The sequence below is a fragment of the Pseudophryne corroboree genome, chromosome 9 (assembly GCF_028390025.1).
Source record: "Pseudophryne corroboree isolate aPseCor3 chromosome 9, aPseCor3.hap2, whole genome shotgun sequence".
Taxonomy (NCBI): domain Eukaryota; kingdom Metazoa; phylum Chordata; class Amphibia; order Anura; family Myobatrachidae; genus Pseudophryne; species Pseudophryne corroboree.
The window spans coordinates 48,819,978-49,396,693 of NC_086452.1; the positions used below are offsets into that span (position 1 = coordinate 48,819,978).

Consider the following 576,716-nt stretch of genomic DNA (forward strand, 5'->3'; position numbering starts at 1 on the left):
AGTACAGTTAGTTGGTGATGTCATCGGGTGATGTCATATTGCTCCAGATTTGTTGACCCTTTGTTGAGGAAGTCAGTCTACATGGCAGATAACTTACTTAACCAGGTCTTTGGTTCATTAACCAGGCAGGGCAGGTTTGCAGGATGACTAGCCTAAGAGCGCACAAGGGTCAGAGGTCGCGTCTCCTCCAGCAGTCCAGGGTCCTAGTGTCACCAGATATAGACAAAGCAGGGCACTCTTAATACTATTGACTAGTGGTGGCCTGTATGGGGGCAGCAGAGGTAAATCTGTGCCAGTATTATATCTGCCTAGTTATGTCACTCTGAATGAAAGGGGGCTCTCAATTCAAGGAGACCCCATAGACCTTTATGACCCTTGGGCACCCTGCACCCACGGTAACATGCCAGTGTAAGAATTGCATAGTGCATCTTACAGTCATACTTCAGAATGAACTCTGCCCTTATCTCAGCTCACTATCCCCTCCACCCCACCAGCTATGGGGCTACTTTCCTGGGTCAATATCCCAAACGCCTGCAGACACTGCACCTTATCCCACTGCGCTGGTGACCACCTCTTCCTACGTAGCCGTTTATAAGTTATATTATAAGAGGAGGAGATGATGAGGGAGCACCCGGTACATACAGTGTAACAACAGTTTTTAGCGATCAGAAGGCATGCAACGGTTCAGGGACGGAAGAGGAAAGAGTTGTGGCAGCAGAAGAAACTGACAGACTATCAGCAGTTGTTGTTTGACACAGGAGAGAATGGATGTTGGCAAAAGCGGAGCCCTACATCATTGGGCACCATAAAGAAATGTGTAAGGGAGGGAATGACCTACAGTACGTTATAGTTTTAAAAATATATTATAACATTTAAAAAGCAAAAAAAATGCCACCAGACTCCTCCACATGTCCCTTATATGCCATCAGACCACTTTACAAGCCCCTTATATGCCATCAGAGTCCTCCACATGCCCCTTATATGCCATCAGACCCCTCTACAAGCCCCTTATATGTAACCAGACTCCTCCACATGCCCCTTATATGCCATCAGTCTCCTGTACAAGCTCCTTACTGTATATGCCATCAGATTCCTCTACAAGCCCCTTATATGTAACCAGACTCTTCCACATGGAAACATAGAATTTGACGGCAGATAAGAACCACTTCGCCCACCTAGTCTGCCCCTTTTTTATCCTTTAGGTAATCTCAACCGTTTTTGAACCTTAATTATTTGTAAGGATATTAATATGCCTATCCCAAGCATGTTTAAAGTGCTGTATAGTCTTAGCCTCTACCACCTCTGACGGGAGGCTATTCCACTTGTCCACTATCTTTTCTGTGAAGTAATTTTTCCTTAAATTGCCCCTGAACCTGCCTCCCTCCAGTTTCAGTGTATGTCCTCGAGTTCTAATACTCCTCTTCCTTTGAAGAATGTTTTCCTCCTGAACTTTGATAAAAACCCTTGGTATATTTGAAAGTTTCTATCATGTCCCCCCTTTCCCTTCTCTCCACCAAACTATACATGTTAAGATCTTTTAGCCTTTTTCCGGGTAAGTTTTGTGATGTAGGCCATGCACCATTTTAGTCGCCCTTCTTTGTACACTCTCTAATGTATTTATATCCTTCTGGAGATATGGTCTCCAGAATTGGACACAGTATTCCAGATGAGGCCGTACCAATGACCTATACAGTGGCATTATTACTTCTTTTTACCTGCTACTGATTCCTCTCCCTATGCAACCAAGCATCTGACTTGCCTTTCTCATTGCTTTGTTGCATTGCTTTCCTGCCTTTAAGTCACTTGAAATAGTGACTCCTAAATCCCTTTCCTCCTCAGTAGCATGCCCCTTATATGCCATCAGTCTCCTCTACAAGCCCCTTATATGTAACCAGACTCCTCCACATGCCCCTTATATGCCATCAGTCTCCTCTACATGCACCTTACTGTATATGCCATCAGACCCATCTACAAGCCCCTTATATGTAACCAGACTACTCCAAATGCCCCTTATATGCCATCAGTCTCCTCTACATGCCCCTTACTGTATATTCCATCAGAGTCCTCAACCTTCCCCTTTACATGACATCAGACTCCTCTATACATGCCTCATATATGACATCAGTCTACTCTACATGCCCCTTACTGTATATTCCATCAGAGTCCTTAACCTTCCCCTTTACATGACCTCAGACTCCTCTATATATGTCTCTTATATGACATCAGACTCCTCTATATGTCTCTTATATGACATCATATCCCTCTACATGACGCTTATATTACATCAGATTCCTCCGCATGCCCCTTATATGACATCAGACTCCTCAGGGCAGAAGAGGTAGAGCTTCCATCAGCTGCACAGATTGTTGTACTCTTGCTACTGCTTTATACAGCAGCATACCTAGAATACCTATGGGACACCCTGGCCTGCAATGGTGATAATTCCACCACTGGATGGGGGACTTGTCCTGAGGAACTGAGGCAAGTTGTCCTACAAGTGTGAGGAGAACAACACAGAGAAGAGTTACAGTTTAAAGTTCTAATATTCATAAAGACCTAATCCTATAACGGAAGATTTATTTTTTTATTATAAAATCCTTTTTGTAACTTTTAGCCTAAAGTGTTCTAATAGGCTGCACCACAGCAACACTAAATCCAGAAATAACAGTTATTACATAGAACAGCGGGAAGTATCCATGGAAATATAAACCACTTGGAAAAATGGTGATTTAAGTTCAACATCACTTTCTCAAATTGCCTCAGTCATTAAGATCTTGGTGATTATTTGCACCTGTGCTGTGCTCAGGCAGTATAATGTACGACCCTCCACTGGATAAATGACAAGTGTAACCCTATACAATGTATATATGACAAACGGCGTTATAAATTCCCAATGACCCCGGTGTTGGAGAGAAGAAAACATACAACTCTAGACCTGAGGCTAAATTGTATTTCTGAGGTGCAAAGGTGCGTTCAGGGGGTAAGTGTGATACAGCCGGGCTCATTTGTTCTGCACCATTTTGTACGAGGGACAGGGGTCCCTCCACAATGAGCAATTAGGGTTCTTGTATTTCTGAAACTTGCAGCCGTTGATAAATGAAAGAAAGATGGATGAATGTTCTTAATGCATCAAGTTCTTTTATTCATTTAAAACTTCTGTTACAAGTTGAGATGAAAATCTCAAAAACATCAGGAAAAGAAAAAATATCCACTTGTGAAGTCTGTCTACACGTATTGAGCATGTCCACGCTACTTAAACGTGTGTCTTTTGAGGCTAATTCAGACATGATCGTAGCCGTGCAAAATTTTACACGGCTACGATCAGCCACCCTGACATGCGGGGGGGGGGGGGCAAGCACAGGGCTAGTCCGCCCCGCACGTCTGGCCCTCGAAAACGCACAGTAGCGCTCAGGTCTGAATTAGCCCCTTATACTGTGGCTTCAGTCGCTCCAGATATCCCCTCTCAGCATTCCAGGAGTACTGCCGGCAAGCACTTTCCAACAGGTCCAGGCTGCATGGGGAAGGTAGGCAGACCGTGAGGTCCCGCTGCTCACCTGGCACTGTGACCGTCCTCTCCCACTTCAGGGGCATAAATGCCATTTTGATGGCAATGTGGCTCAGAGCCAGCAGCCAGTAGAAGAGCCACCATTTGTGCCGCTGTCTTTCTCATACTGTGTATGTCATAGACACGCTGTGTAGGGTTATATAATAGATAACCAATAATATTAGTAATATGTGTAGCACCTAGAGTATAGTTACCAGCATCTGAAAATAACCTTAAAAATGTACATACAGTATATAAACTTTACTGGAAAAGCCTACAAATGACACAGGGCCTAATTCAGATTTTCGTTTTCGCACAGCGGGCGATCAGATCCGAACTGCGCATGCGTATACACCGCACTACGAGGGCACGTCGCACAGTGAAAAGGGCATCAGCGCCATGCGACAGGATGGTGTGAAGGATCTATTCGCTCGGGCGTTCGCAAAGGAGATTGACAGGAAGAGGCCGTTTGTGGGTGGCAACTGACCATTTTCAGGGAGTGTCCGGAAAAACGCAGGCGGGCTCAAGTGTTTTCAGGGAGGGTGTCTGACGTCAGCTCCGGTCCCGAACAGCCTGTTCTCATCGCACTGGAAGAGTAAAAGGCCCTACACACTGGCCGATTTTCAGAAAGATATGAACGATCTCGTTCATAAATGAACGAGAACTCGTTCATATCTTTCAGTGTGGAGACTCCAGCGATGAACGATGCGCGTCCCCGCGCTCGTTCATCGCTGGTCTCCCGTCAGCTGTGCATGCAGGCCAATATGGACGATCTCATCCATATTTGCCTGCACTTCAATGCAGCCGCGTGACGGGGGGAGTGAAGAAACTTCACTCCCCCCGTCACTGCCCCCCCGCCGCCGGGTCGCTCGTCGGCCGTATCGGTCGTCGGGCACCTCGGCGGCGCATCGGGAAATGAGTAGGGCCCATAAGTTTGTGCAGCATTGCTACACATGCGATCGCACACTTGCACCGCGAACAAACACTCCCCCTGGAGGCAGCAACTATCTGATCGCAGGACTGCAAAAATCGCTGCCCACCGATCAGACCTGAATGACCCCCATAGTACTGCTTATAAGAACCATACAGAGTACAGAGGTCTCTTCTGCACTGGCAGAACCTACATATGATGATATAGGTGTTAGCGGTGTGCAATGGAGGTCAGAGGTCATCAAATAACTTAACCAGGTTTTGCGTATTTAACCAAGCAGAACAGGTTGCAGGATAATACAGATTTAATGCAGGTATGCACAACAGGTATATAACAGGTATATAGCAGGTGCAACAGATCCAGCAATGAACAGGCGTGGGTTAATGCAGGTAGCCAGTGGCGGTTCTAGGGACAGCCAAGCAGGGCTACTGCCTGGGGCACTGCGGCCTGGGGGCACAGCTGTAGTCACCGCGCCGACACAGGCACCAACCCACTATCGCCACCATTTATAAACTGCAGCAGAGTGCTACGGATGTTTTTACTTCTCCAGAATGCTGCTGCTGGGTGTTATGACATCGTCACACATGGCAGTCTGAGAGCAGCCGCGGTGAGAAGAGGACGGTAGCGCCTAGATCAGAATTTCTGCCAATGCTTTTATACATTGGACTATCTGGTACCTGCAGCGTATGACCTGAGTACACATGAAGTTTTATATATGATGACTTTATATAACGTACAGTACCACATGCCGGATGAGTTACAGTTCTTCAACCCATGTGAAAATTTAACAAGACTGTAATAAGTTTAATGATTTTTAGTTTCCCTTATATAGACAAAGTATTTTGAGCTTTTTTCTAGTATGTTAATAATTAAATGGACCTTTCCTTTAGATTGATGATTTAGTGTAAATATAGTACTTAATTGTAACAAAAGTAATTGTGCAGCAATAGACTGGAAATTGTTTTATTTGCCTTTTACAAATAAGCACAGTTTGTGCTGGCCTGAAATGGTCCGGGACCACCCGAGAGACTGCAGAAATAATTACTGAGAAAAAAAAACTTGTTCGTAAGACAGAACTATCCTGAGCCAAACCCGGCGTGGGATCCACAGTGATGATGAATTTACTGCCTGAAAGCTGATTGTCACTTGTAAAGCCATAAATGGAGTCCGTGGGTGCAAATTATCTTCTGCACAGTGGTCCGTGTTATGTATAGGACCTACTGCAGTGGTAGCAGGTAGCGTAATAATCCGCCGGATAACCGGCACTCAGCAGCTGGGGGACATATGCATAATGTTATACCCTACAATAAATAGGTTCCACATGATAGGCTGACAGTGTCTAGGGTGAAAGTCAATACTGTAGGTCAACACCATATGACGGTAGGTTGGTAGACAAGTACAAAAGGTCAACTAGATAATGGTCAACACAAGTGTTTTGGGGGTGTTTCATGTTTTCCCAATTGTTTGATTTACCTTCCACGGGGCTACAGGTGGGAATAGTAATCTGTGGCAAGCGATGCGAGCCCGCGAGGGCACACATTTGCGCTGATTGTGGTCACATATGATGAAACATACAAAATAACACCCCAGAAACTGAAAAAACTTGTATCGACCATTTATGTGTCGAGCATTGTCATGTCGGACTTTTGATCCTGTCTACCTGATGACCTAATGCATGTCAACCATTTAGGGTTGACCTGACTGTCTACCTAGACACCGTAGATCTTTTTTACCTCACAAAAAAAGAAATGTATAATTTCCTGTTGTATCAGGCCCGCACGCAACCCCAAATCAGTTGCGAATGACTGATTGTTTCCAAATCAGTTGCGAATGACTGATTGTTTCGGGAGTGTGCGGTGCGCATGTGCTGCGATGTTACTGCAACCCCAGTCATAGTGCCCTGGACACAGCAGCTTTGATATGCTGCAGCGTTTGGGAGAGGAGTCGGGGAGCGTTCTTCATAATGGAAGCATTTTGCCTCGGTTTTGGGGGCGTGCTGAAGTCAGTGAGATGTCCACTGTTGTGACCGATGGTCGCAATGTTGACAAGATGTTGCGATTTCGGACACAGCCAGCAGATAAGAGAAGAGTGCAGGGGGCTCCTTTGTACACAGGACTCCTTCTGTGGATTTTGCATATTTCCGCACAGGGCCGCTGAATCAGGCCCCGTGATCTTTATTACCCTACAATCATTTTTCCTGCCCATAACAGGAATTCTGGAGTAAGAATACAGTTAAAAAAATTGCAAAGGTGGTTTTCAAATTCTCCCATTCACCGATTCAAGTGGTTATCACATAACCACTTGGTGGGCAGCCATGTGCACAGTTAGGTAACACACATCTCCCCATTTATATGCATTAGTACCCAGTTTCCCTTTAAAGATAAAGAAAAACAATCTTCTAGGTTTTTAATAGAACCCCTTCACTCAGCAGACCGCATCCTGCTCAGAATGCCACCTACAGATCAACGAAAGAGGCTGTCCTACTCACCTTACCCTATATTCACTGTTACACCTAGAAATTGAAGATGCAAATACACCCTCCACACAACGAATAAGATTATTTTACCAACAACAGAGTTTGGAGGTTTGGACTTAGCTGCAATCGGCACACCGGTTGCAGCCGTCTGAGTTGGTTGATAGCCTGGCAGGCTGGAGAATGGTCAGATAGCAAGGTTCTGTACACAGGGCTGATACGTAGAAACCAAAAGGGGTCACACAAGAAAATCATGGCAACAGAGGGAAAAAGCAAGGATTAGGGGGTCTATTCATGTAGCAGAGAAAAGCCCTGTTTTGTGTTAAACAGGGCTTTTGTCTGCTTTATGCTATTCACGGAGCAGGTTACCGTGGAGAAGTCCTTGACTTCTCCAGCGCCCCCTCCTGCTCCGCAGCTGAATCGCATCACCATACTTTAGTATGGCGAGTGTGATTCATAAAGGAACGGAAAGCTCCGCTTTCCGCTTCTCCATGGAGTTCAGGTTCGCCATCTCAGAATTGCGCAACCTGAACTTCGGTGTGGAGACAGCAGGGAAGCTCAATGATTCCCTGCTCTCTGCCCGGCACCCGTGCTGGCTCCTCCCCCTGACCTCCCAGCAGCCCCTGCGGCCTCCTGGGAGGTCAGCCGGCGGCGCATGTGCAGAGGGACCTGCCAGCTGACTCCAACGGCACAGAGGGGATCCACCGGAGAAGACAGCGTCGCCGGAGCCTGGGATACTGCATCGCATCGTCGGAAACGTGAATATACATGAATTGCTACTTACCTAAGCTATACATTTCATCGAACCGACGCGATGTATAGTGATAAGTAGCAATTCATTTTTCGTGGTGTACATGAACAGACCCCTAGGTCAGGAACAAGCCAGGCTATACATATGCATGATCTCTTGCCAGAAGCCGGATTCTATAGACTGCATCCGGAACCGGTTCTGGACCAATTATGTTGGATCAATGTTTAGAGGCAACTGGCTCTCTGCACTTGCACCTGCAATCACCTGCGATGCAGGTAGCGGGTGTAAAGAGCCGGGTGCTTCTGAATACTGTCCCGGCATAAATGGTCCGGAAGCGGTTTCCCTGTCAGCCTGTCCGACGCTGAAGTCTATCTGCTACTGTCTATGATGTTTATTTAGCTTGGAGGGCACTTAGATAAATAAATGATCAGTTTTGAGTGCCAGCTGATGCATTATATATACACACACACACACACACACACACACACACACACACACACACACACACACAAAACAGATAATTGTATTGTAATTGATATGGATGAGTACCTGGAACTCAGGGGAGTATGCGACAACTGGGAAGTTCCAGTACTCACAGGTAAAGCTGCAGCTAGAATTGATGTCTGCAGCAACTCGTGCTCTACCCCTGACTCCGTTACCCCTCTTAGTGGTCGGATGGCGCCTGCAGTGCTAGTGTTCTTCAGCCCGCGGCAGCCGCGTTTGAATGGGCGAATTAGGTCAGCCCAAACTCCGATGCCCCCGGTCTTATTAAGTGACAAGGTACCACCCGAGACTTCGAGTGAGTAAGTGGGAACCTAACTAATCCTGCATCACCAATGCACGAGTGATAATGAGAACAACAATGGTCTTAGATGTTCTAAGCAAATAAACAGTGAGAGCAACAATGCTCAGGGATGTTAAAGATATAAATATAAACAAAGAACTGTTAGCGTGGACACTCCACGAAAACCTGAACACCGGCTGGCAAGATCTGGTCAAGAATCGATCAGTCAAAGTCTCCAAGTCACAGCACAACACAGGCAGGATCTCCAACGAGCTGACGGGTTTACACAGAAGTAAGAACTATCACCAGCATCTTTGGAGTGACCAGGAAGAGATTATAAATGGTGCTGCACCAATCACAGAAGAAACTCCTACATTAGGGTTAGTTTAGGGGTCTGGGTTAGGGCCTTGGGGTTACCCGGGGCACTTAAGAGAAGGAAGCCTAAATTGCAAATATCGTGCACCCGGGGCACTTAAGTGAAGGGAGCCTAAATTGCAAATTTCGTGCAGCTGTCCTGCTGCACCTCCTTGTACACAGCTGGGTACTTAGATTGAGGGGGTGTGCGGTACTTACTGCACACAGATCCGCGGGGAGTGCTTCCGACGCAACTGCCTAAAGTGCAGTGGGGAGTAGGGGGAGAAGACAGGAGGGAGGGACCGAGACGGAGCAGCGCTTCTCGCTGCCTGCGTCTGTCAGTGTGACAGACATGTCCTGAGGAAGGGGCAGGAGCCCCGAAAGGTTGACAGAATAAACATGTTTTGTCACTTTTGTGGTGATATTTAAACTGTGTCCAGACTCCAGAGTGCCATCTCTCTCCAAATCCCATATATATATATATATATATATATATATATATAGAGAGAGAGAGAGAGAGAGATGGCGCCCTAGAGTATCAGCATTTGTTTCCTGGCACTGCTAGGATAAAAGTTTATTATTTATATATTTGGGAAAAAAAATGTAAATGAAATATTACATGGTGTTGTACATTTGTGCTTCTGTTTGCCCACATGTTTTATGATGAGCAAAACCAGTGCTAGCGGCTGCCAGTCGCTTTGACCATGAATAATTTGATTTGGTCCTTGACCACCAACCAGAGGGACCCCTGCAAGAGCCTTGCGGCACACAGAAAACCACTGCATTAGGGTTAGTTTAGGGCAGGCATGTCCAAACTGCGGCCCTCCAGCTGTTGTGAAACTACATATCCCAGCATGCCCTGACACAGTTTTGCTGTCAGAGAATGCTAAAGCTGTGTCAGGGCATGTTGGAATGTGTAGTTTCTCAACAGCTGGAGGGCCGCAGTTTGGGCATGCCTGGTTTAGGGGTCTGGGTTAGGGCCTTGGGGTTACCCGGGGCACTTAAGAGAAGGAAGCCCTGGTGGTAGGAAGGGGGGTGTATATTTTATTGTGCATACCTCCCAACATAACTCATTCCAGGATGGACAAAATACTCTCTATCTGGACTCCCTCTTAATAAATGATTGGTATCCCCTGTGTTGATGGTGAATGTTAGATTTAAACTAATAGTTTAATAATGCATGGGTACTGTTTATAGCACCACCTAATTGAAGGGCAACTATTTTATAAAATGTTCTTGTAGTGGAACAAAGACAACTTAAACAACCTTAAAATACACATAGAAAAATAAAATCTATAATTTATCTTGCCACATACAAGAATAGCAGCAACCTCTGTACTACTTACACACTGGGACAGGACTCAGGCGGACTATCTGTGTGTCTCTCTCTCTTGACCCTTGTTAGATAACAGGTTTCACAGGACCCAGACACCCAGATAGGGAGGAGGAGAAGCTGAGATCCCTGGGTCACTTACAGCTCTCTCCCCTCTCCTGTCTCTCCTCTAGTTGGAAAGCTCCATCGGTAGCAAATGAAACTTTATACTACTGTGACTCTGCATGCACTGCATACTGTCCTGCTTGCATTCTGGCTGCCTGGTTCTGCTGCTGCGTAAGAGGGAAAGCTAGTGATGTCAGTGTGCTCTGGCTAGGGGACCCCATGATAAAGGAGAGCCCGGGGTACAGTATGCCATGCATCCCCCCCCCCCTTAAGCTGGCTATGGGTTAGGGTAAGGGCCAGCAACAGAAATCTTGAGGCCTGATATATCTGCCCACCCCATCCTGCAACCCACCATGACCAGCAGCTGGTGGCTTAAAAAAAAATAGTAGAGATAGATAGATAGATAGATAGATAGATAGATAGATAGATAGATAGATAGATAAGATGTACACATATACACATAAGTGCCGTAACTAGGCATTTTAGCGCTGTGTGCAAGAAACGGCATTCGCAGTGCGCGCCGTAGGTGCGCGAAAAATATATAGGGGCATGGCGAAGGGGCGTGGACACAAAATAATACCAATTCATACTACGGTGCACAGTAGTCTCCATTATTCAAATTACGCTGCACAGTAGCGCCACTACACCAGGTAGAGCCCCTTTTACACATTACAGCAGACAGTCCTTCTTTTTACACATTATGGCAGACAGAGTCTCCTTTTTACACATTACGGCAGACAGCGCCCCCCTTTTTTACACATTACGGCAGACAGAGTCCCCTTTTTACACATTATGGCTGACAGCGTCCCCCTTTTTACACATTACGGCAGACAGCATCCCCCTTTTTACACATTACGGCAGACAGAGTCTCCGTTTTATACATTACGGCAGACAGTGTCCCCTTTTTACACATTACGGCAGACAGAGTCCCCTTTTTACTCATTACGGCAGACAGCATCCCCCTTTTTACACATTACGGCAGACAGAGTCTCCTTTTTACACATTACGGCAGACAGTGTCCCCTTTTTACACATTATGGCAGACAGCATCCCCTTTTTACACATTACGGCAGACAGCGTCCCCCTTTTTACACATTGCGGCAGACAGAATAGATAGAGAAATAGATAGAGAGAGAGAGAGAGAGATACATACCATCTCTCCCCGCTGGCAGTCAGGCTCCTGTTGCTGGGAGATCCCGGGCAGGGGAGGAGGAGGAGGGAGGGGGACTGGAGCCGCAGCAGCGCTATGTAATTGGTAGAGGTGCCGCTGCAGCAGTCCCCTCTCCTTCTGCATTGGCTGCCCGCCGCCGCTGTGAATGCTGGGATGAAGGAACTGCATCCCAGCATTCACAGCAGCGCCAGGCAGCCAATAGGGAAGGAGAGGGGACTGCTGCAGCGGCGCCTCTACCAATTACATAGCGCTGCTGTGGCTCCAGTCCCCCTCCCTCCCCCTCCTTCTCCGCCTTCTTGGGCGCTGCTGCTCTCTTTCCCTGCCTCTGGACCGGCTTCTCCAGCGCGGCGCACACAGCAGAGGCGGCTTGTTACAGTATAAGTCAATTTGACTCATTGCAAGCCGCTGGCCGTTGCACCCTCAGGGCAACTGCGCTGTGTGCCAGGCACACCTGGCACACATGTAGTTACGGCGCTGACACACACACACACACACACACACACACACACACACACACATGAATAGAAATATTGGTACTGTGGCCCTGTTTTTTTGGGTCCCTTATCCTTGGTGCCTTCCTGAACCTTGGGGCCCTGTACATGTGTCCCCTTTGTCCCCCCCCCCTGTTGCCGGGCCTGCTGTTACCGCACTTTGCAGCTCTCCAGTATAAAAGTGAAATATATGATAGAGATTTCTTTGTCAGTAAAGTTCACATCTGCTCCAAGTTAGGGGCACAATATCTGTTCTTTAATCTCTGACGAAGTTCTTTTCTTTAAGATTGAACATAAAATGTAGGAGGCATTACAACTGTAATCAATATAAAAACGCACATAAATGTCACCAGCTTTGTTTGAAGGAATCCAGTGATTAAATTATTGATCTTACGAGCGCAGAATAATTACTGAGTGTTGTACATTCATTCCTTACACTGACAACTGCATAAAAATCTTTTCCGTCCTTTTCAACTACAACCCTAATGTGAGTCTCATATTTGCAATCCCTTTAGGGTGTAAACATGATCCAACGAAAACATACTGTAAAGTCAGCACACGCAATTTCTGACCCTATGTACCCTCATACGCCAAAAAACCCAACCCCCAACCCCTGCATTTGTAGCCCTCCCAGCTGTTTGCATTTAGCTGAATACAGCAGGAAATAATTATGACAACAAGTAACCTACACAGGCTAATTAAATAAATATTCTTCATCATTCATAGTGCAACAGAACTGACGGGGAACGCTGATAAGATAATAAGCTTAATGAAGAGCCAAGCGCTGAGAACCCACCGATTGCACCTCTCTTATTAACATAATCCACGTCGTGTCTCCATGTTTAACGTGTGACACGCGAGGTTATGGAAGAGAGAGTGTAAGTAGAAGTAAATGGTTTGCGGTTCAAAGACCAAATGATTGCACTGAAAGATGGATGACAGTGCAGCAGTTATAATAGAAGCCAGCCAAGAAAATAACTCCAAGTATCAGAGTTCTCGGAGAAGAAAAAGAGTATGCAATCAGATTTTGCTACGTTACAAAATAGAACCATAAACTAGATTTATAGATTGTTTATTCCAGCTAGACAGTCGCCATAGAGGTGATGGATGGAAATAATATTAGGAAGTTTAGAAAAACGGAACTTGCGCGGTTCTGTATGTACAGTATGTTGATATAATTATACTTTAAGTTCTCTATATTACTGGGGGAGTTGCAATATAAGCCCATATGGAATAGTTTGCATATTCTGATTCCAGCGTCATTTTGACGAAATAGATGCTAGATTTAAAACTCATTTAGTTTTTACAGCACAAACAGCCTGGGTTTACTTTATAACTAATTGCCGCTTTAAATCTCTATAAAATCACAACGGAACCAGCAAATCGCAACCTGTTACTTATGGGCCTAAGTGATAAATGAACAATATAAAGCTATATTTCAATGATTTAATTAGTGATAATGGGGGCTATTCATGAAGCAGTGAAAAGTGTGGAGAAGTGAGCCTATGGAGAAGTTGCCCATGGCAACCAATCAGTATTGAGGTAACATTTATAGAATGCATTCTATAAAATTATTCGTAGCAGCCCATTGGTTGCCATGGGCAACTTCTCCACTGGCTCTTTTCTCCACACTTTTCACTGCTTCATGAATAGGTCTTATAATCTTTGAGAAAGTCCAATGTAAGCAAAGCTGCAACTATGCTCCTCCCAATGGTATATCTAGTGGATGCAGGGTTTGCAGTCCAGGGGGCCACACTGTACACCCTACTCCCATTTATAATACTTGCCTATCTGGAGTCCCATGCTGGCACTGCAAATATCACCGGGAAAATGGTGCATTTTCCCAGAGATTTGCGCATGTGCAGTGCAGAAATCACCAGGCGCCATGTTCAAGGAGACTCGTGCATCTGCAGTAAACGCTGGTCTACTCGCAACTGCGCCAGTGAGAGGAGGGGTCCACACGTAGGCTGCACATGGGCCCTCTCCACTGTTAATTCATCCCTGACTCCTTCTTTACTGCTATTACAATATTTAGTATAATGCATGACTATATTAATGGTATGTGTCCCAGCGACTTCACATTGGTAAACACCCCCAAAAAAATACAGATGTAGCCAAGCCACCTGCCCTATTCATTGCGAATAGGGCGCGTGCGCATTAGACTTGCATGCGGTCACGCCTAATAAGTCTGATGAGCATGGCTACATCTGTATTCCTTATTACCATGATATGCGGTGATGTTAATTTTTGGAGGCATGTCAGTTTGTTTTTTTAGAAATTGGCCCCTAACTCCTTTCAGTGATTCTGGAAGAACACATGTCAAATACTTGTCTACTTATTTTCATAATGCAGAAAGCCACTGTCGGGAGTGGGGTGAATCACAGCATTCTGACCAAACCCCCACAACACAATACTAGTGATGAGCACCGGAAATTTTTCGGGTTTTGTGTTTTGGTTTTGGGTTCGGTTCCGCGGCCGTGTTTTGGGTTCGAACTAGAGATGAGCGGGTTCGGTTTCTTTGAATCCGAACCCGCACGAACTTCACTTTTTTTTTCACGGGTCCGAGCGACTCGGATCTTCCCGCCTTGCTCGGTTAACCCGAGCGCGCCCGAACGTCATCATGACGCTGTCGGATTCTCGCGAGGCTCGGATTCTATATAAGGAGCCGCGCGTCGCCGCCATTTTCACACGTGCATTGAGATTGATAGGGAGAGGACGTGGCTGGCGTCCTCTCCATTTAGATTAGATTTAGAAGAGAGAGAGAGAGATTGCTGTGATACTGTAGATTAGAAGAGAGTGCAGACAGAGTTTAGTGACTGACGACCACAGTGACCAGTGACCACCAGAGACAGTGCAGTTGTTTGTTTTATTTAATATATCCGTTCTCTGCCTGAAAAAAACGATACACAGTCACACAGTGACTCAGTCTGTGTGCACTGCTCAGCCCAGTGTGCTGCACATCAATGTATTGTATATAAAGCTTATAATTGTGGGGGAGACTGGGGAGCACTGCAGGTTGTTATAGCAGGAGCCAGGAGTACATGATAAATAATATTATATTAAAATTAAACAGTGCACACTTTTGCTGCAGGAGTGCCACTGCCAGTGTGACTAGTGGTGACCAGTGCCTGACCACCAGTATATTAGTAGTATTGTATACTATCTCTTTATCAACCAGTCTATATTAGCAGCAGACACAGTACAGTGCGGTAGTTCACGGCTGTGGCTACCTCTGTGTCGGCACTCGGCAGGCAGTCCGTCCATCCATAATTGTATTATAATATATACCACCTAACCGTGGTTTTTTTTTCATTCTTTATACCGTCGTCATACTAGTTGTTACGAGTATACTACTATCTCTTTATCAACCAGTGTACAGTGCGGTAGTTCACGGCTGTGGCTACCTCTGTGTCGGCACTTGGCAGGCAGTCCGTCCAACCATAATTGTATTATATACCACCTAACCGTGGTTTTTTTTTCATTCTTTATACCGTCGTCATACTAGTTGTTACGAGTATACTACTATCTCTTTATCAACCAGTGTACAGTGCGGTAGTTCACGGCTGTGGCTACCTCTGTGTCGGCACTCGGCAGGCAGTCCGTCCATCCATAATTGTATTATAATATATACCACCTAACCGTGGTTTTTTTTTCATTCTTTATACCGTCGTCATACTAGTTGTTACGAGTATACTACTATCTCTTTATCAACCAGTGTACAGTGCGGTAGTTCACGGCTGTGGCTACCTCTGTGTCGGCACTCGGCAGGCAGTCCGTCCAACCATAATTGTATTATAATATATACCACCTAACCGTGGTTTTTTTTTCATTCTTTATACCGTCGTCATACTAGTTGTTACGAGTATACTACTATCTCTTTATCAACCAGTGTACAGTGCGGTAGTTCACGGCTGTGGCTACCTCTGTGTCGGCACTCGGCAGGCAGTCCGTCCAACCATAATTGTATTATATACCACCTAACCGTGGTTTTTTTTTCATTCTTTATACCGTCGTCATACTAGTTGTTACGAGTATACTACTATCTCTTTATCAACCAGTGTACAGTGCGGTAGTTCACGGCTGTGGCTACCTCTGTGTCGGCACTCGGCAGGCAGTCCGTCCAACCATAATTGTATTATAATATATACCACCTAACCGTGGTTTTTTTTTCATTCTTTATACCGTCGTCATACTAGTTGTTACGAGTATACTACTATCTCTTTATCAACCAGTGTACAGTGCGGTAGTTCACGGCTGTGGCTACCTCTGTGTCGGCACTCGGCAGGCAGTCCGTCCATCCATAATTGTATTATAATATATACCACCTAACCGTGGTTTTTTTTTCATTCTTTATACCGTCGTCATACTAGTTGTTACGAGTATACTACTATCTCTTTATCAACCAGTGTACAGAGCGGTAGTTCACGGCTGTGGCTACCTCTGTGTCGGCACTCGGCAGGCAGTCCGTCCAACCATAATTGTATTATAATATATACCACCTAACCGTGGTTTTTTTTTCATTCTTTATACCGTCGTCATACTAGTTGTTACGAGTATACTACTATCTCTTTATCAACCAGTGTACAGTGCGGTAGTTCACGGCTGTGGCTACCTCTGTGTCGGCACTCGGCAGGCAGTCCGTCCATCCATAATTGTATTATATACCACCTAACCGTGGTTTTTTTATACCACCTAACCGTGGCAGTCCGTCCATAATTGTATACTAGTATCCAATCCATCCATCTCCATTGTTTACCTGAGGTGCCTTTTAGTTCTGCCTATAAAATATGGAGAACAAAAAAGTTGAGGTTCCAAAATTAGGGAAAGATCAAGATCCACTTCCACCTCGTGCTGAAGCTGCTGCCACTAGTCATGGCCGAGACGATGAAATGCCAGCAACGTCGTCTGCCAAGGCCGATGCCCAATGTCATAGTACAGAGCATGTCAAATCCAAAACACCAAATATCAGAAAAAAAAGGACTCCAAAACCTAAAATAAAATTGTCGGAGGAGAAGCGTAAACTTGCCAATATGCCATTTACCACACGGAGTGGCAAGGAACGGCTGAGGCCCTGGCCTATGTTCATGGCTAGTGGTTCAGCTTCACATGAGGATGGAAGCACTCAGCCTCTCGCTAGAAAACTGAAAAGACTCAAGCTGGCAAAAGCACCGCAAAGAACTGTGCGTTCTTTGAAATCCCAAATCCACAAGGAGAGTCCAATTGTGTCGGTTGCGATGCCTGACCTTCCCAACACTGGACGTGAAGAGCATGCGCCTTCCACCATTTGCACGCCCCCTGCAAGTGCTGGAAGGAGCACCCGCAGTCCAGTTCCTGATAGTCAGATTGAAGATGTCAGTGTTGAAGTACACCAGGATGAGGAGGATATGGGTGTTGCTGGCGCTGGGGAGGAAATTGACCAGGAGGATTCTGATGGTGAGGTGGTTTGTTTAAGTCAGGCACCCGGGGAGACACCTGTTGTCCGTGGGAGGAATATGGCCGTTGACATGCCAGGTGAAAATACCAAAAAAATCAGCTCTTCGGTGTGGAGGTATTTCACCAGAAATGCGGACAACAGGTGTCAAGCCGTGTGTTCCCTTTGTCAAGCTGTAATAAGTAGGGGTAAGGACGTTAACCACCTCGGAACATCCTCCCTTATACGTCACCTGCAGCGCATTCATAATAAGTCAGTGACAAGTTCAAAAACTTTGGGTGACAGCGGAAGCAGTCCACTGACCAGTAAATCCCTTCCTCTTGTAACCAAGCTCACGCAAACCACCCCACCAACTCCCTCAGTGTCAATTTCCTCCTTCCCCAGGAATGCCAATAGTCCTGCAGGCCATGTCACTGGCAAGTCTGACGAGTCCTCTCCTGCCTGGGATTCCTCCGATGCATCCTTGCGTGTAACGCCTACTGCTGCTGGCGCTGCTGTTGTTGCCGCTGGGAGTCGATGGTCATCCCAGAGGGGAAGTCGTAAGCCCACTTGTACTACTTCCAGTAAGCAATTGACTGTTCAACAGTCCTTTGCGAGGAAGATGAAATATCACAGCAGTCATCCTACTGCAAAGCGGATAACTGAGGCCTTGGCATCCTGGGTGGTGAGAAACGTGGTTCCGGTATCCATCATTACTGCAGAGCCAACTAGAGACTTGTTGGAGGTACTGTGTCCCCGGTACCAAATACCATCTAGGTTCCATTTCTCTAGGCAGGCGATACCGAAAATGTACACAGACCTCAGAAAAAGAGTCACCAGTGTCCTAAAAAATGCAGCTGTACCCAATGTCCACTTAACCACGGACATGTGGACAAGTGGAGCAGGGCAGGGTCAGGACTATATGACTGTGACAGCCCACTGGGTAGATGTATGGACTCCCGCCGCAAGAACAGCAGCGGCGGCACCAGTAGCAGCATCTCGCAAACGCCAACTCTTTCCTAGGCAGGCTACGCTTTGTATCACCGCTTTCCAGAATACGCACACAGCTGAAAACCTCTTACGGCAACTGAGGAAGATCATCGTGGAATGGCTTACCCCAATTGGACTCTCCTGTGGATTTGTGGCATCGGACAACGCCAGCAATATTGTGTGTGCATTAAATCTGGGCCAATTCCAGCACGTCCCATGTTTTGCACATACCTTGAATTTGGTGGTGCAGAATTTTTAAAAAAACGACAGGGGCGTGCAAGAGATGCTGTCGGTGGCCAGAAGAATTGCGGGACACTTTCGGCGTACAGGCACCACGTACAGAAAACTGGAGCACCACCAAAAACTACTGAACCTGCCCTGCCATCATCTGAAGCAAGAAGTGGTAACGAGGTGGAATTCAACCCTCTATATGCTTCAGAGGTTGGAGGAGCAGCAAAAGGCCATTCAAGCCTATACAATTGAGCACGATATAGTAGGTGGAATGCACCTGTCTCAAGTGCAGTGGAGAATGATTTCAACGTTGTGCAAGGTTCTGATGCCCTTTGAACTTGCCACACGTGAAGTCAGTTCAGACACTGCCAGCCTGAGTCAGGTCATTCCCCTCATCAGGCTTTTGCAGAAGAAGCTGGAGGCATTGAAGGAGGAGCTAACACGGAGCGATTCCGCTAGGCATGTGGGACTTGTGGATGCAGCCCTTAATTCGCTTAACAAGGATTCACGGGTGGTCAATCTGTTGAAATCAGAGCACTACATTTTGGCCACCGTGCTCGATCCTAGATTTAAAGCCTACCTTGGATCTCTCTTTCCGGCAGACACAGGTCTGCTGGGGTTGAAAGACCTGCTGGTGACAAAATTGTCAAGTCAAGCGGAACGCGACCTGTCAACATCTCCTCCTTCACATTCTCCCGCAACTGGGGGTGCGAGGAAAAGGCTCAGAATTCCGAGCCCACCCGCTGGCGGTGATGCAGGGCAGTCTGGAGCGACTGCTGATGCTGACATCTGGTCCGGACTGAAGGACCTGACAACGATTACGGACATGTCGTCTACTGTCACTGCATATGATTCTCTCAACATTGATAGAATGGTGGAGGATTATATGAGTGACCGCATCCAAGTAGGCACGTCACACAGTCCGTACTTATACTGGCAGGAAAAAGAGGCAATTTGGAGGCCCTTGCACAAACTGGCTTTATTCTACCTAAGTTGCCCTCCCACAAGTGTGTACTCCGAAAGAGTGTTTAGTGCCGCCGCTCACCTTGTCAGCAATCGGCGTACGAGGTTACATCCAGAAAATGTGGAGAAGATGATGTTCATTAAAATGAATTATAATCAATTCCTCCGCGGAGACATTGACCAGCAGCAATTGCCTCCACAAAGTACACAGGGAGCTGAGATGGTGGATTCCAGTGGGGACGAATTGATAATCTGTGAGGAGGGGGATGTACACGGTGATATATCGGAGGGTGAAGATGAGGTGGACATCTTGCCTCTGTAGAGCCAGTTTGTGCAAGGAGAGATTAATTGCTTCTTTTTTGGGGTGGGTCCAAACCAACCCGTCATATCAGTCACAGTCGTGTGGCAGACCCTGTCACTGAAATGATGGGTTGGTTAAAGTGTGCATGTCCTGTTTTGTTTATACAACATAAGGGTGGGTGGGAGGGCCCAAGGATAATTCCATCTTGCACCTCTTTTTTCTTTTCTTTTTCTTTGCATCATGTGCTGATTGGGGAGGGTTTTTTGGAAGGGACATCCTGCGTGACACTGCAGTGCCACTCCTAGATGGGCCCGGTGTTTGTGTCGGCCACTAGGGTCGCTAATCTTACTCACACAGCTACCTCATTGCGCCTCTTTTTTTCTTTGCGTCATGTGCTGTTTGGGGAGGGTTTTTTGGAAGGGACATCCTGCGTGACACTGCAGTGCCACTCCTAGATGTGCCCGGTGTTTGTGTCGGCCACTAGGGTCGCTAATCTTACTCACACAGCTACCTCATTGCGCCTCTTTTTTTCTTTGCGTCATGTGCTGTTTGGGGAGGGTTTTTTGGAAGGGACATCCTGCGTGACACTGCAGTGCCACTCCTAGATGTGCCCGGTGTTTGTGTCGGCCACTAGGGTCGCTAATCTTACTCACACAGTCAGCTACCTCATTGCGCCTCTTTTTTTCTTTGCGTCATGTGCTGTTTGGGGAGGGTTTTTTGGAAGGGCCATCCTGCGTGACACTGCAGTGCCACTCCTAGATGGGCCCGGTGTTTGTGTCGGCCACTAGGGTCGCTAATCTTACTCACACAGCTACCTCATTGCGCCTCTTTTTTTCTTTGCGTCATGTGCTGTTTGGGGAGGGTTTTTTGGAAGGGACATCCTGCGTGACACTGCAGTGCCACTCCTAGATGGGCCCGGTGTTTGTGTCGGCCACTAGGGTCGCTTATCTTACTCACACAGCGACCTCGGTGCAAATTTTAGGACTAAAAATAATATTGTGAGGTGTGAGGTATTCAGAATAGACTGAAAATGAGTGTAAATTATGGTTTTTGAGGTTAATAATACTTTGGGATCAAAATGACCCCAAATTCTATGATTTAAGCTGTTTTTTAGTGTTTTTGGAAAAAAACACCCGAATCCAAAACACACCCGAATCCGACAAAAATAATTCGGTGAGGTTTTGCCAAAACGCGTTCGAACCCAAAACACGGCCGCGGAACCGAACCCAAAACCAAAACACAAAACCCGAAAAATTTCAGGCGCTCATCTCTAGTTCGAATGCGTTTTGGCAAAACCTCACCGAGTTTTTTTTGTCGGATTCGGGTGTGTTTTGGATTCGGGTGTTTTTTTCAAAAAAACCTAAAAAACAGCTTAAATCATAGAATTTGGGGGTCATTTTGATCCCAAAGTATTATTAACCTCAATAACCATAATTTCCACTCATTTTCAGTCTATTCTGAACACCTCACACCTCACAATATTATTTTTAGTCCTAAAATTTGCACCGAGGTCGCTGGATGGCTAAGCTAAGCGACCCAAGTGGCCGACACAAACACCTGGCCCATCTAGGAGTGGCACTGCAGTGTCACGCAGGATGGCCCTTCCAAAAAACACTCCCCAAACAGCACATGACGCAAAGAAAAAAAGAGGCGCTATGAGGTAGCTGTGTGAGTAAGCTAAGCGACCCTAGTGGCCGACACAAACACCTGGCCCATCTAGGAGTGGCACTGCAGTGTCACGCAGGATGGCCCTTCCAAAAAACACTCCCCAAACAGCACATGACGCAAAGAAAAAAAGAGGCGCAATGAGGTAGCTGTGTGAGTAAGCTAAGCGACCCTAGTGGCCGACACAAACACCTGGCCCATCTAGGAGTGGCACTGCAGTGTCACGCAGGATGGCCCTTCCAAAAAACACTCCCCAAACAGCACATGACGCAAAGAAAAAAAGAGGCGCAATGAGGTAGCTGTGTGAGTAAGCTAAGCGACCCTAGTGGCCGACACAAACACCTGGCCCATCTAGGAGTGGCACTGCAGTGTCACGCAGGATGGCCCTTCCAAAAAACACCCCCCAAACAGCACATGACGCAAAGAAAAATGAAAGAAAAAAGAGGTGCAAGATGGAATTGTCCTTGGGCCCTCCCACCCACCCTTATGTTGTATAAACAGGACATGCACACTTTAACCAACCCATCATTTCAGTGACAGGGTCTGCCACACGACTGTGACTGAAATGACGGGTTGGTTTGGACCCCCACCAAAAAAGAAGCAATTAATCTCTCCTTGCACAAACTGGCTCTACAGAGGCAAGATGTCCACCTCATCATCAATCTCCGATATATCACCGTGTACATCCCCCTCCTCACAGATTATCAATTCGTCCCCACTGGAATCCACCATCTCAGCTCCCTGTGTACTTTGTGGAGGCAATTGCTGCTGGTCAATGTCTCCACGGAGGAATTGATTATAATTCATTTTAATGAACATCATCTTCTCCACATTTTCTGGATGTAACCTCGTACGCCGATTGTTGACAAGGTGAGCGGCGGCACTAAACACTCTTTCGGAGTACACACTTGTGGGAGGGCAACTTAGGTAGAATAAAGCCAGTTTGTGCGAGGGCCTCCAAATTGCCTCTTTTTCCTGCCAGTATAAGTACGGACTGTCTGACGTGCCTACTTGGATGCGGTCACTCATATAATCCTCCACCATTCTTTCAATGGGGAGAGAATCATATGCAGTGACAGTAGACGATATGTCCGTAATCGTTGTCAGGTCCTTCAGTCCGGACCAGATGTCAGCATCAGCAGTTGCTCCAGACTGCCCTGCATCACCGCCAGCGGGTGGGCTCGGAATTCTGAGCCTTTTCCTCGCACCCCCAGTTGCGGGAGAATGTGAAGGAGGAGATGTTGACAGGTCGCGTTCCGCTTGACTTGACAATTTTGTCACCAGCAGTTCTTTGAACCCCAGCAGACTTGTGTCTGCCGGAAAGAGAGATCCAAGGTAGGTTTTAAATCTAGGATCGAGCACGGTGGCCAAAATGTAGTGCTCTGATTTCAACAGATTGACCACCCGTGAATCCTTGTTAAGCGAATTAAGGGCTCCATCCACAAGTCCCACATGCCTAGCGGAATCGCTCTGTGTTAGCTCCTGCTTCAATGTCTCCAGCTTCTTCTGCAAAAGCCTGATGAGGGGAATGACCTGACTCAGGCTGGCAGTGTCTGAACTGACTTCACGTGTGGCAAGTTCAAAAGGTTGCAGAACCTTGCACAACGTTGAAATCATTCTCCACTGCGCTTGAGACAGGTGCATTCCACCTCCTATATCGTGCTCAGTTGTATAGGCTTGAATGGCCTTTTGCTTCTCCTCCAACCTCTGAAGCATATAGAGGGTTGAATTCCACCTCGTTACCACTTCTTGCTTCAGATGATGGCAGGGCAGGTTCAGGCGTTTTTGGTGGTGCTCCAGTCTTCTGTACGTGGTGCCTGTACGCCGAAAGTGTCCCGCAATTCTTCTGGCCACCGACAGCATCTCTTACACGCCCCTCTCGTTTTTTAAATAATTCTGCACCACCAAATTCAATGTATGTGCAAAACATGGGACGAGCTGGAATTTGCCCATATTTAATGCACACAGAATATTGCTGGCGTTGTCCGATGCCACAAATCCACAGGAGAGTCCAATTGGGGTAAGCCATTCTGCGATGATATTCCTCAGTTGCCGTAAGAGGCTTTTAGCTGTGTGCGTATTCTGGAAAGCGGTGATACAAAGCGTAGCCTGCCTAGGAAAGAGTTGGCGTTTGCGAGATGCTGCTACTGGTGCCGCCGCTGCTGTTCTTGCGGCGGGAGTCCATACATCTACCCAGTGGGCTGTCACAGTCATATAGTCCTGAGCCTGCCCTGCTCCACTTGTCCACATGTCCGTGGTTAAGTGGACATTGGGTACAACTGCATTTTTTAGGACACTGGTGAGTCTTTTTCTGAGGTCTGTGTACATTTTCGGTATCGCCTGCCTAGAGAAATGGAACCTAGATGGTATTTGGTACCGGGGACACAGTACCTCCAACAAGTCTCTAGTTGCCTCTGCAGTAATGATGGATACCGGAACCACGTTTCTCACCGCCCAGGATGCCAAGGCCTCAGTTATCCGCTTTGCAGCAGGATGACTGCTGTGATATTTCATCTTCCTCGCAAAGGACTGTTGGACAGTCAATTGCTTGGTGGAAGTAGTAAAAGTGGTCTTACGAGTACGACTTCCCCTCTGGGATGACCATCGACTCCCAGCAGCAACAACAGCAGCGCCAGCAGCAGTAGGCGTTACACGCAAGGATGCATCGGAGGAATCCCAGGCAGGAGAGGACTCGTCAGAATTGCCAGTGACATGGCCTGCAGGACTATTGGCATTCCTGGGGAAGGAGGAAATTGACACTGAGGGAGTTGGTGGGGTGGTTTGCGTGAGCTTGGTTACAAGAGGAAGGGATTTACTGGTCAGTGGACTGCTTCCGCTGTCGCCCAAAGTTTTTGAACTTGTCACAGACTTATGATGAATGCGCTGCAGGTGACGTATAAGGGAGGATGTTCCGAGGTGCTTAACGTCCTTACCCCTACTTATTACAGCTTGACAAAGGCAACACACGGCTTGACAAATGTTGTCCGCATTTCTGTTGAAATACTTCCACACCGAAGAGCTGATTTTTTTGGTATTTTCACCAGGCATGTCAATGGCCCTATTCCTCCCACGGACAACAGGTGTCTCCCGGGTGCCTGACTTAAACAAACCACCTCACCATCAGAATCCTCCTGGTCAATTTCCTCCCCAGCGCCAGCAACACCCATATCCTCCTCATCCTGGTGTACTTCAACACTGGCATCTTCAATCTGACTATCAGGAACTGGACTGCGGGTGCTCCTTCCAGCACTTGCAGGGGGCGTGCAAATGGTGGAAGGCGCATGCTCTTCACGTCCAGTGTTGGGAAGGTCAGGCATCGCAAACGACACAATTGGACTCTCCTTGTGGATTTGTGATTTAGAAGAACGCACAGTTCTTTGCTGTGCTTTTGCCAGCTTGAGTCTTTTCATTTTTCTAGCGAGAGGCTGAGTGCTTCCATCCTCATGTGAAGCTGAACCACTAGCCATGAACATAGGCCAGGGCCTCAGCCGTTCCTTGCCACTCCGTGTGGTAAATGGCATATTGGCAAGTTTACGCTTCTCCGACGACAATTTTATTTTAGATTTTGGAGTCCTTTTTTTACTGATATTTGGTGTTTTGGATTTTACATGCTCTGTACTATGACATTGGGCATCGGCCTTGGCAGACGACGTTGCTGGCATTTCATCGTCTCGGCCATGACTAGTGGCAGCAGCTTCAGCACGAGGTGGAAGTCGATCTTGATCTTTCCCTATTTTTGGAACCTCAACATTTTTGTTCTCCATATTTTAATAGGCACAACTAAAAGGCACCTCAGGTAAACAATGGAGATGGATGGATACTAGTATACTTATGGATTGACGAGCGACTGCCGACACAGAGGTAGCTACAGCCGTGGACTACCGTACTGCGTCTGCTGCTAATATAGACTGGATGATAATGAGATATAAAATATATATATATCACTACTGCAGCCGGACAGGTATATATTATATAATGACGGACCTGCTGGACACTGTCAGCACTGCAGACTCCTAAAGTAAGCTACTAGTATCAAGAAGATAGAAAAAAAAAAAACACCACAGGTAGGTGGTATACAATTATGGATGGACGAGCGACTGCCGACACAGAGGTAGCTACAGCCGTGGACTACCGTACTGCGTCTGCTGCTAATATAGACTGGATGATAATGATATAAAATATATATATATATATCACTACTGCAGCCGGACAGGTATATATTATATAATGACGGACCTGCTGGACACTGTCAGCTCAGCACTGCAGACTCCTAAAGTAAGCTACTAGTAGTATCAAGAAGATAGAAAAAAAACAAAACACCACAGGTAGGTGGTATACAATTATGGATGGACGAGCGACTGCCGACACAGAGGTAGCTACAGCCGTGGACTACCGTACTGCGTCTGCTGCTAATATAGACTGGATGATAATGAGATATAAAATATATATATATCACTACTGCAGCCGGACAGGTATATATTATATAATGACGGACCTGCTGGACACTGTCAGCTCAGCACTGCAGACTCCTAAAGTAAGCTACTAGTAGTATCAAGAAGATAGAAAAAAAAAAACACCACAGGTAGGTGGTATACAATTATGGATGGACGAGCGACTGCCAACACAGAGGTAGCTACAGCCGTGGACTACCGTACTGCGTCTGCTGTTAATATAGACTGGATGATAATGAGATATAAAATATATATATATCACTACTGCAGCCGGACAGGTATATATTATATAATGACGGACCTGCTGGACACTGTCAGCTCAGCACTGCAGACTCCTAAAGTAAGCTACTAGTAGTATCAAGAAGATAGAAAAAAAAAAAAAACACCACAGGTAGGTGGTATACAATTATGGATGGACGAGCGACTGCCGACACAGAGGTAGCTACAGCCGTGGACTACCGTACTGCGTCTGCTGCTAATATAGACTGGATGATAATGATATAAAAAATATATATATATATCACTACTGCAGCCGGACAGGTATATATTATATAATGACGGACCTGCTGGACACTGTCAGCTCAGCACTGCAGACTCCTAAAGTAAGCTACTAGTAGTATCAAGAAGATAGAAAAAAAAAAAAACACCACAGGTAGGTGGTATACAATTATGGATGGACGAGCGACTGCCAACACAGAGGTAGCTACAGCCGTGGACTACCGTACTGCGTCTGCTGCTAATATAGACTGGATGATAATGAGATATAAAATATATATATATCACTACTGCAGCCGGGCAGGTATATATTATATAATGACGGACCTGCTGGACACTGTCAGCTCAGCACTGCAGACTCCTAAAGTAAGCTACTAGTATCAAGAAGATAGGGGGAAAAAAACACCACGGGTAGGTGGTATACAATTATGGATGGACGAGCGACTGCCGACACAGAGGTAGCTACAGCCGTGGACTACCGTACTGTGTCTGCTGCTAATATAGACTGGATGATAATGATATAAAATATATATATATATATCACTACTGCAGCCGGACAGGTATATATTATATAATGACGGACCTGCAGGACACTGTCAGCTCAGCACTGCAGACTCCTAAAGTAAGCTACTAGTAGTATCAAGAAGATAGAAAAAAAAAAACACCACAGGTAGGTGGTATACAATTATAGATGGACGAGCGACTGCCGACACAGAGGTAGCTACAGCCGTGGACTACCGTACTGCGTCTGCTGCTAATATAGACTGGATGATAATGATATAAAAAATATATATATATATCACTACTGCAGCCGGACAGGTATATATTATATAATGACGGACCTGCTGGACACTGTCAGCTCAGCACTGCAGACTCCTAAAGTAAGCTACTAGTAGTATCAAGAAGATAGAAAAAAACAAAACACCACAGGTAGGTGGTATACAATTATGGATGGACGAGCGACTGCCGACACAGAGGTAGCTACAGCCGTGGACTACCGTACTGCGTCTGCTGCTAATATAGACTGGATGATAATGAGATATAAAATATATATATATATCACTACTGCAGCCGGACAGGTATATATTATATAATGACGGACCTGCTGGACACTGTCAGCTCAGCACTGCAGACTCCTAAAGTAAGCTACTAGTATCAAGAAGATAGAAAAAAAAAAAAACACCACGGGTAGGTGGTATACAATTATGGATGGACGAGCGACTGCCGACACAGAGGTAGCTACAGCCGTGGACTACCGTACTGCGTCTGCTGTTAATATAGACTGGATGATAATGATATAAAAAATATATATATATATCACTACTGCAGCCGGACAGGTATATATTATATAATGACGGACCTGCTGGACACTGTCAGCTCAGCACTGCAGACTCCTAAAGTAAGCTACTAGTATCAAGAAGATAGGAAAAAAAAACACCACGGGTAGGTGGTATACAATTATGGATGGACGAGCGACTGCCGACACAGAGGTAGCTACAGCCGTGGACTACCGTACTGCGTCTGCTGCAGTGCTAATATAGACTGGATGATAATGATATAAAAAATATATATATATCACTACTGCAGCCGGACAGGTATATATTATATAATGACGGACCTGCTGGACACTGTCAGCAGAATGCGTTTATAGAATAAAAACACCACACGACGAGTGTTTAACTTTTTCAGGCAGACAATCACAATATACTGGTGGTCAGTGGTCACTGGTCAGTCACACTGGCACTGGCAGTGGCACTCTGGCAGCAAAAGTGTGCACTGTTAAAATATGTACTCCTGCTATAACTGCTCCCCAGTCTCCCCCACAATTAAGCTGTGTGAGCAGTGAGCACTCAGCACAGTCAGATATACAGTATTACATAGATGATGCAGCACACTGAGGGCACACTGAGGCTGAGCACAGATATGGTATGTGACTGTGTCACACTGGGGTAAATTTACTAAGATTCGTGTTTTCCCGTTTGAGGTCAAAGATCAATCACGAATGACATCGAAAGTGTAAATATGCAACTTTTTGAATTGATTACGACTAATTTACTAAGCTGCCGTATTCTGCATTTTCGGGTTTTCCGATGTCGATGTCATTCGTTTTTTTAGGCAGTGTTTTACGTGAATGACTTGTAAAACACTGCCGACTTTAATACAATGAATCTCGCCCGGATCTGAGAGATCCGTGCTGGGCTTCATTGTGCACTTTGTTTAAAAAAAAATGAAGTTTAAATGTTAAAAAAAAATTGCGTGGGGTCCCCCCTCCTAAGGCAAACCAGCCTCGGGCTCTTTGAGCCGATCCTGGTTGCAGAAATATGGGAAAAAAATGGACAGGGGTTCCCCCATATTTAAGCAACCAGCATCGGGCTCTGCGCCTGGTCCTGGTTCCAAAAATACGGGGGACAAAAAGACTGTAGAGATGTGCACTTGAAATTTTTCAGGTTTTGTGTTTTGGTTTTGGGTTCGGTTCCGCGGCCGTGTTTTGGGTTCGACCGCGTTTTGGCAAAACCTCACCGAATTTTTTTTGTCGGATTCGGGTGTGTTTTGGATTCGGGTGTTTTTTTCAAAAAACCCTAAAAAACAGCTTAAATCATAGAATTTGGGGGTCATTTTGATCCCAAAGTATTATTAACCTCAAAAACCATAATTTCCACTCATTTTCAGTCTATTCTGAATACCTCACACCTCACAATATTATTTTTAGTCCTAAAATTTGCACCGAGGTAGCTGTGTAAGATAAGCGACCCTAGTGGCCGACACAAACACCGGGCCCATCTAGGAGTGGCACTGCAGTGTCACGCAGGATGGCCCTTCCAAAAAACACTCCCCAAACAGCACATGACGCAAAGAAAAAAAGAGGCGCAATGAGGTAGCTGTGTGAGTAAGATAAGCGACCCTAGTGGTCGACACAAACACCTGGCCCATCTAGGAGTGGCACTGCAGTGTCACGCAGGATGGCCCTTCCAAAAAACACTCCCCAAACAGCACATGACGCAAAGAAAAAAAGAGGCGCAATGAGGTAGCTGTGTGAGTAAGATAAGCGACCCTAGTGGCCGACACAAACACCGTGCCCATCTAGGAGTGGCACTGCAGTGTCACGCAGGATGGCCCTTCCAAAAAACACTCCCCAAACAGCACATGACGCAAAGAAAAAAAGAGGCGCAATGAGGTAGCTGTGTGAGTAAGATAAGCGACCCTAGTGGCCGACACAAACACCGGGCCCATCTAGGAGTGGCACTGCAGTGTCACGCAGGATGGCCCTTCCAAAAAACACTCCCCAAACAGCACATGACGCAAAGAAAAAAGAGGCGCAATGAGGTAGCTGTGTGAGTAAGATAAGCGACCCTAGTGGCCGACACAAACACCGGGCCCATCTAGGAGTGGCACTGCAGTGTCACGCAGGATGGCCCTTCCAAAAAACACTCCCCAAACAGCACATGACGCAAAGAAAAAAAGAGGCGCAATGAGGTAGCTGTGTGAGTAAGATAAGCGACCCTAGTGGCCGACACAAACACCGGGCCCATCTAGGAGTGGCACTGCAGTGTCACGCAGGATGGCCCTTCCAAAAAACACTCCCCAAACAGCACATGACGCAAAGAAAAAAAGAGGCGCAATGAGGTAGCTGTGTGAGTAAGATAAGCGACCCTAGTGGCCGACACAAACACCTGGCCCATCTAGGAGTGGCACTGCAGTGTCACGCAGGATGGCCCTTCCAAAAAACACTCCCCAAACAGCACATGACGCAAAGAAAAATTAAAGAAAAAAGAGGTGCAAGATGGAATTGTCCTTGGGCCCTCCCACCCACCCTTATGTTGTAAAAACAGGACATGCACACTTTAACCAACCCATCATTTCAGTGACAGGGTCTGCCACACGACTGTGACTGAAATAACGGGTTGGTTTGGACCCCCACCGAAAAAGAAGCAATTAATCTCTCCTTGCACAAACTGGCTCTACAGAGGCAAGATGTCCACCTCATCATCATCCTCCGATATATCACCGTGTACATCCCCCTCCTCACAGATTATCAATTCGTCCCCACTGGAATCCACCATCTCAGCTCCCTGTGTACTTTGTGGAGGCAATTGCTGCTGGTCAGTGTCTCCACGGAGGAATTGATTATAATTCATTTTAATGAACATCATCTTCTCCACATTTTCTGGAAGTAACCTCGTACGCCGATTGCTGACAAGGTGAGCGGCGGCACTAAACACTCTTTCGGAGTACACACTTGTGGGAGGGCAACTTAGGTAGAATAAAGCCAGTTTGTGCAAGGGCCTCCAAATTGCCTCTTTTTCCTGCCAGTATAAGTACGGACTGTGTGACGTGCCTACTTGGATGCAGTCACTCATATAATCCTCCACCATTCTTTCAATGGGGAGAGAATCATATGCAGTGACAGTAGACGACATGTCCGTAATCGTTGACAGGTCCTTCAGTCCGGACCAGATGTCAGCATCAGCAGTCGCTCCAGACTGCCCTGCATCACCGCCAGCGGGTGGGCTCGGAATTCTGAGCCTTTTCCTCGCACCCCCAGTTGCGGGAGAATGTGAAGGAGGAGATGTTGACAGGTCGCGTTCCGCTTGACTTGACAATTTTCTCACCAGCAGGTCTTTGAACCCCAGCAGACTTGTGTCTGCCGGAAAGAGAGATCCAAGGTAGGTTTTAAATCTAGGATCGAGCACGGTGGCCAAAATGTAGTGCTCTGATTTCAACAGATTGACCACCCGTGAATCCTTGTTAAGCGAATTAAGGGCTCCATCCACAAGTCCCACATGCCTAGCGGAATCGCTGCGTGTTAGCTCCTCCTTCAATGTCTCCAGCTTCTTCTGCAAAAGCCTGATGAGGGGAATGACCTGACTCAGGCTGGCAGTGTCTGAACTGACTTCACGTGTGGCAAGTTCAAAGGGCAGCAGAACCTTGCACAACGTTGAAATCATTCTCCACTGCGCTTGAGACAGGTGCATTCCACCTCCTATATCGTGCTGAATTGTATAGGCTTGAATGGCCTTTTGCTGCTCCTCCAACCTCTGAAGCATATATAGGGTTGAATTCCACCTCGTTACCACTTCTTGCTTCAGATGATGGCAGGGCAGGTTCAGGCGTTTTTGGTGTTGCTCCAGTCTTCTGTACGTGGTGCCTGTACGCCGAAAGTGTCCCGCAATTCTTCTGGCCACCGACAGCATCTCTTGCACGCCCCTGTCGTTTTTTAAAAAATTCTGCACCACCAAATTCAAGGTATGTGCAAAACATGGGACGTGCTGGAATTTGCCCAGATTTAATGCACACACAATATTGCTGGCGTTGTCCGATGCCACAAATCCACAGGAGAGTCCAATTGGGGTAAGCCATTCCGCGATGATCTTCCTCAGTTGCCGTAAGAGGTTTTCAGCTGTGTGCGTATTCTGGAAACCGGTGATACAAAGCGTAGCCTGCCTAGGAAAGAGTTGGCGTTTGCGAGATGCTGCTACTGGTGCCGCCGCTGCTGTTCTTGCGGCGGGAGTCCATACATCTACCCAGTGGGCTGTCACAGTCATATAGTCCTGACCCTGCCCTGCTCCACTTGTCCACGTGTCCGTGGTTAAGTGGACATTGGGTACAGCTGCATTTTTTAGGACACTGGTGACTCTTTTTCTGAGGTCTGTGTACATTTTCGGTATCGCCTGACTAGAGAAATGGAACCTAGATGGTATTTGGTACCGGGGACACAGTACCTCCAACAAGTCTCTAGTTGGCTCTGCAGTAATGATGGATACCGGAACCACGTTTCTCACCACCCAGGATGCCAAGGCCTCAGTTATCCACTTTGCAGCAGGATGACTGCTGTGATATTTCATCTTCCTCGCAAAGGACTGTTGGACAGTCAATTGCTTGGTGGAAGTAGTAAAAGTGGTCTTACGATTTCCCCTCTGGGATGACCATCGACTCCCAGCAGCAACAACAGCAGCGCCAGCAGCAGTAGGCGTTACACGCAAGGATGCATCGGAGGAATCCCAGGCAGGAGAGGAATCGTCAGAATTGCCAGTGACATGGCCTGCAGGACTATTGGCATTCCTGGGGAAGGAGGAAATTGACACTGAGGGAGTTGGTGGGGTGGTTTGCGTGAGCTTGGTTACAAGAGGAAGGGATTTACTGGTCAGTGGACTGCTTCCGCTGTCGCCCAAAGTTTTTGAACTTGTCACTGACTTATTATGAATGCGCTGCAGGTGACGTATAAGGGAGGATGTTCCGAGGTGGTTAACGTCCTTACCCCTACTTATTACAGCTTGACAAAGGCAACACACGGCTTGACAAATGTTGTCCGCATTTCTGTTGAAATACTTCCACACCAAAGAGCTGATTTTTTTGGTATTTTCACCAGGCATGTCAACGGCCATATTCCTCCCACGGACAACAGGTGTCTCCCCGGGTGCCTGACTTAAACAAACCACCTCACCATCAGAATCCTCCTTGTCAATTTCCTCCCCAGCGCCAGCAACACCCATATCCTCCTCATCCTGGTGTACTTCAACACTGACATCTTCAATCTGACTATCAGGAACTGGACTGCGGGTGCTCCTTCCAGCACTTGCAGGGGGCGTGCAAATGGTGGAAGGCGCATGCTCTTCACGTCCAGTGTTGGGAAGGTCAGGCATCGCAACCGACACAATTGGACTCTCCTTGTGGATTTGGGATTTCGAAGAACGCACAGTTCTTTGCGGTGCTTTTGCCAGCTTGAGTCTTTTCATTTTTCTAGCGAGAGGCTGAGTGCTTCCATCCTCATGTGAAGCTGAACCACTAGCCATGAACATAGGCCAGGGCCTCAGCCGTTCCTTGCCACTCCGTGTGGTAAATGGCATATTGGCAAGTTTACGCTTCTCCGACGACAATTTTATTTTAGATTTTGGAGTCCTTTTTTTACTGATATTTGGTGTTTTGGATTTTACATGCTCTGTACTATGACATTGGGCATCGGCCTTGGCAGACGACGTTGCTGGCATTTCATCGTCTCGGCCATGACTAGTGGCAGCAGCTTCAGCACGAGGTGGAAGTGGATCTTGATCTTTCCCTAATTTTGGAACCTCAACATTTTTGTTCTCCATATTTTAATAGGCACAACTAAAAGGCACCTCAGGTAAACAATGGAGATGGATGGATACTAGTATACTTATGGATGGACGAGCGACTGCCGACACAGAGGTAGCTACAGCCGTGGACTACCGTACTGTGTCTGCTGCTAATATAGACTGGATGATAATGAGATGAAATCAATATATATTATATCACACTAGTACTGCAGCCGGACAGGTAGATATATTTATTATGTAATGACTGATGACGGACCTGCTGGACACTGTCAGCTCAGCAGCACCGCAGACTGCTACAGTAAGCTACTATAGTAGTATGTATAAAGAAGAAAGAAAAAAAAAAACACGGGTAGGTGGTATACAATTATGGATGGACGAGCGACTGCCGACACAGAGGTAGCTACAGCCGTGGACTACCGTACTGTGTCTGCTGCTAATATAGACTGGATGATAATGAGATGAAATCAATATATATTATATCACACTAGTACTGCAGCCGGACAGGTAGATATATTTATTATGTAATGACTGATGACGGACCTGCTAGACACTGTCAGCTCAGCAGCACCGCAGACTGCTACAGTAAGCTACTATAGTAGAATGTTTAAAGAAGAAAGAAAAAAAAAAACCACGGGTAGGTGGTATACAATTATGGATGGACGAGCGACTGCCGACACAGAGGTAGCTACAGCCGTGGACTACCGTACTGTGTCTGCTGCTAATATAGACTGGATGATAATGAGATGAAATCAATATATATTATATCACACTAGTACTGCAGCCGGACAGGTAGATATATTTATTATGTAATGACTGATGACGGACCTGCTGGACACAGTCAGCTCAGCAGCACCGCAGACTGCTACAGTAAGCTACTATAGTAGTATGTATAAAGAAGAAAGAAAAAAAAAAAAACCACGGGTAGGTGGTATACAATTATGGATGGACGAGCGACTGCCGACACAGAGGTAGCTACAGCCGTGGACTACCGTACTGTGTCTGCTGCTAATATAGACTGGATGATAATGAGATGAAATTAATATATATATATATAATATCACTAGTACTGCAGCCGGACAGGTATATATATTTATTATGTAATGACTGATGACGGACCTGCTGGACACTGTCAGCTCAGCAGCACCGCAGACTGCTACAGTAAGCTACTATAGTAGTATGTATAAAGAAGAAAGAAAAAAAAAACCACAGGTAGGTGGTATACAATTATGGATGGACGAGCGACTGCCGACACAGAGGTAGCTACAGCCGTGGACTACCGTACTGTGTCTGCTGCTAATATAGACTGGATGATAATGAGATGAAATCAATATATATATATATATATAATATCACTAGTACTGCAGCCGGACAGGTATATATATTTATTATGTAATGACTGATGACGGACCTGCTGGACACTGTCAGCTCAGCAGCACCGCAGACTGCTACAGTAAGCTACTATAGTAGTATGTATAAAGAAGAAAGAAAAGAAAAAAAACCACGGGTAGGTGGTATACAATTATGGATGGACGAGCGACTGCCGACACAGAGGTAGCTACAGCCGTGGACTACCGTACTGTGTCTGCTGCTAATATAGACTGGATGATAATGAGATGAAATCAATATATATATATATATATATATATAATATCACTAGTACTGCAGCCGGACAGGTATATATATTTATTATGTAATGACTGATGACGGACCTGCTGGACACTGTCAGCTCAGCAGCACCGCAGACTGCTACAGTAAGCTACTATAGTAGTATGAATAAAGAAGAAAGAAAAAAAAAAACCACGGGTAGGTGGTATACAATTATGGATGGACGAGCGACTGCCGACACAGAGGTAGCTACAGCCGTGGACTACCGTACTGTGTCTGCTGCTAATATAGACTGGATGATAATGAGATGAAATCAATATATATATATATAATATCACTAGTACTGCAGCCGGACAGGTATATATATTTATTATGTAATGACTGATGACGGACCTGCTGGACACAGTCAGCTCAGCAGCACCGCAGACTGCTACAGTAAGCTACTATAGTAGTATGTATAAAGAAGAAAGAAAAAGAAAAAAACCACGGGTAGGTGGTATACAATATTATATATATATTATATACAATTATATATATATATATATATATATATATATATATATATATATTAAACTGGTGGTGACTGGTGGTCAGGTCACTGGTCACACTATCAGCAACTTGCAAGTAGTACTCCTAAGCAGACAATCACAATATATATTATACTGGTGGTCAGTGTGGTCACAATGGCAGTGTGGCACTCTGGCAGCAAAAGTGTGCACTGTACGTTATATGTACTCCTGAGTCCTGCTCTCAGACTCTAACTGCTCCCCACTGTCAGTGTCTCCCCCACAAGTCAGATAATATACAGTCACACTATCTATCACTTCAGCAAGTAACTAGTACTCCTCCTAATGCTCCCCAAAATTACTACTGTGTCTCTCTCTACTGTCTCACTCTCTTCTCTATAAACGGAGAGGACGCCAGCCACGTCCTCTCCCTATGAATCTCAATGCACGTGTGAAAATGGCGGCGACGCGCGGCTCCTTATATAGAATCCGAGTCTCGCGATAGAATCCGAGCCTCGCGAGAATCCGACAGCGGGATGATGACGTTCGGGCGCGCTCGGGTTAACCGAGCAAGGCGGGAAGATCCGAGTCGCTCGGACCCGTGTAAAAAAAACATGAAGTTCGGGCGGGTTCGGATTCCGAGGAACCGAACCCGCTCATCCCTAAAAAAGAGTAGGGGTCCCCCGTATTTTTAAAACCAGCACCGGGCTCCACTAGCTGGACAGATAATGCCACAGCCGGGGGTCACTTTTATATAGTGCCCTGCGGCCGTGGCATCAAATATCCAACTAGTCACCCCTGGCCGGGGTACCCTGGGGGAGCGGGGACCCCTTCAATCAAGGGGTCCCCCCCCTAGCCACCCAAGGGCCAGGGGTGAAGCCCGAGGCTGTCCCCCCATCCAATTGGCTGCGGATGGGGGGCTGATAGCCTTTTGTGAAAATGAAAAGATATTGTTTTTAGTAGCAGTACTACAAGGCCCAGCAAGCCTCCCCCGCATGCTGGTACTTGGAGAACCACAAGTACCAGCATGCGGCGGAAAAACGGGCCCGCTGGTACCTGTAGTACTACTACTAAAAAAATACCCCAAAAAAGACAAGACACACACACCTTGAAAGTAAAGATTTATTACATACATCCACACAAACATACATACATACTTACCTATGGCCCCACGCAGGTCGGTCCTCTTCTCCAGTAGAATCCAAGGGGTACCTGTTGAATAAATTATACTCACCAGATCCAGGGTCCCAGGCTCCTCGTAGAATCCATTTGTAATCCACGTACTTGATTAAAATAAAAAAACGGAGACCCGAGCCACGCACGGAAAGGGGACCCATGTTAGCACATGGGTCCCCGAATGCCAGAAACCCACTCTGACTTCTGTCTAAGTGGGTTTCTTCAGCCAATCAGTGAGCGCCACGTTGTGGCACCCTCCTGATCGGCTGTGTGCTCCTGTACTGACTGACAGGCGGCACACCGCAGTGTTACAATGTAGCGCCTATGCGCTCCATTGTAACCAATGGTGGGAACTTTCTGCTCAGCGGTGAGGTCACTTTCGGTCAACCGCAGGGCAGAAAGTTCCCACCATTGGTTACAATGGAGCGCTACATTGTAACACTGCCGTGTGCCGCCTGTCAGACAGTACAGGAGCACACAGCCGATCAGGAGGGTGCCACAACGTGGCGCTCCCTGATTGGCTGAAGAAACCCACTTAGACAGAAGTCAGAGTATAATTTATTCAACAGGTACCCCTTGGATTCTACTGGAGAAGAGGACCGACCTGCGTGGGGCCATAGGTAAGTATGTATGTATGTTTGTGTGGATGTATGTAATAAATCTTTACTTTCAAGGTGTGTGTGTCTTGTCTTTTTTTGGGTATTTTTTTAGTAGTAGTACTACAGGTACCAGCGGGCCCGTTTTTCCGCCGCATGCTGGTACTTGTGGTTCTCCAAGTACCAGCATGCGGGGGAGGCTTGCTGGGACTTGTAGTACTGCTACTAAAAACAATATCTTTTCATTTTCACAAAAGGCTATCAGCCCCCCATCCGCAGCCAATTGGATGGGGGGGACAGCCTCGGGCTTCACCCCTGGCCCTTGGGTGGCTGGGGGGGGGACCCCCTTGATTGAAGGGGTCCCCACTCCCCCAGGGTACCCCGGCCAGGGGTGACTAGTTGGATTTTTGATGCCACGGCCGCAGGGCACTATATAAAAGTGACCCCCGGCTGTGTCATTATCTGTCCAGCTAGTGGAGCCCGGTGCTGGTTTTAAAAATACGGGGGACCCCTACTCTTTTTGTCCCCCGTATTTTTGGAACCAGGACCAGGCGCAGAGCCCGATGCTGGTTGCTTAAATATGGGGGAACCCCTGTCATTTTTTTCCCCATATTTCTGCAACCAGGGTCGGCTCAAAGAGCCCGAGGCTGGTTATGGTTAGGAGGGGGGACCCCACGCATTTTTTTTGTGGAAAATAACAACTTTCCCACCCCTTCCCACTGATATACATGCACGGATCTCATGGATCCGTGCATGCCTATCCAATCACGGTAAAAAAAAAGCAGGTCTGTTTTTTTTTAGCACTTTTTTACGAGTTGTAATTTTTCACGGCAGTGTTTTATTTATTTTTGCTTTGCACTTCTTAGTAAATGACCGAGATTCATACTTAAACAGCCGCGTTTTGACCGATGGTGTATTCATTCGTAATTTTTTTCTTGGACTTCCAAAAAAATACGAATGCCCTCATCACTGCCGTGATTTGCGTTTAGTAAATTACCGAGATGACACTTTGATGAAAAAACGGCATCTCGCTCAAAATCGGGACCTTAGTAAATTTACCCCACTGTGTATCGTTTTTTTTCAGAGAACGGATTAATTAAACTGGTGGTCACTGGTCACACTATCAGCAAGTAGTACTCCTAATATGCTCCCCAAAATTAGTAAATCAAGTGTCTCTACTACTCTCTAGTCTACTCTAAACGGAGATGACGCCAGCCACGTCCTCTCCCTATCAATCTCAATGCACGTGTGAAAATGGCGGCGACGCGCGGCTCCTTATATAGAATCCGAGTCTCGCGATAGAATCCGAGCCTCGCGAGAATCCGACAGCGGGATGATGACGTTCGGGCGCGCTCGGGTTAACCGAGCAAGGCGGGAAGATCCGAGTCTGCCTCGGACCCGTGTAAAAAGCGTGAAGTTCGGGGGGGTTCGGTTTCCGAGAAACCGAACCCGCTCATCACTACACAATACCACCAATCACAACATCACATTGAGGGCAGGGCTGTCTTAACGTATGGGCTTACTGGGCAGGTGCTCAAGGCCCTCAGGAGGCTAGGGGTCTTCAAGCAGAGGTGGGCTGGTGCCTCCGGAGCTTCTTGGGAGGCAGGTAGAAAATGCTTCCTGTCCGCTCTGATTGTACAAGACACACAATCAGAGCTGTCAGGTAGCATTCTATACCTGCATCTCAGCCTGCAGCCAGACAGTGAATGGCTGTAAGCATGCTGATTGGTGGATGGCTGAAAGCAGTAGAGAGATGATGCGGGACTGCAGAAGGGGTAAATTATGTTTTTTATTTTATTTATTCCCGTGCTTGGGTGTGTAGGGGCCCAAATGTATTGCTTTGCCCAGGGCCTATAATACTGTTCAGATGGCCCTGGCTGAGGGTGCAGGACTATGATGACATCTCCCCAAACAATCTTTTGTCCCCCAGACATTCCAGTAGACTGGGCTTGTATAATACAAATGAATGTAGGTTATTCTGCACTCTGAGTTCAGGAATTCCCTAACACAGCAGTTCCCAAACTATGTGCCTAGGCACCCTGGGGCTCCACGAGACACTTGCAGGGGTGCCTCAGGTTGGTGGTCCAGGACCAACACACAAATTATTTATGGTCAAAGCGACAGACAAAACCAGGCTACCAATCATACAATATGTGGACTCTAGGGCGCTGTGATTCAAGAAAGTTTGAGAACCATTGCCCTAACTCAAACTGTGTGTCGTGGCACCCTGGGGTAAGGGCCGGCTCTACCATTAGGCAGCTGCCTAGGGGCGCCGTCCACTGGAGGGCACCACCACTGAATTCATCTAGCAAAAAACTGAAGGATATCTCTGTATGCGGTCAGTTTTGAACTTAAAGATGGGGGGATGGAACACAATAAGGAGCATGCAAATATATGTATGTGCGTATATATATATATATATATATACACATGTATGCACATACAATTTTATGGGATGTAGATGGCATCGCGGCGGACCAGATGATGATGTTTAGAATACCGGCTTCAGAATCCTGACACCTGTCAGAATGCAGACGCCAGGATCCCGACAGCCGGCTTCCTGAATGTTAGTGTTAGGCTGCGGGGAGACAGGGATAGTGTAAGAGTAAGGGGTAAGGTTAATTAATTTAATTTAAAATGATGTTATTACGGTGCTCGGGATGCCACTGTCAGTATTCTAACTGTGTATATATGTATAATGATACAATTCACCCGAGCCCACTTAGTGGTCACCTGCATCTCCCCTGCGGGAGGTGTGTGTGAGGGGGGAGGGGGTTGCAGACTAGGGGGCACGAGGCAGAAGGTTTGCCTAGGGTGCTGAGAGACCTTGCACCGGCACTCCCTGGGGTGCCTCAGGATACTTGTAGGAGTGCCCTGGGTTGGTGGTCAAGGCCAAATAAAATTACTTTTGGTCAGTGTAATAGGCAAAACCAGTGCCGGCGGCTGCCAGTCATAAAACATGTGGACAAACAGAAGCAAATCCTGTCCCTCACCACACAATAGAACCTAAGGATGACATATAAACACAAATGACTTAATTTAATATTTCTTTCTAAATTTCTCAATAAGAAACTATTGGCCTAGGGGCGCCGTGAAGAAAATTCTGATACTCTAGGACGCCGTGATTCGTAAAAAGTTTGAGAACCATTGCCGTAACATATTAATTATATCACCAACATTAAAGGGTCCTTGCTGGATCCTGATCCCCTCATTGGAAACTTCTTAAAACTTGCAAATAGGTAAATCATGTTGATCTCAAACGCGTCGTCCAGTCATTAAAATTGATGGTTACATTTATGAAAAAAATGCTGCACATGCATAAAATATGTATTTCCATTATGTCTTAGATATATGAAATATAAATTAAGGTTGCCAATTAATTGAGAATAAGTGAAAGTAGCAGAAAGTCCATGACGCATATCGTGGTGGGCTCTATACCGAGCGACTGGGAAATTTTATCCTGAAACCTTGAGATGTCCCTTAAATCCCTGCGTTTTAAGATGAGACAAAAGTTCATACTGTAGTTATGCTGAATACCTAAACCAAATATACTCGTCTCACGGGGCTACACCTAGGTCTGTTGTTGTAAGAAATAACCAGGGTCCCAGGTCTATGCGCTATTTCTAGTCGGGGGGGCTCTGCTCTCAACACGTTTATGCCTTATTTGTCTTCACTTCTATTTTCCTTCATCAATGTGGTATTAATATTACCAGCAGACACTGCAGCACTTTGGGGAGAAACCAAATACGGCTGAGGCAAAAGTTAAGCTGCGTTTGAACCATGAATGGACAGCTTTGAAAACGTTCTGCAGGTGGCGGGGTCACCGGCTGCCCCAGGATGACATCTCCACGGAAAAAGTGGAGATCACAGAATGCAAAGAAAACAACACGGGCGCAGTAAGTGTATGAAAAGCAACAGTAGAATTTATTTGAATTGCGCTGTCTAAATATAGGTGGCCGGTAAATATCCTTGTGAAGCTATCTGCGCCTCTTCTGATGAATAATAAAGGACTGCCATCAACACCTCCACTCCCCAAAGGGATATAACTGCTCGGACGGAGCTATATTTAACGAAAAGAGGATTAACGCACTCAAGTTTCTGCAGAGAAGCCACTGGTGCTTCTCAAGGACTTCTGCATAGTAGAACGTAACGTGAATCATCCAAGAGCTCTGGCCGAAACATTTTGTAGTCAAACTAGTAGGGGTGTGGTGTGAAGAGCCGACATTCGGAATGTCAACATTTTCTGAATGTCGCACTGTAGGACGACAGTTAATATGTCGCAATCAAAAATGTAGAACTGGTTAAAATGTCAACATGTTCATAGTGTCGTAATTTGCCTTGTCAACACCGGAATGTCGACACACAGTTTTTTGCTTATTTTAGCCTAACCCTAACTATAATCCTAAAAATAAACAAAAAACTGTGAGAATTTTTTTAAAAACATTCCAAAACACAACCATCAGACGGAAGAACTTTGTACATTTAAATAGCCACCATTCAGTAACTGGCTAGGAACACCCAATACATTCCAGCCAGTGCGGCTCATTCGGTCCTGCAACTCTGTGCAGACACCACGGAACGCAGAAAATCCGGACTTTTTTGGAATTATTACGTGTCAACAGTCGCAAAACATCAGTATTTTACGCGAAGACCGGTATTTTGTGTCAAACTCGGAATCCGGTATAATGGCCACTTCCTCTGTGTGTAGACAACAGTAACACGCTAATCTGTTTTCGCAATCTTTTCACACAGACACTTGCAGTAAACCACATTGTGATCAGTTACACATTCTGCTTAGATAAGTCCGGTAGCTAATTATTAGCAGGCCCTAAAGAAAGCGGTTTTGCCAGCAATGCAATGACATCATTTATATAACCTGAGAATCACTTATTACTTTCTGTGGCATTTTTACGACGAAATGTTTAGTAAATCGATCGTCAAAAGCTGATTGAAAAAAGATTGTTATGAAGGTTTAACTTTCCACTCATTATATATCACAGAATAAAAAATAAAGAATAATTCTTTCAGCTGTCCAAGCTCTGCGGGTAATTTAGCATGAGGTGGCTCTTCTTCCAAATAAGGCTGAGGCCAAACAATTTGCTCTCCTCACCCACTGGCTCTGTATTTATGATACACACTTCTTGTCATTGCCCCAGAGTGCAGGGCTGTTTTATTTTGGAGTGTGAGGTGCAATTATCTGGCTAAATACTTATCATTAAATATACTTGAACTACTTTTCTCATAAACTTACCTCCATTCCTCATATGCATATTAATTATTAATGGGTTAAACATCTCTGACCTCTGTTGTTCTTGCAAAACCTTTTTACCCCTAATTAGATATGGTTTCCGGTATCTGTACTAGGCTTAGAGATGTGCACCGGAAATTTTTCGGGTTTTGTGTTTTGGTTTTGGGTTCGGTTCCGTGGCCGTGTTTTGGGTTCGAACGCGTTTTGGCAAAACCTCACCGAATTTTTTTTGTCGGATTCGGGTGTGTTTTGGATTCGGGTGTTTTTTTCAAAAAAACCTAAAAAACAGCTTAAATCATAGAATTTGGGGGTCATTTTGATCCCAAAGTATTATTAACCTCAATAACCATAATTTCCACTCATTTTCAGTCTATTCTGAACACCTCACACCTCACAATATTATTTTTAGTCCTAAAATTTGCACCGAGGTCGCTGGATGACTAAGCTCAGCGACCCAAGTGGCCGACACAAACACCTGGCCCATCTAGGAGTGGCACTGCAGTGTCACGCAGGATGGCCCTTCCAAAAAACACTCCCCAAACAGCACATGACGCAAAGAAAAAAAGAGGCGCAATGAGGTAGCTGTGTGAGTAAGCTAAGCGACCCTAGTGGCCGACACAAACACCTGGCCCATCTAGGAGTGGCACTGCAGTGTCAGGCCGGATGGCCCTTCCAAAAAATACTCCCCAAACAGCACATGACGCAAAGAAGAAAAAAAAGAGGCGCAATGAGGTAGCTGTGTGACTAAGATAAGTGACCCTAGTGGCCGACACAAACACCTGGCCCATCTAGGAGTGGCACTGCAGTGTCACGCAGGATGGCCCTTCCAAAAAACACTCCCCAAACAGCACATGACGCAAAGAAAAATGAAAGAAAAAAGAGGTGCAAGATGGAATTGTCCTTGGGCCCTCCCACCCACCCTTATGTTGTATAAACAGGACATGCACACTTTAACCAACCCATCATTTCAGTGACAGGGTCTGCCACACGACTGTGACTGAAATGACGGGTTGGTTTGGACCCCCACCAAAAAAGAAGCAATTAATCTCTCCTTGCACAAACTGGCTCTACAGAGGCAAGATGTCCACCTCATCATCATCCTCCGATTCATCACCGTGTACATCCCCCTCCTCACAGATTATCAATTCGTCCCCACTGGAATCCACCATCACAGCTCCCTGTGTACTTTGTGGAGGCAATTGCTGCTGGTGAATGTCTCCATGGAGGAATTGATTATAATTCATTTTAATGAACATCATCTTCTCCACATTTTCTGGAAGTAACCTCGTACGCCGATTGCTGACAAGGTGAGCGGCGGCACTAAACACTCTTTCGGAGTACACACTTGTGGGAGGGCAACTTAGGTAGAATAAAGCCAGTTTGTGCAAGGGCCTCCAAATTGCCTCTTTTTCCTGCCAGTATACGTACGGACTGTCTGACGTGCCTACTTGGATGCGGTCACTCATATAATCCTCCACCATTCTTTCAATGGGGAGAGAATCATATGCAGTGACAGTAGACGACATGTCCGTAATCGTTGGCAGGTCCTTCAGTCCGGACCAGATGTCATCATCAGCAGTCGCTCCAGACTGCCCTGCATCACCGCCAGCGGGTGGGCTCGGAATTCTGAGCCTTTTCCTCGCACCCCCAGTTGCGGGAGAATGTGAAGGAGGAGATGTTGACAGGTCGCGTTCCGCTTGACTTGACAATTTTCTCACCAGCAGTTCTTTGAACCCCTGCAGACTTGTGTCTGCCGGAAAGAGAGATCCAAGGTAGGTTTTAAATCTAGGATCGAGCACGGTGGCCAAAATGTAGTGCTCTGATTTCAACAGATTGACCACCCGTGAATCCTTGTTAAGCGAATTAAGGGCTCCATCCACAAGTCCCACATGCCTAGCGGAATCGCTCTGTGTTAGCTCCTCCTTCAATGTCTCCAGCTTCTTCTGCAAAAGCCTGATGAGGGGAATGACCTGACTCAGGCTGGCAGTGTCTGAACTGACTTCACGTGTGGCAAGTTCAAAAGGTTGCAGAACCTTGCACAACGTTAAAAATCATTCTCCACTGCGCTTGAGACAGGTGCATTCCACCTCCTATATCGTGCTCAGCTGTATAGGCTTGAATGGCCTTTTGCTGCTCCTCCAACCTCTGAAGCATATAGAGGGTTGAATTCCACCTCGTTACCACTTCTTGCTTCAGATGATGGCAGGGCAGGTTCAGGCGTTTTTGATGTTGCTCCAGTCTTCTGTACGTGGTGCCTGTACGCCGAAAGTGTCCCGCAATTCTTCTGGCCACCGACAGCATCTCTTGCACGCCCCTCTCGTTTTTTAAATAATTCTGCACCACCAAATTCAAGGTATGTGCAAAACATGGGACGTGCTGGAATTTGCCCATATTTAATGCACACACAATATTGCTGGCGTTGTCCGATGCCACAAATCCACAGGAGAGTCCAATTGGGGTAAGCCATTCTGCGATGATCTTCCTCAGTTGCCGTAAGAGGTTTTCAGCTGTGTGCGTATTCTGGAAAGCGGTGATACAAAGCGTAGCCTGCCTAGGAAAGAGTTGGCGTTTGCGAGATGCTGCTACTGGTGCCGCCGCTGCTGTTCTTGCGGCGGGAGTCAATACATCTACCCAGTGGGCTGTCACAGTCATATAGTCCTGAGTCTGCCCTGCTCCACTTGTCCACATGTCCGTGGTTAAGTGGACATTGGGTACAACTGCATTTTTTAGGACACTGGTGAGTCTTTTTCTGAGGTCTGTGTACATTTTCGGTGTCGCCTGCCTAGAGAAATGGAACCTAGATGGTATTTGGTACCGGGGACACAGTACCTCAATCAAGTCTATAGTTGGCTCTGCAGTAATGATGGATACCGGAACCACGTTTCTCACCGCCCAGGATGCCAAGGCCTCAGTTATCCGCTTTGCAGCAGGATGACTGCTGTGATATTTCATCATCCTCGCAAAGGACTGTTGGACAGTCAATTGCTTGGTGGAAGTAGTAAAAGTGGTCTTACGACTTCCCCTCTGGGATGACCATCGACTCCCAGCAGCAACAACAGCAGCGCCAGCAGCAGTAGGCGTTACACGCAAGGATGCATCGGAGGAATCCCAGGCAGGAGAGGACTCGTCAGAATTGCCAGTGACATGGCCTGCAGGACTATTGGCATTCCTGGGGAAGGAGGAAATTGACACTGAGGGAGTTGGTGGGGTGGTTTGCATGAGCTTGGTTACAAGAGGAAGGGATTTACTGGTCAGTGGACTGCTTCCGCTGTCGCCCAAAGTTTTTGAACATGCGCTGCAGGTGACGTATAAGGGAGGATGTTCCGAGGTGGTTAACGTCCTTACCCCTACTTATTACAGCTTGACAAAGGCAACACACGGCTTGACAAATGTTGTCCGCATTTCTGTTGAAATACTTCCACACCGAAGAGCTGATTTTTTTTGTATTTTCACCAGGCATGTCAATGGCCATATTCCTCCCACGGACAACAGGTGTCTCCCCGGGTGCCTGACTTAAACAAACCACCTCACCATCAGAATCCTCCTTGTCAATTTCCTCCCCAGCGCCAGCAACACCCATATCCTCCTCATCCTGGTGTACTTCAACACTGACATCTTCAATCTGACTATCAGGAACTGGACTGCGGGTGCTCCTTCCAGCACTTGCAGGGGGCGTGCAAATGGTGGAAGGCGCATGCTCTTCACGTCCAGTGTTGGGAAGGTCAGGCATCGCAACCGACACAATTGGACTCTCCTTGTGGATTTGTGATTTCGAAGAACGCACAGTTCTTTGCTGTGCTTTTGCCAGCTTAAGTCTTTTCATTTTTCTAGCGAGAGGCTGAGTGCTTCCATCCTCATGTGAAGCTGAACCACTAGCCATGAACATAGGCCAGGGCCTCAGCCGTTCCTTGCCACTCCGTGTGGTAAATGGCATATTGGCAAGTTTACGCTTCTCCTCCGACGATTTGAATTTAGATTTTTGAGTCCTTTTTTTACTGATCTTTTGTGTTTTGGATTTTACATGCTCTGTACTATGACATTGGGCATCGGCCTTGGCAGACGACGTTGATGGAATTTCATCGTCTCGGCCATGACTAGTGGCAGCAGCTTCAGCACGAGGTGGAAGTGGATCTTGATCTTTCCCTATTTTTGGAACCTCAACATTTTTGTTCTCCATATTTTAATAGGCACAACTAAAAGGCACCTCAGGTAAACAATGGAGATGGATGGATACTAGTATACTTATGGATGACGAGTGACTGACAATACAGAGGTAGCTACAGCCGTGGACTACCGTACTGCGTCTGCTAGTATAGAGATGATAATGATATAAAAAATATATATATATCACTACTGCAGGTATATATAATATAATGACGGACCTGCTGGACACTGTCAGCAGACTCCTGAACTACTAGTATGAAGATGATAGAAAAAAAAAACCCCCACCACAGGTAGGTGTACAATTATGGACGAGCACTGACGACACAGAGGTAGCTACAGCCGTGGACTACCGTACTGCGTCTGCTAGTATAGAGATGATAATTATATAAAAAATATATATATATCACTACTGCAGGTATATATAATATAATGACGGACCTGCTGGACACTGTCAGCAGACTCCTAAACTACTAGTATGAAGAAGATAGAAAAAAAAAACCCACCACAGGTAGGTATACAATTATGGACGAGCACTGACGACACAGAGGTAGCTACAGCCGTGGACTACCGTACTGCGTCTGCTAGTATAGAGATGATAATGATATAAAAAATATATATATATCACTACTGCAGGTATATATAATATAATGACGGACCTGCTGGACACTGTCAGCAGACTCCTAAACTACTAGTATGAAGAAGATAGAAAAAAAAAACCCCACCACAGGTAGGTATACAATTATGGACGAGGCACTGACGACACAGAGGTAGCTACAGCCGTGGACTACCGTACTGCGTCTGCTAGTATAGAGATGATAATGATATAAAAAAAATATATATATCACTACTGCAGGTATATATAATATAATGACGGACCTGCTGGACACTGTCAGCAGACTGCTGAACTACTAGTATGAAGAAGATAGAAAAAAAAAACCCACCACAGGTAGGTATACAATTATGGACGAGCACTGACGACACAGAGGTAGCTACAGCCGTGGACTACCGTACTGCGTCTGCTAGTATAGAGATGATAATGATATAAAAAATATATATATCACTACTGCAGGTATATATAATATAATGACGGACCTGCTGGACACTGTCAGCAGACTCCTAAACTACTAGTATGAAGAAGATAGAAAAAAAAAACCCCACCACAGGTAGGTATACAATTATGGACGAGCACTGGCGACACAGAGGTAGCTACAGCCGTGGACTACCGTACTGCGTCTGCTAGTATAGAGATGATAATGATATAAAAAATATATATATATCACTACTGCAGGTATATATAATATAATGACGGACCTGCTGGACACTGTCAGCAGACTCCTAAACTACTAGTATGAAGAAGATAGAAAAAAAAAACCCCACCACAGGTAGGTATACAATTATGGACGAGCACTGACGACACAGAGGTAGCCACAGCCGTGGACTACCGTACTGCGTCTGGTAATATAGAGATGATAAAGATGATAGAGATGAACAAAAAAAATATAACACTACTGCAGGTAAATATTTATATAATATAATGAATGACGGACCTGCTGGACACTGTCAGCAGAATGCGTTTATAGAATAAAATAAAAAAACACCACAGACAGGAGTGTTTAACTTTTTCAGGCAGACAATATACTGGTGGTCACTGGTCAGTCACACTGGCAGCAAGTGTGCACTGTACTCCTGCTATAACTGCACCCCAGTTTCCCCCACAATTCAGCTGTGTGAGCAGTGAGCACTCAGCACAGTCAGATATACATATAGATGATATTATCATGCAGCACACTGAGGCTGAGCACAGATATGGTATGTGACTGTGTATCGTTTTTTTTTCAGGCAGAGAACGGATTATGGCCCTCATTCCGAGTCGTTCGCTCGGTATTTTTCATCGCATCGCAGTGAAATTCCGCTTAGTGCGCATGCGCAATATTCGCACTGCGGCTGCGCCAAGTATCTTTGCTATGAAGAAAGTATTTTTACTCACGGCTTTCTCATCGCTCCGGCGAACGTAATGTGATTGACAGGAAATGGGTGTTACTGGGCGGAAACACGGCGTTTTATGGGCGTGTGGATGAAAACGCTACCGTTTCCGGAAAAAACGCAGGAGTGCCGGAGAAACGGGGGAGTGGTTGGGCGAACGCTGGGTGTGTTTGTGACGTCAAACCAGGAACGACAAGCACTGAACTGATCGCACAGGCAGAGTAAGTCTGGAGCTACTCTAAAACTGCTAAGTAGTTTGTGATCGCAATATTGCGAATACATCGGTCGCAATTTTAAGATGCTAAGATACACTCCCAGTAGGCGGCGGCTTAGCGTGTGTAACTCTGCTAAATTCGCCTTGCGACCGATCAACTCGGAATGAGGGCCTATATTAAATAATAAATAAAACTGGTGGTGGTCAGTCACTAGTAACTATCAGCAAAACTCTGCACTCTGAGCACTCCTAATGCTCCCCAAAATTACTAAGTAATCAACTCAAGTGTCTCTATCTATTCTAACGGAGAGGACGCCAGCCACGTCCTCCCCCTATCAATCTCAATGCACGTGTGAAAATGGCGGCGACGTGCGGCTCCTTATATAGAATCCGAGTCTCGCGATAGAATACGAGCCTCGCGAGAATCCGACAGCGGTATGATGACGTTCGGGCGCGCTCGGGTTAGCCGAGCAAGGCGGGAAGATCCGAGTCTGCCTCGGACCCGTGTAAAAAGGCTGAAGTTCGGGGGGGTTCGGATTCCGAGGAACCGAACCCGCTCATCTCTACTAGGCATGCTCCAATTGTTTTAAAATAATTCAATATTCAATTGAATTCAAATTTGAAATTGCAGTTGATTTTAAGGTTCACCATTCACATTACAGTTATTATTTTAAAATAATATTATTTTTAACACTATTTAAATAATATGAATTACAGCAGTGAGTGAGACAGTGTTCGAAGTGAGTATTGCACTGTTCATAGAGGATTGCCATCAAACACGGTTAAAATGTATCTATTTAAGCTCCTTAAATCTAAAATTCAAGAAATTCTGGCGCATGTTGGAAGTTCAGTAACAGTTCAATCAATTGGTGTGAGGAGATTTGCGGGTAGTTTGACCGTATCTTGCAATATCAATCCAACCATAAAAGGCCTGGCATCTTAGTGCAATTACACTCTGTATTAGACAACACCAAAGGTGCATTTAATTTCCTCACTAGGGAGTCTGCACTATCCAGGTGACCCTCCTCCTGGGCTTTTTAGGGTGGCGCAGACACCAGCCCTGCAGCTTGTATAGCGAATAGCGATAAATAATAATCACAACGGTGCATGCCCACGACCTCACCCGGTCTCCCCGGTGTTGGGCGCCACAGATGTCTACGGTGGGCCCTATTTCAATGCATTATTTATTTACTCAAAAATAATATATAAAAAAGAAGTCCCCTAGCAACTTCACTCCTATATAGTTACAATGTTTTCACAGTATATTGGCCCTCATTCCGAGTTGATCGCTCGCTAGCTGCTTTTAGCAGCAGTGCACACGCTAGGCCGCCGCCCTCTGGGAGTGTATCTTAGCTTAGCAGAAGTGCGGCCGAAAGGTTAGCAGAACTGCTCGTAAAAATTTTCATGCAGTTTCTGAGCAGCTGAAAACCTACTCCTACCTTGCGATCACTTCAGTCAGTTTAGTTCCTGCTTTGACGTCACAAACACGACCTGCGTTTGGCCAGCCACTACCCCGTTTCCCCAGGCACGCCTGCGTTTTTACCTGACATGCCTGCGTTTTTTTAGCACACTCTTGGAAAACGGCCAGTTACCACCCAGAAACTGTATACAAAGAATTGGCGCTCCACAATACACACACAATCCAATTAGATTCAGACGGCTGCTCACCAGTTGTGGGCGGGCAGCCCCAACAATGGATCAAAAATATTGTAAAAAAAGAGAAAACATGTTTATGTTTATACAATTCCTTTTTTGTACACTGTTTTAGTTGTTCAATATACTGGTTTAGTTTTAACAAGAGACCTGTGTTTGGAATCAATTGAATTTAACTGCACAGCTGATTATGATTTTTTAATACCCGGGCTAGCCACTATTTGTTTATTCATTTCCTTCTGATGAAACGGCCAGTGCTGCAGGCCGAGAAACGCGTTAAGGTACTCCATTGAAGGACTTCATCTGACTGCTGCACTCTACCGATACCTCTTGAGCTGTATACATTGAGTGGAGCATAGCCGCAATCAAACGGACTTTTCTCCAGCGGCTGGATAATATGCTTCTTCACCTTACTGTACCGTTGCACATTCAGATTGGTACAGCATCTACAGCAGAGAAATATAACCGCAATCGAGTGGATAGTCCACTAGCGGCGTGACCAGCTGTACTCCCATTTGCATAGAGCCGCTGCAAACCAGGCTTAGTACAGCGCTTTCAACGGAGAGGCTCCTACATCAGGTGATACACTACAAGTGAATTTGATTATCACCTTCTATTAGTTACATATCAATACAGTGCCGGTGTCCGCATTTCTAACACTGGGACACTGTCTGCCAATGAGGCTTATATGTGTATAAGGAGAAGAGAGATCGTATATTTCAACAGTGATTTCTAACAGAGGTACCTCTCATCAGTTTCCTTCCTACATGTACTTCAGCTCGTGGACGCACGGCTGAATTTTATGAAGCATCAGTGCAGCTCTTAATCAAGGTCTATTAGACTTTTTTTTACACATATCGGTTCAGGAGACATGGCAGTCCTATACATATTTATATAATAATTTTTTATTATCATTGTTCTAACAGTTTATTAGGCTATTCTATGTATTGTATTTTTATGTGCTTAATATAATAAAATTTTATTAATAATAAAAAAATATATAATAGATTCAACCACCCAGAAACATCCACTTCCTGTCAATCACTCACCGATCAACAGAGCGACAGAAAAACGTTGCTCGACCTTGTGTAAAACTGCATAGTTTTGTGTGAAAGTACTTGGCGCGTGCGTACTGCGGCCCGTACGCATGCGCAGAAATGCCGATTTTTAGCCTGATTGCTGTGCTGCGAACAATGGCATCTAGCGATCAACTCGGAATGAGGGCCATTGATGTAGCATGGGACCTACTCGCCTGGAAAAGTACTGATTTCCGCCACCTGTGGAGAGATTTGAATCCAGTTTGCATCCGCAGAACATGAATCCTGGGTCCTGTACAGAATAGTTTTTATTGGGCCTATGACCTTCCAGAACCACATTGACATGTTCATCTGGTTAGCTCCATTAATATGTATGCCACATGGACCAATACGCCACGCACAATAGTAACACCCTGCATCCTTGAGGCCGATTGTTTTTTAAATCAACTCCTATTTGTCTGTATATAAATATATTGGGTCTGAATCAGAGGTATTCGCAGAACTGAGTACAAAGTTGAATTGCAATGGGATTTGTGTGCACTTCGGATTGGGGCTCATTGTCTTGCTAGGTGACTCTTATCCAGCGTGGCAGATTGGCAGTATATACTGTATACAGGAGATAGTAACTTATCAGAGTTGATGGATGGCAAGCTCTCAGAATCACTGTTGGGCTATGTAATAAACTGAGGTCAGCCTGTGCTGACTGCTAGTTATCAGGGTAGAAGCAGGGATGAGCCTATGTTGACTGGCTGCTATAATAGATGACATAAGATAAGGGTTTGGCCTTTCTGGCTGTTATAAGCAATAACCGGAATACTGCACTGTTATAAAGTCACAGATACAGTGTTTTCTTCGCTTCTGTCAAATGAAAACACTTTGACGTCAGTCATATCTCTTTCGAACACTCTGTTCCTCTTGGATAGAATTATATGTAAAACAGCTTAATGAAAGAGTCACAGCTGAGTCATTTTGGGAATTCAGAGTAAATTTGCCCAGTGAATTTTGTTTACAGAGCGTACCATATTACCTCAAGTCCCTGCGGATCGACACATCAAAGGCTTGGGGGAAAGGACACATTTATTGCATTGGGAACTGGCAAAACTTTCTAGGCGGGTTACTGAGATTTGCATGGGAAAACCCCGCTAATTAAATCTTATATTTCAGTGATCAGGCACAACTATAACATAATCTGCTGTATACTCCCTGTAGCCTTCTTGCTACATTGTTATTACTATTACAGGGCCTAATTCAGAGTTGATCGCAGCAGCATATTTGTTAGCAGTTGGGCAAAACCATGTGCACTGCAGGTGGGGCAGATGTAACATGTGCAGAGAGAGTTAGATTTGGGTGCGGTGTGTTCAAACTAAAATCTAAATGCAGTGAAAAAATAAAGCAGCCAGTAGTTACCCTGCACACAAACAATATATATAACCTACCCAAATCTAAGGGGGGCATTTACTAAGCAGTGATAAGAGTGGAGAAGTGAGCCAGTGGAGAAGTTGCCCATGGCAACCAATCAGCACTGAAGTAACATCTATAATTTGCATACTACAAAATGAAACAGAGCTGCTGATTGGTTGATGGGGCATCTTCTCCGCTCTTATCACTGCTTAGTAAATGTCCCCCTTCTCTCTGCACATGTTACCTCTGCCCCACCTGCAGTGCAGCATGGTTCTGCCCATTAGTGTGCTTTTTTGGTTTGCTAACAAACCTGAATAACCCCCAATATGCATTACTATCTTAAGGAATCCTGCACATTGCCTTGTTCATATAAAATGGAACTGTAGATAAAGTGGGCATTAAAGCAGACTGCAAACTGTTCTGTAAAAATATAACTCAACACTTATTTTTTTATAAAACACACACTGGACGCTGGCGTGTCGCCTTCTGTGGGGGATTCTCCTGGTGGGGGTGGAGTGTTTGTTTGTGGTTTGGAGATCGGGGTGTGGCTGGAAGATTAGTTACGGCTGTGCCTTGATCTCCGGGCCGCGGGCGGGCGTTCTGCCTTTACCGGGGGGTCCTTTACGGAGGGCGATACTTTGCTGATTGTGTTCAGGTCCTTGTTCATGGATGTCGCCTCTTTTTCCGCCCTCTGGATGTCGGCGGATGTTCCAGTTTTAATATTTTCACCTCAGGGACATCATAAAGAGTATTTCTGTTAACCATGGTCTTTCTGAATACTGTCATTCACATTACTGTATGTAGAGGTGTTAATTTTCCTATATGTTTTTGTCTGTGTATACTAAACAATTTTAAACTCTATTAGATTAAAAGCTAAGTTTTATATACTTTTCATCAAAAAACAAAACAAAAAAAACACACACACTGGAAATACAAATTAGGGGGGCGCGAGAGCAAGGCACAACACCCACATGCCAGGAATGAATATGACATACACACATACTGCAGTGGAATGGAAATGTTAAGTAAACGGCCGGGACTCTGGGACAGCCTAGGTCCCCAGAAGATTTAGGCATGTGATAGAGTGAAATACATTTTGGTTTCTCTTTTAACGCTCCTGCCAAAAGCTGAGGTTTGTTATCCACTTACTGTAATTGGCGATTTTTTCCCAAAACCCGCCCAGAAATTGTCAGGTTTTTTAATATTGAATTAGGTCAAGAACATATATTTAAAGCGGTATCTGGTCTTTAGGTCGACCACACTTAAGGGCCCCATACACTACAATGATATGTCCTGAGGCTGAAGTCGGAGGCGATTTCCCTTGAACTCTCCTGGGAGCTTCCCGGGAGTGGTTCCATACGATTCCAAACGATTTGGTACATTTTGCATGCGATATATCTTATGCGATCCCAGCCATGCCTGCGGGAACCGACATATCACGAGTGCAGCACTAACGATCTAGGGGAGCCGATCCGACCCTCACGGGAACGCGCATCGGATTGGACCTCCAAAATGCTCGATTTCTCCCGATATATCGGCCCGAATGCCCGAAATTGGATGAAATCGGGCATTATCGTTCAAGTGTATGGGGCCCATTAGGTCGACAGTCATTAGGTTGACCACTATTGGTCAACATGCTTTAGGTCGACATGGCAAAGGTCGACTCATGAAAATGTAGACATGAGGTTTTTTTTAAAAATGACCTTTTTCATACTTTACGATCCACGTAGACTACGATTGGGAATAGTAACCTGTACCGAGCGCAGCAAGGCATCTTGCCCGACGCGAGCCATCCGAGGGGATACGTTGCACTAATTGGGGTTCCTGGTCACTTTACAAAGAAAATGACACCCAAAAAAATTAAAAAAACTCATGTCGACCTTTTCCATGTCGACCTGATGACTGTGTCGACCTATTTCAGGTGTAGACCTAGTCACTGTCTACCAATAGTAGTCAACCTAATGACTGTCGACCTAGTTAGGACTTTGATTTGTCCAGCGGCTACCGCCTCCTGGTATACACTGAGAGGCAGAGGCGGGGTGGCCTTACATTTCCCGAGTGGCTGCTCCTCGGTGCAGCTGCTGGGTGGGGCTCCTGCAGTGCTGACCGATCAGCAGTGATTGGCAGTACGGCAGACACTCAGGGAGGCTGCAGGGAAGCAGAGGGGTTGGGAGGTCTCTGTGATTGGTGGCTGCTATAAAAATATCTTCCGGCAGCCGACCAATCTGTGTTTCTGACTGGTCACATCGTTTGCGACCTGATCAGATAACGCACTGCCTGGTGTGGTCGGAAATGATATAACCATATCAGGCAAGTGGTTAACGCATTTAAAATGATAACTACAATATCTTCTTTTATTAGTCTGAACAACATGTGCTGATCTTACGCTGGCTCCTCACTTTATGATAATTATCTTCATTATACTTATAAATAGGACTGATAAGAATACACATTATCCTTATACACTGAACAGATCATAACCCTCATTATCCTCATACAGATGATTAATAATAAGTCTCATTATCCTGATACACAGTACTGATCATAACCCTCATAACATAACAGACAGGAACACCGTTCCCATTATCTACTGGGCTGGGCGTTGCACAGCACTGTTGGGTTGATGTTTCAAACGGTGAAAGAGTGGAGAAGTGGACCAGTGGAGAAGTTGCCCATAGCAACCAGTCAGCATTTACCTATCCTTTTATAGAATGTATAAAATGAAAGAATGTACTTGAGAAATTATACGTTAACGCTGATTGGTTGCAACTTCTCCACTCTTTACACTGCTTGAAACATCAACACCCATGACTCCTCTGTCATAGGCCAAACTAGTTCCGCCTCAAAGTACTATAGACAGAACACAGTTCCACCCCATCCATGTGTTTTGCATCTGCCTGTTCAACACTGTACCATACATAATGAGCAACATCTCCAGGAATGGCCAGAGACTGAAGGACAACGTGGCTAGGAAGTGTCAGAACAACGTGAGGCTGATGCAGAGTTGAACGTACTCCTGTTGGCGTAGCTAATCTTGTGTGTCTTCGCACTGCACATGTACCAGCACGGAACACACAACTGCAGTCAATGCAGAGCCCTACGCAGGTCAGTCTCTACTTGTGACTGGAGAGACTGGGGCAATTTCACATAGGCCAAGTCCAGCGGGGGTTGTCGATGGAAATATGGGCTGTGGGTAAGCACAAATCTGTATATTTTCAGACATAGCTTTTGCACTTAATATACTTTAATATACAGTATATACCAAGCCTAGGAATAGGGAAAAGACACACACCAAGATCAGGGCCGGTTCAAGGGCGCTCTGCGCCCCGGGCAGGAAATGGGGTGTGGCCTAATACAGGGGGCGTGGTCAATTACGCCCCCTGTACATTAAAAGCGCCGCTTGAATGCTGAGCGGTGCGCGATGATGTCATCGCGCACCGCACAGCAAAAGGTCCTTTCCACGAAGGGAAACTAGACGCTATGAGTCTAGTTTCCCTTCCTGGAGAGTAACTTTGCTGAGCGGTGCGCGATGACGTCATCGCGCACCGCACAGCAAAGGTCCTCTCTACGAAGGGAACTAGACTCATAGCGTCTAGTTCCCTTCAGGAGGCGGACGGGGACGGCAGCGGAGGCGGACAGGGACACAGCGGGCAGCAGTGGCTGATCTTGCCACGGTGCGGCGCCCTCCGGATGGCGCCAGCACCCTCCGGAAGGCGGCGCCCCGGGCAAAAGTCCTGCTTGCCCGTGGCAAGATCCGCCACTGACCAAGATGCGTACAACTCAACAGTGATCATGTCTACACGGATGAGATGTTGGCATGATCGTTCCTGGTGTCCGAGCTGTTACTTATCTGGTCCTGGTGGCAGCATTATCTTCCGGGTCCCCGCGGTCACGCGACCAGCATTGTCAGTGCAGATGTGTGACTGAGTGACGTTCCAGTTAGTGTTTTCCCCCTATCCTTAACCCTAATCCCAGGTGCCTCACTCTAACTCCCCATGCAGCAGAACTCTAACCTCCACTCATGCAGCCTAAAACTAATCCCTACCCCATGCCTAGTCCCTCACTCTAACCCCCCATGCAGCCTAACTCTAACCTCCCCCCACACATCCTAACCCTAATCCCTACCCCATCCCTAGTCCCACACTTTAATTTCTGCATGCAGCCTAACTCTAACCTCCCTCCCACACAGCCTAACCCTAATCCCTACCCCATCCCTAGTCCCACACTCTAACTCCCCATGCAGCCTAACTCTAACCTCCCCTCATGCAGCCTAACTCTAATCCCTACCTCATCCCTAGTCCCACACTCTAACTCCCCATGCAGCCTAACTCTAACCTCCCCTCATGCAGCCTAACTCTAATCCCTACCCCATCCCTAGGCCCTCACTCTAAACCCCCTATGCAGCCTAACTCTAACCTCCCCCCATGCAACCTAACCCTAATCCCTACCCAATCCCTAGGCCCACACTCTAAACCCCCCATGCAGCCTAACTCTAACCTCCTCCCACGCAGCCTAACCCTAATCCCTACCCCATCCCTAGTCCCACACTCTAAATCCCTCATGCAGCATAACTCTAACCTCCTCCCACGCAGCCTAACCCTAATCCCTACCCCATCCCTAGTCCCACACTCTAATCCCCCCCATGCAGCCTAACTCTAACTAGAGATGAGCGCCTGAAATTTTTCGGGTTTTGTGTTTTGGTTTTGGGTTCGGTTCCGCGGCCGTGTTTTGGGTTCGACCGCGTTTTGGCAAAACCTCACCGAATTTTTTTTGTCGGATTCGGGTGTGTTTTGGATTCGGGTGTTTTTTTTTAAAAACACTAAAAAAACAGCTTAAATCATAGAATTTGGGGGTCATTTTGATCCCATATTATTATTAACCTCAAAAACCATAATTTCCACTCATTTTCAGTCTATTCTGAATACCTCACACCTCACAATATTATTTTTAGTCCTAAAATTTGCACCAAGGTCGCTGGATGACTAAGCTAAGCGACACTAGTGGCCGACACAAACACCTGGCCCATCTAGGAGTGGCACTGCAGTGTCACGCAGGATGTCCCTTCCAAAAAACCCTCCCCAATCAGCACATGACGCAAAGAAAAAAAGAGGCGCAATGAGGTAGCTGACTGTGTGAGTAAGATAAGCGACCCTAGTGGCCGACACAAACACCGGGCCCATTTAGGAGTGGCACTGCAGTGTCACGCAGGATGTCCCTTCCAAAAAACCCTCCCCAATCAGCACATGACGCAAAGAAAAAAAGAGGCGCAATGAGGTAGCTGACTGTGTGAGTAAGATTAGCGACCCTAGTGGCCGACACAAACACCGGGCCCATTTAGGAGTGGCACTGCAGTGTCACGCAGGATGTCCCTTCCAAAAAACCCTCCCCAATCAGCACATGACGCAAAGAAAAAAAGAGGCGCAATGAGGTAGCTGACTGTGTGAGCAAGATTAGCGACCCTAGTGGCCGACACAAACACCGGGCCCATTTAGGAGTGGCACTGCAGTGTCACGCAGGATGTCCCTTCCAAAAAAACCTCCCCAATCAGCACATGACGCAAAGAAAAAAAGAGGCGCAATGAGGTAGCTGACTGTGTGAGTAAGATTAGCGACCCTAGTGGCCGACACAAACACCGGGCCCATTTAGGAGTGGCACTGCAGTGTCACGCAGGATGTCCCTTCCAAAAAACCCTCCCCAATCAGCACATGACGCAAAGAAAAAAAGAGGCGCAATGAGGTAGCTGACTGTGTGAGTAAGATTAGCGACCCTAGTGGCCGACACAAACACCGGGCCCATTTAGGAGTGGCACTGCAGTGTCACGCAGGATGTCCCTTCCAAAAAACCCTCCCCAAACAGCACATGACGCAAAGAAAAATAAAAGAAAAAAGAGGTGCAAGATGGAATTGTCCTTGGGCCCTCCCACCCACCCTTATGTTGTATAAACAAAACAGGACATGCACACTTTAACCAACCCATCATTTCAGTGACAGGGTCTGCCACACGACTGTGACTGATATGACGGGTTGGTTTGGACCCCCCCCAAAAAAGAAGCAATTAATCTCTCCTTGCACAAACTGGCTCTACAGAGGCAAGATGTCCACCTCATCATCACCCTCCGATATATCACCGTGTACATCCCCCTCCTCACAGATTATCAATTCGTCCCCACTGGAATCCACCATCTCAGCTCCCTGTGTACTTTGTGGAGGCAATTGCTGCTGGTCAATGTCTCCGCGGAGGAATTGATTATAATTCATTTTAATGAACATCATCTTCTCCACATTTTCTGGATGTAACCTCGTACGCCGATTGCTGACAAGGTGAGCGGCGGCACTAAACACTCTTTCGGAGTACACACTTGTGGGAGGGCAACTTAGGTAGAATAAAGCCAGTTTGTGCAATGGCCTCCAAATTGCCTCTTTTTCCTGCCAGTATAAGTATGGACTGTGTGACGTGCCTACTTGGATGCGGTCACTCATATAATCCTCCACCATTCTTTCAATGGTGAGAGAATCATATGCAGTGACAGTAGACGACATGTCCGTAATCGTTGTCAGGTCCTTCAGTCCGGACCAGATGTCAGCATCAGCAGTCGCTCCAGACTGCCCTGCATCACCGCCAGCGGGTGGGCTCAGAATTCTGAGCCTTTTCCTCGCACCCCCAGTTGCGGGAGAATGTGAAGGAGGAGATGTTGACAGGTCGCGTTCCGCTTGACTTGACAATTTTCTCACCAGCAGGTCTTTCAACCCCAGCAGACTTGTGTCTGCCGGAAAGAGAGATCCAAGGTAGGCTTTAAATCTAGGATCGAGCACGGTGGCCAAAATGTAGTGCTCTGATTTCAACAGATTGACCACCCGTGAATCCTTGTTAAGCGAATTAAGGGCTCCATCCACAAGTCCCACATGCCTAGCGGAATCGCTCCGTGTTAGCTCCTCCTTCAATGTCTCCAGCTTCTTCTGCAAAAGCCTGATGAGGGGAATGACCTGACTCAGGCTGGCAGTGTCTGAACTGACTTCACGTGTGGCAAGTTCAAAGGGCATCAGAACCTTGCACAACGTTGAAATCATTCTCCACTGCGCTTGAGACAGGTGCATTCCACCTCCTATATCGTGCTCAATTGTATAGGCTTGAATGGCCTTTTGCTGCTCCTCCAACCTCTGAAGCATATACTGTAGAGGGTTGAATTCCACCTCGTTACCACTTCTTGCTTCAGATGATGGCAGGGCAGGTTCAGTAGTTTTTGGTGGTGCTCCAGTCTTCTGTACGTGGTGCCTGTACGCCGAAAGTGTCCCGCAATTTTTCTGGCCACCGACAGCATCTCTTGCACGCCCCTCTCGTTTTTTAAATAATTCTGCACCACCAAATTCAAGGTATGTGCAAAACATGGGACGTGCTGGAATTTGCCCATATTTAATGCACACACAATATTGCTGGCGTTGTCCGATGCCACAAATCCACAGGAGAGTCCAATTGGGGTAAGCCATTCCGCGATGATCTTCCTCAGTTGCCGTAAGAGGTTTTCAGCTGTGTGCGTATTCTGGAAACCGGTGATACAAAGCGTAGCCTGCCTAGGAAAGAGTTGGCGTTTGCGAGATGCTGCTACTGGTGCCGCCGCTGCTGTTCTTGCGGCGGGAGTCCATACATCTACCCAGTGGGCTGTCACAGTCATATAGTCCTGACCCTGCCCTGCTCCACTTGTCCACATGTCCGTGGTTAAGTGGACATTGGGTACAACTGCATTTTTTAGGACACTGGTGAGTCTTTTTCTGACGTCCGTGTACATTCTCGGTATCGCCTGCCTAGAGAAGTGGAACCTAGATGGTATTTGGTAACGGGGGCACACTGCCTCAATAAATTGTCTAGTTCCCTGTGAACTAACGGCGGATACCGGACGCACGTCTAACACCAACATAGTTGTCAAGGCCTCAGTTATCCGCTTTGCAGCAGGATGACTGCTGTGATATTTCATCTTCCTCGCAAAGGACTGTTGAACAGTCAATTGCTTACTGGAAGTAGTACAAGTGGGCTTACGACTTCCCCTCTGGGATGACCATCGACTCCCAGCAGCAACAACAGCAGCGCCAGCAGCAGTAGGCGTTACACGCAAGGATGCATCGGAGGAATGCCAGGCAGGAGAGGACTCGTCAGAATTGCCAGTGACATTGCCTGCAGGACTATTGGCATTCCTGGGGAAGGAGGAAATTGACACTGAGGGAGTTGGTGGGGTGGTTTGCGTGAGCTTGGTTACAAGAGGAAGGGATTTACTGGTCAGTGGACTGCTTCCGCTGTCACCCAAAGTTTTTGAACTTGTCACTGACTTATTATGAATGCGCTGCAGGTGACGTATAAGGGAGGATGTTCTGAGGTGGTTAACGTCCTTACCCCTACTTATTACAGCTTGACAAAGGGAACACACGGCTTGACACCTGTTGTCCGCATTTCTGTTGAAATAGTTCCACACCGAAGAGCTGATTTTTTTGGTATTTTCACCAGGCATGTCAACGGCCATATTCCTCCCACGGACAACAGGTGTCTCCCCGGGTGCCTGACTTAAACAAACCACCTCACCATCAGAATCCTCCTGGTCAATTTCCTCCCCAGCGCCAGCAACACCCATATCCTCCTCATCCTGGTGTACTTCAACACTGACATCTTCAATCTGACTATCAGGAACTGGACTGCGGGTGCTCCTTCCAGCACTTGCAGGGGGCGTGCAAATGGTGGAAGGCGCATGCTCTTCACGTCCAGTGTTGGGAAGGTCAGGCATCGCAACCGACACAATTGGACTCTCCTTGTGGATTTGGGATTTCGAAGAACGCACAGTTCTTTGCGGTGCTACTGCTTTTGCCAGCTTGAGTCTTTTCATTTTTCTAGCGAGAGGCTGAGTGCCTCCATCCTCATGTGAAGCTGAACCACTAGCCATGAACATAGGCCAGGGCCTCAGCCGTTCCTTGCCACTCCGTGTGGTAAATGGCATATTGGCAAGTTTACGCTTCTCCTCCGACAATTTTATTTTAGGTTTTGGAGTCCTTTTTTTACTGATATTTGGTGTTTTGGATTTGACATGCTCTGTACTATGACATTGGGCATCGGCCTTGGCAGACGACGTTGCTGGCATTTCATCGTCTCGGCCATGACTAGTGGCAGCAGCTTCAGCACGAGGTGGAAGTGGATCTTGATCTTTCCATAATTTTGGAACCTCAACATTTTTGTTCTCCATATTTTAATAGGCACAACTAAAAGGCACCTCAGGTAAACAATGGAGATGGATGGATACTAGTATACAATTATGGACGGACTGCCGAGTGCCGACACAGAGGTAGCTACAGCCGTGAACTACCGTACTGTGTCTGCTGCTAATATAGACTGGTTGATAAAGAGATGTCGTAGTATGTATGTATGAAGAAGAAAGAAAAAAAACCACGGGTAGGTGGTATACAATTATGGACGGACTGCCGAGTGCCGACACAGAGGTAGCCACAGCCGTGAACTACCGTACTGTACTGTGTCTGCTGCTAATATAGACTGGTTGATAAAGAGATGTAGTAGTATGTATGTATGAAGAAGAAAGAAAAAAAAACCACGGGTAGGTGGTATACAATTATGGACGGACTGCCGAGTGCCGACACAGAGGTAGCCACAGCCGTGAACTACCGTACTGTACTGTGTCTGCTGCTAATATAGACTGGTTGATAAAGAGATGTCGTAGTATGTATGTATGAAGAAGAAAGAAAAAAAAACCACGGTTAGGTGGTATACAATTATGGACGGACTGCCGAGTGCCGACACAGAGGTAGCCACAGCCGTGAACTACCGTACTGTACTGTGTCTGCTGCTAATATAGACTGGTTGATAAAGAGATGTCGTAGTATGTATGTATAAAGAAGAAAGAAAAAAAAACCACGGTTAGGTGGTATACAATTATGGACGGACTGCCGAGTGCCGACACAGAGGTAGCCACAGCCGTGAACTACCGTACTGTACTGTGTCTGCTGCTAATATAGACTGGTTGATAAAGAGATGTCGTAGTATGTATGTATGAAGAAGAAAGAAAAAAAAACCACGGTTAGGTGGTATACAATTATGGACGGACTGCCGAGTGCCGACACAGAGGTAGCCACAGCCGTGAACTACCGTACTGTACTGTGTCTGCTGCTAATATAGACTGGTTGATAAAGAGATGTAGTAGTATGTATGTATAAAGAAGAAAGAAAAAAAAACCACGGGTAGGTGGTATACAATTATGGATGGACTGCCGAGTGCCGACACAGAGGTAGCTACAGCCGTGAACTACCGTACTGTGTCTGCTGCGACTGGATGATAAATAATGATATAAAAAATATATATATATCACTACTGCAGCCGGACAGGTATATATATTATATAATGACGGACCTGCTGGACACTGTCTGTCAGCAGAATGAGTTTTTTATAGAATAAAAAAAAAACACCACACAAGTGAAGTCACACGACGAGTGTTTAACTTTTTCAGGCAATCACAATATAGTATACTACTAACTATACTGGTGGTCAGTGTGGTCAGGTCACTGGTCAGTCACACTGGCAGTGGCACTCCTGCAGCAAAAGTGTGCACTGTTTAATTTTAATATAATATGTACTCCTGGCTCCTGCTATAACCTATAACTGGCACTGCAGTGCTCCCCAGTCTCCCCCACAATTATAAGCTGTGTGAGCTGAGCACAGTCAGATATATAATATATACATAGATGATGCAGCACACTGGGCTGAGCAGTGCACACAGATATGGTATGTGACTGTCTTGTACTCCTGGCTCCTGCTATAACCTATAACTGGCACTGCAGTGCTCCCCAGTCTCCCCCACAATTATAAGCTGTGTGAGCTGAGCACAGTCAGATATATAATATATACATAGATGATGCAGGCATGCAGCACACTGGGCTGAGCAGTGCACACAGATATGGTATGTGACTGAGTCACTGTGTGTACCGTTTTTTTCAGGCAGAGAACGGATATATTAAATAAAACAACTGCACTGCTGGTGGTCACTGTGGTCAGTCACTAAACTCTGCACTCTCTTCTACAGTATCAGCCTCAGGTCAATCTCTCTCTCTCTCTCCTAATCTAAATGGAGAGGACGCCAGCCACGTCCTCTCCCTATCAATCTCAATGCACGTGTGAAAATGGCGGCGACGCGCGGCTCCTCATATAGAATCCGAGTCTCGCGAGAATCCGACAGCGTCATGATGACGTTCGGGCGCGCTCGGGTTAACCGAGCAAGGCGGGAAGATCCGAGTCACTCGGACCCGTGAAAAAAAACATGAAGTTCGTGCGGGTTCGGATTCAGAGAAACCGAACCCGCTCATCTCTAACTCTAACTACCCTCCATGCAGTGTAACACTAATCCCTACCCCATCCCTAGACCCTCACTCTACCCCATGCAGCCTAACTCTAACCTCCCTCCCACACAGCCTAACTCTAATCCCTACCCCATCCATAGTCCCACACTCTAACTCCCCTTGCAGCCTAACTCTAACCTCCCCTCATGCAGCCTAACTCTAATCCCTACCCCATCCCTAGGCCCTCACTCTAACCCCCCATGCAGCCTAACTGTAACCTCCTCCCACGCAGCCTAACCCTAATCCCTACCCCATCCCTAGTCCCACACTCTAAATCCCTCATGCAGCATAACTCTAACCTCCTCCCACGCAGCCTAACCCTAATCCCTACCCCATCCCTAGTCCCACACTCTAATCCCCTCATGCAGCCTAACTCTAACTACCCTCCATGCAGTGTAACACTAATCCCTACCCCATCCCTAGACCCTCACTCTACCCCCATGCAGCCTAACTCTAACCTCCCTCCATGCAGCCTAACCCTAATCCCTACCCCATCCCTAGTATCTCACTCTAACCCCCCTATGCAACCTAACTGTAACCTCCCCCCACGCAGCCTAACCATAATCCCTACCCCATCCCTAGTCCCACACTCTAATACCTCCATGCAGCCTAACTCTAATCTCCACCTACACAGTCTATCCCTAATCCCTACCCCGTTCCTAGTCCCTCACTCTAACCCCCCATGCAGCCTAACTCTAACTGCCCTCCATGCAGCCTAACCCTAATCCCTACCCCATCCTTAGTCCCTCGCGCTAACACCCCTTATGCAGCCTAACTCTAACCTCCTCCCATGCAGCCTAACCCTAATCCCTACCCCATCCCTAGTCCCACACTCTAATTCCTGCATGCAGCCTAACTCTAACCTCCCTCCACGTAGCCTAACCCTAATCCCTACCCCATCCTTAGTCCCTCACGCTAACCTCCCCCATGCAGCCTATCTCTAACCTCCTCCCATGCAGCCTTACCCTAATCCCTACCCCATCCCTAGTCTCACACTCTAATTCCTGCATGCAGCCTAACTCTAACCTCCCTCCACGTAGCCTAACCCTAATCCCTACCCCATCCCTAGACCCTAACTCTACAACCCCATGCAGCCTAACTCTAACCTCCCTCCACGTAGCCTAACACTAATCCCTAAACCATCCCTAGTCCCACACTCTAACCCTCCTATGCAGCCTAACTGAAACCTCCCCCCACGCACCCTAACCATAATCCCTACCCCATCCCTAGTCCCTCACTCTAATCCACCCATGCAGCCTAACTCAATCCTCCCCCCCACACAACCTATGGCTATGTACACATCCATCATAGAAATGTTTGCAAGATGCAATATCGCTTGTGACAAGACCATGACATGTTGGGTGTGACGAACAGCGGTGGGGGGGAGGAGCGGGGCCATACTGCATTCACCATTTGGCAGCATGGCCCTCGTAAGCAACATCGCACGTTGGACCTGCATGTAGGTCCGACGTGTGATGCAGCACCCGACCCGCGGGAATGTGAAGCAAACGCAATATCCAGCATACACACTATACAATATCATAAGGATCCGGCCGATATCAGCTGGATCGTATGCGATATTGCATACATAGCCAGATTAAGGGGTGGTGCAGGGCATACTGTACCCCAGGCCCGCCTCTGTCAGGAGGCCCCATAGCCAGAGCACACTGACATCACTAGCTTTTCCTCTTAAGCAGCAGCACAACCAGCAGCCAGAATACGAGCAGGACAGTATGCAGGGCAGGCAGAGCCACAGGAATATAATGTTTCATGAGCTACCGACAGAGCTTTCTGACCAGAGGAGAGATAGAAGGGTGGAGAGAGCTATAAGTGACACAGGGATCCCAGCTTCTCCTTCTGTCTGAGTCGTGTGTAAACTATTATGCAACTAAACCATTTGGGTCTAGAGAGAGACACACACACACACACACACACACACAGAGTCCTCCTGAGTCCTGTCCCAGTGTGTAAGTAGTACAGAGGCTGCTGCTATTCTTGCATGTGACAAGATAAATTATTTTATTTTTTCTATGTGTATTTTAAGGTTAAGTTGTCTTTGCTCCACTACAAGAAAAGTTTATAAAATAGTTGTCTTTCAATTAGGTGGAGCTATAAACAGTACCCAGGAATTATTAAAGTATTAGTTAAAACTAATATACACCATTGGTTTAAATGTAATTTACACAATCTATACCTCCCACCATGACCCATTCCAGGAGGGACAAAATGCTCTCTACCTGGACTTTCTTCTTAATTTGCAATCACCTGTGTTGAAGTACTTTTCTTATCAATTAAATAGTTCAACACTGGTGATGTCAATCATATATTAAGAGGGAGGTCCACGTAGAGAGCATTTTGTCCCTCCTGGAATGGGACATGTTGGGAGGTATGGACAATTTAATATACACCCTCCACCTTCCATTGGGGCCCCCCTGTCTTAAGTGCCCCGGGCACCCCCAAGGCTTAATCCGACCCTGATTGCATATTGTGTATGCACCTTAACCCTAATCCCTACCCCTAGCTTTAGTGCCTAACCCTTACCTCATGCCCTTCCTGGCAGCCTAACCTTAACCTCCCACCCTCCTGCAGCCTATTCCTCACCTCCCCCAGCAGCCAATACTCCTGGGAGTCCTAACCCTAAACGTTGGCATTGGGGGAAATTCAGACTTGATCGCTGCTGTGCGTTTTCGCACAGTGGGCGATCAGGTCTGTACTGCGCATGCATATTTGCCGGCGTGTCGGACGACTGCACCGGGCACTGGTGCATAGCGACGGGGCGGTGCGGAAAAAGCAATTGCACAGGTGATCGCAAGGTGACTGACAGGAAGAGGCCATTTGTGGGTGGCAGCTAACCGTTTTGTAGGAGTGTCCCACAAAAACGCAGGAGGGACCAGGCGTTTGGAGGGAGGGTGTTTGACGTAAGCTGCGGCCCCGATCATCGCAGCGGCAGAGTAAGTCCTGGGCTGAGCAGAGACTGCACAAACTGATTTTTGTGCAGCTCTGCTACAAATGCGAACGCACCCCTGCACACAAAATATACCCTCCACCTGCACCCCTGTAGGCGGCGATTACCCGATCGCAGGGCTGCAAAAAAGGCACCCTAGCGATCAGGTCTGAATGACCCCCCTTGTGGGAGCGCCAACATTTCACATGGCAGCATTTCAGATGTCGACATTCTGAGAATACCGACAGTGCCTGTCGACATGTTGAACCATGTTGACATTGCAGTAATGATATTGTGGTGTTGACATTACGAATGTCCACGTGTTAACTGTTGACCATGTGACCGGACATCGTATTCCAAAGTTCTATGGGTTGTACAATGCAAAATCATCATGTAACTGGGTTGTTCTGCTCTAAGTCACAATGACAGCTATGTCCACACAGAGATCCGTACCCCCCAAAGAGAGGACATACTGAAAGAAAGGAGGCCACCCTCATTGTAGAGGGACATTAATTAATAGCATGTGATAATTGGGGGAGAATGAGACAAAGCTGCAGAACACTCAGTACAGATCCATCATACATTGTCCTGTCTGCGCCTGTAAATCGCGGTTACAGTATAACAATAAGACTGAGCGCATTGCAGGGTATTAGAGGACATCTCCCCATGTGGGGACATTACATGAAGGCTTCTACATATATAAAATACTTTTACTGACCTACAAGGTTATTAACCAATCTGCACCAACATACACTTCACTCACTCATCTCAAAATATCTCCCTACCAGACCTCTCCGCTCTGCACAAGATCTGTGTCTCTCATCCACACTCATTATTTGTTCACACTCAAAATGACAGGACTTTATCCGGGCTTCACCCACTCTGTGGGATGCCCTCCTACGCACAATAAGACTCGCCTCTAGTCTCCAAACCTTTAAACTAGTGATGTGCACCGGACATTTTTCGGGTTTTGTGTTTTGGTTTTGGATTCGGTTCCGAGGCCGTGTTTTGGATTCGGACGCGTTTTGGCAAAACCTCCCTGAAAATTTTTTGTCGGATTCGGGTGTGTTTTGGATTCGGGTGTTTTTTACAAAAAAAACTCAAAAACAGCTTAAATCATAGAATTTGGGGGTCATTTTGATCCCACAGTATTATTAACCTCAATAACCATAATTTCCACTCATTTCCAGTCTATTCTGAACACCTCACACCTCACAATATTATTTTTAGTCCTAAAATTTGCACCGAGGTCGCTGGATGACTAAGCTAAGCGACCCAAGTGGCCGACACAAACACCTGGCCCATCTAGGAGTGGCACTGCAGTGTCAGACAGGTTGGCAGATTAAAAAAATTGTCCCCAAACAGCACATGATGCAAAGAAAAAAAGAGGCGCAACGAGGTAGCTGTGTGACTAAGCTAAGCGACCCAAGTGGCCGACACAAACACCTAGCCCATCTAGGAGTGGCACTGCAGTGTCAGACAGGATGGCACTTCAAAAAATAGTCCCCAAACAGCACATGATTTAAAGAAAAATGAAAGAAAAAAAGAGGCGCAATGAGGTAGCTGTGTGACTAAGCTAAGCGACCCAAGTAGCCGACACAAACACCTGGCCCATCTAGGAGTGGCACTGCAGTGTCAGACAGGATGGCAGATTTAAAAAATTGTCCCCAAACAGCACATGATGCAAAGAAAAAAAGAGGCGCAATGAGGTAGCTGTGTGACTAAGCTAAGCGACCCAAGTGGCCGAAACAAACACCTGGCCCATCTAGGAGTGGCACTGCAGCGTCAGACAGGATGGCACTTCAAAAAAATAGTCCCCAAACAGCACATGATGCAAAGAAAAATGAAAGAAAAAAGAGGTGCAAGATGGAATTGTCCTTGGGCCCTCCCACCCACCCTTATGTTGTATAAACAGGACATGCACACTTTAACAAACCCATCATTTCAGCCACAGGGTCTGCCACACGACTGTGACTGAAATGATGGTTTGGGCCCCCACCAAAAAAGAAGCAATCAATCTCTCCTTGCACAAACTGGCTCTACAGAGGCAAGATGTCCACCTCCTCCTCATCCTCCGATTCCTCACACCTTTCACTGTGTACATCCCCCTCCTCACAGATTATTAATTCGTCCCCACTGGAATCCACCATCTCAGGTCCCTGTGTACTTTCTGGAGGCAATTGCTGGTGAATGTCTCCACGGAGGAATTGATTATAATTCATTTTGATGAACATCATCTTCTCCACATTTTCTGGAAGTAACCTCGTACGCCGATTGCTGACAAGGTGAGCGGCTGCACTAAACACTCTTTCGGAGTACACACTTGTGGGAGGGCAACTTAGGTAGAATAAAGCCAGTTTGTGCAAGGGCCTCCAAATTGCCTCTTTTTCCTGCCAGTATACGTACGGACTGTCTGACGTGCCTACTTGGATGCGGTCACTCATATAATCCTCCACCATTCTTTCAATGGTGAGAGAATCATATGCAGTGACAGTAGACGACTTGTCAGTAATCGTTGGCAGGTCCTTCAGTCCGGACCAGATGTCAGCACTCGCTCTAGACTGCTCTGCATCACCGCCAGCGGGTGGGCTCGGAATTCTTAGCCTTTTCCTCGCACCCCCAGTTGCGGGAGAATGTGAAGGAGGAGCTGTTGACGGGTCACGTTCCGCTTGACTTGACAATTTTCTCACCAACAGGTCTTTGAACCTCTGCAGACTTGTGTCTGCCGGAAAGAGAGATACAACGTAGGTTTTAAATCTAGGATCGAGCACGGTGGCCAAAATGTAGTGCTCTGATTTCAACAGATTGTCCACCCGTGAATCCTAGTTAAGCGAATTAAGGGCTCCATCCACAAGTCCCACATGCCTAGCGGAATCGCTCTGTTTTAGCTCCTCCTTCAATGTCTCCAGCTTCTTCTGCAAAAGCCTGATGAGGGGAATGACCTGACTCAGGCTGGCAGTGTCTGAACTGACTTCACGTGTGGCAAGTTCAAAGGGTTGCAGAACCTTGCACAACGTTGAAATCATTCTCCACTGCGCTTGAGTCAGGTGCATTCCCCCTCCTTTGCCTATATCATAGGCAGATGTATAGGCTTGAATGGCCTTTTGCTGCTCCTCCATCCTCTGAGGCATATAGAGGGTTGAATTCCACCTCGTTACCACCTCTTGCTTCAGATGATGGCAGGGCAGGTTTAGGACTGTTTGCTGGTGCTCCAGTCTTCGGCACGCGGTGGCTGAATGCCGAAAGTGGCCCACAATTCTTCAGGCCACCGACAGCATCTCTTGCACGCCCCTGTCATTTTTTAAATAATTCTGCACCACCAAATTCAATGTATGTGCAAAACATGGGACGTGCTGGAATTTGCCCAGATGTAATGCACGCACAATATTGCTGGCGTTGTCCGATGTCACAAATCCCCAGGAGAGTCCAATTGGGGTAAGCCATTCTGCGATGATGTTCCTCAGTTCCTGTAAGAGGTTGTCAGCTGTGTGCCTCTTCTGGAAAGCGGTAATACAAAGCATAGCCTGCCTAGGAACGAGTTGGCGTTTGCGAGATGCTGCTACTGGTGCCGCCGCTGCTGTTCTTGCTATGGGAGGCAATACATCTACCCAACGGGCTGTCACAGTCATATAGTCCTGAGTCTGCCCTGCTCCACTTGTCCACATGTCCGTGGTTAAGTGGACATTGGGTACAACTGCATTTTTTAGGACACTGGTGACTCTTTTTCTGACGTCTGTGTACATTTTCGGTATCGCCTGCCTAGAGAAATGGAACCTAGATGGTATTTGGTACCGGGGACACAGTACCTCAATCAAGTCTGTAGTTGCCTGTGAATTAACGGTGGATACCAGAAACACGTTTCTCACCGCCCAGGCTGCCAAGGCCTGAGTTATCCGCTTTGCAGCAGGATGACTGCTGTGATATTTCATCTTCCTCGCAAAGGACTGTTGGACAGTCAATTGCTTACTGGAAGTAGTACAAGTGGTCTTCCGACTTCCCCTCTGGGATGACGATTGACTCCCAGCAGCAACAACAGCAGCGCCAGCAGCAGTAGGCGTTACACTCAAGGATGCATCGGAGGAATCCCAGGCAGGAGAGGACTCGTCAGACTTGACAGTGACATGGCCTGCAGGACTATTGGCTTTCCTGTGTAAGGAGGAAATTGACACTGAGGGAGTTGGTGGTGTGGTTTGCAGGAGCTTGGTTACAAGAGGAAGGGATTTAGTTGGCAGTGGACTGCTTCCGCTGTCACCTAAAGTTTTTGAACTTGTCAATGACTTCTGATGAATGCGCTCCAGGTGACATATAAGGGAGGATGTTCCGAGGTGGTTAACGTCCTTACCCCTACTTATTACAGCTTGACAAAGGCGACACATGGCTTGACACCTGTTGTCCGCATTTGTGTTAAAATTATTCCACACCGAAGAGGTGATTTTTTTTGTAATTTGACCAGGCATGTCAATGGCCATATTCGGCCCACGGACAACAGGTGTCTCCCCGGGTGCCTGACTTAAACAAACCACCTCACCATCAGAATCCTGCTTGTCAATTTCCTCCCCAGCGCCAGCAACACCCATATCCTCATCCTGGTGTACTTCAACAGTGACATCTTCAATTTGACTATCAGGAACTGGACTGCAGGTGCTCCTTCCAGCAATTGCAGGGGACGTGCAAATGGTGGAAGGCGCAACCTCTTCCCGTCCAGTGTTGGGAAGGTCAGGCATCGCAACCAACACAATTGGACTCTCCTTGGGGATTTGTGATTTAGAAGAACGCACAGTTCTTTGCTGTGCTTTTGCCATCTTAACTCTTTTAAGTTTTCTAGCAGGAGGATGACTGCTTCCATCCTCAAGTGAAGCTGAAACACTAGCCTTGAACATAGGCCAGGGCCTCAGCCGTTCCTTGCCACTCCGTGTCGTAAATGGCACATTGGCAAGTTTACGCTTCTCCTCAGACGATTTTGATTTCGATTTTTGGGTCATTTTACTGAGCTTTATTTTTTTGGATTTTACATGCTCTCTACTATGACATTGTGCATCGGCCTTGGCAGACGACGTTGATGGCATTTCATCGTCTCGGCCATGACTAGTGGCAGCAGCTTCAGCACGAGGTGAAAGTGGATCTTGATCTTTCCCTATTTTACCCTCCACATTTTTGTTCTCCATTTTTTAATGTGTGGAATTATATGCCAGTAATAGATCAACGTATAATACTGGTGGTCACTGGTCAGCAAAACTCTGCACTGTACTCCTCCTATATAATATACTGGTGGTCCCCAGTCCCCACAATAAAGCAGTGTGAGCACAGATATATGCAGCACACTGAGCACAGATATGGAGCGTTTTTCAGGCAGAGGAGAGAACGTATAATACTGGTGGTCACTGGTCAGCAAAACTCTGCACTGTACTCCTCCTATATAATATACTGGTGGTCCCCAGTTCCCACAATAAAGCAGTGTGAGCACAGATATATGCAGCACACTGAGCACAGATATGGAGCGTTTTTCAGGCAGAGAACGTATAATACTGATGGTCACTGGTCAGCAAAACTCTGCACTGTACTCCTCCTATATAACATACTGGTGGTCCCCAGTCCCCACAATAAAGCAGTGTGAGCACAGATATATGCAGCACACTGAGCACAGATATGGAGCGTTTTTCAGGCAGACAACGTATACTGGTGGTCACTGGTCAGCAAAACTCTGCACTGTACTCCTCCTATAATACTGCTGGTCCCCAGAATAAAGATATTTGCAGCCCCCTGAAACAAAGTGAGAGGACGCCAGCCACGTCCTCTCACTATCATTTCCAATGCACGAGTGAAAAATGGCGGCGACGCGCGGCTCCTTATATAGAATCCGAATCTCGAGAGAATCCGACAGCGGGATGATGACGTTCGGGCGCGCTCGGGTTAACCGAGCAAGGCGGGAGGATCCGAGTCTGCCTCGGAACCGTGTAAAATGGGCTCATAACTACTTTAAACGTTCCCTGAAAACTCACCTCTTCAGACAAGCCTATCAAATTCCAGACCCACCCACATAACCTTCAGTGCTTCTCTATCCAAATACATCCTCTCTGTACAGTCCACATAACATCACATATCTTGTCTTTCATTACTCTCGCACCCTCCTGACCCTTGGCCAACATTGCTGGGTGATCATATCATACAACCCATTAAGAACCTAGCAATCTGGTGGACCATTATGCAATAGATAGCATCTATCCTTGTGTATCAATACCTATTTCCCTTTAGATTGTAAGCTTGCGAGCAGGGCCTTCCTACCTCTATGTCTGCCTGTTTTTACCCAGTTTTGTTCTATTACTGTTGTTCTAATTGTAAAGCGCAACAGAATATGCTGCGCTATATAAGAAACTGCTAATAAATAAATAAATTCTACATGCTGTGCGGCTGGTGTTACATACCCCCGTGAGCACAGTCTGCTGGGCAACAATTTGTAATTATGCGTTTATTTATTTACAGAAATCACTCTCTAAACCAAGCACAATAAATATACCAGACCTGATTTTACAACCATCCCAGGTACACAGGATGTGCGCACTTATTAAAAAGCAATATTGTATTTAAAATCAATAAATATGATACTAGAAGCAAAACCATCCAAGGTATTGCCTTACTTTAATGAGTTAATAAAGGTTGGACAATTAGTACAATCAGGATTTTGGTACTTACCGATAAATCCCTTTCTCCGATTCCACAGGGGCCACTGGAGCTTAGTTACAATGGGGAAATAGTAGGCAGTAATTGGGAGCTGGCACTTTAAAATTCTAACACTGTGGCTAGCTCCTCCCCTACTATCTCCCCTCCAAGCCAGTCTACGTAAAACTGTGCCCGAGGAGAGCTGGAATAAACAAACCTTAAGGTAGAGGAGGTTAATGACGCCCTGTAAACCAGGATAACACAAACCAAACCTGGAACAGAACCTGCCAAAAAACAGGCTAGCCCGAACTCAACAAGCAGTCATATGGTGATCTGCATACCGTTAAGCAAAAAACAAGGAGGAACAGCGCTGGGCGGGCGTCCAGTGGCCCCTGTGGAATCGGAGAAAGGGATTTATCGGTAAGTACCAAAATCCTGATTTCTCCTTCATCCACTAGGGGCCACTGGAGCGTAGTTACAATGGGGACGTCCCAGAGCTCCCAAAACGTGTGGGAGAGCGCTGAGAGTCCTGGAAAACCGCTCGGCCAAACTGTGATGCAGAGGCCGCGAAAGTGTCAAACTTGTAGAATTTGACAAAACGAATGTCGGTCCGACCAAGTAGCCGCCCAACATAAAGTATTCATGGAGACCCCACGGGCAGTCGCCCACGAAGGTCCCACAACGCGCGTAAAGTGCGCTGAAATGGAAAACGGAGGCTCCCGAGCAACCGCCAAGAAGACTGTCTGATGGTCAGATGTATCCAACGGCCCAGCGTATGCTGGGACCCCGTCTATTTAGTACGGGAGCATTGTACAGAACAAAGAAGAAAACACTTCGTCGAATAGCCTAAGACCTCTGTAGAGAGAGTCGGCGAGCCCTGACAACATTCAAAGAGGACCGAAAAAAACTAGTGTCAGATTTATATGAAAAACGGACATCCCCTCTGGAAGAAACGACCGCTGAGGCCGAAGCTCAGCCGGGTGAGTTGCCAATAGAGTACTTCCTGAAAGAGAGCCCGAACTTACGTCCGCCAGGCTAATCTCTTTTGGAAGAAAACCGAAAGGGCAGAGATCTAAAATTCAGGTCAATGTGGTTTGAAGCGCAGCTGAGCAAAACCTCCCAGAGAAACCAAAGATGACGGCTGAATGGTAACTGAAAGAAGGGGAAAACCCCTTTTATCCTCACTATGTCCCATAAGATTTTCCAAAAGTGGCAAAAGCGAGAAGAGGTAACAGACTTCTGAAATCGGGGCCCAGTAGGCATAACCGAACTAGGGAACTCCTCCCTTCTGAGGTCTCGTGAACAGTCACACGGTTAAACGAAACCAGTTTAAGATGAACAAAGAAAAGGACCCTGTTGGAAGTAGACAGTCTAGTTGAGGTAGGAGCCAAGGCTCCTGTACTGACAACAGGTGTAGCTGTATCTTCAAGTCATGCGTGGCCCAACCGGAGCCACCGAGAGGACTAGCGCGCATATTCCCGTCCTGTGTTACCGAAAGTGAGGTAGAAATAGAAAAGGCGGCAGGATAGAATAACCAGAAACTCCCAGGAGCCCTGAGGGCATCCTCGGCTACTGCCGCCAGAGCTCACGTCCGAGAGTAGTAAAGGGTTAAAGAGTCAGTCAGAACGCCCTGAGGTCGATGCGAAATCTCCGCCAACAGCGGACCAGCTGACAAAACTCCGGGAAATGTCCCCTCACCCGGGAGTCTGACCTGGCGGCTTGACCTGGAAAGAAGATTGTTGTCCTTCGCTCAGAGGGGAATGTAGGCGACCACTCATTGCGTCGCAACTTGACTTAAGAAATAGAGTACCTGGTGCCGAGGAAGGAAAAATCCTCTGACGGACCGTGTTGAGAAACGTATACGAGGAGCATAAATTGGATCCGTGTCGAACCAGAAACTCCTGGATCCTCCGGATATTCAGAAGCCACCTAATGTACAGAGTGGGATAGTAGCAGTAGATTGTCCCATTAGGGAACCAACGTCACTTCCTGCCCTTGAAAAAGAGTTATTCTGTGATCTTCCTGAACCCTGTTGGAGCGGAAGAGAGACTGAATGGAAAGGACTGACAGTGAAAATGAGTATCCTGTAATGCGAATCTGAGAAAAGCCCGATGAGGAAAAACCCAACGGAAATGAGTAAACAGGCATCCCTGAAGACAAGGGACGCGTAAAACCCCCTTTCTTGTTCAAATCTAGCAATCACAGACTGAAAGGATTCTAAGGCCAAAATAGGCCTGGCCGAGCCAACTGGCTTCGGAACGTGAAAAGAAAACAAAGGCCTGAGAACTGTCCCGATTCAAATGATATGTGAAAAACAGGGATCAACACCCTTTGCGGTTAGAAGTATATGGAGCGCCGCCTGCAGTATGACTCTCTTGTCATCGTAAATCGGCCGACCCATGCCGAAGGACTCCTGAGACGGCTGTACTCCAAAATCTAGTCTGTAACCGCCCAAGCCTTCTCAGTACTCCCCGTAGGACCACCGACCTGCGCCTACCCTGGGACCCTCCAGGTGGTAGGAAGGTCTAACCTGTAGTGGGTGTATAGGATGACCTAAAATCAGACTGGACCGAGGATGCTGAACCTCTGCTTCAGCCTGTTACCCTGAGATCCCCTGGCGACGGAGATATCGCCCGTGTGGAGTCGAAAGCTTGAAAGGGCACGGAAAGATCTAAAGGAAAGACCGGTAAAGGTCCGTCTTGGAACTGGGGCAGTAGTAGGAGAAAGAAAAGTGGACTTACCTCCAATGGTTCAAGAAATCCTGCAGAAAGTTCCTTCCCCTGAACCATCTGCCCCGTAGGATTTCATGTTCACCTGTCACTGTCGCAGCCCCAGAGGTCGTCGGGTTAAGACAGCCCAAGCGAAAAAGCAGGTTCTGAGTCTGCAGATGTGGAGACCTCAAAAGAACATAAAGCAGAATCGTGATTCTGATCTGTCCCAAAGTATCAATTGATCCTGATGCGAAATATCCTGTAACCTAGAGGACAATTGTTCCACAACCTACCTGCTCCGGACAAGTTAGAACCCCGCTGCAGTATATGCTTCGATGGATACCTGAGCAATGTTGCCTCAGGAAAACGGCAGCTTGTTGGACTGGTGATACATTGAGGGGTATACCTGGAGAGGTTCTGATGCCATTTCCTTCCGTCTGCGGTGAAAGGATAGGAAAACCAACATTGTTTTATACCTGAAATTGTGTATTCGGGTGTCTGCAAGCCGCCTACCGGAGCCTGCCCAGCCCATCCGAAACTGGACCATTTCGTCATCGGCGTCGAACCCTGATGGACCTGACGTGTCCGCCTCCTTTACCTGCAGTATCAGACGAACTGCTGTATAATGCACCTGGATATTCTGAGACACTGGTTCAGACTGCACCGAACAGACATCCTCCGTATCCTGGACATCTCTCGCCTCCTCCCAGAGAGGCCTTTCCACCGCCGAGTCGTGTAACCTGGAAGGTTATCAAGGTTCATTTAGAAACCTGTATAATCTGAGCTGTTCAAACAGGAGTGTCCTGCAGGTGCGTGGAGGGCTAAGCAGATGGCTCCACCGCATACTTCACACCTAAGAGGGAATTCTTTGACTATCCCAGGTGAGACAAACGAAAGGAGAAAAGGTGGGTTAAATAAATAGAGCCCTATGTAAGGTCTGCACTATAATGTGTAGTGACCGACACGATTCAAATAAACGTTCTGGAGCAGCGGAGACCTGAACCAGTAGCGCTGCGCTGTGGGACAGGAGTCTTAGCCACTAGGCTATAGGAGCTCCCTTTACAGTTTTTTTTTGTTTGTTTTTTGGGATTCAAACCCTGGTCCCCCTGTTCAGATATCCGCTACTAGCGTACTGAGCTGCAGCGCTATTTGTCTGATGCCTTAAAGTATCTGTGGAGGTACTTGAACCCAGGCCTCTGTGGTTGGGTGTTTAGGGGATTAGTGTGCTGAGCCACACTGTCTCATATATACACATTCCCCAAATTACCAATATCATTAGTACCCAGTGACACCAAGGAATAATAAAGGGAAGGCAACACCCCGCCCTGTATGTAGTGTACCGCTAATTTAGGTGCACCAGATGTTTTCGGTATTTTGTTATTATAAAACATTGCGGAAGTGGTTTAACCCCCCATATATGGTATTGTATGCATATATATACACACACACACACACACACACACACACACACACACACACACACACACACACACACACTCACACAGTGAACCCAACAGGGTAGATAAATACTGTCTATGTGAAATACTGTAGGGTAAATAAATATTGCATACCAGATTTCAATCATTAATGAGCTGAGCCCCAGCTCCTGTTATAGAGCAGGCTCCCTGATCTACAGCCTTTATGAAATGCCTGGCAGAGGACTCCCCTGCAGGGAGGAATGTAGCCAAGGTGAGATAAAATAAATATGTCAGCAGCATCTCCCTGCACAGAAAAAACTAAAATCCCCCTGAGACAGGATCTGTTGCCTGACAATGAGCGCTGCGAGCCGCCACCGGGAGCCCGCTGAGCAAAGCGGGAATAAGCTTCACCCCCACCTTGTTACCTGTAAAATAACCTCATTGCAGCGGCCCGGGGAGCGGAGGACTTGTAAGCGGTGCCGTAGCGGCCCGGGGAGCGGAGGACTTGTAAGCGGTGCTGTAGCGGCCCGGGGAGCGGAGGACTTGTAAGCGGTGCTGTAGCGGCCGGGGAGCGGAGAGCGCTGAGCCCGCCGTACAGAGCGGAGTTAGCTCCGCCCCTCCCGCTTCGGCGCCAAATTCAAAATGAAACCCGCTGCTGTTCACTAAGCGGGAAGCGCCCTGTATCTCCCCGGCCGCCTGTATGCTGAGGCCGGGGAGCGGAGAGCGCTGAGCCCGCCGTACGGAGCAGGAGTTAGCTCCGCCCCCTCCCCTTTCGGCGCTCAATTCAAATTTAAACCCGCTGCTGCTGTAAAAATAAGCGGGAAGCGTGTATCACCCGGCTGCCTGTATGCTGCAGCCGGGGAGCAGAGAGCGCTGAGCCCGCTTACAGAGCGGGCTGAAGCTCCCACTAATGTTTAAAATACAAAGTGCGCCTTTGATACCCTCCAGCCTGTCTATGACTGGGGAGTATAGGGGATCCGTCCAACCACCACATAATGCACCATTAAACCACTAAAACTGACAGTGTAAAATAATAAATCAGTCTGAAGGAGGGGGGAGATTGTACTCACCGCTGTCCTGTAGTTCCGTCAGGTGCCGCACTTTACAATGCTCGACAGATCGGCCCCGACACGCGCCGCACGCAGCGGTGTCCGGCCCCTTTTAAGACTTACCGCTGCCATGCTGCCGGAATCTTCTGCTGGTGGAGCGGCCCCGACACGCGCCGCACGCAGCGGTGTCCGGCCAGCTCAGGAGAGCTCAGTGTCTCCCTCAGCCGGGGCCCATCCCGAGCCGCAAGCAGCTGTGATGGGACCCCGCCGGCAGCTCCCGCGGTGCAGACTGGCAGTGGCATAGCTGCCAGTCTGTGTGTGTAAGAAAGAAAAATGAAAAGAAAAAAGAAAAATTTCTTCAGCTAAAACCCAAGTGAACCAGCTCCCTCGGGCACTAACTAAGACTGGCTTGGAGGGGAGATAGTAGGGGAGGAGCTAGCCACAGTGTTAGAATTTTAAAGTGCCAGCTCCTAATTACTGCCTACTATTTCCCCATTGTAACTACGCTCCAGTGGCCCCTAGTGGATGAAGGAGAAATTAAAGAAATTGTTTAATAAACGTAAATGTGGGGGAGGTCTGAATGTTCATCCAGACCTGTTCTTATGTGACGTGGTAAACCCACTTAGGAGATACTCAGCCCCTCCCTCTCGCTTACTGGTTGGTTGGCAGGTACTTTAGGCTTAATTCTCTCGCTTGATATATTTTATTGGATGGAGGCAACGCAGTCCCATCGCCATTACCAAAGTGCCTGTACAGTAGGAGAGCGCAGTTATGGTGCAAATCACCTGCTCTTCCTCCTGCACCCATTACAGTAGCAGAGCAGTGGCTGACAGTGCGAGCAGAGGAGGTACAGGAAGGAGAAGGGGGGCACTTCCTTCTGCTGCTCTTCTTCCTGCACAGTGCAGCCATTTCAGTAGCAGAGCAGTGGCTGACAGTGCGAGCAGAGGAGGTACAGGAAGGGGAAGGGGGGCACTTCCTTCTGCTGCTCTTTCTCCTGCACCCATTACAGTAGCAGATCAGTGGCTGACAGTACGAGCAGAGGAGTTACAGGAAGGGGAAGGATGGCACTTCCTTTTGCTGCTCTTCCTCCTGCACCCATTACAGTAGCAGAGCAGTGGCTGACAGTGCAAGCAGAGGAGGTACAGGAAGGGGAAGGATGGCACTTCCTTCTGCTGCTCTTCCTCCTGCAACCACCACAGTAGCAGAGCAGTGGCTGACAGTGCGAGGAGAGGAGGTACAGGAAGGAGAAGGATGGCACTTCCTTCTGCTGCTCTTCTTCCTGCACCAATTACAGTAGCAGAGCAGTGACTGACAGTGCGGGCAGAAGAAGTACAGGAAGGGGAAGGATGGCACTTCCTTCACCTGCTCTTCCTCCTGCACCAACTACAGTAGCAGGTCAGTGGCTGACAGTGCGAGCAGAGGAGGTACAGGAAGGGGAAGGGGGGCACTTCCTTCTGCTGCTCTTCCTCCTGCAACCACCACAGTAGCAGAGCAGTGGCTGACAGTGCGAGCAGAGGAGGTACAGGAAGGAGAAGGGGGGCACTTCCTTCTGCTGCTCTTCTTCCTGCACAGTGCAGCCATTACAGTAGCAGAGCAGTGGCTGACAGTGCGAGCAGAGGAGGTACAGGAAGGGGAAGGATGGCACTTCCTTCTGCTGCTCTTCCTCCTGCACCCATTACAGTAGCAGAGCAGTGGCTGACAGTACGAGCAGAGGAGGTACAGGAAGGGCAAGGGGGGAACTTCCTTCTGCTGCTCTTCCTCCTGCAACCACCACAGTAGCAGAGCAGTGGCTGACAGTGCGAACAGAGGAGGTACAGGAAGGGGAAGGATGGCACTTCCTTCTGCTGCTCTTCCTCCTGCACCCATTACAGTAGCAGAGCAGTGGCTGACAGTACGAGCAGAGGACGTACAGGAAGGGCAAGGGGGGAACTTCCTTCTGCTGCTCTTCCTCCTGCAACCACCACAGTAGCAGAGCAGTGGCTGACAGTGCGAACAGAGGAGGTACAGGAAGGGGAAGGATGGCACTTCCTTCTGCTGCTCTTCCTCCTGCACCCATTACAGTAGCAGAGCAGTGGCTGACAGTACGAGCAGAGGACGTACAGGAAGGGCAAGGGGGGCACTTCCTTCTGCTACTCTTCCTCCTGCAACCACCATAGTAGCAGATCAGTGGCTGACAGTGCAAGCAGAGGAGGTACAGGAAGGGGAAGGATGGTACTTCCTTCTCCTGCTCTTCCTCTTGCACCTATTACAGTAGCAGAGCAGTGGCTGACAGTGTGAGCAGAGGAGGTACAGGAAGGGGAAGGGGGGCACTTCCTTCTGCTGCTCTTCCTCCTGCACCCATTACAGTAGCAGAGCAGTGGCTGACAGTGTGAGCAGATGGAGAGAGAATTGACAGCATAGGAAAGGAATGAGTTAAACATCTTGTGAGGGGTGGACCTAGCTGGAAGGAAAGTACAGCCCTTGGAAAAAGGGGAGGGTTAGTATATATAGGGAAGGATAGGCCATTTTGTCTCTCTCTGGTTGGTGAAATTGCCTTGGGGTGAGTGATGCTGTGCAGAATCTCCCCATTTATTCAGAGTAATATTTCCCAGTGTTTGTCAGCTTCCTACATTAGCGGTATTATGGCTGCCACTCGCCCACGACGGTCCGCCGGGACCCCAGCCCGTTACCGCTCATCTCGCGGTGGGGCTGGTCCCGAGGACGGGCTGGCTGGCCCTGGGGACGGCGTCCCGTCCCCTGGGGCCTTCACGGCGGAGGCCGGGCCGGCTGTGACAGGCGGGCGCGGCCGACAAAGAAGAGCAGAGAGGCAGTCAGGCCGCCCGGAGGTGGACGGACAGCAGCCCTCGCCTCCGAGCATGGCCGGGGAAGCCCCAGTACCGGGTGCCCGCGGGCGCGCGCAGGCGCGCCGCGCCGGGCGCCCATCCGGGGAGCCGAGCTCGATTCCCATCTCTTCCCCATTGCCGAGGCCGGCTAGAGGTCCCAGGCGGGGGGAGGGAACTGGGCGGGAGACGGTGGCTAGCCGAGCGAGGCCTGTCGCAGGGCCTCGCACGGCGTTTTCCCCAGACACCTCGGCCGAGAGTTCACGGGCCGGAAGCAGTGGGACGCGCGCGCGCCCACGCGCGGCGCCGCAGTCCTCCTTGTCCCCTCAGCCCTCTCCCCCACAGCCGGAACCCGGCGTGGAGCGGGGGGGGGGGAGGAGGAGAGGCAGAGATCAACCAGGTTTTATTATGGGGGCTGTTAATGTAGGAACGCAGGCAAGTGGCCTCGCTGTGGCGGAGAGCAGCAGCGCCGCCAGCCCTGCTGTCTCCCCTGATATCTCCCAGGCAGCCGGAGTCCGGCGGGGGCCGGGGGGAGAGGAGAGGCAGGGCAATTTATGATGCAGGGGACTGGCAGGGGAGTGCGATATCGGCGCAAAGGGGTGCGGCAGCAAGAGGTCACGGGGTGCGCGCACGGGATGCGCGCGAGCCCGTGTCCTCTGCGAGCGGCGCAATGCGCGCGCGCTCAGCTGCGCCGCGGGGTTCCCTGTCTCCCCAAATCACTCCCCTGGAGCCGGAATCTAGCGGCCTGCGGGGGAGGAGGGGGGACATCGAATGGGTTAGTGGCCGCAGGGCTGCTGCACGCGCCGCATGGGCTCGCAGCGGCCCCCCCTCAGCGGCAACGGATAGTTCCGATCCGCAGGAGGAGGGGGCGTATTCGGAGGGGGAGAGCGAGGGCAGTGCGGGCACCGACAGGGGTGCCTCCGCTTTCCCACCGGGGCTGCGGGCGTCGGGTGCCTGGTTCACGCAGGTCAGGCGGCGAGCGGTGGTCGCGCGCGGGCCCCGGCCGAAGGGTCCTTGGGGCCCAGGGCCACGTTTGGGGGCAGTCACGACCCCTCCGGAGCGCTGGCGTCGGCCCTGGCCACGGTGGTGGAGGCTTTAGGGCCGCTAGCCGCGGCTGCCTCCCCGAGGGCAGCTGTTCGTTCCGGCGCGCCTGCGGGAGCAGGCGGGTCCGGCGGGCGGCGGGAGCAGGCGGCGCAGCGTGTGGCATGCGCCTGCCGGGAGCACGGGGCGGCCGCCGCAGAATTGGAACAGGGTCCAGGGCAGGACGCGCGGGAGCGCGCGGCGGCAACACCCCCCGCACGGAGGGCGCGGCATGCGCCGCGAGTGCTGGATGGGTCCTCCGCTTCTTTCTCTTTTACAGGGGAGCTCGGGGACGAGGAGATGGCAGATTTCGAGGAGGAAGACGTCGATTTGGCCACGCCGGAGGATGCCATGTCGGGGCAGTCGGCGGCATCAGGTGAGGTGGTGCAGTCGGTATCGGATTCCTCCACGAGCTCTAGTTCTCGTAGTTCTTCCTCTTCCTCCTCTTCATCTTCTCTGTCGTCGCAGGCGTCCGAAGTCAGTAGCACGACTAGGGCAAAGAAGCGGGCGACGAAATTCGCCAAGAGGGCAGCGGGCCAGCAGAAAAGGCGGAAGAGGCGCAAGCGGCTTAGCGAGGAAGCTCGTAGGGCCAAGAAGCGCCGCGATTTGCCCGGTGTCGTGCGCTGCGACTATACTGCTGTAATGCGGGGGCTGCGAGATAGCTGCCGCAGGAAGATTCGCAGAGGGGACTTCGTGGACGTGTTCGTATTGACGAAGGACGCGAAGAAAGAGTACAAGGTGGCGGCCGCAAAGAAGGGCATCGGGGCTGAGGCATTCCGTACCTTCGATAATTGGCTGGCCGGGTTCTGGGTCTTCGCGGCGTGTTACCTGGAGGACAGGCCGACGGAGCACATGAATATAATTCGGTACCTGCATCTCGTGCATGACATGCAGCGCACGTCTTCGGGATCGGAGTGGCGTAGGTACGACCAGGAATTCAGGGAAAAGCAGGACGGTTTGCAGGTCATGGACTTTGGGTTCAAGGACGTTGAGGTCTGGCTCAAGGTCACATGGGCTTCGCAACAGGCTGAGGAGCCCCGGAAGCCGGGGGCGGACGGGCACCGCGCAGGGTCGTCCGCCCAGGGGTCCGGCGCGGATGGCGGATTGGCCAAGCCAGGAAGGTCGGGCGTCCGCGCAGGGGGGTGAGTCGCCACAAAAGGAAAATGTTTCGCGTTTAACAACGCGGCGTGTTTCTTCGGCAAACAGTGTCGTTTTCGACACTCGTGCCTGCAGTGTGGCGGTTCCCACCCAGCCTCCTCCTGCTTCAAAGGCAGTTGGCAGGGTGCCCGGGGTAAGCAAACTTACCCCAGGCAAGCCGCGGGCGGGAGCGCTCCACAGAGCGCCAACACCAATTAAATTGGCAACTATGGGCCGGTGGTTGGACTGGTATCCGAATAGGGAGGATGCACAATTTTTGTTTTCCGGTTTTAAGTTTGGGTTTCGCTTGCCTGTTGCGAGCCCAGCGGAACCTCCAGTCTGCCCGAACCTTACCGTTAGTACTGAGGGAGAAAGTGGACAAGGAGGTCAGGTTGGGCAGGATGGAGGGACCATTTCTATCACCCCCGGTGGATGACTTGGTCATCTCTCCAGTGGGGGTGGTTCCCAAGAAGACTCCAGGCGCTTTCCGGCTCATTCAGCATCTTTCTTACCCGTCGGGGGCGTCGGTCAACGACGCAATACCGCCGGCTCATTGCTCGGTGGTGTATCAGTCATTTGACGAAGCGTTGGGGATGGTCCGCAGTTACGGGACTGGGGCCCTCATGGCTAAGATTGATGTTGAGTCCGTTTTTCGGTTGCTGCCATTACATCCGGACTCATTCCGTTTTATGGGTTTCCGGATTGGAGCGGAGTATTTCATCGACAAATGTTTGCCGATGGGATGTTCCGTTTCATGCTCATTTTATCGAGCGTTTTAGCACGTTTCTACATTGGTGCGTGGAGTCTTCGTCAGGGGGTCACGGGGTAGCCCATTACCTCGATGACTTCCTGTGCGCGGGTCCGGCAAATTCACCACGGTGCGGCAACTTGCTTTTCAGCATCCGAGCGCTGTTTTTCCACTTCGGCGTTCCTGTGGCCGAGGATAAAACAGAGGGCCCGTCCTCCTGTTTGTCCTTTTTGGGGATTGAGATTGACACGGTGGCAGGATCGTGTCGGCTGCCTCGGGACAAGGTGGTGAAGCTCCGCGACGCTATTTGCCGGTTTGAGGGGTCGCGTAAGGTCACACTATGGCAGGCGCAGTCCTTGCTGGGCATGTTGAACTTTGCTTGTCGGGTAATCCCGATGGGCAGGGTCTTCTGCCGGAAGCTAGAAAGGGCGACTGCGGGGTGTGTCACACCATTTCGTGCGTTTGTCCTCAGAGATCAAGAGGGATTTGGCCGTATGGGCCTCATTCCTAGAGGACTTCAACGGGGTGTGTATATGGCAGGCCCCAATGGTGGACAGCGCTAGGTTGCAGCTGTTCACCGATGCAGCGGGTGCCTCTGGATTCGTTTGCTATCTGGAGGGATCTTGGTGCGTGGCCTCGTGGCCGGCAGAATGGCATCGCGAAGGTTTAACTAAGGACCTTTTGCTTCTGGAGCTTTTCCCCATTATGGTAGCACTGGAGGTATGGGGCGATCGGCTGGCTCATCGCAGCATCTTGTTTAGATGTGACAATCTGGGCGTGGTGCATGCGATAAATAACCAGAGGGCGAAGTCGCTGGTCGTTCTGCGGGTGCTGGGGCAGTTGCTGTTGACATGCCTACGTCGAAACGTGTGGTTCCGCGCGCAGCACGTGCCGGGGCTGGAGAACGGAATTGCTGACGCGTTATCACGAGGGCAGTGGGAAAGATTTTGTTTGTTGGCACCCGAGGCCGACGAGCATGGTTTTCATTGTCCCGGTTATGTTTGGCAGGTGATCGGGCCGGACTAGAGGGTCTAGCGCTGAGGTCAGTCGCGCCAACTACGCTTACGGCTTACAGGCAAGCTTGGAGCGAGTGGGAGGAGTTTGTTCAAGGACGGAACTCACAAGGTAAGAGCGGGCATCGGATGATGCTTTCTTTTATTTGGCAGCTGTATATTTCGGGTAGGTCCAGAGCGGTGGTTGCCCGGTACTTGGCTGGTATTTCGTTTTTCAGCAAAATAAAGGGCGTTCCCGACGTGACGAAAAGTGGGATTCTGCTGAAGGCGATGAAAGGATGGGCGCGAGTCGCACCGACGCCGCCTGACAGGAGGCGGCCCATTGATGCGGCCTTGTTGCCGGCTGTCATCAGGGCGGTGGGAGGTGTCGCATCGTCCATGTTTGAGTCGCTGTTGTTTAGTTTGGCGTTCTCAATGGCTTACCACGGGGCCTTTAGGGTTTCGGAACTGGTGGCGCCTTCTAAGCGAGCAGATTCGCGCATGCTTGTCGGAGACGTGGTGGTGGGTGAGAGGTCCTTGCTTTGCAGATTGCGTCGCTCTAAGACGGACCAAGTGGGGAGAGGTCGATGGGTCACCTTGGTTCCGGCTCTTGATGAGAGCATTTGCCCTGTAAGGTTGGCAGTGCAATATGAGGCAGTACGGCCCGACGGTCGGGGGTCATGGCTGCTGCATTATGATGGGCTGCCGGTGACGAAATATCAATTTCGTTGGATGCTGGGTCGCTGTCTTGCGAGCTTGGGCCTTCCACCCGCTGCGTTCGGGACGCATTCCTTCCGCATAGGGGCTGCGACGTCGGCTGCGGCGGCGGGATTTTCCATGGCTGAGATCCAGGCGGTGGGGCGATGGAAGTCGTCAAGTTACAGACGGTATATTCGGCCAGTTGCATGAGATGTTGGCTCGCGCGTGTTTTTTGTGCAATTGCAGTTGTTAATCATGATTGTTACAGTTCAGTACGTTATGGTGTTGTGCGTTTTGTTTGTCTTCCCGTTTTTTATCCTACTCAGGGATTAGCTACTCGCCGTTGCGGGCATGAGCCGGCAGCGGGGGTCTGGAGTTATTTTGCGATTTTTTGCCTGACTTGACGGACTGAATTCTAATCCACAATTCAGCTAATTCGTTCTAATCAGAGTCCCTCAGCAGGTCTTTACGCTTTCACCTCCAGCTGAGTTCTTACGTGTTTTACCCTTTTTTTACCTCCCCCCCCCCCTTTTTTATTTTTTAATTTTGTTTTTCAACTTCCCCATTTGTGTGTTCATGTTCTGCTTCAAATTGGCTGGAAGCTCAGGCAGATCGGCTAGGCCGAGATTTCTGCAGTATTCGGAAACAAAAAATTTTCTTTTTGGCAGATCCTTCAGGTTAACGCACTTACTGAATTATGGTTTAGATATTTAGTAACCAACTTTACCCCCTTTTTTCCTCCTCTTCAGGTTGGTTTGCTGATGACTTGACCATTTGGGTGGTGGGCCACTCGTATGTTTTTTGGGCCGCAAAGTTTTTAGCCTCGGCTGGGGCTCAGCGGTTTCCTAGGGCTCAGGGAGTTAGATGCCTTGGTTGGCGAGGAATGATGTGGAAAGATCTGAGGAGTAGGCTAGTTAGTCAGGCCAGCAAGCATGGAGTTCCTAGAGTATTGGTTGTCCATCTAGGTGGCAACGACCTGGGGAAGAGGACATCTTTGGAATTGCGGTGGGCCATGATACAGGATCTGGCAAGTGTGGCCGCAGCATGGACCAATTGCATATTGGTGTTCTCCTTGATGGTGCCAAGGTTGAGTTGGCGAGGTGTGGCGGACGGTCGCGTAATTGATGAGGCCAGAAAGAAGGTGAATGGGGCGGTGGCGAAGTGGGTGCTGTCCCACGGAGGCAAGGTAGTTCGCCACCCTAGGATTCGGTTCCGAGACAGTCACCTTTTTCGGCCTGATGGTGTGCATCTATCCAATGAGGGGATGATGTTTTTCCTGGAGGATCTGTTCCTAGTGTTGCAGGAGTTAGGGTGAGGTTATGGTGGCGGTGCGAAGACTCTGGGGAGGAGTCTTTCGCTGTTGGCGGAAAAGAACGGCAGTTTGTAGTTGTATGGTAAGCTGTAGTGATTTACAGTTTGTTTTGGTTTAGGTGCACTCACCTCCATCGACTTATTGGCCGCTCGACCACCCGACCGGGAGGCAGCGGAATGGGCACCCATCCGGGTGGGAAGTCATTGTGGGGGTGGAGCTAGCACCTATTACCGTTTTGATAGTTTGTAGTTAAATTAAGATGGTTTTGATTTTAGCATTTTTTAAGGTTAGCGTCAGTTTAATAGAGCCGTTCTTTTTTCTGCCACCATATGCCGGCTGATTCGGCATCTTAACAAAAGTTTTTCATTTACAGGTTTGCTATGGTTAGGGTCAAATAAATAGCTAGCAATTTTTCTGCCAAATTCAAGTCTCCGTGTCTTTATTTCTTAGTATGAGAGGTAACGAATGCTTACTTAGAACGAAGGGGTCCACCAAATGTCACTAGGATGTTTAGTGGTACATGAAGGAAGTACTTCCTTCTCATCCCAGTACTGCCAATCACCATAGTGATAATATAATGACTGCAGGAGGAAGCTCAGTGATTTGCAGTACACTGCACTCTTTCCTGCAATCTGATCTCTTGGTAACTGCACTATTACTAGCGTCACATAGGAAACAGTAGAATGCAGATGCACATCACATAACTATTGTACAAATACATCTGATTATACACATACACTGGTGCATGCCTAAATTATGCTTTTTGATACTCAACACAGTAACAGAACCCTGACCCACCCAGTGCCAATCCCAACTCCAAACATATGGCATTACGATGTCACGCAGAGAGGGGCCGGGTGCACTGTGCAGCTCTATGGGGTGCAGGGAAGCTCTACATTGGCTCTACCGGCTGCAGGCTTCGGATTTTGCCTATAACAGGAGGGAGTGACCGGAACTCCAGCTCACAACTCTCACTCCTATGTCACAAGAACAACAGTGGAACGAAACCAAACCACAATATTAGCTAATGAGCTCCAGAGGCGCTTCCCTTTTCTTCCTCTACTCCAGATACTTTTCTTCTGTAAGCCCTGATTAATAGTGTGATTAATCACCTTAATAATGTCATTTGGTATAACAGTCATTGCCACCGGCCTCTGAAAAACCATCACAACAGAAAAACCACAGAGTTTTCAGAGTGAAATGTATCCGTGCCCAGATGACGGCCAACCCTGACTACATCAATGTCATTTACTACTTTCAGATAACGTCTTCATTCAGCAGTCTCCCAGATCCTGTCCATCTCTAAAGTTGTTTTTGGCAGAGCTCTTTTTAATTGTTGAATGACTAAAAGTAATAATCGGACACAAATGTTATTACTGCAGAGGAGGACTATAGTATACTGTAAAGTGAGAGAATGTCGTTATACCCCAGATTACACTGACCAATGGCTCTAAAGAATATAAGGGTTAACCACTCATGACTCGAATTCTTTTATAATTTCCGAATTGTGACTACACGCCGCATTAATTATTTATTTTATGTAAACCTATGAATTGAGCCACAGTTCAGAGGCAGGTGTCTAACAACAAGGTGAAACAAGCAAATGGTCAGGCAGGCGGCTAACAAATCTAAAGGTAAACAAGAAAGGATAATGGCTGGTGGCAAGAGTGGTCAATAAACAGTCTAGGTTGAACAGAAGGAGTAATCTTCACCTATCTGATCAAAAGAGAATAACATTAGTCAGGAACTAGATGGGTTATTCGGGAGCACAGCTATAACAAGAGACTTGTCTAGACACTACGGGAGGCAAATCGTCTCTGGTGATCAAGTGGCATCTTACCTAGTCCCGACAGCAGTGGTCGCTCTGCCTAACCTTCCAGTGAGTATTCTCTTCTTATCCTTAATCCTGATCCCTACCCTTCCCCCTGGTGCTCTCCCTAACCCCCTCATCCCACAGCCTAACGCTAATGTCACCATTCTGATAAAGTCATGGTTTCACATGTTGACATTACACAGAGTCGACACTGTGAATATGGCGACATTCTGGGGATGTTTGCTGTTGAATTTTCAACAATGTTTACACAATAACATACAACATTATGGCTGTGGACATTGTGAATTATGACCTTATGACTGTAATAACTTCTAAAGTGTGGAGAGGTGGAGTATGGAATGCTAATGGGACAATGCACATGTCTGACCTTACGAAACGCGCCGCCCACTGTTTTAGCATTTGCAGTCACAGCATTCATCCTGGGTGTAAGAGATCCGCCTGAAACAGGCATCCCCCCAGCATACACGCCACTCTGAATAGGGCACAACTCTGGCGATGTGCCCCTTTCACTCACACAAGATCATTCCCTTCAATGCCTACACCCAATTGACGCCCAGCTGACACCCAGAAATGCTCATTTTTTCATATGGAGAGAAGCGGATGAGTTGTGATAATACACATGCTCGATACTGCGCATGCGCAATTTGCTAGAGTTCCCTAGATGCAGCCAGCTGCATACGGATCAGGCCTATACTGTGACGTTATTAAGTACAAAAACATAGAAATTATCTGTTTCAATGTTTATGTGTATAATAAAGTATTCTGTGAATGGCCGTGATATAGTAACTTGTGGGGATATGTATCAGACCTTGAAGAGAGATAAAGTACCAGACAATCAGCTCCTAACTGCCATGTTACAGGCTGTATTTAAAGAAATGACAGGCAAGTGTTGATTGGTTGATACTTTATCTCTCTCTACTTTATCTCTCTCCAAGCATTGATACATATCTCCCATGGTTGCTGGGGAACACTGTTGCATAGAAGTCAACGGGTTCGGTATGTAATACCGGTGGTCGAGATGTCGGCGGTCACATGACCGACAGCGGCATCCCGACACTGAAGATTCCAATACCAGATGGGGTGAGTATTTTTACCCTCCCCATTCCCCTACTGTCAAAGTCAGAAAAATGTCTCAATGCACGTTGCCATATTTGCACCGCACACTGGTCCGCGCTGCGCGTGCATGCGCTCTCCCGTGGATTCGCATACCCGCAATAACGTGCACTCGCAGGCGCGGTATGCGTATTTACGGTAGAGTTTATGTAGTCGTAGCGTGCGACTCATTCGTTACAAATGTTCACAATTAATGTAGTTTATAGATCATGGTCCCTTTGATAGATTCTGAAAGTTTGGTTAAAATACAATGTCCCAGAGCTGAGGAATCCCTCTTTATATCGTACAAAGGGTCTAACAGGAATCATACAGCAGTGTTTGGTACCCATCGGAAGAGTATTTAATTAGCAATATTCCGGTGTTGGTTTGGAGCGTATTAATCGCTCGTGCGAATAGTTATGGACATAAGAAGTTTATGTCCATTTCTATTAATTACACATACTCAGGTATGCGGCGGGAAACCCAGTTTCCCACCCACCTGAGCTGTTGGAAATCGTCACAGCCCACCTGTATGAATCACCCTATGACCTTTTGTTATGATGCAGGGCCGAATTCCTTCGGCCAATGGACAATGGGATTGTAGGACCAGGAGATTGCATTGTGTGTGGGGCATAAATAGGCAGGCCGACCACATCCAGCTCTCACTCTCTCATCAACGGTTATCTGCTGATAGCCGGGAGCTGGATATCGAGGCGCAGGCGATCATACCCTTTGTGCGTAAGTTTCTCTCCGTTATCATTGTCTTTCTGTGAGTCAATTTCTCTCATCTCATCTCTCTCTCTCTCTCTCTCTGTTCTGTTCTCTCATATCTCCCCTAGACTAGGCTAGTATTGTATTGTATTAGATAGTATTGTATTGTATTGCATTTAGGTCAGTGTAGTATTGTCTTTTTGTATTTATTGTTTAGTTCTGTGGTTAGGAAGTCTCTGTTATATTGTAGTGTATCATTTGTACTGTTATCCCCTTTTACAAGTATATTAGATATAATACAGTCAATAGGCTTTGGAACCTAAACCAGCATCTGTGTATTTCCTATAGTGTTAAGTGTTCACTTGAGCGTCGGTGACGCTCAAGCAGCTTTGTAGTTAGTCAGGTTACACAAGGTTGCACTTACACCCTGTACTCACATTAAGGTATTCTTTGTATTTCATTGGTATAAGGTTTTAACATAAAGGTATAGTGTTGTGAGCGTCTGCATCGCTGGTGACCTCCTCGTGGTCTCGAGCGTAAGCTACGCCATAGCGAATCATTACCCTAGACATAACCAATAACGTGTCCTGTGATCGCTGGGCCGTGAGCGAACGTGACGCTTGAGCGTCTCGCCTACGGCTGAGCGATCGTTACGCAACTAGCGTACCATTACGGTACTTCTTAAGTAAACAGCGTACAGTGTTCTTAGCTTCATAAAGGGTTGTTATACGACAAAAGAATTTAGCATTGTCAATTGGGGACTCGTCCTATCCTTCTCATATCTGCACTAGGTAGATCAGCAGACATTATCCCTCCAGCAAAGGGTGGGAGGTTGTCTCACAGTGCTGACGGGATAAGCGTCTGTTTCGCTTAGATAAAGAATGCTGAAGGAATCCGGGAACCGGAAGTAAGAACAAAACGCTTGTGTCTTTTAAAACTGTTTTATTTCTCTTCTGTCTTGCGTATACACGCACGCATACATATATCTGCATTTCTGTTTCATTTTCGTATATCACTATTCCTGTTTGCCAATTTTATAGTTGATAGAAAGTGCTAAAAAGAGATTTGCTGTTATTTCATAGTAGAGGTGATAGTTAAAGTATAGAACAAACACACGGTTTGTCTGAGATACAAGGCAGTCAGTGTGGATTGCGGTAGATGATCAGGGATCATTTACATTGATAAAAATATATTGTGTTACGGTGGATCCTTTGCATTGCGTACACGTGTCGCTAACAAAGACTAGCGTACGCAATCCAAAAGGCAGACGCACGCAGCGTTCATTACGCAACGTAGCGTCCGGTTACGCCCACGTAGCTCAAGTTGTGATAAAGTGAAGTAACGCAAAGGCGATAATTAACGCACAGCGGTAGATAACGCGACACGGTAAATAACGCAAATCTATTTTTGGAAAATCTGAAATTTAGTTTAACAGATCCTGCTCCTAATTGGTAACACTTTTGGCCTAAAGACAATTTCTGCGCAGAAATAGATATAGAAACAAAAGTGTACTTGTGTTGAGTGAGTGTGTTTTGTATACAAAAGTTTATATAACTTTAAGGTGGAACCAAAAGGAAAGCCGGGTACTCGTCAAGGGACATACGTGTAAGTGACATATACGGTGGCCAGGGAGGCATCCCTGGTTAAATAATATTTGAGCATTAGAGTATAGCGGACCATAAGGTAACAAGACCAGGAGGTCATAAGGTAACAAGACCAGGAGGTCATAAGGTAACAGGTAAAATAGACAAAGAGGTCCGCTATAAAAGTCCAGTGGCACAACGCCTGGGGTGTTGGTGCAGAACCCATATAGGCCACAAGCTCTGGCTGAAGGAATCGCAGCCGGAAACATAGATTCCATTGATCTTTCAGTACATGACAAGTAGTGCTCGTATACTGAACGATTGGACCGCACGTTATTGTGTGCAGTAGTTAGTAATCTGACCTAATACCATTAGAGTAAAGTGGTCACAAACGCTATCTGTACATTCTGACGTGATTTGTGTAATTTTTTATTTTTGGAAGGGAAGTTCGCTGGTCACTCAGGAACTATCTAACAACCCCAACTTTACTGGAAAGAGTAAGTGTCCTGCGGGTAACCCTCATATGTTCCAGTAAATAAAGGTTCACAGGGGCCCTAGGTTGGGTACAGCAGCTCTGGTTACAGTGATTGCAGTACTGGCCAACGTGGGCGAGAAGTAAGTGGGGTACTTGATAAACCACCACCGCCGGCCTGCCCAAGGACATCTTGGTTTGTTTGTAAGGGTTCGCTGAAAGCCTTGATATTCAAGGAGGAATAAGCAACGCCTGCAGATTATGGGGGCCATTTGTTCAGGTAGGGGGCGATCAACCCTGGTTCAGGTTGATTCTGTGAACCGACCAGTTGGGTCGGCACGATATGTAATGTGTGAAAAATATGGAATTCACACCGAATCTTTATGTGATGAATGGGAGAGAATGACTGTACAAGACAGGGACAAATTCCCAAGAATAGGTAGCTTTAGTCCAGAAGTGTTACAAAATTTAAGGAGGAGGATATGTCTCGTAAAATCAGCAAAGAGACGAATTCAGCATCATGATTATTTACAGTTATGGCACCAGGAAGGTGAGATACAGAGAGGTTTGGCTCTGGCGGCAGGATCTGGGGCAGTCAGGAAGTTGATTGCCACAGCTCCTCCTCCACCATACATTGCAGGAGAGAAGTTGATTGCGGAGAGAAACGCACTGGGTTGTAAAACACAAACTCTTAGTAACACTGTAAATGTTAATGATGTTAACCAAATAACTCATGCAAGTATTAACCCGTGCAAGATGTACCCTGTTTTGAACCTTCCTCAGGAGTGTGATCAAGAAGACGATTCAGCAACAATTTCAGCTCTCTCTCTTGCAGCCACCATAGCAGAGACCACAGTAGGCACAGCGACACCCACGAGATTAGTGAAAGCCCCTAGCGGAGGGATAGGTGAGGTCGTGTCAACGGGTAAGTACGGCACCATGCACTACACTGAAACAATTGTACCACAACAAGCTGTAGAATCTACACAGGAAGAGGCTGTTAGAATTGCTCCTGTAAGGGTAATAGCAGTTCCCAATGGAAAAACAGATGTGTCTGGAGCCACTCCCATAAGGAACATTGCCATGTACACTCCATTTTCCAGAATGGAATTAAGAACAATAGTGTCCGAATTTCCTGACCCCAGGAAGGATTTAGTTGCTAGCCAAAAATACATCAGGGATCTAGGTAACACTGTAGAACCCAACAACAAGGATTGGCAGATACTGCTAAGAGCTTGTTTACCTTCCAATGTTGACGCAACTCAATTTTTAGCTGACTGTGCATTGGATAAAGATGTACCGCTTACAGACGTGTACAACAAGGATAATGTAAAAAGGATAAATTTACAGCTAAAGGAGTATTTCCCAGCCGTTGTTAAATGGAATAAAATATTTTCCATTAAGCAAAAGGAGTCCGAAACGGCAACAGAATATTTTCACCGGGCACTATTAGAAATGGCAAAGTACACTGGTATAGAAGACATTAAGACCAACCCAAACCATCGGGAAGTAGCAGTATCTGTACTGATGGATGGTTTAAAGGAAACATTAAAGACTAGGGTTCAGACCACGCAACCGTGCTGGCGAGGTCTGTCAGTGTCCGGCTTGAGAGAGGCTGCTAGTGATCACGACAGAAACATCACTAGGCACAGGGAATCGCAAAGTGATAAGTTGATGTCCGTAAGTATACAGGCGCTGACCACAAGGCAGCCTGCGTATGTACCACCGAATCCTGTGGGTAAGGCAAGTGTAATAACATGTTTTTCTTGTAACAGACCGGGACACTTTGCACGAGAATGTAGAACAAAGAATGTACAAAGATCTTTTCAACCCCCTAGACAACAACACAACACACGACATTGGGAGCAGGGTCCACAGAGGCGGAGTTTTGAGCCACATACAGGGGAAACAAAAAGATATCCCCCGAACAGAGATTGGCATGCCTCTGGTAGTTCCCAGCTAACTCCCTCACAAGTAGTTGCTGCCAGCGGGATTCAGGGAGGTCAGCATACCCAATAGGGGTGTGGCCATACCTGTAATCTGCAGCCAGTTAAGTTGATTGCTAGTCTTGGAAACGAACCAGAAATTGCAATCAATGTAGCTGGTAAAACTTTAAACTTTCTTGTAGACACAGGGGCGGCCAAGTCAGTGATAAATTCGACAGTGGGCATGAGAACCACTGGTAGGACAATTCCAGCCATGGGAGTAACAGGAGTAGTCCAGCACTACCCTGTTAGCAAACCAGCCGAGATTACAATAGGGCCTTTGCATACCAAGCATTCCTTTTTGCTGGCTGCATCGGCACCAACCAATCTCCTGGGAAGAGACTTACTATGTAAAATGGGTTGCGTCATTTATTGTACTCCTGAAGGTGTATTCTTGGACATTCCTGAGAATCACGCTCAGGAAGTACGGGACATGCTAGACTCCCCATCAAAATTAATGTCACATTCCATTATGACAAATAGGAATCCATCCCAAGTAGAAGAGATGATATCTCAGATACCAGAGTCACTTTGGACAAAAGATGGACAGGACACTGGATTAATGGCAAACGTAGCTCCAGTAGTTGTACAAGTAAAAGATGGTAGGATAGCTCCAAAAATCCCACAGTATCCTCTGAAGCCAGAGGTGGAGCTAGGAGTTTTTCCCGTAATAGAGCGCTTGCTACAACAGGGCATTCTAGTAAGAACGTCCAGCACAGCAAATAGTCCCATCTTCCCTGTTAAAAAGAGTGGGGGGAGGGGTTACAGGCTAGTGCAGGATCTAAGGGGGATTAACAAAATAGTTGAGAGTCAGTTCCCCGCAGTGCCTAATCCAGCTGTCATCCTAATGCAAATTCCTCCCACTGCCAAATTTTTCACTGTTATTGACCTCTGCTCCGCATTCTTTTCGGTACCTCTGCACCCTGACAGCCAATATTTGTTTGCATTCACATACAGAGGAGTCCAATACACGTGGACTCGGTTACCCCAAGGTTTCATAGATAGTCCAAGTATATTTTCTCAGGCTTTGCATGATTGTTTACAGTCTTTCCAACCAGACAGTGGATCAGTATTGATACAGTATGTGGACGATTTATTACTGTGTTCAGATTCACTGGAAGCATCTCTGAAGGATACGAAACAGCTCCTGTTTCATCTTTCAGACACAGGTCACAAGGTTTCCAAAGACAAGTTGCAATTATGCCAAGCTAAGGTAAAATATTTGGGACACTGTCTAACACAAGGACTGAGACACCTGACCGCTGATAGAATCCAAGCCATTAGAGACATGACACTGCCACAAACCCAGCAACAGATCAGGACGTTTTTAGGAATGTGTGGGTATTGCCGTAATTGGATCCCAGGGTTTTCCATATTGGCGCTACCTTTGCAGGAAATGGTCTCTTCAAACAAACCTGATCGGATTTCGCATACAAACGAATCTGAAACAGCATTTGAGAGACTCAAACAGTGCCTAACGCAGGCACCAGCACTAGGTATGCCAGACTATGGGAAACCCTTTGAACTATACGGAACAGAAAGTGCTGGGTGCGCAGCAGGTGTACTAACACAAAAACACGGTGACGCCAGCAGGCCAATTGCATACTACAGCGCCCAGCTAGACACGGTAGCGCGATCCCTCCCCACATGCTTGCGTAGCGTTGCGGCGATAGCATTGCTAGTGACGAAAAGCGAAGATGTCGTGCTAGGCCACAACCTCACAATCCATACACCGCATGCGGTATCTGCCTTATTGAATTCTGCCCAAACCAGACACGTCTCATCTGCAAGGTTTACAAGATGGGAATTGGCATTAATGGCCCCAGTAAACATCACCATAAGGAGATGCAGCGCATTAAATCCTGCAACATTTCTCCCAGGTGTGCCTGGTCAGACACAAAGGGTGGAAGGTGAGAGTGATGGGGAAGGAGGATTTAATGCAAAGGAAGATACACATGATTGTATGGAATATTTGACCCAAAAATTTTACCGCAAGGCCTGACATCAGTGACAATCCACTGAAAGATGCAGAACTCACGTTCTACACGGACGGTAGTTGTCACAGACAGTCAGACTCGGGAGACTTGTGTACTGGATACGCAGTCGTAGATGACCAAGACACCATAGAAGCGGAACCGCTAGGCCCACCTCACTCAGCCCAGGTTGCTGAACTGGTCGCCCTAACCAGAGCATGTGAATTGGCTAAGGGTAAGTCAGCCAATATCTACACCGATTCCAGATACGCGTTCGGGGTAGTCCATGATTTCGGAGCGCTATGGCGTCTCAGAAATTTCATGACGGCAGCTGGTACACCGATAGCGCATGCAGCTCACATAAAAAGGCTTCTAACAGCGATACAGGAACCCGACAGAGTGGCTGTTATCAAATGTAAAGCACATACATATAGCCAAGACCCAGTATCCCTTGGTAACAGCCGAGCAGACGAAGCTGCAAAGCTTGCAGCTGCTACCCCCACACGGACAGACACCACACAGTTGATGGTATTTAATACCATCAACACACAGAAGTTGTGTGAGATGCAGAATTTGTGTTCCACACAGGAAAGAGCAGTCTGGAAGGCAAAGGGATATGGCCAGGAGTCCTCAGGGCTCTGGACGGATGGACATGGTAAACCAGTGGCCCCCAGGGCATACCTTCCATGTCTGGCTGAAGCAGCTCACGGGCTGACTCATCTAGGCAGGGAGGGGATGTGCAAATTGGTAAGAGCATACTGGTGCGCCCCAGGATTCTCCTCTCATGCGAGTAAAAGAGCAATGTCATGCCTTACCTGTCTGAGAAAGAATATTGGAAAAGCAATACCTACAGAACCATCCCATATCCCACCTGCCGGCGGCCCTTTCCAGGTAATACAAATTGACTTCATTCAATTACCCCCATGTCGAAATTTGAAATATGTACTTGTCTGTATAGATGTTTTCTCGAATTGGGTCGAAGCTTTTCCAGCAGCTACAAATACCGCTATGTTTACAGCTAAGAAAATTGTGCAGGAATTTGTATGTAGATATGGTATCCCTAGAATCATTGAAAGTGATAGGGGTACCCATTTTACAGGTGATGTCTTTCAAGGAATGTGTAAATTGATGGGAATTGATAGCAAGCTGCACACTCCGTACCGTCCACAGGCGAGTGCGAAGGTCGAAAGAGTGAACAGCACTATTAAAAATAAATTGAGTAAAGTAATGGCAGAGACAGGATTAACGTGGCCAGAAGCTTTACCCATTGTTTTGTATAAGCATCAGAACCACTCCCAGGTCCCCTCTTAATCTGTCTCCTTTTGAAATTCTGTTTGGTCGACAACCGCATGTCATGATTAACCCTCAGGATGATTTGAAATGTAACAATGAAGTAACTGTAAAGTACTTGATTAACATGAGTAAGCAGTTGAGGAATCAAAATGATAATCTGAAGTTGATGATTCCTGATTTACCAGATAGTAATTGTCATGACATTGAACCTGGGGATTATGTAATGATACGAAATTTTCTACGCTCAGGTTGTCTTATTGATAGATGGGAAGGACCATACCAGGTCTTATTGACTAGCACCACAGCATTGAAGGTTGCTGAGAGAGAGACTTGGGTCCATTCATCCCACTGCAAGAAGGTGGCCGATCCAGAGAAGTCCCGTGATAAGGAACAGACGGTAGAGGTTGTATCACTGGAGTGTCTGTTCCAGAAGGACTGAGGCGGCACCTGAGCCTTGAAGACCGAAAGCAGTTGTCGACTCCCTTCTCCCTTTTATTGTTTTTCTCCACTTCCCAGCCCCTCTCCCTTAAAATTTCTTTTTCCCCCTTCTCATTCTTCTCTATTTCCTCCTCAAAGATGGACTTGCCCCAAGAGACTGTGATCCGGATTTTGATGTTAACCATGATGTTGACCAGAGCAGTCTGTTCCGGCGAGAGTACCATAGAGGTCGAGAGAGGTTCTGGAATGGGTTCCGATTATGATGATGGAGGCGTAGTTTTCCAAGATCAACCAAACCAACAAGCAAAGGCGAGTATCAGAAAACGATCCGATAGAAGAAATTGTGATGGATTGTTAGCTGAAGAAAATTGTATCTGTAGGCTCTGTGATAATCTGGTTGAAGATGGATGCATAAAGAAATGCCAATCTAGTTTTAATATCCATATAGACCGGCATCCATTGAGTGACTATCACTCCTTAGTGGGTAACGTGTTAAACCAAACAGATTGTTGGGTATGCTCTCAAGTACCTCAGGGTCACAGCAAATCAGGGCTAGTACCATTTCCTTTAACGTTAGGGGAGGTACTTGAGCTAAGTGGTGGGAGACCGGTGGACCGGAGGTTTAACATCTCCAGCCCTCCTAGTTTGAAGCTCCACCAATACCATGTGGATAGGTCCCTCTTATGTTTTAACATCTCCAATCCCAGAAAACCGGGAAATTGGGAAGTGTCATGGAGTAACCACACCATGACCTTTTCACACAGAGCAGATAGAATGCCTACAGATACAGAGCTCGTACGCCATATAGCCAGTAGAGGAAAATCTTTCCGGTATCGATATACCTTAGGAAATAGGATTACTAGAGTTGGAGAGGTATCACCAGGATACTGTGCACATATCGTACAAACCGATACGTGCACTAGGCAGATGGAAGAATTAGGGTCAGGAGATTTCACCTGGAAGGTTTGTAACATGGTCATGTCCTTCTCCGTCCCATATGTTCTCCCCGATGATGCATATTTCATATGCGGGAGAAAGGCGTACAAGTGGCTTGCCCCAAACTCTGAAGGATTGTGTTATATTGGAAAAGTATTGCCTGAAGTGATGACTGTTACACATGACAAAATGAAGGACATACACCGTGGTGCCCAAGCTCCTTATACTCACACTCATTACGAGCACCGAGTTAAAAGACAACTGTCAGAAAGGTTAGAGCATCCGGCCTCTGATCTTATCCATGAATCCACCGGGATTCAGGTTCTGGTAGCGTTAGATTTCACTCGTACCGCTCGGGGAGTGATGAATTATAGATACATTTCCGCACTCGCCAATTTGTTAGATAATATCACTGAAATGTATGATGACACGTTTAGATACACTGGAAGAGAACTTCAAGCTTACAAAACAGAACTAGTTCAGCATAGGATGGTTCTTAATTATCTTACAGCAGTAACAGGCGGATATTGTGTTACATTGGCAACACAGTACGGCATAAAGTGTTGCACGTATATCACAAATAGCACCGAGGATCCGGTAGAGGTCATAGACCAAAAGATGGACGATATTCTCCAATTGAAGTGGGAATTTCGTCGAAAACACAATCTCACCCTTGCTGCTGTAGGTGATGAGCTGACTGGTTGGGTGTCATGGTTGAACCCGCGAAATTGGTTCTCCGGTTTGGGAGACTGGGCTCAAGGAGTCATAATGGATGTTGGAAAGTTTCTACTATGTATCTTAGGTGTCGTTATATCGATTGGATTGATATTTAGATGCGGGCAGGCTTTAATGAGGTGCAAACAAAGTACAAAAGTGATGAGCTTGAGGAGTGAGGAAACTGTAATTAACCTGGATTTGATTTATGACCCAATGATAGAAACCAGAATGTGATGAAAATGCGATTATACGGTCCGTTTCTTTCACCTGTCTTTCTGCTTTTCTCCAAGATACAAAGACCCCCTTGGACGAGGAAGCTGACGAGACGAGATGTATACAGACAACAGACAAGCACCAAAGAAGAAGATTTGACAACTTTAAATATGGACACTTGATGAACTTTGCCATGGATCCCCAGTTTCCCTAGTATCTTTAAACTCACGCTAGCCCAACATTTTTGTAAATCTGATGGCTCAGACAAAGCTATTTGCTCATGCCTAAGGAGCAATACAGCGCAAAGAAGACGACTCTCAACAGATACCGAACACAACTTCAACAACAGATGTACATTTCCCTGACATAGAATATCATTGCATTTTTCGTAAGTGTTCTTTATCTTCATCTCTACAACCCTCAGGTAACGACACACATAGACGATAGGGAATACAGGCACAGATATCAGCAACCACATACCTCCCCCATTCATGTATCATCAACTAAAATGTGCATCCCCATTTTGTTACAACCACAGCCGAAATGAGCTCGGTAGAGTTTGACAGCCCATCCACAGACCTGTACCACAGGATAAGAAGGAATTCAAATGTATACTTCGCAATACCTCGAAGCTTGATTTACAACACGTACGGCACGATGATACATGACCCCCCCAAACATGGATTCATACACACATGCTTCTGCTATCTCACTAGGTCATACCCTCTTCACACCTTCTCCTCTCTCCTCCCCTACCCAACCATGGAAATCAATTAACCCCTGACTTACATTTTTCTCCTTAAATGTTTTGTGGCAGTTATTATTGACTGCCAAAGGGTGGACTGTCAAAGTCAGAAAAATGTCTCAATGCACGTTGCCATATTTGCACCGCACACTGGTCCGCGCTGCGCGTGCATGCGCTCTCCCGTGGATTCGCATACCCGCAATAACGTGCACTCGCAGGCGCGGTATGCGTATTTACGGTAGAGTTTATGTAGTCGTAGCGTGCGACTCATTCGTTACAAATGTTCACAATTAATGTAGTTTATAGATCATGGTCCCTTTGATAGATTCTGAAAGTTTGGTTAAAATACAATGTCCCAGAGCTGAGGAATCCCTCTTTATATCGTACAAAGGGTCTAACAGGAATCATACAGCAGTGTTTGGTACCCATCGGAAGAGTATTTAATTAGCAATATTCCGGTGTTGGTTTGGAGCGTATTAATCGCTCGTGCGAATAGTTATGGACATAAGAAGTTTATGTCCATTTCTATTAATTACACATACTCAGGTATGCGGCGGGAAACCCAGTTTCCCACCCACCTGAGCTGTTGGAAATCGTCACAGCCCACCTGTATGAATCACCCTATGACCTTTTGTTATGATGCAGGGCCGAATTCCTTCGGCCAATGGACAATGGGATTGTAGGACCAGGAGATTGCATTGTGTGTGGGGCATAAATAGGCAGGCCGACCACATCCAGCTCTCACTCTCTCATCAACGGTTATCTGCTGATAGCCGGGAGCTGGATATCGAGGCGCAGGCGATCATACCCTTTGTGCGTAAGTTTCTCTCCGTTATCATTGTCTTTCTGTGAGTCAATTTCTCTCATCTCATCTCTCTCTCTCTCTCTCTCTGTTCTGTTCTCTCATATCTCCCCTAGACTAGGCTAGTATTGTATTGTATTAGATAGTATTGTATTGTATTGCATTTAGGTCAGTGTAGTATTGTCTTTTTGTATTTATTGTTTAGTTCTGTGGTTAGGAAGTCTCTGTTATATTGTAGTGTATCATTTGTACTGTTATCCCCTTTTACAAGTATATTAGATATAATACAGTCAATAGGCTTTGGAACCTAAACCAGCATCTGTGTATTTCCTATAGTGTTAAGTGTTCACTTGAGCGTCGGTGACGCTCAAGCAGCTTTGTAGTTAGTCAGGTTACACAAGGTTGCACTTACACCCTGTACTCACATTAAGGTATTCTTTGTATTTCATTGGTATAAGGTTTTAACATAAAGGTATAGTGTTGTGAGCGTCTGCATCGCTGGTGACCTCCTCGTGGTCTCGAGCGTAAGCTACGCCATAGCGAATCATTACCCTAGACATAACCAATAACGTGTCCTGTGATCGCTGGGCCGTGAGCGAACGTGACGCTTGAGCGTCTCGCCTACGGCTGAGCGATCGTTACGCAACTAGCGTACCATTACGGTACTTCTTAAGTAAACAGCGTACAGTGTTCTTAGCTTCATAAAGGGTTGTTATACGACAAAAGAATTTAGCATTGTCACTACCCTAACTCCAAGACTCGGGATGTTGGCGGAAATGGCCATCCCTCCAGGATTGGCGCGTAACAGCTAACCCTCGGGGTCTGTTGGCTATGGCTAACCATCCCCCTACTGCCTAATGATAACCCCCCCGGAAACGTAACCCTAACCCATACCCCGATATTTATCTTCGGGACGTCAGATGTCTGTGTTCTGCCACTGGTCTCCTGACTGCTGGTGTATGGATTCCGGTGTCAGTCACATGACCGCCGGCATCCCAATGATAGCTGATGATATCTCAGAGGGGAATGCAGGATGACAGGACCCATGCATCTCGATAATTAGAAACATGCAGAAAAGTAAGGTGTTCTATGCAGCATAATCTATGAGCAAATGTTCTACTGAACAACCAAAGTCAAAATAAACCCAACTTACACAGACAAATGTTTTTCCCTTAAAATATTTGGAATTAAAAAAAAAGTGTTTCAAAAACAATAGTTGCTAACACACACTAAGATAAACCATTGTGGAAGCATCTGCTTGGAGAACAAAACAAAACATTCTGAACTAGTTGACAGGTTCCCAAAACCTCAATCCCTTGATCGGTTATATTGCCTTTAGGAAGATGAAGCCTCCATCTTCATGGCTGTTGTTACGCCAAGTGTCCTCTGAAACGCCCTCACTTCTTCTCCTTGTCCCATTCAATAAATAAATACTTTATTCACAGTTTATGCCATCCATGCTGCTAGGGAGATCATTTAAACAAAAAGAAATTGTAACAGCAACAAATTCCAGGCCCGCCACATCAGAATATTTAAGGAGCACCGATTAAGCCAAACAGATTGTCTCACAATTCCCTGCCAGTGTAACTGAGCCTGCTTGCTATTGTATCATAAGGAATAGACTAGAATCGTGCAGTACGTCTACTGCGAGCTGGTCACCTTTCCAGTTAGGACTTCAAAACTTCACAAATATATACTGTGGCAAACCAGGTAATGATTGAATATCCACACATGTCTTGCTGAACCAGCTTTTTCAGGATTGCCAGGATGATGCAGGCAGCATTAGCACTGGTTCCTGCATCACACCAGCAAAAGTGTTCCCGCCACCCTGTCACTGACTAGACACTTGTCACCTCTCTAGTCACTGGCCAAGTAACTGGCGTCGGTTGCCTCTCCCCCAGCGCAAGACCAGAACTTATACCTTCTCCCAAGCAATCACAAACTAATCAGTCACACCCATGTGCTCCACCTGTGAACCTTGTCTTTAACATGAGGCTGCAGACTCCCACAGTAAGCATTAGTCTCTTTCATAAGAGAGTGGGACAAACTACCCTGTTTGTCACAATACGTAAAAGTTTCCAGACCTTAGCGCATTCGATGGGCACCGTGGTGGTGCAATGGTTAGCCTGTAGCCTTACAGCAAGTCTTGGGTTCAGTTTCCATCAAGGCCCTGCCTGTGCAGAGTTTGTATGTTCTCTCTGTGCTTGCATGGGTTTTCTTACAGGTACTCTGGTTTTCTTCCAAAAACATACTGGTGGATTAATTGGCTTCTGACAAAAAAAATATATATATACCCTTCATTTGTGTACATGTAATCCCTGTATGTTTGCTGTTTATATGCATCCATATAGTCTGCTATAGACTGCTATGGGGACTACGTTATACTATACGCTCTATTTATCAAGCGGCTGAATTCTACTTAACACCATTCAGAAATGACATTACTCCATACCTTTTAATGGGGGATCTGCAAAGTCAAAGAGGGTTTACTGGGTAGCCCCCAGGGTATGTGCCTGTAAACATGCATTGGGTTTTCATTTGGTCTCTACGAGGAGCCAAAGATGGATAAAATCAGAGCCAAACTGTGTTCTGTATCGCTGTGATAAGCAATGATCCAGAACACAACCGCTGAACTACTAAGGATAAAAAAGAATGTTGAAGTTGGGGGATATGATGGTTGATGTCAGAAATATCCATGTATGTAAGATGAAAACGTTCGTTCTGAGGGCATTTTCTGGTGTTTTTTCTGCCAGGACACATGCTATGGAGCTGTTTTGGACTTTTGAGTTGTTTGCAAAAAGTTAACAAACAGAAACTTCAATCTTGCGGAAAATAAAAGCTTTATCTTCCCACATTAGGGTTTTTTACACTTGATAAATCAGCATCCACTGCTTTGCAGAGAGCAGCAATATTGTTTCAACAAAATAATAATCTGAGGAAGTCCTGGCTGCCAACCAAATTTGGTTGCAGAGATCGGGGAGGGAACGTGAGAGCTCAAACTAATATAAAAATTCCACCGAGAATATATTTATTTCATTATCAAATCCTTTGCCAAACAGCAGTATTGTTGGGTTTCATGCTATAGCTCCCCAAAGTTTGCGCTGAGTTTCTTTCTTATCGTGACATTGATCCATGAGAAGCTGAGACTCTACCCTGCAGGTACATATGTTAGATGAAAACAAAAAGTTTAGTCTTTAATTGGCGTCAATATGCAGACCTAAGTTCTAACCTTCCCAATGTTAGCGGGACTGTCCCCCTTTTCAGGCACTGTTCCGCAGTCCCAGCCTTGGGCTATAGGTGTCCCACTGAGGAGGGAAGATCTCTCACCTGATGCTCTGTACAACGGAGAGAGAGAGACTGGGGCCAGCACAGCAGCTCTCAACGTGTTCAGCATGACCCCAGCTAGATGAGGACAGGGGCGTGATGCTCAGACACCCCTCCATGAACCCATGCCCCTATGCTGTAAGGACATGTCCTCTTTGGCACACTGTCTTCATCACCACCTCCCTAATGTTGGGAGGCATGCAATATATATTACAGGTACTTTTACCAGTACGCCGTTGGCCTAGTGGGACTATGGACTGTCCCCCATTTAGTACATTGAACTCTGTGTACAACTTGATATTCCAGCTCTGCACAAAATCTTCACGTGGAACTCACTCCGCTCTGGAACTTCACCTTATAAGGATTGTCAAAGTCAGAAAAATATCACGCTACACGCTGCCATATATGCACCTCATGCGAGTGCCTGCTGCGTGTGCATGAGCCCTCCCGTGCGTGCGCATACTCTCAGTTGCGTGCACCCGCAGGCGCGCGGTATGCGCATTTACGGTAGAGTTTGTGTTCGTCTAGCGGGCGACTCAATCGTAACATATTTTATTCATATAATGTATTTTGTAGATTATGGTCCCTTTGATAGAATCTGAAAGTTTAGTTAATGTAGTATGTTCAGAGACAAAGAGATCCCTCTTTGTTTGATACGAAGGGTCAGACAGGGGTTACACAGTGGTGTTTAGTATCCATCGGAAGAGAATATAATTAGCAATATTCCGGTGTTGGTTTGAAGCGGATTAATCGCTCGTGCGTATAGTTATGGACATAAGAAGTTTATGGACATTTACTATATTTGCACTTTATTACCCATGCGGCGGGAAACCCAGTTTCCCTCCCACCTGAGCAGTTTGAAATAGTCACAGCCCACCTGTATGAATCAACCTATGACCTTTTGTTATAATGCGAAGACGAATTCCTGTGTCCAATGAACAATAAGAATGTAGGGACCATTGTACTGTACTGTGTGTAAGTGTATAAAAGGACAAGCCGATCTGGGCCAGCTCTCTACTCTCTTCAACGGTTCTCATTGCTGATAATCGGGAGCTGGATATCCAGAAAGGCGCATGCGATTGTTTCCCCTGGTGCGTAAGTTCTCTGCAACCATATTGTCTCTTATGTAATGTTATAAGCCATTCTCTCTCTCCTCCCCCCCTTAAATGTAATTGTATCTGTATTGTATTTTATGTGTAGCGATTCGGTTAGGTATTTTATGTTATCTTGGTAGTGTATAACTTGTATTGTATTATTCTTTTGCGATTGAACGTTCATTCATTTCCTTAAAAGGCGTTAGACCCTCAGACCGGTATTGTGTGTTCATTATATTGCAGAGGGTAATAGGAGCGTCTCTATCGCTCAAACAGCTTTAGTGTAAACAAGGTTAAGCAGCGTTATATCGCTACAGTGTTTCAGTACAAGGTCTACAGTATAAGAATATCCTTTCTGTGTGTTACATTCAAGGTCTACTGATTGTTGTCTCGTGAGCGTCTGCGCCGCTCGTGATCTCGTGGTCTCGAGCGTCCGCTACGCTGATAGCGTAGCATTACGGTAGTCGCTCACCTATAGTGTGCCCGATACCAACAGCGTATTCTCGCGAGCGTTTGTGTCGCTCGAGCGGCTCGCTTCCGATACAGCGTCCACTACGCTAAGGGCGTACCCTTACGGTACCTCGTGCGCCAATTGCGTACTGTGTCTCTTAACCTCTTTATAGTGTATTATATAGGATACATATATTAGATTTTGTCAATTGGGGACTCGCCCACTCTTCACATATCTGCACTAGGTAATTCCAGCAGACATTATCGGTCAGCAAAAGGCGGGAGGTAATATTCCTCGTAGTGCTGACCAGATAAGCGTCTGCTTCGCTTAGTAAGGAGTGCTGAAGGAATCCGGACCCAAAAGGTAGGAACAGTACGTTATTGTCTTTTAAAACCTGTTTAGTTTCTGTTTTGCGAACGTAAGCAATAAGCATACACATCTGTATTTCTTGTTTAGTATTATTTGTCCGTATTTCATTCTCCTGATTGCCACACATTAGTGATAACGTGTTGAGACATTTGTTGTTATTAATAGTTAAAAGTAATATTTAAGGGAATAATTGTAAAAGGCACGCACACAATCTCGCCTAGAATACAAGGGAGATTTGAGTGGTGGTCAGTGAAGGATTACTGTTAAAGATCATTCACATTGATAAACGTGTAGTGTGTAACTGTGGACGTACTTGGTCTGTGTACACGTGTCCTTACAAGGGCAGGGCGTACGCAGCAAGGGTCGACGCACGGAGCGTGTATTACGCAACGGAGCGTACGGATACGCCCACATGATACAAACCGCACGATAGTATTGTTTAGTAAGCAATAAGGAAATAACGCGAAAATAACACAAATCTATCTCAAATCCAAAAGTTTAAAAGTTAAAAGAAAAAGACTTTCTCTGTTGCAATTCTTCTGGGTTAGGCTAATACCGAATGAAAGGATTTCTGCGCAGAAATAAAAATTAAAAGTGTACATGTGGTGAGTGTGTGTATATATATATATAAGTTTCTACAATTTTTTTGGGATTGAACCACAGGAAGTCGAGTTCTCGTGAGGTACATACATGTAAGTGACATGCATGGTGGCTTGGGAGGCATCCCTTGTTAAACATTTAAAAAAAGAGCATTAGAGTATAACAGACCAGGAGGTCTACTGTAGCACAGACCAGGAGGTCCAGGTACAGCAGACTAAGAGGTCCGCTATAGATAAAAACAGCACAACACCAGAAAGGGTTGGTGCGGAACCCATATAGGCCATTAAGCTCAGGTTGAAGGAATTCGCAGCCATAATTTTCGATTCCACTGGTCGCTCCGCACATAAGATTAGTTGCTTATGTGCCGAACGATTGTACCGCACGTAATTGTGTGCATTAGTTAGTAATTTGACCCAGTACCATTTGCGTACGAAAGGGGTCATAAACGCTATTTGTACATTCTAACGTGATTTGTGTAATTTTTTTTATTTTAAGGGAGGTTCGCTGGTCACTTGGGAACTATCCAACAACCAATAGTTACTGGAAAGGGTTAAGTGCTCTTCGGATCACACCCACATGTTCCAGTAAATAGAGGTTCAGGTCGCAGGGGCCCTAGGTCGAGTACGCCAGCGCTAAGGCAGTGTGTGGGCGTATTGGTCGGCGTGGGCGAGTGAGTGGAGTACTCGGTAAACTGCCACCGCCGGCCTATCTCGAACATCTTGGTTTTTGTAAGGTTTAGCTGAAGACCCTGATTTGAAGGTCAGAGGTAGTGAAAGCAACACCTGCAAGAGATGGGGGCCAGTTGTTCAGGTAGGGGGCGATCAACCTTGGTTCGGGTTGATTTAGTAAACCGACCAATCGGGTCGGCAAGGTATGTAATGTGTGAGAAATATGGTCATCACACAGAAATATTATGCAATGAATGGGAAAGGATGACTGTGCATGACGGGGAAAAGTTTCCCCGGGTAGGTGGTTTTAATCCAGAAGTGTTACAGAATTTAAGGAGAAGAGTGTGCCTGATTAAATCTTCAAAAAGGCGTAGTAAACATTATGATTATTTAAAATTGTGGCAACAGGAAAGTGAAATGCAAAGAAATTTAACTTATATATCTGACTCTCATCTTGGGAAGAGAGACATGGCAATGGAGAGGATTATGGTTGCAGAGAATGGCACAATGGTGTATGATAAAAATGCACTTAGCAACTGTATTATAGATGATAAGAATAATTGTAATAAACGTAACAATGATAATTGCAATACTGTTCAATGTACAACTGTTAACCTGTGCAAGTCGCACCCCATGTTAAACTTCCCTCAGGATTACCAGCAAGAAAGTGAGCCCAGCACGATGTCGGCACCTTTTCCAGTAGCCATCACATAAGACATCCAGGTGGACGCGACCAAATCGGTAAAGGCAGTAATCAAACCCCCTAACGGAGGGTCAGGTGAGGTCGTGTCCACAGGTACGTACGATGTTATACATCACGCACAAACAAATGTACCCCATATTGTAAGACCAACACAAGGTGATGTAATTGAATTTAGTCCTGTCAGGGTGATCACAGTCCCCAATGGGAAGACTGACGCTCAGGGAATCATTCCCGCCAGGGACAGTGCAATGCGCCGTCCCTGGTCCCGGATGGAATTGAGAGCAATTATGTCTGAATTCCCTGATCCCAGGGAAGATTTAGTTACATGTCAGAGATTTATTAAAGAACTAGGAAACTCAACAGAACCCACCAACAAAGATTGGCGGACAGTGCTGAGGGCATGTTTGCCCTCCAGCGTTGACCCAGCGAAATTTATTGCTGATTGTAAATTAGACACAGAGGTACCTCAAACAGAGGAACACAATCAGGAATGTATTAAGCAGATCAACCGACAGTTAGGAGTATATTTCCCTGCCATTGTCAAGTGGAATGAAATTTTCTCCATAAGACAAAACGAAGGGGAAAGTACTTCTAATTATTTCCATCGGGCATTGCAGGACATGACTAGGTATACCGGTATAGCAAACATTAAAACACATGTGAAGCATAGAGAAGTAGCGGTTAAAGTATTAATGAGTGGTTTAAAGGAGGTGTTGAGAACAAGGATACAGATCACCAATCCATACTGGAGAGATAAATCAGTAACTGCATTAAGGGACTCTGCCGTTGGGCATGAGCAAAACATCAGCAAGCACAGGGAAACACAGAGACGTAAGGAGCCTCAGATCCCTGTGGGTAAGTCCAAGGTGATAAGGTGTTATAATTGCCAGAAGGAAGGCCATTATGCAAGAGATTGTAGATCAAGAAATTTACAGAAGGTATATAAACCCCCTAGACAACAACATAACCATGGTATCCAAGGAGTCAGGGAAGTACAGGGAAAGCGGTTGATGGTGATGAGCATCCAAGCGTTTGAGGAGGCATCAAATCAACCAAGACCTCAGGTCACTGGCACTTGGAGGAAGCCCAGGGCTTGTTATCTTTGTAAAAGAGAAGGGCATTATGCCAGTAACTGTAACAGCCCACATAAAGTCAAACCCCCTAGACAAGAACACGAGCAGAGTTACGACACTTGGAAGTATAATCAGGTATCACGCATGTCAAATTTTGGTCCACACATATAATTTATGATTAGGAAAATTGATCATTAGGACTGATGGTAAGCCTGAGGTAACGGTTAATAAATTGGGAGGTCATTCCCTGAAGACACAGGAATGACCGGGTAAAATTTGTAATGTATCTGTGAAATGTTTTCTTTTTCCCCATCTCTGACGGTCATCAGCAGGACTCAAACATTGCATAGCTACTTGGTCTTTGCAGAAGTCTACCAAACCCCAGCATGACCTATCCGCATCAATGTATCATGGCCAGATACAAAGGGTGGAGTATGGAGGTGCTGGTGGGAGGGACTGCGCAAGGATACCATTGGACATGTAGATATGACAGCCTGATGATGAACGGCAGATCTGACAATGTTTTAAAATGTTTGAAAAATGATTTTTTTTCCTGTTGTTGTTTATTGTTGGTTTATGTAATATATATGTATATGAATTGTTCTCTCTCTCTTTTGTTTTTTTTTGTTTTTTTGTTTTCTCTCTTCTCACTCATGTTTTCGTGTTTTAAAGATGGTATGTTACACATCAGTTAGACAAATGGTGATGCAAGATTTTTGCTCCTTACAGAAATATCGCTGGTTTGGAAGAAATATTGTATCACCGGAGTGTTCGGTTGGAAGACTGAGAGACAGCACCTTTGAGATGACAGCAGAACAAGAAGAACAACAAGACTAGAGAACTAATTATCGTAACAAGTTTCTCTCCCCCTCAAACTGTTTTTTTTGTACCCCCATTACAAATTTCTCCTTTTCTCCTCCTGTAAGATGGACTTGCCCCAAGAGACTGTGATATGGATTTTCCTGTTGACCATGATGTTGACCAGAGCAGTCTGTTTCGGTGAGAGTACCAGTGAGGACGAGAAAGGATCCAGAATGGGTTTCTGATGACTAAGACGGAGGTGTAAATTTCCAATAGCAACACAATCACCGAGCAAAGGCGAGTACCGGAAACGATCCAGCAGCCATGTTATTTATAGACATTGTGAAGGATTGTTAGCTGAAGAGAAATGTATCTGTAGACTCTGTGACAGTGTAGTTGAGGATGGGTGTATCAAGAAATGCCAATCCAGTTTTAATATCCACATGGACCGGCATCCATTGAGTGACTATCACTCCTTAGTGGGTAAAGTGTTAAATCAGACAGATTGTTGGGTATGCTCTCAAGTACCTCAAGGCCATAGCAAATCAGGATTAGTGCCATTCCTTTTAACTATAGGGGAGGTACTTGAGCTAAGTGGTGGGAGGCCGGTGGACAAGAGGTTTAATATCTCCAGTCCTCCTAGTTTGAAGCTCCACCAATATCATGTGGATAGATCCCTAGTATGTTTTAACATTTCCAATCCCCGAAAGCCGGGAAATTGGGAAGTGTCATGGAATAACCAAACCATGACCTTTTCATACAGAGCCGATAGAATGCCTACAGATACAGAACTTATACGCCACATAGCCGGTAGTGGAAAATATTTCCGATATATGTATACCCTAGGAAGTAGGCCCATGAGAGTTGGAGAGGTATCACCAGGATACTGTGCACATATCACACAAACTGATACGTGTACTAAACAGATGGGAGAATTAGGGTTAGGAGATTTCATACGGAAAATGTGTAATATGGTAATGTCCTACTCCGTCCCATATGTTCTCCCCGATGATGCATATTTCATATGCGGGAGGAAGGCGTATCAGTGGCTGGCCCCAAACTCAGAAGGGTTATGTTATATTGGAAAAGTACTGCCTGAGGTAATGACGGTATCACATACAAAAATGAAAGATATTCACCGCAGTGCCCAAGCTCCTTATACTCACACTCATTACGAGCACATCGTTAAACGGCACCTAATAGAAAGAACAGAGCATCCGGCCTCTGACCTGATCAATGAATCCACCGGGATTCAATTCCTAATCGCGTTAGATATCACTCGTACCGCCAGAGGAGTGATAAATTATAAATATATATCTGCGCTTGCAAATTTATTAGACAATATCACTGAAATGTATGATGACACATTCAGGTATACCGGAAGGGAGCTCCAAGCTTATAAAACAGAATTGGTTCAGCATAGAATGATTCTCAATTATCTCACAGCTGTGACAGGCGGGTATTGTGTTACCCTAGCGACTCAGTATGGAATAAAGTGCTGCACATATATTACAAACAGCACCGAGGACCCGGTCGAGGTCATAGACAAAAAGATGGATGACATTTTGCAATTAAAATGGGAGTTCCGAAGGAAACACAATCTCACCTTTGCCGCTGTGGGTAATGAGCTGACCAGTTGGGTGTCATGGTTGAACCCACGAAATTGGTTCTCTGGTTTAGGAGAATGGACCCAAGGAATTATCATGGATGTAGGGAAATTTCTTTTGTGTGTTCTGGGTGTCATCATATTGGTCGGTCTGATATTTAGATGCGTTCGGGTTTTAACAAAGTGTAAACGTAGCGCCCGAGTGATGAGTTTAAGAAGTGAAGATACTGTAATAACAACGACTGATTTGGTTTATGACCCAACAATAGAGACAATGTTGTGATGAAAATGTGATTCCATGATCCGTTTCTTTCACCCGTTTCTCCTTTGTTTTCCTCCAAGGTACAAAGACATCCGCTTGGAAGAAGAATTTGACAACCTTTTACACAGACAACTGATGGACTATGCCATAGACCCCCATATCCCTAGTACTTTAAATTTTACGCTAGCCCAACACTTTTTGTAAGTCTATGGACATTGAGAAAGCTTTTTGCTTGCATTGTTGGCAAAAGCCTAAGGAGACTACAGTCAACATGTACATCAAGACAAGACAAGACACAAGACAAGACCTCAATCGGCAAATGTATATTAAACTCACATAGTTTATCACTGCATTTACCATAATTGTTCTTTATCTTCATCTCTACAACCTTCAGGTAATAACACACATAGCCGATAGGGAATATAGGCACAGATATCAGCACTCACATATTCCCCCATTCATGTATCATCAACTAAAATGTGCTCCCCCATTTTGTTGCAACCAAAAGCCGAAAAGAGCTCGGTAAAGTTTGACAGCCCATCCACAGACCCGTACCACGGGATAAGAAGGAATTCAAATGTATACTTCGCAATACCTCGAAGCTTGATTTAAAACACGTACGGCACGATGATACATGACCCCCCAAACATGGATTCATACACACATGCTTCTGCTATCTCACTAGGTCATACCCTTTTCCTACCTTCTCCTCTCCTCCACTACCCAATCATAGAAATGTATTATACATGACATATATTTTTCTCTTTTTGAAATGTTTTAGGAAGTGGCAGTTATTGGTGACTGCCAAAGGGTGGACTGTCAAAGTCAGAAAAATATCACGCTACACGTTGCCATATATGCACCTCATGCGAGTGCCTGCTGCGTGTGCATGAGCCCTCCCGTGCGTGTGCATACTCTCAGTTGCGTGCACCCGCAGGCGCGCGGTATGCGCATTTACGGTAGAGTTTGTGTTCGTCTAGCGGGCGACTCAATCGTAACATATTTTATTCATATAATGTATTTTGTAGATTATGGTCCCTTTGATAGAATCTGAAAGTTTAGTTAATGTAGTATGTTCAGAGACAAAGAGATCCCTCTTTGTTTGATACGAAGGGTCAGACAGGGGTTACACAGTGGTGTTTAGTATCCATCGGAAGAGAATATAATTAGCAATATTCCGGTGTTGGTTTGAAGCGGATTAATCGCTCGTGCGTATAGTTATGGACATAAGAAGTTTATGGACATTTACTATATTTGCACTTTATTACCCATGCGGTGGGAAACCCAGTTTCCCTCCCACCTGAGCAGTTTGAAATAGTCACAGCCCACCTGTATGAACCAACCTATGACCTTTTGTTATAATGCGAAGACGAATTCCTGTGTCCAATGAACAATAAGAATGTAGGGACCATTGTACTGTACTGTGTGTAAGTGTATAAAAGGACAAGCCGATCTGGGCCAGCTCTCTACTCTCTTCAACGGTTCTCATTGCTGATAATCGGGAGCTGGATATCCAGAAAGGCGCATGCGATTGTTTCCCCTGGTGCGTAAGTTCTCTGCAACCATATTGTCTCTTATGTAATGTTATAAGCCATTCTCTCTCTCCTCCCCCCCTTAAATGTAATTGTATCTGTATTGTATTTTATGTGTAGCGATTCGGTTAGGTATTTTATGTTATCTTGGTAGTGTATAACTTGTATTGTATTATTCTTTTGCGATTGAACGTTCATTCATTTCCTTAAAAGGCGTTAGACCCTTAGACCGGTATTGTGTGTTCATTATATTGCAGAGGGTAATAGGAGCGTCTCTATCGCTCAAACAGCTTTAGTGTAAACAAGGTTAAGCAGCGTTATATCGCTACTGTGTTTCAGTACAAGGTCTACAGTATAAGAATATCCTTTCTGTGTGTTACATTCAAGGTCTACTGATTGTTGTCTCGTGAGCGTCTGCGCCGCTCGTGATCTCGTGGTCTCGAGCGTCCGCTACGCTGATAGCGTAGCATTACGGTAGTCGCTCACCTATAGTGTGCCCGATACCAACAGCGTATTCTCGCGAGCGTTTGTGTCGCTCGAGCGGCTCGCTTCCGATACAGTGTCCGCTACGCTAAGGGCGTACCCTTACGGTACCTCGTGCGCCAATTGCGTACTGTGTCTCTTAACCTCTTTATAGTGTGTTATATAGGATACATATATTAGATTTTGTCAGGATATTACTGGTTAAGTAGAAATTCACCCCTCATCGTTCTCACCTGCTGTACTGCATTTTGTCAACTCGTCTTTCTCTTCCCTAACATTAATACTAAATTCATCTATATTTAGTTTCTGCAATTTACAGTCCACCCTTGTGTGGAAGCGTTCTAATTTCAAATGATACTCTTCTATTTCTGTATAGACGTCCTACTAAAATCTAACACTATACTGCAGTCACATGACTGGAAATATGCTCTTTATTTAAAATAAATAAATAAATGGTACAATAACATTATATGCCCCCAAATATAATACCCCTGGAAGTACTTGCAGTAATGTCAAAGCCACAAATTAAACGTATGTCATAGTTGAGCTCATTTGTTCAGTTATAGAGGACACATATATCATCTTTACCATTGTCATTTTTCATAGAAAAACATCACGGACGAGCGGACTCACTAGTGATCACATATCCTCCCTAAGGAGGAAATTGCATCTGATTATCGATAGACTGCGCATGCATATGCACCGCAATTCGCACGTGCGTCGTGAAACAACAACAGGCATTGCCGAACAGCGACAAGCTGGTGCCAAAATTCAATTGCATAGCTATTCGTAAACTGATTGACAGGAAGAGCCTGTTTGTGGGTGGTAACTGTCCGTTTTCAGGGAGTGTCAGGGAAAACGCAGGCGTTTCCAAGCGTTTTCAGGGGAGGGGGGTGGGGCGACGTCAGCTCCGGCCCCGATCAGCCTGTTCTCATTGCACTGTAGGAGTAAGTCCTGGGCTGCGCACAGACTGCACACAGTGGAAAAATCATTTGATGGTGAGTGTGGTGCGAACGCATTTGCAGCTGTCCGCTGACTGAGCGTCATTTGTAGCACGGTATGCACATGTGATCACACACTTGCACGGGCGAATATACACTCCCCTTGGGCGCGGCTATCTAAACGCAGGACAGCAACATTAGCAGCCCAGCGATCAGGTCTGAATCACCCCCATAGACCTGAACCTTTAGCGTTGGTTTGCTTTACCCCAGCTCCCAACAGAAAGGAGGCTGATTCTTACTGTGGTCGCTAGCATGCTCTCTGTATTATATGGTGGTTATTATAATACAGGGAATATGGTGCTTTCTTAGATGCTCTCTGTATTGAATAGCACTCTTTATGATGTACTCTGAATGGCAGCAACTAGGATACTGCTGTATTGTATGGCGGTCACTAAGATGCTCTGTGTATTTATGGCGGTCACTAGGATGCTCTCTGTATTTATGACAGTCACAAGGATGCACTCTGTATTGTGATTGCAATGTGTTCGTGTGTGTGTGTGTGTCCCCCCCCCCCCCCCCCCCCCCCCCCGTATACTGCTGAGTAAAATGCATTTTGATACGCCTACTTTTGTGTTGGCCCCGGCTACAGTTGAATTGGTCCTATCTAAATGATGTGCAGAGCCTCTTTAAATTCTCAATCTGTCCCTGGTAACCACCAATTCTTGGGTAGGTTTTTTTTAGATTAGATTATGGTAAAATATTAGTTTGATAATTGGTTTGATAATCTTTCGATTTTACGGCAACCCTTGTTTGGCCATTGTTTGGCCATCTCTCTGTAATATATAAAGTGTTTTTCAGTCACTTGCTTCAGATCGTTCATCAGCTACTACATACTGAGTCCATCCATTCGGCCTAGAGTCAGCTGCAGTATGGGGGAGGATAGGGATGTTTACATGAGAAGAGTGGATGCCAATGCCAGGAAGGGCTGACGTCATTCAGGACTATGGCTGATGAGCTGTGTAAGCGGATCCCTTTCTTTTGACTAATATCCATTATTCACATCCGGGAAAGTGACTGGAAGGGTATTCAGGTAACGTCTGCTCCTGTTTATAGGCAATTGATTACTTTGACTTTTTACTGTAAATCATTCTCCCAATTACTGCAATACTGTAAATAGTCATAGCTCTATACTGTACATATAGGCAAGGAATCCTTATCCTTTTATTAGTATATATGGTATGGAGATACACAGTATTTATTCAAGAAAAATACATACATCATGTTATATACGTTTCTCTGTTCTCTACCAATGGGATAATGGGCCTACTTCAGATCTGCTCGTAGCCCTGCAAAATTTTGCAGGGCTACGATCAGGCACACTGACATGCGGAGGGACGCCCAGTACAGGGCTAGTCCGGCCCCCATGTCAGGACCTCCCCCCCCCCTGCAGAAGTGCAAAAGCATCGCACAGCGGCAATGCTTTGGCACTTCAGGAGTAGCTCCCGGCCAGCGCAGCTTTTGCGTGCTGTCCAGGATCTACTCGTCGCTGCCCGGGTCGCAGCGGCTGCTTGTGACATCACGCAGCCGCTGTGGACCGCCCCCTGCGGTGGCCGGACTGTGCCCAAAAGACGGTGGCGAAACGCCGCCATGCCACCTCCTCCCGCCCAGCGACCGCCTCTGCCTTTCAATCAGGCAGAGGCAATCGCTAGGCAACGACAGCCATTGGCCGACAGCCATGCACTTCTGACCTGATTGCTGCGATGAACGTCAGCAAGCGATCAGGCCAGAATGACCCCCAATGTCCAATTAATTCAATACCAAGTGCTAATTTAGTCGCAAAACATGTACATACTAGGTGATTCATCGCGCCCTACGGGCGCTCTTCACACCGTCGTAAGGGGCTATGCCCCCTTAACCCTTGCATGCCCTTGTGGCGTGCAATATTTGTATTATATGGAGTATTACCTCCAATCATAATTGTGCAAGTGGTTAAATATTGCGAGTACAAAGGGCGTGCGATGGTTAAGGGGTCGTATCACTTGCTACGGCCTGAACAGTGCACGCAGGGCCTGATGAATTACCTAGCAGGCGCGGATGGGAGAGGGGCTCCAGAGGTTCCGCAAGTGGGGGAGGGGCGGTTGTAGGGGGTGCTGCGGGTGGGGCTGGTGCGGTGGTGTCATGCGTGAGGGAGGGGCGGGTGCGCGGGTGGCGTAGGTGGGGTCCAGAGCCACCGCGGGTGGGGGAGGAGTGGTTACAGGGGTGTCGCGGGTGGGGGAGGGGTGGTTACAGGGGTGGGTGGGGGAGGGGCGGGTGCTGAGGTGTTGCAGGTGAGAGAGGGAGTGGGGGAGGGGCGGGTTCGGTGGTGCCGCGGATGGGGGAGGGAGTGTATGTGCTGTGGCTTTGGGGTTGAGGAATGTCGGAGGGGACTGGAGGGTTGTGCATGGGGGAATGGTGTGTGCAAGGGCTAGGGGGATGGTAGAGGGTGGTGAAAGGTGGAGGCTATTGGGGGGGGAGTGGAGTATGCGGATGGGGAAGGGTGTGTTGAGGCGCAGGGGGTGGTGGAGCGGTTGTGTATATGTTGAAGGAGGGTGCAAGGTATGGGGCTAGCTTGGAAGGCTTGTGAGGATGTGGCGGGTGTAGCACTGGTGGGTGTGTTGTTGTTGGGAGGGTGTAAAAATAAAATTGTGTGTGTTTTGGATTTGAAAGGGGGTGGGTGCAGTGAGGTGTGTCTGTATGCCGCTGTCTTTTTGTAATGTAGGTAGTGCCTGCTAGCGGGTACGGATAGTATAGAATGTGGTTAATGTGGTGGATGGGTGGTTGCAAAAGGGGGCTGTAGATGGGGGGGTGGTTTCTGAGTTGCTGTTGCAAATGGGGTATGTACATGCTGTGAGTGGTGGATGGCTGGCTGTGGGGGGGGGATGGAAATGGTGGAGGGGGTAGGGATGTGCTCTGTGTGATGAAGGAACGGGTGGTGGAGAGGTGGGTTCTGAGAGGGTGAAGCGTATGTCAGAGGGGGTTCCAAGGTGGCAGTGGCAAGTCAGGTGGTGTAGGTTTAGGGGTGGTGGTTGTATGTGATAGGTTGTGGGGGGTTAGTGTAGGAATGTGGAGGCTGGTGAAGGTATTGTGGTTAGTGGAGAGGTAGTTGTGAGGGGTAAGTGTTTTGGGGTGTATGATCAGGCGTGGGCAAGATTGTGGTTGGGGGGCGGTGACTGTATATGGTGCGGCCTAGGGGTGATGGATAGGGGAGGGGACTGGAGGTGTTGTGCTTGGGGGAGTTGTGGGTGTGGTGGGCCGGGGGATGGTGGCGGGGGATGGAAAGTGCCATGGATGATGGAGGGCCACATGAAGTGGCTGTGGGGAGGGTATTGGGGGATGTGGCATGTACAGGGGAGGCTGGGGGAGTGGGGTAGGTGGATTGGGAAGGTTGTGTTCAGGTGTAGGGGGTGGTGGAGGGGTGGGGTATTTGTGTAAGGTGGGTGGCAGGTATGGGGCTAGTTTATTTGGGGAATGTCCTTGGGAGTAGCAGTGTGTATGGCATAGGTGGGTGCATTGTGGGTGGGGGTTAGCAAATTGACCTGTGTGTGGTTTGGATTAGAAAGGGAGAGGATGGAGTGAGGTGCAGTTTCAGAGGGGATGCAGGGGATGCTAAAGGGGGTTCATAGGTGGTGCTGGGGTGGAGTGGCAGTTTGTTTACGGTCGGGTGCGGAGGTTTGTATGTGATTGGTTATGGGGGGTTTAGTGCTGGATTGTGGTGGGTGGTGAAAGTACTGTGGTTGTTGGAGTAGTGTTTGCGAGGGGTACGTAGATTAGGGTTGGGTCCCCGAGATGCTGTGGCTGCTGGATGACGGGACTTGGCCAAGAGGTGTGGGTGCCAGGGGGATGAGGAAGTTTGCGTGAGGGTGGCATGGGTGGGGGAGGTCCACATGTGCTGGGCGGGTGGATGTGGGAGGGCATTGGGGGGTGTAGTGTGTACTGGGAAGGGGGGTAGGCAAATGGGGAAGGGTGTGTTAAGGTGTAGGGGGTGATGGAGGGGTTGTGTATTTATGGAAGGTGGGTGTTAGATATGCTTGGGGGGTGTCCTTGTGGGGTGCGGTGGGTGGTGTACAGGCGAAGTTGTGGTGAGTGGGCTTTGATGTTTGCTTGGAGTTGTGCGAAGGTGGTGTTTGTTGCTGTGGTGTGTGGGTTAGGTGTGCATGAGGTGTAGTGGTTGTGTGGGGGTATTTTATGGATGGAGAAAGGGTTTTCAGTTTGCTGGGGGTGGTGGAGGGTGCCTGCATGTTGTAGTTGGCAGGGGTATTCGTGTGTGTGAAGGAGAAGAGGTTACTATGGTGGGGAGAGTGGTGGTGGCTCAGGTGTGATGGTGTTCCTCACGTGGAAGGTGCGCTGTACACCTTTGTGGCTGTACCTTATGTAGCTATGGGTGTGCACTCCCTGACTGCTGCCGTGAGACAATGATTCGGCTGCAGAGGGAGGGAGCGCCGGGTACTACAGGAATGCTTCGGGTGTATTGGTCCGTCCTGTGGCAGGTCTGCAGCACTTGGTCTGTCTCTTGTGTGCGGCGGCATGCCTCCACACTGTGTTCCTGGGGCCAGGGGGATGTGATGGGGCTGCTACGTGCGTGTTTCCCCAGGGCAGCGGATTGGCGGTGAGCCGCAGGGAATATGCGGCTACGGGTGTGCGCTCCCTGACTGCTGCAGAGGGAGGGAGCGCCGGGTGTATTGTTCCGTCCCATCTGCAGCGCTTGGTCTGTCCTCCACACTGTGTTCCTGGGGCGGTGGGCTGGCGATGAGGCGCAGGGAATATGCGGCTATGGGTGTGCGCTCCCTGACTGCTGCAGAGGGAGGGAGGGCCGGGTGTATTGTTCCGTCCCATCTGCAGCGCTTGGTCTGTCCTCCACACTGTGTTCCTGCTGGGCGGCAGGCTGGCGGTGAGCCGCAGGCAATGGGCATTAGTCAGTGTGTGATCCGTGTGGTGGGCCGCTGAACATAATCCCCGTTGCCTCCCTGCACCTTTCCCCCCCAGTGGCTGTATGCGGCAATCGGTGGCATGGGGGAGGATAAGGGAGGTGGTCCGGCATGGTGTGTACCCGGCAGAGGTGTGGGTTCCATCCACCTGCTGCTTCCATGCATCCTTAGTATACCCTGTCTGTATACCTGTCTCTGCTGTTGCCATAGCCCATGGAGGTGCATTAGCCTCCGCCCAGCTCTGTGACTCCGCCCAGCGTTACGGCCAGGCACAGAGTCACAGATCTGGGCTATTATATAGGAGATGTTTAGAGTGGACTAGATAGGCCAAATGGTTCCTTATCTTATCAGATGTTTCTGTGGAATACGGAGGAGAGTTAAAGACAATTTAGACAAAATTTCCATTCCTCCCGTCTTATAGAAAATTACAGATAACTTGATGCATTCAGGAAAATGAGGATGATAGTGATCTCCGGAGGGGTGGCTATACAGATAATACTAAAAGGAGATCATTTACGAAGCACACAATCAGCTGAAGCGCCAGGGGCGGGTTTGGGGGCCAGGCCGACCCTTAGGCACAATATTATTGGATGCACACTTGCTCCTCCTCTGATTCTGAATGAGACTCTGCCCCCTAGCTACTTTTTTTGTGTGCCTTTTGTGGGCTTAGAACCCCCGGGCTCCTGTACTGCACATGCACAGGCTCCTGACACTCCTTGTGATTAATCATGGGCAATGGGCAATGTGGCGTTTGTTCTTTGTCCAAACAGTGGCGACTGAATTGGGGCACAGGAAAGCTCTTGTGTGTTTCCAGTCTTACCCGTCGGGATCCCAAAAGGCAGCATATTGGCCCTCATTTCGAGTTGATCGCTCGCTAGCTACTTTTAGCAGCCGTGCAAATGCATAGTCGCCGCCCACGGGGGAGTGTATTTTAGCATAGCAGGAGTGCGAACGCCTGTGCAGCATTTTGTGCAGAACAAGATCAGCCCTGTAGTTACTTATTCTGTGCGATGATTGCTGCGAAGAGTGACACGGTAATAACGTCAGATACTCGCCCAGCAAACGCCCGGCCATGCCTGCGTTTTCCCAAACACTCCCAGTTGCCACCCAGAAACTCCCACTTCCTGTCAATCTCCTTGCGTTCGCCAGTGCGACTGAAAGCGTCGCTAGAACCTGTGCAAAACCACAATGCTCTTTGTACCCGTACGCCACGCGTGGCCATTGCGGTGCATACACATGCGCAGTTTTGCCATTTTTTAAGATAATCGCTACGCAGCAAACAACGGCAGCTAGCATCAACTCGGAATGAGGGCCATTAACCGCATCAAATCCACAGAGGACAGTTGCCAGTGTTTTGCTAAAATAGAAATGATTACACACCTGCACATTGTGTGGTTTCTAAACACCATCTACAGTTCACAAATACAACGTTACGATGTCACAACAGCCCTTGCGGGTCTCTCCGCCGCCTGCTCGTTAGAGAATGCCACAGACGTCTCCCAATACTATTAATGTATAAGCATACAGTACAAAATTCTGACATTCGCAGGTACAATAATGTTACAAGTGTGAAGCAACGTTTTGAGCCAGTGCTTCCTAAACTGGGTGCTGGGGCACCTTGGGGTGCCCCGGGGCATTTGCTACTGGTTGGTGATCCAGGACCAAATAAAATTATTTATTTTCAATCTGATAGTTAAAACTACTGATAGTGGCTGCCAAACTGAACCCAAGGATGACAGGTAACAACAATTTACTTAATTGTACATTATTTTCTGAATATCTCAATAAGAAACTTTTGGCCCAGGGCTTCCGTGAGAGAACCTCTGTTTTGAGCTGTTGGCTTTAAATAATGTGAGCACTAGCGCCATCTAGTGAGAGTTATTGGAGTTACATGTCATGGTGCAGGTGGTAAACGCTCCTCACAAATGTCATACGGATCTCATCCAAAGTCACAGGAATTTGTTATTCATTGTGGCAACTAATTAATGATTTATTACGTCAGTGCTCTGCAATATTCTACTATATGAAATGACCTCAGGCACTGTGTAGTTGTTTTAGAACTACAAGTACCATCACAGCATTACTAACAGCAGTTAGGCACTGAATCTGACGCATAAGAGGTATTTTGCTTTACCTACAGTATATACCGTGAGTGGTACTGTGCATAAATCCTTATATATACTGTAATGTAAGTAGTACTGTGCATAAATCATCATGTACACTCTGCATAGTATCCAATAATGCACAATGTATCATGCTCAGTATTGTATACTGCTCCATACCTGGCAATACACACAGCCCCATTCCCTGTAATACACACAGCCCCATTCCCTGTAATACACACAGCCCATTCCCTGTAATGCACACAGTCCCCATTCCCTGTAATACACACAGCCCCATTCCCTGTAATACACACAGCCCCATCCCCTGTAATACACACAGTCCCATTCCCTGTAATACACACAGCTCCATCCCCTGTAATACACACAGTCCCCATTCCCTGTAATACACACAGCCCCATTCCCTGTAATATACACAGCCCCATTCCCTGTAATACACACAGCCCCATATCCTGTAATACACACAGCCCCATCCCCTGTAATACACACAGTCCCATTCCCTGTAATACACACAGCTCCATCCCCTGTAATACACACAGTCCCATTCCCTGTAATACACATAGCCCCATCCCCTGTAATACACACAGTCCCATTCCCTGTAATACACAAAGTCCCATTCCCTGTAATGCACACAGCCCCATTCCCTGTAATGCACACAGTACCATTCCCTGTAATACACACAGTCCCATTCCCTATAATACACACAGCCCCATTTCCTGTAATGCACACAGCCCCATTTCCTGTAATGCACACAGCCCCATTCCCTGTAATACACACAGCCCCATATCCTGCAATACACACAGCCCCATCCCCTGTAATACACACAGTCCCATTCCCTGTAATACACACAGCTCCATCCCATGTAATACACAGAGTCCCATTCCCTGTAATACACACAGCCCCATCCCCTGTAATACACACAGTCCCATCCCCTGTAATACACAAAGTCCCATTCCCTGTAATGCACACAGCCCCATTCCCTGTAATACACACAGCCCCATTCCCTGTAATGCACACAGTCCCATTCCCTGTAATACACACAGCCCCATTCCCTGTAATGCACACAGTCCCATTCCCTGTAATGCACACAGTCCCATTCCCTGTAATACACAAAGTCCCATTCCCTGTAATACACACAGCCCCATTCCCTGTAATACACAAAGTCCCATTCCCTGTAATACACACAGCCCCATTCCCTGTAATACACACAGCCCGCCCCCATATCCTGTAATACACAGAGCCCCATTGCCTGCAATACACACAGTCCCATACCAGGCATTACACACAGCCCCATTCCCTCTAATACACACAGCCCCATACCAGGCAATACACACAGCCCCATTCCCTGTAATACACACAGCTCCATTCCCTGTAATACACACAGCCCCATACCCTGTAGTGCACACAGTCCCATTCCCTGTAATACACACAATCCTATTCCATGTAATACACACAGCCTCATACCTGGTAATACATACAGCCTCATACCTGGTAATACACACAGCCTCATACCTGGTGGTAACACACACAGTCTGATACCTGGTGGTAACACACACAGCCTCATACCTGGGGGTAACACACAGCCTTATACCTCGTAACACACACACAGCCTCATACCTGGTGGTAACACACAGCCTTATACCTGGTAACACACACACAGCCTCATACCTGGTAATACACACAGCCTCATACCTGGTAACACACACAGCCTCATACCTGGTGGTAACACACACAGCCTCATACCTGGTGGTAACACACAGCCTTATACCTGGTAACACACACACAGCCTCATACCTGGTGGTAACACACAGCCTTATACCTGGTAACACACACACAGCCTCATACCTGGTAATACACACAGCCTCATACCTGGTAACACACACAGCCTCATACCTGGTGGTAACACACACAGCCTCATACCTGGTAACACACACAGCCTCATACCTGGTGGTAACACACACAGCCTCATACCTGGTGGTTACACACACAGCCTCATACCTGGTGGTAACACACACAGCCTCATACCTGGTGGTAACACACAGCCTTATACCTGGTAACACACACACACACACACACACACACACACACACACACACACAGCTTTATACCTGGTAACACACACTGCCTCATACCTTGTATGCACTGTCACATACCCAATAAGACACACACTGCCCCATTCCTGGTAACAAACACAGCCCCACACCAGGCAATACACACACAGCCTCATACCTGGTAACACACACAGCCACATACCTGGTAACACACACAGCCTCATACCTGGTAACACACACTGCCTCATACCTGGTAACACACACAGCCTCATACCTGGTAACACACACAGCCTCATACCTGGTAACACACACAGCCACATACCTGGTAACACACACTGCGCTTTACACAGTAACACACACAGCCTCATTCCCTGTAATACACACAGCCCCATACCTGGTAACACACACAGCCCCATACCTGGTAACACACACAGCCCCATACCTGGTAACACACACAGCCTCATACCTGGCAACACACACAGCCCCATACCTGGTAACACACACAGCCTCATACCCGGTAATACACACAGCCCCATACCTGGTAATACACACAGCCCCATACCTGGTAATACACACAGCCCCATTCCCTGTAACCAGGCCCAGCAACAGGGGGAGACAAAGGGGACACCTGTACAGGTCCCCCGAAGTTCAGGGGGCCCCCAACAATCAGGGTTACAAAAAACAGGGTTGCAGTGCCAATATTGCTTTTTAAAGTGTTTGCTACAACTGCTCAATTTAAGTAAGAATTCAAGTAATAGGCTCCCAACAAACACCCCACACCCCTAGTCCCAGACCCCTAAACTACCCCTAATTCCTTAACACTAAATTATAGTGCAGACATGATGGGCCATGTGGTTCTGATCTGCAGAGAAATTCTATGTTTCTATGTATATGGTGTATTGTAAAACAATATCTACGAATCCAACATTACCGTAAGTGCGGCATATACCTGCCCTTACTTATGGGGTGAGAACATCTTCCCTAATTGAATTGAGCCCTATGAATAGAGGTTGTGTGATCCCTGTGCAGCAGTCACAGAAAGGGTTAATCTCTGCAGCTTGTCATTCAAAATTTCAAATTACATTGTTGCTCTTTTGCAGAGCTGAGCTGGGAGCTGTAACCCACAGACCAATAATTACTCCTATACATAACATAGCCAACACGTCTATATTCCTGTATAGTGGCTGTAATTCTCAGTACATGTCACTGACAGCAGTACCACAACAATTATGTAATACTGTATACTGGATTTAATTCTCAGTATATGTCACTGACAGCTGCACAGTACCACTTATGTAATCCTTTGTAGAGCATGTAAGTCTCAGTATATGTCACTGACAGCTGCACAGTACCACTTATGTAATCCTTTGTAGAGCATGTAAGTCTCAGTATATGTCACTGACAGCTGTGCAGCGGGACTTCTGTAATATTACTGTATATTCTGGATATGTTTCTCAGTATACAGAATTACAGAAGCGCTCTCTATATTATATAGTGGTAAATGCAATGCTCTCTTGTCTTTTATAGTTGTAATGGCAATGCTGTCTGCATTAAATGGTGGCCACTACAATGCTCTCTGTGTTATCTGGCCATCATTGCGATGCTCTCTGTATTATCTGGCTGTCACTGCGATTCTCTCTGTATTATAAAGAGGTCACTGAAATGTTCCCTGTATTATATGGGGATCACTGATGCTCCCAGCATTATATGGTGCTCAATATACTAGTCTTTGCATTATATGGTAGTCACTATATTTTCTACATTATCTAGCAGTCACTGCGATGCTCTCCACAGGCCTGACGACGGGGGGAGGGGGGGATGACGACGACACAAAGGTGACACCTTTACAGGGCCTCGTGGTTCAGGGGAGCCCCAAGGATCAGGGGCACAAAAAATGGGTATTCAGCACCTAATAATGCTTTATAAATGTGTACCCTCCAGCTTGGAAACAATAAACACCGCCAGGCTCACTGACAGCCGGTCAAAGGCTCCCACAGAAGCCACCCATAGCCCCAACACTGTCTAACACCGCTTCCTGCAGACAAGAGAGACCCTGTCTGTGGTGAGCCCCTTCACATACAGTACGTGTGTGTGTGTGTGTGTGTGTGTGTGTGTGTGTGTGTGTGTGTGTCAGCGGGAGGCTCACGTTTTTTTAATTGAGCCTCCCGCTGCCTCGCAAATCTTGGTTGTCCTCTCGGTTTTTAACGTGAGCAGTGTGTTAACATGGACTGCACATGCGCCAGTCCAACTACAAAAGCGTCGGGTGCCAGAGCCTGCACGGGTGATAGTGGGACGGAGTGGCACCAACACTCTGGTGTGTGAGTGACAACGCTGCTGAGTAAGTGAGGGGGCGTGGCTTGCTGTATCTGTCTCTGTGTGTCGGTGCCGGAGTGACAGAGAGAGGCGGAAGAAGGAGGCCGCGGTGCGGGGAAAGCAGAGTGTGGAATGGCAGAACGGCTCCCGGCTGCTAGAGAGGGATGGGTGACAGCGGTTAGAGACAGCCCCTGGGACTCAGGCAGTGGCGGGCTGAGCCGGATGGTGATAGCAAAGTGCCAAATGTCCCCCGGGCTGGCCGCATTTTCAGTACCTTGGGCCGGCAAACTGATCTTGCTTTTCCTCTCTCTTCCTTGGATCCTCAACCTGGAGCTGGAGGTCCGTCGGCTGCCTAACCTGCCTGCATTAGGCTCAACCCAGGAGCTTAAGCACTACTCACCCACCTGATTGGAGCTGGCTGTGGATAACCTTTCCCCCCTGACATTGTCCAGCACATTAGAGGTTAGTGGCTGAGCAAAAATAGACAGCTCCACTTCCCAGTCTCCACAAGTGTGTGCTATACTGAGCACATCTCTCCAGAGCACCCAGCAGAGAGAGACAAAGGGGCAGACACAGACAGCAACCCAAGGAGCCATGGGATGCAGAGCACCGAGCTGCCCGGGAGCTCTCACTTCTGCAGTATGGCAGACTGCACACCCACTTCCCATGAGGCTATGTGTTTATCCCCATACTGTGTAGGGCCCATATATCATGTTATGTATTTCTAGATTGTGTAGAGCCCATCTGGTGCTGCACTGTTCTGTACTACAGTATATAGGACCCATAATGAGTCATCCTATACCATTCAGGGCACATGTAAAGTCACACTGTCTTTCCCTGTACCCTATAAAACACCTATTTCCAACTTGGATTTAGACATAACCATTGATCTGGGTTGGGTATGATTTGCCAGCGGTCAGATGCTGGCAGTCAGAAAACCGACCGCAGCATCCCGATGGAGGGAATCCTGATTGGGGCTCGTGTGTATGCATGCCTTCCCCCAATCCTCCCTTCTAACCATAACCCCCCTTTTCCACAGCATAAACCTAACCCCCTTCCCCGCAGCCTAACCCTCCCCAGTGGTGGCTAAACCTAACCACCCCTTCCCTCAGCCTAATCCTAACCCTCCACCCCCACCCTCACAGGCTATCCCTCCCCGGGCGTGCCTAATCCTGCCCCCCCCCCCCCCCTCCGCAAGAAACACTACAGTGGGGGACATTTTGGCTGATGACGGAGTTCTGGCATCAACATTGTAGCCACGTGTTGGGATTCCGACTGCCGGCATCCTGCACGCATCCCATTACACCTTCCTTTGTCTCCTGTACTGTATACTACTTCCCATATACTTTACTGCATATTGAACCTCGTTCTCCGCACAACAATTTATAGGTTCTCCAATATATATTTTATACTGTATCATATTCCTGTAAACAGGGCCGGTGCTAGGGTGTTCGGAGCCCCGCTGCAGACTATAAATTTGCGCCCTCCCATACTTTACAAAGGGACAGCGCACGTCGAAAAAGGGATGTGGTCTCACAAGGAAGGGGCATGGGCACACAATTGTACCCCCATTTAAAACGCCCCAGTAGTGGCGCTTCTTACACATAACATCGCAGTTGTAGCACAGCTTACACATAACGCCACAGTAGTAGCCCTGCTTACACATAACGCCCACAGTATTAGCGTCGCTTACACATAATAAACCCAGTAGTAGCGCAGCTTACACATAATAAACCGAGTAGTAGCGCAGCTTACACGTAACGCCCCAGTAGTAGCGCAGCTTACACGTAACGCCCCAGTAGTATTGCAGCTTACACGTAATGCCCCAGTAGTAGCGCAGCTTACACGTAACTCCCCAGTAGTAGCGCAGCTTACATGTAACGCCCCAGTAGTAGCGCAGCTTAGACGTAACGTCCCAGTAGTAGTTCAGCTTAACGTAATGCCCCAGTAGTAGCGCAGCTTACATGTAATGCCCCAGTAGTATCGCAGCTTACACGTAACGTCCCAGTAGTAGTTCAGCTTAACGTAATGCCCCAGTAGTAGCGCAGCTTACACGTAATGCCCCAGTAGTAGTGCAGCTTACACGTAACGCCCCAGTAGTAGCGCAGCTTACATGTAACGCCCCAGTAGTAGTTCAGCTTAACGTAACACCCCAGTAGTAGCGCAGCTTACACGTAACGCCCCAGTAGTAGCGCAGCTTACACATAACGCCCCAGTAGTAGCGCAGCTTACACGTAACGCACCAGTAGTATCGCAGCTTACATGTAACGCCCAAAGAAGTGCAGTTTATTCACATCCCCCCCTCCCTCGCACAAACACACACACACACACTCTCTCTCTTTCTCACTTACTCTCCCTGGCTGGCAGGATCTGGAGCAGCATGTCCTCCTCTGTGGCACTGCAGTCTGATAGTCCTGTGTAGCCCCGCCCCCCTCAGCATGTTTAGCTCCGCCCCCTCTGTCCATGTAGCTCCACCCCCTCCATCCCATCAGTCACTGTCACGAGAGAGGAGGAGGAGAGGAGGCTTTCAGCTGCCGCTGCCGCTGCCTGTCATGCAGTGACAGGCACAGCGCCCGGCGGCAGCAGGGATGCAGAGCAGGTAGAGCACTTCTCCTGCCTGGCGCCTACCTGCACTGCATCCCTTTGCTGAGCGGGTAGTGCCAGCCTGCCTGTAAATAAAAGTCAGCAAAAGTTTATAAAAAATTTGAAAACTATAAAACTATATAAAGTTAAAAGATTAACTTTTAAATTGTCTATCCTTGCAAGTAGCAGGAACTGCACGGGACATAACAATCAGGTCTAGCTAGAGGGGATAGGGAAGTAGTTCTATTAAATGAGAGTGCTATCCATTTAATGTTGGGATCGGTTGCAGGTAGGGATTCCTAACTATTAAATGGAGAATTACGAATTTAACGTTAGGACTGGCTGGTGGAAAGGAGGCATAGAGAGTAAACACATTGCTAGGCTGTCCATATTTCATTTACAGATGTGTCCGGGTTAGGTCTGATATCCCAGCGGTCAGGAGACCGATGCCGGAATCCTGACAGCCAGAATGCCGGCGGCGAGCGCAGCGTGTCCCCTCGCGTGTTTGTCGTGCTCGCCATGTTTCAGGCCTGGTGTCAAGCTTCACACGCCACAATATTTTATTCCCCATCGGGTGGTGGCGTGGACCACCACCCGAGTGGGAGTTAGAGGCAGCGGTCGGGATTCTGACTGCCGGCATTTCAGCGACTGTCATGATTCTGTCATCGGCTTCCTTACTGCCGGGATCCCGACCGCTGGGATAATGAGTACATCCCATGTATCCTTATATATCTTGCGTGAGATGCCTGGCGTGAGTGAGCCAGCAGTTCCTGTGCAACTCCTGTGCTAATGTCAAGCATCTTTTCCCCACAGAAATGTGTCTAATTCACATCGCTCTGCATATAAGTGGCACAAGCAGACTCTGTTGATTACAATTATCACCGTTTGGTGCCCAGTTTAGTCTGGTTTAGCTGCTTTACGCAGATCTCTTGTCACTTTAGATGGGAGATCAGGTGCAATATAACAATTGAATTGTGCCCAATATGACTAAAGTAATATAAATATGTATGGCAAACGTTTTACTGACTTCTAGCTGATTAATAGATGCTATACTGTAGTTTCACAAATTGTTTCAATTTATTTAGAAACTGTTGCCAGATTAAGGGGGACATTTACTAAGCAGTGATAAGAGCGGAGAAGTGAGCCAGTGGAGAAGTTGCCCCATCAACTAATCAGCACTGAAGTAACATCTATAATTTGCAAACTATAAAATGATACAGAGCTGCTGACTGGTTGATGGGGCAATTTCTCCACTGGCTCACTTCTCCGCTCTTATCACTGCTTAGTAAATGTCCCCCTAAGTGTTCTTAATTTGTTTGAAACTGTCAAAGTCGAAAAATATTGCAGTACACACATCATGTACACACTACACACAGATGGCCTCCATGCACATACTTGCTCTGCTGTGCGTGCGCATATTCGCAATTTGTGTATGGTCGCTCCCACGGTCCTGCGCATTAGCGCGTGGTATGAGTATTTATGGTAGAGTTTGTGAACGCATGGAAGGCTATCAAAATACATTACATATTTAATCCAAATAGTGCACAATGTACACATAGTCTCCTTGGACCACATCAGAAATTAACATCAGTTTAAATGGTAACAGAACAAAGGGATTCACCTTTACAGGATAGGAGGGGACAGAACAAGGTTACAAGGTGGTGTTTGGTATCCAGCTGTAGGGTATTTTAAGGGAAACATTCCGGTTTTGGTTTGAGGAAGATCGCATGTTCCTGCGGATAGTTATGTGCAGAAGCAGAATATAGATATAAACTGTATTTACTGTACATTATGTATGCGGCGAGAATCCAGAGGAGACCACCCACAAGAGCAGTGAAAATAGACATCGCCCACCTATTCAAACCGACCTATGACCTCTCCTGTACTGTAAATGACCATCCCTGTGTCCAATGGACAAAGAGATTACAGTATCCATTGTGTTATGTTTTGGATGAAGTGAATAAAGAGAGCCTGCAGCAGGCCTGGTCAGACACAAGACTCACAAAGTTATCTATCAGATGACCGAGGACCGGCCGGGTTGCGCAAGCTTGTACACTCACGTATGTACCATTGAATGTAGCCATTTACTCTGTTATATTGTATTGTATTATTTGTATTGTAACCCCCTTTTAGCAATAATACCTAGTGGTGTCGGAACCCAGCAGTTTAATTACAATCTGGTGTCGTGTCTTCATTGCCCTGCTAAGGTTTAAAGTGTATTATCATTGCATTGCATTGCTGAATAAGGTTTAAAGTGTATTATTATTGCATTGCATTGCTGTAGAAGGTTTAAAGTGTATCTCTGGGTGTGTACGCGCTGTGAGTACTTTATACCGTCAGCGCGGCGTTTGTACGCTAAGTCCGTACACAGCACGGGACTTTGTACGCTAATAGCGTACAAAGTACGTAGCGTGTGTATTAAGTACAGCGGCCGCAGCGGCTCCATGGTAAAATGTATTAAGGTGTGTTTAAGGTATAACTTTCATTCCTGCATATAAAACGGCATTGTCAATTGGGGGCTCCTCCGGTTTTCCACATACTTACTACCTAACAGGTCACAGCAGACTTAATCTATCAGCAGAGGGTGGACAGAAAGTTATCCTACGTATCCTTTTCTTGGTCGATGGATGCACTGAAAACCCTACATGATTGCTGATTAGATGGAGTCTGCTCTGTATGGTTTGTAGAGATGCTGGTAGAACTCGTAAGGTAAACAGGAAAAAAGCTATTTAAAATCTGTGAATTTTTTTGGCGCCAAAAGCGTACACGGCACCCATACTTTGCATACTCTCTCACATTGTTGCAAAACAAGGTTCAAATAAGTCATGTTGTGTTTGATTCAGATTGGATTGCTTATCTGTTAAGTAGGGTTAAAAGTACATTTAAAAGTTGCTGCATAGCATTGATATAGTTTTTATGTTTAACTCAGGCCTAAAATAACTTCAGGGGCTTGTATGATGTGTGATTTCTTTGTGACAAAGGAAGCCGCATGGTCTGTCCTCCATTTTGGACTAACCACATGGCTTGTCCACCATTTTGTGTAACCCTCATGGATGTGGAAGGGGGAGGAGCAGTGGCCATTTTGGGAAGATCATTTTTTTAAATGGCTGATTTTCACTGCCTAGAATAATCAGCTCTCCTTGGTCACATCAATCACCATTTATGAGTTACCAATGCATTTATTTAACCCATGCCATAGTCAATTACAAATAGTTTCAGCTGGGCCTAGTGAAAGTTAATAGTAAGATGAATACTTGATGTAAGAATTACACACAGATATAAACAAAGTTGTTGTTTTTTCTTTTACCTCTAGGATTTAGTTAGAATCTGCTTGCTATAAGATAGCCATTGAAATGCAAATTAACCTGTGTAACTGCTTTTTCTTAGCAATGAAAAACCACTTTTACAGGCAGGCAAAAGCACATAGCTTTCATATGCAAATTAGAAGCACTGAATGGGTAAAGGAGTCTCAGGAGACCAGTGAATGGTACATATATATAATTATTATAATTATGTGTATATTTATATCAGTGTATGTTCTGCAAGATAGCTATCCAATCTGAATCATATCATTTAAATTATTGATTATTGCTAGAGTCATTATAGATCTGTGTGAAATAGGATACATTTGTTGCTATATAGGTAAATATATAGGTAAATTTGAAATAACAGTATTTTAAGGAAGCAAGTGTAAAGACAAACGCAGTTCTGCATAAAAGTTTATACAGAACAAGTTGTGTCTAGTGGGCAATAGTTAGTATTGCTCACATTTATAGAGCTGTGTGATTTATTGCGGATGCAGGGGATTTGTACACGTGTCTCGGACAAAGTAAGGGACACGCACGGTCGCGTGTTTGCGCAAAGTGCGTAAGAATACGGGCGCTGAGTACAAATTATACAATAGTGTCGTTTAGTTCAAAGGTGGGATAGTAGACATTTAATACAATAGCACATAACTATCAGATTTCAAAAGCAGGTTACTCTAAATTTAGTTTAAAAAAACTGTATTGCCTCTGGGGTAAAGCTGCCTTTCTGAATGAATTTAAATTGTCTGTACAGAAAAATAAAGTGTATTTGAGTGAGCGAATGCAGGAGTAAGTGGATACTGAACCCAAGAACTGAAGTGGTCTAAGCTAGGTGGTCTAGGTGGACACACTGGGTTAGTAGAGGCCCGGTGGCGTAGGGTTCGCAACCCTGCATTATTAACTAGGTGGTCTTGGTGGACTGAGTGGTATCCCATACAACTCTTAGTGGTCTGAAGTGGTCTAGACTAGGTGGTCTACAGCAATTATAGGGCATATAGATAACTAGTATCTATAGGCTGTGCTATTGCATCACATGTCCGTTTGTTCTGCACAGCGCAACGTGATATTATTGTGTCATATGCGCTGTGGAAGAGCATATGCAGACGTGATTGTATAGACAAAGGGGTTTTTCTTTGATAACTTCGGGAAATCTATCTGGTGGGCTTCACTGGAAAGGGTGATAGATAGTTATCTAATTTCTCTGTTTTTTACCCTACAAACAATTCCAGTTGAAAGATACCGAAAAGGAAATTTTCACTGCCTCTCTCAGGAAAATATTCTAAACAGATCTTTCACCGCAAGAAATTACGGTGTAAGGTCTGATAGGAGCCCTAAGTTGGGTACATTGCGATCCGCTACCAACAGTGTATCGTTGTACTGGCCAGCGTGGGCGAGAGCGAGTGGAAGGCGCTCGGGTATACTTCCACCGTCTACTTATATTGAGTATTTTGGTGTTTGTGGGAATTTTTTAAAGTTATTAGAAAAGACCCACAAATATGGGAGCCAGTTGCTCAAGTAAGAGACGTTTAGACAGGGTTCAGGCAGAATTGTGGCCAAAAGGCTCAGCAAGGTTTATCATGTGTGAAAAATATGGTTCACACACAGAAGTTTTATGCAATGAGTGGGTATGTATGACTAACAATGATAGGGAACCATTCCCTAAGGTGAGCAGCTTTGAACCAGAGGTATTACAGAACTTAAGGTTAAAGATATGTCTGATTAAATCCAGAAAACAAAGGATTAGACATAATGATTGTTTAAAATTATGGCAGCAAGAGGGGGATATGCAAAGGGAATTAGCTCGTGCAGCAGGTTCCAAACATAGCGGGAAAACAATGGCGACCGCACCACCACTACCGTATATTGCGGGGGAGAAGATGGCTACAGTCAATGGTATATCCGTAAAATATAGTAGTATGTAAAAACAATGTATAAACCCTAATTATTTTTTTTTGCAAGCTGTATCCTGTTTTTTGAAGTCTATTCAAGGTTATAGGTCACAAGAGGATGATGGACTTGCTGGCAGATCAGTTCCTGTATTTATTTACAGAGAGAGAGAGACATAAGATGCATTGGAGGGAATGGTAATTGTATCGCTGGCCTGTAGCTGTAATTGTATGTAACTGTATGTTTTAACTGCTTACTGTATGTAACTATATGTTACAGTTGTAACTATATGTATACTGTACTTTGTAATATATATATTGAATCTATATATATTTTTTTTATAACAAATATATCCAGCCAAATCGCAGCTCTCCTCCAAGCAGTCACCTCGCTGCAGGAAACTCAGGTGGGGCCTGTCCAACCAGGTAGAGCAGTAACAATATTCCCCAATGAAAGAACTGGTGAGGTCACAGCTACCGGTAAGTGTGAGACAGTTCATTGCACAGAGACAACAACACCTCACAGTAAACAGATTAGGAACGGAATGGTAGGATTACACCCTGTCTTGGAAATAGTAATCCCCAATGGGGGAACCGATAGTCAGGGAATAATCCTCACCAGGAATAATGCAATGTATTGCCCTTGGCCCAGAGATGAGCTGCGATCAATCATTTCAGAATTCCCCGACCCTCGGAAGCATTTAGCCAGATGTCAGAAATTTTTCAGAGATCTGGGTAATGCGTATGAACCGACAAACAAACACTGGCGGATATTTTTGAAAGCGTGCCTACCTCCTAATATTGACACCCAAAAATGTATCACTTATTGTAGATTAGAGTCGGATAGTCTTATGACTGACAAAACACAATCAGGAGAACTTAGAGCAAATTAACATGCAACTAGAGTTGTATTTCCCCACAACTGTTAAGTGGAGAAAATTTTTCTCCATAAAACAGAGGGAAAATTAAATGACATCTGAATACTTCCATCAGGACCTGCAAATAATAGAAAGATACATGGGGGGTATCAGATACAGGGAACGATGCGAATTACAGGGAGGTAGCTGTTTCTGTATTAATGGACGGACTTAATCAGACAGTAAGGGACAGGGTACAAACATTTTTTGCCTGATTGGATAGCTTGTCGTAGAGAGTACGCGATTGAACACCATCAGAATATTGCTAGGCGTAGAGAACTGCAGGAGGAGAGGCTGGGGATTGACAGTATACAGGCTCTTACACCAGAGTCTCATCAGCCTAAACCCCAAAAACCCTGGTGGTAAGAAAAGACCGAGAAATTGTTACATTTGTAAAAAAATAAAGGACATTTTGCTAGAGATTGCAAGAGTAGTAGAGCACATAGCCAACATAGACCCCTAGACAGAAAAAAACAAGCCACGTTATTAAACACATAGACGGGATCAAGGGACATATAGTAAGGAGTCACGAGCCTTATAGAAAACACAGATTCGGTTAATGGGAAGAATGGAATAAATGCAACTTTACCCTTTTGACAGAACTTACTGGGGTTAGGAGGAGGCCTCTAAACTTCTGCTTCTCTCTCTAGCAGAAGTGACCTCTAATTAATTTAGCAGAAGTTTTGTTAGAGATGGTATACATATAGCGTGCTCCCGCCCAGGAAGTACGAATTATGTTGGATACCCACGAAGACTAAGGTCGCATTTCACTGTTCTAGATACATGTCCATCACAGGTAGAGGAAATTATCTCAAAGATACCGGGTTCCCTATGAATTTAGAATGGACAGGACACTGGATTGATGGCTGGGATAGTCCCAGTAGAGATATAACACACATAGATTTTTTTTTTTGGTGGGGGAGCAGACCGAGTACAGAATCATTCCCCTTAGTGCCCAATACAGATGTCAAACTTTGTAAAATCTTCTTTGCCTCTACCAACTTATCTGCTACTAAACTCTGTGATTTGTCTTCAAAGCTTCCTTCTTCATCTCTTACGTCCACCGACAGGGTTACAGTTCAGACGCCACAGGCCTACTCGGTCTTTCAGAGTTCTGCCCAAATCCAGTATATCTCACCAGCATAGGGACACCAGTATCAGTGTGCCTGGTCATGCACAAAGGGTGGAGAATGAGAATACTGGTGAAGGGAGACTGTGCATAGACACCGATATGCATGATGGCGTGACAGCCTGATGGTGAACGCAAATCTGAAAAATTTTCTTTTTATTATTTTCTTTCTCTTTTCATTTTCCACGGATGGTTTACTTCACACAACTGATAATACACAACAGTTAAACACATTGAAATGCAAGATTTATGTTCCCTACAGAAAGGCCGCTGACCCGGAGAGAACTCGTGACAAAGAGCAGAGTGTAGAGAACCTCGTATCACTGGAGTGTCTGTTCCGGGAAGGTTGAGAGGCAGGACTGTTGAAGGGCATCCGAGCCAGAGGCGGAACTAGCACCAGTGCAGGCAGTGCCTTGCACTGGGGCCTGCAACTGTCAAGGGGCCCGCAGCCAGATCGGCATGTAATGAGTCAAACTGACTCATTACATGCCGCCTGGCTGCCGCTGTGTTCCGCGGCCGCCGAAGAGATGATGCGCGCACCGGCTACAGGGGAGGAGAAGGAGGAGGGGGGATGGAGGAGGGAGCCGCAGCAGCGCTGTGTAATTGGTAGAAGCGCTGCTGCTGCTGGCCCTCTCCTTTACCATAGGCTGCCCTACGCCGCAGTGAATGCTGGGATGCGCATCGCATCCCAGCATTCACAGCGGCGGAGGGCAGCCTATGGTAAAGGAGAGGTCCAGCAGCAGCAGCGCTTCTACCAATGACATAGCGCTGCTGCGGCTCCCTCCTCCACCCCTCCTCCTCCTTCTTCTTCTCCCCTGCCAGAACAGAAGCTGCACGAGGAGCCTGAGCCAGCGGAAACGGTAAGTATACCTATTCTATCTATCTATCTATCTATCCTGTTTGCCGTAATGTGCAAAACATGGGACGCTGTCTGCCGTAATGTATAATAAATGGGACGCTGTCTGCCGTAATATGCAAAAAATGGGACGCTGTCTGCCGTAATGTGTAATAAATGGGACGCTGTCTGCCGTAATGTGTATAAAGGGGACGCTGTCTGCTGTAATGTGTAAAAAAGGGACGCTGTCTGTCGTAATGTGTAAAAAAGGGGACGCTGTCTGTCGTAATGTGTAAAAAGGGGACGCTGTCTGCCGTAATGTGTAAAAAGGGGACGCTGTCTGCCGTAATGTGTAAAAAAGGGACGCTGTCTGCCGTAATGTGTAAAAAAGGGGACCCTGTCTGTCGTAATGTGTAAAAAGGGCACACTGTCGTAATGTGTAAAAAGGGGACGCTGTCTGCCGTAATGTGTAAAAAGGGGGACGCTGTCTGCCGTAATGTGTAAAAAAGGGGAAGCTGTCCGCCATAATGTGTAAAAGGGTCTCTACCTGGTGTAGTGGTACTACCGTGCGGCGTAATTTGAATAATGGAGACTACTGTGCACCGTTATATGAATTGGTATTATTTTGTGGCCACACCCCTTCCCCACGAAGCCACGCCCCTATTTTTTTGCGCGCGCCTGCACTTTCCTGTCTTTTCCCCTTCTTATTTTCCTCCTTTCACTAAACGAAATGGATTGATCACAAGAGACTGCGTTTCGGGTTCTATTAGTAACTCTGGTTTTGATAAGGACAGTTTGTTTTTGTGAGGGTCCCAGAGAGGTCGAGCAGGGATCTGGAATGGGTTCTGATGGCAAGTATGAATTTGTAGGATCTCAGGATCAGCACATCACTTTAGTAAAGGCTGGCATCAGTAAGCGCTCTGGTAGTCAGGGATCTCGGAGGCACTGTGAGGGGTTATTGTCTGATGAATATTGTATGTGTAGGAATTATGAGAATATAGTTGAGGATGGGTGCATCCAGAGATGTCAGTCCAACCTTAATATCGAAATGGACCGTCATCCGTTGAGTGATTACCACTCACTAGTGGGTAAGGTCTTAAACCAGACAGAATGCTGGGTGTGCTCACAGGTACCTCAAGGTCAGAGCAAGTCAGGATTAGTACCGTACCCTTTAGCAATAGATGAGGTACTCGAATTACGGGGTGGGAGACCGGTGGACAAGAAATTCAATATCTCTAGGCCCCCTAGTTGGAAGCTCCACCAGTATCATGTAGACAGGTCCTTATTGTGTTTTAATATTTCCAATTACCGAAAACCGGGAAATTGGGAAGTGACGTGGAACAACCAGACAATGACCTTTTCACACAGAGCTGATAGGATACCCATAGACTCTGAACTTGTACGCCAAATAGCCAACAGTGGGAGGTATTTTCGGTATAGGTATACTCGTGGAAGCAAGACCATGTGGGTTGGAAAAGTATCGCCAGGGTATTGTGCTCATATCATCCAGCCCGATACTTGTACTGAGCAGATGGGAGAACTAGGGATAGGTTTCTTTACTTGGAAAATTTGTAATATGGTGATGTTATATTTTGTCCCCTATGTTCTCCCCGATGATGCCTGTTTCATATGTGGGAGGAAGGCGTACAAGTGGCTTGCCCTGAGCTCAGAGGGATTGTGTTATATTGGGAGAGTACTGCCAGAGGTCATGACCATAACCCATGGTAAAATGAAAGATGTTCACCGCAGTGCTCAGGCTCCTTATACTCATACTCACTATGAACACATCATCAAGAGACACCTCATATATAGGGCAGAGCACGCAGCCTCTAATTTGATCCACGAATCCACCGGAATTCAGTTCCTTCTCGCATTAGACATTACCCGTACTGCCAGAGGAACTATAAATTATAGGTATATCTATGCGCTAGCGAACTTAATAGATAATATCACTGATATGTATGACGACACCTTCAGGTATACGGGAAGGGAGTTACAAGCTTACAAGAAGGAACTGATTCAGCACAGGATGGTCCTTAATTATATCACAGCCGTGACAGGTGGGTACTGTGTTACGCTGGCAACTCAATATGATGTGAAGTGCTGCACGTATATTACGAACAGTACTGACGACCCAACGGAGATCATCGATCAAAAGATGGATGATATCTTGCAGTTGAAGTGGGAGTTCAGGAGGAAACACAGCCTTACCTTGGTGACTGTGAGTAATGAACTGACCGGCTGGGTCTCATGGTTGAACCCACGAAATTGGTTCTCAGGTTTAGGAGAGTGGGCTCAAAATGTTATTATGAGTGTAGGGAAGTTTCTCCTTTGTATCCTGGGAGTCGTCATAATTGTTGGTTTCATATTTAGGTGTGTTCGAATTCTGACACGGCGCAAGCACGGTACAAAGTTGATGAGTCTAAGGAGCGAGGGCGCTGTTATAGCAGCAGATTTAATTCATGACCCTTCCATAGAGACAGTGATATGATAAGGATTGCAAATGAATATTATGGCCTGTTTCGTTCACCTGTTTTTCTTTTGTCTCCCCCTCTGCCCAGATACATCCATCCAGAAAAAGACATCAGCCCTACCCAAAATGTTTATGTGAATGTATTTTATTTATATGTCTTATCTTCATCTCTGCAACCTTCAGTTAATAGCACACATAGTCGACAGGTGATATCCACATATACTAGCACTCACATATGTTTCCCCCTCCATGTATCATCAACTAAATGTGCACCCCATTTGTTGGAACAAGAAGCCGAAAAGAGCTCGGTAGTGTTTGTTGGCCCATTTACAGACCCTTAATACGGGATGAGAAGGATTTATTGTATACTTCGCAATACCTCGAAGCTTATGTAGAACATATACGGCACGATGATACATGCCCCTCTGACATGGATTCATACATACATACTTTTACTATCCCACTAGGTCATACATTTCCCACCTACAACTCTCCTCTGACAACTCCAAGCTTCTGTAGATATTGTGTAGATATTTTTCTGTTTTTATTGATTAGATAGTGGCAGTTATTGGTGACTGCCAAAGGGCGGACTGTCAAAGTCGAAAAATATTGCAGTACACACATCATGTACAAACTACCTACAGATGGCCTCCATGCGCGTACTTGCTCTGCTGTGCGTGCGCATATTCGCAATTTGTGTATGGTCACTCCCGCGGTCCTGCGCATTAGCGCGTGGTATGAGTATTTACGGTAGAGTTTGTGAACGCATGGAAGGCTATCAAAATACATTACATATTTAATCCAAATAGTGCACAATGTACACATAGTCTCCTTGCACCACATCAGAAATTAACATCAGTTTAAATGGTAACAGAACAAAGGGATTCACCTTTACAGGATAGGAGGGGACAGAACAAGGTTACAAGGTGGTGTTTGGTATCCAGCTGTAGGGTATTTTAAGGGAAACATTCCGGTGTTGGTTTGAGGAAGATCGCATGTTCCTGCAGATAGTTATGTGCAGGAGCAGAATATAGATATAAACTGTATTTACTCTACATTATGTATGCGGCGGGAATCCAGAGGAGACCACCCACAAAAGCAGTGAAAATAGACATCGCCCACCTATTCAAACAGACCTATGACCTCTCCTGTACTGTAAATGACCATCCCTGTGTCCAATGGACAAAGAGATTACAGTATCCATTGTGTTATGTTTTGGATGAAGTGAATAAAGAGAGCCTGCAGCAGGCCTGGTCAGACACAAGACTCACAAAGTTATCTATTAGATGACCGAGGACCGGCCGGGTTGCGCAAGCTTGTCCACTCACGTATGTACCATTGAATGTAGCCATTTACTCTGTTATATTGTATTGTATTATTTGTATTGTAACCCCCTTTCAGCAATAATACCCTGTGGTGTCGGAACCCAGCAGTTTCATTACAATCTGGTGTCGTGTCTTCATTGCCCTGCTAAGGTTTAAAGTGTATTATCATTGCATTGCATTGCTGTATAAGGTTTAAAGTGTATTATTATTGCATTGCATTGCTGTAGAAGGTTTAAAGTGTATCTCTGGGTGTGTACGCACTGTGAGTACTTTGTACCGTCAGCGCGGCGTTTGTACGCTAAGTCCGTACACAGCACGGGACTTTGTACGCTAATAGCGTACAAAGTACGTAGAGTGTGTATTAAGTACAGCGGCGGCAGCGGCTCCATGGTAAAATGTATTAAGGTGTGTTTAAGGTATAACTTTCATTCCTGCATATAAAACGGCATTGTCAAAACTGTTGCCAGATAATCTGTTGTTCTTTTCTTTTTCCTAACTATAATAAATAATATTGAGAAATTTGATTCAATCTTGGTGCTAATATTATAATAAGAAGCTCTGCAGTATCGAGACAGAATATATACATGTTGTCTGTTGGATTTGTGAGTCAAGCTAATGATAACATTTAGGTTTTAAAAATATCTTGAGTGCTCTAGCCAATAGATTTCTATTTTCTCTGATATAAACTATCACTGTGTTATTACTTTTGGGAGCACTGCAGGGGCATGGTGGTGCAAACGCGGGCAGGGCAGGAGCGTTTTCAGGGTGGCTGCGTGACATCACACGCAGCTGCTACTACAAAAAAAAATGGCGGCAGTACACCTGCCTTTGCAGCTATGCTGCGCAGGCAGGGGACAACCCTTAAATTGCGTGAAAAGCGATATGGTCGCAATTAATTGTGATCGCATCGCTGGCAGACATTTGCATGCTTGCCAGCTTTGCCCTGTGCTGGCAGCCTCCAGCATGCGATCGTCAGCAGTTGCAATTTTGTTTTTTTTTTAGGAAAACTGCAACTCATGCTGAATAAGGTCCTATGTCACCTCTGTACCCTACTCACTCTGTCACTGTGTGCATATTATATTACCCTCTGTGGTGTGCAGCTCTTCGTACTATACTTTCCACCTGCACTGCAGGACACACTCATGAATGGAATCGGGTACGCCCATGGGTGGAGCTAGGCACGCCCCTTTAGGGAGGACACAACAAGCCCCCTCATTAACGCTCCTTCAATCTCCCTGAAACTACTATTATATATATATATATATATATATACGCACCACAAAGGGTTGTCCCTGCAAGAGGGCAGGGGAACAGGAAGTTTATCTCTTTGTAGGGGCACTCTTGTATGAATTTGCAAAAAAGAGAAAAAAACACCCTAGGGTGATTTTCTCAAGGCGCTAGTTTAGGGGAGGTTCAACACTGCAGCTAAAAGAATGAGGTTGGTCAGACCTCGCAAATAAACAATAGAAGAAATGTTTAGCGCAAAAAAGGTCATAGATGAGATGAGATAATCAATAAACAATCTTATTTAATGCATGTAAATTTTAAAAACATCCATGGATTTACACAAGAATAAAAAATAAAATATAAAAAGTAAAAATGATATGTTAGACAATATCTATATAGATATAAATCATACGATGATGTTGTACCCTATAAAGGGTATATTGCACAACTCCCAGACTGATTCAGCTGCACTTGTAATGGAAAATAGGACCTGTTCCTATGTAAATAGTCCCCTTCTGTATCCAGTATGGCAATAGGATAGTCTGTTGTTAATAGTTACCACAGAAGTTCCAGGATATTAAGCGGTACAGCACTCCGCAGTATTGCAGTTCCTTGGAGCAGTGGGTAAACTGTGGGATTCCTCAATTGAAGAGGTTCTACCTCCAAGCAGAGGTCCAAACGGTTCCGTGGGGGACTTGGTTCAGGTCCTGTGTTCCAAATAATCATAGGTCCAGGGAGTTTAGCAGGAGAGCAGCTCACACCAACGCGTTTCGTTGTGATCACACAACTTTTTCAAGGTGCTCCTTGAAAAAGTTGTGTGATCACAACGAAACGCGTTGGTGTGAGCTGCTCTCCTGCTAAACTCCCTGGACCTATGATTATTTGGAACACAGGACCTGAACCAAGTCCCCCACGGAACCGTTTGGACCTCTGCTTGGAGGTAGAACCTCTTCAATTGAGGAATCCCGCACTCTTGTATGAAGTCTGTGTAAAATCTTTATTGTTTAAAATTTTACTTTTAATAGATATATGTTAACATTGCAAGCAAAAATGCAGGTTTCTGTATTCCCTGTGGGTTTAGCAACCTCTACTCTAAAAAGGAGAGGGAGGGTTTATTCTTTCTATATATATATATATATATATATATATATACACAAGAATGGAACCAAATTGCGCTCGGGGTATATAAGCAGCACCTCTAGAAGAATCCCCCGTCAGCAAGGATTCAAAAATATTACATACACACCAAATCTGAGGGCGCTAATGACTTATTAATCTATTACAGACAGTCACAATAATTTAAAAGATTTATTCATAAAACACACGTTATCTCCATTTCATAGTGTCAATAACATTATCACCATACAGGATGGATATTCAATATGACATCTATAGATTTCAATATACACCAATTAGGTTTGATCAGATGCAGAACCCAATTCCAATATACACCAATTAGGTTTAATCAGATGTAGAACCCGACGCGTTTCGTCCCTTAGGACTTCCTCAGGGGTATTAGATCTGAATGAACAGAGAAAGTACAATGACTTAATAAAATCACAATACATAATTAAATGAAACCATGCAGACCCATTGGTTAGATACAACATGTTAAAAGTAAAAATCCATAATTTGGACTAAAATATATAATAACTAATTTAATAGTGCCAGTATATAGTGAAGATAGAGCAGGTGCCGTGGAATAAGTTATTATTTGATATACATACCAAAATATGTCTGAGGCTAATAACTCCAGACGAAATCCATATTTATAAGATCAAGATAAGCCTACACCAATATTGGACCTATAGCGAAAATAATTATTTATTGTATGTGGGTATTTTTCAGAATAGATCACCCATGTGACAAAAATATAAACAATATACATACCAATCGGACTCATAGACTGAAACCGAAGTGACAATTCCTTTGACTATTATTTATTAAAATAGTCAAAAAGAATGGAGTAGGTCTATAAATTTATATCAGACCTACAATAGAAAAAAATGATATTCAAGTAGGAAACCCACTTAGAATTAGGACCACCATTGTGAAAATAAGTGTTTGAATACATACCCATGTACTGTGTGTTTTTACGCAACACTGGATTGATAAAAATTTGTTGGCCTCAAATCATGTAGTTTGAGTGCCTAAAAACATTATAAATTCATAATTAAAATTCTGAATTCATAATAGATAGCAAATTATCGTGTATCAGAAAAACCAATAGGTTGGATTCACAATATATACATAGATACAATCCATTTCAACTACATATGTTCCCCTAATTATATAGAAGTATTGAACCCATAGAGCAGTATAACTTACTTCAATGCTGCCACCTCTCTCAAAATCCAGTGAATGACTGGGAGTGGTGCTATGTCCACTTATTTATACCCCCTAAAGGGTGACCTCACTTCCTCTCACTGCGGATTGGTTGATAATAAGCTACCTATAAACCTCTATTAAGGTGCTTATATGAAGGACCTCGCTCTACCCACCGGGTGCTGAATAGACGCCATATGCTTTCTAGTATAATATTAAGTATAGTATTCACGTGGAAAGTGAAACGCATGTATTCGACATGCGTTCCACGACCGGGTATCTACTTCCGGTTGTTGCGTTCCACCGCCGTCACTTCCTGACTGGCGGGGACATACGTCACAGAGGCGGACGTCCACTGCAACGGGGTGTAGACACACTCCGTCACGGAGGTTGCCATAGCGCCGCAACGGGAGAGGGGAAACCTACTCCACCGCGTCATGGAGGTTACCATAGCACCCAATTATAACGGTTGCCATAACAACCGTTTGTTGTAGTTAATACAAAAGTTACTATTATTCCCTATAGTGACGATCAGACAGTATTAAAGTGATGATCGCCATGGCAATCAGGCAGTATATTTAATGATAGCCTGATTACATCAAAATGTTGCTTTTTATTATGCCCTTTGTCTAACATCAGTTGCCATATCTGCTGGATGACACACAGTTGTCAGCTATAGGACTCTAATATAAACATCTGTAACACCTTATGTTTTGATTATCCAAACCCAAACCTTTCTTATCACTAGAGCCCCTCATCAGTAATAACAATAATAATATATAGTGGACCCCTATTCGCTTAACTACTCAAAGGTTCAATATTTTCATATTTACAACAGATGATACTCATAGTACCCTATTGTACCCATAAACAAAATGCATATAATTGTGAACCTGCATTGGCATAATCTTATATATTTATACAAACAGATTTGTGAGTCAAGCTAATGATAACATTTAGGTTTTAAAAATATCTTGAGTGCTCTAGCCAATAGATTTCTATTTTCTCTGATATAAACTATCACTGTGTTATTACTTTTGGGAGCACTGCATGGGCATGGTGGTGCAAACGCGGGCAGGGCAGGAGCGTTTTCAGGGTGGCTGCGTGACGTAACACGCAGCTGCTACTACAAAAAAAAATGGCGGCAGTACACCTGCCTTTGCAGCTATGCTGCGCAGGCAGGGGACAACCCTTAAATTGCGTGAAAAGCGATATGTTCGCAATTAATTGTGATCGCATCGCTGGCAGACATTTGCATGCTTGCCAGCTTTGCCCTGTGCTGGCAGCCTCCAGCATGCGATCGTCAGCAGTTGCAATTTTGTTTTTTTTAGGAAAACTGCAACTCATGCTAAATAAGGTCCTATGTCACCTCTGTACCCTACTCACTCTGTCACTGTGTGCATATTATATTACCCTCTGTGGTGTGCAGCTCTTCGTACTATACTTTCCACCTGCACTGCAGGACACACTCATAAGTGGAATCGGGTACGCCCATGGCTGGAGCTAGGCACGCCCCTTTAGGGAGGACACAACAAGCCCCCTCATTGGCGCTCCTTCAATCTCCCTGAAACTACTATTATATATATATATATATATATATATATATATATATATATATACACCACAAAGGCTTGTCCCTGCAAGAGGGCAGGGGAACAGGAAGTTTATCTCTTTGTAGGGGCACTCTTGTATGAAGTCTGTGTAAAATCTTTATTGTTTAAAATTTTACTTTTAATAGATATATGCATGGTCGGACTGGGGCATGTAGGGCCCACCGGGGGAATACAGTGGTAGGGGTCCATGTTTCGGAGTGTGGCCAGTCTCTAGAGGGGGTGTGCACAGCCGCCACATTGGTTTGCCTAACCATTTTGCATGGGTTGATCCCCTAGATAAATATAAACAGTAAATACTGTAGCACATGCATGATAATGTACTAGATTAGTAACATCACAGTCTGGAACCTGATCCCTAGAGGAGGGGGTGGGCCCCCAGGCAGTAGGGCCCACCGGTGGTTTCCCCTATACCCCTGTGGGCCAGTACAACCCTGGATATATGTTAACATTGCAAGCAAAAATGCAGGTTACTGTATTCCCTGTGGGTTTAGCAACCTCTACTCTAAAAAGGAGAGGGAGAGTTTATTCTTTATATATATATATATATATATATATATATATATACAGGTTGAGTATCCCATATCCAAATATCCGAAATACGGAATATTCCGAAATACGGACTTTTTTGAGTGAGAGTGAGATAGTGAAACTTCTGTTTTTTGATGGCTCAATGTACACAAACTTTGTTTAATACACACAATTATTAAAAATATTGTATTAAATGACCTTCAGACTGTGTGTACAGACAAGGTGTAAATGAAACATAAATGAATTGTGTGAATGTAGACACACTTTGTTTAATGCACAAAGTTATAAAAAATATTGGCTAAAATTACCTTCAGGCTGTGTGTATAAGGTGCATATAAAACATAAATGCATTCTGTGCTTAGATTTAGGTCCCATTGCCATGATATCTCATTATGGTATGTAATTATTCCAAAATACGGAAAAATCCGATATCCAAAATACCTCTGGTCCCAAGCATTTTGGATAAGGGATACTCAACCTGTATATATATATATATATATATATATATATATATATCCATAGATTGTAAGCTTACGAGCAGGGCCCTCCTACCTCTATGACTGTTTGTATTTACCCAGTTTTGTCTTCTAATTGTGTCCAGTTGTAAAGCGCAACGGAATTTGCTGCGCTATATAAGAAACTGTTAATAAATAAATATAAAAACACACGAGTCATTTGCTTCCACTAATCATTGCGCTGCAGCTGTAAAAACTGATACAAAGGAACCTGAACACAGTTAACAACCTCTATACCCAGGGGCAGCAATCGGTGGAAATGCCATGTAAGGATCGCCCATCTGACAGATCTCATACACTGTGGCTTCAGTCGCGCCAAACAGTCCTTCTCGTTACGCAAGTGCCTTTCTCAATATGTGCGGGTTTTTTGCACAAATAAAACTGGAAGCGACAAAACTACTCTGTTAGGTTACATTGATCAATTTGATGTGCGACATTTGTAAATCTGTGCGTAAATAAGTCTTTATACAAAGTGCTGAGATGCAGCCAAGGGCGTTAGTACCATAGGCCAGGGACGTGCGGTCAGGGGAGGCAGTGCCTCCCCTGTCATAATCATTAAAATAACATAAAGAAAATACTTATGACACATATTCTGTGTCATAAGTATATGCATTAGGCTTTATATTATTTGAGTGATTCTTTTAGTTTAAAATAATAATTTTAAGAGAGTTTAGGAGGCAGCGCTGTCGGTGCCTGCCACTGTCATCGCAACGAGCAGGAAGCGGGTAGGCGGTACTAAGAATTGGGCAGTAAAAGCCCATGAAAAAATGCATCTGAATCGGCACTTTGTGGAAGTGCCGCTTTGACAGGGGACTGGCAGGGGCGTGCTTTCAACCCATAGCACGCCCCTGTAGCTAAAAGTGAGCAGCAGCGGTGGAGCGGGCGGCTGGCAGCTGGCCCTGTCAGGCTGGAGTCAGCAGAGCGGGAGGGGATCTGTCCCGGAGCCTAAGCCCCTGTCCCGCCGGTGGAAGGAGTGTGAGGCGCGCCTTCCCCTTGTCCCGCCGCAACCGTCGTCCCAAAATCCCGCCGCCCCTACTCAGCCCCTGAGACCATCGTCGTGCAGCCGAGGAGAGTGTCTGGATCGTGGCCCCCCAAGGCGAGTAAAACACACACACACACACACACTAAAAAAAAAAAAAAAAGCTGCCGTAATGAGTAAAAGAGGGGGATGCTGTCTGCCGTAATGTGTAAAAAGGGGGACGCTGTCTGCCGTAAAAAGGGGGACGCTGGGGGGCATGGCCTGGCACAGCATGGAGTAAGCAGCAGGCTGCTGTAGCTCCCTATTCTTCATCCTTGAACCCATCCTTAACCCCGGTGTTTTGGGAATTCACACTCATCTGCTGCTGTGTGAACCTCTCCTGCACCCCCTGAGACGTCTGGCGCCGCTGTGCGCCTTGTACCTGCAGAGATTTGGACATTGTGGAGGGACCTCCCCGGCCCGCAGCAGCACCTTCTGCCCTGCTTGTGACCTCTCCCTGCACAAGGTACTCTCCCCTCTCTGTGGTGTTGGGACACATGCTCCATTATTAACTGCTGCTGGCAATTACAGAGGCCTGCTGCTTTCCACCCAGTGTGCTGCAGTATATATGTTTATGCCTGGGCCCTGCATTGGGCTGGTTGCCTGAGTCTCTCTCAACATATTTGGATTACAATTCTGATGTGCTGCACTGCCTTCTATGAATACTGACTGTGCCCTGTTTATCTTGGATCCTGTTTGATCACACTCAGGGGTGCATTTTGTGTTTCTTAATTCCCTGAAGCAGCTACTGTACTCCAAGCTTCACTATATTAGACTTTGCCACTCTCTTTGTGCTTATTTACTCTTTTTTTCCTGGAGCGATTATTCCTCCTGCAGTAGTATGGGAAAAACCTGCAATGCTGCTGCCACTGCTGCACGCTTGGAAAGATTTGCTAGAAATCCGCGCGGGCCGACACCCCCGCGTACCCAGGCTACACCGCCTCCCTCACCGCAGCACGCTTCGGAGGAAACCTCTGTTACTGATGTTATGCAATCCACACAGCAAATTCTACAAGCCATCAATACGTCTGAGACGAGGGTGATGGACAAGATCGGTCAGGTTCAGGCTGACATCTCAATTATTCGTCATGACATGCAAAGGCTGCGTGAGCGTGTGGGGGGTGTAGAGCAAGGTGTCTCTGACATTGAAGATGTGACTGCACCACTCAAGGATAGTGTCGCTGACCTTTCATCCCAGATGGCTACTATTAAAACCAAGTTGTCGGGTATGGAGGGCCGCTTACGAAGAAATAACGTACGCTTTGTGGGGCTGCCTGAGCGAGCTGAGGGTGCACATCCAGAAAAATTCTTGGAGGACTGGCTACTCAGTGTGTTTAAAAAAGATGATTTTAGTGGAGCGCGCACATCGTTTACACTTTCAGCCCCCCCCCCCTCCCGGTGCCCCAGCGTGCACCTTTATTGCCCGCATGCTCCACTTCAAGGATCGGGATGCCATTCTCCGCCTGGCCAGGTTGCACGGTCCGTTGCAGTTTGATAACCACTCTGTGTCTGTTTTCCCTGACTTTGCTATGGACGTACAGAAATCCAGGTCCCAATTTCTTCAGGTCAAACGAAAGCTGAGGGACAGGCAGATTCAGTATTCAATGCTGTTCCCTACCAGACTGCGGGTGATATATGAGGGCTCTACCCATTTCTTCAACTCTCCGAGAGAGGCCGAGGCGTGGCTGGAGCAGAGACCCCGTGTGCCTCGCTGAATGGAGCTCCTATTGTACCGCCAGTTTATTCTGTGGTTTTTTCTCTCTCTCTCTCAGGTTTTTCTTTTTTTTTTTATTATGTGAGAGTTCATATGTTCATATTGTATGTGAAGGTTTATTTGTATGTCTTTTTACCGGGGGCCACTCTCCTTTACAGGGAGCCCTTGCTGTTATATAGTAGTTGGGGTGTCTACTCCTAACTGTTCCCTTTTTACGACCTTTACTATTTAGTTTTTTTTTTAGTTTAGGTAACGGGAAGTTTGGCTGGGGATATAGGTATATCTAGGTTCCTGATGGATGTACAGGGTGGGGGGTGGTTGGGTTGTTGCTGTTTTATTGTTTTTTTGCTTAAATATTGGTATTTTTTGTTATGGTCAAGTACTGCTGGTGATTTAAGGCTGCAATGTATCTTTATAGTCATGGTGGATGTGTTCTGGCGTCCTTGTTTCTCGATTGCTCCGAACTTTTTCTCTTCCTCTCTTTTGCATATTTGTACGCCTGCTGCTCTGATCTACATGTGCTCTGATGAGGTATTCTCTGTCATTGTGTCATTTCACCTTTTTCTCCTTTTCTCTTCTTTTCTCCTGTTTTCCAGTCTAACGTCTTTCAATGTTGGTAGCATCTGAGGGGCTTCACCTACTCGGCTGGAACGTGAGGGGCCTTAACAATAAAATAAAGAGAACATTGGTCCTGTCGCAAGCTAAAAAACATAAGGCGGATATTATTTGCTTTTCGGAGACTCATTTGGTTGGTGTTAAGACGATGGCCCTGAAAAAACCGTGGGTGGGATGGCTGTTTCATTCTACCTTTTCACAAAATGCCAGGGGGGTGTCTGTACTTATCAGAAAATCTGTAAATTTTCATTTAGATCATAGTCAGGTGGATCAGTATGGTCGCTTTGTTTTTCTTAGAGCCTTCGTTAACTCCACCCTTCTACATATTCTTGCAGTATATGTTCCCCCGCTTACAATAATGATGTTTTGCGACAAGCTATGCCGTTTGTTGCATTGTCACCATCTACTCCCACCATCTCTATTGGTGACTATAATAATGTAATGGACTTATCTTTAGATAGGTGGAGAGAGAGCCCCCATACTGATCTATCATCTCCTTCTCCTACCCCCTTCTCTAATTTAACTACTGAATTGGGATTAATTGATATTTGGAGGGTCCGGTTTCCCTATGAGAGCCAATACTCCTGCTATTCGGCTACTTTTAATACATTCTCCCGTATTGACCTGGCCCTCATATCACCAGAATTGACCCCTAAGGTAACTCAGATTAAATACTTACCCAGAGGGATTTCCGACCATTCACCTGTCTTATTGGTCTTAGATCCTTGGTCTCCCCAGGGGGTCTTGTTTTGGAAACTTAACCCATTCTGGCTGTCCTTAATGGGTGATGGAGCTGATTTGCTTGCTGACTGGCGAGACTTCCAGGATTTTAACGCCTCCTGCCCTACCCCTACTGTTAAGCATGATGCATTTAAAGCCTCTATCCGTTGCTCCCTTATTAAAAGGGTGGCTGCTATTAAAAGGTCTAGTAGGGAAGAGGAATCCCGCCTTGAAAAAAATTGTTGTCAATTAGAAGCCAACTATATTTTGCACAAATCCCCCTCCTTGCATGTTAGCTGGGAGATGGCCAGACGGGAGTGGACGACGTTTCTTTTAGATAAATCCAAGCGTCGGTTATTGTTCTCCAAGCATTCTCTATACTCACAGGCGGAGATTGGGGGTAGTTATCTCGCCTTCCTATCTAGGGAAGAGAGGGGTAGTATTTCTGTCCAACAGGTGTGTGATCCCCAGGGTGTTATGAAGTACTCGTGCCCTGATATTACTGAAGTATTTTTTTATTACTACTCTTCGCTGTACGGGTCTAAAGTGTCTTATACAATGGATCAACTGAGAGACTATCTCTCCCATATACAATTGCCCCAACTGTCTCCGGAATCTGTTGAATATTTGGATTCCCCATTCACCACTGAGGAATTAGATGCTGCTATAGCATCGTTCCCCAATAATAAGGCTCCCGGGTGTGACGGAATACCCATTGAATTATACAAACGCTTTAAAGAATTCTATACCCCTTATTTGGTTGAACTATTTAACACTTTGTTTGACTACGGTTCTTTGCCCCCCTCGATGTCTGAGGCTATAATAATAGTAATTCTTAAGCCGGGTAAGGACCCCACCTCCCCGGACTCCTATCGCCCTATCTCCCTATTTATTATCTACAGATGTAAAAATTTTGGCTAAAATTTTAGGTGTTCGTTTAAATAAAGTTGTTACATCGATTGTCCACTGTGACCAAACGGGTTTTATGCCGGGAAAGTCTACGGTACAGAACCTCCGAAGACTCTTTTGCCATCTGCAGAGAGGGGACAGGTCCGAGTCGGGGGCAGTGGTGGTGTCCCTGGATGCTGCCAAGGCCTTTGACTCGGTAGAATGGGGGTACCTGTGGGAAGTGCTTCATAAATTTGCGTTCGGTCCTAAATTTGTTCGGTGGGTCCAGTTGCTCTATTCTTCCCCAGCTGCTCGTGTTTCAGTCAATGGTCATGTGTCACGACCCTTTTCACTGGAGAGGGGTACGAGGCAGGGCTGCCCACTCTCTCCGGCCCTATTTGCCCTTGCCATTGAACCGCTAGCTAGTTGCATACGTATGTCCCCGGACATTGTAGGCATTAAGGTTGGGAGCCATGTTGATACTATCGCACTATGGCCCTCATTCCGAGTTGTTCGCTCGCTAGCCGCTTTTCGCAGCAGTACACACGCCAAGCCGCCGCCCTCTGGGAGTGTATCTTAGCTTAGCAGAATTGCGAACGAAGTATTCGCAATATTGCGAGAAGATTTTTCTGTGCAGTTTCTGAGTAGCTCGAGACTTACTCTTCCAGTGCGATCAGTTCAGTGCAGTGGCGGATCTAGACTTAACTTTTAGGGGGGGTGCTTTAAGAATTATGACTCTTCCCCCTAATCATAGCCCCTCCCACTTAGTAATGCCCTTCCCGTTCGCTTCTAAATTTCCTAATGTTGCCATTACTAATAAAATGTTGCCAGTTAGTGGAGAGAACCCTGCGCACTGGTGATACAGACTGGCGAATCGCCATTCCTTCCATCAGGGGTGGTAGAGGTTAAGACAGTAGGGCAATTTAAACATGCATGGGATAGACATAAGGATATTCTTACAAAGAAATAAGGATCAGAGAAGGTTAGAGATAAAAAATAATGTAAAAAAAAAAAGGGGCATACTAGATGGGCCAAGTGGTTCTTATCTGCCGACAAATTCTGTTTCTACAGCACACAGAATGAGCCGAAATTCACATTATAGCACACTGTATGAGCTGAAATTCACATTGTAGCACACAGTATGATCCGAAATTCACATTATAGCACACTGAATGAGCCGAAATTCACATTGTAGCACACTGAATGAGCCGAAATTCACATTATAGCACACTGTATGAGCTGAAATTCACATTATAGCACACTGAATGAGCTGAAATTCACATTATAGCACACTGAATGAGCCGAAATTCACATTATAGCACACTGAATGAGCCGAAATTCACATTATAGCACGCAGAATGAGCCGAAAATTCACATTATAGCACGCAGAATGAGCCGAAATTCACATTATAGCACGCAGAATGAGCCAAAATTCACGTTATAGCATGCAGAATGAGCCGAAATTCACATCATAGCACACTGAATGAGCCGAAATGCACATTATAGCACGCAGAATGAGCCGAAATGCACATTATAGCACGCAGAATGAGCCAAAATTCACGTTATAGCACGCAGAATGAGCAAAAATTCACGTTATAGCACACTGAATGAGCCGAAATTCACATTATAGCACACTGAATGAGCCGAAATTCACATTATAGCACACTGAATGAGCCGAAATTCACATTATAGCACACTGAATGAGCCGAAATTCACATTATAGCACACTGAATGAGCCGAAATTCACATCATAGCACAATGTATGAGCCGAAATTCACATTACAGCATGTAGAATGAGCCGAAATTCACATTACAGTACACTGAATGAGCCAAAATAATGCAGGGACATAAACACTTTAGTTAGGAGAAGAGGGGGAGACATGGAACACAGGCACTTTAGCTAGGAGCGGAGGGGGGAGACATGGAACACAGAGGGCACACACAGAGGAGGGCACACACACACACACACACACACACACTTACTTTAGCTTGGAGGGGAGGAGACATGGCATACACTGACAGTGACACCTACTCATATTTTGGCAGCAGCCAGCAGCATGAGGAGTCGGATGCAGGCCGGGTCCCGCCGCGGTATTGGGAACGGGGTGGAGAGCGGTGCAGCGCGGCGGGGGACGGGGAGAGAGAGAGCGTGTCCTGACGCGCGTACAAGAAGGAGGGGCGTGGTCAGAACAGAGGCCGCTGTATGCGCGTCAGGACGCTCTCTCTCTCTCCCCTTCCCCCGCCGTGCTGCACCGCTCTCCACCCCGTTCCCAACACCGCGGCGGGACCCGGCCTCCATCCCGGTGCCGGTATGTGTAGGGGGGGCGTTCGCCCTAATCGCCCCCCGCTAAATCCGCCACTGGTTCAGTGCTTGTCGTTCCTGGTTTGACGTCACAAACACACCCAGCGTTCGCTGAGACACTCCCCCGTTTCTTCAGCCACTCCCGCGTTTTTCCCAGAAACGGCAGCAATTTCTCACACACTCCCATAAAACGGCCAGTTTCCGCCCAGAAACACCCACTTCCTGTCAATCACACAACGATCACCAGAACGAAGAAAAAACCTCGTAATGCCGTGAGTAAAATACCAAACTTCTTAGCAAATTTACTTGGCGCAGTCGCAGTGCGAACATTGCGCATGCGCAATTAGCGGAAAATCGCTGCGATGCGAAGAAAATTACAGAGCGAACAACTCGGAATGAGGGCCTATATGCTGACGATATGCTTTTATTTCTTAATGATTCTGAGAATTCGTTACTCACTATGTTGCAGTTAGTTAATCATTTTGGAACTTATTCTGGTTTACAGATAAATTGGAACAAGTCCAATATCTACCCCATATCTGGTGTTCTCCCTGATGTGACGGACTCCTCTTGCCCGCTGCAGTGGACCCTCCAGTTTAAATATTTGGGGATTTGGATCTCTCCTTGTCTGCAGGACTATGTTGCGTTAAATGTGGAGCCTGTGACACGTAATTTTAAAAAGAAGGCTCACCTGTGGAAGAAGCTTCCTCTCACTGTCATGGGCCGTATTCATTTATTTAAAATGTCTATCCAACCCAGGTATCTGTATGTGCTGCAACATTCTCCTGTGTACATACCTAAAAAAGTTTTTTCCTCTATTGACAGCGTATTGAACTCTTTTGTTTGGGGAGGCGGGGCGCCTAGGGTGGCTATGAAGGCCCTGGTTAAGTCTAGTGATGAGCGGGTTCGGTTCCTCGGATACCGAACCCCCCCGAACTTCACCCATTTTACACGGGTCCGAGGCATACTCGGATTCTCCCGTATGGCTTGGTTAATCCGAGTTCGCCCGAACGTCATCATCCCGCTGTCGGATTCTCGCGAGATTTGGATTCTATATAAGCAGCCGCGCGTCGCCGCCATTTTCACTCGTGCATTGGAAATGTTAGGGAGAGGACGTGGCTGGCGTCCTCTCCGTTTATTAATAATATTTGTGCTGCTTATTGCTTAATTGTGGGGACTGGGGAGCAGCTGTATTATATAGGAGGAGTACAGTGCAGAGTTTTGCTGACCAGTGACCACCAGTATACGTTGTCTGCCTGAAAAACACTCCATATCTGTGCTCAGTGTGCTGCATATATCTGTGCTCACACTGCTTAATTGTGGGGACTGGGGAGCAGCTGCATTATATAGGAGGAATACAGTGCAGAGTTTTGCTGACCAGTGACCACCAGTATACGTTGTCTGCCTGAAAAACACTCCATATCTGTGCTCTGTGTGCTGCATATATCTGTGCTCACACTGCTTAATTGTGGGGACTGGGGAGCAGCTGTATTATATAGGAGGAGTACAGTGCAGAGTTTTGCTGACCAGTGACCACCAGTATACATTATCTGCCTGAAAAACACTCCATATCTGTGCTCAGTGTGCTGCATATATCTGTGCTCACACCAGGGTCGGACTGGCCCACAGGGGAACAGGGGAAACCCCCGGTGGGCCCTCCTCCTCCTCTAGGGATCAGGTTCCAGACTCTACCCTACTGCATTTGAATTATGCATTAATACATATATTACATTATACTTCACAGGACTATGAATTATTATATATTTACCATGTACTCTCTAATGGTTAGCTAAACCTCTGTGGTGGCTGGCCACACCCCCACTGGAGCCTGACCACACCCTTAAGAATGGGCCCCTACAACTGCATTCCCCCGGTGGGCCCTTTATGCCCCAGTCCGACACTGGCTCACACTGCTTAATTGTGGGGACTGGGGAGCAGCTGCATTATATAGGAGGAGTACAGTGCAGAGTTTTGCTGACCAGTGACCACCAGTATACGTTGTCTGCCTGAAAAACACTCCATATCTGTTCTCAGTGTGCTGCATATATCTGTGCTCACACTGCTTAATTGTGGGGACTGGGGAGCAGCTGTATTATATAGGAGGAGTACAGTGCAGAGTTTTGCTGACCAGTGACCACCAGTATTATACGTTGTCTGCCTGAAAAACACTCCATATCTGTGCTCAGTGTGCTGCATATATCTGTGCTCACTAGTGATGTGCACCGGACATTTTTCGGGATTTGTGTTTTGGTTTTGGATTCGGTTCTGCGGCCGCGTTTTGGATTCGGACGCGTTTTGGCAAAACCTCCCTGAAATTTTTTTGTCGGATTCGGGTGTGTTTTGGATTCGGGTGTTTTTTTCAAAAAACCCTAAAAGACAGCTTAAATCATAGAATTTGGGGGTCATTTTGATCCCATAGTATTATTAACCTCAATAACCATAATTTCCACTCATTTCCAGTCTATTCTGAACACCTCACACCTCACAATATTATTTTTAGTCCTAAAATTTGCACCGAGGTCGCTGGATGGCTAAGCTAAGCGACACAAGTGGCCGACACAAACACCTGGCCCATCTAGGAGTGGCACTGCAGTGTCAGGCAGGATGGCACTTCAAAAAAATAGTCCCCAAACAGCACATGATGCAAAGAAAAAAAGAGGCGCACCAAGGTCGCTGTGTGACTAAGCTAGGCGACACAAGTGGCCGACACAAACACCTGGCCCATCTAGGAGTGGCACTGCAGTGTCAGACAGGATGGCACTTCAAAAAAATTGTCCCCAAACAGCACATGATGCAAAGAAAAAAAGAGGCGCACCAAGGTCGCTGTGTGACTAAGCTAAGCGACACAAGTGGCCGACACAAACACCTGGCCCATCTAGGAGTGGCACTGCAGTGTCAGACAGGATGGCACTTCAAAAAAATTGTCCCCAAACAGCACATGATGCAAAGAAAAAAAGAGGCGCACCAAGGTCGCTGTGTGACTAAGCTAAGCGACACAAGTGGCCGACACAAACACCTGGCCCATCTAGGAGTGGCACTGCAGTGTCAGACAGGATGGCACTTCAAAAAAATTGTCCCCAAACAGCACATGATGCAAAGAAAAAAAGAGGCGCACCAAGGTCGCTGTGTGACTAAGCTAAGCGACACAAGTGGCCGACACAAACACCTGGCCCATCTAGGAGTGGCACTGCAGTGTTAGACAGGATGGCACTTCAAAAAAATTGTCCCCAAACAGCACATGATGCAAAGAAAAAAAGAGGCGCACCAAGGTCGCTGTGTGACTAAGCTAAGCGACACAAGTGGCCGACACAAACACCTGGCCCATCTAGGAGTGGCACTGCAGTGTCAGACAGGATGGCACTTCAAAAAAATTGTCCCCAAACAGCACATGATGCAAAGAAAAAAAGAGGCGCACCACAGGTATAGAATGTAGATGGATAGTATACTTAATGACGACACAGAGGTAGGTACAGCAGTGGCCTTCCGTACCGTACTGCTATATATAGTATACTGGTGGTCACTGTGTCAGCAAACTGCAAAACTAAAATGCACCACAGGTATAGAATGTAGATGGATAGTATACTTAATGACAACACAGAGGTAGGTACAGCAGTGGCCTTCCGTACCGTACTGCTATATATAGTATACTGGTGGTCACTGTGTCAGCAAACTGCAAAACTAAAATGCACCACAGGTATAGAATGTAGATGGATAGTATACTTAATGACGACACAGAGGTAGGTACAGCAGTGGCCTTCCGTACCGTACTGCTATATATAGTATACTGGTGGTCACTGTGTCAGCAAACTGCAAAACTAAAATGCACCACAGGTATAGAATGTAGATGGATAGTATACTTAATGATGACACAGAGGTAGGTACAGCAGTGGCCTTCCGTACCGTACTGCTATATATAGTATACTTGTGGTCACTGTGTCAGCAAACTGCAAAACTAAAATGCACCACAGGTATAGAATGTAGATGGATAGTATACTTAATGACGACACAGAGGTAGGTACAGCAGTGGCCTTCCGTACCGTACTGCTATATATAGCATACTTGCCTACCCTCCCGGAATGGCCGGGAGGCTCCCGAAAATCGGGTGACCCTCCCGGCCCCCCGGAAAGGTGGGCAAGCCTCCCGCTTTCCCCCTCGGCCGCCCTCAGCAGAGAACAAGCGGGCGGCCCGAGGGGGTCCGATGACGCGATTCGCGCTGAATCGCGTCATCGTAGCTCCGCCCCCCGCTATGCAGCGGCTCGTTACTCGGCACAGCACAGCGGGGGGTGGAGTCACGATGACGCGACCCTGATGTAACGCCCCCGGACCGCCCATCCTGCTGCCGGCCATGCCCCCAGACCACCTATCCTGTGCCGGCCACGCCCCCCATACACCTACAACGCTGCCTCCTCCCGGAGGAGGAGGCAGCAAAGTAGATTCTATGATATATAGTATACTGGTGGTCACTGTGTCAGCAAACTGCAAAACTAAAATGCACCACAGGTATAGAATGTAGATGGATAGTATACTTAATGACAACACAGAGGTAGGTACAGCAGTGGCCTTCCGTACCGTACTGCTATATATAGTATACTGGTGGTCACTGTGTCAGCAAACTGCAAAACTAAAATGCACCACAGGTATAGAATGTAGATGGATAGTATACTTAATGACGACACAGAGGTAGGTACAGCAGTGGCCTTCCGTACCGTACTGCTATATATAGTATACTGGTGGTCACTGTGTCAGCAAACTGCAAAACTAAAATGCACCACAGGTATAGAATGTAGATGGATAGTATACTTAATGATGACACAGAGGTAGGTACAGCAGTGGCCTTCCGTACCGTACTGCTATATATAGTATACTTGTGGTCACTGTGTCAGCAAACTGCAAAACTAAAATGCACCACAGGTATAGAATGTAGATGGATAGTATACTTAATGACGACACAGAGGTAGGTACAGCAGTGGCCTTCCGTACCGTACTGCTATATATAGCATACTTGCCTACCCTCCCGGAATGGCCGGGAGGCTCCCGAAAATCGGGTGACCCTCCCGGCCCCCCGGAAAGGTGGGCAAGCCTCCCGCTTTCCCCCTCGGCCGCCCGCAGCAGAGAACAAGCGGGCGGCCCGAGGGGGTCCGATGACGCGATTCGCGCTGAATCGCGTCATCGTAGCTCCGCCCCCCGCTATGCAGCGGCTCGTTACTCGGCACAGCACAGCGGGGGGTGGAGTCACGATGACGCGACCCTGATGTAACGCCCCCGGACCGCCCATCCTGCTGCCGGCCATGCCCCCAGACCACCTATCCTGTGCCGGCCACGCCCCCCATACACCTACAACGCTGCCTCCTCCCGGAGGAGGAGGCAGCAAAGTAGATTCTATGATATATAGTATACTGGTGGTCACTGTGTCAGCAAACTGCAAAACTAAAATGCACCACTGGTATAGAATGTAGATGGATAGTATACTTAATGATGACACAGAGGTAGGTACAGCAGTGGCCTTCCGTACCGTACTGCTATATATAGTATACTGGTGGTCACTGTGTCAGCAAACTGCAAAACTAAAATGCACCACAGGTATAGAATGTAGATGGATAGTATACTTAATGACGACACAGAGGTAGGTACAGCAGTGGCCTTCCGTACCGTACTGCTATATATAGTATACTGGTTGTCACTGTGCCAGCAAACTGCAAAACTAAAATGCACCACAGGTATAGAATGTAGATGGATAGTATACTTAATGACGACAAAGAGGTAGATACAGCAGTGGCCTTCCGTACCGTACTGCTATATATAGTATACTGGTGGTCACTGTGTCAGCAAACTGCAAAACTAAAATGCACCACAGGTATAGAATGTAGCTGGATAGTATACTTAATGACGACACAGAGGTAGGTACAGCAGTGGCCTTCCGTACCGTACTGCTATATATAGTATACTGGTGGTCACTGTGTCAGCAAACTGCAAAACTAAAATGCACCACAGGTATAGAATGTAGATGGATAGTATACTTAATGACGACACAGAGATAGGTACAGCAGTGGCCTTCCGTACCGTACTGCTATATATAGTATACTGGTGGTCACTGTGTCAGCAAACTGCAAAACTAAAATGCACCACAGGTATAGAATGTAGATGGATAGTATACTTAATGACGACACAGAGGTAGGTACAGCAGTGGCCTTCCGTACCGTACTGCTATATATAGTATACTGGTGGTCACTGTGTCAGCAAACTGCAAAACTAAAATGCACCACAGGTATAGAATGTAGATGGATAGTATACTTAATGACGACACAGAGGTAGGTACAGCAGTGGCCTTCCGTACCGTACTGCTATATATAGTATACTGGTGGTCACTGTGTCAGCAAACTGCACAACTGAAACGCACCACAGGTATAGAATGTAGATGGATAGTATACTTAATGACGACACAGAGGTAGGTACAGCAGTGGCCTACTGTACCGTAATGCTATATATTATATACTGGTGGTCACTGGTCAGCAAAACACTGCACTGTACTCCTCCTATATAATATTATACTGGTGGTCCCCAGTCCCCACAATAAAGCAGCACACTGAGCACAGATATGGAGTGTTTTTCAGGCAGACAACGTATACTGGTGGTCACTGTCAGCAAAACTCTGCACTGTACTCCTGCTATATAATACAGCTGCTCCCCAGTCCCCACAATTAAGCAGTGTGAGCACAGATATATGCAGCACACTGAGCACAGATATTGAGCTTTTTTTTCAGGCAGAGAACGGATAACTGGTGGTCACTGATCAGCAAAACTCTGCACTGTACTCCTCCTATATTATGCAGCTGCTCCCCAGCCCTCCCCACAATTAAGCAATAATGCACAATCAAGTTCAACAATAACGGAGAGGACGCCAGCCACGTCCTCTCCCTAACATTTCCAATGCACGAGTGAAAATGGCGGCGACGCGCGGCTGCTTATATAGAATCCGAATCTCGCGAGAATCCGACAGCGGGATGATGACGTTCGGGCGCGCTCGGGTTAACCGAGCCATACGGGAGAATCCGAGTATGCCTCGGACCCGTGTAAAAAGGGTGAAGTTCGGGGGGGTTCGGTTTCCGAGAAACCGAACCCGCTCATCACTAGTGCTCACACTGCTTAATTGTGGGGACTGGGGACCACCAGTATATTATATAGGAGGAGTACAGTGCAGAGTTTTGCTGACCAGTGACCACCAGTATACGTTGTCTGCCTGAAAAACACTCTATATCTGTGCTCAGTGTGCTGCATATATCTGTGCTCACACTGCTTAATTGTGGGGACTGGGGAGCCGCTGTATTATATAGGAGTACAGTGCAGAGTTTTGCTGACAGTGACCACCAGTATACGTTGTCTGTCTGAAAAACACTCCATATCTGTGCTCAGTGTGCTGCATATATCTGTGCTCACACTGCTTTATTGTGGGGACTGGGGACCACCAGTAGATTATATAGGAGGAGTACAGTGCAGAGTTTTGCTGACCAGTGACCACCAGTATATATAGCAGTACGGTACGGAAGGCCACTGCTCTACCTACCTCTGTGTCGTCAAGTATACTATCCATCTAGATTCTATACCTGTGGTGCAATTTAGTTTTGCAGTTTGCTGACAGTGACCACCAGTATATATAGCAGTACGGTACGGAAGGCCACTGCTCTACCTACCTTTGTGTCATCAAGTATACTATCCATCCATACCTGTGGTGCATGTCAGTTGTGCGCAGTATATATAGTAGTAGGCCATTGCTATTGATACTGGCATATAATTCCACACATTAAAAAATGGAGAACAAAGATGTGGAGTGTAAAATAGGGAAAGATCAAGATCCACTTCCACCTCGTGCTGAAGCTGCTGCCACTAGACATGGCCGAGACGATGAAATGCCATCAATGTCGTCTGCCAAGGCCGATGCCCAATGTCATAGTAGAGAGCATGTAAAATCCAAAAAACAAAAGTTCAGTAAAATTACCCAAAAATCAAAATTAAAAGCATCTGAGGAGAAGCGTAAACTTGCCAATATGCCATTTACGACACGGAGTGGCAAGGAACGGCTGAGGCCCTGGCCTATGTTCATGGCTAGTGGTTCAGCTTCACATGAGGATGGAAGCACTCATCCTCTCGCTAGAAAACTGCAGTGCCACTCCTAGATGGGCCAGGTGTTTGTGTCGGCCACTTGTGTCGCTTAGCTTAGTCACACAGCTACCTCATTACGCCTCTTTTTTTCTTTGCATCATGTGCTGTTTGGGGACTATTTTTTTGAAGTGCCATCCTGCCTGACACTGCAGTGCCACTCCTAGATGGGCCAGGTGTTTGTGTCGGCCACTTGGGTCGCTTAGCTTAGTCACACAGCGACCTTGGTGCGCCTCTTCTTTTCTTTGCATCATGTGCTGTTTGGGGACTATTTTTCTGAAGTGCCATCCTGCCTGACACTGCAGTGCCACTCCTGGATGGGCCAAGTGTTTGTGTCGGCCACTTGTGTCGCTTAGCTTAGCTTAGCCATCCAGCGACCTCGGTGCAAATTTTAGCACTAAAAATAATATTGTAAGGTGTGAGGTGTTCAGAATAGACTGAAAATGAGTGGAAATTATGGCTATTGAGGTTAATAATACTATGGGATCAAAATGACCCCCAAATTTTATGATTTAAGCTGTTTTTGAGGGTTTTTTGTAAAAAACACCCGAATCCAAAACACACCCGAATCCGACAAAAAATTTTCAGGGAGGTTTTGCCAAAACGCGTCCGAATCCAAAACACGGCCGCGGAACCGAATCCAAAACCAAAATACAAAACCCGAAAAATGTCCGGTGCACATCACTAGTTAAGTCCAAGTTAGATGGAGGTCTTGGCCTCTCTAATTTGAGACTTTACTACTTGGCCTCTCAGCTGGTTTACCTTTCATGCAGGTGGGGACACAATGGGGTTAATTTACTAAAATTCGTATTTGTACCAATTTGGAGGGAGATTCATCACGAATGACATCGAATGTGTGAATTTGCAACTTTTTGAAAATGTTACGCCTCATTTACTAAGCTGTCGTATTTGTATTTTTCATGTTTTCCGATGTCGATGTCATTCGTGGTTTTGTAAGGTAGAATGCGTCCGATTTAGTGGTTTTGCGGCCGTGTTATGAGTTTTTTTTTACGACTGTGTCACATTTCTGTTACGGCAGTGTTTATCCGTTCCCGGACGCGTTTTTTTTCTAAGTTTCGTTTTTGTCACTCGTCCGTGATTGGTTTGATTCGTGATGGAGGAGTGTCTGTGCTCATTACTATAAAAACGCCCCAAACCGGCCGCACCTCGTGGGTTTAGCTAGTGGAGAGGTGAGAGGAAGGTGTGTTAGGAGTTGGTGAGTTTTTTGGAGTTTGTGGAGGATTTGAGGAGGTTATTTTCGATTGTTGAGTGCTGTACTGTGTGTGTAAGTAGTCTTGTCATACTTGTTGTGTAGTTATTTAAAAGTCTGTCAAGTTTTTTGTCATTGTTTTTTTTTTAACGTCTATTGTCATTGTTTGTGAGTGTGTGTGTGTGTGTGTGTGTGTGTGTGTGTGTGTGTGTGTGTGTGTGTTTGGTGTGTGGTGTGTAGTGGTAGTGGAGGAGTGTGTTTACTGTTTTTTTTTCTCAGTGTTATTTGTTGTTTGTCCTGATTATGTCCCAGTCAGAGGTGAGTGTGGTGGAGGAGGTGAGTGAGAGGGAGGAGGTGAGTGAGGTGGAGGAGGTGAGTGAGGTGGAGGAGGTGAGTGAGAGGGAGGAGGTGAGTGAGGTGGAGGAGGTTAGTGAGGAGGAGGGGGAGGTTGCTGCTGCGGCCTCCAGTAATAGTGATAGTGATGGTGTTGTGGCTCCGCAGCCACGCACCACTACAAAGACGGGCCGCAATGTAAAATTCAGCTACGCTGAGAATATGGCATTGGTGCGGGAGCTGATGAGGCATCATCGACAGTTGTTTGGCCATGATGCTGCAAAGGTGTTGTGTCACGCAGGAAGATTGTTCTGTGGGGGAAGGTCGTTGTGGCTGTTAATAGTGAGGGTGTGGTGAGGCGGACCGAGGACATGTGCCGTAAGCGATTCTACGACATCAAGCGCCGTGTCAAGGCTAAGATGTCGAAGGAGGCTAAATCTGCCCACCAAACCGGGGGTGGACACCCCTTGCGAGCATCATATCGGGATTAGGAGGAGCCTGTGCGTACTCTGATTCCGCCAGAAGTGGTTGGTGCGACTCATGTCCGGGATTCGGATCGGCCAAGGCAGGATGGTGAGTTATTTGTTTTTGTTTTTTAAATTTTAAACATCTGTGCTTTGTCCTTAGTTGTCTGAAATGTCTTCTAGCTAATTGTGGTTGTCATTTGGTTCATTCTTCTAATGTGTTGGTGATGTAGTGCAGGCCTGGCCAACCTGTGGCTCTCCAGGTGTTGTAAAACTACAAGTCCCATCATGCCTTGCCACAGTTTTGCTATTAGGGAATGCTAAAACTGTGGCAGGGCATGCTGGGATGTGTAGTTTCACTACATCTGGAGAGCCACAGGTTGGCCAGGCCTGATGTAGTGTTAATATCAATTATGTATGGTTTTATCCTTTGTATTGTCAATTTTTCTCGTTGCCTTGGCCTTTTTCTGGTGTTTTATTTCAAAAGTAAGTGTGATTATTATGTTTTATGCAAAGTTTTTTTATTTAACAATTTCAATGGATTTATGTTTATTGTGTGTTGTTCTGGGTTGTCCTTTGTGTGCTTGATGTGATTTTTCATGCATATTTGGATTTGATGTTTACAATTTTGTGCAGATATTTGTTGGTAGTGTTTTCTTGTTATCATCAAAAATTGGTAACTTAGCGTGCAATATTGTGGTTGTGTCAAGCTACGATGTTTGGGTTTTAACTTTTAAGTAGTATAATATTGTGCATTATGCGCCTTTGTGTATGTATTGTTTGGTGAAATTGTTTCTTATTTAAAGTATACACACCCAATAAAGTCAGGCAGAAAAGCATAAGCATCGTTTAGTTTACTTCTCATCAGGTACCACATATGTTTACATCACAATAAGGAGTTTGCATAAATAAACATATCAACAAAATAGTATGTTCATGATGACATTCTTCATATTTCTACAGTACGAAAGAGAAGCAGCACAGCCAGGCCACATCCAACACTGCCAAGAGATGCAGATGGTGGCAATGCCGGTAAGATTTTACTGTAAACACGTATTCTGCAAACACATAGTAAAACAAAATGTTAATGTTTATCTTATCACATAGGTTCTTCTTCAGCAAACCCCCCTCCACTAAGGCGCCCATCACAGGGCTCGGTTACTGTGGCTAGGATGCCAACCAAGAGACGCCGTCTTGAGGCTGAATCACCAGCACCATCTTCACCACCCCAACGGCGCATCTCCGCAGTGTCGGCCCTGCCACCACAAGCTATTTTGGCCAGCCCACAAAGTGAGGATCCACAATCCCCTCAGTTGTCTGGTGAGTAAACATAACAATTACCTGTAAAGCAGGTAAAAAACAGTGGGTTAGATGTATTAACCTGGAGAAGGCATAAGGAAGAGTGAAAAACCAGTGATATGTGCAAGGTGATAAAGGCAGCAGCACAAAAAACTAACTAACTGTTAATTTACATATTGGAGCTGTTTGCCTTGTGCCTTTATCACCTTGCACATATCACTGGTTTATCACTTCCTTATGCCTTCTCCAGGTTTATACATCTGCACCACTGTTTGTGCACAGCAAAAAAATAAAAACACATGAAAAGTCATCCTTGTAATAATCACCAACAACAAGCACATGGTGGTAAGTTTTTTTTAGATGGTTAATTGTCAGATGTGATGTTGGCCATATCAACAAATATTTATACTTTTAATCTTTGCTAAAAACACCTACATAAATGTTCAGTCTCATCCAATTGTTTTGCATGGCCAACATCACCAGTTCTAAACATAGGGCACCTTAAGACTTTTTCACCTATTGTTAATGTTTACATTTTAGACCACTATATTTGTTAACGTTTTGGGCAGACCAGTGACAGCCTTGAACAATATATGAGTGTATTGGTCAACACATTTATTGTATTGTGTGTGTTGTTCCAAAGGAAGCTTCATACCCAATATGTAAATGTAGTAATTTGTATTTGTTAGAGTTCTTCGGGTTCACACATTATGGCTCAGAGTCCAACAATTCCCTCAAACTTATTACAACTGAGTAGTGAACGTTAGAAGCCACATATTTATACAAAAAGGTGAACAACATAGTTAAGTTTAGGCCTCAATCTATTTATCAATTCCAACATGAATATTAATAAGTAATGCATGTTGACGTAAAGCTATAGTAAGACCAATGCTAAATATTTACTAAATAGTGGCTGTCTTTAACCCCATACAGAACCAGCCATCATGACCGAGGATGCCCAGCAGGAAAGTGACCAGCAGGATACCTACACACTACACCTGCAGCCCATCGATCCTACCCAGCCAACCACGCCGCAGGACATACCCCAACCACCCCAAACATCCCACAGCCCCCAATTGAGCACAACACCACCCCAGACACAAATGGGCACTGAGTTTTGGATCCGTTGGGCCACACAACAGGAGCAAAACTATTCGTGCCTCAACACCCACAGCCAATACCTGGCAAGTCTGCCCCATCATCTGCCTAGACTGAGTCGAAAATTCAGGCAGACTTATAGTGCAGGTGGGCAGAATTGCCAATTCAATGGAGCAGATGAGGGCAGACAACTCCCAAATGCAAGCCAATCTCCAACGCATCATGGATGAACAACAGCGGCAGCACCAATCCCTAATTCAGCTAATCCAACACAAATAAATTGTAAACGACAACCTGTCCAGAATAATAGCAAGCAACACTGCCGCTAATACGCAACTCACTGCAAGCCTCAATATACTCAGTCAAAGCCTTAATGTGTTGGCATCACACAAAGTCAGCTCTAGCTCGGGGACAACTACACCAAGCCAGACCCCAGTTCAATCCCTAGTTAGACGCTCCAGTCGAACCCGGGCCAACGAGCCAGCCCAATCCTCGGCACCCAGAACACACAAAAAAAAATAATAATCAGGCCTGCAGCTAATAGTTTGTTAATTTAAAAATTATGTTGATTTGTTACAGCAAAAATGCCTGTGTTCAAGGTAATAAATTGTTCACACGGAATATGTGTATTGTTTCATTAGCTACAGAAACCACCGGCACATTAGTGTCTTGGCCCAGATGTCTATTGGTATAAATATTTTGCCTGCCCCTAGGTGGCCTCAGCTCAACGTGTGTGTAATCTATGGCACCCAGCACATTGGGCATGGCCGCAAGCTCAGAGAAAGCTACCCTGACTGCATGCCACTGCGACTCCTGGGTAGGGAAGCAGAGAGGCATCTATGTGGCCATCCAAGACATCCAAAACCTGAGTGGACATTCCTAAATTTAAGGTGAGTGTCATGACCTGTAATAAATTAATACAATACTGTGTTATATTACATTACAGAAGCACCACTTAGACATAGACGTGTATGTATATTTTAACTCACCTGAAATACATATTTAGAAAAGGTGGCCTGTGAGATACTAATGACATCGCCAGTCATAGGCTGGAAGCTGCCAGTAGCCATAAAGTGCAACACAGCCAGGAGTTTGTGCAGGCCTGAGACAGAGCGAGAGCGTGCTGTCTCAGGGTCTAGGTTCAGTTTGTCAAGGTCATACAGACGCAAAATGTTATTTACATTTAGTCTGCTCATCTGTATAACATGGTCATCAGCCAATTTGTTAAAGTTTAAACGCCCACTAAAAAAACCAGGCATGCCCAGCCTACGCGAAACCTGTAAAACCTGCTGACCATGTTCATTTTCCTGGCCTTGGTTTATTGTAGCCTCATGGAGCAGTGTCAGGTATCCCCCAGCAAACAAGAAAGCAGTACTACACACGGTAGCAGCCATTTCAGAGTGAGAGAGGAGAAAAATGTGTTTGGGCCCCTTTTAAAGGTCCAAAAAGTCAGGTGTGAGTAATGTAGATTTGGCAACACATAAACACGCTTCTCAAAAGCAGGTCTATTTTTTTTTAAGGCTTTTTGTACGATTAGTATTTTATCACGGCCGCACATGCATTTTCATGGAAGAGATTTCAAATACGAATGTTTAGTAAATGACCGAGTTCAATACCTAAACAGCCGCGTTTGACCGATGGTGTATTCATTCGTATTTTTACTACACAGCCGTAATAAAAATATGAATGCCCTCACCACTGCCGTGATTTGAGTTTAGTAAATTCCCGAGATGACACTTTGAAGAAAAAACACCATCTCGGTCAAAATCGGGAGCTTAGTAAATATACCCCATTGTTGGGGTTCTATGCCGAGTGGGTGGAGTCTCCTCTCTCTCTACTTCATTTTTTGCTATCTGGCTCTACTCTCTCTGGTCTTCCCCCTATTCGAAGACAGGCTCTTCTGGTCTGGCGATTGGCGCACACCTTTTTTGACTGGCAAGACATTGATACTGATACACCCCTGTGGTTTAATGCCTCTTATAGGGAGCTACTGCCCCTATCCATCGGATACTTTATGGCGGCGGATGGGAGTTACAACATTTGCTCAGCTTTATGATAATGGTATTCTTAAATCATTTGAGCGGCTTTGTGGCGACTATGCTGTTGCTAATACTGCTTTTTTCACTACCTCCAGCTGCGTCATGCACTGCAGGCGCAGCTGGGTACGGCCCCCTTAACTATATCGGTGTCTCCAGTCAAGAAATTGCTCCTTTCGTTGGGGTCCAGGGGACACATATCTCTGATTTATACCGCATTGAATGTGCAGGTTAATTCTCATCTGTTTGACCCCTTGAAACTTAAATGGGAAGGTAATATTGGCGATCTCTCCAATGAACAATGGATACAGATTTTGGGATCCATTCGTTATACCACCCCGTGTGTTCGATATCAGCAGGTATATTTTTATACCTTACATAGAACATATCGTACCCCAGTAATGTTGTATAGTGCACATCTTCGCTCTGATACCTGCTGTCCGAAGTGCAATGGGGAGGGTGCTGACTTTTGGCACCTATTATGGTCATGCCCAAGGTTGGCACCATTTTGGGCTGCAGTTTGGAATGATATTGTCCTTACAGAACCATCATTGCCAGTAATGAACTCTAGATTGTGCCTGTTCGGGTTAGACCTTGAAGAGACGCATTCTCTGGTCATATATCGTTATGTACTATGCTTAACCACTCTGGCAAAAGTCTTGATAGCCAGAAAATGGTTCTCCCCTGAATTACTCAATATATCTCATTGGCGGGCTCTGGTCAACGAGGTTTCTGGCCATGAACGAGCAATGTTTAGATCTAGTGACATCCTGGATTAATACTCTAATAAATGGGATAGATGGAATACGTCAGCCCTTGGAGTGGGTGGGACGTGATGGAAAGGGGAAGGTATCCCGTGTAATGTATACTGTAGCTAATACGGAATGTGATATTATGCCTGTTTGCTCTGGGGCGATGCAGGAAGCATGGAGGCTTTAGAAATGACTCCTTATTGTTGTATTAACTATATATATGCGATATGTTGCCTGCTACATGTCATATCTTGTTTAACAGATATACTGTAAATCCAATATCATTGATGTTTTTGATATACTATTTTTTGTACTTGACCTGTTTGTTGAGCTAGGTTTAGCTGCTGTATGTTTTTTTTTGTTTGTATATGTAAAACGCTATCAATAAAAAATTACTGAATAAAAAAAAAAAAAAAGGGGGACGCTGTCTGCCGTAATGTGTAAAAAAGGGGGACTGTCTGCCGTAATGTGTAAAAAAGGGGACTGTCTGCCGTAATGAGTAAAAGAGGGGGACGCTGTCTGCCGTAATGTCTAAAAAAAGGGGTACTGTCTGCCGTAATGTGTAAAAAGGGGACGCTGTCTGCCGTAATGTGTAAAAAGGGGACGCTGTCTGCCGTAATGTGTAAAAAGGGGACGCTGTCTGCCGTAATGTGTAAAATGGGGGACTGTCTCCTGTAATGTGTAAAAAGGGGTACCTAACTCTGATCCCAAATCCCCCAACTATTTCAACTCAAGGGCTACCTAAAACACATATTTTCAAAAAATATATAAATGTTTAAGTAGAAAAATAGAAGTAGACAGGCACTGTCAGCCTACTTCCATGACATCACAAGTGGCGGTAAGGTTCATCGCCGGACTTTGCGGATCATTATGGCTGCAGTGCCTCACCAGCCAATGACCTCACCGCACGCCACTGCCATAGGTGCGGGCATTGCAGCTGCTATGGGGCCCAGAGCTGAGAGGGGCCACCTTCCCTGTCACAGTTACATGTGTTATATACAGGGTGTAGCTACCATAGGTGCAGGGAGTGCAGCTGCTATGGGGCCCAGAGCTGAGAGGGGCCACCTTCCCTCTCACAGTTACATGTGTTATATACAGGGTGTAGCTACCATAGGTGCAGGGAGTGCAGCTGCTATGGGGCCCAGAGCTGAGAGGGGCCACCTTCCCTGTCACAGTTGTACATGTGTTATATACAGGGTGTAGCTACCATAGGTGCAGGGAGTGCAGCTGCTATGGGGCCCAGAGCTGAGAGGGGCCACCTTCCCTGTCACAGTTACATGTGTTATATACAGGGTGTAGCTACCATAGGTGCAGGCAGTGCAGCTGCTATGGGGCCCAGAGCTGAGAGGGGCCACCTTCCCTGTCACAGTTACATGTGTTATATGCAGGGTGTAGCTACCATAGGTGCAGGGGGTGCAGCTGCTATGGGTCCCAGAGCTGAGAGGGGCCACCTTCCCTGTCACAGTTACATGTGTTATATACAGGGTGTAGCTACCATAGGTGCAGGGAGTGCAGCTGCTTTGGGGCCCAGAGCTGAGAGGGGCCACCTTCCCTGTCACAGTTACATGTGTTATATACAGGGTGTAGCTACCATAGGTGCAGGGAGTGCAGCTGCTATGGGGCCCAGAGCTGAGAGGGGCCACCTTCCCTGTCACATTTACATGTGCTATATACAGGGTGTAGCTACCATAGGTGCAGGCAGAGCAGCTGCAACGGGGCCCAGAGCTGAGAGGGTGAACTTAAGCACTACTGCAATTTATAAAAGAAACTAGGGCACTACTATGGGGCATAACATTAAATAAGGCTCTACTATGGCTCAGAGAATGAACTAGGGCACTATCATAGGGCATAATATTAACAACTGTTGCAGAGAAATGTCTCTCTAGAAGTATTGGGATGGGGGCCCCTTCAAAATGTTGCTATGGGGCCCACAAAGTTCTGGCTACGCCCCTGGATGCAGCATCTGCATCTTTTTCTCATGCCAAGTTCCATTGTGCTTCATCTGCAACTTTGTACGTGTTAAAAGCTAATTCCTGTGCGGTTAAAGTCGCAGCCCGGCACCTGCAGTGGACTGTGAGCGGAGTTTCCTGCATCTGCATCTGCAATGCGCATAATCTGCAAAATATAAATCAAAAGACTACACATTACACGTCTCGGAGGGGCTCAGTAATACCAGGGGACTTGCGCTGTATGGCGTATGGCCTCTAGGAGGTATATTTAGTAAAGATTATAAAACAGAAGTGGCGATGTTGCCCACAGCAACCAATCAGATGAGGTCTATCATTTTCTCAAAGGCAATAGAGAAATGACAGCTAGAAAATGTTTGGTTGCCATGGGCAAAATTACCACTTCTCGGTTTTAAAAGCTTTAATAAATGTACCCCCTAGGTGTAAGAGGACACATCTGTCCATAGATCCTTGTCCAGAATTAATAGCAGGTGTTTGAGCAGGGAAAGCGCACCACCTCCAGGGCCCCCGAGCCTCCTGGGGGGGCCCCACATCTTAAGAGATTCTGTTCTTCATTTAATGATTTTCAAAATGTCATATTGCCTTGGTCGGCTGTCTAATGTAATCAGCAGAGAAGAAAGGCGTAGCAGTCATGGAACAGATGCTGGGTGACCTCCACCCCAAGGCAGTCTCAATCTCAGCGCTGACCCTGCCCATTTAGGCAGTTTGGGTGGTGGTCCTAACGGAGGATAAAAGAGGGCGGAAGGAATGCAGTAAGTGCCCGAGTCAATGACTAGCAGGGTAAGACGACCTGATGTTAAATTACCGCACACTTTACAATGTGCGCTGTGTAATCTTACAGCACTATTGTATAATATAACATGTTGCTGGTTATGCCGGTGAGGGGTCCGGGAGATATTTAGAAATGAAGACAACTTACAATAAAGGGGAAACAATTACTGAATCTGCAATTTTCAAAAGATCACTGGGCTCTGAGATGGTTTTCCACTATAAATATCAATCTTGCTTTGAATTTTAGTCAATGGGACTAATGAAGAGTTGGAGCAAGGTAAAAAAAAATGGAGTAAATTTGCACTTGGACAAACCACTTTGCAATGCAAGGGTGCAAATACATGTATTATCTTGCATGCAGGGTAAATACTGACTATTTTTACATGTAGCCCACACATGCTGGACGGGTTAGGTATAATATGCCTGCGGTCAGAATACCGACCACGTCATCCCGATGATTTGAATCCCGACTTACTCACCGGCCCCCTAACCTTTCTCGTAAGCAAGTGGTTCTCAAACTCAGGGACAGATTTATCAATGAGTGATATTCTTGTTATCACTCGTTGCGAATGATAAAAATGGTGCTCCCCCAATTAGCTCCTGTCTTGTGTTTCAAAAATTACAGTTGGGAGCTGGTTGGCTAGATCAGGGGTCAGGGAACTTTTTTACCTTTTCCCCAAAATATATTTAGATACGCCGACGTTACCCCCTTGATTTGAAAGGAAATCATATATTATTGTGCATATATACTGGTTATTACTGTTTATATGGCATTTCTGAGATACTGTGTGTGTATATATATATACATATATATATATGTCTAAAATAAAGATTAGAAGGAGCGCTTCATAGTGCAATACGTTTTTCTTTTGAAAGAGTCACATACATATATATAGGACCACTCTAAGCAGGATTTGCTTGTACCTATAAATTCATCTGAGTGGACTAGAACTACCACTTGGTTTTAGATTTTTATAGTCACCGGCATCAGCTCCAGCACTCATCCGCTCTAGCGTCAAGACACCGCAAACCACACCGAGGGGATCCCAAGCAGGTCGGGGCACTGCAGCTCGCTTCACGGAGGGAGTTGATCCGGGAGGTAGCACACACACCCCCAGGCCACACCCCAACAAGTTTCATCATCGGACTTCGTCAGAGGACTCTGTGTGTGGGTTGGCGGGCCGCGGGCGGGAGGACAGGACGGCACGTCACACCGCGGCCCGGAACACAGCACAGGGCGGCCAGGAGCACAGCGCACAGCGGGCAGGAGGGAGCGCGGTGTGACATCAGCACGTCACATCGCGAGCCGGACAATGCTGGTCAGGGCTGTGTCTCAGCAGCGCAACCGTCAATTACCCCCAGGAATTTCATTTTTACTCCATTTGGGGTAATTTACCCGTTCCCTGACCACTGGGTTAGATCATTATTTATCTTTCATATCTTTTTATCACAAATTGATAAATGGGCCTCTTATTTAGTTTCTTGTCTCTGCAACTTCTAAATAAGGTTACAGCAAATAAACATTAATGTAAATGGCATAGTGGTTAGCATTACTGTCTCCTAGCACTGAGGTTCTGGGTTCAATTCCTACCAAGGCCATACGTGTGGAGTTTGATGCTCCCCCCATTTGGGTTTCCTCCCACAAGTCAAAAACATACTGGTAGATTAATTGGATTCTGATATTAAAAATAATAATAATAATAATAATAATAGTTGGGTTTGTGTCCATGGGGTTGATGTATCAAGCAGAGAAAAGGGTTTAAAAGAGGTCCAGTGGAGTAGTTGCCCATAGCAACCGGTCAGCTTTGTGCCGGTCCTGCTTCCTAAGCACATGACATCATAATGTAGTGTAGAGGCAGCGGGGCTGCTGGCACCTAGAAGTGCATTACTGCCCTCAGGGTATCCACACCAACTGCCAGTGAGTCCCAGCCGGTGATGTCTGCATAGCCAGATTAAGGGCATACTGTACCCCGGGCCCCCCTCTGTCAAGGCCCCCCCCCCCCAGCCAGAGCACACTGAAATCACTAGCTTTCCCTCTTATGCAGCAGCAGAACCAGACAGCCAGAATGCTAGCTGGACAGTATGCAGTGCAGGCAGAGACCCAGGAGCAGGGCCGGCTCCAGGCCTACTAGCACCCTGAGCGAGAAAATGTAAAAGCGCCTCGTAACTTCATATCATCAAACTATAAACATATTTTCACACAATTAGCAGCCTTACACATAGCCACAGTAGTGTTCCTTACACACAATGTCTCCAGTATAGTGCCAGATACACATAATGTGCAGTGCCAGATAGACATGACATGCCCCCCAGCAGTGCCAGCTACACATGACATGCCCCGCAGCAGTGCCAGCTACACATGACATGCCCCGCAGCAGTGCCAGCTACACATGACATGCCCCGCAGCAGTGCCAGCTACACATGACATGCCCCGCAGCAGTGCCAGCTACACATGACATGCCCCCCAGCAGTGCCAGCTACACATGATAGTGTTCACTTTTTAGGGCATGGTGCTGATCACAGGGAGGGCACATTTTTAAGTTAGGAGGGCAAAATGATGTACACTACATACTTCTTGTTGTTCCCATACCTATATGTCAAAGCATGGACAGTGCGCGCCGAAGGCGCGCAGCAAAAATTAAGGGGAGTTACTTCGTGGAGAAGGTACGTGGCCACATAATAGTGGCAATTTGCATTACACCACACAGTAGTGCAGCTAATACACACTGCACCAGGTAGAACCTCCTATACACTTTGCGCCAGGCACAGCACTGAGACACATTGCACCAGGGAGATAACTGAGACACATTGCCTAGCCACAGACGCCTAGCGGGAACACTACATAACATGCTCCCCAGCAGTGCCAGCTACACGTGACATGCCCCCCAGCAGTGCCAGCTACACGTGACATGCCCCCCAGCAGTGCCAGCTACACGCGACATGCCACCCAGCAGTGCCAGCTACACGCGACATGCCCCCCAGCAGTGCCAGCTACACGCGACATGCTCCCCAGCAGTGCCAGCTACACGCGACATGCCCCCCCCAGCAGTGCCAGCTACACGCGACATGCCCCCCCCCCCAGCAGTGCCAGCTACACGTGACATGCCCCCCCCAGCAGTGCCAGCTACATAAATGGCCACACAGTGCCAGATATGCCCCCACAGTGCCAGATACATTAATGCCCCCACAGTGCAGATATACCCCCACAGCGCCAGATACATAAATGCCCCCACAGTGCAGATATGCCCCCACAGTGCAGATATGCCCCCACAGTGCCAGATACATCAATGCCCCCACAGTGCAGATATACCCCCACAGTGCCAGATACATAAATGCCCCCACAGTGCCAGATACATAAAATGCCCCCACAGTGCAGATATGCCCCCACCATTCCAGATACATAAATGCCCCCACAGTTCCAGATGCATAAATGCCCCCACAGTGCCAATATGCCCCCACAGTGCCAGATACATAAAATGCCCCCACACTGCAGATATGCCCCCACAGTTCCAGATACATAAATGTCCCCACAGTGCAGATATGCCCCCACAGTGCCAGATACATTAATGCCCCCACAATGCCAGATACATAAATGCCCCCCCCCCCCCCCCCCCACAGTGCCTGATACATAAATGCCCCCACAGTGCAGATATGCCACCACAGTGCCAGATACATAAACGCCCCCACAGTGCCAGATATACATAAATGCCCCCACAATGCCAGATACATAAATGCCCCCACAGTGCCAGATACATAAATGAACCCACAGTGCTAGATACATAAATGAACCCACAGTACAGATATGCCCCCACAGTGCCAGATACATTAATGCCCTCACAGTGCAGATATACCCCCACAGTGCCAGATACATAAATGCCCCCACAGTGCAGATATGCCCCCTCAGTGCCAGATACATAAATGCCCCCACAGTGCAGATATGCCCCCACAGTGCCAGATACATTAATGCCCCCACAGTGCAGATATACCCCCACAGCGCCAGATACATAAATGCCCCACAGTGCAGATATGCCCCCACAGTGCAGATATGCCCCCACAGTGCCAGATACATTAATGCCCCCACAGTGCAGATATACCCCCACAGTGCCAGATACATAAATGCCCCCACAATGCCAGATACATAAATGCCCCCACAGTGCTTGATACATAAATGCCCCCACAGTGCCAGATATATAAATGCCCCCACAGTGACAGATATGCCCCCACAGTGCCAGATTCATAAACGCCCCCACAGTGAAAGATATACCCCCACAGTGCAGACATGCCCCCACATTTCCAGACACATAATTGCCCCCACAGTGAAAGATATGCCCCCACAGTGCCCAATCCATATACTGCTTCACGATACCTGCGGTGGTGGCGGGAGGGGGAGTGCCGCTGAGGACACGGGCGGCTCTTCTAAAACTCGTGTGCGCGGCTGCCCGGCGTCTATCGTCAGACGCCGGCGCCGCACAGCCGCATACAGGGAGCACTGCAGGCTGGCTCCAGGCACAAAGATGGCGGCGCCAGCGCGCGGCGCCCATTAAGGGTGGCGCCCCGCGCGGCCGCTCTAGTCGAACGTGCCTGGAGCCGGCCCTGCCCAGGAGTATCAGATTTCATGAGATTCCCAACCAGAGGAGAGATAGGAGGGTGGAGAGAGCTGTGACACAGGGTGGAATCCATGTGTCACTTACATTTCTCTCCACACTGGGTGTTTGAGTCCTGTGTAACTTGTTACCTAGTGAGGGTCTAGAGAGGGGTGTAGTACTGCTGACCGCGGTCAGGAGACCACCGGTCAGCTTACCGATGCCGGGATCCCGGCAGCATACCGACGCCGGGATCCCGGCGGGGAGGGGCGAGTGCAGCAAGCCCTTTGCGGGCTCGGTGGCGACCTGCGGTTGCCACGGGTTCTATTCTCACTCTATGGGTGTCGTGGACACCCACGAGTGGAAATAGTCCCTGTTGGTCGGCATGCCGACCATCGGGATAGTGAGCCGTCGGGCTGGTGGAGGAGGTCATGTGACTGTCGGTCAGCTGACCGGCGGTCACATGAATACCACCCTCTAGAGAGAGAGAGAGAGAGAGAGAAAGAGAGAGACACACACACACACACACACAGAGTCCCCTGAGTCCTGTCCCAGTGTGTTCGTAGTACAGAGGCTGCTGCTATTTTTGCATGTGACAAGATAAATTATAGATTTTATTTTTCTTTGTGTATTTTAAGGTTGTTTAAGTTGTCTTTGTTCCACTATAAGTAAAGTTTATAAAATAGCTGTCTTTCAATTAGGTGGAGCTATAAACAGTACCCGGGCATTATTAAACTATTAGTTTAAATCTAATATAAATCATTAGGCTACATTTAATGTACACAATCCATACATCCCAACATGACCCATTCCAGAGGGGACAAAGGGGGTCATTCCGAGTTGATCATAGCTGTGCTAAATTTAGCACAGCTACGATCATTCACACTGACATGCGGGGGGACGCCCAGCACAGGGCTAGTCCGTCCCGCATGTCAGTGCCGCCCCGCCCCCCCCCTGCAGAAGTGCAAAGGCATCGTACAGCGGCGATGCCTTTGCACTTCAAGAGTAGCTCCCGACCAGTGCAGCTTTAGCGTGCTGGCCAGGAGCTACTTGTCGCTCCCCAGCCCGCAGCGTCTGCATGTGACGTCACGCAGCCGCCGCGGCCCGCCCCCCAACGGTCCGGCCATGCCTGCATTGGCCAGACTGCGCCCCCTAAACGGCGGCTTAACGCGGCTGTCCAGCCCCCTCCCGCCCAGCAACCGCTTCTGCCTCAGAGGCGATCGCTAGGTAACGACGGCTGCCATGCGCCGGCGCACTGCGGCGCTGGCGCTGGCGCATTTCCGACCCGATCGCTGCGAGAAACTGCAGTGAGCGATCGGGTCGGAATAACCCCCATAATGCTCAGTTATGATTACAATCACCTGTGTTCAACACAGGTGACGCCAATCATATATTAAGAGGAAAGTTCAGGTAGGGAGCATTTTGTTCACTCCTGGAATGGGACACTAACCTCCCCCCCCCCCCCACCGGGGGCCCCCTGTCTATAGTGCCCTGGGCACCCCAAAGGCTTCATCCGGCCCTGGATGTCTGGCAGTGTTTGGGGTGGCAGTTGGTGCGGTTCCCCTATTTGAATGTTGGACTGTGCTGCAGCCGTCACCTCTGGAGCCACCACTGGCAAGGAAGTCCAGGAACAGAGCATTGTGTCCCTCCTGGAATGGGTCATGGTGGGGGGTATGTAGTCTGCGTCCAGATCATTAGCCACAGCGAGATGTTGATAAGGGTTAAATAATCATTTGGCTGATGTGTAAACACACCCCGGGGTCACTGCTGTCCATTGTATCATAGTCATTCACCACCTTCTTTCAATTTGTGTTCACTGGTTTAAATGGCCGCAGAGCAAAATTATATTTCATCAAAGTACGAGAGGGGTCAGGACCCCTGGAAAGTCTTTACACACTTTGTAGAAACTTCTGCTGCATTTACCCCCAGCTGCCGCAGTCACCCCATTAATCTCTATTAAATTGGATATATTTACAGTACTCTCCATGCAGAGTTACGTTACCAGCTGAATGGTTTCAATTAAGTCTGTTCTGTGTGAGTATCACTAATGTGGCCAGTACTATAAAATACTCTCAGTGACAATGTGGTTATTGCCCACATATTGTGCACAGCCTGTGCTGCTCTGGGGCCACATGTAATGTACTGTAGTACAATGTCGCCGTGTTGTTGTTTGTCACCAGTGCTATAAAGATATATACTGTATTTGCTCCAATTACAACACATCCTTACAAATGCAGGAATACCGAAATTTGTCTATTGCACTTTATATCTATCCATGGGGCATAGACATAGACCTTTGTAGAATTACAAAATGCCGACAGGGGTGAGTAAGGGGTGTTCTCCCCTCTCCCCTACCCCCTTAACACTCCCTACCCGCTGCCTAACCCTGAACCTCCCCCTTAGTGTCTAACCCTAACCTTCTCCCCTAAGTGCCTCAACCTAACCCCCCTTCCCCGCTGCCTTACCCTAAACCTCCCCCTTAGTGTCTAACCCTAACCTTCTCCCCTAAGCGCTTCAACATAACCCACCATCCCCACTGCCTAAACCTAACCCTCCCGCCCTGAAGCCTATCCCTAATCTTCCCCCCTAAGCGCCTCAACCTAACCCGCTTCCCCGCTGCCTAAACCTAACCCTCCCGCCCTGCAGCCTAACCCTAACCTTCCCCCCTAAGCGCCTCAACCTAACCCCCCGTCCCTGCTGCCTAAACCTATCCCTCCCGCCCTGATGCCTAACCCTAATCTTCCCCCCTAAGCGCCTCATCCTAACCCACCATCCCCACTGCCTAAACCTAACCCTCCCGCCCTGCAGCCTAACCCTAACCTTTCCCCCTAAGCGCCTCAACCTAACCCCCCGTCCCTGCTGCCTAAACCTATCCCTCCTGCCCTGATGCCTAACCCTAATCTTCCCCCCTAAGCGCCTCAACCTAACCCACCATCCCCACTGCCTAAACCTAAACCTCCCGCCCTGCAGCCTAACCCTAACCTTCCCCCCTAAGCGCCTCAACCCAACCCCCCGTCCCTGCTGCCTAAACCTATCCCTCCCACCCTGAAGCCTAACCCTAATCTTCCCCCCTAAGCGCCTCAACCTAACCCACCATCCCCACTGCCTAAACCTAACCCTCCCACCCTGCAGCCTAACCCTAACCTTCAGAGGAGGTGCCTAACCCTAACCCCTCCTCCCCACACCCTAACATAGAAACATAGAATTTGACAGCAGATAATAACCACTTGGCCATTCTAGTCTGTCCTCCTGGGGCGCAGGCTAACCCTAATCCTCCCCCTGCAGCCTAACCCTAACCTCCCCCTGCGGCTTACCTCTGCAGTGCCGCGGTGTGTGCAGGTTCGGCATCCCGGCTCTCTGTATTCCGACACCGGGATGTGTCGGTAATCTGACAGGCGGGATCCTGACTGCATCACATTTCAACATCACAGGGTGTAATTCAGACCTAATCGCTGGGCAGCGATTTTTGCAGCCCTACGATCAGATAGTCGCCGCCTACAGGGGGAGGGTATTTTAGCTGTGCAAGTGTACGATCACATGTGTAGCAGAGCTGTGCAAACTGATTTTGTGTAGTCTCTGCACAGCCCAGGACTTACTCAGCCGCTGCGATCACATCAGCCTGTTCGGGACCAGATTTGACGTCAGACACCCTCCCTGCAAATGCATGGACACGCCTGTGTTTTTCCAGACACTCCCTGAAAACGGTCAGTTGACACCTACAAACGCCCTCTTCCTGTCAATCTCCTTAGGAACACCCGTGCGAATGGATCCTTCGCACAAACCTGTCGCTGACCGGCGATCCCCTTCGCAGCCATTCATCGCGCCTGTGCATTGCGGTGCATACGCATGCGCAATTTAAATCTGATCGCCCGCTGTGTAAAAACGCACAGCATCGATCAGGTCTAAATTACCCCCACAGTTATATCACTTCTGTGAGCTAAAATGACTAATAAGTTTCAACGTTTAAAAACCCTCCTGCTTAATATTTTTTATAAGCCGGTTAGAGTACAGATCTGTTTATCCGAATGTTCTGCACATTATTTGGTAGTCATTTGGATCTGTAATGATTCTGCTCCGGCCAAGTTCTGACAGATACACTTCAAAGTGAATTTACACCTTATTTATCATTCAGGGTCCTGCTGACTTCTCTGTGCCCTTTCCAGTAAAGCACATAAGCCTAGATGATCCTACAATAGAGAATGGTTTACCTGCGAGGATGAGGGGGATACTTTATGGTAAGGGTGGTAGAGCTTGTAATACGTCCAGGGACTTTATGGCACGTGGGGGAATAATGACATCTTGGCCCCACTCCAGGGCCGGTTCTACACCTTGTGGCGCCCAGTGCGAAAGTTTCCACTGGCGCCCTCCCTCCGCGGCAAAACAGTTCGTTCACGAAAAATAGGGTCGTGGCTTCATAGGGGAGGGTCATGGCCACAGTTATGCCCCAGTAGCTGTGCCCCCAGATTTGCTCCAAGTAGTTGTGCCCCCCAGTTGATTTGCCCCCAGTAGATTTGCCCCTTGCAGCTGTGCCCCCAGTAGTTGTGCCCCCTGTAGATTTGTCCCCAGTAGTTGTGCCCCCAGTAGCTGTTCTCCCTGTAGCAGTGCCCCCTGTAGTTGTGCCCCTATTAGTTGTGCCCCCTGTAGCTGTGCCCCTTGTAGTAGTGCCCCCAGTAGCTGTGCCCCTTGTAGCAGTGCCCCCAGTAGCTGTGCCCCTTGTAGCTGTGCCCCCAGTTGATTTGCCCCAGTAGCTGTTCCCCCTGTAGCAGTGCCCCCTGTAGTTGTGCCCCCTGTAGATCTGCCCCCAGTAGCTATGCCCCTTGTAGCTGTACCCACTGTATGTGCCCCCTGTAGTAGTGCCCCCAGTAGTAGTGCCCCTGTAGTAGAGCTGCTTTGAAACCCTAAAAAAAAAAACACAATACTTACCAGCCTCGCTCCTGCTTCCGGATTGCTGCTGCCGCTGCTGCTGCTGTCTCCAGGGGGCCTGCTCCTCTATGGGAGAGACGTCATGACGTCTCTCCCATAGCAGTGCCGCATTGACACTAGGGGTCAATTTTGACCTCTAGCGTCAGTCAGCAACCTCGGCTGCAGCGGGCGCAAACTGTGCTCGCTGCAGCCGGGGGCCGGGAAGCGGGGAGGGAGGGAGGATTAGCAGTGGCTCTTGCCACGGCGGCGGTGCCCTCAGGGTAGCGGCGCCCCGGGCTAAAAGCCTGCTTGCCCGTGGCAAGAGCTGCTACTGCCGCACTCCCCCCCATTGATCAGCTGCATGTCCCATCTGGGAGGTTTGAAAGCTTGAAAGTATGCAGAAGGACGTGATGGAGAATTATGGATAGAATGTGAACAAGGCCTGGATGCCTTTTTCACAATAAATGCTGTCCGTAGATATAATTACACTATGGGTACATTATATTGAAGGAATTTATCCGATTGCTGTTTATAAGCAGGTACAGGGCAGTAACAAGGGGTGTGCGATCGGTGACATTGCACGGGGCGTAGGCCCCTGGGTTGGTCCCTTCACTGCCCCATGGTAGCTGTATGTGACTTGCAATGTGCCTGATTCAGAACCCTGCAGCACCGGAGTGTCCAAGAGTAACTATGACGATACCTTTGTGAATCTGCTTAGAATCACCCTTCCTATCCCCTCAGATAAGCCCCAGGTCAGGAGAGGTCAATCATTAATTGTAAATAAAATACGATAGCCACCTCCTTGTCTATTTACCTGCATTTTTGTATTGCCGTTATGGGGAAGTACCGTGTTTTGCTGGGACAGCTCTTCCGATACTGACTTGTCCAAGAGATGCATAGAGATATACGTGTATGACCGAAGGGTTAAAAAAATGCGCAGGTACGGCCATCAACTTGCGCACAAGCAAGCCACGTGGAACAATGAGGGTATTTTGAGTAAGGAAACTCATTGGTTCTATAGCCGATAGCCATTTTATGACCGCAATAGTCGTCGGACACAAGTGATCTAATGCATCACACAGCGCAGCAAAACACGATGCAGCAAAACCAGAAAGCAAACGGCAAACTGACTGTGAATATTTGGGACTAGATTTACTAACCTGCGATTTGCCAAAGCTGATGGATGAATTTAAAGCAGCAACAGAAATAATGCTAAACCAGGCTAGTGTATAATTTTATTTCTGTTGCCGCTGAAAACCCATCGCTCAAAGCCAGGGTTAGTAAATCTAGCCTTTGATGTTACAGTTGACAGCGGAACTGTTTTGTGTAAATGATAAAGAACCCACTAATCACCTCTTTGCCTTTGCAGATCGGCGAAATAAATGTGGATATCACCGGCAAAAACATAAACTGTCTTGGACCAGAGTCACTGTTGCCGCATTCTGCTCTAGCGAAACCCACGTAGATAACCTCACGGTAACGACAGCACATCAAAGGAGCATCCCAACTGCCGGGATCCCGAACGCATTCCCATCAAAGAGATGTGACTAATTTCACACTGTTCTTCAACTTTGCTCTAAATGGATGTTCCGAACTATTCCTAGTACATCTATTTTCCATTCATAATTTCCACTCTCCCACATGATTCCCTGGGGCAACTGGTTCTTCGTCCAATGAAAACATGGATCCCTGTGGAGTATCTCAGATTAGCAGCATGCACATCTCTCACTTGACCCCCCCATTAGAGGAGGGAACCCACGGGAGGTCAGAGACGTGTGCACCTGGAGCAACAAACCTGGCACCGCATTCAGGAAGCTGCTATTCCTCTACCATCTCCACACTGCTGCTATATAGGACGGCGTGTCATCATGTATTAGAGGACAGTGTGCTTTTCATTAACCCTTCCAGTATATTTCATCAACGCATCCATTGCCTTTGATTTTGTATTAAAGTTACTCTACTGTATGCATGTTTGTCCTCCCTTCTTTTTGGCTTTCCGTCGGAAAATAAACATACAACTGAAAATCCACTTCATCTAATGCAAGGGTGGCCAACCAGTCAGAGACAAAGAGCCAAAAATCTAGTTAGGTACATCAAAGAGCCGTCATCAAGCCAAAGGTACGCATGCAAAAAAGGGGTGTGGCCTTGTGCCTGCTAGGCCATGCCCCTGGTATAAAATATGTTGAAAAAGCCACTACCACATAAAATAATTGAAAAAGCAAGATTCACATAATACACTTCAGCTCCCCTATTTGTCACTCCAGCCAGCTCTCCTATGTGTCACTCCTGCTAGCACCCTTCTGTGTTACTACAGCCAGCTCTCCCATTGTCACTACTCCCAGCACCCTACTGGGTCACTCCAGTCAGTTACTCCATGTGTCACTCCTGCTACCACCCTCCTATGTTACTTTAGCCAGCACCCCATGAGTCACCCCTGCCAGCACCCTCCTGTGTCACTCCAGCTAGCCCACCCTCGTGTCACCACAGCCCCTACAACTTGTGCTATTGCAGCAGCCCCTTTTGTGTCCTCTGTTTGCCAGTGGGTGTCTCACCTCTAGTATCTGGCTCCCTCAATTCTCAGTGCCTGTACTGCTGTTGTGTGTCTGGCTGGAGTGCAGCAGTTTCCGGATCTATTGTGGTCATGTGATTTTGAGTGTTGGGGAGCCACATTTGAATAAAGAGAGAGCCTCATGCAGCTCAAGAGCCACTGGTTGGCCACCACTGATCTAATGCAATGTTTTACAATGTTCCCAAGAAATGGCCTCTTTATGAATATTGTATCTTTATTAAAGACTGAATTCAGATGAATCCCGCTGCTTTTATGACGCTGAATCCATTTCAAGTTGATAGAAGAGGATTCAGGATTCCGAGCCCATTTTGGTTGTTTGCCTGGCGTCGTTTGTCTTCAAACTAAAACCAACTGTGTACAAATTGGAATGAAACAAATCACCTTCTATTTTTGGTTTGGAATCTACAAATGTGCCATGTATTTAAAGATCCAGCTCAATCTGAGGCATTAGTTATTGCAAGCTTGCTCCACAAATTTTTCATCCTGCAACCAAAGCATACCTAACCGGTGCCCCCCCCCCCCCCCCCTCCTATGTGGTGACGTCTTCCCAGTTACAACTTCAGAAAGAGGTTGCCATGCAGTGAAAGCAAAGATTCTGGCCTTATGCTGGAGCATTCGCTATCTGGTGCACATGCGTCATTTTACCGAAACTCACTGAGCAGTTGGTGCGGCGTAGGAGGTGGGACCCACTTGCGGGAGATGATGAGGGCCCACTGCACCCTGGGGGTCATTCCGAGTTGTTCGCTCGCAAGCTGCTTTTAGCAGCATTGCACACACTAAGCCGCCGCCTACTGGGAGTGAATCTTAGCTTATCAAAATTGCGAACGAAAGATTCGCATTATTGCGAAAATACATCTCTGTGCAGTTTCTGAGTAGCTCGAGACTTACTCGGCATCTGCGATCAGTTCAGTGCTTGTCGTTCCTGGTTTGACGTCACAAACACACCCAGCGTTCGCCCAGGCACTCCCCCGTTTCTCCAGCCACTCCCGCGTTTTTCCCAGAAACGGTAGCGTTTTTTCACACACACCCATAAAACGGCCTGTTTCCGCCCAGAAACACCCACTTCCTGTCAATCACATTACGATCACCAGAACGAAGAAAAAACCGTGAGTAAAATTCCTAACTGCATAGCAAATTTACTTGGCGCAGTCGCAGTGCGGACATTGCGCATGCGCACTAAGCGGAAAATCGCTGCGATGCGAAAAAATTTACCGAGCGAACAACTCGGAATGACCACCCCTGTTCCTCTCCAACATTAACACACCTCTGACTTCTGACCATAACAAACGATTTAGGCTATAGGTAAGGCTATAGATGGTGCAGTATGGGTATAAGCTGGAGTTATCTCTGTGGTGGTCCAACCTTCTGACTTCTTATAGGCCCTACACACATGCCGATTTGTTTGAAAGATATGAACGATCTCGTTCATAAATGAACGAGAACTCGTTCATATCTTTCAGTGTGGAGGCTCCAGCGATGAACGATGCGCGGCCCCGCGCTCGTTCATCGCTGGTCCCCCGTCGGCTGTGCATGCAGGCCAATATGGACGATCTCGTCCATATTTGCCTGCACTTCAATGGAGCCGCGTGACGGGGGGAGTGTAGAAACTTCACTCCCCCCGTCACTGCCCCCCCGCCGCCGGGTCGCCCGTCGGCCGTATCGGCCGGCGGGCACCTCGGTGGCGGATCGGCATGTCTGTAGGGCCCATTAGAGAGGCAAGGGTTCCCCAGGTAGACACAGATAACGGGAGACAAAGCTTTTGCAAAAGCAATCTAGGTTAATTTCTTGTAACTCAAAATTACTGGAATGGCCTACTGCTATAGAATAATAGGTTTTACCAAACCTTCTCCTTTTGTCCATTTTTCCATTCTTTAGAAGGGTTGATACAAGCCCCCCTTGACGTGAAGATGGCAGCAGTTTAATCTTAAGGTAAATGGCGGTTAAAATTGCAGTTTATTTAAATCAAATTTAAAAATAAAAATTTTTTTTTAACACTTGCACCACATGTAGCAGCTATCTGGTTGAACAGTTACATGGTTGCATGAATTTAATCGTGGGCATAGCACAAACGCAAGCGCAACAATATAAAAGGATGTGCACTAAATTGCGATGGGCTGTCCAGTTATAAACGCTCCCCTTTATTTTGTTCATTCCCCAGATTTTATACCTTGTAGAATGTTGTTATACTTTGTAGTGCACACATGAGGAGTACACATGTGACATGCGTTACATGAAATGTGTTTCTGTCTTTGCTGATTCTGTAGAGTTACATCAAAGAAAAGTGAGAGCCAGATGGCCGGTGCAGGAAATTGGAGTTCAGACAACAATACATTTACAATTAGTGATAAATATCACTGCACGACACATCCTAGAGAGAATTTTATATAACTGCCATTTTCATTGGAAACATACAGAAAGCAGAAAGGAAAATATCTCCAGGATATTTGTACATATAATTACTAGGTTACAGATGATTACTCTAAATATCAGGCTTTCATTCATAACACATTTGTATAATTATGTAAGATAGCTCATTAAATAGAGTATATAAAATACTCATGAAGCTTAACTAGACCAGGCTTGGGAAACTGGCCATTTATGTTCAGTATATATGTTATTTATATACAGTAAATATATGCAAATGGGTTTTCTCTTTCTATTTCCTATATAATTAACGTAAAGGTAAAAATACTCACCAGGACAGGAAGCAACGAGACACTGCTGAACCTCGCCTGCCCTGACCATTGAACCTTGCTCTCTTCCCTGAATACTGATCTGATTACGGCTTGACTCTACATCCTATTTCTTGTTAACCTGATCTATGTGACTCCAATACTACATATTATTTTGGCCTCTATAATTACCTAACAACTAGGTCTCCCTGTGGTATCCACAGAGGACCTTGTAGGCACTGATTGTCTCAAAGCATGCATTGTCTTTGTTCTGCGTGTAACCAGCAGAATGTCTGTGTGTTACATCATGACATCCTCTAATCAGAAAAATTAAAAATGTGCTTTGTGCAAATCACTACAAAAATACCAGGGACGTGTAGTCAGGGAAGGCAGGAAAGGGAGAGCCTCCCATGATTTTGTACAAAAACGATTAGAGTAATACAGAGAAGATATTTAAAACATAAACATCTTCTCTGTTTATTGTAATCCTGTTTATAGCTAACATTATTAGCTGTGTGGAGATCCCCGGTGCTGCAGGGAGACGAGAGGTTAGGCAGCAATAGCTTTGCCTCAGTTCCAGTCAGACACTGCTTTGCAGAGTTGGGGGCGGGGCCATACCATAGGCAGTAACGCTGCACAGAAAGGGAGCTAATAGAGGCATGCCTCTGAGTGTGGAGGCGGGCCTTGTTCTCTGATGGACACTTGGATGTGTCATGTGACCAGGAAGTGCACTGTAGTCGGAGCTCAGTCAGCAGCAGCAGCAAGAGAAGACACAGGGATGCAGGTAGGAGACTCAATTGACACTGTAGCATAGTGTAGTGAGAAGAAAGATACAGTGGGTAGGGGGTGAGACAGGCTCCCAGCTTTCAGACCCATCTCCATGTGTGCCTCCCCAGCCACTCACCTCACTACACGTCACTGAAAAATGCCAATTTATAACTGTAAAGGGAATGAATAAAGATTCTATTTATTATCTTGCGGCAATAACACAGATTTTCACTCACCACTTTTCACAAAGATAGAAAATGAGTTACTGATGTAATTTGCTATTTGATTGTCAGTAGAGCAATTGAATGAGACTCAGATGCTTGCAAAAATGTCAGACAGCGGTAAGAGAATTCTGTGCCGGACAGTCAGGGTGGATCTGTGCATTTGTGGCGCGACTTGCTAGGTTAATCGTGTACAGTGACTTGGGCATCTGGTTCCACTTGTTTAAAAAAAACAAATGAATTCATAATATATATATATATATATATATATATATATATATATAAATCTTTTGGGACATTCCTATTTGAAAAACTGTATCCATGAAAGCTTAGAGCTTCCCTGTATAGGATAGTATAGATAGAGGAAGACCCTTTCTCAGGTGGAAACACCACTTTATGGCAGGGATTGGGCTCTTCTCACCTTCATACACACGCCTATATGTCTCTAGCACAAGGTTACATGCGTCTCTGACATAACGTTACATGTAGTGAGACAATCTGTGCATACATTTTGTATTTGTTAATGTTATTTCCCTGAACCATTAGAGATGTGTGCGTTGCACAATTATTGTTCTGCGACAAATCCAGCAGCTCAGAAAGCTCAAAACTGTTTCTCAGTCATTCTCTTTATCCGTCACTATCTAACCCTGCTACATAAATCCACAGCTTAAGCTTACACATTCCCATCTGAAGGCGACTATCTGTGTCTGCTAATGGGCTATAGATATATATAGAATCTTCCTCTCCCCTGTGCTGGGTGGGGACAGGGTGCACCAGACTGTCTTCTGGTACATGGCCTCACACCAGATGGAGCCCAGCAGAAGATGCAGCCTTTCCGGACAGAGATTTGGTATTGATTTGTTGAATATCATATCCAGGAGGGAATTTGCAGACTGAACATTTAGAGGATTTAGGGGGTAATTCAGAGCTGATCGACGATCATTTACTCTGACATGCGAGGGGACGCCTAGCACAGGACTAGTCCGCCACGCATGTCAGGCTCCCCCCCCCCCCCCACAGGTACAAAAGCATTGCACGGCGGCGATGCTTTTGTACCTGACGAGTAGCTCCCTGCCAGCCCACCCCTCCTTCAGCAGTCCAGACACACCTCTGTTGTCCGGACTGCACCCCGTCAACGGCGTTCTAACACCGCTGGCACGCCCCCTCCCACCCCGCGACCGCCTCTGCCTGTCAATCAGGCAGAGGCGATTGCAGCCAGTGAGATGCTAATAGCATCTCACTGGGCTCCCGGGGTGCGCACGCGCAGTGTGGCCGACGCACTCCACAAACAAATTCAGACTGTGATCGTTGCCACTGCAGCGATGCAGTCTGAGTGGCCCCCTTAGGCTTAATGTGCTGAAGAGCCACAAAGATATGTATGTACATTAAAGTTCTACTGAGCTTAGAACCCAGGACTTCTGTGGGTCCTGTTACTGTAATTACTGTGCTGTAACCCTCTCCAGGTTCTCTTCTACACATTCCTTGCCTTCACCGTCCTAAAAAGCACAGCTGTACTGGGTTCCCAAAAACCTCCAGGAGTATATACACTACAGTAAAGGCCCGTACACACTGGCCGATATATCGGCCGTTCTCTTGAACGGCCGATATATCGCGGGTCCGTCGGCCAGTGTGTACGGCCGATACGTCTGTGAACTCCGTCGTTCACAGACATATCGCGTCGGCCCCGCAGCACAGCCGACGGCCAATATATCTAACTATATATTAGCATCGACAGCTGAACTGGGCGAAGGGAAACTAGATGAGTAGCGTAACCCGTCTAGCTTTCTTCACAGCGCCGCACAGCACCGGGGGACACTAACAAACAGTAGCAGATATTGCCATGGCACGGCGCCCTCCGGAAGGCGGCACCACAGGCAAAAATCCTGTGTGCCCGTAGCAAGATCCGCTACTGGCACCATGCAAGACAAATGCAGGGGCCGTGGGCAGCGACTGTGCCATTTCCAGGGGCCGTGCACCCTGGGTGACAGCACCACTCCCAGACCACTAGCTGCGGCCCTGAGTGTTGTAACACAACTTCTACTTCTATATCTAAATGAGTCCTGCCGCTTGGTATTGCAGGAACATTTGCTGGACTGCACATACACGATTTGCATATCTAAAGGCCTGTACACACTGGCCGATATATCGCGGGTCCGTCGGCCAGTGTGTACGGGCGATACGTCTGTGAACTCCGTCGTTCACAGACGTATCGCGTCGGCCCCGCAGCACAACCGACGGCCAATATATCTAACAATATATTGGCGCGTCGCTGTGTGTGTACGGGCGGCCAGCCGACCGCCCGTACACATGCTGCGGCAGCCGGCGGGGATTGACAGCTGAACTGGGCGGGCGGGTGTACACGCCTGCCCAGTTCATGACGTCAGTCCCCGACGGATCGGGCAGTGTGTATGCACAGCACACTGCCCGATCCGTCCATAGATATATCTGCAGATCAATTGATCTGCAGAAATGTCTTTCTAGTGTGTACCCACCTTAAGTTTCCGCAGACTAACTATGACTTAACATAAGTCATCGGAGATCAGAAAGAGGTCCTGGTGCATTGCATTTATTCAGATCCTACTAACCACATCTCTTTGATTTACTAATGCAACATGTAGCTCTTTAAGTCTAAATCACATTAGCTTGTGGTTGAATAATCCATCTAAATGAATATAAATGCCTGGCTGTTTGTTATATATCGTGTTATTGTTGAACTTTCCCAGCTCCTGAGCCCAGGACAAGAACGGCTGACGACATTTACTGGCTGTACGTAAGTCAGAGGATTCAGATTTTACATCAGTTCCACAGAATGTTCTCCGCTTTCACAGAACTGATTATGTCACTGTGTTATAAATGTTTCAGGATAACTGGAAAAGAAACAAATGTCAGCTTAGTTAAAGTGGATATTTGCATTTGCAAATATGATGCAATTTGAAGGTGATTGGGACGCACTTGTCTTAATATTTCTGGTGATTTAAAAGTACAATTGCTACTGGTTAAACACTGTGGCTCATGGATTTGTATGTTTGAAGTGGTGGAACTCCAGAAAGAGTGGCCCCTACAGGGCCTGGATGATGGTGTATTGCCTGGTCTCGCACCTCTCTCTAAGGCCCCCACTCCCCCCAAAGCTCCCTCCTCTTTTAATAGAATAGGAGTATTTTCTGAGTAAGCCCGCACATGCTCAAAATAGTCGTCGGGTCTGCTCTTGTGAGACCAGGGAGGTTAGAGTGGCATTATTGAATCCCTACCCAAACTTTGCTATAGGGATCTGCAAATCTTTTCTTTAATTATCGTAGTTTACCACTTCTGTGATGCACTGACTGCAGAAAGACTCCCCTTATGCTGGTAGGTTAATTGGCTCTCAACAAAATTAATAATAATAATAATAATGCCTACCAGACCACTTGGATCACCATGGTGCAGAAGAGGTTCTATTTGGGCACAATAAGAACAGCAAGAATCCCCACAGCACTCTGTATGAGCTGACTTGGGATCAAGCCAATTCCTGGTGAAACGCACGTCTTCTCATTTATTAGGATACTGGTTGTGCGCAAACGGGATCCATTCTGCACCCAAATACAGCAGTTGCCTTGTGGCATATCTGGCACTGTGGGGTCATATGTGTATCTGGCACTGTGGGGGCATATCCAGCACCATGGGGGCATATCTGGCACTGTGGGGACATATGTGTATCTGGCACCATGGGGGCATATGTGTATCTGGCACTATTCGGGGCATATGTGTATCTGGCACTGCACTGTTGCGGTCATATGTGTATCACGCCCCCATTTTCATTGGTCACGCCTCATGTGATGTAGCCACACCTATTTTTTGGCGTGCACGTGCACACAGTACCACTAAGATATTTTTCTACTTACACCACTAGGTAGTGCGCTGCACTGCACTTCTTTGCACTACTATTTGATTATACTACCTGGCCTTGGATGGCATTGCCTCCTCAGCCAGGCCAGGCACTGCTGATGTCTCCTCAGTGTTATAAGAATTACTGTGTGGACATAATGTGTAAAGGGAACTGCTACTGTGTGGGCATAATGTGCATAAGGGTTACTACTGTGTAGCGCATTTGAATTGGGGGAACTATTGTATTATATACCCCTTTCCCACAAGATCATGTCCCTTTTTTACACATGCATCTTCCCTATTTCAAATATGGGGGGGGGGCACCAGTCCCTTACTTTGCCAGGGGCGTCTGGACCACTAGATACACCCCTGCATATTAGATCTGTTTTATTCTATACCGTACATATATCTACTGTATAGTCTTCTTTCGCTTGTGGTCTACCGACTTTGCTTCAAAAGGCTTCGGACAAATTTGAAAGTTGTGCAGGAAACAACTTACTTGTGCGGGAAACAGACGAACAGATGAGGCTGCGTACGTTTGTGCAAATTGGGATTGAGCTGCGTTCGCTCCGGTCTATTTTAAATTCTGGGCGGTAGCCTCACTAACATAAGCAGTTGCGTAGCATAGAAAATCTCAATTGCAGTTGCATCAGCGTGCAACTCTGAATCAGGCTCTCAGTCTGGTCCTAATCAGGTTTGGCTGCCATTTCACACTCCTGGAACTCCACTAGGATCCATTATGATTTCTCAGTATATTGGGATTTGAGACTGGTTTTCATACATCTTCGGGCCTTTGGTGCTGACTTTGTATTTAGGTGGAGAGTAATACTTAGCACTACACGGAGCCGTTTCTTGTGGTGGGCGAGGCGTGAATACGCACTGGGCGCCCGCCGCAGCTCTAAGTTGCTCTGTTTGGCTCCCCCTCCTCCCCATCATTACTATTCTGCATAGGGGGCAAGGTTTCGTGCAATGACGCATTTGCGTCGTGACATCACAACGCAAACGCGCCATCATTGCACGAAACTCCGCACCCGAGCGCAGTACTGATGACGGGGAGGAGGGGGAGCCAGGACACAACGGGAGACTGGAGAGGCGGGCCGGCGCGGGATGAACAAAGAGCGGGAAGCGGGATGAAAGAAGATCTCTGGCCGGCGGATGCCGCTGCAGTGCAAACGTGAGTATAGCTTTTTTTTTTGTCTCTCTGTTGAAGGGGTCTCTGCCTGCTATAATGTGTAAACTGGGAAAACCTGCCTGCTGTAATGTGTAAAATGGGGACTCTTGCCTGCTGTATTGTGTAAAATGGGGACTCCTGCCTGCCGTAATGTGTAAAGTGGGGACACCTGACTGCCGCAATGTGTAAAATAGGGACACTTGCCTGCCGTATTGTGTACAATGGGGACTCTTGCCTGCCGTAATGTGTAAAATGGGGAGTCTTGCCTGCCGTAATGTGTAAAATGGGGACACTTGCCTGCCGTAATGTGTAAAATGGGGACTCTACCTGCCGTAATGTGTAAAATGGGGAGTCTTGCCTGCCGTAATGTGTAAAATGGGGACACCTGCCTGCCGTAATGTGTAAGATGGGGTCTCTTGCCTGCCGTAATGTATAAAATGGGGACTCTACCTGCCGCAATGTGTAAAATGGGGACTCTTGCCTGCCGTACTGTGTACAATGGGGACTCTTGCCTGCCATAATGTGTAAAATGGGGAGTCTTGCCTGCCGTAATTTGTAAAATGGGGACACCTGCCTGCCGTAATGTGTATGATGGGGTCTCTTGCCTACCGTAATGTGTAAAATGGGGACACGTGCCTGCCGTAATGTGTAAAATGGGGACTCTTGCATGCAGTAATGTGTAAAATGGGGACTCTTGCCTGCTATAATGTGTAAAATAGGGACTCTTGCCTGCTATAATGTGTAAAATAGGGACTCTTGCCTGCCGTAATGTGTAAAATGGGGAATCTTGCCTGCCGTAATGTGTAAAATGGGGACTCTTGCCTGCCGTAATGTATAAAATGGGGACACCTGCCTGCCGTAATGTGTAAAATGGGGACAACTGCCTGCCGTTATGTGTAAAATGGGGACTCTTACCTGCCGTAATGTGGAGATTTAATGTATCAAGGGCATTTTGGTGTGTGGCATAACATGGTGCAGGCGGCATTACTGTGTGGGGCTTAATATGGTAGATTTTTTTTTTCTATGGTGGCCGTGATCTGTTGGTGTGGTGCAGGGTCAAAAACTGGGGTGGTAGTCTTTTCAGACGAGGCCATGCCCATTGTAATGAGGCCACGCCCCTTGTCGGGAGCGCGTGAGTGTGCAATGTTTTGTTTTTTATATCTAGGGTGGGGGGCTGGCGCATTTTTTTTTATGTTAATGTGGGGGGCGCATTTTTAAATCTCGCACTGGGAGCCAAATTGGCTAGAAACAGCCCTGGCACTACGGTTTATCTTTTGTTCTTAAGTGTTAACATTGTCTATTTGGATGTTAAGTATAAGCATTATTTATGCCAAATCTAAAGTTAACTTCCTTCTTCAGACTGGCCCCTGTGTGGTGAAGATGAAGATGTCGCTGGGACCTCGGGAATGGGTTACACGGTTACAGAGTGCTCTGTCTTATTGAACAGCAGATCTGTACTGTGACTAAGAGGGCTATTTATTAACATTATTTTTACTGAAATAATGTGAAAAGGGATGTTTTGTGTTGTCACACCCTTTTCACATTATTTTAGTATCACCTGAATGTATTAAAGGGCATTTGGAGCAGTTTTCATGAAAAACTGCTCCAAACCCTTTCATTCACTTTTTTTTTAGTAACCCACATCGCATTCCCCCTACTTATAATGGGAAATGAGATCTGACCAGATTAACTAAAAAAAAAATGCGAAAAAATACAGCAGTGTGCCCTGTGATAATCTCAGCTCAGGCTAGCGAGTTCACAGGGCAGCACTGCGATAATGTGCCATTTTCCCAGCTTCCTCTGCACCTGGTAGAGAAAGCTGAGCGGGACCCGGCTCCAGTGATCATCTCTGTGTGTCCAATGGATACACAAGCTGATCAAAGTGTTAAAAAAAGAGAAATAAAAGTAAAAAAAAGCCCCAAAACATACTCACCTGTCCAGGGAGCCGGTGTCCGTTGCTCCGGTGAGCGCTGCCAGGCGCCAGGTCCCCCATATGCTGCGCTGTGACCCTGGTGCAGTAAGGTGACGCTGCTAAGCGGCAGCGCATTTTACAGCACCGGGGTCACCGCAGCACACAGGATCCGGTAGCCCAGCAGAAGCAGCGCGGATCGACTCCCTGGAAAGGTGAGTATATTATCCTGCAGGGGGGGCATCCATGGCACGCGAGGGTAGTCGTTACGGGGGGTCGACCGGGCGGCGGCGGTAGCAGCATTGCCGGTGGGGATAGCGCATGTGCAGCAGGACATCGGGGTATATTTTACGAAAATACCCCGATAATGCTGCAAAGAGGCATCACAGGGACTGAAACTTGACCGCAAGCTTTGTCCCTGCATACGCTAATACATCCCTGCAGTGCGAGTTTGGGCAATTTTGTCACATGACATCCGCATCCAAGATGCGGATGGTGATAAATAGGCCCCTAAGTCCTACTGTCTTCATCTTGTAAGTAAATATCTGGAATTTTCTGCTGTCATACAAGTGTCTGCTGGTGTCTACTAATCGCTACAATAAAAAAGGAGAGGAAAGACAAAAAACCCTTGTTTGGGAGCACTCATTGGTAATGATCAGAATGTATGTAGAAGAAGGAATTAAAATAAAACTTAACCTTTAATTATTTCTTGAAAATAAAAAGATATATATATAAAATAATATCTATAATGGAAAAACTTGTTGACTAATGAAAAACTTGTTGACCTTTTTAACATATGAGGTACAAGATAGTTGAAAAAGGTGAAAATATCGAAAGAAAATTATGTATTATATAACTATATATGTATATATATATATGTGGATGCCGTGTGGTACCAATCGGCATTAAAGGCATCCAAAAAGATCGTCACTGAGCATGCCCAAAATATATAGGTATGACTGGTGGCGTAGTTGCAATGTTAATCTCAAGATTGGAGTACCAAAGAGGTACATACCTCTTTGGTACTCCAATCTTGAGATTAACATTGCAACTACGCCACCAGTCATACCTATATATTTTGGGCATGCTCAGTGACGATCTTTTTGGATGCCTTTAATGCCGATTGGTACCACACGGCATCCACATATATATATATACATATATAGTTATATAATACATCATTTTCTTTCGATATTTTCACCTTTTTCAACTATCTTGTACCTCATATGTTAAAAAGGTCAACAAGTTTTTCATTAGTCAACAAGTTTTTCCATTATAGATATTATTTTATATATATATATCTTTTTATTTTCAAGAAATAATTAAAGGTTAAGTTTTATTTTAATTCCTTCTTCTACATACATTCTGATCATTACCAATGAGTGCTCCCAAACAAGGGTTTTTTGTCTTTCCTCTCCTTTTTTATTGTAGTTTAACCAACAAAATTCCTGGGAGCACCGCCAATCATTAGCAGTTTAAGAATTATTCAATAACTGCTCGCATATTGGTTTTTCACTTATAATCTTTATTCTCTATACTTTAGTACTATTGTCAGACTAGTGCGGTTCCACACTAAATACGTCTACTAATCGCTGCCAGATCTCCTGCATACAAGACTAAGGGGGCACAGTGGCAAACGCAGGATTTGCATGGTGGCTTTCCAGAACTGGGTGGAGCCAATCACGGGGGTGGGGACTGAGGTGACCCAGTATATGTTGGGTCCGTAAAACTAGTGTGTCTGTGTGTGTGTGTGTGTGTGTGTGTGTGTGTATGTATATATATATATATATATACACACATATGTATACCGTGTATATACACATATATATACACATATATATATATATACATATACACATAGCATATTAAACATGCATATATATATATATATATATATATATATATACATACAGTACACGTATATATACACATATATCTGTGTGTGTGTGTGTGTGTGTGTGTGTGTGTGTGTGTGTGTATGTGTGTGTGTGTGTGTGTGTGTGTATGTATGTATATACATGTGTATCTATGTATGCACATGGATATACTGTATATGTACTATAATTAAAATAAAGTAAACTTTTATTAAGCACTTGCAAGTGCCACCAGGAAGACATCAGGCTGCAGAGGACGCTAGACAACCATTAATAATACTCATGCTCCCATTTTTTTTTTTGTGGAGGGGGGTTTCTAGGTGCTCGGAACCCCCCCTGGGTGCGCCACTGGGGAAGCTGCAAATAGCCACATCCCCATTGGTTTCTATGGGGGATGTGATGCTGTCTGATTTACCAATATCCGGCTTGTGATATGATAATATGCCCCACGCTCAGTCGTCAGGTGAGTTGTTCATGTGAGCAGGTGGGTTGGTTGTTGTTGTTTTATTTTATGGAGCTTTTGTAGTTTATTTGACAAAACATTTTCTTTTATATTTAATAAAGTTGTGAATGGGGATTTTAAGTTGTTTGCTCAATTAAAAGTTTATTTGGAAACAATGCGGTAGATGTTGAAGCAGCGACAAGAGTGGGGAAGTTGCTCATGGCAACGAGTCAGCTGCTACACATTATTGTATAGAATGTACTTGATAAATGCTGCCTAAAAGTGGATTGGTCGCCATGGGCAACCGAAACCCCCTCTCTCCCCTGTGTTTGCCGATGTATCCTATCATTTATGAGTGTAATATATAGCTGTAATTGTATGTTTATGACATTTTATTATAAAGTCTAAAATCAGGTGTATTCATCTATGACAGAGTGCTCACGTTTTATATATGTCCTGTATATGGGAGCATGAACCTTGCTTAATGCGGCTGCTGGCGGGGAACTTCCCATGGGATCTAGCATCAGTGATATTTTAAACGTGAAAGTAATTTACTGATGTCAGTGATACAAAGTGAATCCATTACATATCCTTCTATAGCGCCACTCCAATGAGTGTACACTACAGCAGGTTATTATACATACTCTTCACTCTGAGTGGACGCAGCACAGCGACCGTCTGCTGTCGACATGGTGGCTCAGAACAACACGGACATGTCACTGGGTGAGGTTACTTGTGCTTCCTATTTGTTTATTTGTTGTATTGGTGTTTTTGTCTTTAATCATCTGGTGAATTTAGTGTTGTATGCATACCATTTACAGTCATCATTTTGTACTAATTATAAACAACATTGCTTAGTAGCATTCTACATAGTTTAATTATAAATTACGTTGCTTAGTAGCATGCTACATAGTTATAGTCGTATTTGTTTATTTGTTGTATTGGTGTTTTTTCTTTAAATTGTCTTAAATCATCTGGTGAATTTAGTGTTGTATGCATACCATTTACAGTAATAATTTTGTGCTAATTATAAACGATGATTCTTAGTAGCATGCTACATAGTTATAGTCCATTTTGCTTTTTGCTGTTTTCTTTGCTGTGACTGGGGAGAGTCACATTGGAATGGTATGTATAGTTATATTTCAGCCTGTATTACCCCACTGTTCACAAGGGCAATGGTGATAATCACCATGGTGTACTTGCGTGGTTCTTTGCTGATAACCTACTTTATATCCAGGCTCATCAGCAATGGGCGCTGTTGTCTATAGTCATTCCTTTTGCTATTTAAAAACAACCAAAAAGTAGAACAATGAGACGCTGGTGCTTTTGCTTGTTCTTATACAGCAAAAATAACTTGTGTTCTGGCCTCATGGCTGCCGTCACGTCTCCTGACCCAGCCATGCTGGGGATATACGGTGCTGTGTAAGAAGCTGTCTTCCACAGTCTGTAACTGAAGGGGGTCTCCAAAGCCTCAGTTTATTGTAAGATGGGAACATGGTCTATTCGTAACATTTCATTAACCTTCAACTTTTACTGTTTTCATCCTTCATGCATGTTATAGACTGAGTACCCAACTAAAGCCTGTACATGTGACATTGGCGATGGCAATATGAGCTCACAGGACACTCAGAAGATCAGCTTACCTGTTAATGATGCACCACCTGCAATCGGTGCTGGCCCCGCTCCACAACAACATCCCGTGGAGGTGAGATATTCCTTACCTTCAGCATATTGTCTTCTGTACACCGCCCATCATAATAAAATGAGCTGTCGCTTAGATTTTTAGTTACATTTACATGCTCCTTAAAGTTCTTCCTAAATATTTATGGGACCCTCAGTCTCCTGCCTCTTACTTGCCTGCAGTTGTTGAAATAATAAAATGATAATTTAAAATCTTTATAAAAATGAAAAAAAAGTAAACCTGGATTTAAGTTAGAAATAAATTGGCACTTTAAAGAGGGATTTCAGTTGCAGGCAAATGGTACAAATTGCCATTGGTGGTTAAACACAGGCAACGGCACTACATTTCACACCCCTCGCCGATCCGGCTGAATTCCGAATTCACAGAAATCTGCTCGCGACCCTATGAGGTTGCCAGCAGTTTTGAGCCAGATCAGACTCCCGTAAAGTGTGGCTGCCGCCCGCTGATTTGACTGGGCAAATAAATCCGCCCGTAATTAAATTGCCTCCTAAATCTCAGCACTTGCTGCAAGTCACAGGCTGATACATTTGGCCCATTGTCCAATCTCTTCCCAACACAGATTATAAAATATTTCCAAAGTACTAGCAGATCGCCTGAAACTAATACTTCCCATTAAAATATAAAAGGAACAGTTCTCTTACATCTCTAACAGAACAGTCCTCTCACGTCTACAACAGAAAAGTCCCACCACATCTCCAACAGAACAGTCCTCTCACATCTCCAACAGAAAAGTCCCATCACATCTCCAACAGAACAGTCCTCTTACATCTCCAACAGAACAGTCCTCTTACATCTCCAACAGAAAAGTCCCATCACATCTCCAACAGAACAGTCCTGTTACATCTCCAACAGAACAGTCCTCTCACCTCTCTAACAGAACAGTCCTCTTACATCTCCAACAGAACAGTCCTCTCACATCTCCAACAGAACAGTCCTCTCACATCTCCAACAGAACAGTCCTCTTACATCTCCAACAGAACAGTCCTCTCACATCTCCAACAGAACAGTCCTCTCACACCTACAACAGAACAGTCCTCTTACATCTCCAACAGAACAATCCTCTCACGTCTACAACAGAACAGTCCTCTCACATCTCCAACAGGACAGTCCTCTCACATCTCCAACAGAACAGTCCTCTTACATCTACAACAGAACAGTCCTCTTACATCTCCAACAGAACAGTCCTCTCATATCTACAACAGAACAGTCCTCTTACATCTCCAACAGAACAATCCTCTCACGTCTACCACAGAACAGTCCTCTCACGTCTACAACAGAACAGTCCTCTCACATCTACAACAGAACAGTTCTCTTACATCTCCAACAGAACAGTCCTCTCACATCTACAACAGAACAGTCCTCTTACATCTCCAACAGAACAATCCTCTCACGTCTACAACAGAACAGTCCTCTCACGTCTACAACAGAACAGTCCTCTCACATCTACAACAGAACAGTTCTCTTACATCTCCAACAGAACAGTCCTCTCACATCTACAACAGAACAGTCCTCTTACATCTCCAACAGAACAATCCTCTCACGTCTACAACAGAACAGTCCTCTCACGTCTACAACAGAACAGTCCTCTCACGTCTACAACAGAACAGTCCTCTTACATCTACAACAGAACAATCCTCTCACGTCTACAACAGAACAGTCCTCTCACGTCTAAAACAGAACAGTCCTCTCACATCTACAACAGAACAGTTCTCTTACATCTCCAACAGACCAGTCTTCTTATATCTACAACAGAATAGTGTTATTAAGGATGCACATAGGTCTTTACTTTGTATCTGTAGAAAGCTCAAGCGATCACTAGTGCAACCCTTACATTGCCATTTGGGGTAGCCCTGGATTTCCTCTGTCTCTGGAACCCCCTGCTTCCTGTATTGGGAGGCCTATAGGTATTCTGATCAGTAAGGATGTCTCAGATCCAGGTGGCATTATCTTTAGTTTACAACAGTTGAAAGAAAAACTTGGGCTCTGAAATTCACTCTTGTATCTCCCAGCGTGCCTCTATATCTATAGTTTATACAAGAGCTCAGAGCCCTACCCCTGAGCCCGGTGCACTTCATACATTACTAACCTTCTCCTGCAAAACTCTATATAGAATTTGCTATCTTTGCTCAAACCTCAGTAAGTTGGGCACCACCTCTCTATGGGCTAATTCTGGGAAAGCATGGCAACATGGAAATCTTGGTAGCGTCTTAGAACACATGGCCCAGATGATGGAGGCCCTAACATGTGACTTACAGTATGTAATCACCTGCTCTGGATTTAGGTATGTTGTTTCCCCAAACTATTAATGTTACATGTTATAAGAGAGACTCCCCTATTGCGCATATGACATCTTTTAGCGGCTTATTACTATAACCAAACATATTAAGATCACAACTTTCTCCTCCTGCCTTCGCCCAGCCCTAGGTGCTGTTATGTTTGAGTGTTAAGATGTGTACACATGGTGAGATCTTTGCTATACCCGATTTTCACTTGCGATTTCCCTTGAATTCCCCGGAGCCCAGATAGCACAGATTTTGACTAACTTTTCTTGAGATATGGACTATGTGTGCTTACGATTTTGGCTTATGTGAGATTTTGGCTTATGTGAGATGTCATTGACATATGAGATGACCTAGATAGTACACCGATCTAGCAAGGATTGACTTGCCTGCACAGTCTATCTTTTCTTGCGATGCCGACCTGGCGGGACTGCGCATCGGGATCGAATCGCCACTCTCTGTAATCTTACAGTCTAGTATACAATTATGGGATTATATGATATACTGATCCAGGTAATGGCTGTTGGGAATATTCTAATTGAGACCACAATATAGGCCTATAATAATCCCTCTCATTGCCCAGATGCTAATGTGTGTCATTCCGGTGTAGTTCTGTTACTTCATTTATCTTGGCTCCCTGCTTTCTTCTCCCATAAGAACCTGTTGTGCTTGTGTTAGTCTAGTCTAAGTTTTGTCTGTCCAAACAGGACAGCTAATATCCATATTTTGCTTTGTAGAATGTATCTGCTCAGCACCGGAGCATGCAAACAAAGCAAGACCTGGGGTCCTGAGAGATCGCCAAAATGTTCACCAGAGACCTCTGCGGCGTAATATCAGAAGTGCTGAAGGACCTCAGGACCTGAGGACGGTACTAGACTGGAGGCGCCGCAATACTGGGAGAGCTGGCTGAATAGTAAAGGTTGTATCATGGTTCATTATAAAAGTACGCTAAGACAACTAACAATACAATTACATGACTTTATTACTAGATACAGGAGATTTGTATACACACTGGTCAAATGACAATCATCATACATTTACCTGGCAAACCCAAAAGAGCACTGACCTAAATTAGGGTCTTGGGCTGTCTTGCCCACCAGGCCAACCTCAGTGCCCCGTGCCATCAGCTGTGAACATCTCTTGATCTCTGAAGGAAGATGTCATCATTCTTTCATCATCAATTCTATGTTTTGTTGAAGCTGGAAAATTCTGGCTACCTCAGTGTAAGATTGGGCTACGGTTATGTGACTGAGGAACATTTTCTTGTCACCGGTCTTTTATGAAAAAACAATGGTGTCAGTGTCTTACTGTGATAGTGAGAAAACGCTTGCATTGTTAAACAGTCACAGCGCTGGTTTAACTTTCTTTACTTAATGTTACAGCCATAACAAGAGACCTGAGATCACACCAGAGAGCCAGGAACAGGGAACGCCAGCGAAAGAGGCACCAGTGTGCTTACCGCCAAAATAGAGGCACGGAGGTAATATCTGCAACACTGAGGGACATTACACAAAAAGTTATTTAGTAATAAAAGGTTTCATGTCACTTTCACAAATGTTAATTTTTAAAAAGATTTTACGATATTGTTTAAGTTAAGTTTATTATTTCAATGATTGTCATGTATCTGGGTGTAGGCTTTAGTTTTCTGTTGTCACGGCTGTAAACAATTGCCTGGTGTGGTCGCATCTGCAAAGCTGTGATTTCCATGCCGCACTCACATCTGATGCGACAGAAATGCCCACCGGAGACTGCTGGAAGATATTCTTCTGTGCACCGCCAGGTTCTGTACATCCAGTCGGCCGCTCCGTTGCTTTGGAAACACTTCTCTCCCAGGATCCACCTCATGGCCATGTAAAGAAGGGTGAGCTTAAAAGTAACGCTCACCTGCGGCTGCAGGAAGACAGTCTTCCTGCATCCCGAACTCAGAGGGCTCAGGGAAGCTGCAGCTTAACATCTCTCCCCTGGCCACACAGAGACTGCAGAGAACGTGATCCTAACAGGATTGCCCAGAGTCTATTGTCACTGCCTCCCCATACCCCAGCTCTCAATGATGGGTGATCCCCAATAAAAGGGCGGTAACTAGGGATGTGCGATCGGTGCCGCTACACAGAGCCCAGCATTCTGTGAGCGGCACTGCCGCGGCCCCTTTGTCCCTACATCTGGTTAGCAGGGTGCCTGGAATGGCACTCCGCAGCAAGATTTGCTGGTACTGGGCCACCAGCGCTTCCTTTAGGCACTGCACACTGCAGCGTGAAACAGGTCACCAGAGTATCCTGAGGATGCTCCGACCAGTTCTGTGCTTATCGGTGCAGGTGTCTCCACCCCTTCCACGTGATTTAATCTGCTCGGGGGTGTGGACAGCACAGGGAGCTAGTAAGCCCTGGCACGGTGCTGCCCATGGATATCCATCCCCTGCTGTTGGCTGCTCTTCTTGTAAGAAGTATAACTAGCTATTATAGTTTTATACAGTTTCATAAGTAAACAACATTAGAGTACATACCAGGGAGCGTACAGACAGGTAGGCCTGCAAACAGGCAATGGTGTTTAAATGGACAATTGCAAATTTAGCTCCAGTATCTACTAGAGATGAGCGGGTTCGGTTTCTCTGAATCCGAACCCGCACGAACTTCATGTTTTTTTCACGGGTCCGAGCAGACTCGGATCCTCCCGCCTTGCTCGGTTAACCCGAGCGCGCCCGAACGTCATCATGACGCTGTCGGATTCTCGCGAGACTCGGATTCTATATAAGGAGCCGCGCGTCGCCGCCATTTTCACACGTGCATTGAGATTGATAGGGAGAGGACGTGGCTGGCGTCCTCTCCATTTAGATTAGGGTTGAGAGAGAGAGAGAGAGAGATTGACCTGAGGCTGTGATACTGTAGAAGAGAGTGCAGAGTTTAGTGACTGACGACCACAGTGACCACCAGACAGTGCAGTTGTTTGTTTTATTTAATATATCCGTTCTCTGCCTGAAAAAAACGATACACACAGTGACTCAGTCACATACCATATCTGTGTGCACTGCTCAGCCCAGTGTGCTGCATCAATGTATATATATATCTGACTGTGCTCAGCTCACACAGCTTATAATTGTGGGGGAGACTGGGGAGCACTGCAGTGCCAGTTATAGGTTATAGCAGGAGCCAGGAGTATATAATATTATATTAAAATTAAACAGTGCACACTTTTGCTGCAGGAGTGCCACTGCCAGTGTGACTAGTGACCAGTGACCTGACCACCAGTATATATAATATTAGTAGTATACTATCTCTTTATCAACCAGTCTATATTAGCAGCAGACACAGTACAGTGCGGTAGTTCACGGCTGTGGCTACCTCTGTGTCGGCACTCGGCAGCCCGTCCATAATTGTATATACCACCTAACCGTGGTTTTTTTTTCTTTCTTTATAGTCATACTAGTTACGAGTATACTATCTCTTTATCAACCAGTCTATATTAGCAGCAGACACAGTACAGTGCGGTAGTTCACGGCTGTGGCTACCTCTGTGTCGGCACTCGGCAGCCCGTCCATAATTGTATATACCACCTAACCGTGGTTTTTTTTTCTTTCTTTATACATACATACTAGTTACAAGTATACTATCTCTTTATCAACCAGTCTATATTAGCAGCAGACACAGTACAGTGCGGTAGTTCACGGCTGTGGCTACCTCTGTGTCGGCACTCGGCAGCCCGTCCATAATTGTATATACCACCTAACCGTGGTTTTTTTTTCTTTCTTTATACATACATACTAGTTACGAGTATACTATCTCTTTATCAACCAGTCTATATTAGCAGCAGACACAGTACAGTGCGGTAGTTCACGGCTGTGGCTACCTCTGTGTCGGCACTCGGCAGCCCGTCCATAATTGTATATACCACCTAACCGTGGTTTTTCTTTCTTTCTTTATACATACATACTAGTTACGAGTATACTATCTCTTTATCAACCAGTCTATATATTAGCAGCAGACACAGTACAGTGCGGTAGTTCACGGCTGTGGCTACCTCTGTGTCGGCACTCGGCAGCCTGTCCATAATTGTATATACCACCTAACCGTGGTTTTTTTTTCTTTCTTTATACATACATACTAGTTACGAGTATACTATCTCTTTATCAACCAGTCTATATATTAGCAGCAGACACAGTACAGTGCGGTAGTTCACGGCTGTGGCTACCTCTGTGTCGGCACTCGGCAGCCCGTCCATAATTGTATATACCACCTAACCGTGGTTTTTTTTTCTTTCTTTATACATACATACTAGTTACGAGTATACTATCTCTTTATCAACCAGTCTATATTAGCAGCAGACACAGTACAGTGCGGTAGTTCACGGCTGTGGCTACCTCTGTGTCGGCACTCGGCAGCCCGTCCATAATTGTATATACCACCTAACCGTGGTTTTTTTTTCTTTCTTTATACATACATACTAGTTACGAGTATACTATCTCTTTATCAACCAGTCTATATATTAGCAGCAGACACAGTACAGTGCGGTAGTTCACGGCTGTGGCTACCTCTGTGTCGGCACTCGGCAGCCCGTCCATAATTGTATATACCACCTAACCGTGGTTTTTTTTTCTTTCTTTATAGTCATACTAGTTACGAGTATACTATCTCTTTATCAACCAGTCTATATATTAGCAGCAGACACAGTACAGTGCGGTAGTTCACGGCTGTGGCTACCTCTGTGTCGGCACTCGGCAGCCCGTCCATAATTGTATATACCACCTAACCGTGGTTTTTTTTTCTTTCTTTATACATACATACTAGTTACGAGTATACTATCTCTTTATCAACCAGTCTATATATTAGCAGCAGACACAGTACAGTGCGGTAGTTCACGGCTGTGGCTACCTCTGTGTCGGCACTCGGCAGCCCGTCCATAATTGTATATACCACCTAACCGTGGTTTTTTTTTCTTTCTTTATACATACATACTAGTTACGAGTATACTATCTCTTTATCAACCAGTCTATATTAGCAGCAGACACAGTACAGTGCGGTAGTTCACGGCTGTGGCTACCTCTGTGTCGGCACTCGGCAGCCCGTCCATAATTGTATATACCACCTAACCGTGGTTTTTTTTTCTTTCTTTATACATACATACTAGTTACGAGTATACTATCTCTTTATCAACCAGTCTATATATTAGCAGCAGACACAGTACAGTGCGGTAGTTCACGGCTGTGGCTACCTCTGTGTCGGCACTCGGCAGCCCGTCCATAATTGTATATACCACCTAACCGTGGTTTTTCTTTCTTTCTTTATACATACATACTAGTTACGAGTATACTATCTCTTTATCAACCAGTCTATATTAGCAGCAGACACAGTACAGTACGGTAGTTCACGGCTGTGGCTACCTCTGTGTCTGCACTCGGCAGGCAGTCCATAATTGTATACTAGTATCCATCTCCATTGTTTACCTGAGGTGCCTTTTAGTTGTGCCTATTAAAATATGGAGAACAAAAATGTTGAGGTTCCAAAATTAGGGAAAGATCAAGATCCACTTCCACCTCGTGCTGAAGCTGCTGCCACTAGTCATGGCCGAGACGATGAAATGCCAGCAACGTCGTCTGCCAAGGCCGATGCCCAATGTCATAGTACAGAGCATGTCAAATCCAAAACACCAAATATCAGAAAAAAAAGGACTCCAAAACCTAAAATAAAATTGTCGGAGGAGAAGCGTAAACTTGCCAATATGCCATTTACGACACGGAGTGGCAAGGAACGGCTGAGGCCCTGGCCTATGTTCATGGCTAGTGGTTCAGCTTCACATGAGGATGGAAGCACTCAGCCTCTCGCTAGAAAAATGAAAAGACTCAAGCTGGCAAAAGCAGCACAGCAAAGAACTGTGCATTCTTCGAAATCCCAAATCCACAAGGAGAGTCCAATTGTGTCGGTTGCGATGCCTGACCTTCCCAACACTGGACGTGAAGAGCATGCGCCTTCCACCATTTGCACGCCCCCTGCAAGTGCTGGAAGGAGCACCCGCAGTCCAGTTCCTGATAGTCAGATTGAAGATGTCAGTGTTGAAGTACACCAGGATGAGGAGGATATGGGTGTTGCTGGCGCTGGGGAGGAAATTGACCAGGAGGATTCTGATGGTGAGGTGGTTTGTTTAAGTCAGGCACCCGGGGAGACACCTGTTGTCCGTGGGAGGAATATGGCCGTTGACATGCCAGGTGAAAATACCAAAAAAATCAGCTCTTCGGTGTGGAGGTATTTCACCAGAAATGCGGACAACAGGTGTCAAGCCGTGTGTTCCCTTTGTCAAGCTGTAATAAGTAGGGGTAAGGACGTTAACCACCTCGGAACATCCTCCCTTATACGTCACCTGCAGCGCATTCATAATAAGTCAGTGACAAGTTCAAAAACTTCTGGTGACAGCGGAAGCAGTCCACTGACCAGTAAATCCCTTCCTCTTGTAACCAAGCTCACGCAAACCACCCCACCAACTCCCTCAGTGTCAATTTCCTCCTTCCCCAGGAATGCCAATAGTCCTGCATGCCATGTCACTGGCAATTCTGACGAGTCCTCTCCTGCCTGGGATTCCTCCGATGCATCCTTGCGTGTAACGCCTACTGCTGCTGGCGCTGCTGTTGTTGCCGCTGGGAGTCGATGGTCATCCCAGAGGGGAAGTCGTAAGCCCACTTGTACTACTTCCAGTAAGCAATTGACTGTTCAACAGTCCTTTGCGAGGAAGATGAAATATCACAGCAGTTATCCTACTGCAAAGCGGATAACTGAGGCCTTGACAACTATGTTGGTGTTAGACGTGCGTCCGGTATCCGCCGTTAGTTCACAGGGAACTAGACAATTTATTGAGGCAGTGTGCCCCCGTTACCAAATACCATCTAGGTTCCACTTCTCTAGGCAGGCGATACCGAGAATGTACACGGACGTCAGAAAAAGACTCACCAGTGTCCTAAAAAATGCAGTTGTACCCAATGTCCACTTAACCACGGACATGTGGACAAGTGGAGCAGGGCAGGGTCAGGACTATATGACTGTGACAGCCCACTGGGTAGATGTATGGACTCCCGCCGCAAGAACAGCAGCGGCGGCACCAGTAGCAGCATCTCGCAAACGCCAACTCTTTCCTAGGCAGGCTACGCTTTGTATCACCGCTTTCCAGAATACGCACACAGCTGAAAACCTCTTACGGCAACTGAGGAAGATCATCGCGGAATGGCTTACCCCAATTGGACTCTCCTGTGGATTTGTGGCATCGGACAACGCCAGCAATATTGTGTGTGCATTAAATATGGGCAAATTCCAGCACGTCCCATGTTTTGCACATACCTTGAATTTGGTGGTGCAGAATTTTTTAAAAAACGACAGGGGCGTGCAAGAGATGCTGTCGGTGGCCAGAAGAATTGCGGGACACTTTCGGCGTACAGGCACCACGTACAGAAGACTGGAGCACCACCAAAAACTACTGAACCTGCCCTGCCATCATCTGAAGCAAGAAGTGGTAACGAGGTGGAATTCAACCCTCTATATGCTTCAGAGGTTGGAGGAGCAGCAAAAGGCCATTCAAGCCTATACAATTGAGCACGATATAGTAGGTGGAATGCACCTGTCTCAAGCGCAGTGGAGAATGATTTCAACGTTGTGCAAGGTTCTGATGCCCTTTGAACTTGCCACACGTGAAGTCAGTTCAGACACTGCCAGCCTGAGTCAGGTCATTCCCCTCATCAGGCTTTTGCAGAAGAAGCTGGAGACATTGAAGGAGGAGCTAAAAGAGAGCGATTCCGCTAGGCATGTGGGACTTGTGGATGGAGCCCTTAATTCGCTTAACAAGGATTCACGGGTGGTCAATCTGTTGAAATCAGAGCACTACATTTTGGCCACCGTGCTCGATCCTAGATTTAAAGCCTACCTTGGATCTCTCTTTCCGGCAGACACAAGTCTGCTGGGGTTGAAAGACCTGCTGGTGACAAAATTGTCAAGTCAAGCGGAACGCGACCTGTCAACATCTCCTCCTTCACATTCTCCCGCAACTGGGGGTGCGAGGAAAAGGCTCAGAATTCCGAGCCCACCCGCTGGCGGTGATGCAGGGCAGTCTGGAGCGACTGCTGATGCTGACATCTGGTCCGGACTGAAGGACCTGACAACGATTACGGACATGTCGTCTACTGTCACTGCATATGATTCTCTCAACATTGATAGAATGGTGGAGGATTATATGAGTGACCGCATCCAAGTAGGCACGTCACACAGTCCGTACTTATACTGGCAGGAAAAAGAGGCAATTTGGAGGCCCTTGCACAAACTGGCTTTATTCTACCTAAGTTGCCCTCCCACAAGTGTGTACTCCGAAAGAGTGTTTAGTGCCGCCGCTCACCTTGTCAGCAATCGGCGTACGAGGTTACATCCAGAAAATGTGGAGAAGATGATGTTCATTAAAATGAATTATAATCAATTCCTCCGCGGAGACATTGACCAGCAGCAATTGCCTCCACAAAGTACACAGGGAGCTGAGATGGTGGATTCCAGTGGGGACGAATTGATAATCTGTGAGGAGGGGGATGTACACGGTGATATATCGGAGGGTGATGATGAGGTGGACATCTTGCCTCTGTAGAGCCAGTTTGTGCAAGGAGAGATTAATTGCTTCTTTTTTGGGGGAGTCCAAACCAACCCGTCATATCAGTCACAGTCGTGTGGCAGACCCTGTCACTGAAATGATGGGTTGGTTAAAGTGTGCATGTCCTGTTTTGTTTATACAACATAAGGGTGGGTGGGAGGGCCCAAGGACAATTCCATCTTGCACCTCTTTTTTCTTTTCTTTTTCTTTGCATCATGTGCTGATTGGGGAGGGTTTTTTGGAAGGGACATCCTGCGTGACACTGCAGTGCCACTCCTAAATGGGCCCGGTGTTTGTGTCGGCCACTAGGGTCGCTAATCTTACTCACACAGTCAGCTACCTCATTGCGCCTCTTTTTTTCTTTGCGTCATGTGCTGTTTGGGGAGGGTTTTTTGGAAGGGACATCCTGCGTGACACTGCAGTGCCACTCCTAGATGGGCCCGGTGTTTGTGTCGGCCACTAGGGTCGCTAATCTTACTCACACAGCTACCTCATTGCGCCTCTTTTTTTCTTTGCGTCATGTGCTGTTTGGGGAGGGTTTTTTGGAAGGGACATCCTGCGTGACACTGCAGTGCCACTCCTAGATGGGCCCGGTGTTTGTGTCGGCCACTAGGGTCGCTAATCTTACTCACACAGCTACCTCATTGCGCCTCTTTTTTTCTTTGCGTCATGTGCTGTTTGGGGAGGGTTTTTTGGAAGGGCCATCCTGCGTGACACTGCAGTGCCACTCCTAGATGGGCCCGGTGTTTGTGTCGGCCACTAGGGTCGCTAATCTTACTCACACAGCTACCTCATTGCGCCTCTTTTTTTCTTTGCGTCATGTGCTGTTTGGGGAGGGTTTTTTGGAAGGGACATCCTGCGTGACACTGCAGTGCCACTCCTAGATGGGCCCGGTGTTTGTGTCGGCTACTAGGGTCGCTTATCTTACTCACACAGCGACCGCGGTGCAAATTTTAGGACTAAAAATAATATTGTGAGGTGTGAGGTATTCAGAATAGACTGAAAATGAGTGTAAATTATGGTTTTTGAGGTTAATAATACTTTGGGATCAAAATGACCCCCAAATTCTATGATTTAAGCTGTTTTTTAGTGTTTTTTGAAAAAAACACCCGAATCCAAAACACACCCGAATCCGACAAAAAAAATTCGGTGAGGTTTTGCCAAAACGCGTTCGAACCCAAAACACGGCCGCGGAACCGAACCCAAAACCAAAACACAAAACCCGAAAAATTTCAGGCGCTCATCTCTAGTATCTACTTGTATTTTGGTGGTGAAATCCTAGTAACGCTGGCATTGGAATATTAAGTATCATAGGCGTAGGTATCTTAGGTGCAGGGAGTGCGATTGCTATGGGGCCCTGGTCACGTCCAGTGCCTGGCCCTCCCCCTGCACCTGTATCAGAGACCTGCGCCCCGTGGCTTCTCCTCTATCAGAAGTGTACTGCTGCTGCTGCTGCAGACACATCTGCAGTAAGTGTTACAGATGGCTGTTTCCCGTTCTCACTGATGATGTAAGGAGCCGTGGCATTGCTAAGGGTGGGATGTACTAACAGAGGCGTCACTCACCTCTGTAACACCCGGTGCGGCAGCGAGGGAAAAGGGGGTGGGGCTTCATGAGAATGGACAGGGCTTAAATAGAGGGGCGGGGCTTCACAGGCGGCACCCATTTTTAGCCCATTGAAAGCACAAAAAGGGGCGGGGCCTTGCGGGAGGGCGCGAGGCTTCACGTCCCGACACCCTTTTTTTTGTCACTGGTGGGTGTGGGAGGTGGGGGCTGACTCCCAGGGGTGCTGTCCCTGCAGTGCTGGCTCCTACACAGTGACAGGAGCCGAGTGCTGCACATAATATAACAGTGCAAGACTCGGCTCCTGTCACTGTGCAGGAGCTGGCATTTTGGTGTCACCCCTCGGCGGGTGACACCCGGGAGCGGGCCGCACCCCCCTTGTGACGCCACTGTGTACTAACCTCCACTGCCGCGTTATGCCCGACGCTACCCATTGCTCCCCCACACTCCCCGTATTTTTTTCTCCGCCTCATCACTGCCGCGGCCACTGAGTTCCTCCGCTCTCCATAGCGTTTGGTCAGCCGCAGCGCTGCGCTCCCCCACGTGACGCAAGAACTACTGAATGCATGCCAGGAAGCTGACACAAGTGCGCATGCGCAACTGTCAGGGGGAGCGCAGCACTGACCAATTGCTACGGAGAGCGGAGGACTCAGTGGCCGCGGCGGTGAAGAGGCAGACGGCAGCACACTGCTGCTAGAGGAGAAGTCGGGGTGCACAGGACTCGGTGAGTGCCCGTCTGCACAATGTCTGGTGGTGACGCGTGTTGTGGGGGATGGATGAATAGAGTTGAGGTACCCTTTTCTGCACCATGCAGCAGGAGGGGGGGGGGGCGGGCAGAGAGAAAAAAATTGCTATGGGGCCCCATATGTCATTGCTATGCCTCTGTTAAGTATTAAAAAGGGAACAAAATAAATAAATGAGCTCTGCTTATTAGAATCTGCACGATTTCTGCTAATAAGAGTTTTATATGCCCCAAGCCCTATCGCCTCCTTATAGTAAATGTTTCCCCCCGAAAAATATACTCCCCACGGTGCCTGCAGGAAAATGCGCATAGTACATAATTGCAGAGCGTCGCTAATTATTTACCTCTTATATATTACAGTAAAATGCACACATGTAGCTGCACAATAGTAAGAAAGTCATTAAAAATCAGAATTCCTTATCATAAAAAGTCAATAGAATATGATAAAAATTATTCCTCTGCCTTTATAGATGCTCTCGCATTATTTATCTAATAGCAATCATCCATTTGTAGAGCTTATTACCATATTGTTCTCTTTTTTTATGTTCCAATTTAGACCATACAACAACCAACGTCTTGGAAGAGCTTGTGGTCACTACTAGTAGATGCGTAGCGAAAAAAGCGATCCAGCATACAGTGAAACATCTGCTTTAATTCTACGTTCTATCAGATCAATATCACCTGCTATTATCCTACGTTATACAGTACTTAGCAATACCACCTGCTATCATCCCATGTTATACAGTACAAAGCAATACCACCTGCTATTATCCTATGTTATACAGTACCAAGAAATACCACCTGCTATCATCCCATGTTATACAGTACAAAGCAATACCACCTGCTATTATCCTATGTTATACAGTACCAAGCAATACCACCTGCTATCATTTCATGTTACACAGTACAAAGCAATACCACCTGCTATCATCCCATGTTATACAGTACCAAGCAATACCACCTGCTATCTTCCTATGTTATACAGTACCAAGCAATACCACCTGCTACCATCTCATGTTATACAGTACCAAGCAATACCACATGCTATCATCCCATGTTATACACTACAAAGCAATACCACCTGCTATCATCCCATGTTATACAGTACCAAGCAATACCACCTGCTACCTTCCTATGTTATACAGTACCAAGCAATACCACCTGCTATCATCTCATGTTATACAGTACCAAGCAATACCACCTGCTATCATCCTATGTTATACAGTACCAAGCAATACCACCTGCTATCATCCCATGTTATACAGTACCAAGCAAGACCACCTGCTATCATCCCATGTTATACAGTACCAAGCCATACCACCTGCTACCATCCCATGTTATACAGTACCAAGCAATACCACTTGCTATCATCCCATGTTATACAGTACCAAGCAATACCACCTGCTGGCATCCTACATTAGGCCATAATTCTAAGCAGCCTACAGTAAGAATTACTTATCAGAATGTTGCCAAATTTCCGATAAGTATTTCTTGCTGTAGACTGGTTATAATAGGTAAACTTGCTGTAATCCTATGATGCTGTAATAACAAAGCTATACCACCTGATATAATCCAATGCTACTGTATATTGAAAACTATTCCAAGTGATGTCATCTTACGTAATACACAAATCTATAACACCTGCTGTAATGCTATGCTATACCATCTTAATAATGTACAATGGGGGTCATTCCGAGTTGTTCGCTCGTTGCCGATTTTCGCTATGCTGCGATTTGTTGCTAATTGCGCATGCGCAAGGCACGCAGGGTGCATGCGCTTAGTTATTTAACTAAAAACTTAGCAGTTTTGCTGGTGTTCGTGTGGCGCTTTTCAGTCGCACTGCTGATCGGTGAGTGATTGACAGGAAAGGGGCGTTTCTGGGTGGTAACTGAGCGTTTTCCGGGAGTGTGCTAAAAAACGCAGGCGTGTCAGGGAAAAACGCGGTAGTGTCTGGAGAAACGGGGGAGTGGCTGGCCGAACGCAGGGCGTGTTTGTGACGTCAAACCAGGAACTAAACGGACTGAGCTGATCGCAATCTAGGAGTAGGTATGGAGCTACTCAGAAACTGCAAGAGAATATTTATTAGCAAATCTGCTAAGCTAAGATACACTCCCAGAGGGCGGCGGCCTAGCGTGTGCAATGCTGCTAAAAGCAGCTAGCGAGCGATCAACTCGGAATGAGGGCCAATATTAAAGATCGCTATTCATTTCATCATTATCAGTGTTTTTGCACAATTTGTAACTGCGCCTCTCCTGCTCTTCAGTGAGAAGAGATGATTCTCTATCTGGCCGCACCACATTGGGAAGAGTGGGTAAGAATGGAGAGGGTCAGGATGTGTGATCGGTGCTGCTGCACAGAGCACAGCATTCTGTGGGCGGCACTGCCACGGCCCCTTTGTCCCTACATCTGGCTAGCAGGGTGCCATTCCAGGCAGAGTTGCTGCCTTTCGACACTGCACACTACAGCGTGAAACAGGTCCCCAGAGTATCAGTTCTGTGCTTACCGTTGCTGGAATCTCCGCCCCTTCCACGTGATGTCATCTGCTCAGGGATGTGGACAGCACAGGGAGCTAGTAAGCTCTGGTACGGCACTGACCAAGGATGCCCACCCCCTGCTGTTGGCTGCTCTTCCTGTAAGAAGTATAACTAGCTATTATAGTTTCATACAGTTTCATAATAAAAAACTCCTGTGCTAATAGGGTGTGCACGCTAAAGCTGCGCTGGTCGGGAGCTACTCTTGGAGTGCAAAGGCATCTCCGCCAGTGGCGTAACTAGAAGTTTTTCTCCCCCAAGCCAAAAAATTCTTCGGCGCCCCCCCCCCCCCCCCATCCCCCATAATGGGCACTATGAAAGGGACAAACATGCGCGCGCCGCCAAAAAGGGTGTGTGGCTTCGTTGGAATGGGCGTGGCTTCGCGTAAAGGGGCGTGGCATTGCAGGAAAAGACTTCCTTATACCCCAGTTTTGCAACCTGCACGCCCAGACGTTAGCCACCACTGGAAAGTAAAATAATCCTGATTCATGCCCCTCACATTATTTGTCATTTTTCCTCCCTATAGTAATGCCCAGTATACATTATGCCACATACTGCAATGGCCCTTAGACATTATTCCACATGACACAATATGCACACACCATAATGCCCCCGACACATTATGCCACACACCGTAATGCCTGTGACACATTATGCCACACACCGTAATGCCTGTGACACATTATGCCACACACCGCAATGCCTGTGACACATGACGACAGGAATCGCAAAGCCCGTTATACATTATGCTACACACTGCAATGCCCCTGATACATTATAGCACATACAATGACTGTGACACATTATGCCACACACCGTAATGCCTGTGACACATTATGCCACACACCGTAATGCCTGTGACACATGACGACAGGAATCGCAATGCCCGTTATACATTATGCTACACACTGCAATGCCCCTGATAGATTATAGCACATACAATGCCTGTGACACATTATGACACACACTGCAATGACCCTGAGACATTATACAACATACCACAATGCCCGTGATATAGTATACAACACACAGTAATGCCCGACACATTATGACACATACCGCAATGTCCGTGATACATTATGCCACACACTGCAATGACCCTGAGACATTATACCACATATCACAATGCCCGTGATATAATATACCATACACCATAATACCTGTGACACATACCGCAATGCCCGTTATACATTATGCCACACTGCAATGCCCCTGAGACATTATACCACATACCACAATGCACGTGATATAGTATGCCACACACAATAATGCCTGTGACACATTATGACACACACCGCAATGTCCGTGATACATTATGCCACACACCGTAATGCCCATTACACATTAAGTCCTACAGTAAGGCTTCTAATTACTTTTAAATTACCTGCTCGTTGCCAGGGGTTTCATGCTCTTGGTTCCATGCACGGTGCCAGGGGTTTTCATGCTCAGGGTGTCATGCTCGTTGCCAGGTGTTTCATGCACTGGGTGTCATGATCGTTGCCAGGAGTTTCATGCACTGGGTGTCATGCTCGTTGCTAGGGGGTAGTGCTCGTTGCTAGGGCTGTGCTCCCAGTGCCACATATGTCCCCAGTGCCACATATTCCCCCACGGTGCCAGGTACTCACATGCCCCCAGTGCCATATATGCCCCCTCAGTGCCATATATGCCCCCACACTTCCCCCCCAGTGCCATATATACCCCCAGTGGCCTCCCAGTGCCATATATGCCCCCTCAGTGCCCCCTGTGCCATACATGCCCCCTCAGTGCCATATATGCCATATGCCCCCTGTGCCATACATGCCCCCTCAGTGCCATATATGCCCCCTCAGTGTCCCCTGTGCCATACATGCCCCCTCAGTGCCATATATGCCCCCTGTGCCATACATGCCCCCTCAGTGCCATATATGCCCTCAGTGCCATATATGCCCCCTGTGCCATACATGCCCCCTCAGTGCCAGATATGCCCCCTGTGCCATACATGCCCCCTCAGTGCCATATATGCCCCCTCAGTGCCATACATGCCCCCTCAGTGCCATATATGCCCCCTCAGTGTCCCCTGTGCCATACATGCCCCCTCAGTGCCATACATGCCTCCTCAGTGCCATATATGCCCCCTGTGCCATACATGCCCCCTCAGTGCCATATATGCCCCCTCAGTGCCATACATGCCCCCTCAGTGTCTCCCCCCCCCCTCGCTGCTGTGAAGGAGGGCACAGCGCGCGCCTCTCTCATGTCCCTCCTGCATCTCCGTCTCTCTGGTCTAATAAAGGAAGTGCCGGTTCGTGAGCCAATCAGAGCTCACGAACGGCACTTCCATTATTAGACCAGACGGACGGAGACACAGGATGGACACTGGAGAGGCGCGCGCGGCGCGCTGTGCCCTCCGTGTCCCGTTACAGCAGGGAGGGAGAGGAGACAGCAGATTGACATGCGGACGCTCGTCCGCATGTCAATCTGCTCTAAATCAGTGGCGGCGCCCCCGCAGCCCCTCGCCCCCAAGCCACCGCGAGGGCTGCGGGGGCAGTAGTTACGCCACTGATCTCCGCTGTGCGATGCCTTTGCACTTCTGCGGGGGGGGGGCACTGACATGCGGGTAGGGATAGCCCTGTGCTGGGCGTCCCCCCCCCCCAGCATGTCAGTGTGACTGATCGTAGCTGTGCTAAATTTAGCACAGCTACGATCAACTCGAAATGACCACCCATGTCCATAAAATTGCTAAAAACAAATAAATAAATCGGGCATGGAAATAAATCTTTCCTAAAGATCGGAGATCGATGCCCATCCTTAGGTGGGAGTAATATAGAAAGGCAAAAATGTGTGTGTGGCCGTGCAGGCTGGGGCCACCCTGCATAGGAAACCTGAGTACTGTTGTGCTGAGCCTTAACACACAGAGTAAATGCATACCTCACAACTGTCCCGATTTTCGCGGGACAGTCCCGTTTTTGGGGGACTGTCCCTCTGTACCACCCACGGGCCGCAGTGTCCCGCGGTGGGGGGAGGGCAGTTGGGAGGCTCCTGTCACTGTGCAGGAGCTGGCATTTTGGTGTCACCCCTTGGAGGGTGACACCCGGGAGCGGACCGCATTCCCCGCACCCCCCTTGTGACGCCATTGCATGCAGGAGTGGCACTGGCCTCTTCCTACAGAAAACACAGTAGAGACCTGATTTCCAGAAACCAGATTTCTGTGTACAGAGGAAGTGACCCAAGCCCGTGCTCTACTCTACATAAAGATGTGGGGGTAAATTTACTAAGATGGGAGTTCTATTTAAGATGGGATGTTGCCCACAGCAACCAATCAGATTTTACTTCTCATTTATCTAGCACCTTCTAGAAGATAATACCTGGAATCTGATTGGTTGCTATGGGCAACATCCCATCTTAAATAGAACTCCCATTTTAGTAAATATACCCCGTGGAGTTTAATGACGTTGTTCTTTCCCTACAATTGTAGCTGTTAGGGTTTATATAGCTGCTAGATAATGAAGTACAATATTACAATCGCATTCACTTTAAAAATACTCCATCTCACTGCTGGGATAGATGGAATATTATATTGAATAAAAGTGATGAGAAAAGATGTACAGAAGCCGCTCACTTGTGATGACACATGTGATGCAATGTTTATCAACATTCAATTCATTTTAAAATTTAAAATGAGTTAAATAAAACAGAAACAGACAGTGAAATCACACTTGGTGAAAGTTATTGCGTGATGTCACCAGGCAGAAGCAGGAAATACACTGGAGGAAACACATGAGAGTGAAGAAGCGTTTTATGCTGTTTTATTATACAGAAGAGAGTTTAAAATAGCAAATTGGAGTGATTAGGAGGTTAGGGAGCTGCTTAGGATGAGAGGGGATAAAGAAATTGCTAGACAAATCACTGGGACAGTGAAGGATGCAATAATCTACAAAAACATGGTAAAGATGCTTGAAGCTGCTGGGTTCCAGCGTACGACTACCCAAATTATTAATAAGCTGAAGGCCCTTAGATGGAACTTTCACAAAGTACACGACCATAAGAGGAACAGGAGTGGAGCTGCCCGCATAGAGTGGCAGTACTAGTGTGGAAGTGCTGGCGCGACCCCCTCCATCCCCCTCTGCCGTGCCGGAGCCTCCCACCGCCGGCTGCCGCATCAACAGGCGCGCCCACGTGCTGTGGCGCGTCATCACTGGGCGACGCGGCGGGCCATTCCAGAAGGCCGCGCGGTGGGGCTTTAAAACGCCCGCACGCGGCCGGAAGAGAGGAGAGCTTATCGGCGATCGGCGTTGCGGGACACAGATGGCGGACATCGGCGCGGTCAGCGGAGGCGGCCTTGCGGACACCCCGGGACTGGAGTCGGAGATCCGGACAGAGAAGGACCAGGTAAGCCCTCAGTGAGGCCCCTTTTGCTTCCACAGGTGGCACTGTTCCTTTTCAGTTCCCACCGCACCACCAACGCCGGCGCTAGGCCGAGGCCACATTGTTCTCCCCCAGTTAGGCAAGCCCAAGGCCTGAGCCGCAGAGGGCGCTAGGCCCCCCATTGTTCTCCCCCAGTTAGGCAGGCCCAAGGCCTGAGCCGCACAGGGCGCTAGGCCCCCCCATTGTTCTCCCCACAGTTAGGCAGGCCCAAGGCCTGAGCCGTAGATGGCGCTAGGCCCCCCCATTGTTCTCCCCCAGTTAGGCAGGCCCAAGGCCTGAGCCGCACAGGGCGCTAGGCCCCCCCATTGTTCTCCCCACAGTTAGGCAGGCCCAAGGCCTGAGCCGTAGATGGCGCTAGGCCCCCCCATTGTTCTCCCCCAGTTAGGCAGGCCCAAGGCCTGAGCCGCAGAGGGCGCTAGGCCCCCCCATTGTTCTCCCCACAGTTAGGCAGGCCCAAGGCCTGAGCCGTAGATGGCGCTAGGCCCCCCCATTGTTCTCCCCCAGTTAGGCAGGCCCAAGGCCTGAGCCGCAGAGGGCACTAGGCCCCCCATTGTTCTCCCCCAGTTAGGCAGGCCCAAGGCCTGAGCCGCAGAGGGCGCTAGGCCCCACATTGTTCTCCCCAAGGTTAGGCAGGCCCTAGGCCTGTGCTGCAGAGGGCGTTAGGCCCACCATCGCTTCAGCACATTGTTTCTTATTGCACCGCCGTGTTTGTTATTATTGTACACCATTCACCTCTTCACACACTGTTCCACATTGTCTTGCTGATGCGCTTCCATTGAGCGCGGTCGTGTACCATTTATATTGCGATGTGCATTGCTCGTGACTGCTCACGGGCCTTCCACCGGTAGGTTCTCATTGAAAGTAGGGTATCGTTTCGGGGTTGTTGTTGTTCGAAGTTTGTTCCAGGTGGCGAGACCAAGACTTCTGGCTATCAAGGGGACAGGCATATACCCGGTGAGGATAATCTGTGTTGAGTCTGTTTGCTGTTTCGTTCGTGACCCCTTTTTCTCCCCTCCCCCTGTTTCGTAGGGCGTTTCCGTCCGGGTTGCATCCACCGCGCCTTGCACGCGGGTGTAACCAGTCTGAGGCCACAAGTGCCAATGATGACCATCCTTTAGTCCGGCGCGCGTCGGCCCGATTTACTTTCCCCCAGTCCCCTGCCAGAGGCTCAGCGCAGCTGCCGTTCTCTTGCAGACGGGAGTGTAGCCGACAGAGAGCGAGAGATCCGGGACCATCACCGACCCGAAGGATCCGGGACAGTCACCGACCCAAAGGTAAGAGTCAGCGGCAGGCGCAGTGAGTAACTGCGCTCGTGCACCACCGGCAGCGCCCTGCCTCCCTGCCAGGTTCCTTACACTACGACCAGTGTTGCAGCGTATTTGGCCACACAGCGCTTGCCACTCCGGTGAGCTTATCTTCAAGCATAGCAGCAGCTGAAACAAGGCAGGTACCAGTGGCAGAAACAAACCAGGCCTGTGCTGCGGAATCCTTGTGCATTACAGATCCTGTGCCACTATCCCAGTCCCCACCATCGTCGTCGCTCTTACTTGATAAGGACACACAACAGACGCATACCGTGGTGACTGAGCCAACCGTCATGCCTGAGACAAGTAATGAAGGCATCACAACAACACCCAATGTAGCAGCGGAAGGAACGCAGGCTGGGACCAGTCAGCGCCTGATTCCAGGAACGACGCCCTTACGGGGAAACAGTAAGTACAACACTCCAAAATACATAATTACTTAACATAACCTACTAACGATAAATAACTACTAACGTAAACTAGAATCTCAACTATAAATGTAACTACATTTAATATTAACAGTAACTTAACATATGACAGCTATAAATGAAAAATCTTGCAGAGTGTACGCAGTGTGTAGGTGGGAGGAGGCCACAAACACGTTTGTAAACACTGCTGCTTTTGTAATGTATTCTTGAAAAATAACGCCTTTTTTATATATTTTTTTGTCCACAGTATATAATGTGCCCGCAAGGAGACGCCGTCCCAACAAGACAGAACAAGCTGCTCGAATTATGACGACTGTACTAGCAGAGAAACTTGAGCAAATTGACGCTGCCATGGCAGCTCGAGAGGGTACCCGTCTCGAGCGCTTTCTGCCGGCTCAGCAAGACATGAACAATACCCTCATGTCCCACGTTAATATGGATACAAGGGAATGCCTGAGGGAAATGCAGGACTTCCTAACGGCACGTCAAAGGGAAATGCAGTCATTTCAGATCTCATTATTTGAAAGATTTTTTTCCAACAGGGAATGTCCACACACAATGGAACCTCAGCAACCACCTACAAACATCCCTCAACACTATCCACACTATGGCCCTTCCTCCTACTATGACCAAACCCAACCTCAACACACCCTACCTCACGATACCCCTCCTCAATATACCCATCCTCCACAAACCTACCCTCAATATACCCCAACGGAATCTATCCATCCTCCACAAACCCACCCTCAATACACCCCACCTGAATCTGACCATCCTCCACATACACAACCACCTCCTGAAATGGAGACAACTCCTGACTCTCCTGTTTACAGGATGTTACCTTGAGAGGTTATCATTTCTATTGTTTCTAACATTTTCTGGTTTATAATGCAAGTATATTGCATACAATGTTAATGCGTACTTTTTTTTGTACCAAGGTTTTCTATTATTAAAAATTATAAGGTCTATGACCGGTTCTTAAGCCTGTGTCCACGTCTATAATTTCAAATTGGGACAGCACACAAACATTAACCAGTTTTATTTGAATGGAACACACAAATGACATGAATATACAACAAACTGAAAAAAATTACGCCAATAATGAGGGAAGGTTGGCCATTATAGCAGACCTCATCTGTTCTGCACTTCCCGAATGTTCGCCCATATAGGTATTGGATTCAGGTGCAGGGTACGAAGCTGAGTCCTGAATGGCCCACTCTGGCAGAAATTCCTCCCTCTGAAATTCACACAGGTTGTGAAGAATACAGCAAGCCGCAACAATATTCGGCATGTTTGCAAGGTCCACATCATTGCGCTTCATAAGGCAGCGCCAACGTCCCTTTAAGCGGCCAAATGTGTCTTCCACAACCATTCTTGCAGAGCTCAGGATGTGCGTGAAGGCAACTTGATTAGGTGTCAGTCTAACATGTTGGGTGTACCCCTTCATCAGCCATCTTCGTAAGGGGTAGGCTGCATCACCGATTATGTGGACTTGAATTTCCACTCCGTCCACAAATTTAGATTTCTAGTATAAAATTAGAAAAAGATTTACATTAGCAAAGAAGAATTGGTATATGCACATCATCACACTCCTGCATGAGGGTCAATGGTCGTTGACTGACATTACATAGCTCATGGGACTGCATCCTCTGCTGTCCAACTGTCTTGGAACTACACATCCCACCATGCCCTACTACATTTCTGCTATTAGACAATGCTAAATCTGTCCCACAGCATACTGATAAATGTATTACCAAACCAGCTGGAAAGGCGACATTGTACAGCCATAATCTAACCATTACTCATTCGTATATACCACTCAAAATGACCCATCCGATTTGGTTCCAAATGCTCTGCTACTGGGCTTTCCTCACTCTATGATTGCCGTCGCCGTCACCTGAGTATAAACACCCTTCTCATCAATTAACTACTTCAACACGGGTGATGGCGGTCATACAGGGGGAAAGTCCTGGAGCAGTTTATATTGGAATGGAATATTGAGACGCTATGGCAATTTATAATAAAGTACATGTACACTAGGCCCTGCAATTCCAAATTGTAATGAATATATATTTTTACATACCTCTCTTGGAAAAAGCCGTCCACCTTGCTTGTCCTCTGCTACACGGTATAGATCAGAATTTGCAAGCACACGTGCATCATGTGAACGACCCGGCCATCCAATGAAAACATCTGTGAAGCTAAGTATAAATATATATATTTACTTTTTATTGTAGGTTGCAAAAATACACTTCACTAAAAAACATACAACAGAACATTCTTACCAATACTTATGATCGACCACAGCTTGCAAAACAATTGAATGCCATCCTTTTCTGTTATGGTAATCCGCTGGATTGTCCTCAGGAGCGATTATAGGGATGTGGGTTCCATCTATTGCGCCAGCGCACTGCGGATATCCTTTTGAAGCAAACCCCTGAATGGTCTCGTCTAAACCATTGCCTTGCGGCAGACAAATAAATCTATGGTATAGATTGTCCACCAAAGCTCGGGTCACTTCATGAACAGTGTTGCAAACAGTAGAAATTCCAACTCCAAATAGACAAGAAATTGTGTGATATTCGCTAGGAGTGGCGTACCACCACAAAGCAATGGCAAGCCTCCTGCTTGGCTCTAATGGTCGACGGAAGTTTGTAATTTGTCTACTGAGTGCTGGGGTCAATAGATCCAAAAGGTAATGGAATGTCTCACGTGACATTCTAAAGTGAGCCTTCCACTGCACGTCCTGAAAGTTAAGGACACTCTGCATGAATACATCACCACTCGGACGATCTCTAGCCCACAATCTTCGCTGTGTCGCCAGATTTAAGCCTAGAATGGTGTTCATGGAAGCAGATATAAAAGACCTCCTCCTGCGCAGGTATTGTCGCCGTAAAAGGGCTCTCTCTCGCACGAAATTGCGCATACTCCTCCCAAACTCTAAAAAACACTGCAGTCTTCTCCTACTCCTCCTAAAACAGTCGATTACCAAGCTACATAATGTGAGAATCTCAACTATCCTCTCATAAGCAGAATCCAGGAGTAGTACAGCTGAAACAATGACAAAGTCGCTGGAGACATGTCCTCTGTCTGCCATGATTGCTGCACCGATCAAAGCACTCCCCACCCCCTCCTTTATTGTGTACAAACATCATATGTGTGGGCCAGAAAAGTCCATTTATAATGACAACCACTGTTTTCTATGGGTGAAACGGGTTCAGTGTGAAAGGTACCAAAACAGTAATGAAACGGTAATATACCGGTTACAACATGCGATGTGATAGGGGTTTAACTGCTCAGACCCGTTTAAAGAACCGTTTCAAAAGCAGGTTTTGCGATGTGAAAGCAGCATTAGTCACTTCCCTTTATCCGCAGAAAGATTAACCCATTTGTGTTAAAAACATCACAGCAAGTCTGGTGCTTATTTTTTTTGTTTGAAGGGTCTACTTGTTTTGTACAAAAATAAAGTTACAATAGTTAAGAAAATTATATGATTATTATCTGATACTTAATCATTAGATTAAGGCCCCCATTTATTAAGCCTTGGAGAGTGATAAACAGCACGGTGATAAAGTACCAACAAATCACCTCCTAACTGCATACCTCCCAACTGTCCCGATTTTCGCGGGACAGTCCCATTTTGTGGGGACTGTCCCGATGTCCCACCCGCGGGCCGCAGTGTCCCGCGGTGGGGGGGGGGGGGGGCAGTTGGGAGGCTCCGTCTCTTGCTGCCCTGATTAGCGGGACAGCGTCTATTCAGTGCAGACAGAGGGAGAGGGGGCATGCCAGCGGCTCACAGAGCACTAGGCATGCCCCCTCAGTGACGAAAACGGGGGCGTGACTCGTGATTGCGGGTCCTCCCGCGAAGCCACGACCCCTTTTCCATAGACCACGCCCCCTTTTCGGGAACGCTTCGCCGCGCGTGTGTCCCTCTTTCCGACGGGACAAAGTTGGGAGGTATGTAACTGTCATGTCACAGGCTGAGTTTGAAAAATGGCAGGAGATTATTGGCTGATACTTTATCACCGTGCTATTTATCACTGTCCACGGCTTGATAACTCTGGGCCTTAATACTTCTAGCTCAAGGGAGTCTCTAGTTCCTAATTTATTAAAAGGTTACGTTGTTATTAATTGTGGTACCAGGCTGCAAAATAAGTGACTAGTGGCACTAGTACACCCTAAAAGGGCAGACAAGATGGGCCAAATGGTTCTTGTCTGCCTTTAAATTCTATGTTTCTATGTAATCCCATGCTAATAGTGATGATGACCACTCTTGGGGCCAAATGTAATAGAGTGAGAGTTTCCAAAAGTGAGAAATTTGGTAAGGTTTTGCAGTTTTTTTTTAAAAGCGGCAATCATTTACACAGCAAGATCAAACTGGTTTTGCTGTGTAAATTGCCACTTTAAAAAAAAAACTGCAATACCTTACCAGATCTCTCACTCTCTGAAACCCTCACTCTATTACATTTGGCCCCAAGTGTCAGATGTTTGGGTTTCAAGCAGTGTCAGCTCTAGGGATGAGCGGGTTCGGTTCCTCGGAATCCGAACCCGCCCGAACTTCATGTTTTTTTACACGGGGCCAAGCGACTCGGATCTTCCCGCCTTGCTCGGTTAACCCGAGCGCGCCCGAACGTCATCATCCCGCTGTCGGATTCTCGCGAGGCTCGGATTCTATCGCGAGACTCGGATTCTATATAAGGAGCCGCGCGTCGCCGCCATTTTCACACGTGCATTGAGATTCATAGGGAGAGGACGTGGCTGGCGTCCTCTCCGTTTATAGAGAAGAGAGTGAGACAGTAGAGAGAGACACAGTAGTAATTTTGGGGAGCATTAGGAGGAGTACTAGTTACTTGCTGAAGTGATAGATAGTGTGACTGTATATTATCTGAATTGTGGGGGAGACACTGACAGTGGGGAGCAGTTAGAGTCTGAGAGCAGGACTCAGGAGTACATATAACGTACAGTGCACACTTTTGCTGCCAGAGTGCCACACTGCCATTGTGACCACACTGACCACCAGTATAATATATATTGTGATTGTCTGCTTAGGAGTACTACTTGCAAGTTGCTGATAGTGTGACCAGTGACCTGACCACCAGTCACCACCAGTTTAATATATATATATATATATATATATATATAATTGTATATAATATATATATAATATTGTATACCACCTACCCGTGGTTTTTTTTTTTTTTTCTTCTTTATACATACTACTATAGTAGCTTACTGTAGCAGTCTGCGGTGCTGCTGAGCTGACTGTGTCCAGCAGGTCCGTCATCAGTCATTACATAATAAATATATATACCTGTCCGGCTGCAGTACTAGTGATATTATATATATATATATTGATTTCATCTCATTATCATCCAGTCTATATTAGCAGCAGACACAGTACGGTAGTCCACGGCTGTAGCTACCTCTGTGTCGGCAGTCGCTCGTCCATCCATAATTGTATACCACCTACCCGTGGTTTTTTTTTTTTCTTTCTTCTTTATACATACTACTATAGTAGCTTACTGTAGCAGTCTGCGGTGCTGCTGAGCTGACAGTGTCCAGCAGGTCCGTCATCAGTCATTACATAATAAATATATATACCTGTCCGGCTGCAGTACTAGTGATATTATATATATATATATATATATATTGATTTCATCTCCTTATCATCCAGTCTATATTAGCAGCAGACACAGTACGGTAGTCCACGGCTGTAGCTACCTCTGTGTCGGCAGTCACTCGTCCATCCATAATTGTATACCACCTACCCATGGGTTTTTTTTTTCTTTCTTCTTTATACATACTACTATAGTAGCTTACTGTAGCAGTCTGCGGTGCTGCTGAGCTGACAGTGTCCAGCAGGTCCGTCATCAGTCATTACATAATAAATATATATACCTGTCCGGCTGCAGTACTAGTGATATTATATATATATATATTGATTCTTCTCCTTATCATCCAGTCTATATTAGCAGCAGACACAGTACGGTAGTCCACGGCTGTAGCTACCTCTGTGTCGGCAGTCGCTCGTCCATCCATAATTGTATACCACCTACCCGTGGTTTTTTTTTTTTCTTCTTTATACATACTACTATAGTAGCTTACTGTAGCAGTCTGCGGTGCTGCTGAGCTGACAGTGTCCAGCAGGTCCGTCATCAGTCATTACATAATAAATATATATACCTGTCCGGCTGCAGTACTAGTGATATTATATATATATATTGATTTCATCTCCTTATCATCCAGTCTATATTAGCAGCAGACACAGTACGGTAGTCCACGGCTGTAGCTACCTCTGTGTCGGCAGTCACTCGTCCATCCATAATTGTATACCACCTACCCGTGGTTTTTTTTTTTTCTTTCTTCTTTATACATACTACTATAGTAGCTTACTGTAGCAGTCTGCGGTGCTGCTGAGCTGACAGTGTCCAGCAGGTCCGTCATCAGTCATTACATAATAAATATATATACCTGTCCGGCTGCAGTACTAGTGATATTATATATATATATATATATATATTGATTTCATCTCCTTATCATCCAGTCTATATTAGCAGCAGACACAGTACGGTAGTCCACGGCTGTAGCTACCTCTGTGTCGGCAGTCGCTCGTCCATCCATAATTGTATACCACCTACCCGTGGTTTTTTTTTTTATTTCTTCTTTATACATACTACTATAGTAGCTTACTGTAGCAGTCTGCGGTGCTGCTGAGCTGACAGTGTCCAGCAGGTCCGTCATCAGTCATTACATAATAAATATATATACCTGTCCGGCTGCAGTACTAGTGATATTATATATATATATATTGATTTCATCTCATTATCATCCAGTCTATATTAGCAGCAGACACAGTACGGTAGTCCACGGCTGTAGCTACCTCTGTGTCGGCAGTCGCTCGTCCATCCATAAGTATACTAGTATCCATCCATCTACATTGTTTACCTGAGGTGCCTTTTAGTTGTGCCTATTAAAATATGGAGAACAAAAATGTTGAGGTTCCAAAATTAGGGAAAGATCAAGATCCACTTCCACCTCGTGCTGAAGCTGCTGCCACTAGTCATGGCCGAGACGATGAAATGCCAGCAACGTCGTCTGCCAAGGCCGATGCCCAATGTCATAGTACAGAGCATGTATAATCCAAAACACCAAATATCAGTAAAAAAAGGACTCCAAAATCTAAAATAAAATTGTCGGAGGAGAAGCGTAAACTTGCCAATATGCCATTTACCACACGGAGTGGCAAGGAACGGCTGAGGCCCTGGCCTATGTTCATGGCTAGTGGTTCAGCTTCACATGAGGATGGAAGCACTCAGCCTCTCGCTAGAAAACTGAAAAGACTCAAGCTGGCAAAAGCACCGCAAAGAACTGTGCGTTCTTCGAAATCCCAAATCCACAAGGAGAGTCCAATTGTGTCGGTTGCGATGCCTGACCTTCCCAACACTGGACGTGAAGAGCATGCGCCTTCCACCATTTGCACGCCCCCTGCAAGTGCTGGAAGGAGCACCCGCAGTCCAGTTCCTGATTGTCAGATTGAAGATGTCAGTGTTGAAGTACACCAGGATGAGGAGGATATGGGTGTTGCTGGCGCTGGGGAGGAAATTGACAAGGAGGATTCTGATGGTGAGGTGGTTTGTTTAAGTCAGGCACCCGGGGAGACACCTGTTGTCCGTGGGAGGAATAGGGCCGTTGACATGCCTGGTGAAAATACCAAAAAAATCAGCTCTTCGGTGTGGAAGTATTTCACCAGAAATGCGGACAACATTTGTCAAGCCGTGTGTTGCCTTTGTCAAGCTGTAATAAGTAGGGGTAAGGACGTTAACCACCTCGGAACATCCTCCCTTATACGTCACCTGCAGCGCATTCATAATAAGTCAGTGACAAGTTCAAAAACTTTGGGCGACAGCGGAAGCAGTCCACTGACCAGTAAATCCCTTCCTCTTGTAACCAAGCTCACGCAAACCACCCCACCAACTCCCTCAGTGTCAATTTCCTCCTTCCCCAGGAATGCCAATAGTCCTGCATGCCATGTCACTGGCAATTCTGACGAGTCCTCTCCTGCCTGGGATTCCTCCGATGCATCCTTGCGTGTAACGCCTACTGCTGCTGGCGCTGCTGTTGTTGCTGCTGGGAGTCGATGGTCATCCCAGAGGGGAAGTCGTAAGCCCACTTTTACTACTTCCACCAAGCAATTGACTGTCCAACAGTCCTTTGCGAGGAAGATGAAATATCACAGCAGTCATCCTGTTGCAAAGCGGATAACTGAGGCCTTGACAACTATGTTGGTGTTAGACGTGCGTCCGGTATCCGCCGTTAGTTCACAGGGAACTAGACAATTTCTTGAGGTAGTGTGCCCCCGTTACCAAATACCATCTAGGTTCCACTTCTCTAGGCAGGCGATACCGAGAATGTACACGGACGTCAGAAAAAGACTCACCAGTGTCCTAAAAAATGCAGTTGTACCCAATGTCCACTTAACCACGGACATGTGGACAAGTGGAGCAGGGCAGGGTCAGGACTATATGACTGTGACAGCCCACTGGGTAGATGTATGGACTCCCGCCGCAAGAACAGCAGCGGCGGCACCAGTAGCAGCATCTCGCAAACGCCAACTCTTTCCTAGGCAGGCTACGCTTTGTATCACCGGTTTCCAGAATACGCACACAGCTGAAAACCTCTTACGGCAACTGAGGAAGATCATCGCGGAATGGCTTACCCCAATTGGACTCTCCTGTGGATTTGTGGCATCGGACAACGCCAGCAATATTGTGTGTGCATTAAATATGGGCAAATTCCAGCACGTCCCATGTTTTGCACAAACATGGGATTTGGTGGTGCAGAAATTTTTAAAAAACGACAGGGGCGTGCAAGAAATGCTGTCGGTGGCCAGAAGAATTGCGGGACACTTTCGGCGTACAGGCACCACGTACAGAAGACTGGAGCACCACCAAAAACGCCTGAACCTGCCCTGCCATCATCTGAAGCAAGAAGTGGTAACGAGGTGGAATTCAACCCTCTATATGCTTCAGAGGTTGGAGGAGCAGCAAAAGGCAATTCAAGCCTATACAACTGAGCACGATATAGGAGGTGGAATGTACCTGTCTCAAGCGCAGTGGAGAATGATTTCAACATTGTGCAAGGTTCTGCAACCTTTTGAACTTGCCACACGTGAAGTCAGTTCAGACACTGCCAGCCTGAGTCAGGTCATTCCCCTCATCAGGCTTTTGCAGAAGAAGCTGGAGGCATTGAAGGAGGAGCTAAAAGAGAGCGATTCCGCTAGGCATGTGGGACTTGTGGATGGAGCCCTTAATTCGCTTAACAAGGATTCACGGGTGGTCAATCTGTTGAAATCAGAGCACTACATTTTGGCCACCGTGCTCGATCCTAGATTTAAAACCTACCTTGGATCTCTCTTTCCGGCAGACACAAGTCTGCTGGGGTTCAAAGACCTGCTAGTGACAAAATTGTCAAGTCAAGCGGAACGCGACCTGTCAACATCTCCTCCTTCACATTCTCCCGCAACTGGGGGTGCGAGGAAAAGGCTCAGAATTCCGAGCCCACCCGCTGGCGGTGATGCAGGGCAGTCTGGAGCGACTGCTGATGCTGACATCTGGTCCGGACTGAAGGACCTGACAACGATTACGGACATGTCGTCTACTGTCACTGCATATGATTCTCTCACCATTGAAAGAATGGTGGAGGATTATATGAGTGACCGCATCCAAGTAGGCACGTCAGACAGTCCGTACTTATACTGGCAGGAAAAAGAGGCAATTTGGAGGCCCTTGCACAAACTGGCTTTATTCTACCTAAGTTGCCCTCCCACAAGTGTGTACTCCGAAAGAGTGTTTAGTGCCGCCGCTCACCTTGTCAGCAATCTGCGTACGAGGTTACTTCCAGAAAATGTGGAGAAGATGATGTTCATTAAAATGAATTATAATCAATTCCTCCGTGGAGACATTGACCAGCAGCAATTGCCTCCACAAAGTACACAGGGAGCTGAGATGGTGGATTCCAGTGGGGACGAATTGATAATCTGTGAGGAGCGGGATGTACACGGTGATATATCGGAGGATGATGATGAGGTGGACATCTTGCCTCTGTAGAGCCAGTTTGTGCAAGGAGAGATTAATTGCTTCTTTTTCGGTGGGGGTCCAAACCAACCCGTCATTTCAGTCACAGTCGTGTGGCAGACCCTGTCACTGAAATGATGGGTTGGTTAAAGTGTGCATGTCCTGTTTATACAACATAAGGGTGGGTGGGAGGGCCCAAGGACAATTCCATCTTGCACCTCTTTTTTCTTTCATTTTTATTTGCGTCATGTGCTGTTTGGGGAGTGTTTTTTGGAAGGGCCATCCTGCGTGACACTGCAGTGCCACTCCTAGATGGGCCAGGTGTTTGTGTCGGCCACTAGGGTCGCTTAGCTTACTCACACAGCTACCTCATTGCGCCTCTTTTTTTCTTCTTTGCGTCATGTGCTGTTTGGGGAGTGTTTTTTGGAAGGGCCATCCTGCGTGACACTGCAGTGCCACTCCTAGATGGGCCAGGTGTTTGTGTCGGCCACTAGGGTCGCTTAGCTTACTCACACAGCTACCTCATTGCGCCTCTTTTTTTCTTCTTTGCGTCATGTGCTGTTTGGGGAGTGTTTTTTGGAAGGGCCATCCTGCGTGACACTGCAGTGCCACTCCTAGATGGGCCAGGTGTTTGTGTCGGCCACTAGGGTCGCTTAGCTTACTCACACAGCTACCTCATTGTGCCTCTTTTTTTCTTCTTTGCGTCATGTGCTGTTTGGGGAGTGTTTTTTGGAAGGGCCATCCTGCGTGACACTGCAGTGCCACTCCTAGATGGGCCAGGTGTTTGTGTCGGCCACTAGGGTCGCTTAGCTTAGTCATCCAGCGACCTCGGTGCAAATTTTAGGACTAAAAATAATATTGTGAGGTGTGAGGTATTCAGAATAGACTGAAAATGAGTGGAAATTATGGTTTTTGGGGTTAATAATACTTTGGGCTCAAAATGACACCCAAATTCTATGATTTAAGCTGTTTTTTAGGGTTTTTTGAAAAAAACACCCGAATCCAAAACACACCCGAATCCGACAAAAAAAATTCGGTGAGGTTTTGCCAAAACGCGGTTGAACCCAAAACACGGCCGCGGAACCGAACCCAAAACCAAAACACAAAACCCGAAAAATTTCAAGTGCACATCCCTAGTCAGCTCCAGAGGTCAAAAATGTCAAATAAGTTCAAATTTCAAATAAGGGAACCACACCAACTGTCACCCTAAACTTACTAAGTTGGCATTGCTCCCCTATTTGAATTTTGTACTGCGCTGCAGCCACACCTCTGGAGCCGCCACTGGTTTCAAGCATTCTCTTTCTACATGTGACTCGGAATAGCTGTCTGTTGCAAATTTTAAGCATGGTTCCGATGGTTTTAAATTTGGTGTTATAGTTAATGTCAAATAGTCATTATATGTATCAATGCTTGTTGTAATCTGGTGATATTTACTTTGTAATTGATTATTACCGCTTTATCATTGTTGGGGATACGGTCGTTATGTTGACCCAACTTAGGACGACAGTCATTAGGTCAACCACTGAAGGTCGACTTTGGCTGCTGGCATTAGGTCGACATGGTCATTAGGTTGACATGTACTAGGTCGACGGGTCAAAATGTCGATATGAGTTTTTTTTTAACAATTGTTTTATTTTTTCATACTTAACGATCCACGTGGACTACAATTGGAACGGTCACCTAATGCTCATGTCGACCTTCAGGGGTCGACCTAATGACTGTCGAGCTAAGTTGAATCGACTCAATGACCCATACCCCATTGTTGAGGATATTTTGACATTGGGAAGTTGTTTATCCTTGTACTCCATGTGTGAATGCCTCTGCCTGATTGACAAGGGGCCTCGCGGAGGCGTTTTAGGGGCAACGCGGTGGTGTTGGGGGGGGCGCAGTCTGGACAATGCAGGCATGTCTGGACCATTTGCACGGCGGGCCACAGCGGCTGTGTGACATCATACCAACCAATCAGCTCTCAACTGTCATTTTTCAAACACAGCCTGTAACATGGCAGTTAGAAGCTGACTGGATCGTACTTTCTCATACGTCCTAGAGGATGCTGGGGTCCACTTCATGACCATGGGGTATAGACGGTACCGCAGGAGCCATGGGCACTCTTAAGACTTTTCAGTGGGTGTGAACTGGCTCCTCCCTCTATGCCCCTCCTTTAGACCTCAGTTTTTAGAAATGTGCCCAGGCAGACTGGATGCACTCTGAGGAGCTCTACTGAGTTTCTCTGAAAAGACTTATGTTAGGTTTTTTATTTTCAGGGAGAACTGCTGGCAACAGACTCCCTGCATCGTGGGACTTAGGGGGCAGAAGCAGAACCAACTTCCTGAAGAGTTTCATGGCTCTGCTTCTGGCTGACAGGTCACCATTAGCTCCTGAGGGGAACTGAACGCTAGCCGTGTCTAGATGCTCACTCCCACAGCACGCCGTCACCCCCCTCACAGAGCCAGAAGACAGGTGAGTAGAAGAAGCTAGATCTTCTATCAAACAAAGTGACGGCTGAGGTACAGCGCGGCTGGTGGAAGCGCAGTGCGCCATTGCTGCCCACACACACAGTTACTGCAGGGTGCAGGGCGCGGGGCGCACTAGGCAGCATAAACACCCTATAAACTTGCAAAAAGGGGGCATAAGATGCCGCTGGCACAGCCCTACCCCCGCCAGTAAATATTATGCACATATACTGAGTGAAAACGCGCCATTACGGGGGCGGAGCTTCTTCCTCAGGCAGCCAGCACACTGCTCAGCGCCATTTTCTCTCTCTCCTCAGGCTGCAGAGACAACGCTGGTCCTCTCCTCCACTTCTGACTACAAGTACCGGGCGAAATTAAGGTGTGAATTACTGTGTAGAACAGCGCTGCATGTCTGTGGGTATTTTGTGTTCACAGACATTACATACTGGCGCTGGGGTTGTGAACTGGCTGCTCCTATACTGTATCCCTCTGATTTTACTGTGGGTCTGTCCCCTATAAGTCCCAGTGTGTCTGTGTGTTTGTGTGTTGTGCACGTGTGTAAGACATGTCTGAGGCAGGGAGTTCCTCCCCGGAGGATGGCATTTTAGGGACACAGAGTTGCAATGTGGTGGCGCTGCCGGCACACCAAGAGCCTGCATGGGTGAAAGAAATACGTGACAGTATGCATCTTATTAGCAGGAGGTTAGATAAGTCTGAATAAGTCTGAATCTCAGGCTGAATGCTGGAGAAAATATGTAGAAGATGTGATTTTTCAGGACTCAGTTCTTCCATCTGCAGGCGGCCCCTCTGGGTCACATAAGAGACCATTTGCGAATATTGTAAATGCTGATACCGACACGGACTCTGAATCTTGTGTCGACGATAGTGACTCCAGAGAAATAGATTATAAATTGGCAAAAAAATATACAATATATGATTGTGGCTATAAGGAAGTTGTAAGTTATAGAAGCCTCGCCTGTACCTCAGGAGAAGGCATATTTATGTAAGGAAAAGAAATCCAAAGTCACGGTCCCTCCATCCCACGAGCTAAATACTCTCTTTGAAGGGATGTGGGTGAATCCTGAGAAGAAATTTCATATTCCTAAGCGGATTCAGATAGCTTACCCTTTCCCAGCAGAGGACAGGAAAAAATGGGAATCACCCCCTGTGTTAGACAGTGCACTATCCAGGTTGACAAAGAAAGTGATTCTCCCTGCACCTGGCACAGCTTCACTAAAAGAGCCAGCTGACCGTAAGATGGAAACTACATTAAAATCCATTTATGTTGCCAATGGTACACTGCTCAGGCCCACAATTGCTTGCGCGTGGGTGAGTCGCGCTATTGAAAAACGGTCAGGCAGCATGTCATAAGAAATTGACACGATTGATAAAGATGAGATACTCCTTAAGTTAGGGTATATCAAAGACGCTGCCACCTACATGCTAGAAGCAATGAAAGATATTGGACTCTTGAGTTCACAAGCCGCTACCATGGCAGTATCGGCTAGGCGGGCATTGTGGATTCGCCAGTGGAACGCGGATTCAGATTCCAAAAGAAACATGGAGGCTCTCCCATATAAAGGTGAGGCCTTATTTGGTGATGGTCTGGATGCGGTAGTCTTGGCGGCTACCGCAGGTAAGTCTACGTTTTTGCCCTCTGCGCCTGCACCGGCAAAAAAGACCTATCACACACACATGCAGTCCTTTCGGCCCAATAAATGCAAAAAAGCGAGAGGTTCCCCCTTCTTTGCCGGAAGGGGAAAGAAGCCCACAGTGGCTCCAGGTTCCCAGGAGCAGAAGTCTACCCCTACTTCTGCCAAATCTTCAGCATGACGCAGGAGCTCCCTTGCAGGAGGCCGCTCGGGTGGGGGCACCTCTCAAACGGTTCAGCCAAGGTTGGATTCTGTCTGGCCTGGATCCCTGGGTATTGCAAATAGTATCCCAGGGATACAAGCTGGAGTTTCAAGACGTTCCCCCATGCGGATTTTTCAAATCAACCTTGCCAGCTTCTCTTCAAGAAAGCGAAGCAGTAACAGCGGCAATCCAAACATTATGTCAGGACCAGGTCATAGCCCTGGTACCTTTGCTGCAACAAGGGGAGGGGTTTTATTCAAGCCTCCTCGTAGTTCCGAAGCCGGACGGCTTGGTCAGACCGATCCTAAACCTAAAAAATTGAATCTCTACTTGAAACGGTTCAAGTTCAAGATGGAATCACTCCAGGCAGTGATTTCCAGTCTGGAGGAGTCTCGTTAGATATGAAGAATGCTTACCTACATGTTCCCGATTTATCCCCCTCACGAGGCATATCTGAGATTTGCGGTTCAGGATTGCCATTACCAGTTCCAGACGTTACCTTTCGGTCTCTCCACGGCGCTGAGGGTATTCACCAAGGTAATGGCGGAGATGATGGTCCTCCTTTGTCAAAAAGGAGTCAATATAATTCCTTATCTGGACGATCTCCTGATAAAGGCGAGATCCAGGGAGCAGTTGTTACAAAACATCACACTCTCCCTGTTGATACTCCAACAACACGGTTGCATCATAAATTATCCAAAGTCACAATTGGAACCGACAAGATTGTCTTTTCTTGGGATGATTCTGGGCATGGAAGTTCAGAGAGTATTTCTTCCGGTGGAAAAGGCTCTGGAAATCCAGAAAATGGTAAAACAGATATTGAAACCATCCAGTGTGTCGATCCATCAGTGCATTCAGTAGATGGTGGCGGCCTAAGAGGCCATACAGTTTGGCAGTTTCCATGCCAGAGTATTCCAGTGGGACCTGTTGGACAAGTGGTCGGGATCCCACCTTCACATTCACTGGAAGATAGTCCTGTCGTCAAGAGCCAGGATTTCACTCCTGTGGTGGCTACACAGTCCGCACCTACTAGAGGGACGCAGGTTCGGGATACAGGACTGGGTCCAAGTAACCACGGATGCAAGTCTCCAAGGCTGGGGAGCTGTCACTCAGGGGGAAAACTTCCAAGGAAAATGGTCAAGTCAGGAAGCCTGCCTTCACATAAACGTGCTGGAATTGAGAGCCATTTACAACGGCCTTCAACAAGCAGTACATCTTTTTCAAGATCATCCCGTGCAGATCAGACAATGTAACAGCAGTCGCGTACATAAACTGGCAGGGCGGAACGAAAAGCAGAGCGGCAATGGCAGAGGTGACAAAGATCCTCCTCAGGGCGGAAAGGCATGCAAGAGCTCTGTCAGCAATTTTCATTCCGGGAATGGACAACTGGGAAGCAGACTTCCTCAGCAGACACGATCTCCATCCAAGAGAGTGCGGTCTCCACCAAGAAGTCTTCGCAGAGGTGACAAGTCTTTGGGGAGTTCCTCAAGTAGACATGATGGCATCTCGTCTCAACAAGAAGCTTCAGAAATATTGTTCCAGGACAAGAGACCCTCAAGCAATAGCAGTGGATGCGCTAGTGACCCAGTGGGTATTCCGGTCAGTGTATGTTTTCCCTCCATTTCCGCTGATCCCAAAAGTTCTCAGGATTATAAGAAGAACAAGGGTTCGAGCAATCTTCATTGCCCCAGACTTGCCAAGGACGGCTTGGTACCCAGATCTTCAGGAGTTGCTCATAGAAGATCCTCTGCCTTTTCCTCTTCACGAAGACCTGCTGCAGCAGGGGCTGTGTGTGTATTAGGACTTACCGCGGCTACGTTTGACGGCATGGCTGTTGAGCGCCGGATCCTAGCCTGAAAGGGTATTCCGAAAGAAGTCATTCCCACACTTATTCAGGCCAGGAAAGGAGTAACATCGAAACATTACCACCGTATTTGGAGAAAATATGTGTCTTGGTGTAAATCCAAGAAGGCTCCTATGGAAGAGTTTCACTTTGGTCGTTTTCTACATTTTCTGCAGGCTGGTATGGATGCGGGCCTCCGATTGGGGTCAATCAAGGTCCAGATTTCAGCCTTGTCAGTGTTCCTCCAAAAACAATTTACCTCTCTTCCTGAGGTTCAGACCTTCGTGAAAGGGGTTCTGCACATCCAGCCTCCATTTGTGCCTCCAGTGGCACCATGGGATCTTAATGTGGTTTTGCAGTTCCTTCAATCGTATTGGTTTGAGCCTCTACGAGAGATAGAGTTGAAGTTTCTCACTTGGAAAGTGGTGATGCTTTTGGCATTGGCATCCGCACGGTGGGTGTCTGAATTGGGGGCCTTGTCTCACAAGAGCCCTTACCTGATCTTCCATGAAGATAGGGCAGAGTTGAGAACTCGTCAGCATTTTCTTCCGAAGGTGGTTTCATCTTTCCACATAAACCAACCTATTGTGGTGCCAGTAGTTACTGACACGCTCACTGCATCAAAGTCTCTAGATGTGGTTAGAGCTTTGAAAATTGATGTCGCTAGAACGGCTCGAATTCGGAAAACAGAGTCTTTGTTTATCCTGTATGCTCCCAACAAGATTGAGTGCCCTGCTTCTAAGCAGACTATTGCGCGTTGGATCAGAGGTACGATTCAGCAAGCTCATACTATGGCTGGATTGCCGTTACCGACGTCGGTGAAGGCCCAATCCACTAGGAAGGTGGGCGCATCCTGGGCGGCTGCCCGGGGGAATCTCGGCATTACAACTTTGCCGAGCTGCTACTTTGTCTGGGTCAAACACATTTGCAAAATTCTACAAGTTTGACACCTTGGCCGATGAAGACCTCAAGTTCAGTCAATCGGTGCTGCAGGGTCATCCGCACTCTCCCGCCCGGACTGGAGCTTTGGTATAAACCCCATGGTCATGAATTGGACCCCAGCATCCTCTAGGACGTATGAGAAAACAGGATCTTAATACTTACCGGTAAATCCTTTTCTCCTAGTCCGTAGAGGATGCTGGGCGCCCGTCCCAGTGCGTACTTTACCTGCAGTTTTGTTATACACAAGTTGTGTTATGTTAGTTTCAACTTGTTGCTGCAATTGGTTCATGCCTGTTGGCGTGTGTTATGTTGATTGCCATGTGTGCGGCATGGTTGAGGTGTGAGCTGGTATGTATCTCACCACTAGTATTAAAAGTAAATCCTTTCCTCGAAATGTCCGTCTCCCTGGGCACAGTTCCTATAACTGAGGTCTGGAGGAGGGGCACTGTCACGTCTGAGGATTCTTGTGGATCCGGATTTGGGGAAGATGATTCCGGTGCACTTGGATCTCTGAATAACAAACGAGCGGGACGGATGAAGGTCTTGCGCATTTATCACTTGGAATAGTTTAACAGAGTTCGCCAAAGACAGGTGAATAGAGATACTACTGTAGGTTAGCGGGTGGCTGAGGATACCGGAACCGTGACCCAGTACTTTAAGGAGAAATTCCGAAGGCTGGTTACTGCGGTGTCCAGAACAGGTAGCTGGGAAGGACACGGGAACAGAGTCGGCAGTCTGCGTAAGGCTAAATCAGGAGGCTTGGGTAATTTGCTGTAACAAGAACCTGACACTGGAGATGCTGCGGGAGCACAGAGAACTAGCTTCACAGATACTGTGAAAGACGTTGCACTGGCATTTTCCCTCCTCCAGGCCCTCCTGTCATATAGCAGCTGCTTAGAGCTAATTGCCCACAGGGAAGTGATAAATTGGTGAAGTGTGGGCAAGACAGGCTTTTTGCCCACATCCAAGATGGCCACCGGGAACACAGCCCAGCCTGTTCACAGAAGCCCTGCTCCACAGCAGCACTGCTAACCCCTGCCGGAGGAACATGCTGCCAGTCTGCTGAGCTGCCAAACAGTGCCCCTGGCTGTCCTCCCAGCACACCCTGCCCGACGCCAGCAGCCCGCACCTCCACCAGCTGGACCTCTCTAAAGGGACCGGACAGGTAAGAGCCGGCTCCTCTGCACAGTCTCCCGCCGGACCGTGACAGGCATAGAGGGAGGAGCCAGTTTACACTCATTGAAAAGTCTTAAGAGTGTCCATGGCTCCTGCGGAACCATCTATACCCCATGGTCATGAAGTGGACCCCAGCATCCTCTACGGACTAGGAGAAAAGGATTTACCGGTAGGTATCAAAATCCTGTTTTATCTCTTTATTTTATCACTCTCCAAAGCTTAGTACATCTCCCCATGTAAACCCCAAAATGTCACTGCCACATTACGTCACATACAAACCTCCTGTATGGGGAAAGCGTAGACCAGAAAAGTGCTCGGAGTTTATTAACTTTGCCAGCGCTACATAAACACACTGGAGCTCGCACTGCGTCACCATTCATTGGAAATTAACTTGGAGTTTGTTTTAAATGTCTCAATTCCCTAAGAACAATACAGTGATAAAATGTTGGATTTTGTTACATGAGAAACGTTTATCAGACATTTTAATCTACGAATTGCCCCATTAACTGAGAGGTACAAAGCTGGAACCACTTTCACATGCAACAGAATCCAGCGCTTGTCACCGACAATATAAATACAATTTATGACGCTGGAGTGGTAAAAAAAAAGTGACATTTTTCTGAACTGCTATTAAGTATCCAACATATTCAGGATGAGGTAATAGAAGAGATTCACTCTTAAACCACTGAGTATTAGTACCGTTCAGCCCGGTGCACTCCGTCTCTGCAAGCCCCTAATTCACATTATGTAAGACCCTAATCCACATTTATCTCATGGCTGGATGCCCTGTCCACTTATGATGTCTGAAGTGGTGAAACGCGTGAGTTATAGACGTTCCTCTATCAGGAAATCTATTGCCAGCAGGATTAGTAAGAATAATCAGTAAAATGGACTAAAATATTTACATGACAAATTACTGTTCCACTAATTTAAGTGTCTACTTAATATAATATGTACCATACACAGCTCAAACATATATTTTAATAATTAATAGAAAGGATGATCTGTCAATAATTGTAACAGTAATATCAGTCTCAGGGGCCTGTTTATAAAATTATTGGGTTATAGTTCTGATCATTATAATTTCTTATCACCGCTTAATAAAACTGGATGCGTTTAGCATCCCATTTGTCAGAATGCCTGCAGTCATGTGACCAACGCTGGAATCCCGACACCACTTGGGAGACCAACGCTGGAAGACAGACAACCGTCACCCCAGAGGTAAGTACCTGGGCCATTGATAGGGTTATGGCCCATTGGCGGGGTTAGAGTTGGGCACTAGGGAGGGGTTAGGGTTAGGCGCTAGGGGGAGGTTATCTCTAGCTGCCACCCCCCGAGGGTTAGGGTAGGGGAGAGGGAGGGTAAAAATACTTACCCCTTCTGACGTCGGGACATCATACCGAACCCAATACAGCAATAAGAAATGAAGTATCGCTGGAATGTACCATAGATCATATCCGGGTTTGGAACCAGGGACGGATTTAGGGTCTTAAGGTCCGTACACATTAGACGATGTCGCTCTGTGAGCGACGTCGTCTAATGTTTCCCCTCCTGGGCCGGCCGGTCAGCGGCTGATTGTACACACTGAGCGATATGACCTTTCATATCGCTCAGTGACGTCACGCCTCCGCCAGCCCTGCATGCAGATCGTGGATGACAGTCCAGATCCTGCATGCATGCACTGGCGACAGCGCCGATCGTTGCCAACCCGCGGGGCCGCGCATCGGTCGTCGCTGGTGGCATACACAGTTGCCGATAAAATGAGCAGCGTCACTCAGGGAGGGGTAAAATGAGCGACGTCGCTCATTTTATCGGCAAGTATGTATGGGCCTTTATGGACCTGGGGCTGAAAATGTTCAAGGTCCTACACTGAGAAGGGGAGGAGCTGTGACCAGTGCTGTGTGGGTGTGGCCAGAGCCATGTGGGTGTGTGTACACCCTCTACACTGTCTGCTTCATTGTCTCTAAATACATAAAAAGTGAGAAATTGCATAATTTATTGAGGAAACTAGAAATACGATATAAAACCTATGATTTATTTCCAACCATGTGTCCTGATGATGGGCCTATTTGTATGTGGGGGCCAGGAGTTCCATCCACCTTGTTGTTAATATGGCCCTGTTTAGGACTCAGCTGCGCTACTGTGCATGCATGGTCTACTGGTGTGTGACCCGAAACATCTGTGGTGTGTAGCCCAAGAGCTACAATGGCTAACGCCATCTACAGATGGTGTTAGCTACCAGGGCTAAGTTTCGCTGCATCCCAGAGCTTGGTGGATTTAGCAGCCCTCATAGACACATTTTCTCTATGGAATTATTTTCTGTTTTTTGGCGTGTTTCTGCAGAATCATAATATCCAGGACAGGATTTCCAGATTTATTTCATCTATTGAAGGCCCCACTGACAATGCAGAGTGGGTGTCATTAGCACCTGTGAACCCAGTGGTGAAATTATTTTGGGTTTACAGTGTTGATATTGTTTGGGGTGACACTACTGCACCGGCAGACCCACTTGGTAGCTTTCAGGGCGCACTGGTTTTCATCCATAATATTTTGTCTGAGCTTTATTGTTGCGCTGGCATTTATATTTCAGTTAGAACACGCCCCTCCCGCATCTAATCTCTCTGCACATTTTACATCTGCCCCACCTGCAGCGCAGCATGGTTTTACCCAGGAGCAAAGTTACTAGCTATCTGCCGTTGCTCCCAACTCAGAATCAGCCCCTTAGATTGTAATCTCCAATGGTTTAATGACTGATTCTGAGGTGGATGTCGTCGTGGTCTTCCTGGTATCATTTGCTGCAGCCGCATCTGCCACCGTCACTACAAAGGCCTTTCCTGGTGCACATCCATGTGCCCAAATGTGCAAGGGTTGAGGTGCCCGATGTCAGCGCAATCACTATCAGCAACACTCATATGACACATATCTGTGCATCTGATTGGCCACCATCTAGAAATGCCCTACACATCGTCAATACATTACTGCTACCTTGAGTCCAACTCTATTCTGCAACTCAAAATCGAAACTAGAGATGTGCGCGGATCCCCCGTGCTTTGGTTTTGGATCCGGATTAATCTTTGTGTTTTGGTTTTGCAAAACCAAACTCAAGTGTTTTGTTCGGTTTGGTTTAAAATCTATAAAAAAAAACCATTGATAATTATTGATAAAAAAACAGTAAGAAATCAATAAAAACATGTAATTTTTGCAATCCAAAAATCCAAATTCTGAAACGCAGGAAGATCTGAATTGAGACTCGTTTCGGAGATCCGAATCGGGTTTTTGGTTCAGCTCAGACACATAAAATTCAGGAGGATTGATTCTTGGATTGTATAAAAGGAATGATGACACTGGATGCTATATTTTTGGGAACGGGACAGAAAAGGGTCATTGCCCAAGTTCAACGCTGATGGACAAATTTTTGTTTGATTTTCTTTTAAAGACAATAAAGTATTTTTAGGAGGGGGATGAAGAACAGAAGTCCTGTACTGTAGGCCATTCCAAATATTAAGCCGGGCTTTGGTGTACAGTTTGCGATTCTGTATTTACACTACTTGTCCTTGGAGGCTGTGGCTCATTTTTTGGAAAGTTACGGCTATTCTTCCACTACGCTGGAATGTCTCATAGCCCATCTGTGCTGATAAATAGATCTTCTCCCATGTGGTCAGTCAGTGTGTGGTTGTACTTGGAATATATCTGTTTCCTTTGGGTGATATTAAGAGCGAATGCTTCAACATGAAATTAATGTAACGTTCAGCAGTAAAATTATTTTCTAGATAATACGTTTGTTTCCAAGGAACAGAACTACGGCCGCATATTCTCCGGGCTACGTATTACTCATATCTGCCAGTCTTAGTCATCTCACAAATAATAGTAATGTTCTGCTCCTGTTTTCCTCATGTCTTTTTCTGATACAACATGAGCGTTTTTGGCGCTGCGTAAATATATGCAGTCACGGCTTCAATAGTGTTCACCTCTGATTAAGACCCTATTGGCGGGATGTAATGCGCCCCGGGTTTGGGGACCGTGCGGGATGCTGGATGAACTTGGATGTTTTTTTAATGGGGCAATCACAGTACAAGGCATGGTTGTGTCTTGTAAATGACTGCCCCTTTAAAAAAAAGTCAGCGTTTGTCCAGCATCACACATGGGCGCTGAACTAGGGGCGCATTACATCCGTCCCTTTGTGTAGTCAAATAGCATTGGTTGTAACGCATTTGATACTGACCACCTCACCCCCTGATTCTGAGTCATTTAATAAGCAGGACTGGGTACAGACATAGCAATGATTCTGATAAAGGGCCCTATTCAGGAGGGATCGCAATAGGCGTCCGTCCATCCGCAAAAATTACTAAAAAGATGAGGGGGCATGGGTGGGACCCATCCTGCGCATGCGCCCACAGAAAATGCAAATGCCCCTATCTGTCAATCAGGCAGAGGCATTCGCGGGACGGGACGGGGGGCGGCAACGTTTCGTTGCCTAGGCGGAGATGGAGCGTTGCAGGGGGCAGAGGCGGGGTAACAGGGGTTTAATCCAAACGGCGGGGGGGTGGGGGTGGCATTGGCGTGATGGAGGTGGCTGCGTGATATTTCACGCAGCCGCCGCGATCAGTAATATGACGGAGAGCCTCCTGCGAGTGCAGCCAAGCTGCACCGATAGGAGGCAACCCTAATTTTTGCGATCAAGCAGAAATTGCGGTGCAAGCGCAATTTCTGCTTGGTCAAGGAGGGGGGGGGGGGGCGGCGGTCAGCATGCGTTCACAAGGATTGCAAATTCTGCTACATAGCAGTATTTGCAATCCTTACTGAATCGAACCCAAAGTCTTCATTGTTATGTGAAATGTGCACTTTTACAGTGTCATTGGGCCTCATGCAAATATGCTAATGACTCAGCAGCTGTCTTGTGCATAGACACGCCCTCTGCCGGCGTCTCACAACCTATACTGTCTCAGGCAGAGCGAGTCTCCTGAGACATTGGGGCTCTCCAGGTGCAAGTGAATTCACAGTGGATGACTTTGGCATGCCCAGAATACGGTCCAGACACACATGCAGTTTTGAAGTCACCTCCCCATTACCTCCCCCAATCGCTGACTACCTGTGACTCTGCAAATAAATCCTCTGTGCGTCCGCAATCGCTAATCATTTGCAGCTTTGGCGCATGTGCAATAGTAAAAAAAAAAAATCGCTCCATTACGACTGACATTGACTTTGCCTGCACCTTGGAATCAGGCACATTGGGGGTCTATTTACTAAGCTTTAGAGAGATAAAGTGGTAAGAGATAAAGTACCAGCCAATCAGCTCCTAACTGTCGTTTTTCAAAAACAGCCTGTGACATGGCAGTTAGGAGCTGGTTGGCTGGTACTTTATCTCTCTCCAAGCCTTAGTACATAGACCCCATATTGTTGGACGTGTTTGCTACCAAATTGTTTCAACCGGTAACCCAATCAAAATCTGTTTTTGATTGTTAATTCTCTCAGGCAGAAAATAAAATAAACATATTTCATATTGTTACCTTTGCCAAAATGTTCTCTGCATTCACAGCAGCAGCCTCTACTGTCTTGACCTATGAAAATAAGATGAATTAGATAAGTAAATAAGAAAACAGGTAGTTGATATGTGCAGAGGAAAGAGAACTGCACTACCTAAAGTAAGTCTCACCAATCGGCAATGTTCTACTTCTTTCACACGTTGTCCAGCGCATGCTTTCATAATTCTTCAAAAGTCTATACCACATCATATGAATAAGAGAATTTAAAGTCAGAATTAAATACCTGTTTATCACCTGATAAATGCCCCTTCAATGGAGTAATATTTTTTTAACTTTAGTTCTACTTTTAAAATGATTGTGTTCCCCAACAGAGTAACAGTTGCCAGCCCAGCTGTAACTCTGACAAGGAAACATTTCATAAAGTTGAAAACTATTAAAAATAACTACATTTAATAATGAAAACGCTGACCTCCTGAACGCAGCATTCTGCAGGAACGTTACCCACAAGGCCGAGGCACTCCAGCTGGGTGTTAGGTTCCATTAATTCCCAGCACCTCTCACCTCCTCTTACTGAACGCCTTTCCCAGCCAAACTAAACTGCATTGCTGCGGTATGGCACAGGGATCTCAGTTTGATCACTGCGCCAACACTTAGCCCAGCAGAATTCAGCCCACGTTTTCCTATTACAGTCACTTAGTGAAATAAAAAATGAATCAAATGTAATAATTACTATATTTGCACTAACGCCGCTGGGCAAATATAGATTTGTTGTGTTTAGAAATCATTGGTGGGCTCACCGCGAAGATCACATTGATATCAGACAGACCGTATACAGAACTTAAGGGCCGTGGTAACGTAGACCAGCCATTTTTCCACCAGCTGATGCAGGACTCCAGAGAAGTAAGTAGCATTGCATAGATTCAGGGGTGTGCAGTGTTGGCCTGCAACTCTTATGGATATGCTAACGCTTGTTGCGTCCCCCCATTCTAGTACCACTAGAAATGATTATGGGGGTTATTCCGAGTTGTTGGCTCGCTAGCAGTTTTTAGCAGCCGTGTAAACGCTATGCCGCCTCCCACGCTATGCCGCCTCCCATTTTAGCTTAGCAGAAGTGCGAACGAAAGGATCGCAGAGCGGCAACAAAGTTTTTTTGTGCGGTTTTAAAGTAGCTCAAAACCTACATTACAGACTGTTCAGTTCCTGTTTTGAAGTCACAAACACGCCCTGCGTTCGCCCAGCCATTCCTGCATTTTTCCTGGCACACCTGCGTTTTTGCGAACACTCCCTAAAAACGGTCAGTTGACACCCAGAAACGCCCTCTTCCTGTCAATCACTCTGCGGCCAGCAGTGCTACTGAAAAGCTTAGCTAGACCCTGTGTGAAACTACATAGTTCGTTGTAATAGTACGTCGCTGATAAAGCTAAATATTTATCGTATATAATACCCTTTATGAGGTCTAAGAACACTGTACGCTAACTACGTATGAAGTACCGCAAGGGTACGCACGTTGCGTAACGATCGCTTAGCCGTGGACGAGACGCTCAAGCGTTACGTTCGCTCACGGCCAAGTGATCACTGGCAGGCACACTATTGGCTGCCGACTACCGTAATGATTCGCTATAGCGATGCGACCGCTCGAGACCACGAAGAGATCACCAGCGGCGCATACGCTCACAATGTAAAACCTTTATATCTAAACCATAAACAGTGTATTATGCAGTAAACCCTTTGTGTAGTGATATGGTGTAAATGCAACACAGTATAACCTTACTAGCTTAAAAGCAGTTTGAGCGTCACCGACGCTCTGAGAATACTTAACTCTATAAGAAATACACAGATACCTAGGCTTAGGGTCCAACGCCTAATATATATATATATTTTGAATGATATACTTGCAAAAGAATTAATACAAATACAAATCATACACTACAATATAACATAGACTAACTAACCAGGTAACTACACAGTAAATACAATACAATTAAGTTTAAGAGAAAAATGAGAGAAAGAGAAGAGAGAGAGAGATATGGCCCATAATAACAAGAGAGAAACAGTATGATTACGGAGAAAAACTTACGCACAAAGGAAACGATCGCATGCGCCTCTGGACATCCAGCTCCCGATTTTCAGCAATGATAACCGTTGAAGAGTGAGAGCTGGATGTGATCAGCCTTTCTATTTATGCCCCACACACAATGCAATTCAATGGTCCCTACAATCTCATTGTTCATTGGACACAGGAATTCGGCTTCGCATTATAACAAAAGGTCATAGGTTGATTCATACAGGTGGGCTGTGACTATTTCCAACAGCTCAGGTGGGAGGGAAACTGGGTTTCCCGCCGCATGGGTAATAAAGTGCAAATAAAGTAAATGTTCATAAACTTCTTATGTCCATAACTATTCGCACGAGCGATTGATCTGCTTCAAACCAACACCGGAATATTTCTAATTAAATATTCTTCCGATGGATACTAAACACCACTGTATTACTCCTGTCTGACCCTTCGTATCAAACAAAGAGGGATTTCTCTGTTCATGAACATTCTATATTAACCAAACTTTCAGAATCTATCAAAGGGACCATGATCTACAAAATACATTATATAGTGAAAATATGTAATGATTGAGTCGCACGCTACGATCACATAAACTCTACCGTAAATACGCATACCGTGCGCCTGCGGGTGCCCGCGACTGTGAGTATGCGCACGTACGGGAGAGCGTACGCATGCGCAGCACGGACCTGTGTGAGGTGCAAATATGGTAGTGTGCATAGAGATATTTTTCTGACTTTGACAGTCCACCCTTTGGCAGTCAACAATAACTGCCACTTCCTGAAAACATTTCAAAAAGAGAAAAATATATGTTAGGGGTTAATACATTTACATGGTTGGGTAAGGGAGGAGAGGAGATGGTAGGAAAAGGGTATGACCTAGTGAGATAGCAGAAGCATGTGTGTATGAATCCGTGCTTGGGGGTCATGTATCATCGTGCCGTACGTGTTTTAAATCAAGCTTTGAGGTATTGCGAAGTATACATTTGAATTCCTTCTTATCCCGTGGTACGGGTCTGTGGATGGGCTGTCAAACTTTACCGAGTTCTTTTCGGCTTTGGTTGTAACAAAATGGGGGAGCACATTTTAGTTGATGATACATGAATGGGGGAGATATGTGATTGCTGATATCTGTGCCTGTATTCCCTATCGACTATGTGTGTCATTACCTGAGGGTTGTAGAAATGAAGAAAAGACATAATTACGGTAAATGCGGTGGTATTCTATGTCAGGTAAATGTACATTCGTCGATTGAGGTCTTGTTTGGTGTCTGTTGAATGCAGTCTTCTTTGTGCTTTTGCCCATAAGGTGCGAGCAAAGCTGTCAATGTCCATAGATTTACAAAAGTGTTGGGCTAGCGTAATTTTAAAATTTCTAGGGAAACTGGGGATCCATGGCATAGTTCATCAAAATCTGTGTTTCAGGTTGTCAAAACTTCTTCTTTAATCCATCTGTTGTCTGTATATCGGCTCATCAAATTCCTCGTCCAAGTGGGTCTTTTTACCTTGGAGGAAACGGAAAAACAGGTGAAAGAAACGGACCGTAGAAATCGCATTTTCATCACATCATTGTTTCTACATTTGGGTCATAAATCAAGTCCATTGGGATTACAGTTTCCTCACTCCTTAAACTCATTACCCTAGTACGATGATTGCACCTCATTAAAGCCTGACCGCATCTAAATATCAAACCAATCGTTATGATAACACCTAAGATACATAGGAGAAACTTCCCAACATCCATTATGACTCCTTGAGCCCAGTCTCCTAAACCAGAAAACCAATTTCGCGGGTTCAACCATGACACCCAACCAGTCAGCTCATTACCTACAGCAGCAAGAGTGAGATTGTGTCTCCTGCGAAATTCCCACTTCAGTTGGAGAATATCGTCCATCTTTTGGTCTATGACCTCGACCGGATCCTCGGTGCTATTCGTAATATATGTGCAACATTTCACGCCGTATTGTGTTGCCAGTGTGACACAATATCCGCCTGTTACTGCTGTGAGGTAATTAAGAACCATTCTATGCTGGACTAGTTCTGTTTTGTAAGCCTGAAGTTCCCTTCCAGTATACCTAAACGTGTCATCATACATTTCAGTGATATTATCTAACAAATTTGCGAGCGCCGATATGTATTTATAATTCAGCACTCCTCTAGCGGTGCGGGTGAAATCTAACGCGATTAGGAATTGAATCCCGGTGGATTCACTTATCAGATCAGAGGCCGGATGCTCTGTCTTCTCTATCAGGTGCCTCTTAACAACGTGCTCGTAATGGGTGTGAGTATAAGGAGCTTGGGCACCACGGTGTATGTCTTTCATTTTGTCATGTGATACAGTCATTACTTCAGGCAGTACTTTTCCAATATAACACAATCCTTCAGAGTTTGGGGCAAGCCACTTGTACGCCTTTCTCCCGCATATGAAATATGCATCATCGGGGAGAACATATGGGACGGAGTAGGACATAACCATATTACACACCTTCCATGTGAAATCTCCTAACCCTAATTCTTCCATCTGCTTAGTACACGTATCAGGTTGTACGATATGTGCACAGTATCCTGGTGATACCTCTCCAACTCTAGTAATCCTATTTCCTAAGGTATACCTATACCGGAAAGATTTTCCTCTACTGGCTATGTGGCGTACAAGCTCTGTATCTGTAGGCATTCTATCTGCTCTATGTGAAAAGGTCATGGTTTGATTACTCCATGACACTTCCCAATTTCCCGGCTTTCGGGGATTGGAGATGTTAAAACATAATAGGGACCTATCCACATGGTATTGGTGGAGCTTCAAACTAGGAGGGCTGGAGATATTAAACCTCCTGTCCACCGGTCTCCCACCACTTAACTCAAGTACCTCCCCTAACGTTAAAGGAAATGGTACTAGCCCTGATTTGCTATGACCTTGAGGTACTTGAGAGCATACCCAACAATCTGTTTTATTTAACACACTACCCACTAAAGAGTGATAGTCACTCAAGGGATGCCGGTCCATATGGATATTAAAACTGGATTGGCATTTCTTTATGCACCCATCCTCAATGACATTGTTACAAAGCCGACAGATACAGTTTTCTTCAGCTAACAATCCTTCACAATTCCTTCTATGGTCAATGCTATCGGATCGTTTTCTGATACTCGCCTTTGCTTGTTGATTATGTTGTTCTTGGAAAACTACGCCTCCATCTCTGTCATCAGAACCCATTCCAGAACCTCTCTCGAACTTCATGGTACTCTCGCCGGAACAGACTGCTCTGGTCAACATCATGGTCAACAGGAAAATCCGGATCACAGTCTCTTGAGGCAAGTCCATCTTAGGAGGAGACGAAGAAGAATGAGAAGGGGGAAAAAATAATTTGAGGGAGAGGGGATGGGAAGTGGAGAAAAACAATAAAAGGGAACTGGGGATCGACAACTGCTTTTGATCTTGTGGTTCTCGATGCTCAGGTGCCGCCTTAGTCCTCCTGGAACAGACACTCTAGTGATACAACCTCTACCGTCTGTTCCTTATCACAGGACTTCTCTGGATCAACGACCTTCTTACAGTGGGACGAATGAACCCAAGTCTCTCTCTCAGCAACCTTCAATGCTGTAGTGCTAGTCAATAAGACCTGGTATGGTCCTTCCCATCTGTCAATAAGGCAACCTGAGCGTAGAAAATTCCGTATCATTACATAATCCCCAGGTTCAATGTCATGACAATTACTATCTGGTAAATCAGGAATCACTAACTTCAGATTATCATTTTGATTCCTTAACTGTTTACTCATGTTAATCAAGTATTTTACAGTCACTTCATTGTTACACTTCAAATCATCCTGAGGGTTAATCATGACATGCGGTTGTCGACCAAACAAGATTTCAAAGGGAGACAGATTAAGAGGGGACCTGGGAGTGGTTCTGATGCTGTACAGTACAATGGGTAAAGCTTCTGGCCATGTCAATCCTGTCTCTGCCATCACTTTACTCAGTTTATTTTTAATAGTGCTGTTCACTCTTTCCACTTTCGCACTCGCCTGTGGACGGTATGGAGTGTGCAGCTTGCTATCAATTCCCATCAATTTACACATTCCTTGAAAGACATCACCTGTAAAATGGGTACCCCTATCACTTTCGATAATTCTAGGGATACCATATCTACATACAGATTCCTGCACAATTTTCTTAGCAGTAAACATAGCGGTATTTGTGGCCGCCGGAAATGCTTCGACCCAATTTGAAAAAACATCTATACAAACAAGTACATATTTCAAATTTCGACAAGGGGGTAATTGAATGAAGTCAATCTGTATTACCTGGAAAGGGCCGCCGGCAGGTGGGATATGGGATGGTTCTGTAGGTATTGCCTTTCCAATATTCTTTCTCAAACAGGTAAGGCATGACATGGCTCTTTTACTCGCATGAGAAGAGAATCCTGGGGCGCACCAATATGCTCTTACCAACTTGCACATCCCTTCCTTGCCTAGATGAGTCAGCCCGTGAGCTGCTTCAGCCAAACATGGAAGATATGCTCTGGGGGCCACCGGTTTACCTTGTCCATCCGTCCAGAGGACTCCTGGCCATATCCCTTTGCCCTCCAGACTGCCTTTTCCTGTGTGGAACACAAATTTTGCATCTCACACAACTTCTGTGTGTTGATGGTATTAAATACCATCAGTTGTGTGGTGTCTGTCTGTCTGGGGGTAGCAGCTGCTAACTTAGCTGCTTCGTCTGCTCGGCTGTTACCAAGTGATACTGGGTCTTGGCTATATGTGTGTGCTTTACATTTGATAACAGCCACTCTGTCGGGTTCCTGTATCGCTGTTAGAAGCCTTTTTATGTGAGCTGCATGCGCTACCGGTGTACCAGCTGCCGTCATGAAATTTCTGAGGCGCCATAGGGCTCCGAAATCATGGACTACCCCGAATGCGTATCTAGAATCGGTGTAGATATTGGCTGATTTTCCCTTAGCCAATTCACATGCTCTGGTTAGGGCGACCAGTTCAGCAACCTGGGCTGAGTGAGGTGGGCCTAGCGGTTCCGCTTCTATGGTGCCTTGGTCATCTACGACTGCGTATCCAGTACACAAGTCTCCCGAGTCTGACTGTCTATGACAACTACCGTCCGTGTAGAACGTAAGTTCTGCATCTTCCAGTGGGTTGTCACTGATGTCAGGCCTTGCGGTAAAATTTTGGGTCAAATATTCCATACAATCATGAGTGTCTTCCTTTGTATTAAATCCTCCTTCCCCACCACTCTCATCCTCCACCCTTTGTGCCTGTCCAGGCACACCTGGGAGATATGTTGCAGGATTTAATGCACTGCATCTCCTTATGGTGATGTTTACGGGGGCCATTAGTGCCAATTCCCATCTTGTAAACCGCGCTGATGAGACGTGCCTGGTTTGGGCAGAATTTAACAAGGCTGACACTGCATGTGGTGTATGAATTGTGAGGTTGTGACCTAGCACGACGTCTTCGCTTTTCGTTACTAGCAATGCTATCGCAGCAACGCTTCGCAAGCATGTGGGGAGGGATCGCGCTACCGTGTCTAGCTGAGCGCTGTAATATGCTACTGGCCTGCTGGCATCACCGTGCTTTTGGGTTAGTACGCCTGCCGCGCAACCAGCACTTTCTGTTCCGTATAGTTCAAAGGGTTTCCCATAGTCCGGCATACCTAATGCTGGTGCCTGCGTTAGGCACTGTTTAAGTCTCTCAAATGCTGCCTCAGACTCGTCTGTATGCGAAATCCGATCAGGTTTGTTTGAGGAGACCATCTCCTGCAAAGGTAACGCTAAAATGGAAAACCCTGGGATCCAATTACGGCAATACCCACACATTCCTAAAAATGTTCTGATCTGTTGCTGGGTTTGTGGCAGAGTCATGTCTCTAATTGCTTGAATTCTATCAGCGGTCAGGTGTCTCAGTCCTTGTGTTAAACAGTGTCCCAAATATTTTACCTTAGTTTGGCATAATTGCAACTTGTCTTTGGAAACCTTGTGTCCTGTGTCTGAAAGATGAAACAGGAGCTGTTTCGTATCCTTCAGGGATGCTTCCAATGAATCAGAACACAGTAGTAGATCATCCACGTACTGTATTAATACTGATCCACTCACTGGTTGGAAAGACTGTAAACAATCATGCAAAGCCTGAGAAAATATACTTGGACTATCTATGAATCCTTGTGGTAATCGAGTCCATGTGTATTGGACTCCTCTGTATGTAAATGCAAACAAATATTGACTGTCAGGGTGCAGATGTACCGAAAAGAAAGCGGAGCAGAGGTCAATAACAGTGAAAAATTTCGCAGTGGGAGGGATTTGCATTAGGATGACAGCTGGATTTGGCACTACGGGGAACTGACTCTCAACTATTTTGTTAATCCCCCTTAGATCCTGCACTAGCCTGTAACCCCTCCCCCCACTCTTTTTCACAGGGAAGATGGGACTATTAGCAGTGCTGGACGTTCTTACCAGAATGCCCTGTTGTAGCAAGCGCTCTATTACGGGATAAACTCCTAACTCCACCTCTGGCTTCAGAGGGTACTGTGGGATTTTTGGAGCTATCCTACCATCTTTTACTTGTACAACTACCGGAGCTACGTTTGCCATTAATCCAGTGTCCTGTCCATCTTTTGTCCAAAGTGACTCTGGTATCTGAGATGTCATTTCTTCTACTTGGGAGGGAGTCCTATTTGTCATAATGGTATGTGACATTAATTTTGACGGGGAGTCTAACATGTCTCGTACTTCCTGAGTGTGATTCTCAGGTATGTCCAAGAATACACCTTCAGGAGTACAATAAATGACGCACCCCATTTTACACAATAAGTCTCTACCCAGGAGATTGGTCGGTGCCGATGCAGCCAGCAAAAAGGAATGCTTGGTATGTAACGGCCCTACTGTAATCTCGGCTGGTTTGCTAACAGGGTAGTGCTGGACTACTCCCGTTACCCCTATGGCTGGAATTGTCTTACCAGTGGTTCTCATGCCCACTGTCGAATTTATCACTGATTTGGCCGCCCCTGTGTCTACAAGAAAGTTTAATGATTTACCAGCTACATTGATTGCAATTTCTGGTTCACTTCCAAGGCTTGCAATCAATTTTACTGGCTGCAGATTACAGGTATGGCCACACCCCTATTGGGTATGGTGACCTACCTGAATCCCGCTGGCAGCAACTACTTGTGAGGGAGTTAGCTGGGAACTACCAGAGGCTTGCCAATCTCTGTTTGGGGGGTATCTTTTTGTTTCCCCTGCATGTGGCTCATAACTCCGTTTCTGCGGACCCTGCTCCCAATGTCGTGTGTCGTGTCGTTGTCTAGGGGGTTGATAAGATTTTTGTACATTTCTCGATCTACAGTCTCGTGCAAAGTGTCCCTGTTTGTGACAAAAATAACATGTTACCACATTTGACTTACCCACAGGGTTTGGTGATGTTAACATAGGCTGTTTTGTGGTCAGGGCCTGTATACTTACTGCCATTAACTTATCACTTTGTTGTTCCCTGTGTCTGGTGATGTTCCTATCGTGATCAATAGCAGCCTCTCTCAAAGTAGCCACAGACAGACCTCGCCAACATGGTTGTGTGGTCTGTACCCTAGTCTTTAATGATTCTTTTAAACCATCCATCAGTACCGATACTGCTACTTCTCGATGGTTTGTGTTTGTTTTAATGTCCTCTATGCCTGTGTATTTTGCCATTTCTGATAATGCTCTGTGAAAATACTCTGCAGCTGTCTCTGACTCCTTCTGTTTAATGGAGAATATCTTGTTCCATCTGACTACCGCTGGGAAATACTCTTTTAACTGTAAGCTTATTCTTTTTACATTATCTTTGTTGTACACATCTGTAAGAGGTACATCCTGATCTAATCCGCAATCAGCTAAAAATTGAGTTGCGTCAACATTGGAGGGTAAACATGCTCTCAGCAATATCTGCCAGTCTTTATTGTTGGGCTCTACAGTGTTACCTAAGTCTCTGATGTATTTTTGACTGGCAACTAAGTCTTTTCTAGGGTCAGGGAATTCAGACACTATGGTCCTTAATTCCATTCGGGAAAATGGGGTGTACATGGCAATGTTCCTCACAGGGGTGACTCCTGATGTGTCAGTTTTCCCATTTGGAACAGCTATTACCCTTACAGGATTAACTCTAACAACATCACTCTGTGTGGGTTCTACAGCCTGTGGTGAAATGGCTTCAGCATAGTGTATGGTGCCGTACTTACCTGTAGATACGACCTCACCTATCCCTCCGCTAGGGGCCCTTGTTACTAATCTCGTGGGTGGAGCTGTGCCTACTGTGGTCTCTGCTATGGTGGCTGCTAGAGAGAGCGCTGAAATTGTTGCCGATTCGTCTTCTTGATCACACTCCTGAGGAAAGTTCAAAACAGGGTACAACTTGCACGGGTTAATACTTGCATTGGTTAATTGGTTAACATTATCTTTAACATTTACACAGTTGCTAAGTGTTTGTGTGTTACACCTTAGTGCGTCATTCTCCGCAACCAATTTCTCTCCTGATATGTATGGTGGCGGTGGGGCCGTGGCTATCAGTTTTCTGATTGAGCCAGATCCCGCCGCCTGAGCCAATCCTCTCTGTATGTCACCCTCCTGTTGCCACAACTGCAAATAATCATAATGCTTGATTCGTCTCTTTGCTGATTTAATGAGGCATATCCTTCTCCTTAAATTCGTTAACACTTCTGTGCTGAAGCTACCTACTCTTGGGAATTTCTCCCCGTCATGTACTGTCATTCTCTCCCATTCATCACATAAAGCTTCTGTGTGACTTCCGTATTTCTCACACATTACATACCTTGCCGACCCAATTGGTCGGTTCACTGAATCAACCCGAACCGAGGTTGATCGCCCCCTACCTGAACAAGTGGCCCCCATAATTCGAAAGTGTTGCTTTATCCAGCCAACCCTTACGCAAACCAAATGTCCAAAATAGGCTGACGGTGGCGGTTTACCGAGTACCCCACTCACTCGCCCACGCCGACCAATACGACCTGATCACACCGATATGGTGCTGGCGTACTCGACCTAGGGCCCCTGCGACCTGAACCTCTATTTACTGGAACCTGTGAGGGTGATCCGAAGAACACTTACTCTTTCCAGTAACTATTGGTTGCTGGATAGTTCCTGAGTGAGCAGCGAACTTCCCTTAAAATAAAAAAAATTACACAAATCACGTTAGAATGTACAAATAGCGTTTATGACCTTCGTACACAAATAGTACCGGTCAGGTTTACTAATGCACACAATTACGTGCGGTACAATCGTTCAGCACATAAGCAACTAATCTTATGTACGGAGCGACTAGTGGAATCGAAAATTGCGGCTGCGAATTCCTTCAGCAAGAGCTTGTATGGCCTATATGGGTGTTGCACCAACCCTTTCTTGGTGTTGTGCCTGTGGACTGTATAGCGGACTTCCTTGTCTGCTGTACCTGAACCTGTTGGTCTGCTATGACCTCCTGGTCTGTTACAGTATGACCTCCTGGTCTGCTACACTCTAATGCTCAAATTGTATGTTTTAACCAGGGATGCCTCCCTAGCCACCATGTACGTCACTTACACGCATGTACCTCACGAGAACTCGACTTTTCTTGTGGTTCAACCTGTAAAATTGTATACAACACACTCACTCACCGCATATACACTTTTGTTTCTATTTCTATTTCTGCGCAGAAATTTCTCTTTAGACCAGATGTGTTACAAATTAGGAGAAGGATCTATTAATTTAAATTTCGAATTTAAAAAAAAAATAGATTTGCGCGATTTATCGCCTGGCGTTATTTACCGCGTGGTGCTACTTATCGCGTTGAGAGGAGAGAAAAAAACTTGTGATTTGAGTTACGTGGGCGTACCCGTACGCTCCGTTGCGTAATATACGCTGCGTGCGTCGGCCCTTGGATTGCGTACGCAAGTCTCAGTCTTTTGTTAGAGACACGTGTACGCAAAGCAAAGATCCACCGTAACACAATTTATACGTTTATCAATGTAGATGATCCTTTATCATCTACCACGCACCACACTGACTTCGCCTTGTCTCTCAGGCACAGCTGTGTGTTTGTCTATACTTTAACTATATTACCTTTACTCTTAAACTATGAAATAGCGGCAAATCTCTCTTAGCCCGTTTATCAACTATAAAACTGGCAAACAGGAGAGTGATATACGAAAATACACAAATGAAAAAAAGAAATGCAGATATGCGTGCGTGTGTACGCAAGACAGAAAAATAAACAGTTTTAAAAGAGACTAGCGTGTTGTTCTTACCTCCGGTTCCCGGATTCCTTCAGCACCCTTTACTAAGAGAAGCAGACGCTTATCCAAACAGCACTACGAGGAATATGATCTCCCGCCCTTTGCTGCTGGATAATGTCTGCTGAAATTACCTAGTGTAGATATGTGAAGGACAGGACGAGCCCGCAATTGATAAAGCTAAATATTTATCGTATATAATACCCTTTATGAGGTCTAAGAACACTGTACGCTAACTACGTATGAAGTACCGCAAGGGTACGCACGTTGCGTAACGATCGCTTAGCCGTGGTCGAGACGCTCAAGCGTTACGTTCGCTCACGGCCAAGTGATCACTGGCAGGCACACTATTGGCTGCCGACTACCGTAATGATTCGCTATAGCGATGCGACCGCTCGAGACCACGAAGAGATCACCAGCGGCGCATACGCTCACAATGTAAAACCTTTATATCTAAACCATAAACAGTGTATTATGCAGTAAACCCTTTGTGTAGTGATATGGTGTAAATGCAACACAGTATAACCTTACTAGCTTAAAAGCAGTTTGAGCATCACCGACACTCTGAGAATACTTAACTCTATAAGAAATACACAGATACCTAGGCTTAGGGTCCAACGCCTAATATATATATATATATTTTGAATGATATACTTGCAAAAGAATTAATACAAATACAAATCATACACTACAATATAACATAGACTAACTAACCAGGTAACTACACAGTAAATACAATACAATTAAGTTTAAGAGAAAAATGAGAGAAAGAGAAGAGAGAGAGAGATATGGCCCATAATAACAAGAGAGAAACAGTATGATTACGGAGAAAAACTTACGCACAAAGGAAACGATCGCATGCGCCTCTGGACATCCAGCTCCCGATTTTCAGCAATGATAACCGTTGAAGAGTGAGAGCTGGATGTGATCGGCCTTTCTATTTATGCCCCACACACAATGCAATTCAATGGTCCCTACAATCTCATTGTTCATTGGACACAGGAATTCGGCTTCGCATTATAACAAAAGGTCATAGGTTGATTCATACAGGTGGGCTGTGACTATTTCCAACAGCTCAGGTGGGAGGGAAACTGGGTTTCCCGCCGCATGGGTAATAAAGTGCAAATAAAGTAAATGTTCATAAACTTCTTATGTCCATAACTATTCGCACGAGCGATTGATCTGCTTCAAACCAACACCGGAATATTTCTAATTAAATATTCTTCCGATGGATACTAAACACCACTGTATTACTCCTGTCTGACCCTTCGTATCAAACAAAGAGGGATTTCTCTGTTCATGAACATTCTATATTAACCAAACTTTCAGAATCTATCAAAGGGACCATGATCTACAAAATACATTATATAGTGAAAATATGTAATGATTGAGTCGCACGCTACGATCACATAAACTCTACCGTAAATACGCATACCGTGCGCCTGCGGATGCCCGCGACTGTGAGTATGCGCACGTACGGGAGAGCGTACGCATGCGCAGCACGGACCTGTGTGAGGTGCAAATATGGTAGTGTGCATAGAGATATTTTTCTGACTTTGACATCGCGCGTGCGCATTACGCTGCAAACGCATGCGCAGAAGTGCCATTTTTTAGCCTCATCGCTGCACAGCGAACGAATGCAGCTAGCGAACAACTCGGAATGACCACCAATGTTCTGATAGCAAATCGATAAACAATACAGAGAGAATCCTAGCAACCATCATACAACACAGAGAAAATCATAGTGACCTACATACAATACAAATACCACCTTTATGACTGCCATACAGTACAAAGACTAATCTAGTGACTGCCATACAGTACAAAGACTAATCTAGTGACTGCCATACAATACAGAGATCACCCTAAGGACTGCCATACAATACAAAGACCCCTAATGACTGCTATACAATACAAAGACCACTCTATTGGCTAACAAATCTATGCCAACACCAAAACAGAACCCAAACTCATACCTCCTAACTATTCTGTGGGCCAGAGCAGTATACTTGTGTGCACAGGAGATACTGGCCAATGTGCCACACCCTTACTTTTGTGATGTACGAAGAGCTTCTGGTCATGCCCCCATTTCCTCTCTCCCGTGAATAGACGCTGCGCACATGCGCACAGCATGAACTTGCAGCCCACGCTTGGGACGGCAGTACAGTGCCTGAAAAGCAGGACTGTCCTGCCAAAATCTGAATGGTTGAGAGGTATTCGAAGAGGACTTCTGCTGTATATCCAAACTGATATAGTAGGTATTAACTAAGGTCTCTCATCGGAACTAAGCAGGAGACTTCTGTCTCCCACGATTTCACTTTAGACAGTAAAGAAAACATGGCATCTGCACATGCTCAGTAGAGAACTCGGTGGCCATCTTGGGATAGGGCAGAAAACCTACCAGGAGAACAGGCATACTGGAGTCTGCGCAGTATTGCACTCCTTTTTCAACTGATTAACTCAGGGCTGAATGATCTACGTCGGTAGGCACTATTAGGATTTACAGTAAATCAGGGAGCCAGCCAACAATAGTCCCAATTAGCGCCAGTGTCCTGATGTAAACAAAAGTAATTACAAAAAGCACAATAAAAGTTGTTGTTTTTTATTCCTTCAGTGGCACCATAACTGGTAGCACTGGTGTGCCCTCCAAGTAGCCTCATCAGCCTTCTGGTTGACCAGGCACTGATGTTTGGTCAAAATTTAAACCAATGACTTGTGCTGTAATCTAATTTTATTAGTTATGTAAAAATTAGCACTGGGGGAGGAGTATTATCATCTATAGTGCTGCACAATCACCCACCCTTTAGAGGATAACCACCTGCATATCAGTATGGTGCATTTACATTGCTATATATTTGACACTACTCTCAACTAGCAATGTGATTGTGCATCAGTGTGTTACTTCCTCCTCTGGTTTCCAATTATGAAATTCTAAGATGAAGCAAATGGATGTATGGGTTTGTTTAGAGGCAGCAGGTTATGCACTACTAGGACAACCATCCAGACCACTTACACTAATTTTTGTATTGTTTCTGCCGCAAGCAGAGTTGCGGCCTCTGTTCCACCATCCGAGTCCCACTCCCTCACCCATTCTTACATATGAGCAAGACCAGGGGTATGCACAGGGCAGCGGGGTGGCAGAGAATCCAAAAATGCCCCTGGGCGTGTCGTCAAAGTCAGTCTCATCATAAGATTTTGTAACAGCTTTGATGGTAAAGACAGGGCCGAAACTAGGATTTTTGTCACCCGGGGCAAGGTAGTCGTTTGGCGGGACCCCAGGGGATCGACCCCACTCACAGGGTCATTGGGGAGGAAGTATAAGAGGGAAGGACTGGAGGCAACTACAGCTTCCCACCCCACCTACAGAGGAAAGAGAGAGAGACTTCCTGCTCCGCCGCGCACAGCACAGTGCAGAGAGGAAATTGAAAGTAAACTACAGCTCATCATAGAAATGCGGCAGCTAGTAGAGTCTGGAGCTTAAGCTCCGACAGCTCTAAGCTACCTTTGCTACATACGGAGAAGGTGTTAGGGGGTCTAGGGGGGCAGGCGCCCCCTCCAATCTGGCACCCAGGTCGCCTGCCCCCCCTAGACCCCCCCTAGTTACAGCCATGGTAAAGATAAGACATGATTTTAGTGAATTATTAGGGAAACCAGTTGACTGTGCTTGGGGTAAGAACTGCCCCAAAAGGGAAAGTGGGGGCTTTAAGAAAAAGGGGCAGACTAGATGGGCCAAGACTAGATGGGTTCTTATCTGCAGTCAAATTCTATGTAATAGAAAAAAAAATAATAAAGTACACATATAAATAAATGAATATGTTCAGTATCTTTTTTCACTCCATTAACTTTTTTGCCAATGAAATGAATTTTTTCTGAAGTCGCGGGATCAATTGTTGAGTTTGTATAAACAGTACTTTGTTGATCCGATGAAATTCTATCCTGCGGCACCAGAAATATCTCGGCTTGGAAGGATCTACTGTATATATTCTGCTGACTTGTGTATGTTTAGAGGGTGAGGTGAGAAAAACGGCTAGTGCTGGACTGATTTTTCTAGAGCCAATAGTAAATCTGGAGTCAATCAATAGCGGCCTCTACAGTTCTCTTAAATTGTCTAGAGCAGGAACCTGAATGAAATGAAACTATCTGTCTTTCAGTTTGAAGTCATTGAAACTATTTTAATCCAAAACACGTTGCGCTTCCATAAAGAGAGTATTGTGTTTTATTAAAGGGCTTCACCTAAACATTAATAGGACTCCAGAAATAAAAGCCTTCATTAGCTGAGCCTGCCACATTAAGCTGCCAGAACTGCATTTATATCATTACAACTGGATGGCAAAAATAATATCCCAGGATTACTAAATAAAATGCGCCACCGAAGGCCGAGTACAGAAGTTATGTCTGGTCCAAGTTCCCTTTCTTTTCTAAGTCAAACAGGAAACAAGAGAGACGCAATATCATAGAAATTTATGTGATTGAAAAAAAAAAAACCAAAAAACAATTGGAAATGGAATGGAATAAGCTTGCGGTAATAAATAAATGTTAATTAATAATAAAGGTGAGAAGTAGTGTAATAAAATCTGACAATGGTGGTCATTCCGAGTTGTTCGCTCGTTGCCGATTTTCGCTATGCTGCGATTTGTTGCTAACTGCGCATGTGCGTGGTACGCAGAGCGCATGCGCTAAGTTATTTAACACAAAACTTAGTAGATTTGCTGGTGTTTGAGCGATGCTTTTCAGTCGCACTGCTGTTCGGTGAATGATTGACAGGAAAGGGGCGTTTCTGGGTGGTAACTGAGCGTTTTCCGGGAGTGTGCTAAAAAACGCAGGCGTGTCAGGGAAAAACGTGGGAGTATCTGAGGAAACGGGGGAGTGGCTGGCCGAACGCAGGGCGTGTTTGTGACATCAGACCAGGAACTAAACGGACTGAGCTGATCGCTATCTAGGAGTAGGTCTGGAGCTACTCAGAAACTGCTAAGAATTATTTAGTAGCAATTCTGCTAATCTTTCGTTTGCTATTCTGCTAAGCTAAGATACTCTCCCAGAGGGCGGCGGCCTAGCGTGTGCAATGCTGCTAAAAGCAGCTAGCGAGCGAACAACTCGGAATGAGGGCCAAAGTTACTAAAGAAAAGGGGACACCAGTGGCAAACGCACAATTTCTGGAGGGGGGTTTCCAAATGCAGTACACAATCTCCCACTCTGCGGAACATTGGAGCAAGAGCAGGATTTTGGGGTAGCGGTAGAAGAACCTAGTATAGACCCTGGACATTAATGTGTACTGTACGGAATACAGTATTAATTTTTAATACTACAGATGGTCTATAGTACAGACGGGATCCGGTCTGAAGATCGACAGTGTCTAGGTCGACAATGTTTAGGTCGACCACTATAGGTCGACAGTCACTAGGTCGACAGGGTTTCTAGGTCGACAGGGTTTCTAGGTCGACAGGTCTAAAGGTCGACATGAGTTTTTCACATTTTTATTTTTTTATTTTTTCATACTTAACGATCCACGTGGACTACGATTGGAACAGTAAAGTGTGCCGAGCGAAGCGGTAGCGGAGCGAAGGCACCATGCCCGAAGCATGGCGAGCGAAGCGAGCCATGCGAGGGGACGCGGTGCACTAATTTGGGATCCCGGACACTCTACGAAGAAAACGACACAAAAAAAAAAAAATCCTCATGTCGACCTTTAGACCTGTCGACCTAGCACATGTCGACCTAGAAACCCTGTCGACCTTCCATCCATGTCGACCTAGTGACTGTCGACCTATAGTGGTCGACCTAAAATTGTCGACCTAGACACTGTCGATTTGATGAAGCACACCCGTACAGACTGTATCAAAAATTTTAATAATATAATAATAAATAAGTGGTGCGGAAAAGATTAAACATACCATAAGAAATAAAGAAATAAATACACAAACATAATAGAACCAGACCTGCACTTTCTAAGCACACATTCTCCCACCTCATGGTAAGGCTCCTGACTCTTCTTACTGGAAGCTACTCTCTTGTTCAGTGCACTAATTGAGGATTCACACAGCAAACTTGGTAGAAAAAGCTGCTACCACTGGGTATGTGCAGTAGCTCTGCTCTTTCCCTTAAACTACATGATGTGGTGGCAGCTCTAGGAATCGTATTATACAGTATACCATTGCTATTGTTTTCATAATTTGAGCCACTTGCCAAGAGGAGTAGGGTTTCCTGGCAACTGGAATCCCCCCCCCCCCCCCCACCCACCGAGTTTGCCAATGGATGCACATACATTACGTAGGTCGGAGCCGGATTAAGGGCCTCATGGGCCTGGGGCTAATAATGTTCAAGGGCCTATTACCAGAAGCAGAGGGGGTGTGACCAATGCTGTGTGGGTACGGTCAGTGCCATGCAGGGCCGGCAACAGAAATCTTGGGGCCCGGTACACATATATCTGCGGCCCCTGCAATCCCCCTTGACCCTCCCTTTTAAAGCAGAGGATGGCTTTAAAAAATTTGTATATATATATATATATATATATATATACATGTAGTGTGTATGTAAAGGGGCTCACCACAGCCACAGTCTCTTGTCTTTAGGGAGTGGAGCTGGACAGCAGGGGGGCTGTTGTCGGCTTCTGTGTGGAGCCTTTGACTCAGACTGTCAGTGAGCCCGGTGTGCGGTTTTCCTGCTGGGCTGCCTGGCTCTTCGGTGGTGGTGGCAGGAACAGCGAGGGAAGCTGCGTCAGTGCAGCGACATGCGTAATGACGGCAATACAGCACGGACCACAGGGACTGGACCAAAGTGATGGGGTAAAAGGAGGCGGGAGGGGTTTGGGGGCCTGTTAATTGTTTTCTTACTTATAAGAATTATTAGGTGCTGCGGTCCCATTTATTGTGCCCTTATCCTTGGGGCCCTCTGAACCTCAGGGCCCTGTATGTTCTATACAGGGAACATTGCAATGACCTCTAACTAATACAGAGAGCATCGCAGTGACAGCCAGATAATATAGAGTCTCACAATGATGGACTTTGCCATTACGACCATAAAAGACAAAAGAGCATCGCAGTAACCATGATATAATATAATAAAGGGAGCACTTCTATAATACTTTATACAGAGAATTACATCTATTATACAGTATTATAGAGTTTATGTGGTGCAGCTGTCAGTGACATATACTGAGAATGACATGCTTTACATAGGATTACACAAGTAGTACTGTGCAGCTGTCAGTGACATATATATTGAGACTTACATGCTTTACAAAGAATTACACAAGTGGTACTGTGCAGCTGTCAGTAACATATACTGAGAATTACATGCTTTACAAAGGATTACACAAGTGGTACTGTGCAGCTGTCAGTAACATATACCGAGAATTACATGCTTTACAAAGGATTACACAAGTGGTACTGTGCAGCTGTCAGTGACATATACTGAGACTTACATGTTTTACAAAGGATTACACAAGTGGTACTGTGCAGCGGTCAGTGACATATATATTGATACTTACATGCTTTACAAAGGATTACACAAGTGGTACTGTGCAGCAGTCAGTGACATACTGAGACTTACATGCTTTACAAAGGATTACACCAGTGGTACTGTGCAGCTGTCAGTGACATATACTGAGACTTACATGCTTTACAAAGGATTACACAAGTGGTACTGTGCAGCTGTCAGTGACATATACTGAGAATTACATGCTTTACAAAGGATTACACAAGTGGTACTGTGCAGCTGTCAGTGACATATACTGAGACTTACATGTTTTACAAAGGATTACACAAGTGGTACTGTGCAGCGGTCAGTGACATATATATTGATACTTACATGCTTTACAAAGGATTACACAAGTGGTACTGTGCAGCTGTCAGTGACATATACTGAGACTTACATGCTTTACAAAGGATTACACAAGTGGTACTGTGCGGCTGTCAGTGACATATACTGAGACTTAAATCCAGTGTACAGTATTACATAATTGGTGTGGCGGAGCTGTCAGTGACATGTACTGAGTATTGCATCCACTATACAGGAATATAGAAGTATTGGCTGTGTTATGTATAGGAGTAATTATTGGTCTGTGGGTTACAGCTCCCAGCTCAGCTCTGCAAAAAAAGCAACAATGTAATGTGAGTGACAAGATGCAGAGATTAACCCTTTCTGTGACTGCTGCATAGGGATCACACAACCTCTATTTATAGGGCTCAATTCAATTAGGGGAGATGTTCTCACTCCACAAGTGCGAGTATATACCGCACTTACCGTACCGTTGGATTCGCAGATATTATTTTGCAATACACCATATACATAGAACATAGAATTTTACAGGAGATAAGAATTACATGCCCATCCAGTCTGCCCTTTAGGGTTAAGGCATTAGGGTTAGTTTAGGGGCCAGGGTTAGGGAATGGCCGGCACAGTCTCCAGACTCACATCCCATCCAGCTTATATGGGATGAAACGGACATCAGGCTGAAAGCAAAGCAGCCTGTAAGGCGGTAATTCAGATCTGATTGTAGATGTGCTAAATGTAGCACATCTACGATCAGTTTCTCAGGCATGCGGGGGGACACCCAGCACAGGGCTAGTCCGCCTCGCATGTCTGGCCCTACTCCCACGCAAGGGTGCAAAAGCATCGCACAGCGGCGATGCTTTTGCACCCGCTAAGTAGCTCCCTGCCTGTGCAGCTCCTGCGGGCTGGCAGGCTGCTACTCACAGCGTCCCAGGTCGCAGTGGGTGAGAGTGACGTCACGCAGCTGCCGCGGCCTGCCCCCACAACGGTCCGGACATGCCTTCGTTGTCCGGACCGCGCCCCGCCAACAGCGTTCTAACGCCAGTGGCAGGCCCCCTCCCGCCCCGTGACCGCCTCTGCCTGTCAATCAGGCAGAGGCGATCGCAACCCTGAGATGCTTTTAGCATCTCACCGGGCTCTCGCGAGCGCACTCCTCATAGGGATTCAGACTGCGATAGCTGCCACTGCAGCGATCCAGTCTGAATTAGGCCCGAAGTGCTACACGTTTGTGGGAACTTCTCTAGCAGTGCTGGGAAGAACTTCCTGAGCGATATGTACTTTCCATTGTAGACAGTGTGCTCAGCGGTTATATCCAGATACTTTGATGAGCTGAAAATTTTGATAAAACAAAATGAGTTCAGAGCACAACAAGGCATTAAACACCATTCATTTCAATAAAAACTGTACAAATGGAGGTGTTCTAGAACTTTGGATGGGTAGTGTATACATACTGTATAAAGATGCAGGTGTCAGATTTGTGGGTCAGACCCTGTCAGCGCCCACCGTGTAATTTTTATATAGAGGTAAAAAGTCTACAAGTGCTGGTTCAGCGCTGGACATCTTACTTTGACAATCATCCCAAAAATAAATAAAGCAGTTCTTTTATTCAGCTCAGTGTTCTCTAAAGAAAGAAAACAAGCGGCAGCTGCAATGGGGAATAGACGGGCTCCACAGGAGACATGGGCACTTTAAGAAAGAACTTGACTCTGGGTGTGCACTGGCTCCTCCCTCTATGCCCCTCCTCCAGACCTCAGTTAGAGAAACTGTGCCCAGAGGAGACGGACAGTATGAGGAAAGGATTTTAGTTAATCCAAGGGCAAGATTCATACCAGCCACACCAATCACACCGTATAACTCGTGATAAACTACCCAGTTAACAGTATGAAAACAACAACATAGCATCAGTCCAAGACCGATGAAACTATAACATAACCCTTATGTAAGCAATAACTATATACAAGTCTTGCAGAAGTAGTCCGCACTTGGGACGGGCGGCCAGCATCCTCTACGGACTACGAGAAATAGATTTACTGGTAGGTTTAAAATCTTATTTTCTCTAACGTCCTAGAGGATGCTGGGGACTCCGTAAGGACCATGGGGATTATACCAAAGCTCCCAAACGGGCGGGAGAGTGCGGATGACTCTGCAGCACCGATTGAGCAAACAGGAGGTCCCCCTCAGCCAGGGTATCAAACTTATAGAACTTTGCAAAGGTGTTTGACCCCAACCAAGTAGCAGCCCGGCACAACTGTAGTGCCGAGACCCCTCGGGCAGCCGCCCGAGAAGAGCCCACCTTCCTAGTGGAATGGGCCTTAACCGATTTTGGTAACGGCAATCCTGCCGTAGAATGCGCCTGCTGAATCGTTTACAGATCCAGTGAGCAATAGTCTGCTTCGAAGCAGGGCGGCCAACTTTGATGGCTGCATATAGGACAAACAGTGCTTCTGTTTTTCTGATCCTAGCCGTTCTGGCCACGTAAATTTTCAAAACCCTGACCACATCAAGGGACTTGGAATCCTCCAAGACACGTGTAGCCACAGGCACGACGATAGGTTGGTTCATATGAAAGGATGAGACCACCTTAGGTAGGAATTGAGGACCGGTCCGCAATTCCGCTCTATCCATATGGAAAACCAGATAGGGGCTTTTATGTGATAAAAGCCGCCAATTCCGAAACTCGCCTAGCCGAAACCAAGGCTAACAACATGACCACCATCCAGGTGAGATATTTCAACTCCACTGTCTTAAGTGGTTCAAACCAATGTGACTTAAGGAAACTTAACACCACGTTAAGGTCCCAAGGCGCCACCGGAGGTACAAGAAAATGGATAATCTGAACTTTTAATGGAGCCTAATTTCAGGCCCAAATTCACTCCAGTTTATAGGAAACGAAGAAAACGGCCCAGGTGAATTCTTCTGTAGGAGCATTCCTGGCCTCACACCAAGAAACATATTTTCTCCATATTCGGTGATAATGTTTAGATGTCACGTCCTTCCTAGCCTTTATTTGCGTAGGAATGACCTCATCCGGAATACCTTTTTCCGCTAGGATCCGGCGTTCAACCGCCATGCCGTCAGACGCAGCCGCGGTAAGTCTTGGAACAGACAGGGACCTTGTTGTAACAAGTCCAGCCTTAGAGGAAGAGGCCACGGATCTTTTGTGAGCATTTCTTGCAGATCCGGATACCAGGTCCTCCGTGGCCAATCTGGAACAATGAGAATTGCTCTCACTCCTCTTTTTCTTATTATCCTCAACACCTTGGGTATGAGAGGATGAGAAGGAAACACATACACCGACTGGAACACCCACAGTGTCACCAGGGCGTCTACAGCTACCGCCTGAGGGTCTCTTGACCTGGCGCAATACCTTTGTAGCTTTTTGTTGAGACGGGATGCCATCATGTCTATTTGGGGTAGTCCCCATCGACTTGCAATCTGCGTGAAGACTTTCTGATGAAGTGCCCACTCTCCCGGATGCAGAGCGTGTCTGCTGAGGAAGTCTGCTTCCCAGTCGTCCATTCCCGGAATGAACACTGCTGACAGAGCGCTTACATGATTCCCCGCCCAGCGAAGAACTCTGGTGGCTTCCGCCATTGCCACTCTGCTCCTTGTGCCGCCCTGGCGGTTTACATGAGCTACTGCGGTGATGTTGTCCGACTGGATCAGAACTGGTCGATTGCGAAGTAAGATCTCCGCTTGACGTAGGGCGTTGTATATGGCCCTTAGTTCCAGGATGTTGATGTGAAGACAAGTCTCTTGACTTGACCAAAGTCCTTGGAAATTACTTCCCTGTGCAACCGCTCCCCAACCTCGGAGGCTCGCGTCCGTGGTCACCAGGATCCAGTCCTGAATGCCGAACCTGCGGCCCTCTAGAAGGTGAGCACTGTTTTGCCACCACAGGAGAGATACTCTGGCCCTGGGGGACAGGGCGATCCGCTGACGCAATTGCAGATACGACCCGGACCATTTGTCCAATAGGTCCCATTGGAAGGCCCTTGCATGGAATTTGCCGTATGGAATGGCTTCGTATGTTGCCACCATCTTTCCCAGAACTTGAGTGCAATGATGTACTGACACTTGTTGTGGTTTCAACCAGTTCATCACTAGAGTCATGAGTTCCTGCGCTTTTCCCTTCGGAAGAAAAAAACCTTTTCTGGTCTGTGTCCAGAATCATGCCCAAGAAGGGCAGACAAGTTGTAGGATTCAGCTGCGACTTTGGAATATTGAGAATCCAGCCGTGTCGCTGTAACACATTCAGTGAAAGTGATACGCTGTTCAGCAACTTCTCCCGTGATCTCGCTTTTATGAGGAGATCGTCCAAGTACGGGATAATTGTGACACCCTGCTTGCGCCGGAGCACCATCATTTCCGCCATTACCTTGGTGAAAATTCTCGGGGCCGTGGAAAGCCCAAACGGCAACGTCTGAAATTGGTAATGACAATCCTGTACCTCAAATCTCAGGTACGCCTGATGAGGAGGATATATGGGTAACATGTAGGTATGCATCCTCTACAGGGCCGGTTCCGGGGCTTCTGGCGCCCCGGGCGGCATTAGGGGGCGTGGCTTCACACAGGGGGTGTGGTCAGTTACGCCCCCTGTACTGTTGTAGGATGTGTGGTGCGCGATGACGTCATCGCGCACCGCACAGCTAAGGTCCTCTCCACGAAGGTAAACTAGACGCTAAGCGTCTAGTTCCCTTCGTGGAGAGGACCTTTGCTGTGCAGTGCGCGATGACGTCAACGCGCACCGCTAATCATTACAGTGAAGGTCCTCTCCAGGGCCAGTATTTACTAATATTCGTGTTTGAGTCGGTTTGTGTAGTGTTTAAACTTATTTTGTATCGGGTGCATTTTCATGCAACTTTTTTAATCCATATACGCAAAGTTACGAAGCAGTCAACTTTATGCTTTTCGTGTTTTCCGATATCGATGCCAGTCGTTTTTTTTTGGACCATTTACGGCCGTCATTGTCGTTTGCGTACGTGTTTTTGCTGGGTTTTTTCCTAAGTTAAACGCGGCAGGGTTTTTTTTTTTTCCCGCGGCCGCATTTTCACTTTCAGTTTTGTTTTTCATCCCCGTTCGTGATTGGTTGTGTTTCAGATGGTAGGAGTGTCTGTGCGCAACCATATAAATACGCCCCAAACCGTCTGCACCTCGTGGGTTTAGTTAGTGGTGAGGAGGAGGGAGGTTGTGCTGTGGAGGTAGGTGAACTTGTGGTTTGGTGAGGAGTGTTGGTAGCGATTTCTGAGTGTGGTATTGTGTTTGAAAGTCGTCTTGACATTCTTGTAGTCTTGTATTTTGTGGTTTTGTCTCATTTTTAGTCCAAGTTATTTTTCTTTATAGTCCCTTGTCAGTGTGTGTGTGTGGGGGGGGGGGGGGGGGTGAGTTGTGTAGTGGAGGAGTGTGTTTGCCATTTTTTTTCTGTGTTAACTGTTTAGACACACATTATGTGTGACTCAGAGGTGGGTGAGGTGGAGGGTGTGAGTGAGGGGGAGGAGGTCGCTCAGGTGGAGGAGGTGAGTGTTAGTGAGGTTAGTGAGGTGGAGGAGGTGGGTGAGGTTGCTGCAGCAGCCTCAAGTGATAGTGACAGTCAGAGTGCTCTGCAGCCACGCACCACTACTAAGACTGGGCGGAATGTTAAGTTTAGTTTTGCTGAAAATGTGGCATTGGTGCGTGAGCTGATGAAGTATCAGAGGCAGCTATTTGGCCCTGAGTCCGCCAAGGTGCCAACACGGAGGAAGACGGTGTTGTGGGCGAAAGTTGTTGCTGCTGTAAATAGTGAGGGGGTGGTCAAGCGGACGGAGGACACGTGCCGCAAACGGTACTATGACATAAAGCGACGTGTCAAGTCCAAAATGGCCAAGGAGGCGAAGTCGGCTAGAAAAACCGGTGGTGGGCAGCCCTATATTGCAAGATATCTGGAGTATGAGGAGCCCATGCGGAGTGTCATACCTCCTGAAGTAGTCTCTGCAACCCATGTCCGGGATTCCGATAGGCCCAGTAAGAATGGTGAGCATGTGTATTTGCATTTACATTCTATGACCTTATTTTTTTTTTATTTTTTTTTTTCATTTAAAATGTGTGTCATGTGACGTTGCATATTACTCCCATCTTCAAGTGTGTGTCAGCAAATACATTGTTTTAGTTAATGTTTTATACAAAAGCCAATGTAACATCTTACTTTATTGTATGTCATGTGTTTTTATGAAAGATATTTTGCATGTGTAGTTTGGACTTGGTGTGTCTCTGAATTGTCCTGCAATAATGTTTTACTTTTGGGCCTTTTTTTTTTTATATAATTGTGACTCTGTTTTATATTTATGTGATCCATGTGCAATGTTTCAAAAACAGTGGTTGTCATGTTAGAGGCTGGAGTAGTGGAAAGTGGTTTGGAAACCACTTACATGTGTAATGTCATTATTAGATAATGTAATATTTTTAAACAAAATACCACTATTTCTTTGATAATTTTTAGTTTGTGTTTGTACCGTGACACCACACTGCAGTGTAATTTTTAAAATATTTTTACATTTTGGTTTGGCTCATATAGTGGTAATGTGTGTTTGGAGTGCCACATTACAGAGCAATTTATATATTGCATCTGTAATATTTTTCCTTTCAATACAAAATGAAGATGTATGTGTTTTTGGTTGGTAATCTTTTTTTTTTTTTAACTTGTGGCCTATGTCAGTGTCCTGTACATGTTTTCCTGTGTTGATTTTTCCATAGTGCATATGTCTATTGGACAATGTTTATTGTTTTATGTATTGTATTTTTTGTTTCCGGTCCTTATGTTTTTATTAAAAATAAAGCAAGCATTTCTTAAAGAAAAAATGTTTATAAGCATAATGGGTGGATGTATCAACAATAGCATGAATACATGTTTTTATTTTAATTTTTTACAGTGTTGGAAAAAAGCAGTACTACTCGTCCTCCAGTAACTCCCATCACATCTGATGATGATGACGCTGCGGAAGCAGGTAAAGTGTCCATTGTAATATAGGGTATGTTTGTAAAGGAATGGCCATAACAAAATTGCACTTTCATTAATAGGTCCATCAAAAGAAGTATGGAGCAGCAGAAGTGGGACTTCTGTAAGACATCACCACAAAAAACCTGTGGCCGAAAAGAAAGCAAGGTCGTATGTCCCGGGCCAACCACAGCAGGCTACCCCGCCACGAAGATTATCGTCCGTATGTTCTGTCCCCCCACTCCAAATTTTGGACACACCTCCAAGACGTCATCCACACTCCCCTCATCTTGATTGTGAGTATCAAACTGAAATAAATGTAAACAATTTCAGAACGTAATCCAACTTTTTCTTAACCGCATTAAGTCAAAACACATCAAAAACTTAGATACTTACCGCAGTAAGTAAAACCTGAAATGGAATCCAAGCTAAATGGCCTTGTCCACATCCAGTAAAGATATGTATGTCCACTTGAGCCATACAGTATCACATTGTGTGTAAGATGCTGCAACAAAAAATCATGTTTTTTTTAAGAAAAAAGTAAGGTTGTTTTACCAAATTTCACATGTGTGTTTGAGGTAACATTGCAAAATACATATAAAAACATTACTATGTTTGTTTGATCAAAGCTATAAGGTAACACATTATGGATTCCAATGTGTTTTTATGGTGGAGTATGTGTGAGCTACAATAAAACTAAAGTGTTTGCTTTCACAATTAAGTAACTAGACACATTTGCCACAAACAGGCATATGTATGTATTTAAGTTATGAGTGATGATGTTGCTAGGCAGAATATTTGAAAGCAACAGTGAATGACATGTGTTCCATGTGTAGTCATTTGTTTACATTTCTCAAACATATGGATAGCTAACGGAGATTTTTAAAACATTTCAGCTTCCAGTCCTGGGAACAGCATCCCTCCGCAACAACAGCAACACAGTGACATGGAGGAGACAAACATCTTAGAAATGCAGCCATTAAGCCAAGGAATGAGCCCCCCAGCACCTATGAGTACACCACCACAGCAAAGCACACCACCACCACAACACAGCCCAACAACACCAGTAACACAAGGCCCTGATCACGTGTTTTTGGCCATTTGGGCTAGATAGCAGGCCACTAATGAAGATTGCCTGCGTAGGCAGACACAAATGTTTGCAAGCCTACCATGTCACCTCAGAAGAATATCAAGACATCTGAGTAGACAAAATGAACAAACAACCAGAATTGGCAATACCATGGAACTCATGCGTACAGACATTACACAGGTCATGGGCAACTTACAGCGCATAATGGAAGAACAGCACAGACAACAGCAAAGTTATATGAACATTTTTCAAAACAATCAAAAGATTAATTAAAGTTTATTCCGAATTGTAGACAATCAAAATGCTGCTACACATGAACTCAATGCCACCCTCACTAACATGAATGAAACACTCAGATCCATGCACCAACAGCAAACAAGCAGCAGTTCTGGTACAACTACTCCAAATATCACGCCAGTGTCATCACCACCAAGACGCTCCACCAGAGCACGCCAACATGACAGTGCTAAAGTCAAAGGGCAGGACAAGCAGCCACCCAAAAAAAAATAACAAATAAACCTCACATGTTAAATTTCAGAGAAGTAAATCAAAATACTTAGTAAGTGTATGTTTGTCAAAATAGATATAACACTTAGCTCCTTGACAATTTGAACAACATCCTTAATTATAAGTGGTACAAACAACAACAGGAAATTAGTACGCACATTTATTCTTTACCATCTTTGTTTTTGTTTTTTTGGAGGAGGGAAATGTTTGAGCTGCACATAGATGTTAGCAGGAAGTAACCAGACCACTTGATTTTTTTCTAATCATTACTCTTTCTAGATTCCAATCAATCTCAGATCCTGCAGACATAATAATTGGCAGCCAGGCAGAATATATTTAGCAGGAAGTAACCAGACCACTTGATTTTTTTCTAATCATTACTCTTTCTAGATTCCAATCAATCTCAGATCCTGCAGACACAATAATTGGCAGCCAGGCATAATCATCCATGACCAATGCAACTTACAATGTGAATTAAAACTGGTTTACATTTCTTCTGTAGACGACTTTACAAGAAAAACACAATAGAGTTGTGTAAGAGTGTCCTAATATGTTTGTGTAAATTTTAAAATTTAAATAACAAAAATGAATGACATTATTGCTGTGGCATGTTTGTGTGTGTAAAAAATGAGTAATCATATTTAAAAACCTGAGGCACAACCCACAAAATGAAAAAGATTTTAACTTGTAACACTAATGTGTTTAATAATGGATATATGTTGAAAAATGTGAATTGACTTTTAAAACTCCAAATTAACTCAAGCAAACATAAGGCAATAAATTATTTTGGATGAGACAAGTTTGTGTCCCTTTTATAGGCATGATAAGTCAGGTGGGAATGATTTGTAAGTGTCAACACATGTAAACACAGCTAAAAAAAAGCAGGTTTATTTTTCTGCCGCTTTTTTTAACGAATCGCAAAAAAATACGACCGCATTTGAGCACTCAGAGACTAACACCCAAATACGAATGAATAGTGAATTCCCGTATTGTATGAAATAACAGCCGCGTTTGACCGATGGTCTATTCATTCGTATTTCGGAACTTTGCAAATCAAACCATTACGAATAGTCCAAACACTGCCGAGATTGGTGCATAGTGAATTCCCGGATTGGGACTTAGAAAAAAAAACACAAATCGGACAAACTCGAAATCTTAGTAAATATTGGCCCAGGAAGGGAAATTAGACGCGTAGCGTCTAGTTTCCCTTCACAGCGGGCAGCCCAAGAAGGGAAACTAGACGCGTAGCGTCTAGTTTCCCTTCACAAAGGACAGCGGGCCGCGGCAGCGGGGGGCACCACAGCAGCAGCAGATCTTGCCATGGTGCGGCACCCTCCGGAAGGCGGCGCCCCGGGCAAAAGTCCTGCTTGCCCGTGGCAAGATCCGCTACTGATCCTCTATGTCCTGAGATACCAAAAAATCTCCCCCCTCTAGGCTGGCGATGACCGCCCTGAGTGATTCCATCTTGAACTTGAACCGTTTTAAGTAAAGGTTCAGGGGTTTTAAATTTAAAATGGGTCTGACCGAACCGTCCAGTTTCGGAACCACAAACAGAGTTCAGTAGTACCCCTGCCCTCTTTGAAGCAGGGGAACCTCTACCACCACTTGTTGCAGACACAATCTGTGAATCGCATGTAACACTATCTCCCTTTCCAGGGGTTGTTTCGGTAGGGCCGATTTGAAAAAACCGGTGAGGAGGCACTTCTTCGAAATCCAGCTTGTAACCTTGGGAAACAATTTCTATTGCCCATGGATCCACCTGTGAGTGGAACCATACGTAGCTGAACAGTCGAAGACGTGCCCCCACAGGCGCTGACTCCCTCAGGGGAGCCCCAGCGTCATGCGGTGGAATTAGCAGAGGCCGGGGAGGACTTCTGTTCCTGGGAACTAGCTGTGTTGTGCAGCTTTTTCCCTCCGTCCTTACCCCTGGCAAGAAAGGACGAACCACGTGCTCTCTTGCTTTTATTGGAACGAAAGGACTGCATTTGATAATGAGGCACTTTCTTAGATTGTGAGGGAATATATGGCAAAAAAAATTATTTACCTGCCGTAGCCATGGAGACGAGATCCGAGAGGCCCTCTCCAAACAATTCCTCACCCTTGTAAGGCAACAACTCCATATGCCTCTTTTAGTCGGCATCACCTGTCCATTGCATGTGCCACAGGACACGTCTAGCAGAAATCGACATAGCGTTGACTCTAGAACCCAGTAGACTAACGTCTCTTTGGGCATGTCATATATACAACATCTTTTACATATAAATATATACATATATATATATATATATATTAGAGACAATAACATGGTATCCTTATCTATGGTTTTAATCTCCACAGATAAGATATCTGTCTACGCTGCTACAGCGCTATAAACCCGTGCCGACACAATCGCCGGTCTGAGTAATGTACCAGAATGTGTGTAAATGGCCTTCAAAGTACTTTTACTGCATGCTATCTGCAGGATCCCTGAGGATAGCTGTAAAGTCAGCGCTACCTTTTTTGGGTAAACGTGTCAATGCCTTGTACACCCTAGGGGAAGATTCCCATCTTATCCTGGCCCCATTAGGGAAAGGATACTCCCTGAGAATTCTTTTTGGGAAGCTGCAGCTTCTTGTCTGGAGATTCCCGCTCTTTTTCTTCATGAGAGGAGGGATATTTATTTACCTCAGCTTTCTTCCCCTTAAACATATGTACCCTCGTGTCAGGGACAGATGAGTCATCAGTGATAAGCAAAACATCTTTTATTACAATAACTAGGTGCTTCATCGCGCCCTACGGGCGCTCTTCACACCGTCGAAAGGGGCTACGCCCCCTTAACCCCTGCACGCCTTGCTGCGGTTCAATATTTGTATGAGTATTACCTGCATTCCTAGGTTTGTTAGTGGTTAAATATTGCACAACGAAAGTGCTTCCAATGGTGAAGGGGGTGTAGCCCCTTGCGACGGCGTGAACAGTGCCTGCAGGGCACGATGTACAGAATGTAGCGGGTGCGGGGGGGGACTGCGGATGAGGCAGGGAGTATGTAGATGCTGCGAGTGGAGGGGGAGGTGGATGCAGGTGTGGGGGGAGGGGGTGCGGGACCTATAACTATGTGATTGTATGTGTAACAATATATAGGACACGGATAAGGATGTATGTGATATAGACATACCCGCATGAAGAGGTATATGGTGTCATTAGACACAGAGGGAAGTGCTGGTACAATGCGGAGCAGGGGCAGCTGTGTCCTCTCTCTACATCGTACCATCCTTCAGGTGTAGCAACACGGACATGTTGCGCACGCAAGGTCTCCACGCGGCCGCAGGTGCACCAGTCCCCTCTGCATGCGCTATGTGCGCGCCCCCCTCAGGTGCAGTAGGAGGAGGGGGCGATGGCTGGAGTTGGTACCAGGGCCAATGGGCATGGACAGCGCGGTCATGTGCTCGGTGCTGGGCTTGCGCCCTGCGCTTGCTGTGTGAGGGATAGGGAGGAGGCGGCAGAGCGGAGCATCACCGATATACCGGTAACTATGGGGGGCACCGCAGGGGGTTATGGCTCCTGTACTCCTGGTGAGGGTTTGTCAGGGAGGTATCAAGGAGCCAGTGGTATGGACCGTGTATGGGACCCAGGGCGGTAGGGAGAGGATACAGAGACGCGGGGCGGTAGGGAGGGGATACAGAAACGCAGAGCGGTAGGGAGGTGATACAGAGACGCAGAGCGGTAGGGAGGTGATACAGAGACGCAGAGCGGTAGGGAGGGGATACAGAGACACAGGGCTGTAGGGAGGGGATACAGAGACGCGGGGCGGTAGGGAGGGGATACAGAAACGCAGAGCGGTAGGGAAGTGATACAGAGACGCAGATCGGTAGGGAGGGGATACAGAGACACAGGGCGGTAGGGAGGGGATACTGAGACGCAGAGCGGTAGGGAGGGGGTACTGAGACACAGGGCGGTAGGGAGGGGATACAGAGACGCAGAGAGGTAGGGAGGGGATACAGAGACGCAGGGCGGTAGGGAGGGGATACAGAGATGCAGAGCGGTAGGGAGGGGATACAGAGACACAGGGCGGTAGGGAGGGCACACAGAGACGCAGGGCGGTATGGAGGGGATAGAGAGACGCAGGGCGGTAGGGAGGGGATACAGAAACGCAGGGCGGTAGGGAGGGGAAACAGAGACGCGGGGCGGTAGGGAGGGGATAGAGAGACGCGGGCCGGTAGGGAGGGGATAGAGAGAAGGGGGGCGGTAGGGAGGGGATAGAGAGACGCAGGGCGGCAGGGAGGGGATAGAGAGACGCAGGGCGGCAGGGAGGGGATAGAGAGACGCAGGGCGGTAGGGAGGGGATAGAGAGAAGCGGGGTGGTAGGGTGGGGATACAGAGGCATAGGGAGGAGGGGATACAGAGACGTGGGACGGTAGGGAGGGGATAGAGAGACGCAGGCAGTAGGGAGGGGATAGAGAGACGCGGGCGGTAGGGAGGGGATACAGAGATGCAGGGTGTTAGGGAGGGGATACAGAGACGCGGGGCAGCAGGTAGAGGATACAGAGAGGCGGGGCGGCTGGGAGGGGATAGAGAGACGCAGGGTGGCAGGGAGGGGATAGAGAGACGCGGGCGGTAGGGAGGGGATACAGAGATGCAGGGTGTTAGGGAGGGGATACAGAGACGCGGGGCAGCAGGTAGAGGATACAGAGAGGCGGGGCGGCTGGGAGGGGATAGAGAGACGCAGGGCGGTAGGGAGGGGATAGAGAGACGCAGGGCGGTAGGGAGGGGATAGAGAGAAGCGGGGTGGTAGGGTGGGGATACAGAGGCATAGGGAGGAGGGGATACAGAGACGTGGGACGGTAGGGAGGGGATAGAGAGATGCAGGCAGTAGGGAGGGGATAGAGAGACGCGGGAGGTAGGGAGGGGATACAGAGACGCAGGGCGGTAGGGAGGGGATACAGAGATGCAGAGCGGTAGGGAGGGGATACAGAGACACAGGGCGGTAGGGAGGGCACACAGAGACGCAGGGCGGTATGGAGGGGATAGAGAGACGCAGGGCGGCTGGGAGGGGATAGAGAGACGCGGGGCGGTAGGGAGGGGATAGAGAGACGCAGGGCGGTAGGGAGGGGATAGAGAGACGCAGGGCGGTAGGGAGGGGATAGAGAGACGCAGGGCGGTAGGGAGGGGATAGAGAGACGTGGGCGGTAGGGAGGGGATAGAGAGACGTGGGCGGTAGGGAGGGGATAGAGAGACGCGGGTGGTAGGGAGGGGTTAGAGAGACGCGGTGTGGTAGGGTGGGAATACAGAGGCGTAGGGAGGAGGGGATACAGACAGACGCGGACGGTAGGGATGAGATACAGAGACGCGGGGCGGTAGGGAGGGGATAGAGAGACGTGGGGCGGTAGGGAGTGGATACAGAGATGCAGGGTGTTAGGGAGGGGATACAGAGACGACGGGCAGCAGGTAGATACAGAGAGGCGGGGCGGCTGGGAGGGGATAGAGAGACGCGGGGCGGTAGGGAGGGGATACAGAGAGGCGGGGCGGCTGGGAGGGGATAGAGAGACGCGGGGCGGTAGGGAGGGGATATAGAGACGCGGGGCGGTAGGAAGGGGATATAGAGACGCGGGGCGGTAGGGAGGGGATATAGAGACGTGGGGCGGCAGGGAGGGGATACAGAGACACGGGGCGGTAGGGAGGGGATATAGAGACTCGGGTCGGCAGGGAGGGTCCCCAGTGAGGAAGAGAGGGGGGAAAGTAGTGGAGGGGGAAGTCACCAGAAGAGGAGACTTGTGTAAAGTGGCGCCCACACATAGATACAGTGGGTAGGATGGTTGGAGGGACTCACCGTTGGGGCTGTGGGCGGCTGCTGCAGCCTGGTAAACAGTAGTGTCCAGAGGCCTCACCGGGTCAGTATTACTGTTACACACATCTCTCACCCCCCCCCCCCCCGCGGCCGAAAAGGGGGCGTGACCTGCTGTGAAAGGGGCGTGGCCTTGCGGGTATGTTCTCTCTCGCTCCGGGGGTGTTTCCAGCTTGCCTGTTGATGCTGGCAGCCCCCGGAGACTGGAGTGTGTGTGCCGGCTCTTCTCTGTGACAGGAGGAGAGTGCTGCAGGAGTGTCCTGTCACAGCAGGAGAGCTGACAGCTGGATGTGTGTGGAGGAGGCGGCGGGTGTGTGTACACGGCGCAGGGAGGGCTATGAAAGCCTTCTCCTGCACCACCCGTACCTCCTGATGTGTATGCCGGGGGCGGCATCAGCCGTTGTTGTTGGCCCGGCTCCGCGGCCGGGAGTCAGAGCTGCTGATGGGTGGGGGGAGGGGAGAGAGAGAGATGGACAGGCAGCAGGAGCAGAGACTTGCTGACTCCGCCCACCGCTGTGACTCCACCCAGCGTTACGGCCAGGCACAGAGTCACAGATGTAGCCAAATATATAGGAGATCATATATTGAATACTTTTCTGCCAATTTTGGCTGTACTATGCATTATCGTAGTCGACACTGGAGTCGGACTCCGTGTCGATATCAGTGTCTATTATTTTGGATAGTGAGCGTTGTAAGACCCTGAAGGTCTCTGTGACATAAGGACAGACATGGGTAGATTCCCTGACTGTTCTCTAATCTTTTGTGTAATAAATTCATCTTAGCCCTTAATTTCACATATCCCATCAGGCGTCGGCGTTGTCGACGGAGACACCACACACACACACATTTGCTCCATCTCCTCAATAGGAGAGCCTTTTACCTCAGACATGTCGACACACACGTACCGACACACCACACACTCAGGGAATGCTCTTCTGAAGACAGTTCCCCCACAAGGCCCTTTGGAGAGACAGAGAGAGAGTTAGCCAGCACACACCCCAGCGCAATATAACCCAGGAAAAACACAGCAATATAATGTTTACCCCGTAGCGCTGTTATTAATATCTGCGCCGAATTATGTGCCCCCCCTCTTCTTTAAAACCCTCTCTTCTACCGTGGTATAAGCAGGGGAGAGTCCGGGGAGCTTCCTCTCAGCGGTGCTGTGGAGAAAAACATGGCGCTGGTGAGTGCTGAGGTAGAAGCCCCGCCCCCTCGGCGGCGGGCTTCAGTCCCGCTAAAAGTGTAAAATTGGCGGGGGCTCATGCATATATACAGTGTCCAGCTGTATATATGCTCTCTTTTGCCAAATAAGAGGTTTATATTGCTGCCCAGGGCACCCCCCCCCCCCTGCGCCCTGCACCCTTACAGTGACCGGAGTATGTGAGGTGTATGGGAGAAATGGCGCACAGCTGAAGTGCTGTGCGTTACCTCAGTGAAGCTCACGAAGTCTTCTGCCGCCTTTTGAAGCCTTCTTTCTTCTCATACTCACCCGGCTTCATTCTTCTGGCTCTGTGAGGAGGACGGCGGCGCGGCTCTGGGTCGAACGTCCAGGGCGAACCTGTGTTCCGACTCCCTCTGGAGCTAATGGTGTCCAGTAGCCTAAGAAGCAGAGCCTATCATTTTAAGTAGGTCTGCTCCCCTCTCCTCAGTTCCTCGATGCAGGGAGTCTGTTGCCAGCAGTGCTCCCTGAAAATAAAAAACCTAACAAATATACTTTCTTAGCAGGAAACTCAGGAGAGCTCCCTGCAGTGCACCCATCTGCCTCTGGGCACAGTCTCAAACTGAGGTCTGGAGGAGGGGCATAGAGGGAGGAGCCAGTGCACACCCAGAGTCAAGTTCTTTCTTAAAGTGCCCATGTCTCCTGTGGAGCCCGTCTATTCCCCATGGTCCTTACGGAGTCCCCAGCATCCTCTAGGACGTTAGAGAAATACACTGAACTCTCCTCCATCTGCAGATGTTCTAGACCCAGGTCCAGCGGCTGTAATATATACTGAACTCTCCTCCATCTGCAGATGTTCTAGACCCAGCTTCAGCAGCTGTAATATATAATGAACTCTCCTCCATCTGCAGATGTTCTAGACCCAGCTCCAGAACTTATGGACAGCGCAGAAACCGATCTCCAAGTACAATCACCCTTATTACTGTTATCCAATTTCCAACATATCATTATTATAATCCCACTGCTTTCTAATGAAAACATTTTAAAACAGCAATTTTGCTGACTGCATCAATATTTTACCCTAAAAAAACCAGCACAGTTCTGCAAATAGGTGGTCTCAACTTCATATACATGTGATACTAATGAATGGAGTACTATCAGCTGGAGGGGTCAATCAGCCAATCAGATGCAAGCAGCTAGCAATGCTGATGTCATCTCATTACATCTTACCTCCCCCTGTTCCGCCTCTCCAGTAACAAGTGTAGGATGCACAAAATATGCTAACACATTTTTGATATACAATTGCAGTACAAAAATACTTTTTTAAACACACAAAAAAATAGATGTCTGTCCATCTGTACATGAGCCCCCCTTTGTGTAAATCTGATCCTGTCTATTTTTCTCTCTGCGGGGCAGATATACTAAGCCTTAGAGAGGGCTAAAGTGGAGAAAGATGTGGGGGCAGGCCGCGGCAGCTGCGTGACAGTTAGGAGCTGATTGGCTGGTACTTTATCTCTCTCCGCCTTTCACTCTCCAAGGTTTAATACTGTACATCTCCTCCTGTTTCTCATTGCAGAGAACTTTATTATCTTCATGTTTGCATTTATTGGGAATTAATGGCAGCTGCCATATTGTTTAGTTTGTAAAATTAATAATGATCCCTTAAACATTAGTAGAATAACAGCGCCACCTGGTGGTCAGATCATCGTGGACATAGACAAGTGCTATAAAGACATCAGAAGGTCATTCACAAGGCAAAGTAAAGCAGTACTGTCTGAAAGTAGATATATGGTCATTCAGCCTGTGTGCCCTAATGTTATAGCACTGGGAGCAGATTTGCATAACATTTGGCAGGTCCTACAAGGCACCAGCAGTTTACTGTGCGTCTGACTCTGATTCGGACGCTGCAGTGGTTGTGTGCGTGTTTTGCCGGTCTTGCACATGTGACTTTATGCTAATACTGCTGCAGGACACCCCCTGCTGTGCGTCTGAATGTGCTGACTACAATCGGTCGCACCATGCAAATTTACTCCAACCCCAGGCTAGATGCAGATTCTGCATGTGAGTATGGCCTCCATTGTGAGCGATTACGGGTGTGAGTTTGCAACAATTTCTGTGGCAGACCTGAGACCATGTTTGTGCGTATGAATAGTCACCGCTATGGAACGCCCAGCACATTTCCTGTACCATAGGGGTCATTCCGAGTTGATCGCTAGCTGCTGTTATTCACAGCGCAGCGATCAGGCTAAAAATCAACATCTCTGCGCATGCATATGCACCGCAATGCGCAGGTGCGTCGTACGGGTACAATGAGCATCGTGGGTTTGCAACAAACATTCCAGTCGCACTGCCGAACGCAGGAAGATTGACATGAAGTGGGTGTTTCTGGGTGTCAACTGACCGTTTTCAGGGAGTGCTTGGAAAAACGCAGGCGTGGCAGAAAAAACGCAGGTGTGGCTGGGTGTTCGCTGGGCGGGTGTGTGACGTCAAAAGCCGTCCCTCCGTCGTTAGAATCAACGCACACGGAGAGTAACTAGAGGGCTGGTCTTGTTTTGCACAAAAAGATTTTGCAGGCGCTCTGCTGAACAGGCGTTCGCACTTCTGCAAAGCGAAAATACATTCGCCAGTGGGCGGCGTCAATGCGTTTGCACGGCTGCTAAAAGTAATTAGTGAGCGATCATCTCGGAATGACCCCCAATGTGACTATGGAGTTTTCGCTCAGACACAGAACCAATAAAACGCATTGTGAATGATAAAGCTCGTTGCATATGATGTGTTTGAAAAATGACAGTTGGAAGCTGATTGGCCGGAGCACCATTTATCATTCGCAACAAGTTTTATCACTTGGTGATTAATGGGCCCCTAAACACAAATAAATAAAAGGTTATATCTATGTGAAGGTGCTACAGTCAAACAGTGAATATAACAGTGCTTGAATTGAAATGTGGGTTTGATGTCCATGGGCGTTAGTCAATTAATGTTGGATCCTCTCCGACACGTCACTATTCAATGCTGGTCGGAAACGGCCAACATTCCGACAATGCAGACTCAACCTGATTACAAGTCGAATCTGCATCAGCGGCAAACTGTCGAAAATAGCCATGTTTTCGACAAAAACACATGGATCGGCGAGTAACTCACCGATCCACGTGTTTTCCGACAAGTACAGTCGGAAAAAGCGGCACTTTCATTAAATAGGTCGAATGCAAATTCGACCTAAAACTGTTGAAAAGTGCAGTTTTTCCGACTGTCGGAAAAACCGGCACAACTTGAATATACCCCCAAATCCACATGGAATCCTATAAATTCTACAGTAAACAGAGTGTATTTTACGTTTAATCTCACCCGGCCAAAGTGTGCTGAGTTTGCCTTCCTAGAATTCAGCTCAATTACGTTTAGCTAAAGTTTGGGACTATGGGGTTCATTCCGAGTTGATCGTGGCTGTGCTAAATTTAGCACAGCTATGATCATTCACACTGACATGCGGGGGGACGCCCAGCACAGAGCTAGTCCGCCCCACATGTCAGTGCCGCCCCCCCCCCCCTCGCAGAAATGCAAACGCATCGCACAGCGGTGATGCTTTTGCATCTCAGGAGTTACTCCCGGCTAGCGCAGCTCCTGCGACTGGCCGGGAGAACCTCTTCGCTGCCCCGGGTCGTCACGCAGCCGCCGCGGCCCGCCCCCCAACGGTCCGGCCACTCCTGCGTTGGCCATACTGCACCCCCTAAACGGCGGCTTAACGCCGCCGTCCATCCCCCTCCCACCCAGCGACCGCCTCTGCCTCAGAGGCGATCACTAGGCAACGACGGCTGGCATGCGCCGGCGCATTGCAGTGCTGGCCCATGCGCAGTTCCGACCCGATCGCTGCGCTGCGATAAACTGCAGAGAGCGATCGGGTCGGAATGACCCCCGATATCAAAGATATTTGAACTTTAGAGCCAAGTCGGTGAACTGGTCTAAGAACTAATTTGAAACAAACTTGAGTACCTGTATTGAGCATCCATGTTTTCCTCGGCTACACTTGCCTTAAAAATTGTTTCGGCAAAAGTTTCAGCAGCAACAAATATTACATAAAAATATAGGCAAAAATTACTTTAGTACACGATTAAAAAAAGAAGACGTACACAGGCTTGGAATGGTACACAGGCGTACAGGGGAAACCACCGGTGGGCCCTACTGCCTGGGGGCCCACCTCCTACTCTAAGGATCAGGTTCCAGACTGTGCACTTGAATTATACATTATACATAGGTTACCTTATACTGGACTATGGTGTATTTTCTACAGTGCATTGCTGTTATTAATCTGGTACATTATCATGCATGCAGCAGCTGGATTTACTGTATATATTTATGAAGGGGCCCAGACGTTGCACTCTCTAATGGTTAGTCAAATCAACGAGGTGGCAAGCCACACCCCCTCTGCAGACTGGCCACACCCCTGAACATGGGTCCCTATCACTGCATTCCCCCGGTGGGCCCTACATGCCCCAGTCCGACACTGGACGTACATGTATTTATTTTATCCTAACAGATAATCGGTATTACACAACATATTACAGCATTCCCCAATTTTTTTTTTACGGATTTTCCAAATTTCGTAGGAAAAAAAGTCACAGATGGAAATATGTAGGTGTAACATTTGGTAAATCGCCATTAAAAATCCATGCTCACATCGTATGAGCCACTCAAATACTAACAAAAGCAGACAGTGAGGCCTGACATAAAATAAATTCTAAACAAGGTCTCTGTTGTTAAATTTGTGCTGGATCTGACTTTTGTCTTGCGAAGCAAAATTTCTACATTCGGAAAACTGAATTGTTCAAACAAAGGAAAAAATAAAACTGCATTGTGAGTCTGAGTTGGGAATAAAGTAAGAAAGAACAAGTATTTGGGCACCTGGACAAACCATGCTGCAATGCAACAGGCGCAAAAAAATTAATATTTTTATTTTTTTGCATGCAGGGTAAATACTGGCTGCTTTTGCATTTAGCCCACATATGCTGCACAGCTTTATTTTAACAGTACAATTTAGATGTGAGTCTGGACACGCTTCTCCGAAATCTAAGTCTCTCTGCACATGTTCAGTGGTGCTGAGAGGGGAGGGGAGCGGGTATTAATCACCAAGGCCCGGGCCTGATGGAGGGTCCGCCCCCGCTCGCCCGAGCACCCACCTTACCTGTAATCGCCTTCTGTCTATGTGTTCTCAGCCTGGGCTGTGGTGACTGTATGTAGTACAGCAACCTTCTCTGTCTGTGCAGCTGGGGGAGGTAACGATCACACTGTTCGTGGTCCTTCGATCTGCTGCTGGCTGGGGGGGGCACAACGGCGCAATGCTACAAATACTATTTTTAATGGGATTTTTTTTTTGTAAGGAAACGTTGCCACACCCCTTGCATTAAGTGATGCCCCCATTGCCTGTGCCCGGCCATGCTGTCTACAGCCATGCACATGCTACATCTGCAACACCATGACTTGCTGTGCACTGCACAGCAGAGGCGTAACTAAGGTCTTTGGCACACAGGGCAAGGTGAAGAATGGTGCCCTCCCCATTAAAAAAAATATCCCTGCACGCACACTCCAAGAAAAGGGGTGTGGTCGACTGGGGAGGGGCATGGTTTCACTTTTTTGGTGAGTAGCTGTGGGAGACAGAGATCAGGGGCTGAGCAGGAGAGAGACCTGGGGTAGAGTGAGAGAGAGAAAGACCATGGGCAGAGAGACAGAGAGAGAGGGAGACGTGGGAGAGAGAGAGAGAGAGAGAGAGAGAGGCCATGGGCAGAGAGAGGGAGACATGGGATAGATAGAGAGAGAGAGAGAGAGACCAGGGGCAGAGAGAGAGAGAGACGTGGGAGACAGAGAGAGGCCATGGGCAGAGAGAGGGAAACATGGGATAGAGACAGAGAGAGAGAGAGACCAGGGGCAGAGAGAGAGAGCGAGAGAGAGACATGGGAGACAGAGAGAGACCAGGGGCAGAGAGAGAGGGAGACATGGGAGATAAAGAGTGAAAGACAGAGAGACCAGGGGCAGAGAGGGAGATAAGGAGATATGGAAGACAGAGAGAGACGGAGAGACCAGGGTCATAGATAAAGGGAGACATGGTAGTGAGAGAGAGAGACAGAAACTAGGACAGAGAGAGGGAGACATGGAAGAGAGAAATACAGAGACCAGGGCAGAGAGAGAGGGAGACATGAATGAGAGAGACAGAGAGACCAAGGGCAGTGAGAGAGGGACACATGGGAGAGAGACACCAGGGGCAGATAGAGAGAGATACAGAAGACAGAGACCAGGGCAGAGAGAGAGAGGGAGACATGGGTGAAAGACAGAGACCAGGGGCAGAGAGAGAGAGAGAGAGAGAGAGAGAGAAAGAGAGGCAAGGGGAAAGATAAAAGAGGGAGAAGCATGGGGAAGAAAAGAGAGAGGCATTGGGAGAGAGAGAGACCTGGGTAAAGAGAGAGAGGCATGGGGAGAGTGATAGTCATAAAGAGAGGCATGGGAAAGGAGAGAGAGGCATGGCGAGAGAGTGAGAGAGTTGCACAGGGTAAGAGAAAGGGGCTTGGGGAGAGTGGGTGGCATGGGGATAAAGAGGAAGGAAGGCATGGGGGGAGAGAGAGGAAAGCATGGGGAGAGAAAGAATTCACTCAAAGTTCTGTGGGACACTCAGCTATGTTGTACACTCAGACTCAGCTTTGCCAGGTTATAAACGTTGTCATGGAGACACACATACCTGCCCTGCCGCGGGAGCCCCACTGCCGTCCCCATCAGCTCTATCCAGCTGCCGCTCCCTGTACAGTGACCACAGACCCACATTGGGCAGGGAGAGCAGGGAGGCCAGCCCCAGCCCCACCGTCTGCAGCAGCCACTTCTCCTTCCATCACATGGGAAGCCCATGCCCGGCTGGTCCCCTGTCTCACATACGTCTGGAGCAGCAAGCCTGACAGCCAGGAGACAGGTGACGGCACTGCACCCAATGGTGGCACCTGGGAGAAGGACGGGGACACACTTCTAACTGCGCGCTTCTAGGGTGCCGGCGTCATGTGGTCATCTCTTCCCCAGATGGAGGAGATCGGGGGTGGCTTGCTGCAGGGTATTGGGTCACGGTGGTTCGCTGGTCAGTGGCGTCCCACTCTACCAGTTCTACTGGGGTGCCTGGGGCACATGCCCTGCTCGCCCTGTACTATTCCACTGCTGCACAGTTACCTGCTCTATCTCTTTACTCCCAACCTTACCTGCCAATTCTCCCAGGTTCCAGGGAGACTCCCTGAAATAGCAGCAATCTCCCTGACTCCCTGAATAGTCTAGAAATCTCCCTTTCTGCACCTTACCACCATTATGTAGCTGTTACAGTCAAAGATCTATACATTCAAATGGGATCATCAGTGTCATTTCCCTGCATTGATTAGAAGGCATAATGATCGCTGTGGCTACATGCATTTTCAAATAAGATTTCTCATGGCCAATATACAGCATGTGCTAAACTATATAACAGCTTTGAGGCTCATTTACATTTGAACGTAAGTACATTTTATGACGCACCTCTCAGACAGTACACGTCCACTGTAACACCGGCCACGCTCCTTGGTGTTGCGTTCATAATCCCCCCGAAGTACAGTCTGCTTCCCACTCAGAATCGTCCGTTGTGATTTTGGCCGTATACTTTATTTTTTTGTAGGAACCTGCTTTGCTATGAGGATCTTCCTTTAGTCTATTTGTCACACAACGCCAGTAAACAACATTATCCCTGCTCTAAACCAATTACCTTTTAAGTTAAACACTTATAGTCATCTCTATGCTGACCTGAAATGCTCTGGGGTTGAATGTCTGCCGAATATATACAGAGATCTCTCTTCCCAAGCTGCAATGTTTAAGCGCACTAATCATCGGCACGCCAAGCCAGCTGTTTGGGACGTATAAGTGAAGTATCGAAATCCTTTGTCTATCAGTACGGTGCTCGCAGACCATTTGTTGTAGAATGGAGATGAGCCAGGAGGCTGCTCCAGATCTTTAATTTTAAAAATATTTTCACAAAATGATGAGGCTGCACGTGATGAAATATGCACAACACACGCAATCTGGATAACATGCAAATGTTAAGATAATATCATCTTAAAGGTCATCCAGGGAAATTTCTGCAGATCATTGTAGGAAATGTGATATTTAAAGGCAAAGCTTAACCTTGAAAAAAAAAATTATTTTTTATTTCATGTAATTTTGTGATATCATTTCAACAATTTCAACTCTGAAAAGTAAATGAAAAAAAATCTTGATCTTTTAATCTTGTTCTATAAAGAAAAGAAGTAGCCAATCTTGAACAAACCAGCCGATAGTTCTTAAGATCCGGGTGTGGGTCATTAGATCTACAGTAGCTAGATAGACCGTGAATAGGTCAACCCTATATGGTCAACGTGCAATAGATTGACAGGGTCAACAGGCCATCAGGGCCAAAAGGTCAACAGGTAAAATGTTGACTGTGTCCATGGCCTATGGGGACAAAAAGTCAACCATAGACATGAAACTGGTCGGCACAAGCTTTTCCCCCCATATTTTTTGCATAAATTGGTCCATTTCACAGTGTTTGACCTCAATTATCCCGCTTTCAGATCCGAATGCTGGGTCCCACCCAGGAATTGGAAATGAGTCCTTCCCAGATCGGACCTGCATTGGACCCTACACACTGCAATCCCGACCCGGCAATATACCGGTTCGGGTTGCCATCCAGGGGCAGGGACAGACATGGCTGCCAAGATAAATCCTGGGCCCGGTACAACTTCTTCCTGGGCCCCCCTGCCCCCCATGGAGGGGGTGTGGCCACAGCATTTGGGGGGCGTAGCCACACCTCTTTGGGGGCGTGTCTAGCACATGAGAGGCACACACTCACAGGAACACGGCATGCCTCCCAGCCAGGACAGTCTTGGCCCAGGTACTTTTCAGCTGGCAAGGCTGTAGGCATGGACCTGGGCCCCTCCATAAGACCTGGGCCCAGGTAATTTGTACCTTCTCCACCCCTCTCTTGGCGCCACTGTGGATGGACCCGGCATCGAGGGCAGGTGCGGAGGCGCCGCTGGGGATGACATCATCTCCACACCGCCTCTCCCTATCCAGTGACGGGTACCGGGTCGCCTCGATTTCTAGCGTGACCCTTTCACACTGCACAGTGACCGGTGTTGACCTGGCAATATACCGGGTCGAAACCAGGTTATTTGTGCGATGTGAAAGGGGTAATAGTGTAACATGTCCCCTCGTAAAGCTCGTTTTGCTCACCACACTTCAGGAAAGGGTCCTCAACCGCTGAACTCGGCACAGGTTACTATTCCCAGTTGTAGTCCACATGGATGGCAAATGAAGCAAGTGTTGAAAAAAAATTCAAAAACCCATGTTGACCATTTGTGTGTCAACCGTTGACATGTTTACCATTTCAACATGTCAACCTTTTGTACCTGTCAACCTTAGACACAGTCGACATTTTACCTGTCGACCATTTGACCATGTTGAACTTTTACCTGTCGGCCTAAGGTATGTCGACCATAGAGTGTTGACCGATTGACTGTCTATCTAGACAGTGTAAATCTATCAATTGTCACCCCGTAGATCAGGGGTGGGGAACCTTTTTTCTACCGAGGGCCATTTGGATATTTATAAAATCCTTCGGGGGCCATACAAAAATTATCAACGTAAAGAATTACCCTGCCCCCCAGTAGGTCTGCGCCAAAAAAATGGGTGTGGCCAGTTAAAATGGGACGTGATACACATATGCCCTCAATAGTGCAGTGCCAGATCCACAATTGCCCCCACAGTGCCAGGTATACAAATGCCCCCACAGTGCCAGGTATACAAATGCCCCCCACAGTGCCAGGTATACAAATGCCCCCCACAGTGCCAGGTATACAAATGCCCCCCACAGTGCCAGGTATTCAGATGCCCCCACAGTGCCAGGTATACAGATGCCCCCACAGTGCCAGGTATACAGATGCCCCCACAGTGCCAGGTATACAAATGTCCCTCACAGTGACAGGTATACAGATGCCCCCACAGTGCCAGGTATACAGATTCCCCCCGCAGTGCCAGGTATACAAATGCCTCTCGCAGTGCTAGGTATACAGATGCCCCCACAGTGCCAGGTATACAGATGCCCCCACAGTGCCAGGTATACAGATTCCCCCACAGTGCCAGGTATTCAGATGCCCCCACAGTGCCAGGTATACAGATGCCCCCACAGTGCCAGGTATACAGATGCCCCCACAGTGCCAGATATATAGATGCCCCCACAGTGCCAGGTATACAGATGCCCCCACAGTGCCAGGTATACAGATGCCCCCACAGTGCCAGATATACAGATGCCCCCACAGTGCCAGGTATACAGATTCCCTCTCAGTGCCAGTTATACAGATGCCCTCCCCCCTCCCCTCTCCCCTCTCTCCTCCGTGCTGCTTACCGTGGACGGAGGAGAGCGCGGCTGTCGGGTGAAAGCGGCGGGGTGTAGTACTTCAAATCAGCAGCCGGTTCGATAGCCAATCAGAGCTCGCGGACCGGCAGCCGCGGCTCCTGATTGGCTGCCGGTCCGCAAGCTCTGATTGTCTCACGGACCGGCGGCTGGTTTGAAGTACTACACGCCGCTGGTCCCACTCGACAGTCGCGCTCTCCTCCGTCTCCCTGTTCTGACAGCTGAGACACGCTGCCGCCGGACTGAGCGTCAGCGTGTCTCACTGACACAAGCTGGTGGGCCGGACCAAACGGCTTCGCGGGCCGTATACGGCCCGCGGGCCGGAGGTTCCCCACCCCTGCCGTAGATCCAGGCTTTTACTGTATTGAAATATATTTTGCAGATGTGTTATGTTGTGTATTTAGTATGATAATGATCCATTTATTGAAAGTTTTTTAAAGGGGTTAGTAGTTGTGTGTCAAATGATAAACCCTAGGGTAAATTGGCCACCAGTCATGTTTCACCCAAACCCCACTTTTAATCCCCATGTCAAATGCCCACATGTTTCTGGTGTCATGCCCACTTCCAATAATTCATGCCTCTTTTGGGTATACATTTGGTATTGTGTCCCAATTGTATGCCCAAATGAGTGTTTGAGAGGTGTGCAACGTAGAACCCATCCGCACTTCTTGCTGCTCTTCCATACAAGTAGCAATTGGTTTGAGGAACGTCATTCCACGCTCTTTTGGTGAATTCACATATTAATGAATTTGTGGGTTATGAATAGTGATGGGAAAACAATTACTGTAACATTTCTTGTTTATCTGGGTGGTGTGTGGCACATGGTATGAGACGAAATTCACATTATAGTACATGGAATGAGCCAAAATTCATATTATAGCACACGGTATGAGCCAGTGACGTGCGGTGAGGACATTGGCTGGGGAGGCACTGGTTATGCGCGTGCTTCCAGAAAAGGGGGCATGGGCACTCAAATGGGGGCGTGTCCTTCAGTGTAGTAGGACCCCTTATACTATACTGGTGCCCCTTTCACCTTATATCACACAGTATGAACCGAAATTCACATTACAGCACACGGTATGAGCCGAAATTCACATTACGGCACACAGTATGAGACGAAATTCACATTACAGCACACGGTATAAGACGAAATTCACATTACAGCCCACGGTATGAGACGAAATTCACATTACAGCAAACGGTATGAGACGAAATTCACATTACGGCACACGGTATGAGCCGAAATTCACATTACAGCACACAGTATCAGCCAAAATTCACATTACAGCACACGGTATGACCCGAAATTCACATTACAGCACACGGTATGAGCCGAAATTCACATTACAGCACACGGTATGAGCCGAAATTCACATTACAGCACACGGTATGAGCCAAAATTCACATTATAGCACACGGTATGAGCCAAAATTCACATTACAGCAAACGGTATGAGACGAAATTCACATTATAACACATGGTATGAGCCAAAATTTACATTATAGCACACGGTATGAGGCAAAATTTACATTATAGCATGCGGTATGAGCTGAAATTCACATTACAGAACACAGTATGAGCCAAAATTCATATTATAGCACACGGTATGAGCCGAAATTGACATTACAACACACGATATGAGCCGAAATTCACATTACAGCACACGATATATGACGAAATTCACATTATAGCACACAGTATGATACAAAATTCACATTATAGCACTTGGTATGAGCCGAAATTCAGATTATAGCACTCGGTATGAGCCAAAATTCACATTATAGCACACGGTCTGAGCCGAAATTCACTTTATAGCACATAATATGAGCCGAAATTCACATTATAGCACACGGTATGATCCAAAATTCACATTATAGCACACGGTATGAGCCAAAATTCACATTATAGCACATTGTATGAACCGAAATTCCCATTATAGCAAATGGTATGAGCCAGAATTCACATTATAGCACATGGTATGAGCCAAAATTCACATTATAGCAAACAGTATGAGCCGAAATTCATATTATAGCATACGATATGAACCGAAATTCACATTATAGTACACGATATTGAGCCGAAATTCACATTATAGCACACGGTATGAGCCGAAATTCATATTATAGCACACGGTATGAGCCGAAATTCACATTATAGCACACGATATGAGCCGAAATTCACATTATAGCACACAATATTAGATGAAATTCACATTATAGCACACGGTATAAGCTGAAATTCACATTACAGAACACAGTATGAGCCAAAATTCACATTACAGCACACGGTATGAGCCGAAATTCACATTATAGCATACAGTATGAGACGAAATTCACATTATAACACATGGTATGATCAAAAATTCACATTATAGCACTCGGTATAAGCCAAAATTCACATTATAGCATACGGTATGAGACGAAATTCCCATTATAGCACTCGGTATAAGCCAAAATTCACATTATAGCACACAATATGAGCCAAAATTCACATTATAGCACACGGTATGAGCCAAAATTCACATTATAGCCCATTGTATGAGACGAAATTCACATTATAGAAAATGGTATGAGCCGGAATTCACATTTTAGCACACGATTTGAGCCGAAATTCATATTATAGCACACGGTATGAGCCGAAATTCACATTATAGCACATGGTATGAGCCGAAATTCACATTATAGCACACGGTATGAGCCGAAATTCACATTATAGCAAATGGTATGAGCCGAAATTCACATGATAGCACAAGGTATGAGCCGAAATTCACATTATAGCACACGATATGAGCCGAAATTCACATTATAGCACACAATATTAGATGAAATTCACATTATAGCACACGGTATGAGCTGAAATTCACATTACAGAACACAGTATGAGCCAAAATTCACATCACAGCACACGGTATGAGCCGAAATTCACATTACAGCATACAGTATGAGACGAAATTCACATTATAACACATGGTATGATCCAAAATTCACATTATAGCACTCGGTATAAGCCACAATTCACATTATAGCACACGGTATGAGACGAAATTCACATTATAGCACTCGGTATAAGCCAAAATTCACATTATAGCACACAATATGAGCCAAAATTCACATTATAGCACACGGTATGAGCCAAAATTCACATTATAGCACACGGTATGAGCCAAAATTCACATTATAGCCCATTGTATGAGAGGAAATTCACATTATAGAAAATGGTATGAGCCGGAATTCACATTTTAGCACACGGTTTGAGCCGAAATTCATATTATAGCACAAGGTATGAGCCGAAATTCACATTATAGCACACGGTATGAGACGAAATTCACTTTATAGCACACAGTATGAGCCGAAAATCACATTATAGCACACGGTATGAGCCAAAATTCACATGATAGCACACAGAATAAGCCAAAATTCACATTATAGAGTGACAGAGAGAATGACAGCGGGGACATGAAAAGTGTCAGCAGGGACAGGGAAAGTGACAGCAATGGTATACAGTAGGGACTAGGGAGAGAGAAAGGCAGCAGGGTAAGATTACCTGTTTAGCAGCGGCGGTGGTCTGCTGTGCGATGGATAAGGAGGCTGTGGTAGGCGCGTGGTGGAGGAGGCTGTGGGCCTCGAAGATAGTGCAGAGGAGGAGGCTGTGGGCATGCAGAGGTCTGAGGGTGGCGGAAACGGGGCGGCTGAGGGTGGCTGCAGTAGATCTGAGACCAGGCTGGCTTTATTATCCCTGCCGCCGCATCGCGCTCCTGTGACCGCGGCGCTAATATTTCAAAACTGCCGTGGACTGGCAGCCAATTAGGAGTGGCCGCACACAGCCGCTCCTCATTGGCTGCCGGACTGCAACAGATTTGAATTAGTAGTGCCGCGGTCACACGAGCTCGATGCGGCGGCAGGTATAAAGCCGGTCTGGTCCCAGATCCGCTGCAGTTGCGAGTCTGGGACCAGGGCATCCAGTGCGGTGGGACAAAGAGGCGGAGGGACGGCGGGCAGGCCGGGAGCTCAGCTCCTTTGTCGGCCCTGCAGTGCTCGAAGAAGTGCTGGTATACCATACCTTTGTACACCGGCCCACTTCGAGCACTGGAGGGGTGGTCCGCAGAATGCAGGGACAGAGAATGCAGGAGAGAGGAAGTTGAAGCTGATGCCGAGTGACAGTGGAAGGGAGGTGGGCGGGCCTATTCCTTGGAAGGAGAGGGATAGAGTGGCTGGTTTGAGCAGAAGCCGGGCTGCACTGTGGCAGTGCAAAAGGAGGAAGGGGCCGCCTCCTCTTCTTCAACCTGAACTGCTTCCTGTTCCTTATTCTGTATGGGCCCGCAGTGACTGGCTGGCCACCGTACTGTAATGAGTCAATCAGACTCATTATTAGTACTGCACTGGCTGCACTGCTAGTAGTTCCGCCACTGTCTCAGGTGCCTCTGCAACCCCCCTTGACTTGGCAAAGATATAGATAGATATATTCCTGCTTCAACGTTTTGAGGTCATTACCTCATCATAACCTTTAGGGTTAAGGCATTAGGGTTAGTTTAGGGGTCTGGGTTAGGGTCAGGGCCAGCAACAGAAATCTTGGGGCCCAGTACACTGATATCTCTGGGATCCCTCAACCCCCTTTAACTTGGCAGAGTGGGGCTTTAAAAAAATAGTATATCTATCTATCTATTGATCTATCTATCTATCTATCTATCTATCTATCTATCTATCTATCTATCTATCTATCTATCTATCTGTCATCCTTAAGGTGCATACACACGGTGAGATAAATCTGTAAGATTTTGACTATATATCTCAAGGTGTATATGGGGTAAACTGACAGCGCCAAAAAAGTAGTAGAGATAGTTTTTCACAGTATGTCTATTATATTCCCTTATAAAATATTTACACTCTGCGATATCACTCCCCTTTCTTTATGGGGCGTCTGCTCAATCTTAAATAAAACCTACACTTGTACGTGTGTAGAATAAAAGGAATTTAGAAAAAGCGGATAAGATCAGAGCGACCACCGGTGATAAAAGTATAAAACTAGAGATAAAAATTTAAAAACAAAAAGCGGGATTTATTTGTAACGAACGTAGTCAATTAAAAAAAATATATACTTTTAGACACACATGACGATATATATAAAATGCGTATTTTTCTAAAAAAGATTTTTCGTTTAAAAGTAAACCATAAAAATATTTAGAAAAAAGGCATGTAATAAAAGACAGATGTGTGCTAAAAACAGGTCCTCATAATCATAATAGAGGTACCATGCGAGGCATTAATGTATCTAGAATTAGTTAAAAAAGAGAGGTAATGATTATAGAGATGAGCGGGTTCGGTTTCTCTGAAACCGAACCCGCACGAACTTCATGTTTTTTTCACGGGTCCGAGCAGACTCGGATCCTCCCGCCTTGCTCGGTTAACCCGAGCGCGCCCGAACGTCATCATGACGCTGTCGGATTCTCGCGAGACTCGGATTCTATATAAGGAGCCGCGCGTCGCCGCCATTTTCACACGTGCATTGAGATTGATAGGGAGAGGACGTGGCTGGCGTCCTCTCCATTAGAAATTAGATTAGAAGAGAGAGAGAGATTGTGCAGAGTCAGACAGAGTTTACCACAGTGACCAGTGCAGTTGTTGTTAGTTAACTTTTATTTATTTTAATATATCCGTTCTCTGCTATATCCGTTCTCTGCCTGAAAAAAAACGATACACAGCAGCAGCCAGTCACACAGTGTGACTCAGTCTGTGTGCACTCAGCTCAGCCCAGTGTGCTGCACATCAATGTATAAAAGGCAAAGCTTATAATAATTGTGGGGGAGACTGGGGAGCACTGCAGGTTGTTATAGCAGGAGCCCCCAGGAGTACATAATATTATATTAATTTAAAATTAAACAGTGCACACTTTTGCTGCAGGAGTGCCACTGCCAGTGTGACTAGTGGTGACCAGTGCCTGACCACCAGTATAGTAGTATATTGTTGTATGTATTGTATACTATCTCTTTATCAACCAGTCTATATTAGCAGCAGACACAGTACAGTGCGGTAGTTCACGGCTGTGGCTACCTCTGTGTCGGCAGTCGGAACTCGGCAGGCAGTCCGTCCATCCATAATTGTATTACAATATATACCACCTAACCGTGGTATTTTTTTTTCTTTCTTTATACCGTCGTCATAGTGTCATACTAGTTGTTACGAGTATACTACTATCTCTTTATCAACCAGTGTACAGTGCGGTAGTTCACGGCTGTGGCTACCTCTGTGTCGGCAGTCGGCAGGCAGTCCGTCCATCCATAATTGTATTATTATTATAATATATACCACCTAACCGTGGTTTTTTTTTCATTCTTTATACCGTCATAGTGTCATACTAGTTGTTACGAGTATACTACTATCTCTTTATCAACCAGTGTACAGTGCGGTAGTTCACGGCTGTGGCTACCTCTGTGTCGGCAGTCGGCAGGCAGTCCGTCCATCCATAATTGTATTATTATTATAATATATACCACCTAACCGTGGTTTTTTTTTCATTCTTTATACCGTCGTCATAGTGTCATACTAGTTGTTACGAGTATACTACTATCTCTTTATCAACCAGTGTACAGTGCGGTAGTTCACGGCTGTGGCTACCTCTGTGTCGGCAGTCGGCAGGCAGTCCGTCCATCCATAATTGTATTATTATTATAATATATACCACCTAACCGTGGTTTTTTTTTCATTCTTTATACCGTCGTCATAGTGTCATACTAGTTGTTACGAGTATACTACTATCTCTTTATCAACCAGTGTACAGTGCGGTAGTTCACGGCTGTGGCTACCTCTGTGTCGGCAGTCGGCAGGCAGTCCGTCCATCCATAATTGTATTATTATTATAATATATACCACCTAACCGTGGTTTTTTTTCCATTCTTTATACCGTCGTCATAGTGTCATACTAGTTGTTACGAGTATACTACTATCTCTTTATCAACCAGTGTACAGTGCGGTAGTTCACGGCTGTGGCTACCTCTGTGTCGGCAGTCGGCAGGCAGTCCGTCCATCCATAATTGTATTATTATTATAATATATACCACCTAACCGTGGTTTTTTTTTCATTCTTTATACCGTCGTCATAGTGTCATACTAGTTGTTACGAGTATACTACTATCTCTTTATCAACCAGTGTACAGTGCGGTAGTTCACGGCTGTGGCTACCTCTGTGTCGGCAGTCGGCAGGCAGTCCGTCCATCCATAATTGTATTATTATTATAATATATACCACCTAACCGTGGTTTTTTTTTCATTCTTTATACCGTCGTCATAGTGTCATACTAGTTGTTACGAGTATACTACTATCTCTTTATCAACCAGTGTACAGTGCGGTAGTTCACGGCTGTGGCTACCTCTGTGTCGGCAGTCGGCAGGCAGTCCGTCCATCCATAATTGTATTATTATTATAATATATACCACCTAACCGTGGTTTTTTTTTCATTCTTTATACCGTCGTCATAGTGTCATACTAGTTGTTATGAGTATACTACTATCTCTTTATCAACCAGTGTACAGTGCGGTAGTTCACGGCTGTGGCTACCTCTGTGTCGGCAGTCGGCAGGCAGTCCGTCCATCCATAATTGTATTATTATTATAATATATACCACCTAACCGTGGTTTTTTTTTCATTCTTTATACCGTCGTCATAGTGTCATACTAGTTGTTACGAGTATACTACTATCTCTTTATCAACCAGTGTACAGTGCGGTAGTTCACGGCTGTGGCTACCTCTGTGTCGGCAGTCGGCAGGCAGTCCGTCCATCCATAATTGTATTATTATTATAATATATACCACCTAACCGTGGTTTTTTTTTCATTCTTTATACCGTCGTCATAGTGTCATACTAGTTGTTACGAGTATACTACTATCTCTTTATCAACCAGTGTACAGTGCGGTAGTTCACGGCTGTGGCTACCTCTGTGTCGGCAGTCGGCAGGCAGTCCGTCCATCCATAATTGTATTATTATTATAATATATACCACCTAACTGTGGTATTTTTTTTTCTTTCTTTATACCGTCGTCATAGTGTCATACTAGTTGTTACGAGTATACTACTATCTCTTTATCAACCAGTGTACAGTGCGGTAGTTCACGGCTGTGGCTACCTCTGTGTCGGCAGTCGGCAGGTATCCAATACTAGTATCCAATCCATCCATCTCCATTGTTTACCTGAGGTGCCTTTTAGTTCTGCCTATAAAATATGGAGAACAAAAAAGTTGAGGTTCCAAAATTAGGGAAAGATCAAGATCCACTTCCACCTCGTGCTGAAGCTGCTGCCACTAGTCATGGCCGAGACGATGAAATGCCAGCAACGTCGTCTGCCAAGGCCGATGCCCAATGTCATAGTACAGAGCATGTCAAATCCAAAACACCAAATATCAGAAAAAAAAGGACTCCAAAACCTAAAATAAAATTGTCGGAGGAGAAGCGTAAACTTGCCAATATGCCATTTACCACACGGAGTGGCAAGGAACGGCTGAGGCCCTGGCCTATGTTCATGGCTAGTGGTTCAGCTTCACATGAGGATGGAAGCACTCAGCCTCTCGCTAGAAAACTGAAAAGACTCAAGCTGGCAAAAGCACCGCAAAGAACTGTGCGTTCTTCGAAATCCCAAATCCACAAGGAGAGTCCAATTGTGTCGGTTGCGATGCCTGACCTTCCCAACACTGGAGGTGAAGAGCATGCGCCTTCCACCATTTGCACGCCCCCTGCAAGTGCTGGAAGGAGCACCCGCAGTCCAGTTCCTGATAGTCAGATTGAAGATGTCAGTGTTGAAGTACACCAGGATGAGGAGGATATGGGTGTTGCTGGCGCTGGGGAGGAAATTGACCAGGAGGATTCTGATGGTGAGGTGGTTTGTTTAAGTCAGGCACCCGGGGAGACACCTGTTGTCCGTGGGAGGAATATGGCCGTTGACATGCCAGGTGAAAATACCAAAAAAATCAGCTCTTCGGTGTGGAGGTATTTCACCAGAAATGCGGACAACAGGTGTCAAGCCGTGTGTTCCCTTTGTCAAGCTGTAATAAGTAGGGGTAAGGACGTTAACCACCTCGGAACATCCTCCCTTATACGTCACCTGCAGCGCATTCATAATAAGTCAGTGACAAGTTCAAAAACTTTGGGTGACAGCGGAAGCAGTCCACTGACCAGTAAATCCCTTCCTCTTGTAACCAAGCTCACGCAAACCACCCCACCAACTCCCTCAGTGTCAATTTCCTCCTTCCCCAGGAATGCCAATAGTCCTGCAGGCCATGTCACTGGCAAGTCTGACGAGTCCTCTCCTGCCTGGGATTCCTCCGATGCATCCTTGCGTGTAACGCCTACTGCTGCTGGCGCTGCTGTTGTTGCCGCTGGGAGTCGATGGTCATCCCAGAGGGGAAGTCGTAAGCCCACTTGTACTACTTCCAGTAAGCAATTGACTGTTCAACAGTCCTTTGCGAGGAAGATGAAATATCACAGCAGTCATCCTACTGCAAAGCGGATAACTGAGGCCTTGGCATCCTGGGTGGTGAGAAACGTGGTTCCGGTATCCATCATTACTGCAGAGCCAACTAGAGACTTGTTGGAGGTACTGTGTCCCCGGTACCAAATACCATCTAGGTTCCATTTCTCTAGGCAGGCGATACCGAAAATGTACACAGACCTCAGAAAAAGAGTCACCAGTGTCCTAAAAAATGCAGCTGTACCCAATGTCCACTTAACCACGGACATGTGGACAAGTGGAGCAGGGCAGGGTCAGGACTATATGACTGTGACAGCCCACTGGGTAGATGTATGGACTCCCGCCGCAAGAACAGCAGCGGCGGCACCAGTAGCAGCATCTCGCAAACGCCAACTCTTTCCTAGGCAGGCTACGCTTTGTATCACCGCTTTCCAGAATACGCACACAGCTGAAAACCTCTTACGGCAACTGAGGAAGATCATCGCGGAATGGCTTACCCCAATTGGACTCTCCTGTGGATTTGTGGCATCGGACAACGCCAGCAATATTGTGTGTGCATTAAATCTGGGCCAATTCCAGCACGTCCCATGTTTTGCACATACCTTGAATTTGGTGGTGCAGAATTTTTTAAAAAACGACAGGGGCGTGCAAGAGATGCTGTCGGTGGCCAGAAGAATTGCGGGACACTTTCGGCGTACAGGCACCACGTACAGAAAACTGGAGCACCACCAAAAACTACTGAACCTGCCCTGCCATCATCTGAAGCAAGAAGTGGTAACGAGGTGGAATTCAACCCTCTATATGCTTCAGAGGTTGGAGGAGCAGCAAAAGGCCATTCAAGCCTATACAATTGAGCACGATATAGTAGGTGGAATGCACCTGTCTCAAGTGCAGTGGAGAATGATTTCAACGTTGTGCAAGGTTCTGATGCCCTTTGAACTTGCCACACGTGAAGTCAGTTCAGACACTGCCAGCCTGAGTCAGGTCATTCCCCTCATCAGGCTTTTGCAGAAGAAGCTGGAGGCATTGAAGAAGGAGCTAACACGGAGCGATTCCGCTAGGCATGTGGGACTTGTGGATGCAGCCCTTAATTCGCTTAACAAGGATTCACGGGTGGTCAATCTGTTGAAATCAGAGCACTACATTTTGGCCACCGTGCTCGATCCTAGATTTAAAGCCTACCTTGGATCTCTCTTTCCGGCAGACACAGGTCTGCTGGGGTTGAAAGACCTGCTGGTGACAAAATTGTCAAGTCAAGCGGAACGCGACCTGTCAACATCTCCTCCTTCACATTCTCCCGCAACTGGGGGTGCGAGGAAAAGGCTCAGAATTCCGAGCCCACCCGCTGGCGGTGATGCAGGGCAGTCTGGAGCGACTGCTGATGCTGACATCTGGTCCGGACTGAAGGACCTGACAACGATTACGGACATGTCGTCTACTGTCACTGCATATGATTCTCTCAACATTGATAGAATGGTGGAGGATTATATGAGTGACCGCATCCAAGTAGGCACGTCACACAGTCCGTACTTATACTGGCAGGAAAAAGAGGCAATTTGGAGGCCCTTGCACAAACTGGCTTTATTCTACCTAAGTTGCCCTCCCACAAGTGTGTACTCCGAAAGAGTGTTTAGTGCCGCCGCTCACCTTGTCAGCAATCGGCGTACGAGGTTACATCCAGAAAATGTGGAGAAGATGATGTTCATTAAAATGAATTATAATCAATTCCTCCGCGGAGACATTGACCAGCAGCAATTGCCTCCACAAAGTACACAGGGAGCTGAGATGGTGGATTCCAGTGGGGACGAATTGATAATCTGTGAGGAGGGGGATGTACACGGTGATATATCGGAGGGTGAAGATGAGGTGGACATCTTGCCTCTGTAGAGCCAGTTTGTGCAAGGAGAGATTAATTGCTTCTTTTTTGGGGGGGGTCCAAACCAACCCGTCATATCAGTCACAGTCGTGTGGCAGACCCTGTCACTGAAATGATGGGTTGGTTAAAGTGTGCATGTCCTGTTTTGTTTATACAACATAAGGGTGGGTGGGAGGGCCCAAGGATAATTCCATCTTGCACCTCTTTTTTCTTTTCTTTTTCTTTGCATCATGTGCTGATTGGGGAGGGTTTTTTGGAAGGGACATCCTGCGTGACACTGCAGTGCCACTCCTAGATGGGCCCGGTGTTTGTGTCGGCCACTAGGGTCGCTAATCTTACTCACACAGCTACCTCATTGCGCCTCTTTTTTTCTTTGCGTCATGTGCTGTTTGGGGAGGGTTTTTTGGAAGGGACATCCTGCGTGACACTGCAGTGCCACTCCTAGATGTGCCCGGTGTTTGTGTCGGCCACTAGGGTCGCTAATCTTACTCACACAGTCAGCTACCTCATTGCGCCTCTTTTTTTCTTTGCGTCATGTGCTGTTTGGGGAGGGTTTTTTGGAAGGGCCATCCTGCGTGACACTGCAGTGCCACTCCTAGATGGGCCCGGTGTTTGTGTCGGCCACTAGGGTCGCTTATCTTTCTCACACAGTCAGCTACCTCATTGCGCCTCTTTTTTTCTTTGCGTCATGTGCTGTTTGGGGAGGGTTTTTTGGAAGGGACATCCTGCGTGACACTGCAGTGCCACTCCTAGATGGGCCCGGTGTTTGTGTCGGCCACTAGGGTCGCTAATCTTACTCACACAGCTACCTCATTGCGCCTCTTTTTTTCTTTGCGTCATGTGCTGTTTGGGGAGGGTTTTTTGGAAGGGACATCCTGCGTGACACTGCAGTGCCACTCCTAGATGGGCCCGGTGTTTGTGTCGGCCACTAGGGTCGCTTATCTTACTCACACAGCGACCTCGGTGCAAATTTTAGGACTAAAAATAATATTGTGAGGTGTGATGTGTTCAGAATAGGCTGAAAATGAGTGTAAATTATGTTTTTTGAGGTTAATAATACTTTGGGATCAAAATTACCCCCAAATTCTATGATTTAAGCTGTTTTTTAGGGTTTTTTGAAAAAAACACCCGAATCCAAAACACACCTGAATCCGACAAAAATAATTCGGTGAGGTTTTGCCAAAACGCGTTCGAACCCAAAACACGGCCGCGGAACCGAACCCAAAACCAAAACACAAAACCCGAAAAATTTCAGGCGCTCATCTCTAGTAATGAATAGAATAAACAGCTTATCTTGAGAATATTCAGTAATGGCAGGAATCACCCAACGCGTTTCGTCTAGTTTGACTTCATCAAGGGGTAGTGAGCACAGTGTGACATGTCATCTATTTATACCCCTATGGGTCAGGAAGTAATTGGTGACATCACTTCCTGTTGCAGGATTTACAGAATACAGGATATGTTAGTAAGTTAGAAAATACAATATAAATAATGTCTGCAGTGAGGAATATTAACATCATGTAAAGCGCCTGAATTGCGCAAAAATACTGTGTCCAGAATCTCTGTAAGTACAAAAATACTTTTCAGTTTGTTTAAGTCCGGTTTTGACGCAAATCGCGTCATTTCCGCCCCATTTCCGGTGTCCGTGGATCCTTTCCGCGCATGCGCCGGTTGCTGTGAGAGGAAGTGCGGCGGCCATTTTCTTGGAGTCCGTATGATGAGACCGCTGCCGGTGCTGGAAGCAAATGACGGCGGCCATGTTTTCGTTGTTTATATGTGTATACTTATGCAGTTTGGATACGCTGACTCCGTCTCCACACAGGAAGCCACACATGTAAATAGGAGAAACGAGAGTCAGTGAAGCTGCAGATGTGTCAAATTACTAGCTTATTTAGAGATAACACTGATTTAGTATAGATTGTAATTGGACTATGCATCATGACACTAATCATTTGATATTATAGTACTTCAAGAGTGACATATATTTTGCGGCGTCAGTGGTATTCTATTGGTCTGCATAAGTTATTGGCATGCAGGTTTAAGTTGGATAGAGGGAACTTATGCGGTGAGATCGGCATTTGTGATTGGATTTACGGATATAAATACACATATATTGTTTATAGAGCCAAATGAAAATTAATTTGGTTTAAATGAATACGAGTATAAATATGAGAATAAATATATAGAGACGTACATTAGAATGGGATGGGGGAGAGGGGGTGGGGGGGGGGGGGAGGGGGGGGGGTTGGGGGGGGGGGGGGAAGAAGTGGGAGGAGATTGCAGAAAAATCACCAACCCATATTCCAGTTGTTATTACAGTACCCAGTCTTCTTGGGATGTTCCCATACCCAGTACTGACCGGGCCCACATTGCTTGGCTTCCAAGATCGGACGGATTTGGGCATATCCAGTGTGGTATGGCTGTAGTCTGAGGTTAGGGTAGTGAAAGAAGTGGTCCAGATGTTGGGGAGCCCAACGCTCCATGTTCCAACGAACGTACAGATAAAAGGAGCAATTTGTGTAATAAAATCTTCAATGAAACCAACAAACCAGAGGAAATACCCACCTCAGCTAACCTCGACAATATGTTTTGGGACATTGAGAGACTTCTTGTTAAGGAAATAAAAGCATGGTGGGACATTAAAGGTCTAGAACACTATGTTAGTGTTGATAGAATCCCCAGAGGTCTTAGGATTCTAAAGCAACCCACCTTTGGTACTGAAAATCAAACCTTTATGAAAGAATGGGACACCATCCTACACAATTGCTCCATCAATCTAATGAAATTGCTCGTATCGGAGAAAAAACGCATTCTAGTGAATCTAGAAACAGAAATTAATGAAACCGAAAAAGGTTTCGAGACCTTCAAGGATAAGGAGGACTTCAAAATCAATGAGAAGGTTCTGAATAAGAAACTTGAACACATTGAGGACACAGTAATCAGGAATAAAGAAAAAAAGTTCAGCAGGGACAAACAGGATTACGAAAATAACAAAGTAAAGAACTGGAACAGGTTCAACCAAGAGGGACCACAAGAACAGAAGGTGAGAAAGGATTACTGGCAATCAGTATCACAAAAAGGAAAAAGGAGATTACCAAGCCAAGCCCCACAAGAAAGGAAACACATACAAACTTCCAACAGATTCACAGCACTACGCAAGCAAGACTCAACAGGAGAGGTTTTTTTATCCCAAGGACCAAGCACAAAGGTTAGGGACACGATCACAACTACCAAGGAGGGAGCAAGCTACGCATCACCACGAAAAAGGCACCTAGAAGAAGAGGATGCCGTGGGAATGGCAGAAAAAAGCCGGTTCAAACGGAGATACCTACAGTAGAAGCATCCGCACCTAAAGGCATCTTCAATTTATCTAAACATGACTTAACCACGCACGAAATCTCCCTTTTGAACAAAGGACTGTCATTTGCACCCACAAAAGGGATGAATAAGTTTGACACGTTTGTAGACTTGAATAAATTTGTAAGGAAGCTTACCCTGAAACGCCATTTTTTAAGGAAGGATGACGCGGTTATAAGGAACTATGACCAATCAAAATCAGGACTAAGACCGATCTCTAAATTCTATCCCCTGGAATCCAAGGGAAACAACATAGGCATGTTTTACGACCTAGTGGTAAAAGACCTATGTGAGGCTGAGATCCAACCCATGAAAAAGAAGAATCTAACCAACAAAGAAAGACAAGCAATTAAACAAATCCAGGGAAACAAAGACATTATTTTAAAACCAGCTGATAAAGGGGGGGGGCTGGTGATTATGGACCGTACGGCATACATCGTGGAAGCTGAAAGACTACTGGGAGATGAATCATCTTATAAACCACTAGCAGCAGATCCAAAGGAATCATTCGTGGAGGAACTCAGAGCGATCCTCCTTAAAGGCCTCAGGAACGAGACACTCACTAAGGAGGAATATCAATATCTCCTTAGCACCAACCCCGTCACCCCCATTTTTTACTTTCTCCCAAAAGTGCACAAATCACTGACTAACCCACCAGGGAGACCAATTGTGGCAGGAATAGACTCCCTAACATCCCACCTGTCGGAATACGTGGATATTTTCCTCAGAAAATATGTTATGGACCTACCCGCGTATCTTAAAGACACTACATCAGTTCTGAATCTAATGGAATCACAAATATGGAAGGAAACCTACAGGTGGGCGACTGTAGATGTACAGTCCTTATATACATGCATCAAACATGAACAAGGAATCCAAGCTTGCAACTTTTTTATGAGGAATGACCCTTCTATTAAGGACGACCACCGGATTTTTATTTGTGATATTATGAATTTCATTTTAAAACACAATTATTTTAAATTCCAGGATCAATTTTATATCCAGACCTGCGGGACAGCGATGGGAACTATTTTCGCGCCTAGTTTCGACAATCTCTTCATGGGCCACGGGGAAAATGAATTTATCTATACGGATCATCCCTTTAATGCTAAATTAATCTTTTATAAAAGATATATTGATGACATCCTAATCATATGGGACGGAGATGAAACCTCACTCAATGACTTCCTTGCATATATATCCGACAACACCAGGAACTTGAAATTCACTTCCAACAACAGCACGGAACAGATAGAGTTCCTAGACCTAGTATTGACTCATCAAGGGAAGGAAATCATCTCGAAGAACTTCATTAAGAACGTAGACACAAACAGCTATGTCCACTACCGTAGCAACCACCTTAAACGATGGAAGAATAACATTCCCCTTTCTCAGTTTACAAGGATTGCACGGAACTGCACGAAGACGGATGATCGCGATGCCCAAATGACAGTCTATACAGAGAGATTCAAAGAAAAAGGATACCCTGAACACATTACAGCAGCTGCAAATGCAAAAGCGAAAACCCTGGCAAGAAACAAACTCCTGGAATATAAACCTAAGGAAACTCCTAAAGACACGGTTAGATTCATCACCACCTACAGTAAACATGACAACTTGATCAAACAAACACTCAAATCACATTGGAACATATTATTAATGGACCCCATCCTTAAAGACTATTTACCAACCGAACCTCAAGTGGTTTTCAAGAAATCACAAAATTTAAAGGACCTGCTCGCACCAAGCATGCTAAGGAATCATGACACTCCAAGAAACACACTACCGAGATGTGTGGGATGTTTTAAATGTGGTCACTGCAATATTTGCAAATTTGTAAAACCCCAATAGAAAAACCTTCAAAAACACAGGTGACACCAAAGAGTACAAAATCAAGCATTTTATTAATTGCAATACATGCTCCGTCATCTACCTTCTGGAATGCTCGTGCAAGATGAAATACATCGGAAAGACTAAAAGACCACTGAAAATCCGCATACAGGAACATATAAGGAACATAAAGAACCGGGTCCAAACACACGCGGTTTCCAGACACTTCCTACAACATCACGGCTCGAACCCAGAAGAACTCACGTTCAAAGGCCTGGAGTTAGTGGCATTAGGAGAAAGAGGGGGGGACCTCTCCAACCTCCTGTCAAGGAGGGAAATGTTCTGGATACACGAATTGAAATCCCTTCATCCGAATGGACTGAACGAAGGCTATGAAATAGCCCCCTTTCTATAAACGTAAGCTCGCATTCCCTCCACACATTCTTGATTTTATCCGCATCCCCCCCCCCCACCCCGCTCCTCCCCCCTCTTCCCCCCCCCCCCCCCCCCCCCCCCCTTCTTTCTAGCTCAGTCCGGGTTGGAACATGGAGCGTTGGGCTCCCCAACATCTGGACCACTTCTTTCACTACCCTAACCTCAGACTACAGCCATACCACACTGGATATGCCCAAATCCGTCCGATCTTGGAAGCCAAGCAATGTGGGCCCGGTCAGTACTGGGTATGGGAACATCCCAAGAAGACTGGGTACTGTAATAACAACTGGAATATGGGTTGGTGATTTTTCTGCAATCTCCTCCCACTTCTTTCCCCCCCCCCCCCCCAACCCCCCCCCACCCCCTCTCCCCCATCCCATTCTAATGTACGTCTCTATATATTTATTCTCATATTTATACTCGTATTCATTTAAACCAAATTAATTTTCATTTGGCTCTATAAACAATATATGTGTATTTATATCCGTAAACCCAATCACAAATGCCGATCTCACCGCATAAGTTCCCTCTATCCAACTTAAACCTGCATGCCAATAACTTATGCAGACCAATAGAATACCACTGACGCCGCAAAATATATGTCACTCTTGAAGTACTATAATATCAAATGATTAGTGTCATGATGCATAGTCCAATTACAATCTATACTAAATCAGTGTTATCTCTAAATAAGCTAGTAATTTGACACATCTGCAGCTTCACTGACTCTCGTTTCTCCTATTTACATGTGTGGCTTCCTGTGTGGAGACGGAGTCAGCGTATCCAAACTGCATAAGTATACACATATAAACAACGAAAACATGGCCGCCGTCATTTGCTTCCAGCACAGGCAGCGGTCTCATCATACGGACTCCAAGAAAATGGCCGCCGCACTTCCTCTCACAGCAACCGGCGCATGCGCGGAAAGGATCCACGGACACCGGAAATGGGGCGGAAATGACGCGATTTGCGTCAAAACCGGACTTAAACAAACTGAAAAGTATTTTTGTACTTACAGAGATTCTGGACACAGTATTTTTGCGCAATTCAGGCGCTTTACATGATGTTAATATTCCTCACTGCAGACATTATTTATATTGTATTTTCTAACTTACTAACATATCCTGTATTCTGTAAATCCTGCAACAGGAAGTGATGTCACCAATTACTTCCTGACCCATAGGGGTATAAATAGATGACATGTCACACTGTGCTCACTACCCCTTGATGAAGTCAAACTAGACGAAACGCGTTGGGTGATTCCTGCCATTACTGAATATTCTCAAGATAAGCTGTTTATTCTATTCATTACCTCTCTTTTTTAACTAATTCTAGATACATTAATGCCTCGCATGGTACCTCTATTATGATTATGAGGACCTGTTTTTAGCACACATCTGTCTTTTATTACATGCCTTTTTTCTAAATATTTTTATGGTTTACTTTTAAACGAAAAATCTTTTTTAGAAAAATACGCATTTTATATATATCGTCATGTGTGTCTAAAAGTATATATATTTTTTTTAATTGACTACGTTCGTTACAAATAAATCCCGCTTTTTGTTTTTAAATTTTTATCTCTAGTTTTATACTTTTATCACCGGTGGTCGCTCTGATCTTATCCGCTTTTTCTATATATCTCAAGGTGTTCGGCAGCTTGCGATACCAATGCGATCCTGATGCGCACTCCCATGGGGTCGGTATGCAAGGCTAGATAGACTGTGCAGGCAAGTCAATTTTGACTATCTAGTACAAAGTATAGTAAAAATTTGCACTTAGTCAAAATCGTACATACACAAAGTACAGATACTCTAGTCAAAATCTGTGCTATAATTGCTATCTGGGCTCTGGGGGAGTTCAAGGGAAATCACATAGTCAAAATCGGGCATAGCACGAATCTCACCGTGTGTATGCACCTTAAGGATCAGTTATATGGTGGGGACAGGATTTGCTTCTGTTTGTGCACACATGTTATGATTGGCAGCCACCAGCACTGGTTTTGCCTATAACACTGGCTATAAATAATTTGAATTGGTCCTGGGCCACCAATCCAAAGCACCTCTGTAAGTGTCCTGAGGCACCCCAGGGTGCCACAACACACAGTTTGAGAACCACTGGTCTAGTGTGTACCCAGCACAAAAAATGCAACAATATAATTTAAGTGACAAGTTTTAGAGATTAACCATTTCTGTGACTGCTGCACAGGGATCACCCAACCTCTATTCATAGGGCTGAATTCAATTAGGGGAGAAGTTCTCAACCAGCGAAGAAGTGCAAGTATATATCGCACTTACGGTACCTACCATTGGATTTGCAGATATTTTCTTGCAATATACTACAGTATATACATAGAAACATAGAACTTTACTGCCGTCATTAGGGTTAGTTTAGGAGGTCTGGGTTAGGGTCAGGGCCAGCAACAGAAATCTTGGGGCCCAGCACACTGATATATCTGGGGTCCCCTCAACCCCCTTTAACTTGGCAGAGATGATCTTTAAAAAAAATAGAGCCTTCCACTCAGACTGTCAGTGAGCCCGGCAGGTGGTTTTCCTGCTGGGCTACCTGGCTCTTCGCTGGCGGTGACAGGGACATACAGAAAAGCGCCAGCGCAGCGACATGCATAATGAAAACAATACAGCATTGACCACAGGGACTGGACAAAGTGATGGGGTAAAAGGATGGGAGAGGGTTTAGGGTTCCTGTTAATTGTACTCCTACTTAAATTGAGCAGTTGGAGCATAGACATTTAAAGCAATATTGGCACTGTGGCCCCGTTATTTGTGTCCCTGATCCTTGGGGCCCCCCTGAACCTTGGGGTCCTGCACAAGTGTCCCCTTTGTCCCTTCCTGTCGCCGGGCCTACTTGGTAGTGCATTTAGTATACAAAATATGTACTTCAATAGGAACTGAGGGTAAACTTTAATTTGAAATCTTTCTTGGTTGCGTGCACTCACACATACACAACACACACACACACACACACACACACACACACAATCCTTTGCTAACGCAGGTCTATGTTCACTGTGCTTTCATGCTTGGGTTGGTAATGGAATCCCCGTGGTCCGTATCCCGGAGGTCAAAATACCGACCCGGGGTTCCCGGCTGCCAGAATGCCAGCAGCGGGGTGTGCGCTAGAAAGTCCCTTGCGGGCTCGCTGCGCTCGCCACAGGTTCTATTCCCACTCTATGGGTGCCGTGGACACCCACAAGTGGAAATAGCCTTGGCGCAGCTGTCGGCATTCTCGGGATCCCGGCATAGGTATTCTAACGGACGGGATCCCGACTGCTGGGACAGTAACTACATCCCCTTATGCATTGCCAGGTGTATCATGGCTACCTTGTATTAGGCTTACCATACTACTTAAACCGGAGCACTCATGAATTACACAGGTTCTGTGGCTGGCTGACTTCAACCCTGCATTCCACCAGGGTTTATCAGCCATAGAACCTGTGTAATCCATGAGCGTCCAGCCCGGTTTGCAGTGACAGTATGGTAGACCCATCTAGAATAAGGTGTAACAGGTAGAGCTTGATAATAAAGCAGGCTGAGGGCTTCCTAAGCTTGAAGCCACATAAGCGCCCAGGTTTTTGTGACTAATTGTTAAAGACAGCGCAGTGATAGCTTTAGTGATGTCATATTTGGTCAGGTGCTTTTCTCTGCCTATTAGGGAAGTTGTAGGAGGAGTGTATAGTATAGTATATTTAGACAGGACCTGGCGGCCATCTTTCTTTTTGCCATTTTGGAAGGCTGAGTACACATATTGTTTTTCTCACAGTATTGGTTATATCTGTCCATTTGATTCCCTTTATCTCTTCTTTATACCCCCTTTTTGCTCCTTTTCTGTCTCCCTTGCTAATCTCCCACCTGCTTCCATTTCCTCCTGCCTTTTGGTTTCTCCCTGTCATGCCCTGTCCGTGTAGATCTGCACCCCCTCCCCGCCGCCCTGCGGATGCGGCTCACCTGCTCACAGCTGTAGGCCATAGACATCCCCGCATCCGAGTGGTTGCCTTACCTCCCGCCTCGCCCGCCATTACCTCAAGGTCACTGCGGGGGCCCTCCGCTGAGATGCCGCAGGTGAGGCGGGTGCGGGGGTACTGAGGGTCGGGGAGTGGGGTTTGCAGGGGTGCCGTGGGTGGAGTAGAGACGGTTGCATGGGTACCGTGAGTTGGCGAGGGGGGGGGGGGGGGTGGCATGGGAGGGGCATGTGCGGTAATACCGCGGATGAGGGAGTGGTTGCATAGCCACCGCGGGTGGGGGGGCAGTAGCAGGGGTGCAGCGGGTGGGGCAGGGGAGGGTGCGTGAGTGGCGGGTGTGGGTGTTCCGTGGGTGGGGGAGGAGTGCCACGTCACATGCAGAGGCACACTGCCATTGGTTGCCTCGGATGTCAGTCAACGGCGCGGCAGGCAGGGGTCATGTAAATTGACTGTCAGCAAATAACTAACGAAGATGCCGGAAAAAGAGAAAAGCGCAGCGCATAATAATAACCCCGCCGCATGTGGGACAGGCTAACTTGCTGGTTGGGCTCAAGGGGGGCGGGGACTTGAGTGAGTGATGTGCGCGATGGGCATTAACCGGCCGGTGTAGCGGGAAAGCTCCGTGGCCGCAGAGAGCGGGCTGGTGACACAGATGGAGGGGAACGGTGCCGGAAACGTGACGTCACTGAAAATGAAGCATTAGCGGGTGGCCACAGTCACATGAAGTACTCTGTGTGTTGCCGAGTGGGGTACCTATAGGTGCGCAAGCACCCTTTTACCATTTTTCCTTGAACACCCCCCCTCCCCCCTTGCCGCTGCCCCCCCCCCCTCATCTGTCAGGTTTCCTCCTCCTCCTCCTCCTCCTTCTGGCTCCGCCCTGGCGGGTGGACAATGGACATTCCCGTGCGGTTTCGCCCATTGCTTTGCTAAAGGGTGGTGAGTCCTACACAATGCGGTTTATGTTGGCAGGAGGTGGTGGGAAGTCCCCTCCTAGGTTATTTGGTATTATTCTAGTTGACTAGTGCTGGTGAATTGGTAGCGCCTTTCTTTGCCATCCTCCAATACATAGTTAAAATTAGGTCATCAAACAATAAATACCTGTTGAACTTTTAAATCTAGCAGTTGGTGTCCATGTGGTTATCTCTTAGTGCTAAGATAGTTTAAGTACAGTATATATGTTTAAGTGTGTCACAATAATGCTGGGCGACTTATTACTGTACTTGTATTACCCATCAAATTTAAGTAACACTTTAAGAATATGTAAGTGCAATCCTACAATAGGACATACGTAACTCATACGGGGATATTCAATTGTTTGAAAAGGCAGTTGGTGTCTATTTTTTCCTAACTAACAGACTGGAAAAAACAGACACACAGCCGACTTTTCAAACATTTGAATTCCCCCCATAGAATAATATATAATATTTGAGAACCTAATCTTACAGGTCCTGCAATCATACCCTATAATCATTCTGCTGATTTTCGTATGTGTTCTGCAAGATCCTAAACCTCTAATTGCAGAAGGACACATATTAGAGCAGTACAGTTTTATTACTGATTTACTGATCCTTTCCAATATCACAGAAAACATCTGTAATTATAATTTGGTGCAGTATGGACCATATACCCATAGCCAGATTAAGGGGGGGGGGGGGGATGCAGGGCATACTGTAATCCGGGCCCTCCTTTGTCAGGGGGCCCCCCAGCCATAGCACACTGACATCACTAGCTTTCCCTTTTAAGCAGCAGCAGAACCAGCAGCCAGAATGCGAGCAGTACAGGCAAAGACAGGTATATCATGTTTCATGAGCTACCGATAGAGCATTCTGACCAGAGGAGAGATAGGAGGTTGGAGAGAGCTGTAAGTGACACAGGAATCCCAGCTTCTCCTCCTCCCCGCCTGGGTGTCTGTGTCCTGTGTAAACTGTTATGCAAGTAAACCATTTGGGTCTAGCGATAGAGACACACACAGAGTCCTCCTGAGTCCTGTCCCAGTGTGTAAGTAGAACAGAGGCTGCTATTCTTGCATGTGACAAGATACATTATTTTATTTTTCTATGTGTATTTTAAGGCTAAATTGTCCACTACAAGAAAAGTTTATAAAACAGTTATCATATAATTGGGTGGAGCTATAAACAGTACCCAGGCATTATTAAACTATTATTTAAAACTAATATACACCATTGCTTTAAATTTAATATACACAATCCATACCTCCCACCATCACCCATTCCAGGAGGGACTCTATCTGGACTTCCTTCTTAATTTATGATTACAATCACCTGTGTTGAAGTATCTTTCTTATCAATTAAATAGTTCAACACAGGCGATGCCAATCATATATTAAGTGTGATGTCCAGGTAGAGAGCATTTTGTCACTCCTGGAATGGGACATGTTTGGAGGTATACACTATTTAATATACATTTCCCACCTTCCATCGGAGCCCCCCTGTCTTAAGTGCCCCAAGCATCCCCAAGGCTTAATCTGGCCCTGCATATACCAGATTACCAAAAGACAATCCTTGCTCCCAGGGAATAATTGTTTCTTCTGTGCCTCCCAGCAGATGAGGTTTGCATACGTCTAATGGCGGGAAGTACAGTTATACACCACAGTACAAGGATATATGGATAGATTTTTTTTAGATATTGTTAGCTGCCGCGGCTATACCGGGATGTGCTGGCTCCCGGTCGTTGCCAGGCAACGGGAAAGGCGCATCACTCTCGGTCATGGCTGTTACTAAGCAGCTGGGACGGTCTGATCAGCGTGCCACATCACAGCTGGCACAATTAAGGACCAGGGGGTTGGGCTGCCTGGGTCTCCCATAATTGGTCCTTTGGGCCTTTTTAAGGGTGTCAGGACAATGCAGCCCCGCCGGTGATAGCTTCCTACAAGCCAGTCAGCCAGCCTCTGGTAGTACCTGGTTCCTGCCTGTAATTTCTGGTGTTCCAGTTCCCTGCATCAGTTCGGTTCGTGTCCAGCATGAATCCAGATCTGCTTCCAGTGGAATAAGCCTGAATTCGGAACTCTTCAGTATCTAGGTTGTCCCTGTATGCATCCCTCGTGGGACCGTGAGTAAGCGGCCCTCCTGCACCTTGCGTCAGGGGTCGCATCTTTACTTTCTTGCTTGTGTTTTTTTCTGCTGTGGCTTCCACGCAGCTCTTTTGCTTTTTCGTGACTGTGTCGTATTATGCGGCCAGGCCGCAATACTTTGATTGTTCTTCTTTAGTAGCGACAGTGTCGTCTACTGCGGGTCGTCCGCTTGCCTTACTTTTCGTGTTTGGATTCTCTCTCAGTCTCGGTTGGTGACTAGTTACCTCGTACGACCTGGGGGCATCAGAGTCTGGGCGGACCTAATTCGCCCATTCAAATGCGGCTGCTAAAGGAGAAGACTAGCTCTGCAGGCACCAATTGACTGCTGGGAGAAATAACGGAGTCAGTGGGTAGTGTTGGCGTTGCTGCTGTTTTCCATTCCCAGCTGCAGTTTTACACGTCAGTACCAGGAACTCCCCTGTTGCCACTCGTTCTCCAGAGTTCCAGGTACTCGGTTCATAACAGATATCACACACAGTAACTGTATTCTCCAAATATCTATAAAGTGTTATAATGCCCTATGGTCTATTCCATCTCAAACATGTATACGCAGCAGCAGTCAGAGTGTTCAATGGGTTCCCATTGCTAGGGACACAGGACCAGTGGCAGATCTAAGGGGGGGTGTACTGGGCTGGGGCAGGAGAGGAATGTTACAAGGGGGAAGGGGGTGGTGGGGTGGGGTGGGGGGGGGGCATGATTGTACCGATTCCCACCCCCTGGGCAGATCTAGGGTAGAAGGAGGAACCACCTGAGCTGGGGCTGGGTAATAATTGTAGCTGGTTGTAGCAGTGGGGGGCGTGGGATAGGAAAGAGTGGGGGGTGGGGGAGTCAGTGGGGCCAGCCGCCAGAAACAGCAGCAGAGTGGAGTGGGGTGTGGAGTTGGACAGAGCAGGGTGTGGGGAAGGGGGGGGGGGGGGAGACAGAGGTGAATGTTCTAAGGCCGATGCCAGTAAAGAAGTGACCGTCGCCCTTTCTCCAGGGTCTTGGGGTAACAGAGCCGGGCCTTCTGCCAAGAGAAGCCCCAGTTGTTTGCTGTCACTCGCCTGTGTTCGGGACGTCATGTTACCAGAGGTGAAGCCAGCATGTCAGCACGGCTCCCACAACCTGAGACTGTTTCTATGTGGGTAGATAGATACAGAGTGTAATTAGCCTGAATCACACAAATCACACTGAGTACAGGGAATAGGGCCAGTATGCCTTTGGGAAGATGAAGAAATTAAAATAAAATGAAACAGTAAGTTGATGAATATGTCAGATGTTCTTTTACAGGGTCATTTGCATTCAAAATTTTGGGGCAAGGAGATCGTTTTACCGTGTATTTGGCTATGACTTTAAGTCACCGGGGATTTAACCACCCGCTGATGTTCCGGGCAATAGGATAAAGGGAAAACAAACAGAGATTTTTCAAGTTAACTCTCTACAGAAACTCGATGTGCATCAGTGTGTACACTCAGATAGAGCAACAGAGCCAACAGGCCAACTATCGGTGGCCTGAAGATACAGTATTCGATGGTATGGAACCGATGGTCTACAGCATGCAAATGCAAGACCTCGCTCTGCATGCTCAAAGTTAAACCATCTATAGCTCAACTCGACGCTTTAAACAATTGACTTTTCCAAAGTAAATGTAAAGTTCCTATAAGACACTTAGGGGGTTATTCAGTTTTGTTTGCAAATCAAAAAAGTTAGCAATTGGCAAACCATGCTGCACTGCAGGTGGGGCAGATGTAACATGTGCAGAGAGAGTTAGATTTGGGTGGGTTATATTGTTTCTGTGCAGGGTAAATACTGGCTGCTTTATTTCTAGACTGCAATTTAGATTTCATTTTGAACACACCCCACCCAAATCTAACTCTCTCTGCACATGTTACATCTGCCCCACCTGAAGTGCAATATGGTTTTGCCCATTTGGTTTGCTAACAAATCTGAATAAAGCTCTTAGAACCCATGCTGCTTGCATCGATAATTAAGGTTCACCTCCCCTCATTAATACAATTAAAAGAAAATAGAGCAAAATCAGTACACGGAGCGGGAAGCGATTAAGATACCGCCACCCGGGATCCCGGTGATCACAATGCCAATGCCGGAATCCCGCACAGCGGTACAATGCCGGCACCGGAATACCGGCGAGACAGGCAATTCTCCCTGTGTGGGTGCCCGCAAGGGGCTTACTAGCGCATGCCCCACTGCTGGCATACTAGTGACTGGAATGCCGCTGTCGAGATACTGATGGCTGGCATCCCGGTCATCGGTATTTCATACTGAACCCCATGGCGCTGGTGTTGTTAAATTTAAGGGGTCTTTAAGGGGTCTATTCATGAAGCAGTGAAAAGTGTGGAGAAGTGAGCCAGTGGAAAAGTTGTCCATGGCAACCAATCAGCATTGAGGAAACGTTTATCAAGCGCAGTCTATAAACTTATACGTAGCAGCTGATTGGTTGCCAGGGGCGACTTCTCCACTCTTTTCATTGCTCCATGAATAGACCCGTAAATCACAATATATTAATCTACTTCTCCTTTATATTTCTCCCGTGTTTTCTCTCCCTCTCCCATCATGGACAACACTAGACCAGCATGAGAGTCTTATTGGGCAGTGCAGAGGAAGGATGGGTGGGTAGATATAACACGTGCAGAGAGAGTTAGATTTGGGTGGGGTGTGTCGAAACTGAAATCTAAATTGCAGTGTAAACATAAAGCAGCCAGTATTTACCCTGCACAGAAACAATATAACCCACCCAAATCTAAAGGCCCGTACACACTGGTCGATATATCGGCCGTTCTCTTGAACGGCCGATATATCGCGGGACCGTCGGCCAGTGTGTACGGCCGATACGTCTGTGAACTCCGTCGTTCACAGACGTATCGCGTCGGCCGCGCAGCACAGCCGACGGCCAATATATCTACCGATATGTGTGTACACGCCCGCCCAGTTCATGACGTCAGTCCCCGCCGGATCGGGCAGTGTGTATGCTGAACACACTGCCCGATCCGTTCATAGATATATCTGCAGATCAATTGATCTGCAGATATATCTACTAGTGTGTACCCACCTTTACTCTCTCTGCAAATGTTATATCTGCCCCCCTGCAGTGCACATGGTTTTGCCCAACTACTAACAAATTTGCTGCTACGATCAGGTCTGAATTACCCTCTAAGTTCCTAATATGTCACAGAATAATGCCCATTTATATGTTGGTGCACTTTCCAGAATTGTTGGGCCAGGGTCGTACAATAATTACCTTACAATAATATAAAAATATAATTAAAAAAATAGTCCCTTCCTTGTATTGACTCTCTGGGCTCAATCCAATTAGGTGAGAATTTGCAACTCACACCTAATTAGAGCGACCCCTCTATGTTTTAAGGAGAGGTTCAATGATGCTAGCCTAATGAACTCCGATAAGTGTAAAGAATAGGTTATGCTATTTCCCTCTTGTACCCTTGCATGCACTATAAACTCATTACAGAAGTTTTCATTGTGGAGCACTGTACAATAACAGAACACTCTTATGTGAACTTGGGCCCTCATTCTGAGTTGTTCGCTTGCTAGCTGCTTTTAGCAGCATTGCACACGCTAGGCCGCCGCCCTCTGGGAGTGTATCTTAGCTTAGCAGAATAGCGAACGAAAGATTAGCAGAATTGCTACTAAATAATTCCTTGCAGTTTCTGAGTAGCTCCAGACCTACTCCTAGATTGCGATCACCTCAGACGTCACAAACACACCCTGCGTTCTCCCAGCCACTCCCCCGTTTCTCAAGACACTCCCGAATTTTTCCCTGACACGCCTGCGTTTTTTAGCACACTCCCGGAAAACGCTCAGTTACCACCCAGAAACGCCCCTTTCCTGTCAATCACTCACCGATCAGCAGTGCGACTGAAAATCGTCGTTCGAACACCAGCAAATCTACTAAGTTTTGTGTAAAATAACTTAGTGCATGCGCTCTGCGTACCATGCGCATGCGCAGTTAGCAACAAATCGCAGCATAGCGAAAATCGTCAACGAGCGAACAACTCGGAATGACCACCTTGGTGCGGTATACCCAGTGCAGTAGAGAACCTGGCTGGGCCCAGGCGCTTTTCAGGGGGTGTGGCCTAATCACAGGAGGCGTGGCCATGCACCTTTAAAGAAAAAAATAGTTTTTTTTTTATTTTGAAACTCATCACTGGCCACACTGCAGCCCAGCACACAGCAGCATGTGCTGGGCTGAGGAGAAAAGCTGCAGCTGCTGCCAGTTTGGGGGTGGGAGGACTTGGACCCCTCCATCAGACCTGGGCCTGGGTAATAAGTACCCTCCACCCCCTTTCTCGGCGCCCCTGGGTATTCCTTTAGAGCCTGTCTCACCAATTGGCACTTGCATATGCCCAGTGGAGCAATTTGCTTAATTAAAGTCTCTTATGTGACTCTCGTGTGGCATATACTTAGAGACTGTCACATTAATTGTCACTTCAGACTGCCCAGTAGTGTTCTTTACTTAACTGAAGTCTCTTATGCAACTCTGATGCGACATTCAGGACTCATTGGTAATACTGTAGTTAACGCTTAAAAATTTGCCTCAGTCTTGTAGAGTCCTCAAATGATTGGTACAGAACCCTGGCCTCTGCTCCTTTCTGTCATAACTGGATCCTCCAATCTCCCAATGCTGGCTCCGCCCTGGAGTAATTAGGTGAACCTCTTCTGACCATAACGGTACCCACCTCCGCTCACTAGGTCTTACCACCACTATGCTACTGACTGGAACAGACTGCAAATGTCATTGCTTCTTTCCAGCGGGTGGTACTGATTGAATAGCACAATTTGACTCTGCTGTAGGCCGTATTAAAGTCTCTTATGTGACTCTCGTGTGGCATGTACTTAGAGACTGTCACATTAATTGTCACTTCAGACTGCCCAGTAGTGTTCTTTACTTAACTGAAGTCTCTTATGCAACTCTGATGCGACATTCAGGACTCATTGGTAATACTGTAGTTAACGCTTAAAAATTTGCCTCAGTCTTGAAGAGTCCTCAAATGATTGGTACAGAACCCTGGCCTCTGCTCCTCTCTGGCATAACTGGATCCTCCAATCTCCCAATGCTGGCTCCGCCCTGGAGTAATTGGGTGAACCTCTTCTGACCATAACGGTACCCACCTCCGCTCACTAGGTCTTACCACCACTATGCTACTGTCTGGAACAGACTGCAAATGTCATTGGCCCTCATTCCGAGTCGTTCGCTCGGTATATTTCATCGCATCGCAGTGAAATTCCGCTTAGTACGCATGCGCAATATTCGCACTGCGACTGCGCCAAGTAATTTAACAATGAAGATAGTATTTTTACTCACGGCTTTTTCTTCGCTCCGGCGATCGTAATGTGATTGACAGGAAATGGGTGTTACTGGGCGGAAACACGGCGTTTCAGGGGCGTGTGGTTAAAAACGCTACCGTTTCCGGAAAAAACGCAGGAGTGGCCGGAGAAACGGAGGAGTGTCTGGGCGAACGCTGGGTGTGTTTATAACGTCAAACCAGGAACGACAAGCACTGAACTGATCGCAGATGCCGAGTAAGTCTGAAGCTACTCTGAAACTGCTAAGTAGTTTGTAATCGCAATATTGCGAATACATCGGTCGCAATTTTAAGAAGCTAAGATTCACTCCCAGTAGGCGGCGGCTTAGCGTGTGTAACTCTGCTAAAATCGCCTTGCGAGCGAACAACTCGGAATGAGGGCCATTGTTTCTCTCCAGCGGGTGGTACTGATTGAATAGCACAATTTGACTCTGCTGTAGGCCGTATTACAGGTCAGTGTTGTTGCAAGCCCTGTCTTTGCTGATAAACACTTGAAAATGTAATTTATTTAACATGTTAATAACACATTTGTCAACAGACCACCAAATAAAACTGGATTTGCTATTTATGTATTTATTAACAAATTCTTATATAGCGCAACAAATTCTGTTGTGCATTACAATTGGAAACAACAATGATAACACAAAACTGGGTAATAATAACACAGTCAAAGAGGTAGGAAGGCCCTGCTCGCAAACTTACAAGCTTGTGTTCGCAGTTGGCATTTACATGGAAATGATGGATCGTGCAGAGTTTCGGCACATCGGAGCAGAGAACATGCACGTAGTCCAGAGTCATACACAGCTCAATCTTGCCTACATTTGTGGCTGAATGGGACTAGGTTGGTGGCAAACAGGTGTTCGAACGAGTGAGCATTGAGTGCTTGCACAGAGTTCCATCTGTTTTATTTATTTATTAACAGTTTCTTATATAGCGCAGCATATTCCGCTTTACAATTAGAACAACAGTAATAGAACAAAACTGGGTAAAAACAGATAGACATAGAGGTAGGAAGGCCCTGCTCGCAAGCTTACAATCTATAGGAGTTTTCAAAGGGATCTCAACAGGACAGGGTTGCTGCAAATCCAAGCTACGGATGGAGCCCTCCTTATCTTTGCCTTTTATAAGATTAACTGAGCCAGGGCAGACGGACTTAGGGGGTCATACCAAGTTGATCGCTCGCTAGCAGTTTTTAGCAGCGTGCAAACGCTATGCTGCCGCCCACTGGGGAGTGTATTTTAGCTTAGCAGAAGTGCGAACGCTTGTGCAGCCGAGATCTACAAAAACAGTTTGTGCAGTTTCTGAGTAGCTCTGAACCTACTCAGCGCTTGCGATAACTTCAGCCTATTCGTGTCCGGATCTGACGTCATACACCCGCCCAGCGAACGCCCAGCCACGCCTGCGGTTTTTCAGACATGCCTGCGTTTTTGCAAACACTCCCTGAAAACGGTCAGTTGACACCCAGAAACGCCCCCTTCCTGTCAATCTTCTTGCGGCCGTCAGTGCGAAGAAAAACTTCACTAGAACCTGAACACAACCACAAAGGGCTTTGTACCCGTACATCGCGCATGCGCATTGCGGAGCATGTGCATTAATGCAGTTTTTTCACCTGATCGCTGCGCTGCGAAAATCGGCAGCGAGCGATCAACTCGGAATGACACCCTTAATCCCCTGCTGTAATGACTTAATCCCCTGCTGTATTGTTGTCTTTGTATTGTATTGCAGCTGAGAATAGATGAAAGGCTTACGCTAATAAACCTTGGTGCACCTAGGCGCAGCAGAGAAGCCAACATGAGCATGCCTCCATCTGTAATATTAACTATGGCTTTGACTCCAAGGTGGTCATTCTGAGTTGTTCGCTCGTTATCGTTTTTCGCAATGCAGAGATTAGGTGGAAAATGCGCGTGCGCATGGTACGCAGTGCGCATGCGTTCAGTAATTTAACACAAAACTATGGAGATTTGCTCAAGCTCGAGCAACGTTTTTTCATCGCTCGAGTGATCGTAGTGTGATTGACAGGAAGTGGGTGTTTCTGGGCGGAAACTTCCCGTTTTCAGGGAGTGTGCTAAAAAATGCAGGCGTGCCAGGTAAAAACGCAGGAGTGGCAGGGCGTGTTTGTGACGTCAAACCAGGAACTAAACGGACTGAGCTGATCGCAATCTAGGAGTAGGTCTGGAGCTACTCAGAAACTGCAGGGAATTATTTAGTAGCAATTCTGCTAATCTTTCGTTCGCTATTCTGCTAAGCTAAGATACACTCCCAGAGGGCGGCGGCCTAGCGTGTGCAATGCTGCTAAAAGCAGCTAGCGAGCAAACAACTCGGAATGACCACCCAAGTGTAGTGATAAGAAAAAAAGTATTGTAACATTAAGCTACTAACACTACTAGGTTCAAAGATCTAACATTCATGATCAAAGTGCAACATAAAATTGGCGCACCCCTGCGAGAACCAGATCACATGCGTACGTAACTGCCAGGGAAGCTTTTACAACACGTGCATTGAGGAGACTGGACAATCCTGAGGAGATTATTATAGAGAAGACCATATGAAATGATTATAGATGGTATTATTACATAGATGGCATGAGGTGTACAGGTCATTTACACTTTACAATTGACTAGAATGCCACAAATGTAAATATATCCTTTAAAGGACAAGTTAACAAGCCATACCTTGCCTGTGCAGACACGACAGATAAGAAGTATTGTCTTTCATTCTTGGGTATTAAGGTCCCTTTCTTTTTCTCCAGAAATTCCCTGCTTATTTTCCGCAAAGGGCATTTAACCAAAGCTTTGTACTGCTGGCAAACCTCATCGATAGGAATTGTTATTAGCCTTTGAGCAATGACAGAATAATTGCAGGAAGTTTTAAATAAATTGCATCAGAACAATTCTCAACACTTGCTGGAATCTTGGCAGGTTCACCAGGATGTAGAATAAAATAAATAAGCCGTATGTACCCTTGACGTATCTTTAAACAGCACATATGCTTTCAACTGCAGTGGAACAATAAGTCCCAGCATGGAAATAGTTGTAGTTTCACAAGAAATACAATAAAAACTCCAAAAAAAACCAAGACATTAACTAAGGAGGTAAAATCCATTAAGAGACTGAAAGAACACAAAATATATCTAAACATAAAAGGTTTATTCTTTTAATTATATGTGTAGAGGAAATAGGCTATAAAAAGGGATGGTATTCATGTGACCAATGAAAAGGGGGTGTGGCCTAATAAATAGGGGCATGGCTTTGCGTGAATGACGCGATCGCGAGCCACGCCTTCCATTTCCGTCACAGTGGGGGCATGGCCAGCGCTCTGTGAGCTACTGGTCATGCCCCCAGTCCCTCTGACTCCCAGGAATAGATGCTGTGCGCACAGCATCTATTTACCGCTGCTCTGCTCTCAACTGACAGCAGCCTCCCAACTGCCCCCCCCCCCCACACACACACACACAAACACACACCGCGGGACACTGCGGCCCGCGAGAGGGACAGCGGGACAGACCCATAAAAACGGACTGTCCCGTGAAAATCGAGACAGTTGGGAGGTATGGTCATCTCTGTGCATCAACGTAAACACCTCAAAGTCACTGCCCGGGAACGCCCAATACATTTTCAAGACATTTGTGAGACTGCTCATTTCAGCTGCAACAGCGACTCGATGTGCACGACCCTGGAAACATGCACAGCACGACTTAGATGCAGGTGCAGTAGAAATAAATTAAATCGACATTGCGCCCAACTCATCACCTGGCCCGTAGGGAAAGTATTGACAGAGTCCAGGAAAACATCCATTTTATACACAAGAGTTCTCTCTATGACAGTGATGGCTAACCTTGACACTCCAGCTGTTGTTGAACTACACATCCCAGCATGCCCTGCTACAGTTTTGCTATTTAGCCTTGCTAAAACTGATGCAGGGCATGCTGGGATGTGTAGTTCAACAACAGCTGGAGTGTCAAGGTTAGCCATCACTGCTCTATGACATACAGTAGAATCAAGCTGGATAGATGCTGACACACAACAGACGCTGGTCAGGTCCAAAATAATGCCGTGTTACATTACATTATATGTGCAGAGTATCTTATCACTGCTGGTGGAATGTGACGTTTTAATTGATCTCCACTCCCTATCTTTCTCTCTCTCTTTCTCCCACTCTCTCGTTCTCTATCCATCTCCCTCTCCTCTCCCTCTCAATCTCCCCCCCCCCTCTCTCTTTCTCTCTTTCCATCTCCCTCCCTCCCCTTTCTCTCTCTGTCCAACTCTTTCTCTCTCTCTCTTTCAATCCCCCTCTCTCTCTCCCTTCCTCCCTCCCCCTTTCTCTCTCCCTATCATGCGCAGTAGAGAAATCACTGGTAAAATGGCCACCACACCATTTTCCTGGAGATCTGCGCATGTGCAGTAGATTCTGAGCCCTCTAGAGCTCAGACTCTACAGCGCTCCCGGCAGAGCGGAGAGGATCCGAATGCACTTCCGCCTCCCGACCATTGAACCAATATGATTACACATTATAGACTGTTGCATTAGAACAATGAGTGGTGGAACGCACTACTGTGCGCTGAAGCACACACACTTCCGGGTTCGGGAGGCGGAAGTGCGTTACATACACAGGAAGTGACGCGGTGGTGGAGTGCACGGTTGTGTGCTTAGAAGCACACACTTCCAGCCCCACGGGCTCCAACGGTGGATAGTGATAGCGGCGATGGAACGCACGCCGCGGTAAGCAACAGGGTGGACATGGCACACGTGGACATCATGATGCATATAGCAGATTTGCTTCTGGGGGTGAGCAGAGAATATAGATATATGTAAACTTTGGTGCTCAAATGGTTAAATTATATTCTGCTGGGATTGGTTTTTATTAATTGGTGGGTGGGTTTTGGTTGGGTTTATATGTCTGTCTTTTCCATGATATGTTGATCTTGACAAAGGTCCAAACGTGGACCGAAACGTTGATACGACTTTGTCTGGCAAGATGCTTTAATAAAAATCATGCTTATTGAAGACTCCCATCTTTTACTTGTGGATTGAATTGGCGACCATAAACAGGTTTCCATTATTGGATGGCACCCCAGCAAGTGTTTTGTAGACGTGAGTGTGGACCTAACATTTACTATATATACATATACTGTATATATATATAATTATAATAATATCTATCTATCTATATATATGCCTGATGACGGTTGAATAAACCGAAACGTTGCTATACACACTGCCCTGTGTGTGTGTATTTCTACACTGTGGAGTGCCGCTTCTTATGGTAACATATATATATATATATATATATATATATATGTCGTGCTTAGGATCAGCTATGGTGGGGAACAGGATTTGCTTCTGTTTGAGCACATATTTTATGATTGCCAGCCATTAGGGTTAGTTTAGGGGTCTGGGTTAGAGTCAGGGCCAGCAACAGAAATCTTGGGGCCCAGTACAGTGATATCTCTGGGGTCCCCTCAACCCACCTTAACTTGGCAGAGTGAGGCTTTAAGAAAAATAGTATCTCTATCTCTCTATCTGTCTATCTATCTATCTATCTATCTATCTATCTATCTATCTATCTATCTATCTATCTGTCTGTCTGTCTGTCTATCTATCTATCTATCTGTCTGTCTATCTATCTATCTATCTATCTATCTCTCTCTATTATTTATATATACAGGTTGAGTCTCCCTTATCCAAACTACTTGGCACCGGAAGTATTTTGGTTATCGGATTTTTCCGTATTTTGGAATAATTGCATACCATAATGAGATATCATGGTGATGGGACCTAAGTCTAAGCACAGAATGCATTTATGTTACATATACACCTTATACACACAGCCTGAAGGTCATTTTAGCCAATATTTTTTATAACTTTGGGCATTAAACAAAGTGTGTGTACATTCACACAATTCATTTATGTTTCATATACACCTTATACACACAGCCTGAAGATCATTTAAAACAATATTTTTAATAACTTTGTGTATTAAACAAAGTTTGTGTACATTGAGCCATCAAAAAACAAAGGTTTCACTATCTCACTCTCACTCAAAAAAGTCCGTATTTCGGAATATTCCGTATTTCGGAATATTTGGATATGGGATTCTCAACCTATATATATATATATATATATATATATATATAGATATATATATCACTTGTTTTATAATGGCACTCACTGTCAAATGACAACTACCGGGGTGCCCTCCTCCACTGCTAATATACAAACAATGGCTCTCTGGGGTGGATTGCAACTCCTCTCCCCTCAGCTTGAAGAACCAGGCGGCACTCCTCGGGTTTGTTCAGCCATACAAGGCGTGTATTAAATCACATAAAAAAAAATTTAAATAAACAATGACAGGCATAGTGAAACACCAACGTTTCAACGCCTCACAGGCGTTTTTTTCAAGGTGCTATGCTGTGAAAAACGGTGAAAGACTACAACCAAACCTCACATAAGCAAGTCTTACCTTTTAAAATGTGTGGATAAGACCACCCTCTCGTCCCTGCTGGCGTCTTCCTGGAGCCGGGAGCCGCGGGCTGCGGTGTTTCCGGGGGGTGCGGTCTGCGTCCTCTCCCATTCGCCCGCTGCCGCCAGCCTTCCGTTGCCAGGGACTCCGTTGCTTAGGGGACAGAAGGCGGAAGATAGGTTAAGTGAAAATAAACTTACACATGATATGAATATCGGGGGCTGTTAAGCTCGGTGAATAGTGACAGCGAGTGAAATACAATTATAAAGTGACTAGGGCACAATACTAGTATAAAAACATTCAAAATAAAAACATTGCTGGGAAGCGCTGCCGGAGTGGTTACACTACTGGCTGATGCACATACTATTGGGTGTCCTATATTGAATTAATTTGGACATGCTGACGTACCACACAGGTACTAAGCCTGAATGCTATGCATTATCATCCCACTTTATACACACTAAGGCATGGTAGCTTAAACGTACCATATATTTGATATTTGATATTTGATACTGTGCATAGGGCCTCTGAGGCAGGGTAATCACAATACATGCAGGGCTATGTGGCCCCCTACCATGGGTTGGCTGGACCTATATACATGGTCCCACCCTATCCTGGGGGGCTATATTCAGTACTATTTAGGAAAATGGCCAGAAAAAGAAGAGGGGAGAGTAAAGACCATGGGAATACAAGGCAAGAAAAGAAGGGAGGAAAGAGGGAAACCAGAGAACCAAGAAACCAGGACGGAAAAAAAGGGGGGCAGGAGAAAAAAAGGGGGGGGGGGAAAGCGGGGGAACAAAAGAGAGAGGGGAGAAAGAAATAGAAAACCCTGGTGGGAACAGCGGAGCCCGAGTGGTAAACACTCTGAAACACCGTGACAAGAAGAAAAGATGGGAAAATAGGGTGTAGCAAAGAAAAGTACTCAAAACCAGGGCACTAAAGAAAAAAGGAAGGAAAGAAAAGGGGGAGGGAAAAAAAGGAGGAAGGAAAAGAAAAAAAATGAAAAATGAGAAATGAAAAATAGGACATGAAGAAAACAAAAGATCAATGAAAGAAAAGAAGAAAGGGAAGGAAAAAACAAGGGGAAAAGGCAGAAGAGAAGAGAGATTGGCAGAGGAACTAGAAAAGGGGAAAGAAGAAAAAAGAAGAAAGAAGAAAAAGGCAGGAAGGGAGAGGAGATGGACCCCTGTATCTACATGTAGACCACACTGGGATATTGCCTACAGGAAAACATTCCACTGAATTTGTTCATTAAGTCCATGGGGAGTTAAAGCGTCCAAGAGATAAATCCATCTGGTCTCCTTTTGCGATAGGATCTTCGCTCTATCACCCCCTCTAAGCATCTTAGGCACATGGTCAATGATCATATGTCTAAGTTGTCCCAAAGAGTGGTTTGCTTGCTTGAAATGTCTTGCCTCCGGCTGATCTTTGCCCTTTCCTTCCAAGGTGGCTCTGATGGCCGACCTGTGTAGGGCCATTCTCTCCCGGAATGTCCTTGTGGTCTGACCCACATAAATCAACCCACATGGGCACACTATTGCATAAATGACATAAGAAGAGGTATAGGTGACCCAGTGTCTGATGTCAAACTCTTTGTTTGTGCGTGGGTGCACAAATTTCTGTCCCGGAATCATATAATTGCAAGTTTCACACCTCAAGCACTTGAAACAGCCCTTTCTTTGTGGTTCCTCTGGTTTCTTAGAGACATCTAGTTTCACCACCAGGTCCCTGAGATTTTGACCCCTCTTGTATGCTGGCATGATCCTTTTACCTTTAAAGCAGGGGGTTTCAGGGTCCGTGGATACCAGAGGCCATAAGGCCCTCATTGCCCTCGGGAGAACTAGACTGGCTGTGGAGAATTCCGTAATGAGGGGGATTCTATTAGTTTCCTGGAGCTTCTGATGGGGTATCAACAGGTCCTCTCTTGATTTTCCTAGGATTTCCTCCCTTGAGTTGTACTAGGGGTTTCTTATGGTACCCTCTTTGGAAGAACCTGTCCACAACCTGATTCAAGGCTGGTTCCACACTTTCTTTCCTACTGGTGATACGTGCCGCTCTCATCAACTGTGATTTTGGTAATCCCCGTTTCAGGGCCGGGGGATGGAAGCTATTATGGAGTAACAGGGTGTTGCGGTCCGTGGGTTTATTATACACGTCCGTTACTATACAATTGTCTATGACTGAGATCTTGACATCCAGAAAGTTAATCTCGGTTGTTTCTCCATATTGTTGTCAATTTGACTGGTGAGTTCTTATTGTTCAAGGTATTGAGGAGATCCTGGAGTTCTGTGACCTGGCCCCCCCAGAACAGGAGTAGGTCATCTATATATCTTCTATACAGCAAAATTTTGTCGCTGATAGATGTAGTGGACCAAAAGAACTCCTTTTCTACTGAAAACATGTATACATTATCATACGTAGGTGCCACGTTGGATCCAATTGCACACCCGGTTAGCTGTAAATAATAGTGTCCATTGTGGAAAAAATAATTGTGTGTCAAAGTAAAGTACAGTAACTCAAGAAATAAGGAAATATTTAGTGCTTGAAAGTTATTTTCCTCCAAAAATCTCCTCATGGCTTCCATCCCAGCCCCATGGGGGATGATCGTATAGAGGCTTTTGACATCCATGGTACAAAGTACCGTGCCCGGGGAAACTACCCCCAATCCCTTCAGGATTAGTAACAAATGAGTGGTATCTTTCAAGTATGTACTTTGTACTGACACTAAAGGCTGTAATAAAAAGTACAAATACTGAGAAATTGGTTGCGTCAAGGACCCTCGCGCCGAAATGATCGGCCTGCCCGGGGGATTGGTACTGTCCTTGTGGACTTTCGGTACTGTGTAGAATATTGGTGTAACCAGATTTGCTTGTGTTAGGGCCCGGTGTGTGGTTTGATCCAAGTCACCCTTGGAGACCGCTTCCTTCAAAAGAAGGTCCAGTTTCTTTTTAAATTGGGTCGTCGGGTCACCCCTCAATTTCTTGTAGGTGCCCAAGTCACTCAGTTGGCTGTCGATCTCCTCAATATATTTGGCCTTATCTTGGATGACAATTGCCCCGCCTTTATCCGTGGGGCGTATGACTATGTCTGAATACCCAGCCAGGTCTTTAATGGCTTTCTCCTCCTCCCTGGTGATGTTCCTAAAGACTCTGGGTTGGGCTCCTACAAATTTCTGTATGGAGTCATCCAGTAGCCTCGTGAATGTCCTCACTGAACCGGCTGATGTAGGTGGGTCAAAAGTGGATTTTAAAGATTTTGCCAAAAATGGATTTACTTCTTTATTGGGATGATGCTGGAAGTGTTGTTTCAATCTCAACGATCTGGAAAAGCGATATTCTTCAACTTTCCATTTGAACGGATCATAGAGGTTAGTAGGGGTAAATGAAAGTCCTTTGTTTAATACACTTTCCTCCGATTCCGTCAATGTCCTATGGGAAAGATTTAAATTTTTTTTTTTTTTCTGGATGTGTTTCTCGGCGGTTTTGCAGAGCCTTTCATTTTGTCCCCCCCTTCTTGTCGGGGCGCTCCTTGGTCTTCCATTTTTCTCCTTGTTGCTACCCCTAAAGGGGCCGGACCCGGGGTACTGATTTCATCGGAGTCCAAGATATTAAAGTCACTGTCACTGTTGGAAGAGGCCGGATTCCTCCAACCCCTAGCCCTCCTTTCTTTCCAGGGCATCCTTTTCCTGTAACCTGTTCCGCCATCGTTTTCTGCACCATACATCCACCTGTACACTCTGTTTTCCTCATAGTCCATGTTGACCGTATGTAGTTTATTTTTCTTAAAGCTGATTAGCTCACTTTTATATTTTTTGATCTGTGCTTCCAACTTGTCCCATGTTGTTTGATATTTACTGTCAACCAGCCTCTCTCGATTCTCTGCTGAATACACTTGGATCTTCGTCCTGAACTTCTTGAGCTCCTTACCTGCTTCTTCTGTTACTAGGAGCATCAGATTCATACTGCACTTGTTCAAGATGGAAATCCATTTACAGCAAAAATCTGGATTGTTACGGCCAATTGTCGGGGCGTTCCTGACCCGGAATCCCCTAGGGATATGCTTGGCTCAGTAGTAATCCGACAATGATGTTCCATGTAGTAGGTAGTCCACCTCCTTTTTTTTCAAGCGTAATAGGTTGTGATAAATTTCATCCACTGTAATGTTGTCCTGACATGTAAGGTCATCTTCCGGAAACAGGATTTTACCTGCCTCCTCTTGTGTGTAGCCAAACATGTCAACCAAAGCTGCTGCCATGTCCATAGCTGGGACTGCTGAGAAGGATCCTATCAGCATAGTAGTGCCACTCTGGCGACGGGATGCGATCCCCACGTGACGTACGGTTGGTCTGTGTAATTCTGTGCAGCTCTAATAAATATGTTCCTCTTCGTATTTGGTTAGAACGGTGCCTTTATTCAATTCGATCCCAACTGGATCTGACATATATCACTTGTTTTATAATGGCACTCACTGTCAAATGACAACTACCGGGGTGCCCTCCTCCACTGCTAATATACCAACAACGCTCTCTGGGGTGGATTGCAACTCCTCTCCCCTCAGCTTGAAGAACCAGGCGGCACTCCTCGGGTTTGTTCAGCCATGCAAGGCGTGTATTAAATCACATCAAAAATGTTTTTAATAATTTAAATAAACAATGACAGGCATGGTGAAACACCAACGTTTCAACGCCTCACAGGCGTTTTTTTCAAGGTGCTATGCTGTGAAAAACGGTGAAAGACAACAACCAAACCTTACATAAGCAAGTCTTACCTTTTAAAATGTGTGGATAAGACCACCCTCTCGTCCCTGCTGGCGTCTTCCTGGAGCCGCGGGCTGCGGTGTTTCCGATGGGTGCGGTCTGCGTGACGACGTCACACGCTGCGTCCTCTCCCATTCGCCCGCTGCCGCCAGCCTTCCGTTGCCAGGGACTCCGTTGCTAAGGGGACAGAAGGCGGAAGATAGGTTAAGTGAAAATAAACTTACACATGATATGAATATCGGGGGCTGTTAAGCTCCGTGAATAGTGACAGCGAGTGAAATACAATAATAAAGTGACTAGGGCACAATACTAGTATAAAAACATTCAAAATAAAAACATTGCTGGGAAGCGCTGCCGGAGTGGTTACACTACTGGCTGATGCACATACTATTGGGTGTCCTATATTGAATTAATTTGCAGTCAGCGGTTGACCGAAAGTAACCTCACCGCTGACCGCAAAGTTCCCACCATTGGATACAATGGAGCGCATAGGCGCAACATTGTATCTCTGCCGTGTGCAGCCTGACAGACACTACAGGAGCACACAGCCAATCAGGAGAGTGCCACGACGTGGCGCTCCCTGATTGGCAGAAGGGACCCTCTTTGACAGTAGTCAGGGGGGGTCCTGGCAGTCGGGGAAAGGGGTCCCATATGAAAACATGGGACCCCTTTCTGTGCGTGGTTGGGTTTCCGTTTTTTTGTTTTGCCAAGTACGTGGATTATACAAAGAACAGAAGGTACACTGGATTATGTGAGTATAATTTTTTTTCACAGGTACCCCTAGGATCAGGGCCGGCTCGAGGCATGTTCGACTCGAGCGGCCGCGCAGGGCGCCACCTTTAAAGGGTGCCGCGCGCTGGCGCCGCCATGTCGGAGCCTGGAGCCGGCCCTGATCTCCCCTGCTGTCCTCCCGCTGTGTGCGCCGCCGCTGTGTGCGCTATGCGGCGCCGGAGTCTGATGTCAGACACCGGCGCCGCACAGCGCGCACAGACAGCGGCAGACAGCACAGACAGCGGCCGCACAGTGCCACATATGCCCCCAGTACCAGCACAGCAGGTACTGGGGGCATATGTGGCACTGTGGGGGGCATTTATCTGGCACTGTGGGGGGCATTTATCTGGCACTGTGAGGGGCATTCATTTATCTGGCACTGTGGGGGGCATTCATTTATCTGCCACTGTGGGGGGGGGGACATTTATCTGTGCACTGTGGGTGGGGGGCATTCATTTATCTGGCACTGTGGGGGGGCATTAATGTATCTGGCACTGTGGGGGGGCATTTATCTGGCACTGTGGGGGCATTTATCTGTGCACTGTGAGGGGGCATTAATGTATCTGGCACTGTGGGGGCATTTCTGGCGCTATGGGGTCATGTATCTATCTGGGTCTGTGGGGGCATATCTGGCACTGGGGGGAGGGCATTGATGTATCTGGCACTGTGGCGGCATTTATCTGGCACTGTGAGGGGGCATTAATGTATCTGGCACTGTGGGGGCATTTATCTGGCACTGTGAGGGGCCATTAATGTATCTGGCACTGTGGGGTCATTTATCTATTTGGGACTGTGGGGGCATATCTGGCACTGTGGGGGGCATTTATATATCTGGCACTGTGGGGGGTATTTATGTATCTGGCACTGTGGGGGGCATTTATGTATCTGGCACTGTGGGGGGCATTTATATATCTGGCACTGGGGGGCATTTATGTATCTGGCACTGTGGGGGGCATTTATGTATCTGGCACTGTGGGGGGCATTTATGTATCTGGCACTGTGGGGGCATTTATATATCTGGCACTGTGGGGGGCATTTATGTATCTAGCACTGTGGGGGGCATTTATGTATCTGGCACTGTGGGGGGCATTTATGTATCTGGCACTGTGGGGGCAATTATGTTTCTCGCACTGCTGGGGGGGCATGTCATGTGCATTTGGCACTGCTGGGGGGGCATGTCATGTGCATTTGGCACTGCTGGGGGGCATGTCATGTGCATCTGGCACTGCTGGGGGGGCATGTCATGTGCATTTGGCACTGCTGGGGGGCATGTCATGTGCATCTGGCACGGCTGGGGGGCATGTCGTGTCTAGCTGGCACGGCTGGGGGGCATATCATGTAGTGTTCCCATGTCTCAGTGCAATACCTGGCGCAAAGTGTCTTAACGTGCTCTACCTGTCGCAGTGTGTATAAGAGGTTCTACCTGGTGCAATGTGTATTAGCTGCACTACTGTGTGGTGTAATGCGAATTGCCACTATTATGTGACCGCGCCCCTTCCCCACGAAGCAACGCCCCTACATGATTTTGAACGGAGCAACAAGCATTACAGTATGTACATAATTTTGCCCTTCTAACTTAAATATGTGCCCTCCCAAATGCAAAATGTGCCCTCCCCGTGATCAGCACCCTTGCCCTAAAAAAATCCTAGAGTGAACACTATCATGTGTAGCTGGCACTGCTAAGGGGCATATCATGTGTAGCTGGCACTGCAGCAGGGCATGTCCTGTCTATCTGGCACTGCTGGGGGGTATATCATGTCTATCTGGCACTGCTGGGAGGCATGTCGTGTAGCTGGCACTGCTGGGGGCATGTCATGTGTAGCTGGCACTGCTGCGGGGTATGTCATGTCGATCTGGCACTGCACTACTGTAGACATTATGTGTAGCTGGCACTATACTGGAGACATTGTGTGTAAGGAACACTACTGTAGCTGTTATGTGTAATGCTGCTAATTGTGTGCGTAGAGGGGGTGTGAAAATATATTTATTTATTTATAGTGTGATATGAAGTTGAGGCCCCGCCCACTTTTTCAGAGGCCATGCCCACTTTTCCAGGAGCGTAGAGTATGGGAGGGGGCGCTTTTACATTTTCTCGCATAGGGTGCTAGTAGGCCTGGAGCCGGCCCTGCCTAGGATTCTACATGGAGAAGAGGACCGAGCCTCGTGTGAACATAGGTAAGTATGTATGTTTGGAGGTGTGCATGTATGTAATAAACTTATACTGTCACGGTGTGTGTGTCCTGTTCTTTTGGGGGTATTTTTTTAGTAGTAGTACTACAGGTACCAGCGGGCCCAGTTTTCCACCGCATGCTGGTACTTGTGGTTCTCCAAGTACCAGCTTGCGGGGGAGGCTTGCTGGGACTTGTAGTACTGCTACTAAAAACAATATTCACATTTTTTTCAAAAGGCTATCAGCCCCCCATCCGCCGCCCTTGGATGGGGGGGACAGCCTCGGGCTTCACCCCTTGATTTAAGGGGTTCCCACTCCTCCAGGGTACCCCGGCCAGGGGTGACTAGTTGGGTATGTAATGCCAGGGCTGCCGGGAGCTATATAAAAGTGTCCCCCGGCTGTGGCATTATGTACCTGGCTAGTGGAGCCCGGTGCTGGTTTCAAAAATACGGGGGACCCCTACGCTTTTTGTCCCCCGTATTTTTGGAACCAGGACCAGGCGCAGAGCCCAGTGCTGGTTGATTAAATATGGGGGAACCCCTGTCATTTTTTCCCCCATATTTTGTCAACCAGGACCGGCTCAAAGAGCCCGAGGCTGGTTTAGCTTGGGGGGGGGGACCCCACGCATTTTTTTTTAGATTTGTAACAATGTTATTTTTTTTACGAAAGGTGCACAATGAAGCCCTGCACGGATCTCACAGATCCGGCCGAGATTCATTGTGTTAATGTCGGCAGTGTTTTACTATTCACTCCCGTAAAACACTGCCAAAAAATACGAATGACATTGACATCGGAAAACACGAAAATGCAGAATACGACAGCTTAGTAAATTACTCAGAATAAATTCAAAAAGTTGCACATTTACACTTTCGATGTCATTCGTGTTTGAACTTTAACCTCATTCTAAAAAATCAGAATTTTAGTAAATATACCCCTTTGATTGTTATCTTGTCATCCCTACTACACAGCCTAAAACCCAAAGTAATGTAAATAGAGATGTGCGCAGAGTCTCATGTTTTGGTTTTGGTTCTAATTTCATGGTGTTTTGGTTTTGCAAAACCACCCTCAAGTGTTTTGGTTTGGATTTAAAATCCAAATATTGAGTGTTGGACTTCTTGAAAATGGATAAAACCAGTTAAAATCACATCATTTTTGCAACTAAAATTTTGGATTTAAAATCCAGATTCCGTACCATGGGATGATCGGATTAATGCTGAGGCCAGGGAAAGAAACAGTACCAGCTTTGATCAGAAAAAAAGAGTATCAGCTTTGGGGACAAATGTCTGATCTAATGAAGTATTGTAAGTGGAATATAAATAAAATGGGAAAACATTTCTAAAAAAAAAATAACGATCTCCACATTTTTCATATGAATTTGGGCCCTCATTTCGAGTTGTTCGCTCGCAAGCTGCTTTTAGCAGCTTTGCACACGCTAAGCCGCCGCCTACTGGGAGTGAATCTTAGCTTATCAAAATTGCGAACGAAAGATTAGCAAAATTGCGAATAGACACTTCTTAGCAGTTTCTGAGTAGCTCCACACTTACTCGGCAACTGCGATCAGTTCAGTCAGTTTCGTTCCTGGTTTGACGTCACAAACACACCCAGCGTTCGGCCAGACACTCCTCCGTTTCTCCAGCCACTCCCGCGTTTTTCCCAGAAACGGTAGCGTTTTTTCGCACACACCCATGAAACGGCCTGTTTCCGCCCAGAAACACCCACTTCCTGTCAATCACATTACGATCACCAGAACGAAGAAAAAACCTTGTAATGCCGTGAGTAAAATACCTAACTGCATAGCAAATTTACTTGGCGCAGTCGCACTGCGGACATTGCGCATGCGCATTAGCGACTAATCGCTCCGTTGCGACAAAAAAATAACGAGCGAACAAATCGGAATGACCCCCTTGGTGCATTTACTTAGGAGAACAAATGTAAATCACAATTTTAAAAACTTCTACGAAATACAAACTGCAAATATAACAAGGCGAGTAAGAAACTTTTACAAATATTTAACATTTCGGACAGTCAGAGCCGGTACACTTATGAATAACACTGGAGAGACACAGTAGCCGGCAAGCTCTTGCACAGGATATGAGTGTTAATGAGTGAGCCGCAAGGAAGGGAGAATTCCGCAGCCAAAATGTTTAATTTTCCACTTAGAAAAATTTCCTCTCTAAATGTTTGGGAAGTTTTCTACAGTATAGTGAAACATAAATGGATATATACGTGGATTTAATGTTTCTAATCCAGAAATAATGTTTTTGAATGAGCAGTGTAACCCACTGGCTGATTTTTGGGACTACACATGGGGGGAGATTTTTCTATCCTGCATTTTGGTGGCTGAAAAGTCAAACTGCTACTGATGTGTGCAGAGGCGTAACTAAGGCAGGGTGAGCGGGGCATGTGCCCAGGGCGCTGTGGAGACCGGGCAGAGGAGGTGTGGGGGGGGGGGCTGTCCAGGTAATGTATGCGCAGTAGTACCCGGCGCCGGCAGCAGTATTTTTTTTATTTAACAATAGTGTACATAGTACTGTACCGGCGGCGGCGTTACCCCATCCCTGCTTCCCAAATTGCACAGGGGACTGGGACTGGGATGGGAACGCAGACTCCACCGTGCGAATTCCAGCTTCTTCCAAGGAGGCGGTAGTTAAAGCCGGCACATTGAGCTCTTGTTCCTATGACCGCGGCGCTATGACCCGAAATTCACACTATGGCACACGGTATGAGCAGAAATTCACATTATAGCACATGGTATGAGCCGAAATTCACATTATAGCAGTTAGCACACAGTATGAGCCGAAAGTCACATTATAGCACACGGTATGAGCCGAAAGTCACATTATAGCACACGGTATGAGCCGAAAGTCACATTATAGCACACAGTATGAGCCGAAAGTCACATTATAGCACATGGTATGAGCCGAAATTCACATTATAGCAAACGGTATGAGCCAAAATTCACATTATAGCACACAGTATGAGCCGAAATTCACATTATAGCACATGGTATGGGCCTAAATTCACATTATAGCAAACGGTATGAGCTGAAATTCACATGATAGGACACGGTATGAGCTGAAATTCACATGATAGGACACGGTATGAGCTGAAATTCACATTATAGCACACAGAATGAGCAGATATTCACATTATACCTCACAGTATGAGCTGAAATTCACATTATACCACACAGTTTGAGCCGACCACACAGTTTGAGCCGAAATTCACATTATAGCACACAGAATGAGCAGATATTCACATTATACCTCACAGTATGAGCTGAAATTCACATTATAGGACATGGTATGAGCCGAAATTCACATTATAGCACACAGAATGAGCTGAAATTTACATTATAGCACACGGAATGAGCCGAAATTCACATTATAGCACACGGTATGAGACAAAATTTACATTATAGCATTATTTAATTAATGATTAAATAATACAAAAATGATACTTATGACACATATTTTGTGTCATAAGTATATTCTTTACCCCTTATATTATTTTAATAATTTGTACCCTGTAAAAAACTCTCAAAAGTGTTTCAGAGGCACTGCTCCTGGTGCCTCCCGCTGTCAATGTGAAAGGGCCGGAAGAGGGGGGCTGGGCCAAGCATCGGCCAGTAAAAGCTCATTCAATAAACCCTATAAGTGTCACTGATATAAGTGCCTCTTTGGCAGGGGCATGCTTTCAGCCCATATGAAAGCACTCCCCTGTCACTGTGATTAGGCAGTAGGGTTTTTTTTTTTTTTTGGGGGGGGGGTGTAAAGACGTGCCCCCCTGTTGTCTAGGATTTTTTAAATTATAAATATTTCTACTGTATGAGGCTGCCCGCCCATCCCCCAGTCCATCCAGCAGCCCATCTCCCTGCACTGTGGCAGAAACGGAAGAAGGGTTGTGACGCCGGCCAGGGAAGTGTGTGTGCGGCGCTGCAACAGAGCCCCCAGACCCGTACCTTGCGGCCACTTCCACCTCACTCCCCCTGTGACACCGCCGCCACTGCCCGTCTCTGGCCTACAGTCTTTGGTAACTCGCAGTGCAGTCCGGCCAGAGGGATGAGGAGGGGCCACGATCCCTGCCCCTCCCCTCCTCCTTCTTCCATGACCCCAGATTCATGTTCTTGGCACCCGGGAATCTGACGTCATAATCCCCGCAGTTAACACCAAAGGGAGAGCCGCACTGCAGTTCTTGCCCAGGTCCAGGTAAGTAAAATGCAATATAATCATCATTCACTGTCTGTTCCCATCACCCTTTCCTTCTCTCTGTCAAATTCTCACCCTCTGCTACTGCTGTTACCCTCTCCCTGGCATTACCCTCTCCCTGTCACCCACTGCTGTCATCCTCTCTCTGTCGTAACCTTCTCCGTGGCGTCACTCAATGCTGTCGCCCTCTCCCTGGCATCACCCTCTCCCTGTCACCCACTACTGTCACCCTCTTCCTGGCATCACACTCTTCCTCTCACCCTATCCCTGGCATCACACTCTTCCTGTCACCCTCTCCCTGGCGTCACACTCTCCATGTCACCCACTGCTGTCACCCTCTCCTTGTTGTCATGCTCTTCCTGTCAGCCTCTCCCTGGTGTCACTCTCTCCTTGTCACGCACTGCTGTCACCCTCTCCGTCACCCTCTCACTGGCGGCACCCTCTCGCTGTCACCCTCTCCCTGATGTCACTCTCTCCCTGTCACCCACTGCTGTCACCCTCTCCCTGTCATCACGCTCTTCCTGTCACCCTCTCCTTGGCATCACGCTCTTCCTGTCACTCTCTCCCTAGCATCACCCTCTCCCTGTCACCCACTGCTGTCACCCTCTCCCTGGCGTCACCCTCCCTGTCACCCACTACTGTCACCCTCTACCTGGCGTCATGCTCTTCCTGTCACCCACTGGTGTCACACTCTTCCTGTCAGCCTCTCCCTGGCATCACACTCTTTCTGTCACCCTCTCCCTGGCATCACCCTCTCCCTGTCACCCACTGCTGGCTATTTTGTTGTCCAGGACTTCCATTAACTTAATAGCGTTGCACAAGTGGTGCTCTTAAGTTAATGGAAGCCATGGACAACAAAATTGCATTCATGTCCTCCTCCCACTCCCTCCCCGGTCCCAAATACTAATATTTATTTTTTTATAAAAATGTTAAATATATTAGCTGCCTGCCCATCACAAGTTTGATGAGCAGGCAAGCTGTGGGCATTGGCGGTGATGGCATCAGACTGAGAGGCGAATTAGGGGCGAGGGGGGCTGGGGCAGATGATGGCGGCAATTTTGTAAGCAATTGGCGGAGGCAGTGGCCATTAGTGGTGGGGGTAGTGGGCGTCAGGGTCGGCAGCAGTAGCGGGCATAGGCTCAGGTGCAGAAGCAGTCACCCAGGCCTTGATTAATATACCAGGGCTTGTTCACCATTTGTATAAAAAACATTTATTAACTATTACATAAATAAATAAATAATAGTTAATAAATGTTTTTTTATACAAACGGTGAACAAGCCCTGGTATATTAATCAAGGCCTGGGTGACTACCATTCACTGATGAACACCTGGATATAGGATTTATATTGATATGCACAATTTCTTTGCCTATTTGATCCTGGTGGATACCTGGACTAAAGGATAAGAGACTGATAAGCTTTATGCCAAGCCGTAATCCGGTACGCAATTTTATTCTTTGCGTGTGACAGAACCATTTGAGAATTACTACACCACCATAGGCGCTCTTTTGTTCTTCCTTTTTTGTTTCAGATTTTCCTTGGGCTACGTATACCTAGTGGCACCTTTGAAGAACCGAGCGGCCGCCTGATAAAGCGGGGAGAGTGAGGACATTTGTTCATTAAGCCTATATCTGATTGGAAAGACATTTTCTGTACTTTGAGTTAGATTTGTGGTTGTCTGAGCACACATAACAGTACGGGAATTCTGACTAGGACAAGCGCACTGATCTACTCATTCGTAACATTATCAGCATATAATATATATTTGACTATCTAAGTGACGTTACTTGAAATCTAATAGATCTTACAACATGATTTGTATTGGGGAGGGGGTTTTTATACACTGTACAAAATAATTCACTATGGTTTACAGGGAACATAAATATAAGAAAACCCCAATGATATATACAGTTTTTCTATGAATTGCATAGAAGTTTGGGCCACACCAGTCTTTTTATACGACACCCATTTTGGCCGCCATCCCAGCGCTGAAGACAGTCGTATACATTGCACGTTTCAAGAGAGTTAAAAAGGTAGAGAATTCAACAGAATGCCAGAATATATATCACATATAACCTTGGTCCTTTATATATACCTTACTCCATAAATTTCCAGCACACATCAAAAGCCTCATTTTTCCATCTGTTTTATTTCTTAACCTGACTTATTTCAGCACATTTTGCTTGTGTCATAATAATAATAATAAGTCCTTTTTTATACACTCTGGCTGACGTCCAGGTCATCGTTATATTCTGGCCCCGAAGAGAGTCAGATTTTCATCCTTGTTTATAAACTTGAATAAGCCAGTTGCTGGAAAGAGATTCATTGGAGTAAATTTACTAAGGTGGGAGGTTGTTTTTTTTTAGAACTGGTGAGGTTGCTTATAGCAACCAATCAAATTCTACTTAACATTTATCTAGCTGCTTCTAGAAGATAATAGATAGAATCTTAATGCAGTGGACTAAAGAAAATATACAAAAATTGTCCATAAAAATAAATGACAGTCTAAAAATATGAGGGATTTTGGCGCAGATCTGATATTAATAAATCTGTTTATGCTAGTCTGCTCCCTTGCTGAGAGAGGGCCAGTGGTCAAAGATTGTGACTTCAGTTTTACCATGTTCCCTACCGTCTAATAATGAATATTGAATATACCGTATATCAATCCATAAAGGCTTAGCACAGAAGGGCGTGACTCGGATTGCTCTGCCCAATTCTAATGCAAGCTATAAATCCCAGTCTCCCAGGAAACCATGAAAGCCACACAGATGTGGAAATAGTTTGTCTCTGATCCACCAGCAACCTCAAATTAACAAGCGGCAAAGTGGCGCTGACGGCTTTGTGTTAAGAAAGTTTTATTTTCTTCCACTCGCTTTGCATGATATTTTATTTACATACATCCAGTTTTATTATATACACATATATATATATATATATATATATATATATATATATATTTATTTATTTCATATATTACCTAACATAAGTTCAAGAGATTTGTTATTAAAAGCATGTATTAAGATACATCGCCGCCCCTCGCCGCTTATCGCAGCGATGTTGATTGCATATGTACTAACATATGCGATCAATATCGCAATGCAGTAACGGAGGCCCTCCGCAATACCTGTGAGGTGGTCTGCAAGGGGTCTCCATCACCTTCCAGGGGTCTCCACACTGCCTACACGCCGGGAAGCAGCAGCAGGCTGCCCCCGGCGCCTCCTCCTCCCCCCCCCTGCAGCCGGAAGAACCTCCGGCTGCGTTGCTAGGGGGAGGAGGAGATTACCTTCCGGTACCAGGCTTCCTGGAGGAAGGTAAGCCGGGGGGGGAGGCATCTGCGGCGGAGGCAGCAGGTTGCAGAGGTTGGCGATAAGAAGCCCATAGGCTTCTATAGGGTATCGCCATCCAGAGATGGTGATACCCTGGACGGCAAAAAACTGGCGGTAGGGTCTTAGTACATTTGACAATACGGTAAAACCCCCGTTTTCGGGGTTTTACCGCATTTTTACTTTAGTGCATCCCGCCCTATGTAACCAAAAAGACACAGTTTCCTGTATGTTGGACACACTGCAGCACCACTGTCATTATCAGGCCAATGACCTGGTATGGCAACATGAAGGGTCCACAAACAAAGGCACCGCCTGATATTTATCCTGCTCGTTGGTAAATGTGGTCTGACTCTGCAGGTGACAGTTATTGGACAGAGTAGATACATCAGCTCGGTCCTAGGGAGAGATGTAGTAAGCAGTGATAAAAGTTGAGAAGTGAGCCAGTGGAGAAGTTGTCCATGGCAACCAATCAGCATTGACGTAACATAATTTGCATACTATAAAAGTATACAGAGCAGCTGGTTGGTTGCCATGGGCAACTTCTCCGCTGGCTGACTTCTCCACTTTTATCACTGCTTAGCACATCTCCCTCCTAGTACCAAGTAGTTGAGATGTATTCACTTTGATTATGCATGTTGGATTAATCCTTTCGCTCAGCACTCTGACCAAGTGGCTTGATAAGAGAATGCATAGCCAGTAAGATGTTGGAAAACCATCAGTAGTTCCCAATAAAGAAAATACACACCTTTAGAAAAGCAGGTGATGTTGTTTTGTAGTATACTGTCTATAGGCTGGGCAATGTTTTGTGCTAGACATTGAAGAAAGATGGCAGAGGCCGAATTCGGTGATTATTACCAGTTGACATGCAGGCTTCATGAAGTCTTCTCCTCAGCGTATCAGAAGACACCCTGCCTACAATGTGTTGTTTGGAAACCAGGTACGATACAGATGTGGCAAAGTCTTCATCCACCTGGTGCCAACCAGATACAAAACCTGTGTAAACTAATCAGTATGTGCCACCGGAAGTGCCTCGTGCCTCAGAGACATCACAAGTTCACAGTTAATTCAATGGTTTAGAATGCAGTATAGAGTCTTCTTCTGTATGAAGGCGTACGGTACACTATAATGGATGCATTGGCTCCCTAGTGACACCAAACTGGATGGGTGACTCAGCTTTCTCTGAAAATACTAGTGATGAGCGGGTTCGGTTTCTCGGAAACCGAACCCCCCCGAACTTCACCCTTTTTACACGGGTCCGAGCTATACTCGGATTCTCCCGTATGGCTCGGGTAACCCGAGCGCGCCCGAACGTCATCATCCCGCTGTCGGATTCTCGCGAGATTCGGATTCTATATAAGCAGCCGCGCGTCGCCGCCATTTTCACTCGTGCATTGCAAATGTTAGGGAGAGGACGTGGCTGGCGTCCTCTCCGTGTATTGTTGAATTTGATTGTGCATTATTGCTTAATTCATTGTGGGGAGGACTGGGGAGCAGCTGTATAATATAGGAGGAGTACAGTGCAGAGTTTTGCTGATCAGTGACCACCAGTATACGTTCTCTTCCTGAAAAAAACGCTCCATATCTGTGCTCAGTGTGCTGCATATATATCTGTGCTCACTAGTGATGTGCACCGGAAATTTTTCGCGTTTTGTGTTTTGGTTTTGGGTTCGGTTCCGCGGCCGTGTTTTGGATTCGGACGCGTTTTGGCAAAACCTCACCGAAACATTTTTGTCGGATTCGGGTGTGTTTTGGATTCGGGTGTTTTTTTACAAAAAACCCTCAAAAACAGCTTAAATCATAGAATTTGGGGGTAATTTTGATCCCATAGTATTATTAACCTCAATAACCATAATTTACACTCATTTTCAGTCTATTCTGAACACCTCACACCTCACAATATTATTTTTAGTCCTAAAATTTGCACTGAGGTCGCTGGATGGCTAAGCTAAGCGACACAAGTGTCTGACACAAACACCTGGCCCATCTAGAAGTGGCACTGCAGTGTCAGGCAGGATGGCACTTCAAAAAAACAGTCCCGAAACAGCACATGATGCAAAGAAAAAAAGAGGCGCACCAAGGTCGCTGTGTGACTAAGCTAAGCGACCCAAGTGGCCGACACAAACACCTGGCCCATCTAGGAGTGGCACTGCAGTGTCAGGCAGGATGGCACTTCAAAAAAATAGTCCCCAAACAGCACATGATGCAAAGAAAAAAAGAGGCGCACCAAGGTCGCTGTGTGACTAAGCTAAGCGACCCAAGTGGCCGACACAAACACCTGGCCCATCTAGGAGTGGCACTGCAGTGTCAGGCAGGATGGCACTTCAAAAAAATTGTCCCCAAACAGCACATGATGCAAAGAAAAATGAAAGAAAAAAGAGGTGCAAGATGGAATTGTCCTTGGGCCCTCCCACCCACCCTTATGTTGTATAAACAGGACATGCACACTTTAACGAACCCATCATTTCAGCGACAGGGTCTGCCACACGACTGTGACTGAAATGACTGGTTGGTTTGGGCCCCCACCAAAAAAAGAAGCAATCAATCTCTCCTTGCACAAACTGGCTCTACAGAGGCAAGATGTCCACCTCATCATCATCCTCCGATTCCTCACTCCTTTCACTGTGTACATCCCCCTCCTCACAGAATATTAATTCGTCCCCACTGGAATCCACCATCTCAGGTCCCTGTGTACTTTCTGGAGGCAATTGCAGCTGGTGAATGTCTCCACGAAGGAATTGATTATAATTCATTTTGATGAACATCATCTTCTCCACATTTTCTGGAAGCAACCTCGTACGCCGATTGCTGACAAGGTGAGCGGCTGCACTAAACACTCTTTCGGAGTACACACTGGAGGGAGGGCAACTTAGATAGAATAAAGCCAGTTTGTGCAAGGCCCTCCAAATTGCCTCTTTTTCCTGCCAGTATACGTACGGACTGTCTGACGTGCCTACTTGGATGCGGTCACTCATATAATCCTCCACCATTCTTTCAATGGTGAGAGAATCATATGCAGTGACAGTAGACGACATGTCAGTAATCGTTGGCAGGTCCTTCAGGCCGGACCAGATGTCAGCACTCGCTCCAGACTGCCCTGCATCACCGCCAGCGGGTGGGCTCGGAATTCTTAGCCTTTTCCTCGCACCCCCAGTTGCGGGAGAATGTGAAGGAGGAGATGTTGACGGGTCACGTTCCGCTTGACTTGACAATTTTCTCACCAGCAGGTCTTTGAACCTCTGCAGACTTGTGTCTGCCGGAAAGAGAGATACAACGTAGGTTTTAAATCTAGGATCGAGCACGGTGGCCAAAATGTAGTGCTCTGATTTCAACAGATTGACCACCCGTGAATCCTGGTTAAGCGAATTAAGGGCTCCATCCACAAGTCCCACATGCCTAGTGGAATCGCTCTGTTTTAGCTCCTCCTTCAATGTCTCCAGCTTCTTCTGCAAAAGCCTGATGAGGGGAATGACCTGACTCAGGCTGGCAGTGTCTGAACTGACTTAACGTGTGGCAAGTTCAAAGGGTTGCAGAACCTTGACCAACGCTGAAATCATTCTCCACTGCGCTTGAGTCAGGTGCATGCCCCCTCCTTTGCCTATATCGTGGGCAGATGTATAGGCTTGAATGGCCTTTTGCTGCTCCTCCATCCTCTGAAGCATATAGAGGGTTGAATTCCACCTCGTTACCACCTCTTGCTTCAGATGATGGCAGGGCAGGTTCAGGAATGTTTGGTGGTGCTCCAGTCTTCGGCACGCGGTGGCTGAATGCCGAAAGTGGCCCGCAATTCTTCGGGCCACCGACAGCATCTCTTGCACGCCCCTGTCGTTTTTTTAAATAATTCTGCACCACCAAATTCAATGTATGTGCAAAACATGGGACGTGCTGGAATTTTTTCCAGATGTAATGCACGCACAATATTGGTGGCATTGTCCAATGTCACAAATCCCCAGGAGAGTCCAACTGGGGTAAGCCATTCTGCGATGATGTTCCTCAGTTTCCGTAAGAGGTTGTCAGCTGTGTGCCTCTTCTGGAAAGCGGTGATACAAAGCGTAGCCTGCCTAGGAACGAGTTGGCGTTTGCGAGATGCTGCTACTGGTGCCGCCGCTGCTGTTCTTGCTGCGGGAGGCAATACATCTACCCAGTGGGCTGTCACAGTCATATAGTCCTGAGTCTGCCCTGCTCCACTTGTCCACATGTCCGTGGTTAAGTGGACATTGGGTACAACTGCATTTTTTAGGACACTGGTGACTCTTTTTCTGAGGTCTGTGTACATTTTCGGTATCGCCTGCCTAGAGAAATGGAACCTAGATGGTATTTGGTACCGGGGACACAGTACCTCAATCAAGTCTCTAGTTGCCTCTGAATTAACGGTGGATACCGGAACCACGTTTCTCACCGCCCAGGCTGCCAAGGCCTGAGTTATCCGCTTTGCAGCAGGATGACTGCTGTGATAATTCATCTTCCTCGCAAAGGACTGTTGGACAGTCAATTGCTTACTGGAAGTAGTACAAGTGGTCTTCCGACTTCCCCTCTGGGATGACGATCGACTCCCAGCAGCAACAACAGCAGCGCCAGCAGCAGTAGGCGTTACACTCAAGGATGCATCGGAGGAATCCCAGGCAGGAGAGGACTCGTCATACTTGCCAGTGACATGGCCTGCAGGACTATTGGCTTTCCTGTGTAAGGTGGAAATTGACACTGAGGGAGTTGGTGGTGTGGTTTGCAGGAGCTTGGTTACAAGAGGAAGGGATTTAGTGGTCAGTGGACTGCTTCCACTGTCATCCAAAGTTTTTGAACTTGTCACTGACTTCTGATGAATGCGGTCCAGGTGACGTATAAGGGAGGCTATTCCTAGGTGGTTAACGTCCTTACCCCTACTTATTATAGCTTGACAAAGGCAACACACGGCTTGACACCTGTTGTCCGCATTTGTGTTGAAATAATTCCACACCGAAGAGCTGATTTTTTTTTGTATTTTGACCAGGCATGTCAATGGCCATATTCGTCCCACGGACAACAGGTGTCTCCCCGGGTGCCTGACTTAAACAAACTACCTCACCATCAGAATCCTCCTTGTCAATTTCCTCCCCAGCGCCAGCAACACCCATATCCTCATCCTGGTGTACTTCAACAGTGACATCTTCAATTTGACTATCAGGAACTGGACTGCGGGTGCTCCTTCCAGCACTTGCAGGGGGCGTGCAAATGGTGGAAGGCGCAAGCTCTTCCCGTCCAGTGTTGGGAAGGTCAGGCATCGCAACCGACACAATTAGACTCTCCTTGGGGATTTGTGATTTAGAAGAACGCACAGTTCTTTGCTGTGCTTTTGCCAGCTTAAGTCTTTTCATTTTTCTAGCGAGAGGATGAGTGCTTCCATCCTCATGTGAATCTGAACCACTAGCCATGAACATAGGCCAGGGCCTCAGCCGTTCCTTGCCACTCCGTGTCGTAAATGGCAAATTGGCAAGTTTACGCTTCTCATCAGACGCTTTCAATTTAGATTTTTGGGTCATTTTACTGAACTTTTGTTTTTTGGATTTTACATGCTCTCTACTATGACATTGGGCATCGGCCTTGGCAGACGACGTTGATGGCATTTCATCGTCTCGGCCATGACTAGTGGCAGCAGCTTCAGCACGAGGTGGAAGTGGATCTTGATCTTTCCCTATTTTAACCTCCACATTTTTGTTCTCCATTTTTTAATGTGTGGAATTATATGCCAGTATCAATAGCAATGTCCTACTACTATATATACTGCGCACAACTGAAATGCACCACAGGTATGGATGGATAGTATACTTGACGACACAGAGGTAGGTACAGCAGTGGCCTACTGTACCGTACTGCTATATATTATATACTGGTGGTCAGCAAACTGTGCAAAACTGAAATGCACCACAGGTATGGATGGATAGTATACTTGACGACACAGAGGTAGGTACAGCAGTGGCCTACTGTACCGTACTGCTATATATTATATACTGGTGGTCAGCAAACTGTGCAAAAATGAAATGCACCACAGGTATGGATGGATAGTATACTTGACGACACAGAGGTAGGTACAGCAGTGGCCTACTGTACCGTACTGCTATATATTATATACTGATGGTCAGCAAACTGTGCAAAACTGAAATGCACCACAGGTATGGATGGATAGTATACTTGACGACACAGAGGTAGGTACAGCAGTGGCCTACTGTACCAAAATGCTATATATTATATACTGGTGGTCAGAAAACTGTGCAAAACTGAAATGCACCACAGGTATGGATGGATAGTATACTTGACGACACAGAGGTAGGTACAGCAGTGGCCTACTGTACCGTACTGCTATATATTATATACTGGTGGTCAGCAAACTGTGCAAAACTGAAATGCACCACAGGTATGGATGGATAGTATACTTGACGACACAGAGGTAGGTACAGCAGTGGCCTACTGTACCGTAAAGCTATATATTATATACTGTGGTGGTCAGCAAACTGTGCAAAACTGAAATGCACCACAGGTATGGATGGATAGTATACTTGACGACACAGAGGTAGGTACAGCAGTGGCCTACTGTACCGTAATGCTATATATTATATACTGGTGGTCAGCAAACTGTGCAAAAATGAAATGCACCACAGGTATGGATGGATAGTATACTTGACGACACAGAGGTAGGTACAGCAGTGGCCTACTGTACCGTACTGCTATATATTATATACTGGTGGTCAGCAAACTGTGCAAAAATGAAATGCTCCACAGGTATGGATGGATAGTATACTTGACGACACAGAGGTAGGTACAGCAGTGGCCTACTGTACCGTACTGCTATATATTATATACTGGTGGTCAGCAAACTGTGCAAAACTGAAATGCACCACAGGTATGGATGGATAGTATACTTGACGACACAGAGGTAGGTACAGCAGTGGCCTACTGTACCAAAATGCTATATATTATATACTGGTGGTCAGAAAACTGTGCAAAACTGAAATGCACCACAGGTATGGATGGATAGTATACTTGACGACACAGAGGTCGGTACAGCAGTGGTCTACTGTACCGTACTGCTATATATTATATACTGGTGGTCAGCAAACTGTGCAAAACTGAAATGCACCACAGGTATGGATGGATAGTATACTTGACGACACAGAGGTAGGTACAGCAGTGGCCTACTGTACCGTAATGCTATATATTATATACTGGTGGTCAGCAAACTGTGCAAAACTGAAATGCACCACAGGTATGGATGGATAGTATACTTGACGACACAGAGGTAGGTACAGCAGTGGCCTACTGTACCGTAATGCTATATATTATAAACTGGTGGTCAGCAAACTGTGCAAAAATTAAATGCACCACAGGTATGGATGGATAGTATACTTGACGACACAGAGGTAGGTACATCAGTGGCCTACTGTACCGTACTGCTATATATTATATACTGGTGGTCAGCAAACTGTGCAAAACTGAAATGCACCACAGGTATGGATGGATAGTATACTTGACGACACAGAGGTAGGTACAGCAGTGGCCTACTGTACCGTTTTGCTATATATTATATACTGGTGGTCAGCAAACTGTGCAAAACTGAAATGCACCACAGGTATGGATGGATAGTATACTTGATGACACAGAGGTAGGTACAGCAGTGGCCTACTGTACCGTAATGCTATATATTATATACTGGTGGTCAGCAAACTGTGCAAAACTGAAATGCACCACAGGTATGGATGGATAGTATATTTGACGACACAGAGGTAGGTACAGCAGTGGCCTACTGTACCGTAATGCTATATATTATATACTGGTGGTCAGCAAACTGTGCAAAACTTAAATGCACCACAGGTATGGATGGGTAGTATACTTGACGACACAGAGGTAGGTACAGCAGTGGCCTACTGTACCGTACTGCTATATATTATATACTGGTGGTCAGCAAACTGCAAAACTGAAATGCACCACAGGTATGGATGGATAGTATGCTTGACAACACAGAGGTAGGTACAGCAGTGGCCTACTGTACCGTACTGCTATATATTATATACTGGTGGTCAGCAAACTGTGCAAAACTGAAATGCACCACAGGTATGGATGGATAGTATACTTGACGACACAGAGGTAGGTACAGCAGTGGCCTTCTGTACCGTACTCCTATATATTATATACTGGTAGTCAGCAAAATTATGCACTGTACTCCTACTATATACTGTCTACAATGCAGCACAGATATGGAGTGTTTTTCAGGCAGACAACGTATACTGGTGGTCACTGGTCAGCAAAACTCTGCACTGTACTCCTCCTATATAATATTATACTGGTGGTCCCCAGTCCCCACAATAAAGCAGCACACTGAGCACAGATATGGAGTGTTTTTCAGGCAGACAACGTATACTGGTGGTCACTGTCAGCAAAACTCTGCACTGTACTCCTGCTATATAATACAGCTGCTCCCCAGTCCCCACAATTAAGCAGTGTGAGCACAGATATATGCAGCACACTGAGCACAGATAAGGAGCGTTTTTTTCAGGCAGAGAACGGATAAAACTGGTGGTCACTGATCAGCAAAACTCTGCACTGTACTCCTCCTATATTATACAGCTGCTCCCCAGTCCTCCCCACAATTAAGCAATAAAGCACAATCAAGTTCAACAATAAACGGAGAGGACGCCAGCCACGTCCTCTCCCTAACATTTCCAATGCACGAGTGAAAATGGCGTCGACGCGCGGCTGCTGATATAGAATCCGAATCTCGCGAGAATCCGACAGCGGGATGATGACGTTCGGGCGCGCTCGGGTTAACCGAGCCATACGGGAGAATCCGAGTATGCCTCGGACCCGTGTAAAATGGGTGAAGTTCGGGGGGGTTCGGTTTCCGAGGAACCGAACCCGCTCATCACTAATTAACACACTTGTAAGTCAGAGGTTGTTACCAACACATTAAGGTGCAAAAGACATAATAATCTACAGTTCATTCTACCTCATAAAGGTAAAACCGTACCTAGCACGTGACCTCCAATGTCTACATCATCCTCGTTCCCGCCTGAAGAACAGCCTCGGCGACAGCAGTAATTGCCTTAAGTATTTTTACCAGACAGAGAATTTAAGGCATAGGCTTATCCCACGGTAGTAATGAAAGCTTTTCTGAGGTAGATGGAATTGTATGGAAGCACAAGAGTGCGGACAGAGTCGTGATAGTTCTCTGGTTTTTCCGCTAATAGTTAAAATGATCCACAGACGGAATACGGCTCAGAGAAGTTGGAGTGTTTTTATAATATTACACCTCCAGCGCGTGTTAATGATGCAACCAGCTTGTGATGTGAGTTACAGATTACTATTTAGCTCTTTTACATAGACATTAACCCCTCCTGGGCTGAAATTGTCATTTGGTCAGGGGCCCTCTAGCATTTGCAAAACCAAAGTTCACTCACCGGTAAAAAACGCGCTTGGCATGCAGTTGTTACTTTGCGATTTTGCTCCCAGTCAGAAAGACAGTGGCGGTCACTACTGGCAGTCAGTGGCGTTTTACTTAGAGATGAGCGGGTTCGGTTCCTCGGGATCCGAACCCGCCCGAACTTCAGGTTTTTTTACACGGGGCCGAGCGACTCGGATCTTCCCGCCTTGCTCGGTTAACCCGAGCGCGCCCGAACGTCATCATCCCGCTGTCGGATTCTCGCGAGGCTCGTATTCTATCGCGAGACTCGGATTCTATATAAGGAGCCGCGCGTCGCCGCCATTTTCACACGTGCATTGAGATTGATAGGGAGAGGACGTGGCTGGCGTCCTCTCCGTTTAGACTAGAGTACTAGAGAGAGACACAAATTTTGGGGAGCATATTATTAGGAGGAGTACTACTTGCTGCTGATAGTGTGACCAGTGACCACCAGTTTAATTAATCCGTTCTCTGCCTGAAAAAAAACGATACACAGTGTGACACAGTCACATACCATATCTGTGCTCAGCTCAGTGTGCTGCATCATATGTAATACTGTATATCATTATCTGACTGTGCTGAGTGCTCACTGCTCACACAGCTTAATTGTGGGGGAGACTGGGGAGCAGTTATAGCAGGAGTACATATTTTAAGTACAGTGCACACTTTTGCTGCCAGAGTGCCACTGCCAGTGTGACTGACCAGTGACCACTGACCACCAGTATTGTGATTGTCTGCTGACCACCAGTATATTGTGTGATTGTCTGCCTGAAAAAGTTAAACACTCGTCGTGTGGTGTTTTTATAAACGCATTCTGCAGACAGTGTCCAGCAGGTCCGTCATTACATAATATATACCTGTCCGGCTGCAGTACTAGTGTGATATATATATATTTTAATTTTATCTCATTATCATCCAGTCTATATTAGCAGCAGACACAGTACGGTAGTCCACGGCTGTAGCTACCTCTGTGTCGGCAGTCGCTCGTCCATCCATAATTGTATACCACCTACCCGTGGTTTTTTTTTTTTTTCTATCTTCTTGATACTAGTAGCTTACTTTAGGAGTCTGCAGTGCTGACAGACAGTGTCCAGCAGGTCCGTCATTACATAATATATACCTGTCCGGCTGCAGTACTAGTGTGATATATATATATATTTTAATTTTATCTCATTATCATCCAGTCTATATTAGCAGCAGACACAGTACGGTAGTCCACGGCTGTAGCTACCTCTGTGTCGGCAGTCGCTCGTCCATCCATAATTGTATACCACCTACCCGTGGTTTTTTTTTTCTATCTTCTTGATACTAGTAGCTTACTTTAGGAGTCTGCAGTGCTGACAGACAGTGTCCAGCAGGTCCGTCATTACATAATATATACCTGTCCGGCTGCAGTACTAGTGTGATATATATATATATTTTAATTTTATCTCATTATCATCCAGTCTATATTAGCAGCAGACACAGTACGGTAGTCCACGGCTGTAGCTACCTCTGTGTCGGCAGTCGCTCGTCCATCCATAATTGTATACCACCTACCCGTGGTTTTTTTTTTTTTCTATCTTCTTGATACTAGTAGCTTACTTTAGGAGTCTGCAGTGCTGAATCTGACAGACAGTGTCCAGCAGGTCCGTCATTACATAATATATACCTGTCCGGCTGCAGTACTAGTGTGATATATATATATATATTAATTTTATCTCATTATCATCCAGTCTATATTAGCAGCAGACACAGTACGGTAGTCCACGGCTGTAGCTACCTCTGTGTCGGCAGTCGCTCGTCCATCCATAATTGTATACCACCTACCCGTGTTTTTTTTTTTTTTTTCTATCTTCTTGATACTAGTAGCTTACTTTAGGAGTCTGCAGTGCTGAGTCTGACAGACAGTGTCCAGCAGGTCCGTCATTACATAATATATACCTGTCCGGCTGCAGTACTAGTGTGATATATATATATATATATATTTTAATTTTATCTCATTATCATCCAGTCTATATTAGCAGCAGACACAGTACGGTAGTCCACGGCTGTAGCTACCTCTGTGTCGGCAGTCGCTCGTCATCCATAAGTATACTAGTATCCATCCATCTCCATTGTTTACCTGAGGTGCCTTTTAGTTGTGCCTATTAAAATATGGAGAACAAAAATGTTGAGGTTCCAAAAATAGGGAAAGATCAAGATCGACTTCCACCTCGTGCTGAAGCTGCTGCTACTAGTCATGGCCGAGACGATGAAATGCCAGCAACGTCGTCTGCCAAGGCCGATGCCCAATGTCATAGTACAGAGCATGTAAAATCCAAAACACCAAATATCAGTAAAAAAAGGACTCAAAAATCTAAAATAAAATTGTCGGAGGAGAAGCGTAAACTTGCCAATATGCCATTTACCACACGGAGTGGCAAGGAACGGCTGAGGCCCTGGCCTATGTTCATGGCTAGTGGTTCAGCTTCAGAGATTAATTGCTTCTTTTTTGGTGGGGGTCCAAACCAACCCGTCATTTCAGTCACAGTCGTGTGGCAGAACCTGTCACTGAAATGATGGGTTGGTTAAAGTGTGCATGTCCTGTTTATACAACATAAGGGTGGGTGGGAGGGCCCAAGGACAATTCCATCTTGCACCTCTTTTTTCTTTCATTTTTCTTTGCGTCATGTGCTGTTTGGGGAGTATTTTTTTGAAGGGACATCCTGCGTGACACTGCAGTGCCACTCCTAGATGGGCCAGGTGTTTGTGTCTGCCACTAGGGTCGCTTATCTTACTCACACAGCTACCTCATTGCGCCTCTTTTTTTCTTTGCGTCATGTGCTGTTTGGGGAGTGTTTTTTGGAAGGGCCATCCTGCGTGACACTGCAGTGCCACTCCTAGATGGGCCAGGTGTTTGTGTCGGCCACTAGGGTCGCTTAGCTTACTCACACAGCTACCTCATTGCGCCTCTTTTTTTCTTTGCGTCATGTGCTGTTTGGGGAGTGTTTTTTGGAAGGGCCATCCTGCGTGACACTGCAGTGCCACTCCTAGATGGGCCAGGTGTTTGTGTCGGCCACTAGGGTCGCTTAGCTTAGTCATCCAGCGACCTCTGTGCAAATTTTAGGACTAAAAATAATATTGTGAGGTGTGAGGTGTTCAGAATAGACTGAAAATGAGTGGAAATTATGGTTTTTGAGGTTAATAATACTTTGGGATCAAAATGACCCCCAAATTCTATGATTTAAGCTGTTTTTTAGTGTTTTTTAAAAAAAACACCCGAATCCAAAACACACCCGAATCCGACAAAAAAAATTCGGTGAGGTTTTGCCAAAACGCGGTCGAACCCAAAACACGGCCGCGGAACCGAACCCAAAACCAAAACACAAAACCCGAAAAATTTCAAGTGCACATCTCTAGTTTTACTTTGTGCTGCAGGAGCTTGGCGGCCTACTGTGCAAGCAGGGTCACCAACTACACATGCACGAGTGGCGAGTACCGGGGTCATGCTCCGGATTGTGCAGCTTGGTAATTTCACAATATAGCAGCCCCCAGCAGCTGTCTGGGACCCCCACTGAGCCCTTCAAACAATCCTAGATAATTAGCACTCGCCTCGTCCCTGTCTGCTCTCATGCCCAGAACCCGAAGAATCCATTCGCACAGCCGATCGCAAGGAGATTGACAGGAAGAGGGCATTTATGGGTGTCAACTGACCGTTTTCTGGGAGTGTTTGGAAAAACGCAGGCGTGTCCAGACGTTTGCAGGGCGTGTGTCTGACATCAATTCCGGGACCAAAAAGACTTACTCAGAAACTGCACAAAATGTTTTTGTAGAGCTCGGCTGCACAGGCGTTCGCACACTTGCAAAGCGAAAATACACTCCCCCGTGGGTGGCGACTCTGCGTTTGCACGGCTGCTAAAAGTAGCTAGCGAGCGATCAACTCGGAATGAGGGCCATTATCTTGTGGCTGAAATGTATCTATGATTGATGTGGGTGTGGATCGTTGGGTCGACAGTAACTAGGTCGACAGTCATTAGGTCGGCCAGTATTGGTCAACAGTGACTAGGTCGACACTTGAAATAGGTTGACACGATCATTAGATCGACATGGACAAGGTTGACATGAGTTTTTTTTTTGGGGGGGTGTTTTGGTGTTTTCTTCGTAAAGTGAAGGGGGACCCCAATTAGTGCACCGTATTCCTCACCATGCTTCGGGCATGGTGCCTCGTTCCGCTACCGTGGCGCTCGGCACAGGTTACTATTCCCAGTTGCAGTCCACGTGGATCGTAAAGTATGAAAAAGTTCAACATTTTTTTTAAAAAGTATAAAATTCATGTTGACCTTTTCATGTGTCGAGCTTTGTGATGTCGACCTAGTGACCATGTTGACCTAATGAGTGTCGACCAAAGTGCTGTCGACCTAAAGACCAGATACCGATTGATGTCTAGGTATGGATTCATAGGAAGGAACATGCTAATTTTAATATTAAAATAAAGCAGCTGGGACCCAATTTATAAAATCATTTCCTTTTTTTTTGTAGCTATGCGACTGCACTAATTCAGATTTGTATTTACAACCGATGGGTTTACGTACAAATCCAATGGTTGTAGGACTGTGCAGGCGCAAGGAGCATTCTGCACATGTGTAGAACGCTCTTGTGATAACGCATGCAGCCCCCTGTCAGCCGCAGCAGGATTGACATGCTGCGGTATTTGGGGGGCTGAGCGGAGGTGGCACCCGAAAACGTTCTTCAAATAAGGAGGGCTACACATGTTCCCGTTTTGTAGGCATGATGGGTCCAGGGTCTGCGTGGTCAGATGCAGACTTACTGGAACCTGGTGCCTGTATCTGGATTCTGGACTAAAACCTGGATTCGGGATGCCCCTACTACAATGATGCTGATTTGGAATTATATTGGACATAACTGAAGTAAAAAAAAAAAAAAGAGCTTCCCACAATAGTAGAGTATGTCTGTTGTGTTCCGCTGCAGTGCCGTCAGGTAAGCAGATTTCCTTAAAACCTGTGTTACCTAGACAGTGAATTGGAACATCACTCCAGTTTGTGTAAAGTAAGCTTTTCGTGTCTATAAATGAATGATGAATAGACCCCAAAGGTGACTAATAACATCTGCGCGCCCTTAATAACAAAGCTCTTCATTCAAAGGAAAGAGTGATTCGAGAATGGATGATCTATAAAACAATGGGGCCTAATTCAGACATGATCTCTAAGCTGCATTTTTGTACAGCCTGCGACCAGGTCTGAACTGCGCATGCGTATGCACCGCAATGCACAGGCGCGTAGTTTTGCAGTGACAGGGATCGACGGCCAGCGTCAAGATGTGCGAGAAAAGCGATCACACAGGCGATCGCAAGGTGACTGACAGGAAGAGGCCGTTTGTGGGTGGCAACTGACCATTTTTAAGGAGTGTCTGGAGAAACGCAGGAGGGACCAGGCGTTTGGAGGGAGGGTTTCTGACGTCAGCTCCGGCCCCGATCATCGCACTGGAAGAGTAAGTCCTGGGCTGTGGAGAGACTGCACAAACTTCTGTTTGTGCAGCTCTCCTGCACATTCGATCACACCCCTGCACAGCGATTTCCCCCTCCCCCTGTAGGCGGCGACTACCTGATCGCAGGGATGCAAAAAACGCACCCTAGCGATCAGGCCTGAATTAGGCCCCATGTTGCTTTGGGTCTCTGTTTTGTATTTGTAAAGCCATCGCATTTATGTTACGTTTACTTTGACATACCTTAAAGTAGTGATGAGCGGATTCGGTTTTACTCGGTTTTACTCGGTTCTCAAAACGGCATCTTATTGGCTCACGGATGTCACGTGTTTTGGATAGCCAATAAGATGCCGTTTTGAGAACCGAGTAAAACCGAGTAAAACCGAGTAAAACCGAACCTCGCTCATCACTACCTTAAAGCATACCTGGCATTTAGGCATTCCGAAAAGTGTTTGCCCATTACACTGGACGGTCCAGGCAAACCAGGAAGGATGTGTAGGAAAAAAACTGTGTTCCCTAATGCACACCGAGTGAATAATATATCTACATAATAATAGTCAGATAATACGGAGATCTTAGTTGCGTATATCTGCAGATATAGGGTTAAGCCCCCAGGCCGATCGACAAGGCTTCTCCGTCACTGGGGGTCCCTAATACTAGGTATGGGCCTGGGGTGCAGGACCCCACGATGCCGGCACAGGTCGGCCACCCCAGGTCAGCACACAGGTGAGAATTAATAGGGGTTAATAAGAAGCACAGAAGTGCTATGTAAGTGGTGTGATTAAAATAATATATACAAAGTGATAGGAAAAATAATAAGTGTTAATAAAGTGTTAGGGTGTGCCTACCTGAAGCAGCCCAGCCATACCGACACAGGGGCCACCGCACCCCACACCCACCCCATAAATAATTACAAATATTTCTGGGTTAAATTCCCAGTGTAAGGCCACATGGTAATGGCACCTACAGCATCTGAGAGCCAGCTTACCTAGGGATACCCCTGGCTTCCCCTATGGCACTTCTGGAGTCAGCAATCCCTCCTAATGCTGACCCATTTATGCCTCTCTATATACAATACACAAAGTGGAAAGCTGCTCAATCAGATTGTAATGTCACTCAGGTGCTAAAAGGGGAGGGGTAATTCTGTGTAGGAAAAAAACTGTGTTCCCTAATGCACACCGAGTGAATAATATATCTACATAATAATAGTCAGATAATACGGAGATCTTAGTTGCGTATATCTGCAGATATAGGGTTAAGCCCCCAGGCCGATCGACAAGGCTTCTCCGTCACTGGGGGTCCCTAATACTAGGTATGGGCCTGGGGTGCAGGACCCCACGATGCCGGCACAGGTCGGCCACCCCAGGTCAGCACACAGGTGAGAATTAATAGGGGTTAATAAGAAGCACAGAAGTGCTATGTAAGTGGTGTGATTAAAATAATATATACAAAGTGATAGGAAAAATAATAAGTGTTAATAAAGTGTTAGGGTGTGCCGACCTGAAGCAGCCCAGCCATACCGACACAGGGGCCACCGCACCCCACACCCACCCCATAAATAATTACAAATATTTCTGGGTTAAATTCCCAGTGTAAGGCCACAATCCCTCCTAATGCTGACCCATTTATGCCTCTCTATATACAATACGCAGATATACGCAACTAAGATCTCCGTATTATCTGACTATTATTATGTAGATATATTATTCACTCGGTGTGCATTAGGGAACACAGTTTTTTTCCTACACAGAATTACCCCTCCCCTTTTAGCACCTGAGTGACATTACAATCTGATTGAGCAGCTTTCCACTTTGTGTATTGTATATAGAGAGGCATAAATGGGTCAGCATTAGGAGGGATTGCTGACTCCAGAAGTGCCATAGGGGAAGCCAGGGGTATCCCCAGGTAAGCTGGCTCTCAGATGCTGTAGGTGCCATTACCATGTGGCCTTACACTGGGAATTTAACCCAGAAATATTTGTAATTATTTATGGGGTGGGTGTGGGGTGCGGTGGCCCCTGTGTCGGTATGGCTGGGCTGCTTCAGGTCGGCACACCCTAACACTTTATTAACACTTATTATTTTTCCTATCACTTTGTATATATTATTTTAATCACACCACTTACATAGCACTTCTGTGCTTCTTATTAACCCCTATTAATTCTCACCTGTGTGCTGACCTGGGGTGGCCGACCTGTGCCGGCATCGTGGGGTCCTGCACCCCAGGCCCATACCTAGTATTAGGGACCCCCAGTGACGGAGAAGCCTTGTCGATCGGCCTGGGGGCTTAACCCTATATCTGCAGATATACGCAACTAAGATCTCCGTATTATCTGACTATTATTATGTAGATATATTATTCACTCGGTGTGCATTAGGGAACACAGTTTTTTTCCTACACAGAATTACCCCTCCTCTTTTAGCACCTGAGTGACATTACAATCTGATTGAGCAGCTTTCCACTTTGTGTATTGTAAACCAGGAAGGATGGTCACCCTATAACAGGCTCAGTCATACATGGCAACACACCCTTTCTTGGCCATAACCCCACTCCAGCATCAGGTCATGCAAAAAGCCTTTGCGGCCCTGCAAGCAGAGGCACGTAACTCTGCATGTGTGTGTGTGGCTAGTTGTACTGGGTAAGCGCAGTTCAAATGTGCAAACTTTAAGCTACCCAAACTGGCTTATGTCTAACTTACTGTAGCATCAAGCCCATAGTATTCTACACTGAGGACAGACACAGATTTAACCTCAGGAACTGTAGGATATGCTTAGCAGCAGTTTAGTGCGAAAGGTTCCATTTCCGCTGCAAAATTACAGATGGAAAAAAACTATGGCTGTGCTACAGGTATGTATGGAAGGGACTGAGATATAAACTCTTCTCCCATCTTATACAAACAAATATACTTCCACATTTTCTATATAAAAAAATGACAGTGAAGAGCCAGGGAGCACAATCAGTCTCCAAGTGAACCACAACCAAAGCAATTAGCTATGGGTGCTAACACTGATGGCCACAAACCAGGAGGGTATAATTACTGTACCACCCTCAACATCAAACCACATCCAACAGGCACTCTAGAATAAAACTCCCACTTCGGTCTCCTGCACTATGGGCATAATTCATTCAGATTTTTTTTATAATTTACACACTGCAAAATTATTTTTCATAGAGTCTGTTTCAGCTGTCTTTTTATTTATACGTGTACCACGGTTTCCAGCACATAGAAGAGATCACTTTGGGTAAATTACGAGGCAGTAAAGTGTTAATCGCTTAATTACAGCAATCATTTCAGCACAATAATACCATCAAATGGCATCTACTGACGGAAGAGAAACTGTCATTTCAGGAAAGGTGACATCACACGAGCTAATTTCTCTTTCATCTCAGTTTATTTTATCTTTACATACTTCTTCAATTACCTAACTGTGTTTAGATGACTTGCGTCTCGCTGTGCAAATTACCCGTCACACAGCTGGAGGAAACAGCTTCAGTCTTCGTTTTCATTGCTGGTTGCAAAAGTTTGAAGTAAGTTTATTGTGAAGAGGATGGTTTTTTAAAAGCTTTATAATATGTATACAAAGTTCTATGGTCAGCGTATCCTGCATTCCCTGTTTTACAGGTACCAATAAAGACAGTGTACTTAAAATATGTTATGTGCATGTTTCATCGGTTTAGTGAATACCCGCTTCTTTCTCACCAAAGGATAAGTGTTGTGTAGCTTTTTTCCGATATTTAAAGCATCAAATTCTAAACTATAAAAAGCTATATCCTGATCGTCTGTGTTGAGAATTTACGGTTCAGTGCAACCCTGCAGGACAAGGTTTAGTAATTACTTTAGTTGTGTATCAGTCAATTTGATAAACAAGTAACTAATGTTATACTGCACTGTACGGCTGAATTACAAGGACAACGACTGCCAGTCAATAACTGTAATATAACATATTGGGAACTGGAACATTTTAGACAACTAGGTGATTAATCGCACCCTACGGGCGCTCTTCACACCGTCACAAGGAGCTACGCCCCCTTAACCCTTGCACACCCTTCTGGCGTGCAATATTTTTATTATATGGAGTATTACCTACAATCATAATTTTGTGAGTGGTTAAATAGGGCGTGCAATGGTTAAGGGGCCGTTGCCCCTTGTGAGGGCCCGATTAATCACATAGTAGGTGCTGTGGTTGGGGGAGTGGCGGGTGCGGGGGAGACGCGGATGGGGGAGGGGATCCGGGGGTGCCGTGGGTGAGGGAGGTGCGGTTGCAGGGGTGCTGCAGGTGGGGGAGGGGCGGGTGTGTGGGAGGAGCAGGGGGGGAAAGTACAGGTGCGGTGGTGCAGCGAGTGGGGGAGGGGCGGTGGTGGGGGTGCCGTTGATGCGGGAGGGGGCCCCGGAGACACTGTGAGTGGGGGAGGGGCGGGTAATGCTTCTCCTGCTTCTCCTCCTGGAAGCAGCGATAATACGTAGGGAGGCAGCATTTAAACTGACTTTAATACATTAATAATCCATACTGTGATTACAGCAAATGTGGTCTAACATTTCTGAATTTTATTCCTTCTTCAGAGAACCTGAAAGAAGAAAATTCCGAAACGTTAGAACACATTTGCTGTAATCACAGTATGGATTAGTAATGTATTGAAGTGCGTTCTCCCTGCATATTACTATTACATATATATAGCAGAGTGCCCATTTGACCACACACACATGCAGTGCCGTAACTAGGCATTTTAGCGCTGTGTGCAAGAAATGACAGTGGTGCCCCCCCAAGTAAGATAGGGGCAGTGCGCGCCGTAGGCGCGCAAAAAAATTATAGGGGCGTGGCTTCACGGGGAAGGGGCGTGGCCACAAAATAATAGCAATTCATACTACGGTGCACAGTAGTCTACATTATTCAAATTACGCTGCACAGTAGCGCCACTACACCAGGTAGAGCCCCTATTATACATTACAGCAGACAGCGTCCCCCTTTTTACACATTACAGCAGACAGTCCCCCTTTTTACACATTGCGGCAGCCAGTCCCCCTTTTTACACATTGCGGCAGCCAGGCCCCCTTTTTACACATTGCGGCAGCCAGTCCCCCTTTTTACACATTGCGGCAGCCAGGCCCCCTCTTTACACATTGCGGCAGCCAGTACCCCTTTTTACACATTGCGGCAGCCAGTCCCCCTTTTTACACATTGCGGCAGCCAGGCCCCCTTTTTACACATTGCGGCAGCCAGTCCCCCTTTTTACACATTGCGGCAGCAGGCCCCCTCTTTACACATTGCGGCAGCCAGGCCCCCTTTTTACACATTGCGGCAGCCAGTCCCCCTTTTTACACATTGCGGCAGCCAGGCCCCCTTTTTACACATTGCGGCAGCCAGTCCCCCTTTTTACACATTGCGGCAGCCAGGCCCCCTTTTTACACATTGCGGCAGCCAGTCCCCCTTTTTACACATTGCGGCAGCCAGGACCCCTTTTTACACATTGCGGCAGCCAGTCCCCCTTTTTACACATTGCGGCAGCCAGTCCCCCTTTTTACACATTGCGGCAGCCGGGCCCCCTTTTTACACATTGCGGCAGCCAGTCCCCCTTTTTACACATTGCGGCAGCCAGGACCCCTTTTTACACATTGCGGCAGCCAGTCCCCCTTTTTACACATTGCGGCAGCCAGGCCCCCTTTTGTCCCCCTTTTTACACATTGCGGCAGCCAGGCCCCCTTTTTACACATTGCGGCAGCCAGGCCCCCTTTTTACACATTGCGGCAGCCAGTCCCCCTTTTTACACATTGCGGCAGCCAGGCCCCCTTTTTACACATTGCGGCAGCCAGGCCCCCTTTTTACAGCCAGTCCCCCTTTTTACACATTGCGGCAGCCATCCCCCTTTTTACACATTGCGGCAGACGGTGACCCCCTGAGAGAGAGAGAGAGAGAGAGAAAGAGACATATACTTACCATCTCCCTGCTGGCAGTCAGGCTCCTCGTGCAGCTCCCTCTGTGCAGGCAGTGAGGTGAGAAGGAGGAGGAGGGAGGGGGAGCAGGGAACCGCATCCCAGCATCCACAGCAGCGCCGGGCAGCCAATACAGAAGGAGAGGGGGATGCTGCAGTGGCGCTTACTACCAATGACATAGCGCTGCTGCGGCTCCCTGCTCCCCCTCCCTCCTCCTCCTTCTCCGCTGCCCGGCGCTGGTCCTCTTCTCCCTCCACAGCGCGGCGCACACAGCACACAGCAGAGGCGGCATGTAATGAGTCAATTTGACTCATTACATGCCGCTGGCCGTGCGCCCTCAGGGCAACTGCGCTGTGTGCCAAGCCCACTTGGCACACACGTAGTTACGGCCCTGCACACATGTATATATATCTCCTATATAATAGCCTTGTGATTCTGTGCCTGGCCCTCTAACGCTGGGCGGAGTCACAGTCACAGATCTGGGTAACTGGATGCAGGCCAGGAACAGTCCCTTCCCTAGGTCCGCCCATCCCCGCCCAGTTCCCTCCCCGTCTCCACCCAGTCCCCTCTTTCCCTCCTCCCTGTGCACTCCCTGCACCCTGGCGACCAGGACCGGCACCACCATTAGGCAGCTTTAGGCAGCTTCCTAAGGGCGGTAGCCAGTGGCGGAACAAGCAAGCGGTGGGCCCAGGTGCGACAAAATGCTTTGGGCCCCCCCCATCCCATCCAAGTCCACCCCATGGGCAGTGCGCGCCGTAGGCGCGCGCAAAAGTACATAGTGGCGTGGCTTCGTGGGGAAGGGGTGTGTCCACAAAATAATACCAATTCATAAAACGGTGCACAGTAGTCTCCATTCTTCAAATTACGCCGCACAGTAGCACCACTACACCAGGTAGAGACCCTTTTACACCTTACAGCGAACAGATTCCTCTTTTTACACATAACGGCAGACAGCGTGCACTTTTTACACATAACGGCAGACAGCGTGCCCTCGTTACACATAGCGGCAGACAGCGTGCACTTTTTACACATTACGGCAGACAGCGTCCCCATTTTACACATTACGGCAGACAGCATACACTTTTTACACATAATGGCAGACAGCGTGCCCTTGTTACACATAGCGGCAGACAGCATCCCCTTTTTACACATTACGGCAGACAGCATACACTTTTTACACATAATGGCAGACAGCGTGCCCTCGTTACACATAGCGGCAGACAGCGTGCCCTCGTTACACATAGCGGCAGACAGCGTGCACTTTTTACACATTACGGCAGACAGCGTCCCCATTTTACACATTACGGCAGACAGCATACACTTTTTACACATAACGGCAGACAGCATCCCCATTTTACACATTACGGCAGACAGCATACACTTTTTATAAATAATGGCAGACAGCGTGCCCTTTTTACACATTACGGCAGGCAGATTCTACCTTTTTACACATAGCGGCAGGCAGATTCCCCATTTTTATACATAGCGGCAGGCAGATTCCCCATTTTTACACATTGCGGCAGGCTGATTCCCCCTTTTTACACATTGCGGCAGGCAGATTCCCCATTTTTACATTGCGGCAGGCAGATTCCCCCTTTTTACACATTGCGGCAGGCAGATTCCCCATTTTTATACATAGCGGCAGACAGATTCCCCATTTTTATACATAGCGGCAGGCAGTCCCCCCTTTTTACACATTGCGGCAGGCTGATTCCCCCTTTTTACACATTGCGGCAGGCAGTCCCAACAAATAAAAAAAGAAAGAGAAAGAAAGAAAGAAAGAAAGAAAGAAAGAAAGAAAGAAAGAAAGAAAGAAAGAAAGAAAGAAAAATTATACTTACCCTCTCTGTTGGCTCAGGCTCCTTGTGCAGCTTCCCGGGCAGTAGAGAAGAAGGAGGAGGGAGGTGGAGGAGGGAGCCGCAGCAGCGCTGTGTTATTGGTGGAGGCGCTGCTGCTGCTGCCCCTCTGCTTCACTATAGGCTGTTCTCAGAGACAGCCTATAGTGAAGCAGAGGAGCAGCAGCGCCTCCACCAGTAACAAAGCGCTGCTGCGGCTCCCTCCTTCACCTCCGTCCTCCACCTTACCCCGTACCGCTGCAGTGCGCGCCGCTCCTCTCCTCTCTCTCCGGGCGGCTGTGCGCTGCGGGCAGCGGTTGCCCGCAGCGCACAGCGGCATGTAATGAGTCAGTTTGACTCATTACATGCTTGGGCCCCTGAACAGAGGCGGGCCCCAGTGCAACGCACTGCTTGCACTGCCGGTAGTTCCGCCTCTGGCGGTAGCACTTAAAGGGCGGCGCTGAGTTCAACTAAAAAAAAAGTTCAACTAAAAAAAAAAAAAAATGAGGGAAGTACTGTGTCGCTCACTTACCCCCGCCCTCCCGACCCGGTGATCGGGTAAAAGATCTGCTCCCTCCGCCGGGTCTACCAAGCAACGGAGACCACGGCACGGAGCTGCTGGAACCCGAGGAGGAGGCCGGGGGCGGGACCGTCACATGGCGCAACTCACTGACTCACTCTAATAGCCCAGCAGAGGGAAAAGGTGAGCAGCATTGCAGGGAACAGTACAGGCGGCGGGTAATGACAGCGCCGCACCGTACATCCGTACATGGCTCCCTGGCAACGACCGGCGTCTGCCCTGTGTGCAGGGAGGAGTGATCCGCATCCTCCCACACAGTGACCGCTGTGTGGGACTATTATCCCCGCCAGTCCTGTCACCGTTGCCGTGGTCATGCAGGGGGGCCTCTACGTGGTTGGGGTAATGAGGTTAGGCTTCTTTGTGACACTGCATCGCCCTACCCTGTGTTGAGATATATAGATATATACACACATCTCTATCTACTGTGTGTGTGTGTATATATATATATATATATACACACATTGCAGTTTAGCTACCGTCTATACTGTGATTCATTACTGAGTGCCGTGGAATGACCATTACTATATATATATATATATATATATATATATACATACAGTGTATGTATTTATATATATATATGTATAGATATATGTACAGTATATATAAATGCAGTATATTCTTGTGCATCTCCATTATGAACAGCGCGGTTTGGGGGAACCAGTGTAGCGTTGTAGGATGGCTCCAGATTACTATTTGGAGGGAAGAGGTTAGGGTCAGACTGCGGGTGGGGGGGTTAGGATTAGACTACGAGGGGTGTGAGGGTTAGTATGCACGGGTAGGAGTTTTAGGGTTATTCTGCGGGGTGGGAGGGTTAGGGTTATAGACCCTACACACTGTCCGACAGCACTGCACGATATGAACGATCTCGTTCATTAATGAACGAGATAATGTTCATATCGTGCAGTGTGGAGGCACCAGCGATGAACGATGCGCGACCCCGTGCTCGTTCATCGCTGGTGCCCCGTCGGCTGTGCATGCAGGCCAATATGGACGATCTCGTCCATATTTGCCTGCAGTTCTATGGAGCCATGTGACGGGGGGAGTGAAGTAACTTCACTCCCCCGTCACTGCCCCCCCGCCACCGGGTCGCCCGTCGGCCGTATCCGCCGTCGGGCAGCTCGGCGGCGGATCGGCCAATGTGTAGGGCCCATTAGTCTGCGAGGGTGGGAGGGTTAGGCTGTGGGTAGGGGAGGTTAGGGTTAGTCAGCAGGGGTGGGAGAGCTAGTGTTAGGCTGCGGGTAGGGGGAGCTAGGGTTAGGCACCCCCAGTTAGGGTTAGGCTGTGGGGGGAGGAATGGTTAGGAGGGATAGGGATCAGGATTAGTTTACTTAATTAGTAAGTGTTGGGATTTTAATCTAGGGGATGCCGCTGTCGCTATTTTGACAGCCGGCATCCCAATGGCTGGGATATTGTATGTAATCCATACGTATATTATATACTGTGTGTGTGTGTGTGTGTGTGTGTGTGTGTGTGTGTGTGTGTGTGTGTGTGTGTGTGTGTATGTATATATATATATATATACATACACACACACACCCACACACCTCTCCCTAATAATAACCCCTAACCTTAACCCACACTGGGAAATCAGCCCTAATATACTATCGCTAAAATACCCTGACCCAAATCACAAAATTATCAGGCGGTGGCTATGGAACTTATAAAATCGCGTGTCTGCACGGGTGTGTGTGTGTGTGGGTGAAGGGGGGGGGGGGTTGGTTGGGGCATCTGGCACTGACTATTTGCCTAGGGTGCTGAGAAACCTTGCACCGGCCCTGCTGGTGACACTGCAGCCGGTGAGTCTTGCGGCTGCCGCACACTCCGGAGGGGAATGCGTGGATGACCTCTGACTGCCGCACCTGCCCCCCTCCCACCCGCGGCACCCACAGCCTCCACAACATCCGCAGCACACGCCTCCCTCCTCCCCGCACCCTCCCACCCGCGGCACCCATGCCTGCAGCACCTCCCGCCCGCGGCACTCCCACCCCCTCCCCCACCCATAGCACCCACATCTGCAGCAACCCCCACCCCTCCCTCCCGCCCCTCCCCCACCCACGGCAGACGCCCCTCCCCCACCCGCGACACTCCCGCCCCCTCCCCCATCCGTTGAACCCACACCTGCAGCACCCAGCGCCCCTCCCCCACCAGCGGCACTCCCGCCCCTCCCCCACCAGCGGCACTCCCGCCCCCTCCCCCACCCATAACACACACATCTGCAGCACCCCTCACCCCTCCCGCTGCAGATGCCCCTCCCCCACCTGCGGCACTCCTGCCCCTCCCCCACCCGTTGCACCCACACCTGCAGCACCCACCGCCCCTCCCCCACCTGCGGCACTCCCGCCCCTCCCCCACCCGCGGCAGATGCCCCTCCCCCACCTGCGGCACTCCTGCCCCTCCCCCATCCATTGCACCCACACCTGCAGCACCCACCGCCCCTCCCCCACCCGTGGCACTCCTGCCCCTCACCCACCCATGTCAATCCCGCCCCCTCCCCCACCCGCAGCACCCACTCCTGCAGCACCCCCCACCCGCGGCACTCCCACCACCTCCCCCACCCGCAGCACCCCCTGCCCCTACGCCACCCGCGGCACCCACAGCACCCACCACATCTGTCCCCCACCCATGGTACACGCCCCTCCCCCACCCGCGCCACTCTTGCCCCCTCCCCCACCCGTAGCACCCACAAACAGCAGCGCACCCCACCCCTCCCCCACCCGTGACACCCCCGCCCCTCCCCCACCCCCATACTCACCTCTCCCCCCCGCTACACCCCCGCACCCTCCACCCCACCCGACCCTCCCCCACCTGCAACACCCCCGCACCTACCCCACCTCCATACCCACCTCTCCCCCTACACCCTCCACCCCACCCGCCCCTACCCCACCCGCGGCACCCCTGCACCTCCCCCACCCCACCCCCATACCCACCATGGGTGGGGGACACTGCTACCTGTGGCGATTGTGTAAAAGTGGCACTGCTACCTGTGGGCTTGTGTGTATACGCGGCTCTGCTACCAGTGGTCATTGTGTGTATAAGTGACACTCCTACCTGTGGCCATTGTGTGTATAAGCGCCACTGCTACCTGTGGCCATTGTGTGTATAAGTGGTGCTGCTACCTGTGGCCATTGTGTGTATAAGCGCCACTGCTACCTGTGGCCTTTGTGTGTATAAGCGGTGCTGCTAAAAGTGACCATTGTGTGTATAAGTGGTTCTGCTACCTGTGGCCATTGTGTGTATAAGCGGCTCAGCTACCTGTGGCCACTGTGTGTATAAGCGCCTCTGTTACCTATGGGAATTGTGTGTAGAAGTGGCACTGCTACCAGGGGCCATTGTGTGTATAAGCACCACTGCTACCTGTGGTCATTGTGTGTATAAACTGCTTTGCTACCTGTGGGCACGTTGTGTATAAACGTCTCTGCTACCTGTGGGCACTGTATGTATAAGCGGCTCTGCTACCTGTGGGCACTGTATGTATAAGCGGCTCTGCTACCTGTGGGCACTGTGTGTATAAGCGGCTCTGCTACCTGTGGGCGCTGTGTGTATAAGTGGCTCTGCTACCTGTGGGTATTGTGTGTATAAGCGGCTCTGCTACTTGTGGGTATTGTGTGTATAAGCGGCTCTGCTACCTGTGGGTATTGTGTGTATAAGCTGCCCTGCTACCTCTGGCCACTGTGTGGATACGTGGCTCCGTTACCTGTGGCCATTGTGTGTATAAGCGGCTCAGCTACCTGTGTCCATTGTGTGTATACGCGGCTCTGATACCTGTGACCACTGTGTGTGTAAGCTGCGCTGTATACACTAGCAGTATATACTACACTATGTTATTCAATGTGCCCTGCGGCCACTCTTCACACCCTCACAAAGGGCTACGCCCCCTTGACAATCGCACGCCCTTCCCGCTTGCAATATTTACCCACTAGCATAAACTTTTTTGCAGGTAATACTCCATATAATAACACTTATAGCACAGCTGAAGCCCGTGCAGGGGATAATGGATCGTAGCCTTGTCAAAGTCAGAAAAATATCACGCTACACATTGCCATATTTGCACCTCATGCGTGTCCCCGCTGCGCGTGCATGAGCTCTCCCGTGCGTGCGCATACTCGCTGTTGCGTGCACCCGCGGGCGCACGGTATGCGCATTTACGGTAGAGTTTGTATACGTCTAGCGTGCGACTCAATTGTAACATATTTTAACCATATAATGTATTTCGTAGATTATGGTCCCTTTGATAGAATCTGAAAGTTTAGTTAATGTAGCATGTTCATAGACAAAGAGATCCCTCTTTGTTTGATACGAAGGGTCAGACAGGGGTTATACAGTGGTGTTTAGTATCCATCGGAAGAGTATTTAATTAGCAATATTCCGGTGTTGGTTTGAAGCGGATTAATCGCTCGTGCGAATAGTTATGGACATAAGAAGTTTATGAACATTTACTGTATTTGCACTTTATTACCCATGCGGCGGGAAACCCAGTTTCCCACCCACCTGAGCAGTTAGGAATAGTCACAGCCCACCTGTATGAATCAACCTATGACCTTTTGTTATAATGCGAAGACGAATTCCTGTGTCCAATGAACAATAAGAATATAGGGACCATTGTACTGTATTGTGTGTAGTGTATAAAAGGACAAGCCGATCTGGGCCAGCTCTCTATTCTCTTCAACGGTTCTCATCACTGATAATCAGGAGCTGGTTATCCAGAAGGCGCATGCGATTGTTTCCCTTTGTGCGTAAGTTTCTCTGCAATCATATTGTCTTTATTGTTATAAGCCATTCTCTCTCGTTCTCTCTCACTTTCTCTCTCTCTCTCCTTCCCCCTTTAAAAGTAATTGTATCTTTATTGTATTTTATGTGTAGTTACTTGGTTAGATATTCTATGTTATTTTGGTAGTGTATAACTTGTACTGTATTATTCTTTTGCGATTGAACGTTCATTCATTTCCTTAAAAGGCGTTAGACCCTTAGACCGGTATTTGAGTGTTTATTATATTGCTAAGGGGTTCTCTGAGCGTCACATACGCTCATACAGCTTTTTGACCAACAAGGTTACACTGTGTCACATTTACACCTTATCACTGCATAAAGGTTTACTGTATAAGTACATTGTTTATGGTATAGTAGTTAAGGTTTAACACTGTGAGCGTCTGCGCCGCTCGTGATCTCCTCATGGTCTCGAGCGTCCGCTACGCTGATAGCGTATCATTACGTTAGTCGGCAGCCTATAGCGTGCTTGCCCGTACGCTCTTAGCCGTGAGCGAACGTGCCGCTCGTGCGTCTCGACCACGGCTAAGCGTTTGATACGCAACGTGCGTACTCTTACGGTATTCCATACGCCAATAGCGTACTGTGTCTCTTAACCTTTTAAAGTGTTTTAAATAGGATAAACATATAGGCTTTATCAATTGGCGGCTCGTCCGCCCTTCACATATCTGCACTAGGTAATTTCAGCATACATTATCGGTCAGCAAAGGGCGGGAGGTAATATTCCTCGTAGTGCTGACCAGATAAGCGTCTGCTTCGCTTAGTAAAGGGTGCTGAAGGAATCCGGAACCGGAGATAAGAACAATGGCCCTCATTCCGAGTTGATCGCTCGGTATTTTTCATCGCATCGCAATGAAAATCCGCTTAGTACGCATGCGCAATGTTCGCACTGCGACTGCGCCAAGTAACTTTGCTATGTAGAAAGTAATTTTACTCACGGCTTTTTCATCGCTCCGGCGATCGTAATGTGATTGACAGGAAATGGGTGTTACTGGGCGGAAACACGGCGTTTCAGGGGCGTGTGGCTGAAAACGCTACCGTTTCCGGAAAAAATGCAGGAGTGGCCGGAGAAACGGTGGGAGTGCCTGGGCGAACGCTGGGTGTGTTTGTGACGTCAACCAGGAACGACAAGCACTGAACTGATCGCACAGGCAGAGTAAGTCTGAAGCTACTCTGAAACTGCTAAGTAGTTAGTAATCGCAATATTGCGAATACATCGGTCGCAATTTTAAGAAGCTAAGATTCACTCCCAGTAGGCGGCGGCTTAGCGTGTGTAACTCTGCTAAATTCGCCTTGCGACCGATCAACTCGGAATGAGGGCCAATACGCTAGTGTCTTTTAAAACTGTTTTTTTTTTCTGTTCTGCTTGCGTACGCACGCACGCACGCATACATCTGCATTTCTTTTCATCCGTGTATTTTCACATATCACTCTCCTGTTTGCCATTTCACAATTGATAACGTGCTAAGAAAGATTTGTTGCTATTAGTAGTTAAAGAGTAAAAGTAATACATTAAGGGGTAATTTGTAAAGCACGCACACAGCTTTGCCTAAGATACAAGGAGAGACCTGTGTGGTGCTCGGTAGATGATTACAATTAAAGATCATCTACATTGATAAACGTGTTAATTGTATTTCTGTGGACATATCTGGCTGGCATACACGTGTTTCTAACAAAAGGGTGAGACTAGTGTACGCAACACAAAGGCCGACGCACGTAGCGTATATTACGCAACGGAGCGTCCGGGTACGCCCACATAATTCAAAACACACAATAGTATTATTTTTAACAGGCGAAAAGGAGGCAACGCGATAAATAGCGCAAGGCAATTTTAGTGTCCAAAATTTTAAGCTAATAGACCCTTCTCCAATTTGCGACTCATCTGGTCTAGACTGTTTACTGAATGAAAGAAATTTCTGCGCAGAAATAAAATTAAAGTGTACATGTGGTGAGTGTTTGTATATAGAAGTTTTTACAATTTTTGGGTTGAACCACAAGAAGTCGAGTTCTCGTGAGGTACATACATGTAAGTGACGTGCATGGTGGCTTGGGAGGCATCCCTTGTTAAACATAAATTTGAGCATTAGAGTATAGCAGACCAGGAGGTCTACTGTAGCACAGACCAGGAGGTCCGGAACAGACCAGGAGGTCTAGGTACAGCAGACTAAGAAGTCCGCTATAGAGAAAAGTAGCACAACACCAGGAAGGGTTGGTGCGGAACCCATATAGGCCATTAAAGCTCTGGCTGAAGGAATTCGCAGCCGTAATTTTCGATTCCACTGGTCGCTCCGCACATAAGATTAGTTGCTTATGTGCAGAACGATTGTACCGCACGTAATTGTGTGCATTAGTTAGTAACCTGACCAGTACCATTTGCGTACGAAAGGGGTCATAAACGCTATTTGTACACTCTAACGTGATTTGTGTAATTTTTTTTTTATTTTAAGGGAGGTTCGCTGGTCACTCGGGAACTATCCAACAACCGATACTTGCTGGGGACTGGTAGGTCCAACACGCCCCAGTGAGTAAAGGTTCATAGGGGCCCTAGGTTGGGTACAGCAGCTCTGAATCAGTGATTGCAGTACTGGCCAACGTGGGCGAGGAGTGAGTGGAGTACTCGGTAAACTTCGCCGCCGGCCTGCCCCGGACATCTTGGTTTTTGTAAGGGTTCGCTGAAGACCCTGATTTGAAGGTCAGAGGTAGTGAAAGCAACACCTGCAAGTATGGGGGCCAGTTGTTCAGGTAGGGGGCGATCAACCTTGGTTCGGGTTGATTTAGTAAACCGACCAATCGGGTCGGCAAGGTATGTAATGTGTGAGAAATACGGTTCACACACAGAGGTTTTATGTGATGAATGGGAAAGAATGACTGTGCATGACGGGGAAAAGTTTCCCCGGGTAGGTAGTTTTAGCCCAGATGTGTTACAAAATCTAAGGAGAAGGATATGTCTCATTAAATCAGCAAAGAGACGGATCAAAAATTATGATTGTTTAAAGTTATGGCAAAAGGAAAGTGAAATACAAAGAAACTTAACTTACATATCTGACTCTCATCTTGGGAGGAGAGACATGGCAATGGAGAGGATTATGGCTGCAGAGAATGGCACGAGGGTGTACGATAAAAATGCACTTAGTAACTGTATTAAGAATGAAAGTAACAAATGTAATAATGTTTATGAAAATGAAAGTGTAAAAATTACAAATGTTAACCTGTGCAAGTCGCACCCCATGTCAAACTTCCCTCAGGACTACAAGCAAGAACGTGAGCCCAGCACGATGTCGGCACCTTTTCCAGCAGCCATCACACAAGACATCCAGGTGGACGCGACCAAATCGGTAAAGGCAGTAATCGAACCCCCTAACGGAGGGTCAGGTGAGGTCGTGTCCACAGGTACGTACGGTGTTATATATCACGCACAAACAAATGTACCTCATATTGTAGAACCAACACAAGGTGATGTAATTGAATTTAGTCCTGTCAGGGTGATCACAGTCCCCAATGGGAAGACTGACGATCAGGGAAGCATTCCCGTCAAGGACAGTGCAATGCGCCGTCCCTGGTCCCGGATGGAATTGAGAGCAATTATGTCTGAATTCCCTGATCCTAGGAAAGATCTAGTTGCATGTCAGAGATTTATTAAAGAACTAGGAAACTCAACAGAACCCACCAACAAAGATTGGCGGACAGTGCTGAGGGCATGTTTGCCCTCCAGTGTTGACCCTGCGAAATTTATTGCTGATTGTAAATTAAACACAGAGGTACCTCAAACGGAGGAACACAATCAGGAATGTATTAAGCAGATCAACCGACAGTTGGGAGTATATTTCCCTGCCATTGTCAAGTGGAATGAAATTTTCTCCATAAGACAAAACAATGGGGAAAGTATTTCTAATTATTTCAATCGAGCACTGCAAGTAATGGCTAGGAACACTGGGATCACGGACATCAAAACTAATGCACAGCATAGAGAAATAGCGGTTAAGGTATTAATGAATGGCTTAAAGGAGGTAGTGAGAACAAGGGTACAGACCACCAACCCAAACTGGAGAAATATCTCGGTGGCCGCATTAAGAGAGGCCGCTATTGACCATGATTGGAATATCACTAGATACAGGGAGTCACAAAGTGATAAGTTAATGACCGTAAGTATACAGGCCCTAACCACAAGACAACTCCAGCATAAGCCCCAAACCCCTGCGAGAAATTCAAATGTGGAAGTCTGTTACAATTGTCATAAAGAGGGACACTTTGCAAGAGATTGTAGATCAAGAAAAATACAAAAGTCATATCAACCCCCTAGACAACAACATAACCATGATATCCAAGGAAGCAGGGAAGTACAGGGAAAATGGTTGATGGTGATGAGCATCCGAGCGTTTGAGGAGGCATCAAATCAACCAAGACCTCAGGTCACTGACACTTGGAGGAAGCCCAGGGTTTGTTATCTTTGTAAAAGAGAAGGGCATTATGCCAGTAACTGCAACAGCCCACATAAAGTCAGACCCCCTAGACAAAGATATGAGCAAAGTTATGACACACCAAATTGTAATCAGGGATCACATAGGAAGGAGTTTGGGCCGCACCTGTAACATGCAATCAGGAAAGGTGATCATTAGGACTGATGGTAAGCCTGAGGTTATTGTTAACAAATTGGGAGGTCATTCCTCGAGGACACAGGAATGACCGGGTAAAATTTGTAATGTATCTGTGAAATGTTTTCCTTTTTCCCCATCTCTGACAGTCATCGACAGGACTCAAACATTGCATAGCTACTTGGTCGTTGCAGAAGTCTACCAAACCCCAGCATGACCTACCCGCATCAATGTATCCTGGCCAGATACAAAGGGTGGAGTATGGAGGTGCTGGTGGGAGGGACTGTGCAAGGATACCATTGGACATGTAGATATGACAGCCTGATGAACAATGTTTTAAAATGTTTGAAAAATGTTTTTCCCTGTTGTTGTTTATTGTTGGTTTATGTAATATATATGTATATGAATTGTTCTCTCTCTCTTTTGTTTTTTTTGTTTTCTCTCTTCTCACTCATGTTTTCATGTTTTAAAGATGGTATGTCACACATCAGTTAGACAAATGGTGATGCAAGATTTTTGCTCCTTACAGAAAGATCGCTGGTTTGGAAGAAATATTGTATCACCGGAGTGTTCGGTTGGAAGACTGAGAGACAGCACCTTTGAGATGACAGCAGAACAAGAAGAACGACAAGACTAGAGAACTAATTATCGTAACAAGTTTCTCTCCCCCTCAAACTGTTTTCCTGTACCCCCATTACAAATTTCTCCTTTCTCCTCCTGTAAGATGGACTCGCCTCAAGAGACTGTGATACGTGTTTTCCTGTTGACCATGATGTTGACCAGAGCAGTCTGTTTCGGTGAGAGTACCAGTGAGGTCGAGAAAGGATCCAGAAGGGTTTCTGATGACTAAGACGGAGGTGTAAATTTCCAATAGCAACACAATCACCGAGCAAAGGCGAGTACCGGAAACGATCCAGCAGCCATGTTATTTATAGACATTGTGAAGGATTGTTAACTGAAAAGAACTGTATCTGTAGACACTGTGATAGTTGAGGATGGGTGCATCAAGAAATGTCAGTCCAGTTTTAACATTAACATGGATAGGCATCCATTGAGTGACTATCACTCCTTAGTGGGTAAAGTACTAAATCAGACAGACTGTTGGGTATGCTCTCAAGTACCTCAAGGTCACAGCAAGTCAGGACTAGTACCATTTCCTTTAACGATAGGGGAGGTACTTGAGCTAAGTGGTGGGAGGCCGGTGGACAGGAGGTTTAATATCTCCAGTCCTCCTAGTTTGAAGCTCCACCAATATCATGTGGATAGATCCCTAGTATGTTTTAACATTTCCATTCCCCGAAAGCCGGGAAATTGGGAAGTGTCATGGAATAACCAAACCATGACCTTTTCATACAGAGCCGATAGAATGCCTACAGATACAGAACTTATATGCCACATAGCCGGTAGTGGAAAATATTTCCGATATAGGTATACCCTAGGAAGTAGGACCATGAGAGTTGGAGAGGTATCACCAGGATACTGTGCACATATCGTACAAACTGATACGTGTACTAAACAGATGGGAGAATTAGGGTTAGGAGATTTCATATGGAAAATGTGTAATATGGTAATGTCCTACTCCGTCCCATATGTTCTCCCCGATGATGCATATTTCATATGCGGGAGGAAGGCGTATAAGTGGCTTGCCCCAAACTCAGAAGGGTTATGTTATATTGGAAAAGTACTGCCTGAGGTAATGACTGTATCTCACACTAAAATGAAGGATATTCACCGCAGTGCCCAAGCTCCTTATACTCACACTCATTACGAGCACATCGTTAAACGGCACCTAATAGAAAGAACAGAGCATCCGGCCTCTGACCTGATCAATGAATCCACCGGGATTCAATTCCTAATCGCGTTAGATATCACTCGTACCGCCAGAGGAGTGATAAATTATAAATACATATCTGCGCTTGCAAATTTATTAGACAATATCACTGAAATGTATGACGACACTTTTAGGTATACCGGAAGGGAGCTCCAAGCTTATAAAACAGAACTGGTTCAGCATAGGATGGTTCTTAATTATCTCACAGCAGTGACAGGCGGATATTGTGTCACCCTAGCAACTCAGTATGGAATAAAGTGCTGCACGTATATCACAAACAGCACCGAGGACCCGGTCGAGGTCATAGACCAAAAGATGGACGACATTTTGCAATTAAAATGGGAGTTCCGAAGGAAACACAATCTCACCCTTGCCGCTGTGGGTAATGAGCTGACCAGTTGGGTGTCATGGTTGAACCCGCGAAATTGGTTCTCTGGTTTAGGAGAATGGACCCAAGGTATTATCATGGATGTAGGGAAATTCCTTTTGTGTATTCTGGGTGTCATCATATTGGTCGGTCTTATATTTAGATGCGTTCGGGTTTTAACAAAGTGTAAACGTAGCACCCGAGTGATGAGTTTAAGAAGTGAAGATACTGTAATAACAACGACTGATTTGGTTTATGACCCAACGATAGAGACAATGTTGTGATGAAAATGTGATTCCACGGTCCGTTTCTTTCACCCGTTTCTCCTTTGTTTTCCTCCAAGGTAAAAAGACATCCGCTTGGAAGAAGAATTTGACAACCTTTTACACAGACAACTGATGGACTATGCCATAGACCCCCATATCCCTAGTACTTTAAATTTTACGCTAGCCCAACACTTTTTGTAAGTCTATGGACATTGATAAAGCTTTGCTCGCATTGTTGGCAAAAGCATCGGGAGACTACAGTCAACATGTACATCGAGACAAGACAAGACAAGACACAAGACAAGACCTCAATCGGCAAATGTATATTAAACTCACATAGTTTATCACTGCATTTACCATAATTGTTCTTTATCTTCATCTCTACAACCTTCAGGTAATAACACAGATAGTCGATAGGGAATATAGGCACAGATATCAGCACTCACATATTCCCCCATTCATGTATCATCAACTAAAATGTGCTCCCCCATTTTGTTGCAACCAAAAGCCGAAGAGAGCTTGGTAAAGTTTGACAGCCCATCCACAGACCCGTACCACGGGATAAGAAGGAATTCAAATGTATACTTCGCAATACCTCGAAGCTTGATTTAAAACACGTACGGCACGATGATACATGACCCCCCAAACATGGATTCATACACACATGCTTCTGCTATCTCACTAGGTCATACCCTTTTCCTACCTTCTCCTCTCCTCCCCTACCCAATCATAGAAATGTATTATACATGACATATATTTTTCTCTTTTTGAAATGTTTTAGAAAGTGGCAGTTATTGGTGACTGCCAAAGGGTGGACTGTCAAAGTCAGAAAAATATCACGCTACACATTGCCATATTTGCACCTCATGCGTGTCCCCACTGCGCGTGCATGAGCTCTCCCGTGCGTGCGCATACTCGCTGTTGCGTGCACCCGCGGGCGCACGGTATGCGCATTTACGGTAGAGTTTGTATACATCTAGCGTGCGACTCAATCATAACATATTTTAACCATATAATGTATTTCGTAGATTATGGTCCCTTTGATAGAATCTGAAAGTTTAGTTAATGTAGCATGTTCATAGACAAAGAGATCCCTCTTTGTTTGATACGAAGGGTCAGACAGGGGTTATACAGTGGTGTTTAGTATCCATCGGAAGAGTATTTAATTAGCAATATTCCGGTGTTGGTTTGAAGCGGATTAATCGCTCGTGCGAATAGTTATGGACATAAGAAGTTTATGAACATTTACTGTATTTGCACTTTATTACCCATGCGGCGGGAAACCCAGTTTCCCACCCACCTGAGCAGTTAGGAATAGTCACAGCCCACCTGTATGAATCAACCTATGACCTTTTGTTATAATGCGAAGACGAATTCCTGTGTCCAATGAACAATAAGAATATAGGGACCATTGTACTGTATTGTGTGTAGTGTATAAAAGGACAAGCCGATCTGGGCCAGCTCTCTATTCTCTTCAACGGTTCTCATCACTGATAATCGGGAGCTGGATATCCAGAAGGCGCATGCGATTGTTTCCCTTTGTGCGTAAGTTTCTCTGCAATCATATTGTCTTTATTGTTATAAGCCATTCTCTCTCGTTCTCTCTCACTTTCTCTCTCTCTCTCTCTCCTTCCCCCTTTAAAAGTAATTGTATCTTTATTGTATTTTATGTGTAGTTACTTGGTTAGATATTCTATGTTATTTTGGTAGTGTATAACTTGTACTGTATTATTCTTTTGCGATTGAACGTTCATTCATTTCCTTAAAAGGCGTTAGACCCTTAGACCGGTATTTGAGTGTTTATTATATTGCTAAGGGGTTCTCTGAGCGTCACATACGCTCATACAGCTTTTTGACCAACAAGGTTACACTGTGTCACATTTACACCTTATCACTGCATAAAGGTTTACTGTATAAGTACATTGTTTATGGTATAGTAGTTAAGGTTTAACACTGTGAGCGTCTGCGCCGCTCGTGATCTCCTCGTGGTCTCGAGCGTCCGCTACGCTGATAGCGTATCATTACGTTAGTCGGCAGCCTATAGCGTGCTTGCCCGTACGCTCTTAGCCGTGAGCGAACGTGCCGCTCGTGCGTCTCGACCACGGCTAAGCGTTTGATACGCAACGTGCGTACTCTTACGGTATTCCATACGCCAATAGCGTACTGTGTCTCTTAACCTTTTAAAGTGTTTTAAATAGGATAAACATATAGGCTTTATCAGCCTCTTGCAACGGTATTTGCTGTCTAACACCTTCCCTCTCTTTATCCTCTCCCTACCACCCTGACTCTCCCTATCCTTTACCCATCGCACAGCGTTTCTGTACATTCCCTTTCTCCCCCCTTACGCCTCTCTATTTTTTCTCAACCGGACCCCATTTCTGTATGCCCTCTATACTGCCCTGCATTTCTGATAATATCTACCGGCCTGCGTTTGTTCAAAGGCATGCAGGGGTTAACGGGGCGTAGCCCCTAACGACGGTGTGAAGAGCGCCCGATGAATCACCTAGTATATATATATATATATATATATATATATAATATCACCTAGCAGAGGCTTTACGTACTGTCCTCCTTTTGGCAGTGGCTCTCCCGGAGACTCGCACCGCAGCCAAGCAGTCAGTCACTATTGTTAGCGCCAGTGTCCCAATGCGCCGCATTACAGGGAAGAAGATACACTCAATAAACTACAGCTCCCAGCAGGCCTTAGCGCCGGAATGCTTTGGTGCTAAAGGCTGCTGGGAGCTGTAGTTTATTTAGTGCGTCTACTTTCCTGTAATGTGGCGCATTGGGACACTGGCGCTATAACAATAGTGACTGGCTGGCAGAACTGACTGACGCGCTGAATCAATGTAAAAGGTGAGAGTGCTGTGCAGTGTCAGTGACACTGCACACCCACTGCACTGAACAGCACTGTTACCTTTTACATTGGGCCTAATTCAGACCTGATCGTAGCCCTGCAAAATTTAGCAGGACTACGATCAGGCGCACTGACACGCGGGGGGACGCCCAGCACAGGGCTAGTCGCACAGCAGCGATGCTTTTGCACTTCAGGAGTAGCTCCCGGCCAGCGCAGCTTTTGCATGCTGGCCAGGAGCTACTCATTGCTGCCCGGGTCGCAGCGGCTGTGTGTGACGTCACACATCCACTGCGGCCTGACCCCGCATGGTCCAGTCACACCTGAGTTGACCGGACCGTGCCCTCAAAATGACCGCCGTGCCGCCCCCTCCCGCCAAGCGAATGCCTCTGTCTGTCAATCAGGCAGAGGCGATCGCTAGGCAACGACAGCCATCGGCTGTCAGCCATGCCCCGGCGCACTGCGGCGCCGGTGCATGCGCACTTCTGACCTGATCGCTGTGCTGCAATGAGCGGCAGCGTGCGATCAGGTCAGAATGACCCCCATTGATTCAGCGTCCAGACATTACCCTCTGCGATATCACCCACTCTATCCGTTACATTATACATCTCGGGGCTTCCAGGCCGGCAGGCCAGATGCTGTGTTACGAAGTCAGGGCCTCTGGGGATCTGGGCGCGGCTGTGGCGGGGAGGTACTTCTGTGACATCACGCGCAGGGGAGGCTCCGGGGCTCAGAGAGTATGCAGCGCAGGGAGGGCTATGAAAGCCTTCTGCTGCTCCGCTTTCATACACATCTATGACGGTGGCCGCAGCAGCTTTTTTTCCACCTGGCTAGGGAGTGAGGATTGTTGATGCCAGAGGGGGCAGGTGGACTGGCAGCAGGACATAGGACGCTGCAATAAAAGGATTCCCCCCCCCCCCTCCTATCTACAGCGCAGAGACTTGCTGCAGATGCAGTGGCATACCCTCCAGCTGCACCTTTTTGGCAGGTACAGTACCTTTTTTTATGGTCTGTACCGATTTTTGGCTCTCCAAACGTCCATTGAAAGTATAGGGAAATTGGTGTGACCACGCCCCTTTGCCTGTGGCCACGCCCTCTTTTCGAATTTGTCCCATTTTTTATGTGTAAATTGTTGGAGGGTATGTTGCTGCAGATGCAGTGGGACTATTTTGGGGTGTGGAGCTGGAGCTGCAGCTCCATCAGCCCCATTGTTAATCCTGCTCTGGGAACACACAGCAGCCAAAGGGCAGAGCCTCCCATTGGATGTAACCTGTGGGGGAGGGCGTTTCTCGCCCAATCAGCTGTGGACTGGGTGTGATAGACCTGCTGCTAACCCAATGAGAGCTCCTAGCCACGCCCAGCGTTAGACACACAGGCACAGAGTCACAGATCTGGGCTATTATATAGGATATATATATATATATATATATATATATATTCTCCAGTCCCTGACACTTTGGGCCTGAAAATGAGTCGCACATAGGGGCTAATTCAGGTCGGATCGCAAATCGCGATCCGGATGGATTTTTTTGCGGGTGCATGCGCAGCAAGCCCTACTGCGTATGCGTCCGCATTTTCTGCAGGGGGCTGCAGAAAATGCAGTCGCCTCTGCCTGACAATCAGGTAGAGGCGGTCGTGGGGCGGCAAATCTCCGTTTTCAGGGAGGAAACAGCGTTGCGGGGCAGGGCAACCCGAACAGTGGCTGTGCGGCGCGAACGGGGGCATGTTAGGGGCACGGTCTCGGCGGCTGCGTGATGTCACACGCAGCTGGCGCGACAGGTAAGATGGCGCTGGGACTCCTGTGGCTGCAGCTAAGCTGCGCCTGCAGGAGTCAACCTTAGTTTCTGCTGACAAGCAGAAATTGCGAGGCGATTGCAATTTCTGCTTGTAGCAGGGGGGGAGGCGGCGCCGGTCAGCATGCGTGCAAAAGGATAGCAAATTCTGCTGATTAGCAGAATTTGCTGTCCTTACTGAACTGGCCCCATAATGCGGTCGCAATTGAGGTAGCTTTTAGTGATCAGAAACCCATGTAACCATCCGTCGGGTGGTATTCATGTGACCGGCGGTCTGCTGACCGACAGTCACTTGACCTCCTCCATCGTCCCGAAGGCTCACTATCCCGATGGTCGGCATGCCAACCAACAGGGACTATTTCCACTCGTGGGTGTCCACGACACCCATATAGTGGGAATAGAACCCGTGGCGACCGCAGGTCGCCACTGAGCCCGCAGCGTGGCGAGCGCAGCGTGGCGAGCGCAGCAAGCCTGCAAGAGGCTTGCTGCACTCGCCCCTCCCCGCCGGGATCCCGGCGTCGGTAAGCTGACCGGCGGTCAGGAGACCGCCGGTCAGCCATACTACACCCCCATCCGTCTATTCAGATTAAGCCACATGTATGCCATTTATTGGTAAACTGCTCAATCAGATTGTGATGTCACTCAGGTGCTAAAAGGGAGGGGTAATTCTGGGTAAGAGAAAAACATATACGTGTATGCCATGACTGTAGCAGCAGGGCCATCTCTTAACGTATAGGCACATTGGGTAGCTGCCTAATGTCCTACAATTTTAGGGGCCTACGAGCCGGGGCAGGCTGGGCCAGGGGGAATTCCCGAGCTTCTGCCTCCTAAGCTTCCTGGCAGGCAGGTAGAGAATGCTGCCCAACAGAGTGGCCAGGCAGCATTCCCTACCTTCAGTCAGACAGTGAATGACTGTGAGCATGCTAATTGGTGGATGGCTTGAGCTATCCACCAATCAGAGCGCTGACAGTCATTCACTGTATGAAAGCATGTGGAGAGATGATGCAGGATTTCAGGAGGGGTAATTAAGATTTTTGTATTATTATTTAATCCCGTGAATGGGTGGGTAGGGGCCCCAGTTAATTGATTTGCCTAGAGCCTACAGTGCTGTCAAGAGGGCCCTGCCCTGTTCCGGCCCGATGTTATGATGGGACAATGAGGGGGCGGAGTCGCCAGGACAGGAAGAAGCTAAGAGCCCGCAGCAGCCCAAGGATGCTCTGAGCAACTCTCTAGGCTGCAGGCTACTGTTCCAGGTGACCCGCAACCCAAATGCTTGTGCAACAGGGAAGCAAACTCCCTTTTTATAGATTTATATACCTGATCTATGCTGCTGCACCACCCCCAGCCTTCCAATCGTGTGAGCAGAGGCGTATCTAGGGTAGGGCGAGTGGGGCACGTGCCCTGGGTGCCTTGGCAAGCCCAGGAGAGGGGGGCGTCGCCGGCGACCAGGGCATCATGCCCCGCTCGGCCCCATCATGCCGAAATGTGAGGGGAGGAGAGCGCAGCGTCTCTCCCTCCCTTCACCGCCGCTGCCAGCACTAGCAGCGCTGCCAGCAGCGCTGCTGTGTCCGGTCTCCGGTGCTAGCCAATCAGAGCTTGCGGACCAGCTCCTGATTGGCTGCCGGTCCGCGAGCTCTGATTGGCTAGCGAACCGTCGCCAGACAGCCGCCGGAGACCTGGAGCGGTGAGGGGAAGGAGAGGCGCTGTGCTGCGCTCTCCTCCCCTCACATAACAACAAGCGGTGAGTGACGGGGGGCGGGGTGGCGGCGGGCTTGGCGGCACAGTGGGGCATGTATCTGGCACCAAATGGGGCATATGTAACTGGCACTGAGTGGGGACTGGCACTGTGGGGCATGTAACTGGCACTGTGGGACATGTAACTGGCACTATGGGGCAATGTAACTGGCACTGTGGGGCATGTAACTGGCACTGTGGGGCAATGTAACTGGCACTGTGGGGCAATGTAACTGGCACTGTGGGGCATGTAACTGGCACTGTGGGGCAATGTAACTGGCATTGTGGGGCATGTATCTGGCACTATGGGGCAATGTAACTGGCACTGTGGGGCATGTAACTGGCACTGTGGGGCAATGTATCTGGCATTGTGGGGCATGTATCTGGCACTGTGGGGCAATGTAACTGGCACTGTGGGGCAATGTAACTGGCACTGTGGGGCATGTAACTGGCACTGTGGGGCAATGTAACTGGCACTGTGGGGCATGTATCTGGCACTGTGGGACATGTATCTGGCACAGTGGGGCAATGTAACTGGCACTGTGGGGCAATGTAACTGGCACTGTGGGGCAATGTATCCGGCACTGTGGGGCATTGTATCCGGCACTGTGTGGCATTGTATCCGGCACTGTGTGGCATTGTATCCGGCACTGTGGGGCAATGTATCTGGCATTGTGGGGCATGTAACTGGCACTGTGGGGCATATAACTGGCACTGTGGGGCAATGTATCCGGCACTGTGGGGCAATGTAACTGGCACTGCGGGGCATGTAACTGGCACTGAGTGGGGCATGTGTCTGGCACTGTGGGGAAATGTATCTGGCACTGTGGGGCAATGTATCTGGCACTGTGGGGCATGTATCCGGCACTGTGGGGCATTGTATCTGGCACTGTGGGGCAATGTAACTGGCACTGTGGGCCATTTTCAGTGGCCACACCCCTTCTGGAGCGTGGCCACACCCCTTCTGGTGTGTGACCACGCCCATTTTACGCGCGTACATGCTTCTTTTTGTGTGTGTTTTTTTTTGGGGGGGTGGGGGGGGGAATTTTCCAGCTTGCCCTGGGCTCCGAAAACCCTAGCTAAGCCTCTGCGTGTGAGCACATGCCATCAGTATTATCTGGGTTTGCAACAGACAGATCTTTGGTGCAGGAGATCAGAGCAACGTTTGACGAATCTCTGTATCTGCAAACCTCTTAATAGGCAAAAACTGTGTCTGCACGTCCCTGACGTGCTCCTGGGATGCTTCTTCTAGTAAGAGCAACTCTACATCTCTCATAGACGCTCTATGATGCCAATGCAGACTGCGACATGTGCAATGGCCCTCATTCCGAGTTGTTCGCTCGCTAGCTGCTTTTAGCAGCATTGCACACGCTAGGCCGCCGCCCTCTGGGAGTGTATCTTAGCATAGCAGAATAGCGAACGAAAGATTCGCAGAATAGCGAAAATAAATTTCTTAGCAGTTTCTGAGTAGCTCCGGACCTACTCACAAATAGCGATCAGTTCAGTCAGTTTCGTTCCTGGTTTGACGTCGCAAACACACCCAGCGTTCAGCCAGCCACTCCCCCGTTTCTCCAGACACTCCCGCGTTTTTCCCTGGCACGCCTTCGTTTTTCCCACACTCCCAGAAAACGGCCAGTTTCTGCCCAGAAACACCCACTTCCTGTCAATCACACTACGAACACTTCAACGATGAAAAATCTTTGTTCGGGCGTGAGTAAATCTACTAAGTTTTGTGTTAAAATACTTAGCGCATGCGCATTTTTGCCTTAATCGCTCCGTTGCGAAAATCGGCAACGAGCGAACAACTTGGAATGACCCCCAATATGCTGTGAGTAGCGATGTCCAGCCACACTGGGAATTGGTGGTCATTCCGAGTTGTTCGCTCGCTAGCAATTTTTAGCAGCCGTGCAAACGCTATGCCGCCGCCCACTGGGAGTGTATTTTAGCTTAGCAGAAGTGCGAACGAAAGGATCGCAGAGCTGCTACAAAATAATTTTGTGCAGTTTCAGAGTAGCTTCAGACCTACTCAGCGCTTGCGATCACTTCAGACTGTTCAGTTCCTGTTTTGACGTCACGAACACGCCCTGCGTTCGCCCAGCCATGCCTGCGTTTTTCCTGGCACGCCTGCGTTTTTCCGAATACTCCCTGAAAACGGTCAGTTGACACCCAGAAATGCCGACTTCATGTCAATCACTCTGCGGCCAGCAGTGCGACTGAAAAGCTGCGCTAGACCTTGTGTGAAAATACATCATTCGTTGTAATAGTACGACGCGCGTGCGCATTGCGCCGCATGCGCAGAAGTGCCTTTTTTTGCCTCATTGCTGCGCAGCGACCGAAAACAGCTAGCGATCAACTCGGAATGACCACCATTGTGCGAGACTCTACATCAGGCCCTATATTACTGGATTTTTACAGCTTGGGTTTAAGGAAGCATCATAAGGGTATATACAGGTATACCAGATCGGCCTGGCCATTGGATAATAATGGTTATATTAGAGTAATACTGTATATTTCTGATATTAGTGCTAATGATGCCAACTGGTGACTCATGGCGCCAAAGCTTTTATGCTGGGCAATTATGTTACTGAGAGCATCAGTGATTGGGTTTCAGCTTAAATGAAGAATCTCTATGTGTTTTTCTAAAGCAGCTGTGGAATGAAAATGCTGTGTAAAGAGAAATGTTTTACCCTGTAGCGACAATGAAAAGTGATAGAATCACATAAATACTGAACCATTATAAAACATTAACTGGGATTAAGTTTGCGTATGGATGCTGATTCCCTCCCCCCAACCCCAACCCCAACCCCCCCCCCCTCCCACACACACACACACACACGAAAAAATACCTTTACACATATTATGAAAAGCAGTTGTTGTTTTTGTCACTTTCAGTCATTTTCCATATTGTCGGCACTGTTACTAATTGAGTCTAATTCAGTTCATGGCGCACTATGCTGCATCCTATTAACTTCCCAGGAACTAGTGACATCATTATGATTGAAATCTATTAGTTCACTAGGAGCCAGTGACATCACTGAGTACTGTATGCAGCCTCTCCATTCATTAGGAACCAGTGACATCACTGAGAGTGCAGCCTATCCATTCACTAGGAACCAGTGACATCACTGAGAGTGCAGCCTATCCATTCACAAGGAACCAGTGACAACACTGAGAGTGCAGCCTATCCATTCACTCGGAACCAGTGACATCACTGAGAGTGCAGCCTATCCATTCACTAGGAACCAGTGACATCACTGAGAATGCAGCCTATCCAGTCACTAGGAACCAGTGACATCACTGAGAGTGCAGCCTATCCATTCACTAGGAACCAGTGACATCACTGAGAGTGCTGCTAATCCATTCACTAGGAACCAATGACATCACTGAGAGTGCAGCCTATCATTCACTAGTAACCAGTGACATCACTGAGAGTGCAGCCTATCCATTCACTCGGAACCAGTGACATCACTGATAGTGCAGCCTATCCAGTCACTACTAACCAGTGACATCACTGAGAATGAAGACTATCCAGTCACTAGGAGCCATTAATACAACTGATAAATGCATTCTCAGTTGTTCATAGAGATGTGAAAGCTGCACTAAAATTGCCTGCAAAGCCTGTGATTTAATTGTGTTCAGGCAACAGGGATAATTATGGTTAATTCAGTATGTGTTTCTGTAATAGAAACAAAAAATTGGAAAGAAGAACGAGCAGACAATTGTGTGCTGTGTAAAAGAGAACATGTTGTGTAGCTTTGTCTACAGCTTACATTTATAAATCTCATCAAAACATCAAAGTCATATTTGTCTGGGAAAATGACAATGTCCCAGATTTCATGATTTCAGAAGTACAATTTACAGAGAGCCCATTCTTTGCAATGAAACAGTAATTACTCAATATTCTCTGCAAGTGGATCACTACAATGCTATAATGTGTAACATCTGCCTAATTGCCTTCAGTATTGTTCTCTGAGCAGTGTAGTTCGGCCTTTTCTAATTAACTTTTATACATCTACCAAAAAGAAAAATAATATAATCCTATTTAATGTGTACTGTATTCACAAGAGCTTGCAATCGCTCTATGTCGCCCCCACATTGTGTATTTTACTTTGTATCTATCTACATAAGGGAGTGCTGGAAAATGTGCAATGTTGGGCTACCGCATGGTGATGTATGAGACGTGGGTGTCGGGGTGCGCATCTGCTGCCGCACAGATGTAGTGGGGTACCTACCTCACACACCACTTTCTCTCACCTTCAGGTCATCAATAACGTTCCGATCAACGGTCCAGGAACTCGGGTCAGACGTGATTGGTGAAGGAACAATCCTGTAAAAGAAGCGGATGCGCTGAACCTCCGTGAGGAAAGGGAAACCAAACCTCTGAGTCTGGATTACCTCCACTGGGAACAGTGGATGGTCACCATTGCCGCTTTTGGCATCAGACTGGTTGCCCCTTTAGTGCGAAGGCACTGGGGTGCAAACTGAATGGAAACGCTCAGAGGGGAATTGGAAAAGGACTAGACACAGAATATTTTCACCGGAGGCATGCAGTTATTACCCCCATTCTGAAAAAACACAATTCTGACCCAAACACTCTCTCAAACTACCGTCCCATCTCTCAGCTCCTATGCCCCTCCAAGCTACTTGAGAGACTTGCCTACACTCACCTCACACACTATCTTAACTCACACAGCCTACTGGACCCACTTCAGTCAGAATTTTGTGCCTAACACTCCACAGAGACAGCACTGACTAAGGTAGTGAAGGATCTGGTCACTGCTAAATCTAAAAGCCATTACTCACTACATATTCTCCTTGATCTCTCTGCTGCCTTTGACACTGTTGACCACTCTCTTCTCATACAAACACTACAATCCGTAGGTCTTCAGGACACAGCCCTTTCTTGGTTCTCATCCTACTTATCTAATTGCTCCTTCAGTGTTCGCTTCTCTGAATCTACCTCCTCTTTGCTACCTCTCTCAGTTGGAGTATCGCAAGGCTCAGTCTTTGGTCCTCTGCTTTTCTCTATCTATACCACATCTCTTGGTAAATTAATCAGCTGTTTCGGATTTCGGTATCATCTGTATGCAGATGATACTCCAAGCTACCAATCCTCCTCAGATTTGTCACCATCTGTATTGGGCCGTGTCACTGAATGCTTTTCTGCCATTTCATCTTGGATGACATCTCGCCACCTGAAACCTAATATTTCCAAAACAGAATTAATTATATTTCCACCGGCCAATAGTAGTTCCCAACCTGATATCTCTATCACTGTTGATAACTCAGCAATCATCCCTACCCCACACGCTCGCTGCCTAGGTGTCATTCTTGACTCTGAACTGTCCTTTGTTCCCCACATTCAATCTGTCTCAAAATCATGTTACATACGTCTAAGAAACATATCCAAAATATGACCATACCTAACACAAGACAAACTGCAAAAACTCTGATCCACGCTCTCATTATCTCCTGCATTGATTATTGTAATAGTCTCCTGACTGGTCTTCCCAAAACAGGATTTTGGTACTTACCGATAAATCCCTTTCTCCGATTCCACAGGGGCCACTGGAGCGTAGTTACAATGGGGATATAGTAGGCAGTAATTGGGAGCTGGCACTTTAAAATTCTCAACCTGTGGCTAGCTCCTCCCCTACTATCTCCCCTCCAAGCCAGTCTACGTAAAACTGTGCCCGATGAGAGATGGAATAAACAAACCTTAAGGTAGAGGAGGTTAATGACGCCCTGTAAACCAGGATAACCCAAACTAAACCTGGAACAGAACCTGACAAAAAACCAGGCTAGCCTGAACTCAACAAGCAGTCATATGGTGATCTGCAAACCGTTAAGCAAAAAACAAGGAGGAACAGCGCTGGGCGGGCGTCCAGTGGCCCCTGTGGAATCGGAGAAAGGGATTTATCGGTAAGTACCAAAATCCTGTTTTCTCCTTCATCCACTAGGGGCCACTGGAGCGTAGTTACAATGGGGACGTCCCAGAGCTCCCAAAAACGGGCGGGAGAGCGCTGCGAGTCCTGTAAAAACTGCTCGGCCAAATTGTGATGCAGAGGCCGCAAAAGTGTCAAACTTGTAGAATTTGACAATAGGAATGTCAGTCCGACCAAGTAGCCGCCCGACAAACTATTTATGGAGACCTCACGGGCAGCCGCCCACAAAGGTCTTACCACGCGCGTTAAGTGCGCTGAAATGGAATACGGAGGCTCCCTAGCAACCTCCAAGAAGACTGTCTGATGGTTAGATGTATCCAACGGCCCAGCGTATGTTGGGACCCCGGCTATTTAGCACGGGAGCATTGTACAGCACCAAGAAGAAAACACTTTGTCGAATAGCCGAAGACCTCTGTAGGGAGAGTCGGCGAGCCATGACAACATTCAAAGAGGACCAAAAAACACTAGTGTCAGATTTGTCGGAAAAATGGACATCCCCTCAGGAAGAAACGACCGCTGAGACCGAAACTCAGCCGGGGGAGATGCCATAGAGCACTCCCTGAAAAAGAGGCCGAACCTACGGCCGCTAGGTTAATCTCTTTTGGAAGAAAACCGAAAAAAACAGAGACCTAAAATTCAGGTCAGTGTGGTATGAAGCGCAGCGGAGCAAAACCTCCCAGAGAAACCAAAGATGACGGCTGAATGGTAACTGAAAGAAGGGGAAAACCCCTTTTATGCTTATTATGTCCGATACAGTTTTCCAAAAGTGGCAAAAGCGAGAAGAGGTAACAGACTTCTGAAATCGGGGCCCGGTAGGCCTAACCAACCTAGGGAACTACTCCCTTCTGAGGTCTCGTGAACAGTCACACGGTTACACGGAACCAGTGTAAGATTGAACAAGGAAAAGTTGTTGAAGTGGACAGTCCAGTCGAGGTAGTAGCATAGGCTCCTCTACTGACAACAGGTGTATCTGTATCTTCAAGACATCTGTGGCCCAACCAGAGCCACCGAGAGGACTAGCACGCATAATCCCCTCCTGTGTTACCGAACCGGAGGTAGAAATTAAAAAGGGAGGCCGGATAGAATAACCAGAAAACTCCCCGGAGCCCTGAGGGCCTCCTCGGCTACTGCCCGAGCTCACGCCCGAGAGTAGTAAAGGGTTAAAAAGTCAGTCAGAACGCCCTGAGGTCGATCCGAAATCTCCGCCCACAGCGGACCAGCTGACAAAACTCCGGGGAATGTTTTCTCCCCCGGGAGTCTGACCTGGTGGCTTGACCCGGAAAGAAGATTGTTGTCCCCCGCTCAGAGAGGGATGTTGTCCCCCGTTCAGAGAGGAATGTTGTCCCCCGCTCAGAGAGGAATGGAGGCGACCACTCCTTGCGTCGCAACTTGACTGAAGGAATAGAGTACCTGGTGCCGAGGAAGGAAAAATCCTCTGACGGACCAAGTTGAGAAACGTCTATGAGGAGCATAAATTGGATCTGTGTTGAACCATAAGCTCCTGGATCCTCCGGATATTCAGAAGCCACCTAATGTACAGAGTGGGAAAGCAGCAGTAGATTGTCCATTTAGGGAACCAACGTCACCTTCTGCCCTTGAAAGAGTTATTCTGTGATCTTCCTGAACTCTGTGGGAGCGGAAGAGATACCGAGAGGAAAGGACTGACAGTGAAAATGAGAATCCTGTAATGTGAATCTGAGAAAAGCCCGTCCAACTGAAATCAGTAAACAGGCATCTCTGAAGACAAGGGACACGTAAAAACTCCCTTTCTTGTTCAAAAAAAAAAAGCAATCACAGACTGAAAGGATTGTAAGGCCAGAATAGGTCTGGCCGAGCCAACTGGCTTCGGAACGTGAGAAGAAAACAAAGGCCTGAGAACTGTCCCGATTCAAATGATATGTGAAAAAACAGGGATCAACACTCTTTGCGGTTAGAAGCATATGGAGCGCCGCCTGCAGTATGACTCTTGTCATCGTAAATCGGCCGCCCCCTGCCGAGGGACTCCTGAGATGGTTGTTCCGAAATCTAGTTTGCCCCAGCCTTCTCAGTTCTTCCCATAGGACCACCGACCTGCGCCTACCCTGGGACCCTCCAGGTGGTAGGAAAGTCTGACCTGTAGTGGGTTTATAAGGATGATGCTGAACCTCTGCTTCAGCTCTTTTTTTTTTTTTTTTTTTTTTTTGAGATCCCCTGGCGACTGAAATATCGCCCGTGTGGAGTCGAAAGTTTCCGAAGGGTCACGGAAAAATCTAAAGGAAAGACCGGTAACGGTCTGTCTTGGAGCTGGGGCAGTATTAGGAGAAAGCAAAGTGGACTTACCTCCAATGGTTCAAGAAATCCTGCAGAAAGTTCCTTCCCCTGAACCATCTGCCCCGTAGGATTACATGTTCACCTGTCACAGTCGCAGCCCCAGAGGTCGACGGTTTAAGACAGCCCAAGCGAAAATGCAGGGTCCGAGTCTGCAGACGTGGTGACCTTCAAAGATCATAGAGCAGAATCGTGATTCGGACCTGTACCAAAGTATCAATTGATCCTGATGTGAAACATCCTGTAACCTAGAGGACAATTGTTCCACAACCTACCTGTTCCGGACAAGGTAGAAACATGCTGCCGTATATGTCTTCGATGGGTCCCTGAACAAGGTTGCTCAGGAAAACGGCAGCTTGTTGGACCGGCGGTACATCGAGGGGTATATCCTAGAAAGGTTCTGATACCATCTCCTGACGACTGTGGGAAGAGGGTAGGGAAAACAAACATTGTTTGATACCTGATTTTGTGTGTTCGGGTGTCTGACGGCCGCCTACCGGAGCCTGCCCAGCTCATCCGAGACTGGGCCAGTCGCTGTCATTTCGTCATTGGCGTCGAACCCTGATGGACTTGACGTGTCCGCCTCCTTTACCTGCAGTACCAGACGAACTGCTGTATAATGCACCTGGATATTCTGAGACACTGGTTCAGACTCCACAGAAAACAGACATCATTAGTATTGTAACCTGGAAGGTTAGCAAGGTTCCTTTAGAAACCTGAAATGACGTACAAGATCTCTGGTTAATAGTGACATTACCTGTATAATCTGAGCTGTTCAACAGGAGTGTCCTGCAGGCGCGTGGAGGGCTCTGCAGATGGCTCCACCGCATACTTCACACCTAAGAGGGAATTCTTTAACTATCCCAGGTGAGAGGAGAAAAGGTGGGTTAAAGAAACACAGCCATATGTAAAGTCTGCACTATAATATATAGTGACCGACATCAAATAAACTTTCTGGAGCAGCGGAGACCTGAACCAGTAGCGCTGCGCTGTGGGACAGGAGTCTTAGCCCTAGGCTATAGGGGCTCCCCTTAAAGTTTCTTTATTTTCAAACCCTGGTCCCCCTGTACAGATACCCGCTACTAGCGTACTGAGCCGCAGCGCTATTTGTCTGATGCCTTACACGCATTCCCCAAATTACAAATAGCATTAGTAACTAGCCAAGGAATAATAAAGGGAAGACCACACTGTATGTAGTGTACCGCTAAATTTAGGTGCACCAGATGTTTCTCGGAGGTTCCGCTGGCTTTTCAAAATGGTGACCAGACTGTGAGAAAAGATGGGGGAAATTGTTATGTGGCAAGGAGGTATTTTGTTATTAGAAAACATTGCGGAAGTGGTTTGTTTTATCTTAAAGATGTATGTGGACACCTCTGTACAAACTACACAAAAGTAGGGCACTGGTAGGAACCAGACCCACGCCCTCCATGCCGCAAGGCAGCAACGCCAACCACCACACCATCCGCACTGCCCTATATACGGCATTGTATGCATATATCTATATACATACCTCCACACATCTATATATATATATATTCATACATACACATCTATATATATATATATATATACACACCCACAGTGAATCCAACCCTGTATGTGAACCCATTAGGGTAGATAAATACTGTAGTATATGTATGGTAAATAAATTGTGCACATTTTTGAATCATTATGAGATGAGCCCCAGCTCCTGTAATAGAGCAGGCTCCTGTATGAAATGCCTGTCAGAGGACTCTCCTGCAGGGAGGAATGTCAGCAACTCCCTGCACAGAAAATTTAAAAACCCCCCCTGAGACAGGATTTGTGTCTAGAGGCAGTGAACGCTGCGATCCGCCGCCGGGAGCCCGCTGAGCAAAGCGGGAATAGCCTTCACCCCCACATCCTACCTTTATCCTCCCTGAACAGCCCGGAGAGGGAAGGGAGCTTGCAGCGGCCGGGGAGCGGTGTGACAGTGCAGCGGCGTGTCCTGTAGCGGCCGGGGGACGGAGTGCGCTTAGCCCGCCGAACAGAGCGGGAGTTAGCTCCGCCCCCTCCGCTTCGGCGCCAAATTTAAACCTGCTCTACCATAAGCGGGAAGCGCCCTGTATCTCCCCGGCCGCTTGTAAGCTGTGGCCGGGGAGCGTTTCATGCACCGAGTCCCATGTGACCTTGTGTGCCAGAGTCTGGAGCCTAGCTGTGTGAGCAATAATGACTCACTTTTGCAAATAATAATGTGCTAAGTATGCTCCTTAGACTCTGGCATACAGCTTCTATTCTCACTGTGTATCCCCCGGCTGCCTTCTGCAGCCGGGTAGTGAAGAGCGCTGAGCCCGCTTACAGAGCGGGCTGAAGCTCCGCCCCCCATATAATGGCGCCAAGTTCAAATTATTAAGCGCCTTTGATGCACTCCAGCCTTCTATGACTGGAGTATAGGGGACCATACCTATGTTGAAAACTGAAACTGTTTAATTCTGGTCAGGATTATATGGAACGCTTCAAGAATTTGCATGTCATCCTTGCACAGGGCTCATGCTGCGCAGGGGCTTTGCTAAACTTCTCTATATCGTTCCAATTTAGTGCTGCCGAAGCAAGCACTTCAAACACATGATAAAACATACATCAGTGACAAGGGGGGATGTTTGTACTCACCACACTTTAGGCGTACTCCAACTCGACCCCGAGGCTCCGACACACGCCGCACGCAGCGGTGTCCGGTCCCTTTTGTACTCATCTTCTGATGGAGTGGCCCCGACACGAGCCGCACGCAGCGGTGTCCGGCCATTTTTGATACTCACCGCTGCCATGCTGCCGGAATCTTCTGCTGGATGGAGTGGCCGCGACACGCGCCGCACGCAGCGGTGTCCGCCGACTCAGGAGAGCTCAGTGTCTCCCTCAGCCGGGGCCCATCCCTAGCCGCACGCAGCTGCGATGGGACCCCGCCGGCAGCTCCCACGGTGCAGACTGGCAGTGGCAGAGCTGCCAGTCTGTAAGAAAGAAAAATAAAATAATAAAGAAAAAAGAAAAATTTCTTCAGCTAAACCCAAGTGAACCAGCTCACATCGGGCACATACTAAGACTGGCTTGGAGGGGAGATAGTAGGGGAGGAGCTAGCCACAGGTTGAGAATTTTAAAGTGCCAGCTCCCAATTACTGCCTACTATATCCCCATTGTAACTACGCTCCAGTGGCCCCTAGTGGATGAAGGAGAAACATAGACTCTCACCACTACAATCCATTTTGAATGCAGCTGCGAGGCTAATCTTCCTCGCTAGACGTTCATCGTCTGCAGATCCACTCTGTCAATCCCTCCATTGTTTACCGGTATTCTACCGTAATAAATATAAAATACTTTTACTTACATACAAGGCTATTAACCAAACTGCACCACTGCACCACTATACATCTCTTCACTCATCTCAAGATACCTCCCTACCCGACCTCTCCGCTCTGCACAAGATCTGCATCTCTCATCCACATGTATTACTTGTTGCCACTCAAAATTACAGGACTTTATCCGGTCTTCACCCACTCTGTGGAATGCCCTCCCACACACAATAAGACTCACTTCTAGTCTCCAAACCTTTAAACGTTCCCTGAAAACTCCCCTCTTTAGACCCACCTGCATAACCTTCAGTGCTTCCCTATCTAATCACATCCTCTCTGTACAGTGCACATAACCCCACATATTTTGTCTTTCTTTACTCTCACGCCCTCCTGACCCTTTGCCAAAATTGCTGGGTGATCATATCATACAACCCATTAAGAACCTAGCAATCTGGTGGACCATTATGCAATAGGTAGCATCTATCCTTGTGTATCAATGCCTATTTCCCTATAGATTGGTAGCTTGCGAGCAGGGCCTTCCTACCTCTATGTCTGTCTGTTTTTACCCAGTTTTGTTCTATTACTGTTCTAATTGTAAAGCGCAACGGAATATACTGTGCTATATAAGAAAATGTTAATAATAATAATAATAATAATGTGGCCATGATCCCTTGATGGATGGATGGATGGATGGATGGATGGATGGATGGATGGATGGATGGATGGATGGATGGACTTGGTCCCAATACCTACAAGATAAGCAGCCCACACACGTGGCTACAACATCCCATCTTTTCCCTAATTTGTGCCACCCACTGACTGCTATCTGTCTAGCTACACAGTGCCTTGGGGCCCTAACTCCAAATGACCCAATGAACAACAGTGGTACTACAGATAGGGTTGTTGTGCACTCCCTAACACATTTATTTGACACAACACAATAACACAAACAATACTGTGATTCGAATCGCACAAGGATACAAATAATGAACACCCCACCCGCTACCTTGCCCACAGCCTACATTTAATGGGGGCTTGACCGTGGGGGTGGGTGGCCTAATGCTAACTTACTCAATGCCCACGGTCTAGTGTCGACTAAACAATACCTACGGCCTAGTGCCATAAAATACAAAGCACACGGCCTAGCATTAACGGTGATGGTGTAATGGGGTGAAGTGGAGTTGGATGGGGCCTAACACCCCCTGCTGCTCAGGCCTCTCCCCTGCCTAATCAATGCGATGTGGGCTCCATCCTAGCACCAACAGTGGTGGTATAGAGGGGTGGAGAGAGGACCTACCTGGTCAGCTAGCCGCTCCTGTGCCCTTCTCTGGTGGCGGCATGTCTGTGACTCCCCTGCTGTCCACGTGGTCCGTCCGTGGTAGGGGCCCTTCTGGTGTCTTCTCCTGTTGACCCAGTGGGGCTTGCTCTGGATGTAGGGATCCTCCTTCCTTGGCAATGTGGAAACAAAAACCCAGTTCTCCCGCATTTAAATAAGCCGCCTCAGACTTCCGGTGGGCGGGCCATCCAGCATGGCTGCTTTTTACATGGGCTCCGTTTTGCAGGCTGAGAATCCCCAGGCATCCTCCTGCAATTTACCTCATATTTTCCTGTGAGACCCTTCCTGCTATTCCCTGAACTGTAGGGACCGTGGGGATATCCTGCAAGAGTAGGAGCAGGACTGTATGCCCCCGGAATCCGGCCCTCAAAGAGACGGCCTGCATGAACGCCGGTGAGCTGACTGGCGCGAAAAGTGGATGACCGGTGCTAACCCGAGCTTTGCTGTCCTAGCCCCAGTCGCTCACGCTGGGACTCTCCCTTACCTGTTGCTCCTTGGAGGGGACCCCTGCATGCTGTGGCCGGGCGGATCCGTGGACTCGCTGTGGCGGACCTGAGACTCCTGATCCCCTGTGACTGCCTGATTGCTCTGCCGCTGGGCGAGCGTCGAAGATCCCGCTGCTGGCTGCGGCATGGCGCCTGGACGGTGGTGACCTGTGGCTGGGCGACCTCTGCATCTACCCTGGCCCCCTCCGCTTTCGTTTCCCTGGCAGTGCTGAAGAACCCGGGGACGGACCTGACGCGGCGGAGCAGTGAGCGGCGTCCGAGACTGAGGCCGGATGAGTGACGGCGGAGGACTCCAGGAGACGCCTGCCTAATACAGTGCGGTGGGCGCCGGCTACGTTTGGGACCAGAAGACGACTGCCAGGCGCAGTCTAATTGCGGGAGGGGGTGAGCGGCATTTGTGTTTGAAGTCCGGGGGGTAGCCGCTACTGCCCCAACACTGCCCTCTGTTTGCCAGCCTCTCTCCCAAGCCCTGTGACTCTGAAACCGGGGAACTCACTGTAGTACCTGCTGGGATCACTTGTCCTTCCGTGGTGGTTGGACAGCGGGGGTGACTGTTGCAGTGGGCTGTATATGTGCCCAGGACCACTGAAGTGCCTTGGAGGAATTGCTGGCGTGCCTCTCCTCTATTTACTGCAGCTTTGAAAGAGGGGCCTGTGTTAAGTGCGTTACGTTACAGCTGATCCTGCATTGGCAGCTGGGGGGCCTGTTTGTATCAACCTGGAACGGATCACTGGCCGCTTGGTCCTGCTACTGGGACTTCTACTTTCCTGGAGACTTTGTGTGGATCCCTCTCTCTTTTATTCATGCCAGCTGGTTAACTGCCTCTTCCTAGCCTTTTTCTTTTTTGCCCAAACTTTCTTATTATTGTTTGTACCTCTGCACCTCGCTTAACCTTTTGTTTTGTTTTTTTTTGTTTTTTTTCTCTTCCTTCTTTTTCCATTTGCCCACTCTCACTATTGTCATCATTATTATTGTTTGAATTTGCCTCAGAGGGCTTGCACACACGGTTTAGTCGGGATCAGTGTTGTCCCATTGCTAAATCGTCTTTTAGGCTGTGTTGCCACCTAGTGGCCACTTGATGTTGTGAAGTTTAGTTTTATTGGCTCTACCTCTCTGCTGTTGCATACGCATTGGGGAGCCCTCTGTCCTGTGCAATCTCTGATATTTCTAGCGATGTTTTTATTGTTTTCATTTGTTTTATGGTTATAACGCATAGGCCTGATAGGACTTATTAGTTCAATAAGTTATAGGACTATGCTACTGAGCGTAGGTTCTCTGTTCGCCACAATTGGTATTATGTAGTAGGGATGTATATTTGACCAGTTTCCAGTGGTAGAGCCGTACCCAATAGCTTTCTTACTAGCTCAACATTATGTGGGAGACGTGGTTAGACGTCTCTCCCCGGTGGACTGGCACAACCCGGTTGATGCCCTGCTCCAACAAGCTCCATGACTAAGAAGGCCATTTCGATTGCCTACAAACACCTCAGACTGGTGGTGGATTTTCAACGCCGTCAGAAGGCTTAGCGGCCTGGAAAACATGTTTCCCTCACATAACCCTAGATAGGATCTTGAAGGCACACACAATGGCATGCACGACCCTCCCATCAGCAAGGTATAAGGAAATGTTTCTTAACATTCTTCACAGGACGTATCTTGCCCCCCATAGAAGATTCCTGATTGGTCTTTCTCCCTCTCATGATTGTTGGAAATGTGGTGGGGCCCAAGCTGATCTTTACCATTGCCTTTGGTTTTGCCCATTGATTAAGGGGTTTTGGGTGCTAATTCGTAGATATGTAGTGGAACACTTAGTTAACTATTTACAATTAACGCCAGAATGGGCGCTCTTTGGTATCTTCCCGGACAACCAACGACTGTCCAAAGGCAGCAAGAAGTTGTTGTTAGCTGTTAGCGCTGCAGCTTTGAAATCCATCCTGCAAGTTTGGATTCATCCCAAACCCCGTCACTGACTTTATTCAAAACAAAATTGTTTTACCTGTTTAGGATGGAATGGGTGGGGATGACATTAGAAAAGGATAATAGAGCAGAAAAGTTTTTTGATGTTTGGGAAAGTTATGTGGCCACATTGTCTGCACCTCTGAAATCGCAACTCCATGAATCCTTAACGAATAATCTGTGGCACATGACCAGGGTAGCGGGGGGGGGGGGGGGGTATGGGGGGGGGGACCCTCCCATTGCCCTATAGTGCCCCTTTTTTCTCTGTCATAGGGGGTGGGGGGACTGGTGCGGACATTATTTTTTCTGAATTTAATTTCTTTCTTCTCTTTTTCTCTTGGATTGTTGTATATCTTGGGTAATACCAGGGCCGGCGCCACCACTAGGCAGCTTTAGGCAGCTGCCTATGGGCGGCAGCGCTGGAAGGGCGGCACTGACTGTAACTATAAAAAAAAAGAAAAAAGTGACCGCGTTCCTCCTCACTCCCCCCCAGGCCCGGCGCTACCCGCTCAGCTGACCTGGGGAGGCGCTCTCCCTGCTCTGACTGCTGTGGTACATTACTGCTGTCGCCGGCTGCCGCTGCGTCTGTGATACTGACAGTGTGATACTGGCAACGGCGCCGGCAGCATAACTAAGACGCAGGTCCTCCTCGGCACTGACTAGGGAGGCGGGAGGGCCGCCCACTGATGTTTCCAGCCAATAGTAGCAGGGGGCAGCGGCTGTAGAAACATTGACACTGTGCAGTTTAAGCAGAGCCTACAGAGGGAACACACTGCCCAGACACCGCTCTCACAGAGACCCCGGTCCGTGCTGCAGCTGTGTTATTCAGGCTGTGCTTACAGTCAGTGTCCCGATGTCAGTCACACTGTCTGTTTTACCGAGGCCACGCCCCTTCTCCCGCAAGACTCCGCCCCTTCCCCGCGAGGCTCCACCCCTTCCCTCCGTTAACCTATCGCTAGCCTCCTCTCCTGGAGGCTCCACTCCCTCCATGTCACTATCACTGATCCCTCTCCTCCCCAAGTCCCTTCCTCCTCCTCTCCTCCACCCATGGGCTGCTTCCAAGTTCCATCCTTCTGAGAGTGCAGACTCAGAAACCAAAGAGCCTTTTTCTTCCAGCTGAGCAAGTATATGGTGTGTGTGTGTGTGTGTGTGTGTGTGTGTGTGTGTGTGTGTGTGTGTGTGTGTGTGTGTGTGTATGGTGTGTGTGTGGGGGGGGGGGTTGTCTATTAATACAACTTGTAGTTGGATATGTTATTTTACTATTATCACTGATGTGTACATTAAATTTTGGGTTTTTAGGTTTTAGGGTGTATTTGGAGCCAACACTACCCACTCAGCAGAGTATACAAAGCGGGGAGGCGCATGGCTGGATATGCGCTCTACCCACTCTGCTATGTCAAACTGTATGATTGCAGTGGCGCCGGCAGTGTGAAACAGCTCTTCTAGCGTCAGCTCCCTCCTCATATACAGTGGTCGAAGTGGGGTGGTATACGGCGGTATAGTATACCGCCACTTCTTCCACTGACCCGGAAATGAGGAACTGAAAGTGCAGCAGGAGGCAAGGGAAGTGCTCCCCGTCCCTGCGCGTCGGCCGTCGGCTGTGTAGAGCGCTGTACTAGCTCGCAGCCGGCCACCGCACGCCGCTCACTGCTGCCAGCCGCCCGCCACTCACCGCCGCCAGCAGCTCACCACTGCCAGCCACCAGCAACAAATGAGGTAATGCTCCCCTGCTGTCACCTCTCTCCCTGTCGTTACCGTCCCTGTCCCTGCTGTCAATCTCTCTCTCCCTGCTGTCCCTGTCGTCTCTCTGGCTGTCCCTGTCGTCTCTCTGGCTGTCCCTGTCGTCACTCTGGCTGTCCCTGTCGTCACTCTGGCTGTCCCTGCGGTCACAATTTCAGCTCATTCAGTGTGCTATAATGTGAATTTCGGCTCATTCCTTTTGCTACAATGTGAGTTTTGGCTCATTCAGTGTGCTATAATGTGAATTTCGGCTCATTTAGTGTGCTATAATGTGAATTTCGGATCATTCAGTGTGCTATAATGTGAATTTCGGCTCATTCAGTGTGCTACAATGTGAATTTCGGCTCATTCAGTGTGCTATAATGTGAATTTCGGCTCATTCAGTGTGCTATAATGTGAATTTTGGCTCGTATCGTGTGCTATAATGTGAATTTCGGCTCATTCAGTGTCCTATAATGTGAATTTTGGCTCATCCAGTGTGCTATAATGTGAATTTTGGCTCATTCAGTGTGCTATAATGTGAATTTCGGCTCATCCAGTGTGCTATAATGTGAATTTCGGCTCATTCAGTGTGCTATAATGTGAATGTCGGCTCATTCAGTGTGCTACAACGTGAATTTCGGCTCATTCAGTGTGCTATAATGTGAATTTCGGCTCATTCAGTGTGCTACAATGTGAATTTTGGCTCATTCAGTGTGCTACAATGTGAATTTCGGCTCATTCAGTGTGCTACAATGTGAATTTCGGCTCATTCAGTGTGCTCACAGTGCTTTTATGTGGCTTCATAAAAGCGCTGACAAGCGCTGAAACGTTGCCGATCAGAGCCATGTCCTGTTGTCATTATTTACGAGACCTGAGTGCCGCCATTGGAGGGACTATATATAAATATATATATATATATATTTATATATATACTAATGCTATATAGTCTGTGCGTTTCCAGTATAAACAGCTGGGCTCGGGGAACCAGTGTAGCATTGTAGGATGGGTCCAAATTACTATTTTGGGGGAGAGGTTAGGCTGCGGGGGTGGGTGGGTTAGGGTTAGTCTGCAGTGGTGGGAGGGTTTTGCTGTAGGTAGGGGGGATTAGGCAGCCCTGGGGAGGGTTAGGATTAGGCTTTGGGGGAGGAAGGGTTAGGCTGGGGGAAGGGGGAGTTAAGGTTAGGCACCACTGGGGAGGGTTAAGATTAGGAAGGGGAGGGGGGGGAGAGGTGGAAGATTAGGGATCAGGGTTAGTTTACATAATTAGCAAGTGTTGGGATTTTAATCTTCGGGATGCCGCTGTCCGTATTCTGACAGCCGGCATCCCGAGCGCCAGGATGTCATATATTTTATATAGTTTTATATATATATATATATATATATATATATATATATATATATGCACCTCTCCCTAATAATAACACCTAACCTTAACCCACACTGATAAATCAACCCTCATTTCCTATTCCTAATACCGTAACCCCAATATCCAAACCAAAACCAATAGATTGTGAGGTGGTTACCTGGGGGAGCTGGGGGGGGGGGGGGGGGGCTGCTGACTGTTTGCCTAGGGTGCAGAGAAACCTTGCACCGGCCCTGGGTAATACAGTCACTTTACAGAAACAACTGTTTTACTGTACTAATGTGTTGATACTCCACTGTGCTACGGAGATTAAGTACAATATCTGTAGTGTTTGTATTTATTTGTCTCTGATCTCGGACTCCACAAACAAAAGTCAACTAGATGGTATTAATGGTTAATGGTTTATTGTGATAAGCAAATTATATGTACAACTTCCTTAATGATAACTGTATTTTGTTTGCTGATATATACATTGCTTCAATAAAAAACATATTAAAAAAAAAAAAATAAGCCGCCTCATGGCCTTCTGGGATTGGTGACATGGCAGGCCAATGTTGCCCAGCTATGACATGCCACACGATGTGGGCACGCCTGGTAACATGGGGACCAGCGGTGGCTCCCGGGGTTGCCGTTAAGTACAGGGGGAAGGGGTCTGAAGATATAAATTTGGCATCCCAGTCCTTGCACATTCACTCAGACTTGTACACCAGGCAAGGGCATATACTAGCAGTGTCTCACTCATATGTAATGGCCCCTTAATTACATGTGTAACAGAAAATAAGAATTTACTTACCGATAATTCTATTTCTCGTAGTCCGTAGTGGATGCTGGGACTCCGTCAGGACCATGGGGAATAGCGGCTCCGCAGGAGACAGGGCACAAAAGTAAAAGCTTTAGGATCAGGTGGTGTGCACTGGCTCCTCCCCCTATGACCCTCCTCCAAGCCTCAGTTAGGATACTGTGCCCGGACGAGCGTACACAATAAGGAAGGATTTTGAATCCCGGGTAAGACTCATACCAGCCACACCAATCACACTGTACAACCTGTGATCTGAACCCAGTTAACAGCATGATAACAGCGGAGCCTCTGAAAAGATGGCTCACAACAATAATAACCCGATTTTTGTAACAATAACTATGTACAAGTATTGCAGACAATCCGCACTTGGGATGGGCGCCCAGCATCCACTACGGACTACGAGAAATAGAATTATCGGTAAGTAAATTCTTATTTTCTCTGACGTCCTAGTGGATGCTGGGACTCCGTCAGGACCATGGGGATTATACCAAAGCTCCCAAACGGGCGGGAGAGTGCGGATGACTCTGCAGCACCGAATGAGAGAACTCCAGGTCCTCCTCAGCCAGGGTATCAAATTTGTAGAATTTTGCAAACGTGTTTGCTCCTGACCAAGTAGCAGCTCGGCAAAGTTGTAAAGCCGAGACCCCTCGGGCAGCCGCCCAAGATGAGCCCACCTTCCTTGTGAAATGGGCATTTACATATTTTGGCTGTGGCAGGCCTGCCACAGAATGTGCAAGCTGAATTGTACTACACATCCAACTAGCAATCGTCTGCTTAGAAGCAAGAGCACCCAGTTTGTTGGGTGCATACAGGATAACAGCAAGTCAGTTTTCCTGACTCCAGCCGTCCTGGAAACCTATATTTTCAGGGCCCTGACAACATCTAGCAACTTGGAGTTCTCCAAGTCCCTAATAGCCGCAGGTACCACAATAAACTGGTTCAGGTGAAACGCTGACACCACCTTAGGGAGAAACTGGGGACGAGTCCGCAGCTCTGCCCTGTCCGAATGGACAATCAGATATGGGCTTTTGTGAGACAAAGCCACCAATTCTGACACTCGCCTGGCCGAGGCCAGGGCCAACCGCATGGTCACTTTTCATGTGAGATATTTCAAATCCACAGATTTGAGCGGTTTAAAATGTGATTTGAGGAATCCCAGAACTACGTTGAGATCCCACAGTGCCACTGGAGGCACAAAAGGGGGTTGTATATGCAGTACTCCCTTGACAAACTTCTGGACTTCAGGAAGTGAAGCCAATTCTTTCTGGAAGAAAATTGACAGGGCCGAAATTTGAACCTTAATGGACCCCAATTTGAGGCCCATAGACACTCCTGTTTGCAGGAAATGCAGGAATCGACCGAGTTGAAATTTCTTCGTGGGGCCTTCTTGGCCTCACCCCACGCAACATATTTTCGCCACATGTGGTGATAATGTTGTGCGGTCACCTCCTTCCTGGCTTTGACCAGGGTAGGAATGACCTCTTCCGGAATGCCTTTTTCCCTTAGGATCCGGCGTTCCACCGCCATGCCGTCAAACGCAGCCGCGGTAAGTCTTGGAACAGACATGGTACTTGCTGAAGCAAGTCCCTTCTTAGCGGCAGAGGCCATGAGCCCTCTGTGAGCATTTCTTGAAGTTCCGGGTACCAAGTCCTTCTTGGCCAATCCGGAGCCACGAGTATAGTTCTTACTCCTCTACGTCTTATAATTCTCAGTACCTTGAGTATGATAAGCAGAGGAGGGAACACATACACCGACTGGTACACCCACTGTGTTACCAGAACGTCCACAGCTATTGCCTGAGGGTCTCTTGTGTTCAGGCGGGACGCCATCATGTCCACCTTTGGTCTTTCCCAACGGTTCACAATCATGTGGAAGACTTCCCGATGAAGTCCCCACTCTCCCGGGTGGAGGTCGTGCCTGCTGAGGAAGTCTGCTTCCCAGTTGTCCACTCCCGGAATGAACACTGCTGACAGTGTTATCCCATGATTTTCCGCCCAGCGAAGAATCTTTGCAGTTTCTGCCATTTCCCTCTTGCTTCTTGTGCCGCCCTGTCTGTTTACGTGGGCGACTGCCGTGATGTTGTCCCACTGGATCAATAACGGCTGACCTTGAAGCAGAGGTCTTGCTAAGCTTAGAGCATTGTTTTATGTGGAGAGAAGTCTCCAGACTTGATCACACTCCCTGGAAATTTCTTCCCTGTGTGACTGCTCCCCAGCCTCTCCGGCTGGCATCCGTGGTCACCAGGACCCAGTCCTGAATGCCGAATCTGCGGCCCTTTAGTAGATGAGCACTCTGCAGCCACCGCAGAAGAAACACCCTTGTCCTTGGAGACAGGGTTATCCGCTGATGCATCTGAAGATGCGATCCGGACCATTTTTCCAGCAGATCCCACTGAAAAGTTCTTGCGTGAAATCTGCCGAATGGAATCGCTTCGTAAGAAGCCACCATTTTTCCCAGGACCCTTGTGCAATGATGCACTGACACTTTTCCTGGTTTTAGGAGGTTCCTGACTAGCTCGGATAACTCCCTTGCTTTCTTCTCCGGGAGAAACACCCTTTTCTGGACTGTGTCCAGAATCATCCCTAGGAACAGCAAATTGTCGTCGGAAACAGCTGCGGTTTTGGAATATTTAGAATCCACCCATGCTGTCGTAGAACTACTTGAGATAGTGCTACTCCGACCTCCAACTGTTCTCTGGACCTTACCCTTATCAGGATATCGTCCATTTTCTTTGAAGAAGAATCATCATTTCGGCCATTACCTTGGTAAAGACCCGGGGTGCCGTGGACAATCCAACCGGCATCGTCTGAAACTGATAGTGACAGTTCTGTACCACGAACCTGAGGTACCCTTAGTGAGAAGGGCAAATTGGGACATGAAGGAAGCATCCCTGATGTCCCGGGACACCATATAGTCCCCTTCTTCCTGGTTCGCTATCACTGCTCTGAGTGACTCCATCTTGATTTGAACCTTTGTATGTAAGTGTTCAAATATTTCAGATTTAGAATAGGTCTCACCGAACCGTCTGGCTTCAGTACCACAAAATAGTGTGGAATAATACCCCTTTCCTTGTTGTAGGAGGAGTACTTTGATTATCACCTGCTGGGAATACAGCTTGTGAATTGTTTCCAATACTGCCTCCCTGTCGGAGGGAGACGTTGGTAAAGCAGACTTCAGGAACCTGCGAGGGGGAGACGTCTCGAATTTCCAATCTTTACCCCTGGGATACTACTTGTAGGATCCAGGGGTCCTGTACGGCCCCAGCGTCATGCTGAGGACTTGGCAGAAGCGGTGGAAGGCTTCTGTTCCTGGGAATGGGCTGCCTGCTGCAGTCTTCTTCCCTTTCCTCTATCCCTGGGCAGATATGACTGGCCTTTTGCCCGCTTGCCCTTATGGGGACGAAAGGACTGAGGCTGAAAAGACGGTGTCTTTTTCTGCTGAGATGTGACTTAGGGTAAAAAAGGTGGATTTTCCAGCTGTTGCCGTGGCCACCAGGTCCGATGGACCGACCCCAAATAACTCCTCCCCTTTATACGGCAATACTTCCATGTGCCGTTTGGAATCTGCATCACCTGACCACTGTCGTGTCCATAAACATCTTTTGGCAGATATGGACATCGCACTTACTCTTGATGCCAGAGTGCAAATATCTCTCTGTGCTCTATAGTCAATAAAATACTGTCCCTGTCAAGGGTATCAATATTTTCAGTCAGGGAATCCGACCAAGCCACCCCAGCGCTGCACATCCAGGCTGAGGCGATAGCTGGTCGCAGTATAACACCAGTATGTGTGTATATACTTTTTAGGATATTTTCCAGCCTCCTATCAGCTGGCTCCTTGAGGGCGGCCGTATCTGGAGACGGTAACGCCACTTGTTTTGATAAGCGTGTGAGCACCTTATCCACCCTAAGGGGTGTTTCCCAACGCGCCCTAACTTCTGGCGGGAAAGGGTATACCGCCAATAATTTTCTATCGGGGGAAACCCACGCATCATCACACACTTCATTTAATTTATCTGATTCAGGAAAAACTACATGTAGTTTTTTCACACCCACATAATACCCTTTTTTGTGGTACTTGTAGTATCAGAAATATGTAACACCTCCTTCATTGCCCTTAACATGTAACGTGTGGCCCTAAAGGAAAATACGTTTGTTTCTTCACCGTCGACACTGGAGTCAGTGTCCGTGTCTGTGTCTATGTCGACCGACTGAGGTAAATGGGCGTTTTAAAGCCCCTGACGGTGTTTGAGACGCCTGGACAGGTACTAATTTGTTTGCCGGCCGTCTCATGTCGTCAACCGACCATGAAGCGTGTTGACATTATCACGTAATTCCTTAAATAAGCCATCCGTTCCGGTGTCGACTCCCTAGATAGTGACATCACCATTACAGGCAATTGCTCCGCCTCCTCACCAACATCGTCCTCATACATGTCGACACACACGTACCGACACACAGCACACACACAGGGAATGCTCTGATAGAGGACAGGACCCCACTAGCCCTTTGGGGAGACAGAGGGAGAGTTTGCCAGCACACACCAAAACGCTATAATTATACAGGGACAACCTTTATATAAGTGTTTTCCCTTATAGCATCTTAATATATAATCATATCGCCAAATAAGTGCCCCCCCTCTCTGTTTTAACCCTGTTTCTGTAGTGCAGTGCAGGGGAGAGCCTGGGAGCCTTCCCACCAGCAGTTCTGTGAGGGAAAATGGCGCTGTGTGCTGAGGAGATAGGCCCCGCCCCCTATTCCGGCGGGCTCTTCTCCCGGTTTTTCTGAGACCTGGCAGGGGTGAAATACATCCATATAGCCTCAGGGACTATATGTGATGTATTCTTTTTAGCCAGAAAAGGTATTAACATTGCTGCCCAGGGCGCCCCCCCCAGCGCCCTGCACCCTCAGTGACCGTTGGTGTGAAGTGTGCTGAGAGCAATGGCGCACAGCTGCAGTGCTGTGCGCTACCTCATGAAGACTGAAAAGCCTTCAGCCGCCGGTTTCTGGACCTCTTCTTACTTCGGCATCTGCAAGGGGGTCGGCGGCGCGGCTCCGGTGACCCATCCAGGCTGTACCTGTGATCGTCCCTCTGGAGCTAGTGTCCAGTAGCCTAAGAAGCAAATCCATCCTGCACGCAGGTGAGTTCACTTCTTCTCCCCTAGGTCCCTCGTTGCAGTGAGCCTGTTGCCAGCAGGACTCACTGAAAATAAGAAACCTATCAAAACTTTTACTCTAAGCAGCTCTTTATGAGAGCCACCTAGATTGCACCCTGCTCGGACGGGCACAAAAACCTAACTGAGGCTTGGAGGAGGGTCATAGGGGGAGGAGCCAGTGCACACCACCTGATCCTAAAGCTTTTACTTTTGTGCCCTGTCTCCTGCGGAGCCGCTATTCCCCATGGTCCTGACGGAGTCCCAGCATCCACTAGGACGTCAGAGAAACACTAATGAGTGAGATAAAAATAAGTGTGCGACAGGGCCGGAACATGCATCCTGGATGCCCTATCCATCCCAACCTTTGGGTAGAGATGAGCGGGTTCGGTTTCTCTGAATCCGAACCCGCACGAACTTCATGTTTTTTTTCACGGGTCCGAGCGACTCGGATCTTCCCGCCTTGCTCGGTTAACCCGAGCGCGCCCGAACGTCATCATGACGCTGTCGGATTCTCGCGAGACTCGGATTCTATATAAGGAGCCGCGCGTCGCCGCCATTTTCACACGTGCATTGAGATTGATAGGGAGAGGACGTGGCTGGCGTCCTCTCCATTTAGATTAGAAGAGAGAGAGAGAGAGATTGACCTGATTTACTGGAGCTTAGGAGTACTGTAGAACTGTAGAGAGTGCAGAGTTTACTAGTGACTGACCACAGTGACCACCAGACAGTGCAGTTTTATTTAATATATCCGTTCTCTGCCTGAAAAAAACGATACACAGTGACTCAGTCACATACCATATCTGTGTGCACTGCTCAGCCCAGTGTGCTGCATCATCTATGTATATATCTGACTGTGCTCAGCTCACACATCTTATAATTGTGGGGGAGACTGGGGAGCACTGCAGTGCCAGTTATAGGTTATAGCAGGAGCCAGGAGTACATATTATTATTAAAATTAAACAGTGCACACTTTTGCTGCAGGAGTGCCACTGCCAGTGTGACTGACCAGTGACCTGACCACACTGACCACCAGTATAGTTAGTAGTATAGTATACTATATTGTGATTGCCTGAAAAAGTTAAACACTCGTATCTGACTGTGCTCAGCTCACACATCTTATAATTGTGGGGGAGACTGGGGAGCACTGCAGTGCCAGTTATAGGTTATAGCAGGAGCCAGGAGTACATATTATTATTAAAATTAAACAGTGCACACTTTTGCTGCAGGAGTGCCACTGCCAGTGTGACTGACCAGTGACCTGACCACACTGACCACCAGTATAGTTAGTAGTATAGTATACTATATTGTGATTGCCTGAAAAAGTTAAACACTCGTATCTGACTGTGCTCAGCTCACACATCTTATAATTGTGGGGGAGACTGGGGAGCACTGCAGTGCCAGTTATAGGTTATAGCAGGAGCCAGGAGTACATATTATTATTAAAATTAAACAGTGCACACTTTTGCTGCAGGAGTGCCACTGCCAGTGTGACTGACCAGTGACCACCTGACCACACTGACCACCAGTATAGTTAGTAGTATAGTATACTATATTGTGATTGCCTGAAAAAGTTAAACACTCGTCGTGTGACTTCACTTGTGTGGTGTTTTTTTTTTATTCTATAAAAAACTCATTCTGCTGACAGACAGTGTCCAGCAGGTCCGTCATTATATAATATATACCTGTCCGGCTGCAGTAGTGATATATATATATTTTTTATATCATTATTTATCATCCAGTCGCAGCAGACACAGTACGGTAGTTCACGGCTGTAGCTACCTCTGTGTCGGCACTCGGCAGTCCGTCCATAATTGTATACCACCTACCCGTGGTTTTTTTTTCTTTCTTCTTTATACATACATACTACTACTACATCTCTTTATCAACCAGTCTATATTAGCAGCAGACACAGTACAGTACGGTAGTCCACGGCTGTAGCTACCTCTGTGTCGGCACTGGGCAGTCCGTCCATAATTGTATACCACCTACCCGTGGTTTTTTTTTCTTTCTTCTTTATATTATACATACATACTACTACTACTACATCTCTTTATCAACCAGTCTATATTAGCAGCAGACACAGTACAGTACGGTAGTCCACGGCTGTAGCTACCTCTGTGTCGGCACTGGGCAGTCCGTCCATAATTGTATACCACCTACCCGTGGTTTTTTTTTCTTTCTTCTTTATACATACATACTACTACTACATCTCTTTATCAACCAGTCTATATTAGCAGCAGACACAGTACAGTACGGTAGTCCACGGCTGTAGCTACCTCTGTGTCGGCACTGGGCAGTCCGTCCATAATTGTATACCACCTACCCGTGGTTTTTTTTTCTTTCTTCTTTATACATACATACTACTACTACATCTCTTTATCAACCAGTCTATATTAGCAGCAGACACAGTACAGTACGGTAGTCCACGGCTGTAGCTGCCTCTGTGTCGGCACTGGGCAGTCCGTCATAATTGTATACCACCTACCCGTGGTTTTTTTTTCTTTCTTCTTTATACATACATACTACTACTACATCTCTTTATCAACCAGTCTATATTAGCAGCAGACACAGTACAGTACGGTAGTCCACGGCTGTAGCTACCTCTGTGTCGGCACTCGGCAGTCCGTCCATAATTGTATACCACCTACCCGTGGTTTTTTTTTCTTACTTCTTTATACATACATACTACTACTACATCTCTTTATCAACCAGTCTATATTAGCAGCAGACACAGTACAGTACGGTAGTCCACGGCTGTAGCTACCTCTGTGTCGGCACTGGGCAGTCCGTCCATAATTGTATACCACCTACCCGTGGTTTTTTTTTCTTTCTTCTTTATACATACATACTACTACTACATCTCTTTATCAACCAGTCTATATTAGCAGCAGACACAGTACAGTACGGTAGTCCACGGCTGTAGCTACCTCTGTGTCGGCACTCGGCAGTCCGTCCATAATTGTATACCACCTACCCGTGTTTTTTTTTTCTTTCTTCTTTATACATACATACTACTACTACATCTCTTTATCAACCAGTCTATATTAGCAGCAGACACAGTACAGTACGGTAGTCCACGGCTGTAGCTACCTCTGTGTCGGCACTCGGCAGTCCATCCATAATTGTATACTAGTATCCATCCATCTCCATTGTTTACCTGAGGTGCCTTTTAGTTGTGCCTATTAAAATATGGAGAACAAAAATGTTGAGGTTCCAAAATTAGGGAAAGATCAAGATCCACTTCCACCTCGTGCTGAAGCTGCTGCCACTAGTCATGGCAGAGACGATGAAATGCCAGCAACGTCGTCTGCCAAGGCCGATGCCCAATGTCATAGTACAGAGCATGTCAAATCCAAAACACCAAATATCAGTAAAAAAAGGACTCCAAAACCTAAAATAAAATTGTCGGAGGAGAAGCGTAAACTTGCCAATATGCCATTTACCACACGGAGTGGCAAGGAACGGCTGAGGCCCTGGCCTATGTTCATGGCTAGTGGTTCAGCTTCACATGAGGATGGAGGCACTCAGCCTCTCGCTAGAAAAATGAAAAGACTCAAGCTGGCAAAAGCAGTAGCACCGCAAAGAACTGTGCGTTCTTCGAAATCCCAAATCCACAAGGAGAGTCCAATTGTGTCGGTTGCGATGCCTGACCTTCCCAACACTGGACATGAAGAGCATGCGCCTTCCACCATTTGCACGCCCCCTGCAAGTGCTGGAAGGAGCACCCGCAGTCCAGTTCCTGATAGTCAGATTGAAGATGTCAGTGTTGAAGTACACCAGGATGAGGAGGATATGGGTGTTGCTGGCGCTGGGGAGGAAATTGACCAGGAGGATTCTGATGGTGAGGTGGTTTGTTTAAGTCAGGCACCCGGGGAGACACCTGTTGTCCGTGGGAGGAATAGGGCCGTTGACATGCCTGGTGAAAATACCAAAAAAATCAGCTCTTCGGTGTGGAAGTATTTCACCAGAAATGCGGACAACAGGTGTCAAGCCGTGTGTTCCCTTTGTCAAGCTGTAATAAGTAGGGGTAAGGACGTTAACCACCTCGGAACATCCTCCCTTATACGTCACCTGCAGCGCATTCATAATAAGTCAGTGACAAGTTCAAAAACTTGGGCCGACAGCGGAAGCAGTCCACTGACCAGTAAATCCCTTCCTCTTGTAACCAAGCTCACGCAAACCACCCCACCAACTCCCTCAGTGTCAATTTCCTCCTTCCCCAGGAATGCCAATAGTCCTGCAGGCCATGTCACTGGCAATTCTGACGAGTCCTCTCCTGCCTGGGATTCCTCCGATGCATCCTTGCGTGTAACGCCTACTGCTGCTGGCGCTGCTGTTGTTGCTGCTGGGAGTCGATGGTCATCCCAGAGGGGAAGTCGTAAGCCCACTTGTACTACTTCCAGTAAGCAATTGACTGTCCAACAGTCCTTTGCGAGGAAGATGAAATATCACAGCAGTCATCCTGTTGCAAAGCGGATAACTGAGTCCTTGACAACTATGTTGGTGTTAGACGTGCGTCCGGTATCCGCCGTTAGTTCACAGGGAACTAGACAATTTATTGAGGCAGTGTGCCCCCGTTACCAAATACCATCTAGGTTCCACTTCTGTAGGCAGGCGATACCGAGAATGTACACGGACGTCAGAAAAAGACTCACCAGTGTCCTAAAAAATGCAGTTGTACCCAATGTCCACTTAACCACGGACATGTGGACAAGTGGAGCAGGGCAGGGTCAGGACTATATGACTGTGACAGCCCACTGGGTAGATGTATGGACTCCCGCCGCAAGAACAGCAGCGGCGGCACCAGTAGCAGCATCTCGCAAACGCCAACTCTTTCCTAGGCAGGCTACGCTTTGTATCACCGCTTTCCAGAATACGCACACAGCTGAAAACCTCTTACGGCAACTGAGGAAGATCATCGCAGAATGGCTTACCCCAATTGGACTCTCCTGTGGATTTGTGGCATCGGACAACGCCAGCAATATTGTGTGTGCATTAAATATGGGCAAATTCCAGCACGTCCCATGTTTTGCGCATACCTTGAATTTGGTGGTGCAGAATTTTTTAAAAAACGACAGGGGCGTGCAAGAGATGCTGTCGGTGACCAGAAGAATTGCGGGACACTTTCGGCGTACAGGCACCACGTACAGAAGACTGGAGCACCACCAAAAACTACTGAACCTGCCCTGCCATCATCTGAAGCAAGAAGTGGTAACGAGGTGGAATTCAACCCTCTATATGCTTCAGAGGTTGGAGGAGCAGCAAAAGGCCATTCAAGCCTATACAATTGAGCACGATATAGGAGGTGGAATGCACCTGTCTCAAGTGCAGTGGAGAATGATTTCAACGTTGTGCAAGGTTCTGATGCCCTTTGAACTTGCCACACGTGAAGTCAGTTCAGACACTGCCAGCCTGAGTCAGGTCATTCCCCTCATCAGGCTTTTGCAGAAGAAGCTGGAGGCATTGAAGAAGGAGCTAAAAGGGAGCGATTCCGCTAGGCATGTGGGACTTGTGGATGCAGCCCTTAATTCGCTTAACAAGGATTCACGGGTGGTCAATCTGTTGAAATCAGAGCACTACATTTTGGCCACCGTGCTCGATCCTAGATTTAAAACCTACCTTGGATCTCTCTTTCCGGCAGACACAAGTCTGCTGGGGTGCAAAGACCTGCTGGTGACAAAATTGTCAAGTCAAGCGGAACGCGACCTGTCAACATCTCCTCCTTCACATTCTCCCGCAACTGGGGGTGCGAGGAAAAGGCTCAGAATTCCGAGCCCACCCGCTGGCGGTGATGCAGGGCAGTCTGGAGCGACTGCTGATGCTGACATCTGGTCCGGACTGAAGGACCTGACAACGATTACGGACATGTCGTCTACTGTCACTGCATATGATTCTCTCAACATTGAAAGAATGGTGGAGGATTATATGAGTGACCGCATCCAAGTAGGCACGTCACACAGTCCGTACTTATACTGGCAGGAAAAAGAGGCAATTTGGAGGCCCTTGCACAAACTGGCTTTATTCTACCTAAGTTGCCCTCCCACAAGTGTGTACTCCGAAAGAGTGTTTAGTGCCGCCGCTCACCTTGTCAGCAATCGGCGTACGAGGTTACATCCAGAAAATGTGGAGAAGATGATGTTCATTAAAATGAATTATAATCAATTCCTCCGCGGAGACATTGACCAGCAGCAATTGCCTCCACAAAGTACACAGGGAGCTGAGATGGTGGATTCCAGTGGGGACGAATTGATAATCTGTGAGGAGGGGGATGTACACGGTGATATATCGGAGGATGATGATGAGGTGGACATCTTGCCTCTGTAGAGCCAGTTTGTGCAAGGAGAGATTAATTGCTTCTTTTTTGGTGGGGGTCCAAACCAACCCGTCATATCAGTCACAGTCGTGTGGCAGACCCTGTCACTGAAATGATGGGTTGGTTAAAGTGTGCATGTCCTGTTTATACAACATAAGGGTGGGTGGGAGGGCCCAAGGACAATTCCATCTTGCACCTCTTTTTTCTTTTATTTTTCTTTGCGTCATGTGCTGTTTGGGGAGGGTTTTTTGGAAGGGCCATCCTGCGTGACACTGCAGTGCCACTCCTAGATGGGCCCGGTGTTTGTGTCGGCCACTAGGGTCGCTAATCTTACTCACACAGCTACCTCATTGCGCCTCTTTTTTTCTTTGCGTCATGTGCTGTTTGGGGAGGGTTTTTTGGAAGGGACATCCTGCGTGACACTGCAGTGCCACTCCTAGATGGGCCAGGTGTTTGTGTCGGGCACTTGGGTCGCTGAGCTTAGTCACACAGCTACCTCATTGCACCTCTTTTTTTCTTTGCGTCATGTGCTGTTTGGGGAGTGTTTTTTGGAAGGGCCATCCTGCGTGACACTGCAGTGCCACTCCTAGATGGGCCAGGTGTTTGTGTCGGCCACTAGGGTCGCTTAGCTTAGTCATCCAGCGACCTCGGTGCAAATTTTAGGACTAAAAATAATATTGTGAGGTGTGAGGTATTCAGAATAGACTGAAAATGAGTGGAAATTATGGTTTTTGAGGTTAATAATAATATGGGATCAAAATGACCCCCAAATTCTATGATTTAAGCTGTTTTTTAGGGTTTTTTGAAAAAAACACCCGAATCCAAAACACACCCGAATCCGACAAAAAAAATTCGGTGAGGTTTTGCCAAAACGCGGTCGAACCCAAAACACGGCCGCGGAACCGAACCCAAAACCAAAACACAAAACCCGAAAAATTTCAGGCGCTCATCTCTACCTTTGGGCAACAGGGAAAGGTGGGTTGGGGTGTTATCTTCTCATCTTTGAATTATGGTGCTGGGCTGTGACATCATATCCCTGCGGCTGTGCAAACATGGGGGAGCCGATTATCCACAGGGCGGTACCGGTGAGTCCATCTGCTGCCATTATGTATTGAACAGAATGTTTTGTTTTGGTAGAGATTCAGTGTGAGACGGAGAAGTCCCCAAGTCTGTCTCTATGATGTTCTACTGATGTATCGGGGGAGGAGACAGGCAGGCTCCCGTACATACAGGAGATAGGTGCACCATGAGCTAGATCCCCCCTGTATTTGAAACATAAATTTCTCAAAATGCCATACCTGGTAATCAAACTCACAACCTCCTGCTCCGAAGTCAGACACCTAACTAATGGTGCTATTTACTCCTGCATGTAATTGTGAGATCAGAGCTGGCCCTAACCAATATGATGCTCTAGGCAAGATTTTGGCTGATGCCCCCTAGCACCGCCGCTAGTTCCACCTCTGACCCTGCATCCGTTTCCCAGCATCATCACCCCTCACCCACAACAGTCCTCATTTTGATGTTCCTACCCCTATATAGTATATTTTAAATAGGAACAGTGCACACATTCGGCGTACAGTCCAAAAAGGGGTGTGTTCTTGCTGGGAAGGGGCATGGCCACACAATAGTACCCCCAATTCAAATGATGCCATACAGTAGTGCAACTTTATTCACATTTTATCATGCAATAGTGTCCCTAATTCACGTTATATCACACAGTAGTACCACTTTACCTTATAAACGTTACTCCTCACAGTAGTGCCCCTTATTCACATTATATCACACTGAATTGCTCCTTATTCACATTACACAACACCATATTGCTCTTTATTCACATTAGACCACACAGTATTGCCCTTTCTATACTGTACACCACACAGTAGAGCACCTTATACACATAATGCCACACATGAGTAATGCATTTATACACATAATACCACATAGTAATGCCCCTTACACATATGACACACATTATTAATGTCCTTATAAACATAATGCACCTTACACATTATGCCAACTGTTATTAATGCCCTTATACACATAATGTCCCTTACACATATGCCGCACATTATTAATGCCCTTATACACATAATCACACATAATTCCCCTTACACATATGCCGCACACTACTGCACAACCATCCCACCCGCACACAGCACTCACATGGCCGCTAACACTGTGACCCAGTGCCGTAACTAGACTTTTTAGCGCTGTGTGCAAGTAACCGCAACTGCGCCCCCCCCCCCCCCCTGTCATGTTTTGAAATGAATGCTACCTCTCCCCCCAACCCATCCCTTCCTATAATTCACACACCGCTAGTTACGCCACTGCCAGAGCGGCAACTAGACATTTTGGTGCCCTCTGCCAGAAAGAGAATTGCCCCCCCTCCGTTAGCCACATTACACTGCATGGTCACATTACACAGCACGGTAGCGTCCGCCAGTTACATTACACAGCACGGTTGCGTCCGCCAGTTACATTACACAGCACGGTAGCGTCCACCAGTTACATTACACCGCACGGTAGCGTCCGCCAGTTACATTACACCGCACGGTAGCGCCTGCAGTCACATTACACCGCACGGTAGCGTCCGCCAGTTACATTACACCGCACAATAGCGCCTGCAGTCACATTACACCGCACATTAGCGTCCATTAGTTACATTACACCGCACGGTAGCGTCCGCCAGTTACATTACAAAGCACGGTAGCACCTGCAGTCACATTACAACGCACATTAGCTTCCATTAGTTACATTACACCGCACGGCAGCGTTCATTAGTCACATTACACCAGACAGTAATACTCCAAATATATATATATATAGTTTTATACCATAGCAGAAAAATATTTACACACAATCTTATGTATTCAATTTACAGGGGACATTACATAAATGTATATGCAGTTTATCTTTTTTTCTTTATTATAGATAAACTACACAGTAGTTTATCTAATAAGTCACTGAGAGAAAGTCCAGAATTTCCAAACACAAGAAAAGTAGTTTGTTGTTGTATTTATGTTGTTTTACTGGAATAAGTAGTAACTAGCAGCACATACCTACAATATAAGGAGCACTTGCACGAGGGGTGGGAGGGAATGGAGGGAGAGACTTCACTTGCTGTGATAAGCAGCAGCTGCAGCCGTCGTCTCTCCTGTACCCGGAAGTCAGTGTACAGTGCAGGAGAGCAGGAGGAGGGGGGGCGGAGCAGAGCCCAGCAGCACACGGAGGACGGAGAGACTCTCACACACAGATTGCCCAGCGCTGCCTGCTCTGCCTGTGATCTATATTAGCAGCGCTGCCTCCGGCGGGGAAGGAGCCGGGCGCAGCGCTACTAATATAGTGTACACTACAGCGGGCAGCGCAGCAGCTAATCAGTGTGGATGCTGATGGTGCGCCCACAGCGCGATTGCGCTGTGTGCAATGCCCCCTCAGCACGCACCTAGTTACGGCACTGCTGTGACCTATGCCTCTGCTAGGATACAGATTTGTCCTCAATACGCTGATGATGAAAATGCATCTTATTTGCATTACTATGTGGCTAGGATGCACAAGCAGCTTTGCTGATTAAAATTATATGCGGCATGCCTATATTCTGTGTGCAACTGTGACTGTATCTGCATATGAAATGCTATGTTACAGTGATTTCCAGGAATACACTGTAACATAGCATTTTGTATGCAGATACAGCCGCAGTCACACACAGAATATAGGCATGCCGCATATCATTTTAATCAGCAGAAGCTGCTTGTGCCCCTAGGCATTTGCCTAGTTTGCCTATGCCTAGGGCCAGCTCTGTGTCAGATAAAATCATAGCAGATAATCTTGTGTATGTACTGCAGTGTGTGGCCGTAGGGGATTGGAGTTGTGGCTGCAGACTACAGTCATACATTCATTCTGCGCATGGGTTCCACAATAAGCAGATAATCCCTAGATCCCCGCTACTTAAATATAACTTCACCATTTAGATTATCTTTAACCAATCCATCACTTGGGAGATGCATCAAGCCTTGGAAAGACATAAAGGGGTGTAGTTGCCTAAAGCAACCAATCATCTGTCATCTCCAACACTGTGCTAGAGAAACAAGAGTTAGTTGGTTTGGGCAACATCTCCACTTCATCCCTCTCCAAACCTTGATGTATCTCCCCCTCTATCTTTTATCCCTATTCAGGTGTGATTATACAGATTCCATTCGGTATGTTACTTACAGTACTTTTAACAAAACTTTCTCATATTTCATTATTTATACTATTTTATAGCAACTTACAAGAACCACTGTGACGCATCTGTACACTAGGGGGGTCATTCCGAGTTGTTCGCTCGCAAGCTGCTTTTAGCAGCTTTGCACATGCTAAGCCGCCGCCTACTGGGAGTGAATCTTAGCTTATCAAAATTGCGAACGAAAGATTCGCAATATTGCGATAAGACATCTCTGTGCAGTTTCTGAGTAACTCGAGACTTACTCGGCATCTGCGATCAGTTCAGTGCTTGTCGTTCCTGGTTTGACGTCACAAACACACCCAGCGTTCGCCCAGACACTCCTCCGTTTCTCCAGCCACTCCCGCGTTTTTCCCAGAAACGGTAGCGTTTTTTCGCACACACCCATAAAACGGCCAGTTTCCGCCCAGAAACACCCACTTCCTGTCAATCACATTACGATCACCAGAACGAAGAAAAAACCGTGAGTAAAATTCCTAACTGGATAGCAAATTTACTTGGCGCAGTCGCAGTGCGGACATTGCGCATGCGCACTAAGCGGAAAATCGCTGCGATGCGAAGAAATTTACCGAGCGAACAACTCGGAATGACCCCCTATGTTTCATGCATAGTGATGTTCAAAATTTGTGTTTGATTCATTTATTTTTTTCATTGTTGTGATATTTACTATCGATGAAATAAATACTGATTTCCTGTAATAATATCATAACTCTAAGCAGAGTTGATTCACAACCAAAACAAATTATGACACACGCATAAAACAGCCAACACAATTGCTGCACCAGAATACTTTTAATTTTTGTAACTGTAAAAATCAAAGATGTACAAAGCCTTGGAGAGAGATAAAGTGGATAGAGATAAACACCCTTATTTATCAATGAGTGATAAATTTCACTGTGAGTGATAAATTGCACCAGCCAATCAGCTCCTAACTGCCATGTCACAGGCTGTGTTTGAAAAATGAAAGTTAGGAGTGGATTGGCTGGTGCAATTTATCACTCACCGTGAAATTTATCACTCATTGATAAATAAGGGCAAAAGTATAAGCCAACCAGCTCCTATCCTTTTTCAAACACAGCTTTTAACATGGCAGTTAGGAGCTGATTGACTGGTACTTTACCTCCCTCCACTTTATCTCTCTTCAAGGCTTAGTACATAGACCCCTAAGTACCCTATAAAAGTGGCAGCACCGGACTTCCGGTGGGCGGACCTACGGCTGGCCGCGTTTTAGCCTGAGCTCTCCGTCCCCCTGCTCCCTTACCAACTAATAAGGGGAGCAAAAATACACTCAGGCCCCTCAAATTATCACCGGGCCTGGCGGAGATAGAGGTGGGTAAGAGGGCACCGACGCCCCGGCTCCCCGCCGCCTCCAACCCCGGATTTCGGACGCCAGCTGTGGCGTGTGCTGCCCGCGGCCGCCATCTTGATAGTGGCCGGGCGCCCTGCTCCCCCTCTCCCCCGTCCTGCTTATCGAGCGGAGGCTGTGCCGGATCATCGCGCCCCTGTGTCCCGGCTCGTAGCAGCGGACGCTGCTAGGCAACGGAGCGGGACCCAGCCGGCGGGGAGACGACGCCGCTGAAAGCCAGGGGAAGAGGCCGTGCAGGCCCCCCTCCTCCCCCGCAACACACACACGGGTACTGGCCGCACTAGACTGCTCTGCTGCGCAGTATAAGCCAGCAACAGTACAGGCATTTGAGGTGTGCTCTCCAAAGCTGCTGGCTGCGCCCTGCATGAACCCCTGATGCCTGAATCCCTGCCTGGTGCCTCTACTAGACCACAGGATCTATAAATACAGCCCTCCTACTTGCTCTCCCTACAACCCTGCCTATCATCCCTTTGTGCCGACACATTTTTCCGTGAAGAGGGGGGAAAGGTTGCTGACCCTCGCACAGCTTCTGGAGCTGCTGCGCGCAGAACGTATATTATCCCATTGGCGATTGATGCGCCGCATCGTCGTCAGCTGAGACCACGCACTTGTATCCTGACGGACATAATACTCCCTGCAGGGCAGGATAATTGATTTCATCTACTTTCTCATCGTGACACGACACATCCTTTTTTTTTATTATCATGGATAAATATGTGGCGAAATCTCAGCGAGGTGGTCGCGGATCCGCGCCGGTGAAAACTAAGGAAACTAGGGCCTCTGCCTCCATGCATGCTTGCTCTCCGCCTCCCTCACCCAATGCGAATGTCTTGGACAGTGTACCGGACCCCTCCAGATACACGGCAGACGCGGTGACCAGGGCACAGGAAATCTCTGACATCCTCTCGCCGCTGCTGGATAAGAAACTCGCCGGTCTGAAAGACGCCATTGACTCCACCATGACGCAGCTAAAAGAACACAGCTCCCGGCTGGATGAGGCCGAACAACGGGTCTCGAACCTGGAAGATGATCTAACGGCGACGCGTTCCATCGTCGATAGTCAGGCATCCACTATCTCCGCCATACAAGCAAAGCTCGAAGATTTAGAAAATCGTAATCGTCGAAATAATCTCCGGCTGATCGGCCTGCCGGAATCAGTCAAACCTCGGGAACTGCTGTCCTTGGTTTCTACCTGGCTGCCGAAGGAACTTGGATGTTTGCCGGGAGGTGAATCCATGTTGATCGAACGAGCTCATCGCATTGGCCCTGACTTCCAGGCAGACCGCCGCAGACCCCGGACAGTCATATTTAAATTTCTTAACTACACGGACAAGGTCAAGCTCAAGGCCTCGCCTATCACGGCGATAAGTTGCTTCTGTTTCAAGACTTTTCGTATAATGTAGCCATGAGAAGGCGGGAATTCTCTCCAGCTTGCAAGATCCTCTTTGAAGAAGGAATCCGTTTCGCCCTGCTTTATCCAGCAAAGCTTCGTGCTCAATATAATGGGAAAACGTATTTGTTCGACACCTCTTCAGCAGCCAAGACGTTCGCGGAATCGTTACGAGATCCGTCATCGCCGGCCTCCAGAGACAAAGACTTATAACATGTTTTCCCATGGACTCAGAATATTACCCATCTTCCCTAATGCTTTCATGTTTGGTAATGTATGGCTGCTTACAAATTACCTTATTGTCATGATCATTACTGCACAGTATGTTTGTAGAACCAATTGTTCCTGGATATCCCTGCCCCCCTTCATTCCCCTACTCCCTCTTTACTTAATCCTCATTCCCTTTCTTCCCCCTCCCTTCTCTGTTTATTTAGATAGAATTTTATTTATGGTTTATAAAGTGTCCTTTGGACCATTGTTTTGGGTTAAAAAAATTACATCACAAAATGGACACACCACTATATTTTGCATACAACAGTTTTTCCTACTGATCACATGGCATGGATTCATTGGTATTTACAACAGTTGGACCTCCCTACTCGCTGGGATGGGGAGAGCCACATGGTTTATTGTATTGATGTTTCACACGTCCGACAGGACAGGCATCGGTTCATTTTTGTTTAAAATGGCAGTTTCTTCAGAGACTAAGACAAATCTCATGTTCCTTACTTGGAACGTTGAAGGCTTAAATACCCCGATCAAGCGTAGGAAGATATTGCAACACCTTAAGCGGCTACGGCCAGATGTTGCGATGTTACAAGAGACACACTGGAAATTAGGAGATCCTAATGTCCTGAGAGACAATTGGTTTCAAGACTACAAATCGGCCTCATACACTTCCAAAAAGAGGGGTGTGATAATTATATTCCACAAATCTCTCAGATATACGATATTAGATACCCAAGCTGATGAAGAAGGCCGGTTTTTGTTCATGAAACTACAACTAGAAGGGGAACTTTATACCCTTGTGACGTTATATGCGCCTAATTCAGAACATAACGCTTTCTTCACGGATATATATGTCCGACTTCAGGATTGGGCTGAGGGCAAGATAATAATTGGGGGAGATTTCAACTCCGCACTTCACCCTACTTTGGATAGATCAGATACACCTAGTGGCCGCACACACTCCACACCAGCCGCTTTACAATTTCTATTGTCCTCGCTTAATTTGGTTGACCCTTGGCGACATCAGCATCCTGTCGGCCGAGAATACACGTTCTTCTCTCACCCACATGCCACTTCCAGCCGAATTGACTACTGGATGCTCTCCGATACACTGCTCTCCAGGGTAGGCGACTCCAAAATAGAAAACATTGCCATCTCTGACCATGCGCCCACCTGGTTTACACTAGACCTGCAATCTCCCAAAACGACCTCATTTAACTGGAGATTTCCCTCCTACTTATACACATCTCCTGAATTTAAGACCTACTTAGAGACTAATTTCATACATTATGTTAAAGACAATGCACAGCATACAGATGACATAAATCTCTTCTGGTCTGCCTCCAAGCCGGTGATGAGAGGTTATGTAATTGCATATGTTGCAAATAAGCGTAAGAACCTTAATCAGAGATATCAGGATCTGGGTCTGGCACTCACTAACTCATATGCACTACTGTTGTCTTCCCCAACAGATGATAACCGTAGAACCTATATTGAAACAAAACTCCTTTATGATACTCTTTGCACGGAGAGGGCGCAATACGCCTTGGATTTTCAAAAGCATAGATATTATAAATGGGGCAATAAAGCAGGCAAACTTCTAGCGAACATGGTTCGTAGTCAGCGCCCCACCCCAAATATTTTATCCCTGCATACAGGCCCTCAATTGACCTCTGACCCAACGGTCATCGCAGACTCCTTTTTGACCTATTATAAGGAACTTTACACTGCCCCCCCAGATGACCCTATTAGTGGCATGGCCTTCCTCCGCTCTGCCGGATCCCCTACTCTGACTGGAGACGACAGGGCTTCCCTCATGGCACCAGTCACCGACTTAGAATTGGTGACGGTGGTTAAACAATTAGCTAACGGCAAATCTCCTGGCCCAGACGGTTTGAGCGCGGAATACTATAAATTATTGTTACCCCATGTTGCACCCCATCTCCTATCACTCATTAATTCCATTTTATCAGGAAATGATGCTCCTTCCACTTTTAATCAAGCCCGTGTGATAATTCTACCAAAACCGGGGAAAGACCCCACCCAAGTTCAGTCGTATCGTCCAATTTCCCTCCTAAATCAAGACTTTAAGATTCTAACTGCTCTGATGGCGCATAGGCTGCAACTTTTACTGCCCACGCTCTTACATCCGTCCCAGACCGGCTTCGTAAAGGGGAGAACCTCGGTACATAATATCAGACAATTGGCGGCATTGACCGCATCGACCCAGTCCCCAGGGGGAACATCCCTACTAGTAAGTTGCGATGCTGATAAAGCATTTGACCGTGTGTCATGGTCGCATCTGCTGAGAGTCCTTCATTGTCAGGGATTCGGGGCTGATTTCGTTAAATTTTTTCGCACTATCTATGCCTCTCCGGCCGCATTCCTCACTGTGAACGGAATGAACACTGAGACCTTTATGTTGCATAGGGGCACAAGACAGGGATGCCCACTATCCCCACTTTTATTTGACCTGGCACTGGATCCGCTCATCAGACACTGTTACCTCAATACCACCTGGCGCGGGATTAAAATTGGTAATCAAGACCTTAAAGTCACGGCCTATGCAGATGACTTACTGCTATACTTCTCGAACCCCGTAGATGCGTTTCCTAGCTTAATGTCTCTGCTGACGGTTTTTGAATCAATTTCTGGGTTCAAGATCAATAAATCTAAAACCGAGGCTTTAGCCCTCCATCCCGGAGCGACCCGCGACTGGGATGGCCAATTCCCTTTTCAATGGGCAAAACAGACGATCACATACCTAGGCCTTACTATACCTATAAACCCAGCTGACTTATATAGATACAACTACCCACGAGTCATCGCACGTATCCTTGACGACTTTCAGAAGTGGAAACACTTACCCCTCTCTTACCTAGGCAGATGCCAGCTGATTAAAATGATCACCTTCCCGAGATTACTATACCCCATTCAAATGTTGCCTCTACTGATTTCTGAGACAGACCTGAAAACTCTTAACAAGGCCTTCAGTGAATTTATCTGGGCTGGCAAAAAACCTAGGATCTTGCTATTTAAGCTATCCCAATCCCAAAAACTGGGTGGTGTCAACTTACCCTGCATCAGAAGTTATGGGCTGGCTGCGAATTACCGATACGCAGTCGACTGGATACATGGGTTAGAGGCTTTTGCTAACACCGGCTTGGAACAGGCCCTTTGTCCTGACACCCCACTCGTTAGCTTGCTGCACACGCGTCCATCCTCTCTCCCCCCTCAGATACAACGTAACATCCTACTAATGTCGACATGCACGGCTTGGAGACAAGCACGCTCTAGGATGAGCATCTCCAGCCATACCACCACCTTTCTCCCCTTATCACACAATCCAGATTTTCGTGGAACGGCTATACATAACACGCTGGCTGCTCTGGCACGACAAGACATTAGACTACTGTACCAGTTGATTGCTCGAGACACTTACCAGATGCACACATATCCCACTCTTTGCGAGAGGTTTCCACAACTTCCAATCCCACTATTTGTATACTTTCAGATTCGTAGCTATCTTCACAAATCATTGGCCGCAATGACAGTACAAGACAAAACTAACAGTTTAGATGTCGCCCTACAAGCCACACCCAAGACTCGATATTCTACAGCCTTTCTTTACACATTTCTCAAAAGGGTCATAGACTGGGAAACTACACCAACAGGGCTGACTAAATGGGCAGTGGACTTCCCAGCTTTCACCACTTCCGATGTGCTCATAGCGTTTAACAAAATCAACAAAATTCTCCCGTCGGCATCTTATGCTGAAATGAATTATCAAATATTACATCGTTCCTATATCACACCGAAATTAAGATTCCTGACTCCAAATGTTTTAAATGCGGAGCGCCTGAGGCAGACATATATCACTGTCTATGGAGCTGTCCTGAAATCCTCAAGTTCTGGGATCTAGTACAAAACTATATTAAAACTAAACTGCATATCGATGTAGTGGCCACCCCTGGGTGGGCTATTTGGGACGTCCACTGTCAATCTTCAACGCCTGGGCTGTCCCTTGGCCAACGCAGGCTGTTGACCAGGATAACAGCTGCAAGCAAAAAAACTATCCTGTCACAATGGATAGCCACTGATTCATTGTCCCTAGCTCTGTTACTACCAAGGTTATCATACCTATTTCACATGGAGTGGCTTGAGATGTCTATTGATAAAGAACGTAAAACTGAAAAATTCTTTGATATATGGCTCCCTTATGTGCAAAGGTTAGATGATACTATCAAGATTCCCCTCCGACAGGCTGTAAAATACACCACTTGGTATAATCTTGAATCACTTACCCTAGGTCACCCCCCTTTTTAGAAATTGTTAAACTGACATGATCTGTAGCCTGTTTCTTCCTTTGCCTGACCATTAATGTTTATTTCTATATTATGCCATGTTGAGATACTAACATCATTCTCAGTTGTCATATACTGTAATGTATGCTTGTATTTTGCGGAAATGTCCAATAAAACATTTTGAAAAAAAAAAAGTGGCAGCACCAACACTGACCAAAGACAGCTGGGACCCCCTCTCTCTAAGGGCCCGGGACACCAGTCCCCACAGTTCCCCCCTGGTGGCTGCCCTGGCTGTGACTAGGGGTGGCCACAAGACACAGCACCTGAATTTGGCTTTCGGGTTACTTAGAGCCAGTATAGCTGCTGCAGAGTTAATCTGAGCGTCCAATGGAAGCTAAAGGCATGTACTCGTCTTCCTGAGGCCCCCGTTCCCATCCCCTCAGTGCAACTTAATGACATCACATGTTTGGGGGTGAGGGGGGGACAATCACCTTGCTCCAGCACTGATTGGGCCTGGTGTAAAAATATCTGCTGATGATGACACCAACTGCAATATCTAGTCACTACTGATTGGCTAGTTGCATATTGACCCCTTCACCTTTATTGATCAGCATTGCAGTTTCATTTCCTCTATTTACGATAGTCTATTTGGTTATTTTATTTGTCATTCCATTTATGCTACTGCAGAAAATTAGTTTCTCATTGGTTTTTAAAAGCTTGCATAAGGGATGTGGAGGTATGTTATGTGTATAGTATATAGTTACACTTAACATGGAAAAATACTTTTGTATGTATTACTAAACTAAAATAGTGGGGGAGATTTAGCAAACCTTGCGGAGAGATAAAGTGAGTAGAGATAAGGGGGGTCATTCCGACCCGTTCGCACGCAGCGGTTTATCGCTGCGGTGCGAACTGTTCCGGAATGCGCATGCGTGACGTTGCCCGGCAACAGAGGTCGCCGGATTACGTCGCGTCTAACGAAGGAAGCGGTCGCAGAGCGGACCGCAAAGAAGATTGACAGAAAGAAGGCGTAGCTGGGCGGATCCGGAGCGTTGGAGACCGTTTTCGGGGAGTGGTGAGGAAAAAGCAGGCGTGTCCAGCGGAACAGAGGGCGGACGTCTGACGTCAAAGCCGGCCCCAGCATCGCAGAGAATGTCGCACAGGGTAAGGAGGTAGAGGGCTGGTCTACTTCTGCTTGAAGTGATCGCAGCCCTGCTAAGCTAAAATACACTTCCCCATAGGCGTGTACTAGTTGATCGCAGTAGCAGCAAAAAGTTGCTGGCTGCGATCAACTCGGAATGACCACCAAAGTACTAACCAATCATGTTACAGGCTGTGGTTGAAATGACAGTAGCTGATTGGTTAGTACTGTATCTCTCTCCAAGCTTTGATAATTCTCCCCCAATATTTATTACGTATATGATATTTTATTATATTGGTCCGAATAGGACAGTTGCGACTCTCATATTCACCACTAGCACTGTCAAGCTGCATCTCTGGATTGTTGATTGTAGGCAAGGCACAGGAATACGTCACCATACTTCCAAACATATAAAATCCTGGCCCAGAAAAGGGGGCGTGACCTTGTGCCCGCTAGGCCAGGGCCAGTGTTGTACGCCATTATGGGGGTGTGACCGTGTGAAATGTCCCTGATATCTGCTAAGGTCCTATGGCACAGCAGTCCCCACAGGTTACTATGGAGCTTCGATGTTGCCACTTACATTAAGCTCCAGAAAGCATTGGCTATAGAATCCTATAGACTTCTTTACGCAAAAATCCACTTAGAGGGATCTGAAGGATATGGGTCATAAACTCTGAAGTCTGAACTCTCTATATCATTGGGATCGCTCTATGGGCCTAATTCAGATCTAATCGCTGGGCTGCTAATTTTGTTGTCCTGCGATCAGATAGTCCCAAAGGGAGTGTAAATTCCCCCGTGCCAGTGTGCGATCGCATGTGTACGCCGTGCTACAAATGTCCCTCAGTCAGCGGACAGCTGCAAATCCGTTCGCACCTCACTCACCATCGAATGATTTTTCCACTGTGTGCAGTGTGTGCGCAGCCCAGGACTGACTCCTACAGTGCGATGAGAACAGGCTGATCGGGGCCGGAGCTGACGTCACACATCCGCCCTGAAAACGCTTAGGAACGCCTGCGTTTTCCCTGACATTCCCAGAAAATGGTCAGTTACCACCCACACACGTCCTTTTCATGTCAATCACCATGCGAATGGTTGTGCGATTGAAATTTTCGCACCAGCCTGTCGCTGACCGGCGTTGCCTGTTATTGTTTGGCGATGCACGTGCGCATCGCGGTGCATATGCGTGCGCAATCAATCAATAATCGCCCGCTGTGTGAAAACGCACAGCAGCGATCAGGTCTGAATCGGGCCTTATATCAGAAGATCTGCACCAGTAAGAAGGTTGTCTTGCACACCGGCAATAAGAAATGGCAGACAATTATTGTGGGAGATTATAGCAGTATATTTGCCATATTTGATACATCTCCCCGCATGCCAAGTGAGTCATATGATATTGAGACATTAGACAATAATACGTTTTTGGAACATCATTGTCTATAGAAATTATTTCTGGTCCTTAGATTAGAGGTGCACAGCTTGTAATTACCTATATGATAGGTAACACCGGTAAGATCGAGTCCAATGCACCAAGCTGTGATGAGGGGTGTGCAACTGGTGTTGTCTCCCAAAGCACAAGACGACGAGGCAACACAGTGTTACCACTTTCAGATCGTAAATGCCAGGTCGCAGAGGCGTCACTTACATGTTTGACACCCAGTGCGGCTCCTGTTCAAAAAGGGGTGTGGCTTCGCGGGTGCCATCAGAAGGGGCGTGGCTTTGCAAGATGGGGGCGTGTTTGTGCTCCACATGGGCGTGGCTACGCTCCCGACCCCCGTTTCCGTGACTAAGGGGCTGCGGGAGGGGCTGGCTGACCACGGAGACTGCAGTGTCGGCTTCTTCACAGTGACAGAAGCCGGGCACTGCACGTCATGTTACAGTGCAGTACCCGGCTCCTGTCACTGAACATGAGCCGACACTTTGGTGACACCCCTCGGCGGGTGACACCCTGGTGTGGGCCGCACCCCCTGCACCCTGGTTGGGACGCCACTGCCGGATCGCACTCAGGAATTGGAAATGAGTACTTCCCGGGTGCGGCACAGCATTGGACCTTGAGAACTGGCTTCCTGGGTCGGGTTGTCATCGGAGGCGGGGACCACTGAGACATCAGGGGAGGGTGCGGAGGTGGCGCTGGGAGATAAGATCATCTCTGCGCCGCCTCTCCCTATGCTGTGAACGGGTCCCGGGTCGCAAACCCGTTCACACTGCACTGGGTGTTTTTCATCATGAATGCTCTGTAATAAGAGTTAAAGTGGATGTGATGTATATATGTGTGTACACAGAGACAGGTCTGGTTTTATTTATTCCTATTTCCCCTCCCCCAACCTGACAAGTTAATATTTCAGCCCTTAGATCTGAAGTCTCTGCTCGATGCAGACTGACACCTATCAGACTGTGTTATCGACTTACTTTTATTTGACAACGTTCTATATAACTCAGATTTATAGGCAATAAGGTGCTAGAATGCGAGGAGGCTGGGGGGCTGTTCCCGGCTCCAGCTGGTTGGAATGAACGTTTTGTTCCCTCGAAAGTAGAAATGTGAAATCACTTAGTGATCTAGAACATCAGAGCTGGTGAGGGGGGTACAGGGGCTGGTATACTGCTGCCCTTCTGGTTACCATTAGGGGTATAAGTAAGACCCTCAGGGATCTCCCCCTCCGAGGAAGGCTATCAGCGTGGATCACTATGAGTAATGCATTTATGAGAGCAGGAATAAGTTTACTGCATTGAAGAAGGTTTGTTACGTGCCATATGTTGCTTAATATGGAACAGATCATGTTCTCCGTATATGATGTTTACAGAACAGACCCCGTGTTGTTCACCTTCATGAACCCCCCATTAACTCCTTCACTTCCAAATATGTTCAAAGTACCTGTTCTGTCGCATTCATTGCTGTTGCTTTACCTGCATTAATCTGCATCTACCTTGTGGTAGTGGGGGTCTGTTACTTCAAAGTAGGAATGTGCGCGTTTTGGTTTTTGGTCCAATTCGATGTCGAGTTTTGGTTTTGTAACTATGAAATGTGGAAAATGACTCATATTTAAGAAAATTAACTACAAATTCTATGAGGAAGACCTTTGACACCCAATGCAACAAAGTACAGAGACTTTGATAATGGTGTATTCCAGTGTTGGCAATTTTATATGTTTTGTCAGTAAACATTCCCTTTATTAGAGGTGATGTTTTTTTTCTTTAGCATGGTAAAAAAAAAAATTCTTTTAGGTGCCCTTTCTTAAACCCTCTATGCCCTTGAGCATCAACTTTAGTTGATGTTTAAGCACTACGTACTAATATCATGATCCTTATGATCAGTGGCGTAAGTTCGTCCCAGTCGCCCGGAGGCATGATACATTTTGGTGCCCCCCTACACATACACACACATACCATATGTAGCTGTCCCGCACCCAGGGTGAACAGTAGAAGGGTGCTCAGGTACCTTTCCCAATAGTAATATAGATACACATAGAAAGTGGACGCACTCCAAGTCAGTCATTACAATAAAACAGACACCAGCATACCATTATAGTACACCTACAGTGCTCCCTCACCCACCAGGTCTCCATGGAGATGCTTTGGCGCATCGGTGTGCCAATATAATTAGTGTTCACTGTAGTATTTTTTTTTTAGGGCAGGGTGCTGATCACGGGGAGGGCACATTTTTCATTCGTGAGGGTAAATTTTTAAGTTAAATGGGCAAACTTAGGTACATACTATAATGCTTGGTGCTCCCATTCCTATGGGCAAAACATGGACAGTGCGCACCGAAGGTGCGCAGCAAAAATCTAGGGGCGTTGTTTCGTGGGGAAGGGGCGTGGCCACATAATAGTGTAAATTCACATTACACCACACGGTAGTGCCCCTAATACACATTGCACCAGTTAGAACCTCCTATACACACTGCGCCAGGTAGAGGCTAGAGCACGTTATACATATTGCGCCAGATAGAGCACATTATACACATTGCGCCAGATAGAGCACATTATACACATTGCGCCAGATAGAGCACATTATACATATTGCGCCAGATAGAGCACATTATACACATTGCGTCAGGTAGGGAGCACTGAAGCACATTGCACCAGGTAGAGAGCACTGAGGAACACTGCACCAGGTAGAGAGCACTGAGGCACACTGCACCAGGTAGAGAGCACTGAGGCACACTGCACCAGGTAGAGAGCACTGAGGCACACTGCACCAGGTAGAGAGCACTGAGGCACACTGCACCAGGTAGAGAGCACTGAGGCACACTGCACCAGGTAGAGAGCACTGAGGCACACTGCACCAGGTAGAGAGCACTGAGGCACACTGCACCAGGTAGGGAGCACTGAGGCACACTGCACCAGGTAGAGAGCACTGAGGCACACTGCACCAGGTAGAGAGCACTGAGGCACACTGCACCAGGTAGGGAGCACTCAGGCACACTGCACCAGGTAGGGAGCACTCAGGCACACTGCACCAGGTAGGGAGCACTCAGCACTCAGGCACACTGCACCAGGTAGGGAGCACTGAGGCACACTGCACCAGGTAGAGAGCACTGAGGCACACTGCACCAGGTAGGGAGCACTGAGGCACACTGCACCAGGTAGGGAGCACTCAGGCACACTGCACCAGGTAGGGAGCACTCAGGCACACTGCACCAGGTAGGGAGCACTCAGGCACACTGCACCAGGTAGGGAGCACTAATGGCACACTGCACCAGGTAGGGAGCACTGAGGCACACTGCACCAGGTAGAGCACTGAGGCACACTGCACCAGGTAGAGAGCACTGAGGCACACTGCACCAGGTAGAAAGCACTGAGATTAATGTTTACAGCTGCAAAATACTTACAAGGTTAATTTAGCCCAGGGGGACTCTCATGTACGTACCGGGTCCGGCGGCGCACGGCTGGATCCGGCGACGTGGCGGGGTCCGGCAGGCAGCAAACGGCGGGGCGGCAGGGCGCACAAAAACGGGCAGGGCGGGATTCAGCTGTCTAAAAAAGGGGCAGACACCTAGCGTGAACACTAGATATATATTAAAAAAAAGACAAACGCCTCATTCACTTAAACACACGTCTCACTTAAACACACACGCCTCTCACTTACATACACCTCTCACTTACACACACCTCTCACACACGTGCCTCTCACTTACACACACCTCTCACATACACATGCCTCTCACATACACGTGCCTCTCATATACACATGCCTCTCACTTACATACACATGCCTCTCACTTATAGGCCCTACACACATAGCGATTTCACTGCACGATATGAACGATCTTGTTCATTAATGAACGAGATAACGTTCATATCGTGCAGTGTGGAGTCCCCAGCGATGAACGATGCGCGACCCCGCGCTCGTTCATCGCTGGGGCCATGTCGGCTGTGCATGCCGGCCAATATGGACGAGATCGTCCATATTTGCCTGCAAGTCTACGGAGCCGGGTGACGGGGGGAGTGAAGAAACTTCACTCCCCCCGTCACTGCCCCCCCGCCGCTGGGTCGCTCGTCGGCCGTCGGGCACCTCGGCGGCGCATCGCCGAGTGTGTAGGGCCCCTTACATACACATGCCTCTCACACACACACACATGCCTCTCACTTACATACACATGCCTCCCACTTACATACACATGCCTCTCTCACACACACACACACACACACACACACACATGCCTCTCACTTACATACACATGCCTCCCACTTACATACACATACATGCCTCTCACACACATGCCACTCTCACACACATCACACACACACATGCCTCTTTTACTTGAATGTACAACTTTCCTTAAAAACACACACACCTCACTTAAAAACAAGCACACACAAAACACAGTACTTCCCCCCAAATACACCTCTCCCCCACCCCCCACACAGTGCCTACCTTTGGCTATCATCCAGAGCATGGAGGAGCAGAGAGTTCTGAGCTTCCCTCGGCTGGCTTACTAAGGGCCCGGGAGGAGCTGTGCTCTGGAGCTCCCCCTAGCTGCAGCCAGTGCCATCTCTCTCTACAGGAGGCAGCTTCCGTGTCACTGACACAGCTCCTCCATCTGCAATAGCAGCGCAGTTCTCAGGCTGCGGGAGACAGTGGAGGAGATGCGCCCCCTTGTGGCCAGGAGCCCGGCGGCAGCCGACTCCACTGCCTCCCACAGTTCCGCCCCTGCTTATGATGGGCAGCAGTCACAGCACTATTACTTGGCTGCTGCTCCTGCTCTTCTGTCGATTGGTCGTGATTCATAGTGCTTATATTTATTGACGCAGTGCCACGGCACCTAGTGATATTTTGTGAATGCACAAGTTGTACTGAATATGTATACACTAGAAAAGAGGCGCCTAAGAGGAGATATTATTAATATCTTCAAATATGTAAATGGACATCACAAAGAGTTATCAGAGGAATTATTTATTAAAAGAACACAGTTTAGGACACTTGGACACTCGCTGCGACTGGCGGAGAGAAAGTTCCGAACGCAACGGAGGAAAGGGTTCTTCACTGTTAGGGCAATCAGGATGTGGAATTCCCTGCCAGGGAAGGTGGTAATGGCGGACTCTGTAATTGGATTTAAAAAAGGAATGGATAAATTTCTGAATGAAAAAGCTATCCAAGGTTATAATACTTAAAATATCAACGTGGTTAATCCGGGGGTTACATGAGTTATAGTAGCTAACTAGTCATAAAACATTATTTAGCAAGTATGTAGAATCATCAACTTATAACAGGTTGAACACGATGGGCAATTTGCCTCTATTCAACCTCAAATACTATGTTACTATGTTACTATGTACGATTAGAAACAAACTTTATTTTTTTTTTTTATTTTACAAATGACAACGCACACTGCGGACTCACAGTTTTATTTATAAATGCAGCCTAGTTTTGTTTTAGATTTTTTTGTGTTTTAGATTATTATAATTTTTTTACACACTGCTGCAAATCTCTGCACATATATAGTTAAAGTAATGGTGGTACACACCAGTGTATACCAATAAAGGGTTAATGCTGTATTATTTATTTATTTTATTTATTAGCAGTTTCTTATATAGCGCAGCATATTCCGTTGCGCTTTACAATTAGAACAACAGTTATAGAACAAAACTGGGCAAAGACAGACAGAGGTAGGAAGGCCCTGCTCGCAAGCTTACAATCTATAGGGAAATAGGCATTGATACACAAGGATAGATGCAACCTGTTACATAATGGTTCCCCAGATTGCTAGGTTCTTAGTGGGTTGTATGATAAGATCACCCAGCAATGTTGGAAGATGGGGACTGTGCAGAGGGGATGTAACTGGATAGGGAAGCATTGAAGGTTATGTGTGTGGGTCAGGAATTTGGTAGGCTTGTCTGAAGAGATGAGTTTTCAGGGAACGTTTAAAGGTTTGGAGACTAGAGGAGAGTCTTATTGTGCGTGGGAGGGCATTCCACAGAGTGGGTGAAGCCCGGGTAAAGTCCTGTAATTTTGAGTGGGAACAGGTAATACATCTGGATGAGAGACGCAGATCTTGTGCAGAGCGGAGGGGTCTGGTAGGGAGATATTTTGAGATGAGTGAGGAGATGTATGATGGTGCAGTTTGGTTAATAGCCTTGTATGTAAGTAAAAGCATTTTATATTTAACACGGTAGAATACCGGTAACCAATGGAGGGACTGACAGAGCGGATCAGCAGATGAAGAACGTCTGGCGAGAAGATTAGCCTCGCAGCTGCATTTAAAATGGATTGAAGTGGTGAGAGCCTATGTTTGGGAAGACCAGTAAGGAGACTATTACAATAATCAATGCGGGAGATGATGAGTGCATGGATCAGAGTTTTTGCACTGTCTTGTGTAAGATAAGGGCGTATTTTGGATATGTTTTTAAGGTGCATGTAACATGATTTAGAGAAAGATTGAATGTGTGGAACAAACGACAATTCAGAGTCAAGGATGACACCTAGGCAGCGAGCTTGTGGGGTATGGTGGATAGTTGCATTGTCAACAGTTATGGCAATATCAGGTTGGTAACTACCCTTAGTTGGTGGGTGTCACGATCCGGGTATCTGGACGCCATTTCTTACCCATCAGATGCCTCCTAAGGCTGGCTCAGCGCTCCAGGACCGGATCCCATCTGTTATCCTGATGTGTACATTCCTGTATCCTCTCCTGTCACTCTGGGACGCTGTCACAGTAAACGCCATATTACACCTGGCATGGCGTCTCCCGCGGCCTCCGCCGCCGTCCCTGAACTTCTGCATGCAGAGTGTCTGAGTGGCGATTACATCAGCCGCGGCCTCCGCTGTGTCCGCGTGGTTGGATGTGCATCTGTCAGCCTGGCGCCTCCTGTCTCCGGTGGCCGGCGCCGCCATTACTGTTTTCATTACCACATGGATTACAAACCAAACTTCCCTCCAAGTGTCTGCATGGGCGCAGCCATCTTGGATTCTGTCAGCTGATCACTTCCACCAATCTGTTCTCAGTATTGATAATCTGCATAATTGCCTAGCCAATCCCTTCCTTGCTGCAGGTATAAATACACTGTGCCTGAGCAAGGAAGGCGTCAGTGCTTTGGTTGTCAAACCTAGTTCCTGTTTGTCTCTCTCCTGTGATTGTCTTCCAGGTTCCAGCTCCTGTCTCAAGACTTCCACCATAGAGACCCGCACCAGCATTCCACCTGCGGTGTAGCCTGACTCTCCGATCCATTGTGGATTCATCTGTTTCCAGCTACAACATTACCTGCTTCCAGCCCAGCTTCCAGCAGAGTACAGCTTCTCTTAAAGGGCCGGTGTCCAGGAGGCTGCACAGGGCCACATCATCCGCTGTCTCCAGGATTTCTCTACTCGGCTGGATGGGATTCAGACAACTCTCCGTGGATCAGGCGCGTCTGGTGCGTCAACCACAGTGACTCCAGCTATAACCCCACCCACCTTACCCATTTCTGCTCCACGTCTTCATCTTCCAACGCCAGCAAAATTTGACGGATCTCCAAGATTCTGCAGGGGATTTCTCAACCAGTGTGAGATTCAGTTTGAGCTACAACCTGGCAATTTTCCCAGTGACCGTACAAAAATTGCCTACATTATTTCTCTTCTCAGTGGCTCAGCCCTTGATTGGGCATCACCGTTATGGGAGAGGTCCGACACCCTGCTATCTTCCTACACTGCCTTCGTGTCAACATTCAGGCGCATCTTCGACGAGCCAGGCCGGGTAACCTCAGCTTCATCCGAGATTCTCCGTTTACGCCAGGGGTCACGTACTGTAGGACAATATCTGATACAGTTCCAGATCCTGGCATCCGAACTGGCATGGAACGACGAGGCCCTGTATGCTGCATTCTGGCATGGCTTATCTGAGCGTATTAAAGATGAGTTAGCTACCAGAGACTTACCTTCTAAGTTAGATGAGCTAATCTCACTCTGCACGAAAGTTGATTTACGTTTCAGAGAGAGAGCAACTGAGCATGGAAGATCATCTGCTCCAAAATCTTCTGCTCCTCCTCCTCGCCAACTGTCACCAACTAAAGATGAGCCCATGCAAATTGGCCGTTCCCGTTTAACTCCTGCTGAGCGCCGAAGACGTCTCTCCGAGTCTCTCTGTCTTTATTGTGCAGCTCCGTCTCACACCATTAATGCCTGTCCCAAACGTCCGGGAAACTCCAAATCCTAGCTCGCCAAGGAGAGGGCCGGCTAGGAGTAATGATCTCCTCTCCATCTCCTCAAGATTGTAATCTCCCAGTCTCGCTTCAAGTTGCTCAACGTTATCGGAACGTCATTGCCCTCCTTGATTCCGGAGCAGCTGGGAACTTTATTACCGAAGCCTATGTTAAACGGTGGTCCCTACCCACCGAGAGACTTCCTTCGTCCATTTCTTTAACTGCCGTGGATGGCAGCAAAATTTTTGATGCAGTTATTTCTTTAAGGACTCTACCAGTTCGTCTGAGAGTGGGAGTTCTTCATTCCGAACTTATTTCTTTTTAGTGATTCCAAGAGCCACACATCCTGTGGTCCTGGGCCTTCCATGGCTCCGTCTTCACAATCCTACAATTGATTGGACGACTACGCAAATCCTGGCATGGGGTTCCTCCTGTGCTGAGACATGTTTGTTTAAAGTATTGCCTGTCTGTTCTTCCTCCCCCAGGTCGTCTGATGTTCCACCTCCTCCATATCAAGATTTCACGGATGTGTTCAGTAAAGCTTCTGCTGATATCCTTCCTCCTCATAGAGAATGGGACTGCCCGATTGATCTCGTTCCAGGGAAGGTTCCACCTCGAGGCCGAACTTATCCGTTGTCTCTGCCTGAGACGCATTCTATGGAGGAATATATTAAAGAGAACCTAGCAAAGGGGTTCATTCGACCTTCTTCTTCTCCAGCCGGCGCAGGCTTCTTTTTTGTAAAAAAGAAAGATGGTGGTCTGCGGCCGTGCATCGACTACAGAGGTTTGAACGACATTACCATCAAGAACCGTTATCCTTTACCCCTGATTACTGAGCTCTTTGACAGAGTTAGCGGAGCTACCATCTTTACAAAGCTGGACTTGAGAGGTGCATACAATCTCATCCGGATCCGTGAGGGTGACGAGTGGAAGACCGCCTTTAACACCCGTGACGGACATTATGAGTACCTCGTCATGCCCTTCGGATTGAGCAATGCTCCAGCTGTCTTCCAGCATTTTGTCAATGAGATCTTCAGAGACATTCTATACCGTCATGTCGTGGTCTATCTAGACGATATCCTCATTTTTGCCAACGATTTAGAGGAACATCGTTTTTGGGTTAAAGAGGTTCTGTCCCGTCTCCGTGTCAATCATCTCTATTGCAAATTAGAGAAATGCGTCTTTGAAGTCAAGTCCATTCCGTTTCTAGGGTACATTGTGTCCGGTTCCGGACTAGAGATGGATCCTGAGAAACTACAAGCAATCCAAAATTGGCCGGTACCCTTAACCCTCAAAGGGGTCCAGAGGTTCTTAGGGTTCGCCAACTATTACCGAAAGTTTATACGAGACTTTTCCACCATTGTGGCGCCTATTACTGCTTTCACTAAGAAGGGTGCTAACCCGTCCAAGTGGTCTGAAGAAGCCATGCAAGCATTTCATCTTTTAAAACAAAGGTTCATCTCTGCGCCTGTTCTGAAACAGCCTGACATCGACTCTCCTTTCATCTTAGAGGTGGATGCCTCCTCCGTTGGAGTAGGAGCGGTGTTATCTCAGAGGGCTAAAGATGGCCATTTACACCCTTGCAGTTTCTTCTCCCGGAAGTTCTCCCCAGCTGAGCGCAACTATGCCATTGGCGACCAGGAGTTGCTAGCCATCAAGCTCGCTCTAGAAGAGTGGAGGTATCTGTTGGAGGGAGCTTCTCATTCAATCACCATACTTACAGACCACAAGAACCTTTTATATCTGAAAGGCGCACAATGTCTCAACCCTCGTCAGGCCAGATGGGCACTTTTCTTTTCCAGGTTCGACTTTAAACTCCAGTTCTGTCCGGGCTCTCAGAATCGCAAGGCCGATGCCCTTTCCCGCTCATGGGAGCAAGAAAATGAGTCAGAGTCTTCAGACAAGCATCCTATTATAAATCCGTTGGCATTCTCCACGGTAGGGATGGACTCTACGCCCCCATCAGGGAAAAGTTTTGTGAAACCGATGCTAAGGAAGAAGCTCACGCATTGGGCCCATGCTTCCCATTTTGCCGGACATACAGGTATCCAAAAAACCCTGGAGTTTATCTCTAGGTCCTATTGGTGGCCAACTCTGAAAAAGGACGTCTTGGAGTTTATTGCATCTTGCCCAAAGTGTGCTCAACATAAGGTATCCCGCCAGTCGCCTGCGGGGCAACTGGTTCCACTATCTGTTCCCCGTCGACCTTGGACCCATTTGTCGATGGATTTTATTACAGATTTACCCATGTGCAACAAGTTCAATACCATCTGGGTGGTAGTTGACCGGTTCACCAAGATGGCACACTTCATTCCTCTCACCGGTCTTCCGTCAGCTTCCAAGTTGGCTCAAGTATTCATGCAAGAGATCTTCCGACTCCACGGTCTTCCTGAAGAAATTATTTCAGATCGAGGAGTTCAATTCACAGCCAAATTCTGGCGAAGTTTATGTCAAGTCCTCCAAGTCAAGCTAAAGTTTTCCACGGCTTACCATCCTCAGACCAATGGTCAAACCGAGAGGGTGAATCAGGACTTGGAGGCCTTCCTCCGCATCTATGTGTCCTCCTCTCAAGATGACTGGGTTCAATTACTTCCCTGGGCCGAGTTCTGTCATAACAACCAGTATCATTCTTCCTCTGCTTCAACACCATTCTTCACTAACTTTGGATTCCACCCTAAAGTCCCTGAGTTCCAACCGCTTCCAGCAACTTCTGTTCCCGCAGTGGATATCACCTTGCATCAGTTTGCCAATATCTGGAAGAGCGTACGATCAGCTCTGCTCAAGGCATCGTTCAGGTACAAGAAGTTTGCGGATAAGAAGCGTCGAGCAGTTCCTGCTCTCAAGGTGGGTGATCGGGTATGGTTATCCACGAAGAATTTGAGGTTAAGAGTTCCCAGTATGAAGTTTGCACCTCGCTATATCGGTCCTTTCAAGATTGAACAAGTCATCAATCCTGTTGCTTACAGACTCCAGTTGCCTCCCTTCTTAAAAATACCCAGGACATTCCATGTTTCCCTGTTGAAACCGCTGATCTTGAATCGGTTTCATTCCTCACTTCCTCCAACTCCGAAAGTCCAAACTCAACGAGGCGTTGAGTATGAAGTGGCCAAGATCCTGGACTCACGTCACCGTTACGGTCAACTACAATATCTTATTGACTGGAAGGGTTATGGTCCTGAGGAACGTTCATGGACCAATGCTTCTGATGTCCATGCTCCTGCCTTGGTCCGGAGATTCCATTCCAAGTTTCCTCAAAAGCCAAAGAAGTGTCCTGGGGCCACTCCTAAAGGGGGGGGGGGGGGTGCTGTCACGATCCGGGTATCTGGACGCCATTTCTTACCCATCAGATGCCTCCTAAGGCTGGCTCAGCGCTCCAGGACCGGATCCCATCTGTTATCCTGATGTGTACATTCCTGTATCCTCTCCTGTCACTCTGGGACGCTGTCACAGTAAACGCCATATTACACCTGGCATGGCGTCTCCCGCGGCCTCCGCCGCCGTCCCTGAACTTCTGCATGCAGAGTGTCTGAGTGGCGATTACATCAGCCGCGGCCTCCGCTGTGTCCGCGTGGTTGGATGTGCATCTGTCAGCCTGGCGCCTCCTGTCTCCGGTGGCCGGCGCCGCCATTACTGTTTTCATTACCACATGGATTACAAACCAAACTTCCCTCCAAGTGTCTGCATGGGCGCAGCCATCTTGGATTCTGTCAGCTGATCATTTCCACCAATCTGTTCTCAGTATTGATAATCTGCATAATTGCCTAGCCAATCCCTTCCTTGCTGCAGGTATAAATACACTGTGCCTGAGCAAGGAAGGCGTCAGTGCTTTGGTTGTCAAACCTAGTTCCTGTTTGTCTCTCTCCTGTGATTGTCTTCCAGGTTCCAGCTCCTGTCTCAAGACTTCCACCATAGAGACCCGCACCAGCATTCCACCTGCGGTGTAGCCTGACTCTCCGATCCATTGTGGATTCATCTGTTTCCAGCTACAACATTACCTGCTTCCAGCCCAGCTTCCAGCAGAGTACAGCTTCTCTTAAAGGGCCGGTGTCCTTTCTACACTTTACCACTCTCCACCGGTATTATAATTTCACCGCTCTCAAACTCCTAACTTCAGCTCATATTTCATCGCTCCCAAGTTCATTTATTATTTAACTGGCTCCAGCCAGTATCCACTCCGTGCCAACAACAGTCTGGTTCCAGCCAGTATCCACAGCAGCCGTTTTATCTACAGCAGCCCAGCTTTTCCTGGAACACCAGCTGGTACAATCCTGGGTTATCTCCATTGCTACAGTCGGGCCTGGTAAGGACTTTCCATCTAGAAGATTATAAGAACTATCTCACACTACCAGTGCCCTGTGGCTCCTGCCACCCTGTAGTACCCAGGAACTGTATTTATTCTTTGCTGACTTTTATGTTTCTTTTACTGCTACTGTGATGCATGGAGTTTGTCATAAATAAACATCATTGACTTTTATTCAAGTTGTCGTGGTCACGCCTTCGGGCGGTTCTTCTTCATGTTACTTACATGTCCAGGGGTCTGATACAACCTCCCAGGTTCCGGTACATCTCAGCCCCTACAACTGAGGCTGCCTCCCGTCAGCTCAGGCCCTCAGTTGTGACAGTGGGAAAATAATTAATTTTCCCACCATTGTTTTGGAAATGTTGTGTTTGAGGTGGCGAGATGACATTCAAGATGAAATGGCAGACAGGCATCCAGTGACACGAGCCAATACAGATGGTGATAAATCTGGAGAGGATAGGTAGATTTGAGTATCATCAGCGTACAAATGATACTGAAATCCGAAGGAGCTGATTAGTTTACCAAGAGAGGAGGTATAGATTGAGAAAAGCAGGGGACCTAAGACTGAGCCTTGCGGTACTCCAACTGATAGAGGTAGAGAAGAGGAGGTAGAATCAGAGACGTGAACACTGAAAGATCAATTAGATAGGTAGGATAAGAACCAAGTAAGGGCTGTGTCCTGAAGACCTAGGGACTCTAGTGTTTGTATGAGAAGAGAGTGGTCAACAGTGTCAAAAGCAGCAGAGAGATCTAGAAGAATAAGTAGTGTGTAATGGCCTTTTGATCTTGCAGTGACCAGATCAGTTTTCCTGTAGTGCACTGACAAAATAAATAACACCAGTGGGTCAATGCTGCCCCAGTATTAGGAGGATAATATTGTTGCCCTGGCAGTCTAGTAGCTGTGCTCTCAGGCCAGCATCCACTGTGAAATGTTGCCCCAATCACCACTGGAGGGACTTATATTGAATTCAAAATATGCGAGATCCAACACCAGGAAGATGACATTTTTCCTCATTTTGGCATCCGAGCCTGGCGGAAAAACCCGAGCCAGGGTTTGGATACCCTCAGATCCTGGAAGTTCGGTTGGGCTCTGTCCGAGAACCAAGCCCACTCATCTCTACTTCAAAGTGCACCCTCCTACCACTTTAGGACACCGTTCATTAATTTAAACTTTTACGTTTTGGGAGGGGATAAGGAGGTGTGTGTGTGTGTGTGTGTGTGTATGGGGGGGGGGGGGGTAGGGTCTGGGACTGAGGGTCGACAGCACAAAGGTCGACACACCTTAGGTCCACGCCAATTGGTCGACACACCTTAGGTCGACATGGACAAAAGGTCGACAGGAACAAGGTTGACATGGAAAAAGGTCGACATGAGTTTTTTATATTTTTTTGGTGTCGTTTTCTTCGTAGAGTGACCGGGAACCCCAATTAGTGCACCGCGTCCCCTCGCATGGCTCGCTTCGCTCGCCATGCTTCGGGCATGGTGCCTTCGCTTCGCTCGGCACACTTTACCGTTCCAATCGTAGTCCACGCGGATCGTTAAGTATGAAAAGGTTCAAAAAAAGAAAAAAATCGTGAAAAACTCATGTCGACGTTTTTCCATGTCGACCTTGTTCCTGTCGACCTTTTGTCCATGTCGACCTAAGGTGTGTCGACCAATTGGCGTCGACCTAAGGTGTTGACCTTTGTGCTGTCGACCTGGAGTCCGGATACCGGGGGGGTAAATAACCTGCGATATTAAAAAAGTGACGTGATTCTGTCAGTTTTCCTAGTGAGTTGTTAATTGTCAGATGTAATCGAGTGCAAATAGCTGCAAAGTCATCAGAAACCTGCTGGAATGACGCACGCCTCACACAAATTGCCGTCCTGATTTGCTATACAGTCCATCACTGGACAAGTTACATGTTATGTTTTTTTTAATTTTGTCTACAGGCACCTATAGACTATAGCTGAATTGGTGATTGTGGGGTAGTGTGGCTGTGAAAAATTTGGGGTGATCCAGCGATCTCTCCATTAACTGCCTAGGCTGGCAGCAGTAGGGCTGGTTCAAAAATAGTTTTGTGGGGAGACTTTTTTTTTTTTTTAACATATTTATTTATTTATTTATTTATTTAATCAGTTAAATAGAATGAAAAGAAGAAACCACCCGCTGAACACATGCCAAAAAGTGGGTGATGCGTGGCTTCTCACCCCCTACATTTCGGCCTCTGGGACCCATTTATCTGGACGTGATATTAGCGCCCAAGATCGCATTGTAGAATGCAATTACATCGGTAGAATGTATTATTCTACGCCCTCAGGGGCATGCGATTTGCTGCGTGTGGTGATGTGGCTTCTTCACATGCGCGGCCCCACTGACCGCACATGCACTTCGGTGAGGGTTCCAGGAGAACCTTTTGCTGGCTGCAACTGTGAAGTATAGCCCAGAGGCTACAATGGGCTACAGGTAGCTGCGGGGGTCAATGATTCCAGAAATTGATAATTCTGGCTGCATCGCATCCCCCATAGACACCTGTGGAGGATGTGACTGCCCGGCGGGAATGGAGGGATTGCAACAGGTATCGCAGATCCCTGCTGTGGTCCCTCCTACATACATTCAGGTGAAACTAAATATTTGCAGCTAACCCCTGAAAATGAGTGTTTTCAGGGAAATAGCCATAAATATTTTTTGATAAATGGGCCCTTTAGCCTCTCTCCTAAAAACTGCTCAGAATAACCCATACATATCTTACATTAACCCTAAGAGTTGGAGGAGGGGGTTGGATCTGTCTTTATTATATAAGGGGAAATATTATGAAGTGCAATTTGTCAAACTTGCTTATTTCCAGTGATTTTGATGCAGAACTGAAAGCAATTATTTTTTTAAAGGCAAAACCCGACATTTTCAGTTGGCATTCCAAGTCCCCAAACCGTTGGCACCCAGAGCCATTATTTCATCATCTGTTAAGCTTCACCAGGGATAGCCCTGATGATGGTGTCACCGGGGATAGCCCTGATGATGGTGTCACCGGGGATAGCCCTGATGATGGTGTCACCGGGGATAGCCCTGATGATGGTGTCACCGGGTATAGCCCTGATGATGGTGTCACCGGGGATAGCCCTGATGATGGTGTCACCGGGGATAGCCCTGATGGTGTCACCAGGGATAGCCCTGATGATGGTGTCACCGGGGATAGCCCTGATGATGGTGTCACCGGGGATAGCCCTGATGGTGTCACCAGGGATAGCCCTGATGATGGTGTCACCGGGGATAGCTCTGATGATGGTGTCACCGGGGATAGCCCTGATGATGGTGTCACCGGGGATAGCCTTGATGATGGTGTCACCGGGGATAGCCCTGATGATGGTGTCACTGGGGATAGCCCTGTTGATGGTGTCACCGGGGATAGCCCTGATGATGGTGTCACCAGGGATAACCCTGATGATGGTGTCACCGGGGATAGCCCTGATGATGGTGTCACCGGGGATAGCCCTGATGGTGTCACCAGGGATAGCCCTGATGATGGTGTCACCGGGGATAGCTCTGATGATGGTGTCACCGGGGATAGCCCTGATGATGGTGTCACCGGGGATAGCCTTGATGATGGTGTCACCGGGGATAGCCCTGATGATGGTGTCACTGGGGATAGCCCTGTTGATGGTGTCACCGGGGATAGCCCTGATGATGGTGTCACCGGGGATAGCCCTGATGATGGTGTCACCAGGGATAACCCTGATGATGGTGTCACGGGGATAGTCCTGATGATGGTGTCACCGGGGATAGCCCTGATGAGGGTGTCACCGGGGATAGCCCTGATGGTGTCACCAGGGAAAGCCCTGATGATGGTGTCACCGGGGATAGCCCTGATGATGGTGTCACCGGGGATAGCCCTGATGGTGTCACCAGGGATAGCCCTGATGATGGTGTCACCGGGGATAGCTCTGATGATGGTGTCACCGGGGATAGCCCTGATGATGGTGTCACCGGGGATAGCCTTGATGATGGTGTCACCGGGGATAGCCCTGATGATGGTGTCACCAGGGACAGCCCTGATGGTGTCACCAGGGATAGCCCTAATGATGGTGTCACCGGGGATAGCCCTGATGATGGAGTCACCGGGGATAGCCCGGATGATGGAGTCACCGGGGATAGCCCAGATGATGGAGTCACCCGGGATAGACCTGACGATGGTGTCACCGGGGATAGACCTAATGATGGTGTCACCAGGGATAGCCCTGATGATGGTGTCTCCGGGGATAGCCCTGATGATGGTGTCACCGGGGATAGTCCTAATGATGGTGTCACCAGGGATAGCCCTGATGATGGTGTCACCGGGGATAGCCCTGATGATGGTGTCACCGGGGATAGCCCTGATGATGGTGTCACCGGGTATAACCCTGATGATGATGTCACTGGGCATAGCCGAGATGATGGTGTCACCGGGGATAGACCTGACGATGGTGTCACCGGGGATAGCCCTGATGATGGTGTCACCGGGGATAGCCCTGATGATGGTGTCACCGGGGATAGCCGAGATGATGGTGTCACCGGGGATAGCCGAGATGATGGTGTTACCGGGGATAGCCCTGATGATGGTGTCACCGGGGATAGCCCTGATGATGGTGTTAATGGGTATAGCCCTGATGAGGGTGTCACCGGGGATGGACCTGACGCTCGTGTCACCGGGGATAGACCTGACATTGGCATCAGGCTTCACTGTGATCCCACTTTTGACATGCAAAGGTGTTAAGTGTGGACATTTCTGGTAGAGGTTCCAGTGTGAAGGCTATAGGCTACAACGGGCTACTGCCATCTTCAAATTGATAAATCTGGCAGCATCACCCCCCCCCCCCCCATAGAAACCTATGGGGCATGCGGCTGCCGGCGGGGATGGAGGGATTGCATCAGGTATCAGAGATACTGGCTCTCATCCTACTTATCAAATCGCTATTTCACTGTTCATTATTCTGGATCCAACTACTTTCCATTATCTTTATCATTCTTGCTTTAGGTCCTCTGCCAGGGGCCTACACCTTGTTCCCGGGGTCATCTCTACTGCGCATGCACAAATCACCGGGAAAATGAATGCCGCACCATTTTCCCGGTGATTCCTGTCTGCAATGCGGGCAGCCGCTGCCTGGCTCCAGAGGGATGTTTGTCTTAACTGTTCTTTATTCCCAAATCCAATCTATGTCCAAATCCTGTTGCATTTCCAGAGGATACATCTACGTATCTCACACAGGATACAGCAAAAACTCTAATACGTACATTCAGTCATTGTCTCCCACAGCGACTAATGCAAATGCCTACTTAATGGTCTTCCCCATGCCAATAAACAATCTATTTTGACGAGAAGACTAATTTTCCTAACATTTTTCTACTGCTGCTCTGTGCTGCCTGCATTTAACAAACAGACTGTATAAATGTTTCACTAACAAACAAGATCATAAACAACACTGCACCAACATATCATGGGGCAGATTAATTAAGCCTGGAGAAGTGATAAAGTGGAAGGTGATAAATCTCCAAACTCAGCCTGTTCCCCCCTGCACAAGACGTCACTCTGGCCTCCAGCCCTTTAAGCATTCCCTGAAAACTTCCCTTTGTAGACAAGTTCATCAAATTCCCAAACTACCATAGGCTATTCTTTTAGCACCCCTCTACACAGTTCACACAAAACTTATGTGTGTTCTATATCTATACCCAAGCAACCATCTCACCCCTGACAAATATTCACTGCCACAGTCGCTCACGTACAGAGTGATACCTGTATTCTGTCCTACTCCTCAGTCACTCAGAGTGCGGTGACATTACATTACAGCGGCACAGAGCAGGTCTGAAGGGTGTGGTATGCAAGGTCCACCGCACTGAGGTTGAGTGTCTTGGTCGACCACTATTGGTCGACAGTAGCCAGGATTAAGGACCAGCAAGTCCGAAACGCGTTGGAAAACAATCTGTGAGTGAAGCCTGACGTCATCCCACCTGCGCCGAACAGGTGTAAAGACGGGAGCGCGTGCACCAGCATTGGGACCAGCCGGCAGGACGCGATCCGCAAGAAAGAATTACAGTCTGGACGTGACTGAAAGGTAGGCAGCAATAGGGATAGTTAGCTAGACGTCCCAACTGCAGCCGCAGTACGGACAAAAGTGCCGGCATTTATAAAAAGGACTCCCACACAGGACTACTCACATTAGCACGAAAGTGCTGTAAACATTTCTCACTAACCATTTTTTCTTTTCACAGGTGTTTGCAGAAAAATTCTTTTTCATTTAAATTTATTATTATTTTCTTTTTCCCTTATTTTTTTTTTTTCATACATCTTAAGCGCTCCTTTCACTCCGTTTTATTGTTACCATTTTTTAAAGGAGCAGCTCCACATTATTTCTAAAGCGCGGGTTATCCATTATATATACTGCAAAAAATATTCCTGTGTGACTGAAGCATGTTTTATCCTTATAGTCTGGCTGAACCATTATTCAGTGTCCGACAGTTATCTTCATGTATCATATCTGTATCATACATAGGGACCCATTTATCATCAAGTGATAAAACTCATTGTGAATGATAAAACTTGTTGCATATGATACTTGGTGAACCTGCCAATCAGCTCCCAACTGTCATTTTTCAAACAGATGACAGTTGGGAGCTGATTCAGCAGGAGCACCATTTATCATATGCAACGAGTTTTATCATATGCAAGTTTTATCACTCATTGATAAATGAGCCCCTAATGCATTTGTGATTTAACTGTGAGTTTGAATATCAAACTACAAAAACGACAGCTGGGAGCTGAGGGGATGGTATTATGGCCCCCATTTATCAAGCAACTTGCTGTGGAGTGCAAAATAAAGTTTTCACTCGCCGTATATAGGTGGTCATTCCGAGTTGTTCGCTCACTAGCTACTTTTAGCAGAAATGCAAACGCAAAGCCGCCGCCCTCTGGGAGTGTATCTTAGCATAGCAGAATTGCTAACGAAAGATTAGCAATTCTGCTATTAAGTATTTCCTTGCAGTTTCTGAGTAGCTCCAGACCTACTCCTAGATTGCGATCACCTCAGTCCGTTTCGTTCCTGGTTTGACGTCCCAAACACGCCCAGCGTCCGGCCAGCCACTCCCCCGTTTCTCCAGCCACTCCTGCGTTTTCTGCTGGCACGCCTGCGTTTTTTAGCACACTCCGGGAAAACGCTCAGTTACCACCCAGAAACACCCACTTCCTGTCAATCATTCTCCGATCAACAGAGCGACTGAAAAGCTTAATTCGCCCGTGGGTAAAATAGCATAGTTTTGTGTAAAATTGCTTAGCGCGTGCGCCCTGCGGTGCATACGCATGTGCAGAACTGACGGATTTTAGCCTATTAGCAATTCTGCTAAAAATAGCAATGAGCAAACAACTCGGAATGAGGGCCCTATTGTCATTGGTAAAGCACCATTCTACTGAGTATACTGGCGCCATATAAATCTCTTAATAATAATAATAATCAGAGCCAGCCCTAGGCATATGCCTATGGGCACAAGCAGATTCTGCTGATTAAAATGATATGTGGCATGCCTATATTCTGTGTGTGACTGCGGTTGTATCTGCATACGAAATGCTACGTTACAGTGTATTCTTGGAAATCACTGTAACATAGCATTTCGTATGCAGATTCAGTCGCAGTCGCACATAGAATATAGGCATGCCGCATATCATTTTAATCAGCAGAAGCTGCTTGTGCATCCTAGCCACATAGTAATGCAAATAAGACACATTTTCATCAAAATAAGGCGCCCAACGTTAGCAGACACATCTGTATCCAAGCAGAGGCAGAGGTCACAGTGCTAGCAGCCATGTGAGTGCTGTTTGCAGGTGGGTTGGTTGTGCAGTAGTGTTCGGCATATGTGTAAGGGACATTATGTGTGTCATGTGTATAGATGCTTTAATAATGTGGGGCATACGTGAAAGGGACACTATGTGTATAAGGACCTTAATAAAGGTTGGCATAATGTGTAAGGTGCATTATGTTTGATAAGGACATTAATAATGTGTGTCATATTATGTATATAAATGCAATACTAATGTGTGGCATTATGTGTATAAGGTGCTCTCCTGTGTGGCGTAACATATAGAAAGGGCACTACTGTGTGGTCTAATGTGAATACAGAGCAATATGGTGTGGTGTAATATGAATAAGGAGCAAGTCAGTGTTATGTAATGTGAATAAGGGGCACTAATGTGAGGAGTAACGTTTAGAATGTAAAGTGGTACTACTGTGTGATGTAACATGAATTAGGTACACTATTGCATGATAACATGTGAATAAAGTTGCACTAATGTGTGGCGTAATTTGAATTGGGGGTACTATTGTGTGGCCTTGCCCCTTCCCAGCAAGAACACGCCCCTTTTTGGGCTGTGCGCCAAATGTGCGCATTGTTCCTATGTAAAATATAGGGGATAGGAACACCAAAATGAGGACTGTTATGGGTGCGGGTGATGGTGCCGGGTAAGGGGTGCAGGGTCAGAGGTGGAACTAGCGGTGGTGCTAGGGGGCACCAGCCAAAATCTTGCCTAGGGCATCATATTGGTTAGGGCCAGCTCTGATAATAGTCATCATCAGCAAACTGATTTCCACCTGGCCTTCTGGTCTCACAAAAACATCTGCCTCTTTTCTTTTTGATGCATACAAGTCAAGTCGGACCCATCGCAAACGGTTAAATCAGGGGCAAAAAGCTTTTGCATGCTATTGGGTTTTCTAAAGTCCACATGCTGTTTAATGTATTTTAAACCCACGGCACATTTGGAAACTGCATAGTAATAAAGAATTGTGTTTAAAAAACTGCATCGGACTGGTGTCGGTTTTGGTTTTAATGGCTTAATAAATTGCGCTATTATGTGTTGCCTCTCCATTTCTTTTCTTTATCAGCAGACAACCTGACACTGAACATCCCCTTATTCATGTTTCCCACCCAATGCGTCCACAATACATTTGTTTAGGTTATGATGTATTCTCTATTCATGTGTCCAATACATGTGCATTTCATATTTGTGCATAGGTATCATGCAGAATCTGCCGGATGAGGGGGTCCTGGAACCTTTGCAGTTTGCAATGATTTCCAATACAGCGAGGCATTAAACATATCTTTAAATTAATTTTGTAGTTATTACTTGCAAATGTATCCCTCTCTCTCATCTATATTACAGCCAAGTACCAGCCTCAATCTGAGCTCTAATTGTGTGAGATGTAAAATACAGTGTGGGGCCTCTGGGCACACGGGAGTTGCAGCTTATTCTCTGGGTTTAATTAAAGCCACATTTCTTAATGAGGTAATGTTCCCCGTTACTCAGTTTATCTGCATGCAAAGAGGCAGCAGGTGAGCCATTGGGGGGAAACATCTGAATAGCATTGCTGGGCGACTGTTCAATGTTAATGTCGTCATTTATCACTCTTGTGTTTTTCTTGTTCTCATTCTTTATTTGATAACTTGACACATGGAGCCAGCTCCGCCGAGAACACTATACTTCACTGTGCGGTTTTCAGTAATATATCCCCAGGTATTAAAGACACAGTGTAACTGTTAACAAGGAAGCTAATAAAATCTGCACAAATCTTTCGGAAACATTCAATAAAACATATTTTAATATTTTAACATTAAATATATTAGAAAAACATTGTGCATACGGAAACATGTGTCATTATTTAAATATTTTCTGCAAGAGGTGATGGGAACAGTAGCGACGCAGCAAAACACGGGGTGGTAAAACGAGTCACATTGGGGGAGATGTACAAAGAGGTGATAAGTGTTAAGGGGGTCATTCCGAGTTGATCGCTCGCTGCCGATTTTCGCAGAGCAGCGTTCAGGTGAAAAATGGCATTTATGCGCATGCGTATGGGCCGCAATGCGCACGCACGTCGTACAGGTACAAAGCCCGTTGTGGTTGTGCACAGGTTTCTTGCGAAGTTTTCCTTCGCACTGACGGCCGCAAGAAGATTGACAGGAAGGGGGCATTTCTGGGTGTCAACTGACCGTTTTCAGGGAGGGTTTGCAAAAATGCAGGCATGTCTGGAAAAACGTAGGCGTGGCTAGGAGTTCGCTGGGCGGGTGTATGACGTAAAATCTGGACACGATTAGGCTGAAGTGATCGCAAGTGCTGAGTAGGTTCAGAGCTTCTCTGAAACTGCACAAACTGTTCTTGCAGAGCTCGGCTGCACAAGCGTTCGCACTTCTGCTAAGCTAAAATACACTCCCCAGTAGGCGGCGGCATAGCATTTGCACGGCTGCTAAAACTAGCTAGAGAGCGATCAACTCGGAATGACCCTCTAAATGCGATATAACCAGCGCTATTTGACACATCGACCGTCCATGTGAATGAAACCAGATAACAAACAAAATCACTTTCCTTTATGGTGTCTGCAAACATCTAACCATTTTGCCATCGTTGGTAGAAATTATGCAGATGTTACAAAAAATAATAATAAGTGCCTGTCGCATGGTTTATTCTCATATTCTGCCGATATGTGTTCTGTCCAACGTGGTCCATCTGCACACAAGACCTCACAATGTTTGTAAGATCTTGTGCATGGGCATCAGGGCAAGACGCACTAGGCTGATGCTCAGCAAGTCTTGCAGCGATCGCCGGATTTGTCTCCCCCGCTCTTGCAGCCTAGATGGCAATACTGTTGGAAATATGTTTGTACAGGCTGAGGTTGTACCATAGTTTCTGTAGACACCAGTGAATACCTTACAACTACGAAGAGGCAAGTTGCATACCCAGTGTAAGTGGTTTTATTGAAGATAAAGCAGGTACAGCCGTACTCACTGTTATATGCACTGATAAATGGAGAGGAGCTTGAGCAGAGCAGGGAGTCATACAGGTCACCAGGTGAGTGCATGTGGTATCCGTTCACATGGTCGACCATGTTATGGTTGACAGTCATTAGGTCGACCACTATTGGTCGACATTGACATGGTCGACATGGACACATGGTCGACACATGAAAATGGTCGACACATGAAAGGTCGACACATGAAAAGGTCGACATTAGTTTTTAAACTTTTTTTCTTTTGGGGAACTTTTCCATACTTTACGATCCACGTGGACTACGATTGGAACGGTAATCTGTGCCGAGCGATGCGGTAGCGGAGCGAAGGCACCATGTGATGGGACGCGGTGCACTAATTGGGGTTCCCAGTCACTTTACGCAAAAAACGACACCAAAAAAAGTAAAAAAACTCATGTCGACCTTTTCATGTGTCGACCTTTCATGTGTCGACCAGTTTCATGTGTCGACCATGTGTCCATGTCGACCAATAGTGGCCGACCTAATGACTGTCGACCATAACGTGGTCGACCATTCATACCGGAACCGTGCATGTAGGTACTGGGTAGCAGGGAAGGTACTGGTCTCATTGTCTTACTACTGTCTTCCACCATGGCATTCTCACACAGTCTCAAGGTGGCTGTGCACATGTTCTGTAGTAACCTCGGCAGCCATCTTGGTAGAGGGAATGAAGCTTCCCTGGAGAAGTAGCAACATGGAATCTGCACAGTAGCGCACTCCACTTTCAACAAGTAAATCTCTGTCCTACTGCTTCCTTCTTCACTTAAATAAGAGCAGAAAACAGGAAGAACAATATAAGCACGATCAGGGCCACTATAATACATCTTCACCATTGTCTGGTGAATGTTTATAAAAACATATTTGGCTTGGCAGCTGTGACATTTACACCATAAGCACAAAAAGATTTTTTTGTCATGGCAGAAGTACAGTAAAAGTAAAAGTTTTTCTTGATGTCCCTGAAGGCAGTTTTCGCCCAGTGGAATGGATGTGCGACATGATTGTGCACCTAACAATTATTTATGTCTAATTTAACTTTTTATTAAATTGCCTGATCTTAGAACATCTCCTTGTGCCCTATTTATATTCAGGAGACTTTGATGAATGAGTGTTACATTCTTTACATTGTTGTGTAACGCCTTATTAATACTGACGGGACATCACTGGAATATATAATCAAAAACATACGTCCAGGAGCCACTGTCACAATTTGGTAAAGTTGTGCACTCATCATTTGCTAAATAACATTTGCTGCGGCTGGCTAGGCGGTCAGCCTTCACTTGCTGGACTTGGAAGATTATTAATAACCCACCCACATGGGGAATAAAAACACAACCCCCACCTCCTATTCCAAGGGGTTCTGGGAATGTTTGATTAATTGAACATTAGATGAACAACCAATCATAGATAATTGATATACATGATGCATCTCTCATCCACACTCATTTCCTGCTCTCGTTCTGGGTTACAGGACCGTTTTGTGGACAACATCCAATATGTACTCTTTGCCTCTTCATACAACAAGAATTTGCTGTAGACTCCAAAGGTTCAAGAATTCCCTGTAAACTCACCCTACTTATATAGGATGTTCCGTATATAGTCAATAGGACACAAAAGCACCATTTTTTATTCTGGAAGGAATAGAAATTGTTTAGAATTTGTTGAAAAAAATATTGGTTTTATTTTGAGATTTAGTATTATCTGCATGAAATTGGCACAGCAATGGGCACCAGGTTTGGACCATGTGAGGTTAACCAGATGTCCTGGCAATGTATACAGGCGTCATCATTTGGCACGGCTACATAGAAAGTTAAGATCTCTATGGCCACTATTGCAATATTTTTTTAGATCTTAACATTTTATTAAATAAAGACAAATACATACCATGGGTGGGATGTATTGAGCCTTGGAGAGAGATAAAGTGGAGCAATTGCCCACAGTAGCCAATCAAAATGTGATTGTTTTTTGTTTGTTTTTAAACTGTACTAGACAAATGACAGAATTTGATTGGTTGATACATCTCCCCCATTGACTTTTTTTTTTAATACAGATTCAAACTGATACATCAGTGCCAGGAGTGAACATTATCCCAAATGGCTTGAAAGCATATAGGAGGCCAGTTTAAACATATTACTGTCAGAGAAATGGCACATACATTACATTGTGCAAAAATCTATTGCATTATATAAAAATGCAATTTCTTAAGGGATATTCTGAATCTCTCCCATGGAAACGTCCAGACAGGTTCTCGAAACAGGCTGGGAGCTTCTCTTTGCCTCTAAGATGGGAAATAAAAATTGGAAAGGTAAAGGGGTACAGCCGGCCTCTATAGTCTCAGTATAGGTCTATAGAGAAGAGAATATTAAAAAAATAAAATAAACGGGCTTTAATTAGAGAAAGACTACTTTAGCTGCCTGACTTCTTTATAAGCCTAAGGTTATATATAGAAATACTCCCAGTCTGAAGTTGGCAATGAGTACTTTGCCGAGGTTATAAGGCTGATATGATTTTAGCTAAAGGCATCCACCATTGTGGGACTCGTATTGCTTGCCAACCCTATCAAAAAATCCATTAGCAAACCTACTAATTTTATTGTTAATGGGCACATGTATGCAAACAAACAATATGTCACAGTTCCAATGTAAACATAGAAACATAGAATGTGACAGCAGATAAGAACCCCTTGGCCCATCTAGTCTGCCTCTTTTTTTCCACCATATGTTTACCTCACACCCAATTTGATCCTTATTTCTATATTAGGACATTCTTATTATCTATCCCATGCATGTTTAAATTGCTCTATTGTCTTAGCCTCTACCACCTCTGATGGGAGGCTATTCCACTTGTCCACTACCCTTTCTGTGTAGTCATTTAGTAATGTAGCACACCATTTAGAGTGTTCGTGTAGCCTATTCCATATTGATCGTACATCGTAACCCTTAGAGAATGAGATTTGGTGAACATTTCAGAAATATGTAAAAGAGGGCAACCATTCAGTTCCGTCTCATTGTAAAAGAGTTCATGACTTGTCAGCAAGTAATTCCAGTGGGTAAATTTACTAAGATGGGAGTTCTATTTAAGATGGGATGTTGCCCATAGCAACCAATCAGATTCCAGGTATTATCTTCTAGAAAGTGCTAGATAAATGAGAAGTAGTAGCTGATTGGTTGCTATGGGCAACATCCCATCTTAACTAGAACTCCCATCTTAGTAAATTTACCTCCAGGCCCATACTGTGCTCTGACTTTGCCTGTATGTGCAATAAGTGAACGGTGCAACTGAAACAGCGTACAGACCCAAGTGTAACATGTATTTTATTGGTGCACTGTACTAATGATAATACGCTGCTCAAAAAAATAAAGGGAACACTAAAATAACACATCCTAGATCTGAATAAATGAAATATTCTTATTAAATACTTTGTTCTTTACATAGATGAATGTGCTGACAACAAAATCACACAAAAATTATCAATGGAAATCAAATTTATTAACCCATGGAGGTCTGGATTTGGAGTCGTACTCAAAATGAAAGTGGACAAACACACTACAGGCTGATCCAACTTAGATGTAATGTCCTTAAAACAAGTCAAAATGAGGCTCAGTAGTGTGTGTGGCCTCCACGTGCCTGTATGACCTCCCTACAACCCACACAAGTGGCTCAGGTAGTGCAGCTCATCCAGGATGGCACATCAATGCGAGCTGTGGCAAGAAGGTTTGCTGTGTCTGTCAGCGTAGTGTCCAGAGCATGGAGGCGCTACCAGGAGACAGGCCAGTACATCAGGAGACGTGGAGGAGGCCGTAGGAGGGCAACAACCCAGCAGCAGAACTGCTACCTCCGCCTTTGTGCAAGGAGGAACAGGAGGAGCACAGCCAGAGCCCTGCAAAATGACCTCCAGCAAGCCACAAATGTGCATGTGTCTACTCAAACGATCAGAAACAGACTCCATGAGGGTGGTATGAGGGCCCGACGTCCACAGGTGGGGGTTGTGCTTACAGCCCAACACCGTGCAGGACGTTTGGCATTTGCCAGAGAACACCAAGATTGGCAAATTTGCCACTGGCGCCCTGTGCTCTTCACAGATGAAAGCAGGTTCTCACTGAGCACATGTGACAGACGTGACAGAGTCTGGAGACGCCAAGGAGAACGTTCTGCTGCCTGCAACATCCTCCAGCATGACCGGTTTGGCAGTGGGTCAGTAATGGTGTGGGGTGGCATTTCTTTGGGGGGCCGCACCGCCCTCCATGTGCTCGCTAGAGGTAGCCTGACTGCCATTAGGTACAGAGATAAGATCCTCAGACCCCTTGTGAGACCATATGCTGGTGCGGTTGGCTCTGGGTTCCTCCTAATGCAAGACAATTCTAGACCTCATGTGGCTGGAGTGTGACAGCAGTTCCTGCAAGACGAAGGCATTGATGCTATGGACTGGCCCGCCCGTTCCCCAGACCTGAATCCAATTGAGCACATCTGGGACATCATGTCTCGCTCCATCCACCAACACCACGTTACACCACAGACTGTCCAGGAGTTGGCGGATGCGTTAGTCCAGGTCTGGGAGGAGATCCCTCAGGAGACCATCTGCCACCTCATCAGGAGCATGCCCAGGCGTTGTAGGGAGGTCATACAGGCACGTGGAGGACACACACACTACTGAGCCTCATTTTGACTTGTTTTAAGGACATTACATCAAAGTTGGATCAGCCTGTAGTGTGTTTTTCCACTTTAATTTTGAGTGTGACTCCAAATCCAGACCTCCATGGGTTAATAAATTTGATTTCCATTGATAATTTTTGTGTGATTTTGTTGTCAGCACATTCAACTATGTAAAGAACAAAGTATTTAATAAGAATATTTCATTAATTCATATCTAGGATGTGTTATTTTAGTGTTCCCTTTATTTTTATTATTGAGCAGTGTATATTAAACACGCAGGGCCCTGTTTAACAATAATATAATAGTCGGTGGCACATTTCATGTAGTATCACCAATATTTATCATCACTCATCTGTCCAGCAAATCCAGCGCTGTCTCCCTCCTCCACGGCGTCCTCTGGTGTGTTCCCAGCAGCTTGACGCCGCCAGTGGGGTGTGGTTCGTTTTATCGACAGTATCTAGGTCGACAATGTTTAGGTCGACCACTATATGTCGACAGTCACTAGGTCGACATGGATGGAAGGTCGACAGGGTTTCTAGGTCGACATCTGCTAGGTCAACAGGTCTAAAGGTCGACATGAGGATTTTTTTTTTTGTAGTTTTCTTCGTAAAGTGACCGGGATCCCAAATTAGTGCACCGCGTCCCCTCGCATGGCTCGCTTCGCTCGCCATGCTTCGGGCATGGTGCCTTCGCTCCGCTACCGCTTCGCTCCGCTACCGCTTCGCTCGGCACACTTTACCGTTCCAATCGTAGTCCACGTGGATCGTTAAGTATGAAAAAATCCCCCCCCAAAAAAAATGTGAAAAACTCATGTCGACCTTTAGACCTGTCGACCTAGCACATGTCGACCTAGAAACCCTGTCGACCTTCCATCCATGTCGACCTAGTGACTGTCGACCTATAGTGGTCGACCTAAACATTGTCGACCTAGACACTGTCGATCTTCAGACCGGATCCCCCGCCAGTGATGGGTTACTGATTAATGCAGCTGCTTGATGGCCTTTTGTGCTTCTACCCAGAGGAGACTCAGCAAATCCTGGAAGACTTCACTGAAGCTGGAAAGGCTTAGCTGGATGGACTGTACTCTGTGCCGCCATCAGGGGTGGACTGCCGGCCCTGGAGTCCCGGGCCCGAACAGAGAGGGGGGCCCGCCCCTTGCTCCTACCACCAATACGATGGAGTACCCATCACTGGCTGCACCGATCACTCTGTATTAGAGGCTGCACCCATAATTGTGTATTAGAGGTGCGCCCATTGCTGTGTACTACAGGCTGCACCGATCACTGTGTATTAGAGGCTGCACCCATAATTGTGTATTAGAGGTGCGCCCATTGCTGTGTACTACAGGCTGCACCGATCACTGTGTATTAGAGGCTGCACCCATAATTGTGTATTAGAGGTGCGCCCATTGCTGTGTACTACAGGCTGCACCCATCACTGTGCATTAGACACAATGGGGTCTATTTACTAAGCCTTGGATGGAGATAAAGTCCCTGGAGATAAAGTACCAGCCAATCAGCTCTTAACTGCCATGTCACAGGCTGGGTTTGAAAAATGACAGTTAGGAACTGATTGGCTGGTACTTTATCTCCAGCAACTTTATCTCCATCCAAGGTTTAGTAAATGTCCCCCAATGTATCAGTCCAGGGGGGTATCAAGAGAGGAGGAGGCCAGTGTGCAGGCTCCGTCAGGGCCCCCTCCTCTATAGCCGGCAGCAGCGCTGCGACTCTGGGCGCTAGGGTCCGGGCACTAGGGTCCCTAGCGCTGTCCCAGAGTCTAGACCGCATGGCGGCCATTTTCCCAGTGATTCCTGCAGCGCTGCTGCTTCGCCGCGGGACTCCGGAGGGTTCAGTATTACAAATAATGGGTGCAGGGTGTGCAGTGTAGGCCCTCAGTCCAAGCACCAAATGAGTAAACTTCGATCGATTCATTGGTAAAACGGCATCAGGCTACATGGCGGGATCACTACATGTACAGGTCTAGGTTAATTCAGTGATAATCATAGAACCCATCAGCAATCCGGATTGTGTTGACACATAAAGGATGTTCCTCAGCCATTATTAATCACTCATAACTATGCTGAACAGTATGGGGCAGATGTATAATGAGCCTGAACCGGATCCTTACGCATCTGCTGTGCATGCTGCAAAGTACAGGTGTTTGGTACTTTGTCTGTGCACTGGACCTTTATTGTTTATAGTACAGGTCCAGCGCACACACACAATATATATAGCACTCAGGGGGTGTGGCCAGGCACAGGGTGCACTGCCACCCTTTTGCGCTGCTGGTAAAACCAATGTTTGGTACTTTGTGTGTGCGCTGGACCTGTACTGTGTATAGGCAGTACGGGTCTGCAAAATACTTGGCACTGTGGTATCAGACTGTCAATGAATGACAGTTTGATGCCATGGGGGGGCAGGGATGGGAGCACCAACGGCCTTCGTTTCCAGAAATGGAGATATGTCGGTCCGATGTTGGGGAGGGATGGGGCCAGATCTCCATCAGAGGGCGGAGATTTCCTGGCAACTTGGTAGGATCTGCGGCGGCTGATCATGCAGTCGGCCAGTGGTGTTGCAGATGATCTGATGCTGCAGCTTGGATCAGTAATACAGCTAGAGGCGTGACGTCCCATGCAGGGCCGCCATCAAGGGGGTGTCCTGTGTACAATTGTCCCGGGCCCGGCCACTCTGACAGAGCGGAGGGCCCGGGCTGCACACACACCCAGCTGTGGCTATTCCCGGCCGCCGCTGGTGACATTGACCGCAGCTGCCCCTTCATATCCCGTCTATTCCTGGCGGCCGCTGGTGACACTGACCGCAGCTGCCCCTTCATATCCCGTCTATTCCCGGCGGCCGCTGGTGACACTGACCGCAGCTGCCCCTTCATATCCCGTCGGCCCGCTTGCTGTTCTTTTTAATAAAGTTTATTTCATTCAGATGTGACGCAGCGTGACGTCATGACGTCACGCCGCATCGGGTGAAGAGCAGCCGCGGAACTAGGGACAGGAGGAGGCCGGCAGCAGCAGACAGCGTGGGAGAGAGAGCAGAGAGGACAGATTTGTAAAGTTAAGTATGTTGTATGCAGTGTCGGATTGGGGTATGTAGGGCCCACCGGGGGAATGCAGTGGTAGGGGCCCATGTTTAGGGGTGTGGCCGGTCTGCTGAGGGGGGGTGACTTGCCACCTCGTTGATTTGACTAGCCATTAGAGAGTGCAACGTCTGGGCCCCTTCATAAATATATACAGTAAATTCAGCTGCTGCATGCATGATAATGTACCAGATTAATAACAGCACCGCACTGTAGAAAATACACCATAGTCCAGTATAAGGTAACATATGTATAATGTATAATGTAAAGTGCACAGTCTAGAACCTGATCCTTATACCAGGAGGTGGGCCCCCAGGCAGTGGGGCCCACCGGTGGTTTCCCCTGTACCCCTGTGGGCCAGTCCAAGCCTGGTTGTATGTCTCTGTCTGTGACTGTGACTGTGTGTTTTGTGAGAAGGGGACCCGGGGCAGTGAGGACATGTGTACCTGGCACTGGGGGTATATCTGGCAGGCACTGAGGGGGCATTTCTGTATCTGGCAATGGGGGCATATCTGGCACTGGGGACATATCTGGCAGGCACTGTGGGGGCATATCTGGCACTGGGGACATATATGTATCTGGCACTGGGGGCATATCTGGAAGGCACTGTGGGGGCATGTCTGTATCTGCCACTGGGGGCATATATGTATCTGGCACTAGGGGCATATCTGGCACTGGGGGCATATATGTATCTGGCACTAGGGGCATATCTGGCACTGGGGGCATATATGTATCTGGCACTGGAGGCATATCTGGCAGGCACTGTGCAGGCATTTCTTTATCTGGCACTGGGGGCATATCTGGCACTGGGGCATATCTGGCAGGCACTGTGGGGGCATTTCTGTATGTGGCACTGGGGGCATATATGTATCTGGCACTAGGGGCATATCTGGCACTGGGGCATATCTGGCAGGCACTGTGGGGGCATTTCTGTATGTGGCACTGGGGGCATATATGTATCTGGCACTAGGGGCATATCTGGCACTGGGGCATATCTGGCAGGCACTGTGGGGGCATTTCTGTATGTGGCACTGGGGGCATATCTGGCACTAGGGGCATATCTGGCACTAGGGTTATTTAATGAGGGTGGTTAGGTACCCGCCAAAAGAGTCTACCTTGAGATGGTGGCAGGCTTGATCATTTTTGGCCAAATTATGTGCCTAAAATATTTTTTGTAAAGGGAAGGGGGGGCTGCCTATTTTGTCAGTCCCGGGCCCCACAATTTCTGCTTGCAGCATTTTTATATAACAGCTATCACTGCTGCTTCCATGCAGCGACTGCAACTCCGCCCACATCTGAATCAGGCCAAATCTGCAGAGAGATTTAAATTTGTGAAGTGGCGTGTCAAAGCTCAAATCTCAATTGCTGCGTAAAACAAAATCTTCCCATGATTTGTTTGCTGCATGCAAAATCAGCCAGTATTTATCCTGCATGCAAAAATAATTAATTTATTAGCTCCCCCTGCATTGCATCATGGTTTCTTCCAGATAAATAGTAACTTGCTTCCTTTTGCTCTTCTCTCCACACAGAATCACTCCCTTAACATGTCTCATTATCTTGTCTATTTTACAGCGGTGCTAATTCTCAGCTAGATCGATTTGACGTTTGTAAAAGTGTTTTTGATATGTTGAGGAAACTGTGCAGCCTCTCGCTGGTGACAGGCCCACTTCAACACTTCAGCTGCAGCACACCTTGGTAAATACGACCCACTTTAGAGGACCCCACTGCATGGGCCGCCCCCTCTCTTGCCCCAAGACATGTGTGTCCAAATCCATCACGGGCCTGGTTGTTTCAGTCACATCAGATATTGTGGACCGTTGATTGGGCATGTAAGCATAAACAGAATATTAACTCTGCCCAGCGAGGATTCCATCAGATAACGCTAAGTGAAAGCAGAACCGAAAACACTGTGTAACCCGTGGGGCCTCGGTAACATATGTTGATGAAAACAAGCTGTATCTTATAAACATCACCCTTTAAAGTGCCCCCCCCCCCCCGAACTTAGTACACTACTGTTTCGTAATTCAGCCTGGAACATTTACTCACTGTCATGTAGCCCCCTCTGGCCATTAAATCCAGGCCACTAGAGGGGACTGGAGCGTTGGCTAGGCCGGCTTACATGTCCCCGTTAACAGAAGGTAAGGTTTTCATTCTGTTATTTATAATTGCAGTACAGAGGTCGGAGCATAAATGAAACCAGGTGTTCACTTTTCTCCAAAACATAAAAACAACTTTGACACACTCCAGGTTGTTTGCCATGGCCCGAGCCTGGGGAACGGGTGATATATTGGCGTAACGATTTAAAGTGACCCCTGCATTGGAGCCTACTTTATGTGACTGTTTCTCTGAATGAAGAAGAAAGGAAAAGAACCTGAAACAGATTGACTAACTTTCTCGGAAATGTTACAAAACCTGCGAGTTATTGCCTATAACAATGTGCATAGGTTGGAAACACTTATACATTGATTGAGCAACTTGTCTTTATTCTTTTTATTGTCTCAATAGGACACATGTTACATAGCTTGTAAGGTTTAGAAAAAGACATCAGGCGAGATGTAATAGCGTCCGAGATTGCCGGAGGTGTGGCATGCTGGCCGATCTCGGACGTTTTTTTTTTAAAGGGGCAAAGCCATGCCCTGTATATGATTGCTGCTTTAAAAAAGTCCAAGATCAGCCGGTGGTGTTGCACAGGTCCCATGGCTTTCGGCACCTGTATCTGGCTAGCAGAGTGCTCCGGGCATACATCCTGTAGTCTGTACACCCGCTTGGGGTCCTCGGGATGCTCAAGGTAGTGCTGCCCTTCCTGGTGCTGGCGGCTGACATCATGCACCCAGGGGGTGCGGCCTGTCACAGGGTGCACTGACACCCTTTTTACGCTAAAAATACTCTTCCGTGTAAAAGAAAAGGCATCAAATCTATTCTTAAATTCTGTTAATAAATTCTGCCATCACCATCTCATTGGTGAACAATTAAACAGCTTAACCGCTCTTACAGTAAATAATCCTTCCTCTGCTCTTAGTGAAACCATCTTTCTTCCATTTAAAAACTGTTGTCTACATGTCCTCTGTATGGTACTTGGGGGGTCATTCCGAGTTGATTGCACGTAGCAACTTTTTGCTGCTGGTGCGATCAACTTGACGCCGCCTATGGGGGAGTGTATTTTAGCATAGCAGGCCTGCAATGCTAAAAAAAGTTTAAAGCAAAACAAGACCTGGGTCAGACCCTGTGCAACGGACCCAGCGACGAAGGTCCCTGCTGTGACGTCAAACATCCGCCTTCCAAATGCCTGGACACACCTTCGTTCACCTTACCACTCCCGGGAAACGGTGAGTAGACGCCCCGACCCTCCTTCCCGCTGTCAATCTTCTTGCAATCGCGCCTGCGATCGCTGTCATCGGTCCTGGCGTCGTTTCCCGGAAACGGCCGTCGCTGGGCTACGACGCGCGTGTGCAATGCGGGTGCCGTGCAGCCGCAGTTCTGACCCGTTCGCACCGCAGCGCAGAACCGCTGCGTGCGAACTGGTCGGAATGATCCCCTTGGTACTGAAAGTTCCTTAGACAAACTATTGTATTGACTAAGAATATATTAATATAAATTTGGTCGCCTAAGACGCCTTTTCGTTTTTCAAAATAACTAAAGCGAGTTTTCAAAACTTTTTTTAGTAATTGAACCCATCCATTCCTTTTATGAATAACATTGCTTTTGTACCCTATTGAGTCTTGTCCTATTTATAGTGAGACATTCAATGTATCACCCCGTATTCAATGATTGGTCTAATTAGTACATAACTACAATAATAATACTTGGTTTTCAGCATGTGCACTTATTCTCCTTTTTATGCCTCACCCAGATTTACTGCCTGGTTCTGTGCTGCTATTTCGCTTTCTGTCAGTGTTCACAGGTCTTTTTCCATCTCAGTTTTACCGAACTGTGGTCCATACTGAAATTCAATAAAAATTACATGATGGTAGTTGTAGTTCTCCAGGGATCATCACAACAGTGCATCTAAGCAGTATGAAAACCTGGCAACAATCCTGGGGGTATCATATTTATTAACTGTTCTTTCTTCTACTCATTTGGGTTTTTAAATAATTCACATAAAAAATAAAGTTTTACTCTTATGTAAGTGGTGGAGATTCTTCCCCTTGGATCCTGTACTTATCTCATCTTTGCCATTGAAACCACCAGAGCTGCCATTCAGGAGGGAGGGGGGGGGGGGACTGGGGTCACAGCTGTCCCGCTCCCGGCCTTTCTGACAAAGAGGGGAGGGCCTGGACTGCTCATGCCGCCGTCCGACCGCTGTGCTTTATTGAAAATGTCCCTCTCAAAATGGCCGCCGCCTCAGATGAGACAGTAATTAAAGATACTATAGGAGGCTCTAGTATCTTTGATAACTGTCTCCTATTAGGTGGCAGCCATTTTGGGAGGTCGTCTTCAATAGTTTGAAGCAGGAGGCGCGAACAACTGCCCCCACCGGGATGGTAGACCTGCAGCAGCAGTAACTGGAGGGGGGGGGGGGGGAATCCCCGGAATCCCCTGATAACAAGCAGAACCCCTGACAATGGGCAGGTACTGGCATAATTACAGTGTGGGCATATTATAGTGACAAAGGCATTAATGTGGGGGCATAGTATGGTGTCAGGGGCATTACTGTGGGGATGTAGGGGTCTATTTACTAAGCCTTGGACAGAGACAAAGCATACCTCCCAACTGTCCCGATTTTCGCGGGACAGTCCCGTTTTTTGGGGTCTGTCCCGCTGTCCCACCCGCGGGCCGCAGTGTCCCGCGGTTGGGGGGGGCAGTTGGGAGGCTCAGTCTCTCGCTGCCCTGCTTAGAAGAGCAGCGGTGAATAGACGCTGTGCGCATGCGCACAGCGTCTATTCATTGTAGACAGAGGGAGAGGGGGCATGCCAGCGGCTCACAGAGCGCTGGGCATGCCCCCTCAGTGACGAAATCGGGGGCGTGGCTCGCGATCGCGGGTCTTCCGCGAAGCCACGCCCCCTTCCATAGGCCACACCCCCTTTTCGGGAGCGCGGGCGGGTGTCCCTCTTTCTAAGCGGCCAAAGTTGGGAGGTATGGGTAAAGTGGATGGGGATAAAGTACCAGCCAATCGGCTTCTGTCATTTTTCAAACCCAGCCTGTGACATGGCAGTTAGGAGCTGACTGGCTGCATAGGCAAACGCAGGGGAGGTTTCCGGTTGCACGGAAACCCCCATCCTCTTGGCTAGTGGCTAAAATTATGACAGCAATAGCAATGGTATATAATACGATTACTAGAGCTGCTGCCATATCATGCAGTGTAAGGGACAGAGCAGAGCTGCTGCACATGCCCAGTGGTAGCAGCTTCTTCTACCAAGTTTTGTGTGAGTGGAGCTGAATCCTCAATCAGTGCACTGGACCAGAGAGTAGCTACCAGGAAGAGGAGACAGGAGCCTTACCATGAGGTGGGAGAATGTGTGCTTAGTAAGTGCAGTACTGGTTCTATTATGTTTGTGTATTTCTTTCTTTCTTATGGTATGTGTAACCTTTTCTTGACCACTTATCTCATTTATATGATTTAAATATGTTTAATACAGCCTACACTATAGGCCATCTATAGTGTTATATAGTCATACAGTATTCCATTCAGTATCCAGTGTATAAGACCATTGTTTACATTAATGTCAATGGTCGTAACTAGGTTCTTCTACCATTCCCCCTGACCCCTGCTCTTGCTCTAATGCTCCACAGAGTGGGAGATTGTGGATTGCACTTGGAATCCTCTCTCTAAAAATCCTGCGTTTGCCACTGGGCTGGTACTTTATCTTTTTCCACTTTATCTCCATCCAAGGCTTAGTAAATAAATAGACCCCTTAATATGGTGTAAGGGGCATAATATGGTGTTTCTCTGTATGTGCAGAGGAATGTCTTTTTTTAAATGTTAATTTATTTTTTATTAGTTTATTTTTAAATATACAGTATATATATATATATATATATATATTAGAGATGAGCGGGTTCGGTTCCTCAGAATCCGAACCCCCCCGAACTTCAGCCTTTTTACACGGGTCCGAGGCAGACTCGGATCTTCCCGCCTTGCTCGGTTAACCCGAGCGCGCCCGAACGTCATCATCCCGCTGTCGGATTCTCGCGAGGCTCGGATTCTATCGCGAGACTCGGATTCTATATAAGTAGCCGCGCGTCGCCGCCATTTTCACACGTGCGTTGAGATTGATAGGGAGAGGAAGTGGCTGGCATCCTCTCCGTGTAGAATAGATTAGAGAGACACTTGATTTACTACTTGGGGAGCATTAGGAGTACTCAGTACAGTGCAGAGTTTTGCTGATAGTGACCAGTGACCACCAGTTTTATTTATAATCCGTTCTCTGCCTGAAAAAAAACGATACACAGTCACATACCATATCTGTGCTCAGCCTCAGTGTGCTGCATGATAATATCATCTATGTATATCTGACTGTGCTGAGTGCTCACTGCTCACACAGCTGAATTGTGGGGGAGACTGGGGTGCAGTTAATAGCAGGAGTACAGTGCACACTTTTGCTGCCAGTGTGACTGACCAGTGACCACCAGTATATTGTCTGCCTGAAAAAGTTAAACAAACACTCCTGTGGTGTTTTTTTTTTTATTCTATAAACGCATTCTGCTGACAGTGTCCAGCAGGTCCGTCATTCATTATATTATATAAATATTTACCTGCAGTAGTGTTATATTTTTTTTGTTCATCTCTATCATCTTTATCATCTCTATATTAGCAGACGCAGTACGGTAGTCCACGGCTGTGGCTACCTCTGTGTCGTCACTCGTCAGTGCTCGTCCATAATTGTATACCTACCTGTGGTGGGGTTTTTTTTTCTATCTTCTTCATACTAGTAGTTTAGGAGTCTGCTGACAGTGTCCAGCAGGTCCATCATTATATTATATATACCTGCAGTAGTGATATATATATATTTTTTATATCATTATCATCTCTATACTAGCAGACGCAGTACGGTAGTCCACGGCTGTAGCTACCTCTGTGTCGTCAGTGCTCGTCCATAATTGTATACCTACCTGTGGTGGGGGTTTTTTTTCTATCTTCTTCATACTAGTAGTTTAGGAGTCTGCTGACAGTGTCCAGCAGGTCCGTCATTATATTATATATACCTGCAGTAGTGATATATATATTTTTTTATATCATTATCATCTCTATACTAGCAGACGCAGTACGGTAGTCCACGGCTGTAGCTACCTCTGTGTCGTCAGTGCTCGTCCATAATTGTATACCTACCTGTGGTGGGGGTTTTTTTTCTATCTTCTTCATACTAGTAGTTTAGGAGTCTGCTGACAGTGTCCAGCAGGTCCGTCATTATATTATATATACCTGCAGTAGTGATATATATATATATTTTTTATATCATTATCATCTCTATACTAGCAGACGCAGTACGGTAGTCCACGGCTGTAGCTACCTCTGTGTCGTCAGTGCTCGTCCATAATTGTATACCTACCTGTGGTGGGATTTTTTTTTCTATCTTCTTCATACTAGTAGTTTAGGAGTCTGCTGACAGTGTCCAGCAGGTCCGTCATTATATTATATATACCTGCAGTAGTGATATATATATATATTTTTATATCATTATCATCTCTATACTAGCAGACGCAGTACGGTAGTCCACGGCTGTAGCTACCTCTGTGTCGTCAGTGCTCGTCCATAATTGTATACCTACCTGGGGGGGGGGGGGGTTCTATCTTCTTCATACTAGTAGTTTAGGAGTCTGCTGACAGTGTCCAGCAGGTCCGTCATTATATTATATATACCTGCAGTAGTGATATATATATATATTTTTTATATCATTATCATCTCTATACTAGCAGATGCAGTACGGTAGTCCACGGCTGTAGCTACCTCTGTGTCGTCAGTCACTCGTCATCCATAAGTATACTAGTATCCATCCATCTCCATTGTTTACCTGAGGTGCCTTTTAGTTGTGCCTATTAAAATATGGAGAACAAAAATGTTGAGGTTCCAAAAATAGGGAAAGATCAAGATCCACTTCCACCTCGTGCTGAAGCTGCTGCCACTAGTCATGGCCGAGACGATGAAATTCCATCAACGTCGTCTGCCAAGGCTGATGCCCAATGTCATAGTACAGAGCATGTAAAATCCAAAACACAAAAGATCAGTAAAAAAAGGACTCAAAAATCTAAAATAAAATCGTCGGAGGAGAAGCGTAAACTTGCCAATATGCCATTTACCACACGGAGTGGCAAGGAATGGCTGAGGCCCTGGCCTATGTTCATGGCTAGTGGTTCAGCTTCACATGAGGATGGAAGCACTCAACCTCTCGCTAGAAAAATGAAAAGACTTAAGCTGGCAAAAGCACAGCAAAGAACTGTGCGTTCTTCGAAATCACATATCCACAAGGAGAGTCCAATTGTGTCGGTTGCGATGCCTGACCTTCCCAACACTGGACGTGAAGAGCATGCGCCTTCCACCATTTGCACGCCCCCTGCAAGTGCTGGAAGGAGCACCCGCAGTCCAGTTCCTGATAGTCAGATTGAAGATGTCAGTGTTGAAGTACACCAGGATGAGGAGGATATGGGTGTTGATGGCGCTGGGGAGGAAATTGACAAGGAGGATTCTGATGGTGAGGTGGTTTGTTTAAGTCAGGCACCCGGGGAGACACCTGTTGTCCGTGGGAGGAATATGGCCATTGACATGCCTGGTGAAAATACCAAAAAAATCAGCTCTTCGGTGTGGAAGTATTTCAACAGAAATGCGGAAAACAGGTGTCAAGCCGTGTGTTGCCTTTGTCAAGCTGTAATAAGTAGGGGTAAGGACGTTAACCACCTCGGAACATCCTTCCTTATACGTCACCTGCAGCGCATTCATCATAAGTCAGTGACAAGTTCAAAAACTTTGGGCGACAGCGGAAGCAGTCCACTGACCAGTAAATCCCTTCCTCTTGTAACCAAGCTCATGCAAACCACCCCACCAACTCCCTCAGTGTCAATTTCCTCCTTCCCCAGGAATGCCAATAATTCTGCAGGCTATGTCACTGGCAATTCTGACGAGTCCTCTCCTGCCTGGGATTCCTCCGATGCATCCTTGCGTGTAACGCCTACTGCTGCTGGCGCTGCTGTTGTTGCTGCTGGGAGTCGATGGTCATCCCAGAGGGGAAGTCGTAAGACCACTTTTACTACTTCCACCAAGCAATTGACTGTCCAACAGTCCTTTGCGAGGAAGATGAAATATCACAGCAGTCATCCTGCTGCAAAGCGGATAACTGGGGCCTTGGCATCCTGGGTGGTGAGAAACGTTGTTCCGGTATCCATCATTACTGCAGAGCCAACTAGAGACTTGTTTGAGGTACTGTGTCCCCGGTACCAAATACCATCTAGGTTCCATTTCTCTAGGCAGGCGATACCGAAAATGTACACAGACCTCAGAAAAAGACTCACCAGTGTCCTAAAAAATGCAGTTGTACCCAATGTCCACTTAACCACGGACATGTGGACAAGTGGAGCAGGGCAGACTCAGGACTATATGACTGTGACAGCCCACTGGGTAGATGTATTGACTCCCGCCGCAAGAACAGCAGCGGCGGCACCAGTAGCAGCATCTCGCAAACGCCAACTCTTTCCTAGGCAGGCTACGCTTTGTATCACCGCTTTCCAGAATACGCACACAGCTGAAAACCTCTTACGGCAACTGAGGAAGATCATCGCAGAATGGCTTACCCCAATTGGACTCTCCTGTGGATTTGTGGCATCGGACAACGCCAGCAATATTGTGTGTGCATTAAATATGGGCAAATTCCAGCACGTCCCATGTTTTGCACATACCTTGAATTTGGTGGTGCAGAATTATTTAAAAAACGAGAGGGGCGTGCAAGAGATGGTGTCGGTGGCCAGAAGAATTGCGGGACACTTTCGGCGTACAGGCACCACGTACAGAAGACTGGAGCACCACCAAAAACGCCTGAACCTGCCCTGCCATCATCTGAAGCAAGAAGTGGTAACGAGGTGGAATTCAACCCTCTATATGCTTCAGAGGTTGGAGGAGCAGCAAAAGGCCATTCAAGCCTATACAACTGAGCACGATATAGGAGGTGGAATGCACCTGTCTCAAGCGCAGTGGAGAATGATTTCAACGTTGTGCAAGGTTCTGCAACCTTTTGAACTTGCCACACGTGAAGTCAGTTCAGACACTGCCAGCCTGAGTCAGGTCATTCCCCTCATCAGGCTTTTGCAGAAGAAGCTGGAGACATTGAAGGAGGAGCTAACACTGAGCGATTCCGCTAGGCATGTGGGACTTGTGGATGGAGCCCTTAATTCGCTTAACAAGGATTCACGGGTGGTCAATCTGTTGAAATCAGAGCACTACATTTTGGCCACCGTGCTCGATCCTAGATTTAAAACCTACCTTGGATCTCTCTTTCCGGCAGACACAAGTCTGCAGGGGTTCAAAGAACTGCTGGTGAGAAAATTGTCAAGTCAAGCGGAACGCGACCTGTCAACATCTCCTCCTTCACATTCTCCCGCAACTGGGGGTGCGAGGAAAAGGCTCAGAATTCCGAGCCCACCCACTGGCGGTGATGCAGGGCAGTCTGGAGCGACTGCTGATGCTGACATCTGGTCCGGACTGAAGGACCTGACAACGATTACGGACATGTCGTCTACTGTCACTGCATATGATTCTCTCACCATTGAAAGAATGGTGGAGGATTATATGAGTGACCGCATCCAAGTAGGCACGTCAGACAGTCCGTACGTATACTGGCAGGAAAAAGAGGCAATTTGGAGGCCCTTGCACAAACTGGCTTTATTCTACCTAAGTTGCCCTCCCACAAGTGTGTACTCCGAAAGAGTGTTTAGTGCCGCCGCTCACCTTGTCAGCAATCGGCGTACGAGGTTACTTCCAGAAAATGTGGAGAAGATGATGTTCATTAAAATGAATTATAATCAATTCCTCCATGGAGACATTCACCAGCAGCAATTGCCTCCACAAAGTACACAGGGAGCTGTGATGGTGGATTCCAGTGGGGACGAATTGATAATCTGTGAGGAGGGGGATGTACACGGTGATGAATTGGAGGATGATGATGAGATGGACATCTTGCCTCTGTAGAGCCAGTTTGTGCAAGGAGAGATTAATTGCTTCTTTTTTGGTGGGGGTCCAAACCAACCCGTCATTTCAGTCACAGTCATGTGGCAGACCCTGTCACTGAAATGATGGGTTGGTTAAAGTGTGCATGTCCTGTTTATACAACATAAGGGTGGGTGGGAGGGACCAAGGACAATTCCATCTTGCACCTCTTTTTTCTTTCATTTTTCTTTGCGTCATGTGCTGTTTGGGGAGTGTTTTTTGGAAGGGCCATCCTGCATGACACTGCAGTGCCACTCCTAGATGGGCCAGGTGTTTGTGTCGGCCACTGGGGTCGCTTATCTTAGTCACACAGCTACCTCATTGCGCCTCTTTTTTTTCTTCTTTGCGTCATGTGCTGTTTGGGGAGTATTTTTTGGAAGGGCCATCCGGCCTGACACTGCAGTGCCACTCCTAGATGGGCCAGGTGTTTGTGTCGGCCACTAGGGTCGCTTAGCTTACTCACACAGCTACCTCATTGCGCCTCTTTTTTTCTTTGCGTCATGTGCTGTTTGGGGAGTGTTTTTTGGAAGGGCCATCCTGCGTGACACTGCAGTGCCACTCCTAGATGGGCCAGGTGTTTGTGTCGGCCACTAGGGTCGCTTATCTTAGTCACACAGCTACCTCATTGCGCCTCTTTTTCTTCTTCTTTGCGTCATGTGCTGTTTGGGGAGTATTTTTTGGAAGGGCCATCCGGCCTGACACTGCAGTGCCACTCCTAGATGGGCCAGGTGTTTGTGTCGGCCACTAGGGTCGCTTAGCTTACTCACACAGCTACCTCATTGCGCCTCTTTTTTTCTTTGCGTCATGTGCTGTTTGGGGAGTCTTTTTTGGAAGGGCCATCCTGCGTGACACTGCAGTGCCACTCCTAGATGGGCCAGGTGTTTGTGTCGGCCACTTGGGTCGCTGAGCTTAGTCACACAGCTACCTCATTGCGCCTCTTTTTTTCTTTGCGTCATGTGCTGTTTGGGGAGTGTTTTTTGGAAGGGCCATCCTGCGTGACACTGCAGTGCCACTCCTAGATGGGCCAGGTGTTTGTGTCGGTCACTTGGGTCGCTGAGCTTAGTCATCCAGCGACCTCGGTGCAAATTTTAGGACTAAAAATAATATTGGGAGGTGTGAGGTGTTCAGAATAGACTGAAAATGAGTGGAAATTATGGTTATTGAGGTTAATAATACTTTGGGATCAAAATGACCCCCAAATTCTATGATTTAAGCTGTTTTTTAGGTTTTTTTGAAAAAAACACCCGAATCCAAAACACACCCGAATCCGACAAAAAAAATTCGGTGAGGTTTTGCCAAAACGCGTTCGAACCCAAAACACGGCCACGGAACCGAACCCAAAACCAAAACACAAAACCCGAAAAATTTCCGGTGCACATCTCTAATATATATATTGAGAGAACAAAGAAAGGAAGGCGCATCCGTGAGTAACAAGTAAAATCTTGACTAATAAAAAGTACAAGCTCTCATACTGTACATCAAGGTATACGTTACAGCAAAGCACTGGACACACAGATCGGGACCCTGATGTTCGAGTGCGGCACAGGTGGATGATGACTGTCGGCGTTTCCGTCTCAGGACACTGTTAGGTGTACTCCAGAGGCTCCTCCACGGGGGTTTTGAGATTGGAGCCGGTGAACGTATACCTTGATGTATGTGAGCTTGTACTTTTTATTAGTAAAGATTTTACTTGTTACTCACGGATGTGCCTTCCTTTCTTTGTTTCTCAATATGTATTGAGCCGGTGGAACTTTTTCCTGGAACTGGCGGCATTATACATTAAAGACTTTTTATGTGATTTTATTTGATTCAATTGAGAGTACATTCGTCTGCGCAGTCTATGTATTTATTAGTTTTTGTGTATATATATATATATTTATTTATTTATTAACAGTTTCTTATATAGCGCAGCAAATTCCGTTGCGCTTTACAATTTGAAATAACAATAACAAACTGGGTGATAGAGGTAGGAAGGCCCTGCTCGCAAGCTTACACTCTATAGGATTATAGGATATAGGATATATAGGTATATAGGATATATATATTTGTTTTTTATTATTATTATTATTATTTAAAAAAAATTCTTTGGGGGGGGGCTATTTTGTCAGTCCTGGTTGTCACAGGAGGCATGCACGCGGAGCTTTACCTGATTGGATTGCAGCAATTGGGGTAAAACCCTAAACTGTATGTCTGGAGTTCACCATTAAATAGGATCCATTATCATCGGGTCTCTAAAAAAAAAACTTTATCAAATTTTATTGTTTATTATCAATAGAACTAAGTGTTGGTTGGCTGGTATATATATTAAAAATGAACAGAGTCTGTTCAACACTTCAGCTGGGGTACAGATTATCTTAGCAAATACCACGTCACAATCTTTTACAAAACAATTTGTAGAGTGACCTGCACTCACAGCAATCACGTAACAGTGCATTAAGATGAAAACGCTCAAACTCATCTAATCTGGATTTGTTTTCAGCAGCAGATTAAAGACATTGCACAAGTCTCTTTCACTTACTTATAGCATAGGGTCACCCAGTGGACTAATAGCCAGATGTGCTGTGGGTGCACTGTACATGAACCAGGGGGCTGTGGTTCAAATGCCCTTTCAGACATACTCTTTGGTGCCTCTGAATTAAGCCCTGCCCAAGCAACAGTCATTGGGTCTGATTCCTATTTGTACACAAACTCGATGGTTTGTGTTAGTGCTGAGCGGGTCTTGCAATGTTGCATGCAGCTGCCTGTCAGCCGCAGCATGGTTAACATGTTGCAGCATTTAGGGGGTGGAGCAAGGGTGGCACCTTGGCACCATTATTCAAAACAGGGCTATGTTGCCCCTGTTTTGAAGGCATTATTGGTCCAAGGTCTACGTCATTGGACACAGACTTCCTGGACCCCGGTGCTCAAATCCGACAGCCAGCCTGGGTATGCTTCAGCTCATGCAGGCTGGCCGGTGCCTAAAACCATCGCGAATAACGACCATCGATGCTCCGAGGCTACATCCTCAGACGCATCACTCGGATCCTCGCTTAAGCTAACAGGAGGCGTCTCTCTCTCCTACAGGAGGCGTCTGCTGCATTACAATTTTAATGACACAGAATGGACAAACGCTCCTTTGCGGCTGTGCAATTCCATACACTCATTGTCCTACCATGTTGAAGTTTAAAAAAATATATTAATTCTAGAACATATCTTACCAGTTGCTGCTTACACTGCAGTAATATACATGTCATTAATACCCCTTTAACACCGCACAAATAACCCGGTATCGACCCGGCATATTGCCGGATCGACATGGGTCAGTGTGCGGTGTGAAAGCGCCATGTCAGAATTCTCGGGTCGCCTGACCTAGTAATTCATCCAGGGGTTATAAGAAGGGTTATTGCCAGGTTGAATACCGGGTCAGTGGCTGCATAAACGATGCGACCCGGGACCCGATTACTAGATAGGGAGAGGCGGCGCGGAGATAAGCTCATCTCCCAGCGCCACCTCCGCAACCGCTGCCGGCTCCGCCCCCGCCACTATGGCAACCAACCCGGCATATTGCCAGGTCTGGAAGCCAGCGAAAGGGGTAGCAGAGTCTTCAATGCCGGATCCCACCCGGGAAGGACCTGTTTCCAATTCCCGGGTGGGATCCGGCGTTGCAGATCTGAAAGGGGTATAAAGTGCCCAACCTGGGTTATTCAACCCTGCATTCATGTAAACGTGCTGATTGGCTGTTCTTTGTGTGCCTTGATGATGTCAGCAGCCTGAGCCCTGCTACACAGGAGAGAACAGAGAGCATTAAGAATTAAGGGTGAGGCAGAAATTGCTACGCAGCTTACTACATACCTCCCAACTTATCAAAAGTACAAAGAGGGACCTTGGCACGCACGCTGGGGTGTGGCCTATATGGAAGGGGGCATGGCCTCATAGCAGAGCCACGCTCGCGAGTCACACCCCCTTGTACCGTCACTGAGGGGGCATGCCCGGCACTCTCCCTCTGTCACCTGTGAATAGACTGTGCAGCAGTGACAGAAGCCTCCCAACTGCCCCCATCCCCCCCCATCACCACCACGGGACACTGCGGCCCACGGGTGGGACAGCGGGACGGTCCCAAAAAAATGGGACTGTTCCGTGAAAATTGTGACAGTTGGGTGGTATGTCATACCCCTTTCACACCGCACAAATAACCCGGTATCGACCTGGCATATTGCGGGGTCAACATGGGTCAGCGTGCGGTGTGAAACTTCCATGTTGGAAATGCCGGGTCGCCTGACCCGGCAATTCAACCCAGGAATAAAGCAGTGTTATACCCGGGAAGAATACAGGGTCGATGGCAGCGTAAATGGGCTCTGGGGTCGATGCGACCCATTTACTACAGCAGGGAGAGACGGCGCAGAGATGATCTCATGTCCCAGCGCCACCTCCGACCCTGCTGCCGGCTCCGCCCCCCGCTGCTGTGGCAACCCGCCCGGCATATTGACGGGTTGGGGAAGCCAGCAGCAGTGTCCAATGCCGGATCCCACCCGGGAAGGACCCATTTCCAATTCCCGGGTGGGATCTGGCATTGGTGGTGTGAAAGGGGTATTACTGGAACAGTTAAAGATGCAATTGTGTATAAAAATATAGCTCTGTCCGCCATGATTCCTGCAATGCTGTGAGCTGTCCCCACCATCTCCTTTTGTCCCTTTCGCACACCTCATCTTTCTGAGCCAAAAAAAGTCCATTTAAAATGACATCCATTGTGTTTTAATTGCTGACCCGGGTTGAGTTAAAAGGAGCCAACCCTGCAATAACCCGGGTTGAAAGTGTAGTGTGGAAGGGTCTGACCCGTGTCCGACCCGGGTCGGACACGGATTCAAAATACTGGGTCGTACCCGGGTTTGAGGTGTGAAAGGGGTATAGTGGCACTGAGGATGGACTTGTTCGTGGTGCCTAGGAGGGCCCAGATAGGCATAGAGCCTGAGGAAAGCCCCTTTGGCATATTCCGCCATTTTGTGCATACAGTACTCTTCATAGCATATTTTTGCTTGAGCAGTTAAGGCCTCACCCCCATATAGTGCCCAGGCTCACCATATGTACCGGCAGCCCTGATCTCATTGTTAGTTTCTAGATTCTTTTTCTATATTAATGACTTAACAAAACGCATATGAAGCAGGTAGGTATAGGTGGAAATGTTTGTTCAGGTGCAGGTGTCGGTGGACGTACCTGGATTCTTCACCCGGGATCACCTCTTGGACCGGATCGCACTATTGGAACCCTAGGCAGAGGGACGAGAAACCACAACCCAGGAGGACCCAACACAATAGTCACCACACGTTAGGACGGTGACATAAAGATTTATTATTCAGGATCAACTGGTCACCGCTATGGAATGAATGAGTTATTTGCAAATACACATCCATAAATAAGAAGAAAGATGCAGAGACAAAGCATATGAAATTTTGCAAACAATAAGACAATGTCACAGTGCACTAGTATAATCACCTTCTAACACTATAAATGTACTGGTTATCAGTAATACTACAACATGTAAACTCAGTGGCGGGATAATCTCCGCTGCTACTTTAATCTGCTTCTAACCTAAAGTAAGCATTAGGTATACAGTTCATAGCAAGCAGTTCTGAGGGGATGAAGGATGGCAAGCAAACTCAGAACACAGCTCAGTCAGCAAGGGTACGTGCATCTGCTGATAAGTTTAACGGATGAGGCATTAGCATATAAGCAGCAGAGTTCAATGAGATTGCAACTAAAGATCAGTTTTCGGTCAAAGCTATAAGATTTTAAGCACAGCTGGTAGATGCAGATTATATTAGTTCAGGTGGCTCAGAATAGCTAGGTTGTGCTAGCAGTACAGTTCAGCGTTACATGCAAGGTAATAGCACATGGCCTACAAGGTGTAACTAAAACTGTCAGAGATGAGCTGTGGAGGGTCTGACGTGCACAAAGGGTCCTCACTTGCCTGACACACTGTCGTGGGTTAACGTCACTGAGGCAGTTTAGAGTTTCTTGTGCTATCTGATGCCCGCCTTTCCTGAGGTAAATTATAACCAAAAGAGTTTGTGTTGGGCATTAAGTGGTACTCTTAATAGCTGTTTCTGCCAAGTAAAAGGAAGAGCGTCTCTCTCTCTCTCTCTCTCTCATCTGACCCCTATTCAGCTGTGTATGCAGAGCTGTGTGACTCTGGGTTTTTAACTGAGGGCATTAGCTGGAGTGTCTGTGCGTCAGAGGTAGGTACCTGCTATCAGCGGCCTCACCCACTCCCCTCTATCACCTGAGACCTTTCCCGTCAGCTTCTCTCAGTACTGGGCAGGCTGGTGTCACTGCAGTGGCTGGCGGCTCTCACAGCGGTCTCCTCAGCGGCGGGTCCGCTCTCTACAGTGTGTCTCCTCACAGCGGTCTCCTCAGCAGCAGCTCCACTCTCCACAGCGTGTCTCCTCTCACACACACTGGTGCGAACCCCGCCTCCTCTTTTTTCCGCTCTGCCACAGCCAATCAAAACTCCATCAGCCTTCTCACTCACTCCTCTATTATAAGTAAAGGTGGGTACACACTGATAGATATATCTGCAGATAAATTGATCTGCAGATATATCTATGGACGGATCGGGCAGTGTGCTGTGCATACACACTGCCCGATCCGTCGGGGACTGACGTCATGAACTGGGCAGATGTGTACACACGCCCGCCCAGTTCAGCTGTCAATCACCGCCGGCTGCCGCAGCATGTGTAGATATATTGGCCGACGGCTGTGCTGTGGGGCTGACGTGATATGTCTGTGAACGACGGAGTTCACAGACCTATTGTCTGTACACACTGGCCAACGGACCCGCGATATATCGGCCGTTCAATAGAACGGCCGATATATCGGCCAGTGAATACCCACCTTTAGTCCAAGGGTCCTAGTGCCCGTCCGCTCACTGGTCCTGCTGATGTCTCCTAGGCAACCGCAGGAGGGGGTTTTAACCCCTTCAGCATTAACAGGACGGGTAGTAATTGAAGCTCAGCAAGTGGAAAATTAGGGGACCTTACTCATGTCTTATCCAATCCGACAGTTGCCTGCACTATACAGTACAAATTAAGGGGGTCCAGTTCAGAGTGTCACACATACATTATAATAGTTGTCGGAATAAACATACTGTACAAATAATACTTTTTGTAACCGTTGTTGGAACCTTAGACTATAATCATACTATTATGTTACAGACACTTTAATCATAGAATTTTGGCTGTGATTATTCCACATAATGAAAATAGAGCCCTGATTAGTTTATCACCTACAAATGTCTATTTCTTAATAATTGAATTTACAAAAAACAAAACCCTACAGCTGAGTGATGACATTCTTAGGCGTGTGGTCATCTTTCCTCATAACATTTACAATTCATATTTTCTGGGAAATATTCTCATCAGGGAGAAAGATTGGAAAACAAGAATTAACTAGAATTTGCAATGTTAAACAATGTTTGCTTATTCAAATCATAAGGGCTATATTTCCTAAGCAGTGTGTTCTCACGGCCACCGATTTTTGTTGGTTTCAACCAATGGATTTAAAACGGCAATAATATATATGCAATGATTTTATTGCTGCATTAAATCCTGCAAGGGGAGGATGATGAGAATCAACGGCTTTGAAAACCCACTGCTAAGTTAATATAGCCACAAGTCTGCTTCACTTCTTATTACACAACCACTCACCAAGTTGCTCCAATTTAATTAGTCTATAGGTCGTACTTATGGTACTGCTGGCCTTACGGATATTTGGTTGCACGGATGTACACCAGGAAAGGACATTGTAGCGTAATTAGAATAAAGCCACATTAATGTACATATATATCATGTGGGAAGGGGCATCATAGCAAGGGCTTTCACTGGGTGTCAGGGCTCGCCTTATGTCCCTGTTTGATAACAGTGCCGTTTCTCGTGCGATGACACAAGGTGCCTGCCTCGGCACTTTGTCCCCCATTCTGATTCCCCACCTCCTTACTCTTCCGTAGTACTCCACTCGGGGAGGGGGGGGCTCAGTTTCGTGGAGTGACGCGGTTGGCAGGGAATATTCAGAGCATGAAACCCCTGGCAACGAGCATGACTATGCCACCTGCGGCCAAAGGGTAGAAAAGCAGTACTGTCAGACTGTACCCGGTGAGAGTCTGTTACTGCTGGAGCGGCACCGGTGTCCGGCAGCACTGCACTTGTAATCAGACTCAAAATAAACAACAATTCCCAGCAGCCCTTGTTGCTGGGAGCTCCCGGCAGCAAGGGCTGCTGGGAACTGTAGTTTATTGTGAGTCTGATTACAAGTGCGGTGCTGCCGGACACTAGTCTGATCACTAGTGCGGTGCGGTGCTGACGGACACCGGCGCCGCACCGGCAGTAACAGACTGTCACCAGGTACACAGCAATTGTTATATAGCACAGTGCTATAGATCTATATGTTGTTGAAGATAATAAAAAAGTGTCAGTGTTTGGAAGAAGGGACTGTAGTACCTGGAAAACTACACGATTTTTATGCATGTTAGATGTAAGTAAGTAGTAAGTAAGCGAAAACTTTAACTTGTTGAGTGTAATAAAGAAAATACAAATCTTACCTATTTCAAGGCCAGGTTCAAGGAAATGTATCTCAGTTAATTATACAATTAATCATTGTATACAATTGATCATTTTATCTTGGAAGTGATGGCACCCTGATGTTTTTTCTAACAGGAAGCACTTTTACCATCCAAATAATGGTGTTTGGTTAATGGCTGGGTCCATTTGAGGCTCATCTCACTGCAGCTCATTAGCATTTCATTCAGGATGCAGTCAAGATGCCGGCGTTTGGCATCCCGGCAGTCGGAAAGCTGACGCCAGCATCCCGAAACTGCTCGGAATGCTGATGCTGGCATCCCAACATAGATAGCGATGCAGAATGCCAAAATCCGGATCGAGTTGGTGCCAAAGTCTCCACTGGCAAGCCACGTGGGAGAGTTATGGTTAGGCTGCGAGGGTTAGGGTTAGGCTGCAGGGACAGAGATTAGGAAGGGTGGGTTAGGTTTAGGCACTACTGAAGAGGCTTTTGGGGGGGGGGCAGGTTAAGGTCAGGCTGTGGGAAAGGTGAGTTAGGGGGGAGGGATGGTGTAATGTGAATACGAGACACTACTGTGCGGTGTAATGCGAATAAGGGCTGTGTGGCATCATTTGAATTGGAAGTACTATTGTGTCCACGCCCTTCCCCCACAAGACCATGCCTCATTTCCAATACTCACACCTTATTCCAAATGTGTGTAGTGGGGGGTGCCAGCCCCTTACTTTGCCAGGGGCGCTCGGACCCCTAGGTACACCCCTGATGACACCCAGCGCATGAAACCCCTGGCAACGAGCATGACACTCAGCGCATGAAACCCCTGTCAACAAGCATGACACCAAGCGCATGAAACCCCTGGCAACGAGCATGACACCCAGCGCATGAAACCCCTGGCAACAAGCATGACACCCAGCGCATGAAACCCCTGGCAACAAGCATGACACCCAGCACATGAAACCCCTGGCAACGAGCAGTTCATTTAAAGTAATTAGAAGCTTTACTGTAGGGCATAATGTATCACGGGCATTATGGTGTGTGGCATAATATAGTGCAGGGGGCATTGCTGTGTGGGTTTTAATATGGTGGAATTTTTATTTTCCTGTGATGGCCGAGGTCTACTGTTGCAGGGTCAAAAACTGGGGTGTAAGGTAGTCTTTTCCTGAGAGGCCATGCCCATTTTAAATGATGCCATGCCCATTTTAGTAAGGCCACGTCCCCTTGCAAAACAGGTTTTTTTTATGTCTATGTTCGGGGGGCGCATTTTGAATGTCTATGGGGGGGGAGCATTTTTTATTGTTCGCACTGGGAGCCAAATTGTCTAGAAACGGCCCTGTTGAAAAATATTGGGGGGGGGTGCAACACTTTTTCTGGCCCAGGGCACCAAGATATGTACAGATGGAGCCGCGCTCATCTGAGGCGGCTCCATCGCAAACGAGCACTCCCGGCGTGACTAGGCGATCCGTCCGCCTAGTCACGCCGAAAGTGCACAGAGACACTTCCATTCAGAGCGTCTCTGTCCGGGCGTGCGGACGGAGACACTCTCTATTCAAGAGAATGGGGCGCGTCTCCATCACGGGCGTGCGCGCCCAGGCGGACGACACTCTCGGTGACAGCTGCTCCCGGGCGGGCGCACCTAGTCACAGACAGAGCCACGACTAGCGTGGCTCCATTTGTAGGTACGGCTCTGCCTTGCATCTTCGGAGGGAGATGTATCAAACTTTCTAAAGAGGACAGTTGGAGAAGTTGCCCAAAACAACCAATCATAGTCTAGATATCATTTTATAGCATGAGGCAGATGTATTAAGCCTGGAGAAGTGATAAAGCAGTGATAAATGCAAGGTGATAGTGCATCAACCAATAAGCTCCTAACTGACAATTTACATATTGGAGCCGATTGGTTGGTGCGTTATCACCTTGCATTTATCACAGCTTTATCACTTCTCCAGGCTTAATACATCTGCCCCTATGTCCTTAACAGAAGCTGATTAGCTGCTATTGGCCACTCTTCCACTACTCAGAAGGATTGATATCTCTCCCTATAATCACCAATTCACTTTTGCTTAATTAGTGGCCCATGTGTGACCAGCAAGCAATGAATGTGAGAACCACTATAACATAGAATTATTATTTCCCTCATGGATTATTTAAAATTAAATGGAAAAAATTTATAAAGATCTCTTTTATTAAAAAAATGTTGAAACGATACTGATATGGGCCCTACTCACTGGCCGACCCGCCGCCGAGCTGCCCGACGGCGGATACGGCCGACGAGCGACCCGGCGGCGGGGGGGCAGTGACGGGGGGAGTGAAGTTTCTTCACTCCCCCCGTCACGCGGCTGCATTGAAGTGCAGGCAAATATGGACGAGATCGTCCATATTGGCCTGCATGCACAGCCGACGGGAGACCTGCGATGAACGAGCGCGGGGCCGCGCATCGTTCATCGCAGGAGTCTCCACACTGAAAGATATGAACGAGTTCTCGTTCATTTATGAACGAGATCGTTCATATCTTTCAAAAAATCGGCCAGTGTGTAGGGCCCTTAAGTAAAATAGCCTGGGGCCTCTGATTAACACCTATACGTTTACTAACTCTATTACCATGTTTTACTCTTCAGCTATTCTTCTTTGGGTGTTTTCTTTCTCAGCCGCATCTCACTTTTTGTTTTTCTTCATTTTTAACTTTTTTATTGAATAGTCAAAATATTTGCCCTTTTTTCATTTTCTAATTTGGATATGAACAAACGGGTTTTATTGACATATGTGCTATTGTCTTTATTTATTGTAAAAAAAAACACGTCAAACATCTGGAAGACCAACATAAGAAACTACAACGCATGAAAATATTCCAAATATAAATCAGGATTATGGCTAATTTGGACTAATTTTTAATCCACAGAGGAATGTTTTACATTTGTTCCCATATTTGGAGAAAAGTGTATTCAAGCATGATCGTCTGATTTTCTGTTCTTGGTTGATTTTTATTAAAACTTCAGTGGATCCTAAATATAAATTCATTAAACATATTTCAGAGAGTTAAAGCCGCCTGGGACACAGACACAATGAATGCTCTCCCACGGAGAATATTCTAACAGCTTATAACATGCTTTAGGGTACATCTAGACAGGTATATCTTTAGTCTTTTTTAAAACGCTGAAGGCGAGTAATTTCCCTCACGCGGGTGCAAGAATGTGGAATATAAGGCACTTCTCTCACACATGTCCCTGGCGTATTCTAAGCAAAAATGCTTGTAGGAATGTATACAAGCTTTTGTGTTTTATTTATTATTATTATTATTTATTTATTTATTTTATTCCATTTTAGTTCAGCATTTCCAAAGCATCAAAGCATTTCAGATACACTTCAAAAAGTTAAAGTAAAATGTGTTCGGTATATTCTTTGAAAAAGTTGCAAGAAACATTACTTGCAATTAAGAACATTAAACCATTCAGCGTGAATCTGTGCCAAGTCCCTCTCTCCTCCCAGTGAATCTCTTTTGTTGGATCTACACATTCTAAGGGTTAACAGGTCCACATGCAGCCACTTGAGCATATATATGACGGACTGGGGCTGTAAAAGAAAGCACCCCTGCTCTCTGTATGGGATCCGGTCTGAAGATCGACAGTGTCTAGGTCGACAATGTTTAGGTCGACCACTATAGGTCGACAGTCACTAGGTCGACATGGATGGAAGGTCGACAGAGTTTCTAGGTCGACATGTGCTAGGTCGACAGGTCTAAAGGTCGACATGAGTTTTTCACATTTTTTTTTTCTTTTTTTGAATTTTTTCATGCTTAACGATCCACGTGGACTACGATTGGAACGGTAAAGTGTGCCGAGCGAAGCGGTAGCGGAGCGAAGGCACTATGCCCGAAGCATGGCGAGCGAAGCGAGCCATGTGAGGGGACGCGGTGCACTAATTTGGGATCCCGGTCACTCTACGAAGAAAACGACACCCAAAAAAAAAAATCATCATGTCGACCTTTAGACCTGTCGACCTAGCACATGTCGACCTAGAAACCCTGTCGACCTTCCATCCATGTCGACCTAGTGACTGTCGACCTAAACATTGTCGACCTAGACACTGTCGATTTGATGAACCACACCCCTCTGTATGCCGTGCGGCTGAGCAGAGCTGCTCAGGCAGACTTTCAGGCCGGACCATCCCTTCAGGCCGTCGGCCATTTTGACATTTGCTAGAAGTACCAGACTGCCAGTCCGGCCTGTATCTGACTGTAAAATGTACCCCTGTATGTCATCTTCATTTCATTTACAATTTTTTTTTATTTTTTTTTACATTTTTATTAACTTTTCATTACCTTTTACCTTTAGCATTACTTGTCATACAATGGGGAAATTCAACTGGTCACGAGGTTTAGCGAGGTAAAAAAAACCTTGCATACCTTGTGCCCAACTTTGGATTTTGGCGGGTATGCGTGCTCCTGATACCCATGGTATCCAATTTAAAAAAAAATTATCACAGGGTTTTCAGAGCTGAAAACCTTGCTGCGCGTGAATAAATAATAAAAAAAAGAAGATACTCGCTTCTCTGGTGGTTTCCGGTGATCTCCACGGCTCCTGGTGGTCTTCCCTCTATCTTCCTACTGGGGAATGGACTGCTGAGAGTCTAGGGGGCTGCTGGGAGATGTAGTTCTCCCAGAGGACCTGCTCCGGGGGGGATGGGGGGATGAAACTGCACAGGGGGTCACACACAGACTCACACACACTCATGCTCTCATACACATTCACACAACACTCACACTCTCACACAACACTCACATACTCATCGCTGCTGCAGAAGACCCGGATCCCGACGCTGAAGGAGAAGACACCGCTTCGTAAGGTGAGTAATTACTGACTAATTAAGCTAATTGGAAACAATTGGGGGTCCCAGAGCTAGTCCTGGGGATTTTTCCTAATTGTAACAATTTTAGGAAAAATCAGAGACTGTATGAAGAAAGATGCAGTGATTTCTATAGAATTCACAGCGTCTCATATTCTCATTTCTAATTGAATAGGAAAATCCTGTGACTGCAGGAAAAATCCAGCTTCGGGCTTTGGAACCTGGGGGGTAATTCCAAGTTGATCGCAGCAGGAAATTTTTTAGCAGTTGGGCAAAACCATGTGCACTGCAGGGGGGGCAGATATAACATTTGCAGAGAGAGTTAGATTTGGGTGGGTTATTTTGGGTCTGTGCAGGGTAAATACTGGCTGCTTTATTTTTATACTGCAATTTAGATTGCAGATTGAACACACCACACCCAAATCTAACTCTCTCTGCACATGTTATATTTGCCCCCCCCCCCTGCAGTGCACATGGTTTTGCCCAACTGCTAAAAAATTTCCTGCTGCGATCAACTTGGAATTACCCCCCTGATGCGGAAATGGATGCAGAACACATTGCTGCAGCACCGATGTGTAAAAACACTAATGCAGCAGGAGGCTTCTATGGGAAAGAGATGCCGCCTCCTGCCAGCATCTGTGATCGGAGTGCTGCGTTGGAAGTGGTATCACCCTCGCGGATTAGTCAGCTGGCAGTGGCAAAAAGAGCTAAACGTTACCCCAGTCAATGAGAAAATGGGGAAATGTCAATGAGATAATGGATCCGGGGCAGTTGATCTAACTCAGAGGTTCCCAAACTCAGGGGGACATTTACTAAGCAGTGATAAGAGTGGAGAAATGAGCCAGTGGAGAAGTTGCCCCATCAACCAATCAGCAGCTCTGTATCATTTTATAGTATGCAAATTATACATGTTACTTCAGTGCTGATTGGTTGCCATGGGCAACTTCTCTACTGGCTCACTACTCCACTCTTATCACTGCTTAGTAATACCCCTTTCACACCGCAGCTATAACCCGGTAAATTGCCGTTGTTTAAGCCTTCCAAAACGGTTCTAGCTGCGGTGTGAAAGTGCCACTTTGAATTTACTGGTTACAGATTACTGGTATTTTAAAACGGGTAAAAAGCAGGGTCCTACACGGTTCAGACCCGTTTCATTGTGCAATGTGAAAGGCTCTGAAACGGTATTTCCAAACCACAGAAGGTGATAGGTTGTCTCCATGTGTGATGTCAGCAGGCAGAAGCAGGAAATAAACTGGAGGAAGAAGCATTTTTTTAATATAGAATACAGTTTAAAATGGCAAGTTGGAGTGATGAGGAGGTTAGGGAGCTGCTTAGGATGAGAGGGGATGAAGAAATTGCTACACAAATCACTGGGACAGTGAAAGATGCAATAATCTACAAAAACATGGTAAAGATGCTTGAAGCTGCTGGGTTCCATCGTACGACTAGCCAAATTATTAATAATTAATTAATAATTATTAATAATGTGTGGGCCAGAAAAGTCCATTTAAAATGACAACCACTGTTTTCTATGGGAGAAACGGGTTCAGTGTGAAAGGTACCAAAGCGGTAATGAAACGGTAATATACCAGTTACAACATGCGATGTGAAGGGGGTTTAACTGCTCAGACCCGTTTTAAGAACCGTTTAAAGAACCGTCTCAAAAGCAGGGTTTGCGATGTGAAAGCAGCATTAATGTCCCCCTTAGTCCTCAAGAACCACCAACAGTTCATGTTTTCCAGGTCAACTAACAGGTGCACAGGTGTACTCATTACTCACTGACACATTTTAAAAGGTCAACTTGCGATTCTGTAAGGAGACCAGGAAAACGTGAACTGTTTGGGGTCCTTAAGGACCGATAAAGCAAGAGTACCAGCGCTATGAGTCGTTTAGCCAAAATATTGATAAGAAACAGTTGGATCAGTTAATCAGTATCTTTATTTTACTTTTTTAATATAAAATAATATTAAAACAATACTAAAACCATAATAGAGACTGAATAGTCGATAATAGCATATAAATGAAAAATAATGAGGAAAACATTAATTAATCCTGGATGGCTCTGGAGTGGTCAGAATAGTAGATTTTGCTGATGGGAACTATACCATTAATTTAAAAGATCCCGGACTTACAGTAAGTGGAAATCCGCTCCTCCTCAAATAGCATTATAAAGCACAGTCAGCTGGTAATACCCTGAATATACCTCATCCACAGTTCCACGAAAAGATGACTCTTAGTATTCGTCTGTGTAGGTGATTGAAGGGGTTTCCATAAATTGCCGGAAGTACTCAACACGGGAGATATCTGCGTTTTTTTGTATTCCAATAGGGAAGCAAAAGTCCTTATCCAGATCGGTCTTAAATGGTAAGAAGTGCAAAAGTTAGGACTTTTGCTTCCCTATTGGAATACAAAAAAACGCAGATATCTCCCGTGTTGTTGAGTACTTCCAGCAATTTATGGAAACCCCTTCAATCACCTACACAGACGAATACTAAGAGTCATCTTTTCGTGGAACTGTGGATGAGGTATATTCAGGGTATTACCAGCTGACTGTGCTTTATAATGCTATTTGAGGAGGAGCGGATTTCCACTTAAGTCCGGGATCTTTTAAATTAATGGTATAGTTCCCATCAGCAAAATCTACTATTCTGACCACTCCAGAGCCATCCAGGATTAATTAATGTTTTCCTCATTATTTTTCATTTATATGCTATTATCGACTATTCAGTCTCTATTATGGTTTTAGTATTGTTTTAATATTATTTTATATTAAAAAAGTAAAATAAAGATACTGATTAACTGATCCAACTGTTTCTTATCAATATTTTGGCTAAACGACTCATAGCGCTGGTACTCTTGCTTTATCTATATTTAATCCCCTGGGTGCCTGACAAACCCCTTCCAGCAGCTGTGACTATTTAGTGGGTCTATATATTTTCCTTAAGGACCGAGTTTGGGAACCACTGACCTAAATTATCAAGTAGATTTGCCCTGCTCCGGCCAAATGTAATCCCATCATCTGACGTCATCTATCAATTATTCTCTTTATGGTTTTACCCTTCATCAGTCATAATTACAGTGTATAAAGGTTACAAAAGTTTTTGGGGTTCGTTATCGTTTGTTGACATTCACAGTGTCTACAGTCATTATATAGACACCATAATGTCAACAGGGAGAACATGTCGACAGAGAAAAAGCCAACATGTCCAGCATGTTGAGAGCCACAAGGTCGAGTTGTAGATTGTCGACAGTGACAACATGTTGACATGCAATTTTAAGCCTGACGCTCATCCTAACCCTAAAATTCTATTGTTGACATTTTGACTGTGTTCTCATTTCATATATTATTATTATTATTTTTAATTGTTGACATTACAAGTGGTGACATTTTTACTGTGTCTTCATTTTATGTCGACGTGTTGACATTCCACATTATGTAATTTACCTATGACCATCAACATTGTGATTGTTGACATACTGAAAACATCCCAAATTTTTGTCCTATAATATATATCTCATAGTGCAGTGATTCCCAAACTTTCTTGAATCACGGCACCTTAGAATAGCCGCATTTTTTTCCATGGCACCCCTAGGCCAAAACTGTCTTTAGGAGGAACTTAGCAAACATTAATAAATTCAGTGAATTGTGCTTCTATGTCATCATAAGGTTCAATTATGTGATGTGGAACGTGATGCACTTATCTCTGTCCTCATAGTTTAGAATTGGCAGCAGGAGTGTTTTAACAGAGGAGGGGGCCCGTGTGCAGGCCCCCTTCTCTCCACCGCACAGTAAGCTCCGACATTGTGCCGAAGTCTATTGCGCATATGCAGGTCTCCGGAAACATGCCCCCCACGATTTTCTGGAGACTAATTACTCCTGCGCATGCGTGGCGGCCATTTTGGCAGTTATTTTTGCCATGGCTGCAGCAACTGATGCAGGACTCCAGAAAGGTATTAAAACATGGGTGCAGTAGTGTGTGCGGTGTGGGCCCCTCTGGACTCGGGCTACCGTGTACACGGCACACATTGCACCTATTATAGAAACGCCAATGATTGGTAGCCACCAGCTCTGGTTTTGCCTATTACATTGACCATAAATAATTTGATTTGGTACGGGACTACCATCCCGTGGCGGGACGTGTGGTGAGGTAAATGGCTCAGGAGGCATTGGCTAGCACCGGAGAGAGATTTACATACAATATATGAGCCAAAGGGTACATGTGGACATTACACATAGGTGCAGCAGGATATACTGCTGGAAATTTGGTGAGTTTTGATCAGAGATGTGAGGAAAAGATAGACAGGTGAGGCACTGCCTCACCTGCCATCGACTTTTTACTCCAGAGTTTTGATTATAACATTGATTAGAGTAATACAAAGATGATATCTCTAATATATTTTTCATATACTTTATATAGTATATACGTTACTATGACAGGAAAGATTCTGCCTCACCTGCCTCAAGTGCCCTGCAGCAGCCCAGGATGCCACGGCACCCAGTTTGGGAACATCTGTCATAGTGTATACACAGTAGAGTGTATAAGTCAATAAAATATACTTTTAAATGGTGATGACTAGCAATCAATGAGTTAAATTATCCAGAAATTACGTCTTTCAGCCTGCGGTAGGAAAATCAGTGTCCTGGAATAACAGTGTTGAAGCACAAAGAGGTTGCAAAACTCTAACAAAGTGGGAAGATCGTATAAAACTTTCAGCAAACGCTTAAAACACTCTGCGCACCTTCTGGAAATAGAATCGGTGAGGTCAATGTGATACTCTATACCATGTTCTGGGATCCATAAACAAAGGCAGGCTTTTATATAAAGGTCTTACCTGAACAGAAAGCCTTTGTACTCTGAAACGTCCCCCATCCCACTCCTTCACCCCAAATTTGTAATCGCAATGTTCTATTCTTACATTATTCCTGCCTTTTGTTTGCAGGGAACAATACCAATTTGTGTGTTCCTGTGGAATATTCACCACTGGGCAAAATGCCAGAAACACATAGCCAAACATTTGCGCAAGACTGTTTATTAGTTGCAAAATAATTGGAGTTTTGTTTGCGCCTTTTTGGAAGCCTTAAGTAGCGTTGTATGAAAATTCAGCACATGTGTTCTAAGCCGGTTACTCGCATGGTGGAGAAGTTAGCCAAAGCCGCAAGCTGGTCTGGCCGAAACCTTTTTCTTCTTAAGTGAAATTTCCTCTGCTTATAGTTCCCAATCATAGACACGATGCCGTCTTTCATTCACTAATTGCCCAGTAATGGAAATGAGAAGGTTACGGGCAGAGCCTTTGATTTGGGCTCTTATTTCCAGCTGTCTTGAATGGCAGAGAAAGTAATCTGAAGTCGGTTTACTGCCAGCGTCACTGGAGGTCTGCAGGCGGAGGTCTTGCTGTGTTTGCGACACAGGTTATCAGCTGTATATTTTTATAGCTAAATGGAGATGGAAATAGTGTAATATATAGCTTCCTGGAATCAATTTTAGAATTACTTGATTGCATTTCCATTGCACAACGTGTTAATATTTACTCTATAAAGGAAAATGATGCCCTATTTTTACCCAGTTATATTAAACCAGTAAATAGATCACACACAAACACGTTCCAGGGAAAATTCTTCTCTGTGTTGGACAGGCTTAGAGCGGAGCCATATTAGGGCAAAGCCGTAACTACGTGTGGGCCAACGGTGCGTCGCCCACAGCACATCTGCACTGTAGGCGCATCCGCTGGCCCACACACATGTCGCAAAGGGCCGCGCCGCACAAGAGAGACCAGCGTGCAGCCGACAATCTGCAGCGCCCGGCAACCTTATCAGCGTGTGATATAGATTGGCTGCCAGGCACTGTAGCTTGTGGTCTCCATGCTGTGGTCTCCCCCACTGGCGCTGTTACAGAAGTAGCTGCTCCCCCCCGCTGTTGTCTCGCGGCGGCGTATCTAGGAGCAGAGAGGTGACTCCCCCCATGCTGTGGGGTCACAGGAAGAGTGGCGGCTCCTGGACGGCAGGCAAGTCTCTCTCTCCCTTTCTTTCTCTTTTTGGGCAGGATGTATTGACATACAATGCCGCCCATCGCAGCGATGTTGATCGCATATGTACTAACATATGCAATCAACATCGCAATGCAGTGACAGAGGCCCCCCGCGATACCTGTGAGGTGGTCTGCAGGGGGTCTCCGTCACATACCTGGGCTCTCCACACTGCCTACACGCCGGGAAGCAGCAGCAGGCTGTCTCCTCCTGCCCCCTGCAGCCGGAAGGAGCCAAAACAACTAGTGGAAGTAATTGGCTGACACAGTGTAATCCTAGTGTAAGAGGGTGGCGGCGGTGCGTGTGGTGGTGTCTGCTGCCGTGCAGGTGTAGTTTCGGTACTCACCAGGCGCCGCTCTCTCTCACCTTCAGGTACCGGAACCTTCAACGGACCTGGCAATATTCAGTCGGATCCGGACACGGCGATTCCCTCTCGGAGCTGACCGACGACCGAACTGAGGAGAAAATAGTCTACCTTAAGGGGGGTATCAATCCTTCTTCCACCGGAAAAGGGGATACTCCAGGGGTGACGGCGACCTTCACCGGTTGGGTGAAAGGTCATCACTGGCACAAAGCCTCAGCCACCCAGATTTCACACACTCGCACTCTCGCGCGTATTCCCTATTCCGGCGCTCGGGTACAGACAAGGGATAAACGTACACAGATGCTACTCACCGTTACAAGTCTTGCACTCCGATCTTCTCCACTTACAGGTCCCTGTAAGGAGGTAAAGAGAAAACAGCCGTGCAGGGCCAAGAACTACCCTAGTGTGCGTCCGCTACACTAGCTACATAAACAGAGCCCTCAAACTAGCTCGTGTGGGTGGTGCAACACAACTATGCACAAACTGAAAACAAACAGACACTTTGCCCTGCACGGTAACAACATACAGAGCCGGATTAAGACCATGGGGGGCCCGGGGCACTTAAGAGAGTGGGGCCCCTAATAGAGAAGGCAGAAAATATATATATATACATATATATATATACACATACACACACATATACATATATATATATATATATATATACACACACACACACATATATATATATATATATATATATAGTCCATGGTGACAGCCCGGCACTCCATGATCCCCATGGGGGTATTGCTCCGGTGCCCTCCTAGGGGTATGGCAGCCCCAATATGTAGTGTGGAGAGAGACGGCGGCACTCAGAGACTTTCACTTCCAAGCAAATTAAAGCAAAAAGTGCATTTATTCGTCAACGTTTCGAGGGACGTACCCCCTTCCTCAGGACACTGCGGTGCTGTGCTCCCCGGATCCCGTCCTCACTGCAGCAGCGGGCGCACAGACAGGACAGCTGAGCGACGGCTCAGCTGTCCAATAAAGTATGAATGAAGCAGCCTGCCGCTCAGTCATTGGCTGGGCACGCAGGCTGTTTCATTGATACATTATTGGACAGCTGAGCCCAGTGGCGTAACTAGAAATTTTTCTCCCCCAAGCCAAAAAATCCTTCCCCCCCCCCCATACCCCCCCCCATACCCCCCCATACCCCCCGTAATTGGCACTAGCAAAGGTAGAAAAATGTGCATGCCGCAGGTGCACGCCAGCAAAAAGGGTGTGTGGCTTTGTCGAAATGGGCGTGGCTTTGCGTGGAGGGCGTGGCATTGCAGGAAAAGACTACCTTATACCCCAGTTTTGCAACCTGCACGCCCATACGTTGGCCACCACAGGAAAGAAAAATAATCCTGATTCATGCCCCTTACATTATTTGTCATTTTTCCTCCTTATAGTAATGCCCAGTATACATTATTCCACATACTGCAATGGCCCTTAGACATTATTCCACACACAATAATGCACATGACACAATATGCACACACTGTAATGCCCCAGACACATTATGCCACACACCGTAATGCCTGTGACACATTATGACAGGAATCGCAATGCCCGTTATACATTATGCTACACACTGCAATGCCCCTGATACATTATAGCACATACAATGTCTGTGACACAGTATGACACACACCACAATGATCCTGAGACATTATACCACATACCACAATGCCCGTGATATAGTATACAACACACCGTAATGCCTGATACATTATGACACACACCGCAATGTCCGTGATACATTATGCCACACACCGTAATGCCCATTACACATTAAGTTCTGCAGTAAGGCTTCTAATTACTTTTAAATTACCTGCTCGTTGCCAGGGGTTTCATGCTCTTGGTTCCATGCACGGTGCCAGGGGTTTTCATGCTCAGGGTGTCATGCTCGTTGCCAGGGGTTTCATGCACTGGGTGTCATGCTCGTTGCTAGGGGGTAGTGCTTGTTGCTAGGGCCATGCTCCCAGTGCCACATATGCCCCCAGTGCCAGATATTCCCCTACAGTGCCAGGTATATGCCCCTAGTGCCAGATATTCCCCCACAGTGCCAGGTACATGCCCCCAGTGCCACATATACCCCCCCCCCAGTGCCACATATGCCCCCTCAGTGCCTGCTCCCCCCAGTGCCAAATATTCCCCCACAGTGCCAGGTATATGCCCCCAGTGCCAGATATTCCCCCACAGTGCCAGGTATATGCCTCCAGTGCCAGATCTTCCCCCACAGTGCCAGGTATATGCCCCCAGTGCCAGATCTGCCCCCCACAGTGCCAGGTATATGCCCCCAGTGCCAGATCTGCCCCCCACAGTGCCAGGTATATGCCCCCAGTGCCAGATCTGCCCCCCACAGTGCCAGGTATATGCCCCCAGTGCCAGATCTGCCCCCCCACAGTGCCAGGTATATGCCCCAAGTGCCTGCTCCCCCCCCCCCATGTGTTGGAGGGACACGGAGCGCATCGCGCGTCTCTACTGTGTCCCTCCTGGCTCTCCCCTGGCTGGTCTAATACAGGAAGTGCCGGTTCGTGAGCCAATCAGAGCTCACGAACGGCACTTCCTTAGACCGGCCGGGGGAGAGCCAGGGAGGGACACAGGAGAGACGCGCGATGCGCTCCGTGTCCCTCCAACACAGCAGGGAGGGAGAGGAGACCGCAGATTGACATGCGGACGCTCGTCCGCATGTCAATCTGTTCTAAGGGAGCCGGGGAGCACAGCACCGCAGATCGGATCGGAAGAGAGATCCGATCTGCGGTGTAGCAGGGGGCCCTTTTGGAAAGGGGGGCCCGGGGTACGTATCCCCCGGGCCCCCCCCTTAATCCGGCTCTGACAACATACATCACAATATCGGATTACAAGATCCCACGGTGCTGTCCCTTTAAGTACCCGACTCAGAACACCCGGTAGTGGGGGCCGCACAGCTCACCCACCTCCCGTACTCTCTTCTCAGGGGCTCAGGCCAAGCGGACCTGCCTACCTAAACACCTCAGGGTGGCCTGGGCCTAGTGCCCAGTGCCACCTTTATTCACCTCGGGGGGCACTTATTCACTGGGCCTAGCGCCCCCTGACTGCGCATAGGCCGGAGGCCTGACTTCACCCACGGGCCTAGCGCCCGCCTAACTTGTTGCCCGTTGGGTGACCTGGGCCTAGTGCCCAGGGTCACCTTATATGTACCTAGCAGCCGCCAAACTGAACTAGGGCCTAATGCCCTCTAATGCCCCCACAGGCCTATTGCCTGGATTGCCCACGGGCCTAGTGCCCGCCTAACTTGCGCAGTTTAGGTGGCTTGGGCCTAACGCCCAAACCACCAAATCTAACGGTGACCCCCAAGTTCCTATCTGCGCCACAGGCCTAGTGCCTGAACTGTGCCCCCGGGCCTAATGCCGTCCCTGATGGTCTAGGGAGGAAAAGGGGAGGGGGTGAGAGTAGCCTCACTGAGGCCTCACCTAATCCGGGGGTCTCCGGCACCCTCTTCTGCCGCTGACCCGTCCTGGCCAGCGGCGCCGCCGTCTCTTCTCCGCATCCAGCCGCCGCTGGACATCTTCTTCCCGGAGCCTGGAGTCTTCTAACCTCTTCCACCGGAGCTCTTCAGCGCTCTTCCGCGTGCCCTACGTCTTCGGCTCCCGCCCGGCGTCTTCTTTTGCGCTCCTCCGCGCTCCCGACCTCTTCTTAGGCTCCCGCCCGGCGTCTGACGTCAGACGCCGGGGGCGGGGCCTATGACGCGGAGAGCGCCGATTGGCTCGCCGCGCCCGTCTCCAATTGGCCGCCGCTCCGGGAGCCGCGATTGGCTCCCGGAGGGCGCCAACATTTGAACGCCTCCGTAGCCTCCGGTCCGGTGCAGGGAAAAGGGTAATCCCTGCACCGGACACCCGCCGCTCCTGCACACTGACAGGCGCTAGGGACAGACAAGCTGTCCCAGCGCTGTCAGAGACGCCCTCCCGCAGGGGACACAGATCCCCTGCGTGCTGTAGCTGGGATGTATCCTGGGGAACAGGACACATCTCCACATTAGAACAAAAGGTTTCTTTAAATGCGGAAAAAGTAGATGTATCACTTGTGATTACACTTTGGACCGCTCATTAACAGTTAGGACAAAATGTGAAGATATACCTTATGAACTAAAGAGTTTTATCAACTGTACAACAACGTATGTAATTTATTTATTAGTCTGTGGATGTGGCCTAAATTATATAGGGAGGACGACATGACCATTAAAAACACGGTTTTTGGAACATCGGAGAAACATCTTAAAGAAAGTATTGACACATAGCATTTCAAAGCATTATAATGATGCCCATAACAGCAACCCAAGATGTTTAAGATTGCTAGGTGTTGAACATATTCCTAAGACCTTTAGAGGTGGAGATCGTTATACGAAATTATGCAAACAAGAGGTATTCTGGATGCTGAAGATGAATTGTATATATCCTGCTGGTTTGAATGAATCTGTAGAATTAAATGTAGTACTTTAAGACCTGTTTAGGATTTATTATTAGATCAACTGCTGATTTCCACCACCTTCTTCTTTTACCTCCCCCCCCCCCCCGTTTCCCTTGTGGCTCTCTCTTTCCCTTTCTCTGGGTTGGGAACCTAACCATTGGATTAGTTATGTTAATTAACGTAGGCTAGTGAGGCCCATTGGATATATTTTTTTTTTTTTTTCTCTATTTTGAGATTGGATAAAGAAAATCCTTTTCCTGTCAAAATAAATAAGGATAAGGTGATAAAATCCTAATCACTTATGTGTTTGTTTGTTTGTTTGTTTGTTTGTTTATTTGTTTGTTTATTTATTTATTTTATTTTTTGATGTATGTAAAAAATGTTAATAGTTTTTGCCTGTTATGGAGCTATATATGTGTATATATATATATATATATATATATATATATATATATGTGTGTATAGGAATATCCCAAGTGATTAAAGAACTATATGGGATATGGTTAGTCTATACTGGGACTGAATATGTCTTAAAATGAAGAGGTTATATTTCGGTTAGTCAGAACTGGTAAAACGCAAGGTGCGTGTCATGGTCCGGATATGACCTTATTAACTTAAAGTCACCTGACTTTGTTTGGGCTTTATTATAACATTACTATGTCTTCTGTTGCTAATAAAGAGAAGCTTCCTGTTCAATGGACAAATCTTACTGATACAATTTATATGGTCTTAATATATGAATGATGAATGAGTACAATATGTATAAAATTGATTACTTCCGGTAAAAGCTAAGGAGTGAGACGCAGAATGCGTGCCAAAGTCCGGAAGTGATGTCACTAAACGGAAGTCTCGTGACTATAGGTGCGCCATATAAACAAGTGACGCACACAGAGATATAGACGCTGCCTTCCAGTAAATGTTAGGAGTGAGACGCATAATGCGTGTCAGAGTCCGGAAGTGACTTCATTGACCGGAAGTCACGTGATTGTATGGACGTTTTATTATCTAGGAGTGACTGTAAAAATGTGACCTTCTGAATAAGTGACGTCACCGAACGGAAGTCACGTGTTAACATGCGTCTTACCACCCGGAAGTATTTTTGAGTTTTACCAAATAAACTTTGTAAATATAATGAATTTTAAGAAATTAGTAAATGAGTTTGGTCTGTCTTTTTCTGAGTCTAAATATTAAATAAGGATGTAATAATTTGAGCTGTATTAAGTCATTTTACTGTAATGGATTGATCTGTCAGGTGTTTGTGATAGATCATTAGTAAGGTATAAATACACTGTTCACTGAACCAAAGTATCACCTTGAAAAAGCTGCTAAGCCTGGCAGCGAAACGCGTCAGTGGGCTTGTGGTCACCCCTATTTTGAGGATCCCTCATTGATGTGCATGCCTATTTTTCCTTTGGATTGGACTTAATCAATTTATGGACCATCTCCTATCATCTATCTACCACAGACTGCAATATTGAAGACAACAGTAGCTTTGGTGAGGACCCTTATTGAAACTATCCTTGGGACTATCCTCTAGTGCAGAGGTTCTCAAACTTGGTCCTCGTGGGCCCACACAGTGCATGTTTTGCAGGTCTCCTCATAGAATCACAAGTGAAATAATTAGCTCCACCTGTGGACCTTTTAAAATGTGTCAGTGAGTAATTAATACACCTGTGCACCTGCTGGGTTACCTGCAAAACATGCACTGTGTGGGCCCACGAGGACCAAGTTTGAGAACCTCTGCTCTAGTGGATGTTATGCAGTCGGTATGACATAATGGACTGTGCTATCAGTTCTAATGGAGATTAAAACTGTCCTTTGCAGCTATAAGTCATCCAATAATCAACTGGCCAATCTGCACAAATTTGAGGTGACCTTTCTAATTTTAATTTTTATGTGTATGTGTTGTATGTGTATTTACAAATTTTATTAAATCAAATGCACCTGTACAGACAATCCAGTTTTATTTAAAATATTAGCGCTGCCCATTCCCCCTCTTTTTTTCTGTTATAAACAATTTATAGAAGTGACTAATCCTATTTTCGTAGCAGCTGATTAGTGAACCAGCCCTTACTAAGCGCCTGACCTTTAACCTCCTGGTTGTTTCGCATTCTTGGAGGAGGAGTTTACCTTCTGGGCCCAGGCTTCCTGGAGGAAGGTATGCTGCCGCCCTCTCTCTCTTCCCCCCACGCCCCTCCTTCTCTCCCTCTGCCTTATGTGTAAACAAAGGGGGACTGCCTGTCTAATATATAAAAATGGGGGACTCTGTCTGTCTAATGTGTAAAAAGGGGGACTCTGCCTGCCTAATGTGTAAAAAGGGGGACTCTGCCTGCCTATGGCGCGCACTGGCACCATTTTGTATAGGTAGGGGGCGCTGATGCTGTGCCTTGCACACAGCGCTAAAATGTCTAGTTACGGCACTGTTTTAGGGAGGGGTGTGTGAGCGGTGCCATTGCCCAGGACGTAGGGAATCTGGCTAACAGAGTGCATGCAGCTTGGAATGTCCAAAGGATGTTCCGGGCTCCCACCCTGCAGTGTGTAGAGCCGCCTGCAGCATCAGGGCAACTGTACACCTGCTCCTGCCGTCAGCCATGCCCTGTCAGATTACACTACGTGTATAGGGTGACAGGGAACACCTGCTCCAGCGATGGCTTAGATGACCTGTCAAAGACAGATGTAGACCATGTTATGCTGTGACTTGTAGTTCCACAACAGTTAAAGTGTCTAAGGTTACCTATGCCAGGCAGGTTATGCTAAGATTCACAGTCGCACAACAACCGGAGGATCACAACTTGCCCTGTCTATGGTGTATGGCAGTCTTTCTCAAACTCTGTCCTCATGGGACCCTGACAGTGCATGTTTTCATGGTATCCTCAGTAATAGTGCCACCTGTAGATCTATTGTGTTAGTCAACAAGCAACACACCTGTGCTCCAGCTGGGTGACCTGGAAAACATGCACTGTTAGGGTCCATGAAGTAAATTCATGTGCTTACTGTATGGCAGGGGTGGGGAACCTTTAGCCCTCCAGCGGTTGTTGAACTACACATCCCAGCATGACCGGCAACAGTTGTAGCATGGCCAAATAGCAAAACTGTAGCAGGGCATGTTGGTATTTGTAGTTCAACAATAGCTGAAAGGCCAAAGGTTCTTCACCCGTGCTGTATGGAATACACTGGTGCAGACACAGCTCATGCATGACTAATATAGCTGTATGATTCTGCCCATCAATGGTTAGTATGATTCTCATCAGCGGCGTCACTACCCTTGATGGCACCTGGTGTGGGTGGTCGCAAAACTGGGGCGTGGCATAGCTGGAGGGGACGTGACTCAGCGGGAGGGTACATGTCCTCACTGGGCCAAACCCCCATTTTCGTCAATCTGGGGGATCGGAAGATACGGTCTGCCCCCAGGTAGTGCTATGGCGGCAGTGCCAGCGCCTACACAGTGAGAGGAACCAGGTGCTGCATGTAATGTTAAAGTGCAGCACCCGGCTCCTGTCACTGAGCAGGAGATGGCATTTTGGTGTCACCCCCCGGTGTGTGACACCCACCTTATGATGCCACTGGTTCTCATATGCAATATATTTCATGAAAAAAACCAGCTATGTAATAAAAACCCAAATCTGCCTCTGTAAAATGCAAGCAGTCCATTGAATGGCTTGTACCAGGCCACAGCGATCAGTCACGGAGTAGGAAAAGTGTCACAGTGAATCACCATCCAAGAGTATCACAATATTTACTAATTGGGGTCATTTGAGTTTCTATAATTACATGTGACACTGATGCTACTTAAAATGCAGTTACACAAACAATTAGCAAATCAGTCCTGACAGGTTGGATGAAGCTCTAGCTCAGAAGACTTTTCATTTAGAACAACATTAGTAGCGGATCTTGCTATGGGCACGTAGGACTTGTGCCCGGGGCGCCGCCTTCCGGAGGGCACCGCCGCCATCCGGAGGGTGCCGTCGCCGTGGCAAGATCTGCTACAGGTGCCCCCCGGTGCACGGTAGATGCGGTGCTGTGCGGTGCGCGATGAAGTCATCACGCACTGCATTGTGGGAGCAGCACATAGACACTAGGGGTCATAATTAGCCTCTAGTGTCTACGCGGTGCTATGGGAGAGACGTCATGACGTCTCTCCCATAGATAAGAGGGGCGGTGCCGGTGACCAGAGACGGAGGGCAGCAGCGGTCGGGAAGCAGGAGCGGGAATTTTTATTTTTTAAGCAGCACAACTAGGGGGCACAACTCTACAGGGAGCATAACTGACTACGCCACTTCTCCGTGAAGCCTCGCCCCTATTTGTTCGCCCGGGACGCCACAAAGTCTAGATCCTGCCCTGAACAACATGTAGCAATGGATCGGTGCTAGAACTACATATAATATATATCTGTGATTCCTCCACATTGTGCAGCTGATATCTTCATTGTCTCAAGGAGTTGTCTTCTTTAGAACCATTGCAGAATGGTCTATTTATGAAGCAGTGGAAAGTGTGGAGAAGTGAGCCAGTGGAGCAGTTGTCCATGGCAACCAATCAGCTGCTCTGTATAATTTTATAGTATGCAAATTATAAGTGTTACTTTAATGCTGATTGGTTGCCATGGGCAACTTCCCCACTGGCTCACTTCTCCACACTTTTCACTGCTTCATAAAGTCGAACCAACATGCAGAAAAGATAGTAGGATAAAACTTTACTGTGAAAATAACAGGTAAACTTTATAGCACAACATAGACTATTAACAGGAAGACACTATAAAGGAGTACACTATTATAAGCAAGAAGAGACTACATCAGTGGTTCCCAAACCGTGTGTCTAGGCTCCCTGGGGTGCCTCAGGACACTTGCAGGGGTGCCCTGGGTTGGTGGTCCAAGACCAATTAAAATTATTTACGGTCAATGTAATAGGCAAAACCAGTGCTGGTGGCTGTCAAACATACAATATGTGGACAAACAGAAGTGAATCTTGTCCGTCACCACACAACTGACCCTAAGGATGACAACACTAAGGATATAAACACAATTTACTAAATTTCATATTTCTTTCAAATTTCTCAGTAAGAAACTTTTGGCCTAGGGGTGCCATGAAAAAATTCTGATACGCTAGGGTGCCGTGATTCAAAAAAGTTTAGGAACCACTGGACTTCATGATGGCTTATGACACAGCACCATCTAGTGTGCCTCCTGTGTAACTTCTCAAGCCATATTCAGCCTACAGCTGTTGTTATTCTCCAACAAGGACATCCCCTCTTCAGTTATGCAACCCCCTCAACCACCCACCCACCCATGTTGCACCACTACCCAGGAGCCTAACCTCAATCTTCTTGGATTGGAGATGCTGTAACGCAGTGCTTTGCAGAGGGGAGAAAGCACCTGAGCACTGAATTCACCCCAGAGATTCAATTGACGAAACTGGAATGAAATGATTGATTGGCTGTAGCTCCTCTGTAGTTGACTTCCCCATTCTCTTGTCCATTCTACAGTATTTCCAGCAATTTTAGATGGAGATTTATCAACTTCTAAAGAGAACAAGTAAAGGTGTTGCTCAGAGCTACCAATCAAACACTACCTATTATTTTTTAGTATGTACTAAATAAGTGATAGCAAGAATCTGATTGGTTGCTTTGGACAACAACACCTCCAATTCTGTTCACCACGCTGACAGCTGTCTCCTCTCTGAACCATAACGTAGTGCTACAACGGGAGTAAGCGCGGTTTAACAGAGGAGGGGGCCCATGAGCAGACTCAGTGCAGGCCCCCTCCTCTCTACAGCGCAGTGGTCTCTGGCAGTGTGCCATAGACTACTGCGCATGCTCAGGCCTCCAGAAACATGGCACCTGCCATGTACAGATGACCAATATCTACTGCGCATGCACGGTGACAATTTTGCCAGTTATTTCTGCTGCAGCTGCATAGTCAACGCGGAACTCCAGAAAGGATAAGTAATTAAACATAGGTGCGGTGTGTGCGGTGTGGGTCACATGGACCCAGCATACACTGCACCCATTATAGATACTCCAATGAATGGAAGCCTCTAAATAAAGAGATTAACATCCTATTAGAAGGGACATACAACATTTTATTTGAAGTTGAATTACCTCCAATCATTTTCGAAAATAAATATATCTCCCACCCACCAAATGCCAAAACCACATCTTGCCACACATAGTTTCCAAATTGTTTATTTATTCACCTCAGCACCTTGACCAGTAGGAGAGATAGGGGCCGCCATCTTATGCTACTGCTGTTACACTCCACCTCAGTATTATCCAGGCACCATATTCATTCTTCAGTGGTTTGTTCTACAGGCAGAGAAACATTCTTCAGTTCAGCTGAGGCAACTTAAGAAGATCTGTAGTGCCTTGTGTCAGTGCTCATTATTTCTATAAACAAAATCACTTACAGGTGTTTTGTTCATATGTTTGTAAATCCAGTCATCAGGACACAGAGACATGTGAGTTCACTGCTGTGCTGTTTATTCCCTCATCAACTCCAGGCACACTGCACACTGGACCACCCACTTCCCAGCATCCCCCTGGTCCTAGGGACCATCACTGAAGATTCAGACTTACACATGTTAGTAAGGGAGTGTCTACAAATATAAGCATTCTAATACACTAACATCACGTCCTCTTTTCTTTAAAGATAAGCCCTGTACGCTTCAATGCAACAATTAACAACGTCATATTAAGAACATCATCTAACATGTTTCAATGAGTCTCTCAGGTCTGCGTATTTCCCTTTTGGGTCTTTCATACACAGTCTGCATTTCATCGACCATATTGGACCTTTCTAGAATCGAGGTTTGTTCACCATTATCAGGATCCTCATACATGTCAGCTGAAGGGTATTCTTCAGTGATGTTGTCTTCATTATGGTTAGGTTGAGATCTTAAATCCACCTGATTTCTTCTTACTTCTGTTCCACGCTCTGTACGTATAGTATAGGATTTTGGTACTACTTGTGCTTGAACAATACCTTTCTGCACCCAAATACCTTTCTCATGATCTCTGAGACGGACCTGGTCACCCGATTTTAGATCAGATAAGCTTTTTGCTCGCCTGTCATGGAACAGTTTCTGTTTCGCCTGTTGACGTTCTTTACTCAGTCTGACCAACGCTGAGTTATGTGTATTAAGCAGTTCATCATGTATCGGGAGATTTGCTCTAATCCTCCTTCCCATCAGCATTTGTGCAGGAGAAAGTCCATTCTGTAAAGGTGTGCTGCGGTAGATTAAAAGACTTTTGTAGAAATCTTCTTTACCTACTTGAGCTTTTTTCATGAGACCCTTTACAGTTTTTACTGAACTTTCCACCAACCCATTTGAGCGTGGATAGTGGGGACTTGACGTAGTATGGACAAATTCCCACTCATCAGCAAATTGTCTAAATTCAGCACTGGAAAACTGAGGACCATTGTCAGTGAACACTTCCATAGGAACACCATGCCTTGCAAAGATTGACTTCATGCAATTGATTACGGCTTTACTAGTAGTTGTATGTAGTGTCTTCACCTCAGGGTAGTTAGAGTAATAATCAGTCACGACAGTGTACGTTTTCCCATTACAATCAAACAAATCTGCGCCAACTTTCTGGTACGGTCTTTCTGGCACTGTGTGAGGACTCAGTGGCTCGACTTGTTGTTTCGGTCTATACGTAAGACATAATTCACATGTAGCTGTAGTCTGTGCTATGTCTTGGTTCATTCTTGGCCAATACATAACTCCTCTTATATTTTTCTTCTCCTAAGTGGCCTTCATGTATCTTGCACAGCATAGTTTTTCTTAGTCGTGCAGGTATGACAAACCTATTGCCTTTGTAAATAATACCATCGACAACTGTAAGGTCACTGCGGTACATCCAATGATCATGGATAGACAGCGGGCACGCATGTTTTTTTGCTGGCCATCCTTTCAGAATGATATCTTTCAACACTTTCATTGTTTCATCTGTCTCAGTTTCTTTCCTAATCTGTTCTTGTCTTGCAAGAGACACTGGCAGAGAAGCTATGATCAAATTAACATAGGCTTCTATCTCTTCATCCATCAGACTTTTGGAACCTTCACTTTTGTCCACAGCACGAGAAAGTGTATCAGCAATGTACATGTATTTGCCGGGACAGTACAGCAAGTGTACATCATATTTCTGTAGTCTGAAAAGCATTCGTTGAATTCTCATGGGACAGTCATGCAATGATTTAGTCATGATAGCTACCAATGGCTTGTGGTCAGTTTCCACTGTAAATGTTTGACTATACACAATATGATGAAATCGCTCACATGCATATGTGATCGCTAGAAGTTCTTTTTCTATCTGAGCATACCTTGTTCCAGCATTTGTCAGTGCTCTTGATGCATAGATTACTGGTTGCCATGTATCCTCATGTTCTTGTAACAGCACTGAGCCTAGGCCAAATTGCGAAGCATCTGTTGAAATTCTTATTCTTTTCGCAGGATCAAAGAATTTTAGCAATGGTTGCTCTGTAATGATCTGTTTCAAGTTTTGCCAACTTTCTTCTTGTTCATGTGACCCCATCCACTCGTTATCTTTGTCCAACAACCATCTAAGAGGGGCTGTTCGTTCAGAGAGTTGAGAAATAAACTTTCCTAAGTAAGTAATCATTCCTAGGAATCTTCTGACGTCTTCTTTGTTGTTAGGACGTTCCATGTTCACTATGGCTGATATTTTCCTTGGGTCTGGTTTAACACCTTGATCCGAGACCACGTCGCCCATAAAGGTAAGTCTATTCACGCCAAATTCACATTTGTCCTTGTTTAGCTTTAGATTCACTTTCTTGACAAGTTCCATTACTTGTCTCAATCTAGAATCATGTTCTTCCTTTGTAGATCCCCAGACAATAATGTCATCCATCATTGTTTCAACACCTGAAATATGTTCAAAAATCATGTGTATCTTTTTGTGATATACTTCTGGAGCAGACAAAATTCCATATGGTAGTCTAAGAAATCTGTATCGACCTTCTGGTGTATTAAATGTACAAAGCTTTGAGCTGGCCTCATCTAGCTTCATTTGCCAGAATCCTGAAGATGCGTCCAATTTACTGAACCATTTTGCTCCCACAAATTGCGACATGATTTCATCTCTGGTTGGTAGTTTGAATTGTTCTCGTTTAATAGCTTTGTTTAAATCTCTGGGGTCTAGACATATTCTGAGTTGTCCATTTTTCTTTTCAACAATTACTGAGGAGCTTACCCATTCAGTAGGCTCATCAACTTTCTGTATCACACCCAAGGCTTCCATGTGATTTAACTCGTTTGAGTTTTTCTCAGCGCAAACGACACTTTTCTACAGGGGTGTATCACTGAAGAAACTTGCATGTCTAGATTTATTTTATGCTCTCCAGGCAAACAACCTAGACCTTCAAACAAGTCTCTGTATTCTGTAAACATTGATTTGCAGTCATCTTTTACTTGTGATGTCACCATAAAAACTTTCTTTAGCAAGCTTAGTTTCTCACAGGAACTTAATCCTAGAATCGGTTGCACATTTTTATCCACAATCAGTAGAGATGTTTTAAACTGTTGTCCCTTATATTTCAGTGTCACTAAGCATGTACCTTTCACAGGAATTTCCTCCCCAGTGTACCCTGTAACTTTCACTTTGGCTGGATGAATTTTAGGTTTTACTATAAAAGTCTTATAGTCTTGAAATGATATTAAATTCACCTGCCCGCCAGTATCAAGCTTAAAGGGAATGACAATCTCGTTTACAGTTAAAGGGACAATCCATTCTTTCTTATCTGCACTGAAAAGTTCAATGCAATCCACAAATAATTCATCTGTTTGTTTAACAGCATGCACTTTGGTTGTTTTACTTTTAATTTTACAGCATTTGGCAAAGTGATTAAGTCTACCACATTTCATGCAGGTTTTACCATAAGCAGGGCACATTTTAGGATTGTGAGCATTTCCACATCTACTACACATTTCCTTATTAGACTGTGGCTTAGACTGCTTCATTCTTGAGAATGGAGGTTTGCATGGCTCTGTATTCTGCACTACATGGACATTAGCATCAACTTCCTTGTGTAACGTTTTGGCTTGAAATTTAGTTATTTCTGCAGATCTACACATAGTCACTGCCTTGTCTAGTGTTAGGTCTTGCTCTCTCAACAGTCTCTCTCTGAGTCCATTATCAGGTATTCCACAGACAATACGATCTCTAATCAGTGAATCCTTTAAATCACCAAACTCACAGGTTTTACTGAGTGATTGCAGCTCTGTAACATACTGATCAAATCCATCTACAGACTTCTGATCACATGTGAAAAACATATCTTTTATATGTCACATTTTTCCTTGGCACAAAGTAATCTTCAAACTTTTGCATTATAGAAGATAGCACCATATTCTGCCCCTCATCAAACTGAAAACTATTATAAATGTCCAGCACATCCTCTCCTATCACATGAAGGAAAATGGATGACTTCGTTTTGTCAGCCTCTAAATCAGCTCCACATGCAGCAAGATATATATTAAACCTTTGCTTAAATCTTTTCCAGTTTTCAGACAAGTTACCAGACATCAGCATGCCGGTTGGAGGAGCTAGTTTATCCATGGTTACTCACTGTTTGAAGATAGCAGCACACGGCAGGCTTTGCAGACACTGAGTATCACAGCCACAGACTTCTGCAGGATTCTTTCACACTCTGAGAGCACTAGCAGTCCAAGTTAAACTTCTTCTGACACCATGTTTTGTTCATATGTTTGTAAATCCAGTCATAACGATACAGAGACATGTGAGTTCACTGCTGTGCTGTTTATTCCCTCACCAACTCCAGGCACACTGCACACTGGACCACCCACTTCCCAGCATCCCCCTGGTCCCAGGGACCATCACTGAAGATTCAGGCTTACACAGATTAGTAAGGGAGTGTCTACAAATATAAGCATTCTAATACACTAACATCACAACAGGGTCCTCAGGGAACAGGCATTTGTCCTCAGTTGAGGTTGCTGTTAGTGTTATATAAACAAGGGTTTAGTAGTGGTTATAACTGATACTCACACTGAAAGCGACGCTCTTACTGTATATATACTGTACGGTAAGTGGCAGAGAAGGTAATCATTGTTTATCTCTTTGCTGATGCAGAGATGCTTAACCAGTCTAGTACAGAAAAAGTGGGATGTATGAAAAATTCAGCAGCATACAGATGTGTCCTCATACACTGTGACTTCAGTTGCGCCAAATAGCCCGTCTCGGCAAATGCCAGGTCCCGGTCAACTCTGCCGTGCCGAGCGTCTTTCTCGCACAAAACGTGCATCTTAATTGCATGGATAAAACAACTAGAAATGACAAAACTACTTTGCTATAATGCACTGATCGATTTGGTGTGCAACACTTGTACACCTGTGTGCGACTGTGAGTCTGAATTGGTATACATCAGTGTGACAGCTGCCTCAGATCACTACACTGCTGCAAGGGAATACAGCTCCATCCACTATATAACACTCAGTCTGTGACTTCCTGCTGCTTCTCCTCCTCACATTATGTCACTGCCCCTGTCACATGCAGCCCTGTCCTCACTATCACATCACTCATCTCCTTATTTACTCTGTGCTACTGGGGACCCTGCTCCTCCCACTATATAACTCTCAGTCTGTGGCTTCCTGCTGCCTCCATTCCCCTCCTCACATCATGTCACTGCCTCTGTCACATGCAGCCCTGTCCTCACCGACACATCACTCACCTCCTGATATACTTTGTGCTGCTGGGGACCCTGCTCCTTCCACTATATAACTCTCAGTCTGTGGCTTCCTGCTGCCTCCATTCACCTCCTCACATCATGTCACTGCCCCTGTCACATGCAGCCCTGTCCGCACTGACACATCCCTCATCTCATGATTTACTCTGTGCTGCTGGGGACCCTGCTCCTCTCACTATATAACTCTCAGTCTGTGGCTTCCTGATGCCTCTCCTCCTCACATTATGGCACTGCCCCTGTCACATGCAGCCCTGTCCTCACTATAACATCACTCATCTCCTTATTTACTCTGTGCTGCTGGGGACCTTGCTTCTTCCACTATATAACTCTCAGTCTGTGGCTTCCTGCTGCCTCCATTCCCCTCCTCACATCCATCCGGTCACCGACCCCGTCACATGAAGCCCTGTCCTCACTGACACATCACTCATCTCCTGATATACTCTGTGCTGCTGGGGGACCCTACTCCTCTCACTATATAACTCTCAGTCTGTGGCTTCCTGCTGCCTCCATTCCCCTCCTCACATCCTGTCACTGCCCCTGTCACATGCAGCCCTGTCCTTACTAACGCATCCCTCATCTCCTGATATGCCCTGTGCTGCTGGGAGACCCTACTCCTCTCACTATATAACTCTCAGTCTGTGGCTTCCTGCTGCCTCCATTCCCCTCCTCACATCCTGTCACTGCCCCTGTCACATGCAGCCCTGTCTTCACTGACTCATCACTCATCTCCTGATATACTCTGTGCTGCTGGGGGACCCTGCTCCTTCCACTATATAACTCTCAGTCTGTGGCTTCCTGCTGCCTCCATTCCCCTCCTCACATCCTGTCACTGCCCCTGTCACATGCAGCCCTGTCCTCACTGACTCATCACTCATCTCCTGATATACTCTGTGCTGCTGGGGGACCCTGCTCCTCTCACTATATAACTCTCAGTCTGTGGCTTCCTGCTGCCTCCATTCCCTTGTTCACATCACGTCGTGCCACTACCACCTGCCTTGCTTTAGCTCTGTGCTAATGGATCTGTGCTCCGTCAGTAAAAGCAGCGAAATATCCGCCCACTGCACAGTGGGTGGAGTCAGCAACAGGCAGTTACTGACGGTAAGAGAGAATCCCCTTGTCAGTGTTGAAAGGCAATAAAGGATAATGGCTCCTATTTAGCTGAACATTTTACAGGCTTTCCCATAGTCTGGGTCCCTGAAGAAATGTGACCCTAAAAAGGAGGGCTTTATTCGAGCAAGCCACCAACAGAGCCCTGTCCCGACCTTGCCTCTTGTCTATACATCTCTGTAGAGGCCATTGCAGAGAGGAGGAACACTTTCCAGCTCCGCAGATAGCACCACTCTCCATCTTGCTTTCTAGTAGCCAAATGATTGGTGAGGGCCCTGGTCACAGCTATGCTTTAACGTGGCATATAAGCAGGGCCGTAAGTAGGTGTGTGCGGAGGGGGCACCGCACATAGCGCTGCAGCTTAGAGGGTGCAGTTGGTGGCACTTGTGAATTATCTGTTTTAATTACTTTCACTTTGAGCTTCCCCACTTTTTGAAGCCCAGCATCTCCTGACCACCACTGTCTCCTACCCTGACCCCTTCTGTGACTAATACCTATACAACATTCATGAACTCATCTTGAGATTTCTTTGTTATTCAGTCACACTGTCCTTTATTACATTTGAAGATGCTGACATACCCCAGATTTGAGCCCATTGTCTGAGGCATTGCAGTCGGACACTCTATTCATTGAGCTATCTGCACTTACGTAGAAAGCTAGAGAATTCTATTTGAAGCTTACCTTGTACTTTGTGAAAAAATTATCAGCATTGCGGCTGAGCAGATCTATTTATTGTGTGGCTGCAAGAGATTGGATGTGTGGCTGCACATTACATAGATCTGCTCAATTGCAATACTGATTATTTTTTTTACAAAGTACCAGTAGCTTCATATAGTGTTCAAAGTATTTATGCAGGATCAGATAGCTCAATGAGTAAGGTGTTTGGTTACAGTTCAACAGGTTATATGTCTGAATCCCGGGTATGGCAGTATATTGTAACTGAATATTAATGACAGGGCCGTAACTAGGTGTGTGCAGAAGGTGCATTGCACACAGTGTACTTGCCCTGTGGGCGAATCTTCTACATACACCCTGAGTGGCCGCATAGCCCTCCCGCTGATGGCCTCCCTCCCGCTCCCCTTGTGCCTGGCACCCGCAGCAGCCCCAAGTCAGCAGCAGCGCTGATCAGGATATCCCCCCTGTGCTACTGCGCTTCAGTGGCCCGCCCCCTCTCTGCCTGTGAAGTGTACAGACTCTGCAGAGGAGTCAGTTCTGTAAAGGAGCCGGCAACGGTGCAGGAAGAACGTAAACCTCACATAAGTGCCTATACAGACACTACACTCTACACTATATTACACTACACTACACTACACTACAATACACTATATTACACTACACTCTACTGCACTCTAAAGGCAAGGGGGGGATGTAAGGGGAATCTGCCTGTCGTAATGTGTAAAATGGGGACTCTGCCTGCTGTACTGCATAAAAGGGGGACTCTGCATGCCATAATGTGTAAAAGGGGGACCTATCCTGCCGTAATGTGTAAAAGGGGGACTCTGCCTGCCATAATGTGTAAAAGCGGACCTATCCTGCCGTAATGTGTAAAAGGGGAATCTGCCTGTCATAATGTGTAAAAGGGGGACTCTACCTGCTGTACTGCATAAAAGGGAGACTCTGCCTGCCATAATGTGTAAAAGGGGGACCTATCCTGCCGTAATGTGTACAAGGGGGACTCTGCCTGCCATAATGTGTAAAAGGGGGACCTATCCTGCCGTAATGTGTAAAAGGTGGAATCTGCCTGCCGTAATGTGTAAAAGGGGGACTCTGCCTGCTGTACTGCATAAAAGGGGGACTCTGCCTGCTATAATGTGTAAAAGGGGGACCTATCCTGCCGTAATGTGTAAAAGGGGGAATCTGCCTGCCGTAATGTGTAAAAGGGGGACTCTGCCTGCTTTACTGCATAAAAAAGGGACTCTGCCTGCCATAATGTGTAAAAGGGGGATCTACCCTGCTGTAATGTTAAAAGGGGGATTCTGCCTGCCGGAATGTGTAACAGGGGGTCTCTGCCTGCCATAATATGTGTAAGTGGCGCTACTGTGTGGCATATTATGAATTGGTATTATTTTGTGGCCACGCTTCTTCCCCATTAAGTCACACCCCTATATTTTTGGCACACACCTACGGCGCGCACTGGCCTTATTTTAAATATGATGTGGGAGGGAGGGCGCCAATGCAGTTTCTTGCACACAGCGCTAAAATGTCTAGTTACGGCAATGCATATAAGCAAGGGAATGCTGGGTCTTGTAGTTTTATGACCAGTAAGGTACACACATTGGGCCTGATTCAGAGGTTGATGCAGGTGGATTATCCATAGCAGCTGCCTAGGGCTCAGTGGTTCCTAGGGGGCCCACCCGGCTCTGGACATTTTATTTTTATATATTTAAAAAAAAAATTATCAAGCTGTCTCTACGGCCATGCGGTTCTTTTCTGATATTGGGAGAAGAGCCAGGTAATGGTATGGGAAGGGATGCATTGCTAGATCGGGTTCAGTACTAAATCCCGCTGGACGGAATCCCGGCGGTCGAAATATCGATGCCGGAATCCCGACCACACAATAACAAGGTGGCATGCGGAACGCAGCCCCTTGTGGACTCGCTTCGCTCGCTGCGCTCGGCACACTAATTTATTCTCCCTCTATGGGTGTCGTGGACACCCACGGAGGGAAAATATGTCGGGATTGTGCCGGTCGGGATTCCGGCGTCGGTATTTCGACCGCCGGGATTCCGTTCGGCGGGATCTTGACCGCATCCCGCTAGATCAGTAGCTAATACTTGCACTTGCAGCTCTATGGTAGGGATGGCTATCGGCCATCAATATTTTCAAACCATCGATAGTTAATGGCTGATGTTTGATAGTTTTGCCATGGCAGAGTACCAATGGTTTTGCATCATTGATGGCAAAGAGTCCCCGATGTTTTTTCCATTCTCTGGAAGAATAGATGAAGGAATATTGGGGGTGATTCCGAGTTGTTCGCTCGCTAGCTGCTTTTAGCAGCATTGCACACGCTAAGCCGCCGCCCACTGGGAGTGTATCTTAGCATAGCAGAATTGCGAACGAAAGATTCGCTAATTTTCTCGTAACGATTATCCCGCAGTTTCTGAGTAGCTCCAGACTTACTCTGCCATTGCGACCAGCTCAGTCCTTTTCGTTCCTGGTTTGACGTCAGAAACACACCCATCGTTAGCCCAGACACTCCCCCGTTTCTCCAGCCACTCCCGCGTTTTTCCCTGGCACGCCTGTGTTTTTCCCGCAAACGCCGTGAAAACGCTGAGTATCTGCCCAGAAACACCCACTTCCTGTCAATCACACTCCGATCCCTTCAACGATGAAAATTCTTCGTTCTGCCGTGAGTAAATCTACTAAGTTTTGAGCTAAAATACTTAGCGCATGCGCATTGAGTACCATGCGCATTTTCGCATTAATCGCTCCGTTGTGAAAATCGGCAACGAGCGAACAACTCGGAATGACCCCCATTGTACAAAACCCTTTAATCCCATTTCTAGCTGTAGCCTTTGCTGATGCTGCCAGTTATAACTGCCTGTGCCCGCACATCCGGGGGGTGGTTTATGGAACAGCGGCGCTGAAGGGGATTTCTTTTTTAATGCTTTCTTTTATTTTTGAAGTCTGTTCACCCCGAATAGAGATTTAAGGATTCATTTAATGCTTTGCTCAAAAAGTAAACCCGGTGTGTACATACATCTCTGATGTTTCTAGATATTGGCGTGTGCAGATCAGGGACTGCAATGCCGCTTGCAGTGCCCCCAAATGCTGCAGTATGACCCACATAAAAACGGGGCTGTCCCGCAAATATCGGGACAGTTGGGAGGTATGCTTGGAATAGGCATGCTTGGGATAGGCATATGAATATCCTTACAAAGAATTAAGGTTCGAAAAGGGTTGCGATTACCTAAAGGATTAAAAAAATGGGCAGACTAGATGGGCCAAGTGGTTCTTATCTGCCGTCAAATTCTATGTTTCTATGTTTCTATGTATGTATATAGAGATGTGCGGCTGGCACTTTTCATGTTTTGTGTTTTGGTTTTGGTTCTAATTCCACTTTCGTGTTTTGGTTTTGGCTTGGTATTGCCAAAACCACCCTTTCGTGTTTTGGTTTTGGTTTTAATTTTGGATCTGGATGATTTTTGAAAAAAAACATAAAAACAGATAAAATCACAGAATTTGGGGGTAATTTTGCTCCTACAGTATTATTAACCTCAATAACAATCTTTTCCACACATTTCCCAGTCTATTCTGAACGCCTCACACCTCACAATATTGGCCCTCATTCCGAGTTGATCGCTAGCTGCCGTTGTTCGCAGCACAGCGATCAGGCTAAAAATCGGATTTTCGGCGCATGCGTACGGGCCGCAGTACGCACGCGCAAAGTACTTTCACACAATGCTATGCAGTTTTACACAAGGTCTACCGACGCTTTTCTGTCGCTCTGTTGATCGGTGAGTGATTGACAGGAAGTGGGTGTTTCTGGGTGTTAACTGACCGTTTTCAGGGAGTGTGCTAAAAAACGCAGGCGTGACAGGTAAAAACGCAGGCGTGCCTTGGGAAATGGGGGAGTGGCTGGCCGAACGCAGGGTGTGTTTGTGACGTCAAAACAGGAACTAAACTGTCTGCAGTGATCGCAAGGTAGGAGTAGGTTTGGAGCTGCTCAGAAACTGCATGAAATTTTTTTCGAGCAGTTCTGCTAACCTTTCGGTCGCACTTCTGCTAAGCTAAGATACACTCCCAGAGGGTGGCGGCCTAGCGTTTTCACTGCTGCTAAAAGCAGCTAGCGAGCGATCAACTCGGAATGAGGGCCATTGTTTTGTAGGCCTAAAAGTTGCACCGAGGTGGCTGTATGACTAAGCTAAGCGACACAAGTCTGCGGCACAAACACCTGGCCCATCTAGGAGTGGCACTGCAGTGTCAGACAGGATGGCAGATTTAAAAAATAGGCCCCAAACAGCACATGATGCAAAGAAGAAAAAGAGGTGCAATGAGGTAGCTGTATGACTAAGCTAAGCAACACAAGTGTGCGGCAGAAACACCTGGCCCATCTAGGGGTGGCACTGCAGTGGCAGACAGGATGACAGATTTAAAAAATAGGCCCCAAACAGCACATGATGCAAAGAAGAAAAAGAGGTGCAATGAGGTAGCTGGATGGCCAAGCTAAGCGACACACTTGTGCGGCACAAACACCTGGCCCATCTAGGAGTGGCACTGCAGTTAGAGACAGGATGGCACTTAAATAAACTAGTCTGCAAACAGCACATGATGCAAAGAAGAAAAAGAGGTGCAAGCTGGAATTGTCCTTGGGCCCTCCCACCCACCCTTATGTTGTATAAACAGGACATGCACACTTTAACAAACCCATCATTTCAGCGACAGGGTCTGCCACACGACTGTGGCTGAAATGACTGGTTTGTTTGGGCCCCCACCAAAAAAGAAGCAATCAATCTCTCCTTGCACAAACTGGCTCTACAGAGGCAAGATGTCGACCTCATCCTCATCCTCAATAAGGATCCTCAATAAGGATCAAATAAGGTTAGAGATAAAAATATTATAAAAAAAAAAAAAAAGGGGGCAGACTAGATGGGCCAAGTGGTTCTTATCTGCCGACAAATTCTATGTTTCTATGTTTCTATCCACCGATTCCTCACCCCTTTCACTGTGTACATCCTCCTCCTCACAGAATATTAATTTGTCCCCACTGGAATCCACCATCACAGGTTCCTGTGTACTTTCCGGAGGCAATTGCTGGTAAAGGTCTTCCCGGAGGATTTTATAATTAATTTTGATGAACATCATCTCCTCCACATTTAGTGGAAGTAACCTCGTACGCCAATCGCTGACAAGGTTACCGGCTGCACTAAACACTCTTTCGGAGTACACTCTGGAGGGGGGGCAACTTAGGTCAAATAAAGCCAGTTTGTGCAAGGGCCTCCAAATTGCCTCTTTTTCCTGCAAGTATACATACGGACTGTCTGACATGCCTACTTGGATGCTGTCACTCATATAATCCTCCACCATTCTTTAAATGGTGACAGAATTATATGCTGTGACAGTAGACGACATGTCAGTAATCGTTGGCAGGCCCTTCAGTCCGGACCAGATGTCAGCTTTCGCTCCTGACTGCCCTGCATCACCGCCAGCGGGTGGGCCAGGAAATCTTATCCTTTTCCTTGCAGCTCCAGTGGCGGGAGAAATTGAAGTACGAGCTGTTGACGGGTCACGTTCCGCTTGAGTTGACAATTTACTAACCAGCAGGTCTTTGCACCACTGCACACTTGTGTCTGCTGGAAAGAGAGATACAACGTAGGCTTTAAACCTAGGATCGAGCACGGTGGGCAAAATTTAGTGCTTTGATTTCAACAGATTGACCACCCTTGAATCTTGGCAAAGCGAATGAAGGGCTCCATCCACAAGTCCCACATAGTTTGCGGAATCGCTCTGTCTTAGCTCCTCCTTCAATTTCTTCAGCTGCTTCTGCAAAAAGCCTGATGAGAGGAATGACCTGACTCAAGCTGGCAGTGTCTGAACTGACTTCACATGTGGCAAGTTCGAAGGGTTGGAGAACCTTGCACAAGACAGAAATCATTCTCCACTGCGCTTGAGTCAGGTGCATTCCACCTCCTTTGCCTATATCGTAGGTGGATGTATAGGCTTTAATGTCCTTTTGCTGCTTCTCCATCCTCTGAAGCATATAGAGGGTTGAATTCCACCTCGTTACCACCTCTTGCTTCAGTGATGACAGGGCAGTGTTTGCTGGTGACAGCATCTCCTACACGCCCCTGTCATTTAAAAAAAATTCTGCACCACCAAATTAATTGTATGTGCAAAACATGGGACATGCTGGAATTTGCTTAGATGTAATGCATGCACAATATTGGTGGTGTTGTCCGATATCACAAATCCCCAGGAGAGTCCAATTGGGGTAAGCCATTCTGCAATGATGTTCCTCAGTTTCCGTAAAAGGTTGTCAGCTGTGTGCCTCTTACGGAAAGCAGTGATACATAGCGTAGCCTGCCTAGGAACGAGTTGGCGTTTGCGAGATGCTGCTACTGGTGCCGCTGCTGTTGTTGCTGCGGGAGGCCATACATCTACCCAGTGGGCTGTAACAGTCATATAGTCCTTAGTCTGCCCTGTTCCACTTGTCCACATGTCCGTGGTTAAGTGGACACTGGCTACAACCGCATTTTGTAGGACACTGGTGACTCTTTTTCTGATGTCTGTGTACATTCTCGGTATCGCCTGCCTAGAGAAGTGGAACCTAGATGGGATTTGATACCGGGGACACAGTACCTCAAACAATTCTCTAAGTCCCACTGAACTAATGGCGGATATCGGACGCACGTCTAACACCAACATAGCTGTCAAGGCCTCAGTTATCCGCTTTGCAAAAGGAGACTGCTGTCATATTTCATCTTCCTCACAAAGGACTGTTGGACAGTCAATTGCTTACTGGAAGTAGTACAAGTGGTCTTCCGACTTCACCTCTGGGATGACGATCGACTCCCAGCAGCAACAACAGCAGCGGCAGCAACAGCAGGCGTACCACTCAAGGATCCTACGGAGGAATCCTGGTTAGGAGAGGACTCCTCAGTCTTGACAGTGACATGACCTGCAGGACTACTGACGTTCCTGACTGAGGAGGAAGTTGACGTTGAGGGAGTTGGTGGTGTGGCTTGCAGGAGCTTGGGTACAGGAGGAAGAAGGGATTTAGGTGTCAGTGGACTGCTTACACTCTTACCCAAAGTTTCACAACTTGACACTGACTTCTGATGAACACGCAGCAGGTGACGTATAAGGGAGGATGTTCCTAGATGCTTAACATCCTTACCCCTACTTATTACAGATTGACAGAGGCAACAGATGGCTTGACACCTGTTGTCCGGATTTGTGGAGAAATAATTCCACACCGAAGAGGTGTCTTTTTTGGTAGTTTGCCCAGGCATCACAATGGGCTTCTTTGTTCCAAGGACAACAGGTGCCTCCCCCCGGTGCCTGACTTAAACAAACAACATCACCATCAGAATCCTCATCGTCAACTTCCTCCTCAGCGCCAGCAACACCCATACCCTCATCCTGGTGTAATTCAACAGTGACATCTTCAATTTGAATATCAGGAACTGGACTGTGGGTGCTCCTTCCAGCACTTGCAGGGGGCGTGCAAATTGTGGAAGGAGCCACCTCTTCCCGTCCAGTGTTGGGAAGGTCAGGCATCGCAACTGCCGACACACTTGGACTCTACTTGGGGATTTGTGATACCATCTCAGAATGCACAGTTCTTTTCTGTGCTCTTTCCAGCTTAACTCTTTTAATTTTTCTAGCGGGAGGATAAGGGCTTCCATCGTCATGTGAAGCTGAACCACTAGCCATGAACATAGGCCAGGGCCTCAGCCGTTCCTTGCCACTCCGTGTCATAAATGGCATATTGGCAAGTTTATGTTTCCCCTCAGACGATTTAAATGTCTTTTTTTGGTTCTTTTTACTGAACTTTGGCTTTTTGGATTTTACATGCCCTCTACTATCACATTGGGCATCGGCCTTGGCAGACGACATTGATGGCATTTCATTGTCTATGTCATGGCTAGTGGCAGCAGCTTCAGCACTAGGAGGAAGTGGTTCTTCTTGATATTTCCCTATTTTATCCTCAGAATTTTTGTTCTCCATTATTTTTTGGGAGTTATATAAGACAATATGTGGCACATGAATGACTGGAATGGCTGATGGACAGAACACTACCACTGGTCTGATGCAGCACAACACAACAACACTGTAAGGGACTTGTGGTGGTTGTTGTTGTTGTTGTTGTTGTTGTTATTATTATTCTTATTCTTATTATTATACGGCAGCAGTGGACATATAGCAGCAGGGTATACCACTGTGACTGCCTCATCACTGGAATGACTGATGGACAGGACACTACCACTGGTCTGATGCAGCACAACACAACAACACTGTAAGGGACTTGTTGTTGTTATAATTATTATACGGCAGCAGTGGATATATAGCAGCAGCGTATATCGTCACTGGAATGACTGATGGACAGGACACTACCACTGGTCTGATGCAGCACAACACAGCAACACTGTAAGGGACTAGTGGTTGTTGTTATAATTATTATACGGCAGCAGTGGACATATAGCAGCAGCGTATATCGTCACTGGAATGACGGATGGACAGGACACTACCACTGGTCTGATGCAGCACAACTCAACAACACTGTAAGGGACTTGTGGTTGTTGTTGTTGTTTTTGTTGTTGTTGTTGTTGTTGTTGTTATTATACGGCAGCAGTGGACATATAGCAGCAGCGTATATCGTCACTGGAATGACTGATGGACAGGACACTACCACTGGTCTGATGCAGCACAACTCAACAACACTGTAAGGGACTTGTGGTTGTTGTTGTTGTTGTTGTTATTATTATTATACGGCAGCAGTGGACATATAGCAGCAGCATATATCGTCACTGGAATGACTGATGGACAGGACACTACCACTGGTCTGATGCAGCACAACACAACAACACTGTAAGGGACTTGTGGTTGTTGTTATAATTATTATAATACTGTAGCAGTGGACATATAGCAGCAGCGTATATCGTCACTGGAATGACTGATGGACAGGACACTACCACTGGTCTGATGCAGCACAACACAACGCCACTTTATACAGCTACACTGGATATATGGCAGCAGAGGACACCAACACTGTGACTGGCTGGACTGATGCAGCACAGTACACTGACTACACTGGACTGGACAGCACAACACAGCACCACTTTATACAGCTACGCTGGATATATGGCAGCAGAGGACACCAACACTGTGACTGGCTGGACTGATGCAGCACAATACACTGACTACACTGGACTGGACAGCACAACACAGCACCACTTTATACAGCTACGCTGGATATATGGCAGCAGAGGACACCAACACTGTGACTGGCTGGACTGATGCAGCACAATACACTGACTACACTGGACTGGACAGCACAATACAGCACAGCACCACTTTATACAGCTACACTGGATATATGGCAGCAGAGGACACCAACACTGTGACTGGCTGGACTGATGCAGCACAATACACTGACTACACTGGACAGCACAACACAGCACAAGACTCGCCACCCCACTTTCCCGCCCCCACACAGACACTGAACGCGTCCTCTCAATACACTCTCCGAGACTGGAGTGAAAATGGCTGCGACGCGCGGCTCCTTATATGGAATCCAAATCCCGCGAGAATCCGACAGCGGGATGATGACATTTTGCTGCGTTCGGGTTTCCGAGTCAGGCAGGAAAACCCGAGCCTGGCTCGGAACCGAACTCGGAAGGCAAAGTCCGGTAGGGTTCGGTTCTCTGAGAACTGAACCCGTTCATCTCTAATATATATATATATATATATATATATATATACACAGTGGTGCTTGAAAGTTTGTGAACCCTTCAGAATTTTCTATATTTCTGCTGGAATTTGACAATTAACTACCTTCCAATTTTCACACAAATCCTAAAAGTAGATACAGAGAACCAAATCAAACAAACGAGACAAAAAAAATTAGACATGCTCATTTTCTTATTGAGGAAAATGATTCAAAATCACATACTCTTGCACCAGAAAGAACTGAACAGCCCCTAGTTCTTGTCCATGACCAGTCATCGTGTACAATGATGCCAACAAAATATAATTAGATTCCCAGGACATATCTTCTAATTATGTAATATGAACATGTTTTAATAACCAGTGACTGCAAATAATAATCTAAGAAATGGGACAAACTGGACGAAACAGACTCTGTTCCGGCGACAATAGGCCTACCTGGGGGTTTCTCTGCATTATTGTGCATTTTGGTGAGGGTGTATATCACCGGAGGATAGATGGTGTACTTATTTTAATATATTTATGTTCCGAATTTGTGATAATTCATTTCTGTTGATAAATATCCAAACATTCAATTAGTTTATTTTCAATTGATCTAGTTGGATCATGCCTCAATTTTTGTATGTGGGCTTATCAGATAATTGTCTCAAATCTTCTTCATTGTAATCTTCAAGGTTTTGTAGGACCACTCTCCTTCCCCTTGTATCTGCCTGTTTTTAGGACTTGTCCTTAAAGATTTAATGGCAGTGGAAGCCCTATCGTCATTTTTAAGATTAAGTGTTTTTCATTCTTAAAACAAACATTTTCAATTTCTTCCATGACCAGTTTTTCAAAAACATCTACATAACATCCCTTCTTATGTTGTTAGAAGAAAATGGAATCGCTTAAAAAACTGATGATTTCACAGAATCTGTCGTTTCCCTATCAATAGATTGTTCGGCAAATAATTTTTTCACAGTCAATTTCCTAATAAACCTCTGCAGTTCCAGAAATAACTCAAATTGATCCGGTTTACTTGATGGAACAAAACTGAGGTCTTATGCAAAATATATTCTCAGGATTTAGAGAGAGACTATGGCCCCCCATTTATCAAGCCTTGGAGAGTGATAAATTGCAGTGATAAAGTATCAACCAATCGGTTCCTAACTGTCATTTTTCAAACAGCCTGAAACATGGCAGTTAGGAGCTGACTGGCTGGTGCGTTATCACCTCATTCTCCAAGGCTTGATAAATCTGGGCCTATGGCTGCTCAAATTATACATTTCTAACCATATCTTCTTTATCAGAAGAATCACTTTTGTTTTCAACATTCAGAATCTTTATTATTCTGTTCCTTTGTCTATTTTTATTAACAGACCCCCCCCCCCCCCCCCCCCTCCCCCATCCTGTTCTAAAAAATGTTCCTCTCCCAATATTTTCTTTCTTCGGCCTATTACATTTATCATCAGGTCACCCATATCTAATCCTCTACCTTTTTGGTCCTATCCCCAATAATCCCATTATGGATCGGACTCTCCTCTCTGTTTTTATTTCTCTTTTTAAAATGAATCTGTATCTTCGTATTGCAATGTGGATTACCTTCTTTAAAATCAGTCCTATCCCTAATACTTTTCTTTTGTATTTCTCTCTCGCTGCGGGTAACATTATATATAATTTCCTTTCCACCCCTTTCTAGTCCGAGAGATCAGGAAAGGGCTCTACCGGACTTGTTAGTATTTCTATTTCTTGTTCAAGGTCTTTTAATTACTTTCCCATTTCTCTATAAATTAAATTCATTAGCGAGAGGGAACATGAATCGAGAATACAGAACCATTTATTTCAAAGGCCTCTGAATTTTTTTTTAAACCTTATCAATGCTTAAGCTTCTCGGAATTATATTTTCCCCATAATACTTCACTAATAAAACAACACCCCCCACCCCCCAAACTTTTCCCCCTTTTATCAATGCTTTCTATACGCATCGCACTTTCAGGATTTCACCTGCACAAATAGTGGGTTCTTTACTTGTTGTACCGGTATTAGTACAAAGTCGCATAAGACGTAAAGGGGGTAATTCTGACCTGATCGCTCGCTGCTGTTCATCACCGTTCATCGCAGCGCAGCGATCAGGTCAGAAGTGCACATGCGCCGGCGCCGCACAGCCGACGGCTGTCATTGCCTAGCGATTGCCTCTGCCTGATTGACAGGCAGAGGTGGTCGCTGGGCGGGAGGGGGCGGCACGGCGGGGTTTGGCCGTCGTTTTGTGGGCGGGTCCGGCCAACGCAGGCATGGCCAGACCGTGCGGGGGGCCACCCGGGCAGCGACGAGTAACTCCTGGCCAGCAGCAGGAGCTGCACTGGCCGGGAGTTAATCTTCAAGTACAAAAGCATCGCCGCTGTGCGATGCTTTTGTACTTGTGCGGGAAAGGGGCGGCCTGACATGCGGGGCGCACTAGCCCTGTGCTGGGCGTCCCCCCGCATGTCAGTGTAAGTGATCGTAGCTGTGCTAAATTTAGTACAGCTGCGATCAGGTCGGAATGACCCCCATAGTCTCATAATCAGACCCAAAGCGGTTCGATGTGTATTAAATATGAGACGAGGGACATTCAGTGTGTTCAGCGTCAGCATTGCCGGGCCCCGGTAATCAGAGAGGGTGTGGACAGTTAGTGGGAGGCATGGCCAGACTGCTTTGCCGAAAATAGTAAAAAAATATAACTTTTGTGCCGCTGTGAAGCAGGTGCGCGCTGCACAGACGGGGTGCCGGTGTCAGAACCGGTGGGCGGCAGCGGGTAGCGGGCGGTGGCGGAAGGGCGCGATCGCTTCCCTTCCTTTTATCATACAGGGAAAGAGGACTGACCAACGCTGCAGCTGCCTCTCTCCCCAGCATGTGCTGAGCTCAGAGAGAGGCTGCTGCAGCGGCGGCCAGTTCTCTCTCCCCACCCGATGAGCGGCTATAAGCAACAGAGAAGGAGGTGGAAAGCGGGACCTGGACCTGGGTAAAGAGTACCCACTAACCCCCCTCACTCTTGGCGCCACTGTGTTCTGATCAAGATATTAGAGTCCTGCAGCACATGTAACTGTGACAGGAAGGTGGCCCCTCTCAGCTCTGGGCCCCATAGCAGCTGCACTACCTGCACTTATGGTAGCTACACCCTGTATATAACACATGTAACTGTGACAGGAAGGTGGCCCCTCTCAGCTCTGGGCCCCATAGCAGCTGCACTGCCTGCACCTATGGTAGCTACACCCTGTATATAACACATGTAACTGTGACAGGGAAGGTGGGCCCCTCTTAGCTCTGAGCCCCATAGCAGCTGCACTGCCTGCACCTATGGTAGCTACACCCTGTATATAACACATGTAACTGTGACAGGGAAGGTGGCTCCTCTCAGCTCTGGGCCCCATAGCAGCTGCACTCCCTGCACCTATGGGAGCTACACCCCTGTATATAACTAGTGATGTGCACCGGACATTTTTCGGGTTTTGTGTTTTGGTTTTGGATTCGGTTCCGCGGCCGTGTTTTGGATTCGGACGCGTTTTGGCAAAACCTCACCGAAAATTTTTTGTCGGATTCGGGTGTATTTTGGATTCGGGTGTTTTTTTTAAAAAAAACCTAAAAAACAGCTTAAATCATAGAATTTGGGGGTCATTTTGATCCCATAGTATTATTAACCTCAATAACCATAATTTCCACTCATTTCCAGTCTAATCTGAACACCTCACACCTCACAATATTATTTTTAGTCCTAAAATTTGCACCGAGGTCGCTGGATGGCTAAGCTAAGCGACACAAGTGGCCGACACAAACACCTGGCCCATCTAGGAGTGGCACTGCAGTGTCAGGCATGATGGCACTTCAAAAAAATAGTCCCCAAACAGCACATGATGCAAAGAAAAAAAGAGGTGCACCAAGGTCGCTGTGTGACTAAGCTAAGCGACACAAGTGGCCGACACAAACACCTGGCCCATCTAGGAGTGGCACTGCAGTGTCAGGCAGGATGGCACTTCAAAAAAAATGTCCCCAAACAGCACATGATGCAAAGAAAAATGAAAAAAAAAAGAGGTGCAAGATGGAATTGTCCTTGGGCCCTCCCACCCACCCTTATGTTGTATAAACAGGACATGCACACTTTAACGAACCCATCATTTCAGCGACAGGGTCTGCCACACGACTGTGACTGAAATGACTGGTTGGTTTGGGCCCCCACCAAAAAAAGAAGCAATCAATCTCTCCTTGCACAAACTGGATCTACAGAGGCAAGATGTCCACCTCATCATCATCCTCCGATTCCTCACCCCTTTCACTGTGTACATCCCCCTCCTCACAGATTATTAATTCGTCCCCACTGGAATCCACCATCTCAGGTCCCTGTGTACTTTGTGGAGGCAATTGCTGCTGGTGAATGTCTCCACGGAGGAATTGATTATAATTCATTTTGATGAACATCATCTTCTTCACATTTTCTGGAAGTAACCTCGTACGCCGATTGCTGACAAGGTGAGCGGCTGCACTAAATACTCTTTCGGAGTACACACTGGAGGGAGGGCAACTTAGGTAGAATAAAGCCAGTTTGTGCAAGGGCCTCCAAATTGCCTCTTTTTCCTGCCAGTATATGTACGGACTGTCTGACGTGACTACTTGGATGCGGTCACTCATATAATCCTCCACCATTCTTTCAATGGTGAGAGAATCATATGAAGTGACAGTAGACGACATGTCAGTAATCGTTGGCAGGTCTTTCAGTCCGGACTAGATGTCAGCACTCGCTCCAGACTGCCCTGCATCACTGCCAGCGGGTGGGCTCGGAATTCTTAGCCTTTTCCTCGCACCCCCAGTTGCGGGAGAATGTGAAGGAGGAGATGTTGACGGGTCACGTTCCGCTTGACTTGACAATTTTCTCACCAGCAGGTCTTTGAACCTCTGCAGACTTGTGTCTGCCGGAAAGAGAGATACAACGTAGGTTTTAAATCTAGGATCGAGCATGGTGGGCAAAATGTAGTGCTCTGATTTCAACAGATTGACCACCCGTGAATCCTGGTTAAGCGAATTAAGGGCTCCATCCACAAGTCGCACATGCCTAGCGAAATCGCTCTGTTTTAGCTCCTCCTTCAATGTCTCCAGCTTCTTCTGCAAAAGCCTGATGAGGGGAATGACCTGACTCAGGCTGGCAGTGTCTGAACTGACTTCACGTGTGGCAAGTTCAAAGGGTTGCAGAACCTTGCACAACGTTGAAATCATTCTCCACTGCGCTTGAGTCAGGTGCATTCCCCCTCCTTTGCCTATATCGTGGCCAGATGTATAGGCTTGAATGGCCTTTTGCTGCTCCTCCATCCTCTGAAGCATATAGAGGGTTGAATTCCACCTCGTTACCACCTCTTGCTTCAGATGATGGTAGGGCAGGTTCAGGATTGTTTGGTGGTGCTCCAGTCTTCTGTACGCGGTGGCTGAATGCCGAAAGTGGCCAGCAATTCTTCGGGCGACCGACAGCATCTCTTGCACGCCCCTGTCATTTTTTAAATAATTCTGCACCACCAAATTCAATGTATGTGCAAAACATGGGACCTGCTGGAATTTGCCCAGATGTAATGCACGCACAATATTGCTGGCGTTGTCCGATGTCACAAATCCCCAGGAGAGTCCAATTGGGGTAAGCCATTCTGCGATGAGCTTCCTCAGTTTCCGTAAGAGGTTGTCAGCTGTGTGCCTCTTCTGGAAAGCGGTGATACAAAGCGTAGCCTGCCTAGGAACGAGTTGGCGTTTGCGAGATGCTGCTACTGGTGCCGCCGCTGCTGTTTTTGCTGCGGGAGGCAATACATCTACCCAGTGGGCTGTCACAGTCATATAGTCCTGAGTCTGCCCTGCTCCACTTGTCCACATGTCCGTGGTTAAGTGGACATTGGGTACAACTGCATTTTTTAGGACACTGGTGAGTCTTTTTCTGAGGTCTGTGTACATTTTCGGTATCGCCTGCCTAGAGAAATGGAACCTAGATGGTATTTGGTACCGGGGACACAGTACCTCAATCAAGTCTCTAGTTGCCTCTGAATTAACGGTGGATACCGGAACCACGTTTCTCACCGCCCAGGCTGCCAAGGCCTGAGTTATCTGCTTTGCAGCAGGATGACTGCTGTGATATTTCATCTTCCTCGCAAAGGACTGTTGGACAGTCAATTGCTTACTGGAAGTAGTACAAGTGGTCTTCCGACTTCCCCTCTGGGATGACGATCGACTCCCAGCAGCTACAACAGCAGCGCCAGCAGCAGTAGGCGTTACACTCAAGGATGCATCAGAGGAATCCCAGGCAGGAGAGGACTCGTCAGACTTGCCAGTGACATGGCCTGCAGGACTATTGGCTTTCCTGGGTAAGGAGGAAATTGACACTGAGGGAGTTGGTGGTGTGGTTTGCAGGAGCTTGGTTACAAGAGGAAGGGATTTAGTGGTCAGTGGACTGCTTCCGCTGTCACCCAAAGTTTTTGAACTAGTCACTGACTTATGATGAATGCGCTGCAGGTGACGTATAAGGGAGGATGTTCCGAGGTGGTTAACATCCTTACCCCTACTTATTACAGCTTGACAAAGGCAACACACGGCTTGACACCTGTTGTCCGCATTTGTGTTGAAATAATTCCACACCGAAGAGCTGATTTGTTTTGTATTTTGACAGGCATGTCAATGGCCATATTCGTCCCACGGACAACAGGTGTCTCCCCAGGTGCCTGACTTAAACAAACCACCTCACTATCAGAATCCTCCTTGTCAATTTCCTCCCCAGCGCCAGCAACACCCATATCCTCATCCTGGTGTACTTCAACAGTGACATCTTCAATTTGACTATCAGGAACTGGACTGCGGGTGCTCCTTCCAGCACTTGCAGGGGGCGTGCAAATGGTGGAAGGCGCAAGCTCTTCCCGTCCAGTGTTGGGAAGGTCAGGCATCGCAACCGACACAATTGGACTCTCCTTGGGTATTTGTGATTTAGAAGAACGCACAGTTCTTTGCTGTGCTTTTGCCAGCTTAAGTCTTTTCATTTTTCTAGCGAGAGGATGAGTGCTTCCATCCTCATGTGAAGCTGAACCACTAGCCATGAACATAGGCCAGGGCCTCAGCCGTTCCTTGCCACTCCGTGTCGTAAATGGCATATTGGTAAGTTTACGCTTCTCCTCAGACGCTTTTAATTTTGATTTTTGGGTCATCTTACTGAACTTTTGTTTTTTGGATTTTACATGCTCTCTACTATGACATTGGGCATCGGCCTTGGCAGACGACGTTGATGGCATTTCATCGTCTCGGCCATGACTAGTGGCAGCAGCTTCAGCACGAAGTGGAAGTGGATCTTGATCTTTCCCTATTTTAACCTCCACATTTTTGTTCTCCATATTTTAATATGTGGAATTATATGCCAGTATCAATAGCAATGGCCTATTACTATATATACTGCGCACAACTAAAATGCACCACAGGTATAGAATGTAGATGGATAGTATACTTAATGACGACACAGAGGTAGGTACAGCAGTGGCCTTCCGTACCGTACTGCTATATATAGTATACTGGTGGTCACTGTGTCAGCAAACTGCAAAACTAAAATGCACCACAGGTATAGAATGTAGATGGATAGTATACTTAATGACGACACAGAGGTAGGTACAGCAGTGGCCTTCCGTACCGTACTGCTATATATAGTATACTGGTGGTCACTGTGTCAGCAAACTGCAAAACTAAAATGCACCACAGGTATAGAATGTAGATGGATAGTATACTTAATGACGACACAGAGGTAGGTACAGCAGTGGCCTTCCGTACCGTACTGCTATATATAGTCTACTGGTGGTCACTGTGTCAGCAAACTGCAAAACTAAAATGCACCACAGGTATAGAATGTAGATGGATAGTATACTTAATGACGACACAGAGGTAGGTACAGCAGTGGCCTTCCGTACCGTACTGCTATATATAGTATACTGGTGGTCACTGTGTCAGCAAAACTCTGCACTGTACTCCTCCTACATAATATTATACTGGTGGTCCCGACTCCCCAGTCCCCACAATAAAGCAGCACACTGAGCACAGATATGGAGTGTTTTTCAGGCAGACAACGTATAATGGTGGTCACTGTCAGCAAAACTCTGCACTGTACTCCTCCTATATAATATTAATTATACTGGTGGTCCCCAGTCCCCACATTAAAATAAAGCAGCACACTGAGCACAGATATGGAATGTTTTTCAGGCAGACAACGTATACTGGTGGTCACTGTCAGCAAAACTCTGCACTGTACTCCTGCTATATAATACAGCTGCTCCCCAGTCCCCACAATTAAGCAGTGTGAGCACAGATATATATACAGCACACTGAGCACAGATATGGAGCGTTTTTTTCAGGCAGAGAACGGATAACTGGTGGTCACTGATCAGCAAAACTCTGCACTGTACTCCTCCTATATTATACAGCTGCTCCCCAGTCCTCCCCACAATGAATTAAGCAATAATGCACAATCAAATTCAACAATAACGAAGAGGATGCCAGCCACGTCCTCTCCCTAACATTTGCAATGCACGAGTGAAAATGGCGGCGACGCGCGGCTGCTTATATAGAATCCGAATCTCGCAAGAATCCGACAGCGGGATGATGACGTTCGGGCGCGCTCGGGTTACCCGAGCCATACGGGAGAATCCGAGTATGGCTCAGACCTGTGTAAAAAGGGTGAAGTTCGGGGGGGTTCGGTTTCCGAGAAACCGAACCCGCTCATCACTATATATAACATGGGCCCCATAGCAGCTGCACTCCCTGCACCTATGGTAGCTACACCCTGTATATAACACATGTAACTGTGACAGGGAAGGTGGCCCCTCTCAGCTCTGGGCCCCATAGCAGTTGCACTTCCTGCACCTATGGTAGCTACACCCTGTATATAACACATGTAACTGTGACAGGGAAGGTGGCCCCTCTCAGCTCTGGGCCCCATAGCAGCTGCACTGCCTGCACCTATGGTAGCTACACCCTGTATATAACACATATAACTGTGACAGGGAAGGTGGCCCCTCTCAGCTCTGGGCCCCATAGCAGCTGCACTGCCTGCATCTATGCAGTAGCGGCTCTTGCCACGGGCAAGCAGGCTTTTTGCCCGGGGCACCGCTACCCTGAGGGCGCCGCTGTGGCAAGAGCCGCTACTAATTATCCTCCCTGGCTCCCGGCTGCAGCGAGCACCGTGTACGCCCGCTGCAGCCGGCGTCGCTGACTCATGCTAGAGGTCAAAATTGACCCCTAGTGTCAGTGCAGCGCTGCTATGGGAGAGACGTCATAACGTCTCTCCCATAGAGAGGAGACGGCGCCCGGAGACAGCAGAAGCAGCAGCGGTCCGGAAGCAGGAGTGAGGCTGGTAAGTATTGTGATTTTTCTTTTAGGGTTTCAAAGCAGCGCTACTACAGGGGGCACTACTACTGGGGGCACATACAGGGGGCACAGCTACAAGGGGCACTACTACTGGGGGCACATACAGGGGGCACAGCTATAAGGGGCACTACTACTGGGGGCACATACAGGGGGCACAGCTACAAGGGGCACTACTACTGGGGTCACTACTACAGGGGACACTGCTACAAGGGGCACAGTTACAGGGTGCACAACTACTAGGGGCACTGCTACAGGGGGCAAATTAACTGGGGGCACAGCTGCTGGGGGCACAACTACTGGGGCACAAGTACTGGGGGCACAACTACAGGGGGCACATACTGAGGGCACTGCTACAGGGGCCAAATCTACTGGGGACAAATCAACTGGTGGGCACAACTACTTGGGGCAAATCTGGGGGCACAGCTACTGGGGGCATAATTGTGGCCACGACCCTCCCCTATGTGGCGCCCCCTTTCGCACTGGGTGCCACAATGTGTAGAACCGGCCCTGCACCTATGGTAGCTACACCCTGTATATAACACATGTAACTCTGACAGGGAAGGTGTCCCCTGTCAGCTCTGGGCCCCATAGCAGCTGCACTCCCTGCACCTATGGTAGCCACACCCTGTATATAACACATGTAACTGTGACAGGGAAGGTGGCCCCTGTCAGCTCAGGGCCCCATAACAGCTGCACTCCCTGCACCTATGGTAGCTACACCCTGTATATACTGTAACACATGTAACTGTGACAGGGAGGGTGGCCCCTCTCAGCTCTGGGCCCTATAGCAGTTGCACTTCCTGCACCTATGTTAGCTACACCCTGTATATAACACATGTAACTGTGACAGGGAAGGTGGCCCCTGTCAGCTCTGGGCCCCATAGCAGCTGCACTCCCTGCACCTATGGTAGCTACACCCTGTATATAACACATGTAACTGTGACAAGGAAGGTGGGCCCTCTCAGCTCTGGGCCCCATAGCAGCTGTACTGCCTGCACCTATGGTAGCTACACCCTGTATATAACACATGTAACTGTGACAGGGAGGGTGGCCCCTCTCAGCTCTGGGCCCTATAGCAGTTGCACTCCCTGCACCTATGGTAGCTACACCCTGTATATAACACATGTAACTGTGACAGGGAAGGTGGGCCCTCTCAGCTCTGGGCCCCATAGCAGCTGCACTCCCTGCACCTATGGTAGCTACGCCCTGTATATAACACATGTAACTGTGACAGGGAACGTGGCCCCTCTCAGCTCTGGGCCCCATAGCAGCTGCACTCCCTGCACCTATTGTAGCTACACCCTGTATATAACACATGTATCTGTGACAGGGAAGGTGGCACCTCTCAGCTCTGGGCCCCATAGCAGCTGCACTCCCTGCACCTATGGTAGCTACACCCAGTATATAACACATGTAACTGTGACAGGGAAGGTGGCCCCTGTCAGCTCTGGGCCCCATAGCAACTGCACTCCCTGCATCTATGGTAGCTACACCCTGTATATAACACATGTAACTGTGACAGGGAAGGTGGGCCCTCTCAGCTCTGGGCCCCATAGCAGCTGTACTGCCTGCACCTATGGTAGCTACACCCTGTATATAACACATGTAACTGTGACAGGGAGGGTGGCCCCTCTCAGCGCTGGGCCCTATAGCAGTTGCACTCCCTGCACCTATGGTAGCTACACCCTGTATATAACACATGTAACTGTAAGGTGGCCCCTCTCAGCTCTGGGCCCCATAGCAGCTGCACTCCCTGCACCTATGGTAGCTACGCCCTGTATATAACACATGTAACTGTGACAGGGAACGTGGCCCCTCTCAGCTCTGGGCCCCATAGCAGCTGCACTCCCTGTACCTATTGTAGCTACACCCTGTATATAACACATGTATCTGTGACAGGGAAGGTGGCACCTCTCAGCTCTGGGCCCCATAGCAGCTGCACTCCCTGCACCTATGGTAGCTACGCCCTTGTATATAACACATGTAACTGTAACAGGGAAGGTGGCTCCTCTCAGCTCTGGGCCCCATAGCAGTTGCACTGCCTGCACCTATGGGAGCTACGCCCTGTATATAACACATGTAACTGTGACAGGGAAGGTGGCCCCTCTCAGCTCTGGGCCCCATAGGCGCCTGCACCTATGGTAGCTACGCCTTTGCCTGCAGGCCTCCTTACTCCACTGCATGAGAATAATACAAGTTACTTGTCTATTGAAGTTTATTTTGAGCATTCATAACTATACAATGGTAACAACATGTCCATACCTTGAAAGACCTTATTTAGATATTTAAAATTCCAGCCCTGGCGCTGATATCCGTTCTTATTAGAGGCCAAATGTTTGTGTAACTGTGAAGCACCTGTCCTCACAAGACCCCGGTATCTTTCCCTGGTAAATAGAGAAATATTTTAGATAGTGGAAATGTAAGCATTAATTTTTTTTTTCTTTTTGTTAGTAATAAATTGAGTCTAGTAAAGAATCAGCGGGGATATGCAGGGAGAGAGAACGCCGGAATCATGACAACAAGCCACACTTCCTATCTCCGCCCAGATCCAACCCACACACTTCCCAAGAAAAGTAAAAGCAAGAAAGGTAAAAGAGCCTCTGCAGTGGTCGAATGTGGCTTATTAAGCAGACAGCTGCACGCTATTCATCTAAGCAGAGTTTTCTTCAGCTTCTTGAGGTTTTCAGTTTTCTGTATGTGGTTGGGGGGGGGGGGGGGAGGTAGGTATTTATTTCTAGACTGCAGTACCTTCTATATGGCATATGTATCAAAGCTGTTATTGGGTTAAAACGACATTAATACGCTTTTTTAGTGTTTTTGATATTTTTTTTTCCCTGTCAGATGAATCATAGATTTTATAGTATTTTTATTAGAAGTGCAATACATTTCATATGTATCAAAATGCTACTTCTGATTTATTTTGCATATTGGAATCTGTAATTATCTGTAAATTGGAACAGATATTTTTTTTTTGCAATCAGCATTGTAATTTGCAAATTAATGTGATTTTTATTATTATTTCATGCCCCCCCCCAAAAAAAAATATATTAATAAATACACTTCTTCATATATACAATTGTATATTTATTTATACATACTTGTATATTTATACATACTTAATGTTAAAAATTATTAACATTATTTTTACTAAAATAATGTGAAAAAGGGTGTTTTCTGTTTTCACACCCTTTTCACATTATTTTAGTATCACCTGAATGTATTAAAGGGCATTTGGAGCAGTTTTCATGAAAAACTGCTCCAAACCCATTTTTCTAGTAACCCACATCGCATTCCCTACTTATAATGGGAAATGTGATGTGGCCGAATTTACAAAAAAAAAATGTGAAGAAATACCGCAGTGTGCCCTGTGATAAACTCGCCAGCTCAGGGACCCGGCAGCACAGGGTATCCGTTCAGATGGTCGACCGTGTTATGGTCGACAGTCATTAGGTCGACCACTATTGGTCGACATTGACATGGTCGACATGGACACATGGTCGACACATGAAAATGGTCGACACGTAAAAGGCCTACACATGAAAAGGTCGACATGAGTTCTTTAACTTTTTTTTCTTTTGGGGAACTTTTCCATACTTTACGATACACGTGGACTACGATTGGAACGGTAATCTGTGCCGAGCGAAGCGGCAGCGGAGCGAAGGCACCATGCCCGAAGCATGGCGAGCGAAGCGAGCCATGCGAGGGGACGCGGTGCACTAATTGGAGTTCCCAGTCACTTTACGCAAAAATCGACACCAAAAAAAGGTAAAAAAATCATTTTCATGTGTCGACCATGTGTCAATGTCGACCATGTCAATGTCGACCAATAGTGGTCGACCTAATGACTGTCGACCATAACATGGTCGACCATTCATACCGGAACCGCAGCACAGTATCCAGCGCACAGGATCCGGCGGCGGGCAGCCCAGCAGAAGCAGCGCGGACCGGCTCCCTAGACTGGTGAGTATATTGATCTTCTTGGGGGGGGGGAGGGTAGTCGCAAGGGGGGGGGTGTCGAACGGGCGGCGGCGGTAGTGGCAATGCCGGCGGGGGTGGCGCATGCGCAGCAGGACTTCGGGGTATTTTTTCCGAAAAATACACCTATGATGCTGCAGAGTATCATCGCAGGGACAGAGCTTGACCGCAAGCTCTGTCCCTGCACGCAATAATTGATACATCCCTGTGATGTGATCAATTATCGCAGTCCTGGATGCGGATGGTGATAAATAGGCCCCTTAGTCCCAAGTGGCCTGCACTCACGCCATAAATGTATAGCTTGCTGGGGGGCCACCCATATGGGGGCTAGAATGCTCCAATTTTTAAATGTTGAAACCAGAGTGCACTCATTAGTGTTAAACACAGAAGCTAGAGGTTTGTTCAGGCAAAGGTGTATAGCAGTATATCAACATTTCGCTCCCCACACGGACCTTTGTCACATTCACGATATCGGTAAATCTGGCAGCATAGAAACCTATCGGGGACACTGGGGTTCTTTAGGTGAGTTTATATTTAAAGAAAAGAATAAAAAATAAATAAATAAATAAATAAATAAATATGTAAACTAAAATGTAAAATCTATTATACAGTTAAAGAGACTATGGGGCTAATTCAGACCTGATCGGTCGCACAGCAGCGATCAGGCCTGAACTGCGCATACGCCGGCGCCGCATGGCAAACAGCCGATGGCTGTCTTAGCCCTGCGATCGCCTCTGCCTGATTGACAGGCAGAAGCGGTCGCTGGGCGGGAGGGGGCGGGCTGGTGGCGTTTAGCCATCGTTTAGGGGGCATGGTCCAGACAACGCAGGTGTGCCCGGACCGTTGGGGCGGTGGGCCATGGCGGCTGCGTGACGTCACACGCAGCCGCTGCGACCCGGGCTGCGACAAGTAGCACGCAGTAGCTGCACTGCTAAGGAGCTACTCTTCCAGCACAAAAGCATCACCGCTGTGCGATGCTTTTGTACTTGTGCGGCGGGGTAGGCCCTGACATGTGGGGCGGTCTAGCCCTTTGCTGGGCGTCCCACCGCATGTAAGGAAAGCTGATCGTAGATGTGCTAAATTTAGCACATCTAAGATCAGGTCTGAATTACTCCCTTTATTCTCTAATGAAGCAATTTATCCATGACTTTCATCTATTGTCACGAGTATAACCAAACCATATTGAGTTGTTCAACACCACCATGATCCTTGTTAAATAGGCTTTGTGACGGAAACGTATGCTTCTTGCCACTGGTCAGTGTTGCCCACAAGCAAATAAATGGCCATACCGTGACAACTGACCACTGCAGCACCCCGTACCACTCCCACCTCCTTCTCCAAGACCTCTCTCTAAGGGGTATATGTATTAAACATATTTGCGGGATATCCCTAAAAACACTAGTTTTCCCGTTAAATACCCCAACATCTCCAACATCTACAGCACTACCTGCATTTTTGACAGTCCCATAGGTTTCTATATGGGCTGCTATGCAATCAGACTTTCATGGCCCTAGTAGTTAACGCCATCTGTAGATCTTTAGGCGTAAAATATTTATCACATCCACATAAAAAATTGTGATACATACATATGCCCCTTACAGCTAGCCGTACATAACAGTTTGACCACTAGGGGGTCATTGTGTTTGGATGTATTTCCTGCTGCAGTACCATGCTACATGAAGCATTAGAGCTACAACTAGGCTTGTGACGTTGCAAAAAATTTCACTGTCAACGTCTCTCTATGGGGCTAATTCAGACCTGATCACTGATGTGCGTTTTCGCATAGCGGGCGATCAGGTCTGAACTACGCATGCGCATGCACCGTAATGCGTATGCGCGACGGACCGCAGCAACGGGGATTGCTGGGCAGCGACGGGATGATGCAAAAATTCCAGACGCACCGGCGATGGCAAGATGATTGACAGGAAGAGGGTGTTTGTGGGTGGCAACTGACCGTTTTCAAGGAGTGTCCGGAAAAACGCAGGAGGGACCAGGCGTTTGGAGGGAGGGTTCCTGACGTCAGCTCCGGCCCCGATCAGCAGGAAACAATCGCAGCGGCTGAGTAAGTCCTGGGCTGTGCAGAGACCGCACAAACTTCCGTTTGTGCCGCTCTCCTGCACATGTGATCGCACCCCTGCACAGCGATTTCCCCCTCCCCCTGTAGGCGGCGACCACCTGATCGCAGGGATGCAAAAAACGCACCCTAGCGATCAGGTCTGAATTAGCCTCTATGTCATTAAATCCAAATTCTCTTCTTTTATGTGTACAAAGGAGTGACTGGGCCAAGAGGCCAAGAATAGGCCCACTGAGGTTATCTCTGCTCTGGCACATATACCTGTAAAACAACAAAGCACTTTATAAATAAATATCAATTCGGTTCTGTAACCCAGGCGGATGATAAAAGGACAGTCATCGCTGGATCACAAGTGTCTGGGCTCAACACCAGCAGTTTCAGAACAACATGCAAGGAAATAGTTTGGTTATGCCAGGAAACATTTCCAGTTTATTCCATGGCGGCTTAGAAAAGTTGCCTTTTTTGTGAAATGGACCAATCTGTCTTCTTCTCTTTAGTAAAATAAAGCATTGTCTGTTTATATATCTAACACGCAATGAAGGAAATTTTCCTTTTGTAAAATGCATGCCGCTAAATTAACATTTATTCTTGGCCGTACATTTGGGCTGTTAATATAACTCGCCCGCGCTTGCAGAGCCGGCCCTAACCAATATGATGCCCTAGGCAAGATTTTGGCTGGTGCCCCATAGCACCGCCGCTAGTTCTGCAGGAGATGTCTGGCATGAGTCAGCTGGCAGCTCTGCTAACGTCGGGCGCCTTTTGTTTATGAAAATGCATTTTATTTGCATTACTATGTGGCTAGGACGCACAAGCAGCTTCTGCTGATTAAAATGATATGCAGCATGCCTATATTCTGTGTGCGACTGCGGCTGTATCTACATATGAAATGCTACATTACAGTGATTTCCAGGAATACACTGCAACGTAGCATTTCGTATGCAGATACAGCCGTAGTCACACACAGAATATAGACATGCCGCATTTCATTTGAATCAGCAGAAGCTGCTGGTGCCCCTAAGCATACCAAATGCCCTAGGCATTTGCCTAGTTTGCCTATGCCTAAGACCGGCTCTGCGCGCTTGTGTCACAATGACTTCTCTTGCATTAGAGATGGATTATAATAGGGTCATTAGCCAGGAGACAATATAGGGGAAATTTTACAAAGTTGGAGAGAGATAAAGTGAATAGAGATATGTACCAACCAATCAGCTCCTGTCCCTTTTCAAACACAACCCGTAACATGGCAGTTCGGAGCTGATTGGCTTGTACTTTATCTCTTTCCAAGCTTTCATAATTCTCCTCTTAAGGCTGTTAAGTTCTCCGACCTGCCCTATTTGTTCAGTGTTTTATCAAATATGACCATTATGAAGCATGGGGCAGGGTTCATTGAAAACATTGATTACATAGCCAATAATCTAATCCGAGGCAAATATTACAGAGTTGCGATTGTTTCAGTGGCAAATATTTTAGAGAACAGATGTATTATGCATTATTGTAGTCCACGGTCCACGGTAGTTTTATAGTGGTCATTCTAGCACCCTGAACCTGTCAGAACCCGTGAAGTGCCTCTTTCCTTTCTGGGGTAACGCTTTCTGCTCTGGTGCTTCTATTACACTCTGGTTGGTATCTCAGCACTGAGATATAAACCAGAGTGTGCTTAAAACATCAGAGCAAAGTGCGTCAGCCCAGACAGGAAAGAGGAACTGCACGAGTGGTGAAAGGCTCAGGGTCCTAGAATGAACAGTAGTTTTAACTTGTCATAAAAAAAAAACCTGTTGCCCTTTGAAAAGTCTGCCCCTTTAATTTTTATATGACTGATATCATTGGTAATATTGAATTTTGGAATAATTACTCAAATAAAGGCTAGCAACATGTACGCACAAACACGTATTTGTAAGATCGCTGACGAAGAAAAGATTAAACGATGGTTTAATATGATTAAACAGTTACCACCGGTATACCTGCAACCAGGCAACCCAGGGCAGCTGTCTGCAAGTTTTGGGGGTAAAACAATGAAGGAAATTAATATAAAAAAATGTAAATCTTCTTTCTTCTGAACAAGTAGATTTACTTTAATTGGATATTTAATAATTTTTTAAAAAGTTACAATATTTGTCTTTAAAAAAAAAAAAAAAACATTCAGGACTTTAGTAGGACTGTCCCAACTATGGTATACAGTAAGATGGCGTTATGTAAATAAAGTGGGTTATTCTATGAGTCAGATCTACAGTAGAAATCCATTTTTTTTTCTCCACCATTCCTGGAGGTCATAAGGCTGCGGCCACATCTGCTAAGGCCTGTTCTCAGAGGGCAAACGTTTCATTTCACTCCAAAACTAATAAGGCCCATTGGCGTGGGCCGAACTTCTTATCTGCCCTGGACCTGTGATATATCTGTAGGAAGGAGCAAACAGATAAGTCATTCAATCATCAGGCTCCGGAGCCAAAAATCATATTTGATTTCACGTATTTAGTAAATAAGCTGCTCTTTCATGTGTGTGCCAGCATTGTGTGTCTGATGTCCTATCACTACGTAACACGGATGGAGCAATGACTTCCTGTGGGGGCTATTGGACCACTGATAACGTTACACTGCTGCAATAGGAGAATTTACAACGGCATTTCAATTAAGTATTATTTTTCAGGGGACGGAAGAGATAACGCTTATCAGAAGGTATTATTCTAACAGCTTCGGTTCAGAAAAACACTTTTGTTTAATTAGAACAAACAGCTGGTCACAGTTTAATTCTGGGGATCTGATGCTAAGAGAACCTTATGTAATATTGATGTAGAAGCTAGAGGAGGTTGGGAGTACAATAAAACAGCATTTAAAATACCAGTGATGTTATATACATGTAAAGAGTAACTGAATAAAGTTCTGCTGGGGTGGCTGATATTCCGGAAGATATACCATGATGGAGGAAGGAGGCATCTCAGTTACCGTTGCTTCTGCCACTGTTTCCCCAACTCTTAACACGATATCCTGTTTCCCATAATATGCATTTAAATGGTAACACCTTTGTCTGTGACATGCATATAAAACCATTATTTGACATTAAGATACATCAAATGCTGTGTTTTACTAATAGAGATGTGCGCCGACCCTCGTGTTTTGCTTTTGGTTTTGGCAAAACCACCCTCAGTGTTTTGTTTCTGTGTTTCGGTTTTGCCAAAACCATCCTCGAGTGTTATGGTTTGGATTTAGTTTTGAATTTCATGAAGATTGATGAAAACTTCTAAAATCATATAATTTTGGCCTGTTTTTGTTCCTACAGAATTATTAACATCAATAACTTTAATTTCCAGTCAGTTTTGACCACCTCACAGCACCCAATATTGTTCACCAATTTTGGGCAAAGGCTGGCTAGCTAAAAGAAGCAACAGAGCAGCGGCACAAACACACGGCAGTTATTTCTGTTTAAAAATGTGCTGCAAATTAGTAATGTATTAGCAATAACCAGTAAAAATTGTGGTATATGCAAAACAGAACATATAAAAAAGGACATTCACAGTTTACAAACCAAGAAATTTAGTGACGAGGACTGCCACTTTTGTGGCTGAAGTGCTTGGTTTGTTTGGGTCACCACATACCTATTTTTTGGAAAGACTACCTCTGTTCATTAATGAGGAGGTTGATTATGATGGTTTTGGCATGGAGATTGCATGTGCTGGTCCAAATGGCTTGTAGCTGGTGCTGCTTGTTATTATTTTACAGGATTTTTTCAGATTTTAATAAATAACTTGCGTGAATTTACTGCAAATGATGTAGCACAGATGAGGTGTCTAGATGATTAACGTCCCTAGCTCTACTTACTATGATTCACAAATGATATAGATAACTTTACAAATGTTGTAAAAATAATTCCACACATAAGAGGTGGGGGGTTTTTTGTTTTGTTTTTCAATATATGTTTATTGGGACAAAGAAACACAACTTAATAAATGGTAAAAAAAAAAGTGTTAAACACAGGTACGCATGGCAGTATGGTATTTGGAAAGCAGTCCACAATGGGTATAAATACAACACGACAGGGTTAAGGGGGCAACCCATCCCCACAGAGGCAGAGCAACAGGAGGTGTCTTTTTTTGGCCTTGTCCCCAGGTATGACAATGGTCTTCTTTTTATCATAGCAAGAGCCACTGGTTGCTGACTTACTTTCACACAAATATCATCATCAACATCCTCACCATCAACATCCTCATTAGTGTCAGATACACAAATATCCCCCCCATCCTGTTGCACTTCCACACTAACATCCTCAATTTCTATGTCACCATCTTTATTTGTACTGCTCATCCCCACATATTCAGAGGGTGCAGAAATGGTGGAAGGAGGCTACGAGTACAGTGTCAGAAATATCAGACTCCCACATAGCTAACGTGGTTACCCCTAGACTCTCCTAAGGGATTTATTCAGCCTTAGTTGGGGGTTCCACTGATTTGTCTGTTTTAAAGGTGACACCTCCATTAGACTTAGAGCGTGAAGGTGTTGCATCATTGTCATCCTAGGTTACAGAAGAAGATGCCTGACTGTGTTTGGCCCCAGTATCTGCAATAGGCATTCTTCTACTGCACTATACATTAGTGGCACTAGCAGGACCACCACATGCAAACAATGACCATGGTCTGAGCCTTTCCTTACCACTGTGTATGGTGTATGGCATGTTGGCAACTTTACGTTTTTCGGAAGTATACGTTCTGAGGTGATGTTTTCTTTAACACTGTGAAATATTTCGATTTCAGGTAGCCTTTCTTAAACTTTCTGTCCCCTGGACCACCTTTAGAAGATTTTATTTTTTTTATACACTGCTGCGACTCACTGCGCTTATAGTAATGGTGGCACACTGCCACCTAATGAACGCTATTTTTTGACAGTTTTGTTTGAATTTTTGAACACAATGCCTGCAATGAACACCCCACAGCCCTTCGCAGTCTGACACAGGCATAGCCACAGCAGTAGTGCCACAGTAGTGCCGCACCCCACAGCGTCACGCCCTAAGTCTCTAGTGTCCTGTGTGAAATTGTAGCTGAATCACTGCAGGAGAGACTTATCGCATCCAAAACATGCGATTCCCGCCCCCTGAAGATGACGTTTTGCCTCATTTTGGAATCCAAACCTGGCGGGAAAACCCGAACCTGGGCCCGGCACTACTCAGACATGCAAAATTCGGGTGAGTTTTGTTTACAGAAAACCGAATCCACATATCTCTTCTTTAGACTAATAAAGGACTCTATGAACAAAACTTACTTATTAAATATTTACATTTATTAGGTAATTCTTTAGCCTTCTTCAAAAAATATTTGATCTTCATAATTCATCCTCTTCGCTCTGCTAATGCACGCCGACTCTCCTGCCTACGGATTACTTCCTCCCACTCCTACCTCCACGTGCTGCTCCATTTCTCTGGAATTCCCTACCTCTCCCCCTCAGACTCTCCACCTCTCTACAAAACTTCAAACGGGCTCTCAAGACCCACTTCTTCACCAAACCCAGCCAAATCTCATCCTAAACCTCTGTTCCACGCTCTCTATGTACCCCATCTGTCTCACCCATGTCTGTCTACCCCTCCCCTTTAGTATGTAAGTTCTCACGAGCAGGGCCCTCTTCCCTCATGTGCTTATCCTTTTCTTACTCTATTAATATTCAACTGCACCACATCCAGCAGTCTTCTGCCACCTGATACTTATTCCAGTGTCATCTGCTGATGTAGCTATGTTTATTTACCCTGTACTTGTCCTATATTGTTGTCAACTGTAAGTTGCTGTTTTCCTACTTTATTATTTGTTTATGTACTTTGTAATTGGGCGCTGCGGAACCCTTGTGGCGCCATATAAATAAAGGATAATAATAATAATAAATTAAAAGAAATACACTGTACATCACATTAGCGATAAGCTAGTTAGTTATTACTCCTCTGAGGTTAAATTACAAAGAATAAGTAAATACTACAACTGAATATTTCCTGTTTGAGACCTGATGGTATTTGTTTAAGACAGATTGTTACATTTATTGTCTATTTAATAGTTTTTGCCAGCTAGCGGGAAATACTCCTTACCCAACACACTTACATGCTAGAGAGAAATCACATTTGATAACTTGCAGAAGACAGTTTATGCAGGTAAATACTGCCCCCTGCTGCTCGTGTTTCTAACAGCAAGATGTGTTCAAAGTATGTGCTTTACACAATGGGGTATATTTACTAAGCTCCCGATTTTGACCGAGATGCCGTTTTTTCATCAGTGTCATCTCGGTAAATCTCGGTCATTTACTAAACACTAATCACGGCAGTGATGAGGGCATTCGTAATTTTTTGCTAGTTCAGGTAAAAAATTACGAATGAATACACCATCGGTCAAAACGCGGCTGTTTAAGTATGAATCTCGGTCATTTACTAAGAAGTGCAAAGCAAAAAAACACAAAACACTGCCGTGAAAAATTACAACTCGTAAAAAAGTCCTTAAAAATAACAGACCTGTTTTTTTTATCCGTGATTTGAGATGCATGCAGGGATCCATGAGATCCGTGCATGTATATCAGTGGGAAGGGGTGTGAAAGTGCTTATTTTTGCTAAAAAAATTGCGTGGGGTCCCCCCTCCTAAGCATAACCAGCCTCGGGCTCTTTGAGCCGATCCTGGTTGCAGAAATATGGGAATAAAAATGACAGGGGTTCCCCCATATTTAAGCAACCAGCATCGGGCTCTGCGCCTGGTCCTGGTCCCAAAAATACGGGGGACAAAAAGAGTAGGGGTCCCCCGTATTTTTAAAACCAGCACCGGGCTCCACTAGCTGGACAGATAATGCCACAGCCGGGGGTCACTTTTATACAGCGCCCTGCGGCCGTGGCATCAAAAATCCAACTAGTCACCCCTGGCCGGGGTACCCTGGGGGAGTGGGGACCCCTTCAATCAAGGGGTCCCCCCCCCCAGCCACCCAAGGGCCAGGGGTGAAGCCCGAGGCTGTCCCCCCCCATCCAATGGGCTGCGGATGGGAGGGCTGATAGCCTTTGTAGTAAAATAAAAGATATTGTTTTTAGTAGCAGTACTACAAGTCCCAGCAAGCCTCCCCCGCATGCTGGTACTTGGAGAACCACAAGTACCAGCATGCGGCGGAAAAACGGGCCCGCTGGTACCTGTAGTACTACCACTAAAAAAATACCCAAAAAAAGACAAGACACACACACCGTGAAAGTATAATTTTATTACTTACATACACACATACATGCATACTTACCTATGGCCCCACGCAGGTCGGTCCTCTTGTCCAGTAGAATCCAAGGGTACCTGTTGAATAAATTATACTCACGAGATCCAGGGGTCCAGGCTCCTCGGCAAATCCAGGGTTAATCCACGTACTTGCCAAAAATAAAAAAACGGTGTCCCGACCACGAACTGAAAGGGGACCCATGTTTGCACATGGGTCACCTTTCCCCGAATGCAAGAAACCCACTTTGCCTTCTGGCTAAGTGGGTTTCTTCAGCCAATCAGGGAGCGCCACGTTGTAGCACTCTCCTGATCAGCTGTGTGGTCCTGTCCTAACTGACAGGCAGCACACGGCAGTGTTACAATGTAGCGCCTATGCGCTACATTGTAACCAATGATGGGAACTTTCTGCTCAGCGGTGACGTCACTTTAGGTCAACCGCAGGGCAGAAAGTTCCCATCATTGGTTACAATGTAGCGCATAGGCGCTACATTGTAACACTGCCGTGTGCCGCCTGTCAGTGAGGACAGGAGCACACAGCTGATCAGGAGAGTGCTACAACGTGGCACTCCCTGATTGGCTGAAGAAACCCACTTAGACAGAAGTCAAAGTGGCTTTCTGGCATTCGTGGAAAGGTGACCCATGTGCAAACATGGGTCCCCTTTCAGTTCGTGGTCGGGACACCGTTTTGTTTTTTTTGTCAAGTACGTGGATTACCCCTGGATTTCCCGAGGAGCCTGGACCCCTGGATCTCGTGAGTATAATTTCTTCAACAGGTACCCCTTGGATTCTACTGGAGAAGAGGACCGACCTGCGTGGGAACTTAAGGTAAGTATGTATGTATGTGTGTATGTATGTAATAAAATTATACTTTCACGGTGTGTGTGTCTTGTCTTTTTTTGGGTATTTTTTTAGTAGTAGTACTACAGGTACCAGCGGGCCCGTTTTTCCGTCGCATGCTGGTACTTGTGGTTCTCCAAGTACCAGCATGCGGGGGAGGCTTGCTGGGCCTTGTAGTACTGCTACTAAAAACAATGGGGTATATTTACTAAGCTCCCGATTTTGACCGAGATGCCGTTTTTTCATCAAAGTGTCATCTCGGTAAATCTCGGTCATTTACTAAACACTAATCACGGCAGTGATGAGGGCATTCGTAATTTTTTGCTAGTTCAGGTAAAAAATTACGAATGAATACACCATCGGTCAAAACGCGGCTGTTTAAGTATGAATCTCGGTCATTTACTAAGAAGTGCAAAGCAAAAAAACACAAAACACTGCCGTGAAAAATTACAACTCGTAAAAAAGTCCTAAAAAAAAACAGACCTGCTTTTTTTATCCGTGATTTGAGATGCATGCAGGGATCCATGAGATCCGTGCATGTATATCAGTGGGAAGGGGTGTGAAAGTGCTTATTTTTTCAAAAAAAATTGCGTGGGGTCCCCCCTCCTAAGCATAACCAGCCTCGGGCTCTTTGAGCCGATCCTGGTTGCAGAAATATGGGGAAAAAAATGACAGGGGTTCCCCCATATTTAAGCAACCAGCATCGGGCTCTGCGCCTGGTCCTGGTCCCAAAAATACGGGGGACAAAAAGAGTAGGGGTCCCCCGTATTTTTAAAACCAGCACCGGGCTCCACTAGCTGGACAGATAATGCCACAGCCGGGGGTCACTTTTATACAGCGCCCTGCGGCCGTGGCATCAAAAATCCAACTAGTCATCCCTGGCCGGGGTACCCTGGGGGAGTGGGGACCCCTTCAATCAAGGGGTCCCCCCCCCCAGCCACCCAAGGGCCAGGGGTGAAGCCCGAGGCTGTCCCCCCCCCATCCAATGGGCTGCGGATGGGAGGGCTGATAGCCTTTGTTGTAAAATAAAAGATATTGTTTTAAGTAGCAGTACTACAAGTCCCAGCAAGCCTCCCCCGCATGCTGGTACTTGGAGAACCACAAGTACCAGCATGCGGCGGAAAAACGGGCCCGCTGGTACCTGTAGTACTACCACTAAAAAAATACCCAAAAAAAGACAAGACACACACACCGTGAAAGTATAATTTTATTACTTACATACACACATACATACATACTTACCTTAAGTTCCCACGCAGGTCGGTCCTCTTCTCCAGTAGAATCCAAGGGGTACCTGTTGAAGAAATTATACTCACGAGATCCAGGGGTCCAGGCTCCTCGGGAAATCCAGGGGTAATCCACGTACTTGACAAAAAAAACAAAACGGTGTCCCGACCACGAACTGAAAGGGGACCCATGTTTGCACATGGGTCACCTTTCCACGAATGCCAGAAAGCCACTTTGACTTCTGTCTAAGTGGGTTTCTTCAGCCAATCAGGGAGTGCCACGTTGTAGCACTCTCCTGATCAGCTGTGTGCTCCTGTCCTCACTGATAGGCGGCACACGGCAGTGTTACAATGTAGCGCCTATGCGCTACATTGTAACCAATGATGGGAACTTTCTGCCCTGCGGTTGACCTAAAGTGACGTCACCGCTGAGCTGAAAGTTCCCATCATTGGTTACAATGTAGTGCATAGGCGCTACATTGTAACACTGCCGTGTGCTGCCTGTCAGTGAGGACAGGACCACACAGCTGATCAGGAGAGTGCTACAACGTGGCACTCCCTGATTGGCTGAAGAAACCCACTTAGACAGAAGTCAAAGTGGCTTTCTGGCATTCGTGGAAAGGTGACCCATGTGCAAACATGGGTCCCCTTTCAGTTCGTGGTCGGGACACCGTTTTGTTTTTTTTGTCAAGTACGTGGATTACCCCTGGATTTCCCGAGGAGCCTGGACCCCTGGATCTCGTGAGTATAATTTCTTCAACAGGTACCCCTTGGATTCTACTGGAGAAGAGGACCGACCTGCGTGGGAACTTAAGGTAAGTATGTATGTATGTGTGTATGTATGTAATAAAATTATACTTTCACGGTGTGTGTGTCTTGTCTTTTTTTGGGTATTTTTTTAGTAGTAGTACTACAGGTACCAGCGGGCCCGTTTTTCCGTCGCATGCTGGTACTTGTGGTTCTCCAAGTACCAGCATGCGGGGGAGGCTTGCTGGGCCTTGTAGTACTGCTACTAAAAACAATATCTTTTCTTTTACAACAAAGGCTATCAGCCTCCCCATCCGCAGCCCATTGGATGGGGGGGGACAGCCTCGGGCTTCACCCCTGGCCCTTGGGTGGCTGGGGGGGGGGGACCCCTTGATTGAAGGGGTCCCCACTCCCCCAGGGTACCCCGGCCAGGGGTGACTAGTTGGATTTTTGATGCCACGGCCGCAGGGCACTATATAAAAGTGACCCCCGGCTGTGGCATTATCTGTCCAGCTAGTGGAGCCCGGTGCTGGTTTTAAAAATACGGGGGACCCCTACTCTTTTTGTCCCCCGTATTTTTGGGACCAGGACCAGGCGCAGAGCCCGATGCTGGTTGCTTAAATATGGGGGAACCCCTGTCATTTTTTTCCCCATATTTCTGCAACCAGGATCGGCTCAAAGAGCCCGAGGCTGGTTATGCTTAGGAGGGGGGACCCCACGCATTTTTTTTTGGGATTTTACATTGTTTAATAAAAAAAAAAAAAAAATAAGAACCCCAGCACGGATCACACAGATCCGGCCGAGATTGATTGTAAAAAAAAACGGCAGTGTTTTGCTAATCACTGCCGTAAAAATAGGTAAAAAAAAAACGAATGACATCGACATCGGAAGAAAAGAAAAACCCGAATACGACAGCTTAGTAAATCCATCGTAATCAATTCAAAAAGTTGCAGTTTTACACTGTCGATGTCATTCGTGATTGAACTTTGACTTTTTTTCGGAAATTACGAATCTTAGTAAATTTACCCCAATATCTTTTCTTTTACAACAAAGGCTATCAGCCTCCCCATCCGCAGCCCATTGGATGGGGGGGGACAGCCTCGGGCTTCACCCCTGGCCCTTGGGTGGCTGGGGGGGGGACCCCTTGATTGAAGGGGTCCCCACTCCCCCAGGGTACCCCGGCCAGGGGTGACTAGTTGGATTTTTGATGCCACGGCCGCAGGGCACTATATAAAAGTGACCCCCGGCTGTGGCATTATCTGTCCAGCTAGTGGAGCCCGGTGCTGGTTTTAAAAATACGGGGGACCCCTACTCTTTTTGTCCCCCGTATTTTTGGGACCAGGACCAGGCGCAGAGCCCGATGCTGGTTGCTTAAATATGGGGGAACCCCTGTCATTTTTTTCACCATATTTCTGCAACCAGGATCGGCTCAAAGAGCCCGAGGCTGGTTATGCTTAGGAGGGGGGACCCCACACATTTTTTTTTGGGATTTTACATTGTTTAATTAAAAAAAAAAAAAATAAGAACCCCAGCACGGATCACACAGATCCGGCCGAGATTGATTGTAAAAAAAAACGGCAGTGTTTTGCTAATCACTGCCGTAAAAATAGGTAAAAAAAAACGAATGACATCGACATCGGAAGAAAAGAAAAACCCGAATACGACAGCTTAGTAAATCCATCGTAATCAATTCAAAAAGTTGCAGTTTTACACTGTCGATGTCATTCGTGATTGAACTTTGACCTTTTTTCGGAAATTACGAATCTTAGTAAATTTACCCCAATCAGTGGGATCATTTACAAACCAAAAGAATAAACAACATTTTTAAAGGACCTCATATATCACCTGTTGGTAAAAAAAAAAAAAATCTCTCTCTCTCTTATCTGTCTGTCCCTCATCTCTATCCTATTTGTCTATCTCATATCTGTCTGTCTGTCTATCTGTCAGTCTGTCACCTGATATCGGCGCTCCGCCCCCGGCGATGAGACATTTCCCTGTTCCATCCCATGTGAAGGAACAGGGGAAATATCCTTCCGTTGGCTGCGGTAGGGCATACACTGCCCGATGTGCTGACCAGACACTTAGAACATATTGTGTGACTTGCATCGGACGGACAGCATACACGCAATTATCTGGCCTATCCACCGATATCGAACGAAACGGCCAGAAGATCGGACGGTGTATGCCCAGCATAACTCATAGTTACAGATCATACTTGCCTACTCTCTCGAAATGACAAGTCTCCGTGAACCAGCTACCATCTGCCCCAAGCCGCCAGACTGCTCTCAGCCGCCAGATGGCAGGTGACACGATTCGCTCTGAATTGCGTTATCATTGCCATGCCCCCACTGTACAAATGATGGTAATCTTTGCATTGTATAGAAGGGGGCATGGCAATGATGATGTGAACATGCCAACATGCCCCCCTCACGGCCTCCTATGCCGCACCATGGCCCCAAACTGCCTTATGTGCTGCGTCCTGTTCCCTAGAACCTCACCCCACTGTGCTGACCTGACTCTCCCCTCCCGGAGAGGAACTTCTGGATGTCGGTAAGTATGAACAATATGGATGATGTAATGGTTAGCATTACTACCTCACAGCACTGAGGACATAGGTTAGATTCCCACCACATATGAACTTTGTATATTCTGTGTGGAGTTTGTATATTCTCCCAGTACTTACGTGGGTTTCCTCCTGGCACTCCGGAGTCCAAATCCAAAAATATACAAATGGAGCCTCACTCATCTACGCTCTCTATGGCGTTAGTCCTGATCATGGAGTCGCAGCGTGCCTGGGCACCAAGCGGCATGCCAAGTCGTAGGGAGGCGCACAGAGCATTTGGCGTTACTGGTGAGTGTAATACCTGCGATCACCCACTAGATGTTGTTTTTTTTAAATGACCACTGTGCATGCGTGTGGTCTCCATTGAAATACACTATAGCACAAGAACTACTTTACTGTACAGTACTGTATATGGACAATGCTCTACGAGCGTCTAATTACGTTATTTAAAATACACAGCAGCAATGGGGATAAGTGAGCTCTGGGCAACGTACAGTACATAGTACCATAGACAAATCAATAAATAAAAATAGTGTATACAGTACAGATGCAAACTAACGTGTTAAAGCAATGGACCATTGATGTTAGGGATACAGTATGTGAGCGTCCAAGTCCCATAGACAAACCAATAGATAAAAATAGTGTATACAGATGCAAACTAACGTGTTAAAGCAATTGACCATTGATGTTAGGGATACAGTATGTGAGCATCCAAGACCCGTAGACAAACCAATAGATAAAAATAGTGTATACATACGCAAACTAACGTGTTAAAGCTATGGGCCATTGACGTTAGGGATATGTGAACCTCCAAGTCTCGTACCAATACAGCATAAGCAAAACCAATGGGAAGGGATCACTGACCAATGTACTGTTAGGTTACTTGGCTCCTGACATAAAATTAATCCAAGTGTGTCCATGTTTAGGTCAGATCTGCTGTCCAATTCTATGTTTCTATGTGACAGATCTAAAATTTGCTATGTCTTAAGGTGTGTGCACACAGTGAGATTCCTGCTATGCCCGATTTTGACTGCAATTTCCCTTGAACTCCCGCAGAGCCCAGATAGTACAAATGTTGACTATCTGTGCTTGAGATTTTGTCTATGTGAGATTTTGACTAAGTGCCAATTTGGACTATACTTTGTACTACATAGTACACTAGATAGTCAAGATTGTCGTGCCTGCACAGTGTATCTAGCCTTACGATACCGACCCCACGGGAGTGCACATTGGGATCGAATCTGTATCGCAAGGTGCCTAACATCTTGAGATATGCACTAACTTTTCATAAGTTTTTCACTATATAGTCAAATCTTACAGATTTATCTCACCGTGTGTACACACCTTTAGTGTAGCTCTGGTTGTGTGGTTTGGAATAGTAGAGGTTTACTTTGCTCAGTCACCAGGAAAGGGGGTTATCGAAGCTAATTACCTCACTGGCCTCAGTCCCCAGGTGGCCCTGGCAGGAAACTGCAGTTACAATTATTTATGACATCAGCATACCTCCCAATTTTGGTGGGACAGTCCCGTTTTTCTGGGACTGTCCCGCTGTTCCACCCGTGGTTCGCAGTGTCCCGCGGTGGGGGGGGGGGCAGTTGGGAGGCTCCTGTCACTCTCTGCTTAGCAAAGCAGCGGTGAATAGACGCTGTGTGCATGCGCACAGCGTCTGTTCACTGGCAGAGAGGGATAGGGGGCATGCTAGATGCTCACAGAGCACTGGCCACGCCCCCACAGCCGGTGAAAATGGGGGTTGTGGCCCACGATAGTGGCACCCTCTGTGAGGCCACACCCTCTACCCGCTAGATCACACTCGTATGTGTCCCTCCTCCCAAACTTTCTAAAGTTGGGAGGTATGCATCAGTAACATTACACAATTGTATTTGCAGACTTGCAGCTATTTTCTACAGTGCATCAAATAATTTCCATGGAAATGTTGTAGGACAGGCACTTTGCAGTGCCTCTATCCTTGTACTAGAACATGCTGGGCATTAGGACCCAGATTCTGCAGGGAGGTACAACTTCTTACTTACCTGTCACTGTACATGTGCAAACTGCAGCTCTATTTACTGTGCAGAACAATTCAGTGCTGTGCAGATGCACAGTACATAGCTCTTCAGGTGAGACACCTATTGGCAGCAATACCTTGTGTTTGATACCACTGCTGTTAACTAGAGATGAGCGGGTTCGGTTTCTCTGAATCCGAACCCGCCAGAACTTCATGGTTTTTTTCACGGGTCCGAGCAGACTCGGATCTTCCCGCCTTGCTCGGTTAACCCGAGCGCGCCCGAACGTCATCATGACGCTGTCGGATTCTCGCGAGGCTCGGATTCTATCGCGAGACTCGGATTCTATATAAGGAGCCGCGCGTCGCCGCCATTTTCACACGTGCATTGAGATTGATAGGGAGAGGACGTGGCTGGCGTCCTCTCCATTTAGATTATAAGAGACTGAGAGAGATTTACTGGAGCTGACTAGGAGGAGTACTGTTACTGTAGAAGTGTAGAGACTGAGTGGAGAGAGTTTACTAGTGAGGACAGTGCAGTTTACTTTATAATCCGTTCTCTGCCTGAAAAAAGCGATACACAGCACACAGTGACTCAGTCACATACCATATCTGTGTGCACTGCTCAGGCTCAGGCCAGTGTGCTGCATCATCTATTATCTATATATAATATTATATATATCTGTCTGACTGCTCAGCTCACACAGCTTATAATTGTGGGGGAGACTGGGGAGCACTACTGCAGTGCCAGTTATAGGTTATAGCAGGAGCCAGGAGTACATAATATATTATATAGTGAGTGACCACCAGACACACAGTGCAGTTTATTTAATATATCCGTTCTCTGCCTGAAAAAAGCGATACACACAGTGACTCAGTCAGTCACATACCATATCTGTGTGCACTGCTCAGGCTCAGGCCAGTGTGCTGCATCATCTATTATCTATATATAATATTATATATATCTGTCTGACTGCTCAGCTCACACAGCTTATAATTGTGGGGGAGACTGGGGAGCACTACTGCAGTGCCAGTTATAGGTTATAGCAGGAGCCAGGAGTACATAATATATTATATAGTGAGTGACCACCAGACACACAGTGCAGTTTATTTAATATATCCGTTCTCTGCCTGAAAAAAGCGATACACACAGTGACTCAGTCAGTCACATACCATATCTGTGTGCACTGCTCAGGCTCAGGCCAGTGTGCTGCATCATCTATATATATTATATATCTGTCTGACTGCTCAGCTCACACAGCTTATAATTGTGGGGGAGACTGGGGAGCACTACTGCAGTGCCAGTTATAGGTTATAGCAGGAGCCAGGAGTACATATTATATTAAAATTAAACAGTGCACACTTTTGCTGCAGGAGTGCCACTGCCAGTGTGACTGACCAGTGACCTGACCACACTGACCACCAGTATAGTTAGTAGTATACTTATATTGTGATTGCCTGAAAAAGTTAAACACTCGTCGTGTGACTTCACTTGTGTGTTTTTTTTTTTTTTATTCTATAAAAATAAAACTCATTCTGCTGACAGACAGTGTCCAGCAGGTCCGTCATTATATAATATATAATATATACCTGTCCGGCTGCAGTAGTGATATATATATATTTTTTATATCATTTATCATCCAGTCGCAGCAGACACAGTACGGTAGTTCACGGCTGTGGCTACCTCTGTGTCTCTGCACTCGGCAGGCAGTCCGTCCATAATTGTAATACCACCTAACCGTGGATTTTTTTCATTCTTCTTTATACATACATAGTTACATAGACATCTTCTCTTTATCAACCAGTCTATATTAGCTGCAGACACAGTACAGTACGGTAGTTCACGGCTGTGGCTACCTCTGTGTCTGCACTCGGCAGGCAGTCCGTCCATAATTGTATACCACCTAACCGTGGTTTTTTTTCATTCTTCTTTATACATACATAGTTACATAGACATCTTCTCTTTATCAACCAGTCTATATTAGCTGCAGACACAGTACAGTACGGTAGTTCACGGCTGTGGCTACCTCTGTGTCTGCACTCGGCAGGCAGTCCGTCCATAATTGTATACCACCTAACCGTGGATTTTTTTCAGTCTTCTTTATACATACATAGTTACATAGACATCTTCTCTTTATCAACCAGTCTATATTAGCTGCAGACACAGTACAGTACGGTAGTTCACGGCTGTGGCTACCTCTGTGTCTGCAGTCGGCAGGCAGTCCATAATTGTATACTAGTATCCATCTCCATTGTTTACCTGAGGTGCCTTTTAGTTGTGCCTATTAAAATATGGAGAACAAAAATGTTGAGGTTCCAAAATTAGGGAAAGATCAAGATCCACTTCCACCTCGTGCTGAAGCTGCTGCCACTAGTCATGGCCGAGACGATGAAATGCCAGCAACGTCGTCTGCCAAGGCCGATGCCCAATGTCATAGTACAGAGCATGTCAAATCCAAAACACCAAATATCAGAAAAAAAAGGACTCCAAAACCTAAAATAAAATTGTCGGAGGAGAAGCGTAAACTTGCCAATATGCCATTTACCACACGGAGTGGCAAGGAACGGCTGAGGCCCTGGCCTATGTTCATGGCTAGTGGTTCAGCTTCACATGAGGATGGAAGCACTCAGCCTCTCGCTAGAAAAATGAAAAGACTCAAGCTGGCAAAAGCAGCACAGCAAAGAACTGTGCATTCTTCGAAATCCCAAATCCACAAGGAGAGTCCAATTGTGTCGGTTGCGATGCCTGACCTTCCCAACACTGGACGTGAAGAGCATGCGCCTTCCACCATTTGCACGCCCCCTGCAAGTGCTGGAAGGAGCACCCGCAGTCCAGTTCCTGATAGTCAGATTGAAGATGTCAGTGTTGAAGTACACCAGGATGAGGAGGATATGGGTGTTGCTGGCGCTGGGGAGGAAATTGACCAGGAGGATTCTGATGGTGAGGTGGTTTGTTTAAGTCAGGCACCCGGGGAGACACCTGTTGTCCGTGGGAGGAATATGGCCGTTGACATGCCAGGTGAAAATACCAAAAAAATCAGCTCTTCGGTGTGGAGGTATTTCAACAGAAATGCGGACAACAGGTGTCAAGCCGTGTGTTCCCTTTGTCAAGCTGTAATAAGTAGGGGTAAGGACGTTAACCACCTCGGAACATCCTCCCTTATACGTCACCTGCAGCGCATTCATAATAAGTCAGTGACAAGTTCAAAAACTTTGGGTGACAGCGGAAGCAGTCCACTGACCAGTAAATCCCTTCCTCTTGTAACCAAGCTCACGCAAACCACCCCACCAACTCCCTCAGTGTCAATTTCCTCCTTCCCCAGGAATGCCAATAGTCCTGCAGGCCATGTCACTGGCAATTCTGACGAGTCCTCTCCTGCCTGGGATTCCTCCGATGCATCCTTGCGTGTAACGCCTACTGCTGCTGGCGCTGCTGTTGTTGCCGCTGGGAGTCGATGGTCATCCCAGAGGGGAAGTCGTAAGCCCACTTGTACTACTTCCAGTAAGCAATTGACTGTTCAACAGTCCTTTGCGAGGAAGATGAAATATCACAGCAGTCATCCTACTGCAAAGCGGATAACTGAGGCCTTGACAACTATGTTGGTGTTAGACGTGCGTCCGGTATCTGCCGTTAGTTCACAGGGAACTAGACAATTTATTGAGGCAGTGTGCCCCCGTTAGCAAATACCATCTAGGTTCCACTTCTCTAGGCAGGCGATACCGAGAATGTACACGGACGTCAGAAAAAGACTCACCAGTGTCCTAAAAAATGCAGTTGTACCCAATGTCCACTTAACCACGGACATGTGGACAAGTGGAGCAGGGCAGGGTCAGGACTATATGACTGTGACAGCCCACTGGGTAGATGTATGGACTCCCGCCGCAAGAACAGCAGCGGCGGCACCAGTAGCAGCATCTCGCAAACGCCAACTCTTTCCTAGGCAGGCTACGCTTTGTATCACCGCTTTCCAGAATACGCACACAGCTGAAAACCTCTTACGGCAACTGAGGAAGATCATCGCGGAATGGCTTACCCCAATTGGACTCTCCTGTGGATTTGTGGCATCGGACAACGCCAGCAATATTGTGTGTGCATTAAATATGGGCAAATTCCAGCACGTCCCATGTTTTGCACATACCTTGAATTTGGTGGTGCAGAATTTTTTTAAAAACGACAGGGGCGTGCAAGAGATGCTGTCGGTGGCCAGAAGAATTGCGGGACACTTTCGGCGTACAGGCACCACGTACAGAAGACTGGAGCACCACCAAAAACTACTGAACCTGCCCTGCCATCATCTGAAGCAAGAAGTGGTAACGAGGTGGAATTCAACCCTCTATATGCTTCAGAGGTTGGAGGAGCAGCAAAAGGCCATTCAAGCCTATACAATTGAGCACGATATAGGAGGTGGAATGCACCTGTCTCAAGTGCAGTGGAGAATGATTTCAACGTTGTGCAAGGTTCTGATGCCCTTTGAACTTGCCACACGTGAAGTCAGTTCAGACACTGCCAGCCTGAGTCAGGTCATTCCCCTCATCAGGCTTTTGCAGAAGAAGCTGGAGGCATTGAAGAAGGAGCTAAAAGGGAGCGATTCCGCTAGGCATGTGGGACTTGTGGATGCAGCCCTTAATTCGCTTAACAAGGATTCACGGGTGGTCAATCTGTTGAAATCAGAGCACTACATTTTGGCCACCGTGCTCGATCCTAGATTTAAAGCCTACCTTGGATCTCTCTTTCCGGCAGACACAAGTCTGCTGGGGTTGAAAGACCTGCTGGTGACAAAATTGTCAAGTCAAGCGGAACGCGACCTGTCAACATCTCCTCCTTCACATTCTCCCGCAACTGGGGGTGCGAGGAAAAGGCTCAGAATTCCGAGCCCACCCGCTGGCGGTGATGCAGGGCAGTCTGGAGCGACTGCTGATGCTGACATCTGGTCCGGACTGAAGGACCTGACAACGATTACGGACATGTCGTCTACTGTCACTGCATATGATTCTCTCAACATTGATAGAATGGTGGAGGATTATATGAGTGACCGCATCCAAGTAGGCACGTCACACAGTCCGTACTTATACTGGCAGGAAAAAGAGGCAATTTGGAGGCCCTTGCACAAACTGGCTTTATTCTACCTAAGTTGCCCTCCCACAAGTGTGTACTCCGAAAGAGTGTTTAGTGCCGCCGCTCACCTTGTCAGCAATCGGCGTACGAGGTTACATCCAGAAAATGTGGAGAAGATGATGTTCATTAAAATGAATTATAATCAATTCCTCTGCGGAGACATTGACCAGCAGCAATTGCCTCCACAAAGTACACAGGGAGCTGAGATGGTGGATTCCAGTGGGGACGAATTGATAATCTGTGAGGAGGGGGATGTACACGGTGATATATCGGAGGGTGAAGATGAGGTGGACATCTTGCCTCTGTAGAGCCAGTTTGTGCAAGGAGAGATTAATTGCTTCTTTTTTGGGGGGGGTCCAAACCAACCCGTCATATCAGTCACAGTCGTGTGGCAGACCCTGTCACTGAAATGATGGGTTGGTTAAAGTGTGCATGTCCTGTTTTGTTTATACAACATAAGGGTGGGTGGGAGGGCCCAAGGACAATTCCATCTTGCACCTCTTTTTTCTTTTCTTTTTCTTTGCATCATGTGCTGATTGGGGAGGGTTTTTTGGAAGGGACATCCTGCGTGACACTGCAGTGCCACTCCTAGATGGGCCCGGTGTTTGTGTCGGCCACTAGGGTCGCTAATCTTACTCACACAGTCAGCTACCTCATTGCGCCTCTTTTTTTCTTTGCGTCATGTGCTGTTTGGGGAGGGTTTTTTGGAAGGGACATCCTGCGTGACACTGCAGTGCCACTCCTAGATGGGCCCGGTGTTTGTGTCGGCCACTAGGGTCGCTAATCTTACTCACACAGCTACCTCATTGCGCCTCTTTTTTTCTTTGCGTCATGTGCTGTTTGGGGAGGGTTTTTTGGAAGGGACATCCTGCGTGACACTGCAGTGCCACTCCTAGATGGGCCCGGTGTTTGTGTCGGCCACTAGGGTCGCTAATCTTACTCACACAGCTACCTCATTGCGCCTCTTTTTTTCTTTGCGTTATGTGCTGTTTGGGGAGGGTTTTTTGGAAGGGCCATCCTGCGTGACACTGCAGTGCCACTCCTAGATGGGCCCGGTGTTTGTGTCGGCCACTAGGGTCGCTAATCTTACTCACACAGCTACCTCATTGCGCCTCTTTTTTTCTTTGCGTCATGTGCTGTTTGGGGAGGGTTTTTTGGAAGGGACATCCTGCGTGACACTGCAGTGCCACTCCTAGATGGGCCCGGTGTTTGTGTCGGCCACTAGGGTCGCTTATCTTACTCACACAGCGACCTCGGTGCAAATTTTAGGACTAAAAATAATATTGTGAGGTGTGAGGTATTCAGAATAGACTGAAAATGAGTGTAAATTATGGTTTTTGAGGTTAATAATACTTTGGGATCAAAATGACCCCCAAATTCTATGATTTAAGCTGTTTTTTAGTGTTTTTTGAAAAAAACACCCGAATCCAAAACACACCCGAATCCGACAAAAAAAATTCGGTGAGGTTTTGCCAAAACGCGTTCGAACCCAAAACACGGCCGCGGAACCGAACCCAAAACCAAAACACAAAACCCGAAAAATTTCAGGCGCTCATCTCTACTGTTAACCCCTTTATTACACCTGTGTCCTTGCATTACCCTGTATATGCTATTTACCAATAAACCCAGGATCATGGGACTTGCTGCGTGGCCACCATCCCAATAGGCTATATATTATACGACACAGTTTGTACACATGTAAGCAGCATACATGTGAGTCTTTTTTAGTTCCACTTTCACGTAGAAGGTGATCCCATAAAAGTTTAAAAACACCACCTATCCCCGGACCCGCCCCCTCCCGCCCAGCGACCTCCTCTGCCTGTCAGTCAGGCAGACAGCAGCAATCAGGTCTGAATTAGGCCCATTGCACAGATCATTTTGTGGAAACTGAACTCATAAGATTGTCACCGTCTATCCCTGGAGAGTGGAGGGAATCTGGTAGTACTGCTACTGTAAGGTAATTCCGGGGCAGTGAGTCAGGACTGAGAATTTATGTCCATTGAACAATAAGCTCATTATGATTCATAAAATACAACTGTGAAATATTACTCATTTGTGGGTTGTTATCTTCTAAAGTGACTCTGTTTTATTCCACAACACTCACTGTTGAGAGACAGAGAAGCGTACAATGCCGGTGAGCAAACAGGGTAACAGGAAAATAATGTGGGAGCTACTGTAGTAAATAGAAACTTTAAAGATATTTTTGACGCTACCTGTCACTTCAAACCGGGACAGTTCCTCGAGCACCATGTTAAAAAAAGACTCCTCAATCTGGCCGACAGTATAGCCCAGGAATAGGCAACCCTTGGCACGTGAGGGTTTTTTCAATGGCACCTGAAATCATGAGGCTCGGACTGACAAATTAGGCAGCCCTAGCATCCCCCTCCAGGAGGCGAAATAGACTGTAGTCCCCCCCCCCCCCAAGCACCACCCCCTTCCTCGAAGGTGCATGCACAGTATCACTGCTAGCAGGGCAAAGAAGTTAATATGCCAAATAATCTCCAGCCGCTTCCCCCTAGTTCCCTTTAGCCTCATTCCCCATAATTTCAGCAGCTACAGCCCTACAGTGTCTCTCCAGCTCCATCCAGCTCTATAAATATCCCTTATGTCTCTCTAGCTTCTTTATGTTTATCCAGCCCCCCAGTGTCGCTCCATGCAGCCCCCCTTCTGTGTCTCCAGCCAGCACCCCTTTTGCCTCTTCAGCCCGCTTCTGTCTCTTTAGCTCTAGCCAACTCCCTTCCGTCTCTCCAGCTAGCATCCCATCTGTCTCTCTAGCCATCCCCCTTCCGTCTCCCCAGCCAGCCTACTTTGTCTCTCCAACCAGCCCCCTTTCTGTCTCTCCAGGCAGTCCACCTTCTGTCTCCAGCCAGCCACCTTCCCTTCTCTCTAGCCAGCCCCTTTCTGTCTCTCCAGTTAGCCCCCCTTTCCAGCTTTAGCACCCACATCCAGCCCTGTGACAGGTCAGGCTGGTGATAGGGTTTCAGCGAGTGGATCAAAGCTGGGGAAGACAAAACCTCAGCGGGGTGAAAGCGAGAAGGATGGCTGTAGTTCCTTCTTATGGACCACCAAGGTTCTTAGAAGCTTGAATGGACTCAGATGTCACCAGCAGAGAACTTGACTGAAGAGGAGCAGTTACTGCAATTATAATGGCCTGTAAGCACGAGCTGTAGAAGACTGGATTCTGTTGCAAGAAATGATGGACTGTTGAAGACTGGACCTGTATGAAGTGGAACTTGAAAGAACAACTGCTGAAGACTGGAACTGGAATGAGTGAAACATGTAGACACGAACTGCTGAAGGTTGTAGCTGGATCAGGTGAAACTTGAAAATATGAACTGCTGAAGACTGAAGCTGGAATAGGAGATGCTTGAATACATGAACAGCTAAAGACTAAAACTGGAATAGGAGATTGCTGAAAACATGAACTGCTGGAGACTGAAGATGGATTAGGAGATGCTTGAAAACTTGAACTGCTGAAGACTGGAACTGGATAACTGTTTAGATTACCAATGAAGTCACCAGCGGCACAGGACCACCGTGGAACCCTGTCTGGTATGTGGGCGGCCCACAGGGAGAGGCACTGGATCCACGCTCTGGCTTAGAGTGCAGCAGAGAAAACAGTGAGGCACTGAAGAAATGAGCTAAGAACCTCCAGGGAATTTAGCAAACTGGATGAAGCACAGAGTCACCTACAGGAGCATAGAGCTAAGACACTTGCCTATGAATAGCAACTTAAAGCAATGGCAGTATTACCATGGTCCAAACCCCTTTTTAAAGGAAGTGAAAAGCCAGGATTGGCTGAGAAACTCAGAAGAACTGTCATTGGCTAAAAGTGCATGGTTTTGGTCTCCAACATGGTGGCTCCCAGAAGTGCAGACACACAAGGAAGCACTCGCCTGTACTCACTGTCCCCGCTCCCCGAACTCCAGAGCTGTCTACACCAGTCACCTTAGTCTGCCGATGGCCAGCTGCCGCCGCAGCAGCACCAGCACCCACACCGGCAGTCCTAGAGATCCCGTGCCGCGGGTAAGTTCCCAGACCCTGACACCATGCAGCCCACAGACACTTACCTTCTCCTGTGTCTTTTGGCTGCAGCTGTCCTTTTCGTGCTGTAGTCAACTTCTCTGTCTGACAACTTCTCTGTCTGACAACGGTACTGCACATGTGACATCATAACATCACGTGTAACAGTACAATGTTCTCAAGCACGCCTTCATCTCCATGCTCCAAATTATCTGCCTAACCTGAGTATACTAGCTTCAAATAAGGAAGGACATGCTGCTAACATTGGGGGTAATTCAGACCTGTTCTCTCGCTAGCGTTTTTTGCAGCGTTGCGATCAGGTCAGAACTGGGCATGCGTATACACCGCAATGCGCAGGTGCATCGCACGGGTACAAAGCGGATCGTTGCTGTGTGATGGGTATTACGAAGAATCCATTCGCTGATCGCAAGGAGATTGACAGGAAGAAGGCGTTTGTGGATGGCAACTGACCGTTTTCTGGGAGTGGTTGGAAAAACGCAGGCGTGTCCAGGCGTTTGCAGGGCGGGTGTCTGACGTCAATTCCGGTCCCGGACAGGCTGAAGTGATCGCAGCGGCTGAGTAAGTCCTTGACTACTCAGAAACTGCACAAAGTTTTTTTGTACCGCTCGGCTGCACATGCGATCGCACACTTGCACAGCTAAAATACACGGTGGGCGGCGACTATGCGAACGCTGGACTGCTAAAAAACACTAGCGAGCAATCAGGTCTGAATTACCCCATTATCATTACCCATCATGAGTTACATTTATAAATGTTGATATATGCTGCACATGTGCCGGATGCAGTACGGCCCCAGACTTCAAGTGATCAACAGTCTGCAGCCATGTAGAGGCAGGGAGGGGGCGGCAGCAGCAGCCGTTTAACAATGCAAAGGCATGTCGCCTCCGTTTTGTGGGAGTTCCAAAGTCAGGGTCACAAGTGATCCGATGCTGCATCTTTGGACGCAGCACTAGACCACACATGCATGCAGGAAGCATTTACTTATACCAGACGCCTCCTGCTGCATTACCGTATCTGTGCATCGCTGCTGCGGTGATGCTCACTCTGTCCACATCTGAATTAGGCCCCCTGTCTTTAGTTGTTGTAAATCCCATTGATAATGATTTGATAAGGTGTGTGGATCCTGGCCCGACTGGGATCTGCTGCAAGACCTGACCTTAAGTTCCTACTATCAGCTGATCAGTGATGTGTGAGTTTTCAGATCTTCACTCCCCCAGTGTATTTGCTTGCTGTACAAGTGTTTGTGTAATCCTATGATCCTAACCTTTATACTGAAAGTCTTTCCCTATACAATAAGTAAGCATGCTCTGTCGGAGCGGAGGCTCTCCGCTGTGCAGTGCGCGCCCTTGGAGCCCGGTGTTGTGTTTTCCAGCACTGGCTGATGGAGCGCTGGATTCTCTGAGGATTGGGAGGAGGAGATCACGTACAAGCAGCAGCTATGCATACACTGCTGCCGATACAGTATGTGCTCTAGTTATGGTTTCTCTGTTTGCGTAAGATACCATATGTGATATGGAGGCGCTGGGAGACTTCTGTCTTCAATATAATCCTTCACATATAGCAGAAATCCTCACACTTGTTAATGCGCTTTCCAGCCGCTAACGCCTCAAGATCTCATAAAAAATAGGATGAATGAATGAATATTGGGGGTCATTCCGAGTTGTTCGCTCGGTAAATTTCTTTGCATCACAGCGTTTTTCCGCTTAGTGCGCATGCGCAATGTTCGCACTGCGACTGCGCCAAGTAAATTTGCTATGCAGTTAGGAATTTTACTCACGGCTTTTTCATCGTTCTGGTGATCGTAATGTGATTGACAGGAAGTGGGTGTTTCTGGGCGGAAACTGGCCGATTTATGGGTGTGTGTGAAAAAACGCTACCGTTTCTGGGAAAAACGCGGGAGTGGCTGGAGAAACGGAGGAGTGTCTGGGCGAACGCTGGGTGTGTTTGTGACGTCAAACCAGGAACGACAAGCACTGAACTGATCGCAGATGCCGAGTAAGTCTGGAGCTACTCAGAAACTGCTAAGAGAGGTCTAATCGCAATATTGCGAATACGTCGTTCGCAATTTTAAGAAGCTAAGATTCACTCCCAGTAGGCGGCGACTTAGCGTGAGCAAATCTGCTAAAAGCAGCTTGCGAGCGAACAACTCGGAATGAGGGCCATAGGCTCCTTCCCAGCATTGCGCTCTGCCATTCTAACACAGCAGTTCATTCCGACCCGTTCGCATGCAGACGGGTCGGGACTGCGGCTGCGCGGCGCCCACAATGTGCACACGCGTCATTGCCGCCGGGAAGCGATTCCGCAAGCACAGAAAGTGATCGCAGCGGCTATCGCATGAAGACTGACAGGCGCGAAGCGTTCCGGGGCGGCAACTGATCGTTTTCAAGGCTTGGTGAGGTGAACGCAGGTGGATTCAGGCGTTTGGAGGGCGGATGTCTGACATCAATCCCGGGACCTTCGTCGCTGGATCCGTCGCACAGGGTAAGTAAGTCGGACCCTGGTCTTGTTTTGCAGGAAACTTTTTTAGCATAGCAGGGCTTCACAAGTGATCGCAGCCCTGCTATGCTAAAATACACTCCCCCATAGGCGGCATCAAGTTGATCGCACGAGCAGCAAAAAGTTGCTATGTGCGATCAACTCGGAATGAGGGCCTATAGATCCGACAGCCGGGATATCGAGTGCCTCCCGGGTGGTTACCTGCAATCACTTTGCCACTACCCATTTCTTGCCCCAAAATTACCTATTTCACTGAAAGACAGATCTGCCATGTTGTGTCCAAACAGGACGGAGATATGAAAATATGCATAAATTCATTTTGCACATGCTCTGTATAGAACAACTCTCCATTTCCCTCAATGCTGAGAGCCCGTGCGAATCAGACCCCTTATTTGCATTTCAAGCCTATCACTTGCGCAAAGGGCCTGATTCATGTTTGTAAGTAAAGCAAAAAAGCAAGCAACTGAGTAAAACCATGTTGCACTGCAGGTGGGGCAGATGTAACATGTGCAGAGAGAGTTAGATTTGGGTGGGGTGTGTCCAGGGCCGTTTCTAGCCAATTTGGCTCCCAGTGCGAGATTTAAAAATGCGCCCCCCCCCCCCATAGATATAAAGAGGAAAAGCATGCGCGCGCCGAAGTCGCGCGCGCTCCCGGTAAGGGGGCGTGGCCTTGTTAAAATGGGCATGGCTTTGCTAAGATGGACACAGCACGGCAGGCAAGTGTCCCCATTTTACACAGTACGGCAGGCACGTGCCCCCATTTTACACATTGCGGCAGGAAAAAGTATCCCCATTTTACACATTGCGGCAGGCACGTGTCCCCATTTTACACATTGCGGCAGGCAAGTGTCCCCATTTTACACATTGCGGCAGACAAGTGTCCCCATTTTACACATTGCGGCAGGCAAGTGTCCCCATTTTACACATTGCGGCAGGCAAGTGTCCCCATTTTACACATTGCGGCAGACAAGTGTCCCCATTTTACACATTGCGGCAGACAGGTGTCCCCATTTTACACATTGCGGCAGGCAAGTGTCCCCATTTTACACATTGCGGCAGGCAAGTGTCCCCATTTTACACATTGCGGCAGACAGGTGTCCCCATTTTACACATTGCGGCAGGCAAGTGTCCCCATTTTACACATTGCGGCAGGCAAGTGTCCCCATTTTACACATTGCGGCAGACAGGTGTCCCCATTTTACACATTGCGGCAGGCAAGTGCCCCCATTTCACACATTGCGGCAGGCACGTGCCCCCATTTTATACAGTACGGCAGACAGGTTCCCATTTTACACATTATGGCAGGCAAGAGTCGCCATTTTACATATTACGGCAGACAGGTGTCCCCATTTTACACAGTACGGCAGGTGGTGGGGAGGGGGAGGGAGAGAGAGGGAGAGGGGCTGACTTACATTTGAAGCGGTTCTCGCCGGTCTTCAGCCGCCTCTCCCTCGTCTGCGCGGCTCCCCCTTCTCCCTCCTCCCGAGTGCCCAGCTCGGGGGGCGGGGTTTCGCGGAATGACGCGATTGCGTCGTGACATCACGACGCAAACGCGTCATTCCGCGAAACCCCGCCCCCCGAGCTGGGCACTCGGGAGGAGGGAGAAGGGGGTTTCAAAGTGCTGAAGAAATGCCGCGGCGGGCGCCCCGTGCGGTTGCACGGCTCGCCCGCCGCAAGAAACGGCACTGGGTGTGTCCAAACTGAAATCTAAATTGCAGTGTAAAAATAAAGCTGTCTGGCATTTGTGGGCTACATGCAAAAGCAGCCAGTATTTACCCTGCACAGACAAAATATAAATGTATTTGCTCCCCTTGCATGGCAACAGTGGCCCTCATTCCGAGTTGATCGCTCGCTAGCTGCTTTTAGCAGCATTGCACACGCTAGGCCGCCGCCCTCTGGGAGTGTATTTTAGCTCAGCAGAATAGTGAACGAAAGATTAGCAGAACTGCTACTAAATAATTCTTTGCAGTTTCTGAGTAGCTCCAGACCTACTCCTAGATTGCGATCACCTCAGTCCGTTTAGTTCCTGGCTTGACGTCACAAACACGCCCTGCGTTCGGCCAGCCACTCCCCCGTTTCTCCAGACACTCCCGCGTTTTTCCCTGACATGCCTGCGTTTTTTTGCAAACGCCGGGAAAGCGCTGAGTTACCACCCAGAAACGCCCCTTTCCTGTCAATCACTCACCAATCAGCAGTGCGACTGAAAAGCGCCGCAGAATCCACAGCAAATTTACAAAGTTTTGTGTTAAACAACTAAGCGGGGGATCAGTACGTAATCCCGCTGGACGGGATCCCGGCGATCGAAATACCGACGCCGGAATCCCGACCACACAATCCCGACAGGGGTGGCGAGCGGAACGCATCCCCTTGCGGGCTCGCTTCTCTCGCCACGCTGCGGGCACGGAGCCTCGCTACGCTCGGCACACTATTATATTCTCCCTCTATGGGTGTCGTGGACACCCACGGAGTGAGAATATGTCGGGATTGTGGCGGTCGGGATTGTGGCGGTCGGGATTGTGGCGGTCGGGATTCCGGCTTCGGTATTTCGACCGCCTGGATCCCGTCCAGCGGGATGTTGACCGCATCCCCTAAGCGGATGGGCCCTGCGTGCCTTGCGCATGCACAGTTTGCAACAAATCGCAGCATAGCGAAAATCGTCAACGAGCGATCAACTCGGAATGAGGGCCATGGTTTGTTCCAGACACACTTGCTTTTTTTTTGCTTTACTTACAAACATGAATCAGGCCCAAAGTAAGCCTAGAAACTGCAACAATGAGACGAGCTTAGCACCCCATAAAATGTATAGTAAGCAGGGAACGGGGCGTAATTGCGTTCCGTCAGTTCCCCTTGGAAATGGAACGCAGTTCCGCCTCCTCCTGCTCACCTAACCCAATGTGTGCCTGGCACCGCAGGGAGATGCCGGGCGCCCACTGAGATTGTGTTTCCAGCGGGCGCCCGGCTCTCTCTCCACAGCGGAAGCCGGAGGCAGGAGCTCACTACTGAGTTCCGGCTCCCGGCTCTGTCAGTGTGCGCTATGGGAGAGAAGTCCGAGGAGCGGACGCCAGGAGGACTGCTGCAGTCGGACGCGGGAGCGGGGCTTAGTGAGTATTGTGTTTTTTTGGGGGTTTTCTACATATGTGTGAGTGAAAGCGACGCTTCTACTGGGCCCAAACTACAAGGGGGCTAACTACAAGGATGCAAGCTACTGGGGGCAAACTACAAGGGGGGCAAGCTACTGGGGGCAAACTACAAGGGGGGCAAGCTACTGGGGGCAAACTACAAGGGGGCAAGCTACTGGGGGCAAACTACAAGGGGGCAAGCTACTGGGGACAAACTACAAGGGGGCAAGCTACAGGGGGGCATTTCTACTGGGGGCATAACTACAGGGGCATTACTACTTGGGGGCATTACTACTGTGGGTTAAACTACAAGGGCGCTAAACTACTGGGGGCATTACTACTGAGGGCTAACTACTTGGGGCAAACTACTTGGGGACTAAACTACTGGGGGCATAACTGCAGGGGCTAAACTACAGGGGGCATTACTACTGGGGGCTAAACTACATGAGGCAAACTACATGAGGGCTAAACTACTGGGGGGCATTATCACTGGGAGTCTAAACTAAAGGGGGGGGGGGTAAACTACTGGGATCATAACTGCAGGGGCATTACTACTGGGAGCTAAACTACTGGGGGCATAACTACAGGGGCTTAATTACTGGCGCTAAATGACTGGGGGCATTACTACAGGCTACATTACTACTGGGGGCAATACTACACAGGGGCATTACCATTAAGGGCATTACTAATGGGAGCACTATTAATGAGGGCATTGTAAAGGGGGCACTTCATAAGAAGCATCACTCCTGGAGACAGGGGTGTATCTTCCTATTGGCCAGGATGGCACTTGCCCGATGCGCCAGCCAAGAGGCAGTGCCACCCGCACCAGGGAGTAGAATGACATAGTAGTTCTCACTGAGTACATCCCTTTGCAGTGCTCATCCACTGCGGGACTCCCAGAAGCGTATTGCACTCTGACACTCTCTGTGACTACAGTCACAATGATGGTGAATATATCCGGGGAGCAGGGCACTTCCAGGTATGTGGAGGGGCGAGGCACCTCCTCTTCCTCATCCGCTCCCCTTCTCATTGGTCCCACGTGGTCTGTCACCAAACACCAGCCACTACAATCAGCACCAGTCAGCAGTGCAGCATGCGCAGACCTGTACATTTTCTGCGGTACCGTAGCTGCACTGCATGGTCTATCCTGGCAGTCTGGATCACAGCTTACAAAGAGCTCTGTATGGAGAGGTATCTAGACCAGTGACTGCTTGTCCAGCTGTGTTGAGACTACAAGTCCCAGCACACCTTGTCAATTGGATTTGCTGGGACATGTAGTGCAATCACACCTAGAGTGGGGTTTTTAACTGTATGTATGTGTGCATATATCCCCTCGGTGTCCCTGTCCGCACCCTCCTTGTAATTCCCCCTTAGTGTCACTGCCCGCACCATCCCTGTAACTGCCCCCTTCGTGATCCTGCCCATACACTCCTGTAATTCCCCCTCAGTGACCCTGCCCGCACCTTCTCTGTAATTCCCTCTCATTGTCCCTACCAGCACCCTAACCGTAATTCCCCCTCAGTGTCCCTGCCTACACACTCCTCGTAATTCCCCCTCAGTCTCCCTACCAGCACCCTAACCGTAATTCCCCCTCTGTGTCCCTGCCTGCACCCTTCCCGTAATTCAATCTCAGTCTCCCTGCCTGCACCCTCCCCGTAATTCCATCTCAGTGTCCCTGCCCGCACCTTCCTCGTAATTCCTCCTCAGCAGGGCCGTAACTAGGTGTGTGTCAGCGGTGCCTGGCACACAGCGCACATTCACTGTGCGCACAGTACAGCTGGTAACACCCGTAGTTCCGCAATGCAATGTGAGCCTGCGGTAGTTAAAGTGCAGCTACGGGCAGTAAAGCCCTGCCCCCACCCTCGGAAACCAGAGCTAACAGTACAGCCAGACCACTCGCCCCCCCCTCCACCAGAGGTTATAATGAGCTGCGGCAATACTGCCCGATCCCCTCTGCCGCCGCCACCAGTGTAGGTTAAAGTGAGCTGCGGGTTGCTGTAGTGCCCGATCCTCCCCTCACCTCACACCCGCTCCTGCCAGAGTTACAATGCAGTGCATACAATGGCAACCCGGCAGTCATGTCCTCCCCCTCCTGCCTGGAGGTTACAGTGACAATCTTCTGCACTCCTGTAGACCTGTACTCGAAGGGGACATGCCGGCTGAAAATCTCTATATCTACAACCACACACAGCGGCAGTGAGCGGCCAGCGAGCTCCTGTACTGCACCTAAGCAGACCCTCTGCCCCAGCCTGTGCTTGTCAGTGAGCGGCCTGGTCTCCCGGCAATGGATTGACAGTGTCCCATGAGATCAGGATCATGCAGCAGCCACACAACTACAACTGGGTGAGCAGGACAGCAGCAAGTGGTGGGGACTCTTCATGCCGGCCCTTAGAAAGGTGAGAGGAGAGAAGTGCCTGGGTCCTGATGCTGTAGAACCACAAGTCCCATCATCCCCTGACAGACATTACATGATAGAGCATGCTTGGACTTGTGGTTCCACCATAGCTGTAGAGCAGACATTGACTACCTCCGAGTTCTCATGATTTTTGTACAGGGCCGTAGCTAGGTGTTTGCCGAGTGTTCTCGGCCCACAGTACATAGGCACTGAGGACAGAGAACCGCATGTAATGTGTAAAAGGGAGCTCTGCCTGCCGTAATGTGTAAAAGGGAGCTCTGCCTGCCGTAATGTGTAAAAGGGAGGTCTGCCTGCCGTAATGTGTAAAAGGGAGCTCTGCCTGCCGTAATGTGTAAAGGGAACTCTGCCTGCCGTAATGTGTAAAAGGGAGCTCTGCCTGCCATAATGTGTAATAGGGGCTGTACCTGGAGTAATGTGTAAAATGGAGCTCTACCTGGCGTAATGTGTGTAAGTGGCATCATTTGATTACTGGAGACCACTGTGCAGCGTAATATGAATTGGTATTATTTTGTGGCCACGCCCCTTCCACATAAAGCTATACCCCTATAGTTTTGGCACACACCTACAGCGCGCACTGACCCTTTTTTTTAATTATCTTGGGGGGCACTGAGCCTGTTTCTTGCACACAGCGCTAAAATGTCTAGTAACGGCACTGCTCCTCAGTGTCCCTGCCTGCACCCCCCCCCCCATAATTCCATCTCAGTGTCCCTGCCCTCACACCCCTTGAAATTCCTCCTCAGTGTCCCTGCCTGCACCCTCTCTGTAATTCTCCCTCAGTGTACCTGACCTCAGCCTCCCTGTGACTCCCCCCCTCAGTGTCCCTGCCCTCACCGTCCCTGTAATTACCCCTCAGTGTCCCTGACTTCAGCCTATCTGTAACTCCCCCCTCTGTGTCCATGGGTGGGGGAGGTGGGGGGCGCCAGTTCCTTACTTTGCCAGGGGCGCTCAGACCCCTAGATACACCCCTGCCAGGGGACATAAGGGGCACTACTACTGGGGGCATTGCATAAGGGGCACCACTACTATGGGCTCTATATAAGGGGCGCTACTGCTGTGGGCATTATGTGTATTAGTGGTGCTACTACTGTGGGCATTATTACTATGGTGTGACCACGCCCATTTCTTTTTGAGACCATGCCCCTTTTTAGGGGCGCACGCAATACCTTTATTACATGGGCGCCAGGGGGAGGGGGGGTGAGTTCCACCACCTCTCTAGGACCACTTTAAGCACTGATAGTGAGAGATCTGATCTCCACCAGCTCAGACCTGGTGCAAATGCCTTACTCAACACAGCAAGAAATGCCGCTACCTATGGTCCTTCTTCTCACCGTAATTTTTCTAATTTTTACAATATCTCTCTGCAAAAAGAAACCTCATGTTTGAATTGATCAGAAAATTAATGAATTAAACAACCTCACTCTAAGAACCCCAAGAGCCAGTGCGAACGTCTTCTCCCCTGTTACGGCTGACGTCCTGCCTTACAAATCTGGATGCAGCTATGAAAATCCAGGCGCACATCGACACCAAGGTGGATTATGCTCTACACCTCCGCCATGATGTGTCCCTGTGGTGTGATGTCCCAACGGCGCAATGCATTTACCCTATGGGCCGGATGTAATGGCGCCTGAATTCGGTGGCCGCGCTGGATGCCGGCCAAACTCTGACTTTTTTGTTAAGTGACAATCACTTATACCCCTTTCACATCTCCAATGCCGGATCCCACCCGTGAATTGGAAACGGGTCCTTCCCGGGTGGGATACGGCATTGGAGCCTCATCGCTGGCTTCCCGACCCGGCAACATGCTGGGCCGGTTGCCATAGCGGCAGGGGGCGGAGTCAGCAGTCGGGGCGGAAGAGGAGGCGGCGCTGGGAAATGAGCTCCTCTCCGCACCTCCTCTCCCTATGTAGTATGCGGGTCCCGTGTCGCATCGACCCGGGAACCCGTTTACACTGCCACTGACCCGGTATTCAACCCAGGAATAACCCTTCTTATTACCCGAGTTGAATTACCAGGTCAGGCGACCCGGGAGTTCTCAAAGGCCTCTTTGACATCACACACTGGCACGTCGATATGCCGTGTCGATACCGGGTTACTTTTCCGATGTGAAAGGGGTATTACAAGGCATAGTTTTGTCTTGTGTTTGTACCTTTAAAAAAATCCTCCGAGTTCAGACGGCATCTCGCAAGGCCGCTGAGCTAGGGTGAATGCTTAGAGTTCATTATACCTTGAGAAACGGTAACAGGCGAGAGATTCTATAACGCTTCTTAGGAGTTACAATTCTGACACAAGCCAGGAACCTGCCCTGAATCAATCACTTCTCTGTGCATTAATCTAGGAACAATAAGCAAAGGCTGAACACCGGCCTGTGAGAAGGAGACTGATCAATGCATGATGAAAGCCCCGGATCCAATGTACGAGATGTCAGCAGCCCACAATGCTGAGCCGGGCACAGACAGCCAATCTCCCCCTAATGCCATACGCTGGTGCGGACAACATGTTTTCTGCTAAGCATTACTCACACCGGCCTGAGCCAAGTATTAGAGCTACGTACAGCTATGCTGTTACCGTGTCATCACAGAAATATGTGTGCCGTTTTCTCACAGTCATACAATGACATATACTGCATGATGCTGTCACTTTAAAAAAATAAAAAAACTTACAAACGTTGGAAAGCCGCCATCTGGTTATGCTAGATTTTTAATTACAGAATTCTATCAGCATAACCAGGTTACTGTATATGTATGCAGCGTTGATGCCCTGGAGGCTTATTATCCGTACTGCCCAATTCCGCTAGCTCTCTCTCAGGCAGGGAACATGGGGCCTAATTCAGACCTGGTCGCTAGGCTGTGTTTTCGTACAGCCTGTGATCAGGTCTGAACTGCGCATGCGTATGCACCGCAATGCGCAGGCGCGTCAGTTCCGCAGCGACGGAGATTGCCGGGTAGCGACAGGATGTGCAATAAAAGCGATTGCATGGGCGATCGCAAGGTGACTGACAGGAAGAGGGTGTTTGTGGGTGGTAACTGACCATTTTTAAGGAGTGTCCAGAAAAACACAGGAGGGACCAGGCGTTTGGAGGGAGGGTTTCTGACGTCAGCTCCGGCCCCGATCATCGCACTGGAAGAGTAAGTCCTGGGCTGTGCGGAGACTGCGCAAACTGCTGTTTGTACCGCTCTTCTGCACATTCGATCGCACCCCTGCACAGCGAATTCCCCCTCCCCCTGTAGGCAGCGACTACCTGATCGCAGGGATGCAAAAAACGCACCCTAGCGATCAGGTCTGAATTAGGCCCATGGCCTATATGACGTTTATACACATCTCAGATATCTCAGATATATTTGCTGCATGCATGTGCAGTATACAGTATACAGTGCATGGAAATTCCTGCGGATGGGAATACGGTCGCAGTGCCCCGGAAGCCAGCCGCAGCTTTATTGACATGCTGCAGCTGCTTGGGGGTGGGGACGGGGCAGCAGTGGGCTATGTCCTCGACAGCGGGAGTCTCTGCCTCATTTTAAAGGCATGCCAAGGCCAATGTCTGTGTCTATAACACAGATTAACCGGCCTCGGCAGCTGAAATGAGGCAGCCATTCTTAGTCACTCAATGGCCGGTGCTGCGACTGACAGTCGCTGTGGTGAGCCAATGCTGAGTCTGCGGATGCAGCACTCGGATCTGAGATGTCTAGATTGAAAAAAGAACTCAGCTGCGCAATGAAATTGGAAACATGAACAAAAGCTGACGTATGCTGAGATAAATTATAAAGAAAAATTTAATATGACAATAAAATAAATTTCATACAATAAAACATATAGTCTGGACTTAAACCTTATAAGGAAAATAGTAAAATACCCTGTACTGGATATCAGATAAAGCAAGCACTTGTGGTGTGAGCAGTAACAATATGTAACATTTGTATCCAACAAGTAGAAACAGTATCGTATCCTGGATATGAATGAATTGTTAGAATGTGGAGTAATTCATAAGTTTTAAACTGGTAACTGCAGTCCCATGAATCTATTAATGGAGCTCCTTTATGTAGAAATACTCCGATGTCAGATAAAGTCAAAATTACCTCTCCCCTGGGCTGGTTTCTAACCGAGCGTCCTCGGTTAGATTATCCTGCGTTGCCCACCACGTAGCTGTCACTGGGAGGGAGAGTGCAAAGCTTGCACCAGGCGGAGTCCTACACAGAGACGCAGCTGGAGGTATGAAGGAGCCACTATGGAGACTGAGTTGCCAATGCTGCTCAGCAGGCCTTGATGTCAGCTGTGGTGTGCAGAGAATAATATGCCACTGCAGGGGCTGCAAGGCCAATGGCGGATCTGAGATGTCGGCAGTGAGTGTCTTTTGTCTCCTCCTGCGGCATTACCGTACTTTCACACCGCAGCTGCATCCAAAGACGCAGAGGCGAAGCAATTACCGTCCATTTCTGAATCAGGACCACTCTCATAGGAGTTGCTATGAGAAGGGAAGTAGCAGGCAGCGGTGTAACTAAAGCGCAAAAGCCACTGCTATGTAACCCAGAGGCTTAGGGAACCCGCCTTCCCTGCACCCAGCCCACATTGGCATCAGTTCTGAATATCACAATAAGAGCAGATGACTGAATTGAATACAGAACGCAACAGTCTACAAGCTGCTGGCCACAATATAATTATATTCTATACAGGGTACTGAATACACTAGTGCACAGGTTCTCAAACTCGGTCCTCAGGACCCCACACAGTTCATGTTTTGCAGGTCACCTGTAGATGTTTAAAATGTGACAGTTGGTGATACACAGTGCAGCTGCTGGGTGACCTGGAAAACGTGAACCATGTGGGGTCCTGAGGACCGAGTTTGAGAACCACTGCACTAGTGGCATGGCGAGTAGTTTGTTGATTGTCCCTCTCTACCAGCCTGCAGCACCGCAGTGGATTGCATGCAGCAGATTCAACTCACAGAGAGCTGTGCACGCCCCCATAGTGATGGAAAACGGGGGCCGTGGCTCGTGAACTCGTCACTCCAGTGAAGCCACGCCTCCTTTTCTATAGACCACACCCCGTTTGGCAGCGGAGTCCCACTTCCCTGTCTCCCGATGTTGAGAGGTATGTACTTATGTCCCTGGTAGCAGGAAAGGAGGGTGATTCACTCTGGTTCCTGAACTAATGATTTATGGAATGGAAACAACTTGTGGATTCAGACAGAAAGTGACAGTTGTCATCATACAGTAAATCCAAGTAGACTCAGATGGTGGACAAGATGGAACTCAGTCCATCCATATGATCAGATTACTGATGTAGAGGGTAAGTCACTCTGTCCTTAGCACAGAGACCCAGACCAGCGCTCTTTCCACTGGCAGAGGTGTTTGTTGTATAATGTGTGTCTCATACCCTCCAACATGACCCGCCCCACTAGGTACAAAATGCTCTGTTTCTGGACTTCCCTCTTAATTTATTATTGCCATCACCTGTGAAGAAACAGCTTTCTTATCATTTAACTAGTTCAACACAGGTGATGGAAATCATAAATTAAGAGGGAAGTCCAGAAACAGAGCATTTTGTACCTAGTGGGGCGGGTCATGTTGGAGCGTCTGGTGTCTGCAGGCAACAGTGCAGCATGGTGGAGGTTCCTTTCAAGTTTGGGGCTACATTTCAGCAAATGGAGTTGGGGATTTGGTCAGGATTAATGGTATCCTCAATGCTGAGAAATACAGGCAGGTACTTATCCATCATGCAGTGCCAGCAGGGAGGCGTCTGATTGGCTCCAGATTTATTTGGACAACGACCATCAAACATACAGCCACTGTCATTAAGAACTATCTTCAGCGTAACAAAGAACAAGGAGTCCTGGAAGTGATAATATGGCCCCCACAGAGCCCTGATCAACAGAAGATCTGTGGTAAGATGTTTGGAACAACCTCCCTGTCAAGTTCCTTCAAAAACTGTGTGCAAGTGTACCTAGAAGAATTGATGCTGCTATGAAGACAAAGGGTGGTCACACCAAATCCTGATGATTTAGATTTCTCATCTGTTCATTCACTTTGCATTTTGTTAACTGCTAAAAATAAACTATTAACACTATTTTTTAAAGCATTCTTACTTTGCAGCATTTTTTCTACACCTGCCTAAAACATTTGCACAGTACTGTACGTGGCTAGATTTGCCAAGATCTGGACATTTGGTCCCCAAAGCCAACCAGTTTCACCAAGTTTCAGATTGACTCAGAAGATGGCCCGCACCGGCTGTCAGCCGTCATCGGCAGTAATCTGACAGGCTCATCCATCAGTTCAAGGGGGTTAGTCAGACCCGATCGCTAGCTTTTTTTTACAGTGGTGCGATCGGGTCTGAACTGCGCATGCGTATGCACCGAAATGCGCAGGCGTGTCGGCCGTCGGCGACGGGGATTGCCGGACAGCAACGGAATCTACGAAGAAAGCTATCGCACCGGCGATCGCAAGAAGATTGACAGGAAGAGGCCGTTTGTGGGTGTCAACTGACCGTATCTAGGGAGTATCCGGAAAAACGCAGGCGTGCTCAGCCGTTTGAAGGGAGGGTTCCTGACATCAGCTCCTGGCCGGATCATCGCAGCGGCTGAGTAAATTCTGGGCTGTGCAGAGACTGCACAAACTTTTGTTTGTGCAGCTCTCTGCACAAGCGATCGCACCCCTGCACAGCGTTTACCCCTCCCCCTGTAGGTGGAAACTACCAGATCGCAGCACTGCAAAAAACAGGTCAGAATCACCCCCAAATTCAGTTGTTGTATTATGTCAGAAAATAATTCCCCGATGTTAGTTCATCAATTATCCTTGACCTTACGATACACAGCAATACTTCATCCCCACATTTACATTCTGTTTTATGGACATAATGGGGGTCATTCTGACCCGTTCGCATGCAGCAGTTGTTCGCTGCGGTATGAACGGGTCAGAACTGCGCATGCTTGGTGTACTCATTGCGCAAGCACACCGTTGCCCGTCGACAGACGACGCCAGGCAACGGAGCGCCTAGCGTGAAGTAAAGACGCAGCGCTGGACGGAAAGAAGATTGACAGCGGAGAGGCATTCCGGGGCGGATACTCACCATTGGAGGCCGTTTTCGGGGAGTGGTAAGAAGAATGCAGGCGTGTCCAGGCGAACGGAGGGCGGATGTCTGACGTCAGGACCGGGACCTTCATCGCTGGATCCGTCGCACTGGGTAAGTAGCTGAAGGGCTGGTCTTGTTTTGCAGGAAAAACTTTAAGCATAGCAGGGTTGCACAAGTGATCGCAACCCTGCTATGCTCAAATACACTCCTCCATAGGCGGGGATTAGTTGATCGCAGCAGCAGCAAAAAGTTGCTGGTTGCGATCAATTCGGAATGACCTCCAATATACCTAGATGAAAGGTTGTTATCAAGTCATGGTGAGACAGGCAAAGTGATTATATATTAGTGGTTACAACTATTGTAACTGCATAGTTCCACTTCTGTTCTGTATGGGATATGTAATAACTGCATAGTACCACTTCTCCTGTTCTGTATGATGGGATGTGTGATAACTACCACTTCTTCTGCTCTGTATGATGGGATATGTGATAACTGCATAGTACCACTTTTGTTTTGTATGATGGGATATGTGATAACTCCACAGTACCACTTCTCCTGATCTGTACGATGGGATATGTGATAACCGCACATATAAAGTACCACTTCTCCTGATCTGTATGATGGGACATGTGATAACTGCCCAGTATCACTTCTCATAATCTGTATGATGGGGTATGTGATAACTGCACAGTACCACTTCATCTGTTCTGTGTGATGGGATACGTGATAATGGCAAGGAAAACGTCTCCTGTTCTGTATGATGGGATATATAACCGCAAAGTACCACTTCTCCTGACCTGTATGTTGGGCTATGTGGTAACTGCATAGTGCCACTTCTCCTGTTCTGTAAGATGGGATATGCGGTAATTGCACAGTACCACTTCTCCTGTTCTGTATGATGGGATATGTGGTAAATGCATAGTAACACTGCGCCTGTTCTGTATTTTGGGATATGTGGTAACTGCATAGTACCACTTCTCCTGTTCTGTATGATGGGATATGTGGTAACTGCATAGTGACACTTCTCCTGTTCTGTATGATGGGATATGTGATAACTGCATAGTACCACTTGTAATCTGTATGCTAGGATATGTGTAACCACATAGTACCACTTCTGCTGATCTGTATGATGGGATAATAAGAATTTACTTACCGATAATTCTATTTCTCGGAGTCCGTAGTGGATGCTGGGGTTCCTGAAAGGACCATGGGGAATAGCGGCTCCGCAGGAGACAGGGCACAAAAAAGTAAAGCTTTACTAGGTCAGGTGGTGTGCACTGGCTCCTCCCCCTATGACCCTCCTCCAGACTCCAGTTAGGTACTGTGCCCGGACGAGCATACACAATAAGGGAGGCATTTTGAATCCCGGGTAAGACTCATACCAGCCACACCAATCACACCGTACAACTTGTGATCTAAACCCAGTTAACAGTATGACAACAGAAAGGGCCTCTTAAAGATGGCTCCTTAACAATAACCCGAATTAGTTAACAATAACTATGTACAAGTATTGCAGATAATCCGCACTTGGGACGGGCGCCCAGCATCCACTACGGACTCCGAGAAATAGAATTATCGGTAAGTAAATTCTTATTTTCTCTATCGTCCTAAGTGGATGCTGGGGTTCCTGAAAGGACCATGGGGATTATACCAAAGCTCCCAAACGGGCGGGAGAGTGCGGATGACTCTGCAGCACCGAATGAGAGAACTCCAGGTCCTCCTTTGCCAGGGTATCAAATTTGTAAAATTTTACAAACGTGTTCTCCCCCGACCACGTAGCTGCTCGGCAGAGTTGTAATGCCGAGACCCCTCGGGCAGCCGCCCAAGATGAGCCCACCTTCCTTGTGGAGTGGGCTTTTACAGTTTTAGGCTGTGGCAGGCCTGCCACAGAATGTGCAAGTTGAATTGTGTTACAAATCCAACGAGCAATCGACTGCTTAGAAGCAGGTGCGCCCAACTTGTTGGGTGCATACAATATAAACAGCGAGTCAGATTTTCTGACTCCAGCCGTCCTTGCAATGTATATTTTTAAGGCTCTGACAACGTCCAACAACTTGGAGTCCTCCAAGTCGCTAGTGGCCGCAGGCACCACAATAGGTTGGTTCAGATGAAATGCTGATACCACTTTAGGGAGAAAATGCGGACGAGTCCGCAGTTCTGCCCTATCCGAATGGAAGATTAGATAAGGACTTTTATAAGATAAAGCCGCCAATTCAGATACTCTCCTGGCAGAGGCCAGGGCTAGTAACATAGTCACTTTCAATGTGAGATATTTCAAATCCACCTTTTTCAATGGTTCAAACCAATGGGATTTGAGGAAATCTAAAACTACATTTAGATCCCACGGTGCCACCGGAGGCACCACAGGAGGCTGTATATGCAGTACTCCCTTGACAAAAGTCTGGACCTCAGGGACAGAGGCCAATTCTTTTTGGAAGAATATTGACAGGGCCGAAATTTGAACCTTAATGGATCCCAATTTGAGACCCATAAATAATCCTGATTGCAGGAAATGTAGGAAACGACCCAGTTGGAATTCCTCCGTCGGAACCCTCCGATCCTCGCACCACGCTACATATTTTCGCCAAATGCGGTGATAATGTTTCACGGTGACTTCCTTCCGTGCCTTAATCAAGGTAGGAATGACTTCTTCTGGAATGCCTTTCCCTTTTAGGATCTGGCGTTCAACCGCCATGCCGTCAAACGCAGCCGCGGTAAGTCTTGAAAAAGACAGGGACCCTGCTGTAGCAGGTCCCTTCTCAGAGGTAGAGGCCACGGTTCGTCCGTGAGCATCTCTTGAAGTTCCGGATACCAAGTCCTTCTCGGCCAATCCGGAACCACTAGTATTGTTCTTACTCTTCTTTGCCGTATGATCTTCAATACCTTTGGTATGAGCGGCAGAGGAGGAAACACATACACTGACTGGTACACCCAAGGAGTTACCAGTGCGTCCACAGCTATTGCCTGTGGATCTCTTGACCTGGCGCAATATTTGTCCAGTTTCTTGTTGAGGCGAGACGCCATCATGTCTACAATTGGTCTTTCCCAACGGT

At 46.9% G+C, this 576,716-nt stretch overlaps 1 pseudogene; it reads right to left on the reverse strand.

Annotated features, from left to right (window-relative positions):
* Positions 1-395,778: 395,778 nt before the first annotated feature.
* Positions 395,779-395,894, reverse strand: LOC134959568 (U6 spliceosomal RNA; annotated as a pseudogene).
* Positions 395,895-576,716: the final 180,822 nt, after the last annotated feature.